At 51.6% G+C, this 426464-nt stretch overlaps 5 protein-coding genes, 1 non-coding gene and 1 pseudogene across 8 annotated transcripts in view; 3 read left to right on the forward strand and 4 right to left on the reverse strand.

The window, feature by feature from the left end:
- Positions 1-6619: 6619 nt before the first annotated feature.
- Positions 6620-34300, reverse strand: OLFML2A (olfactomedin like 2A). Its single transcript, XM_055146331.1, has 8 exons — positions 34172-34300; positions 28142-28405; positions 21395-21502; positions 17137-17349; positions 14770-15019; positions 11525-11755; positions 9067-9252; positions 6620-8034 (listed from the first exon to the last, which is right to left on the reverse strand). The coding sequence occupies exons 1-8, from the start codon at positions 34265-34267 to the stop codon at positions 7430-7432; spliced, it is 1953 nt and encodes a 650-aa protein (XP_055002306.1). The 5' UTR covers positions 34268-34300; the 3' UTR covers positions 6620-7429.
- A 5646-nt stretch (positions 34301-39946) lies between these two features.
- Positions 39947-244694, forward strand: NR6A1 (nuclear receptor subfamily 6 group A member 1). Of its 2 annotated transcripts, none has more exons than XM_055122465.1 (10): positions 39947-40216; positions 73259-73300; positions 206271-206513; positions 219290-219345; positions 222480-222634; positions 224587-224814; positions 226206-226460; positions 234775-234896; positions 237430-237582; positions 240331-244694. In XM_055122465.1, the coding sequence occupies exons 1-10, from the start codon at positions 40117-40119 to the stop codon at positions 240417-240419; spliced, it is 1443 nt and encodes a 480-aa protein (XP_054978440.1). In that variant the 5' UTR covers positions 39947-40116; the 3' UTR covers positions 240420-244694. The 2 variants fall into 2 exon arrangements, with proteins under 2 accessions (XP_054978440.1, XP_054978445.1); XM_055122470.1 differs by having other exon boundaries at positions 224590-224814.
- On the reverse strand, positions 81379-81643 carry LOC129400916 (small Cajal body-specific RNA 13). Its single transcript, XR_008627969.1, has one exon. It is a non-coding gene; the product is annotated as a small Cajal body-specific RNA 13 (non-coding RNA).
- LOC129401385 (U6 spliceosomal RNA) lies at positions 90427-90526 on the reverse strand (annotated as a pseudogene).
- Positions 244695-258018: 13324 nt separating the features above from the next.
- NR5A1 (nuclear receptor subfamily 5 group A member 1) lies at positions 258019-274589 on the forward strand. Its single transcript, XM_004613333.2, has 6 exons — positions 258019-258120; positions 258272-258413; positions 260254-260888; positions 265406-265525; positions 267067-267214; positions 274342-274589. The coding sequence occupies exons 1-6, from the start codon at positions 258019-258021 to the stop codon at positions 274587-274589; spliced, it is 1395 nt and encodes a 464-aa protein (XP_004613390.1).
- Positions 274590-318787: 44198 nt separating this feature from the next.
- PSMB7 (proteasome 20S subunit beta 7) lies at positions 318788-379865 on the forward strand. Its single transcript, XM_004613335.3, has 8 exons — positions 318788-318910; positions 319279-319372; positions 320781-320878; positions 326658-326798; positions 333068-333183; positions 354032-354090; positions 378151-378302; positions 379650-379865. The coding sequence occupies exons 1-8, from the start codon at positions 318849-318851 to the stop codon at positions 379759-379761; spliced, it is 834 nt and encodes a 277-aa protein (XP_004613392.1). The 5' UTR covers positions 318788-318848; the 3' UTR covers positions 379762-379865.
- Positions 379866-381451: 1586 nt separating this feature from the next.
- NEK6 (NIMA related kinase 6) overlaps positions 381452-426464 on the reverse strand; it is a 58178-nt gene continuing 13165 nt past the window's right edge. Inside the window, exons 2-10 of one of the 2 annotated variants that reach the window (XM_055123726.1) lie at positions 405085-405203; positions 398328-398420; positions 396459-396521; positions 395052-395162; positions 391836-391944; positions 391640-391747; positions 384338-384432; positions 383115-383228; positions 381452-381657 (exon numbers count right to left, since the gene is read on the reverse strand). In XM_055123726.1, the coding sequence (XP_054979701.1) occupies positions 381547-381657; positions 383115-383228; positions 384338-384432; positions 391640-391747; positions 391836-391944; positions 395052-395162; positions 396459-396521; positions 398328-398420; positions 405085-405174 (894 nt within the window). In that variant the 5' untranslated portion in view covers positions 405175-405203 and the 3' untranslated portion in view covers positions 381452-381546. Of the gene's footprint in view, positions 381658-383114; positions 383229-384337; positions 384433-391639; positions 391748-391835; positions 391945-395051; positions 395163-396458; positions 396522-398327; positions 398469-405084; positions 405204-426464 lie in introns of both variants that reach the window. The other variant, XM_055123725.1, reaches the window with a different exon arrangement.

Raw genomic sequence — 426464 nt, forward strand, 5'->3', positions numbered from 1 at the left:
CGTCGTCCTCCTCCTCCTCCCTCTCCTCCTCCTCCTCCTCCTCCTCCTCTTCCTCCTCCTTCTCCTTCTCCTTCTCCTCCTCCTCCTCCTCCTCCTCCTCCTCCTCCTCCTCCTCCTCCTCCTCCTTGTGGTGTCCACAGTGCCTTGTGCAGAGCTTACATGGCCATGAGAGGCTTCCGTTCTTGGGCCCCACACTACTGCAGGAAGGTCAGAGATGCGACCACTACTTTGTTGATGATGATACGGAGACCAGGGACTTTAAGGAGAGGCCCCACGGAGTCTACACCAAGGCCATCTGGCCCCCAGGTCCTAGCCGCTGCTCCCAGATGCTTGTCTGCACAGTGGCACCTGCTGGCATCCATCAGGGCCTCATGTGGAAGAGCCGGACAGGTGGGGTCCCCAGGCTGGTGACCGTGACCCCCCTGGCTCGCAAAGGTCTGGGACACGGGGCTCTTGGCTCCCCCACTAATCCCCTCTGTCTGAGCCCTGGAGAAGCTAGGCGCTGGTCCCAGGGCGGGGACGGGTGAGGGGGTACGGGGGGTACGGTGCCTCTTGCTGAGGAAGAGAATAAGGTTTCTGTCCTCGCCCGGTTGGAATGAGGCCCGGAGCCAGGCTGCCAGGGCCAGGGCAGGGCCAGCCAACCTCTGGCACGTGAAATGCCACCCCGCGCTCCTGGCAGATAATTCTTGCTAATAATTCACCCCCTCAGCCGGCCAGCTTCCTGAAAGCCCCCTCTGTTCCTGCCTCGTGGGGTCCCTGCTGGAATGCCGGGGGGCGAGGGACTGGCTCCAGATGTGGGCAGAGTTCAGACAGAGCCGGGCGGGCAGGGCAGTGTCTGGGCACGGCCTGGGGGCTGAGCGAGCCTTTGTGCTCTGTGCCCACGGAGCCCTGAGTGCCTCCAGGGTGGCCGGCCAGGCTGGCACTGCCCCCTCTGCTCCCTCTTCGGGCCCAGGATGCTTGTTTCCGAGGTGAAGTTTGTATGTACAGGTGCACCCCGTCAGACCCGAGTGCTCTGAGGAGCGTGCGGGCAGGGGACTTGCCTCGTGATCATGTCACTGTCTGCGGGGACTTAACACACCCTCGCCCCAGGGGCTGCGGTGTCCTGGGCCACTGAGGCTGGGGGCAGCGGCCTCTTCAATCTCTCCAGTGACCCTATTGTTTTGGTTTGGGGGTCACACCCAGTGATGCTCATGGCTTACTCCTCGCTCTGTGCTCCCAAGCCAGGCCGTAGCTGGGGACCATGGGGGACTGGGGATTAAACATGGGTCAGCCGCATGCAAGGCACGTGCCCTACCTGCTGTATGTCTCTCTGGCCTGATTTCTTTCCCGCTCTGTCCTCCTTCTGAGACTCGGGAGGTTGAGACTGATCAGGGTGGTACCCCTTTAATACCTTGCCAGTTACTCTGCACACTACCAGTAAGTGGGATCACCCCGTGTTTGAAGCCCCTGCCCTGTCTGCCTTCCGTTGTTTTATTTATTTATTTATCTATCTATTTATTTATTTATTTTTATTTTTTGCTTTTTGGGTCATACCTAGTGATGCAATGGGGGTTGTTACTCCCGGTTCTGCACTCAGGAATTACTCCTGGCGGTGCTCTGTTCAGGGGACCATGTGGATGCTGGGGATTAAACCTGGGTTGGCTGCATGCAAGGCAAACGCCCTACCTGCTGTGCTATTGCTCCAGCCCCCCTTTTTTCTTTTTTCTTTCTTTTTTTTTGGTTTTATTTTTTTCCATTGTTAATGTTGTGTTGCACACTTGCCAGGCTGCATGTTCTGCCATGCTGTGCACTGGGGGGGGGGTCACACACCTTCTACTGTTCACTGCAGGTCACGCTCGTAGTGACACATGTCCTGCTTGTGGTGCTCACAGCTCAGGGTCACTGCCAGTGGCGCTCACACCTACCCCGCCCCCTGCCGCTTTTTAGGCCACACTTAAAGGTGCTCAGGGCTGACTCCTGACTCTGTGCTCAAGGAATCACTCCTGGTGGGGTTCAGGGGGCCACATGGGGTGCTGGGGGTTGTATGCGGGTTGGCTGCATACGAAGCACGTACCCTGCCTACTGTTCTATCTCTCGGGCCCCTCACACCTCTTTCAGTTGCGGTGTGTGCTCACTGGATGGTACCCCCCAGGGCCACCGGGACTGTGCTCAGAGCACGTGGCCACACCAGGGATCTGAACTCAGGACCAGATGCATGCCAAGCTGGTGCTGTGGAGAGTCCATACTCTTCCTTCCTCCTGCCCTCCCCAGCCAAGGGGCGCTCTTAGGGCTGCAGGCCCTGAAGCAGGCGGACGTCCCCTCCGAGAAGCACCTCCGAGGGCAATGGGCTCTTCACTCTGACCTGCAGGTCACCTCCATGCGACCTCCGTGTGCCCAGCTGGTGAGGGGCAGGGCTGAGACTCCGGGCCCCAGGACCCCTGAGCCAGCACACAGGGTCCACCTTGCTGGTAGCCCCCAGTGCATGCCACGGAGCCCCGGGAGAGCCAGGCATCAGCAGGCGTTAGGCGGGCAGAGTGGCACACGCTGCTGCCTCACCTGGGGCCCCCACGTGTGCGGGGTCTCCGGGGGCTGCGCAGGCCCCATCCCTGCTTCTCCTGGCTGGCGATGCTGCTGAATCGCTGGGAAGAATTCCCGAACCCTCAGCCTGGAGCATGGGTCTGTGGGGACCGTTCTGTGGGTCTGACTACGTGTGCACATGTGTGCACGTGTGTGTTTGCAGGGCGGCTCCGGCCCAGTGCTGGGGGGTGGGGGGCTGCATGAAGGGGCAGCTACCTCCAGCCCCGTTCCAGCTCCACCGTGCTGACGTTCCTCTCTGGAGGGCGTCCGGACACAGCTCCCCCACCTTGTCACCCGTCGTGCCTCTGTCTCACTGGCACATTCTGTTTGCTGTTCTCCTTCTCCTGCAAACACGTTTTTGGATTTCAGCCCCAAAACAGTTTTTGAAGGGGCTGGGGGTGGGGGGACTCGGTTAGGAGAGCACCTGACGCCCTGTCCCCGTGCCTGGGTGTGAGAGCTACCCCTCAGCACAGTGTGAAACCCTCAGTCACTTCGACAAGGGACGGGGCGGGGGACAACGCTGTAGAACAGAAAATAACAATAATGAATTAGCAGGTCGGGGATATGCACGGCTCAATGCATGAGACCTGGGTCGAATTCCAGCACTTTGTGTGTGTGTGTGTGTGTGTGTGTGTGTGTGTGTGTGTTTAGGTAGAGGGTTATAAAATTTCTTCTTGAAATAAAGCCATTTTGGTAAAATGAGGGGCTGGAACAATAGCACAGCAGGTAGGACGTTTGCCCTTGCACGCGGCCGACCCGGGTTCAAATCCTAGCATTCCATGTGGTCCCCTGAGCACCGCCAGGAGTAATTCCTGAGTGCAGAGCCAGGAGTAACCCCTGTGCATCGCCGGGTGTGACCCAAAAACCAAAAAAAAAAAAAAGACACTTTGGTAAAATGAACATAACAGTCATACTGCAGATGGTACAAGAGGGAAATGGGCAGAAATCAAAGAGGCTGCGTCTGAGAATGAAGTCTGGGAGACAAGACAGGCACTGCTCCTGGGGGCCCCCAATTATAGATGCTCTCTTTCCCTCACCCCCATTCCCTGTTCCGGAGATAGTTCAAGCGGGCACGTTCCCCGCAGCCGCACGAGGTGGGGGTCCGGGGCGGGGCGGGTTCGTTTGCGTCTGATCTCAGGGAATGGCGTTTCTCTCCCCAGAGGGGTCTGGCTCCCAGCCTGAGCTGGAGTCTTCTGCTGAGGTTCATTAACCAGCTCTGGGGACAAGGCCAATGCTATCAGACTCTTTTTTTTTCCCATGTTAAGTACATGTTTTTTTGACAGGGGTGCAGACCGCCGTGCTTTGTCAAGCCCTCCAGAATCAATCTTTTGATGATTTATTTTGGCAGATTTCACCTGGCTGCAGGAGATACTGTGGCGACTTACAAAAACAGATAAAATACAATTGAATAAAAAAAATGAATATCAGGATACAATTCAAGGCAGAAAACTACAATGAACGAAGCCGAGCCCAGCAGGAGCGTCACACTTGTTGGACCACAGCCTCTGATAGGACTTTGAGCTCACTGGCAGACAAAGCGAAAAAGGAAATGCAGCTGGTTACAAGACTCCTTCCTGACAACAGTTCGTTCAGGGTGTTGGCATAAAAAAATAAAAGCCTGGACTTAGATTTGAGAGCCTGGATCAGGTCTCAAACCCTCATTGTAGCCTCTTTGAATTTGAGGTTCACCAGGAAAAGAAAAAGCTGTCAGACCTTGGGGTGCTGCTGGGTAGATGCGCGACAACGGATACAGAGGTGCCTCCGGGCCCTGTGGGGTGCTGTGTGGGCGCCCAGCTGCCCTCTGTGCCCAGGAGCTGCAGGTCTGAGGCCCTGAGTGGCTGAGGAAGCCCGGGGCAGTCCCCAGAACTGTGTGGCCCCCCATGAGCGATGACCCCCAAACACCACCAGTGCAAACCCCGCCCCCGCCCTGGAAGTGGAAAGTTGACAGCCTCAGTCCTCACCTGCCCAGCCTTGGTAGCCTCCCCTCCCTGGGGGGCTCCCTGTCCCCGCCAGGCCGTGTCCACCAGCCCTGGGGGGGCTCTGTGTTGTGTCACGGAGGAAAGAACAGTTTGCAACCACGTGGGCTCCCAGGACTCTCCAAACCCCTCCCAGGAAAACCCTCCAGCCTCGTCTCGGGGCTGCCCCCGGCCCCGTGGACAGACCCCTCCCTCCCCCCCACCAGCTGGATTCGAGATGAAAGCTCGACCGCAGCCTAGGAGGAAGCCACGGCCCCTTGATGTCTCACGTTAGCCGGGCACCAGGCCAGCTTCCTCCCTGTGACAGGACGGCTGCCCCGGGCACTCTGGCCTGACATACAGGGCCGGGGCCGTTAAGGCTTCGAGCCGCCTTCAGAGCTCACACGTCGTGGGTGGGCAGGCCCTGGGCCTCCTCCACGGCGTGGGCTTCCCAGCCTGCTGCCCACCGCAAGAGGCCCGGGATGCTGCTCTCCCCCATGGGTTAGGACTCAGCTTGGCCACAGGCGTGAACGGAGACACTAGCTCCTCGGCCGACCCCGCCTCCTCTGGGTGCCCCCACGCCGCAGCTGGTGGGCTGCAGGCACGGGGTGGAAGCCCAGAGTGGAGCCGGGGGCTGCAGAGGACAGGCCGGGAGCACCCCTGAAGCCAGACCCTTCCGTGGGTGACCTCGGGTCAGTCTCGCCGTGAAACAGCACGTTCCGCCCACGCGGTACAGCCAACAGGGAGGGGTGTCCCCCGAGGTGGCGACCTACGCAACAAGGAACTTAGCTTGTCGGCCCCATTTTGACCCGCAAAATGGGGGGGGGAATTAGCCTCTGTGACCCACCACCAGCGTCTGAAGATGGAGGGGGCGCCCCGCGGCTGTCTGGGGGCTGTTTAGTGCCGTCTGGCCAAAACACTTTAGTCCCAGTTTAAAAGCAGCCGTGTTCAGGGGCTGGAGCGATAGCACAGCAGGTAGGGCATTTGCCTTGCACGCGGCTGACCCGAGTTCGATTCCCAGCGTCCCATATGGTCCCCTGAGCATCATCAAGGGTAATTCCTGAGTGCAGAGCCAGGAGTGACCCCTGTGCATCGCCGGGTGTGACCCAAAAAGCAAAAAAAAAAAAAAAAAAAAAGCAGCCGTGTTCAGATCCCCCCTGTCCTCAGACGGGTGGGGGAGAGGGACCCGAGCACCCAGCACAGAGTGGGGCTGCGAGATCACAGAAGACACGGCCTTGGGGAGCCCAGGCCGGGCCTGGCCCCCTGGAGCCTGTGAGCAGAGCCCGGGCCGGAGTTGGCGTCAGTGGGTGGGGGCGGCTGGACGCCTTCAGCACCGTGAGTCAGGCCTGGCTTGGCCCTGCGTCATCGTCCCCCTTTATTTCAGGGGTGACCTGTCGCTGCCCCCGAGAGCACACCCTGCCTGTGCCTGAGAGAAACACTCTGCCCTGAAAGCACTTTCCTCCCCGCCCCAAGGTGGGCAGCTTCCTGACTCGGCAGCCGAGGGTTCGAGTCTGCAGCTCTCCTGGACGTGGGAACAGGGCAGCAGGGCCTGATTAGGGGGAGGGGGGGCAGGGAATCAGCAGTAAATACCCTTCCAAGGGCTGGCCTGGGTGCGAGACCACCTGTCACCTCCCTGGGCAGAGCTGCCTCTAAGGGCCCTTCCCCAGGGGCCCGGGGCCACCTTTGGGCTCGTCTGAGCCTGTTCCTCCGTGGGTGACACAGGAAACTGGGCCACAGAACTTTCCATTTCTACAAGCTCTGGCCAAGGCTCAGCAGGGGGCGGGGAGGGGGTCTTGCCTCCCGACTGCTGGGGTCTGGATTTCCTGGGACCCATCTGTGCATCCTCCGATCCCAGCCCTGCGCTTGGGGTCACCCTGGCCGCATCTCTGAGGGCAGAGAAGCGGGTCCCCAGGCCCCACCCCTGCTTCTGCCTCTCCCCTACTCGTGAGGCTCAATGGCGGACCCAGAAGAATCCCTGAGTGTGTGTGTGTGTGTGTGATATGACCCCCGTGCAAGGGCTCTGGGAGAGCCGGAGGCGAGGCGGGGAGGCCTGGGTGTGGGGCCGCCTAGCCCGGCCCTACCCGGCCTCCTCAGCGGCTGCAGAAACAAATGGCAGAAGCAGAAAGAAAGCAGAAAGAAAGTGTGTGGGGGGTGGGGGGTGGGGGGTGGCCTTGGAACCGGGCTGGTGTTTTTTCTCGGGGTGTGGCCTGTGCTCAGGGGCTGGGTGACCGGGGAGGTTTGGAATGCGGTTGGACGGCGGGTGGGGTCGGAGGGGGTCTGGCCAAAGGCGAGGGGGAGGGAATGTTAGTCAACAAGCCCAAGCCGGGCCACCAAGAGCTGAGCCAGGAGGGGGTGGGGGGTGCGGAGAGGGCCCCGCCCATCGCCAGCAGCCCAGGGAAGGCAGGGCTGAGAGCACGAGGGAAGAGGGGTGCACAGGGCAGGCTGGAGGTGCTGGGGCGCCTCTGTCAAGGGGCTTGGACCCTCTGTTTTGTTTCGTTTTGCTTTGGGGCCATGCCTGGCTGTGCTCAGGGCTTACTGCGGACTCTGTGCTCAGGGATCACTCCTGGGGTGCTCGGGAGACCATATGGGGTATCGAGGACTGAACTGGGTCGGCCGTATGCAAGATAAGCGCCCTCCCTGCTGACCACGGCTCCGGCCTGAGGGATTTTGTCCCTGTAAGCCTCAGTCTCCTCCTCTGTTAAATGGGTTTAACACCCTCTACTTCCGAGGGTGTAGCTGGGAGGAGAAAGTAGATTGGTGCCCAGAAAGCCCTCGGCAGGAAACTCTGCAAAGGGAAGCGATGGACATTGCCCTCGCCCCGGCTATGCCAGCACCTCGCACCCTGGGGCTAGGACCCCCCCCCCCAAATCATTTGCTCCCCAGAGTGGCTCTGGGAGCCCCGCTGGGCCCTGAGTCCCTCAGACCACGAAGTGGAGGGTGTAGGTGAGCTGGTGGCCGTTGTCCCAGGCGTACAGCACCCGCTCCTTGGGGTTGTAGTCCACCTGGGTGGTGTAGGCGTACTCGTTGCGGAAGGGCAGCTGCGGGCGCGCCTCGGCGCCCGTGTGCGTGTCGAAGGCGTAGGCCACGCGGCCGTCCTGCCGGCTGTACGTGTCCACGGCGTACAGGACGCCGCACACCAGGAAGCAGTTCCCGTAGGCGCCGCGCCGCAGCCGCGTGCGCCACGTGGTCTCGCGCTGCACCGACAGGTCGCCGGGGTCCAGGCGGCTCAGCACGATGACCTCGGGCTGCGCCTCGTCGCGGTCGTCCACGGCCGGGTAGATGACCCACAGGCCGCTCTCGTCCACGGCGAAGTCGATGTCCGAGTGGCCGCGCCACTTCCAGGGCGTGGTGTCCTCGTACACCACGTCGGGCAGCAGCGCCCAGGCGGCCACGAAGCGCTGGCGCAGGTCGTACTTGATGATGTTCTTGGTGAAGGCGCGGTTGTAGTAGAAGGCGCCGCGGTACACCACGTGACCCGTGCCGATCCAGTTGTAGGGGAGCTTGTACATGTTGCTCCAGCGGCCTGGGTGGGTGGTGGGGTGGTGGTGATGGTGAGTGGTCACCGCTCCCTGCAGGGGCCTGGAGTGACCCCGCCCCCCTCCCCCCGCTGGGACTCCCCAGCCCCGGGTGAAGAAGCCCCTACTATCACTCCCCATGGGAAGGAAGAAACGGGCGAGAAGGGTCGGGGTCACCCGGCTGCCAGTATTGGACCCAGGCTGACCCCAGCCTCTCTGCTCCCCGGCTCCTTCAGCCTGGCTGCTGCCTTTGGATGAGGAACGGGGTCCTCCCCCAGTGAGTGAGGGGCTCCCCCTCTGTCCGCAGTGCTCCTAACACTTCGTGTGGCCTCTTCCATCAGTCTCTGTGCCGATGGAGGCGGGGACTGGCTCAGTTGGGACCGTGAGGAGGGACCCGGAGCAGGGCCAGCTCTGCTCTCCCCTCCATGGCCGAGGGCACGGTCACCTCTTCAGGGGAGGCGGCCCTGATCTCCGGGCTGGGCTCCTGCAGCCCCCCTGCCCTTCCCCTCCAGTGCCGTACAGAAACTGTTCTGTAATTTTGCTATGCCGGAGCCCAGCCGTGCTGGGTAGAGGGGGTGGGCATCAGAGGTTCTAAGAGGGCCAGCACCAGAGACCAGCCCCAGGGTACCAGCTGTCCCCGAGGCACGTCCCCAGCGTGAAGTGGCTCCTTCAGCCTCTGCCGCCCGTCCTTGTCCTGCACTGTTGAGATGGGGCTTTATCTTAATGACCCCAGGTCCTCTGGGGCCTGGGACACAGCTCACCCGGGAAACAGGGTGTTGCCCCCACCCTGGGAGATACCAGCGCTCCGCCCACAGGGCGAACAGCACCTAAAGCCCCCGCCCGGGCACGAGGGCAGGACCTGGGCATCCTGACCACATCCTGGCCGGCAGGTGGGGGGCCCCGAGCCGCCTCCTTGGGATGTTTGTCCACACAGATCTTGGCGTGCCGGGGATGTCTGGCCCATGGGAACTCTCGGCCAAGGACGGCTGGCCCTCCCTGGCCGCCCCTCCCTCCCGCCCGCCCCAGCCCGCAGCCCCCACCTTGTTTGAAGTTCTCCAGGTTGCGGAACTCCACCAGGCTGTTGCCATAGTAGTAGTTGGTGACGTAGATCCTGTCGTCCCGCGCGGTGGGGTCCTTCATCCAGGCTCCCTCGTGGCGCCCGTAGCTGTGTTGCTTCACGGGCGGGTCCACGGCCCGGAGGGTGCCTTCACAGCCCGCCTCTCTGCCTGTGGGGATCCGGGTGCACACGTGGTACTCGGCCCACACTGCCGGGCGCATCCTCCGGGCCCGGCATTTGAGGTCTGCGGCCTTCTCTTTTCTTAAAAATAGGGCTAGAGGACCTGGCCTGCTCTGGCGTCCAGGGTGGGAGAGTGGACTGTCACCTGCCCTGGAGCCACCGGCCAGTCCTGCCCTGCAGCAGGGTAATACCTCACCCTTTCTCAGTCTGTTTTTGTTTGTTTGTTTGTTTGTTTGTTTTGGCCTTTAGGCCACAGCTAACTGTGCTCGGGGCTTACTCCTGGCTCTGCACTCAGGGATCACCCCGGCAGGACTCGGGGAACGGGACAGGGTGCTGGCTTGGCCTCGTGCAAGGCAAGCGCCCTTTCCATTGTACTACTGCTTCAGCTCCAGGCATGGCTGGTCTATTAGAAAATACAGAACAGGGCTGGGGAGGGGGAGGCTCAAAGGGCTAGGGCTGTGGGGTTGATGAGAGAGAAACAGAGACAGAGACACACAGAGAGAGACAGAGAGAGGGAGAGACAGAGAGAAAGGGAGAGGGAAGAAGAGAGAGAAGAGAGAAGGAGAGGGAGAAGAGAGGAGAGTGAGGACAGAGAGAGAGAGAGGAGTGAGAGATGAGAGAGAGAGAGAGAGAGAGATAGGGAGAGAGAGGTGGGGGGAGAGAACAGAGGGCCAGAAAAACAGGTGCTTACTTTCCATGTGGCTGTTTTGGGTTCAGCTGGTTCCTGACACTGTGTGTTTCCCCCCACCCCAAGCAGAGCTCCTGAGCACTGCTGGGTGTGCCCGACCCTCTGCCCTCACCAGAAAACGTCAGCATAGTGCTTCCCTGTAGGAATAAAGCTTCCACAAGCCAGCAATTCCGTTACTTGGCACCCTCCCCCAGAACGTGGAAACGTTCATTTAAAAAGACATACGTAACACGTATGTTCACTGTAGCACTGTTCACCACAGCCAGGACCTGGCAGCAGCCCAGGGGCCCAGTGACAGGGGAGTGGGTGAGGACACTGGTCTCCACGCAGCACAGGACCCCTTGGCTGCGGGGAAAGGAATTCTGCAGTTCTCGGAGTGGATGGTGCTAAGCGGGTGAGTCAGAGGGAGAAAGACAAACACCAAATGATCTCACGCATCTGTGGCGCATCAAGACACACAGCGAGGGACTAAGTCATCGCCCAGGATAAGGGACCCAAGAGTGACTCTAGACCTGAGCCTGAGAGGGGCACCGTGGAGGGGGCGCGGGGACCTTGCATGCTGAATGACCCCCGAGACGAGAATAGGAATGCAACTGTCAACCATGGTGGGAAACATCGCTGTGCAGAGAAGTCTGTGGACATGCGGCTTCCTTCCTCTATTCCTTTGCAAGCTGACTTCACGGCCCGTGTATTTTCAGAGTATACAGACTCTCTGCAGCCTGTGTTTCCCTCTGCTGAGCCATTTCTCACTGCGTTAAGTGGCCTTCTCATGATGGGATTCCGAGGCTGGCCAGGCGCTAGACAGCTGTGCTCTCTGATTCATATGCCGACCCCGCAGAGAGACCCTGAGGCTTCCCCGGCCTCTGACGCTGAACACGTGGGGACCAAGCAGGGCTGGTCTCTTGTGTGTGTGTGGGGGGAGCACCCAGCAATGCTCAGGGGTAAAGGGCCGGTCTTCAGGCTGATCAAGGGGATCAAGCTTCCCGGAAACAAACGGGCAGGTGCGAGGCTTAAGGGAGATTTCTTCCCTAAAGACTCAAACCAGCCCTGTAGTGGGCATAAAACAGGGCTGAAGACTGGATGGAGGAAATGAAGACATGGGAGAATTTTCTAGATTGAATGGGGTTCTGGGCTGCTTGCAGAGTGGGTGTGGTATACGCCCTGTTTCACTGTGTGTGCAAACTTTTCTGTAAGGGGTCAGTGAACGTTTTCTTTTTCACACCAGTGACCCTGCTCCATATTTCTCCTCCTCCTCCTCCTCCTCCTCCTCCTCCTCCTCCTCCTCCTCCCCCTCCTCCTCTTCTTCCTCCTCCTCCTCATCCTCCTCCCCCCCCACCAGGTACAGGGGCCACCTGGCAATACTTAACCAACTGGGTCGGAGGGCAGTTCATGGTCAGGACTGAGGACATGAGGCTGCTTGGGGCCTGCAGGTCATGTCCCCCCACCCGCACCCCCCGACTCTCTCGCTGGCCCCTTCATCTTTTTCTCCCCTTTAACGACTCGAGAACCATTCTCAGCTCACTGGCCCTACCCAAGCCGGCTGGCGTCTGCTGACCTCTAAGAGGCGACTCACCTTGGCTGGAAACTTCGGAGGGCGAAGGTGCGACAGTGGGCAGGACACTGGTGGTGGGGGTGGTCGTGGGGGGCGTGGGGGGCTCTGAGGCGGGGGTGCTGGAGGCTAAGGGAGTCCCCTCGGAGGTCTGGGGTGCGGCCTCCTCGAGCTCCGTCGAGCTTGGCTCCCACGACCTGCCGACCCCCTTGGACGGCGGCTGCTCCTGCCAGGAAGAGCTCCCGAGGGCGCTGTCTGTGGAGAGAAGATGCCCTCTCTCAGGTGAGGGTCCTGCTTTGGGACCAGAGTCGCGGGGCGGGGAGGGGGGTGGTGCTGGGGAGCTAAAGGCCTGGAGGGGGGGCTTAGAAGGATTTGGGGTCCGTGGCTGGGCTCTGCACCGCTTACCGCACACGAGGCCTCGGCAGGTGCCCCGGCTGTAGCCGGAGACCTCATCCGTGAAACACTGAACCAGCCTCTCACGTCCCAGACTTAGTCCCAGGGGGCGAGCGCTGCTCCCGTCCATGTCACGTTTCCCTTGTCTCCCCCTGCACCCTCCACCCCTCAGTACACCCCCCACAGGAAACAGCTCCTGCCTCTACCTTTCTTTTTCTTTCTTTTTTTTTTTTTTTTTTGCTTTTTGGGTCACACCTGGCGACGCACAGGGGTTACTCCTGGCTTTGCACTCAGGAATTACCCCTGGCTGTGCTCAGGGGACCATATGGGATGCTGGGATTTGAACCCGGGTCGGCCGCGTGCAAGGCAAATGCCCTCCCCGCTGTGCTATCTCTCCAGCCCCGTGCCTCTACCTTTCTGCCTCACTGTCTCAGCTCTCTCGGTATCTCTCCGTTTCTCGCACCGCTGCCCGGGTGGGGGCTGTGCTGAAGGGGCACGTTGGGGGCGGGGGGCAGGTTCGGTGAGCGTCCAGCACAGCCCTGACTCCTGGCTTCTCTGGGCTGGGACTGATGGCCCAATAGGGAAAGCGTGTGTGTGCGTCACCAGCCGGGGTACAGACCCCGCAGCTCCGGGACAGATCTCGGCCGGCAGCTCAGCCCTGTCCGTCCGGAGACAGGGAACCAGCACCCGCCCAGCGCCGTGGCACGTGTGAAGCACCCAGAAAGCTGACTCTCAGGGGCAGAGCGCCCAGGGCTTGCCGAGGCCCCTCTGTTGGAGGACAAGGATCTGGTTCTTGCCTGTTGTTCCCTGACGAGCTTCCTCGGCACAGGGTGGAACAGGCCCCTGGCACCGCAGCCCTTGACCTTCCCGGGACAGAGGCACACCCCTTCGCTGGAAACCGGGGGTGGGGGGGCAGGATGGCAGCTGGCCAGAAGGGGGCCTGGTTCCCACGGGCCTTGCTGGCAGGCGCAGGGCCACAGCTGCTACTGGGCAGGATGGCAGCCGGGGTTGGGCAGTGGACAGGAGTCTGCAGTGACCAGGCAGGGCTGCTGGACCCCAGGACGCTGTCCCTTGTGGCTGTCACCAGAGGCCAGAAACCAAGAAAGAAATAAGGCAATTCTCAAAGGAGGCCAGTTCTCTCTCTTTTCTTTTTTTCTTTTTGGGTCACACCCGGCGATGCACAGGGGTTACTCCTGGCTCTGCACTCAGGAATTACTCCTGGCGGTGCTCAGGGGACTATATGGGATGCTGGGAATCGAACCCGGGTTAGCCACGTACAAGGCAAATGCCCTCCCCACTGTGCTATTGCTCCAGCCCCCAAGGAGGCCAGTTCTTAGTGGTTCCCTCTGGACACCCCAGCACCCCTGGAGGAGACGATGAGCAGGATCCAGGGGAGCAAGCACGGCTACTCCCGAGGGAAACCGAAAGAGAAGGGGTGCTGGGGAGGGTCTCAGAGGGGATGGGGAGGCCGTGGCAGGAACGACGGCTCAGAAATGTGGGGGTTCTTGGGAGTTTTGTTTCCTAATGATATTAGTGCCCTTCTCAGGGTTGGGATGGGGGAGAGATCAGTGTCAGGGAGATGAAACCATCTGTGGGTTCTCTGGCGAGGCCAGGCTGGAAATGGGGTGCAAGGTCCCCTATGTGCAAGACCCCTGGACCTTGGATCTTTTCCTTGTGGCCCCGGGGGAATTTTCGCCCACCTTTCTTTGATGACAATCTCTTCCAGAGCCACAAACACAGCCGTCACCAACAAGCCTCAAGAGCAGAGGGCAAGGGGCTGGAGCGATAGCACAGCGGGTAGGGCGTTTGCCTTGCACGCGGCCACCACAGGTTCAAATCCCAGCATCCCATATGGTCCCCTGAGCACCGCCAGGAGTAATTCCTGAGTGCAGAGCCAGGAGTAACTCCTGTGCATCGCTGGGTGTGACCCCCCCCCCCAAAAAAAAAGAGCAGAGGGCAAGGCCCTGTATCAGGGCCATCACTCGGGTTCCACGTCTCATTCCCAAGCACCCCATGGAGCTGGAGCGAAGTGTGCCCAGCAGGCAGAGCTAAGACCTGAGCCATTTAACTAGAGAGAAGACCCTGGTGGACTGTACAGAGAGCACACTGGCCACACAGCTTGCACATGGCTGACTTGGGTTTGATCACCAGCATCCCTTCTGGCCCCCTGAGCCCTGCCAGGAGTGATCTCTGAATGCAGAGCCAGGAGTTAGCCTTGAGCACTGCCAGATATGGCCCAAAGACCAAAAATAACAACAAAATAAAATAAGCCAAAACAGGGGCTGGAGTTGGCCTTGCACGTGGCTAACCTGGATTTGATCCCTGACATCCCATATGGTTCCCCCAAGCACCACCAGGAGTAATTCCTGAGTGCAGAGCCAGGAGGAACCCCTGAGCACTGTGGGTACCAGAGCTATAGTAGTGGGTAGGGCACTTGCCTTGCACAACGCCAACCTAGGTTTTTTTTGAGGGGGGAGGGTCACACCTGGCGATGCACAGCAGTTACTCCTGGTTCATGCACTCAGGAATTACTCCCGGCGGTGCTCAGGGGACCGTGTGGGATGCTGGGAATCGAACCCGGGTCGGCCGCGTGCAAGGCAAATGCCCTCCCCGCTGTGCTATCGCTCCAGCTCCACCAACATAAGTTTGATCCCCAGCATCCCATATGGTTCCCCGAGCACTGCCAGGAGTAATAGAAGTAATCCTGAATGCAGAGCCAGGACTAAGCCCTGAGCATTGCCGGGTGTGGCCCCAACCCCCTCCCCCCCAAGGAAAAGAAAACACAAGCCCCAAACCCATGGATCCCTCTCAGGGACCCGTGGGGGGCTCCATCCGCCCTCGCTCCTCAAACCCAGTGGCTCCCACCGCCAACTCACCGGCCCCAGCTTCGGCCGCCTCCTTCTGCTCGGCCTTGTAGTAGGTGATGCCTCGGATCACGGCCTGCTGCTGCGCCAGGGCCCGGGGCTTGGCTGTGGGCTGCGGGGGTCTGCCCTTGCCGCCCTCCTTCCTGGGCTTCTCCACCTTCAGCAGCTTCTCCTTGGGGGGTTTCGGGGGGCCCTTGTCCACAAAGCTCTTCTGCACACTGCTGTATTTGTTGACCTCCTTGCTTTTCCCTCCAGCCGTGTCCTGGGAGAGAAGGGCAGGCTCGGAGTCGGGGGTAGTTAAGAGAAGTGGGGGGGGGTCACAGAGGCTGAGTGAGGTGCTGGGGGCTGGCGGTGGCCATGCTGCTCCGGGCCCTGTGTCCCAGGTGCTCGTGAAGTCCCCAGCTTTCCTGGCTACATTCATGACCGGCGGTGCCTCAGTTTCCCCACTCAGCTCTAGCTCCCCTGCAGGAGTAGAGTTTAGCCTGTGAGGCGAGAGCCGTGTCTCATGTCCCAACTCTCCTTCACTTCCCCAGCCGGGTCCGCCCCCCACACTGGCCCTCCCATTCGGAAGCAGCCGGTCATCAAGGTTGTTTGGTGCTCAGGGCCACTCCTGAGAGTGCTCGGGGGACCGTGCGATGCCAGGGATAGAACCTGGGGCTCCTCCGTGTGGTGCTTCCTGTGTCCCAGCCTTAAGCCATCCCCTCAACCCAAGGTCCCTCTGTGTCACTCCCTCCGTGACCTCTCACGCCCCACTCAGCTCACTGCGCTCAGAACTTCGGGCACCGGATTCCTGCATCCTGGAAACCCTTCCGCCGGGGTGGGCCAGCACGGCTGCCCCCCGCCTCCCCGGCCCTCGGGCAGGCTCTTGCTAACATGGTGTGTACACATCACTGTCTTCCCCTTTGATGGCCCTAATGCTGGCCTGGCACGAGGACAGAGGGTTCGTGCTGCGGCCCATTGTGAGCGGGACAAAGCGAGTTGAGCGTCGACCCGCCATCGCTGCCAACGCAGGACTCAGTCACGCCCAGGGGCCTGGCAAGGGAGCAAGCAGGAAGCCAGCCCCGGGCCAAGGACCAGGCTTTCTCCAGGCTTGATCTGCTGTGGGCGGTGTCCCTGGCAGACACAAACAGCCCAGGCTCACAGGGTCAGCCGGGAGGAAGGACATGAGCCAGCCCTGATCCTCTCACCAACTCTGATCCTGCTGCTGATCTGGCCGCTCCGCTCTGCCAGGTGCCCGGGGGAGCCCCCCCTCCCACGGGTGCTTAGGGACCACCTTAGCCCCGTGGGGAGCCAGCCAGGCAGAGAGGGGGGGATTCCACCACAATCGGCTCCCTCTGCCTGCCTCACCGGAAACAAAGGTCACCTGGGGGCACAGGGCGGGCCGAGAGGTGCAAGGACCTGAAAGGGAGCTTCGGGGCCTAGCTCTCTCCATGACAGGAAGGAGCCTGCACAATGCGTCCACCCGCTCAAGCGAGCGCCTAGTTGTCTGCTCAGGGGACCCCCGCTGGTGATTCCTGGCCCAAAGCGCCGAGAGTTCAGTGCCAGACTATGTGCCCCTCGGCGCCCTGTGGTGCCAGGGGTTACCAGGGTCACTTGGGCGGTGCTGGGGACTTCAGCAATGCTCAGGGGGACCAAGCGCTACCAGGGATGGAGCAGCAAGGCTCACCTTAGCCCCTGGCCATTCTCGCTGGCACTGGAGGGGGCCCTTGGCTTGTGTCCGGGGGCCGCTGAGGGGCCCCGCCTGACCCTGTGTCAGGAGTCTCTCCTGAGGGAACCTGGACAGTGCCGGCATTTGAACCAGCCACATCCAAGGCAAGCGCCTTAACCTTTGTCCTACCTCTCCAGGCCTGGGGGTAGGGGGGCCCTTTTCAGTTGCACCCCAGGGGACCTGGGGTGGCTGGAGTGTGCTCTACCTTGGAGGTGCTGAGCTTGGTTGCAGAGTGATCGGCTGTGCCCTGCATGGGGTTGGCTGAGCAGCTGTGAGCCTGCACTTGATGCAGGACCCAGGCCCAGCGGGAGAAACCAGAGGTGGTTTGGCTGCAGCTGGCCTGGGGTCTCAGGTCAGGGCCAACCAGGAAAGGTCATCTCTACTGCCCTGTCCCCGCTACACTGGACAGTGAAGGAGAATTCCACCCCGCCCCCACCCCAGTCCAGGCTCAGGAGCGGGGGACAAGTGAGCCCCACTCCCAGCTGGGTCCCCACCTCGGCCCCCGTGTCCCGTGTGCTGCCACACTCACTGTCCAGCAGCCACCCAGTCCCCGGGCCTGGTCCCGCCACGGCTACTGCGGCTGTGCCAGCCCTCAGCAGCTGGCACAGGGGCAGCGTGGGGCACCAGCCCCTGGTGCCCACCCCAATCTGGCCCCAAGGCCGCAGCCTCACCTGAGCAGTGCTCCCGGGGCCGGGGGCGGGGGCGGGGGCGGCGGGGACGGCCGCGGCGTCCTTCTGCAGCAGCTGGAGGCCCAGGCTGGCCAGCTCCTTCCGGATGCCCGTCATGATGGCCGAGTGGTTCTCGTAGCGCCGCAGCTGCTCGCTGACGTGCCGCACGCTCTCCCGCACCTCCTCGTTCTCCCGGCTCAGGTTGGCCTTGATGTTCTGTGGGGCGGGACCCGCGCTCTTTCCTCTGACCTGCACCCCCCCACACACACACACCGCCCCGTCCTGGGACGCCTGACCTCTGCCCCGCTTGCACGGTAGGACCCAGGGCGTCTCGTGATGAGGCGTGCGCCGAGGCAGGCTGCTCAGAAGTTTTTGTTTGGGGGCCCACCTGGAGTTGCTCAGGGGCTGTCCCAGCTCTGTGCTCAGAGGTCACTCCCCACAGTCCCTGGGGGACCCTGCACAGCCCTCTGAAGTATCTCACAACTAAATTCTTTTTTTTTTCTTTTTGGGTCACACCCAGCGATGCACAGGGGTTACTCCTGGCTCTGCACTCAGGAATTACCCCTGGCGCTGCTCAGGGGACCATATGGGATGCTGGAAATTGAACCCGGGTCGGCTGCATGCAAGGCAAATGCCCTACCCGCTGTGCTATCGCTCCAGCCCCACGACTAAATTCTTTTTGTTGCTGTTTGTTTTTGTTTTCGGGCCACACCTGGTGGAATTCAGGCCTATTCCTGGCTCTGTGCTCAGGATCACTCCTGTCAGGCTCAGGGGCCCCTATGGGGCGCCAAGGGTCCGACCTGGGTCGGCTCGACGCAAGCACCCTACCTGCTGTGCTATCTCTCTGGACTCCTCATTACGAAATTGTTTTTGGGCTTTTGGGGTCACACCCAGCGATGCTCAGGGGTTATGCTGCACTCCAGAATCACTCCCAGTGATTACCAGTGTGCTATCGCTCCAGCCATAAGTAAATAAATAAATGAAAAAAAACAGATACTATATCTTCAGAGTACTAAATACTGTGTGGTGGGTTGGTTTGGGCCACACCCAGCAGTGCTCAGGGCAGGCTATGCCCAGGGATCACTCCTAGTGGGGGACCATTTCCTCTGCCAGGGTGGGCCCTGTGCAAGGCCAGCCCCCTACCTGCCCGACCGCCTCTCCAGGCCCCAAAGCACTCAATCCAGGCTATGGAGCTGCCTCCCCCTTTGTTTCTCCGTGTTGACCACGGAAACGGGTCTCAACCTATGAGGTTTGACCTTCGACCTTTCTCTGGAGCCTGTTTCGGGACCCTTGCTTGTCCCGCTCCCATTCCTCTTAGGGCCACATTTATTCTGCCCTTCACGATCACTTTATCTTGACTCTAATCTTTTATTCTCCCCAGTTCCTGGGCTCAAACCCAAGTAATCTACTCACACACACACATATGTGTGTGTGTATATATATATATATATATATATATATATATATATATGTTCTTTCTGTGCTGCTAATTTGGGGGAGGCACTGGGGACTGAGCCTAGTACTACAAAGCATGTGCTTCCCCCTAAGCTCAGTCTCCGGCCCCCCATGACTGAGTTTCTGATCCCTCCTAGTGTCAAGCCTGGGTTTCTCTCCTGGGCTGTCTTTTTTTTTTTTTTGAAGTTTCTTTTTCTTTTTTCTCCTGGGCTGTCTTGGTCCTTTCTTTACCCCGACTCTTTTTTTTTTTTTTTTTTTGCTTTTTAGGTCACACCTGGCAATGCACAGGGGTTACTCCTGGCTCTGCACTCAGGAATTACCCCTGGCGCTGCTCAGGGGACCATATGGGATGCTGGGAATCGAACCCGAGTCGGCCGCATGTAAGGCAAACGCCCTACCCGCTGTGCTATCGCTCTAGCCCCCTTTACCCCAACTCTTGTTCTCCAGCCTCTCCGGGTCCCTGTCCCACCCTGCTGGGGACTCTCTGGCATTAGCTGCTGCGGGTCTGTGGTTCTCCTGCTGGTTCTGGATCCTGCAGGGGGCAGACGGGCCCTGTGGAGCCACCAGGCACCTTCTGGTGTGAGGGTCACTCCTCACCCAGGGCTCCCCAGCACTGAGCTGTGACCTGGGCTGGCCTCGTCCGTGGGGCAGGAAACGAGCAGTGTGGCAGCTGGCCCAGAGCCCCGGCTGTGTGGCCGCTATTCCCAGCAGAGGGGAGGGACTAGGCCCAGATGTCAGCAGCACTCACGGTGCTGAGGATCCGAGTTGGAACTCCAGGACTCGACCCTAGTACAGGGGGTAGGGCGCCTGCTCTGCAAGCAGCCAACCTGGGGTTGATCCCCATCATCCCGTATGGTCCTCAGGGCCCGGCGAGGAGTCACCCCCCGAGCACAAGGCCAGGAGTAAGCCCTGAGCACCATCAAGTGTGCCTCCCGCCCCCAAAGGAAAGAGCTCCATTGTGAGACACTTTACAGAGAAGAGAAGAGCGTGGCAAGAGACGCCCTGGAGCCTTCCTCTCCCCCAGCTGGCAGTGACCCTACCTCCCTGAGCCCGGGTTTCCTGGGCTGTAAAATGAGGATCATTTTATTTATTTATTTATTTGGGTCACACCCGGTGATGCTCAGGGGTTACTCCTGGCTCTGCACTCAGGAATCACTCCTGGCGGTGCTCAGGGGACCATATGGGATGCTGGGAATCGAACCCGGGTCGGCTGCGTGCAAGGCAAACGCTCTACCCGCTGTGCTATTGCCCCAGCCCCAGAGGATCATTTTAGCTATATGTTACCACCGTAACTCTGGGTCAGGGTTCCAGCGAGGACCAGAAAGGCCAGGATGCTGAGGAGACAGGCGGACTCCAGGAAAGGGCTTCTTAGCCTCAGGTGTGGCTGCGCCTGGTGGGCAGGGTCCTGGGCACGGGGTTGCTCTTAGCAGCACCCCTGCCCGTCCCCACCCGAGCACCCACCACCTTTCCTTTCCCGAGCTGCGACAGTCTGCGACAGTCTGCGACAGTTCAGGCTGCCTGTTTCCTGGGGAGCAGAACTGCCCCAAGTGAGGGGCTGGAGTGATAGCACAGCGGGGAGGGCGTTTGCCTTGCACGCGGCCGACCCAGGTTTGATTCCCAGCATCCCATATGGTCCCCTGAGCACCGCCAGGGGTAATTCCTGAGTGCAGAGCCAGGAATAACCCCTATGCATCGCTGGGTGTAACCCAAAAAGAAAAAAAAAAGAACTGCCCCAAGTGAGAACCACAGGCAGAAGAGAGGAGTGGGAAGCTGGGGTGCAGCCTGTTGCTGGCCCCCTGCCCACCTTATTTTCCCCTTGGGCAGAGAGAGCCGCCCCCCCCTCCTCCTCGGGCTGATTTCCAGAGAGTGGTGAACAGAAGCAAAATGCAGATAATGCAAAACAGAAGATAATTGAAAAGCTATTTCTTTGAGGCTGCGGAAACCATTTCTGATTTGTTCCAGTCCCCGCAGCAGATCTGGCCGCTTATTACAGGCAGGGAGGGAGCGTTTCCGAAGGAGGCAAGTGCCAGGGCAAGCGCAGGCGGCAGAGAGCCTGGCAGAGAGTTCCCCGGACCACAGTGACGGAGGATATTCTACCACCGTCCCCTTTCTCCTGGGCCTGGCGTGGGCCTGACGCCTGTAGGATCACCAAAGCTACTGTCACTCTGCCTTTGGGGATCCTAGGGGGTTAACTCCCCACCCTGGGGCACAGGATGCCCAGGTGCCCCCCTGCTCTGGAAAGGAAACTGGGAAAGGAAGCCCCCACACCCGCTCCTGGCCAGGGCACATCCCCGGCTCTCGGCAGAGGCCGGATGCAGGAAACAGGCGGTGCCAGCAGAGATGCAAACCCTGAGCCTGCAGACTCGACCCTCCTGTGCCTCTCGCCCTGTCCCTGCCCTCCCCAGGCAGCGCCCCCTCCCCAAGCAAGTCCCCCTCGGGGCCGGAGCGATAGCACAGCAGGTAGGGCATTTGCCTTGCATGCAGCTGACCTGGGTTCGATTCCCAGCATCCCATAGGGTCCCCCAAGCACCACCAGGAGTAATTCCTGAGTGCAGAGCCAGGAGTGACCCCTGAGCATTGCTAGGTGTGACCCCAAAAGCAAAAAAAATAAGGTCCCCTTCACATGGTTTGTGTGCCCAGTGACTCACTGTCCAGTGTGTCACCAGCAGGGGTGTCAGTTTCTGTGCCCAGCCTTCCAGCTTCCTGCAGGCCCCTGGGTCTCGCCCCAGCATCTAGGCAGAACGGCCCAAGGTCCTGAGGTCACTGTCTCAGTCCCAGCTCCCGGCCGCCGCAGCCCCGTGCTCACCTCTTCCAGCGTGTCCATCTGGGAGGCCACCTTGCGGACGTAGGCGTGCACCTTCATCAGGTCCAGACTGTACAGGGTGCCCTCCAGGAGGTCCACCATGGACTGCAGCTGCCGAGGGAAGGCAGGGTCAGTACAGGCTGCGACTTCGAGCCTCCACGTGGCCTGCTCAGCCTGGACCCTGGGTACCAGAGAGCGCTCACAGGCCCAGCGCTGAGCCACACAGCACATGACCCCCCGAGCACTGGGGAGCTCCTGAGCACTGCTAGTGGTGGCACCCCCAAAAATGGGGGGTTGGAGAGACAGTACAGGGTGTCTGGTGCTTGCCTTGCACGTGGCACCCCACAGAGTCCCCCGAGCCCGCTAGGAGTGATCCCTGAGTGCAGAGCCGGGAGTAAGGTCTGAGCATTGCCAGGTGTGGCCAAAAGCAAAGAAGGAGGAAAAGGAGAAGAAGGAGGGGAGGAGGAGGAGGAGGAGGAGGAGGAGGAGGAGGAGGAGGAGGAGGAGGAGGAGGAGGAGGAGGAGGAGGAGGAGGAGGAGGAGGAGGAGGAGGAGGAGGAGGAGGAGGAGGAGGAGGAGGAGGAGAAACACCACAGCTGCCAGCTCCAGGGCACTTACCATGGGGCAGGCACCAGCGGGGTGAGATGGGCTATTGCCCTTCAGCCTCACGCTAACCCGGGAGGTGGACAGTGGGCATGCGAGGAGCTGCACCCACACCCCTCAGACCATCTCTGTGCCCACCCCTGGCTGCTGTGTGCCCCCCTTCCAGGGCCGAGGTCTCCAATCCTCTCCAGGGAGCTTCTTGGCCTGCAGAGTGTCCAGGTGTGTGTATATCGTCCTGCTGGGCCAGCCTGATGGCAGGGAGGTGGACAAGCACAGCGCCTGCACCCCAATGGGACAACTGAGTCACACTCCGGTGTCTCTGACTCTGGGTGTCTCAGTCACTCTCTGGGACAGTGCTGGCACATGGCCCCAGACCACGCCCCGTCCTCCCACTGAGCCCCTGAGCACCTGTGCCTGAGTCACTGCCCTCGGGGGCTGGTTTTCTGGGGCTCCCACCCACAGTGGAAAGGGAGTGATGCTTAGAGAGGGGAGGTGCCCGGCCCGCAGCCACCCACGCCACCTGGCTGCTCGGCGGATGAACCTGGGACAGATCCCGGACGGGAGTAAACTCAGCCCCTTCCACAGGGTGGGACGCGGGGACAGGCTCGCGCCATGGGTCAGGGGCAGGTGTTGACTGTGTGTTGCCCAGAGGAGGGCTCTTTCCTGTGACTGTCCCCCTGTGCCCATCCCTGTCACCGCCCAGGACACCACACTTCCCCCAGATGGCTCAGAGCGTGAGGGAAGCTTTGGCACCGGGGGCCGGTTGGGAAACTGGCCGCTCAGGAGGGACAGTGTCGCCCCCCCCCCGCCCCAGCCCTGGCCACCTTGCACAGGGCACCACTCCAAGCCTGCGGCCACTCTGAGCCAAGCCTGCTGCTGCCCACACGGCACCTCCCGCCTTCCCAGCACTGCTCCAGCCGGGGGAAGCCTGAAGCTTCGCTGCAGGACGGATCTCTAGCAGAAACCGGGCAGAGAGCTCGGAAGGAAGCAAGCTCTGCGCTTTCCCGGGCTGCCTCCCGTCTCGTTCAGCCCCAGCCTCTCCTGGATCCTCTGAGGCTCTGTGGTACCCCAGCCATGCAAGGGCCTCCGCTTCCTTTTCTGTGAAATGGGGCAGTAGGGCTGTAATGAGAAACTGCATTGCGTGGACAGGGTTCAGCATACAGCCAGGGCTTTGGGCATCAGAGGGATAGCACAGGGCCTCAGGGTGTGCCTTGCTCGCCTGAGCATTGCCAGGGGTCACCTCTGAACATGTGTGACCCAACCCCGCCTACCTCCCCCCCCAATCTCCACCCCAAATGAAGCTTTCTGTTCTGGAGGGCCAGCTTTTCTGGGGGAACCAGCCCAGCCGGCCTCCCCAAACTCAGCGGACACCATGATTTTTTTCTTTCATTTGGTTTTTGGGTCACACCCGACTGTGCTCAGGGCTCACTCCTGACTCCAGGCTCAGTCATCACTCCTAGCAGTACTTGAGAGACCAGATGAGGCGCCGGGGGTTGCGTCTGAGCTAGCTCTCTGCTGTCCTGTTGCTCCAGCCCTCAGACTCGGTTTCCCCCCGCTGCAGAGCCAGTTGGCGCTCGCCGCAGCCCGTGTGCAGCCGCTCACCTCCTGAGCCGGGTATCTGAGCCCTTCAGGGTCTGCCCTGCCGCCTCCCTGACCCCGGCCCATGAGTGCTCGGGGCCAGACCCTGGAGAAGGGGAGGAGCCAGGACCAGGAACGGGGAGCACAGCAAGACTGGATCCTGCAGGTGGGGCGCTGAGCACGTCCTGGGGCTGGTGCGGGCCAGGGCCAGCAGGAGTCTGGCCGAAGCTGAACTCCGGAGGAGGAGTGCGAGTTAGGAAAGGTGGCAGGAGAAGGGCACTGCCAGCACCGCGGACAGCCGATGCCAAGGGCTGGAGGGGAGAGGCGCGTGGTGTGTGGCCGTGTTCCTCTGTGCGGCTTGTAGGCCCGGCAGGCCACCTGCTTAGTCCTGGCCCGTGACAGAGGATTGCACAGTACGTGGCAAGAGTACATGTTTATCAGCTTTATTTAATTTTGTTTCCTGGCCACACCAGGGCAGTGCTCAGAACTATTCCTGGCTCGGTACTTCCTGGGAGTAATTCACATTTTTTTTTTTGTGACATGCTGGGAGGACCATCTGGGGTGCTGGGGACTGAACAGGGGTCGACCGTATGCAAGGCAAGTGCCTGAACCCCAAACTGTGTCTCTGGTTCCTATTTTTTTGTGTGTGTGTGTGTGTGTGTGACATGCCTAGTTGTGTTAAGGGCTCATTCCTGGCTCTGTGGTCAGGGACAGTGGTCAGAGGTCAGGAGACCATATGGGGTTCCGGGGATCAAACCCAGGTCATCTGTGTGCGAGGCTAGTGCTTTACCTGCTGTACTACCGCTCCAGTAGCTCTTTCATCATCCTCTTTGGGTTCTGCGGGGCAGGGTCTTACCAGGGACACACCCCACAGTGCTCAGACCACATGATTCTGAGGACTGCACCTGTGAAGGAGGCTCTCAGCTTGTGGAGCTCTCTGGCCCTGAATCAATTTTGTGCTGTTTTAGAAAAGTACAGGTTTTGACAGTTGTTATTTTATTATTATGTTATTTATTTATTTATTTATTTATTTATTTTGCTATTTGGGTCACACCCAGCTATGCTCAGGGGTTACTCCTGGCTTTGCACTCAGGAATTACTCCTGGCGGTGCTTGGGGACCGTATGGGATGCCGGGGATCGAACCCGGGTCGGCCGCATGCAAGGCAAACGCCCTCCCCGCTGTGCTATCACTCTGGCCCCTTATTATTATTTTAAAAACTGTCTTTCGCTACAGAGAGTGCGAGCACCCTCTTTTGGAGGCACTGACGGGAGACTAGCGGGGCTGGAGCAGGAACAGGGCAAGGAAGCCGGCAATCAGCAGACTGCGTCTCTCACTGGGAATGCCGACTCCTCTGCCTCATGGACTCCTACGCACCCCTCAAAGCCCTCAGCTCCAGCACGACCACATGTTTCCACTGGCCCCTGGCCGCAGTGCCCGGGGCCCTGAGGTCCTTGGGCGATGCCTAACCCCAGCACCAATCACGTCACTACCGCTGGGGTTTTCACTCCCCCACTAGGCTGTAGATTCCAAAAAAGCTAGGCCTGCCGCTGGGTTCTGGTCCACAAGGAAAGGGTGTGAAGAGGTGAGAGGCGACCCTTGCAGTCAGTGTGTCCAAGAAAGATCTGGAATCTTCTCTAGCTCCCTCAGAGACAAACGGTGGAGGCCTTAGCTGGAGGGAAGGGCTGGAGCAGAAGTGAGGGCTGAGCCTAAGGTGAGTGGGTCCTGCCCCGGGGCACTGCCCACAGACGGCCCCCGGCCGAGAAGGGAGGAGGGACTCCTTCAACCTCGGGGTGCTCCGGGCACCTCTCGAGTCCCAGCCGCTACGGTATTTGAGGGAACCTGCCAACCCCAGCTGCTGGGTCGATTCCTCCCACTCCACTCCAGTCCTCTAAGGCCGAATGGAACCCCTAAGGCCCATCTCAGGCCAGAGGAACAAAGCTCTGAGACACGAGCCTGCCAGTGCAACCAACTTCTACCACTTCATGCTGCCAACTTCCGGCTGTGTGATCTTAGGCAAGTCACACTCCCTCTCTGGGCCTCAGAGCCACCTCCCCAAATACAGCAGGGCCCATATATTTCCTCTCTGGACAGCTGTGGCTTGGATTAAATTAGCCAGCACTTAGGAAAAGCGTCTGTGGGTCCTTGGATCCATATGCTTACAAGTTAGTTGCTGACAAGCGGTCGAGCTGAAGCTGGCCCGGACTGTCCTTGGAACTCAAGAGTGGCCAGTGGCCTCGAGCCTGGAGGCTGCAGGGCCCTAGGGAGAGAGATCCAGCGGCTGCCAAGTGGTCAAGAGGCCACTTGGCTTCAAATTCAAGCGCTTCTCTTCCGGCTGTGAGCATCTGGGTACCCATTGCAAGGCCACGAAAATAAACCGAGAGTCAGACTTAAAGGAGACACCAGCGTGGAGTGAGAATGTTTGGCCTCCACTTCCTGGGAGGCGTGTGGACAGAGTGCCAGTGTCTGTCCCACGCCCTCGTCCCCCCGTGACCCTGGACGCACAGTGTTTCCTTTCAGGATGGGGAAAGTTTGCTCTTGGAGCTCATCAGAGAAGTTCAGATCGGGCTGAGTGTGCCTCTGCCGTGCAGGCGGCCTGGGTTCGACCCTGGGCACTGCCTGATACTGCCTGAGCTCTGCTGGGACTGACCTCTGAGCACCGCACTGGAGAAGGCCCTGGACACTTGCCTTGCACACAGCCGGCCCGGGTTCAATCCCCGGAATCCCATAGGGTTCTGAGCCCACCAGAAGTAATTTAATTCCTGAGCACAGAGCCACGAGCTACCCCTGAGCACACTGGATGTGACCCAAAAAGGAAAAAAAAAAACAGACACTTTATAATCTGAGCCCTGACAAAGAGGGGAGTCACAGCAGAGGGGGGCAGCTGGAAAGCAGGCTCTCCTGTATCCAGGCCCAGCAAGCCCTGAGCTAAGTGTGGCAAGACAAGCTCAGTGCCTGCGGCCACTCAAGCCACGGCCTTTGGGTGTGCCCTGGCAGGGGCTATGTCCCCTAGCAGTCGGGCTTCTTTCTACAGTTTCTACTCTTTCTACAGTGTCCATGGAAGGTGTGTGTGTGTGTGTATGTGTGTGTGTGTGTGTGTGTGTGTGTGTGTGTGTGAGAGAGAGAGAGAGAGAGAGAGAGAGAGAGAGCATTTCATTCCCATAAAACCACAGTATAGAGCTAAAGCTTTGGGTCACAAGAGAGCTGGTGACAGTTATCCAAAGTCTCCAGTCTTGACTTCCTGTCTGTAAAATGAAGCCAGTGGACCCTATTTCACAGCGTGGTTTAAGAATACACAGAAATAGGGGCTGGGGGGCTGGAGCAATAGCACAGTGGGTAGAGCATTTGCCTTCCACGTGGCTGACCCAGGTTCGATTCCCAGCATCCCATAGGGTCCCCTGAGCACCGCCAGGAGTAATTCCTCAGTGCAAAGCGAGGAGGTAACCCCTGTGCATTGCTGGGTGTGACCCAAAAAGAAAAAAAAGGGGGGGCTGGAATGACAGTACAGCGGTGAGGGTGTTTGCATGTGGTCAACTGGGGTTCAATCATCAGCATCCCATATGGTCGCCTGAGCAACTTCAGGAGTGATTCCTGAAGAATCAGGGGTAACCCCTGAGCATTGCTGGGTGTGAATCAAACCCCCCCCAAAATGCACAGAAATAAGGTGTGAAAATACTTTAGCACCACACCTGAGTCTAGGAATTACGGTCACTACTACTTTAGAAACAGTTTGCATCGGGGCTCGAGAGGTGCTTGCCCTTGCACGTGACAGACCTGGCTTCGATCCCCAGCATCCCATATGGCCTCCCAAGCATCGCCAGGAGTAATTCCTGATGCAGAACCAGGAGTGAGCCCTAGCATTGCTGGGTGTGGCCCCCAAAACAAACCAAAGCCAAAGAAAGAAACAAAGAATGACAGGACACAGCATAAAAGAATGTTAACTATCTAGGGGGTGGAGAGAGAGTACAGGGGGTTAGTAGGTGTTTACCTTTCATATGGCTGACCTGGGTTTGAACCCTGGCATCATATGGTCCCCCAGCCCCTTCCAGGAGTGTTCCTTGAGCACAGAGCCAGGAACAAGCCCTGAGCACCGCCAGGAGCATCCCCCAAACAACAAAATATTGCAGAGGCATTCCCGGATTGGCAGGGCACGGGAAGCTGATTCTGGGTGATCTGGAAATGCTCGATTTATTCCTCATATAAATTAATGGGGCAACTGCATTTCCAGACACCCACCTCCCCATCCCCCTACCTCCCCACCACACCATACAGGAATGTTCTGCTTTCGAGATTGGGGTATCCACAGAGGGGCAGATGGGGTAAAAGAAGACACAGTACTGGGAGGTGAGGGGCTGGGTCAGGTCAAGTCGTGGATGAACCTGGCGTCGGCACTTGCCAGCCTTGGGTCAGTGCTTTGCGCGGGGACCCTGTCTCCGCCCCCATGAAACGGGGTGAGAGCCCCGGGGGAGCGTGTAGAGCAGGCCAGACGGGCAGCCTGCCCCCCCCACCCCCCGTCCACGTGGGGAGGTGCTCCCACCTGCTCCCCCTCCCCACGCGCCCCCCAGCCCACCTTGAGGAGCTCCGGCGCCTGCTTCTTGAGTTTCTCCATCTTCCACTCGTTCTCGCAGGGGTTGAGCGAGGAGGGCGGCGCGGTGCAGGAGCAGCGGCAGTCGGCGCCCGAGCTCACCGTCTCCACCGTGTAGAAGTCCTCGACGCGCGCGCGCCCGCTGCGCACCCGGCTGCACGCGTCCTTGCTCAGCGGCCGCATGATGCATTTGCAGCGGCAGTCGGAGCCCTCCGAGGTCATGCGCACCTGCTCCCCGTCGCCGAACACCTGCGGGAGAGAGGGAGGCGGGGCTGGACGGCCGGCACAGACCCTCAGCCTGAGGACCCCTTCCAATAAAACAGAAGCCTTTTTTTTTTTTTTTTTTGCTTTTTGGGTCACACCTGGCAATGCACAGGGGTTATTCCCAGCTCTACACTCAGGAATTACTCCTGGCGGTGCTCAGGGAACCATATGGGATGCTGGGAATCGAACCCGGGTCGGCCGCGTGCAAGGCAAACGCCCTCCCCGCTGTACTATCGCTCCAGCCCCAAAACAGAAGCCTTCTAATAAGGAGAAACTAACATGGGAGTCAGATAATTTTCCATATAGTTTTAAATTATATATATCATTTTAAAAAAAGTGTTCTGGCCCAGGGATATAGCTTAGTGGTAGACCACTTACCTTGTGCAAGGCTCTGGATTCCATTCACACACACACACACACACACACACACACACACACACACACACACACACCTCTAGCTCTATATTTTTTTGGGTCAGGCCAGGTGGTGATCAGGACTCCCAAAATATAGAGAGATAGACGTGTGTGTGTGTGTCTGTGTCTGTGTGTGTCTGTGTGCTGGAATGGAACCCAGAGCCTTGTACAAGGTCAGTGGTCTCCCACTGAGCTGCACTGGGCTAGATGTTTGGCAGTGCTCTGGGAAATTGCTCTGGGGAAACATACAGTGTCAGGATCCATCCTAGGGTTCCTATCTACGAGGCTTATGCTCCAGCCTTTTGAGTTCTCTCCGCAGTGCTGGTGCCGAGAGGAAGGCGGAGCTGGGAGGAGGGGAGGCTGAGCCCGGTGTGTGGAGGTCCCTGACGTCTGGCTGAGGATCAGTTTCTTCCTGGAACCACCGGGAGTCTCAGAAGGTTGGAAGCAGGAGGGCAGAGAGGGAGCCCGGGGCCAGAGCCCGGGGGCAGGCACTGCACGGGAACATTCTCCTGGGCACCCCCACAGCCCTGTGTCCTCACGTGGGCACACTTAGCCTGCACTGCCCAGCCCATGGGCCCTTGCCCGCCCGCCTTTTCCTCCTCAGACACCCTACCCAGTGCTTCCGGGGCCCAGCTCCCCCCTCAGTGTAGGGACGGCCCGTGGGGGCGGGTTCTGTGCGAACAGGCACGGGTCTTCTCCCAACCCTGGCTGGCCCCGCAGCCTCCACATGAGGCTGCTACATTCCTTCCCGCCTCGATGAGGTGCTACCTCCTGAGGGGGCCAGCCAAGGGCCTGACTCGGAAGAGGGGGGCCCAGCTCCCTGGGCAGCTGCTGGGAGCCCAGGCAGGGCCCTGCCTCTCTGGTTTCTACTCACTGGTCACTCAGATTCTAGCTCTCACACTTCCTCCCTCTTTGATGTGTGGACATGCACACACACACACACACACACACACACACACACACACACACACACACACACACACACACACACTCTGAGGCTGAATCTGAACAATGCAGGTAGCACACCAGACCTACTGCCCTGCCCAGCGCAGATCACTGCTAAGGAGTCTCTGTTCTGGGTTGCCACCAAGAACGCTTCATCCGCTTTGCACATTATCTCCCACCTCTCCCTGCCTCCATCACAGCGCGTGGCTCCCTAGTCTGCTGAGTGTGTGATCACGGCAGCCTGCTGAGTGCAAACTCTTCACGGCTCCGGGAACAGCCCCCCCGAGAGCTTTCTGACCAGACTGTGCGGGACAATCACGGAGTTGACCAAAGAGGAGGCCCTTGGTCAGCATCACAGTCTCACAAGTGCGTGTGTGGCATTGCAACATCACAACCACACGTGAGCAAAGCCGTGTGGGGACGTGCAGGACAGCATCACAACCACGCATGCGCGGCATCGCAGCTTCCCAGCCATGCGTGCACAGGCCCGGCAGCCGGGGCTGGGTGCAACATCAGAGTAACTGCAGCAGTGAGGAGGAAGGACTCCGGATGAGAAGGCCCCTGGGCGTCTGCAAGAACATCCCACAGCGAGACAGAGAGAAGGTATATTTTGGATCTGGGGGGAGGGGAGGGGGATCTGGCTAGATAGGGAAAGCGGGGTGGGGGTGCGCTGTCTCCAATCTTCACCCTCCGCCTGTCCCTGCCTGGTCCTCACTGTCCACTCCAGGAAGAGCCCCAAGTGGAGCAAATGCACCGCGGCCTGGTGTCAGTGGGACCGTCTTTCCAGCTCCTCTTCAGTCATCTCGTGCGCCACAAGTCTCCCCGGCTCCCTGTCACCTCCAGGAGTTCTCGTCTGAGGTTGTGCCTCCGTGGTACCTGGAGTGCCCTTCCAGAATGCAGATACCCTGACTCTAATCTACACCTGAGGTTCAGGCTCTCTCTGGCTCCCCAAGCTATGAGGATGCCCAACAAAACCCAGCAAACTCCTCAGGCTCTTTGGTGCCTCAGTGTTCAACTCTGTCAAATGGGGGCAGGTTGGAGCCCCACCCGGTGGATTGGGTGAGACCCAAGAAAGAAGGGCTGGGAACGGGGCCGGGCACACAGGATGCTTCCTGAGGTTTCCGTCTTTCCAAGGGGAGTGTTAGGGCAAGATCTTCCCGGCAGAGAGACCTGGGGGGCCTGACCCAGCCATCACAGCCACTGGCCGACTCTGGAGGCTGTTTACAATCACACTCATGGGCGGAAACGGCCCAAGCAGAGACGCAGAAACACCTACACCCTGGGGACCAGCCTGGCCTGGAATCTGGGTTCCAACCCCAACCCCAGATACCACCAGGCTTGCTCCAGTGTCTCCAGCTCCCCTTGCTGATGCTCCCTCACGCCGATGCCAGAGAGGGCCCCGTTCCTCAGCCCCCAGAAGCAGGAGGAATGCGGCCCCAGGAGTCCTTGCACCAGTGGGGAAATAGAGGTTGAAATGGGCGGCAAGGTGGGGCGGGGGATGGGGGGACGACAACTCTCCACCACATTTCAAGGAAACGTAGCCAAAAGCAGATTCCCCAGGGTGCCTGGTGCCAAGCCTGGGTGCCATGTGCAGCCGCCGGCCCAGCCTCCACGAACCCTGGGAACCGTAAGCTCCTCACTCATCACTGAGTGGGGACCAAGGGCCTGCAGAGCTGGAATCCTTTTTTTTTTTTTTTTTGAATCTTTTGCTTTTTGTGTCACACCCAGCAATGCACAAGGGTCATGCACTCAGGAATTACTCCCGGCAGTGCTCAGGGGACCATATGGGATACTGGAAATCGAACCCGGGTCGGCCACGTGCAAGGCAAACGCCCTCCCCGCTGTGCTATGGCTCCAGCCCCCTGAATCCTTCTTCAGGGAAGCTGCTGTGAACACAAAATTAAAGCATGTTCAGCAAGGAGATGGTCAGACCCCCAGGTTTTACTGTGAGTACTGGGGTGAGCTATCTCGCAGGAAGTAGTGGGGAGGAGAGAAGATGGGTGTGGAAAGGCCGAAAAGGGAGCCAACTTCATAAGGGCCTGAGGAAAACTTCAAGCCCCAGGCTGACCCTCAGAAGGGATTCCACCTCTCCCCACCCCCCAAAATCGGACAGGCTTGGAGAGGAAGGAGGGTTGTCAGGGGAGGCAGCGGGTGAGAAGGCAAACAGCACTCTCTGCAGAGCTATCTGGAGCCCAGCGGTGCTGAGGAATGTGGACTAACTCACTTGAGTTTTATATTTCCCAGCTGGGTGGGAGGTGTCTGGGAGAGGGTTATGCTAGTGCCCCCATTCCCCTGGCTGCCTCACTCTCCAAACTCTAGGATGGTCTCCCACCCCATCAGCCCAGCTGGTTCTGGAGCAACCACACACACGCACACACACACACACACACACACACACACACACAGGCACACACACACACATCCAGCTGAGTCCCGGAGCAAGTAAACATACACACAGCTGGTCTTGGAGCAACTACACACATGCACACACACACATACACACATACACACCAGCAAGTGTTTGGCATGTGCACAGCCCCCAGCAGGGCCCTGGAACAAGTAAAACACACACACACACACACACACACACACACACGCACACGCACACGCACACAGGCTCCAGCAAGTGTTTGGCTGACTCACTCCACAAGAAGAGAGTTGGGTTTTCTTTGTCTTTGTTTTGGATGCAAACCCTCTCCCATAAGCTCTTTAGCCCGCTGCATGGCTCAGAAGATGCCTGGAACCAAGTCCTCCTCCCAGCTAGAGAGAAGCAGCCAAGTGCCAATCTGGGGAGATGGTTTTATTTCAGCTCACTTACGTCTCTACTTGAGCTACCCCGGAGAGTCCTGGGTGGAAAGCCAGGATACTACTGTTCAGACGGGGAAGTGAGGTGCAGTGGCACATAGTGATATGCCCAAATGTCATATAAGGTACGATATGTCACATGAGGTATGACACAGGCCAGAGCTGCGCTTTGGGAGTCACAAGCCAGCTACCTACTTCTCTCTCTCTCTCCGCCTTGGTTTCCCCATCTGTAAACGGGAATGATCCCCATTCTCTCCCTGTCTCCAGAACACATGCTTGGGACCGCAGCCCATATGTTTCTGGTCCATGAACTCCGAGTGTCCCTCCTAGTCTGTGGGTCTCCCACTGCTCAAGTGGCCAGTGGCTAGGGCAGCTCCCACCCCCGATCTCTCGGGAAAGAGGCCAGACGAACAGGGGAAAGTTCCTACCTTGCTCCCGACACAGTGCCTGCCCTGCTTCCGGCCCTTCACTTTCTGGTCTTCCTCCTCACTGGGGGTCCTTTCCAGAGCATCCTCATGGCCCCCACCCTGAGTGACCCTCAGGGCTCGCTCCACCTTTAGCTCACTTCCTTTCAGAGCCCTGAGGTGATATTTCATGAACCACTGTCGTGTGATTTGGCACATATTTGGTGACAAGTGTGCAGCATTGGGGGGGGGGGGCAATATTTCAAGCTGTATTTCAAGGAAGCAAGGGGATCTCTCCTGGGGGGTGATAGTCAGTCAACCAGCTGGATTGAGCTTCCTGGGCCCTGCGGTGTTGGGGGACATGAGGGTCAGCCTAAGGTGCTGGAGTGGGCCGGGGAAGGAGGAGCTGGGGAAGGAGGAGCTGGGGCTGGACTTGGCCCTTGCATATGTGAAACAGTGACTCTGACCCCGCGCTAATGCCCAGGTGCTTGACAGGCATGCACGCACTGGGAGAGCGTCTGCTGCACACACGGGCACGGGCACCCCGGGGCTCTCGAGCTGGGAAAGGAGGCTCAGGGAGGTGAAGCCTCAGGCCACCTGCTGAGGGACGGTGGGGTTTGAATCTAGATCCCCCGACACAAATAGCGTCGCCAGCTCTGAGAACAGAGCAGGTGCTCCTGGCGGCCTGTCCTCTGGGGGGCGCGCCCACCCATGGCAGGAGCACCAGCCCAGGCTGGGGTTAGTGGGGAGGAATCTAGGGGCGCAGCGGCGCCTCGCAAGCCTCGGCCCGGGAGCCCCCCCCCTCCGCAAGCCTGGATAGCCAGGTGGGCTGCAGCCAAGACTCTGCCTCCCATGGTCCCGTCCACCGAGGAAACCTTAAGCCAGATCTCGGGGTCGTCTCAGCCCAGGGTCCCGGGAGTTCCCTGCCGCCTCTGGGGGGGCCTCCTGCGGTCTGCAAGCCCCCCGCGCCCGGCTCCTCGGCCCTGGGTTCCCGAGCGGGGGGCTCCCTCGCGCGCGCGCCCCGTCCCCGCGCGCGCCCCTTCCCACGCGCCCGCGTCTCCCGGGGTGCAATACTGAGCCCGCGGTCCCCGCTCCTGGCTCCGTCCCCCTCGGCGTCCCCCGCCCCCGCCACAGCGCCCCCTCGCGCCGGGGCCCCCTCCGGGCGGCTCCGGGGGGCGCGTACCTGCGGGTCGGGGCGCGCGGGGCCGGCGCGGAGCAGCAGCAGCAGCGGCAGCAGCAGCCAGGGCAGCGGCCGGGCGCGGGGCGGCAGCGCGGGCATGGCGGGGCCGGGCGGGACGCGGGCAGCACTGCGAGCCCCGTGCCAGCTCCGCGAGCCCCGCGCCGCCGCCCGCCCGTCGGGGCGTGGCCAGCGTGCAGGGGTGGGGTGGGGGGGGGGCCGGCCGGGGCCGCCCCGCAGACGGGCAGCGCGGCTCACACCACGCGCACGCCACTTGGGGAAGGGGAAGGGGCCAGCGGCGGGGCAGGTGCCGGCCTGAGCTCCTAACCGCTCTGAGCCTCAGTTTCCTCTCCCGGAAAACCGGGAAGTCCTCGGGAGTGCTTGCCTTGCCCGCGCCCCAAATTACATCGGATCCCCGGCACCGCGTACTGGTCCCCGAGCCCCGCCAGGAGTGATCCCTGAGCGCAGGGCCCGGAGTAAGCCCTGAGCACCGCCGGGGGATGGTGGCGGGAGGAGTGCGTGCCAACGCGGCCAGCTCGCAGGCGCAGCGGCCCCCTCATCTTCTCCCCATCATCCCTCCCACCCAACTCCAGGGGCGCCCCTCCTCCCCGCTCAGCGCGGGTTACCACCGAGCCAACAAAAACTGAGGAGCCCTCTGGGGTGCCCTTCTCAGGCTGCCGCCAGGGTTTGCAGGAATGCCTGTTGGGGTCTTGGGAACGACCGTGATGGATCCCAAGCTGGGGGAACCCGATGGTGCCCCCTTTCCCAGGCCTGGCCTTTCCTGCTTTCTACTCCGTCACCTTTTGATTGTAACCCATGGCCCGACCTTTCTCCTCTCATTTGGGCACAAGATAAGAGTGCAGACCCTTTCTTCTTCCCTCTCCACTCTTTTCCAATTCAGGAAGCCGCCAGATTCCTCTTTGTGTCGCGTGTCGCAGCCTCCCCTCCCCTCCCGCTGCCCAAGCACACCCCTCTTAGGCACTCAGTCTCATTGTCTTCTGGGGTCTCTTTCTGGTTGGTGTGGGGTTTTTTTTCTCTTTTTGCTTTTTGGGTCACACCTGGCGATGCTCAGGGTTTACTCCTGGCTCTGCACTCAGGAATTACTCCTGGTGGTGCTCATGGAATGCTGGGAATCGAACCCGGGTTGGCCACGTGCAAGGCAAACACCCTACCCTCTGTGCTATCGCTCCAGCCCCCTGGTTGGTGTGTTTCTTTGTGTGGCATGTGCCTTTCCTCCTCGTGGGAGAGGATTAGGGCACCTCATTTCGCAGGCACATTCTGTGACTCTCCCTCCCCATGAGCAGGGTGGTTCCCGAGACTAATCTCACATTACCCCAGGGGCTGGATCTGCTGTCTGCATCCAAATTCTCAAACTCCAGGGGTGAGAACCAGCAATCTCTTGGAATGAGGTTTCCAGGGCTTTAAGGCTTGGGAACTGGTGGAGTTCACGGCCCCCGATCTCCCAGATGAATTCAGGAATGATGTGCAATAGGTGTTTAATAAAATTAGTTTTGTGCTGAAGCAGTGCTCCTCCCAGGGGATGCATGAAGTCCAGGACCACAGGCGTGTAAAGTGGGAATGTGGTGGCCGGATTCTCGTGGGTAGACTGTGAGGGGACACAGGAAGTTGGGAGGGCGGGGAGGGCTTTCATGGAAACCTGTTTTGCATTCCGTGAATTGGTCAAGTGTGTTCTATCGAGTCAAATAGACAAAACGTTCTTAAGATATACAGAACTGGAGGAGGGGTGTGTGTATGTGTGTGCGTGCGTGCGTGTGTGTGTGTGTGTGTGTGTGTGTGTGTGTGTGTGTCCCTGTCCATTTCCCACATTTATCTCCTGGCAGCAGTAGCCTCTCAAGGCTGTTGTTACCAGAAAACACTGCCCCCTGCTGGCTACTCCAGTTCAGAGCAATGGTCCCTGCGATGCTCCCTCCGTGCTAAACCACAGTGGCCATGTGGGTTCCAAGGTCTGTCCTGCCCGGAGCCTTTGCACATGTCATTCCTCTCACCGAACGGCCTGAGTGACTGATTCACTCGTTTTTTTTTTTTCCTTTTTGGGTCACACTCGGCGATGCACAGGGGTTACTCCTGGCGGTGCTTGGGGAACCATATGAGATGCTGGGAATCAAACCCGGGTCGGTTGCGTGCAAGGCAAACGCCCTAGCCGCTGTGCTATTGCTCCAGCCCCCACTGCTTCACTCTTACCCGGTCTTCCCATTTCGTTCCGACGCTCCTCATCCCAGGAAGCCTCCCCTGCGCATCACCACAGGAAATGAGTCTGGAGCCAGGGACTCGTATATGCGTTCTTGGGTGTAGCGTCGGCCTCTGCCTGCAGTGGCAGGTCTGGGGGGCTGGTTTGGCTAACGTCTGTCTCCCCCAGCCTAGGGCACAGCCCTTGTAACGGGGTTTGGCCTGCCTGGTTCCTCCCCGGCTCCCCTGCAGAGACCTTCTCCCTCCTTTCCTTTTTCAGCTCTCCTGTGAAAGTCTCTCTTTCCTGTCCTGCCCAGTCTGTTTACTCATTTGCAAATTGGGAGAAGGTACAGACTTCTCAGAATTAGAGGGGGACAAGGTAGGCAAAAGCCCCCTAGAAGTTGTCCCAGGACCCAATATGCTTCTGGCTCAGTCTCAATAGAGAGCAACTTCTCTTCTTTTGTTTTTGGATCACACCCAGAGTGCTTAGGAGTCACTCCTGGCTGTGTTCAGAGATCATTCCTGGCACTGTTCGGGAAGCCATATGGCGTGATCAGGATTAAACCTGGGTTGGTTGTGTTCAAGGCAAATGCCCTATTTGCTGTACTCTCTCCAGCCCCTCGCTTCTCTTACTTTTGTGCTGACTCTTACCAAGATAGTTTCAGATGAGAAGAAATGGGTTTATGAGCACTGTTTAGAGAATACCCCTTATTGTCTAATCCTCCCTCTCGGAGAACCCGGCAAGCTACTGAGAGTATCCTGCCCACAAGGCAGAGGCTGGCAAGCTCCCCGTGGCATATTCAATATGCCCAAAACAGTAAGAACGATGGGTCTCATTCCCCTGACCCTGAAAGAGCCTCCAATGCGGCACCGTTGGGAAGGACAAGTAAAGAGAGGCTGCTAAATTCTCAGGGCTAGGACGAATGGAGACGTTCCTGGCCCCTGCTCGAGCAAATCAATGAACAACAGGATGACAGTGATAGTGATTTAGAGAATAATGGAAATAGGCCCCACCCCCCTCACATCTGAAACAATTACGTTGCAGGCATCACTTTATACAGTGCTTATAACAGTCCTATGAGGGAGCAACTGTCATTCCTTCCAGAAAACCAGGCGTTGAGGGTCAGGCATGGGGCCAACATGCTTTAAAGACTGCTATTAATATGAAAGTGAGGTGTGTCTTAACACATCCTTGGCAGTGCATTCAGGCTGTGGGCTCCGAGGCTGGGCTTAGCATGAGAGTGAGAAGATCAAGACCCGTGGAGGATTTGGAATCCACGGCTGGTGTGAGACAGGGTTTCTGTCCATCTTGAGGGTCAACTGAGACTTTTTTTTCCCAGTTTGTTTGTTTTTTGGGCCACAGCTGGCAGTACTCCGGGGTTACTCCTGACTCTGCACTCAGGAATTACTCCTGGCAATGCTTAGGGACTCTGATATTGAAGATTGAATCCAGGTTGGCTGCGTGCAACGCAAATGCTCTATCCACTGTACTATAGCTCTCACGGGACTCTTCATTCACAGAAACCCCCAGGCCCTCAGGAGGTTTCAGTGGGGCCTCTCCCTCTCTTTTTCCTTTTCATGGTTTTTGAGTCACATCTGGCCAAGCTCAGGGCTTACTCCTGGAAGTGCATGGGGGACACTATGAGGTGCAGAGGATCGAACCCAGGTTGGCCATGTGCAAGGCAAGCGCCTTCCCTGTTGTATTACCGCTCTGTTAGTGGGGCCTCTTAGCCCGGCTGGGTTTCCAGGGCAGAGAAAGTCCAATGAAGAATGGGGAATCTGGGGCTGGAGCAATAGCACAGCGGGTAGGGTGTTTGCCTTGCACACGGCCGACCCGGGTTCGAATCCCAGCGTCCCATATGGTCCCCTGAGCATGGCCAGGGGTAATTCCTGAGTGCAGAGCCAGGAGTAACCCCTGTGCGTTGCCGGGTGTGACCCAAAAAGAAAAAGAAAAAGAATGGGGAATCTGAGCCTTAGGAAGGTCACTAGACAGAGTTTGGAACCCAGAGCACAGGGACCCAGGTCTGCTCTCTCCTCCCTTCACCCAAATTAACTCTCTCTGCTCTGTGAGCTGGGGAAAGGGAATGAGTGAACACCCAGGGGATGGAGACCCTGGGACAGAGCAAGTCCCTGGGAAGATACTGAATAGGATAGTGATTGAGGAACAGGGCATGGGCTGTGCGAAGCCAGGACTCCGGGGTTCAGACTCTCATCACTGCTGATGACAGTACTGCAGTCACCTCCCAGAGCCCTGTGTGGCTTAACCAACACAGTGTGAAAGCAACCTTCCCTCCAAGCAGCCTTCCAACAGGGGCCGCCCTGGTGAAGGATGCAGGAAAGGGTTAAGCCAATATTGGCAAGAATACATTTTTGCAGAGGAACTATCCTGCAAGTGCAGGGAAGCGTTGCAACGTTTGGGCGTGGCAGGTGAGGCAGGGAGTGTGATGAGCGATGTGGCCGGGGGTCAGCTCACACAGGGATGCGAATGCCAGGATGAGGGCTTGAAAAAAAATTAAGCAAGGAACAACACGGACCAGCTAGCGGGCTAGTGAGGCGGGGAATGGGTAACCAGAGGGGGCGGCGGCGGCCCCGTCGCCAGAGAAACGGCCGGCAAAGCACCCGTGTGTTCTTACTCTTTGTCCCTGGGCAGCCAGGTAGGGCTGAGACCCCGGGAAGGAGCCGCGATGGTCCCGATCCTCAGAGGGTCGCCGGGGACCGACGCTGCGGCCACCCCAGAGACCGGTGGCCGCGCGCCACCTGGTGGCCGCAGTCGGGAGCAGCAGAGACCTCGCAAAGAGCGTGGCTTTGGCTCCGGGTAAACTGAGGCGGGGTAGACGGGGAGAGCGGGAGTGGGAAGTTGGGGGAGGGGGCGCTGGGCCCTTCCGATCGGCTCCCGCTGCTGTTCCCACCCGAATTTCCAGAAAGGCGAGCTGCGGAGCAGAGACGCCGACCGTGGCTCGGGAAGAGCCCCGGCCCCCGGCGGGCGTCCCGGGCCCGAGCCAATTTCCTGTGAAAGGCAGAGCGAGCGTCGTCAGGGGCCGAGCGCCGAGCGCCGGCCCATTCTTCGGGCAGGGCCGAAATGAAAGAGAAGGAAGGGACTCCGTGGTCTTTCCCGCCCACCCGGAGGTAAAAGGCCTTTAAAGAATAGCCCGGAAAGCGGAGTTTTATAGATTCCATTTGCATACGAACGCAGTCACCTCGCGGGGAACTCCGGTCCTTTAATCTCGGGTCCAATTTGCGGCCGCGCCGCGGCGGCCGGCCCCGGGGAGTGCCCGGAGCGCCGCCCCGCGGGCCCGCCCCCAGGGCCGGGCTTGGCCGCACGTGCTCGCCCCGCCGCCCCCCGCGGCCCGCCCTCGAGGGCGGCGCCCGCCCCCGCCGCCCCGCACGGGCCGGGCCCGCCGCCGCGCCCCCGCGCGCCGCCGCCCCCGCCGCGCCCCGCCGCCGGCGCGCGCGCCCCGGCCCCGCGCCCCCGAGCGGCCCGCGGCGGCCCCCGGGCGCGCCCCCCGCGCGGACTGCATCTCCCGGCGTGCCCCGCGCGGCCGTGCGCCGCGCCGCCGCGTGACGTCGGGGGAGGGAGCTGGCCAGTGCTGAGGGGGCGCGGCGCGCAGGGGCGCGGAGCCGGCGGCTCGGGGCCCAGAGAGCGCGGCGGCCGGGAGCCCGCCGGCCCCTGACAGCCCCCTCCCCCCGGCGGGCGACGACGACGACGGCGAGGACGCCGCTCATGGCGGAGCGGCGAGCCCAGCGCGGGCCCTGAGCGCCGCCGCATGGAGCGGGACGAGCGGCCGCCCAGCGGAGGGGGAGGCGGCGGGGGCTCGGCGGGGTTCCTGGAGCCCCCCGCCGCGCTCCCCCCGCCGCCGCGCAACGGTGGGTGAGGGGCGTGCGGCGCCCGGGGCCCTCCCGCGACCCTCCGCGCGCCCGCACGGCCGGGCTCCCCCGGCGCGGACCTTCGCCCCGACCCCGCGCCGCCCCTCGCGCCCTCCGCGCCCGGGTCCCCCTCGGCGCGGACCCTCCCCCTGCGGCCCGGGTCCCCGGCCCCGACCGACCTTCGTTTCCCCCTCCCCCCGCGCCCGGGCCTCCCCTCCCCCCGTCCCCGGCGTCCCCTCCCCCCCCGCGGGTCCCCTCCGCTCGGACCCCTCTCCCCTCCCCCGGTCCCTCCGCTCGGACCCCTCTCCCCTCCCCCGGTCTTCTCCGCGCGGGCCGTCCCTGCCCCCCGGGTCCCCTCGCGCGGGACCCCCGCCTCGGTTCTGGTCCCGGGCGCGGGGAGTCCCGCTGCCTAGCGCCCCCACCCCCACCCCCGGGGTCCCCTCCGCGGGGTCTCCTCCCCGCCCCCCCAAAGGTTTTCGGCTCCGGGCACTCCCGTCCCCTCCCCCCGCCCCCTGCGCGCTGCCCCACGCGGGTCCCTTCTGTCCCTGCCGACCTGACGCCACACCCCGACCCCCCCCTCCCTCCGCAGCCCCGGGCCCGGGGTCCCCGGCTGGGCACTTTGGCCGGGACCTCCGACACCCCGTGGCCCTCGGCTGCAGCCCGGCGGCCCCGCTCCGCGGGCTCCGCGCGCTCCGGCCGGCCGGGTCTTTTGGGGACACCTGCCTCTGGCGCCCGCGCCCGCCCCGGCCCCACCTCGCCCCCCGCTGCCCCCTGGGCCAGCGCGGGGTCGGCGCCCCGGGAATTCCTCACCTGGCCCGGCCCTTCCCACCGCCCCGGCCCGGCCCTGCCCTCGCGGCCGCCCCGGGGTCCCCAGGTTCCCGGCCTCGCTCGCCGGTGGTGGTGGTGGCGGTGGGGGGGGACCCGCCTCGCCCTCCTACCCCCCCCCCCCCCGCGCTCCTTCTCCCCGCGGGGTGTTTTATTTGTATCTGTTTGATATTTTCCCCCCTCGGTGTTTGCCGCGGAATGTTTTTATTGGTAACGTGTAAGGAGCTTTTGTGAGGTCGTAAAAGGTGAACTTTTGAACTTGGAAAGCGCCCTGGAGCAATTAGTGCAGGCGATAGCCCCGGGAGGCCTGCATTACAAAGGGTGCTCGTCCCGGCCGGCAAACGCTCCGGCGGCAAACCCGATTTATTTATTTATTTGCCCTGCCTTCCACCTTTCACGTCTCCTCATTTCCGAATAAAGGACGGGCTCGGGGGAGCCGCGCGCCCCCTCCCCTCTCCGCGCCATAAACGCGCAATTCTCTGAAAGATGCAGGACCGAGCAGTTCCTAACAAGTACCAGATTTCAAACTGAATGCAGACACCCGGCACAGTTAGGAGGCACTAAAAATTAATTGCTTCAGCGAGAAGTTTCCCTATCGGGACAGTGACCTGGCAGGTGTGAGGGAGGAAACCTGGAGATAGGGCCACGGAGGTGCGGGGCTGCCGCGGGAGCCGGGAGCGGCCGGAGGGGGCACGCAGGGGGTGCATCTGCGAGTTTCTTCGTTTATTAACCGATCGGACCTTTGTTGAGGATTGAACTGGTGTGGGTGTTGGTTTTTTTTTTTTTTCCAAACCAGTTAAGGGAGAAGTCTTGTTGAGAGCCTGGTTAACTTCACTGGATGTTACCGAGCAGATAGCTGTGCTTGTCCTTTGAAATGGATCTTAATTTTATTTTATTTTTTTTTTAAAAAGATGTCGGTGATATGCGGTGTCTAGGTGGTTGGCAGTCTCAGGGGATGTCTTTGGAGACTAATTTCTGAATGTGAACATGTTTGAGATCAATAAAATTCCGTGTCACAAAGGAGGAGGCTAGAATCCAGTTAGGGTAGGAGACAGTAGCACGGGAACAAAGGATTTCTTTAGTAAGCTTTTGACTTTTTAAGCTTGTTAAGTGGAGGTTTGGTATTAACGTGTGAATGCTGTCAATTCTGATCTAAAATTCATCATGCCTTTTTTTTTCTTTCCTTCCCCCCAAGCCAACAGTAGATCTATCTTACAACTCGGATTAATGTGTGTTTTCATAGTGCCTTTCTGTGTGTGAATACTTCCTGTACCCACCTGTGCATAACACAGCATAACGCAGCAGATGATGGGTTTTACTCTAGGATTTCCAGTTTCACTTGAGAATAATGTTCTAAGGAAGTCTGAGAACTGCATTTGGGATTAATTATTCATTAGTACATTTTAAGGAACTCATTGGTAATTTTAACTCTTAATCAAATTTCCCAGTTATAGTCTCATTTCCTCAATTGATCAGAACCATTTAAAAGAATGTTATTGAGCAAGCCACTGATGCTTACATGGCTCTCTTATTTTACATGATTCCAATTTAGTGCTCCCAGTTTTTTTGGTTTAAAAAAACACTGGGATTTTTGACAGTTTGATGGGTATAAAAGGGAAAGGAAAAGATGAGACTGTTGTGAGATTGTTGTGAAATGCTTAATTTTTTAGTGCAAAGCAAGCATTGTGTACTGTTTTATATTCATGTACTGCTTTATATTCATATCTCTGTAATTGATCGCAGAAAACATGCCAAAATTAAAAAAAATCTTTGAAGTAGTATACTTCTTATACACTTCCTAATTAATTTTTTTTTCAAAAGTGAATAAAATTGTTTGAGTTCTAAGCAGGGAAAATGAATTCTCTTCACTTTTTACCCTAACAACTGATTGCTATTTTGTATGAAATAAGTGCAATAGAAACGCTCTCTAGATAGGAGGTCTTTTGATTTGTGTCATGAAGAAATAAACTGAGGGGGGAATTTTAGAAACGTTTTCCTTCTGGAACTGCCATTGATCTGAATTTACAGTCCTTTAAATGGTTTTTTATTATTCTACTGGAATAGGGTTGCTAGTCTTTTGATGCACCATCATCCTTCCAGGAATTCTTTGCTTACTGTGCTAGGTATTTTCAGTTGTTACTTGTAGATTTTCATAACAAACATAAGCTCATTTGGTCAAAATAGTGGTTTGCTACACTTTGGGGTTTTAAAGGAAAACAAAAGATTTGAGGACATATGTGCTGAATATGGCATTTAGTCATTTTACTTAAGACAAAGAGGAATTGACTTAAATTTTTAAGTAACGTAAGGTTACAAGCTCTAAGCAATAGTTAAAAGCATATCTTATAGTATTTAGAGTGAAATTACACTTTGGAGGCAATAGGGCAAAGTTAACCTTACAACATGATGCCTTTTTAGTTTGCACTGACCATTCCATTCAAGGGTTTGTCCCAGAAAATACATTAGCAAGTATTTTTCATGGCAATTTAACTTTCTCGGTTCTGACTTTAAAAGGTTAATTCTGTGACTCAGAATTTTCTGTTTCTATTTTTAAAAAAGCATATTATAAAAGTATTCTTTAGTACAAACAACTCCCAGGTTTTTTAAGTAGGTTCTGTGACTGACTCCAAAAAAACACTGGAAGCCAACAATGAGCAGATTCAGTGGTGATTTGAGCAGCCTGAGTATATAACCACATTTTCAACTCAGATTTTCATTCACTGAGTATTTTCTGAACATCAGTGGTCCATTAATCAAAAGATGACTATTGATATGCTTTCTAATATTAAATAATTCTGAATTCTCTAGCACAGAGAGGTGCATTTTTGCATGTGTGTGTGCTCCAGAGCACACGTTTGTGAAAAGTGAATTAGATGGGAAGGGAGAAGCTAATGGAAAAAATGCTTCATATTTTAAGGCAACAGCTTAAGATATGCTCAGATCACGTACTTTCAAATGTCACTCATTACTTTATTCTCAGTTTCCTTTTGGGATTAGAAAGACAAAACCAGAAAATAAGCTTTGGGGTAAAATATCTAATTTTACTTGAATGGAGTTTGGAAGATAGAATTGCCAACTGATGCTGTGATACTGGCAGAGCATTTGCTCTAAAGTTGGCTTTAAGTTGCTAATAATGTTAACAAGTTTGGGATCTGTGGCTGAGTAGTTTCATTCTGTGTTAAGACATCACTTTATTTTTATAATTAGGTGGACATTTGTTGGTTTGTGTTGAATAAGTTGTTTTGTGTTAATGAATTGTGTTCTGAGGGACAAAAGTTGAGTCAGAAAAAAATTTCTAAGTTCTGACTCGACAAAGTTTGCATTTCTGTAAAGAATCAAAGTGTCCTTGACACAGTTTTGAACAGAAGGTAGCTATTGAATATGCCCATACAAGTTGTAATTTAATATACCCAATTCTTGGTAATTCAAAGTATTACAGAACCAAGTTGTTGAAGTAAATCTGTTCTTTTAGACTTTTGTATGTTAAGGTTAACTTTTTTCCTAGCTCAGGTAATAAGGGTCTTGAATTGGTAACTACAGTTTAGAAATGCTAGAATTATTAAAAGTTGCCAAAGAATACTGTGCAAGTAATTCCTTTGGGGGAGGGAGAATGCCAGTGTTAAGTTCCTGCACGAAAGGCTTCAGGTTCATCTGAATTCAATCTTAAATTGAAAAAAATAACTCTGACCTAACTTTGATAGGCAGAATTCCTAGACCCAAGCCCTATTTTCTGTTTATTGCCTGTTTTCCAGCATGACTTGTCTTAACAAATAAGATAAGGCTGTTAGACCACAAATAATGGGAAATTAGCAGAAAACTGCTGGGGTGTTTAGCTTGCCTTTTAGTGGGGTTTAGAAATAACTGTTGAGTAGAGCATGAAAGGATAAAATGAAAAAAATAAAAGTGGAAAGAATAAAATATTTCCAACTTAATTTTTTCTTTCTTACTGCTATTAAACTTGCATCCTGTGGAGAACACCTCAGGAAAACAGATTTTTTTTTATTTGTTTCAATTATTTAAATAAGATTTTAGTATGTAACTTGGTAATTCTAATTAACAGTGATTTAGTTGGAGGAGCAGATAAGAATTTCCTCTACTGACTGCTGGGGAGCTGAATTGCTTTTTTCCCCACCCCCAACTGCACCAAATCTTTTGATCCCTAAGCTACAGTGGTTGTCATTTGAGAAAGCAAACAAGGAAAATAAGTTTGGAAACTGCCTACTTAGGAGCTTCATTTGCATTTTGAAAGTTTTGTACTTTAAAAGGAGGGAATTAATTTTTAATTATGTGAGTCATTATGAGAACCTCAAAATTTATCTTAAAGGAAGTGAACTGACCAAACTCACATGTAAGTAGAAAATTCCTGAAAAGTTCTTTTCTTCCTTTAACATTTTTGAATTGTTTTGTTATTCACAGCTTCAAAATTTCAGATGAGATTATTTTAACCATACATTCAGAGGAGGCATTCAGATGTTTTTATTTCCTTTAAGGGTGTGTGTTGGGTGGGGGAAAGATGTTAACTTTTATGCAGGCATTCAGATGTTTTTATTTCCTTTAAGGGTGTGTGTTGGGGGGGGGGAAGGTGTTAACTTTTATGCAAGGAAAATTTTTGTTCCATGTAGCGTGTAGTTTCACCATCAACATTATATGTTAAGTTCGAACAAAGAATCACAAAATCTTAGGTCCTACAAACTGCAATTCAAAGTGTCTTCAAATGCTGTGGAGTTTTGATCTAATTGCAAACCGCGTACCCTGCAATTTGTTTACGCCAGAGAAGCTATTCAAGCATAAACCACAGATGGCAGTAGTAGCATATTTTTCTTTTTCTGTGGCCGGGCTCTGCCTTTCAGTGGGTGTCAGGTCCGCTGGCACTGTGGGTAAGTCAGCTGGCAGGTGTAACGTTTCCAGAACCAGTTCCCCAGGCAGCAGCGTGTAACGTATTTGGGAAACAAATCCGGGCATTTGATTTGAAGATAGACTCTGTGGGTGGTTTGAACCAAAATAGTGACCTTGCTGTATTGTCAAAGGAAATGCAGGATTATAAAAGCAGATTTAGTAATAGTGATGAGAGAATTGCTTAATAAGCTATAGCATACTAGAACTTTAGGGGTGGTATTAGCAAGGATATCTAACATGATTTGCCTAAACAGTTGTTTGCGTTGGAGACAGTTTATAGTTTAAAATATACTCGGGGCTGGAGCGATAGCACAGCAGGTAGGGCATTTGCCTTGCACGTGGCCGACCCGGGTTCGATTCCCAGCATCCCATATGGTCCCCTGAGCACTGCCAGGAGTTAATTGCTGAGTGCAGAGCCTGGAGTAACCCCTGTGCATCGCTGGGTGTGACCCCAAAACCAATATATACATATATATATGTATATATATTATTAAAAGAGAAATGCTCCCTAAATTCTTCATATGGAAGAAGTAGTCTTATAATTTTTGGTATCCCCTTCTGTTTTATAGCATCTTGAAATTTAGATTGGAAAAGAGCATCGGAGGTCTATGGATTTTGTTTATTTTATTATTTTATTTTATCTTTTTTGCTTTTTGGGTCACACCTGGCGATGCACAGGGGTTACTCCTGGCTTTGCACTCAGGAATTACTCCTGGCGGTGCTCAGGGGACCATATGAGATGCTGGGAATCGAACCCTCGTACAAGGCAGACGCCCTACCCGCCGTGCTATGGCTCCAACCCCATGGATTTTGTTTATTGTTACAGGATCAAAATTTTGGTTTTATCTTTTTACTGCTTTCCAAAATACTGATTTAAAAGGGACATAATTGATTAAATCAGTTTTTTAAAACTTGCTGTGACTTTTGTTGTTACCTTTGGGCCACACACACACTTGGTGATTCTTGGGCCTTTGGGACTACGTGGGGTACCAGAAATTGAACCATCTTGGCAGCGTGCATGGCAGGCGACCTACCCTGCCCAAGGTAGTGTCTCTTTGACTTTAGTTCTTCTTGAACAAAAGAAAAAAGAATGACACTTCGAAGACCTATACACTTTTTATCCTTTCTCACCTCTTACCTTTTGAAATTTATGTGATTAATGAAGTAATCTGTTGAATTGCATTGTTCTCCGTTATCTTACCATTTGTTGACGTTACTGAAATGTTTCAGATGTATTATATCCTGGCTTTTTCCTTAAGAACGTTACTTTAGTATCTAGACCAACAGTCTATGGGGGTCCCTGAGACCCTTTCTGGAAATGCCTGAGGTCATTTCTGTGTGTGTGTGGGGGGGCATGAACATGCATTCTTTACCTCCCTGCGTTTGTTTTTATTTATACCTTGCTTCCCCCTCTCTTTCATTGATGTTGTAGCTCTGGGGGTTGAGCACATTGTTAGTTGTGTTTGCACACCAGGTTGAGGTGCTTGCACACTAGCCTGTGGCGCAGCGGGCAGCACTCTTCTAGATGCGGGGGTTTCCGCATGTTACCACTGGGAATTACACCCCTTAGTTATGCTCACTTCCTGGGAGGGGGTGTTGTACCTGCAGCTGGAAGTGCTGGGGGGTCGCAGTTAGCAGAGCTGTTACGCTTAAACAGCAACGTTTGTTTTCAGGATCTTGCTCGGGCATGGAAAGCACCTGATTTTGCAGGTGCCTTAACCACACACAGAGCCATCTCCCAGCGTCCTTGTGCAATTTACTTGGTTTTGGCGCCATACCCAGTGGTGCTTAGCGTCTACTCCTGACTCTGCTTCGGAGTCACTCCTGACATGTGGGGTACATGTGGGGATCAAACCGTGGTTAGCTGAATGCAATGACAGGCCTCATGCACTTAAAGACACACACTCACAAGACCCCAGACCACTTAAGCATGTGTTTGATGCACCCTGGGTTAGTGAGTGTGCAAGTTCCACAGATTGGTGCAGGCACCACAAGTAAGCAGGTGTTCCAGCCCTGGTCAGCACCACTGCTGGGGGGGGGAGGAAGAGAGAGAGGGGGAAAGAGAAGGGGAGAGGGAGAGAGAGAGGGAGGGAGGAAGGGAATGAGAGAGGAGAAGGGGAGGGGGGAGAGAGGGGGAGGGGGGAGAGAGAGAGAGAGGTTGTTTTAACAACATCAGTAATAATAGAGGGGAAAGAAGGAAAGGATGATTTCCCTTGGTGGCCAGGGATGAACTCGAACAGGGCAGGAGCACGTGCTTCACAGGCATGAGGCCTGGGACGTGTTCCCTGGCACTAAAAACAAGAAAACTACAACAAAAACAATGTCATTGATGTAGTAAAAGTGGTTACTTCGATGGGCTTTTGAGTACATGAGTTTTCTTTTTTTTGCCAGGAAATGGCAGATCTACACAGAATTTCTGCTGCATATCAAAGTAGAATGGTTGGTTGGTGGGTTGTGGACCACACAGGAATCACACACCCTTCCCCCCCCCATAGTGCTTTGGGGGGATCATGTGGTGCAGGGAGTGAGACCTGGGCGGTCTGCATGTAAAGCTTGCAACTCAGCCTGTTGAGTGCTCTTTGGCCCAAATAGTTGTTTCAAGGAAAAGTGCTTCTGCAATTATGTCCCAGCTGAACTAATAGCATATATATATATATATGTATATATATATATATATATATTTAAAATAAAACATCAGCTTTTCCCCCTCCCCCCTCCGCCCCCAGATCCTAGTTTTGAAAAACTTTCTGCCAAAAAAGTTTGGGGGCAGTAATGATAGTATAGTGGGTAGGGTGCTTTCCTTGCACGTGGCTGACCTGGGTTCAGTCCCTAAGCACCCCATATGGTTCCCTGGGCCCCATCAGGAGTAAGCCCTGAGCACTGCTGGGTGTGGTCCAAAAACAAAAAAAAAACCCGAAAGAGAGAATTGCTCCTGTTTGCTATCAATACACTAGTTATAAGGGCTTTTTCCTTATCTACAAAAGCTGTGATTCCGTCAATGTCATCTTGCAGTTTGGCCTGCCCTTTAGCCTACTTTTCACTAAGGAAAGTGGTAATAAAATCTCTATGGTAAAGTATCTCCTCTTCTGTTCTAAGAATACCCTCACCTAGTGTAAGTAACATTTTAGTGTAAGTCAATTAGGAGTTGTTAAAGAGAAAGGGATTTACTTCTTAGGGTACTTACTGGGTAGAAGTCACTCTGAACTAAGCTTGATGACAGAAGAAATGTCACATAACAATGTGAATAACAGTAGAAGTTACTGGATTGGAATTGAAGATGAAGTTTGTGATGAAAGAGCAGTGAGTTATTCCGGTTTCTTTTCTGTGAGCTCTAATTACTTCGTGGAGTTCTCTGCGGGTTGCAAGCAAAGTCGAAAGAAATACAAGTCTTTCCTTTTTCGTTTTACTGCACAGATCATAATATTTTGGTACCAGGGGTTGAACCTGGCTATTCCATGTATATTAAGCATGTTCCTTACCACTGAGCTCAAATGCTCAGATTTGATTTCAAGTCTCAGATAGAAATCTTTAAGTACTTTCTTCATCAGTTGCCTTCAGTTTCCTTAATTACTGAACATAGTAATCGAAGTAGATTTTCTTTCCTTTTTCATATTCTTGTTGTACTCTTGAAATCTAATCTGCCAGGAAGCTTACTCTCAAACCTATTCAGTCCTTCTTCCAAGATACCTATTTAGCATAAGAAACCACCTGGGGAGACCCCCTGGTACCTACTGAGAAGGCTTTGTTTTTTAAGACCCGTCAGCCAGTTTTCAGTTAGGGAAGAAAGATTTTGGTGAGATGGTGTGAGAGGGAGAGCAGAAATTCTGGAGTGTGATAGAATTTAGATCACATGTGACTGTCACTTGACATTTCTGAACATTTCTGTTATTTAAAATAACAGCAGCTAATATTTATGTAGCGCTTACTTGATAATGTTCAAGCTTACTTTATCCCCAGAACCCTATGTGGTAGGATATTCTATTACTTCCGTTTTATAGATGTGAAAACCGAGGCTCACAGATTAAGCCTCAAGTTTTAGTAGAGCTAAGTTTTTTTTATTTTTTCTGAATTTAGTATCTCCTTCCTCCATACTCTCCGCACTGTGTTATGTCCTCCTCCCCCTCTTCTTTGGTGTGTGTGTGGGGCCACACCTGCAATACTGACTGACTTATTACTCCCAGTTCTGCTCTCAGGGATCACTACTTCGAGGGACTTGGGGGACCAGCAGGATGCTGCAGATTGAACCCAGGTTGGCACAAGTGTGTTCCCGGCTGTCCCATCATCGCTCCTTCTCCCCTCCCCCCCCCCATACTGTGCTTCTGAAATCCGCTGCAGTGTTGTTAGGATTAGAGACAGTCTGTAAAGTGCTGAGGAGAGTGTTCTCCCATAGTAGGACTTGTGAAAGTAGATTAATGAGAGCTTCTGAGGCCTTGAACTCAGCTCCTTATGGTTTAGGTACAAAGACCCACTCAGCGTTGCAAGTCACTTTTTTACTCTATTTATTTATTTTGAGGTATTATTTATTTTGACTTGTTTTGGTGACACCCAGTGATGTTCAATGTGGCGGTGCTTTGGGGGGCCATATGGAGTGCAGGGAATCGAATCCAGGTGGGCCTCATGCAAGGCAAATGCCCCTGCTGTATTAGTGCTCCAACCCCGGCTCATGTTACTTTAAATAAGCTTAGCATTAAATAAATTTTAAGAATCAGGGACAATTTTAGTGACTCTTTGGGGTGCAAAGGAAAAATGGGCTTTGCAGGGATTCCATCTTTATTTTACTGTGTCCTTGGCATTAAACAGAAGAAGTTGGTGTTTTCAGGCTGCAGAGATAGTACAATGGGGGACGTTGCTAACCTTACAGCTGACCTGGGTTTGCTCCCAGTACCACATACTGTCTGTCCCCCTTGTCCCTCCAGGAGTGACCCCTGAGCACAGATCTAGGAGTATGTCCTGAACACAACTCATTGTGAACGAAAAGGAAAAAAAAAAGAGGAATGGGTGTTCCATGATTGTAGGATGAGTAGATTAATGAAAAAATAATCTCCTTAGGTATCTTTCTTCTATATATCATATCCCTTTGAGTCTGAATTCTTGTTTGACGTTGTAAAAGGTCTACAGAACTTAAAGCAAAGGAGTCTGTTTTTAAGTTACTTGTGAGTATTGGGCCAGTATTTAAGCCAAGTGTGTTGATGCCGAGTCCAAGGTCTGATGTTGCTTTCCTGGACCTAGAATATAGTTTCTATATGGAAACGTGGTTCTGCTTGTAATGTGGCTAGATAAACCAGGCTAAGACAGTAAACAAGTAAACTTGTTTCACTGTGTTTGGAGAAAACAGTTAAGGAAGGTTTTCTCCCTAGTACCTTTAAAAATTTTGTCGCTCAAAAGCTGGCAGTATGAAAGGGAAAACCAACCCCAGGAGGTTGATGTCACCCATTGAAAGTTTGTACTCTCTCGCTGGTCCTGAGAAAGGGATTTTTTTTAATTTTGCAAATAAGTGGTGCGAAAAATGTGAGATTATGGCTAACAGATTATGGCAGCAATGTGCTTAGGAAAGAATTTGAGGGAGAAGACTGGCCACGTCATTTGAGGAGTTCGGAGGCCCTGGTACGAGTTGACGGATCTGGGCTTTGAATCCTGAATCTGAGTCCTGATTCCAGCTCTGTTTTAAAGGCATGTCTCACGCTGGAGAGCCAGCACAGAGGATAAGACATTTGCCTTGCACACGGCCGACCCCTTTTGATCCCTTGCATCACATATGGTACCTTGAGCACTGCCAGAGTGATCTCTGAGCACAGAGCCAGGAGTAAGCTGTGTACTGCAGGTTGTGCCCCACCCCCCCCAACACGGAAGAGAAGGAAAGAAAAAGTAGTCTCTCTGGGCAGTCTACAAAAGGAAGGATCTGGGGACCAGCGAGGTGGCACAGGGCTGAATGTTTCTAACAACTCGAGGGACGATCCTTAAGCGTCACAGGGTGCGGCTGCCCTTCCCTGCAGATGATAGTTCCTGAAAGGCTTTTCCAGCTGTACCGATGAATTGGGTCGAGCAGTTTGCGAAGTTTGGAAAAGCCCCTCCTACAGCAGATGGCTGTGGTGTTCGTTCACAGCCATGGTTTATTCTCTGGGTTGTTTCGTTTTTTTAGTTTTGGGGTCGCACCTGCTGGTGCTGTTCCGTGCTCAGTGCTCCGGGGCTCCTCCATGCCTGCTCGGGGGTTGTTCCTAGAGTGTTTGGGGGGGGACAGGTGGTGCTGGGGATTGAGCTAGACCTCTTGGGTGCAAAGTGTATGCTTGGTAATCCTTTGAGCTCTCTCCAGCCCCTTGCTTGAGTTCTTGATACTATTCAGTCATGCCCCTAGGAACATTGTGTTTGTTTTTGGGCCACACTTGCAGTGCTCGGGACTTACTCCTGGCTGTACATTCAGGAATCACTCCTAGGGGTGCTCAGGTAACCATCTCGCACGCTGGGGATCAAACCTAGATCTGCTACCTGCAGGGCAAGTGTCCTACCGCTGTGCTGTCATTGCAGCCCGGCCCCTAGGAACGTACTTACATTTCCTCTGTTCTGTTTCCATGTTTGGATTTTAGAACACTTGATTGCTTGAAAGTCTGCGGGATCAGATTCAGAGAGGGCTCAGCTGAGGATACACTTTGCGTATGGAAGGCCTGAGTTTGATCACAGACTCCACATGGTCCCTGGAGCAACACCAGGAGCCACCCCCAAGAACAGAGCCTGGAGTAGATCCTGGGCACCAACATATGTACCCCCGCCCCACCCCCAATATTTTTTCTTAGGATCAGCTAATTTACGTAAATTTACCTGACTTTAATTTTATAGGAGTGTTTATCGTTCTGGGCCCGAGTGATAGTGCAGTGCGTAGGGTGTTGGCCTTGCGCATCTGGGTTCGATCCCTGCATCCCATATGGTCCCCCAAGCCTGTTGGAAGTGTACCCTGAGCTCATTCATAGCCAGGAGTAAGTCCTGAGCACCGCGAGGCTTGGCCCAAAAAGCAGGCGAAAAAATAAAAAAGAAATATTTATCGTCGTGAAATTAGTTTTTATTTCTTTTTGTAACTTTTCTTTGCACATGTCACAACTTATTCTTTGTGTGTGTGTGTGTGTGTGTGTGTGTGAGACGCAAGATTTTATTGAATAAAATTTACTTAGATGTGAGAAGAGAAAAAGAGAGGAGAGTGTGTTCAAGGGAGAATACTAGCTTGAAAGAGGAAGCTACAGCTTGGTTTTGTAAGGATAATTTCACTCACTGAGTCAGGCTCATTTAAGTTTTCCCTGCATTTTCATGAAGGTTATCAGCAAAAAATCATTTAGCATTGAGAAGTCCTTAAAAATTAAATTTTCTTTTCTTTTTTTTTTTTTGAGAATGTGAATTCATTAAGGAAAATTAGAAAATCTTAAATGCCATTGGTGTATGAAAAGAACCCAGCTGGAAAGGGGCAGCGTGCTTGGGGGAGGGGCGAAGTGTGTGTGTGGCGGTGGGGCGGGGAGGGGGAGGCGTGGAGAAAGGGAGCTGTAGTTAGAATATTCATCAATCATTTTACTGGCACCAGGAAACCAATCAGCCTTTCAGAAGAGAGAATTTAATCAATCATCTAATGTGGGAAATTACAATTGCTTTTCTACAGAGAAATATTCTTTTGCTGATAGATCAAATCTGAAACGTACTGATCCGAATTCAGAGTTAACTGATGTCACCTCTGTCAAGTAGTTACCTTTCAGTGCCACTAAGATGAGGAAATCCATTTAACACTCGAAGATAAAGGTTTTTATATACTGGGGATCTTTTCAAAATATTCCACAGTAAATTTACTTCTCATAAAGGACCTCCTAATGAACTATTATTGAGTATGTGTTGGCAGCAGGCAGCATTTGAAATAGTGTAAATTTATTTCCCTAAGCTAGTTTTAGGACCTGAATCAGTAGGACTCTTGATCCGAGAACACCCCTAAGTATTTCCAAAGCCTTGTTTTGAAAGCGATGTTGGAGCATTGTCCCCGGGACATTTCCTGGGGAACACAGTTGGAGGTGCTTGCATATAAATAAAAGCAGGAGGACTCTGGAAGCATCCCGCATTTAGACTTTTGAGTTCTGTGAGCTGTGAGCGTTGTTTGCATTGCCTTTGTGTCCCTGGGTTCTTAGGTGTGAGTGGCCTGGGGTCTAATGCTCTAAGGAGGAGAGAGAAGCGAGATCACCGAAAGTGAAGGAAATGATCGGTAATCTGGCCCTCAAGGAGGGGGGCTCTGCATTTCCTTTCTTTGTTTTTGTTTTTCTCTTTGGGCCACCTGGTAGTGCTCAGGGGCTACTCCAGGTGCTTGCTCAGGGGATGCTCGTGGCTGTGCTGGGAATGGAACCAGCCTCCTGCTTATGAAGCACCTTCCCTAACCCCGGGGAGCTGTCTCCCCAGCTGTGTTCAGAGCTTTAATAGCTATGTGGTGGCCGGCTTTGTTTGCAGTTGGGCATTTAGTTTTTAGTGTCTCACTGTTTTAACAATATTGCACAAGTCAGCTGGTGCTTTGCTTTATTTTGGAGAAGAACCATTTCAGAAGTGTTATCTATCTCAACAGAGTTTCACCAACAATCTGTTTGATTTTTTTGTTTGTTTGATTTTGGGCCCTATCTGGTGATACTCAGAGGCGACTCCTGTCTCTGCACTCGGGAATCACTCCTGGTGTTTCTCAGGGAACTATTTGGGATTCTGGGATTGAACCTGGCACTCCACCCATTGTACTCTCTCTCTGGCCCCTAAATATATTTTACTTTGTTGCCACACCTGGCACTGCTCAGGGACTGATCCCTAAACGGTGCTTGGGGGTTGCCCTTGGCAGTGCTGGGGGACCTTGAAGTGCAGTGGCTCAGACTGGGCCTGAGGCATGCGAAGTATGTCGCCCAGCTGGTTGAGCTATTTCCCTAACCCCAAAGAGAGGGGTTTGTGTTTGTTTGTTTTTGGTCTTATCCAGTGGTGCTCAGGCCTTTACTCCTGTTTCTGTGCTCAGGGGTTATTCTGAGTAGAGCTGGGGGTGCCATATATATATATATATATATGCAGGGCCAGGAATCAGACCGGGGCTGGCCACATGGAGACAACCACCTTCACACCTGTAGGCCCCAAAGATATACTAACATCTGGTCAAAAGTACCCATTTTCACCTTCCCAGCAGTCTCAGAAGGTGACAGGGGGAGAGGGAGGTGAGAGGGGAGGGGGAAGAGGAGAGGGCGTGCATTTTGCTTTTGGGATTCTCTTACTGAAATATATTTCCCCAACTTAACATCGAAGATAATTTTTTTTTTTGTTTTGATTTGTGGGCCACACGCAGTGATGCTCAGGGCTTACTCCTGACTGCATTCAGGGGTCACTCCTGATGGGATCCATTTAGGTGCTGGGGATTGAACCTGGGTCTGCCGTGTGCAAGGCAAGCACTGTTCCTTATCTCTTTGCCCCTGCGTTTTTAATCTTGTAAACTGTAGCACTGTAGCACTGTATCACTGTCATCCAGTTGATCATCGATTTGCTCCAGCAGGCACCAGTAACGTCTCCATTGTGAGACTTGTTGTTACTGTTTTTGGCATATCAGATACGCCACGGGTAGCTTGCCAGGCTCTGCCATGTGGGCGAGATAACTCTCGGTAGCTTGCCGGGCTCTCCGAGAGGGTCGGAGGAATCGAACCCGGGTCGGCCTCGTGCAAGGCAAACACCCTACCCACAGTACTATCGTTTTTGCAGCCAATCTTGTAAACTAAGGAATAAAAACAGTTTAAAATGAACAATTTAGGGGGCTAGAGATACACTACAGTGGGCAAGGTGCTTACTTTGCACGGGTTCAATCCCCAGTACCCCATATGGCCTCCTGAGACCCTCAGGACTGATCCCTGAGCACGAAGCCAGAAGTACGAGCTGAACACAGTCAGGTGTGGCCGAGGTACAAAGAAGTAGTAACTCTCTAGGGCAGGAGGTAGAGCACAGAGGCAGAACACTTGCCTTGCATGTGTGAAATTCTGGGTTTGAACGTTCTGGGCACCACAAAACAGACAAAAATAAAATTCAGACTTTAGGGATAAGGGGGCTCACTTACGATTCACATTTGAGACCCTCCCTGGGTTTGATTCCTGCCTCTGTAAGTGGACAGTTTAAGTTGCACAGGTGTGGAAACCCTGTTAGAAAAAGTTTTAGATCAGGGGCTGGAGCAATAGCACAGCAGGTAGGGTGTTTGCCTTGCACTCGGCATCCCACATGGTCCTCTGAGCACCGCATCCCACATGGTCCCCTGAGCACCGCCAGGAATTATTCCTGAGTGCAGAGCCAGGAGTTAACCCCTGTGCATCGCCGGGTGTGACCAAAAAAAAAAAAGTTTTAGATCATACTCTGCAGTGTAAAAGTGAAAATGCTAATATTTATTTGGGCGGTTGTTGGGCTACACTGGCTGTGCTCAGGGGTCACTCCTGGGGCTGCTCTGGAGACGCATGTGATTGTGGGGCCTGAACCTCAGGCAGCAGCATGGGAGGCTGATTGCCGCTATTATATCTTGGCTCACTTTCTGTGATTCTATTTTGGAGAATGCTGGAAGCAAAAGATGTAGAGTCAGCACGCAGAGGATACTAGAAGATAAGTGAGGTTGCGGAGAGCCTAGAGTGCAGCTATGTTAGCTGCAGGAAAGCTGTTTGAACATTTCACAGGAACCTTTTTCTGTCAGTAAGCTTAACACCATCTACTCCCAGGGTAAGCCCGTTCCCTGAGACCAAGTCATTGAAACTAGTTTAACAAATGTTTGGTTTGTCCTACACCCAGTCCAGTGAAAATTAACTTGCTAAATCTGATTTGTAGAATTTACAGAATTTGTCTTTTCTTTCTTGCTATCCTGTTTTTTTTTTTTTTGCCCTTTTCTTCTCTGCTTTTTCCTGTCCCCTTCTTTTTCCTGTCTTCTGTAGCCCCTCGGGCTGTATCTTTCCAGCAGCGGTCTTTCCTCTGTCCTCTCTCTCTTCAGCTGCTGCAGAGGAGAGTGAGATGCAGACAGCTTGAAGCTTCTGCTAGTCTGTCAGTAATAGTTTTTCTGGTCACGCCACATGGAAGATGGAAACAAGGCGTGTGCTCTACCACATCCCCAGTGCTATCCTGGCCATCTTCATTTGGTGAAAATTTAAGAGCTTATTGAACTGGCCCATTAACACATTATTGCTGACCATATAATATGTGTTAAACCACATTCAGGTATGAGCCAGTGGTATGCACCAGCATTAGTTATGAGTATGAGTTTATTATAAACTTCAGATATTTAAGACGAGTGTGTGTGTGTGTGTGTGTGTGTGTGTGGGGAGGGGGCAAGATAGTTCTTAGTGAACCTTAAATGGGAGGGAAGAGGAAGAAGTATGTGTTTAAGTGAAAACATAGGTTTGAGGAGCAACATACTTTTTTCTTCCTTAGAGAATTGCTATTTGGTGATAATGGCAATGTGGCGAACTGACTTGGAATAGGCATTTTGGAGGAAGTTAGGGAATTTTGGCAAAGTGCCTATGACTCTCTAGGGTTTGGGCTGACTCAGATAGTGCTGTCCTCTCGGTGCCGTTTCTTCCTCCTTTAATTTATATATTTTTGAACTACACTTTATATTGCTCAGGAACTTCTTGCAAGGCGCTTGCAGGTTGTTCCCAGCAGTGCTGGCACCATGTGATGGTGGAGTTTGAACCTGAGCCTTCTGCGTGTAGAATCCACACTCCAACCCACTGCGAGCCTGCCTAGTTCCCTAGTTGGCTTCTAGGAAACTCAGAACGGTCTCCCTATGGGCTTTTCTCAGCTGTGGACTCGAATTGGTCAGTAGCAAGTGATGGCGTGGTCAGGGTTCGTTTTTGGTTCACAAAGTGTTATGCCTCTCATGATGTTGTTGATTTTGCCCATATGAGATACTTTTTTTTTTTCCCATGGATCTGTTATGAAAGACCCAGTGTTCGTTGGCATATCCTTAAGGGTCTGACTTCCCAGTGATTTAAGGCAACTACCACTTTTCTGAAGCACTTCATTCCCAGTCATCTGTGACTAGAATTATGGCGTTAGCAGAGTAGGGTAAAAGAAAGGCTAGGTCCCTGGAGGTTCTTCATGGGAAGTACCACAACCTGATCAAATGTTGCTGCCTCTAAAACGCAGGAAGTATGGCTCCTCACCCTCCATCCAGTGCCTCTCGGGGAGGCTCTAAAAGGGCAGTCTGGTAATATCCTCCTAAGGGAAGAGAGCAAATGGTTATTGAATACTCACTGTGTCAGGGCCCTGCCCTGAATAATGTCATCCTCGCCACAGTCTTTCCTAGATGTTGATACTCCCATGTTACAGAAGCATTGACTGAGGCTTAGAGTTGGAAATAACAAATAACGTCACCCTACTCGGCACCACTCCACCGAATCAGTAATCTGTAAACTTTTAGTTTCTTCCTCCCTCCCTTCTTTCTTTTGGCCACCCCAGTGGTGCTTAGAGGTTGTTTGGGTGTTGGGGCCACCCTGACTGACGGTGCTCCAGGCATGATGTGATGTTGGGGTTTGAACTTGGGCCTCCTGAGTGAAAAGTAGCCACTAGAGTCTCTTGGGCTTTCTCTCAGGCTCCCAGACTGTAATATCGTATTGTCATGAGTTTTGTCATTTCCTAACATGTTGTTTAATACACGTATATGTGTATATATATATATTTTTTGATATATATATTTATTTTATCACCATGTGGAAAGTTACAAAGTTCTCAGGTTTATGTCTCAGTTATACAATATTCAAACACGATCCCTTCACCAGTGCCCATATTCCACCACCAAAATCCCAAGTATACCCCCCTGACCCGCCCCCCACCCCCAACTGTATAACTGATGAATTTCACTTCATTTTCTCTTTACCTTGATTACGTTCCATATTTCAACACAAAACTAACTATTGTTGTTGGAGTTTCCCCCCAAGGAAGACAGCCCTACTAAGGAAGCATTTGATAATTAGTTTTCCATTGAAAGATTGCCGCGCGGTTCGGATGTGTCCCAGTCCCGCATCCCAGAGCCGTGTTAGTTGCTGCTCAGTGTCGCCGGGGCTCCATCTGGAGAAGGTGTGGTGGCTGCACCTCCTCTGTCTGGATCCCCAGTGTTGCTGGCCCCGTTTCGGGTCCGGAGCATTCTCTGGGCCATGCTGCTCACCAGAACGCCTGGCTGCTTCTCTGTTGAATGTGGCAAGATGGCGCCGAGGGTGGGTCAAGGGTGTGACTTCTGGCGGCCGGGACCACTTGGAGGCTGGGCTGGCGCCGCCCCACTCCAGTGCCCCCCCGCGGCTCGGATGTGTCCCAGTCCCGCATCCGGGAGCCGTGTTAGTTGCTGCTCAGTGTCGCTGGGGCTCCATCTGTGGTTTTGTTTTTGGGTCACACCTGGTTGTGCTCAGGGCTGCTACTGCCGCCATGCTAGGGTGGAGTTCAGGATTGAACCTGGGCTTCCTGCATGCAAAGTATGTGCTTCAACCATCAATCCAGGTCCCCACAGTTATTTATTTATTTCTGTATCCTACTCCTTTGGCCCTATGTCTTTTTTATCTTCTTGTTGTTGTTTGTTTTTGGGCTGCACGTGACTGTGCTCGGGACTTTCTCCTGGCTCTGTGCTCCAGCATTGGCCCTGGTGGTGCTCACGGGACCATATTGGTGCTGGGGAATGAACCAGTGTCACCTGCATTCAAGGCAAGTTCCTTACACCCGTGTGCTTCCCCCTCCGCTCCTGCCCAGGACCCCTCCCTCCTGCCCTCTACCGTCATTCCCCGAGCACCAAGCTTGGAGTTCCTGAGCACTCCCAGGTGTAAGGAAAGAAGGAAAAGAGAAAGGAGATGAGAAAAGAGAAGGAAGATACGAATTTAAAATTTCTGGGTTTTGTTTTTTAAAAAAATAAATAAATCTGGACCGGAGATATAGTGCTGCTTGTATTGCACACAGTCGACCTGGCTTCGATCCCTGGCAGCCCATATGACCTCAGCCCCCTGGACTTGATCTCTGAGCACAGAGCTAGGAGCAGGTCCTGAGCACCGCCTGGTGTGCCCCCCAACACAAAACCAAAACAAGAACATCTCAGCACTGTTCACAGCACCTCATAATGCAAGAGATGCAAGCTCTTTGAGCTGTCTCTCCGGCCTTGTTGAAAACTCCTAATGGTCAGATTTTTCATTTTATTTTTAATTTAATTCAATTTTTTTTTTTTGCTTTTTGGGTCACACCTGGCAATGCACAGGGGTCATTCCTGGCTCATGCACTCAGGAATTACCCCTGGCGGTGCTCAGGGGACCATATGGGATGCTGGGATTCGAACCCGGGTCGGCCACATGCAAGGCAAACGCCTTACCCACTGTGCTATTACTCCAGCCCCCTATTTTTAAATTTTTGTGCAGCTGTGCTCCCTGTCCCCAGGAGCACTCCCAGCGGTGCCATCACGGGATTGAGTCCAGTTTGTACTCCACCACTTGGCCTTCATCCCTGGCGGTGTTATTTTTTTGTTTTTGTTTTTTGTTTTTTTAAAGGATGCTTTATGTGTTTCCAAGAAAAAGAACAAATAAAATTCCAGACCAGTTTGTAGTGTTGGAAAGGAGTGGTGAAGTGGTTTAGGGCAGCCCCTTGCCCCTGGGGACGGCCGTGCTGGCCCTGTGCGTGTGACATGAAAGCAGTCTGTCTGTGGGGGATGAGAAGTTGTGGTATCTAGGGCCTTCAGATAGAGATAACTGCTGTGAAAAGATTAATTTGGGGGCTGGAGTGATAGGACAGCAGGGAAGGAGCAGCTGCTGCCCAAGTTTCGATCCCTGGCGTCCCATATGACCCCAGCAGCAGTGATCCCTGAGTGCAGAGCCAGGAGTAGCCTCTCAGCAGAGTTGAATGCGGCTCAAGACCTAAAGCAAACAAAAAGATTGATTATGCTTTTACACATAATTTACATATATGAATATATACACAAATATATTGGGATCATTGGGAGAGTATTGTTTACATTTTTTTTTAATATGGTATATTTTGTCCCTGTTCACTGTTATCACTGTCATCCCATTGCTTATCGTTTGTTTGAGCAGGCACCAGTAACGTCTCCATTGTGAGACTTTGTTACTGTTTTTTGGCATGTCAAATACGCCACAGGGAGCTTGCCAGGCTTTGCTGTGTGGGCGAGATACTCTTGGTAGCTTGCTGGGCTCTCTGAGAGGGATGGAGGAATTGAACCCGGGTCGGCCGCGTGCAAGGCAAACACCTTATCCTCTGTCTTATTGCTCCAGCCCCTTATATTGTTTAATTTTCATATAGGAGTTTTGGGTGAGAAAACAGGAAAAGGTCCACTCTGCTGCTTCCTTATTAATGAATGTTTTCTTTTTTCTATATAATTTTTAAATTTTATAAAGTAGTTAATAATATTTCATTACATTTAATATTCAAACACCAATCCTACCACCATTATACCATCCCACCACCATATTTTAGATGTTTCCATCCTGAACTCCAATCCCTGCCCCAAAGCAGAACTGAAATAATATATTTTGTATTGTTATGAAAAACTGCTGAAAATGCTACAAAAAAGTATCCTTAGAGTAAAGAGGGTGAAGATTGTATTTCACCCGGGAGCCATTAAGCTCTTCTATAAGAGATCACTAACATGTTAGGGTTGAGCCTTATGTGCTTTTATATATATATATATATATATATATGTACATATATATCTGTAAAAAAAAATTTCCCTCTAGGATTGGCTATCTCCTACTTGAACCCCATCAAATGTGGTGTGGTACTCTTAGAATTTGGGCAGGGTGTGAGGGATGAAGTGTCCAGGAACAGGTTCGCTTGTGGGTGAGGCTCAGCCCGAGCATGTGGAGAGCAGCCGTGAGCATGGCAGCAGTTGAGTTCTGGAGGCTTTGGGCTGCCCGGTGGATCCCTTGGGGTGGGGAAGGGTCCCACCTGCCCACCTCTGGGGCACCCCGAGTGAAACAGCCTAGCGCAGGGTCCAGCGACATGGTTGTGGTGAGCGTCACGTTATGCTCCTAATGTGTGTTTCCTACTTTCCCATCAAACCATTTGTTGTATATACAGGATATACTTCCTGACGTAATCCTGAGAGCACTCTGACCATGTTCAAACTTACTGGTGTATGGACTTTTTTTTCAGTTAGTCTTTGGAATGGCAAGTCAAAAATCTTCACTCTTGGAGCTGGAGCGATAGCACAGTGAGTAGGGCGTTTTTGCCTTGCACGCAGCCGACCTGGGTTCGATTCCCAGCATCCCATATGGTCCCCTGAACACCGCCAGGAGTAATTCCTGAGTGCATGAGCCAGCAGTAACCCCTGTGCATGGCCGGGTATAGCCCCACTCCCCAAAAAAGCAAAAAAAAAACCAAAAAAAACCCTCAAACTTAACTCTTTTCATTCCTGCTGGGAATAACAGATTTATTAAAAAGAATCTAATTCTTAGTTATTCTTTCATTTAAGTTTTCTACTTTGGTTCAGTCTGATAGATAAGGTACATCCTTCTGACATGGATAGCTTAGGATATTTAAAAGGTTTGAAATAACCTTCTCTAAGATGGGGTATTTCTTCTCGGACTCCAAGGTCCCGCTGTAGGAGTGTCAGTTTGTTCTTGGAAATGTCAAATTCCCTTTAATCTGGCTTTTGCAAAGCATTCACTAGAGCTCTGAGTAGAAATCATCTTCGTTTTGCTTATTCCACTTAACAGAGTGCAGTATACTTTGTTAACCTGTAAGATGGCAGATAATTGCAGCTACTTTTCAGTAAGAATTCATGTCAAGTGTTAAACCAATGTCTAGCATTTGGAAAACATTCAGTATACAGCAACTGATAAATTATTTTCTATATTTTCTCATATTTTTGTAACATTTGAAATTCCTTTAACCTCCCTCCAGACTGAGTGAAAAATTATCAAGTCTCTCTTGTTACTCTAGAAACTGTAAAATAAAAATATCAGGGGTTCATCAGTATATACAATTTCCTGAGAAATGCTTGTACTATATTTCCATAGAAACACTAATGACCTCTGACTCATCAAACCAAATGTTTTTTGTAAACTGTTTTCACGGTCCAATTCTGTAAATGTAGCCTTGAAACTGTGTACTGTTTTAAAAAAATATATTTTTTAAGTGTTTCATTTATTTATTTATTTTTTTGACACACAATTTTTAAGTGTTTTAAATTGAAATGTCATCTTGGGTTGCCTTTTCTGCCTCTAGTTTGATTTAAGTCTATAATTGCAAAGTTGGAAGCATGAAAAGCTGCGTGAAAGCTGATATAGGCTGGTCAGATGGAAGTTATTAATGTTTTCATAAAAATGTAGACAGTTGTAAGCAGCATTTAAGCTGAGCAGACACATAGGTACAATAGGTTATATAATTGAGAATGCTTGGATCCCCGCCACCACCTCCACCAAAGGTTGCACGTTAAGACAATTTTTAGGCAAAGGGCATTGTTTTGTTGCACTGTGACCTTGACATTATAGGCGGGGAAAGGGAATAGGACTGGAAGACCTGCTGTCCGGCCTATGCTGCCTGTACTGTGTCCCTGCATTTAAGTGCATTTTCTATTATTCTTGAAGTGTATGGCTTGTTAGGTTGCTTGTGAGAAACAAAAGCTAATGGTCCAAGTTGTACCCCATTCACTGGTTAGAAAGGAAAGGCAGATATGACTTTATTTTATTTTATTTTTTTGGTTTTGGGGTCACACCTGGCGATGCACAGGGGTTATTCCTGGCTCATGCACTCAGGAATTACTCCTGGCAGTGCTCGGGGGACCATATGGGATGCTGGGATTTGAACCTGGGTCGGCCACATGCAAAGGCAAACGCCCTACCCGCTGTGCTATCTCTCCAGCCCCCAGATATGACTTTAATATTCAGCAAATGCAAAGAAAACTGTTCCGTGTCTGCCTGGGTCTAGTCTAGCTTGTAGGCCGCGAGCTCGATTGATTCTAAGGCAGGCCATGGTCTCACTAGCTAGTGTTTGTTGGGCAAGAAAACAACACAGAAGAAAGAACCACGTATCTCTCAGTCTCAAGCCCATTGTACTAGAAAATGCCTAGAAGTTGGAGTTGTGGGAGGGGCTGCAAAGTGGGAAGAATTCCTAGATGTGAGGGGCAGGAGAGGTAGGAGAGTGGTTTAGACACTTGCCTTGCTTGTGCCTCACTGGTGTGGCCCAGAAGCCAAGAAAAAGGGGGAACTTTAAAGGACCTTGGAAGGGTTTTGCTTATGTGTATGTTAGCAATTACCCCAAAGCCTTTTTGGCCTCTGTTTGTTTTGGGGGGGGGGGGGACTCCCACACCTGACTATATATACTCAGGGCTTACTGTTGACTGTTCCTCAGGGGCCCCTGAGGCGTGGCGGCTATCAAACCCGGGACGGCCATGTGCAAGGCAAATGCCTTACTCTTTGTACTGTCTCTCTTCGGGGCAAACCCCCCCCCCCACCGTGTGTGTGTGTGTGTGTGTGTGTGTGTGTGTTTCTCGTTTGAATTTTAGATTTTAGATCCATTATATTGAAGTAGTCAGAATTGGGATGGTATTAACATATTGGAATGGTATGGTGTGTGTGTATTTCCTTTTCTCCATTTCTTAACACTGTTGGCTATAGAATGAAAGTGTACTATTTCTTCTCTGTACATGTCTTTCACATGTGACTATCTGTATGTTCATCAAATAGTACTATTTCCCTGATTAATGCTTATCTATTGTATATATTTCTGGCCTCATGGATTCTGCTTCTGTTTTTCTACTAATATTGATCACAATTACTGATCTCTTTGCACTGACCTAAGCATATTATTTTTTTGAATCATTAGGACAGTCTTAAAAAAAAACACCAAAAAATAACTAGACATATGAAGATTATTTTTTCTGGATTTTGGGCCACATCTGGGGGTGCTATGGGCTTACTCCTGGCTCTGCACTCAGGAATTATTCCTGTTGGTGCTTGGGGAAACATACAGGATGCTGAGGATTGAACCCGGGTCAGCCACATGCATGGTGAGACCTGCTGTACTATCTGTCTTTCCTGAGGTGAAGTAATTTTCTAAGTCATGTGCTAGAATTCAAACTGATTCTGATATTAGAGTTTGAGTTCTGTCTACTTTTGTTGTTGTTGTTGTTGTTGGGTCCCCAAATTCTTTTTTTATTTAATTGGGGGGCTCTTTCAGGGTCAGGGCCATGAGGCCCATTGTTGTTACTGTTTTTGGTGTATCAAATATGCCATGGGTAACCTGCCGGGCTCTCCTAGAGGGATGGAGGCTTTTAGGGTGGCCTCTAATTGCCCTTATAGGTGTTCCCATGGTTCACATCATATTTGAACCCCATCAGATATGGTGTGGAAATGATGGAAAATGGGTATTAAGTGTCTCCAGGCCGCTTTCCAGACCGGCCGTGGCAGTGACTGGGTAGTACAAGCTTGTATGCATACAAGGCCGCCATATGCGGCCTGCCGATGGCATATTTATCTGGCGCTGGTAGGGTGGGTGGTCTGGGTGTGATCCCTGAGGTGCCGGAGATTGGGGGCAGCAGGCAGAGGATCTCTGCTTCTGGCTCCCATTGAGCCTGGAGTCCAAGATCACAAAGTTCTGCTTTACCTGGTTCTATGGGGCTTCACTTATGCGTGAGGCTAGGCCCGAGTGTCCGGAAATGAGCTTGGAGCATGGCGGTGGCTGGGTAGTGGAGGATTAAAAAAATTAAAAACACATTTAAAATTTTTTATCAGTGAATCACCATGAGGTAGAGTTATAAACTTATGAACTTCTGTGTTTGCATTTCAGTCATACAGGGATCGTTTACCCATCCCTCCACCAGTGCCCATCTTCCTCCACCAATGTTCCCAGTATCCCTCCCACCCCCCAAAATTATTTATACTCGTACTATTGCCCATTCGCATCTTACCCACCTGTCTCAACCTGTCCCTCACCTTGCCACATACAAGCACTGTATTCACTGTACTGTTTCTCTGAGCCCTTACCATTATTTTTTGCTGCTTGAGGGCTCTGAGACCACTCCCAGTGGTGCGGGCATGACGGTTCGGTGCTCAGGCCTAGAAATTATGTGCTGCTTGCACCTGTGCTTGGGGCCACCAGGCCCCTGCCACTGTTTAGGGACCACGTGGTACTAGGAATCAGACTCAGGGCAGCCTTGTATGCATACAAGCTTGTACTTCGTTCCCGTGCGCTGTCTCAGTGGCTCACTTTAATCATTTTTAGGGATATAGTTCTGTGGCAGTGTGTATATTTACATTGTTGTGCCCTTAATTTTTATCTGCTCTTACTCCTTTTCATTCCCTGACAGTAGGGTCAGTCATACTCATTTCTTGCAGGCCTAGGACCAGCTTCACTTGTGGGCGTGGGCTAAGTAATATTTGAAGAAATAAATGTTTGATGAGGTGGAGAGATAGCATCCCATCACATGCATCTTGTCTTGCATGTGGTCAACCTGGGTTTCATCCCCAGCACCCATTGTGTGTCTGCCAGTCATGATCCCTGAGCACTGATGGGTATGGCCTAGACTTCCCCGCCCCATGTTTGAATTTGCCTTGCATGTGGCCTGCTCGGGTTCCATCTCCAGTATCCCATATGATCCCTTGTTCTCTACTGGGTATGTGCCACGCTGCCCCCCCTCCGTTTGATATGGCTATGGACTGGGTAGTAAGTTATACCAGCCCAGGAATTTCCGTAGTTTGCTTTAAGCTGCACCGGAGTCTAAAACATGTGGCACGCAGTTTAGAGGGAGGAAAGATTTAATTTTGGTCTTACATTGTCCAGTAGTCACAGGACTATGTGACTGCGTTGGTTAAGAAATGTAGGGGCCGGAGAGATTGTACAGTGGGTTAAGCACTTGCCTCGCATGCGGTCCCCCCAGGATGGCCTTGCGCCTGGTACCCCAAATGGTCCCGCAAGCACCATCAGGTCGACCGAGTACCACCTCTGAGAACTGAACCAGGAATAAGTCCTGAGCATAGCAAAGGAGACGCCAAAAAAAAAAGGGAAAAAAACTTAGTTCCTGGGGGCTGGAGTAATGCTCCAGGTAGGGCCTTGCACACAGTCGATCTGGGTTCAACCCCCTGCGTCCCAGATTGTGCCCTGACTTCTGCCAGAAGTGATTCCCAAGCACAGAGGCAGGAGTAAGTCTTGAGCACTTGCTGGATATGCTTCCCCCCCAAAAAAAAATCAGTTTCTCCATCACAGTCGTCATACCCCGTGTGCTCAGTAGGCATGTGTGACTATTGACTGATGTAGTGGGAATGTTTGCGACACTCCGGGAACCTCTGTTGACACTGTTCTAGACCTCACACTGACGCTTTCTTTTAGAACTTGCTGTTTCGTTGAAAACTAATCAGAGTGGCATTGTGGTTTTAGTACCCATCGCTTTTCTGAACAAAGAAGCAGTTTCTCAAAAGGGAGGCGCCTTTGCTGGGAGCCTAGGATGTGCCTCAACCCTGAGGCTGGGCATATAGTTAAGCTGAGACCAGATGTGACTGGAAGAAGGACACAGAGTTTCTCTGGAGAAAGAACCTGATCAGGGGAGACAAAGGAGATGGGAAGAAGGTACAAATGACCAGGTCTTGGACTAGAGATACAGTCTAGTGGGTGGGACACTTGTCTTGAAATTGTCCAGTCTGGGTTTGATCCCTGGCACCACACGTGGTCCTTGAGCCCCACCACCAGGAGTGATCCCTGAGCTCAGCGCCAGGAGTGACCCTTGAATTCTGTGGGGTGTAACCCAAAAAATCAAAATGAAAAACAAAAACAAAAAACTCGAGAATGACTAGCTCTATTTCAGCGCAAAAGATCAGTGAATATAGGGCCCGAGTGATAATACAGTAGGTTGCTTGCAAGCAGTCGACCCAGATTCGATTGTGGTATCCCATATGGTCCCCCCCTGAGCACCACTAGGAGTAATTCCTTAGTGCAGAGCCAGGTGTAACACCTGAACATCACCGGGTATGACCCCAAAAGAAAAAAAAAAAACAATGAAACAACCCATGTGCGCAAGAATAGATGACTGGAGAAGGAAACTGTGACATGTGTACACAGTGGATGATAATTGGCCATATGAAAAGATAAAATCATGCAACATGGGGCTGGAGTGATAGTACAGCAGGTAGGGTGTTTGCCTTGCACGCGGCCGACCCGGGTTCAATCCCCAGCATCCCATATGGTCCCCCTAGCACCGCCAGGAGTAATTTCTGAGTGCAGAGCCAAGAGTAACCCCTGTGCATCGCTGGGTGTGACCCTAAAAGTCAGGCAGTATGCTGTCACATGGCGGGTCCTGGAGAGTATCCTGCTGAGTGAACTCAGACAGACTGGCAGGCAGACAGACCGACATGGGATGATCTCTCTTATTCGTGGGGTATAAAGAAACGTTAGTGGTGGAATAACAGATGCCCGGAGACAGTGGAAAGAGCATGAGAACTGGTATTCAGTAGAAATATGCCCCTTGTGGGGCCGGGGATGGGGCGCGGGGAGCAGCGTCTGGGGGAAGGGAGGTGTCCAGCCGGGCGGAGAAGGCGCTGAAAGGTGGCAAAGTGTCGTGTATGAAGCCCTGTCAGCAAGAGGGCTGTAAACCACAGTGCAAAAACTTACTTTTTAAAAAAAAAGTGCGGGGGGCTGGAGTGACAGCACAGCGGGTAGGGCGTTTGCCTTGCACACCGTGATTTGAATTCTTTTCGCCAGGAACCATTTCGCTAGCGAGCTCTGGTTGGTTGGTAATTTGGGTGAGATTCTGAGAATGGTAGCCGGGGCTAACTATTCTATTGACTTGTCGTCAGGAGCATGTGGTTTTTAGGTCGGATTAACATTGTTCTCCTATCTCCTCAGACCTGTTCTTGTAATGATCTTAAAACCAAAGACAGCTTTATTTGCTAATGGTCTCAGGGTTGAATGGAGAGAATATAGGCATAGATACGAGGTTCCACAATCAGGGCTCTGCAGAGTCTGTTGCAAACCCTTTACTCGAGGGATCTCATGTACCTGTGAGAAATGCTCTAAATCCCAGGATGCACCTGAGTCAAGCTACATATCTGCTACATATTGCGGACTCCTCCTTGAGTCATATGCTTATAAAAGCAATTAATGTCCCTTAAAATTGTTGCTTACACATTTTCTGTGTTTTATTTTAGTTGTACTTTATTTTCCAAAAATGTATTAACCTTTTGTTTTCTTGAGACTTGTAGCACAGACCTTTCATTTAATGTTCACTTACTGGGATCCAGAATAGGAAATGACTTGCCTTTGTCAAAAAACTGAACATGACATGAACTAGAACTTAGGAGAGGTCTAACTTTTTTTTTTTTAAATTAGGTCTGTTTTACACTTCCCAGCTTCTCTGTACTTTTGTGCAACCCATGTGCACAAGAATAATTGACTGGATAAGGTCAAATGTGTTAGTTAACTTAGATGAAGTGACCATATTTTCAATTTCCCATCTGGCAGGGCCTTTCAGTGTCGAGTCCACATGTCATTTTTTTTTTCCTTTTTGGGTCACACCTGGCAATGCACAGGAGTTACTCCTGGCTCTGCACTCAGGAATTACTCCTGGGGGTGCTCAGGGGACCATATGGGATGCTGGGAATTGAACCCGGGTCGGCTGCATGCAAGGCAAACGCCCTACCCGCTGTGCTATTGCTCCAGCCCCAACATGTCATTTTCTTGATGCCTGTGCTTGGCTGCTTTGTTTGATTTCTTTTACCTTGTTGTAGAAAGGCTTTAAAGTAACGTGGAGGTGAGTTTTCTCAGGACATCTCTGTGACTTCTTTCGCTTTGTGTGTTGGGCCACACCTGGAGCTGCTGCTTCCGGTGTCACTCCTGTGGTACTGAGGGGACCATGGATTGCCAGGGGTTGAGTCTAGACTTTGAGCGTGAAAAGCAAGTTCAGCTCATTCAGCCTTCTCTCTTTTCTAACCCCTCAATTACTTTTTTTTTTGGGGGGGGGGCCACATCTAGCTGTGCTCTTGTCTCCTGGCTTCTGCATTCTGGGATCACTCCTGGTGGGACTTGAGGTACATATGTGCAGGTGGCGGGGGCAGAACCCAGGCTGGCTGTGTGCAGGCAAGCAGCTTACCCGCTGTACCGTCTCCAGCCCATTTCATCACCTTGAACAAGCAGAACTGGTCTACCAGCCCCGGTTTCCCCATGCAGACCTTCTGCGCGCTTTTCTGTGGCCTACCCTGGAGTGATCCTAGAGGATTGATTCTGCACTTGAGCATCTTCCAGTAAATAAATTGGCAACTATTCTGTGGATGCCAAAACAACTTTGCAGAGAAATATGATTCCTATCCCCAAAGAACTCCCCGGGTAATGGAGCAAGGCAGATATTAAGTTAAATTTTCAGCCTTCTGTGAATGTAGGAGGGACCTTTGTGTTTCCCGTGTTTCGTAATGGTGGTGTTGGAGCTGGATCTGCTTCTTCGGAGCATCTGAGGTCTGGGCACGCCCACCTGTGCTCAGGGCTTATTCGTGGCTCTGTGCCCAGGCATCACTCCTTGCAGTGCTTACCTGGTGCCCAGGGTCAAACAGTTTTGACATGAGCAGGACGAGCTCTGTAATCGCTGCTGTGTCACTCTGGGCCTGCTGCTGAGTCTTGAGGGGGACTGACTGTTCACCAAGTGGAGGAGGACCAGAAGACAGAGGTTGTGAACTTTTCGGTGTAGGTGTGGCCCAAACAGCCCAACAGTGCAAGGGACTTTTTTCCTTTGGAGGGTGCATACCTGCTAATGCTCCTGGGCATTTGGCTCTGTGCTCAGGGACCATATGTGGTACCAGAATTAGAACCATTGTCTTTGTTGCAGCCACATACAAGTGCCTCAGCCTCTGTGCCATGTCTCTGGGCCTACAAAGAACATTCTAAGGTGTTCTGGTTTTTAAACAGTCTCCCGCTGAACTCCTCTTCTTCATATGACTCCCTGTTGCTCATTTGGCTTTTGGTACTCCGGTTCTGATGGCGGAACACTCAGGCCTCTCTAGTTCTAGTTTTGCTTCAGTGGCTTTGGATTTATCACTAAGATACCTACTTGGTGTTTACTGAATAGCTGGTCTTACGGAGGGAGCTGGGGATACAGCCGTGAATGAGACTGTTTACCATGGAACAGTCAAAATGACACTGAACAAAGTGATGTTGGCCAGTGTTGATGAATCCACAGTTCCATAGGTAATTATAATGGGGCCTTGATCTTGTATGTGAAATAAAGATAAAGGAGGCAAAGAAAGCTTTCCTGAGGAATTTTTTTGAACTGGGCACTAATACGGGCTGGAGTGATAGCACAGCGGGTAGGGCATTTGCCTTGCATGCGGCCGACCCGGGTTCGATTCCCAGCATCCCATATGGTCCCCTGAGCACCGCCAGGGGTAATTCCTGAGTGCAGAGCCAGGAGTAACCCCTGTGCATCACTGGGTGTGACAAAAAAAAGCAAAAACAAACAAACAAACAAATAAATAAATATGAACTGGGCACTAACAGAAGACAAAATGAGGAAAACAAACAGTTGTTTTATGGGGTGGGAGCCCCCAGAATCTTTTGACTGTAGATTGCCTTAAAGAAGTTTACCATTTATGGTATTTGATTTTTCTCTCCAGTACAATAGTTACAAATTATTCAAACAGATGTAACTCAAGACTTTTTGAGCTTGAAATGTACTTTGAAAGGTACATCTGAGGGGCATACTCATTATGAAGTAAATACTCATTAATAATAATATATATTTTTTTTGCTCTTTGGGTCACACTTGGCGATGCACAGGGGTTACTCCTGGCTCTGCACTAAGGAATCACCCCTGGCAGTGCTCAGGGGACCATATGGTATGCTGGGAATCGAACCCGGGTTGGCCATGTCCAAGGCAAACGCCCTACCCGCTGTGCTATTGCTCCAGTCCCTCATTTATGATAATATTTGGGGTTTACTTTCCAGTCTTGGTTGTTACTGTTTTGGGCATATTGAATACGCCACGGGGAGCTTGCCAGGCTCTGCCGTGTGGGCGGGATACAAGTCTTACAATGGAGACGTTACTGGTGCCTGCTCGAGCAAATCGATGAACAACGGGAGCACAGAGCCACTTCCCAATCTGAGGGGCATACTCATTAATGGAAGAATTGTTTCCAGTTGTGTGATAGGTGAAATTCTTCAGCATCTTTGAAAATTTTAAGTGAGATTACCTTGTTTGGGATTAAGTTCAAATTTTGTATATTTTATTTTGGAAAGTAATGTTAATTTGGACATTACAGATATTGAACAGTTGTAGTTTTCTTTCTTTTTTTTTTTTTTTGGTCACACCTGGCAGTGCGCCGGGGTTACTCCTGGCTCTGCACTCAGGAATTACTCCTGGCAGTGCTCAGGGAACCATAGGGGATGCTGGGAATCGAACCTGGGTCAGCCGCGTGCAAGGCAAATGCTCTACCTGCTGTGCTATCACTCCAGTCCCAACAGTTGTAGTTTTCTTATGTATTTTTATCCTAACATTGGCTCTCTCACATCAGTATCTGTGCTGTTATTTATTGGGTGCCAAGTGTTGTTTGTGTGCTAACTAAGCATTTTGACATTTCTCTCATTTAATCCTCTTATTACATAGTAAATGCTACTTTTTTCCACCCCCCTGCTTTGGGGCCACACTGAGCAATGCTCAGGACTTACCCCTGACTTTGCACTCAGAAATCACCCCTTGGCAGTGCTCGGGGAACCTGAGTTGGCCATGCAGGGCAAGTGCCCTACCTGCTGTACTATCTCCCCAGCCCCCGTTACTGCTTTTTTTAAAAAAAAAAATTATTTATTTATTTTTGCTTTTTTGGGTCACACCTGGCAATGCACAGGGATTCCTCCTGGCTCTGCACTCAGGAATTACTCCTGGCGGTGCTCAGGGGACCATATGGGATGCTGGGAATCAACCCGGGTCGGCCGCGCGCAAGGCAAATGCCCAACCCGCTGTGCTATCGGTCCAGCCCGTTTTTTTTTTTTTTTAATTAAGATGGCATATTAGAAGTTTATAGCACTCTATAGCAGCTAAATGTTAAAGAGCTAGAATTTAAATACAAATTTCTCTTCTGAGTTTGGATTTCTCTTCTATATGGTATTTGTGTTTGTTTGGTGTTTTGCTTCGGTTTTTGGGCCACACCTGGCAGAGCTTAAGGGTACTCCTGGCTCTACACTTAGAAATTATTCCTGGTTGTGTTTGGGGACCGTATGGGATGCATAAGGGATCGAATCCATGAAGGGCAAAATACCTTCCCTGCTGTACTGTCGCTCTGGCCCCACCTATATGGTATTTTCTTTTTCATATTGAAATCACTTTAGAGTAATTCACAAATCGTAACTATCTTACTGTTTTCTCTCTAGGTTTTTGTCAGGACGAGTTGGCAGAGCTTGACCCAGGCACCAGTAAGTTCTGAATGTTCTCATTATTCATGTGTAAGAAAAAATATGTGTGTACTTTCGTGTGTAACTTATCGTTTATAAATCTTGTTTCATTGGCTCTGAGATTATTTTTGTGTGGATGGGTCCACACCTGGCTATGCTCAGGACTTCCTCCTGACTCTGTGCTCAGGGATTAATCTTGGCGAGCTTAGGAACCATATGGGGTGCTAATCCTACCTGCTGTACTATTTCCTAGCCCCAACTCTGAGATTTATTTTGTTTTAATTTATAACTAGGGGGAAGGCCTTCCATCTTTTCTAGTTCTAATACTTTTTTGTTGAATTAATACTTTTATTAACTAACTAATATTTATTGTGGGAAATAATATATTCCACAATGCGTATAAAGTACTGGTGTGGAGGAATTGTCTTTTTAGATATCATAAAGTTCAGAATCAGTTTTGTAGGTGGTATAGAGTCGGTTTACTCCTCTATCTGAATACCTATCAATGAACACACTCTCTTCTTTGTTCTCTTTTTTATTTTTGGAGGGTGGTTGGAAAGGGTTGGGTTTGAAAAGCATGCACCTTATATGCTGTACTATCTCTCAGGCCCTCTTTGTTATTTTGTTTGTTTTGTTTTGGGACCACGCCTGGTGATGGTCAGGGTTTGCTCCTGACTCTGCACTCAGGAATCCACTCCTGGCAGTGCGCAGGGGACCAGATGGGACGCTGGGGACCTAACCTAGGTTGGCTGCATGCAAAGCAAACTCCTTATTTGTTGTACTATTTCTCTGGCTTCTTTGTCTTTTTTGTTTTTAATAATCTTCAGTCAGAGGAGGAAAAGGTATATTCTTGAGTCACTGTTCTTAGAAGCATATTTAAAATCTGGGTAGGACATTAAAATGACCTGTAATCTTTCAGAGATGACTGCACAAAAAACACCAGATAATTGATCGGTTTTCAGTGTATATGTCTTTGCTGCCATGGATTGAGCCCTGGGCCTCAGGCCTGTAAGTCATGCATTCTACCACTGAGCTACCCTCCTTCGCCTTATGCTAGATCATTGAGAACTCAATTAAACATTAAATGTTTAGACATAAAGAGTGTTCTCTGCTCCAGGCCCATAGTTAGGGATATACAAACAACTAAGTATAGTTCCTGCCCTCATATTAACAGTCTGTCAGAAACTGTTTCTGTGTCTGGGATTGTTTGAAAAAGGACTTCTTTTAACCTCAGCGTTGGCACATAGTTCTAAACTTACTATCCTATTTTGTGCTTCATAGCATTTAAAAGCTGTTCCCTACCTTTTAGGAGAGTCCATGATAGTCTCATAAAGGTTATTACGTAGTTTTGTTTTGTACCACCAAGTAATTATAACACACACTTCATTCTTTTATGTGGAATTCCTAACTAGACACATAGTGAGTTGTTATCTGTCAATTCTGTGCGAAAGAATAACTATTAAATGTTGTTGCTACTGGAAGCGGGGGTGGCACTCAGCAGTGTTTGGGGATGACTTCAGGTGCTGTGCTTGGAACCCACTCCCAGCAGGGTTGGGGGGGGGACCATGCATGTGCCCAGTACTGAATCTGGGGCTCCAGTATGAAGAGCATGTGTTCCAGCCCTTTGAGCCATCTTCCCAAGACCTTAAATCATAATTTTACACATTTGGATAGGATGGGAATCACCTAGAATCACTTTCCTTTTAGAAATTGTACTTACAGCGGCCAGAACGATAGTTGAGCGCCTAGGGAGCTTGTGTTGCATGCAGCCAGCCTGAGTTAGAGCCCCAGCATCTCATCTGTCCCCAGAGCATTGCCAGGAGAGTCCAGAGTCACTCCTGAGCATGCTGGGTGTGGCAAAGAAAAAAAAAACGGGAAAAGAAAAGTTTTTATAGGATGCGGGACACGGAAAGTATTGCCCAATTAAGCTAATTAAAAGTCTAACTTTCTGAAGTCAGTGTTTTATTCTGTTTTCAATTTGTATTTATTTTTGAGCCAGCCATCTCCTTGGTTCCTGTGCCTTGGTATTCTTGGGGGAAAAAACCCAAAACGCCAGTGCATAAATATGTATTGCTTTTGGTTTGGGTCATACCTGATCATGATCAGGGGCAACTCTTGTCAGGAATTACCCCTTGTGGAGTGTGGGGGACTGTATGGGATGCCAGGGATTGAACCCCGGGTTGGCTGCTTGCAAGCAAACTCCCTATCTGCTGTGCTATCTCCCTGGCTCCCATAAATATCTCCTGTTATAAGTTGGCAGAAACAAAAATTTGTTATCTTGGTCTGTGCCAGTGTTGGGGTTCAAACGAGCATGCTCGGCCTACCGAGTATCTAGGAAGTGTCAAGACTGAGAGGAGCCGGGTGCATTGTTGTATTGTGTTCAGTTGCTTATGGTCGGGGATACTGCAAACTCCATGATTCTAACTGGGCAGCACTGAATCTCCTGAGTTAATGCTCTTGAAGTATTAGATTGAGTACAATAGGGATTTTTCTGTGATGCATCTTTGGAACTTGGAGGCTGCAGTGTCTCTCCGGGTCCCCTACCTGCTGCCCTCCGGATAGTGGGGCCAGCCTGCACTTACCTCATTCCTGCTTAGTTTGGATCAGGAAATATCACTGGTGATTTCCCATTACGCTCGGCAGTGATTATAGATAGCAAGTTTTGGACAACAGGTATGATGGGTTGGAGCTGGATGAAGAAATGACTGTCTACTTCAAGTGAACTTTAAAATGGGAACCTTTTCAGCACGCATGGGCAGCTATGCTTGGCATATGAGCCGCTCTGCACACTCGCTGCCTTCCTATGATTCCTGGACTTCCTGGAGTCCAATGTTACGGGACAGGTTCAGGCTAAGTTCATTTCTACAAGAAGCATCTCTGTACCCTGCCCATTAGCATAAGTTAGGGACAAGAGCATCCAGAGGTCAAGAGAAGTTCAAAACAGCACAACCTTTCTGTGCTTCTGTTTCCAAATAACCCCTGTCTGCCCTGTTCCTCCGTTTTTTTTCCCTCGGCTGTGGTGTTTACCATGTAGTTGTAAAACTCAAGAGAACAAGGACTAACTTGATACAGGGGAAGTTAGAAAATAGAAGGCATTGTTGCTTAAAACAGGAGAAATAATTGATTTATGTTTGGGGGCCAATTAGGCTATAAAATAGGCACAGTAAAGGGACCTGTGACTTCAGGACAGTTACTTGCTCTGATTTCTGCCCACAGTTAAGGGGCTCCCCAATAAAGGCTGTCAGCTTTCTAGGCTAAATTATTAATTCCTTTCATGCCGCTCAGGAATTGTAAACAGCACATAATACAGGAAAACAATTGATACTGTTCAGTTATTGGCCAGATAGAAGGTCAAAGGGTAAATAGTTGGATTACCAGCAGCTGTTCTTCCTACCCAGTCAAACTTTTGTCCCTTGTTATCTATTTTAGAAAAGTCATTCTTGAGTTTTTGGCTCTATGTAGTTAAAACCTGTTTGTCTTACAAAAGAATCTTACAAATAATTGGAAAACAATTATTGACCAGAATTGAAAATATATTTATTTTAAATCAGTTTTGAAAGTTGAGTATGACTATTGTTTTGGTATGTGCTGACTGTGTTGTTTGGTGTTTAAAGAGTATTATCCGAAGGAAATAACCTTCTTGGACTTAGATTAGAAAATTTAGCTATTTTTACCAACACTGAAGGATCTTGATGTATACTTTTGTTTAAACTGATAGAATAATGCATATTCATTGTGGAAAGTACTGAACATGAGCTCTAAACACTCCTTGGGGCTAGAGCCATAGTATAGCAGTGCTTGCTTTGCATGCAAGTTATCTGAGTTTGCACTCCAGCACCTCGCATGACCCCCCGAATCCCTCTAGGAGTGATTCCTGAGTGCAGAGCCAGGAGTAAGACTTGAACACCACAGGATATGCTTCCCGCCCCCAGAGAGAAAAAAAGGAACACCCTAATTCACTATCTGAAAGCTTCCTTCCTTCCTTCCTTCCTTCCTTCCTTCCTTCCTTCCTTCCTTCCTTCCTTCCTTCCTTCCTTCCTTCCTTCCTTCCTTCCTTCCTTCCTTCCTTCTTCCCTCCCTCCCTCCCTCCCTCCCTCCCTCCCTTCCTCCCTCCCTCCCTTCCTTTTTTCCTTCCTTCCTTCCTATACCCAACGGTTCTCAGGGCTTACTCCTGGCTCACTCCGGGTAGGGCTCAGGGAACTGTATGGGGTGCTGGAAATCAAACCCAGGTCAGCCACATGCACGACAAGTGCCCTACCCACTGTGCTATTGCTCTGGCTCCAATAGCAAGTTCTTACTGAGAGCATGCTGGGGGAAAATTTGTGCTGTATGATTCAGACTTTTTTTTTTTTTTCTTTTTGGGTCACACCTGGCGATGCACAGGGGCTACTCCTGGCTCTGCACTCAGGAATCACTCCTGGCGGTGCTCAGGGAACCATATGGGATGCTGGGAATCGAACCCAGGTCGGCCGCGTGCAAGGCAAACGCCCTACCCGCTGTGCTATTGCTCCAGCCCCTGATTCAGACTTTTAAAAGTGTGTGTGTGTGTGTGTGTGTGTGTGTGTGTGTGCGCGCTCGTGCTCGCGCACGCACACGCACGCATGCACGCATGCATGCACGCATGCCATACTCAATGGTGCCTGAGGCTGCCCCTGTACTTTCGGATTGCTGCCAGCTGTGTTTGGGGGACCTTATTGGTGCTAGGGATTGAACCAGGTTCTGCCACATATAAGGCAAGGACCTTAACCCCTGTCTCTAGCCTCAGTAAATGAGTGTCCTCAGCAATCTGACAATTAAATTAATCCTTGCCCTCCCTTGCCTTCTGGGCGAAAGCTTACCAAGCAGTGAACCTTGAGTGATGTTAGAATGAACAGGCAAGATAAAAACATCTTCAGAATAGGGCAGGGTGACTTTGCTAGTTTGCTTTGGCCTTTGCATTTATCTGTCAAGAATTTTGGGATCCCATGAAGACATTCTCTATACCTTGTGTAGGATATTTTATATATCCTACAAATGAGAAATGTAGATCTCAGAATACCAATAGGTTCTGTCAAAAATCCCAATATTCTGAACCCGCCTGAATGGATTAATTCCTTGTTGTCAATTTAATGTCGCAGTTTGTTTCTGTTTCCGGGTGACAATGTGAGGTACTCGGGGCTCACTCCTGGCTGTGTCCAGGGGTCATTCTTGGTAGCTGGGGGGATCACACGCTGTGCCAGGGACTGGACCTGGTCTGCTGCATGCAAGCCAAGCACCTTGTTTACTATACTCTGACACAGTTCTTTTCTTTCCTTTTTCTTTTTTTTTCCTATTTGGGTCACACCTAGAGGTGCTCAGGGGTTAGTTACTCCTGGCTCTGTGCTCAGGAATTACTCCTGGTGGTGCTTGAGAGACCATATGGGATTGAACCTGGGCCAGCCGCATGTAAGGCAAGCTCCCTACCCGCTGTACTATTGCTCTGGCCCCTCTGGCACGGTTCTTGATCTTAGAAAATAACCCATCTGTCTATCTATCTAAGTGTAGTTTGCAGAGAAGTAGCTTAAGGCAGAATGGGGAGGGAAAGAAAATTAACATTTTGAAGGTATCTCTTATGTACTGGACATTCTTAAATATTCAGTAGTCATGAGAAGAGTTTTATCATAGAATTGTCTGATATGTATTTTTTTGTTTTGGGCCCACGTGGACTCAGTTGTGCTCAGGACTTACTCCTGGCTCTGTGCTCAGGGATAACTCCTGGTCATCTTAGAGTGTCACAGGCAGTACTAGGGGTCAAGTCTGGGGTGGCCCTGTGCACGACAAGCATCCAGGCTGCCGAACTGTTTCTCATACCTCAGTTTGAAGCTTGGCTTAAATACCTATTCATTGTTCCTTTCTTCTCTTCTTGTCCTCTTTCTTACTTTGTTGTTTGTGCCAAGTTACTGCGCACAGTTCTGTCCTCAGCTGACTCTGATTTAGATAGGATACATTACTTGACTTTTACTACACTATCATTCTAATCATCATCATCCTGATGACAGTAGCAGCTATTCTTCATTACACTCACGTAAGTGTAAGTGAATCTTTTCACTGGGCCCTCATCAAACCTGTTACAAAGATACCGCCCAAAGTATAGTGAAGAAATGTCTGAGATTCCAGGGCTGCTCGGGTTTTTTATATATTCACTTATTTGACCATACTCAGTGGTGGGGGCATATTCTTAGCCACATGCAAGGCAAGTGCCCTAACCCCTCTACTGTCTCTCAGGCTCAGGACTGAGATCTTAATTATTCTATCTTATTTCTGCCTCTCATAGCTCTTAGTGTTAAGGAAAGAGTTTAGGCAATCTAATAATTTGTAACATAATTATATATTATAGACAGTATATCACATAGCAATACTCTCAGAGTCACTTGAGCTTCTTTGTGTATAGCATAATAATTTTGCATACAAAATAGAGCAATTTACTGTGGACTAAGCTCTCAGAGCTTTCTTCCTGGCTTAGGTTCAGGATTATTCCACTATTTATCAGAAGGTTCTTTACTGAAACAAATGAAGATAAGTTTTCCTTTGTTTTCCCCTTTATGTCACCTTTCTTCCACAGCGTTCTGTTTGTGATTTAGGTATTTCACATTCTTAGCAGTTGCCAGCCTGCTCGCAAAGCTTTAGCTTCACCTACTAGATCTCTGCTGGATCTCGCGTCTTGAATGTGGCCTTTGCTGGGGAGTACTCTTCTGATAAGGATTCTTTTGAACAGGGTGGGGGTGGGATGAAACCCAGAGCTTAGGTTGAGCTCTCATCCCCTTGACCTCTGCCCCTGTGTCAGAGTTTATGGTGACTTGGTTGGGACTCCCTACGGAGCCTAGAGTTTAGGACTTGTTTACAATTGATGAAAAGATAGTTGCATTCAAAGGAGGCTGTTGGGTCCTTGGATAGTCATGGATCTTTGCCATTATCTCTGATAGGTGCAGAGAATGCTTGAACATCTGGGTCTGGAGATTTGTAATGGATGACTAAGAAGGAATGAGAGGAAATTCTGAAGCTAGATAGACTGCTGAAATGGTTCTTTCCATGGGAGTGGTATTACAGCAGCAGTTTGAGAGCCGAGAGAAATTCAGAGAAACCTGTGACTGTACCCTGTTAATGAGCATGCATTTTCAGGTTTGTCACAGGCCCGTGTGGCTGCCTTCATCCTTTTGTTTCCTGAACATTTTCTTTAGGCATCTGAGTTTGCAGCTCCCACATTGGAGAAGGATCCTTGTGAATGTGGGAAAATGTGAATTCCAGAGAGTTTTAAGAAGTGACAGATATGCAAAATAAATATTCACAGATAGCTCCTTTTAGCGGTTACAGTGCTGGAAACAGCTTAAATATTATTTTAAAAAATTAGTGGAGGATACTTGATGAGTGTAAAGCTACTGAGCTCTGCTCGTCCACAGCCCAGCTCTAGTGTTTTTTTAGGGGACTGGTTAAATGGATACTCATGGTTTATTTATTTATCTAATTAATTTTTTTTTTTTACTTTGGGCCACACCCAGAGGTGGTCAGGTCTTACTTACTCCTGGCTCCCTGCTCAGGGATCAGTCCTGAGAGGGCGATCATAGGGGCGCTGGGGGTGGGCCTGGGTAGCCTGTGTACCAGGCGGGCACCCTGCCCTCTGCACTGTTGGAGCACTAAGTGTGCGTCGCTGTAAGGGAATACTGCAGAATGGTAAGAGGATGGGTTTCTAGTGTAGAAGAAGGTACTGAAACGTTTGTTACATCTCTGGGCAAATAGTGCCGTAGGGTTAAAAAAGAAGGTTTCATTATTTTTGTATCTAAGATAAACATTCTGGTTTATATATTTAAAAAATTTAAATCTAGTTTTGGGTAAGATACATATATATATATTTTTGCTTTCTGGGTCACACCCAGGAATGCACAGGGGTTACTCCTGGCTCTGCACTCAGGAATTACTTCTGGTGTTGCTCAGGGGACCATATGGGATGCTGGGAATCGAACCCAAGTTGGTCGCGTGCAAGGCAGCCGCTACCCACTGTGCTATCGCTCCAGCCCCTATATTTCTCAACATGCTTCTTAGATTAAGAAAACATTTCAAGGCTTTTTTTTTGTTTGTTTGTTTTAATTTGTAGTAGTACTTAGAGTCCAGCAGAAACCTCCCTGTCAGTTAAATAACCGAGTTGCAGGGCACTCCTTACTGTTACAGATGGACAATGACACTACCCAGTCACTATTGCTGTGGCAACTGTGCCAGGAGCTAACAGGAAAATTGTGCATAAATCACTAGAGCTGCGGCAGTCATGTCTGAAGAGGATGTTTTTCCTGCAAGTCTAGTATGTTCGAGGGCACCACCAACCCAGACCAGAGTCATATTGAAACAATACATATCAGGAGAGCTAGAGGGATATAGTATAAAGATTACGGTTCTTGCTTTGCATGCGACCAACCCCAGTTTGATCCCTGGTATCGCCTGGTCCTCGAGTACCTCAGCACAGCTTTAAGTAAATCCTTAGCACTGCTGCCTGGGTGGTGTTCAGGACTTACTCCTAGCTGTGTGCTTCCCCCCCTACCCTTACCAAAAAACCTCAGTTCTGGATTCGGTTCCTGATACTACATGGTACTGTCAGGAATGTCCCTCACTCTCATAAATAAACAAATCTGACTCAGTTCAGCTGCCAAGTTCCCAAGACGGTTCTGCCAATTTATTTGATCTACCCAGACTCTGGCTTCCCACTTGGATCACAGACTTGACTTGAAGAATTCTCTTATCTTGAAATTGCTCCCAGGAAGAGGAATCGGTGTCCTCCAGACATAGGGCTGCTTTTTCGGGCTTCACCTTGAGCTCAGCCTTCACTCACTTATCACACTGTTGGAATCGGCCTCCTTTTAAGTGTTGGAGACTGCTGAGAGCCATAGTAGCTTCTTATTGGAGTTGTGCGGTTCCAGGGTTCCGTTGTGAAAGGCACCCTAACAGAAGAGAATGTGACGCTGTGAGTTTGCATATTCACTTATTTCCCCTTCCTTTTGTTGTGTGACTGTAGTAGCTGAAGCTCAGTTTCTTCATCCATATTCACTGCTAAGAGTTGTTTTAAAAAGCTAGTGAGGGGGCACTCAGAGCGATAGAACAGCAGGTAGGACGTTTGTCTTGCATGCTGTCGACCCTCGTTCAATCCTTGGCATCCCTTACAGTCCTGCTGGAGAAATTCCTGCGTGCCAGGAGTAACCCTGGAGCATTGCCAGGTGAGAACCAAAAAGAAAAAAAAAAAGACAGGTGAGGGGCCTGGAGCCATAGTTCAACGGGTAGTAGGGCATTTGTCTTGCACCTGGCTAACTCGAGTTTGGTCCCTGGCATCCCATATGGTTCCCAGTGTACTGCAAGGAGTAATTTTGACTGCAGAACCAGGAGTAATCCCCAAGAAGCATCACTCTGTGTGACCCAAAAAGCAAATATCCAGCACCCATGGTGTTCAAGCACCAAGCCAGGAGTAGCCTCTGAGCACTGAACCAATGGGGTGTGTGAGAGAAAAGTGGGACACACAGAGTGACTTTAATAGCGCTTACCTCCTTAGTCATTCCTTTGCTGAAATACATGACAAAGGGTTTCTGGCTTATTAATATTTAGTAATCCCTGTCTTGTATGCTAGTTTTAAAACAGTATTCTATTAACTCTGTGAGGTTAACTCTTGTTCTGCCCTATTTTACTGATTAGAAAACGACTGATTAGAGCTTGACCAAGGTCACACAGCTGGCAGAGTGGAAAACTTTGTGGTTCCTCAGGGTCAGCATCCTTTTTATTTATTTTGGTTTTGGGGGCCACAGTTGGTAATGCTCAGGGGTTACTCCTGGCTCTGCACTCAGGAATCACTCCTGGGGGTGCACAAGGGACCCTATTGGGATGTTGAGATCACACCCAGTTAGTTGGCCATGTACAAGTCAAGCTTCCGTCCCGCTGCAGCATTGCTCTAGTCCCCAAATGTCCTCTTTTAAAGCTGACCCATGTTCGAGTCCCAGCATCCCATAAGGTCCCCTGAGCACCACCAGGAGTAACCCCTGTGCATCGCTGGGTGTGACCCAAAAAGAAAAAAAAAAAGATAAAACCAGTGTTATGATGAGACCCAAAAACAACCCTCCCTCCCACCCCATCCCGTCCTCCCCCCTCGAAACCCAGTGTTAGATTTACATGTAGTTTACGCAGACCTGAAGTGTGAGAGTAAAGCAGTTTTCACAAATCCGTACTTCCTTGTGATCTGTATGCCATCAAGGTGTGGTTCATTGCCATTTCTTCAGGAAATTCCCATAGGCTTTTTATTTTGATGATCCTGTAATTCTACACCAAGAATTAAGAACTTTTCATTTCTGTCATCATACATAGATGGCAGTTGTTCCTATTCTGAAATGCCATAAAAATGGAATCATATTTGTTTTCTTTTGTGCCTCATATCTCAAGCATAATGAAACTTGTCTATGGTCTTGAAGTTCTTTCTGTTGCTGTATTCTGTGGACTGTCATCACAGTTTTAACAGTTTATCTTTTATTTTTTGTTTTTTGGGCCATCCCTGGTAGTGGCTCAGAACTAAATTCTGCGTTGTTTTGGGTCAAACTCTGAGACACTCAGGGCTTACTCCTGGCTTGGTGCTCAGGGGTCAGTCACTCCTGGCAGGGCTCTGGGGCTGTGCTGGGGATGGAGCCTGGGTCATATGCATACTGGGCAACTTTACTTCCTTTAGTATTTCTCTGGCCCATTTTTAATTTTTGACTGCTTGAAGTAAGCATATATAGATATCAAACAAGTGTTTTACGGATATGTTTTTATTTCTTTTAGACATATACCTAGGGGCTATTGATTTATGTGATGTGTATTAAACTTTTCTATAAAGTGTTATTTCCAAATATATTTAGAGTTCAGTGGTGTTTAAGTTGTAGTTTTTGTCATCTTTGTGAGCATTTGGCATTACCATTTAAAACAAAAGGTTTAGTTTTGGGGGGTAGGCCATATCTGGTGATGCTTAGGGGTTACTTCTGGCTCTGCACTCAGGAAACACTCTTGGCGGTGTTCAGGACACCATAAGGGATGCCGGGAGTTGGACCCGGCTTGGCCATTTGAAAGCAAGTGCCTTACCAGCAGTATTACCTCTCCAACCCACCACTGAAAAATTTTGTTTATTTGGTTGTTGGCCCATCCTCTGCCGTGCTCAGGGATCACTCTGGAAAACTCTGAGATATGGGATGTCAGGGATCAAACCTGGGTCAGCCTTGTTGCTGTGCTCTCTCTCTCCCTGGCCCCATAACTTTATTTTTTATTTTATTTATTTTTTATTTCTTTTACTTTTTTTTTTGTGTTTTGGGTCACACCCGGCGATGCACAGGGGTTCCTTCTGGCTCATGCACTCAGGAATTACTCCTGGTGGTGCTCGGGGACCATATGGGATGCTGGGAATCGAACCCGGGTCGGCCGCGTGTAAGGCAAATGCCCTACATGCTGTGCTATCACTCCAGCCCCCCTCCCCTTAACTTTATTTTTAATGTTTATATAGTTTTTGCCTTTTGGGGTCACACCCAGCGATGCTCAGGCGTTACTCCTGGCTCTGCACTCAGTAATTACATCTGGCAGTGCTCAGGGAACCATATAGGATGCCAGGGACTAAACTCGGATCAACTGCTTGCAAGGCAAATACCCTAGCCACTATACTATTGCTCTCTCCCTATCTAGCCCCATAATTTTTAAAATTGTAAAGTTCAGACCTGGGGAGTTAGCTCAGAGGGCTATAGTGCATGCTTTGCATGGTCCCCTGAGCACAAGAGTGACACATGGTGTAGCCTGTAAACTCTGCTGTGATGTTGCTCTCCAAAACGGAATGTAAAATTTATATATTCACATAATTTCCCTGATATCTACTTATGTTAACCATTTTTTTCGTGCACTTAAATTGGCTATTCATGTATCATCTTTTAGAAGTATTCAGTTCCAGGGATGTGATTTCAGTTTGGAGCTTTTGAGCAAGGCCCTGTGTTTGATCCTTAGCATTGCATTGTCTGAATCCTTGCTGGCTCCTGCTATTCCTGTATAGGTATATCTGTCACTGCCACGGGGAGCTGGTCAGTCAGATACTCTCGGTGGCTTGCCAGGCTCTCCTAAAGGAAGGGATGGAGGAATCGAACCCGGGTCAGCTGCATGCAAGGCAAATGCCCTACCCGCTATATTATTGCTCCAGTATAGGTATATATATATTCCTGTATATGTGCCCAGCCCCAAAGAAAGCCTACATTCTGTTTGCTTTTGAGCCCAAACTCAGCTCAGGGTTACTCCTGGCCCTGCTTAGGGGTCTCTCCTGGTGGTGCTCAGGAGGTTGCATGGGGTATTGGGGATCAAACCCAGCCTCGCTGCTTGGAAAGCAAGCGTCCTACCTGACACCTCTAAGTCTGTATTCTTACCCTGTGCCATAACTGCCTCTAAAATAATTAGCTTATTTTTTTCTTTTCTATTGTTGATTTGCAGTACTGTCAGTAATAGAGTTTCAGGTATACAATTTCCCAGCAAAACTTAGAACCAGAGTCACAGAGACGTTGAATGTTTCAAGGTCTCCATCCACCACGCCTCTAGCAAACTCACTCTGTAGGCTCTTTCTCTCTCTCTTTTTTTTTTTTTTTGCTTTTTGGGTCACACCCAGCAATGTACAGGGCTTACTCCTGGCTCTGCACTCAGGAATCACTCCTGGCAGTGCTCAGGGGACCATATGGGATGCTGGGAATCGAACCCAGGTTGGCCGAGTGCAAGGCAAACGCCCTACCCGCTGTGCTATTGCTCCAGCCCCTGTAGGCTCTTTCTCTTCTGTGAGTGCTATCCCTGGCCATTTGTTAGTCCCTTGCTGTTGAACCCATTCTTTTGGGCCCATTCCTTTTTTTTTTTCCCCTTTTGGGTCACACCGTGCGATGCACAGGGGTTACTCCTGGCTCTGCATTCAGGAATTACTTCTGGAGGTGCTCAGGGGACCATATGAGATGCTGGGAATCGAACCCAGGTCGGCCATGTGTAAGGCAAACGCCCTACCTGCTGTGCTATTGCTCCAGCCCCTGGGCCTATTCCTTTGATTATGTTTATGTAAAACTTAGTTTCTGGTGTACTCACAAACTAGCTGGTTTCCTGGCGGTTAGGAGTTTTCCTATTTCAAATTTGATGTTTCCATCTAGTGGTCTCTTCCGGAAGCACAGGGAGAGCCTATAAAGAGTTGTTATTCCCGTATAGTCCAAAAGGTGGCAACAGACCCTCGTTGAAGAGCCAGTTGTGTGTGAGTGAAACGAAAGAAGAAAACTGGAGTTTATAGTTAAACATCTTGTATCACTTGTCATCCCATTGATCAATTTGCTGGAGTGGGTGCCAGTAACGTCTCCATTCATCCCTGTCGTCTCCATTCATCCCTGTCGTGTGCAAGTGTAGCCCAATGGTATCTGCTTGCTCCAGGAAAAGGAAGAGCCTCAAACCATTCAGGGTTTTGACGAAGAAGTCTGACCATTTCTTAGGTGGGCGGCCATGCAGTCTTTTGATGTCCTGTGGAATCCACTTGGTAACAGCTCTAGTCCAGCGGTCATCTCTAAATCACATTACATGTCTAGCCCATCTGATTTTTGACGCCTTGGCAAACGAGACAGCATTGCTGATTCTTGATCATCGATGGAGGTTGGAACTCCAAATTCCTTCTCTCCATTGAGTGAAATGTGATATTCCCAGCATAGCTCTTTTGATTCCTCTTTGGGATACCCGAATAGTGTTCTCGTCCTGTTTTTGTAGGGCCCAGGTCTCTGAGGCATGTTAGTGCAGGAGAACAGTGGAGTTGAGAAGATGTACCCGGAGCCGGGGGTTCTTCGTCTTCTTAACCATTTCTTTTTTTTGGGGGGGGGGTTCACACCCGGCGATGCACAGGGGTTACTCCTGGCTCTTCACTCAGGAATTACTCCTGACGATGCTCAGGGGACCATATGGGATGCTGGGATTCGAACCTGGGTTGGCCACATGCAAGGCAAACGCCCTACCCACTGTGCTATCACTCCAGCCCCTGACCATTTCTTTAATGCTCTTGAAGGTGTTCCACGCTGCTCTCTTCCTCCTGCGCAGTTCTGGCGCCAAGTTGTTCTTCATGTTGAATTCTCGACCCAGGTACACATAGCTGCTGCATTCGGAGATGTTTGTTTCGTTGAGAGCAAATGGAACATCAGGGACTAGTTCGTTTTTTGTGAACATTGTCTTGGTGAGATTCAGCTGCAGTCCGACCTTTCCACACTTGAGGTTGAAGTCGGCCAGCATTTGTGCCGCTTGGCTAATGTTTGGTGTTATTAGAATGATGTCATCAGCAAAGCCAAGGTGGTGTAGTTGCCGACCATCTTATCTTCACTCCCATTTCTTCCCATTCTCGAGGGTGGCACTGAAGAGTTCATTTCATAGTTAAACATAACAAAAACATTTTTCCCCTTTAAAGTAACAGTACTATGTTTTAAAATATAAGAGAAGGAATGAAACTTTAGCTCATTCTGAGAGTGTGTATTAGCGTCTAAATACAATGGTGTGGGGGATGGCTTAGCATGCAGGAATCTGGGATTCCTTCTGTGGCATCACCTGCTCCCCCAAACACTTCATTAGGAGTGGCCCTTGAATACCAGTGGATGAGGCTCCCAAACAAAAAGCAAAGTACAGAAGATGAAAAAAATAAATCGGGGAAATGAGGTTTTCCTGAACAATTAAGGTGAAGATGACGTGAGATTGTAAGAAGCGCGGGTAGTATTAACAGGGCTGTGGGAGTGAAAAGAGAAGGGTGATTGCTAGCGCTTCCTGCAATCCTAGGGGAAAGGCTGGGAGGACTCCTGGACTGCAAGCAGCGTGGCCTGCCTGGCAGCCTGGAGCAGCCTTGCTTGATGATGGCAGCGACACTCACGTTTTTTTTGCCCTAGCTCGCGTACTTTGAGCACGTGGTCTACTAAGCTGCCAATTGGTGCCTTCAGGTGAAAATGTGTGTTGGCTTCTGTGGCAGTGGGGCCGGGGTGTGGCACTCAGCTGGCCATTCAGGATCATATGCTCTCTCCATCCTGGGATCGTGGCCTCGTTTGCCTGCAGCATTGCAGCAGAGAAGCCCGTGCTGATGAACGCCGTTGTCTTTCTGGCGTTGCCATATTTTGGCACAATGCCAAGGTTGAGGTGGTTCCTCCAGTCCATTCTTCGATGTCTGCAGTGATTCATCTCTTAAAAAATATGGTCAGTGGTACTAAAGTCGATAGCTTCAAACATCTTAAAGTTAAGGACGCTGTGCAGAATGGTTTGGTGGCCATAGAAGGGTGGGTTTGAGTCACTGAGATTCTTGAGGAATCTCATTGTTCATAATGTTTGAAGACCAATCTTTATTTATTTTTTTTTTGCTTTTTGGGTCACACCCAGCGATGCTCAGGGGTTACTCCTGGCTTTGCACTCAGGAATTACTTCTGGCAGTGCTTGGGGGACCATATGGGATGCCGGGGATCGAACCTGAGTCGGCTGCGTGCAAGGCAAACGCCCTACCCGCTGTGCTATTGCTCCGGCCCAGAAGACCAATCTTTAAAAGTAATTTGCTTTATTATTTGAGTGTTCTCGGATCATGTGTGATTAGACTCATATTTGAATAAAATAAGACTGTCAAAAATTTCATTGACAATTCTATTATAGTTTATGTGCAACTGAATATTCCACGTAGGATGATAAATGTGCTGTAGGAATTGAGGCATTGTTAATATTGATTCCTTGCACCACCCCCCTACCCTATGACTCCCCCAGCAGTGCTCAGGGCTTACTCCTAGCTCTGCACTCAGGGACCACTCCTGGCAGGGCTTGGGGAACCATATGAGGGTGGGGGATTGAACCTGGGTGAGATGTGTACAAGGCAAGCACCCTCCCTGCTATATATCCTCACTCTGGACCATCATTGTTTATATCAGAAGCATGACATACACTTGTCAAAGTCTGAGTACTGGGAACTTAAAAAATAAGGATACAGTTTGTATAATTCCTACTACAGATAGCATATATTTCACTGTATCACTGTATCACTGTCGTCCAGTTGCCCATCGATTTGCTTGAGTGGGCACCAGTAACATCTCCATTCATTTCCGTTGCGTTCAGGGTCAGGGCAATGAGGCCCATTATTGTTAGTTTTTAGTATATTGAATATGCCACGGGTAGCTCTGCCGTGTGAGATTCTGCATCGCTCTCTTCCGGGAGCATTGTTTCATAGTCTCTGGATCTTGGCCATTGAGAAGATTATATGGTGCCGGGGCAGTTTGTGTGTGTGACTGCCAGGCTACTGGAAAACTGGGGATTTGGGTGGAGGAGGAAAGTGAGGATGCCATGATAAAAGATTTAAAAGTGGTAGTAGAGGCTGGAGTGATAGTAAAGTGGGTAGGGCTCTTGTCTTGCACGCAGTTGACCCTGGTTTGATCTCCGGCATCTCATATGGTCCCCTGAACTTGCCAGGAGTCACAAGCATGCTGGATGTGGCCCATAAACAAAAATAAAATAAAATAAAAAAATAAAAGCAATAATAGCAACATTTGGAAGCTGCTGCTAATTTCCTCAGTGGTGATTGTGGATTTCTTCTGAGACTAGCAGCTGGTCTTACGTTTGTATTTGCAGGGGGATCTTTGCAGAGTTGCCACTTACTTTGTGGCAGCTTTGCTCCCCGTGTATGTGTGTGAGCGCCATGTGGCACGGGAAATCAGAGCTGGAATCCTGAATGCAAAGCCTGTATTCAGCCCCTGGCACTATTTCTCTGATGCCATTTTTAGTTTTTTATTATATCTTCTGTTTGTTTTCGGCCACACCCAACTGTGTTCAGGGCTTACGCCTGGCTTTGTGCTCAAGATTCACTCCTGGCGGTAGTAGGGGAAGCACATGTGCTACCAGGGATTGTTACCTGCATGCAGAGCAATCTCCTGTTTCCTATCTTTATTTTAAAATCTTACTTTCTTGATTGAAAAGTATGGGACAGGGGGCCGGAGCGATAGCACAGCGGGTAGGGCATTTGCCTTGCACGCGGCCGACCCGGGTTCGATCCCCGGCATCCCATATGGTCCCCCAAGCACTGCCAGGAGTAATTCCTGAGTGCGAAACCAGGAGTAACCCCTGAGCATCGCTGGGTGTGACCCAAAAAGAAAAAAAAAAGTATGGGACGGTTCATGAATTTGTCATCCTTGTGCCAGGGGACATATTAATCTTCTCTGTATTGTTCCTGTTTTAGTATTTGTACTGCCAAAGTACATGTACTGTTTTTGGCTTCATTTTTGGGCCATACCTGACAGAACTCTGTGCTTCTGGCTCTGTGCTCAGGGATCAATCCTGGTGGGCTGGGGGACCATAGTGGGGATGCCAGGGATTGAATCTGGGGGCGGCCACATGCAAGGCAAATACCCTACCCAGTGAAGTATTGTTCTACCCCCTCCTCATCTTTACTTTCTTTTTTTTTTTTTTTTTTTTTTTTTTTTTGCTTTTTGGGTCACACCCGGCAATGCACAGGGTTCATTCCTGGCTCATGCACTCAGGAATTACCCCTGGCGGTGCTCAGGGGACCATATGGGATGCTGGGATTCGAACCTAGGTCAGCCGCGTGCAAGGCAAACGCCCTACCCGCTGTGCTATCACTCCAGCCCCTCATCTTTACTTTCTTAAACAGCAAATTTATTAAGTCAAGCTTTTTTGAGGGGGAGGGCACAGTGATAGTATAGTGGGTAGGGCATTTGCTCAGAGTTTTACTCCTGGCTCTGTGCTCTGGCATCACAAGATTCAGGGGACCATATGTCTCCAGGCCCAAACAGTTAACAAGCTTCTGTACTAGAATGTACTTATAAATAGAAATGAACTGAATGTCAGTCAGAGGGTGAATGCTTGTTGGATTAGTTTTTCAGGAACCCTCATTGATTTTTATTTTACTTTTTCCCATACCCGGTGATGCTCAGGGCTCACTCCTTGTTGGGCTTTGGGGACCATATGGGGTGCTCGGAATTAAACCCGGGTTGACTGTGTTCAACACCCTACCTGCTGAACTACCTCTATAGCCCCTGCCTTCTTTAAGTTTCTAATTTGAAGATCTCAGAAGGGTAGAAAGTACAGCTCAAAGGGGTGAATGCATGCTGGAAGTCCAACTTCAATCCTTGGCACTACATTAAAGTTCCCTGTATACCACTGAGAAAAAAAGTTGAAAAGAGAGAACCATAACCCTGAAAGATTTGGAAGATGAAAAGTTAGATATTCCAAGGCTAACTAGAATGAGACTCAAAAACAGTCGATATTTAGAACTAGGAAAGGAAAAGATGGTTCTGTGACTGAAAGTAAAATATTTGTATGTATGGAGGTCATTGTGTATGTACCAGATGTTTATAATCACTGTCACTTCACTGTCATCCAGTTACTCATTGATTTGCTCGAGGGGGCACCAGTAACGTCTCTTTGAGAGACTTATTGTTACTGTTTTTGGCATATCCAATACACACAGGTAGCTTGCCAGGCTCTGCCGTGTGGGCTCCATACTCTAGGTAGCTTGCAGGGCTCTCCGAGAGGGGCAGAGGAATCGAACACAGGTCGGCTGCGTGAAAGGCGAATGCCCAACCGCTGTGCTATTGCTCCGGCCCTATGTTTATAATAATGGCTCTGATACTGCCGGTAGTAGTAGTATTTGTTACGTGATCAGTTCTGGTGACAGAATTATGTGCTATGTCAGTCTACCACCAGATGATTCTTTTTAATATTGTTTTGTCTTATGTTGAATGGAATAGATCTATGTAATTGAGAAGGAAATAAAGTTCTTTAATTCTTTAAAGTGTTTGGACTTCTGTGATTTATTTGATATACATATATTAAGCATTTTAGGTATCCAGGATTGTGCCAACATGATTAAGATCCAGTAAAGCCAAGGATTAAACATTATTTTCATCAATACTATCTTTCGAGATTTCCTTCCTTCCTTCCTTCCTTCCTTCCTTCCTTCCTTCCTTCCTTCCTTCCTTCCTTCCTTCCTTCCTTCCTTCCTTCCTTCCTTCCTCACCCCCCTTTCTTTTTTTTGCTTTTTGCGTCACACCCAGCAATGCTCAGGGGTTACTCCTGGCTCTGTTTTACTCCTGGCAGTGCTTGGGGGACCATACGGGATGCCGGGGATTGAACGTGGGTTGGCCACGTGCAAGGCAAATTCCCTCCCCATTGTACTTATCGCTCTGGCCCCTCTTTCCCTCTCTCTTTTTTTTTTTTTTAATATACTGGGCCACATCAGCGGTGCACAGGGTTTACTTTTGGTGGACTTGGGAGACCATGCAGGGTGCCAGGGATTGAACTTAGGTCAGCTGCATGCAAGGCAAACGTACTATCTGCTGTACTATCTGTTGTTCTGGCCCCTCACATTTTGTTTCTGTCCTTATCATTCTTTGTGAGAATTTTTGTTACATAAAGACTTAAAATGCCATAATTATTTGTTTTTAATAATCATGATAATCTTTATCTTTAAATATATTCTTCACCAAAAATATATTGCTTTTACCTCACTTAAATGTTTAATAGGCATGATTTTTGTTTCGGGGCCATACTGATCATGCTCAGGGCCTACTCCCAGCTTGGTGCTGGGAAATTGCTCCTTAAGATTTTTTTCAAACAAGGAATCAAATCCAGAATTTCTGCATGCAGTGCTTGTGCCCAGACCTTTGAACCACCTCTGCAGTTCCATAAGTGTGGTTTCTGAGCACTTGTGTTTCAACCTCTTAATGTTCTCTTCTTTTTTGAAATAGTTGGGTAAAAATACTACTAAGGAGCTTCCAGGAAAAGGGACCCAGTGGTCGAGCAGTGCACGTGTGAGGCCCTAAATTCAATCCCTGGCACTGCATTGTCCCCCTGAGTTTTCTTGGTGTAGCCCTGGTGGGCCCTGGGCACTGTGTAATATAACTCAGGTGAAAAGAAGCTGCGGGGCCAGAGAGAGAGAGAGTATAGTGGGTAGGTACTTCCCTTATATGTGACCGAGATCATTTGTTCCCCTTGAGCCCTGCCAGGACTGAACCGTGAGCACAGAGTCCTGAACACAGAAGCCTGTGACTCTAGACCCTCCCACCCAAGAGAGAGAGAGGGAGGAGGGGGAGCTGTCAGAGACACATCTCACTAACTCTAGGAACAAGCTGGGGAGAAATAGGTGCTAATTGAGTTGGTATGACTCCCCATGGGTTAGCGTGACAATATTTCTACTGGGTAGGAATTACCGTTTATTTAGCTTCTTGGTGTAGTTGGTGCTATTCACATCATATAGATTAGTATTGTGATATTTTTACCCTCTGCTCAAAATATACAAGTTTGATCAAGATAATAGAGCTGCCTTTGGTGGGGCTTTGCCGTGTGTCAGATGCTGTGCTGAGCACTTTGTTCTCAGTTCCCAGAATCCCCACCACAGCTGCATGAAGTAGGTGGTATTTCCCAGATGAGCAGCTCAGACTAAACGGCTCCCAGCCCATGGCCTCCTTCTGCCCTGTTCATCACAGCTGAAGGAAGCTTACTGGCTTAAGGAATATGACCTAGTCTTAGGGGTTTATAAAAGTGGTTGGCATAGAATGCAAAACCTGGGTTGAATACCGGGAATCGTATGGTGGATACAAAGCTAGTCTGACTTGTGTGGGAAGGATGCCTGGGATACATGGAGACCTGGAGTTGGGAGTGCGACAAGGAGTTAGGAGTTCCTGTCAGCTAGTTTAAAAGGGGGCATTGGTGGAGAGTGTAGTTTTTCTTTGGGCCCAAGGATGTTGTTGCCTTTGTGTGGATTTCATGAAAAAACAGGATTTTTTTTTCTTTTTGGGTCACACCTGGCGATGCACAGGGTTTACTTCTGGCTCATGCACTCAGGAATTACTCCTGGCGGTGCTCAGGGGACCATATGGGATGCTGGGATTTGAACCTGGGTCGGCCGCGTGCAAGGCAATAGCACCCGTTGTGCTATCACTCCAGCCCCCAGGATTTCTTTTTTGTGTGTGCAGGGAGAGGTTTGGGCCATATCCAGTGGTGCCCGAGGCCTGTTGCTGGCTCTGTGCTCAGGGATCACTCCTGGCCTGGCAGTGCCTAGGGGACCGTATGAAGTGTCCGTAATAAAGAAATGCACTTGCTCTTTTCTGCCTTGTCTTGTCTTTCCACCACACATGCTCAACACAGGCTCACTAAAATATTTGTGTTCAAATTAATTTAAACTTAGTTGATTTTGCTGTCCTTCTTAACGGACGGAATTTTGCCCTCAATGGAACGAACATCTCCGAATGCAGCAGTTATATGTACCTAGGTCGAGATCTCAGCATGCTAAACGACCTGGCACCTGAGGAAGAGAGCAGTGTGGAACGCCTTCAAGAACATTGAAGAAGTGGTTAAGAGGGCAAAGAACCTCCGGCTCCGGGCACATGCTTTTGACTCCACTGTTCTTCCTGCACTAAACATACGCCTCAGAGACCTGGGCCCTACGCAAACAGGGCCTAGCACTATTACCGACTGGATTCCACGGGACGTCAGAAGACCGAGTGTCTGCCTACCGGTCATACTTCTTCGTCAAAACCCTGAACAAATGGTTTGAGGCTTTTCATGTTCCTGGAGAGAGCAGATGCCATTGGGCTACACCAGCATGTGACAGGGACAAATGGAGACATTACTGGCGCCCACTTGAGCAAATCAAAGATCAACGAAGATCAACGAGATGACAAGTGATACAAATGGTAATTTTGCTGTGCCAGGGATCAAATCTAGGACCTTCCACATGCAAAGCTCTACCTTATGCATGTTCTACTACTGAAAGTCATTCCTGGCCCAGTGTTCAAGTTTTAAATGTTAGGAAAAGAAAGTAAGCTGAGATTGGGTCAGTATCCATTTGTCCTAGCAGGGAGTACCGTCCATTGACTGTTTGGCTGAAGCTGCAGGTACATTCTGAGGAGAATATGAATAAACAGATGGACACATTGGCTTCAGTTCAAAAACAGAAAAGATGGAGGTTGTGGAAACTCTCCATTGAGTGTAGTATTTGGAGGACTGAGTACACAAGTTATGTATTAACTTTGGGTGTGGGAGAAACAATGGCAAAAGCAGTGTGAATCCAGGCATCAGATGGTGCTTGAAGTTAGGCGAGTCGAAGAGATGTTGTCCAGTCAGCAGTAGCTAGTTGGCCATGTAAGCATTAAGATGGGTCTTCGGTTGATAATCACCAGATGGACTCGAGAAATGATTGGGCTAAGAAGCATGTGAGCCATGATAGATATCCAGACATACTCAGGGGCTTGATTGCAGTTGCCACGGCCAAATAATTACACTTGGTATACTTACTTGCAGAGAATCTAGTTGGATACTTACCTGGTAATAAGGTCTGACGTTGTCCATGTACCTAGCCTCGTAGGATCTGAGACTGATCCAGATCTCTCTCTCTCTCTCTCTCTCTCTCTCTCTCTCTCTCTCTCTCTCTCTCTCTCTCTCTCTCTCTCTCTCTCTCTCTCTCTCACACACACACACACACAAACACACACACTGGAGTATTATGACTCCATAAATTAGGACTTTTAGCAATGTCAGTTGACATTCAAGTTTTTATAGTGTTGCTTTCTGGAATTAAATATAATTCTGGTATTCCACAGTGACTTTTTTCTTCTGCTTTCCCAAAGAAGTTTTTCCTTCTAAGTGTATTTTGGGATCGAGTTGTATTTGAGTAGTTTAGATATTCGAACAATCCTGTCAGGTTTCAGAAAAATGAGTTTGATTTTAGACTGTTTGATTTCACCAAGATTAGGACTTTTGTCCTAATGTCCAGTGTCAGATGGACTTTTGTCCAACATCAGACCTTATGTAAATTCATTCCTGGGTAAAAATACTCATTTCTTTTTCACACTCGGTGTTCCTTAGAGGTTAGTCCTAGCTTGGCACTCAGGAATTACTCCTGGCAATGCGTGAGGGACCATATGGGTTGCTGGGACTTGAACCTGGAGTGACCGGGTGCAAGGCAAAACGCCCTATCTGCTGTGCTGTTGCTCCGGGCCCAAAATTCTCATTTCTGATATAAATAAGAAGGTCAGTAAACTTTGCTCCAAAAAAGCAAATGTGAATATGGACAAACTTTCAAAAGCAGATACAGACTTAGAGATTCATGGAAGTCACTAAATTTTTACTCTCATTTTGACTAAATTTTGACTAAGTCACAGATTTAGTCAAGGAAAGTTTTATTATTTTGCTTGTTTTGTTTTGGTTTTGGGCCACACCTACACATCCAGCGACACAAGACTTCCTCTTGCCTCTGTGCTCAGAGGCCGCTCCTGGTAGTGCTTGAGGGGACTACACGGGGTGCTGGGATCAAACCTGGGTTAGCCACGTGCAAGACAAGCGTCCTGCCCACTGTACTGTCACTCTGACCCAGGAAAGTTAGTTTAAAAAACAGCAATATGGGGCTGGAGTGATAGCACAGCGGGTAGGGCGTTTGCCTTGCACACGGCCAACCCGGGTTCGATTCCCAGCATCCCATACCCCTGAGCATGGCCAGGGGTAATTCCTGAGTGCAGAGCCAGGAGTGACCCCTGAGCACCGCTGGGTGTGACCCAAAAAGCAAAAAAAAAAAAAAAAAAAAAAACCAAAAAGACAGCAACACTACTAGTGGGGCAGAAGCCAGAGTTTACAGATCCCAATAGTGCGTTGTTGAAATTCAACACCAACAGATTAGAAGGCATGCAAAGAGGAGGTCAGAGCAACAGTACAGAGGGTAGGCGCCTGGCATCCCCTGTGGTCCCCCAGCCCATCCAGGATTGTACCTGAGCATAGAGCCGTGACTAGGTCCTGAGCACCTCTGGGTATGACCCCAAAACAAAAAAGACCTGCAAAGAAACAAAACATGACCCAAACTCAGAGGGGAAAAGGATCAGTCCAAGCTACCTTAAGTGCTTCCAAATGTTAGGTATGACATGCAACTATTAGAGGTATTTGAAAAAGATAAGATCCAGATTTCCAGAGACATTTTCACGTTTAACCAAAAAAAAAGTTGGTGGTGGATTGGCCTTAAAATACTAAAGGAGGGAAAAAGTACAAGAAAAGTGGACTAGAAATGCAACTCAGTGCTAGAGCACTTGCGCTAACTATGCAATTGTGAGGTCCTATAACCAGTCCCTAACCCCCATCCCCCTCTCCACACACAAAGATACTTAAAGATACTCTTTGTTTTTGTATGTTTGGACCACACCTGGCTGTGCTCCTGGCTCTACACTCAGGGATTACTTCTGGTGGCCTCGGGGAACTGTTTGGGTGCCAGGGATGAAACTGAGCTGTGTACCAGGCAGATGCCCACCCACTATACTATCTCTCCAGCCCCTCTGGAGTATGCTTAACTCCTCATTCTGTTCTGTTTGGTCAGTTCCTTGGAAGATGGAACTGAGGGAAAGATGGTCCCAGTATTTTAAGTTTGAGAAAAGTGTATCCTGGTGAAGGGACGGGTGTTGGAATATTGTATGACTGAAACCTAATCATGAGCAACTTTCTAGCTGTGTATCTCACAGAGATTTAATTTTGAAAAAAAGTGTATAGAGGGGCTGAAGTAATAGTACAGTGGGTGGGGTGTTTGCCTTGCAGGTAGCTGAACCTAGTTAATTCCCCGGCATCCCCAGGGCACCACCAGGAGTTATTCCTGACCCCTGAGAGAGATCTTTCTTTTCCTTTTCTCCCAATTTATCTGCTTGGTGAGCATTTTCAAAGTCTTACTTTCATGATCTCCGTTTATCTGTTTAGGGCTTGGGGGCCACACGTGGTGGTGCTCAGGGCTTATTCTGCTCTGAGCTCAGGGATCACTCCTCGAAGTGCTCAGGGGACCATATTGGTCGCCTGAGGTCAGACCTTGGTCAGTTGCATGCAAGCCAAACTCCCTACGTGCTCCTGCACTATTGTCCCGGCCCAGCATTTCATATTTTTTGAAATGATTTGTTTACATATAGCCCCAATCTGCTTAAAACACTCTGAAAATCATAATTGTCATCCTTCCTGCATTTAAACATTTTAATTGTGTTCTACAGTGCCAGGTGGTGCTTGGGGGCTTGAGGACTGTAATGATTGACTTCTAGTCAACGACAATTTCCACGTATTCCACATATTCTTTTCTGAAAATACTGGAAAAGAATATATGACAAATTGCTTTTTTTTTTAAATGTTCACTTGTGCTGGAGAAAGAGCTCACTGTGCTGAGCCCATTGTTTGCATGCAGAATGCCTGGTTCAGTTCCCAGCACAACATGGTCCCTTGAGCACCACCCCAGGGACCCCTGAGTTCAGACCCAGGAGTGGCTTCTGAGAATGAGATATGGTCCCCAAATCAAAATAACAGTAATTGATTTTTTTATTTCTTGTCACACTGTAAATCAGAAAGACTAGAAGTTGATACATTTTTACTGCCTTCATGTTTCTTTTAAAGTGTATGATGTACAGGCGCATATTCTGCCTGAGCCCATGTGCTGCTTGTGCCATGTGGCCGAGCACATGTGTCGCCCGCATCTCCCCCCTTGAGATGTGTACTTTCATGCTTTCGTGTCCAGTGCTAGGATGTGTGTAGAGCTCTCTCCACCCTTGGAGAAGCCCGAGTTCTCTCTTGAGCGCGTTATTCTTACTCTTCTCTCTCCCACTTATCCTTCCTCCTTCCCTCAGAAACCTCTGAATAAAATCTGTTACTTCACTAAAAATAAATAAATAAATAAATAAAGTGTATGATGTACAGCTGCAGCGATAGCACATTGGGTAGGGCATTTGCCTTGCATGCGGCTGACCCGGGTTCGATCCTTAGCATTCCCATATGGTCCCCCAAGCACCGCCAGAAGTAATTCCTGAGTGCAGAGCCAGGAGTAACCCCTGTGCATTGTGGGAAGTGACTCAAAAAGCCAAAAAAAAGTATGATGTTATTACTAACCAAGGTTATTATTTAAAAAATAAGGATATTAATATTATTCAATTGGAAAATAAGGTTCCCTGTTATTATCATAAAAGTGGCCTATCTCCATTTGAATCCTGAGAGTTAATCCTTGATTTTAATTTTCATTAAGAAAATTAATTATGCACTTCCCACCTCACTCTGTCACTTGGTTTTTTCCCTTAGTTGAGGGAAAGACATGGCTTGCAAAAATAAGAATGAATGAGCCTCATTTCTTTGGCTAAAAAAGAACATTTTTTATGTAAGTACATTTGAACAATAACTATAGCATTCATATGGAGTCATACTATATTGTCATTTAAAATAATGAATAGATTTAACTAGATTGTTGATGACTATAATGTATAACTGACTGAAAAAGAAAGTTGTATAGCATGAAGTATAAAATGAGCTAGCTTGTTTACTCTCCAAAACATGAGATTATAAATTGGTTGGTATGTTAGTAGATAATCTACAAGGATATAAAGTAAAATTTTATTTCTATTTATTTTAATAAATGACACACATAGTACCTTTGTTAGTACACAGTACCTTTGAATTAAATTGTTCAGAACAAGTAATAAAAGATGAACACGCTATAACAAAATTATGATGAAAGACTGTGGAAAAGATTGTATAGCATCAGGGCTGGAGTGATAGCACAGCGGGTAGGGTGTTTGCCTTGTACTCGGCCGACCCGGGTTCGATTCCCAGCATCCCATATGGTTCCCCTGAACACCGCCAGGAGTGATTTCTGAGTGCAGAGACAGGGGTAACCCTGTGCATTGCCAGGTGTAACCCTAAAAGCATAAAAAAAATAAAAAAAGATTGTATAGCATTAAGTAAAAAGTGAGAGATAGTACAGCAAGTAGTGTTCTTGCCTTACACGCAACTGGGTTTGATCCCTGGCACCACATATGATCTCCTGATCAGGAGTCACCACTGGCAGTGATTTCTGAGTAGAGCCAGGAGTAACCCCTGAGCATCATCGGGTGTGGCCCGAGCCCCCCTCCCCAAAAGAGTAAACAAAAGAAAAAAGAAAAGCACACAGTTATAGGCAAGTGTCTTCTTGTATATAAAGGATAAAGATCTCCAAAGTTATAAAATAAATGTCTAGATGATGCCATTTGTAACAGTAGTATTGCAGTTTATAATAATAAATAATGCAGTACTACATTTATTTCTTATAATAATTACTTGTAACAAGTCATTAAGCTTATTGTATGTAGGTGATTTCCATTGAGAAAGTGTGTTGCAGACAATAAGGGAGGGGATTAAATTCTTAATGTTACATATTTCTATATTCAGATTTCTTAAAATGAGCATGTGTTTCTTTTTAATTTAAAAATTATGAAGCACAATTTTTAAAAAAAGTATGAAATGATGCCAGGAAGCATAGTTTCATCTCTCTGTTAAATTATAACTTCTGTAGATCCAGGAATTGTGCTCTGTGATTGCAGAGAATTTGCTTCTGATTAAAACCAAAAAAATAAAAAAAAAAAGGAGAGAGACTTCAGCCCCTACGTTAGAGAAGCATCTTCTATTCAGCACAGTAGCAGACTCTCCCAGGGGACTCGGCATTGTTGCGCGTCTCTGTGGTTGTTTGGTCCGCAGTTGGCATTCATTGATCAATGAGTTGATTCAGACCGCAACCCACCGACAGCAATGAATGTTGAGTGCAGCCATCAGTGTCTCCAGCTGGTGGAGTTGCGTGGCTCCTCACACTCCTGGTAACTTTAACATACAGGTTCTTTGAGCTGTCTGCCTGGCATGCCCCTTAGCGACCAGTGGTGGAGGGCCCACATAACTATAGACCGCATTGGCACCAGAGCTGGCAGGTTCTTAAGGTAGATTTATTATAGCACAGAGAGGCGTGGGCATTCCTGTGGAAGCTGGGAGCTAGCAGGTAGCTCTGGGACCTCGCAGCAGTGCTTTTGCATCTGGGGAAGCATAAATAAGCAGAGAGGATCCTGTTTTGAGCTGAGAAATGTGAGTGCTTTCAAGGGTAAATTAACATAGACGATGTTTTTGGTTAAATGATATTCAAGTATTGAGCATTTGAAATATTCTAGGAGTGGTATAAAGCCCTGTCTGTATAATTTCATTTATTCTTAAAACTCCATGAGCCAGGTATTTTGTACTATCCTCCATTTTAAGCACGAGCAAACTGAGACATTTGCTCAAGATCTACAGTAGGTAAGGAGCTAAACCAAGATGCATCCCAGTCTGACTCATCCCAAGCCTTGTTTTTAAGTTTAACAGCCATTAAGTGTATGCACTGTTGTTTATTGGATAGAAATAATGAAGCTATTTTGAAACAGCTTATTCTAATGGATACATAGAAACACAATCACATTAACTATAATTGGAGATGGAATGTGTTAAGAGCCGTATACTACATCCTCTCCTTGTACCTTAATTAAAAGTTTGAAGAAATGTGGGAGAAATCGGGAATAAAACTTTATTTCTTGGTTCTGAGATGGGATTCCCCCCTCCAGGTACTAGAGGACCTTTGGTGCCGAGGGTGGAACTCAGGACCTTTCAAGTGCTCTACCTCTTGAGCTGTCTCCTGGCCCCCAAATCCATGCTTCCATTGCTGTACCTTGTTTCTCATCAACATATAGTACCTTTCTAAAGTGCTGTAAGCACTGTCATGGAACTTGCCTTATTTATTGAAAGGAAACGCTTGCTTTTTAAAAAATGCAATAAAAAGCGAGTATCAATTGGCAGTAGAAATAGAGAAAAGGCAAATATGATTGGGTCTAGTGATTTCATGTGACATGAGAAGGGACAGCTTATTCCTTTGCTTTAGGAAATTAATGTCGTCTGTAAGGACCCCAAGGTACAGTCAACGGTCAGTGGTTTTTTTCAGATCCCAAACTCACCGACAGCGTTGAATGTTTCTTGGAATCCTCTGAAGGCTGAGTCCTGGCCCGGTAGTAGTTCTTCTGCTTGTTCTAGGAACCAGTGAGAGTTGAACCACTGCTGATGGGAAATCTCACATTCTTTCCTTCTTTTTTTACTTTGGGTGGGAGGGGTTGGAGGTGGGCGCGCAATTCAGTGGTGCCCAAGGGCTGACTCAGCTGTGCACTCATTCCTGGTGGGCTCAGGGGACTATATGAAATGTTGGGATCAAACCTGGCTTGGCCGTGTGCAAGGCTAGTATCCTACCTGCTGTACTCTTGCTCCAGTCCCTCTTCTTCTCTAGGTTTTTAAGTTGAGTCTTTAAGTTATGAAGTCTGCAGTGTATGGTAGAGACTTAATGAATGTTCAGGATTGAAATGGTATTCACAAAATCAGGCTAAAATGGATCTTGGAGAAAATACCTTTGAATGGTACTATTTTATAATTATGAAATATACCCTTTTAGTAGTTGTATTTTAGCTATTTAAGGGTGAAGATGAGGAAGAATATAGGGGACAGAGTTTAAGGATTGAGGCACTATTGTACGCAGCCAGTCCGGGTTCCATCCCCAGCAATCCCCAATATGCATATGGTCTCCTGAATACCACCAGGAGGCCTCTGGTCACAGAGCCAGAGTTAGTCCTGGTGCACTGTAGTGTGGTCCCAAAACACAAGCAGCTCTAATTCATAGATATTGAGGATCTAATCTGATTTATATTTTCATCATTAGGTTTCCAATGACTCCCTTTAATTTGATGAGAAAACTGTCATGTTGAAGTTGTTGGACCAAAATTACTGTGTCAAGAGTCAGATTTATAAGTCAGAAGCTAAACTCTGGGTTTTATGATTGCAGTGTTCACTGATCATACTTCCTCTTCCTCCTCTCCTGTGCATTACGTAAGTGTTGCATATCTCGGGCATAGCTACTTCTATATAATTCCAAATCAGAGAAATATTCTTTTTTGTTTGCCTCTAGGAATGATAGGTGGTTGTGTAGCTAAACTGTTTCATAGAGGAACATGATGAAAATTGACCTCCAGGAGTTGGAGGGATACAACTCCCTCCAACTAAGTGGATAAGGTGCTTGCCTTGAATGCAGTCTACCCGGTTCAACTCCTGGCACGCACCGAGGTCCCCCAAGTCCCACCAGGAGTGATCCTTGAGGACAAAGCTTACCAGGAGTAAGCCCTGAGCACCACTGGGTGTGACCCCAAACCAAAAAAATAACTTGACTTTCAGGGGGCCAGAGTTAAAGTTGCCTGTTTGAAAATTTGTTTTTAAAGCACCCGAATGGTACATTAGAAGAAAAATTAGAGAATTTTGTTTGCATATATATATTTATATACACATAAACTTTAGATTATACATTAGTTTATTTCACTTTTATGTCAAAACACTCTAGCTAGCCTTGTGTCCTCAGCATATGTCAATAATTTCACAAAAATAATACCAAAAAAATCAAAAGCTATTGTATTTTTTTAAATGAACAAACACTCTTTTTAGTGGGTTTAATTGGTCTTCCTTAACTTGAGAAAATGAATTGAATCCTCTACTGTATGCCATTCAACTATTCAGACTTAAAAAAGCAAATTATCCTGCCATTAGATGCTTGCAAATTATTATTGTTTAAATTTATAGTGTTCTAAAAAGATTATTGTTCAGGGACTTGGAAAACTTCAGAAGTATGAAAAGTAAGCTTCTAGAAAGACGAATTTGTTTTCATAGTGTTTGAAAGCATTAATGTTCACGACATTCAAGGCCTCATCGTCCCTATTCCTTTAATTTTCTATAAGTGCTTAATTTTGGTTTCTATCCTCAAACAAGTTTAAGGCACACAGACGGCTTTTAAATGAGTATAGCTAAGGTATTTTTATAGTCATTGCACAGAGTGAAGTCAAAGGGTTGAAAAAGTTTAGGGTTAAATAAGTCAAGCAATTATATAGAAATTCCACATTCAGAGGCTGGAGCCATGGTACAGTGGGTAGGGCATTTGCCTTGCATGAAGCTGACCCAGGTTTGATTCCCATCCCATATGGTCCTCTGAGCACTGCCAGGAGTAACTCCTGAATGCAGAGACAGGAGTAACCCCTGAGCGTCGCCATGTGGACCCAAAAAAGAAAAAAAAATTCCACATTTAATATGCTAGACTGACTGACTGATTTCTGATTAGACTGACTTTGAGTTTACCAAAACTCATCTTGACATTCTTTATCGTTTCACTTACCTTTTTCTTTTTTCAGATGTACTATGAAATATTGGAACCCATTTTGTTTGAACTTGGAGATTGCAAATACTTTCATAGTCCTAAGTGTTTTCATAGTCTTTTTGAGGTTTTTGATATACCCAGAAGAAACAAGAAGCATAGACTCAATACAGTTTGAGAGATTAGTAGCATAGAATAGGGATATTGTCTCAGATCTTCAATTAGACATTTCTCAGAGCATTATGCGGACAGTATCTCTAAAAATGAGGTAATGACTCGCTCTGAGGACATGTTATTTAGTTATAAAGATGACAGTTCATGTTGTTCTTAACTAAACTTGTTCTGCTTCATTCTTTTATTAACCATTACTTCCTTCATTTGCTAATGCCGCAGCAGAATTCTTGGAATTCTTTTTTACATAGAACTGTTGCTGCCATAGGATCCCATAACCTACTATGATAGATACGGAGACGCAACTGATGACAAATATAAGGAGAATTACTGTGCAGACGGCATTGGTACATACCTTGCTAAGACGAAACAGAAAATACAGGTTATTTCTATCTAGAAGAGCCAGGAAAGGTATGTCTAAGTGGTCAGATCTGATTAGACTTGAAGATTGTGTTGAATTTTTACTAGACAGAGAAGGAAAGAATGAGGAAAAACTTGTACCATGGATCTTAGGTAAGAAAGTTTAAATAATGTTAAGCAGTGAGATTAACTTCTCAGAAAAGAGCATAAACTCATCTTTGCATGACAGTGATCGGAGAGATAGTACAGCAGGTAGGGTGCTTGCCTTGCATGTGGCTGACATGGGTTTGATCTTCGATCTTCGGCATCCCATAGGTCCCCCAAGCTCGCCGGGTGTAATTCCTGAACACAGAGCCAGGAGTAACCCCTTACCATTGCTGGGTGTAGCCCACAACCTTATTTAAAAAAAAAAAAAAAAAAGGACAAATAGCATTTACCCTTCCTTTGCACTTTGAGTGAAAATCACATGAGGTCACATAGTTGAAAGTGTAGGCAAGTATAGACTAGGTTTTTTTGCTACTTGCTTTCGATTTCTTCATAGTAAAATAGAATAGAGCACCTTATGATAGACATTGCTAAATTGAGTTCTTATTTTTTGTTGTTGTTGTATTTCCTTTAGTGGCCATAGTTTAAGATTGATTTTTGTGGGGCTGGAGGGATAGCACAGAGAGTAGGCATTTGCCTTGCACACAGCCGACCCAGGTTCGATTCCCAGCATCCTATATGGCCTCTCCGAGCACAGCCAGGAATAATTCCTGAGTGCAAAGCCAGGAGTAACCCCCTACGCATCACCAATGTGACCCAAAAAGCAAAAAAGAAATAAAAGATTGATTTTTGTATTTTACATGTTTGGAGAAGCAATAGTAGAATGTAATGATGAGTAGAGGTTTTGGAGCTAGAATCTTTTTCAGTTTTTAGCTCTGTGATATTGGACTTATTAATTATGCTCTCTGTTTAATAGTTTATAAAATGAAAATAATGATGTTTATCTCAGGATTGTTTATAAATGACTTAATGTCTAAGTGTTTAAAATTGCACGATGCATTAAAATTATGTTTTTATGATATTTTATAGTCCTTTAAAATTTTGGTTAGCGAGATCTAGCTCAGTCTACTGAGCACATGCTTTGCATGAACGAGGCCCAGGTTTGGTCCCTGGCACTACAATGGTTCCCAAGCACAGTCAGGATTGATACCTGAGTACAGAGCTAGGAGTAGCCCCTGAGCACCGCTGTGTGTGGCCTGCAACCAAACAGAACAGCCCTAGAAATTATTTACGTTGTTAAACTCACTTACAACTATTGTTTGCATTGTGCCAAGTAAAAGCAGATGGTGAGGCCCAGGGAATATGTGGTGCTGGGGGTTGGACCCCGGTTAGCTCTGTACATGCAAGGCTATACTTTACTTGCTATACTGCCTCTCTAGCCCCAGTAAACAACTTTACTTAGTAATTCTGTGCCAACGGTTGTTGTTGTGCTGAACTTAAAGAGTATATGATTTAGGAGTGTAAAGTCATAAGGTATTAGAAACCAAAATCATGCACTAAGCAAGCATTCAATAGAATTAAAGAACAAAATCATGAGAAACTGGATTTTATTGCAGTGTGTGAAAGTGTTGGCTGAGGTTTTAAGCAAGTGTTTTTACAACAAATAAACAAGAACAAGTATCAAAGAATGGTCTTTCTTTTCCTATAATAATGAAACCCTGATTATTTTTTATCCTTAAAAGTCTGAGTCACTTTCCTAATCTAACCTCTTTCAGATTGTTGCATTGAATCAGTGTTTCCCAAAGTGGGCAGTACCACTCCCTCCCTCTGTGGGGAGATCCAGGGGTCTGTGGTAGCCTCAGGTGTAATAGGGGTGGGGGAACCTTAGTACTTAAAGAAGGCAGGGGTGCTTGCCTTACACACAGCCTACCTGGCTTTGATCCCCATCCTCCTGTATGGGCCTGTGAACATCACCAGGATCAATCCCTGAGTGCAGAGCCAGAAATAAGCTGGGAGCGTCACTGGTGTGGCCCAAGAACCAAACTAAACAAATAAAATCTTTACCTTTGTTCTTATAAAGTTAATTATTGCCTTTGTAGATTCTAGAATTGTGTTAAAGTATTATAAGTATTGTAACTAGACATAACAATTTTTTCAGTCATAACATTTAGGAAAAGTACCCATTATGTCTTTCTTTGACTATATCTAGAACATAGTTGAATCCTAGCAAAAATACTGTGTCTTAAAAATGTGTGTTTTGGGGGTGAAGCAATAGCACAGTGGGTAGGGCATTTGCGTTGCACGCGGCTGACCCGGGTTCGATCCCAGCGTCCCATATGGTCCCCTGAGCACCGCCAGTGCAAAGCCAGGAGTAACCCCTATGCATCTCCAGGTGTGACCCTAAAAGGGAAAAAAAAAAAGTGTGTTTTCCAGAAAAGCTGTGCTTATATCTACCTCATACTTTCATAAGTGAAAGTCATCTCTGGTAAGCTATTAATTGTTGTTAGATTACTTTTTGATTTATAAAAAAAGAAATTGTGGCCACACCTGGAAGTGCTCAGGGTTTGCTCCTGGTTTGATGCTCGGGGACCACTTTGGCACTACTGAGAGGGTCATATGTGGTACCAGGGATAGAACTCAGGTCAGCCACATGCAAGGCAAGCGTCCTATCCACTGTGCTGTTTCTTTGGCCCTGCTTTAGGGTTATGACTTCGTTGTAAATATGAAATTAGACAGTCTTTATGTTTGAATTGGAAAGCTACCTTGAATAGGGGTTAAATTCAGGGAAGAGAGAATAGAAAATAAATTTCAGTAAACAGTTTTATCATTTTATAAATTCTTAGAAGGGATGGGGAGATAGCAGGCCAGAGGGCCGAAGCACATGCTTGCATGTGGAGTCGAAGGGTTGGTGCTCCACCAAATTATTTTGTTGACCTATCCTGCCAGCAAAAGCTGTACAGAAAAGGATGTGATCGGCAAGTTAAGTTGAGAAACCTCTAAACTTAGGTCATTGAGCCTAATGGTTTTCAAACTTGACTTTGCATCAGATTTTCAAGTGGCATTGCTGGGAAACGGAGCAGATTCCTACAAACCCCCTTGGACTTAGCCATATCTGAATCATTATTTTGTGGGCATTTGAGAATCTTTGGGGTAAGCTATTTTATTGCTAGATGAGAAAATTATTTAGAGGAGAAATCAGGTCAGAACTGAGGTCTTTGACCTTGCCTGTGTGTGGGCATGCCTGTCTCTGTGTGCATTTGAATCACACTGTTCCCTATCATTGGAAATCATGCTTTTTGCAGAAATTACCTAGTGTCTTCTTGGCTGTCTACAGAGCCCTTCAAGTCAGTCCTGCCTGACAGGTCCAGCAAGTGTACCTTAAGGAAGTCCTTCGGGAACTCGGGAGCCGCAGCAGGCAGACTGCTCTCTCGGATTTGGTTCGCCAGCCTGAAGCTTTGGACTAAGTAGGCAGCGTTGAGTGGTGTGGCTAAAGCTGACCCTGTGATGAATGAGGACTAATTGATCAAAATCGTGAAGGCCCTCCAGGCTCTGACAGCTATTAGCTGCGACTTCTCTTTAACACTGTGCTCCAATCAGTGGTGACTGCCTGGGTGGAAGACGCTTGAGAAACTCTGACTGTTCCCTGGGGAGGAATTTATTTTAATTGTGAAAAAGTAGGAGTGAGTCTAATACAGATCAAGAGCTTCTGATCCCCTTTAGCTTGGGCTCCTGGCCAAGAGTCCATCTCAGGAGGGAGTTTGTGTCGGCTGATGCCTTGTGGGTAGAAGGTATTTTGAAAAAAAAAAAAAAATCAAAGGCATTAAGGAAGTTTTTTCCTGAGTTGGCAGACAGGAGAGACACTAGGAATCAAGGCCTGACATGTGTCATCAGCCTAGAAAAAGTAGTTTGGACAGCAGTGATGGCTCTTGTCTAGTGTCGGTGTGACGACGCAAGGCTGAGGGTCGGTTTGCATAGGAAAGGAGTCAGATCTTAGAGAATATCTGCCAAGAGTTTTCATTGCCTCAGCTATGTGTCAGTCGGATGGGGCCCTCGTCCTGGACTCCTGTCACTTCTTTTTAACGGGTGATAGTTAGAAATGCTGAGTAGTCACGGAAGAGAGGCACCTTCCTTCCTTCCTTCCTTCCTTCCTTCCTTCCTTCTTCCTTCCTTCCTTCCTTCCTTCCTTCCTTCCTTCCTTCCTTCCTTCCTTCCTTCCTTCCTTCCTTCCTTCCTTCCTTCCTCCCTCCCTCCCTCTCTTCCTTCCTTCCTCCCTCCCTCCCTCCTTCATACTGCCTGCCAGCCTGCCTCCCTCCCTCCCTCCCTCCCTCCCTCCCTCCCTCCCTACCTTTCTCCCCTCTCTTCCCTCTCCTTACCTTCCCCCCCTTTTCCTGGCTCTGTGCTTGGGTCACTCCTGGTGGTGCTCAGGCAGCCACATGGCAGTGCCAGGTATCGAACCAGGTTTGGCTACATGCAAGGATTATCTTGAATTATCTCTGCCACCCATTTTTTTCTTGCCATTATCTCTATAGAACTAAATTTGTATGGCTGTACTTGAGGTTAGTGTTTTATCTTGTCTGAAGTTGTACTGGGCAGGACTGACAGGTCCCCTATTTCCATAAATGCTATTGCTGATGAGCACCATGTTTTAATGGCAGTTATAAAGAAGCTTTTTCCTGATGCATCTTTCTGTTAGAACTATTATTAATTTTTTTTTTAATGGAGTTAGGGGTTGAACTCAGGACCTCACAAATGTATTGCAAGGTCTCTAACCATGAACTATGTCTCTGGCCTCTGGAACTATTATTTTCAAATCTTTTGCTCCACCATTTAGTGAATATGTGACTTTGGGCAAGTGATTTTTTTTTTTTTTTTTTGCTTTTTGGGTCACACCCGGCGATGCTCAGGGGTTACTCCTGGCTCTACACTCAGGAATTACTCCTGGCAGTGCTCTGGGGACCATATGGGATGCTGGGAATCGAACCCGGGTCGGCCGCGTGCAAGGCAAACGCCCTACCCGCTGTGCTATTGCTCCAGCCCCCGCAAGTGATTTAACCTGTTTCTCATCTGCAAAATGGAGGTTAGTAATTAACCCTACTTAGATCACAGTGTTGTTAGAATAAAAACAGGAATACAGAAATACCTGACAACACTCAAGTTTTAATTACTCTTATTATTATAATTATTTAATTGAACTTCCTGCTTATTGGGAACTGGAATGAAGTATCTCTAAGCCATTGTCCCCATAAATACAGGAATTGTGGCGTAGATTGAATATAAAATTGAAGCCATGAGACTCAGATTCAAGCCTTGGATATGTTTTGTGTTACTCCAATTTCCATAGAAGTAATTAAACCAACTAAGAAAAACAAAATCAATCTTCAGGATCTCTTGTGATATAAAAATCTTTCTCAGTAGAGGGGCTGGAGCAATAGCACAGCAGGTAGGGCGTTTGCCTTGCACGTGGCCGACCCGGGTTCGATTCCCAGCACCCCATATGGTCCCCTGAGCACTGCCAGGGATAATTCCTAAGTGCAGAGCCAGGAATAACCCCTGTGCATTGCCAGGTGTGACCCAAAAAGGAAAAAAAAAATAAAATCTTTCTCAGTAGAGCAGTAGTTCTCGAATATTTTGCTATTAAAATTTCTGTATTCATAAAAATTACTGAGGTTCTCAACATTTGTATTTGTATGGATTGTAGTTCTCAGTTTTTGCTGTATTAGAAATTTAAATTGCCAATATTTTAAAGAAAAATAAACACATAAACTTAAATAACATAATGAAAACAACTAAGTCCAGACTGGATAGTACAGAGTAGGGTGATTGCTTCCACCAGCTGACCTGGGTTTGATGGAGGAGTCCTGTATGGATTCCCGGCATCACCAGGAGTGGTTCCTGAGTGCAGAGCCAGGCGCACCCCTGAGCATCACTGCGGGTGCCCCACAAACAAACAAAAGATAGCCATGCTCTCCAAGAGAGTCACAGTGAGGTTGTTGGAGTACCTGGATTCATAAAACATGCCTTTTGAGCCCTTTGGGTATCTATACATCTGCTCTTATGTCTTTTTCTTTTTTCTTTTTTTTTTCAAATTGGCTTGTTTGAGGCCATTCCCTGGGTTCAGCTACAGTGCTGGGGCCCTGTCATTGCTGGTCTGTGGGAGCAGTGCTGGAATCGGACCCTGGGCTCGTGCATGCGAAGCCTGCGGTCCAGCTCTTTGAGTCACCTTCCTGATCCCTGCATTCCATCGGTTTGAATACATTGCCTTTGTTGAAGTATATGAGGAAAATCTGGCCTCAAGTAGTATAGATAGAAAAAGGAGAAATTTTAGTAAATTTTTTTTTCAGGTAATTGCCTATGTTCTTTCTTGATACGATACCATATTTTAATCCATGATAGTTTCTTGTTTTTCTTCTCTCTCTCTCTCTCTCTCTCTGTGTGTCTCTCTCTCCTCTCTCTCCCCTCTCTCTCTCCTCTCTCTTTCCTCTTTCTCTCTCCCTAGTGGTGCTAGTGTGTGGGTAAGATGAATGAAAACCTGACAGTTTGGTGCTCAGGGCCATTGGAGCCCCACCTGGGAGCACGTGGGCGACATGCTAGCACTAGGAATCATTCAGAACCTTGACCCGTAGGATGTGGCCCAAAAACAAAACAGTTAACAAATGAACTTGTGAAAGTCTTAGCTATTGAAAGTAGAACCTTGTCTGGTGCCAGGACATGAAAGTGAGGAGAGGGCATTTCTCTTAATTGTTTTATTCGTGTCAATCCAAGGAGGCGAAGACTGCTGAGTAGTCAACTAAATTCTACAGTTACTGCACAGTGATAATACATACATCATTTAAGCTTAGGACTCCATGAAAAAGCGGTTGATTAGGGTGCACCTTTCAACAGAATGCTACCTAATAAGCGTTTATGTACTTGTGTAGTAGGGCTAAGGCTGGCTAGAGATTTGTCTTAGGAGCAATGTCAGATTCTAGGCACTGGAGTTTGAATGGCCATGAAATAATAGTAATGGAAGGTGCAGGGTGCAGCAAGTGATAGAGCCACTTGCCTTGCATATTTGAGACCTTGGATTGGGTCCCAGAACCACCACCACCAACAAAAGAACATAAATAATTGGGGTGGGATTTACTCAATGACAGGCAATAGAAATTATATATATACGCATATATATATTTTATACATATATATATATATATTGCTTTTTGGGTCACACCTGGCAATGGACAGGGGTTACTCCTGGCTCTGCACTCAGGAATTACTCCTGGTGGTGCTCGGGGGACCATATGGGATGCTGGGAATTGAACCCAGGTTGGCCGCGTGCAAGGCAAACGCCCTACCCGCTGTGCTATTGCTCCAGCCCTGAAATTAATATATTAAGGGCTCAAAGTTTTAGTTGAAGATTCTCAGGCTGCAGAAGCGATAGCTTGAGTGGGCTGTAGTGCATGTGCAATGTTGAGGAGAGCTGGTTCCATCCCTGGCATTGCATGGTCCCCCAGCACCTCTGGGGGTGCTTCCCAGGCATTGTTGGATGGGACCCGCCCCCACGTTGGGAAGCTTAGATGTATTTTAAATGTGAAGATTTCATTTTACTATGGTTTTCATGTCTGTTTTGGGGCCGTATCCAGCTGGTAGCTGGTGGCAGTGATCCCCAGGTGGGGATCATATGAAGTGTCGGGGATGGAGCCGGGTTGGCTTCTGCTGCGCTGTTTCTCCTGCCTGCTGTCTCTGCCCCCACTTCCCCTTCTGGTATTTAGAGTCTTACTTTAAAATAACTTTATTTAGGGGCTGGAGCGATAGCACAGCGGGTAGGGCGTTTGCCTTGCACGCGGCCAACCCGGGTTCTAATCCCAGCATCCCATATGGTCCCCTGAGCACCGCCAGGGGTAATTCCTGAGTGAAGAGCCAGGAGTAATCCCTGTGCATCGCCAGGTGTGACTCAAAAACCAAAAAAAAAAAAATAAAATAAAATAACTTTGTTTAATGGGTTTAATGTGTCTAAAATAAACATAATTAGAGTAGACACTGGAAAACTATTTTTTGTTTTTGAACCACATCCAGCAGTGCTCAGGCTTAACTCATGGCTCGACACTCGGCGATCTCTCCTGGTGGCGCTCCACGGAATCATACAGGGTGCCAAGGATTGAAATCTGGTTGGCCACATGCGAGGCAAGGGTCCTTCCCATTGTGCTCTCTCTCCGGCCCCACAAAGAAGGCAGAATAGTAAAGGCTAAATCTTATCTTCACTGGAAAGTGGCCTCACATGCTGGGGAGAAAAGGCAGCTGAGATAGAGAAGGGAACACCAAGTAGAGGATGTCGGGAGGACCATTCGGGTTGGAAGGTGCGAGCCGAAAGTAGACTATAGACCGAACATGAAGGCCACTCAATGCCTCTATTGCAAACCACAACACCCAAAAGGAGAGAGACCAAAAGGGAATGCCCTGCTGCAGAGGTGGGGTGGTGGGGGATGGAGTGGGGGTGGGATCATTGGTGGAGGTGAGTGGGCACTGATGGAGGGATGGGTAAACCGATCACTGTATGAGTGAAATGCAAACACAAAAGTTCGCAAGTTTGTAACTGTACATCACAGTGATTCTCTAATAAAAAATTTAAAAAATAATAAATCTGATCATCAGTAGTAAAGAAAAACCTACCAAGGGAAAAATAATGCTAAATTCAAAATAACATATTTTTTTGGGAGAAGGGTCACAAGAGAATCTTCTGGGTTTCTCTAAATATTTGTCTGAGCAGGGAATACATATATAATGTTTGTGAATTTCATGAAACTTAAAATTTGCTTATCATGTAAATGATATGTCAAAAAATAAAATTGTATCTGAATCTAATGGGCAAAATCTTAGTAACTGTTGAATATGTGGTAATTTATTATTAGTATGTTTTATGAAAATCTGAAACATTATGTAATTAAAAAATTTTACCAATCTAAACATGTCAACTATTAATACCTAGTTAGTGACAGATGAAAGTTTTTTCTTCTTCTTTGCCCTGTCATTTTTCCACATTTAGAATTTGTGTACTTCTTAGATTATAATGGAGAAAAACAAAAGTGAAATCCTTGCTTTTATGTTATCATTTGTTGAAAGAGTACAAATCTAGTCTTGATCTGTATAGTCTTCTCATACTTGAGTCTGAACAGATGAAAGTCAGATAACTTAACGATTTTAAATGTATGGCTGTTCTAATTTTACTGGGGGGAGAGGCATGCCTGCCTGTACTCAGGGAATCGTATGGGATGCTGGGAATCGAACCTGGGTCGGCCGTGTGTAAGGCAAATGCTCTACCCGCTGTGCTATCGCTCCAGCCCCAGGGGGAACTTCTGGTAGGCCTCAGAGCACCCTATGGGGTGTCAGGGATCAAACCAGGGTTGACTGTTTCAAGGCCAGTGCCCTACTCATTGTACTCTTTTTTTTCTTTCTTTCTTTTTGGGTCACACCCAGCGATGCTCAGGGCGTTACTCCTGGCTCTGCACTCAGGAATCACTCCTGGCAGTGGGGGAACATATGGGATGCTGGGAATCGAACCTGGGTTGGCTGTGTGCAAGGCAAGCACCTACCCATTGTGCTATCGCTCCAGCCCCTCTATTGTACTCTATTATAAAAATTTTGAAGGTCTTTGGGGCCGGACCCGGGTTCAATCCCGGCATCCCATCAAGTTCCCCGAGCCCCACCAGGAGTAATTCCTGAGTGTAGAGCCAGAAGTGACCCCTGGGGACTGGAGCGATAGCACAGCGGGGAGGCCTTGCATGCGGCCGACCTGGGTTCTATTCCCAGCATCCCATATGGTCCCCTGAGCACTACCAGAGGTAATTCCTGAGTGCAGAGCCAGGAGTAACCCCTGTGCATCGCCGGGTGTGACCCAAAAAGCCAAAAAAAAAAAAGAGAAGTGACCCCTGAGTATCACTGGGTGTGGCCCAGAAAGCCAAAAATAATTTTTTTGAAGGCCTTTATAAGCGTTTCTAACAGTAACAATTTCTCCCGCCTGTGGTTGATGTTACCAGAGCTGATGGTAAAGCGATGTTACTGTTCTGTGTTTGAGGACCCTGAGGGTCGGGTTTTAGGTAACTTGTCCAAGTTCTTATTGCTGAAATCGAGAGGGCTTCTCATTCTTGACTTTTAAAGGATGCCTGAACTGCTGGCTTCAGAGTAGAAATATGAAGCTGATTATCATTCTCTGTTGCTTATTCATTATTGCCACAAGTAGTTACTTTTTAAAAATACATTTGTCTCTTTTTTGGAGATCATATTGAATGACTTTTAAAATCTCAGAATCATAACAGTTCATTTGTAACATGGCCATTATGGCTTTGTCATTTAAAATAAAATCTGGAGTAAAGAGAAACACTTATATCCCTGTTATGAAAAAAAGGTTATTTGTATGTCATCTTTTTTTAAAGACATAATTTTTTCCCTAAACCATATTGAGATTCATGTGAACGTGGTGCAGGGTCTTTCCCAGAGTAATGATGGGGGGGTTAAGGGCTGGAGAGGTAGTACAGCAGGTAAGATACTGTTTGCTTTGTATACACCATACCGGGTCAGTCCCTAGCATTACATATGGTCCCCTGAGTACCTCCAGAAGTAAGCCCTGAGCACTGCTGGGTGTGGCCCAAGCAAAGGAAACAATGGAAAGTACAAATAATATAACTGCCCAAACTCACTGTGTTTAATTTTAACACTGCCTGCCAGAATCTGTAGCTAAATATATATATATATATATATATATACACACATATATATGTATATATATACATATATTTTCCTGTTTGTACCAAATTATAATCATGTATTTGTCTGGTTGGGGGAAGTTAGGTAAGAGTTAAAGCTTGGTTAATTCCTCCTTTTTGAGGTAATGATGCTGTTTTGCCTCTTAAATACTTCTAGGCACCCTTATTTTCCGAATCATTTATTCTTCTGGGTGATTCCTTCTGAAATAAGGCATAGAGGGGCTGTTCGCTCCTGCTTAATTTGTCTTTTGCAAGGGAGCCCTTCCATCTGGCAGTCTCATTCAGGCGGTTTCATGGTTTAAGTCCCATCTGTATGTCAAGTCTTGGATTCATCTTAGGTACAGTATTTAACTAGGTAATCATATACATACTGGGAACAGTATACGTTTTCTTAGATCTGTAGAGAAAGTGCAAAGCCAGTGGAGCAAATTCAGATGTTTTTGGCTCTGGAATCCTCAGTTTAGAATTCTAGATGTAAGCCTTCATTTGGGAATGTACCAGGCTTTGCTAACTCTGGAGGGTTTGTTTTGTTTTGTTTTGTTTTGGTGGAGGGCGGGGCCACACCTGCCTGTGCTCAGGGCTTTCTCCTCCCTCTGCACTGAGGAATCACTCCTGCTGGGCTCCGGGGACTGTATGGGATGCCGGGGATCAAACCTGGATCAACCATGTGCAAGGCTAACGCCCTACCCACTGTACTATACCTCTGGCCTCACCCATCGCATTTTGATGACAAAAGTTCTAGCATTGCCTCTTTAGTGGAGAGATAAAATACTGCACTAGAGCTTCATGGAAAGTGAATGTCATTTGAGAGGAATATTTATTTGCTTCAGCAGCCATAGAGAGTCATGTAATCTTACTGCTTGGAATAAGTCTGAAGTTAAAGCAGGATCACCTCTAACTTGATTTGTCTTTAGCCAATCTTATCTTGTTTAATTTTTGAGTAGTCTAAAACATTTGGTGCCCGCTCGAGCAAATCGATGAGCAACAGGATGACAGTGACTGTGACTAACAAAAGTAAATTATTTGGGGGGAGGAGTTGGATCACACCTGGTGGTACCTAGTTCAGGGGCAACTACTGTCTTTGTCTCAAGGGCCCATGTGCAATATAGGGAAGCAAACCAGAGCTAGCTGCATGCAAGGCAAACAACACCCACCCGGTCCCAGTACTCTCTCTCCAGACTAATGCAGTTGAACCCCTGTGGGCTCTAACTTAAGAAGCCCACAGTCTGGTTGGAGGCACACACTTTTAAATAAAATTTTAGTCATCAGTTTTATTTGTGTTGATGCATATTTTGTTTACTTTGTAAGTTAACACCAGATGCCAGTCCTCAAGATTAACCCAAGAACAAGCGTTGGATTTCTTTCCACTCTAAAGCTTGCTTACTTGCCTGCATGTTTACCTCTTGCAGGGCCAGTGGGATGCAGGATTGAGGCCATACCTCATGGTGCTCAGGGCTTATTCTGGGGCAAAGTGCTCAGGGATCACTCCCAATGGTACTCGGGGGACTGTATGTGGTGCCAGGCATCCAGCCAAGGTAGGCCACATGCAAATGGCAAACGCCTTTACTATATCACTATTATATATCACTATTATTACTCAAAGCCCTGCATTTTGTTTTCTTTTGCGGTGCTCAGAGGTTAACCCTGGCTCTGTGCTCAGGATTACTCCTGGCAGTGCCCAGGAGACCATATGGGTTACTAGGTATTGAGTCTAGGTTGTCCTCATGCAAGGTAAGCACCCTGCTTACTCTACTGTCTCTCTAGCCCCATCCAACTCCTTATTTTTGCCTCTTTAGGTAATAATTATTCCGATTTGCCAAGGAATGAAGATTTGTGCAATGTGGGGAAGAAAGTGCTAGTATAATATGAAAGACGTTTCTGAGAAGTCTTTTTATAATTGGTTGTTCAATTCTAAGTCATGCCTTTATCTTAAAGAGATTTGAGAATGCACATATTTCTCTGTGTTGGTTATTGGTTGTTGCCAGGTATGAGAAGGAGAAATGACTTCCTTCTCTTAGGAATGTAGGATTCCTTCATATGAATTCTTGAACAGTTTGGGCAGAGCTAGAAAGCACCTCTGGGCTCATAACTGTTTCTGATTTTTGTTTGTTTTTGGTCCAAACTCGCCGATGCTCAGGTTACTCCTGGCTCTGTGCTCAGGAATTACTCCTGTAGTACTCGGAAACGTATAGGAAGCTAAGGATTGAACCCAGGTTGACCCCATGCAAGGCAAGCACCTTTCCCAACAATATGCTATTGCTCTGGCCCTACTCATAAATATTTTTGAGAAGATGAGGTCACATTTACTTAGTAGCTGTATAATACTATATTGTAACTTGCTATTTTCTTAGCCTTCCTCTTCACCACTATTTTTTCTTAATTTTTAAAAAAATTTATTAAATCACTGTGAGATAGTTACAAGCTTTCATGTTTGGGTTACAATCACACAACGATCAAACACCCATCCCTCCACCAGTGCACATTCCCCACCACCAATATCCCGGGTATACCCCCCCCTTTCCCACCCTCCCCCTGATTCCATGGCAGACAATACTCCCCGTATTCTCTCTTTGTTTTTTGGTTTTTTTTTTTTTTTTTGCTTTTTTTTGGGGGGTCACACCTGGCAATGCACAGGGGTTACTCCTGGCTCTGCACTCAGGAATTACCCCTGGCCATGCTCAGGGGACCATATGGGATGCTGGGATTTGAACCCGGGTCGGCCGCGTGCAAGGCAAACGCCCTACCCGCTGTGCTATCTCTCCAGCCCACTCCCCGTATTCTCTCTTTACTTTGGGGCATTATGGCTTATAGCACTGATCACTGAGAGGTGATCATGTTTGGTCCATTATCTACTTTCGGCACGCATCTCCCATCCCGACTGATTCCTCCAGCCATCATTTTCTTAGTGATCCCTTCTCTATTCCATCTGCCTTCTCCTCTCCGCTCGTGAAGCAGTCTTCCAGCTGTGGGGCAATCCCCCTGGCCCTTGTATCTACTTGGGTGTTAGCCTCATGTAATGTTATTCTATACTCCACAAATGAGTGCGCCTCTCATCCATTGGAAGACATTAAATTGGTCATGTCCAGACCAATTTCTTCATTTCTTACATGTAAAGAAATCTCAAATAATGCATATGATTGAAATAATCACAGCCAGTACTTGCATAGTACTTAAAATCTGGGTTGTTTGGGGCTGGAGTGATAACACAGCAGGTAGGGCATTTGCCTTGCACGCAGCCAACCTGGGTTCAATTCCCAGCATCCCATATGGTCCCCTGAGCACGGCCAGGAGTAATTCCTGAGTGCAGAGCCAGGAGTAACCCCTGTGCATCGCCGGGTGTGACCCAAAAAAAGCAAAAATAAATAAATAAATAAATAAAATCTGGATTGTTTGTATCATTTTGATAATTTTGTTGGTTTTTGGGACATACCTTGCTGTGCTCTGGGCTTACTCCTGGCTCTGCTCAGAGATCACCGAGGGGACTGTATGTGGTGCTGGGATAGAACCTGGGTTGACTGCATTTGGGGCATGCGTCTTACCCACTGTACTTTCTCTTCGACTTTCTGGTTTTATTTTTAAGTTTTTTTTATGTAAAACATTTAAAATGTGTAATCTTTTGGACATCTCAATAGGAAAGGCATTTGCTATGTTGCTCATGTCACAGATGTAAAAATAATTTTCCCAAGAGCAAATAACTTATAAGTGGAAAAGCCAAGATTTGAATTTAGAACTTCTAGATTTCATTGTCGTCTTAATTTATAAATAATGTCATTTGTCAGGACTGGAGCTATAGCACAGCCAGTAGGGCATTTGCCTTGTATGATGTGCAAAGGCAATTCCTGTTTAATTCCTCCATCCCTCTCGGAGAGCCCGGCAAGCTACCGAGAGTATCCCGCCCGCACGGCAGAGACTGGCAAGCTCCCCATGTCGTATTCGATATGCGAAAAACAGTAACAACAAGTCTCACAATGGAGACGTTACTGGTGCCCGCTAGAGCAAATCAATGAACAGTGGGACGACAGTGCTACAGTCATTTTGTCCAACATGGCATGATAACAATTCCCTGGAAGTAGGTGGTAATAGTATTTAGCATTTGACAAATGCTAATAATGCCCTTTGTAGCTAGGCATTCTTTGTGCCATTTTTTTCCCTATTGAATCTTTCAAGTTTGTGACTTGGTTCCATTTTGTAGATACTAATATCAGCCAACTTCTTGTGTAGCTCTTAACAGTGGGCCAGACGTTTAATCAGCTGTGCTACTTAAATGATCTGATTAATGTTCATAAGTTCTGTGGATAATTCATGTTATTCTCATTCTGGGTACTGATGCCAGGGAAGGTTACTTGTCTAGAGCTAGGACAGGAGCAGAGTTAAATTTGAATACAGGTTTGACTGACTCCAGACGCTGACCACTTTTTTTTTTTCTTGGCTACTCCCAGCAGTGCTCATGGCTTCCCTTGGCTCTGTGCTCAGGGATCACTCCTAGCAGGCTTGGAGGACCATTTGGGGTGCTGAAGATTGAACCCAGGTCAGCCACATGCAAGGCAACCTCCCTACACACTGTACTATGCTTAGCACCTGACCCCAGCCTCTTTGACTATCATGATTCTTGGGAAGTGGCGGCTAGCCAGGCCTTCTAGCGATCATGCGAATCTCACAGCTTACCTAGCTCCAAATTTTGTTTCACATCCTGATCCTCACATAACTTGTTGATTTGTAATGATACTCTTGCTTTTCTTACTAGTGTTTTTATAATAGAGAAATGATGTCAGTGATGACTTTTTTTTATCTGAAAATAGGAGAGTCCTATTTAGTTTGATATTCTTAGGAAGCGATGATGTCTCTTGGTGAACTTCTCTGTTGTTAAGGCTTTTACATTTTATTTTGTAAAAATCTAGTATCTAATTCCAAGCTGGACTAGTCACTATAGATTTGTTTTTGTTACCTTCACAGGAATTCCTGGGAATTAGAGTGAGGAGATCTTTGACTTTCATGAGGCTCTGTTTTTCAAATGCTGTTTTAATTTTACACTTTCTTCTCAGGACTGTGTAATTCTTTTTTCTGACTACACAATATGGCAGGTGTTGAAAAGAGTGTCGGTGAAAGATGACAACTACAGCATTTAAACTTTATCAGCAGAAGTGGAGTATCAGTTGTTACAAACCCTATAGTACTGTCTCTGGGAGTTGAGAGCCTGTGTATTTCCATTTCTAGGCATATACCCAACTCAGATGTATAAAGTGTATACTGAAGGACATGTACCAGATTGTTCCCAACAGCATTCTTTGTAATCATCCAAACTGGAAACAATGAAATATTTATCAGCTATAGAAAGATAAACTGTGATAATCCACAAAATAGAGTGCTGCTATATAATACTGATAGGACAGATTATTGCAACACATAGTTCATGGGTGACTTTTGTAGACAAAACCTTGAGCAAGAGGAATTATAATGTGATTTTTTATTATTTATTTTTGTGATTGTTTCTATGTTGAAGTTCAAAATCAGGAGCTTGGGGTATGGCTTCATAATAGATCACTTGTCTCCTATGTGTGAAGCCCTGGGTTAGAGAAGCCTCAGCACTGCAAAACAAAACAAAACAAAACAAAACTGCCCAGTTGTGTGTGATAGAAGTTAAAGGAGCTGTAGTTGTTACCTTTGCTGCAGGAATATAATGGCTTGGAGGAAGTACAACGGCTTTTGAAATACTAGTAATGTTCTGTATGGTGGGTTCAGTTTCAGTGTTCACTTTGTCAAAACTCATGAAATTATGCAGGTGACATGTGTGATCTATGTGACATATGTGATCTAATGTATTGTTATTCTTGAGTCATTTATTGATTTGGGTAGGAGGGGTTTGGGCCACACCTGGTGGTGCTCTGTGCTCAAGGATCACACTTGCTAGCTACGGTACTTGGATTTAACACAGGTCAGCCAAGTTCAGCGCAAGTGCCCTATCCCTGTACTGTCATCACTCCAGCTCCAGTATTATTATTATTATTATTATTATTATTATTGTTATTGTTATTGTTATTATTTAACTAGGTAGTAGCTCATTTTTAAAAATTTGAAAAAAGAGATCTGAGAAGTAGTACAGTGGGTAGGGCATTTGCCTTACACATAGCCAACCCCGTTTCAATCCTCGGCACCATCTATGGTCCCCGAACCTGCCAGGAGTGATCCCTGAGCACCACCAGGTGTGTCCCCAACCTCCTCTACCCCAAAATGAACACACAATTGAGAAGCATTAAGTATATATACATTGTTGATCTCCAGAGTTTGACTCAGTGTTTGGAGTTACTGTGGGTGCTCAGGGACCACGCAGTGCCCAGGGTTGAGCCACTGCTCCTGCACGCAGGACGTGTGCTCCAGCCCTGAACCAGCTCCCTAGCCTTGCTCCAGAAGTTGTCAAGTCTTAAAAAATGGAAACTGTACCGATTAAACAAATTTTCATTCCCCTACTCCTAGCCCTTTGTTTTTGCTTATATGACTTCCTTTTTGTTTCTGATTTTGACTGTATTTCTTGTATTAGTGTTTGCCTTTGTGCCTGGTTGTTTCGCTTAGCTTAACCCATTACCACCAGGGGCTCATGCTTGATTGTGGTTTAATTAACACAAATTGCACTGCTTGCTTTAACACGTTAATGTCCTTACATTTCAACTTTGTACTGTAGGCTCTGACAGCTTTTGCCTCTTCATTGCTACCACTATGGATAAAATTCATCATTTCCTCCGAATGACTGGAGCCGTCCAAGTGGCCTTCCCACCTCTGGAGTATCTTCCATCTAGCGTGTCAACGTGAAGTTGACTTTGCTTTTGAAAACATGACGCCCTCATTACTGTTAGATAAAATCACTGCGCTTTAATCGGATGAATGCTTTCACTGCTGAGCCATAATTAATGTACTACTTCCTAAGCTATATCATTTACTCACTACGCCCAAATTAGACACACCCTTTGCCTCATCTACCCTGTTTTTCTCCAGAGTCGTGCTGACTACTTCATGTTCCCAGCCAGGACTTGTTAATATTGAATCATAACTTTCGCTATAAAATGTTTCTTGACTCCTCTGCATGGAGCCAACCTGTAAGCAATATCAGAATGCAATGATTTATTAATAAAATACAGACGCTCCATTGTCTAGCTTCCTACATCTTTTTTACAACAATTAAAAATAGTCCAGTCTGGGGCAGGAGAGATAGCGTAGCAGGCAGGGTACCTGCCTTGCACTCAACTGACCCAGGTCGAATCTTTGTACCCTGCATGGTCCCCTGTGCACCTTAAGGTGTGTTCCAGAGCGAAAAGCCAGGAATAAGCCCTGAGCACGGCTGGATGTAGCTCTCCTCCCCCCAAAACAGTCCAACATGAAAACAAAGGCAAGAATCTTAAGAACTATTTATGTGACCAAACTTATGTGAAGGGAAGACTGGGGAGAATGGAAAAGAAAATTATTTTTATTACATATATTTTGCTTTTCTTGGGGACATACTCAGGGTGCTTGTGGGCTGTTCCTGGCTCAGAGCTTGGGGGTCCCTGACGTAGGGAACCTGGCCGTGCTTTGCCAGGATTTGAAGCCCGGCCTTCCATGAAAGCATATGCCCCAGCCCTTTGAGCCTTCTCTCTCTCAACCTTCGTTCTGCTTTTCCCTGTACCATTAACACATCAGTGTTAAAGCGTATTAATAATAAAAACATTAAAATTTGCTCCCTATGCTCATTCATTATTTATTGAGGGCTTGCTATATATTCAAGCCTAATTTAGGAGTCAACAGATTAACAGTCTGCCAGAGAAGTTTTCATGGTCTTGACTGGCATTACTCGGTTCAGATGAACCTGTTTGGTCTGGGAGAGATGGGCTCTCTGGGTTGAGCTTTGCCCCGTCAGATTCACAGGGTCCCAGCATTGCGTGAGCCCCCCAGACACTGCCCGGAGCGACTCCCCAGCACAGAGCTGAGTAACCTCTCAGTAATTCCGGGTTGTGGCCTACAAGCAGAACAACAAATACAAAGAAGTAAGATGAACTTGTGGTTGTTTGGTTTTGGGAGGGCGTGTGGGGTGGGGAATACCTTGTGGTACTCAAGTGCTTCCTGAGGGTGGTCAGGGCTTACTATTCCTGGCTTTGTTTGGGATCGAGCCCTGTGGTACTTAGGGACCGTGTGATGCAGGGAAGGGAACCCAAGGCTGCTGCATGCAAAGACAGGTGTCTGTCACACTGATTTAAGCAGGCCAGAGTTTGCTGTTCTTATACCTTCACAAAACTACATGTGTCTTTTTAATTAGTTAGATCGAGGGAAAAGTAGCAGAACCTCTCAAAAAAGGTTTAAGTTCTCAAAGGAAGTTGCTCTCTGTATAAGTTTGGCAATGACTGCATAGAATGAGTTTCACAGCTTGAGTCTGAGAAAGAAGCCCCTAATGTCTTTATCAACCTTCTCTACTCCCTGAGTTTCAGATACACTGGGCATGTCATTTGTTGACTCAAAAATTTGGTTTCCTGCAGGGCTTTTGCTCATGAAAAACTCCTTATACTGAAATACTCCTTACTTTTTCTTCTATATAAATTCTGTTTGTCTTTCAAGTCTCATTTCAGATGTATCTTTTTTTTTTTTCTTTTTGGGTCACATCTGGCGATGCACAGGGGCTACTCTTGGCTTTGCACTCAGGAATTACTCCAGGAATTACTCCTGGCGGTGCTCAGGGGACCATATGGGATGCTGGGAATGGAACCTGGGTCGGCCTCGTGCAAGGCAAATGCGCTACCTGCTGTGCTGTCGCTCCAGCCCCTCAGATGTATCTCTTAGATGTCCTTCCCTTACCATCACTATATCACTGTCATCTCGTTGTTCATCGATTATTCGGGTGAACACCAGTAACGTCTCTATTACACTCAGCCCTGAGATTTTAGCAGCCTCTCCTTTCTCGTCTTTCCCAACGTTTGGAGGCTCTTTCAGGGTCAGGAGAATGAGACCTATCGTTACTGTTTTTGGCATATCAGATACACTATGTGTAGCTTGCCAGGCTCTGCCGTGCGGGCAGGATACTCTCGGTAGCTTGCCGGGCTCTCCGAGAGATATGTATATATCTTTTACTGTATACTATCCCTTTCCATATTTTATTTTATTTTACCATATTTTAATTTTAGCTTTATAGCCCTTATTTTGGGGGACTTATTACTCTTTCATTAATTTGGGGGCCACGCCCAGTGTTGTTCAGGGTTATCTCCTGGCTTTGTGCTCTGGGATCTTTCCTGGCAGGCTTTGGGGGACCATATGTGGTGCCAGGGATCAAACCAAGTTCTCCTGTGTGTAAGGCAAGCACCCAACCCACTGTACTTACCACTCTGGGTCAATTTATTTTTGTTTTTAATTTTTGGGGGGACCACACCTGGCGGTGCTCAGGGCTATTCCTGGCTCTGCTCAGAGATCACTCGGGCCAAACCTGGCGGTGCTCATATGGGATGCTGGGGATGGAGCCCAGGTTGGCCTTGTGCAAGGCAGATGCCTACCTACTGTACTATCACTTCAATCCCCTGTTTTTAATTTTTGCACCACACCTGGCAGTGCTGTTTCCTGATCCTATTTAGCAGTGGCTTCCGTTGCTGCTGCTTAGGCAACCAGCAATGCCGCAGTTGAACCCCGGGCTCCCGCCTGCATTGCAGGTACTCCAGCCCTTGAGCCATCACTCTGCCTCCATACCAGATTTTAAGTGCTTTTACTTTGGAATTCCATTTTTCCAGTTCATTTCTTTTTTCCTTGGAGGGTGAGGGGTGCACACCTAGTGATGCTCAGGGCTTAGTGCTGGCTCTGCACTCAGGAATTACTCCTGGCTGTGCTCTGGGACCTTATGAGTGCCCCCAGGTCGATCGCATGCAAGGCAAGTGCCCTGCCTTCTGTACTATCACTCTGGTCCCCTGGATAATTTCTTTGTCGTAGCATTTTGAGTACCATACTTGCCTGTTCTATATTGTGAGCTTCTTGCAGGGAGAAGGAAGACACGTTTGTCATTAGCATGCTATAGTGACGGAGCCCAGTGACTCCTTGAATGAGTAACATGTACTGTTACTGAAAAAGTCTGTGCTGGGGGCCTGGAGATGACTCAGTGGTAGAGCACCTGCATTTGCAATCCTGAGCTGCAGATTTGCGCCACATGCAAAGTATGATCCCGGTGTCACTGGCATTTGTGATCCCCAGCACTGCAACAGGTGTGGTCTCTGGCATGCTGCAACCAAGTGAGAGGGAGCGCAAGAACTGACAGTGTGCTTCAGCGCGAATAACAAAGCATGTGACCTCTCCTGGCAATCAGATGTTGCCTGAATGTGAGTTGTGTGTGAATATTGAAATCGAATGTGTACAACCCCTGTTCATGGTAACAACAGAGGGCTGAAAAAGAGAGGGCACGTACCTGACAGAACTATCCCAGACCTACTAAGAAGCCAGTTGAGTTAGAAAAGATGAAATCATGAAATTTGCATATAAGTGGAGGAACATGGAGAGTATCATGCTAAGTGAAATTAGTCAGAAAGAGAGGGACAGATAGAATGACTGTACTTATGTGTGAAATATAAAGTAATATAATAGGAAACACCTAAAGACAGTAGAGATAAAGGCCAGGATCGTTCACGGTTTGGAAGCCGACCTCACGTGCTGGGGGGAAAGGCAGCTGGCATAGAAAAGGCACCACTAAGGACCACTAAGTAAATGATGGAGGGATCACTCGGGATGGGAGATGCGTGCTGAAAGTAGACTATGGACCAAACATGATGGCTGCTTAGTACCTGTACTGCAAACCATAACACCCCAAAGGAAAGAGAGAGTAAGAAGAAATGTGCCTGCCATAGAGGCAGGGGGTGGGAAAGGGGCGGGAGGGATACTGGGAACTTTGGTGGTGGAGAATGGGCACAGGTGGAAGGATGGGTGCTTGATCATTGTATGACTGAAACGCAATCATGAAAGTTTGTCAGTCTATAACTGTATCTTACGGTGATTCAATAAAAAGATTTTTTAAAAAAGCCAGTTGATTGCCAGCCATTTTTTTTTTCTTATCATATAGGCTGAGGGCCAGAGAAATAGTAATGGGCATAGTGCTTGCCTTGCACAATGCCATCCCGACTCGATCCCTGGCATGACGTGCACCACTGAGCATCTCTAGGAGTGAAACTTAAGCATAGAGGCAGGAGTAAGCCCTGACATGCCTCTGGTTGTGACCCCAAAACAGTGAAAATAAATATACTCTAAAACTATGTAAGGCCATATGCACCAGCAAAATTAGAAATCTGACTCTTAATAAAGGGGGGAGATACCTGGGGAAAAAATGTAAAATTGATTGAGCCGTACTTTGCCTTGGGCACTGGGCTGTCATTTAAGGGACATTCAGGGACATGGATGTCACTCTGTGGTAATGCATACTTTGCATGTATGTGACCCAGCGTTTGGTCTTAAGCACTTTGCTGTCTCCTCACCAAAACACTTTATAAACTCTTCATACAGTTCAAGTCTCATTTAACTGTATGAAGAACCGAGTATTTTCCCATTTTACCCTTGAAACAGTTGAGGCTCAGAGGATTTATTGGAAATTTAGTATCAAAGCTTGATCTAATCACGTTTACTATCTGTGCTGTTTTCTTCAGATTTTGCCATCCTCTCCAAACTAAGAGTAGTAATAGGATTATTCCTAGTCATTGGCTCTGAAAAGGTAACCTAAATTCCTGGGAACTATTTTATTTCTTTAAATTTAAAATGTTTTGGGGTTTGGGTCAGGTCTGGCAGTGCTCAGGTGCTACTCCCAGCCCTGTACTTGGTGATGGTCCTCAGAGAACCTTGTGGTGCCAGGGATTGAACCCGACCTACCCACGAAGTATGCAAAGCACGCACTCCAGCCCATTGAGCTATCTCTCTAATCTCCTAGAAACTCTTTTAAAGCGGCATAATAAAATAATAATTTTAATGACAGTTCGCTTTACCATTTGTAAAGATATTACAAATCCACATATGGTAATCAGGAAATCATTTTTTTCATTCTTAGACTTTAAAAAAAATCCCAATTTTATTTAAGATGTTATAAAAATTTTAACTTTTTTTTTGCTTTTTGCTTTTTGGGTCACACCCAACAATGCACAGAGGTTACTCCTGGCTCTGCACTCAGGAATTACTCCTGGCGTTGCTCAAGGGACCATATGGGATGCTGGGAATCAAACCCAGGTTGGCCGCTTGCAAGGCAACGCCCTCCCCGCTGTGCTATAGCTCCAGCCCCCAATTTTTTTTTTTTTTTTTTTGCTTTTTGGGTCACACCCATCGATGCTATGGGGTTACTCCTGGCTCTGCACTCAGGAATTGCTCCTGGCAGTGCTCGGGGGACCATATGGGATGCCGGGGATCGAACCCAGGTCGGCCGCGTGCAAGGCAAACGCCCTACCCGCTGTGCTATCGCTCCGGCCCCCAGCCCCAAATTTTAACATTCTAAAATATTAGCATACAACATCAGTATGGCAAAACTGTACTGCATTTGAGCAAAGACTTAATTTTGATAAATTAGATCATAGCTTATATCTTCTCCTTTTCTGTTCTTTTTTTTTGTTGTTCCCCGACAACCACAATCCACACACTTTAGTTATGGTGCTTTCACATCCACTCGGTTGTGGATGCTGGAGGTAGCACAATTTTTGTTGCTGTGGGAATCACTAAGGGCTGTGCCACTGGGATTGCATGTGACATGTGGGGTGGTGCTAAGGATTGAATTTGTAGCCTGGTGGCTGGCAAGACCACCCCAGCACCACTGAGCCCCCTGCTTCAGCAAACTCTAAAAAGAGGTGAAACAGTTCTTTCTACTTTTTTGAGACTTGAAACCTATAAATAAGTGATACCTAGCTATTTTTAAAAGTTAACATGCATAATTTAGCCTGTATACTTGCTGATATCCAGAAATCTATTTTCATCATTTGCAAAATTGCACTGTACTGTCCCATATTCTTGGGCTCTTGAAATTCAGCTTTGTTTAAAGATAGGATGAGAAAAAGCATTTTCCAGGCTGGCAGGAAAAATCCTAAAGGGAGGAAATAGTCCCACCAAGTCATAGAAAATCAAATTGGTATAGTTAAGTGGACAGTAATTTGCATCTGAATCATGACTGTTCCCTAAAGTTTAGATAATAGACATGTAATTTATCTCCTCATCAGTAAAATAGGAGCTAATGACAGTACTGGATTCTTTAGATGGTTGTGATTATTAAATGACATGTTTAGCAAAACCTTGTACAATGACACAGAATAGACCCTTCATAAACATCACTTACTACTATTTGCAAAAGATATTTTTAATACTATTTATAAATGGTGTTAATAATTTATACCATTATTGTTAATGGCATAAATCTTAAGCAGGCAAAAAGGTCCATTCCCCCTCTCTTCCTCTCCTTCATTTCTGAAGCTGTAGGTATTACGGCAATTTTTCTTCTATGTGGGAATGCAAACACCTCTCTAAAACCTGGGACTTTTTTGTTGTTGTTTGTTTTGGTGTTTGGGTCACACCCAGCAATGCCCAGGGATTACCCCTGGCTCTCCACTCAGGAATTACTCTTGGCATCCTATAGGATGCCAGGGATCGAACCCGGGTCAGCCAACTGCAAGGTGAACATCCATCCTACCCACTGCGTTATCACTCCAGCCCTGGGGATGTTATTTTTCATTAGGGAGAAACTCCTTCCACTGGGCCCAAATTAAGGACGACTTAGAGGAGGCTGGAGAGATGGTATAGTTAGACACTCGCCTTGCATTTGGCTGCTTTGGTTGTGACCCTGATTCAATCCCTGGCACCGTAATTGTCTCCTTAACACTACTAGGTATGACTGCAAAACAAAATAAAATAGGTACTCTCCTAGAAAAAAAACCTGATTTTTGTATATCTTATCAACATTTTGTTTGCTTGTTTTTTGGGGACACACTTGTCTGTGCTCAGGGTGTGCTCCTGGCTCCTGCTCAGGGCTTAGCCTTTCCCATTTCCTTTTCCTTTTCCCCCCATCTTCTCTTGGTACCCCAGATCCCTCTCTAGTGACCCCAGACCCCGAGGAAGTCAGGGTATACTAGACACTTGCCCACCCCTGACTTCAGGGGTTAAGCTCAGCACCTCAAGCTTGCCCTGGCACTCTCTAAAGTACTGACACGTCTCCAGATCCTTTTTCCTTGGAGATCCCAAAGAGCACAGTTGTCAGGATGTGTCAGTATGATTGGTGACACTGGAGTTGGAACATGTGATCCTGTGCAAGTGCTTTTTGATGTTAGGTCGTCTTTTGGACCCTCTGAGTTTTTTCTGTAAGCCTCCCTTCTGTTTTTTCTTTTTTTCTTTTCTTTTTCACACCCAGCAATATTCAGGGGTTACTCCTGGCTCTGTACTCAGGAATTACTCCTGGTGGTGTCTGGGGACCATATGGGATGCTGGGGATTGGATCCTGGTTGTCCTGCCCGTTGTTGTTCTCTGGACCTTATCCTGTTTTTTGTTATGAATCAGATAGAAACGTTATTATATTTGGACTCCAAATAATTATGTATAGCACGTTTTCTGTATTTGTGGGCTTAGGGGGAGGCAGGTGCTTTCTCAGTCCCTGTTAATAAAAATGTATGTTGGTCAAATAAAAAATCACCAGAAATGTAGATAGTTCAATATAAATGTATCCATACAGCATTATAGTATAGTTCGAAACTATCTGGATATCTCAAATTTAAACACATTGTAGTAACTTTAAAAGTGCTTATAAATGAACAAATTTGAACATCAAAAAGAAAATTGGTTCCTTTGTGTATATATGACCTACACAAAGATAATAAAAATTTCTTCTGTGTGGGACTATATTGGAAAATGTTTATCTTTATTATCTAAATTTTCTATATTAAGTGTTGTAGAATGACAAAAAAGCCAAATTATTAAAAGTTAACGACTGCAAAAGACTTGAGAAATATACTGAATCTTGACAGTGGTCATCTTTAGTAGTGCGATTATGAATTTTTGTCTTATATTTTTATGCTTCCTATTTTATTTTTTTCCCTTGTGGTACTTTTAGTGTTTGGTGGAGGGGGTGGGCTTACTCCTGGCTCTGTTCTCAGGGGTCATTCCTTTCGGGCTTAGAGACACATGTAGTGCTGGGGATTCAGTCCTGGTCGGCTGTGTGCAGAGCAGGTGCCCTACCTGTGCTGTCCTATTGCTCCAGTCCTCTCATTTGTCGGGTGTCTCTCCCCATAGTGCTCAGGGCTCTCCGTGTGGGGATCACTACTGGTGGGGTTGGGGGACCATATGGGATGCCTAGGATTGGATTCAGGTGAGCCTCGTGCAAGGCAAGCACCGTACCTGCAGTACATTAACTTGCATCCCCATTCTATTTCTGTAGATGAAAAATACTTAGTTTTACAAAGTATATTACATTTGAAGGAAATTATCTGTTTTCCTTCAGAGAATTTTCTCAATGCTTTTTGTAACTTTTAGATGAAAAATGCTTTCTTTGCCCTTCCTGATGGCTGTGTAGAGATTGAGATTCCAAGTCTTTTAAATATACTTTTTCTATCAATTTTTATTTTTCTTTTTGGGTCACACCTGGCGATGCACAGGGGTTACTCCTGGCTCATGCACTCAAAAATTACTCCTGGAGGTGCTCAGGGGACCATATGGGATGCTGGGAATCAAACCCGGGTCAGTCGCATGCAAGGCAAACGCCCTAGCCGCTGTGCTACCCCTATACAATTTTTAAATTAAATAGATTGAAATAGTAATATGAGAAATTTAAAAAGAATGGGAAATTAGAAACCCTATTTATTGTAACTTCAGTGATCCACTTCATCAACACTCCAACTAAAAGTATTTTCTAATATACTCTTGCTTGTGTTTAGCCTATGTAGCAGGAGCTTTTTAATAACTTTTAAGTAGCATTTCATCCACTAGTGGATCTTACTCTGCTTAACACCTGTAACATATTTTAGTTACAAAAGTGACTAGTTTCAAAACCTACTATTTAAAAAACTAGAGCGATCCTTTTATACAGACAGTAATACTCTGCTATTAAGCATCTGTGGTGTTCTGGGGACCAGAGTCTGCAAACCTTAGGCAGAGGTGGCTTTATTTTCTCCCTAATAAAGAGGAGGTACCATCAGCAGTGCTCAGGAGCACTGCCACACCAGAGATTGAATTCAAAGCTTCACAACTGCAAGGCATGTGCTCTGTTGGAGCTGTCTCCTAGCCTTTGGAACTTGACTTTTTGATACTACTAATTTGTCCTAAGATACCTTTTCTGCTTTCCCTTTTTTTTTTTTTGGCTTTTTAGGTCACACCAGGCCATGCACAGGGCTTACTCCTGGCTCTGCACTTTGCAATCACTCCTGGAGGTGCTCAGGGGATCATAGGAGATGCTGGGAATTGAACCCGGGTTGGCCACATGCGAGGCAAATGCCCTACCCGCTGTGCTATCGCTCCAGCCCCTCTTTTCTGCCTTCTTTGTGAGGGGCTTTGGACCCCAGCCTCTCTTGTGAGGTCTCTGTGCTCTGTGCTCAGGGAATCACTCACGGTTACTTGGGGGCCATTCACAGTGCCAGGACTCAGACACGAGCAAAGCAGGCACTTTAAACCCCTTACTATCTCTGTTCCTTTTTAGTCGTTCTTCACCTTGGGAGAAAATACAGTCTTGTTAAGTATCGTAGAACTAAGTGGGAATTTCTTGATTAGGACTTTTGGGAACCTTCGTTTCTGTGGAGATAATTGTGCCATTATGTATATGGATGTGATTAACTCGATTGGTAACAGGAACTTCTACAGTTTGATCACGCCAGACTACATTTTGATTGGAAGAGAGGTTAACAGTTAGAAACCTCATACACAGAGTAATACTAATTTGTAAAATGAATTGCAAATTGTAGCTGGTTATTGCAAATTTATCATTCATCTCTCAGATATTTTCAGTAAGAGTTGGGTTGAGTCCCTGCTGGTTATATGATTATGTTCTACAGCACACATCATTCAAGTGCATGCTCAGTGTGAAGAGCATTGGCTGTAAAGGACCACATTTAATGATGCAGTATATCCTAATGTCTTCCCTGGAATGTCGTGTCACAGTGCTTTCACTCCATCCTCTCCAGAAGTTGTTCTATTAAATATCCATCTAATATAAACTACATTTGTGCTTGATTTAGTGGCTTACCACAGATTTTAGTGACCACCATTGTGAAACTAGCCTGTGTTTAAAGGTATTTCAGTTCTTCAATGACTTAAAATCCATTTTGATGTTTTAATTTCATAGTTCAGTGCAGTTTGCTGCAGGTTGACTTTAGGTTGACCTTGTGACCACTCACTACTTTCGGACTGGAGCGATAGCACAGCGGTTGGGCGTTCGCCTTTCATGCGGCCTGACCCGAGTTCGATTCCTCCGCCCCTCTCGGAGAGCCCAGCAAGCTACCGAGAGTATGGAGCCCGTGCAGCAGAGCCTGGCAGGCTACCCATGCGTGTTGGATATGCCAAAAACAGTAACAATAAGTCTCTCAGTGAGAGGCATTACTGGTGCCTGCTCAAACAAATCGATGAGCTACAGGATGACAGTGACAGTGACAGTGACAGGTCAGTGCAGAATGCCTGCTTTGAAGTATGAAGCCCTGAGATAAATCCCCAACCACCTACAACTTGAGATAAATCCCCAGCCATCTACAACCACTTAAAACAACTCTTATAGTTTTAGTATATCTCTTTGCTTGAATGAAATGGAGATGAAGGTGTGCATTCCTTTATCATAAACTTCCTTAATTCAGCTTCAACAGATGGCAAAGAAAGTTTTTATCAAATCACCGGACTCATTCTCAAAGATTCTGAACTTAGATTCCTGTATCTAAAAAAAAAAAAAAAAGGCTTCCAACTATTCCAACTACAACTAATCCTAATCTATATCTTTTCCTCTTCATGAGGGCAGTTTACATAGTTTATCACTCAACCCAGATCTTTATGGGTTGAGTGATGTACTATATGTAATATGTGCATAATATGTAGAGGAACTTAATATTTATTAGATGGATGACTAGAGGAGGAGGTCTCTGCTTAAACAGAATTCAGTAAGAATATAAAAATACAAACCTTGGGGCTGGAGTGATAGCACAGCGGGTAGGGCGTTTGCCTTGCATGCGGCCGACCCGGGTTTGATTCCCAGCATCCCATATGGTCCCCTGATTACCGCCAGGAGTAATTCCTGAGTGCAGAGCCAGGAGTAACCCCTGTGCAGTGCATCGCTGAGTGTGACCCAAAAAGCAAAAGAAAAAAGAAATACTAAACTGGGGCTGGAGAGATAGTACAGCAGGTAGGGCGCTTGCATACAGCTGATTGGGGTTCAATTCCCCCCTCCCATATGGTTCCCCAAGCACCATCAGGAGTGATCCCTGAGTGCAGAGTCAGGAGTAAGCCCTGAACACTGCCTGGCGTGGCCCCCAAAACAAAAAGAAAAATGTGTGTGTGTGTGTGTGTGTGTGTGTGTATGCACACACATATACACATATATATGGGCATAATGAAATGCATATTAAAATTTTTTAAAATGTGGGTTATGGGGCTGGAGCACTGGCACAGCGGGTAGGGCATTTGCCTTGCACGCAGTCAACCCGGGTTTGATTCCCAGTATCCCATACGGTCCCCTGAGCACACCAGGAGTAATTCCTGAGTTCATGAGCCAGAAGTAACCCCTGTGCATCGCCAGGTGTGACGCAAAAAGCAAAATAAAAATGGGGGGGATGGGTTAGTAGAGAAAAAGGGCCAGGAGTAATCCCTGAGCACCACTGAATGTAGCCAGACTTGCCCATCACCCCCCCCCCATGTCACTCTTTAGGGTTCATGGAAAGCACTGGGTTCAACCGTGACACCACATGATCCCCCCCAAGGTCTGCCAGTTATGGCTTTAGTGGCCCCTGAGGGCCATACTTTCAGGTATGGCCCCTTGTTTCGGGCCCACAGCAGTGTTCAGGGCTTAACTCCTGATTCTGCCCTCGGGGACCACTCTTGGTGGGGCTCAGGGCACTGTGTGGGATGCCAGGGATTGAAGCAGGGTTGGCTATGTACGAAGCAGGCTCACTACCCACTCTAATATCACTCTGGCCTTCACAATAATAGTGGCAGAACAATGTCATTTAATTCAGTCAATTTCTTGTAGATACACTGTAGCTGTGTATTACTGTTGTCCCATTGCTCATCGGCTTGCTCGAGCGGGCACCAGTAACATCTCCATTTGTCCCTGTCATGTACAGGGTCAGGAGAATGAGGCCCATTATTACTGTTTTTGGCATATCAAATATGCCACGTGTAGCTTGCCAGGCTCTGCCGTGCGAGATTAACCTTTTATTTATTTATTTTTTCCAGATTCCCCATCACACTGTCTCCCCTGTCGTTAAGTATGCTTTGGGAAATCTGTTGCCTTTGGTAAATTGAAAGGTTATGTGACGTGTCCAACATTATTTTAACCAAAAAAATTGTTATTTTTAATAAACACCTACTTTAGTTTCTGTTGGATTATTTTTAACTGTAAAATGAGTATATAAGATATAGTAGGAATACATCTTGCCTAGGAATTTTCTTCTGTGGTTTTGCTTTGGAGGTGCTGGATTGTGAGACCACACTTGGCTGTTTCCTGGCTCTGCCCTCAGGGACCACTACCGCAGTGTTTGGTGTATGCTTTGATTAAACCAGGACAGGAGTTGGGTTTGGGGCAAGGCAAGTAAGTGTCTCAACCCCTGTACTATCTCTCCTGCCCTATGGCTTTGAGTTTTTTTCTTTTTCCTTTGTTTTAATTTTAATCATGACTAAGTTAGTAGAAATAATTAAGATAAAATATCTCCCGGAAATACTGCTTATTAAAATTGTTTTTGGGGCTAGAGATAATACAGCAGGTTGGGTACTTGCACATGGCTGACTTGGATTTGATCTATGGCATCCCATATGATCCCCTGAGTCTGCCAGGAGTAACCCCTGAGCACAGAGCCAGGAGTAGGCTCTGAGCACTGCTTAGGCAATACTGTTGGGTATTGCCCAAAAAACAAAACAAAAATAAGGAAAATGATTTTGTACTTTTAAAAACTTACAGGATTAAATTTATGCTTTAAGTATTAAACCTTAAACTATTAAGATCTGATATTTCCCATCATTTTAAATTTTATACTCATTAAAGTGATCTGATTTTTTTAAATTTGAAATTGTTTGTGCAGTGTTGACATTTTATCTTGTGTTCATTAAATTAATATCAAAACAGAGGGTTCCATAAAGATAGTATTGGAGTAAGGCCTTACATACACCAGCCTCATTTTGACCCTTAGCCCTTAGATGGTCCCAAGCACTGTCAGAGATGATCCCTGAGCACCATTGGGTGCGACCCTGAAACAAACCAAGAAACCAAATTACAGAACAGAGAATGGCCTCTGCTTTAATTAAACCTGGAATTCTATTTCCATTTTCTGTACTTGGGATGAGTCTTACACAATGAACTGAATCTAAATCCTGTGTTTCTCTAGAATTAATATTTGCAGTATTATCCATGTGCCAGAATCAGTTCAAGATCTTTCATGTATATGTTGCTTGAGCCTCAAATGAAGCTGGGAGGAAGGTATTAATGTTTGTATTTGGTTCATGAAGCATCTGAGACACAGAGGAAGTGACTTACTCAGACTTCCATAAGGAATCAAGTGGCAGAGTCAGCATCCCAGCGCATTTCACTTGACCCTGAGACCCGGCTTTCTTGTACCTACCAGACATTTGATGGATGGAGAATGGCATAAAAATCTAAGACTCTCTTATCAGTGTTTATCGTGTTTAGTTTGTTCATCTGATAGTAGGTTGGGAGGTTAAGACATGTAATCATGATAGAAATCACTTGGGTTTTGCTTTGGGGTTGGTCACACTGGTTGTGTTTTGAGACTTCCTGGAGCAATGCTTGGGGGACCAGCGGTCCTAGTGACCAAATCCAGCTCTTCCATGCGAAGCATGCTTTCCAGCCCTTGCGCTGTCTTCACACTTGAACTTATTTTTTAATCACTAAAACCCTGAGAAGGGGGTCCCACTCATTCATCTGGACTTGACCATAATAATAACTTGACCGGGTCATAATAATTACGGGTCATAAGGTACTCAGCGTTTTTTTCAGTTCATCCCTTCAACTACGATAATCTGTATTATCCTGTTATTTCTTTTAAGAGGTTTTAGTTTAACATATCTTTAAAGATTTTCATCTGCATTTCTTGTCTGTTTCAGTCATCAGCAAAGGAGAATAAAGACTTTTTTTTTGAGGGGGGGCACACCTGGCAATGCTCAGGGGTTACTTCTGGCGCTGCACTCAGGAATTACTCCAGGTAGTGCTTGGGTAACCATATGAGGTGCCAGGGATTGAACCCTGGTCTGCTGTATGCAAGGCAGATGTCCTGTCCACTATACGATCTCTCCAGCCCCAGGAGAGAGTCATTTCCCCCTTTCTGTTTTCCTTTTTAAATTCTTATTTTGCCAGGCACTACCTTCATTGCTGCTACAGGGGCAGTTTGCAGAGTGGGAATTGAACTCAGGACCTCACACATGCTAAACAGGTGCTCTACCACTTGGCCATATCCCTAGCCCAGTATGAGCTTGGTATCATTGTATTTCTAAGATAAGCTTTTCCATCTTCCTGCTTTTGTGTGTGTGTGTGTGTGTGTGTGTGTGTGTGTGTGTGTGTGTGTGTTCGGGTGGAGGGAATCACACCTGTTGGTGTGCTGGGGCTACTCCCGTCTCTGTGCTCAGGGATGTGGTGAGGATTAGCGGACCATATATGGTGCCGGGAATCCAAGTGGTGTTTGCTGAACGCAAGGCAAGCATCTTGGCCACTCTGTTGTCACTTTCAGTCCTTCGTCGTTTGTTGAAGAGATACCAAGTGCCAGTGTTTGGAAGTCATTGCTTTGTATTAGCATAACAACGTGTATGGATTTATTGGTAGACTAGAGTTTAATTTTTAGGTATAGAACGTTGTTCTATCTTTACCCTAAGCCCAGGTAAGAACGTACAGGGACCGTGGCATGCTAGGGGTTGGCCAGGTATGGATTGAGACTGTTTTGGCAAAGCCAGGCTATATGGGGTGGAGAGAGCTAATTAGTATACAAAAATAACTTAGCTTTTTTTTGTTCATTTGTTTCAATTTTTATTTTGGAATGGATTTCCCCAAACTCAGGGGCGTAGAGACCACTCCTCGTGAGATTCATCTTGGCAGTGCATTTGTGTGGGGATCTAGTGGTGCTGGGGACCACCCGGGCCGCTCCCAGCTGTGCTGGTATGCACTCCACGCATTTGAACTCTCTCGCTGGCCCTGGATTCTTGTTACAATAGTTACCTCTTAAGTATCATAGTGCGCAGCTACTTGTCATATTTTTCACTTAGAGGTTGATTTCTTTTATGTTCGGTTGGATGTGTAGTTATAAGCAGGTACTCTGGATATGAGCAGGCCTCGATCAGTATTAGAGAGATGGAAGTGTTCTGTACTGGAATGTGCAGTCAGGTAGCCAGTTCTTACATGGAGATACAAAGTGCCTGAAATGTGGCTAATACAACTAAAGAATTGAATTTAAAATTTATTTAAATAACTAACTTTTTAAAGATCAGTTAAGATATGTGTGGCTAGTGTATTAGACAGAACATTGTGTTTGATGAGTAATGATAGAATTTGAGGAAGTCCAGTAATGTAGTTTAGAAATTGATTTTTCTTTAACAATATTAAATTTGGCTTGTATGTAGCCAAATAGAGTTGAACAGTTTCAAAGTGTGATCTCATTGATGATTAGATATAACTTGGCTTTGTGTTTGCTAACGTATATAAGAAGAAAGGTGGAAGAGGAAACCATTTATAACTTCCTTGGGCAGTATCCTGTTTAGCTGGGTACCGGTCTGGCCTGTTGATGCTCAGGTTGTAGTATGAAGGTCCGGAGAGTACTATTTTCTCTGCTCTGATTTGAGATTGAGAGTGATCTCTCTCCCTTTACTGAGAGCATCCATTAATTTAATTTTTAGATCTAAATAGAGTATAGTAGAGGTAATTTCTAAATTAAACTGGGAAGCTAAAATAATTTGCTAATCACCAAGAGAGAGATGTAATTTTCCTTAGCTATCCTCAGGGCTTTGATTATAGTCCCTCGTTTTAGAAAATATAACCTAGAACTCAAATTTTCGATGTAAAATCAGTTTTTAAATTGATATGTCTCTTTTTGAGAAACTTCTGATGGAATTGATAGGTTTAATTTGATACTTGAAGGAAGATTTGTTTTCCTGGAATCTTAATACCTTTGGTTTCAGTTTGATTGTCTAGGTATACGTCCTTATTTTTAAAAGATAGAAATTCTGTCACATTACTAAGCGCATTTTTGTGTTTTTTTTTATTTGTTTACTAAGCACTTTTCTCCCCCCTCTGACAATGCTCCTCTCCTTTCTACCGGAGCTCACAGCCAATCAATTTTGGATGCTTTTGATTTTCCTGACTGTGCGTGGGCATCGAATGAAGTTCCCTCTAGTGAGAAAAGAGAGCGCATGGCACTCGTGACTTTATGTACCCCAACAATAGAGCTTTTATGACATTGGAGGTGGTTAAAAAAGCCCCAAGTAGCTCTTAAACGTGGCATCTCTGTGTTGCTTTCCCCCCCTTGTAGCCTCAGAAGTGCCAGGAGTGCATAGGCCTGTAATTTCCTGTTCCCGGAGTCCCCCATCTTTCTGCAGCTCCAAGCTTTGTGTCCCACAGCCTGTGACTCTGTGCTAACAAATCGCTATTGTCCAGTGGGGCGAATGGTGGCTGGAACTGAAGAATTGCTGTCTGGTTTCTATTCAAATCCAGGTAGTGAGATATATGAATGGACTTTTCGAATCGTCATGTGAATAACATCTGCTCGGCATGAAGGCTCGGAGCCATGCTAGGAAAGATTAACTCCTAGGCTGACGAGTAACATCCTTTGTGAAATGAGATAAGAAACGTTTCCAAGTATCATTTTCTCCACAGTTAATTTTGCATTTCATCCCACCAAAGGAGAGTTAGCCATTTAATTATTTGGTGACGTCTCTCGTGTTTCTGTTAATAACTTTGGGATCACTTTGTTATTGTTTTTTTCTTTTCACTTAGAACACTTATTTTCTGCCAAAAGTTTTCTGTCTTAACTTATTTTTATAGAACATACATGCAAAAATAAGAAAGAGCCTTTCTAAGCAACCAACCCTTTGAAATTCTTTCCAGACATTGAGGGGAAAATATTTGCTGCTTACTATTTGAACTTTTCTCCCAAAGTCAAATTTTATGCAGGGTAAAATTTAAAACTTCAAACGCAGTATATTAGTAAAACAAAACAAGTCTCCTTCAAATTAGGTACCCACTTAAGCCTTTGACCACACAGCAGAATCAAGACTTTTTAAAAAATCAGATTGGAAAGCCAGACTGTAATTCACTCTGTTCTTTTATCCCTGGAAAATTATTTTATCTTTTTCCTGTACACCTGAAAAATGTCAACAGACTTGAAGGACCGTGGTTTTTACATTCTTTCCATATCACAGGTACTGTGGAATGGAGAGCCTTTTATGTTCCTTTTTGTCTTAAACTCAGACAGCTTTGTAAGCAGTAGTGTGTAGATTACAAGAGTTAGACAAAAGCAGGCGCGACTGAGAAGAGTTGGGGGCTGGGGGGGTGGTGGAGAGCTTGGGGCACTTCCTGTCACTCAACACATTCCAGATCACTAAAAAATTTCCACACCCTCGACATTCCCTCTTGCCCACCCCGGAGCCCAGTATTTGCCGATTCCATATGTTGTGGTGTTTATCTCGCCGCTGTCCCGGGCCCCGGCGAGACGGCTGCCAGAGAGATGCATTCCTTTAGATTGCACAAAGCATCGCTGGGAAAATGGCTGGCAGTTTCAGAATCCAGTCACGATCGCACGCATGAGCACCTCACACATCCATGCCCCTTCCCCCCGCCCCCGCCCCCCCTCCAGCCCCTGCAGCTGGCTGACCTGTCTCACCCACGGCTGGCCTATCGAACGGCCTGGACTGTCTGGTTTTGGCTCGTGCCTTTGTCCATGTCTGGCTTAGTTCCTCTCTGTCTACGCTCGCCGCTACCCCCACCGCCCCAGGCGGCACAAGTGTTTGGCCACACAAAACTATAGATAGAAAAGGTGGTGAAAACTTCAAACTTTGCTAGATTCTCCAACAGTTTGTTCTCTTGTGAATTTGTCCCTTCTTTAATACTCCGTTAAAAAAAAAACCAACAACAACAACAACATCAGACACAAAATTAATCATCTCAAGGCGAAGAATGCAAAGCAACCTTTGTGTTCCTTAGAATAACTGACTTCATAACTCTCTCCAGCTGCGTTCTTGGGTATGTATAAAAAGCTTCTGTCTGAGAACAAAGGAGCACGTGCAGAAATGAGACTGGAAAATCCACTGACAGTATTTCGCTACACACATTACTTTAAAAGATCTTAGTCAAGCCTCTCAACAGATTCAATGTTAAAATGGTTTTTAGTTTAAAAAAAAATTGAAAGTGCTTACCCAGTAAAAGAACCGAAGTAGTCCTGAACTGTTACGTAAGAGTTTTTACAGTTGGAGCTTTGTCAAAAGGGGGTGGGGGCGGTGGGAGAAAGCAGCGGCAACAGTCAGAAAAGTTCGCGCTGCTGTGGCTAGAGAACAACTTCTGTGTGTCCAGATAGGATTCCTGTTGGAGGTACGGAACTCGCAGCCAGCACAGCATCCTGTCCCAGTCGAGAAATGAGTTTGTCAGTCAAAAAATTAGAGACTGGAACCCGGGCTAGACGAGGTATTGAACCGCGCCAGATTTCCTTGCAGCCCTGTCTGCTCAGCTCGCATTGAACTATATATGACCCAGATGATGGACAGAAGCACATCCAGTCATGTGCACGCTGGGAGCAAGCGGATTTGCTGGTCCCTGGCAGTGCAGGGGTTTGTCTCCTGATTGGGCTGTGCCCTGATCAGTGAAACGTGAAGCCCTCACCATTCAGAGGCCGTAATTCAGGACTGGCAGTTTGAGTGTCTGGCTGCCTGTCCTCACGGAGACTTTGAAGGTGTTGCTTTTGTTTGGTGGCATTGCCCACCCAGAGTTGCTCCCACCTATGTACTTCTGGCAGGACAAGGGTTAGTCTTTCCCAAGTGCTCGAAGGCAGCTGGCGCTCCGAATCCTGTCATCAGATGCTGATGAACTTGGCTCGTACTTAATTAGTTAAGAATTTCTGTGATCTTAACCTACGCTTATGTCCAGACCACACTTTGGTCTTGATTTTCAGGGTTTGGAAAGGGAAAAATAAAGGTGACATTTGACTTAAAATGTTTTAAAAATTGGGTGGGGGAACCTTAATTTCTAGTACTGCTAATGATAGATAGGGTTTCAGCGTGCAGTGTCCCGATACCACGCTCTCCATCAGAATGTCCCCACCTTCACTGTCCTCCACCACGTACAATCACTTCTGTAGACCAGTTTGACATTTGACTTTAAAGCCTTCTAGATGATGTAAATTGCTTTTAATGGCAAATGGGTGGATGAACAATAGAGAAGTTTTGGATTCTGCAATTTAGGGAAAAACTTTCTCTTACTCTCCTGTTTGTTAAGCTGTCCTTGTTACTATCCTTAGGCACATGGCGGGGGAGTGGGGGGAGACCCACTAAAGTATAGATAATGCCGAGCTGTGGCGGACCCCTTTATTATGTAAGACGGCAGAGTCAGCTCCCTCTAGTTTATCTGAACTAGGTCCTTGGGGTTTATTTCCTCATCTTTATGAGCCACAGGGAAATCAGAACATGACATGAGGGTGTCAAATGACATTTCTGTATATAGATTTATGTATATGCTTATATGTGTAGCTTTGTTTAATGTAGATTAGTACTTGAGCTTTTTTTTTTAAATAGTTATATTACGAATTCTTGGCACTGTTCCATGAAACTTATTCTGTGTGGATAGAACAATCAGTTTTTGTCATGGGGACCCTTTGCCTCTTTTACGCTTGTAGAAATAAATCCAGTTTCAGTGTATAATATAAACCTGTTTTACTAGAAATTCTGGACTTGGATGTATGTGGATTTAAAATTACTTAGGTGTTGGCTACGTCACATAGCATCCTCTTTATGAGGGCTGCCTTAGGATTCTGCTCCTGCCCTTGCCCTGGAAACGCTTAGTAGCTGTGCTACCACAGAAAAGTATGACCAGATTGAGCCTGGGGTGGAGTCAGTGGTAGAACACATGGTTCACAGGAAGGAGGCTCTGCCCTGGCACCAAAAGAGAGAGTTGTCAGAGGAATAAAATAAGGGATGCATATTACTGCTTTCTTCTTAATTACGAAAAGATACACATGATCATAGGTCCAGGAGTGGCCTCTGAGCACCTCTGTGTATGAGCCTCGCCCTCCCCTCAGCCCCCAGAAGGTAGACCTAACCCCAAGCTGGTCAGGATAAGTTTCTTAAATGTTTTAGGTGTGTGTAATTGAAAATCAGTGCGTACGTACAACATGAAGTTCCCCGTGGATCAGTCTGTTTGTCGGGTCCTCCCCACCAGTGCCTGGGTCCCTGGGAACAACTCCCGGTGCTGCTGGCCTGGTGGTTACGTGCTCAGGCCTGGCACGGGCATGCTATTTCTTTAGCCTGGGTGCCCACATCCTATGGTTCTCAGGAATATTTTTTGTGCTAATGATTGTAGCGGGCTTGGCTGATTATCCCTTGTGTATCTCACCAGCCTAAATGCCAGATTTTTCTTTTTCTTTTTCTTTTTTTCTGAGGGGTTGAACCCAGTGGTGCTTAGGGCCTGTTCCTGGCTCTGATCAGGACTGACTCCGGCTGTGCTTGGGGGAACATACATGGTGTGGGAATTCACACTGGTGTTGGCGGGATGCCCTGCAAGCACTCTGCTCCCTGTACTGTCTCTCTAGAGCCCAGATTTCAAAGCAGACCCCAAAATCTAGCTTTTTCAATCTTCAAAGCAGCCCTATTCTTCGATTCTTGAGGAAGCTTGCCCAAATCCTTACAGCATGTCAAAAAGGTACTACCTTTTTGTACCTTTTGTAAAAAGTTAAATGACTCCGAAGTCATTATCTGCGAGGCAGATTTGATAGTGAAGTGATAAGTGGGTTTGAAATCAGGGTGTTTCGTCAAAAACATTGATTCCAAATCAAATCATTTTTTTATTGGGCGTCAGATGCCCAATAACCATATAATTAATCTGGCTCAGAGCAACCTTTGGCACTGTACTAACGGATCTTTTATAGATCTTAGGCTAAACAACAACTATTGGTGTTAAATATTGCTGCATGTGTAAATTCTCCTTCACAAATTACATTGGAAAGTTCACTTGAATGGAATTAACTGATATTCTTCACTTGGTAGATATATACACATAAATGAATAAGTATTGGCACTCTATAGGTGCTAAGAGTCATGAACAAAGGAAAATTTTCCGATTGAACTTGCACTCTAATGAGACAGAAAAATAAGCTAACGAAGTAATATGAAATAAAACAGGAAGACACTGTGAAGAAAATAAGATAATGTAATGACGATGGATTTGGGCAGTGGGTTAGGATAGGAAACTCCTTTAATGAGGAAGTAGGGAATACTTCACTGAGAAATAAAATATATAAGCCAAGGACCTAAATTATACAAGCTGAAAGCCAAAGGGTGACAAGCAAAACCCTGACGTACAAAGAAATGCAAGAAGTGAGATGTGGGCAGTGACAAAGAGGTATCTGAACTCTGAAGACAGGATGGAGCGAGGTGTGTTTGAGGATGGAGAGGACAGCCTGGCTAAGCCGTGGAGTGAATGCAGGTGGGAGGTGATACTGGAGAGGTGGGAGGGCCGGACTCAGTCCCGTAGGGTCTTGGACCAAATGGTGGAAAAATTGGGGGTTGGGACCAGAGAGATAGTATCGGCAGGTAAGGCATTTGCTTTGCACCTACTGGACCTGGGTTTGGTTTTTGTTTTGTTTTGGCGTCACACCTGGCGACTCTCATGAATCACTCCTGGCAGGACTCGGGAGACCTAACGGGATACTGCAAATTGAACCCAGGTCAGCCAGGTGCAAGGCAGCCGCCCCAGCAGCTGAACCAGCTCTCCAGCTCCCGGCCCCGGGTTTGATCTCCAACATTGCATGTGTCTCCCTGAGCACTGCCAGATACGGCCCCAAACAAATCATTAAGAAAAAAACAATACATTTCTTTAACTTGGGGGATTTCCCCCCAAGTTTTACTTGTTTTTGTGTATTTGGTGTTTTCTCCCCAAATAGTAGGAAACTGGAAGCTTTTAAGCAGATGAGTAACCTGTTTTTTTCCAGATTTTGGCTATTGTAAACAATGCTGCAATGAACATAGAAATGCAGATGTCATCTCTACTATACCTTTTTGTCTCTCCGGGGTATATTCCCAGGAGTGGTATTGCTGGATCAAATGGGAGCTCAAATTCTAATTTTTTGAGAATCGTCCATATTGTTTTCCAAAAGGGGTGAAGCAGTCGGCATTCCCACCAGCAGTGAAGGAGAGTCCCTTTCTCCCCACATCCGCGCCAACACCGGTTGCTTTTGTTCTTTTGGTTGTGGGCCAGTCTCTATGGTGTGAGGTGGTATCTCATTGTTTTGATCTGCATCTCCCCGATGATGAGTGATGGAGAGCATTTTCTCGTGTGTCTTTAGACCTCGGGCATCTGTTTATGACACTGGGAACCCTCGCTAAGCAGGCGTCTCTGTCAAGGCTGTCTCTCACATGTTGATTAATGGCCAACTCCCAATGTCCTAGTAAAATTATTTATTTTAGATAAGTGTGGGGGGTAAGATTTATTTTATTTCTCTTTCCATATTAATAAGGAGTTTTCTCACCTTTTAGGTGCCTTCACATGTCACTATTATCTGGATAAGGTTTTGCAGGTCACTTCTCTGTATTAATTTAGGATAAAATCCAGTTCTTAGTATTTTTTCAAGTTAAATTTTCCCCCCACAAATTTTAGCATATCAGCCATGGAGGGGGTGAGGGGAGGACACATGAAGGGCAGTTAGGATACAGAAGGGGCCAGTATGACAATAACAGTTGAAAATGATCACTCTGGATGAGAACTGAGTATTGTAAGTAGGTAAAGGGATATACATAGTAAACAAACCATGATGTTGAAAAGGGGAGGGGAGAGTGGAGAAAGAGAGGGAGGGAAAAAGGTGAAGAGGAGAAGAGAAAAGTGCAACAGAGGGGGGGTGGGGGTAGGAGGGAAAGCGGGGACATTGGTGTTGGGAAATGTACAGTGGTGAAGGGGTGGGTGTTGGAACACTGTATGACTAAATCCCTTCATGAGCAACTTTGTAACTGTGTGTTTTACTGTGATTCAGTTAAAAAAATTTCAAGCAAACAAAATCAGATATGATACATTTTTTTTCCCCAAATACTTTGAAAAATACAGACATTTGTGCAGTAAGCACTTGATCGCCTTACATTTAGGGGGAGTGTGTGGGCAATCCCCTGTGGTGGCATTCAGGGACCATATGTGGACCCGGGAGTTGGAGCCTGGGTCAGACACGTGCCCGGGAAGCTCCTCACTGCCTGTGCTCCCCGGGCCCCTGGGAGTCTTATTTTTAGGCCGGTAACTCTCAGTTATTTGACCATTACCTTAAGAAAGTGTTGCTGTTGCTGCTGCTGGGGGGAGGGCGTGTGTGGCAGTGCTCAGGGGACCATATGGGGTGCCAGGGATCAAACTTGGGCCCGCCAAATGCAAGGCAAGCGCCGTGCCCACTGTACTATATCTCTGGCTCCTCTAAGAAAGATTTTGTATTAAAATCCTTTATAAACAGATTTGTGTCTGTCTACACTTAATGAAGTAGGTCTTGTCCTTATTACCTATTGTCTGATAATTTCTCCTTTTTAAAAAATGTTCTCCTTGGGGCTGGAGCGATAGCACAGTGGGTAGGGCGTTTGCCTTGCACGTGGCCGACCTGGGTTCGATTCCCAGCATCCCATATGGTCCCCTGAGCACCGCCAGGGGTAATTCCTGAGTGCAGAGCCAGGAGTAACCCCTGTGCATCACTGGGTGTGACCCAAAAAGCAAAAAAAAAAAAAGTTTTTCTTAATTTTAAGAATACTTCGAAAATTGTCTGCCACACATGCAAGGAGAGGTGTGGAATGGGGGAATACTGGGGATTTTGGTGGTGGAAAACATGCACTGGTGAAGGGATGGGTGTTTGATGATCGTATGATTGAAGTTCAAACGTGAAATTTCTGTTACTGTACCTCACGGTGAATTAATAAAAAGTAAAAATTTTTAAAAAATTTTAAATGTTCTCCTTTTGTTACTCAGAAAAATGCCATTTTCAAGCCCCTAAATTTTGGGGCTGGAGCGATAGCACAGCCGGTAGGGCATTCGCCTTGCACGCGGCCGACCTGGGTTCGATCCCCGGCATCCCATATTGTCCCCCAAGCACCGCCAGGAGTAATTCCTGAATGCACAGCCAGGAGTAACCCCTGAGCATCGCTGGGTGTGACCCAAAAAGCAAAAAAACAAACAAAAATCAAGCCCCTAAATTTTACATTCACTGAGGGTGCAGTATGCTTTAATATAAACCACTTTAGGTAAGATAACTGAAATTCTCAAAGTTTGCGACAGGTTTGCGACACAATGAGGAAGTGCCAAACTGGAACTTGAACTAAGCATTGCCCCTGTAACCTTTATTTTTTCTACTGTACTATGTAGCTTCCTCAGTGATATACACCTTTAATAAAATAAATCCTACAAATGACCTTTAATAATTATACCAAACGTAAATTTTCCAAGGCAAGGCGACTGCAGGAGGGGTAAAAGTAGTCTTTCTGTGGTTGCTACTTCTGCAGTGTCCAAAGTGTTATTGGCCTCTTGAAGTTTTTCGTCCATATCCCGTACAAAATATAGTGGATAGTACTCATTAGTTCCACTGGGAACACACATTCCCAAACCACTTCCATCTCATTACTCAGCCTAGCTCTGAGCTAATCTTGGCTTTTTTAAATAATAGCTGGTTATAAGACCTCGCTTACATGTGTTGAAGTGTGGTCTCTCGCAAATGAGCTGCTGTGGACCGGTTGGCGTCAGCACTCGGGGAAGGAAAGGATCGAGCCGGCGTCTGAGCCCCGCCCTGCTCTGTCTCACCTGCCTGTGGGACCAGTTATTTTGCAGAAAGGAGAAAATGTGCCCTCCTTTCCCCCTGAAGTATAAGGTTGTATCGGGTGGGAAATGTAGGGATTTGATGCCCGCTGCCTTCTGTGATCCATTCATCGTCCTTGAAACACTTTGGATATACTTGTTGTTTTAGACCACACCCAGTGGTGCCCACGGCTTACTCCTGGCTCTGTGCCCTAGGCACCATATGCAGTGCCGGGGATCGAACCCTAGATACCTTACCTGCACTGTCTTTCCTGGCTCCAAGTCTGGACGTGTTTTAATTCTCATAGCAGTTCTCTGGGGCAAAAGTTACCCTCTTTTGCAGAGAAAACAATGTTGATTCCCAGAGAGAGCTTCTGAATCACAGTGAGGTACTGACCAGATAGAAACCACTATACTGGAGCCAGAGATACAGCACGAGGATTAAGGTGTTTGCCTTGCATGTGGACAACCCTGGTTAGTTTCCTGGCACCAAATCTTGTCCCCTTAACACCACCAGAGGTCACCTCTGAGACAAGAGTAAGGAGTAGTAGCCCCTAAGTACCACTGCGTGTGGTCCAAAAAACCGCCCCCACCCCTCCTCCAAAAAACCTGTTATACCTTAAACTCAAAATTTAGAATTAAAATCAAATTCCATATGGTACCCCAGCGCTGCCAGGAACCATCCTGAGCTCAGAGCCAGGAGTAAGCCTTCAGCACCCCCAGGTGTGCCCCCAGCCACAGCCTTCTTCGAGCGGAATTGGAGGTCCAGGTTAATGAGACTGTAGAAGGGGTGTCCATAGGCCCGGGGAAAGGAAGTCGCTGGTGAAGCCCGGGAAAGTAGAGCTGCTTTGCTTTCTCCCGCTCTGTGTGGCCCTGGCCTGGGATACCCCTGAGGCGTTCGGGCTGTGCAGGCTGGGAGACTGGAGTCTGGTTTTTAGTCTTCAGGTGATAGCTTTTCTTTCTTTTTATGTCTGGGGTTTGTGGTGGGGCACTCCCTGCTCTGCACTCGGGCATCACTCCCGTCGGAGCTCTGGGGACCGGGTGGGGGGTGGGGGTCAAACCCAGACCGGCTGTGTGCGAGGCAGGCGGCCTGCCTGCAGTACTCGCGCTCCAGCCTCCTCTCGTTTCTTTTTGGGTTGGTTTTTTGGTTTGGGCCCACACCTGACAGTGCTCAGGGTTTATTCCTGGTTCTGTACTTGGGGGCTTGGGAGACCACCTGGGGTGTTAGGGATCGAATCCGGTTAACCCTGTAGAGGGAGGTCAAGCGCCCCACCCACTGTACCATTTCTCCAGCCACTTCATGTAGTAACTTTTCAATAAAAAACATGAATTTTACTTTCTGTTTATTATCCAGTAGGTAGGGGTGTGTGTGTGTGTGTGTGTGTGTGTGTGTGTGTGTGTGTGTGTGTGTGTGTGTGTGTGTGTGTGTCAGTAGATGTGGAAGAGACTGAATAACTTTGAGATGCAATAAGACAGAGCCAGAGTGATCTAAGGTATTTTGTGTGATTGTTTGGTCAGAGGGGAGGGCTTTAAAGCCATCTCTAAAGGGATCACTAAGTCAGTGACGGTTGGAGGGATCGTGTGGAACGGGAGACGTGTGCTGAAAGTAGATAAAGGACCAAATGTGATGGCCTCTGGGTATCTGTATTGCAAACCATAATGCCATAAGTAGAGAGAGAGTAAGAGGGAAATTGTCTGCGATAGAGGCAGGGGAGGGGTGGGATGTTGGGGTGGGGCATACTGTTGATATTGGTGGTGGAATTTGTACTCTGGTGGAGGGATGGGTGTCGGATCATTGTTTGACTGAAACTGAAACATGAAAGTTTTGTAACTGTAGCTCACTGTGATTCGATAAAAAATAAATAAGTAAAGCCATCTCTAGTGCCTACTTACTGTCTCACTAACTCTTCAGGGCATCACAGGGGCATTGCCTAGCTTCAGAGAATAGTGGTACTGATTGGAGACAGACTTCACCTGCACCAAGGCGTCAGATGATTTAGGAATGTTTCAAGTTTAAAGAGAGATTCATTCACAGTCTTATGGTGACTTGGGGCTATAGCGATAACACAGCGGTAGGGTGTTTGCCTTGCATGAGGCTGACATGGGTTCGATTTCTCCCTGTTGGAGAGCCCGGCAAGCTACCTAGAGTATCTCACCCTCACGGCAGAGCCTGGCAAGCTACCTGTGGCATCTTTGATATGCCAAAAACAGTAACAAGTCTCACCATGGAGACGTTACTGGTGCCCGCTCAAGCAAATCGATGACCAATGGGACGACAGTGCTATGGAGACTTGAGCATCATTTAAAACGAAGGCCATCAAAATCTTCCAGAGCCCGTTGGAACACAATGGGACCTATGGCTACTACACTGATCCAGAGCCTCACGCTTATTGAACAAAAGACAACAGAGCAGGGGCTGGAGCAATAGCACAGCGGGTAGGGCATTTGTCTGGCACGCGGCCGACCCGGGTTCGATTCCCAGCATCCCATGTGGTCCCCTGAGCACCGCCAGGAGTAATTCCTGAGTGCAGAGCCAGGAGTAACCCCTGTGCATAGCCAGGTGTGACCCAAAAAGAAAAAAAAGACAACAGAGCAGAAAGGCATTTGCCCATGGCCGGAACTCACATGCAGCCAGTCTGTCATAGGAGTAAATCAGGGCTAAAATTTAGGTCCCAGAGAACTAGGCCTAAGCAGAGAGCAGGGCACCAGGGATGTGGTTCTGAGGTCAGCCGTTGGCCTGACTTCCTGTCTGCCATTACTTCCACTAGGCTTATCCAAGCAAATCTCTAAGCCTGTTAGGTGGAGGTTATGTTAAGGAGAAGCCTGTCACTAAATTATATGCTTCCTAAAAGCTGCTTTGCTTGTTATTATGTTAGAATTACAAGTGCTTGCTGAGAAAATACTACAGATATAAATTAGTTTATGTAACACTCAAGCAGTTTCCAGGGAGCGTTCGTAGCTGTAAAAAATTTTAATATAGGGTTGAAATGTGCTTAGTGTGTGCCTCACATGCGTGTGACCGTGGCCTTCATGCCTGGTACTGCAGAACACTCAGACTTGGAGCCATCACTTCGTGCTTAGCATATGGAGGCTGGGTTTGACCCCCAACCCTGCTTGAACCCCACAAGCACAGTTGGAAGTAGTTCCCGATGACCATTGGGTATGGCTCCCAAAGATAGCCCCTCCCCCAAGCCCAGAGCACCCAGAAGTTTTTAATATATAGTTTTTTGTAAATTTTACCACACTTCCTTCCATATGTCATTCCAAAGGTAAAAATTAGTAGTACTTGAAAACTTAGGAAGAAATGTCTTTTTTTTTTTAATATTTGCTTTTTGGGTCACACTGGTGTTGCACAGGGGTTACTCCTGGCTCATGCACGTAGGAATTACTCCTGGCGGTGCTCGGGGGACCATATGGGATGCTGGGAATCGAAGCCGGGTCAGCCACATGCAAAGTAAAAGCCCTACCTGCTGTGCTATTGCTCCAGCCAAAAGCGTCCTCCTCTCCTTCCTCCTTCTTCTTCCTCTCTTCTTCCCTCCCTCCACCTCCTCCTTCTACCTCCAACCCTCTTACTCTTATCTCTACTTGGGGATCATTTCTAGTGGACTCAGGGACCGTACAGGATGCTGAGAATCAAGTCTGGTTGGCTGCCTGCAAGGCAAGCTCCTTATCCACTGTATGATTATCTCTTCAGCCTCTGTACCACATGCTTTTTAAATCTCTAGCATTTTTTTTTCTTTTTAGGTCACACCCAGCGATGCACAGGGGTTACTCCTGGCTCTGCACTCAGGAATTACCCCCAGTGGTGCTCGGAGGGACCTATGGAATGCTGGGAATCCAACCCCAGACAGCCGCATTCAAGGCAAAACGTCCTTCCCGCTGTGCTATTGCTCCAACCCCATCTAGCATTTATTTTTATGTCTTAAAATTAGTCTCTGCTTACATTATCCATCTTTACTTTCATATTGTCATTTTTTTTCACTCAAGTCTTTAGCATATTAACTGTAGTTAGTTTTCAGAGTTCCTAATCTCATTGAATACAGCATTCTTATAGTATCTGACTGATTCTGATGCTTGCTCAGAATCTCAAACTGAGATTTCAAACTGAGTTTTGTCTTTCAGTATGCTTTGTGGTGATTTTTTTTCTTTTTTTCTTTTTGGTGAGGGATCTTATAGGATGCTGGGGATCGAACCCAGGTTGGCTGTGTGCAAGGCAGATGCCCTACTCGCTGTGCTATTGTTCCAGCCCCCAGTGCCTTGTGATTTTTGTTGTTGAAAGTGGTTACAAGCAGCTGGGTATATAGCCTTTAAAATTGTAGTGGTAAAATGTGGGGAAAGGGGAAACATTTCATAGACTTTGATTAGCTCACAGGCTTTCTATTTATTTTGTTATTTTTCAGTCACAGGGGCTAATTCCAGCTTGGTGCTTGGGAGTTGTGCATCAAACTTGGGCCTTCTGCTCGTAAAGATGTACCCCAGCCCATTGAGGTATCTCTTCAGCCCTACAGTATCTTCCCCTGCCCCCAAAATACAAACACACACAGCGTGCGCAATTGGACTGTCTCCTCAGCCCTTGGTCTTAGTTATTTGATGACCCTGTGCTGCAAGTAACTTCAGTATCCTTGCAGCCCCCAACACACACACACACACACACACACACACACACTCTCTCTCTCTCTCTCTCTCTCTCTCTCTCTCTCTCTCTCTCTCTCTCTCTCTCTCTCTCTCTCTCTCTCTCACACACACCTCACCCCACCCATTGGAGCTAGCAATTGGAAGAGACTCGTATTGGTATTTCTCTTTTTCCAGGTAGGTTAGACTGATAAAACCCTGTCAGATAGGCAATTAGACCCTAGTCAAATCATCTAGTCTGAATGAAGGCCTTCTAATAACAGAATGCTCCGATATATTTCAGAATATTTTCTTTTCTCCATCTCTCCCAGAAACGTTTTTCTCTGTATTCAGTGTGAAGTCTTGGTAGACTTCTTAGAAGTAAACTTCACAGTAGTGTGGAGCCCTCCTTTTGCTGTCCCCCTGACCCTGAATTTCTAATTCTTAGAGTGGCCCACAGTGATCCGCCAGTAATTTATCACTCACAGTTTGAGTTTCCTTATTCTGGCACTGGGTCCCGAGAGTTTGTTTCAGTAAGTTCTGAATCTGTATTATCAATAACGGTCTTACCAGTGGGGGCTGGGGGCAGTGAGCTTGCATGTCATCTCATTCTCTGCTAGATCTGAGAGGAAGTGTGGGCGTTTTCATTTTGTTGGCCTTTTATTGTTAATAGGGATGGGCAGATTCTAAGTTCCCTGCAAAGCTGGGCTGAAAGTGAGAAGTGTAGCAATTTTTTTAAAGTCAGTTTTTCCCCTTTTTTTGCTTTCCGTGTAATGACTGGAGATCATACATATACCCTTTGGTTGTGGTGCTTGCTGGCTGTCACATTCAGTTGTTTGTGGTACAGTTGCACATTCTGGTTCAAGTGCTTACTGGAGTCACTGGTGCTCACACCTGTGCTCACTGGGGGTCGCCTGTCTGTAGTTGTGATGCTTACTGGGGGTCGCATACTGGACTGTCTCTCTGGTATTGACTTCTAAATCACGCATATGATTTGCAAACATATTCCTCCATTTGATAGGTGGTCTTTTATTTATGATTGTCTTTGATATATAATTTTAATGTCTTTTATTCTTTGACCATAGGTTATTTATTCACATATTACCTAATGTCTACATATTTGTGAATTTTTCAAGTTTCCTCCTAATCTCTGTTTTCACACCGTTGTGATCAACAAAGAGGCTTGCTTTGATTACTTTCTTCCTAAACTTAGGAACACTGGTTCTGTGGGACTCCAGGCCCAGTTGCTTTGAGTTCGATTCCCTAGTGTCACGCACCGCACGCGTACAGAGCTTGGTCCCATCAGCATTCCACTTGCAATGTAAGGAATACGAGGCTTTCAAAAGTTAAATAATATGACCACATTCACCCAGCTAACGTGCTTCAGAGCTTTGACAAAAAACAAAACCTTGTTCCTCATTCCACAAAACCTTATTCCTCATTCAATTTTTCATGGGCAGGTGTCAAATTGGGTGGTATCTAGACTGCAGTATCATTCTGCAGTCTCTGCTTTGGGGGGTCTGGCCAGTTTGTCTCCTGTCGTAGCTGTGTTGTCAAATGTAATGTTAGGAGAGGGGAAATCTTTAGATACTGATCTTGGACTTCTTGGTAGTTCTGTGTTTCTCTTTCTCTTTTTGGTGGTGGTGGGGGCAGGGTTGGAGGGGGTGGGTGGGTGCACACCTGCCCGTGTTCAAGGCTTATTCCTGGCTCTGTGCTCAAGAACCATTCCTGGCAGGGCTCAGGAGACATATGGGGTGCTGGGGGACTATCTGGAGTGCAAGTCAGCCGTGTGCAAGGCAAGCACCTCCCCTTTGTGCTATCTGTCTTGCTGCAGTTCTGTATTTCTTTTTGTTTGTTTGGCAAACACACCCAGCGGCACTTTTTTTTTTTTTGCAAGATTTTTTGTAGTATTTCATTGAAGTCAAAATAGAACTGATTGGGGAATGCTATCTAATCACGCGAATCTTTTGAGTTCAGTGGGGAAAAAACTTTCCATTGCCATATTTGAACATGAAAAGCAGTAAAGTATGTAAAATACTATATAATAATATACTTTATAATGGTAGCACTGTAGCATAAAATTAGTAAACTGTGACAATAATGTCTTATTTCCTCCCAAGGGAGTTTTCAAACTGTTCATTCTTTATATATATATATGTATATGCATATATATATGACCTTTCCCAGACTGACCTTCTTTTGCTTTCTTTCAGTCACTTCTTTTACAGTTTTTCTTTTTTTCTTTTTGGGTCACACCCAGCGATGCTCAGGGGTAACTCCGGGCTTTGCACTCAGGAATTACTCCTGGCAGTGCTTGGGGGACCATATGGGATGCCGGGGATCGAACCCGGGTCGGCCGCGTGCAAGGCAAACGCCCTACCCGCTGTGCTATCGCTCCGGCCCCTCTTTCAGTCACTTCTTAATACTCTCATATACTGAAGGATTCTAGTTACACAAAATGACTTATGTCTTCAAAACAGCCTATGCTTTTATGCTACGGTATCTTTATACATTCTGTTGCTTCTGCCTAGAATGCACTTCCACTCCCTCCCGCTGGTTTAGTTTTTGGGGGTAAAGGGGGGCATAGGGCTGCTGCTGGCACGCCACAGTCAAAAGTCAGGACAATTCAGTGCTCAAGTCCCAGCAACGCTGCAATGTCCTGGTAGTGTTTGGGGACCAACCATGGCCACAAAATTGTTGGTGCTCAGGGACCTCCAAGGCTATACCCAATGAGATGTGGGGTAGGGCACAGGGGAGAAATATGTGTTCCCCTGGATCAGCCCGGAGTGCAGTGCCTGCATTGCCAGGGGTCAGGCCGCAGTGCAGTGCCTGCATTGCCAGGGGTCAGGCCGCAGTGCAGTGCGTGCATTGCCAGGGGTCAGGCCGCAGTGCAGTGCCTGCATTGCCAGGGGTCAGCCCGCAGTGCAGTGCCTGCATTGCCAGGGGTCAGGCCACAGTGCAGTGCGTGCAAGGCATGTGCTCTGTCCCTCGCTGTCTCCCCACCTCCACTGCTTCTTTGCTTATTGAACGATGCACTGTCTTCTGACTGGGAAGTTTCCACCTCTTATTATCCACCCCAGATTCATCACTTTTGCTTCTGAGTTTCCTTCCATTCACGCCTTGTATGCTCTTCTCTTTCTCTTCATGATAGGTAATGTGTTCTGTGTTCTCTACAGTCTTCGGAGGACAGGACTCTGTCGTAGTGCCTTTCTACAATTCTGAGTGCAGCAGGTAGTACTGTATTTCACTTGGGGCACCCCTTGCAGGGCATCCTGAGTTCTAGGTACGAGCAATGATGACAGGTTTCTGTGTTTCCCCTGAGATACAGGCCAACCATGTGGCGATTAATTTCATTGCTCAGATTTCGCCATCACCGTGTGTGCAGTTTCTTTGATCCTCTTTGAGCTATCAGAGCAGATTTAGCAGTTGGCGCACTCTCCCTGCCCCACCCGTCTCCAGCGCAGTCGGAGCTTTGTAGAAATTGGCCTGGAGGAGCAGTGACCTTGCCATTCCGATTTAGTATCATTCTGGGGCACAGGACCAGGCCGCTGACAGCACTGGAGTCAGCCCCTCCTCATATTTATTCAGAAAATCAGCAATTATGTTCAGCCTCTGATTTAATTCTCTATGACATAATGTGTTTTTAGCCTGCAGAATACTAGAGCTGTGTTCTGATTTTCTTCACCCTACCTTGTGATCTTCCTTTCACTTTTTTGGGTGGAAAAGGACTTTCAAGCAGTACACAAATGGATTTAAACTCCCAGCAGTTTCCACTGATAAAATGGGGGGAGTAAGACCTACTTTTTTTTTTTTTTGCTTTTTTTGCGTCACACCCAGCAATGCTCAGGGGTTACTCCTGGCTTTGCAGCTTTGCACTCAGGAATCACTCCTGGCGGTGCTTGGGGGACCATATGGGATGCCGGGGATCGAACCCGGGTCGGCCGCGTGCAAGGCAAACGCCCTACCCGCTGTGCTATCGCTCCGGCCCCTACTTTTTTTTTTTTTTAAAGTTACTCTAGGAGGGCCGGAGGGTAGGGCGTTTGCCTTGCACGCGGCCGACCCGGGTTGGATCCCCGGCATCCCATATGGTCCCCCAAGCACCGCCAGGAGTAATTCCTGAGTGCAGAGCCAGGAGTAACCCCTGAGCATTGCTGGGTGTGACCCAAAAAGAAAAAAAAAAAAAATTAAAAAATAATAAAGTTACTCTAGGGGCTGGAGTGATAGGACAGCGGGTAGGGCGTCTGCCTTGCATGCAGCCAGTCCGGGTTTGATCCCCAGCATCCCATATAGTCCCCGGAGCACAGCCAGGAGTAATTCCTGAGTGCAGAGCCAGGAGTAACCCCTGAACATCACCAGGTGTGACCCAAAAAGAACCAAAAAAAAAAAGTTATTCTAAAGTCATGGTTATAAGTGCATTTTTTTTAAGGTTCAAAACTTTTGTTTTGGGGCCACACCCAGCAGTACCTAGGGAGGTACCACTCAGGTGGTACTTGGGGACGATGTGGGATGTTGGAGATAGAACCAGGGTCAGCTGAGTGCAAGGCACCTTAGGCTGTACTATCTCCCCAGCCCCCAAGAGGTATGTTTTGAAAGCACTTGAGTTGCAACATTTTACTGGTCATATAATTTCACAGTAATTACATCAAATTACCTGCTGTTCCACTTTGTTGAAGGAAAATACCTGGTCATTATGCCGCTGGTTTCTACTCGGTCTGTTTTAACAAAAACTAATGTCGTTTAATCTGAGCTTATTTAGCCAATAGCAAACAATACTTGCTTCATTGCAGATTGATTGTTCTCAAGTCCACACCCCCGTGGTCAGGGTCTGCAGAACAGTAAAAAATAGAGAATTTGCGTACCCTTTAAATCTGAGCATTTATGGCAGAAAGGACAAGAATTAAGGGCGGCTCCTGCAGGCCATCGGAGATGAGAACAGGGAACCATAGTAGGAGAGCGACATGGCTCTGGTCTGGCGCAGACAGGTGAGGCTGGCTCTTCAGCTGGAAACTGCAGGGCCTGGAGTGATAGCACAGCGGGTGGGGCGTTTGCCTTGCACGCGGCAGACCCAGGTTCGAATCCCAGCATCCCATATGGTCCCCCCAAGCACCACCAGGAGTAATTCCTGAGTGCATGAGCCAGGAAGAACCCCTGTGCATCGCCGGGTGTGACCCAAAAACAGAACAAAACAAGAAACAGATGGAAACAGCAGGTGGCATACTCATGCACCATCCTGCCCGCATCTGCATTTAGCCCTTTGCTATCACTGCATTTGATGCTGCCTTTCCTTAAGCTGTTTGCCCCCACTTTTAGTTGGCCTTCAGATTTCCAAAGCCTGCTGTGGCTTGCTGCTGCTGTTGCTGCCCTTTGAGCTTGTGGCCATTTCACATCGGGGTGAGGAGAGGAAGGGAAGGAGACAAATGTAAAGCTTACTTACTTTGGTTTGGGGACACACCCAGCTCTTTGCAGCGGGTGACTTCTGACGGTGCTCAGAAGAACTCAGCTGGGGGCCAGCCTCGTAGAAGGCAGGCACCTTCCGCATCTTCTGAAGGAGAAAGGTAAAGACAACTTGATCGATCTGTCTTGCATCCTAGGGCAGGCTTGGGAGATGGCTCAGAGGACTGCAACACTGGGCCCAGTCTCCAGCACTCCATGATCCCCTGCACCACCGTGGTCGCCCCCAGCACTGCCAGCTGTGGCCTAGAGATGGCTAGAGCAGTTGGTCTCCTCCCAGCTCTTCCCTAGTCTAGTTCTTTCACCTGTGCCCAAACATTTCCCAGAGCTTAATTTTGTAATTTGCTGAAATGTGAAACAAAGTCGTTGTCTTACAGTTACTAAGTTTAAATAAAACAGCATAAAATCAGGAAGATTACTCAGAGGGCTGAAACACAACCTTTGCCTGTGGCGGTTCCATTTTTTGATCCCGAGCACTGCATGGTCCCCTAAGCATTGTACCAAGAGTAGCTCACAGCACCACTGGGTGTGGCCCCTCAAAAAACAATGTAAAAATAACTTGTTATGAGTGATACAACTAGTACAGTCTTTATTAACACAGTGGAAGGAAGTGCTCAGTAGATATTGTACCTTATTTATTTATTTATCAAAAAAAATGTTGTTTGCATACTCAACAAAACTGAAAACATGGGATGTAAGCTACGACCACTTAAACTTTTTGATGTGCCTGTCGGGTTCACAGGCAGGGATGAGGTGAGGGTCAGGGTCGGGGGGGAGTATGGGAACACTGGTGGGGGGATTGGTGGTCAGATTGGTGTTGAAATAGTGTATGCCTAAAGCTCAGCTATCAGTAGGTTTGTAAATCATATTTCTTAAAAAAATAATAATAACACTTCTGTTTGGGGGTCAAACCTCGTGGTGCTCAGGGCTTAGTTTTGACTCTAAGCTGAGGGATCAGTCCTGGTGGGCTTGGGGCCTTATGGAGTGCCAGGGGTGAAACCAGGTTGGCCTCGGCAAGGCAAGCGCCCTGCCCACTGTCCTGTCACTGGCCCTCAAAAACATTATTTAAAATAGACTGTTGATGAGACCCAAGGGAATGAAACCCATTCCCCTGGAATGATGGGTCTCACTCTCCTGGCCCTGAAAGAGCCTCCAGTGTGGCACCATTGGAAAGGATGAGTAAAGAGAGGCTTCTGAAATCTCAGGGCTAGGAAGGATGGAGACGTTACTGAGACCACTCAAGAAATTCACCGATCAACGGGATGATTATGATGATGTTGATGATGATGATGATGATGATGATGATGATGATGATGATGATGATGATGAGACTGTTGATGCCATAGTGGGTTGCATGCATACTCTGCGTGTGTGAGACCTGACTTCAGTCCCCGGAGAACCACCAGAAGTGACGCCTCCACCCTGGGAAGAGTTAACGGTGTGGCCCACGAACACCCTGACGCTGCGCTCCCGAAAACTAAAAAATAGAATATTGATGATGATACGTATCTTGCAAACATGTATCGGTCACTGAGTTATTCAGCTTCATTTTTCAATTCTTTATCCTTAAGCTCCATTTTATTATTGAGAAACAGTCTTTTAAGTTTTAGGCAGCTGATTAGCTTAAACATGATTTTTAGAAACATGTAATTTATAATCAGAATCTATCTGCCCAGAACAAAACGAGCTCTGCAGATAAACTTTGGATTTATTCGTGACATTCCTGCCCTTTATTATCAGAAGATAGGTTGTTCCTCTTGATTTTTTTTAATATTTAAATGTGGTTACCTACTTAATTAAAATTTTTTTCCATCGAATGAGGTTCTGTGGTTTACAATACCACAGTTTATGGTTTCTCATGCACATAATTCAACGCCACATTATCACCAGTGTAGCCATCTCCCTTCCCTACTTCTTTTGAATTCTAAGCAAGGCTAGATGTTTGATGTTAGTTTATGTTCCAGAGAAGCACAATGAATGTGGAACGTGTGTGCATGTAGATAGAGATGATAAGGAATTGGTTCGTATGGTTATGGAAGCTGACAGGACCAAAATTGGAAGGATTGACCAGCAGTTCAGAGAACCAGGAAAGCCAGTATTGCTGTTCCAGTCTGAAGGTAGCAAGACGCCCAAAGAAAGCTCATTTTCCAATTCAGTCCCAGAGGCAGTCTCCTGAAGAATTATTTCTTACTCAGGAGATCTTTTTGGTTCACCCAGGCTTTTCAATGGATTGTATGAGTCCACCCACATATGGGAGGGCAGTTTGCTTTGTCTCAAAGCCCACCAAATTAAATCTAAACCTCATTTTTAAAATGCCTACACGTGGAGAGGCCGGAGAGATAGTACAGAGGGTAGGACATTTGCCTTGTATATGGCCAACCTGGGTTTGATCCCAGCACCCCATGTGATTAGTCCCCCTGAGCCAGGAGTGATCCCTAAGCACAGAGCCAGGAGTAAACCCTGAGTCCAGCCAGATTTGACTCAACAAAACAAAAACGTACACAGAAACACCTAAATACCTAATGTTTGACCAACTATTTGAATAGACAAATTAAAATTAACTATCTTTGGACTGGATCGAGAGCACAGCGGGTAGGGCGTTTGCCTTGCATGTGGCCGACCCAGGTTCGATTCCTCCGCCCCTCTCGGAGAGGCCGGCAAGCTACTGAGAGTATCCCGCCCGCACGGCAGAGCCTGGCAAGCTACCCGTGGCGTATTTGATATGCCAAAAACAGTAACAAGTCTCACCGTGGAGACATCACGGGTACCTGCTCGAGCAAATTGATGAACAAGGGGATGACAGTGCTGCAGTGCAGTGCATCATTGCACTGGAGAGATAGTCCTGCTCACAGGGTGCTTGTTTGCTCACGGCCTAGCCAGGTTCAGCCCCCAGCACCTTAGACAGTTTGTCAAGCTGCCAGGAGTGATCCTTGAGCACAGAGCCAGGTATAATCCCTGACCACAGCCAGATGTGCCCCCAAAAAAAACAAAGTAATAAATAAAAATAACTAACCATCACAGTAGACGTAATGAAAATAATACTTAAAGGATTCTTGTTAATGTCGTTATAATTGCACTTCTTTTTAATAAAAGAAACATTTCACATACATCAGTCTTTATTGCAGTGAGGTTGTCACAGTGGAAATAGACTCAGTCCAAATAGAGTAAGACTGAGACAGATTAGGGGACTTGTGCTCACTCACAGCGCGTAGTCGAATGATCCGTGGCTGCAGCTTGCCCGGGTCCTGTTCTGTCAGGGCAGTCATTTCCCCTCCCTCATCCCTTCGCGGAGTGGCAGCTGGGGAGAGCTGGAGATCATTGTGAGAGCCTTGCAGTTTTCCTCCTTGCGGCTAGTATCGTGCTACTCGATGGAACTGTTGGCAGAACCTCGGGAGCTTTGTTTCAGGCGACTGTGACAGCCCTTTAGAGTAGTGAATGGGGTAGGAAAGGAGGGATGGAGGAAGGGCAGGAAGAGGACATTAGCCCCGGAAAGAGTAATGTCTGAAAGCAATTAGAGCAGGACAAATGGATTGTACTGCCATGTTCAAGGCTGCTGTTTCACTAGGCAGTGAGGAGGAAGGGCACTAATGGAATGTGACAGATCTGGAACAAAACCTAGGACACTGAAAATTGCGGAGACTCAGCCAGTGACGAGCCTCAGATCGCAAGGCTTGACTGAGCAGTATTTATATCTGATCATTTAAAGAGGCTTTTTGATGTGTGTTATTTGGAGGAAGTATGTCACAGGCCTTCTTTCTTGTCTTCTGCTTGTGGGATACGGCCTCGTGGTTCTGTGTAGGTAGTGTATTTAGACGTGGGGCCATTCCCTCCCGAGCTTACTGTTCTGCGGATGCCAGCTGAGCAGGACACATACGAGCAGGGCTGTTGGAGGAGAAGACACACAATCTGAGGTTACAGCTCGGAGGCAGACGGTATCAGCGAGTCAGCAGCGTTGGATTTGGCACTAGAAAGATAATCCAGAAGATAGAAGGTAATACGACTGTCTCGGGATCCGAGGACTTGATCCCACAGCCACTGCCACATACCGGAAAACTTCCATGGTCCTTAAGAACGGAGACCTGGTCATAAGCTCAGAAATTAATTTTTATTTCTCCCCATATCCAGATCTGCTCCTCTTTGCGACGGCCATATGACATGGTACCTAGGAGTTTTCCCCTCGGATACAGGCATTCCTGGGCAGTTTACCTCACTGCCAGAAACCAGCCTTTGTCTCTGTCGTAAGTGCAGTGTACTCACTCTTCGGGCTGGAGCCATAGCACAGCGGTTGGGTGTTCGCTTTTCACGCGGTCAACCCGAGTTCGATTCCTCCGCCCCTCCCGGAGAGCCCGGCAAGCTACCAAGAGTATGGAGCCCGCATGGCAGAGCCTGGCAAGATACCCGTGCATATTGGATATGCCAAAAACAGTAACAATAAGTCTCTCAATGAGAGACGTTACTGGTGCCCGCTCGAACAAATCGATGAGCAACGGGATGACAGTGACAGTGACTCACTCCTCACTTCTCGGTGATAAAATACACACAAATAATTTAACGCTGGTGCCAGGCACAAAGGGCCTGTATGGACAGAAGCAGAAGTGTGGGGCAGGAGGTAGAGGATGGGATGGAGTAGACTCAAATTGTTTTCCAGCAGGCCTCAATAAAGAGATGCATATTCCTCGGCGCTCTGGCTCAGAAGACTAGATGGTTGGTATTCCAGGTGCAGCTAAGGAAGGACTAGAGTACTCCAGTGACATGAAAAGGCCATTCAGACAGCGGATTATAATTCTAAAATATTGGACTTTGGGGTGGAGAGATGAGTCCAGTGGGTAGGTCACTTGCCTTGCACACTGTCAACCCAGGTTTGATCCCCAGCATCCCATCTGGGCTCCAGACCACTGCCAGGAGTCATTCCTGAGTGCAGAGCCAGGAGTTACCCCTGAGCATCATGGGGTATACCCCCCCCCAACAACAACAACAAAATATTGGACTCGGGCTGGGGAGATGGCCCAAAGGACTAGAGTGAATGCACGTGGAAGCCCCAGATTCGATCCTCAGCACTATGTGGTCCCCCCACTTTCTGCCACAAGTCACCCTGAGCACTGGGGTGGTAGCAGTCCCCAAGAACTGCCCAAACGAAACAGACAAATTTGAGCCCACAAGGGACAAATTACTGCTCGTAGTCATGTAATGGCAGTTGCTTTTTCTTCCCAGCCCTTGACTTGCTTCAACTGCCACTCACCCCTCCTCCCACCTAAAAACCTTCTGACAACTCAGATTGATCAGAGATCAAGGTGGGAGTCCCCTGTCTTCCCTCAGCCCTGTTCACTTGACAGTCTTTCACCTTTCTTGCCATGACACTTTCTCTGCAAGTGACTGACTGGTTAGTGAACTATTCTCTCAGTCCATTTCTCTGTGCATAGAATTGTTAAAAGAGGGCTGGAGGGGCTGGAGCAATAGCACAGCGTGTAGGGCGTTTGCCTTGCACGCAGCCGACCCGGGTTTGAATCCCAGCATCCCATATGATCCCCTGAGCACCGCCAGGGGTGGTTCCTGAGTGCACAGCCAGGAGTAATCCCTGTGCATCGCCAGGTGAGACCCAAAAAGCAAAAAAAATAAATAAATAAAAATAAGTAGGGCTGGAGAGATAGTACTTCAAGGAGGGCATTTGCCTTGCACACAGCTAACCTGGGTTTGATTCCTACCATCCCTTATGTTCCCCTGAGCATCGCCAGGTGTTGCCCTAAGGCAACATCAACAAAAAAATGCGTTAAAATTGCGTGTCAGAGAAATACCTCGCAGCAGGTAGGATGCATGCTTTACCTTTGCCGGCCCCAGTTTCTGGTTACAACACCACGTGGCCTCCTGAGCATGTCTGGGTCCAACCCTGATAGCACTCAAGCTCTGATAGACCCAAACAACAACAAAAATTAGATAAAAATTAAACCCACTTGAGCCTGTAGAGAAGATTACAGGGTTTAAGGTGCTTGCCTTGTAATGCACCGACTGTGATTTGATCCCTGGCCCCGAATGTGGTCCCCAAGCACCACCAGGGGGCACTCCTGAGCACAGTCAGGAGTAGTCTCAGAGCACTGCTGGCTGTGTGGGTTCTGCTCCTCTCTTCCTTTTGTACTTTTGTACAACCCTCTTCCTCCCACCCTCGCTTGAAAGCTTTCTTCTGTTGTACCTTTTCCAGAGTCATGTTCTCAGTAAGACAGCTCTAAGAGTCAAAGTTTAGATGAGTTTCCTGCCTTTTGCTTGTAATTTCCCGGTACTTCTGGCTGGGGTGAGGACTAGGAGTTGAACCCAGGGCCTCTTATGTGCGAAGCGTGTGTTCTACTCTGAGCTAGGTCCTCAAAACTCAAAAACCCAGATTTTCTAGTGCTTTGCCAGAATGAGCCTTGTCTGTGGCTTTTTTCTGCTAACCTTTCTCTAGGTACCCAGATCCTAAGGAATATAACATCAAAACTATATTAATGTAAAAGCAAACCCCAGCTATGTTACATTTGCCCACTATTTGCCATTTATTCGTCTTTTTTAGTTTATAAGCAATTGCTAAGGTTTTTCTTCTCAGATATGAGAAGGTGCAATGATCTCAGTTGTCAAGATTCAGAGCAGAGTGTTGTCAGTAATGGTTGAAGAACACAGATTCTTTTTTAGCGGTGCTCAGCAGAACATGCTAAAGAGACAGCCGTTTATCCCTCTGAACTTTTTCCGTCTTTAAGTGGGTGTGAGGGAGATGGACCCGTGTTATCATTCCAATTTGAATGAATTCTCCTCTGCACTTACCAAGCACAAAGGACAGCTGTGGGGATGGGAAGATCTTTGGAGGCTACAGATGCTGGCAACCTTTTTGTACTTTTTAATCAACAGAGTGCTTTGGGGTCAGGCCCCGCAGTGCTTACTGGCTATTCTTGGCTCTGTGCTCAGGAGCAACCACTGACCGTGCTTATGGGATTGTATGTTGGTGCCAGGGATTCAAACTGGGCTCGGCCACATGCAAGGCAAGTTCCGTAACCCTTTGTACTATCTCTCTGGCCAGAGCAGTGGTTTTCAGTGTTTTTGGTAGGCTCTGATTTGGCATTTATCTGTCATCTCAAGGGCTGCAGTACTGAATTCAGCACAAACTTTAATTCAGATTAGTTTGATGACTCATTTGGTTCATGAAGAATACAGCATTTTCATTTTCTTAGATAGTCCTAGTTGCTCTCGCGTGTTGCCGGTTGCCTTCCCCCTTCCTGCTGCCTGCAGTAACCATGCCTACCCCAACTCAGTTTTGTTTTGGGTTTTTTTTTTTCCAGCTTTTTGGGTTACACCCGGCGATACACAGGGGTTACTCCTGGCTCTGCACTCAGGAATTACTCCTGGCCGTGCTTGGGGGACCATTTGGGATGCTGGGAATCGAACCCGGGTCGGCCGTGTGCAAGGCAAACGCCTTACCCGCTGTGCAATCACCCCAGCCCCCGACTCAATTTTAAGTGAAGCCAAATGGAGGGGAGACAAGCTTGGTCGTGAGCAGTAAGCGAGTGTGCTTCCCATTTTCATTCTTTAAACAAAAAATGCCAAAGAGGCCGTCAGTCTGAGCCTCTCTGTCAGTCTCCCCCGGGGTGGGTCTCTAGCCATCTCCCTTGTGACAGGATCCTTGATGACATGGCACTGCTTGGCATGGTCGCTGCTGCCAATAAGCCACTAATACCCGATCTGGCGGGGGGCGGGGGTACAGGGTTGGGTGATGGTGGTGAGTGAACTCCGCTCATCCTTACCGAGATAGGATCAGGGTCTGCCTAGCTGGGAGGTGGTGGACACCTGGGAAAGCACTGCCTTCGGGACCGGTCCTCTCCACTCTCAGTGCCCTCCTCCTGCTGAGGCCCTTAGTTTAGGGCACGCTGCCCTCTGCTGGGCGACAGTGGGATGCCCACAGCTTGGATGGGTCGATCAAGGAGGAACTGACAGCTGTTTGGAGCCAGCCCTAAGTTCTACAGAGTCCAACTTCATGAAGCGGCAGTTTTTGCTATGAAAATAATCCGGCATTTGAATATGTTCAAGTGTAGAGACTTTACTGTAACATCTGTAGTGGCTTAGTAGTACAACTTAGGTGTCTAGCACTGGGTTTATGCTTAATGCTGGTAAGATTCTGGGCTGTATTGTAAGAAAATCAATATAGAGAATATCATGAGACAAAAATTGGGCAAGGGCACAGTGGTAAAAGCTCATGTTTCTTGGGTTTGGTTTGTTTTTTTTTTAATGGGTGTGTTTTGATTTTTTGGGGGGGACCACACCTGGCAGTGCTCAGGGTTTACTCCTGTTTCTGTGCTCAGGGATCATGGGTTCAGGGGACCCTGTGGGGTGCCGGGGACTTAGCCTGGGTCGGCAGCATGCAGCAGACATCCTACCCACTGTGGTGGCCGGCCGGCCTCAAGAGCTCATGCTTTCTACTACAGAAACAAAACAGAAACCCAGCCAGACAGTTTGGGGGGGGGGGTCCCCTGGGATCAGACGCAGGGCAGGACATGTGAAGCATGTGCCCTACCCCTGAGCTACATCCTTGGCCCATGGAGCTCTCCCACATAGAAGAATGGCTTATCTCAGAACCGCCAAAACCTGTCACAGGTAAAAGGGTTTTCTGTGGTGTTTTATTAATCCTGATAGTAGAACAGAATGTCAGAACATTTTGGAATTTTTCTCTTGTCTTTTTCCTTTTTCCTCCTCTCCTTTGTTTTGGAGCCACACCTGTTGGCGCTCCAGGGCTGCTCCTGGCGGAGCGTGGGGCCCGTGCGGTGCCCGGAACCCAGCCCAGGACTCATTTCTCCTTACATACATGTCAACATGCATTTTTGTTTGTTTGTTTGTTTGTTTTATTCTTTGTTTTTTAAATTTTGTTGAATCACCGTGAGATAGTTATAGGCTTTCATGTTTGGGTTACAGTCACACAATGGTCAAACACCCATCCCTCCACCAGTGCACATTCCCCACCACCAGTGTCCCCAGTATACCCCCCTTCCCCACCCTCCCCCTGCCTCCATGGCAGACAATATTCCCCACACTCTCTCTCTACTTTTGACATGCATTTTGGAAACACTTTGCTGCCACTTACCCATTTCGTGAGGATCTTAACACTATGAGAAGGGCCTTCCTTGATGTCCTGGCGCTGCTGTCCAGAGTACTGGGGACAGGGGGTGAGCAGGGGCCTGTGCAGGTGATGCCGCATGGCTTTACCTGCCGAGTCCCTGCTCACCCCACTTTAGAAGCATAGGGAGGGGCTGGCTACACGGCCGGCTCATGGTCACTGGCTAAAATCCAGAGCAAGATTTAAACGCACTATGCAAGTTTAAAGGGCTGGAGGGTGTCCCTGGCGTGCAAAGGGCTCCAGGTTTGATCCCTGGCACTGGATGGTCTCCTAAGCACTGCAGGATATAGCCCTGGTGGCCCCTCTCCGGGGAGTCATGTCCCCCCTCTTCAAAAATCACTGTATTACGTATCACTGTCGTCCCGTTGCTCATCGATTTGCTCGAGCGGGAACCTGTAACGTCTCCATTGTGAGACTTCTTGTTACTGTATTTGGCATGTCAAATACGCCACTTAGCTTGCCAGGCTCTGCCGTGCGGACAAGATACTCTTGGTAGCTTGCCGGGCTCTTCGAGAGGTTCGGAAGAATCGAACCTGGGTCGGCTGTGTGCAAGGCAAACTCCCTACCCACTATGCTCTAGCACATAGCATGAAAGAGTAAAAATTAAAAAAAAAAAACCAAAACAGAATGAGTTGATAGGTACTGTACTCTGTGTTCAGGCGGTGTACCAGAAGCGAGCGTTGAATAAGCACATCCACATAACATCCATGAAAGAAAACTGAGGCGGGTGACACTCGGGTACTGGGGATCAAACGCAGACCTCCTGCATGCACCAACCCTGTACTCCAGCTCTTGGAGCATCTCCCTGGCCCTTTTACCCATTTTTTTTCTTTTCTTTTTCCTTTTGATCTTCTTAGCCATACCCAGCGTGCTCAGAGCTCACTCTTTTTTTTTTTTTTAATTGAATCACCATGTGGTAAGTTACAAAGTTTTCAGGCTTAAGGGGAGGTTTACTGTGGTTCCTGGTGGTGGAATATGTGCACTGGTGAAGGGATGGGTGTTTGAGCAGAGCTCACTCTTGGCTGTGTTCAGAGGCCATCAGAAATGCTGCAGTCAAGCCCGAGACAGTTGTGTGCAAGGAAGGCAGAAACTCTCCCTGCTGTATTATCTCCTCATCCCCCTCTCAGTTTCTGTAAACATTCTTCAACACAGAAGAATTCTCAGCATTTTAAATATTTTTGCCACTCTGGCAGCTGAAGTTCTTATTAGTGACCACTTATAAAATTATCCATACCATAATCATAATCATCTTAGGGCTTTTTGGGTAATGTTTATTGTACTTTTTATACTTTTTTAGTTTAATTTTATCTATAGTGATTAGTTCATTTATAGACCATGAAACTGCTGACACACTTTGTTGCAAAGAAATAAGAATAAAATTTTAATTCCGAAAGATGGTAAAGGGGAGCAATAGCATAGTGGATAGGGTGTTTACCTTGCACGTAATTGACCACGTTCGATTCCCAGCATCCCGTATGGTCCCCCAAGCACCGCCAGGAGTAAACCCTGGCGGAGGAACGCTGGGTGTGACCCAAAAAAGCAAGCAAAAAAAAAGAAAGTAAAAACCAAAGCAGTATACATGTCCTATTTCACTGTGGGACCTGAAAATACTTAACTTTCAAGCTTACGTCTTGCTCACAGTAAGTCTGAATAAAGGCTGCAACCACTCATGGGACAAGGGGACACGTCAGGTGGTGTCCAAAACAGCTAAGCTCGTACTTAGAAAGGATGGTCAAATGGGGTTACAAGCCCTTCTCACCTTTGCTAGGTATTAATTTCTCACTTGTGTCCAGTTAGAGCTAACGTAGTCTCCCCTCCTTACTCCCCCCTACCTCACACTCTCCCACGGGATGGACCCTGTCCCGTGCTGGTAGACTGTCAGCACAGGGAGCATATGTGCTATCTCTCTCTTTTTTTTTTTTTTTTTTTTTTGGTTTTTGGGTCACACCCGGCGATGCACAGGGGTTACTCCTGGCTCATGCACTCAGGAATTACTCCTGGTGGGGCTCGGGAGACCATATGGGATGCTGGGAATCGAACCTGGGTCGGCCGCGTGCAAGGCAAACGCCCTACCCGCTGTGCTATTGCTCCAGCCCCAACATATGTGCTATCTCTTAAGAAAAAAATGTTACAGCTTTGGGACTGGAGCGATAGTACAGCGGGGAGGGCGTTTGCCTTGCTCACAGCCTACCCGGGTTCGATTCCCAGCATCCCATATGGTCCCCTGAGCACTGCCAGGAGTAAACCCTGTGCATCGCCAGGTGTGACCCAAAGAGAAAAAAAAAAAATGTTACAGATTTTTTTTTGGGGGGGGGGTTGTGTCTCACCCAGCAATACCAGGGGTTACCCCTGGCTCTGTACTCAGGAATTACTCCTGGAACCTTATGGGATGCCAGGTGTAGGATAACATAGGTTTGTGCTTTCTCCTCTGCCACAAAGAACTTAGGTTTACTGAGTAATACCCATCACAATGCTCCCAAGCACTCCCATTTCCTCGGTATTCATCTTGAACTTCTCTGTGCTCTGCTTTCTCTTACCTCTTAATCACTCATTTCCTCTAAGCAGTACCTGTGACCTGTAAAGCCAGATTCCTCAGAAATCTCTTTGTAAGTAAAACACTGCTTTTCTCCTTCCCTTATGATCTTTGCATGGTTTACTTCAGAGCAGTGTCCGTTTTGAATAGATACAGGAAGACAGTTAATGCTGTGCTTTTGCAACTTGGGAGCTAATTGCTGCTTTCTTGATGTAAGTAAGCCTCAGTTGCCCTTAGTTCCTAGCACCCCCAAAGCAGGGTCCTGACTGGATGCGTGCAGGGCAAGCTTATGACAGGCCAGGCCAAGCGTCATAATACTTCACTCTAAGTTAAGAAGAACACGGTCATGGACAAATTCTGTCATGATCCAAAGAGTACCAACTGGAGTAGGACCCTGCTAGGGTTAGGAAAGACTAATCTGGCCTGAGCACTGTCGTCTGAGATCTATACCGAGATGTCCCCAGGAGAGCCACCCTACAAGTTTAATGTATCTCTCACTGTGTCCATAGAAGATGACTAATATTAAGATGTAGAAGTAAGATGAATGCTTGAATGGTGGCTGGACGAAGGACAGGAGAAGCACACCCTAGACAGTATTTATTTGGCCCTTGCCGGGGTCTCCTGGCTGCAGGAGGTCTTCAGCAGAGCTTCCCGGAAGGAAGGGCCTTTTCAGACGTCAATTGTGCTGCCTCACCTGTGTGGTTGCCACCCCCAATGCTAGGAGGTTGGGGCTAGGCTGAGGCTGTGCGATGGAGCTGGGGAGCTGGAGGAGACGGGAGTGGGGGCCAGGGTGAGGCTGGAACAGGCGCGTGGGGAGAATGGAATAAACAGGGACTGGTCACCAACCAGCCAGGCGGCCCTGTTCCCTCCTGGATGCGTTTGTTGGTGCCCACAGCAGGCCAGAGGGAGGAAGCGGCACATGGCTGCCGAACGCAAGTGGTGGGCCCACCGCGTTTACTTATTCTGTGGTTACACACCGGGGATCCAACCCGGGGCGGCCGTGCGCAAGGCAGATGCCCGACCTGCTGTAATGCCCCTCCAGCCCGCATGGCATTTGGTTTTTTTTTTTCTTATCCTGAGGTTAGATCATCAAGGAAAGGCAGGAAAATAAGATTCTTTCTCTTTATTCAGTAATTTTAAAAATACTTTCGGTTTCCTAACAGAGTTCATTAAGAACTAATTTTTTAGAGTATTGTTTTGTGTACATAAACGTTTGTATTTCAGACAATGGGAATTATTTTTCGGGGGGTGGAGGACCCTAGGAGGTGCCAGGGATCAGTTTGGGGACGGCAGCCTGCAAAGCAAGCACCTTGGCCCTTGTGCCATGGTCCGGCCCCGTAATTTTGAAAACAGGGTGATGCGGCGCTGGGGAGGGGGCCGAGGGCTGCTCCTGTCCACTCTCGGGCTCCGCTGTGCTTGGCAGCGAGGCTGTGCCATGTAGTACCAAGCCTCAAACCCAGGGCCTCTCACAGGCTATGTACTTTACCACCAGGGCCATTTCCTCAGTCCAATTGTAGTTATTGTTTGTTTTTCTGTTTGTTTTTAACTATTTTTATTTCAGTCACCATGAGATTCACAGTCACAAAGCTTTCATGACTGCATTTCAGTCATAGTGTTCCAACACACATCCCCCCAGCAGTGTACATTCCCCATCCCCAATGTCCCCGATTTCCCCCCCCCCCCCGCCCCCACCTGCCTCTGAGGCAGGGACATTTATTTCTACTCACTCTCTCTCCTCGGACAGTATGGTGTAGTTGTTTTTAAAGAATACTCAGACTGGGGGCCAGAGTGATGGACAGCGGGTAGGGTGTTTGCCTCGCACACAGCCAGCCCCCCAGGTTCGGTCCCCAGGATCCCATATGTTCCCCGAGCGCAGCTTTGAGGGCTCGGAGAAGACAACAGTGCCAAGGTGAATGGGGCGAGGTCGAAGGGGAGGAAGGAGTCAAGGAAAGAGTTCAGGTTTTTGAAACCATTCCCTGCAGAGGGGCTGTCCAGAAAGAGGAGCGGGTTGGGAAGTGAAGGCACGCCTGGGCAGGTCTGAGGATCCTGGGAGCAGCATCTGGGTGGAGACGCCCGGGAGGCAGGTGGCTATCAAGATGTGAGCAATCCTGGACTCCAGGGCCCGCTCAGCTGCGCGTGGACTGACTGGTTACGATTGTTATGTTGTATCTTGTTCGATAAAAATCAATTCCTTTTCCAGGTGAGGTCGGATCTACCCCAGAGTAAGGCTTTTGAGCTCTGATTTCCTCCTCTTTCCCAGGTTCCGAGAGTGTCAGGTTCAGTCCCTAATAGAATTGGAGGCTGGAAAGGTAGTGCACAGGTAGCGTAACACAGCACGCAGCTGGCCAAGTAAAATCCCCAGCACCCCAGAGGAGCCCCTGAGACCACCAGAAGTGATTGCTGAGGACGAGCTAGTAATAAGCCCTGAGAACTGCTAAGTGTTCCCCTACTTCTCCCCTCCCCCCCTGGGGTTGGTTGCTTGCAGGTAGGATTGCCGCTTGTCTGGGGCCATCAGGGCTGTACTGTGTGGTGCATGGGCCTCTGTAGTACCAGGGCTCAAACTCGGGGCTGGTTTGCAACCGGTCCTTTTGGTTTTCAGATTTATTACACCTAGTCCCTCAGTTAGAGAGTTTTGTGTGCGGGTAGAATTTACTTGGTTTGGGATTGAGGCTGGGTGAACTGGTTTTTGCTTTCAGGAATGCCCTGGGCCTCCAGCAACCTTTTTGTGAGTATTTGTTTTCCTGAAAGGTTGGTTTTCTTTTTTTTTTTTTTTCTTTCTTTTTCCCCTTGGTGCCAGCAGTATAAACCCAGGGTCTCATAGATGAAAAGTATGTGCTCGACCACTGAGCTGCATCCCAGCCACCTGCGGGTTCTTCTCTCCTCCCTGTTTCTGCTCTCTGAAGTAACTCCTCACCTTTCTTCCTCTTTCCTCCAGTCAGCAGATAGATCTTTAGGCACCTGTTTGTGTCAGCCACTGGGGATACAAAGACGAATAAGACTGAGGGCCTAGTGCCTGCTCTCACATAGCTTGGAGTCTAGATGGTACGCGTGTTTCTGGGTTCATACCCAGTGGTGCTTGACCAGTTCTGTGTTGCTAGGGACCAAACTCAGAGCCCCACACGTTGAAGACTTGAGCCATATGTTTGCGATCAGAAGGGGCCGGTGGAAGTGGTGGTAATAGAGGGGAGAAGTCACCAGGGGCTGCGTCGTGATTGCACTACAGGTGCCTAGGAACCATTGACTGGGGCCCTAAGGTCATGCTGTAGTTAACTCTTCTTTTGATAGGGATTTTTTGGGGTTATGTCTTTTTTGGATATGCCAAAAGCAGTAACCATAAGTCTCTCAATGAGAGACGTTACTGGTGCCCACTCGAACAAATCGATGAGCGACGGGATGACGGTGACAGTCTTTTTTGTTGAGTTTTTGGGGGTGCCAGGGATATATCCCAGGACCACACCTGGGTGAAAATGTGTTGTTTCTCAGATACATCTCTGGCCCATAGCGAGCGGGACTTTTTTTTTTTTTTTTTTTATCTTGCAGGCCCTTACCTGGAATCTTTCTTACACAGAGCTCAGTATAATCCCACCCCGGTATAATTCATTGTTCCTTTGTTTCCCTACTGCTTAGTACCCACCTCTGTTATACGTTCATAAAATCATGACGTTGTCAGTTACCTGTTAAGGTGGAGTTGGTGGAAGGTGAGGCAGGAGAGGTTAGCAGAGCGTAAGCACCTTGTTGAGCATCATCTAGTAATTTCTAGCATTTTGGCACAGCGACTAGCTCCTGTTTTGTGGAAATACAAAACAAACAGGCCCAGTCTCTGAGTATTTTTTGTTTCCAACTCTGAGCTGTTTTGTTCTTGTATTCTTCCTGTATTCAGGTTTGCTTATTTGTTAGTTCCAGACAGTATTGATTTCGTTTGAGCGATCGTGATTCCTCTTGAGTTGAATTAAACTTTCCCTTGCCATAGGTAATGCTTCTGTTAAGGGTCTTGACAGATGAGAACCAGACCTTGGGCCTTTGTGTGTGGGTGGGGTGTTGGAGGTGGGTCTGGGGGATGATTTGCAGGAGTAGTAAGGAATATTAGACACTGAGATTACCGTTTTTTCTAAAACAAATATTTCCTAAATAGTCCTCCGTCAGAGTAGTCACATGATCTTTTACTTTGCATGACACTTTCACTGAAACTTTTTTTCAATGGGGGCCACACCCACTTTGAGGCTGGTGTGGAGAGCTTGACCTTTAAGCACTGGAGGTAGTGGCATGAAGTGTCAGGGATGGAACTCGGGACCTCAGCCAGGCTGGGCATGTACCCTACCATTTTAAGTCACATCTCATCCCCTCTCAGTGAAACTTTCTGTTCTGTTTTGTTGTTGTTGTTGTTGTTGTTGTTGTTGTTGTTTTGGGAACACCCCTAGTGTGCTCAGCACTTACTCCTGGCTCTGTGTTCATGGATCACTCCTGGCAGGGGAGGGGGGAGGGGGAGATATATGGGGTGCCAGAGATCAAACCCAGATTGGCCACATGTAAGGCAAGTGCCCTACCCTCTATACAATTTCTGTCCCCAGTAAAACTTCTTAAACATCAATGTGATTGAATTAGACTAAGTATGTCATCACAGCGTGTAGAATTGCATTCTTTTGTTATAATTAGAAATATATCACATACTTATCTATTCTCTTCTTCAGCTTCAGAATCTGCAACTGTCTTTGACAACTACTTGAATAAATAAACAGGTGGAAATCGATGTTGAATGCAACATTTCCAAAGAGTCTTGGCTTTTTTTTTTTCTCTCCAAGATACGTGGTGTAATGGATGAGATGAAGAACTAGGATACTTAGGGGGTTATTTTTCCATTGGTGTGATAACTCATGCCTCTTCTGTTTGTTGGGTCTCAGTTTCCCAAACCTTAAGATGAAACTGGAACCCTTTTCTTACATGGTTAACTAAGATTTGTCATGTAGATTCAGCTTTTGAGTTTCATAGACAGCAGTATGCAGAGGTTACAGATGTTAATTGAATGAGAATACTGTTAATCTTTTTTTCTACCATCACAAAACTTGTATTGGCAAGTAGAAAATGTTGCTGGTTTCTTGTTTTATTCACTTTTACCTCCTAAATTCTTTTATTTTTGTTTGTTTCTTTTTGCTTTTGGGGTCACACCCAGCGATGCTCAAGGGTTACTCCTGACTCTGCACTCAGAATTACTCTTGGTAGCAGTGCTCAGGGGACCAGATGGGATACCACAGATTGAACCCGGGTTGGCTGCATGCAAGGCAAATACTCTTACCCACTGTACTATTGCTCCGGCCCCTTCTTTTATTCTTTTTAAATGATTTTTGCTTGCAGTGTTTTTTTTTTTTTTTCAGGGGCGATTCCTGGCAGTGCTCAAGGCTTCTGGTTGTTTTCAGGGGTCACACCTGGCTGGCTGTGCTCGGGGGACCATATTTGACTAGATCCAACCTCAGTCAGCTGCATGCTTGACAAGGCCTTACCTGCTGTACTATCTTGCTGGCCCTGCAATTTTTATTTTATTTATTTATTTATTTATTTATTTATTTATTTATTTATTTATTGGTTTTGGGGTCACACCTGGCGATGCACAGGGGTTACTCCTGGCTCTTCACTCAGGAATTACCCCTGGCAGTGCTCAGGGGACCATATGGGATGCTGGGATTAGAACCTGGGTCGGCCGCGTGCAAGGCAAACGCCCTACCCGCTGTGCTATCGCTCCAGCCCCCTGCAATTTTTATTTTAAAACAATTACTGGGAGACCTGGTTAAGGTTTAGTTTGGTTTTGGTGTTTATGTGATTAGTTTTGTGTCTGTTCCTATTTTTCTCCTCCTTTCTCCCTGTAGAGCCTATGGAGGGCCCTTCTTCACTGTGGGAGGAGATGCTGAAGAAGTATAATTTTATGTCTAAAGATAAATGGTATCATCTTCACATTGGAGGGTGGTGCTCAGGTCATACCTGGTGTATGGTGCTTGGTGCTTGTTCCTGACTCTGTGTGAAGGATCAAACCTCGGTAGGCCTGTTGTAGGGCAGGGGCTTTAACCCCTATACTAACCCTCTGGCCCTGCCCATCTTCTTATGTTAAAGTTTAAGTGGGTACATTACAGTTTATTGCTAAGGTTCTACTAACATTCACTCTTATTTTGGGGGGGGCTGTTTTGGACCACACCCAGCAACACACAGGGGTTACTCCTGGCTCTGCACTCGGAATTACTCCTGGTGATGCTGGGGGTTGATGGGGGACTGGGGGACGGGGGACCATATGAGGGTTGGCCGCCTGCAAGGCAAATGCCCTACCTGCTGTGCTATTGCTCCAGCCCCCCTAAGAGTCACTCTTCAAAATGGAGAGCTCTGCTTCAGTTTGCTACTAGTTGCTAAACCAGTAGCTTACCTTGTTATCTCTTCCTTTAAAAGTTGTTGCAGTAAACTGAAGAAACTTACTACACTCTGTTGTGTGTAGATACAGGGTTCATATAGACCTGCAGGTTTCAGAGAGACACCATTGAATGACTATTCTCAATCGAATACTTTTGCTGGTGGAATTTTACCTTCTTCAGCTCTCTTTCCCCTTTCCACTTATAATCAGTTTACCAGGATTTTGAATGACATTAAATCCTGCAGAAGTAAATGTTAATTGCATGCCTAGAGGTGGGAAACTGGTTTGTCTGTGTTGGGCTGAGATCTGTGGTGGCAGTGGCAGAATACTTATTTTTAGGCAAATTATTACCTTTTTATCTCCTTTCCAATCATTGTTCATTTTCTCTTGATGCCCTGCTTTTGTGAGATGGCCCTAGTTAATATTCTCCATTGGTTGGAAAAATCCTTCAGTTCTAGTGTAAATTTGCTGCTTAGTTATTTGGCTTTCCAGTGACAGAGTCTGTTTCCCTCCTGAGAAGAATCACTCTCTTACGAGTCTTGCAGTGCACTTCTAAATTATCTCCAAATTAAGGGAAACGGGAGATTTTATAGGATGAAACACTTGGACGATTAAAAAGCATTTGTTTTTTTTTTTCCCTTTGTATCTCCCACTTTGCTTAGCGTAACTTTCCCTGTTACCGTATTAATGGATAGCTGAGTGATTACAGATTTGCCGGCTTTGCGTTTCTGTGGCAAGGTTCCAGCTTGTGCATCTACAACTGGTCTGACTCCTCCTTACCGGTTTGGTTCACAAATCGAGGAAGCCCAGCGGTGATTGCTTAAGATGTTAGGTGTTCTAGAGGAATGAAGCAAGCTTCCTCTGAAGATTAAGCTTTTGACTGGGGGCAGGGTGAAATTTCTAACCTTTGCTTTCTAAAAGGATTTGAGAGTCCTATGTTTCCTTTCTTCGCATTCTTTCAGATGAGAGTATATAAACCAGTGCATGGGAGTGAAGGGCCAGGGGCTAAAGTAAACTCAGTAAATAACTGTGTTCCCACTTTTAATTTTCTCAGAAGAATTTGCCTTGTCATTGTTTATTATAATGACAAAGAGCAGGGGACCCCCGTTCCCACTCCCCTCCACCACAGGCATCACATGGAGTTTTCATTTTGCCCTCATTGTGCCAGGATTATAACTCTCAATTTTCTAAACCAGAGCACAGAAGAACATAGAAGGGGAGAAAGTAAAAACACATTGATTTAAGCGAAAACACAGCCTTTTAAATTTTAGCATCCAATCTAAAGAAAACTGGGGGTTTATTTCCAGTTAAGGGTTCCCCTCATCGTTTTTAGAGACAGTGTTGTGAACTGTAAAAATTAAGCCCATCAGTTCCACTTAGATAACCTTTGGTAATAAACGAAATCCATCCACATTGTGACCTTAGCGCCTGAACTTTCTAATCACATGACCGGCTTGTAAACTGACCTGTGAGGATGACTGCCGGGTCCCGGCCGGGAGGGAGGAATCGGCCAAGTGTCGGAGGGTGCGCGACAAGCCGGGCTTGTCCTGTGATTTCTGTTTCTTCATGGCTGCAATAGAACTTCTCAACAGACTCCGCGAAGCATGAGATGGAGACATGGGAAGGTAAGGGACCAGCCCGAACGGACTCTTAAGGTCTGAACCCACATCTCGGGCTTGAAATTTTCTCTGCCGGGTTTCGAGCAAACAGTAGCCTGGAGGGAGGAGGGCGGCAGTCAGCTCCTTTTTCTGGGTCTTGGCAGAATACAGTGGCTAAGTGCTCGTGTACCTCTTGAGTAACTAAATGCTTTAGGAGAGAGAAAAGTGAGAGGAAGGGGTACTGAATTGGGCATCGCAGTTGCTGTTTTAAGCAAAAAGGAAAGGGAAAAATGAATTATAGAGCGACTTGAAAATTTTTAATTTTGTTTTAGGTTCCAGTCAGTAGGTAAAATTTACATTTTTAATGTTTTCTGTTTTTCTGTTGGCAGAATTTGTTGATGTTTTAAATTCCTTAATCTGGTTCACCATCTGCCAAAGCCTTATTTAGTGCTGTTAATTATAGGTAGTAATGAGATCGGGAGGCTGTGATAAAGCAGCCTCCTTCCCTTCGGGGAAACTTTATGGTTTGGGATATAAGACTTAAACCATTACTGATTTCTCTTTAAGTGGGTTGGGTTCAGACTGAGTAAATTCATTTCTCTCATTCACACATTCTTATCAAGAGTAAAGTTAGTGCTACAGTTGATGTATTTGGGGATAGGTTTCTGCTGGTGTGAGAAACCCTAGTATCCCACAATTTATTTTTTAGAGCAAGGAAAGACACACACAGCAAAAGAAACAGCTAGAAGATGAATCTTAGTGTTAAAGATTTGCTGTATTAACTGGCTGTGTTTTTAAAGTTTAAGAGTTTTCCAAGCATTTGTTTATTTTTGTGTGACCCCGCTCCTCAGCTAGAGCTAGAGCGTGTTCCGACTCTTTGGGGGCGGTTAGTAAATTTCTAGGAATGGCATTAACCTCTGAAAAAGCTAGTCCTGGAAAGACATCCCAGCCGCTCGCAGCATGGCGAACATCTGCTATAGAAAGCGCTGCAGTTTCTTCCCCCCTGAAGATGCAGAGCCAGGGAAGTGGGGCCTCCCCCCAGCAGTTCTCCCTTAGTTACTAACCTCTGTGGTAACTTTCCCTTGTATGTTATGCTCTAACACGACAAGCCGAAATTATCTCAAGGGTTTTACTAGTAAATTTGTGGAAACAAGCTTATAGAAAGTACCAATGACGTGCAAAACTTGTTATTTTCACTGTGACCCGTTTCCTCCCCCCAGTGCCTACAGAAATTCTTCCTTAAATATGTCCGGATATACAGCATTTCCAGAAAGAGTAGGTCAGAAGATTGGCTCTGGGATGCATTGAAATAGGGGTTTAGGGAAAAGCAGAGATGCCAGAGCAGTGGGTGTAAAAGTTTAAGAGGGATAACTCTAAAAGATGTTAGATCTTTATTTATTTGGTTTTTTGTCAAATCTCTTACTAAAATATCCTTCATTTCTGAAGGAGAGAAAAAGATTCGAACATTGCCTTGTCATCTGTCAGTCTCTGCCTCGGGCCCCCACCCCCAGCCCCCAACTAAGTATTAAAACTTTGGCTTTTTTTTTTGCTATTCAATGCCAGAAAATAATGTAAAGTCCAAAAACAACTTCCCATTAAATGTGGAAGAGAATTAATTTTTTTTTCTACCTGAATCTTCCAAACAAATTTTAATAAGGTAAAATGAATTATATTAACTGAAGGAGATCTATGGAAACTTAAAAGCAGACTATGTAGAGAAAAGATCAGTAAAATATGCTACTGTAAAAAAAAAAAAAGAGCTTTGCCTGGTCTTAGATATTGGGCCCTTGTCCATTTAAATTAACCTTTGTCACAGCTGGGCATACAAATGTTTTGTTTTAGTTCACAGAGGGTTAACTCTATTCAGGCTTTCACTGTGGCAGGCCTGATCTGTGGAGTCATACAATCTGGTCTTTCAGCCCTGCCAGTCGCTAGGCAGGAAGTCTTATTTCTTAAGCTATCTTTCAGAATGGGGGTTGGGATTTGGGGAAAGGTGGGGGAAGGGCCTGGAGCATCTGTAAGGATCAATAACAGAGAACGCCCGAGAGAAGCCTTTGTGCACGCTCCAGGAGAGACGGGGCAGAGACACCTAAAACCAAAACAGTGCCAGGGAGCGAATTCCCTGCGAAAATCAGCTTGCTGCTGAAAGGAGAGAAAATACTTAGGAGCGTCCTTTCGCCGGGAGGAATACTGTCGTTCCCCTGCTTGTGAGAATCAGGGCAGCTCCACCAGAAGTAACTCCAAATTGATTTTTAACCGCCTTTTGTCCTCATGCTAATACTACCTTAAAGAGGGTGATCTTGTTGGTCTTAGTTCCGTGCCTCAAAGCACCGAGGAATCTTTTTTGCTCTCTGCTGCTTTTTTATTCTGATGTTTGCTTTATTTTATTGGCGTGGTGGGGGCATCATTAGGAGAACGGAAAACAAAACAAAACAAAACAAAATTTGGTTGGGATTTGAGTAACACGTGTGAACCCTCCCCCGACAGCTGCCATGGGCTCCTGAAACTTCAGCTGAACAGATGCTCTTAGTGTGTTATTTTCAGGTTGTTTAAATCAGACATGTAGCTAATAACCCCACAAAAGTCATGGCTGTGTTTTGGGGTGTTTTTTTTTTTCCCTTTTCAGGCATCAGAGTTGTGATAGCATGCCACATCTTACACACATTGTAGGGTGCTAAAATATCAGCGCTTGGGAAAGTGCAAACTCTGCCAATGCAATTATTATTTTTAAAAAAGTACGACCAAGTCTTAAGTTATTTTACTCAAGCATAGATTTTCATTTTTCCAGTTCCCCTTTCCAAAAAGCCAACTGTAACATTCCTGTTTTTACTGTATCGGCTTTCAAAGGACTGAGGCAGTAATTCAGTAGGTGCTTTTATGATGCAAATTCTTTATGGCAGTTGGGAAGAGAGAGGAGGCCGCGCTGCCTCTCTTCCACACCCCCTAAAGTATTGGTGACAACCGATGGTAACAGCTCTGCAAACCCGAATCAGAAAGCGCTGCTAATATCCTTCCCATTTGAAATCTTCCTGGGCGAATGCACGAACCATCTGGGGGTCCATAATGTGGCTTGGAAACATGCGGAGGGATAAGGAGGCGGGGCGGGGCGGGGCAGGCAGGGGTGGGGGAGGACCTGCATTTGAAGTTTATTTTATACTTCATTGAGATCTGAAATATTAGCCCAGACTTTTGAGGATTGATAGAATACTAGACTCTTAACAAGATGATCTGGCTTTTAGCCCCATCTCTGACCTGTATCCCCCTTCTGGGGAAAGTTACATATTAAAAGATCCAATTTAAGAATCAAAAGCAGTGGCTTGATGCCATTGCTTTTGCTTCCCTTGTGTAATTTTGCATTAATATTTCCACCACGGGATTAAGTATTAAGTTTTCAGGACATTTTCTAGCGGGATACAAATATCACTAGCAAAACTTGGGAGTTAGTTACCCTTTACATTGTATTAAAATGGGGTATGAAACCTACCATGACCCTTTTGAACAATGCGGTCTTTAATGTGCATTAGGGGGAGGGTCTAGGAAAGGAAAAAGCCATAAAAGTCTTCAGGGTTCAAGATGAGGTTGGGTCTTAGCGCACTGCTTTTGTCATTTTCACACACAAACATCTCTGCAGTCGTGTTTGATTTAGCGTCCTTAATGCAACGATGCGGGGGACAAGGCTATCAGAGGCGCAAGTATGGAAGTCAGACATTCTCTCCCCGGCCCTACTTACAGATACTCCCCTGCTGCTGCCTTGTTTTTCTTTCGGTTTTTAGAGAACCAAGTGAGGAAAGTCAGTGTCTGAGTGAGAATCTTTTTGCATGCCTCAGTGGTTTGCCTGGCGATTGAAAACTAAGGTACTCCTCAAATACATTTTAGTCACATGTCTCAGCACTTGGTGGAAACACCATCATCAGGAAAATCACAGCTCCTCATATTTCAGGGTTGAGAGTTTGGGGCGTTTCCACTGCACAACTGTTTTACATATTTTGAAAGGTCTGATAGATGTAAAGGTCATTGCTAACTCTAACAGGGTCTTGATGCTCACCCTGTGATCCAAGGACCTGCATTAATTAGGATGCAAAGCATGGAAGGTCAGGAGTCAACTGACTGGTGGGCCTTAGTATATTGTTCATGGGGCCAATCAGAATTTCTGAAGGATTTTCAGCCACTACAAGAAAACAAACAAAAAACCAAAACCTGCTGCTGCTTTCAAGCCACCCACCCCCACCCCCACCCCCTGGCCTGTATGGTGAAGGTTCATCTCCTGATGCCCAGATGACTTGTAAACACATGACTGCATCTGGTGCTTTGCTGCGGGTTCCCTGGTAAGGAAGGAATCTTGGCCGTCTCTTCTGTCACTTGGCGAAGTCATTTGAAATAGACAGACTCGGTGTCCCGCTTAGATGCGGAGATGAATAGTAACTACCAACCTCCTCAAGTCGGTGTAGGACCTAAATATAAACAACAAAACCAGGTTTTTGATTATTCTCCAGTTGCCCAGCACACATCGAACATGCTTTGAAATTGGAGTCAGTTTTAAAGAATCGAAAATTTAGAGAGACAGGAAGGAGAGGATTTTGGGTGAGTCTGTGTCTATAATTTCCATAGAAAAGTCCCCAGGGAATCCCTTCATCCAGTGAACAACCACCATGAAGGGACTCTGGAAATATGTTCTTGAAAATGCCGCACAACCAGTGAGACCAGATGCTGAGCGATTCTCTTAGAACCAGTCCCTGTGCTAATACTCCAGCACCAGCGAAAATAATTCGTACAGGGCGAGTTTCTGTGTAAAGTTGTGGCTTCCCCCCAAGAGAGTCTTTTTACAGTACGTATAAAAGATTGGAAGGAAAAGAAGAGGGGTTGGGGGGTTGGACCGTGAATGCAGAGGTTGAAGAATAACTAAGAAAGGCAGGATTGTTCAGTTGGTCTTGTCTCCTAACATCTGTTTTGGAGACAGCAGGACAATTAATGGCCCCCCTCAGCAGCTTTGCCATGAAGTGGTAAATTTAGGAATATTAGCATTGTCCCACTTAACTTTGGCGTCTTCTGTCACTCTGCCTTCAGAAGGATTGAGAGATTGTATCAGAGCTCATTATTCTTAGCTGTTTAAAATTGTAATTTATGTAGCCAGCATTTATAGAACGTTTACGGATCCAAAGCCCTGGAACAAAAGTGAATCAGATATAATTCCTCACCTGAACTGTAGGTTCTTTTTTTGTGTGAACTAAGAGAGGGAAAGTGTTTATGTTGACTAAACTATTCCTATTTAAAACCGTTTTTGAAGACATTTGAGAGGAGAGAAGAAATAGCCACTGCCAAAGCTGCCAATTAACACTGTGAGGCTGCGTATTTCTTTAGGTTTTATTTGTTTTCTTTGTCTGCTGGATACTCCTTGAAATATTTCTGCTCTTCAAATGTATGGTCATGACATTGACTATTAACATATTTTTCTTTCTCATTTTGTTTTGGGGGCAATCTACCTCTGCTCAGGGCTTGCTCCTGGCTCTGTGCTCAGGGAGCACCTCTGGTTGGGCTTGGGGAACCATGTGGGGTTCCAGGGATCCTGGGTCGACTGCATGTCAGGCAAGCTCTACCCTCTGTGCCCCCCAATCTTTTTCTTTTTGTAAATTTTTATTTTTATTTCTTTTTTCTTTTTGGGTCACACCCGGCGATGCACAGGGGTTACTCCTGGCTCTGCACTCAGGAATTACTCCTGGTGGTGCTCAGGGAACCATATGGGATGCTGGGATTCGAACCCGGGTTGGCCATGTGCAAGGCAAAAGCCCTACCCGCTGTGCTATCGTTCCAGCCCCCACATTTTTATTTTTTTTATAGCACCATGACTTACAAAGTTGTTCATGATACAGTTGTTTGTCATTTAGTGTTCCAGCACCACCAATGTGACCTTCCCTCCACTATCCTAGTTTCCCTCCCAACCCACCCTGCCTCCTTAGTCACGTAGCAGATTTACTCTATATTGCTTGCTCCAACAAAACTTAAAGAAATGGCAGATGCTTGGCCCACTGGGCTGTCTCTCCAATCCTATTGTGATTATACTTTTCAAAGTATCCGTACCTGGGGCCCAAGTGATGAGTAAAGCAGGTTGGGCGCTTGCCTTGCACGAGACCAGCCTGGATTCTGCCCGCAGCATCCCATGTGGTCCACAAGCCCGCCAGGAGTGATTCCTGAGTGCACTTAGTGTTACCACTAAGCACTGGTCGGGGTGAGGGTGGGAGGGACATGGCAATGCTCAGGGGTTACTCCTGGCTCTGCAGTCAAGAATTACTCCTGGTGGCGTTGCGGGGACCATATGGATGCTGGGGACTAAACCCAGGTCAGTGGCGTGCCAGGCCAGCGCCCTGCCCACTGCACTGTGGCCCCTGTTTTTTTATGCTTGCCCTAAAGTAGTTGTTAATTGCTGCTAAGACAGACCTCTGCTTCTTTTATGGGATGTGATGATGTGTCACAATTAGTAGATTTCCTGTCATCTTAAAGAGTTACTAGGTGTTTCGGGAATGGGAGAAGGGAGGGGGTTCGGTGGGTTTGTTTGCTTGGTTGGTTGGTTGGTTGGTTGGTTGGTTGGTTGGTTGGTTGGTTGGTTTGGGGGCTGCCCCTGGCAGTGCTCAGGGCCTTCTCCTGCCTGTGCTTGGGGAACCGTATGGGTGCTTTGGTCAGAGCATGCAAGGAAAACGCTTCCCCCTGCTCTCTCCCTCTCTTGCCCTCTCACGCGCTCCTCGCACCCTTCAGAGTTGCTGGTTCTAATCAAGTATTGATCAGGTGATTCAGGGAAACAGAACCCTTTTGGTTCCTTTAGTAAAATCATGTAATTGTATTTATGTGAAAAAAACTTTACATGCGTTGTCTTAATTTCATAATTTGTGAACTCACCGATGAATTAGACTTCAGCACCCTTTATGAACATTGTTTTACACATGGTAGTGGTTGCACCGCCAAAAAAAAATGTTTTGGCAAATAGAATAGGCATCTCTATTAATGTACATTTATCTTCTGGCTCTCTTCTGGTAAATCTGGCCAGAATTCTGGAGAGACTGACCTGTGTATAAAGCAGTGGGTAGGTACGTTTTTCACCCTCTTTTCATGTATGATTTTGCTAAAAGCATGCTGATGGTCTCTATTTCTTGGAGAAGTGCGCACGCCGGTGTGTTCAGGGGTTTATTCCTGGCTCTGAGGTCAGGAATTACTCTTGGTGGAGCTCGGGGGAACATATGAGATGCTGGGGATCGAATTTGGGTTGGTGCATGCAAGGCAAATGCCCTACATGCTGTAAGACTGTTCCTAATTATCTGTTTCAACAGGACCTTAGACTGAGGCAAAGATCTAGGGAAATGAGTGCTGAGCTTTGAATACAGGCAAAAGGGCTCTAAACTGGCATCCCCATTTGTCATCCTCAGTGGCTTTCTATAAATGTGTCATTTGACTTGCAGTAGAGATGCCTGCTAATGACTCAACTCGTTGACTAGTGATTGCTCTGTGGCCGGTGTTGAGTTGCGCGTGTCGGGGATGCGCCAGCAGTAGAGGAGATTACCAGAGTGCCGGGAGCACGGCGGGGGCAGTCAGGCAGGGTGCAGAGGTTATGCGGGGGGCAGAGTGCTCATTTCTCTGGGAGCTCTCCGCTTAGGCTTTAACCAGGAGGGCGTCCTGAGAGATAGCTCGATGCATGTCAGACTGGCAGCCTGGGCACGGGTCTCCTGTGGGAAGGAGCAGCGTGAACAGAGTTGCGTGGCATTGTGAAACATCCTGCTGTCGTGTGAGAGTTGAGTCTCTCGTAGGACAAAAGGACAGAGAGGAGTAGGGCTGTGAGTGGGTGTCGCATCCCTGTCGAGCAGACTCGAGCCCACTTCACATCCCTGTCCTCTCCCGCAAAATGTTGAAGAGTGCGTGTATTTTGCTGAGAGGCCCCCGGGCCACTGCTGATGGGATTTAGGAAGAGGATTCTCTTGTCCTCGCTTGACTTAGTTCCAAACTGCCAGACGGAGAGAACTGGCTGACGTTTCTGGGAAGTCGTACACCTAGTGGTCGTCTCTGTCCTCTGCGAGTATTCCAGGCAGAAATGGGGTCTGTTACATTTTTTTGTCATGGAGAAGTAGAATCTTCCCCCCCCCCCCCGCCATACCAGTGCTCAGGAGCTATCCCCTAAGCTCAGTGCTCAGGGGTCCACCCAACAGTGCTGGAAGGGTGTGATGTGCCAGGGGTCACACTGCAGCCTCCCACGTGCAGAGCATGCGCTTCAGCCCCAAGAAATAGAATTTTAATACTTTGGGTCTTTTTGTCTAGAGATAGTACAAGGGGCTTAGGCACGTGCCTCGCCTGCACCTATCCCTGGCCCCACACAGTTCCCCGCCTCCGGTACCACTGGGCGCTGCCCACGACACACTCTACCCCAGCACAGCCGTTGTGGTCCTGGAAGCCCCAGACCACTCAGGGAACCTCGGTAGTCAGTTCCGCACCACGGGGCCAGCAGCACTGCGCCCTCCGGCCTGCACATGGACCCGCCTGCCCGTTGGCCGAAGTCATTCCAGACTCCTGGGTGGGGGTGAGGGCAGGGTCATCCACTGTGGAGAAATACTGGGTACCACAGATTGTATTGCACGTACAAGAGGAAATGCGGCGCTTTAAGTGGTTATTTTTAACTGAAGGATGATGCCGTGTTTCAGGAGTGGGTCGTTCAAGATCAGCCTGAGCAGGGGGTAGGGCAGAGGGTAAGGCACTTCCCAAGCCTTGTTCAGGATTTGTTTTCTCCATATACCACACATGAGTGAAATGATTACGGTGTTTGAATTTCTTTCACAGATTTTGCTGAGCTGAGTATACTTATTCCATCCATTTTGTTGAAAATGACAGGGTTTCACATTGTATTTTTCAGAACTGAGTATTATTTCTTGTGTATGTGTATAACATGTTTATTCCAATCATAGGCTGATGGGCACTTTGGTTGTTTCCAGCTTTTGACTCTTGTGATAATGCTGCAGTAAGCAGAATGGGATTGCGTGTATCTTTATAAATTAGTGCTTCTGTGATGTTCTAGTAATACCCAGAAGTGAGACAACAGCATTATACCGAATTTCTATTTTTCATTCTTTTGAAGAATCTCCATACTGGTTTCCAGAATGACTGCACCAGTTTATATCCCCAACAACAACATACAGGGGTTCCGCAGAGGAATTTTCAGTAATGCACCCCCCCCCCCCAACACACACACACACTCACACACATCAGCTGACTGCATGGTAGAATTATAGAATGGATTATAGGGAGCTCAAGAAAAGTCAAAGGACCCATTGGTAAGTAGATTGAAGATCATCTAGTTGAAACTTCATCCAGAGCTCATAGGGGAGATTGAGAGTAGATTTGAGATCTATTTCAGAGGAAGAACTGATAGAATCCGCTGATGGGGATGACAGAGTAGAAAACAGAGTAGACTAAGGAAAGACCACGAGCTTTAGATTGGGACAATAAAAGGATGTTGGTTTCAGTTAGTAAGATGGAGATTACCCAAAAAACATGTTGATCTGAAAGGGGTAGATGTAGAATTTATGTTGGTAACTTTGGAAAGACTATTGTAGCACTGTAGCACTGTCGTCCAGTTGTTCAGCGATTTGCTCAAGCGAGCACTAGTAACGTCTCCATTGTGAGACTTGTTACTGTTTTTGGCATATGGAAGACACCACGGGGAGCTTGCCAGGCTCTGCCACGTGGGCGGGATACTCTCGGTAGCTTGCTGGGCTCTCTGGAGGGACGGAGGAATCGAACCCAGGTCAGCCGTGTGCAAGGCAAATGCCTTACCCGCTGTGCTATTAGGAAGCTAAATAGGGAGCCAGAGATAGTTCAGTGGATAAGGCACTTGCCTTGTGCGCAGTTGACCCAGGTTGAGTCCCCAGCATCCCATGTGGCCCCCAGAACAAACCAAAACAAAAAGCACCCAACCCAGATAGGAGGGTGCCAGAAAGATAGGATAGGGATTAAGGTGGTGCTCTGCGTGTGGCTCACCAGCTGGCACCACAGATGATGTCCACACCCTGCCAGGACAAGCCCTGAGCAGCTGGGTGTGGCACTAGTAGAGAGAGGAGGGGAGAGGGGAGAGGGGATTACAAGGAGTGACTTCTGAGCATCACCAGGTGTGACCCAGAAACTTAAAATGAGAAGCTGGGAATGAGGGTATAGGGCAGTGTGCACTGCATGGTCTCCGAGCACTGTGCGTGGCCCCTGAGCACAGCTAGGTGTGGCCCAAAAACAAAAACAAAATAGGTATACTTCGAGGAATTAGCATAATACAAGTGGAAGGCTGAAGTTGTTGAGACAATATTGGTAGAAAAATGGCCCACTTGAGCACAGGGCCAAGGGTCATCCCTGGCTGGGTGCTGAAAGGAGGTAAAGTGGCGTGCCCATAACAGTATTGCGAACAGTGCCTAAAGGGGGGGGGGGTGGCCTGCCGTAGAGGCAGACTGGGTGAAAGTAAGTGGACACTGGTACAGGGACTGGTGTTTTAACATTGTGCTCCTGTAACTGGAACTCCTAGTGGTTCAATTAAAAAAGTTTTTTTTTTCTTCTTAGAGTAAGCCCCGAGGGGGCAGAGCAGTATTACCCCAGGGAGGGCGTTTGCCTTACACTCAGCCGACCCCTGTTTCCTGTATGATTCCCCCCAGCACCTCCAGGAGTAGGTCCTGACTACGGAGCCCCTGAGCATCGCGCCAGATGTAACCCAGAAAGCAAAATAAAAAAGGTCCATGGGCAGCCCCCTGTGGGATATCCAGGCATGCCATACCGTGCTTGCTGAGAGAGACCGACACTAGTGGCGGGAGTGAAGGAAAACCCAAGAGAGTGATGTTCTGCAAGCCACGGAAGGCAAATGTTTATACACAGAAAGAGCCGGTGGTCCTGAGAGATTAGAGGTTAAGATACTTCTTTTTTTTTTTTCCTTAAAATGATTTCAGTGTGAAGCTTGTAGGGTTCTGAGGACTGACCTCTGTTAAAGTTCTTCTGGCGTTTAAATTTCAGAAAGTTGAACACTTTAACTCACAGTGATTCCTTTATTCCCAGTTCCTGTAGTCATCAGTTTTCTAGGAAAGAAAGTTCGGTATGCAAATTGATGTAATCCAGAACAGCAGCACTGGCCTTGCGTGCATAACGTTACTCCTTCCATCCCTGACACTCGCCCACATGATGAGCATCGCCCCTGCACTGCTGCAGTGAACACCAGCGCCGCGGCATGCACGCCATCCCAGCACAGATGTGCATGAGAAGCACAACAAGCCTGAGGGCCCCAGAACATGATGACAGCAAGGAGAGCAGCCACAGGCAGTCAGCTGCACGTGGGTCCAGGTCACTTGGCAAATAAAAGTCACTTTAACCGTACCTCAGTTGCTTTATCTGTAAAGTGAGAATGATGCGCCAGTTTATTTCAGAATCCCAGTCTGGCCGTGAGATCTCAACCCCTTCATTGAGTATATGAATTTTGACAGCTAGGGAATTCCTGGAAGTTCCATTAGTCTTTTTTGGGAAAACTCAATGATGTTCTCCCTGTAAACATAATTTCCTAAAGAAGATTTCGACAGGGCTGGAGCGATAGTACATCAGGTAGGGCGTTTGCCTTGCACACAGCTGACCCTGGTTCAGTCCCCAGCATCCTATATGGTTTCCCCAGCACCACCAGGAGTAATTCCTGAGTGCCGAGCCAGGAGTAACCCTTGAGCATCATTGGGTGTGACCCCAAAAAGGAAAAAAAAAAAAGATTTTTGACAGCTAGGGTTTAACTGTCACACTGCGAGTGTTTTTAATGCTTCACTAGAGGCCTGGAAATTAAACTCCAGTTCATGAAAGATATTCCTAAAAAGAGCCATGGTTTCTCCTAAGCAGAGAAATCAACATTTATTGATCCACACCTTCATTTCTAGTACTCTAGTTATTATTAGTTTCCTTTTTTTTTCTTTCTTTTTGGGTCACACCTGGCGATGCACAGGGGTCACTCCTGGCTCTGCGATCAGGAATTACTACCCCTGGCGGTGCTCATTCCATATGGGATGCTGGAAATCGAACCTGGGTCGGCCGAGTGCAACGCCCTACCTGCTGTGCTATCGCTCCAGCCCCATAGTTTCTTATATATGTTTTTAAATTTTTTTTTACTGAATCACCGTGAGAACCATTACAAAGCATTCAGGTTTAAGTCTCAGTCATACAGCGATCAAACACCCATCCCTTCACCAGTGAACATGTTCCACCACCAAGAACCCCACTATTATTATTATTAGGAATTTCCCCCAACAATCAGACCTGCCGAAAAGGCATCATTTGATAATTTTCTTTCTATTGCTGATAATGGGCTGGAGCGATAGCACAGTGGTTGGGCCTTCGCCTTTCACATGGCCGACCCGAGTTTGATTCCTCCGCCCCTCTCGGAGAGCCTGGCAAGCTACCCGTGCATATTGGATATGCCAAAAACAGTAACAATAAGTCTCTCAATGAGAGACGTTACTGGTGCCCGCTCGAACAAATCGATGAGCAACGGGATGACAGTGCCAGTGTAGCCTAGCTTTTAATCCTCACCAATATTGTATTAAACACTGCAAATGCAGCTGTAGAATGTGGGTTGTGGGCTCCTTTTGATGTTCCAAAGCTAGGGCAGAAAGCTCGTATCATCTTAACATCTGAGTAACTTAGACTAAGCAGTAACGTTCTATGTTAGATACGCCGGCACCCCATAAACAAGGCAGCTTACTGGCAAAACATGATAAAAGACTGAGATGTCTGAGTTACTGTACTGATCAGTATTAATTTTTACGTGGTTATCTATGTTATTTAAAATATATTAAAGCAGCCCCTAATGTGGAAAACTCAACTTATATTGATTAAAAACAGTTCAATACGAAAGGGAGTCAGAATAGACCCTTTCTGTCCTAGGCCGCACTCAATTTTGAGCACCATAGCATTGTAGCACTGTCATCTCGTTGTTCATCGATTGCTCGAGCAGGCACCAGTAATGTCTCCATTGTGAGACTCGTTGTTACTGTTTTGGGCATATCGAATATACCACAGGGAGCTTGCCGGGCTCTGCCGTGCTTGCGGGATACTCTAGGTAGCTTGCTGGGCTCTCTGAGAGGGACAGAGGAATCGAACCCAGGTCAGCCTCATCCAAGGCAAACTCATATAATTCTTCTCAGCATTTGCTGAGGGGAAGGTAGATGACCAGCGTAGTGAGGGGACCAGAAATCATATACCCTAGGATCAGTTGCTGGGACTAGGGTTACTAAACTCCAAAGACTGTAAAACTCTTGGTGGAAAAAATGAGGGAGCAGCTTATTCAGCTGATGACTTACCTGTGTCTTTGTTGTTGCTTTGTTTCCATTTTTTGAGCTGTGCTAGGGCTTATTCCTGGCTCTCTGCTCAGTGATCACTCCTGGTGGTGCTGGGGATTGAACCGGGCTAACTGCATGCAAAGCAGGTGTCTAAACCCTTAAACTAAAAGACTGCTATGTTTTTATTACAGGGACTGTCTTTCAGGGCTGTAGCAGCTATCTTGAATCCTGAAGTCGAGTAGAATAATACCTCTTTTTCTCGTTATCTCCAGACCTCATTGCCACTTCCAGAGAGACCAACATCCTCTGCTCTTTTAGAACAAACCCATTCTACCAGCCGTACATTTCCAGTCTCCTCAGAAGCTCAGAACCCCTTTGTAGTAACTCCAGACTCTTGAGAAGAGAATCACAGTGGGCCTGCTTTGGCCAGTGTCTTTCCAGTCCGGTTTGCAGAAGCCACTAAGTAACCACTACCTGTCTCTGTCCCTGTCAGCTTGTCTAGCAGCCTAAACCTGGCACGTCACAGACAGGGCAGTGACTGTTATCAGAGAAAAGAGGTTTTTGTTGGTGTGAACTGAACTGACAATATAATGTAAAAGAAATCTGACCTAGTGCAGATTCTACTCTTGCCATAGGTGGCTCTTTGGTGACCTTATTGCCTTCCTACTGCCTTTCTGCAGATGTGTTCCAAGTGTATGCATCTCATTCATCAGTTTTCCCACTGCCCTTCACCTTCTGTACCCCGCACCTAAGCCCTTAAATCCCAGCAAGCCCATAAGCCCAATTGCATGTCCTGTTCCCTCCGGCTGAAGTTCTCTGTGGAGTATTTCCACTCCTCTGAGGCCCAGTGGAAGTACACACTTTCCTTCTCCACCTGGCTCCAGAATCACTCATTTCTCTGTGCCCACTATACCTTTCCAATTTGTAGTGACTGATCTGTATTGAACCGTGGGGCTGATGTTTATATCTTCCTCAGATGATAATGTGGGGTACAGAATGGGCACAGAGGAGGGTCCTCCGATATTCAGCACTAAATATCCAGAGATGCTGTGAAGCAGGAAAGAATAGTCTCTATTAATATTTTTACCTTTGAAAATATTTCCTGTCTGTTTTTAATATTTTTTTTAAAAGACTTTGTAAACGCAACCCATTCTATTTCCTTGAAACGAACAAGGAAACCTTAAAAGTTGTAGTCTCAGCAGTGAGACTGGAACTATGACAATTGAAATAGGACAAACCACAGATTTGCAGATTCTTTTCTCCAACTAGAAAATCAAAATTTGCATGAGTATGAAAACTTTCATCATAAGTAGACCCTTGTTCACTAATTCAAAGATTTCTACGTGTTTAAGAGAAAGGATAGAGGGAACCAGAGAGATAGCACAGCAGGTAAGGCGCTTGCCTTACACGCAGCTGACACAGATTCTATCTTTAGCACTCGGTCTGGAACGCTGAGTCCCAGCAGACATGAGCACAGAGTCAGGAGTGAGTCCTGAGCACTGCCAGCTGTGCGTCCTCCAGAAGAAGAAAGAGAGACTGGAACTCTGGATTCCTTGCCCCAGCCTGTTAAGTAAAGGGGGAAGTAGGCATTTTCCCTGAATTAATTTCTTGTGGCTTCAGCTAGTTGCCGTTTGTGAACCATTTCATCTTTTGTTGCAGACTTAAGCAGTTTAGTGATGAACATTTACTTTGACTTTCCCCCATCTTTTCTTTAAAACCCTGTAAGAATAACTCTCAGATAGTCCACACTGATCTTTTTTTTTTTTCCTTTTTGGGTCATACCCAGCAATGCTCACGGGTTACTCCTGGCAGTGCTTGGGTGACCATATAGGGTGCTGGGAATCGGACCCAGGTCTGTTGTGTGCATGGCAAACACCCTAACCGTTGTGCTGTCGCTCCGGCCCTGTCCGTACTAATATTGTGGATTGCTTACATGCTTTCATTCAGCTAATTTTGGGGGGGAGAGGAGGGGAAGGCGGCACCCAATGGTATCAAGGCTTACTCCTGGTTCCGTGCTCAGGGATCATTCCTGGCAGTGCTCAGGGGACCATATGTGATATCTGAGATCAAACCTGTGTTTCCACGTGCAAGACAAGTTCCTTAACTCCTGCATTATCGCTCTGACCCACAGCTGATGTTTTGAAACCCTCTAGAAATGGATTTTTAGTTATATATGTAGTGAAGGAGGAAGGGAATTTGAATAGAGTAGAAATCCTCTGATTTATACTTTTAAACTTTGTTTGCATGGGGCTGGAGCGATAGCACAGCGGGTAGAGAGTTTTGCCTTGCATGCGGCCGACCCGGGTTCGATTCCCAGCATCCCATATGGTACCCCGAGCACCGCCAGGAGTGATTCCTGAGTGCATGAGCCAGGAGTAATCCCTGTGCATCACTGGGTGTGACCCAAAAAGCAAAAAGAAAAAAAACAACTTTGTTTTCTGCCACAGGACCTGAGGCCTTCACTTCAGATGATGGCAAGTTTAGGATTGTGCAGCCTGCTCATCAGGGAGTTGGACCCAGTAATTCCTTTTATTTTCAAATACCTTTTACCAGGCAAATTCCAGGTTGCCGCGGCTGTCAGAGTAATTTTGGTGTAGTGAACAGCTCTACTCTCCAGTTCCTAAATCTGGCCTTCCTCACAGTCTGAAAAGCAGGTCTTGATAAAAATCAGTTTCCAAATGTAATTTGTGTAACCTGATCTCTTGGAATGGGTTAAATGCCCTCCTTTTGAGGCGGGGAAGGTATTTTTTGCAACAGTAGGGCTTAGCAGAGGCATAAGTGAGAGAGGCCTTTTCTTGATAGGCTCCTGTGGTCAGTAAAACAAATGCAGTGGCCCTCCTTACTAGTAGCAAAGCCCTCCGTGCCCGCTCACTGGGTGGTGAGAGTACACTCAGTCTTCCGTTTCACAGGCCTTTAGAGCTGTTGTTTATTTCACGGGGGTGTGGGGAGTGAGGCAGCATTCTGACGCTCTCTGATGTATAACTTCCTTTTCTTCCTGCATCCCTGCCATGGGAAGCCGCGTGGTACAATGGGGAGTCTGTTGGCAGAGAAGTGGACAGTCAGGCCTGAACTCAGCCCCAGCGGGGACTGTGTGACCTTAGATATTTCACTTTACTTTTCTTACCCAAAGCAAGCCACTTTTATCTTTTTTTTTTTTTTATCTTTTTTGTAATAAAAATAAAATGCATGCTTTTTCTTTAATATTCCTGCATTATGTGTCTTTCTTAAAAATACTTTTTTTCCCCAAAAATATGCCTTTATTCTTAGGTTCTTTAAATTCATCTCTCCTGATTTAGAAAATAACATATGCTTAAACCTCTTGTTTCATCTTACCAATGTTGTTTTTCGTTTCTCTCATTATTACTTGGGGTTGTGGTATTTAGCTAACTCCTCTATCATTCACTTATTTTTGACTCAGATGATTTTGTTCCTTCTTTGGAAAGTGCTGCGAGCATTGTATTTCACAGTGCACTCTTCCCTGTAACACCTTCATCTTCCCGATAATCAAGGGTTTCTATTTCACCTGTTTCTTCTTTGACCGCATCATCCCACTTCGCTTCCCTCACTTCATACCGCCTCTTCTCAATGTCCTGTTTCTCCGTGTTGCTGTTTCTTGACACATCTCTTCCCTCCTCAGATCTTATCTATGGCCAGAGCTTTAAGTTTCACCTTTGTTACATTTCGGTCATAATCCTATTAAACTGAAGCCACTGGTTTTGCCCCTCACTCAGGTTTTAATTTTCTTTTTAAATTTTTATTAGTGAATCACCGTGAGGTACAGTTACAAACTTATGAACATTCATGTTTGCATTTGGTTTACATCCCTCCACCAGAGCCCATTCTCCCCCACCAATGTTCCCAGTATCACTCCCACCACCCCCACCCCAACCCCCACCCCTCTCTCTTTCTCTCTCTGTCTCTCTGTCTCTGTCTCTCTCGCACGCACGCGCACGCACGCACGCACACACGCACGCATGCACACACACACACACACACCACTAATATTCTTGGCCCTTGTTCATTTTTCAAATTTAAGTTTTGTTGAGTGAGCAGTAGACACATTCTGGGGGGCCTGGGCCATCGCCAGCCGTGCGCATCACTGACCCCTGCTCTGGCTCAGGAGTCACTCCTGGCAGTGCTCGGAGATAATCCAAGTCTTCTCTACTTTCCCCCAAAGCTGCTTTTCTCTTGGTTCCATTTCTGTTCCTAGGATTTCCAGTGCTGTTGTTGCATCCCACACTTAACTGTGGTTGATATTCTTCAGACACTGCCTTTGCTTTGTTGTTTGTTTGTTTGTTTGTTTGTTTTGGGACCACACCCGGCAGTGCTCAGGGGTTATTCATTACTGACTGCACTCCAGAGTTACTCCTGGCGATGCTCAGGATCGTGTGGGATACTGTCTCTCCAGCCCAAGTTTCCTCTTATTCCAGGTTGTTAGCCACCGTCATTATTCCAACACTGGTAATGAAAAACATTTGCTTTTCCCTTACTGCTTTGTAGTACTGCCTTAAAAATAAACATCTGTGTATTCTTAGTTATGTTGTCATAACTCTCCATTTAGCCCCTCTGGTCTATTTGTCTATCATTGAGCCAATAAAATACAACTTAGTCACTGTTCCTTTAAAACAAATGCTCTTGTATAGTTCACCAAGTCTTTTTGTTTTTAAACAAAAACATTATTTTTGTTTAAAATAATGCCATTATTTGCATTTTCATTATAAACTAGCTTGTCAGTCATGTGCACAGAGTTGAATTTTGGTTTGTTTTTGTGCTGTGTTCCGTGCTCACAGCAGTGCTCAGGGAGCCGTGCAGTGCTGGGAGCAGACCTGGGCTTCACTTGGAGTGCACGTGACCCCGGCCTCTCAGTTGGGGTGTTTCCGTGGGATTTTACCACTGTACAGATGCTGACAGTAACAATTGCCAGTCTGTGAGCGTACTACTGTGTTTCCCCATTTACTGAAAGCTTTCTTGTTTTGTCATAGAGATGCTTTATATTAAGTATTTCACCATTTCTCCCTAGACTTATAAATGTTGTCCTTATAGATCCTTTCTATTTAGATTTTTTGATGTTACTGTAAATCAGTTTTACTGTAAATCTTTATTTTTTTTAAAATTCTTTTATTGAATCACTGTGATAGACCCTTACAAAGCTGCTCATGATCAGGTTTCAGTCCTACAGGGTTTCAGCACCCATGCTTCCACCAGTGTCCCCAGGGTCCCTCCTATCACCCCCCCATCCCTTGCCTGCCTCTAAGACAGGCGCTCGCTCTCACTCTATCTCTCTATCTCTATCTCCCCCCCACACACCTTTTTGGGCATTGTGGTATCCCACAAATGAATGCAGTCATTCTATATCTGTCCCTCTCCTTCCAACTCATTTCATTCAGCATGATACTCTACATGTCCATCCACTTATAAGCAAATTTCATGACTTCATTTTTCCTGAAAGCTGCATAGTATTCCATTGTGTAGATGTGCCATAGTTTAATTATCTATTTGTCTGTTCTTGAGCACTCAGGATGTTTCCAGATTCTGGCTGTGGTGAATAGTGCTGCAATGAACATAGGAGGTAAATCGCATCTTTAAAATAGGGTTTAAAAGAAGGCTTTAATGCAATTTTTTTTTTTTGCTTTTTTGGGTCACAGCTGGTGATGCACAGGGGTTACTCCTGGCTCTGCACTCGGGAATTACTCCTGGCGGTGCTCAGGGGACCATATGGGATGCTGGGAATCGAACCTGGGTCGGCCGCGTACAAGGCAAACGCCCTACCCGCTGTGCATCACTCCAGCCCCTAATGTGATATATTTCTATATACATTACTGCCTAGAGCCTCCAGTACAGTGTTGACAGGAGGTATTGCTAATGCGCTCTTTATTTTACTTCAGAGAACTATAGAAAAACTGTTCTAATGTGTAAAAAGCTCGTCATAGAAGGATGAAATTTCAGCTAGATTTTATTAACAATCTTTTTCATAGAAAGCAAAATTTTACCCTATTTCCAGTTGGCTAAGAGTACAGTGATGATGATGAGACTGAATTCTGCCAAAGTTTGTAGGTTTGGTTGGTTGGTTGGTTGGTTGGTTGGTTGGTTTTTGGGTCATACCCGGCGATGCACAGGGGTTACTCCTGGCTCTGCACTCAGGAATTACTCCTGGCGGTGCTCGGGGGACCATATGGGATGCTGGGAATCGAACCCTGGTCAGCCACATGCAAGGCAAAAGCCTACCCTCTGTGCTATTGCTCCAGCCCTTGTCAAAGTGGTTTGTTTTTTTTTTAAATGAAAACATGATGTTTAAGGTGGCTGGTTTTTGTTTGGTTGTTTTGGTACTCCAGTTCACCCTGGGGCGCAGGGCTTGCCCCTGGCAGTGATGAGGAACCTTTTGGTGCTGGGGATCAGACCTGGACCTCCTGAATGCCAGGCATGCAGTCCAGCCTTGAAGCGATCTCTCTAACCCCCTTTTGCTATTTTTTGCAGATAACAAACTACCTGTTCAGAGGTTTCAAATACCTATCATTTTTCAAATCCTCAGCTTTTCAGTAACTCCTCAGTTTTTCACTTTCGTGTTTTGGGCCACGCCCAGCTGTCTCAGTGCTCACTGTCAGGGCTACACTCAGCTCTCACGGCGGGACCCAGGGAAATTGGTGCCAGGAATCGAACCCAGGTCAGCCATGTGCTAGGCAGATGCCTTATCCCTGTTACTATCTGGGCCCCTCTTTAGGTAAAAAATACTGATTAAGAATATAGAATTAATAGACTAAAAGTGCTAAAGAACATAGAATTAATAGACTAAAAGTGCTAAATTACGAGTGATTATGAACATCTCTCTTGGTTTATATTTACTTTTTAGAAGGTGGTGTCAGTGTAAGCAGTCTGAATTTTCAGTGAGACATACGGTGTAGCCATTGGCGAGATACCATTATACATACATATATAGGCTAAAGTATTTGAACTGAACAAGAGTCTGAACCAGCTGCACAACTATTTCCAGAATGCTAATGGTTAAATCAGATTGGGGAATTTCCACTATCATGCCTGAGGCCACATTCTGTTTTAAGGATTCCATTTTAAGGATGGAAATAAAAATAATATTGGCCATGAAAGGAAAGGAAGGTGGGAGAAATAGCTGATAATTCCAGATGGATCCCCAAAAATTTCAAGACTATTATGGCATCTATATGGAATTTATACAGATATGTAAAACTGACCATGGGCAAATGTGAATGTCCTAGCCTTGAGTTCAACATTAACCTGGCCAGGAATGGATTTTAAATGTCTCTGTCTCAGATGTGAATTAAGTGTAGGGAGATTGAAGTTTGGAACTGAAAAGGTCTTAGATTCTAATTTCATATTCACTCCTGTGTAACCAAGATCACATTTCCTCTTTAAGCTACAGTTTCCCTTCTTTCCTTTTTCCTTTTCTGTTTTTGTTATTTTGGGCCACACCCAGCAATGCTCAGGGCTTCCGCCTGGCTCTGCACTCAGGAATCACTGCCGCCTGGCGGGCACAGGGAACTATATAAGGTGCCAGAAATTGAACCCAGGTCTGTTGCATGCAAGGCAGACACCCTTCCCACTGTACTCTCTGGCCACAAGTGTGCCTGTTTGTAAGCCTTTCCAAGAAACTGAAGGTCTCAGGTTATATAAAGGACTGTGGTGGGGCTGGAGCGATAGCACAGTGGGTAGGGCGTTTGCCTTGCACGCGGCCAACCCGGGTTCGAATCCCAGCATCCCATATGGTCCCTTGAGCACCGCCAGGAGTAATTCCTGAGTGCATGAGCCAGGAATGACTCCTGCGCATTGCCAGGTGTGACCCAAAAAGCAAAAAAAAAAAAAAAAAAAAAAAGACTGGTTTCTCGGTTTCTGTAATGAATAAATAAAACAGTGCATGTGAACACTTCTTGAACACCGCATCGGGCATAGTTGATGCCCCTGAATGTTCTTTGCTCCCTCTGTAAGGTAAGAATAATCTTTGCCCGGCTTGGTAGGAGTGAAATGGTGGACGTGAACATGCTGGTGTTCAGGGGCTACTCCCAGGAGGTTGGGGAGAACAGCAGCCGGAGCAGCCCGAGCATGCAGAGCGGCCCTCCAGCCCTTTATCTCCCCCCCCACCCCCCCAAGTCCTGTGTAAGAAGTGTAAGGACTTGTATCTGGCTCCTGTTGGGCTCCTTGATGGAGACTTTGCGCTTTTTTTGTTTCTTTTAATGTTTTTTTTTTTGTTTTTGTTGCCAAGAGCTTGACTTAAATGTGAGTCAAATGGATAGATTTGGGGCTGGAGAGGTAGTTGCTTGTCTTGTAGCCAGCTGACCTGGGTTCGATACTGGGTACTCCATACGGTCCCCCGAACTCCTCAGGAGTGATCCCTGAGCACTGCAAGCAAAGAATGAAGAGATTTGCTGTGATATGGCCACAGAGTGTGATGACTAGATACATAGAATTTTTTTTTTTGAAGTAGAAACAGATTTTATTTGGAGTCCTTTGAAGGGGGAGGAGAGAGAAAGGGGGAGAGAGATAGAAAGAGAGAGGCTCGGGGAGAGAGACAGAGACAGACAAGAGGGGAGATGCAGGCAACACATGTGCTCGGGTAGCACATGTGCACCGGTACATAGGATTTTAATGGTTCCTCCTCTTATCGGTGGAGTAAATTAGAGAATTCTATCTGTACCATCACTGTCATTTGTCAGATAAAGGATATCTTACCCAGAATTGTGAAGATTCAGCTCTTGGAATACATACAGCGTGTGCTTGATGTGGAACCTGGTTCCCCAAGTGCCATTAACAATCGTGTATCTTGTTACCATCATCTTTTCCCACATGCTTTGAGAGAAGTTTGCCAAATAATGCTTTACTTTTTTTGCTGTTTTATTTGGAGAGGGGCGTACCCCGCGGTGCTTGGTGCAGTCAGAGAGTAAGGGAACAGGCCGGGCTGGTTGGGGATCAGTTGCAGTTTATCTTTCCTCTGCCTCCTTCCAGCTTCACTCCTGCCCTGTTCCTCCTCCTCCAGCCCACTGCCATGGCTAGTGACAGAGAACAAAACCCAAGGGTTGAGGTAGCAGTTGCAGGTAGATGAGGCAGCGCAGTCCACACATGAAAGCCCTTCCTTCCGGGAAGCTCTTCTCAGACGATGAGCCCATGCTGCTAAGGACAGCCGCTAAGGGCAGAATTTCTTCTAGGGGCGTATTTCTCCTTTCCATTGTCCATAACCCTTTCAACAGTCACCTTAAGTTTACTTCTTAATCATCTTTCCAGTCATTTTGTGTGGACACGGTAAGAAATATATTAAGCATAACAGGTGGCTCTCCTGGGAATATCTCACTATAGGCCCCAGACTACAGTCCTCAGGCCAGGTCAGTCTTTCCTAACCCTAGCAGGGCCTTGTCCCGTCACGTCTCTTTGGATCATGACAGAAGTCATCCACGACCGTACTCTTAAGCTTATTATGTTTTATGGCACTTGGCCTGTCCCATTTTGATGCCAGCTAACCACTTGCTCCGGGTCCATCCAGTCCCTTCCTCAGGAACGCTGCTTCTGGGGTGCTAGGAACTAAGGACAACTGACACTGACGTCAAGTAAATTCAATTAATTTAATTTACACAGTCAATTAATTCCCAAGTTATAAAAGCATAGCATTAACGCTTCCTGTGTCTACAAAAAGGACATTGCTCTAAAGTAAAGTATGCAAAGGACATAAAGAAAATAGAACAGCAACATTTCACTTAGAAATCTAGAGATCTCTGAAGAACTTGACTTTGCAAGTCACAGGTTCTGGTAAGGGAAATGAGTGATTAACAGACAGGGGAAGCAGAACACAAAGGAGAAGTTAAAGATGAATGCGGAGGAAATGGGAGTGCTTGGGAGCATTGTGATGGGTGTTAGTAAACCACAGCTCCTTGAGGCAGAGGAAATGGCAAATCAATGTTAAACCTAAAATGTTTAGAACTATAATCCAACACTTGGGAACCAGATGGGTTCACACCTCAGTCCCAGCCTTAGCTGAATGCTAGGTAAGTGTCTTTTTTTTCTTTTTCTTTTTGGGTCACATCTGGCGATGCACAGGGGTTACTCCTGGCTCTGCACTCAGGAATTACCCCTGGCTGTGCTCAGGGGACCATATGGGATGCTGGGAATCGAACCTGGGTCGGCCGCATGCAAGGCAAACGCCCTCCCCGCTGTGCTATCGCTCCAGCCCCAGCAAGTGTCTTAACCTTTAGATTATTCTCTCTCCAGCCCGTTTGAAGGTCTAGGGCACTGATCAGGAGAGGGCTTTCCTTTGTTCCCTCAAGGCTTTCTTCTGGGGTCTGAAGAGATAGTACAGGGGTTAAGGCGCTTGCCTTCTTGTCCCCTACCCCTGTTCTACCCCTGGCACCGTATATTATCTCATGAGCACGCTAAGAGCAAAGAGTGGGGAATAGGCCATGAGTATTGACAGGTGTGGCCCCAAAACAAAACAGCAGCTTTATTCTGAGTTAGTGCCTGGTCTGTGGCACAGGCAGTGCTGTTTGTAGACACACTATAGGAATAGCTGTAGCCAAACAGAACTTTGGGGGAATTTAATTTTTTTTTTTCCTTTTTGGGGTCATGCCCTGCAATGCATAGGGGTTTCTCCTGGCTCATGCACTCAGGAGTTACTCCTGGCGATGTTCAGGGGACTATATGGGATGCTGGGAATCGAACACGGGTCAGCCGCATGCAAGGCAAACTCCCTATCCACTGTGCTTATTGCTCCAAACCAATACGCGCATCCTTACGGGTCTGTATTTAACTGTTGCTCAGGAGGACCTTTACTTTAGATTCAAATGTTCAGAATGTGGGCTGGAGCGGTCATAGTTAGGAAGCTTGCCTTGCATGTGGCCCACCCAGGTTCAATCACTGACACTGTCATATTCCCCCAGAGCCTGCCAGGACTGATCCCTGAGCACAGAGTCAGGAGTAAGTCCTGAGCACAGCTGAGGGTGACCCAAAAACATACAGACAAAAATAACCCAACAGTTACTAATCACAATGTCATCCAAGTGTTTCATTAGAAGTTATAGAGCTTTGTTTTCTTTCATGGGGGATGGATGGGATTGCTCAGGGGACTATTCCTGGCTCTCGGCTTGGAAGTGTGGTGGTCCTGTGACTTTACATGGTGACAGGGATCAAACCAGCAAGCTGCTGCTGCTGCTTTTTTTTTTTATTTATTTTTTTTTGCTTTTTGGGTCACACCCAGTGATGCACAGGGGTTACTTCTGGCTCATGCACTCAGGAATTACTCCTGGCAGTGCTCAGGGGACCATATGGGATGCTGGGAATCGAACCCGGGTCGGCTGCATGCAAGGCAAACGCCCTCCCCGCTGTGCTATCGCTCCAGCCCTGAAACCAGCAAGCTTCTTAACAAGCCCTGCACTCTCTCTTGAACTCGACTCCATTTCTTCTTTTTTTCTTTCTTTTTTTTTTCATCATTATTAAATCATGATGAGATACACAGTCACAATGTTGTCCATGATTGGGTTTGAGTCATGCAGTGTTCCAACACCCGTCCCTTCACCAGCATACATTTCCGCCACCAGGTTCCTGGTCACCCTCCTCCTATCCCGCACCCCTCAGTGAGAGACTCCACTTCTTATGTTGACAGATGAGTCAGCCGCTTCCTAAATCAACAAGTTGCTTAACTTTTTTTGAGATATCCATTTTGTCATTTACAGTGTGAGGGTAATAATAGTGCCCACCTATGCAACTATGAGAATTACATCACACAGTATGAAGAAGCCTCAGCAGGCTTAGTGACAGTATATCAGTGACCAATAAAAGGTGTCCCCCTTTTTTTTTTGCCCCCTTTCGTTGAAACAGGTGGTTGACAAAGTTGTTCATGATGATTTGGTACAGGCATTCAATATTCTAACACCAGTCCCACCACCACTCTGACCTTCCTCCACCACGGTCTCCATTTTCCCAACTCCCTCAATCCTGCCCTCGTAGCAGGCCCACAATAATTGTTTGTTACGACTAAGTGGCTAATGGAATCATCAAAAAATATTTTAGTGGAAGAAAATCTGTGAGAGCTGTTGTGTCTCACCATGGGACATTGCCCTTGTCTGAAGGTGTACTCAACTGTTGTTGCCAGTCAAGCTTCTGTGCCAGTGTTTCGGTGCGTCAAGATGAGTTGGCATCTACACTGCTTTCCCAGCCAACCTGGGGTGCTCCTGCTGCCATGTTAGAGTTGTGGAGCTCGGAGGTGTCGCCCTAGAAGATCCAGAATATTTAACTGGGCAGGCCGACCGGAGTCATGGTGGCAGATCCTGGGGGTGAGAGTGACTGCCTGGGCTTTGGGGGGGGTGAGGGGGGGACGACATGGTCCACCGCCTCTGAGATTGCCCCAGAGGTCTCAGCTGGGACCAGGTATCTGAGAAATTTTTGTGAGGTTTATGTATGAGTCTCTCGAATGAGGCAGCAGTGGGCCGTGGGTGTTAAAAGGTATCATGCTTACAGTTATTGACTCATTATGACTTTTAAAAAGTCTTTCCTAGTAGAGTTCTGACTTAAATATATTTTACATTACCTTACAGCCAGTCATGACTTCCTAACAGTATTTATGCTCTGTTTCTAAGTTCTTTCCGCTGTCCACATCCAAAGTCTTAAGAAATTCCATCCCAGACACAGTGTTGCTGTTACGCCATTCATTTTGCCTCTGACCTTTTCTGGATTGGTGTTTAAATTCACTGTTTGCTCTGATGGTTACCTTGCACTTCCTTTGTGTTATTTTGTTTGATGGTTTTATTTGGGAGCCCAACCCAGAAGTGCTCAGGACTTACTCTTCACCCAGTGCTCAAGGGACCATATGTTGTGCTGGGCCATACTCCGGTTTATCGGGTATTTACGCTTAGCTAAATGATTCCATAGCTTGCACTATGGAATCATCTCCTGTGAGGGCTGCAAAGGGTTTTTCAAGAGGAGCATTTGCAACAAGCGGGTATACCGGTGCAGTCGTGACAAGAACTGTGTCATGTCTCAGAAGCAGATAATAGTTTCTATTATCTTTGCAGATAATAGAAACTTCCTTAAATTAGCTGAAGGAAAGAATAAAAGTGTTTTATTGCAAGAACACGGGTTTGATAGTTTGTCAGTTTGCCTTCAGAAGGTTTATCGACACCTTAGAAGAGCCTGTGAGAGCCAGAGAGAGAGAGTACAGTGGGTAGAGGCCAGAGGGCTGGCGCCAATGCACAGGGCCAACCCAGCCCGGGTTCGATATACTTCATAGGGGTCCTCGCAGCACAGAGCGAGGAGTAAGCTGTGAGCGCTGCCAGATGGGCCCAGAGTCCAATACTCAATAAATAAATGTTACCACAGACTACGCGGCTTAACACAATGGAAATTAATTTTCCCATAGTTCTAAGCCAAAACCCCAAAGACCACGTCATAGCGGCAGGAGAATGTGGCTGGAGCTGGGCTTCCTCCAGGGCTCCCAGGGGAGACGCTGTTCCTTGCCCCTTCCAGCTTCTAGTAGCTTCCAGTGTTCTCTAGCATCACTTTGGGGTTAGGACAGGGTGTGTGTGTGTGTGTGTGTGTGTGTGTGTGTGTGTGTGTGTGTGTGTGTGTGTGTGTGTGTTTCCATGTCCATCTGTCTTTGGGAGGAGAGACTTGGCTCTGAGGGCTCTTCCTGAGCCCCCTGGCAGTGCTCAGACCGGGGCCTTCCTTCCTGCACTCTATCTCCAGCCCCCTCCAGATCTTAATTTGATATCATCAACGAAGACCCTTTTTCCTGACAAGATAACATGTACAGGCTTCGGAGACTGGGACCTGATTCCTCTGGGTGGCCATTCTAGTAGGGGTCACAAGGAGATATTTTAACACTCGCCCGTAGTGAAGCCTTCTTCCTTCTGCTTCCCTTCTCTGTGGACGCCATGACCCTCCTTCAGCCTTGTTAAGGGTGGATTGTTATGATACTGATAATGGGGGCTGGAGCGATAGCACAGAGGGTCGGACGTTTGCCTTGCACATGGCCGACCTGGGTTCGATTCCATCATCCCATATGATCCCCTGAGCACCGCTAGGGGTAATTCCTGAGTGTAGAGCCAGGAGTGACCCTTGTGCATCGCCGGGTGTGACACAAAAAGCAAAAAAAATAATAATAATAAAATAATGAAAACAGTAGCTCTCATTATTTATTTATTTATTTATTTATTTATTTATTTATTTATTTTGTTTTTTGGGTCACACCTGGCGATGCACAGGGGTCACTCCTGGCTCATGCACTCAGGAATCACCCCTGGCGGTGCTCAGGGGACCATATGGGATGCTGGGATTTGAACCCGGGTCGGCCACATGCAAGGCAAATGCCCTACCCTCTGTGCTATCGCTCCAGCCCCGCTCTCATTTTTTAAATGTCCTGGTGGCCCAAGTCATTGTAGTGAGCATGTTACCAGTGTTTTGTAGGCACCGTTATCATCCTCATCGAACAGGTGAGAGACACTAAGAGAAGTGAAGCAACTTAATTGCGCAGATTCACCCAGCTAAGTGCCAGGACTGGCATTCAAATAAGGGTATCTTCATCCTGAGGGTGAGGCCCCTGATCACTGCCCCTTGCTTACAACTCTGGGAATGAATCTGAAATCTGGCTTCCTGCCTTGTCTCTGATCAGAATCTTTGGCGGGAGATTGCATCTGCTAGACAGCCTGACATCCTGGTTCAGCAGAGTGCTTCTTGTCACGTGCTTATTCTTGTGGAATAAGCCAGTGGAATTTGAAGGAAGCAGAAGCAGAGAGCTCTGTTCCTGCCTCAATTTCCCTTTTGACTAACTTGTTTGATCCTAGGCAGGCCGTGATTTCCCTGCCTGTGGAGATCTCGGTGATTTATTTCTGATTGCTCCATACCTTTTACAGGGCTTGGACTCCCAGCAGTTGTTCTACATATGTGTGTGTGTGTACATGTCCATCTGTCTTTGGGAGGAGACACCTCGAGGAAGTGTATATATATATGTATATATATATATATATATATATACAGTTCCTCGAGGGACTTTGCAGTTATTGATATCGTTGTGCTGGAGGTCAACACTGAACCTCACCCATGCAAGTGAGGTTCTGCAGCTCACCACCATCCCCACCTCACCCAGTCAGGGACTTCAGCCGCTGCTGTTCTGTGTCTCAGAGCAGTGTCTAGGGTAGAAGAGTGGCGCAGTGTATATCTGTTGTGTTGCCAGCTGACTGACTTAGCCAGACATAGTGTAAGCTTCACTTCGTTACCAGTTTACAACTATAATTTAGGGCTGCAGGGCTTTGTGCCATGTACGGGCACTTACATTGTCACTAATCCTCACCACCTTCCCTGTGGCTGAGGAGAGTGAGGGAAGGGGGGCCAGCAGTCAGATATCTCCAGGGTTTCTCACTTGGACACTGGCCCCCGTGCTGCAGGACCCCTGGGCGAGAGCAGTGGGCGAGAAGCTGCGTGTGTGGTATCTTCCTGCAGGTGCAAGGACTTGTTCCTGGACGGGAGCTGCAGAGGAGCCCTTTGGCCGCGGAAGGCTGGCACTCCCCATCTCCCCAGAGCTGGGCCGCTTGTTTTAGAAGTTGAGGAGCATAGCCATCATCTCTCTCTTGTCCTAATTTGAATGTGTTCAGTTTCTGTTCCAGATGATCGGGCTGAACAACGCACCTGCCTCATTTGCGGGGACCGCGCCACAGGCTTGCACTATGGAATCATCTCCTGTGAGGGCTGCAAAGGGTTTTTCAAGAGGAGCATTTGCAACAAGCGGGTATACCGGTGCAGTCGTGACAAGAACTGTGTCATGTCTCGGAAGCAGAGGAACAGGTGCCAGTATTGCCGCCTTCTCAAATGCCTACAGATGGGGATGAATCGGAAGGGTGAGTAGCACTCGGGCCCCGACCACCCACCTTTCTACTTGAGTGTCAGTGAGTAACGACCGTTATTTCCCGTGCCCACACTAAGTTCCAGGCTTTGTACTGTGTCCTCAACCCCAGAATGTATCTGTCACAGTTCCTGCCTGTAGTGATGTCCTGATTTATCAGGGAGAGAGCCTGGTGGGTTGATAAGGCTTCCGGGGGAGTAAAATGCACAGGCTTCGTGTAACAGACCCCCAGTAAACAGTCAGATCCGGGCTGGAGAGAGCTCAGTGTGCTGAGGGCATGCTTGGAATGCGGGGACCCGGGTTCAGTCCCCTGCACTGCCTGGTCCCGGCGACGTTGCTGGGAGCAACCCCCAAGCATTTAGTCTAGCGTGGTCCCCGAGTACCACCAGGTATGGCCCAAAAACCAAAAAAAAACTTCCGGAGATTAATATATTCTAGCATGGTGTTTCAGGGCATCCTGACAGGGGGAGCAGCTTTAAATGAAAAGTCAGGAACGCACACATTTCCTCAGTGCGCCCTCATTTTGTTTGCTGCAATCAGAGCACCCTCAGAGGCGAGGCATATCCAGAAACGTGCATCCAGGTTGATGAGGGTTTGGGATTTATGGGACAGCTCTCTGAGAACCATTAGGCTAAGGGGGAGTAGCTCAGTGTTCCGTCTGAGGAGATCAGAAAATCCAGAGGACAGATGCGGAAAATGGATGCTTAGGAAGACATAGAAAACCCCACCTAGAATGTAGGAAAGAAAGAAAGGAGGCATCTGAAGCTCATGAAGGGGGAAATGGCACAGGTGTGACCGTGTGGAGACTCAGAGAAGTTAGTGACATGCTGGGTGTTGGGCGGCACTGGAAGTTGAAGGTTGAGATTAAGCGAAAGGTACTCGTAGGAGAAAAGTCCGACTCAGAGCGCAGCATGGAGCGGACACTGACCGTGACTCTCCGAGACCCCGAGTTGAATATATGGAATTGGAGCTGAGGTGGAAAGTCCTGCCTGCGGTTAGGTTTGTGGAGGTGTAGACAGAGCGAGATGGTAGCAACGATAGAGCTGTGTGAGTGGCCAGAGCTCCTGCAGAGGGAGACTGGGAAACAGAAGAGAAGAGAAAGAGGCAGGAGCCAGCAGGGGAACAGACCAGCTCCGAAGTTTAGGCGGTTTGCTTTGTCTGCTGTTCACATGTCTTACCTTTACAATGGGAAATACAGAGGCCAAAGCACTGGACATGCTTGCAGCCAACCCTGGGTCAATTCCTGGCACCATGTCCTTCTCCAGGCATCTTCACACGCAGCCTCGGGGAACCCCTTACTTAGCACTGCCAGGTATGACCCTGGTGGCACCCTATCCAGCACCAGGGGTGCCCGGTTCATTCTTGACCTTCTGCCTGTTTGCCCCAAGAACCACCTGGAGGGGTCACCAGCCCTCCTGAGCCTTGGGAGTACCCCCTCCCCACACAGATGATAAATAATCCTTTACCTTTCAGGATTTTCTAAAGGATGTAAATATGACAGTGTGAGGTATTAAGCATATGTTCTGTGCAGGGCTGGTGGGATTGTCAGATTCATGAACTGTTCAAGTTGTTTTTGTAGCGTTCATGAATGCAGACATCCAGTATACTTCAGAGTGCATTCAAACTTTTCTTTTGGAAGGGGGCCCATATGGGGAGGCGGGGGGGGGGGGGGCTGTCAGGCCACAACCTCCAGTGCTGGGGAGAGGCATGTGGTGGTGCAGGGCATATACTGGGGCTCTTGAGCCACATCCTGGCCCCAGACTCTGTGTGTGAAAAGTTAAAATAGATGTTACGATCCATTTACCAACAGTGTACTGGTGGTTATGTTGCCAGTTAGTAGTTATTCAACTGTAAGGTGTTCTTCATCAGAATGCCATACACATGGACAGGCCTCTTCCCATGTCTACCGTGTGGCATTTTGGTTTTTTTGTTTTTTTTTTTTTTGCTTTTTGGGTCACACCCGATGATGCACAGGGGCCACTCCTGGTTCTGCACTCAGGAATTAACCCTGGCGGTGCTCAGGGGACCATATGGGATGCTGGGAATCGAACCCGGGTAGGCCGCGTGCAAGGCAAACGCCCTACCCGCTGTGCTATTGCTCCAGCCCCCCGTGTGGCATTTTGGACGTCCTCTGAGTATTAGACACCTTAATAGAGCATTCAGCTTTTAGCAGCTTCCCCCCCGTCTTTCCCACCTCATTCTCTGCCCAGACCCTACTTCCTATGCCTCCAACTTGACTCAGGTTTTTTCCTGTGCCTGGAAATCCTCTTCCTCCTGGGTTTGTGCTCAGAGTGATCAGGGGACCATAGCAGTGCCAGGTATCAAACCCAAGTTGACCCCACGCAAGGCGCCTTGCCTGTCAAAGCATATTTTATACACTGCCTTCTTGACTGCTATCCAGTTGGTGTTGGAGAGTCAAAGACTTCTAATGAATGCACCTTTTTCTGGGACAAGGCTTAACCCCACATCCTCTCTGCCGCAGACAGAAGCTGCAAGGCGGCCCTGGAGGGATAGAGAGAACCTTGCTAGCCTTGCACTACAGACTTGGTTGGCCGTGAAAGGCGCCTCTCAGAGGGGAATCCTGCCACCTTCTGGTTGGTACTGAGAAAGCAGAATTTGCTGTCGGCATTAAAATATTTTTGGCTTTTGGGGGCTGGAACAATAGTGCAGCGGGTAGGGCGTTTGCCTTGCATGCGGCCGACCCGGGTTCAATTCCAGCATCCTATATGGTCTCCTGAGCACTGCCAAGAGTAATTCCTGAGTGCAGAGTCAGGAGTAACCCCTGTGCCCGGTGTGACCCAAAAAGCAAAAAAATAAATAATAATAATAATATTTTTGGCTTGATGGAGCTTTCTATTCTATATAGAATAACTAAGTAAAATATAACTTAATATGTGTATGAATATATAGAATATATATAGCTGAGTAAAATATGACTATTCTGTATAGAATAGCTGTAACTATTCCATAGCTCATGTGTCGAGCACATAATTCTGGGCATTTTCAAAACCTGTTCATCAAAATAAGTCACTTTTACTTTTCATGCAAACCACTATGTGGGCGTTGGGGGTGGGAGGAGGCGGAATGGCTGCAAACTGTGACAAATCCACCTACCAGAAATAAATCACAGAACCACAGTGAAGGGAGAGAGGGGAAGGAGCTGACCTTGGAAAACAATGATTTGACTGTATTGTTTGGCTGAAGACAAAAAGAACCACATACAAACAAAGCACTCTGTTTGTAAATCCGTTCCTCTCGAGGCTATAGGTTAGGAATCCTGTCACTGTGTTTGTATACGTGAGTTGCAGATGAGAGTCAAGTTGCTTGCATCAGAAAAGTTGTGAATCCAGGAAAAAGGAACAGTTGATTGAAACCTCCAGTGCTAGATTGAATTCAGAGGCCCCAGTATGGACTCCGTTTGGATAGGCAGACAGATGAAAATAGAGACATATGTGCCTACGAGTCAGTAGATACAGACATTTTCTAGCCCTAGTCATTGAGAGGAGCTTGAAACAGGGACATCCCAATGGCAGTGAACACATGTGGTGACCCAAATATTACTTTCTATTAGTAAAGGGAATCAGAGCACCAAGGAGAACTGGTTAATTATAGGACTGAGGCAGGAGAAAATGCACCTTACGTGTCTTGGTGCTAAAGTTAGAGTGCGCTGTTTTGTTTTGTTTTTTAATGGGGTTGAGGGGAGACAGGAAATGGAAATATCAACGTAGAAGCTAACATGAAAATACTTCTAATGGCTAGAATTGGCAGCAAAATAACCATATATACATGTATGACCCAAGTAACAAAATATCCTTTGGTTCATACTGATAGAAATAATTGAATAAAGAAATGATGACTTTCCTTATAGAAAAAATTCTGATGAATATAAGAGGAAGTGAAGAAAACAGAAAATCACCATGGTAATAATTGCTGCAGATAAGATGCACTTGTGGATGTTAACATAGAAGAGCAGAGGTTTGAACATAAATAGTATTTGCATAGTCTCAGAATATTCTGAAATTACAAAGGGAAAAACAATAATTTTCAGTAGGGAATTCTGGCAGCTACCCAGAAAGATCAAGGTCAATGCTACGACTGGAACCCTGACATCATGTCCCCCCGGTGGGCTACCAAGAAGGCCCATTTACACGTACACTGTCACAGGGAGATTTGTTTTCTGTCTCATTGTGAGGAAACGGACAAGCTCAAATTGAGAGACATTCTTCAGAGTAACTGACATTCTCCAAAAGGGTCCCCCAAAGTGTCAAGGACACACAAGACAAGGAAAGACCGAGAGTGTTGCCAGTGGGAGGAGGCTGCTTGCGCACCCGCAGTGCAGGGTCCTCGAGGGGCGCAGAGTGACTGGGGGGATTTGAGTGAAGTCTGTACTCTAAGTAGTATTTATCTGTCATGCCCAGGTTAATTTCTTTGTGTTAAGGAAAGTGACCAGTTATATAAGGTGTTGACAAGAGTCTAGGTGTATTATATATGGGAATTCTCTGCAGTATTTTTGAAACTCTTCTTCTTTTTTTTTTTTCTTTTTGGGTCACACCCAGTGATGCTCAGGGGTTTACTCCTGGTTCTGCACTCAGGAATTACTCCTGGCGGTGCTCGGGGACCATATGGGATGCCACGGATTGAACCCTGGTCGACCACATGCAAGGCAAACGCCCTATCCCTTGTACTATCGCTCCAGCCCCTATTTTTGCAACTCTTCTACAAGTGTTAATTTATCTAAAAATTTTAAAACTTTTTACTTTTTTTTTTTAAGCTCCTGCCTTTTATGGCTAGAGCTTCCCTACCCATGTGAGCCAGCCCTCTGCTCTTCTCCGTCTCTGAATACAGATACCTTTTTCCACCTTGGAGGTGGACTGTTGAGGAAATGAATTAGCAGGGCAGTGAGAGGTCTAAATAAGGGTGGGCTTTATATGTTCGCCCCCACTACTGCCCCATTATCTGTCAGACACATACTCAACTTGCAGTCCACAGGATAAATTGGCCTCTGGGGTTTTTTTGTTTGTTTTGTTTTGTTTTTTCTTTTTTGGTTTTTGTTGCCTTTTTTTTTTTTTTTTGCTTTTTGGGTCACACCCAGCAACGCACAGGGATCACTCCTGGCTCTGCACTCAGGAATCACCCCTGGCGGTGCTCAGGGGGCCATATGGGATGCTGGGAATCGAACCCGGGTCGGCCATGTGCAAGGCAAATGCCCTACCCGCTGTGCTATCGCTCCAGCCCTCTTTTTTGGTTTTTGGGTGTGCTTGGGGGTCACTCCTGGCAGGTTCAGGGGACTGCCCCGGGTGCTGGGGATCAACCTGGGTCAGCTGTGTGCAAGTACCCTTGCCTCTGTGTTAACGTAAGGCAAGTACCTTTTAACCCCCTGCACCCTCTCCAGACGATTTTCAAGACCCGTTGGCTTGGACATCAGCCACTTCGCTCCTTCCCTTTTCTGTCTGCTGCTCTGCACACAGTCCGGATTCCACCCTAGTGCTCTAAAAATTTCTACATGTGGTTTCGTCTTCCTGGAATGTTTCATCTGACTTTAGATACTTTTTCCCCATGAAAGATTTTTTTGTTTTGTTTTGTTTTTTGGGGGTCACTCCTGGCTCTGCACTCAGGAATCACTCCTGGCAGTGCTCAGGGGACCATATGGGATGCTGGGAATTGAACCCGGGTCGGCCGCGTGCAAGGCAAACGCCCTACCTGCTGTGCTATCGCTCCAGCCCCGTGTGTGTGAATATTAACTATTAGGGAACAAGTTACAGACATTCGGACATAACCATAGTACTGTTCGCAAAATCAGGAAATTTAACTTGATTCTTGACTTATTACCAGAACCCAGATTTTGCCCACCATCCGAATGTTGTTTATCCTTGTCTAGGAGCCAGTATCAGCTTACACACTGTACTCGGGTTTTTACACCTCTGTAGTCTCCCTTGTCTGAAATGGCGCCTCCGGTTTCGGGGCTCTTTGGTGACACTGTAGCACTGTCGTCCTGTTGTTCATAGATCTGCTCCCGAGGGCACCAGCAATATTGTCATTCCAGTTAATTGTCATTAACATTAAAGAGAGCAGCTCATTTATTTTGTATATTATCCCTCAACTTGAGTTTGTCGGTTTCCTCATGATTAGATTCCGGTTATGCATTTTTTGTCAGAATTCCACAAAAGCAAAGTTGTGGAGAATCTTCAGTGCACGATGTTAAAAGCACATGGTGTGGGCCAGGGATAACTCAGAGCCGTAGAGCAAGACATGCCCAAGGCTTCTGTCCCAGCACCAGACGCCCCCTGGGGACCCCTGAGCACCACTAGGTCCAAGCAGCACTAGACCACTGGGAGTTGGCCCCCAGGCCACTGCAGTGGAGACCCCAAAAACATAAAAAGAGACTTTGCTAAGTTTGTCTTAGTGGTTGTATTGGTTGACTCCCTTGGTTAGTGTTCCCTTGGGTTCGAAAGCGTTGCCAGGCTTCCCACTGTAACATCCCTCTCCTGGAATAAGTACACAGCTGTGTGAAACAGCACGGCTTGTTCAGAGATCAACAGCTAGTTCTCTATAGCTGCTTAAACATTTGAAGCAAGAGGGGCTGGAGCGATAGCACATCGGGGAGGGCGTTTGCCTTGCACGCAGCCGACCCGGGTTCGAATCCCAGCATCCCATATGGTCCCCTGAGCACCGCCAGGAGTAATTTCAGAGTGAAGAGGCAGGAGTAACCCCTGTGCATTGCCGGGTGTGACCCAAAAAGAAAAAAAAAATTTGAAGCAAGAGATGGGAAGTCAAAATTCCAGAGGAACCAGATCTCGGATGTTGTTGAGTGCCACGCCAGGGAGCTCGGGCGCCGCCTGAGCAGAGGAAGCCCCGGCACGTGCAGGCGGCCCTGCATCCTCCGCCTTCTGCGCCTCTCCGTGTGGATGGCTGCTGGGGCACAGGCGAGGGACAAGTGGTGGTTTCACGAGCTCCCGGCTAGTGAAAGCAGCTGCTTGTGCGGCTTCTGGGCAAATGAAAACCTGAGGTTGGGGCCGTCTTCTCTTCAGCGTGGACAGGAGGTCCCGCAGAGCCGTTTCTGCAGTCCTGTACACAGAGCGCCCCCTTCCGGGCAGGGGCTGTCGCCAGCAGCGCCAGAGATCAGACCCAGCCACGTGCTCCAGCTCACCTTGCCTCAGCCCTGCAGAAAAAGGTGTCGCTCGGTACAGCCACACAGCACAGTACACAGTACACAGAATTAAGAGGCGTGACATCTCAGCTCTGTCCCTTCCTCCCTGAGCAACCTTGAACAATGCCCTTTATTTCTCCGAACTTCATTTTCCTCTTTTCTAAATTGCATAAGATACAATAACGTAAACCTTCCAAGGTTTTCGTGAAGAGTAAATGTGGTAGCGTAGATGAGTGTGCTAAGCTTTAAAATACGATCCACAGTTTTGCTTTAACACTGGCACTGCGATAAAAATGAATTGTTTCCGTCACTTCACAAGTTCATGCCATCTGTTTGTTTCTTCTGGGCCATACCTGGTGAATGAAACTCAGAGCTTACTACTGGCTCTGCACTCAGGGATCACTCTTGGTAGTGCTTAAGGGGCCCTGCCTGCTGTCGTATCTCTCCACTCGTTTCTTGCCACCTTGAAGACCTTCGCCAATTCTCTGACTAACCCACAACTATCGTATATATTATCACGATCACGAAATCCTGTTAATCATCGATTTCTCGAGCGGGCTCAGTAACCTCTCATTTCGTCCTTTCCCTGAGATCTTAGAAGTCTGTCTTGACTCCCAACGATGTCGATGTCGGATGTCGATGTCGATGTCGCACTGGGGGCTCTTTCAAGGTCAGTGGAATGAGATCCAGCTTGTTACTGGATTTTGCATGTGAATACACCATGGGAAGCTTGCAAGGCTGTCCCATGTGGGCAGGAAACTCTCAGAAGCTTGCCAGTTTCTCCCAGAGGGAGAAGTAGGCTACAAGATATTGTGCGGCCGCAAAGCATATATATTATAGTCTTAATTATGTCAGATTTTGTTAAAGCAAAAGGATTTTTTTAACGCCTCATTATATGGAAGATACGTACTTTTAAATGTGTGGCATATACTTACATTATCTTAAAATTGCATTTCCTATAGTGTGTTCCTATAAGGGATACACATAGACCATACGAAAAACCAGCAGAGAAAGAAATGTTAATTTTAGTCTGATGGTCTAGGTTTCATCTTGATGCTGCTTATTCAGTTTCTGTCATCTTAAGCAAAATTCTCCATTTCTCTGAGCCTTAGAATCCTTTGCTTCAGGGCCCAGAGAGTGAGCCCAGGGGATAACATGCTTGCCTTGCAAGCAGCTGACTCCAGTTCAATCTCTGGTACCCGATACGGACCCCCAAGCAACATCAGGAATGACCTTGGGCACAGAGGAGTAAGCCCTGAGCATCACTATAAGAATCTCCTCAGGGGTCCGAGATACAACACAGTGGGTAGGGCAGTTGCCCTGCATGCTACCAGCCTGGGTTTGATTCCTGGCACCCCTTATACTAGGAGTTAAGCCCTGAGCACCTCCAGGTATGGGTCACCACCACCGCCCACCCCCAAAAAAAAGAAGAATCTCTTCAGTAGGACTAATACTGACACTTTTCTAATGGATTTATTTTACTCAGATTAACACAACGTAAAGTATATGTCAGTCATATATGTTTCCTTATTGATCCAGATAGTTAAAGGACAATCCGAACATACAAAATATCAGAAGATAAAATTAAAGATAGAGTAAATCTTTATGATGTATTTAGTCCTCAGAGAGTAAGTCCAGTGGGTAAGGTGCTTGCCTTGCATGTGGCTGATCAGGGTTCAATTCCCAGTGCCAGTCTGTTCCCCCGAACTCTGCCAGGAGTGATTCCAGAGCACAGAGTCACTAGTAAGCCCCGAGCACCGCCAGGCATGACTCAAAAACCAAAAGAAAAAAAGAAAAAGAATCAGTGTTGTATCTGCCAGTGGCAGATCACTGTTCGGTACCTGTAAGACATATGGAAACAGACGCCACTGAGGACTGTCACGGATGCTGAAACAATACAATTCCTTGAAAGGAATCGTAAGGGTTTTTAGAATTTAAAATCAGAGGGGCTGGAGAGATAGCACAGCGGGGAGGGCGTTTGCCTTGCATGTGGCCGACCCGGGTTCGATTCCCAGCATCCCATATGGTCCCCTGAGCACTGCCAGGGGTAATTCCTGAGTGCAGAGCCAGGAGTAACCCTGTGCATCGCCAGGTGTGACCCAAAAAGCAAAAAAAAAAAAAAAAACGAATTTAAAATCAGATACAGAGAAAGCTCTGAGACGACACCCAGCCACGCATCTGCGTCTAAACCAGGCTCTGCCTGTTTCCCGTCCCCCCCAAACCCCCAGACTCACAGCAGCCATATAAAGCAGGCTGTGTGGCCTCCGTCTCACAGATGGGGCTGGTAACGCTCTCGCAACACTGAGGCTGAAACCTTGGATTTTTTTTTTTTCCCTTTTTGGGTCATACCCAGCGATGCTCAGGGGTTACTCCTGGCTCTGCACTCAGGAATCACTCCTGGCGGTGATCAGGGGACCATATGGGATGCCGGGGATCGAACCCGGGTCGGCTGCATGCAAGACAAATGCCCTACCCACTGTACTATCGCTCCAGCCCAAAGACCTTGGAATTTTTGAAAATTCTTTTCACCTTTTAAAATGATTTTCTTCACACAGTTTAGGTGACATGGTTATAATAATGTTAATAATATTTATCGTTTAGGCAGTTGCTACACCCACGGCCACCAGAGTGTCCCTGAGCTGTCCACTGTTCTGTGCCACCTCGAGCCCACCTCTTCCTTCCTTCATTTCTCCTCCCACTGTTTGCTGATCTGAGTTTTGTAATCAAGGCTGAGGGTTTGTCATCGCTGGATACTGCCTGTTCCCTTGTTTGTCTCGCCGTGTGCCTGAAATGAGTGAGAGCTGGTGTCTGTCCTCCTCTCGCCTGCTTTGCTCAGCCTGTCTTCCAGCTCCACCCATGGCTCATCTTCACTACGACCGCCGAGTAGCATTCCACTGTACATACATACATATACACTTCTGCCTCCTTCATCTAATGAACATGTGGGTGGTTTCCACATTGTGGTTATTGAACCAAGCACTGCAGTGAACATAGGTATGCGTATATCTTCCTACCCAGGGAAAGAGGCCACACCCAGCGGTGCTCAGAGGCTATTCCTGACTTTATGCTTAGGAGTAATCCCTGGGATACTCAGGGAACCACGTGAAATGCCGAGGATCAAATTGGAGTCCATAGGATGCAGAGAGCACGCCTTGGCTCCTGCTATCTCTCCAGTTCTTGTACGTCTTTTCAAATTAATGGTTTTGTGTTTTGGGAATAGATTCCAAGACGTGAACTTGCTAGATTGTATGGGAACTTTGGTGAAACAACAAAGAACATTGATTGTTACTTTTTTTTCTTTTTTGGGTCACACCTGGCGATGCACAGGGGTTACTGCTGGTTCTGCACTCAGGAATTTCCCCTGGCGTTGCTCAGGAGACCATATGGGATGCTGGGAATTGAACCGGCCTAGAGCAAGGCAAATGCCCTACCCGCTGTGCTATCGCTCCAGCCCCTGATTGTTACTTTTGTATTGATATATGCCATTCTCGTTGGTGTCAGATGGTACGTTGTCATCATTTTAAGTATACATTTCTAGAGATTGAGAGATAGCACACTGATTTGGGTGCTTGCCTTACAGCAGTCAACTCTTGTTTGATCCCCAGCACTACCAGGAGTGACCTCTGAGCACAGAAACATGAGTAAGCCCTATCTATGTACAGCCAGGTGCAGTCCAAAAAAACAAAAATTAAAACTTAAAACCTTGATTTGCAGCCCCCTGATAAGTGACACTTATCATAATAACACTAATCATATAACATATAGTGTTAGTGATAGTTGTTATGACAACAGCTATCACTAACACTATTTGATGGCCAGGGGGTTGCCTTTTGGGGGTGCTCGGGTCTTCCTGCTGACAGTGCTGGGGGAACCGTAGGTGGGGCTGCGGATTCTAACTGGATCAGCTGTAAGCAAAGCCAAGTGTAAAGCCTGTAAAATCTCTCTGCAGTAACCACTTTCTTCACATGCTTACTGCCTACCTGTCTTCTTCAGAAAAGCATCTCCATACCCTTTCTCCATTTTTTGATGGGATTATTAGAGTTTTTGTCATTAAGTTGTATGAGTGCTATGTATTTTGAAGATTAGCCTTTTGTCTTGCTTGTAGGTATTTTCTCCATTCAGTAGGGTGTCTTTATTTCAGCTTGATTTTTAAAAAATTCTTTATTGACTGAGAGTCCGTAATTTACAATATTGTTAATGGTGATTTTGTGCTTATATCATTCCACCACCACACCCATCGCCAGACTGCCTGCCTCCCTCTCCCGAGGGCCCCAGACACCTCCCTCTCCGTCCACTGGGGACTCAGTTCTGCGGACCGGCTCTCTCGGCTGTTGCCTCTGTCTCTCTGTTGCGCTCTCTTTCTCCTTACCTATCGCGAGCCCCACACAGGAGAGAGACCGTCCTGTACTAGCCCTTTCCTTCTGACCTCACTCAGCATGATGCCCTCTTAGCTCCATCCGTATCTTGGCAAATTGCATTATTTTGTCTTTCCTTAGAGCTACACAGTATCCCATTAAGTATGTATACTACAACTTTATTAAGGGCTTCAATGAACATAGGTGTGCCTATGTCATTTCTTTTTTTTTGTCTGGGGAACTGTTAGATGCCAAGAAGTAGTACGTCGAGGGCTGGAGCAGTGGCACAATGATCCTGGGTCAGCCACGTGCAAGGCTGACCCTACCCACTGCACTACCACTCCAGTCCCCAGAACCCTTCCTTTTTGAGGCAACCCACCCTGACCTGAGGACTTTCTAGTTTTCATGTTAAATATTTTTTGGAAGCAGGTACAGCTGATTCTTTGAATACTCTCCATCCAGTGTTGTTTTGCTGTCATGTTGATGAGAAAACAGATTAATTCCTAGCCATGGCTGCTGTGTGGAAGAAATTGTACATTCTTATGTGGGTTTTCTCTGGTTATTCTGATTTACTCCCACGTCAAGAGGTTAGTACGTCTAGATCATTCCAGTCCAAGTGAATACAGTCGTATGTTACTGTACCCTCCGATGGAAGGAGGACAGGGGTGTGTGTGTGTGTGTGTGTGTGTGTGTGTGTGTGTTACTGCACCCTCCGATGGAAGGAGGACAGGTGTGTGTATGTGTGTGTATGTGTTACTGTACCCTCCGGTGGAAGGGGGACAGGTGTGTGTGTGTGTTATTGCACCCTCTGACGGAAGGAGACAGTCGTGTGTGAACCAAGTTTGATCTTCGGCATCCCATACAGTCCTCCAAGCTCTACCAGGAGTGATTTCTGAGCACAGAGCCAAAAGTAATCCCTGAGCATTGCCAGGTGTAGCCGCAAAACAAGAAAACGGCAACAGAATCACGTGCTGTCGCCTGTTGAGCTCTCTTCAACCCCCCTGGGATTTTTTAAGTGTGGGGCCATTCATGACGTCATCCCCTTCGTTGAGTTTATTGATCATGTATGGTTTGTATAGTGCGTATCCAGTATTTGGAGAGACCCGGAAGGATCTCATGCCTATGAGGCAGCCTGGAATCATGGAAAGGAAAAAGAGTATGTGCTTTAATCTCATGTCACCGGTTGCTCCCAGTGGTTTGGGCGGGATGTCTGTTTGTGCCTCGTTTGCGTGCGCTTGCCTTGACTGTCCGGCTTGTGTTTCCTTCCAGCAATCAGAGAGGACGGCATGCCCGGAGGCAGGAATAAGAGCATTGGGCCGGTCCAGGTGAGTTCTGGGCCTCACGAGGCTTTGGGATCCACCCAGGATTTCTAGACTCTTCTGCTGTGCACCTGGATCCTCTCACCTGCTTTTGGGGGAGCCATCTTTGCTTTCCCTCCTGTGAGACTTTCTGTTAAAGCCTCACATGCAGGGTCAGAGACGGTGTGTGAGGTGCTGCCCTGGCACACAGCTTACACTGGTCTGTCCCCAGCACCATCTGTGGTCCCCTGGGCCCTGCCTGGAGTGATCCCTGAGCGTAGAGCCAACTGGGCCCTGAGCACCACTGGGTGTGGCCCCCAAAACCTAAATAAATATATAAGTTCTGCACACAAAAGTGGGTTTTTATAAAAATGTTAAATACATAAAATAATAAAATAAATATAAAACTTATATTGTGATGGATTTCACAAAAAAGAAAACTCTAGTTCTAACTCGGCCAGAGGATTGGGCGGGGCTGGGAGTGGGTAGCGTCAGTCACTTAAAATTGTGGATACCTTCGCAAACATTTCAAGACTATTTTGCTGTTAGATACACCTGAGATTTACTAGCAGAAACTTCACTGACTCATTTATAGGGTCGGGATGATGATGATGCTCATTCAGACCCATCCTGTATTACGAATGAATCTAATGGGAAGGGTAGCCAAAGAAACAGACCTCATCAGATAGTTAGACATAATGGTATTCTGTCCAGGGAGTACAGAAAGGAGGGGCTAATTACCTTATGCTCAGCCTGGAGTAATGGTTCGGGATTGAAGATAACACCAGGAAAGCATTCTAGAAAAAGTAGTTTGTCCTGAACCTTGAAGAGAAAGGAGGAGTTAGCTATGTTGCAGGGAAAGTAGGGGGCAAACAGCTTTCACTCCTGCTAGGGGTTAAAAGACTAAAAGACTTGTAAAAAGATCTGGAGGTGAGTCTGTAAGGAATGGCAGGTGCCGTCCAAATGCTAAACCACTTCCGGGGGCTCTGACTGAAGCCCCTCAGAGCTGGTGGAGGCCACGAGGCTAGACTAGGTTTGACACGTACGGCACACGGCCAGCGTCGTGCAGCTGGAAGCCAAGGTCAGACCACACTCCTCTCTCGCTGTGGCAGAGGACAGAACACGCCGGAAGTGCTTGGGTCTGGTTTCCTATCTCACCTGTCATTCCCAGCTGGATACTTCCTGTTGGGCAGACCCTTAAGGATCTTCTGGGCCCAGTCCTTCTAGAACTGTTTACTCACTCCCTATATGGTGTAGTCGTTGGGCCACAGAATTTAACACTTGGATACTTGGGTCTCTTCCTCAGACTCAAGCCCAGACTTAATACGTAATATGATATTAGACCAGTCCATTGCCTGAGCTACAATCACTGTCACTATCATCCCGTTGCTCATCGATTTGTTCGAGCGGGCACCAGTAACGTCTCTCATTGAGAGACTTATTGTTAATGTTTTTGGCATATCCAATACGCACGGGTAGCTTGCCAGGCTCTGCCGCACGGGCTTGATACTCTCGGTAGCTTGCCAGGCTCTCCGAGAGGGGCGGAGGAATTGAACTCGGGTTGGCCGCGTGAAAGGCAAACGCCCAACCGCTGTGCTATCGCTCCAGCCCAATATCAATGCATTAATTGATTGATTAATTAATCCGTTCAGCTAAATATTAATTCATTAGACTGAGGAACATCTTCCTCACTCAGAAAATCTACAGGAAGGTACATCATTAGCACTTGATAAGTGAACAATCGTTTTATCACCCTACGTGCGTCTTTTTCAGTACATTTTAAAATACTATCATTGCTCTGGGTAGTGTAGATGATTTTTTTTATCATCCATTATCATAAATGCTCCTAAAAACAGTGATAAAGTTAATCTTTGTCAGCTTTCCATAAGACTTTTTCTAAATATGTGGTAATGTATCCGTTTATTTTTCAGCTGTCAATATTTTATTTTTAACAGTAGCTTGTTTTCCCCTCTTTCTCTTTGTTGCTGTTGTCACTGTGGTGTCTAGAGGCCACACACTTGATTGTGGTACTTTTTGGGGTTGTCCATCTAGGTTGTGGTACTCCCACAGTCAGCCCCAGTGAGTAGGTTTGCCTCATACTCTGGTTGACATGCATGCATATACACGTGTCAGAGGGTTTATCTAGTTGGGATGCTTGCTCACATTTCCGGTGGTTGTGTTTGTGTGTGGCTCTCCACATCCCGGGCTATCACACGCATTGTGGCAATGCTGACTCCAGACAGGAAAGCTGCGGGAACTGTCAGAGGAACTTGCTGTCGTGAGCAGCACCAGGGATCACGACTCGACTCGATGCTTGCGGGCGCTTGCAGCCACTGCGTCATCTTTCGGGCACCACCCAGTGGCTGAAGTACCAAAAATAATTCCGGAACATAGGCTTAAATGGCTTTGGTTGGTTTGCCCAAGATTGTACCACGAGAAAATAGTCTGACTGTAGAATTCACATGCTTAACAGTTATGTTATCCTGCTTCTCTCAGAATAGACAGGATCAGGAGTGCATGAGACTAAAAATCCTGCCTAGTAATAATACAAGGGCTCACATAAAAGATAGCAGTTGAGCTGAGTCTTTTGTTTTGGGACCACGTCCAGCAGTATTCAGGACTTAATCCCATCTCTGTTCTTTAGGGAGGCTTGGGGGGTCTCTCTGGGGTACCCAGGATCAAACCTGAGTTGTCCGTGTGCAAAGCAAGTGTCCTACCCACTGTACTGCCTCTCCAGCCCTCCCTGAGTTGAGGCTTAAAGGACTAGTAATAAGTTTGTTATTAAAGAGTTGTTGGGCCAAGAGAGCGAGTACAGGGGTTACGGCACTTGCCTTGCACATTGCTAACCCCAGTTCAATCCCTCGCACCACTATGGTCGCCCAGGCTCTACCAGGGGTGATCCCTGCCCTGCAGGGTATGGCCCAAGAAAAGTGTTTCTGGGCTAGGAACAGATTCAAGGTCAGAGGGGGAGAATCGGGGTCAGTAAGTTAGAGCAAGGCCAGGATGAGCAACGTGCCCAGAAGAAGAACGACCGAGCTGTCCCAAGAGCCGTGAGAGGCCTGGAGTGTGGAGAGAGAGGTGCGGGAACAAGAGTTTCTCTCCGAAGCAGGAGCAGAGGGCATCCTGCGGATCCAGCCTAACGTGTCGATTCCTTCCCAAAGATATCCGAGGAAGAGATCGAGAGGATCATGTCTGGGCAGGAATTCGAGGAGGAGGCCAATCACTGGAGCAACCCTGGTGACAGCGACCACAGCTCGCCTGGGAACAGAGCTTCAGAGAGCAACCAGCCCTCTCCCGGCTCCACCCTGTCCTCCAGGTGAGCTCCCAAGGGATACCTCTGGGCTGAGTGTTCCTGCCAGTCTCTCTCAGCCACGGTGCTCTTTTTTTTCTCTCCCTTTTTTCTTTTTGTGCCATCCGGCAATGCTCAGGAGTTGCTTCTGGCTCATGCACTCAGGTATTACTCCTAGCAGTACTCGGGGGACCATATGGGATGCTGGGGATCGAACCCGGGTTGGCCGCGTGGAAGGCAAACGCCCTCCCCGCTGTGCTATCGCTCCAGCCCCAGCCATGGGGCTCTTGCTCCCTCAGCCTTAGGGGTCAGACCCCGGATGATGGAAAGTACATTTCCCAGCCCATTTCTTGCAGAAGACCTTGAAAATGTCAGCAATTTCTTCTGCAGACTGATAAATGTGATAGATGCTATCTGTGCCCATACATTCTTCACCTAAGAGAATGCTTGAATTAGCTTTTTCGTCTCATTTACTTTTCTACAATAAACCATGTGACAATATTGAACCGTCATTTCATTACATCAGGAAGATTTTTTCGTTTTGTAAGTTTCAAGAAGCAAAACTTGCAGTTTGTCAGATTTGCTGCTATCACTAGTTTGGAGACATAGTGGCTCAAGAATCTTAGTTGCTTTGTGTGGATTAGTTATTAGCTACCAAGAAAAATCTCTTCTCCCCAGAACCTTTCTTATATAATCAGAATTGACAAACTGCGTGTAAGGCCAGATGGTAAATATTTGAGGTTACATCTCATCCAGTCTGGTTTCAACTGCTCAGCTCTCGTTCAAAACAGTCATAGACAGTATGGAAATAAATGGCGGCAACTATTCCAGGGAAACTTTCATCTTCTATTTTCTTTTTTTTTAGGGGGGGGGTGGTCACACCTGGCAATGCTCAGAGGTTACTCCTAGCTATTCACTCAGGAATTACTCCTGGCAGTGCTCGAGGGACCATATGGGATGCTGGGAATCGAACTCAGGTCAGCCGCATGCAAGGCAAACGCCCTACCTGCTTTGCTGTTGCTCCAGCCCCAGGAAAACTTACTTTCTGTTTGACTTTTCTTGTTTGTTTTGGGGCCACACCCAGAGATGCTCAGGGGTTACTCTTGGCAGTGCTCAGGGGACTATCTGGGGATCAAGCCTGGGTCGTCCAGATGTTAGGGCAAGAGCCCTCCCCACTGTACTGTGGCTCCAGCCCCCATTAAAACTTCCTTACCAAATCAGACCTTGAGTCAGTTTACCTCATTCTGTTACAGATGGATCTGGGTGAAACTTCAGGGGGGATTTTTTAAACTGATGGACAGAGTGGTAAGAATTCTCCAAGAAAAAAGGAAGATCAGATTTTGCTTTTTCTTGATATTGCAACTTTCATTTACTTATTCCTTTATTCTTCATTTAAATACAGGAGTTGCTACCACTTATTCCTTCATAGCTGATAGGTTTGTTCTGTGGTCTGGCAAGCACTTAACCTGTCAAATGCCTCCGTTTTCCTAGCACTACAAGGTCCAAACACCCACCTCTGTAACTTATTCCACGAGTTTCCATTTAAAACGCTCTGTGGGACTGGAGCAACAGTACAGCAGGTAGGGCATTTGCTTTGCATGCGGCCAACCCGGGTTCCATCCCAAGCATCCCATATGGTCCCCCGAGCACCCCCAGGAGTGATTCCTGAGTGCAGGGCCAGGAGAAACACCCCTGTGCATTGCCAGGTGTGACCCAAAAAGCAAAAAGTAAATTAATTAATTTAAAAAAAAAAACTACTCTGTAGTGATAACTGTGCAAAGAAGCCATTCAGCCAGTATGTGTCCAGTACCTGCTCTGCCTGGTGCTAGGTGTTCAGGGGTAAGTAACGCACACAGCCCCCGCACAGTTCCTGCCAGTGAGGGAGACGCGTGTGGAACCATTCTGGAGACCGTCGCTGCTTCCTTTGCGGGGCGCCGTCCTGCTGGGATTCTGCCTGACGTGACGTTTTCTTTCCCCAGTAGGTCGGTGGAGCTCAATGGATTCATGGCCTTCAGGGAGCAGTACATGGGGGTGTCCGTCCCGCCACACTATCAGTATATACCGCACCTTTTTAGCTACTCCGCCCACTCGCCACTGCTGCCCCCCCAAGCTCGCAGTCTGGACCCCCAGTCTTACAGTCTGATTCACCAGCTGGTGTCGGCCGAGGATCTGGAGCCGCTGGGCACACCCATGCTGATCGAGGACGGGTGAGTGGGAGTCTGGGAGTCTGCTGCCCAGCCCGGCCCACCCCGCCCCGCCCTGCTGCTGCACCCGGGCTTCAGAACGAGCGCGTTAGGAGAGCAAATCTCAAGCTGCAGAGATCGGTTTAGTACTTAGCCTGGGCAGTCATGTTGCATCGTTATTCTCTTGAGCAGCTTTTCTCAGAGCCGTGGGGTTGTTTGTCAGTCTCCGTGGAATCGTGGTTCCTGCGTGGGCCTGGGTAAGCCAGGCCGTGGGATGGGTCTGAACACTGCACCGGAGATAAGCTGTAAGTGTGGGGATAACCCACACTTACAGCTCAGGTGTCGGCTCCTCAGCAAGGCACCCGGGACCCTCACCGGTCACCGCCTGCTTCCCTAGCAACTAGCCTTCACAGAGGCGCCATGCGTGCTCTGCCTGCTAGCCAGTGGGTGGAAGGAATAGCCAGGCGTTCCCCTCGTAGATAACAGTTCGGCTTTTCGGCCTTCCTATTGCTGGATCAGTTATTCCTTTGGCCTGGAGCATGGCTTGCGTGTTACCACAACTTAAATGCCCCCATTCTCCCCCCAGCCCCCCTCAAAAAAACAGCATGCTGAGGGGCTAGAGCAATAGCACAGCGGGTAGGGCGTTTGCCTTGCAGGCAGCTGACCCAGGTTCAATCCCATATGGTCCCCTGAGCACCGCCAGGAGTAATTCCTGAGTGCATGAGCCAGGAGTGACCCCTGTGCATCGCTGGGTGTGACCCAAAGAGCCAAAAAAAAAAAAAAAAAGAAGTGAAAAATATCTTCCAGAAGACCAGAAAAATCTTTATTAGTCCGGGCACAGGATGATGGCGAAGATTTGTGCCTCCAGTCCTGGACAGTAAATCATGGAGACCCCTCCCCGCCCTCGCCCCTCACATCCATGTGAAAAATGCTTTGGCTCTTCTCTCGGCAGCGCAAGCCTGAGTCCCCGTCTCTCCCCACCAGGGGGCGCAGTGAGAGCAGGAAATGTTTCTGAGCAGGTTCTGTTCTCTCTTGGCTGGCCGGCCCCGAGGCTCAGTATAGTGACCGTCCCTGTGTGGGCCGAAGCCACACTCTAATGCAGGAGTGAAGGGGAATTTACCAGGAGGAATGGAACATACTGGCCACCTACATTCAAAGCCCTGCTCCGTCTGGGTGGGTGCACAGATGGCTAAGCCGCCTCTCCTGTCTGCATCCTTCTATTCCCGCCTCTCCGGAGGTTGCAGCTGGCCCAGACCCACCCCTTTATCATTAGGCTAAAGCGAAGACCTGGCGGTACTCGGCCCAGGGCAAGGAGCACACTGCCACTGCCAGCCCTCTTGTGCCCTCCGGAGTGTCCTCTCCCGGTACCCTCCGCTCTGGCCCGAGGAAGTGACTTCTCCCTTTCCTCCCCCCAGATACGCTGTGACCCAGGCCGAGCTGTTTGCCCTGCTCTGCCGCCTGGCTGATGAGCTGCTCTTCAGGCAAATTGCCTGGATCAAGAAACTGCCTTTCTTCTGTGAGCTCTCAATCAAAGATTACACGTGCCTGCTGAGCTCCACGTGGCAGGAGTTAATCCTGCTGTCCTCCCTCACTGTCTACAGCAAGCAGATCTTTGGGGAGCTGGCCGACGTCACTGCCAAATACTCGCCTTCCGATGAAGAACTGCACAGGTAAGGCTTGCCTGTCGGGAGGATGCGCCCCGTGCAAGGCAGGGGGGCGCAGGGAAGACTCGGGCTCTCTGCGACTCCACCCACCGGCTCTGTCGCTCCAGTCAGTTCTCTGAGCATCAGATTCTGGACTTATCACAGCATGGTAACTACTTTCCCAGGGAGTTTGTATCAGGTATCCTGGACCGAAGCATAGGGTGCTAAGAAGGTCATACGATCGCAGCTGGATTATGGAAGTAAAGTAACATTCCGGAGAAAGCAGAAACACTTTGCCTCCAGGGTGGAGTTCTGAGCTGCAGTTTCCAGCCCAGCGATCGTACCCAGGAGCCATTGCGGGCCACTGATAGGCCATTTCTTCCTGCCCTCTCATTTCTTTCTCACAGTCTTTAACATATTCTAGGTGATGTTCAGCCGATTTCACAGGTGAGAAATTAAATTTCAGGCAGATTTATTCTTGAGGTTTTCAGGTTGGAGCCAGAGCTGAATGGGAACTTTTGCTTGCCCAACGGGAAGCCTTGGACTCTGGGGTTGGCAGAGGGGATGTGGGGTGCGGGGTGGGGTCACAGTGATGCCTGGGTGCTATCCTGGTGCTCAGGGCACCATGAGTGCTGGGTACTGGGCTCCAGTATGGAGTCACCTCTCTGGCATTTGGGCTCCATCTGAGGTGTCAGGAGCGGGGACTGAGCTGGTCCCCTCTGTCTTTGTGCATCACATCCTGATTGCCCAGGACCCTGTCTAGAACGTGTCTCTCACCGACACATCTTGGAGACCTAGAGCACATGGTGACACCCCCAATTCAGGACACGATCTGTTGATAGAACTGTCTTGGCTTCTTACTTTATATAATTTCATGCATAAGAAAAATGAGGTTGGGGCTGGAGTGATAGCACAACGGGTAGGGCATTTGCCTTGCACGTGGCCAACCCGGGTTCGATTCCCAGCATCCTACAAGCACCGCCAAGAGTAATTCCTGAGTGCAGAGGCAGGAGTAACCCCTGTGCATCGCCAGGTGTGACCCCCCCCCCCAGAAAAAATGAGGTTTAAATCACATTCAAGTAGGCATTTCAATAATTCACCTTTGCTGGACACTTTAAGCCTGGTAATCTTTTTTTTTTTTTTTTTTGCGGGTCACACCCAGCGATGCACAGGAGTTACTCCTGGCTCTACACTCAGGAATCACTCCTGGCGGTGCTGGGGGACCATATGGGATACTGGGAATTGAACCCGGGTCGGCGCATGCAAGGCAAACGCCCTACCCGCTGTGCTATCACTCCAGCCCCCAAGCCTGGTAATTTTGAGAGCATCAAAAAGAGGGAAGAAAGGAGCCCCTTCTCTGCATGAGGACGGGGGTGCATCTTCCTTCTTCCAGGACACTGGAGCATAAAGAGAAGCCATGAATTCAGCTGGGCCGAACTCCAAAACAACCCTCAAGCACTGGCTGGCGGAGGGATGATGTGGGCAGTGGCTCCCGGGTTGTTTGCTGATGTTTTCTCATCCCTGAGCTTACTTGCCTCAGGGCGATCTGTAAATAACAGTTTTGAACCCAGCTGACACTTGATCCTGCACACAGAGTTCATCTGATCTCGCAGATGACCTTCCCCTTTGTCGCCATCAGTGTCAGGAGAGCCCCCAGCGTGACCTGCCTTCCACCTGGACTCTGGCTCTGCTCTGGCCAGAGTGCTGGGTTCCACAGGCCTCTGGGGGTCGGGCCGGAAAGGGCTCTCAGAGCCCCCCTCCCACCGAGCCCCAAGAAAGAGGCGAGGCTTGGTAGCAACTGAATTAGGAATATTTTATTTCCTTGGAAAGTTTCTTACCAAGGAGAATTTAGAGCGGGATTGTCTAGTAGTCTACAGCCTCAAAGGGCTTTTAAATTCATGTAAAATTAAAGATTCAGCTCCTGGCTTACACTAGCCACAATGGCACTTGCTACTACAGAGTAAGCCCTCAGCTCAAGAACATTTTCGCGTTCCCAGAGAGCTCCATTGAATGGCGCTGACTCTGGAAGCCGCCTTGCTGCTGAGCGTTCAGGTGTGTCTCACCCTGAAAGTCCGCTTGTTGTCGGGACTATGGACCTACCCTAGAATTGTTTCTAGGAAAGGTGAGAGTTAAATGTCAGCGTGTTGTATGATTTCGCATCCATCTGCTGAGCACCTCTTGTCTCCGGGGGGATTCGGCTGTCACAGCTGGTACCCTTCTGGGAATGCCCTGGAGATGGTATCACACAAGACTGGGAATGAGGCTGGGCTGCCCACACACACAGCCCACCCCTCGTCCTTCAAGCCGCCTGCCCGGTTGTAGACCCAGTTTCTGATCCTGCAGCGAGAGCCCGTTTCTGGTGCGGAAGGCCAAGCGGTAAATAGGAGTAGTATACAGCCTCGAAGGCAGGGCGACCCTGTAGACACAGGGCCCTAGAGTGAGCATGCAAGTCCAGAGCCGAGAGAATGGGCACCTCTCCTCACATAGCAGGATGCTGACCGCAGGGAAAGACATTTGAACAGTATCTGGGAGGCGAGTTCTTTAGGTAGAGTATAAAGAAGGGGAGAAGGCCAGATATTAACACCAGAGCCCTAATAGTGAGAGAATCTGGATGGTTGATGGGTGCAGAGAGCCGGAAAGCAATCCTGCGGAGCAAAGGAAAGGTACCGGAACAAAAGGTATGAAAAAGACTGGTCAAGAAGATGCTCAGAGGCTGGTCTCTAGAATTTGGAGGGGGCAAATAATTCCAGCAGGTAGGACAATTGCCTTGCACGTGGCCTATCCGGATTTGATCCTCAGCACCACATACGTCCCCGAACTCTGCCAGGATCCCCAAACACGGCTGGGTGTGGCCCAAAAACAACAAAGGAATTTGGATTTCAGTGTATAGCTGTTAAATCCCATGATGGATTTCAGTAGAAAGAAAGTTATCAGGTCGCAGTGTGGAGAGATCCCTGTAGCTGTAAATCTCAGGATAGATTAGTGTGGGGGGCTACGGCTATGGACACAGTGGGCTGGTAATTCCATCACTCGGTTCAGAGAAAATATCGTCTGGACATGACTGCGGTGACCACGGGCAGCAGCGGGGACAGCAGGAGTAGGCGGTGGCAGGGAGGTTGGGTCGATGGGACTCTCGAGTGTGGAAGGTTATTGGGGGGGGGGGCGCGCTCATCAGTGGGCACAAGTTCCCCTGGCCGGGCGGTGGGGTCCAAGAAGGGGCGAGCTAGAAGGTGAGGCCCCTGAGTGCGGGTCCGGGCCCGGAGGAGGCAGAGCTGAGCTGCTGCCCAGCGTGGACGGTCTGTAATTGGCCGTGGTGTTTCCCTACTCGCCTGCTCCCGTGTCACTCCCACTCCTCCAGATGCCTCCGCTTTTCACAGCTCTGGAGTGCCGGTGGGTTCCTGCTGTCACGAGCAGGCTTTTCCCGGCTGATGCATGGCCACCTCCTTTCCTGTCTCCAACGTGCCATCAGATTTATGATGCCGGTTTTCGTTAATCAGACTGTTAATCAGACAGCAAGCTGGGTGGATTTGATTTAGAACAGATCGTAGCACCAGCCAGCGACTGCTCCTGGCCCTAATCAAGACCCCTCCCCTTCCAGGGAAGCTGCGGCGCACTCTCAGTGAGCCCTCGCTGCCTTTCCGCCTCATCTGGAGAGTTTCCCCGCACGGGCTGCAGCGGGAAACGTGCGGTTGTTTCACTGACAAAATGGCTGTTTGTGGGCCACAACTGGCTGTGCTCAGAGCTTACTCCTGGCACTGCTCAGGGATCATATGGGTGCCAGGCATTAAGCCCACATCAGTTGCATGCGAGGCACATGCCCTACCCACTGTACTGTCCTCTGGACCTACAGCCTTCTCCCCCCACTGACCCCCATACTGGGCGTGATGATGCTGTTTAGAATAACAGCTAACTAGTAGGAAAGATGAAGTTATGAGGGGCTGGAGAGATAGCACAGCGGGTAGGGCGTTTGCCTTGCACGCGCCCGACCAGGTTCGATTCCCAGCATCCCATATGGTCCCCTGAGCACCACCAGGGGTAATTCCTGAGTGCAGAGCCAAGAGTGACCCCTGTGTATCGCCAGGTGTGACCCAAAAAGCAAAAAAAAAAAAAAAAAAAAAATGAGGTCATGAAATTTGTTTATAAGTGGATGGACATGGAGAGTATCATGCTAAGTGAAATGAGTCAGAAAGAGCAGGTCAGACATAGAAGGACTGCACTCATTTGTAGAATATAAGATAACATGATATGAGACTGACTCCCAAGGACAGTAGAGACAAGGGCCAGGAATATTGCCCCATAGTTGGAAGCCTGCCTCATGAGCTGGGGGAGAAGGCAGCTGGGATAGAGAAGGGATCGCTAAGTCAATAATGGAGGGATCATGCAGGATGGGAGATGTCTGCTGAAAGTAGATAAAGGACCAAACGTGATGGCCTCTCAGTATCTGTATTGCAGACCACAATGCCCCAAAGTAGAGAGAGAGTCTGGGGGAAACTGTCTGCCATGGAGGCAGGGGGAGAGTCTGGATGAGGGGTGGATACTGGGGACATTGCTGATGGGAAAATGTGCCCTGGTGGAGGGATGGGTGTGTGATCATTGTATGACTGAAACTCAAACATGAAAGTTTTGTAACTATTTCATGGTGATTGTATTTTAAAAAAAGAAGAAGAAGAATAGTTAACAACTGCCGATTTCTTTTCTTTCTTTTTTTTCCCCCTGCTTTTTGCTTTTTGGGTCATACCCGGCAATACTCAGGGGCTACTCCTGGCGTCACACTCAGGAATTAGTCCTGGCAGTGCTCAGGGGACCACGTGGGATGCCCCTGCAGATTTTTCTTATGCTGATTCCCATCAGAAGTGCTCTTAGGTGTTTTGTTTTTGTTGTTTTTCGGGTCACACCCGGTGTTTGCACAGGGCTTACTCCTGGCTCATGCACTCAGGAATTACTCCTGGCGGTGCTCAGGGGACCAGATGGGATGCGTTCAAGGCAAACGCCCTCCCGCTGTGCTATGGCTCCAGCCCAGCTTCTCAGGTTTTTGTTGTTGTTTCGCCCTCACCTCCACCTTCCTCTGTGCTTCTGTGCTCACTCGCTGTCCCTGTCCTACGAGTGCAGAGCATGAGATTCAGAAAAGTGAAACCAGGAGGCCAGCAAAGCTTGCAAAGTACAGGTTAGGATTATGCCCTAGGTCACTGGCCTCTTTACACTGGCCCCACACTACATTCCCTAGCTTTCTCGATTGTTTTTGGCCTTTTGGAATGAGTTCTGGAGCCGCAATTCGTCTTTCATCCTGGAGTCTCGCTTTCGATCCCGGGGTGGCAGGTCCTGGAAGGTTGGCTCCTGGGGGTAGGTGCACGGAGACGAAGAAGGAAGAGGCGGCGGGGCCTGCCGGTTCCCTTAATGGGACATAACTTACTCGGTGTCAGTTTCAATTGCGGCCTGAATGGTCCAGTGGTTTGGGGGATAGTGGCAGGAATGTTTTCCTTGTCGCAGAGTGTGTGTCTAGCGGGAACTGGAAGAAGAATGGGTGTGTTTGTCCAGCGCTCTGCCTCGCCCGCTGATAACTCGCGGGACGTGTGGAGTGCGCAGCTGTGGAGGAGGCGCGGTGGCCGGGCAGGCGGGCCCGCGGAACAGAGAGCAGTTTGTTTACCCAGGGGTGGGATGCGGGCTCTGGAGGGACTCTTCCCCGGCAGGCCGTGGAGACGGAGTGGGGGCTGCCGGGCGCGCTGCCAGCTCCCCACCACTGCCCGGCGGGAGCCGACGTAGGGCCTTTGGGAGAGAGGCGGGCGGGGGGTGTTCTCCCTGGGGGAAGGCGCCGATCTGGAGCAGCTGCACGGGCCCAGCCTCAGCCTGGCCAGGGCCTGGCACTGCTGGCAGAGTGTCCGGCTGATAACCGCACACCTGCGGGCTCTGCGGTGCCGGCGCCAGCACGCGGGGCGAGAGGTGCTGATTAAGAGGGCGCGTGTTATCTCCGCGGGCTGCACCGCGCGGCCACCAGGCAGATGCTGACAGTGCAGCTGGCCTGCTGTCTCCGCTCTCCGGCCCGGCCCTGTGGACTCTGCGGGAGTCTGGGGCCGGGGCCTTCTTCCTCTCCGGAACAGCAGTCCTGTGCCGGGACGGCTTCGCTCCCTGGCCATGGCCCTGCCGGGGCACTTTGGGGCCTTCCGGCAGAGCCAGCAGAAGTTGGGCCTGGGTCCAGACCGAGTTTCCGTGGGAACACAGAGCTCCTGAGGATGCCCGTGGCCGGATGGGCAGAATAGGGCCGCGGGCTTTGCCAGGCACCCGTGAAAAACAATACGCCTGGGCTCAAAGCGTTCCTAAGCTTTGCACGCGGGAGGCCTGTGTTCAGTCCCCTGCCAAACTGGTCACTGAGCACCAGACCGGGAGTAACCACCGAGCACCATCCAGTACTGCCCCCAAACCAAGAGGATTAGTGCAGTGAAGGAGAGGACCGCACCGTGCTAAGAGAGAAACAGACTTGAGTTAGAAAACTCAGGCTCCAGCCGTGGCCCCACGACCCCCTCCTCGCCGTAGCCCCGGGGAAGGGGCCCTTCTGCTTCCTCACCCCCAGCGGATAACACTTATCTCACAGGGTACCGGGACCGTGGAATGTGAAGAATCGGGGTTTGGGAGCAGGAAGTAGCCGGAGCCTTTGTTTCCACATGTGAGCACAGAGAGTTAGAATAACCACTTGTGGATATTTTGTGGCAACCCAGTGAAATGATATATGTAGGATATTTAAAAAGTGCCTGACAAGTAGCACCCAGCCAAGGGTTGGGTTTAACAGGGTAGCAGACGCTCTGGGCTCAGCCCACTCCAGCCCTCGCCACCTGGAAGTGTGTGGGAGTCGCTCCAGCTGACACTGCGGCCCAAGCTCCCCCGGCTTGAGAAAGGCCAGCGAGTGCCAGTGCAAGCGGCTGTCGAAGCAGCAGGCCCCGGCCGGCAGTGGCAGCGTGTGATGGAAGCTGCCCTCTGCAGTGCCCAGGGTCTGCACAGGTGACTGACCGCAGCCCTGGGGGCACTGAACTGTACCCACCCCCCCCCCCACGCTGGATCGCGCCTTGCTGCAGCCCTCCCCTGCCCTTTCTTCTCTTCTTTCTCCTGTCACTCCCGTCCTTCTCCCCTTTCCTTCGTTTATTGTTGTAGTAATGGGGGGGGCACACTCATGCTTGGCTGTGGTGCTCACACACTGGTAGTGGGGTGCTCGCTGGGGGTCAGGCCCCAGGTTACAGTGCTTGGCTTGCACATACTCTCTGGGGGTCCCCCTCTTTAGCTGAGGCACACGAGTTATCAGTACAGTATGGTGTTGCGGAGGGGGGGCGTCATTGTGGGGGTTTACACACTGCGTGCCAGAAATCACACTTCCTGCCAGGAACACTCACACGTCTTTGTAGTAGCAGTGATTGCCGGGGATCGCACCCTTTGTGGTAATCACACACTGGACATCACAGGCGGCAGGAGAGTTGTCAGAGTCGCATTCAGCACGTGTGGCAGTACCAGGGATTGAACTCATGACCACATGCTCACAGGGCAGGCACTTGAAGTCACTCAGCTGTTCTCCCCCGACCCTCGCTTTATGAATTCCTGCTTCCACGTTGAACCTTCATCTCCTTTGTCTGCTGGTATCTCCCCCTCTGGTGTGAGATATTCCCCACTGTGACCTAGAGCTTTAGCGGCCTGGCGATAACCTCGCCTTTGCCTGAACTTGGTCTTTTCCCCAAAGCTTGGTCCTGGCCCAGAGGAAAGAGCACAGTGAGCTGAGTGACACCAGGACACCAAGGCCTTGGAGAGTCAGGGTTTCGGGGTTCGGTCCTACCGCCAGCTGCTGTTGGTGGACCAATTCCTCCTACCTTGGAATTCATTTCCTCGTCTGTGCCGTGGTGATCGTCTCCCTCTCACTTAGCCCGTAGGGTTGAGAAGATGAAGATTATAACGCGGAAACTCGCAAGACCCGGGGGCTCCATTGATGCTTTCCTGCCTGCCCCTCTGAAATCAGCAGTGCCTATGATTTATTTATTTTTTTTTTTTTTACACTGTGCATAATCTCAGCCGTGCTGGAAACAGTGAACCTAAACAAACACAATCAGCGGCTTTTTCTGCATTGTAGCGAAGGCGCATAGTGTCACCATGGCAGCTGCAGTTGGGTCAGGAAACTGCCACTCCACACTAGCGTTATCTTAGAAATGTCAGTTTTCCACGTTTACATCTCCAACCTCCTCTGGCTAGTTTTACCCCAGCACGCAAGCGTTACTATTTTGCAGAATGTTACTAATTTCCCTTAGGAGGTTTCTGCCCTCCCCTCCCTGGTGTCTGAGCCCACTGTCAGTAACCTGTGTCTCTTCCCCAGATTCAGTGATGAAGGGATGGAGGTGATTGAGCGGCTCATCTACCTGTATCACAAGTTCCATCAGCTGAAGGTCAGCAACGAGGAGTATGCTTGCATGAAAGCAATTAACTTCCTAAACCAAGGTGAGTGGCCAAAGAGTAGGGGAAAGGGAAGACCGTTTTGAATTTGACTCTGGGCATCAAACCCGGGGCCTAATACATAGCTCCATCCCTGGCCCTGGACTTTATTTTCCCGTTAGTGTTTGCCTTCACGTCCTCCCTGCCCCGTTTTACCCTCAGACCCCCACACAGTCTGTCGAGCCCTGTGGGACCAGTCTTGTGCCTCCCTCACCGTCATCTCACTCCCCTCTAGCTCAGGCAGTGCTTGGATTTTTTTTTTATTATTATTTTTTCTTCTAACTCAAATGCCACCGTCTCTATAACTCATAGAGGAAGGAAGAAGATTCGCTTTGTTTAGTCAGTTTTAATGCATTTAAACGCAGACACCAAGGACAGAACATGCGTCACTTAAAATATGCACCGAGTTTTCCAGGGACTGAAGAAGAGCAGGGTGATGAAACTGTTGCAGATAAGGTCTCAGTGACAGGCTGGCAGTGAGTCTTTCTGATGGCAGCGTGGGGGTGCATAGACACTGGCGTGTGTGGCCCTCAACGATGGCTTTGGGTTTTTTTTTTCCCGGTGTATTTTAGTGTTTTGGGGGGTGAGCCACCCCCAGCTATGCTCAAAGATCACTTGTGGCAGAGTTTGGGGTGCCACATGGGGTACCGGGGATCAAACCCGGGTTGGCTGAGTATTAGGCAAGCATCCCACTGTCCTGTCTCTCCAGCTGCAGAGATTCCTTCTTGCCGGTGTAGGTTGGTGAGGGTACAGAGTTTACCCAACGGTGGTCAGCAGGCCCGGTCCATGCCCAGTACTGCTTGGCACTGGGCTGGAGAGTTCACTGCTGACCCCGGGTGATGGAGCATCACGAGGGCCCAGTGGTGCCGGGGCTGCCAGGGCTCCCCACAGTGGTCCGGGTTAGTCTCACACCGCCCGGCCGCCTCCTCCTGTCCCTCTCTACTTGCTTTGTGCCTCTCTTGCATTTATGTGTTACGCACGCCTTCCCTAGACCGAGTCCCGTGGCATACATTGAAGACCTTGAAGTACATTAGATCCTCTGTCATGGCCTCAGAAATGCGCTCTGAGGGCACTTGGCACATGCTGAGCCCCAGCTAGGGGGAAAGAAGCAGCAAATACTTGGAGGGGGAAGAAATCGGAGCTGGAGCTTAAGGGCTATTGAGATTAACATAAGTTATATGTATGTGTGTGTGTATATATACATATATATATACACACATGTGAGTAATGGCTGTGTGTATACGCATACACATATGAGAAAAAGAGATGATGAGATGTATTTTGTATATAGAAAAAGAATGGAATGACAAGATAGAAGATGAGGCATACCCAAGAGATAATCTGTACAAACATGAATGTGCTTATACTAGCATCCTTTTGTTTGGGTAAAAATTTTTATTTTTGCTTTGGGGCCACACCTTGGCAGTGCCAGAATTTGACCAAGGGCCCCAACCACAGCCCATGCTAGGAAAGTAGAAAAGTGCCTTAATCTTTGTCCTCTCTCTCCCCCAGCCTCCTCAGCTTTTTTGTTTAGTTGGCTCCAGTAGAGGATAGAATGAAAACTATTGAGAAGGTTGAGTTGGGAAAGGTAGATTTTTCTTTTTTTTTTTTTTTTTTTTTTTTTTTTGCTTTTTGGGTCACACCTGGCGATGCACAGGGGTTACTCCTGGCTCTGCACTCAGGAATTACCCCTGGCAGTGCTCAGGGGACCATATGGGATGCTGGGATTCGAACCCGGGTTGGCCGCGTGCAAGGCAAACGCCCTACCCGCTGTGCTATCACTCCAGCCCCGGGAAAGGTAGATTTTTCATCCAGTTACTCAATGCCTACTGGTGCCTGTTTTGAGCCAGGCTCTGGGTATGAAGTTGATAGATTTCGACTAGCCCTCGAAGGCTCCAGGGACTGTCCTTTACGGCGTCTCCCTTCTGCAACTTACTTCTCTGCCCTTATCCAGAGTATTGTGCCTCCGTGTCTTAAAGAAAAGAGGCACTGGTTTGTTTGTTGTTGTTGATTTGTTTTGTTTCAAATGTAGGAATGCTGCTATTTTTTTTAACTTTTTATTGAATTTCCATCCATGAGATAGACCATTGCAAAGCTGTTCATGAGGGGGCTGGAACAATAGCACAGCGGGGAGGGCGTTTGCCTTGCACGTGGCTGACCCAGGTTCGATTTCCAGCATCCCATGTGGTCCCTTGAACACTGCCAGGAGTAATTCCTGAGTGCAGAGCCAGGAGTAACACCTGTGTATCGCCGGGTATGACCCAAAAAACCAAAAATTAAAAATTAAAAGAAAGCTTTTCATGATTGAGTTTGAGTTTCAGTCAGATCCAACACCCATCCCTCCACCAGTGTCCATGTTTCCGTCCCACCATCCTCCAAAACCCCACCCCCAACAGGAGACACCCTTTGGACCAGGAACCTATAACTGGGCAACTGAGATGCGCGTTCTCTGGGAGGGGGTTTCTTTTGAACTCTTCCTCCCATGTCCTATTTGGTTGTTTTTTTTTTGTTTGTTTGTTTTTTTGTATTCCCCCCACAGATATCAGGGGTTTGACCAGTGCCTCGCAGCTGGAACAGTTGAACAAGCGATATTGGTACATTTGCCAGGATTTTACTGAGTATAAATATACACATCAGCCGAACCGCTTTCCTGACCTCATGATGTGCTTACCTGAGATTCGGTATATTGCAGGTAATCTCCTGGGCCCTTGAACCTTAACCTTCCCTGTTTCCGTCAGCTGGGAAGATGAGGCACCCATTTGTTCGGTCTGTTCAGTATAACGTTTGTGTTTTCTCCATAAGGAAGAGAACCTGACGATAGTTTCCTGAGCTCCAGCCCTCGGAAGGGGACTTTGGGGCTTTATGTCACTTAATCTCAGTATAGTCCCAAGTAATCCTTTGGCATTCAGTGTTTGGGGAAACTGCCTCCATTTTCTCACTTTAACTTCGGTGTCTGAACTCTCTCTCTGCCCCTAGAAGCCTGTCTTTTATTGTTGTTACTGGATTTCATTTGGTAACATACCTAGCGCATACTTAGAAGCAGTGGAGAGAGAGTACAGGGTTAAGGCACTTACCTTGCATGTGGCCGGCTCTAGTTTGAATCCCCAGCACCACAGACTGTGCCCAAACCCCCACTCCCACCCTCCACCAAACCTCCCAAGAGGGAAGAGAATAAATGTGACCCTGGGCAGAGAATTGGGCCCATAAAGTGCAGTAGTACAGTTTTCTTTTTTTTCTTTTTTGGGTCACACCCAGCGATGCAGAGAGGTTACTCCTGGCTCTGCACTCAGGAATTACTCCTGGTGGTGCTTGGGGGACCATATGGGATGCTGGGACTTGAACCTGGGCCGGCCACATGCAAGGCAAATGCCCTCCCCGCTGTGCTATCGCTCCAGCCCCCAAATTAATGTCAGTGAGAGAAGTTTTCAGTCTGACAAAGGTAGTTCTTGCCGCTGCTGTTGCTGAGTGGCCTGAGGTCACATATACACAGTGATGGGACTTGACGGGAATGGAACACAAAGGTTGTTTGACAAAGGGTTTTTCCCCCTGCTTTTAGATCACAGAGTAGTCTAGCAGATAGAAATTCTTCCTAAATTATTGGAATTTGAGGGGTGCTTGGATTATGTTCAGTGTTTTCCACACTGTTGTATAAATGAGCTATTGATCAGGTGCTGTGTGGTATAGGGGTCTCAAGCCTGGCAGAACTTTTGCGTCACCTAAGAAACTTTAAAATAAAGTCTGTGAGCCAGAGACAGTACAGAGGGTGAGGCACTTGCCTTGCACGCAGCCAGCCTGGGTTCATTCTCCGGCACCACCTACGGTTTCCGGAGCCCTGCCAGGAGTGATCCCTAAGCACAGAGCCAGGAGGAAGTCCTGAGTCTGGTGGGTGTGCCCCCCAAACCAAAACTAAATCAATAAAACTTGTGGACTCAAGGAAAGGACTCAAAGAGCTCAAGTACCTGCTTTGCTTTCAGAGCCCTAGGTTTGATCCCCAGTACCGTGTCGCCCCACAACCTCTCCCCACCCCAGATGTGGCCCCAAAACAAAAAAACAAAAATCAACAACAAAAAAAAATCTGTGTTTGCTTGCGCCTTCTATGGACTGATTCCTGGGCACGGGCCCTGCATCAGTATTCTTTGTAAGTCCCCATGTCACCCTGAGGCACTGCCCGGAGGAGAAACCGCCTCCGCTACTGACAGTATGTCAGGACACGGGATGCTCCAGGAAGTCTGCTGGTGAAAAGCCGTGCACACATCTGTGTTTGGTTGATTTGGGAGCCGCCTTCTGTCTCTGTGCTCAGGGGTTTCTCCTGCTGGTGCCCAGAGGACCGTGTAGTAGCGCCAGGGATCAAACCGAAGCCTCGTGCATGCAGAGCACGTGCTCGAGCCAACTGAGCCGTTCCTCTGGCCCCAGACACGTACCTGCCCCTTTTTGTTTGTTCGGGGCCACACCCAGCAGTGCTCAGGGCTTACTCCTGGCTCTGGGATTAGGGGTCACCAGTTGTGGAGAGACTTGATATATTTAGGATTGAGCCAAGGTCAGCAGCTCGCATGGTGAATGCCTTAACCCCTGTACTGTCTCCATTCTCACCCAGACCCCACAACTGAGTGATTTTTTCTTTTTTAACCACGATTAACTCCATAGGAATTTAACTCAGTCAGTTAGCCTCTGGTCAGTTGCTTTTGTGTGCGGTTTCCAGGAATCTGGCCATGGCAATTAAATTGGCAGTTTCCAGGAACCTATCAAAGGCATTAAATGAGAACTTACTGAGAACACATAAACAAAAATAATGTGTTGACTTATTATTAACATCTATCCTTTTGAGGAGCAGTATTTTGTATTGTACGCTCATTAGAAAATGTATCACATAGTTTAGTTCTAAAAGGGCATGTGAGAATACTTCTTAGTTCACATTCCTTGCCTGCAAAACGGGGGATAAAAATAATATCCGTCACACAAAAGTATTAACAGTTAAATGAGATGCTGGTGGGACTGCAGGTGTGACTCAGTAACAGGACATGTGTCGGGCCCTGGGTCAGTGCCCAGAACCTCTGAAAAGAGAGAGAAAATAAGGGCTGGAGCGATAGCACAGCGGGGAGGGCGTTTTGCCTTGCACGCGGCCGACCCGGGTTTGATTCCCAGCATCCCGTAGGGTCCCCCGAGCACCGCCAGGGGTGATTCCTGAGTGCAGAGCCAGGAGTCACCCCTGTGCACTGCCGGGTGTGACCCAAAGAGAGGGAGCAAATGTCTGGAACACTTGGCCCGGGGTAAGTACTGGTGAGGGGGCGTCCTCGTCTCCAGGCTCCTTGGAGCACGGCGGTGGGTCAGACCGCTGTGCCTGAGGTCTGGGTGGCCCCCATCTCCCAAGGGCTCCCCTCTCCCCTCTCCCCCCGCCCCTGCACGCTGCCGCTCACGCCTCCTCTCCGCCCTCCGTTTGCAGGGAAGATGGTGAACGTGCCCCTGGAGCAGCTGCCGCTCCTCTTCAAGGTGGTGCTCCATTCCTGCAAGACGAGCGTGGGCAAGGAGTGAAGGAGTGAGCCGCCGGCACGGGGGCCGCGGCGCCGCCCGCCCGCCCCGTGGCTTCCCGAGCAAGAAGAGTTTGTTTGTTTGTTTGTTTTTTAACCTCATTTTTCTATATATTTATTTCACGACAGAGTTGAATGTATGGCCTTCCACACGACGCACAGGCTTTTGTGTGAATGCAGCCGATGCATTTCCTTGCGGTTTACAGAATGTGAAGACTGTAATGTCACAGTGTTGTCCTTGTTTAGAGATAGTTCTTTTCTATTTTTTGCGGGAGCGGGTGGGAGGGGGCCGAGATGACTGTTCTCCGTGATGTCGATGAAGACAACTACCTCAGTGGGAAGGGCGGGGCGCGCCCGGCCCCGCCCCTGCCACCTGTCCTCTCTCCGCAGACCAGACGCCGGTCTGGCCGAGAGCAAACTGCCTTTTCCTAGCCATAGCGTTGCCAGATGAAAAAGCACAGCGCGGGGGCGGCCTCGTGAGCGGCGGGGCAAGGCTCGGGGGCCGGCGGGCCAGGCGGGCCCGGCCGGCTCTTCTCGGGAAGGCCGGGAAGTGAGGAGGGCAGCGCACATCGGGGCCCTCGTCCCCCACAGCTCCCTCGGGAGAAGGGGGTCCGGGCCCCGCTGTGGGCTCCCCCCCGCCACGGGCTTAGCTCCGCTGGCCCCGCTTGCTTCAGCGGGAACTAGACCAGCTGAACAAAGAAGCCCCCTGCCCTCTGGCCCCCCGCCCCGCCCCAGACCGCAGGCTTGTTCCAGGCAGTGGGGGGGGACCCCTCTCCCGCCCGCTGGCCGGACGCCTTGCCCCCGCTCGCTCCTGCTTCTCCTGCCCCTTCAGAATGAGACCCGGGGTCTGACTGAGCAGGGGCCAGAGGGCTGCGACCCAAAGCACCTAAAGGGACGGGGGGCTTTAAACTACCTCATGCTCCCGAGGGCCGGGCCTCTCCTGCAGACACGGCCTGGGCCCTTTCTCTCACTACCTGCCCCTCCTGCTCCCTCTTGCTTTGGCCAGCAGCCACACTCCGTGTACCTTGGAGCTGTCGAAGGTGCGTTTCCCTCCTCTGCCTGGACCCGCGGGCGCAGCGGCCGGCCCGCGTGGCCGGTGGCATCCCTGGGCGGGCCGACGGGCACCTCCTGTTCGGTCAGAGGCCGTCTGCTCGCTCCTGGCCTGTGTGCTGGGCAGTCTGTGTTGGATTGTAATCTTGTTCTCTCCGGTGAAATGTTACGGGTACCAGCAGAGCGGTGACTTTGTCCAAACCCTGACGTGTCTGAGGCTCGGAGCGTTAGCCCTCGGTGTCGCTTGCCCAGCCGCTCTGAGAAAGGAAAGAAAGACGAGAGAGGTTTGCTCAGGAAAAGTTCCACCCAGAAACTCCCCGCACGTCCCTGGGAAGGTGTGTGTGTGACTGTGTGTGTATCTGCGTACTTCTGAGTCCACGATAGTTTGCTTTTTATCTCAGTTTGTTGTTGTTGTTGTTGTTTGGTTTTTGACCTAATCAGCGAGATCACACGCTTTGGCGACAGGTCAGACTTGAAGCTGCCCCCCTGGAACTGCCGGAGGCCCGTCCCCAGAGCAGCCGTCCATACGCCTCCCCTTAGCTTGCTCTTCCACCTGGAAAACCCCCGTGATTCCTAAGACTCCTCTCTCTCTCTTGGCTCCGGAGAGGACTCGGAGGCAGCTGCTCTCTGCCGGGACGAGACCCGTGTCTCCTCGGGAACGCAGTAGGAAACGGAGCGAGTTGCTAGTTTGTGGAGTGTGGGGGGCGGTCAGTTCTGCAAGTGTCCATTGTCCGCGTCCATTTTTACAAATGTTGGCAGTAGATTCCACAGAACAAAGAGCCCATTCATCCCTGCGCCAGGCGGCTGGCCCCGTGTCCAGGCCAGAGCCCGACCCGGGGCGCCTGTCACGTCCACGGGCGCGGTCCGTTCCGACGTGGGCTTTTTTAAACAGGGTAAAGTGAATGTGTTGCATCGCAGCCTCAGGTGTAGCTGGCGGCGTGGGGACACTAGGTCAGCCACGAGGTGTGTTTGTGAGTCTGGTCTGAAGGTCGGAGGGGGAGGGCTGCTTGTTCTTCGCCCGCCTTCCCGTAGCGTTTGGCCAGCCGGTGGCCTTCTGGCTAGTGGGAGAAGAAAAAAGTCTGCATGCTGTCCCGATCCCCCTCTCTTCTGTCCTGCCTCTGACTGCCTGCCACCGACAGTTCTCACCGAGTGAGTTTTTCCACCACGGAAACGAGTGAGGCCCCTTAAAGCTGATTGTTAAAGGAGACTCCAGCTCCTTGCACAGTGCTCGGCTGAGCAGCCTTCCCCTCCTGCCACTGAAACATCTTGTTGACCCCAAAGTGTGAAATCGTGGAACTTCCCCGTCAGCTCATGCTCTGTCTTCCTTGCTGGGCCCCTCGAGCCTTTCGCAGGGTTTGGTGGTGGCTTGCCCTGCGCCTCGAGCCGTCTCCCAGCACTCACCCGGCCCAGAAGACGCCTCCCCCCCCACGGGCGAGCCTCCCCGGCCTGCTCCATGGAACTGAAGGCGGGATACGAGGAACCCTGGGGGTTCCTTGTCATGCTCAGCGGCGCTCAGGAGACCCCTTGGCAGGGCTGGGGTCAGACCAGGGTCAGCTGCGTGCAAGGCAAGCGCCTTAACGTTCTCTCCCTCCGGCCCCAAGTCCCAGGGTCTTCGGGTCACCCCTGGAAGCCGCCTGCTCAACACTGACCTCCCCTGACCCACGACTCCTCCAGGAAAGTGACTCCTGACGTGGCCAGTATGTCACCAGGCGGTCAGGCCCAGGCCCGGGCCCGGAGCTCCCGCCGCTGCACCGCTTCCTACCTCAGCTCCCGCTTCCTCGTTTCCTGGGAGGCAGTCAGCGGTGCCGGCGCGGCGGGAGGTCAGGCCCCGATCCATCACTTCTTCCTTGTTTTTTGTTTTTTTAATTTTGCAATTGTTTTAAGAAATCCATTCTTTCAGACCAGCCCTTTTATGAAGCTTAAATTTTTCTTTATTGATTTTTTTAAGGTAAAAATCAAAAGGACAAAAAAAAATCATAAATAATAAAAAACAAAAAAACCACTCCTCTTCCTTTCCCCAGCTTGATCCATGAGAACCCCCGTGTCCTCCCCACTGCCTCGGCAGTTGAGTGTTCCTCTCTCTTTCCTTGGCGTGAAGCATCTCTGGCCAGTGTCTTTGACATGACGTCTTATCTGTCTCAGGATGAGAAGCGGCAATCAGCCACCCGGTGCTGGATACTGGCTAGCCTTGAGGCAAGGGTTTCTAGGGCCACAGCTCAGGGATGTGTATTTAATTACAGGGTCCCCAGAAACCCCCCTCTCTCGGTTGCCGTAAGCAACGGCCTCTCTCGTGGGCTCGGGAGCCAGAGCTGGACTGTTTCCTCAGAGGCAGGAGCCCCGGCGCGCCCACCAGCCTGGGAGGGAGCGGTCCCGCCAGCTCGGGGCTGCTGGCGTCCCTCCTCCGGCTCCTCAGCCCTGCCAGGGCCCCAGCCTGCTCCGAGCTCAAGAAAAGCGTCGCGTCACTGGTGGAGGTGGCCCTGCCAGCCAGGGGCTCGTCTTTGCCCTTTGGTGACTCTTGTTTTCTTTCTCTGAAATGTCTTGTAATAGTTGATATTGTTGTTGACTCAAATTTCCCTGAAAAAAGAAAAAAAAAACTACCTCTTGAATGACATCCCGGCCGATTCCTCTCCGCAGGGCGCTGCGGGAAGAGAGTGCCGTAGCGCCTGCTCTGTTTACATGTTCCCGCCGGGAAGGAAACTCTGCCCGCCTGCCCCGGTGCGCTGGTGTTTTTGTCTGTGCTGCCACCACGGGCCCGCGATAGCATCTTGGGGCTGCCTTGTGGTGTCTGGGCCGTGTCTGGGAGCCCCTCCCGCCTGCCCCGCCGGGGACCGGCCACCGTCGAGAAGAGGCCTCCACTTCCTTCCTTGCTGTCTCCGAGACCCCGGAGGACCCACTCCCCACCACGGCAGCGCCCGCGTCCGGGAGCCCAGCCCCGAGCTACCTGCCCGCAGCCCGCCATAGGGATCGCGCCAACGGATGTCTCTGAGCCCTTGTCCCCACAGGGCCGGCCAAGGGCTGCCTGCCCGCCTGGCTCCATCAACCCTGCATGACCAAATCAAGGCCAGTTGGTGGGCCCTGCAGGCGACCCAGGCCCTCTGCTGCCTCCCGCCCTGCCAGCTGCCGGGGCGGGGCCCTTCCTGTGAATTGACTACCTGTGGAAATGTGACCAGTTAGTGTGAAATGCATGTTTAGCAAGTGTTAGGTACTGTATCTGAACCAATAAATGTGAATCCTTCTGCACATGGCGTCTGTGGAGTTTGTTCGGAGCCCTGGGGGGAGGTCACAGTCCCTCAGCCAGCTCGTGCCTTCAGGCCCGGGGCCACTGCTTGCACCCGGTGCCCGCCCTGGCCCTGTTGACAGCACTGATGGGCGCCTGCCCTGGGTGCCTGGTGCTGGGTGGGCCTCCTCACCCACCCGATCCCCCTCATGCTTCAGAGTTCATGCCTGGCTTTCTATGTGGGCAACCACAGCCCCCCAGGGGGAAGTGCCGCATCCAAGGTTTCCTTCGGAGAGCAGCAGGGGACGCACACCAGGCCTGCACTGAGGACGCAGGTGGGATGGGGGGTCTCACACAGGCTTCTCAGCCTTTGGCCTGGGGACCGGAGTTGCTCTGGGGACCCGCCAGTTGGAAACCAGCGATCTTCGGCCAGAGTGATAGTATCTCGAACGCAGCAAACCCCGGGTCCCTAAGAGCAGAGCCAGGAGTAAGTCCTGAACACCACTGGGTGTGGCCTAAAAAAACAAGGAAAAAGAAAACTGATCTGAAGGAGGCTGGCGTGAGCCTCTCAGGACGGGCACCTCACAGATATGGGGAAATGGGGATGAGTCAGAAACCTAGGCTCCTGTTTTTCCTTAAAGGGCAAAGATGAAATAAGAAACATTTGTTTCTGGGCTACACCCAGTGGTGCTCAGGGACCATGTGTGGCACGGGGGTCGGACCCAGGTAAACACCTCTCCCACTGTACTGTTGCTAGCCCGGATGCACAAGCTTTGAGGGACAGCGAGGAGCTTGAGAAGCACTCAGGTGAGGGCTGTGGCTCAGGAATGCCGACTGGTTTCACCCTTTTGGAAAACAGTTTGGACACTTCTCAAAAAACTAGAAATTGAGCTCTCATTTGACCCAGCAATACCACTCCTGGGAATATATCCCAGAGAGGCAAAAAAGTATAGTCGAAATGACATCTGCACTCACATGTTCATTGCAGAACCTGTTTACAATAGCCAGAATCTGGAAAAAACCCAAGTGCCCGAGAACAGATGACTGGTTAAAGAAACTTTGGTACATCTACACAATGGAATACTATGCAGCTGTTAGGAAAGATGAAGTCATGACCTTTGCATATAAGTGGATCAACATGGAAAGTATCATGCTAAATGAAATGAGTCAGAGAGAGACAGACATAGAAAGATTGCACTCATCTGTGGAATATAAAGTAACAAGATGGGAGACTGGCACGCAAGAATAGTAGAGATAAGTACCAGGAGGCTGGCCTCACGCTGGAGGAAAAGGCAGCTCAGATAGAGAAGGGAACACCAGGTAAAGTGTGGTTCGAGGACCCGCTGGGGATGGGAGATGCATGCTGAAAGTAGACTGTAGACCAAACACAATGGCCGCTCGGTGTCTCTATTGCAAACCACAGCACCCAAAAGGAGAGAGAACAAAAGGGAATGCCCTGCCACTGGGGTGGGGTGGGGGAGGTGGGGTGAGGGGTGGGAGGGATGCTGGGATCATCGGTGGTGGAGGGATGGGTCCTTGAGCATTGTATGATGGAAACACAAGCACAAAAAATTGTGAGTGTAAAAAAAATCTAAAACTTAAAAAGGGCTGGAGCAATAGCACAGCGGGGAGGGCGTTTGCCTTGCACACGGCCGACCTGGGTTCAGTTCCCAGCATCCCATATGGTCCCCCGAGCACCGCCAGGTGCTCACCCAAAAAGCAACAAAAATTAAAATATAAAAAAAGGCTGCGGCTCCATGCCAGCTCTGCACCGATGGCTGCCCTGTCCAGGACATCCCTGCAGGCCAGCAGTTAACGGGCACTTTCCCGGAGAACAGATGCAGTTGCGGAGCTGCAGAGCCGGCCCTGGAGAGGCGCGGCAAGGGCCCATCCCTCGCACCACACTCGGGGTCAGGAGCCCGGCCCAAGCGCAGACTGTCCCAGTCCTGCCGGGCCGAGACCAGGGCCGGGGCTTAGGGGAAGGCAGATGGGGACGGTGCAGGCTGGGAGCGTCGCCTCCGCCTCCTAAGCCCGAGTGTGGACTGGGGGGCGCCCAGCTGCCTTCCCTACCGCCGGCACCCCCAAGAGCCCTTGAGGTTTGAAAGGGCTGGTTTTAGAACAAAGGAAACGCCCAGAACTAATTAATTGACTCTCCTTTGCCCAGCCAGAGGAAAGATAAGAACTCGAGGTACAAGGTGTGGGGGGGGAGGGAGAGGGGGAGCCCATTTGCTGAATGCCTCATGGCCCTGGGATGGGGGTCTGTGTCCTTTGTCTCCTGCGCCTCATCACATTTTCCGGGCGTCTGTCTCAGCCCCCCACCCCCACCCCCCGTTAATCGAAGCACACTGAGACTGTTACACCTAAGGAGGAAGTTACACCTAGGATGGCACGGCAGCGAGGGCCGGGATTGGCTGTCGAATCCAGGTCTGTCTGATACGGAAGTTACAATGGGCCGCCTCCCTTCGCAGCCCGGGCAGTTCAGGACTGCTGAATATGAATGTAACAAAAGCCCTACAGTGGCCTCTGGTTGAACTTCTTTTTTTTTTTTTTTAACCTATTAGGCTCATAACGAATTAATTTCTAGAAGAGGTGAATGAATGGACCCAGAGTCTTTGGCACACTGGTATCTGCCATGTGGCTCCCTGGGTAAAGGAATTTTGCAGCCCAAATTCTGGACCACCCTCCCCTCCCCCTTCCCCTCCCCTTCCTGCTTCCCAGCCTCTGTTGGCAGGCACGTTCCAGACCCTGATAAGTCCTTCCCAGAGAAAACTGATTCTGGAGTCTGCAGCAATAAGTACCTAAGTTAGGGCATTTAACTTTGCATGCGGCTGACCCCGATTCAATCTCCAGCACCAGAAACAGTCCCCAGAGCCCCACCAGGAATGATCCCTGAGCGCAGAGCCAGGAGTAAGAACGGAGCACTCTCCAGGGGTGGCCCCCAAACAGGAAGACTGATTATGTTCAGGCCTTCTCCCGGGGCTCCCAGCCGGGGACACCCTCCCCTCCCGGTAAGACACTGCCGGGACACAGCCCCAGGGAAACGCACGGTGGCTCGCTACCACAAGGGTCCGGCTTCTTGGAGAGCCGCGCAGTAGAACCTGGGATTATCCTAGAGCGATGCCATCTGTTGTGTGTGCTCTGACCCCTGTGAGGGTGCTAAAGGATCCCATTTTCCAGATAAGAAAACCAAGAAGGTTACATTCAATATTCCGACTCCAATACGGCTATTTTGGGGGGCGGGGGGTGAACAACTTCATAAAAATAAATTTTAAAAAAGAAAACCAAGAAGGTAAGTGGTTTGCCTGAAGCGATGAGTGCAGCCTCCAGCACGGGTCAGGCTGCCGTTAGTGCCCTGAGGAGGCTGCAGAGGAAACGGGCGTGCTGGCAGCTGGGTTGGGGGCTGGGGATTTGAGGATTGGCAGCCAGGAGCTCCGGGGAATGGTGGCAAGAGGGAATGGGGACAAGGCCGGGGTGGCGGGAACCTTCCAGAATCACTCCCCTCGCTCGGGGCACGGGCAGGGGCTCGCCGTAAGTGGATTTTGAGTTTTCTTGGGTTTGGGTTTGGGTTTTTATTTTGGTTTGGGGGCCACATTCAGAAATGCCCGGGGGTTACCGCCTGCTCTGCACTCAGTAATCACTTCTGGCGGTGCTCAGGATGGGATGCTGAGGGTCGAACCCAGGTTCGATGTGCATGGCAAGAGCTGTCCCCGAGGGGCCACCGCTTTGGCCCCCTGAGTTCTAAGGCCAGTGTTTCTCCACCCCAATCCTGGTGGGCCCACCCCTCCCTGGGAGGCACACGGGAAGGGGGAGTACCTGGCTGGAGGGGGTTGGCTCAGAGCCGGGGCTGGAGGGAGTCTACAGGGCGGAGGGCATGGGAGGGGGGTGCCGCGGCCTTCACCCCCGGGAACAGAAGCCCTCAGAGCAGCGGCCAGCCCTCAGCCTGCCCGGCCCACAGGAGACCCAGCCTCAGCCTGTGGCAGGAGTGCCCAGCTGCCAGGCCCAGGGCTCTCGGAGTCTTGTTCCCTTGGCAACGGGACTCACCATGGAGACAGCCCCATCCCTGCCCTCCTTGCACGCTCCCTCTCCACAGACCTTCCTGTTCCAAACCACTCGGAGCGGCCCGGTGACCGAGGGCCACTCCAGAAGGCCCTTCTCCAGGGGAAGGCATTGGAGATGCCCCCGTTTTGGGGGTGTCCACTTTCTGCCTTGGCAGGGTCCTAGGGGCGTCTGCACGTGGGCGGAATCTCACGAAAGCAGGCAGTGGGGCGCTCCACTGAGGAAACTGAGGCTCAGGGAGAGGGGACAGACCAGCCCCCAAGTCTGCCAGGAGCGGCTCTGAGACACAATATCTGGGGCTCCGAAAACACATCCGCCACCGAGTGGGCCGAGGAGGTGGGTCGCGGGGTGAATCCCCCGACTCGGGCCTCCGGGAGCTGAGCCAGCAGAGCGGAGGAACTGCTCTATTTTAAGCCAGGGCCAGCGGGCCCCATGTGGGCACAGAGAGGGAGGCCCCGGGCCCCAGGCCAGCTTCCCGGAAGTCGCCGGGGCCTCCCTCTCTGCCTGGAGCCGCGTTCTGAGGCAGCCGCTTCCCTCCAAACAGGAAGGAGGCCCTCCGACCAGGACCTGCAGCCTCCGCTCCCGCGGCCACCCCCACCGTCATTCCTGGGGGGTGCCCCCAGCACCGGGGGCCCGATTCCTGTCCTCCTGGCTTTGGGGGGGGAGTGGGGGTGAGGGGATGCGGGCTTCTGCGGGGGCTGCCCAGTTCACCCCTAACCAGGCGAAGGTTCCACTCCCCTTGCCCCGGCTCTTTGCCCCGATTTCGATTTGTGTTGCTTTTGTGGGTTTGGGGACCACACCCAGGGATGCTCAGGGCTTCCTCCCGGCTCTGCACTCAGGAATCACTCCTGGCGGTGCCCAGGGGGACCCTGTGGGATGCCGGGGGGTCAAACCAAGCGCCCTCCCTGCTGCCCTCGCTCTTGGGCGTTCCCTGAGGCTGACTGCTGTGGGGCCAGGAGGGAAGACAGAGATGTGGCCATGGTGCCAGCCGTGGTGCCAGCCGTGGTGCCACTCCAGCCGGAGAGGGAGCGGAGACGGCAGAGGCCCAGGTCCGTGGCAGCAGCTACGGAGATGCCCAGACGGGAGCCGAGAGTGCTGGGCCCGAGAGGGCAGCAGTGGGGCCACCCCCGAGTGCAGGCCCCGTCAGGGCTGTGGGGGGCCCGCCGGCTGCGTGGCTGATGAGGAATGCGGGGAGCAAGGCTGGGTCACCCCCCGAGGGCCAAGCGTGTGTGCTGAGAGATAAAGCCCGGGAGGGCCCCCAGCTGTGGCTGCCACAGAGGCCCGGGCCCAAGGCTGAGCCGCGACCCGCCTGACCCCCCCACCCCCCCCCCGCTCCTCTGAAGGGCTCCCGCCCGGCCGGCCGCCTCACTGCAGGGTTCGGGTCCCTCTGAGTGTCACTCCAGAGGCGCAGGGTGGGCCCTGCGGCCTGCCAGTCGCTCTCCTGCACCAGCGACGGGTCGGGGGGAGGGGGCAGGCGGGCAGCTGCACAGGACTGTCCCCGGCCCTGTCACTGCCTCCACGCGTGCGTCTGTGTCCTTGTGTGTATGTGGTGGTGGGGGGGGGGTTTGCAAGACGCAGGAGGCCACGTGCTGGCAGGAGCCCCTCTGCCCCCAGCCTAGAGAAGTGCACCCCCACACACACACACACCTGGACTCGCCCCCCCCAGGGGTCCAGCCCCTGTGCCCGCGCGAGAGGAGCAGGCAGGTCCCCTGCCGCACGCGCCCCTCCCACCCCGCAGCTGAGGCTCCGGCTGGCCACGGCCTTGACCCGCCACTGTGGACCGCTCTGACATTGGCATCGGATCTGAACATCTGGCAGCGGGCTGATAAGGGGCGGAGCGGAAACGGCCGCTGCCAGGAGCCCCACCCCCTCCCTGACCCGCCAGGGGGTCTCCGCAGGCACATCCGCACTCCTGCTGCCCCTCAGGGCGCCCGAGCACCCCGCTTTCTCCTCTCTCCTCTCTCCATCTCCCCGTCCTGCCGCTTCTCTCCCGGTTCTTCTCCCCTGCCCGTCCCTCCCTCCCTCCCTCCCTCCCTCCTGGGTCCTCCTCTCTCTCCTGCCCTCCCCCTTCTCCCTCTCCCCCTCCCCCCTTGTCTGTAACTGTCATTCTCTCTCCTTTTCTGTCCCTTCTCCCCGTGGCCTCTCTCCCCTACGGGCTGCCCGCACGGTACCCCCCCCCAACCTGACGCCCCTTTTCCATTTTCACTTTTGGGTCCCTGCTTGTTTGTCCCTTCCTCCAGGAAGCAGGCCTGACACTCTGGGAAAGTCCCTACTTAAGCGAGACCCTGAGCTTTGTTTGCTTGAGGTGGGGGGCACAGGCGACACCCCTTCCCCTTCCCCTCTGGGCAGGTCCTGTGCCCCGGGACCACCTAGGCTGGGGCATAAAGAAAAAGCGGGGGCCCCCACAGCCTGCCAGCCGCCAGGCTGGAGCGGGGGCGGTTCTGGCCCCTACTGGGCTCCAGACCCCAGCACCCATCCCCATGCCTCGTGACTTTGGGAAGATGCTCATGGGAGAGAATGTGGGGCCACACTCCACTGGTGCCTTTGGGCCTTGGTGGCCCTCGCGTGCCTTGGCCAGTCAGGGTGAGGGCCAGGAGGGCAGCGCGGAGGAGGGGGTGTGAGTAAACAGGCAGGCAGCCGTGCCCCAGAGAGACGCCAGTAGTAGGAGCCTCCCCTCAAGGGTTCCCCCACCTCACTGAGTCACCCCAGGCCAGAAGGGCAAACAGTGTCTGTGATGATGTAACCTCGGCCCTCAGGCCTTCACCCTGCTGTTTGTGTCTTGCTAACATCGTGTGGATTGTCTCATGTTGTCCCCACTTCACAAGAGGACAGGAGGCCCAGAGAGGGGAATTAGCTCGTCCCAGGTCACACAGGAAAGGTCGGCACTGAGGTTTCATTTATGTCTACACAGGCGTATAGCAATTCTCAGGGCGTAACTGAAGGAAAAAGCCAGGGTGAGGGCAGGGTGGGGTGCAGTGGGAGAGAGAGTCCTGCAGGAGGCCCTGGTACCCCTCAAAAAGCGGGGATGGGGGGCTGAAGTGATAGCACAGCGGGAGGATGTTTGCCTTGCACGCAGCTGACCCGGGTTTGATTCCCAGCATCCCATATGGTCCCCTGAGCACTGCCAGGAGTAATTACTGAGTGCACAAGCCAGGAGTGTCCCCTGTGCATCACCAGGTGTGACCCAAGAAGCAAAAAAAAAAAAAAAGGGGGGGATGGGGAAGCTAATCGTATTTCACAAATCACTCCTTGTTTTGTTTGGGGGACACGCCCGAGTGCTCAGGGGTTCCTCCTGGTCTGCTCTCAAGAATCACTTTTGGCAGGCTAGAGGGACCACATGGGACGCTGGGGATTGAACCCAAGCGGTCTGTGTGCAGGAAAGTCACCCTACCCACTGCACTACCTCTCTGGCCCCCAAACCACCCCTTTAAAGAGCTGCAAAAAGTCTGTGGTACTTTTTTTTTTCTTTTTGGAACATAGCCGGTGAAGCACAGGGGTTATTCCTGCACTCAGGAGTCACTCCTGGCAGTGCTCAGGGGACCCGCTGGGGTGCTGGGAATTGGACCCAGGTCGGCCGTGTGAGAGGCAAACGCCCTCCCCACTGTTATGGCTCCAGCCCCAGTCCGTGGTGCTTAGGCTCGTCCACGTTTCCTCCATGTTGGTGACAGGACCAGTTTGCCAGCATGTCCCTTTTCCTGCTTCGAGGACACCCAGCATTGCTTCAGAGGCAGAGTCGTCGCATTAGACGGGAGACAAGTCCGTTTCCTCGGACACAAGGTGTGTATCCTGCAAGCCCAGCTCTGAGGTCAGGCTTGCTGGAAGTCAACTGCCCATTCTATGACGGGCTGGATTAGAATGTACGGAATGGCTAGAATCAGGCCCCGGGGATGGTCAGCTGAATGTTGACTTTTGTGTATTTTAATAATAACAATAATAGTAATAATAATTTAAAAAATGCTTGGAAAAAAATGCTTGAAGTTGAACTGGGAGATAGTTCGAAGGGCAGGAAGCCTTTGATACCGTAATGGCCCTAAGCTCAATCTTCAGCACCCCGTGGCCACCCAAGCACAGCAGGTGTGGCCCTGGTGTCCCCCGGTCAGATGGGCCTTGGCCCATCCGTCTCCAGGCTCGGCATTGGATTGTCCAGCCCAGTTGGCTCCAAAGCCCTGGAAGGCCCCCCTCGTATATACACAGAATTTATTTGTGTTTATTTATTTGGGGGCTGGGGCGATAGCACAGCGGTTGGGTGTTCGTCTTTCATGCGGCCGACTCGTGGTCGACTCCGTCCCTCTCGGAGAGCCCGGCAAGCTACCGAGAGTATCACGCCCGCACGGCAGAGCCTGGCAGGCTCCCCGTGGCATATTGGATATGCCAAAAACAGTAACAATAAGTCTCTCAATGAGAGATGTTACTGGTGCCCACTCAAGCAAATCGATGAGCAACGGGATGACAGTGACAGTGATTTATTTGGGGGCCACATCCGGTGTGGTTGGGGCTTGCTCTTGGCTCTACACTCAGGGATTGCTCCTGGCGGGGCTCAGGGGTTCTTAGAGGGTGCCAGGGATTGAACCTGGGTGGGCTGCGTGCCAGGTAAGCCCCGCACCTTGCATCTCTAGAGATCATACAGCAGGTAGGGCACTTGCCCAGGATGCAGCCAGTTCAGATTTGCTCCCTGGCACCTCCTATGGTTCCCCGAGCCCCAGCAGGAGCGACCCCTGAGAGCAGAGCCAGGAGTCAGCCCTGAGTGCCGCCAGGTGTGGTCCCAAAACAGAAACAGAAAGTTTGAAGTGACACGATGAGGACAACTGAATTTTTAATTAATTAATTTATTTTGTTGCGGTGTCAGGAATTGAACCCAGGGCCTCAAACTTGCCAAGCAATGCTCTGCCACTGAGTGTATTTTCTGTATCAGTTTTTATGTTGGTGGGTGTTTTGTTTTTTTTTTTATTTATTTGCTTTTCTGATTTGGGGTCCTACCTGTTGGTTCTCAGGGAACCACGTGATGTTAGGTGTGGGACCTGGTCCCCCACGTGTAAAGCACACACTGTGTGATAATCCATCTCTCGGACCTCAACTTCCTGTTTTAAATATAGGTGGTATAGAGAGATGGCTTCAGTGTTCCAGGAAAAAGAAAAAAAAATCCCTCCTTCCCAACCAAATAAGGCTGGCGAGTGTGCGATTTGCCCATTGCCTGGGGAATCTCAGCAGTTTTGACCCCACGACCCCCAGCCCTGGGGACAGAGTTTTCTCTGCCAGCCCCTCAAATGTGACCTGGGGCCCGGAACGGTGGCTCCGTGGGTAGAGCACAGGCCCTGTGGCCTTGAGGCCCGGCACCACACGGCCTTCTGCACTGCTGGCTGTGCCCCCCGACCCTGCCAGGACAATAAGGAAGGACGACAGAGCGACAGGAAGTACCCGCAGGGCAGAGGGCACCCACCGCAGCCTGGGGCCTGGCTGGGCCTAGAGACGCAGCTTCAGGGGCTCCGGGGAGCCAGGCAGGCCTCCCTCCCCCCTGCCTCGTCCCGCTAGGCCCAAGAGGGGTCCCTCAGAACCCCTGAGGGCTCAGGCCAGGCCGCCGGCCCTGCCCAGGGCCTGGAGGGAACCGCAGAATCCAGAATCCGCGGAGGGAGAAGAGCCCCAGCGTCGGGTGCAGGCACCCGGGAGGTCTGAGCTCACCTGCTGGGCGGCTGGCCCCCTCCTCCTGTCTTCAACTCCCAGAAGAGTGAAAGCCCCCCCGGCCCGCAGGCACGGCGGGGCCACCTGACCGCATCCTCCAGGCCGGGCCTGTGCACCAGCCCGACCTCTAGCCCTCCGAGTCTGGGCCGGGCGCACCGGCCCGGGGAGGTGGCCGGGGAGAGGCCGGGCTGCCGGCCCGTGGGGGAGCAACCCATAAATCAGACCCCACTCCCACCCGGGCGCTAACAAGCGGGGCTGCCTACCCGCCTACGTGGGGTCCCTGGCTCGGGGCTCCCCCAGCCACCAGCTGGCCAAGGCCTCCGCCGTGCCTTGGCCTCCACCCCACCGCGGCCCCCAGATAGATAGGGGGATTTTTTTTTTCTTTTCTTTTAGGAGAAGGGAAAAAAAAAATCGACCTAAATGAAGAGAAACACTAACAAAGAAAGAGACCCGCAGTCACGTGGGGGCAGAGACCAATTGGGCCTCCGGGCCCCCCCCTCCACGGGCGGGGAGGAGGAGGACCGACAGACAGGGCCAGCCTACTGTCCGCCCGCCGCCCGCCCGCCCACCGTGGCCTGAGTTCCCGGTTCCCGGTGCCCCCACTCGGCACTGCCCAACCGGGGCCGTCGCAGCCTCCCTGGGACCCCCGGTGCCCGCTGTCCACCCCACCGGTGTGAGCTCGCCTCTGCTCCGTAAGTGAGGGCCGGGGTCCGGGCCTCCTCCGGCCAGCCCGCCTGCTGCGGCCGTCCCTGCGGCCTGGGCTCGCGCGACTCTGGCCAGAGAAGGGCCCGGGGTGGCCTCTGCCCTGCTGCCCCCGCGGGATGCCCCTTCTTTCGCCCTCGTGGGAGCCGCCGGGGCCTCCGGGGACAGGCCTGAGCGGGGCTGAGCTGACCCTGACACCCCCCCGCCCGGGGCCTGCCTCGGGGTCTGAGTCCGCCTCTGTGCCCCTCTGTCACTCGGGGTTCTGTGGCCAGGCCAAGGTGATGTTTGTCTCCCCGTTTCCGCCGGGCGTGAGGGGCTGGGAGGGCCCCAGCAGGCAGGGGGGTCCGGCGGTGAGCCGTGGGGGCAGCGCGGCCAGAGGGGACTCCCCAGCAGTGAGAGTGGGGGCAGGAATAAGGGGGTGCAGCGGAGGGAGGGAGCACAAGGGCTCAGGGTCCGGCCCCCACCCCATCTGGCTCCTGCCTGAACCGCCCGGGAGACCACCACCGAGGGGCCAGCCCCCACCTCCGACTCAAGCTCCCCTTCACCCTTTCCAAGGCGCCCTCCCCTCGGGGCTGCTCAAAGTGGAAGCCCCCACTTCTGCAGCTGCCGTCCTGCAGGGGGGAGGGCAGGGGCTGTGAGGAACTGGGCTCAGGTTCTTCCTCCGCCCGGACACCCACCGGTGGGCTCCCAAAGCCCACAGAACCCCGCCACGGCAGGAAGCCCCCCTGCCCCAGTGTTTTCTGCAGACACTCAGAGAGGCCAAGCGACTTGCTGGGCATGCACAGCAGGGGGCGGCTGACTCATCCTTCTTTGGGGGGCGGAGGGGTGGGGGCGTAGGACGAGGGGGGACAGGAAGGGTGGTGGTGGGGTCCCAGCCCCCACCCCTACTCTGGGCCTTTGGGCCGGTGCTGTGGGTGTCCTTTCCTGGCTTGAAGGCCATGGACGGGTCCCCCCTCCTCACCCCCTCACCCCCATGCTGTCTCAGCACCCACTGGGCCCAGGTGCCTGTGGGGCGCGGGGTGCAGGGGTGGGGGGCGGGCGTGCTAGCCCCTTCAACTCTCGGGTGTCATTTAGTTTTTTCACCTGAAGCGGAGAATGACGAGGCCCCCAGATCCTTGGGCCAGATTGATAGATGAGCACGGCAGGGCCCAGGAACCCTTTGTGTCCCCAGGGGCCTGCCGGGAGCCCCCTTTCCCTGGTGCAGAGCGGGTGGGGCAGCGGGAGGGCTCCCCCTCTCTCGGGTCTCTGAGGTCAGTTTCCCTCCCCCCAGACGGCCGCGGGTTCCCCCTCCCCGACGTGCCAGACCTTGGGGAAAACTCTTAGGGTGAGACTTCCCATTTCCAGCCTCGAAGACCGCGGGACCCCGCCGCACGACCCCCTTTAAGGAAACCCAGGCCTCACCCCCACTTTACAGATGAGGAAACTGAGGACTGGAGAAGGCGGCGATTTAAGTCTGCAAGGGAGGCTTCACGGTCGGGCCGGGCAAGACCGGGGAGGGGGTGTCCCAGCAGCCCCCCGCCCCTGCTCTGCCGCGCACTCGAGCGCGCGCCGCAGGACGCCCCGCGCCCCCACCCCCACCCCCACCCCCGCCCCAACGTGGCCCTGGTCACCTCGAAGCGGGATTTGCGACGAGGGGCTCCCTCTGGCGCCCCGCGGCGGGTTCCGGGGCTCCTGGGGGCCGGGCCGGGCTTGGGGGGGCGGCAGGAGGCGGCGGGCGGGCCTCCGCCCCCGGATCCCCCCCGCGGGCTGCGCAGGGCGCGGGTCCCAGGTGCGCCTCGGGGCGGCCGTGCGGGGGGGGGGCCGGGGAGCGGCGGGGTGGGGGGGAGCCGGTCCGCGCCCCCGCCTGTCTCCCCGCCCCCGGGCCCCGGCAGGCGGGCGGGCGGCGCGGGGCGCGGCTCATCCCCGGCGGCGGCGCGAGGTGCGGGGCGCGGCCGCTGCAGGCGTCGCGGGGTGGACGCGCCTTCGGGCTCCGGGGCTCCCCGACGCCGCGTGCCGCCCGGCGGGGGCCGGAGCTCGGCCGCCCGGAGCCCGCGCGGGTCCCCGCGCCAGGTGCCCGCGCCCGACGTAGGGATCCGGGGGCCGCGGGGGGCGGCGGCCCGGGCCGTCGCGGCCGCGGGCTTTGTCCTGCCGGCGCTTCGGGGCTGGGTCCGGGCGCGGCCGTGCGGGGCGGCGCCCGGTGCGTGTCCGCGCGGCCCCGCCGTCCCTCCCCGCGGGCCGGTGCGCGGTGCCCGGAGTCGGTGTCCGCGCCCGTCCCCCTCCGTCCTTCCCTCTCCCCGTCCTGCCGCGCCCCCCTTCCCCCTGTCATCTCGTCCCCGCACGCTCTGCCACTCGGGTTTTCGTTGTCCCCGGCGCAGGGACACGCGCTCCGGGGAGCCGCCTCGGCCGAGGTCTCTGCGTCTCGCTCGGGCCCAGCTCGCGGTCTCTGCCGGCTGCGTCTCTGTCCGCCTCGTCCCGGTCCCCTCGTCGGGCGGGTCCCGCTCACCGCCGCGCCCCGCTCCGTCCGCCCCGGGCGCCTCCGCGTCCCCCACCCCGTGCCGCCGCGACCCCTCTCCTCTCGCTTTTCTCAGCATCGGGGTTTTTGTTCTCGGACGAACGAATCGAGATCAAAGCGCATCGAATCCCGGGGTCCCGCGGCCGGCGCGGCGCGGGCAGCAGGACAGCAGTCCCCGGCGGGCGCGAGGGGCGCGGGCGCAGGGTGGGCGCGGGCCCGGCCGCCGGCCGCTCCGGGGTGCAGGCTCCCGCGGGCGCTCGGACGGTCGACGGCGGTCGCGATGCGGCGAGGGGGGCTCCCTGGGCGTATCCCGAGGGCGGGTGGGGGCGCGGGGTGCGAGACCCCCGAGCCAACTCTGCGGCGCCGCACCCCGCTGACCCGCGCCTCTTTCTGCAGGCGGTCGCCGCGGGCATGGACTATTCGTACGATGAGGACCTGGACGAGCTGTGCCCGGTGTGTGGGGACAAGGTGTCCGGCTACCACTACGGGCTGCTCACCTGCGAGAGCTGCAAGGTGAGTGCGCTCGGCCCTGGCGAGGGCTCGGGAGCGGCCTGGAGGACGGCCTGGAGGTGGCGGCGACAAGCCCCGCGCCCGGGTCTGGGACCCGGCGGCGGGAGCGGGGAGCACGCCGGCCGGCCCGAAGGCTGACGCCCCTCTCCCGCAGGGCTTCTTCAAGCGCACGGTGCAGAACAACAAGCACTACACGTGCACCGAGAGCCAGAGCTGCAAGATCGACAAGACGCAGAGGAAGCGCTGCCCCTTCTGCCGCTTCCAGAAGTGCCTGACGGTGGGGATGCGGCTGGAAGGTGCGCGGGGCCTGGCCTCTGCCCGCCCCGGGGGCGCGGAGGAAGGGGGCCGGGCGGGGCGGGGGTCGAGGGCCCCTTCCGAGGCTTTTCCGGTCGGCAGTCACCCCGCCCTGGACACTGGGGCCAGGGGAGCCGCCCGCGGAACCCGCGTGTCGAGAGGGCCCTGGGTCGTCGATTCTGCGCGGCGGGTCCGGGTCGGCACTGGGCAGAGCCCCGCGGGGAGAAGCCCCCAACACCCCACGGACCCCCAACAGCAGGAAGCGCTGGGGCTTTCAGAAACATAAGCTGGGAATTTAGGACTCGAGAGGAACGGGAGAGCGCTCAGGGCCCAAATCCCTGGCCCGCGGGCGGCTCGTCCTGTCCACAGCTCCCCATGGTGTCCTGCAAACCGTCGGCAGTAACCCTGGTGGCCCAAATACTGCTGGGGAGACCTCAAAGCGTGACTGACTGGTCTCAGAACAGCCCCTGCAGCGGGCTGTGCCGCCGGGGGAGATTATTGACCCTCTCTGAGCTGCAGCCTCAGGCCGTCAGAGGACTGAGGAAAGCACTCCAGCTGGCAGGAGACCTCGGCATTCTCTCCTCGCTCCACAGGAGCTTGTCCGTCCACCGTCCTCGTCCAGCTCTCTTGTCTGTCCCCCGGCCCAGTCACCCGGTGGGTGACGTTTCCTCCCCCACGGCTCAGCCAGGCCCCGGGACGGTAGGGGGTGAGAAGGGTGGTCCTGCTGTGGACCCCTCCTTGACTCCTCCCCTGCCCCAGCTCCGTTAAGGGGGTGGGGTGGGGAGGCGCAGTTTGGTCAGGAAGGACTCCTGGGTGGACAGCAGAGGCGTCCACCCCGCTGGCCCCGGCTGGGCTGTGCGCCGAGCCGGCAGCTGTTAGCTGATGTTCTCAAGCTTCATCCAAAGCCCCTGGGGGCTGCAGCTCTAGGGTCCCGCCACCTAGAGGCCGCGGTCCAGGCTGTGGAGGATGGGCGGGGTCTACCCTGTCCTGCCCCCAGGACCCATGTCCCCAGATCTAGGTTTGGGGGTTGGGGGGGGGGAGCAGGAAAGCCGGTGATGGGCAGCAGGACCTTGGGAGGGGCGGGAAGGCAGGGGGACATTCCAGGTGGGTCTCGGAGCGGCCGGCAAGGTGCTCCTGCTGGCCCCCTTCTCCAGGGCCCGCAGACACGCACCTGTATGCCCAGCTGGCAGCGCATTCCTGACCAGGCTGAGGCCATCTGGCAGGGGAGGTCCCCTCCCCCACCTGCACAGTCCCCGGCAGCCCTCAACACAGCCCAACCTCGAAGGCTGTGGCAGGCGCCCAAGACATTTGGCCACTGAGGCCGGTGGGCAGGCTCAGAGCAGCCGGACTCCGCTTCCGGCTGTGAACTAGGCTCCCAGCGCCCACATTCATCACCAGGTCCCGGCCAGGCCCCGGGAGGGTCCCAGCCTCCAGAAGCTCTGAGCCTAGCTCTGGTGGCATCATCCCCCTGCGCCTGATAAGAAGGGGTGGGACCCTCGGGGCAAGGAGAGTGCATTCTGCCTGCACGCGTAAGTCCAGGAAAGCATCACGGAGGAGGTGACCTCAGGCTCCTGCAAAGGACCAGGTTTGAGGCAGAAGGAAGAGCAAAGGCAGCATGGTGGAAGGAGAAGTCCCAGGTAGAGGTGCAGAGGGAGGAGTAAGGTGGCGTGGAAAGAACCCGGGCTCGGAGGGGAGGGCCTGGGAGAGCTGGACAGGGCCCTGGAGGCTGGGCGAAGGCAGGAGGGGGCTCCGGCTGCGGGCCGCGGGAGCTGGACCCAGATGGCAGGGCAGGGTCAGAGGTGCCGGTGGGGGCTGAGTCTGACCCGCTGCCCCTGCCCGCAGCCGTGCGTGCTGACCGCATGCGGGGCGGCCGGAACAAGTTCGGACCCATGTACAAGCGGGACCGAGCCCTGAAGCAGCAGAAGAAGGCCCAGATCCGGGCCAACGGCTTCAAGCTGGAGACTGGGCCCCCCTCGGGCGCGCCGCCCCCGCCGCCCCCGCCCCCGCCCCCGCCGGACTACATGCTGCCGCCGGGGCTGCACGCCGCCGACCCCAAGGGCCTGAGCGCCGCGCCCCCCGCGGGGCCCATGGGCGACTTTGGACCCCCAGCGCTGCCCATGGCCGTGCCCAGCACCCACGGGCCCCTGGCCGGCTACCTCTACCCTTCCTTCCCCGGCCGCACCATCAAGTCCGAGTACCCGGAGCCCTACGCCAGCCCCCCGCAGCCCGGGCCGCCCTACGGCTACCCGGAGTCCTTCTCGGGCCGGCCCGGGGTGCCCGAGCTCATCCTGCAGCTGCTGCAGCTGGAGCCCGAGGAGGAGCAGGTGCGGGCGCGCATCCTGGGCTGCCTGCAGGAGCCCGCCAAGGGCCGCCCCGACCAGCCGGCGCCCTTCAGCCTGCTCTGCCGCATGGCCGACCAGACCTTCATCTCCATCGTGGACTGGGCGCGCAGGTGCATGATCTTCAAGGAGCTGGAGGTGAGTCCCGGCGCCGCGGCCCCCCACCCTGGGCCCAGCCTGTTTGTGGGGACCCTGTGGGTGTCCCAGCCCGCCTGTCTCTCCCTCCCACTGTGCTCTGCTCTGCTCTCTGCGTCTCTCCAGCCCCTCCAGTCTGCGTTCTTGCTTCCAGACTGGGTCGCCAGGCAATTTTTTTTTTCTCTCTCTCCCCCAGGCCCTCGGTCTCGCCAAAAACCAGCTGAGACAGGGCGGGCCTCCCCGCCCCATTTTGGAGAGCTGCTGGCAGCTCAGGGCGGTCATCAGGGCAGAGGGAGTTTGTGGTTTGTCCTTCCCGCCGGAGGGACAGTGCACGCGTGTCCCTGTTGGGGAGGCGCAGGGCCGGGGGCTGAAGTGCATGTGGTGCCAACCCCACCCGGGGCGGAGGAAGGGGAGATGGGGGCAGGGGAGATGGAGGCCTGTGCTTCTTTTTTTTTTTTTTTTTTTTTTTGCTTTTTGGGTCACACCCGATTATGCACAGGGGTTACTCCTGGTTCTACACTCAGGAATTACTCCTGGCGGTGCTCAGGGGACCATATGGGATGCTGGGATTCGAACCCGGGTCGGCCGCGTGCAAGGCAAACGCCCTCCCCGCTGTGCTATCGCTCCAGCCCAGGCCTGTGCATCTTCACCTCACCCCCGACTAGCCCCCTACTAGGAGCAGAGTAAGCCGCGAGCCCTCGGGGTCCCCCAGTCCTGTCCGGGCACGAACCCCTTGGGAGTGAACCCCACAGTGTTCGCCTCCCCGCTGCTGCACCGCCGGCTGCTGCAGGCCCCTCCATGGGACCCCTGCAGACGAGCTGAGTTGGACTCACTGATGCTGCTCCCGTCTGGGTGTCCTCAGTTGGGCCGGGGGCGCTGCCTGGCGCTGCTGACGGGGGTGGGCACGGGGCACTGTGGGCCCAGGACATGTGCTTTGGGGATTTGGGCACCATCGTTGCTGACCTGGTCACTGCCGTTGCTGGCTCCTGTTTCTGCCGAGGGGGTCTGAGACGGTGCAGGCCTGAGGCGGTGCCCGTGTATTTCTAGGGCAAAGCCTCTCGCCCCGTCTCCTTCCCCAGGCAGCCCTCCCGGATGACACAAGAGGCCCCAGGGGCATTGTCCCCTGCAGCAGCAGCCCAGGCCCCAGGAGGGGACGGGGCGTCCAGCTTCCAGGAGCCCCTGTGCTGAGGCACGTGGTGGGCCGGGAGCGTCCTCTGCCCGGCCCCTCTCACCGGGCCGCGCGTGCACACACGGGGTGGGAATGGCTTTTGTCCCAGCCCTGCTGAGTGTTTTTTCCTGCTTCCGGCTTCTCTGTGCTCCCAACCTTCCTGCTTCCCCCTCCCCGCCCCTCTCTGAGTGGAGCCCAGGAACATGAACCCCAAGTTCCAGCCCAGTCCCGTGAGCATCCTCAGCGGTGGGAACCACCCACCCCCACCTCCCAGTTCTCAGGCTGCCGTCAGACTGCACAATCTGGGGCTGGAGTGATAGCACAGCGGGTAGGGCGTTTGCCTTGCACGCGGCCGACCCGGGTTTGAATCCCAGCATCCCATATGGTCCCCTGAGCACCTCCAGGGGTGGTTCCTGAGTGCACAGCCAGGAGTAATCCCTGTGCATCGCCAGGTGCGACCCAAAAAGAAAAAAAAAAAAAAAAGGCAGATTGCACAGTCTGAGCGGGGACGGAGCAGGTGGATGGTTAGCCTGGCCCTGTGCCCCTCCCAGCAGGCCCCTCACCCCTGCCTGGGCCAGGCCCCCCTCAGCAGGCGGGAGGGCGGGCTCTCTGGCACCCAGAGGGGCAGCCTTGGGGGTGCTCTGGATGCCAAAGGCTAGAAAAGGGGCCAGGTCCACCCCGGTACCACGGCTCTGAGTGAGGGGCCCAGGGTGGGGGCAGTGGGCACTGCCTGGGGACATCCAAGCAGGCAGCTGCTCCCGCGCCTTCCCAGACTGTAACGGGCACGCTGGGAAGCAGAAACCGCTTGGCGCGTGGCAAGGCGTCCGGCCGGGGTGTGGGCCTGAGGGTGGACACGGCTGGAAGCAGGCTCAGCCCAGGGCTAGCGGGAGGCAGCATCCGGGGCCAGGCAGGCCCCTCAGTCTCGGCACTGCGGGGTGCTGAGACCCCAGAGGTTGGGGTTTCAGATGCCCTCGTGGGGCTCCCCTCCGTCCTCTCTCCCAGCCTCACCTGCTCCCGTGGTGTCGTGGCCCGGGAGAGCCCGCCGTGGGGCGAGTTCAGGTCAGGCCCAGGAGGCTGAGGCCACCGGGGGCAAGGAGGGCGGCACAGGAGGACCCCCACTACCCACTGTGGGGGTGCAGGGTGGGCGGTGATGAGGGCCCCGGGCAGGCGCCTGCTGGCCCGACCTCACCCCGGGTGCCCCTCCGTGGCCAGCGCTGAGCTTGGATGGATGGTGGCGTGGACGTGGCAGGAGCTGTCAGCCGGGCTGACAGAGGGCGCCCCACAGGCGCCCTGCGGAGTGAGCGCGGCCGGCCTTGGCCGCAGGCCCCCCAGACCCCGGCCGGAGGTCAGCCCGGCCCCCGTAAATAAGCCGCCGTGTCAAGGCTCCAGGGAGATTTGTGGGGATTGGCAGGAGGGGCGGCCCGGGCGGGACCCGCACGCGTCCTTGTTCCGGGCCGCGGGAGACACCTCGGCTGAGGAGACTGGAGCCGGGCGACACCAAGCCCGTCGCTAAGTGGCCTCTCAGCCACCTGCTTCCGCCCAGGAACCCCTGGATTTCTTTTCCATGAAAAGGGAAGGAGGGAGGAGCCGGGGGTGTGTGTGTCTGTGTCTGTGTGTCTGTGGGAGTGTATGTGTTTATGAGTGTGTGCGTGTATTTATAAATGTGTGTGTGAGTGTATGTATGTGTATGAGTGTGGGTGTATGTGTGTGCGCCTGTCTGTGTGTATGTGATTTTGAAGGTGGGTGGATGTATGTGTGTATGTCTGAGAGTGTGAATGTATGTGAGTGAGTTTATGAGTATGTGTGACAGTGTATGTGTATGTGTATGTGTGTGTGTTTATGAGTGTATGTGGGTGTGGTGGATGTGAGTGTGTGTGTGTATATGTGTGTGTTGACGAGTGTATGAGGTGTGTGACTGTGTGACTGTGTGTATGTGTGTTCCCATCTGTCTGGGGAAGGGTGACAGGCCTGGGTGCTGGGTGCTGGGTGCTCCTTGGAGCCCCCCCAGGAGGTTTCCTGCCCCCTCTCCCGGGACAGGAAGTCAGGGCAGAGGAGGGTGGGGGCGGCGGGGCTGCCCTCTGGGCCTGCGCCCCTGTCTGCTCTGGGGCTGAGGTCTGGGGACCACGTCTGCTCCCCGCTGGGCCAGTGGGTCACGGTGACCCCTCTGCTCTCTGCCTGGCCCGTCTGCTTATCTCCTGTTCTGCCCCTTATCTCCCCTCCTTCCACCTCCACCCCGCGCCTTCAGTCTGGCACGAGTGCGTCTGTCCCCCGGGGCCCAGAGGACTGGGGAGCTGAGCGCAGAGCTGCACGTAGCCCCGTCACCCCCACTCTGGGCAGCCTGAGGGGGCTGCCACTGGGGCTCGGGGCCCCCAGGCCCCCTGAGGCAGAGCCCGTGAGGGTGCCAGTGCACAGGCCGGAGGGCACCGGATCGGGTCGGGTCTGGCCGGCCCCGCTCTCTCCTGGGACACTGGGGCAGCCTGGACACGGCCACGAGAAGGGGCAGGGAGGGGCAGGGAGGGGCAGTCCCGCTGCCCCAGGGAGCAGCCGGTGGCCAGTCAGCGTCGCTGTCACCAGGCTGAGGGTGGCCGGGGGTGGCGGGGGCGTGGAGGGACCTGCAGTGCCCATCTGCTCTTTGTCCCTGTCGGGCCAGGAACAGGGCCAGGCGCAGCAGCAGGGACGGCTGTCCTGCTTCCGTGCGACGCCTGGGCTCGCCCCTGTGGAGCCTGGAGTGGAACCACAGATCCCTCAGCACAGGGGCAGCCTCGGGCGGGCAGCCCCCCACCCCCCGCTGGCCAGACTCTGGGGCCGCACATGCCCTCACCCGCCACTCCCGGACCCTCCCCGTGGGGGCCCAGAGACGAGCAGGAGGTGATGCCACAGAGTCATGAATTAGGGCCACCCAGGTGTGTAGGAGGAGCCGGTGCAGAGGCTGGGAATGACCCAAGGCAGGGGGAGGGGCCCCATCGCTCCATGGGGGAGGGGATGACCCTGCCAGGAGCCAGTTCCCTGGTGGGGGAAATCTGGAACCTGGTAGAGCTGTGTGTCCTGGGCAAGTGACCTGACCTCTCTGGGCTCTGCAGCTCGGCCGTCCTTGCAGGTTGTCTCTCTCTCTCTCTCCTCTGTCTCTGTCTCTCTGTCTCTGCCTCTATCTCTGTCTCTCTGTCTCTGTCTTTCTCCCCCTCTCTCTGTCTCTCTCTTCCTCCCTCTTTCTCTCCTCCTCCCTCTCTCCCTCTCCCTCCCTCTCTCTTACCCTCCTCTTGATATTGGGTCAGGCCCCACCACTCTGGGTCCACAGTTCAGGGCGGGGAGGGAGGTGCCGCCTGGTCACTGTCCCCTGTGCCCCTCCCTGCAGGTGGCCGACCAGATGACCCTTCTGCAGAACTGCTGGAGCGAGCTGCTGGTGTTCGACCACGTGTACCGGCAGATCCAGCACGGCAAGGAGGCCAGCATCCTGCTGGTCACGGGGCAGGAGGTGACCACCCTCTGCGCCCGCCCGGCCCCTGGGAGTCCTGCTCTGGGGGAGGCCACAGAGGGATGTGGGGATGGTCCGAAGCTCCCGGAGGTGATGGGCTCTGGGTGTTGGGAGAGTAGAGAGGTCGGGAGGGGAATGGTGGTGCGAGCAGGGGCCCAGCAGGGCAAAGGGGCCAGAGGGGTGTTTCCGGCTCCAGGTCTCCAGGGCCAGTGGCACGGGGGTTTGAAAGGACGCGGTGCCCTGTGTGGGTGGGACGGGCTGAGAGGCTCACAGGGGTGCTCAGGGCTGGGTTGGAGCAGACCTTGCTGGTTTTCAGTCCTGGGTGGGTGGGTGGATGGATGGATGGATGGATGGATGGATGGATGGATGGATGGATGGATGGATGGAATGACAGATGGATGGATGGATGGATGGATGGATGGAATGACAGATGGATGGATGGATGGATGGATGGATGGAATGACGGATGGGTGGATGAACGGACGGATGGATGAACAAATGGACAGATGGGAGTGTGGATGAATGGATGAATAGATGAATGAACAGATGGATGGATAGACAGGTGGACAGGTGAGTGGATGGCTGGGTGGGTGGATGGACAGATGGATAAACGGATGGACAGGTGAACAGGTGAACAGGATTGGTTGGTGACAGGTGGATGGATGGGTGGATGGACTGATGGATGGGTGGATGCACAGTTGGGTGGACAGGCGAATGGATGGAAGGTGGATAAATTGGTGGGTGGGTGGGTGGGTGGATTGGTGGGTAGGTGAGTGTATAGGTGGGTGGGTGGGTGCCTGGGTGAATAGATTGGTGGTTGGGTAGATGGTTTGGGGGGTGAATGGGCAGAGTAGCCCAGGGCTCCAAGAGTTCAGTCGGAATTTGGTTCCCTCTAGGGGAGAGAATCAGGGGCTATATGGCAAGCGAGAGGGGAGTGGGGGCAGGTCCCCAGCTGATCAGAATCCTGGGGACCCGGGAGGGGGCACTTCAAGCAGGAGATCCCGCAGCTGGAGCAGGAGAAGTGGAAGGAGGGAGTACGGGGTGGGGGGAGTGGGCTTGGCAGGTGCCCTTCATTCTGTCGGGGGGGGGGCAGTGAATATGGCCCAAGCGATGCAAGTGCACCCCGAGGCTGCATGCCCGTACGGCGTCTGAGGGTGCAGTGCATACAGCCTGTGTGCGGGGGGCACAGCCAGGGTGCGTCTGTCTCTCTGGGATGGAGCGTGTCCATGCTGGGAAGCGGAGGGCTGGCGGCCCTGGGAGAGTTTTCCTGAGCTGAGTGGCCATGGGCGTGGGCGCAGTCCGCTGGTCCCTGTGTGTGTGTGTGTGTGTGTGTGTGTGTGTGTGTGTGTGTGTGTGTGTGTGTGGTGGGGGCCCTGGGCTGGCACCCCACGAGGTGCAGACACCACAGATGACAGAGGGCCCCTCGCACGCCCCCTTCCCCATCCGGGTGGCGACTCAGCGTGTCTGAAGGAGCAGGGGGCGGGGGTCTTCCTCGGGCGGCTCCCAGCAGGGCCCCGCGCTGACCCGCCCTCCCCCGCCAGGTGGAGCTGAGCACCGTGGCAGAACAGGCGGGGTCCCTGCTGCACGGCCTGGTGCTGCGGACGCAGGAGCTGGTCCTGCAGCTGCACGCGCTGCAGCTCGACCGCCAGGAGTTTGTCTGCCTCAAGTTCCTCATCCTCTTCAGCCTCGGTGAGTGGACAGTGCGGGAGGGACGCTGGCCCAGGGCCTGGCGCTTCAGACCGGGGGTGGGGCGCTGCTTCTCTCGGCCACAGTCCCTCTGTGTGTGTGGGGGGGGGGCAGAGAGCGTGTCTACGGCTTTCTGTTCGGGAGCAGGGCGCCTTTTCAGAATTGGCCTGGGCGGGGGGGGGGGGGGGGGTTGGAGCGATGGCACAGCGGGGAGGGCATTTGCCTTGCACGCAGCCGGCCTGGGTTCGAATCCCAGCATCCCATATAGTCCCCCAAGAACCACCAGGAGTAATTCCTGAGTGCAGAGTCAGGAGTAACCCCTGAGCATCGCCGGGTGTGACCCAAAAAGAAGAAAAAAAAAAAAGAATTGGCCTTTGGGGACGGGACCCGCCAGTGTTTGGGGAGGCCCGTGGGGCCGGGCATGGAATCCGGGGCTCCCACAGGCAGAGCGGGCACGCTGGTCCCTTGGGCCATTGCAGCCCCTTCTGAGAATCTGGGAAATGCCTGAAGACACCTCAGAAAGTGCCAATGCCCACACACACAAGTCACCTGATTCACCTGATTCCAGAACCTTCTGTTGTTGCCCCACGTGTGTGGAGGGGAGGAGAAGGTCTTGTTTTCCCTGATTTCCTGCTGGGCCCAGGAAGAGGAGGGCCACTGCGTCTGAGTTCTTTGGGGCCACATCCCCGTTCTCGTTCATTTATTCATTCATTCATCCATCATTCATTCCTTTGCTGAGCAATGCCCAGTGCGAGGCCCCAGGAGCACAGAGCCTGAGCGAGCCTGAGCCCGGCTTTTCCTCACAGGCATCAAGGAGTCCAGGTGTGAAGGCGCTGAGGGTGAAATGCTCCATTAGGAAGGCAGGGAGGGACTGGCCCAGCCCAGCCCAGGAGTCCGGTGTCTCCATGGCACTCTGGCTCGGGCTCAGCTGACAGTCTCTACCCCTTCAGAGTACACCCTGTGCCCCGTGCCTGGTGCTGCCGTCAACCCTGACATTTCCTTGCCATCAGGAGACCTCAGTCCAGGTGGGAGAGGTCTCCTGTTGGGGGCAAAGGGTCAGGACTGGGACAGAGAGGTCAGAGCAAGGCCTCTGCTCGGAAGGCTTCCTGGAAGAGGGATCATTGAGTGGGGTCTTGGAGGGTGAATAGGAGTTTGCTGGGTAGATGGATCATTCTGCAGCAGCGTAGCTGGGTTGAAAGGTGAAACATAGGGGCTGGAGCCATAGCACAGCGGGTAGGGCATTTGCCTTGCATGCGGCCGACCTGGGTTCGATTCCCAGCATCCCATAGGGTCCCCCGAGCACCGCCAGGAGTAATTCCTGAGTGCAGAGCCAGGAGTGACCCCTGTGCATCGCCGGATGTGACCCAAAAAGCAAAAAAGCAAAAAAAAAAAAAGCAAGGTAAAACACGGGGGCATGAATGTCTCCTCACCTGCAGAGGGGCCGGAACTGAGGCGCAGATGGCGGGGGGGTGGTGCCTGCCAGCGGGAGGAGAGGACAGGAGTGAGCCTGAGGAGTGCTCAGTGCTGGCTGTGCCCGTGTGCCAGGGACCCCGGGCTGGACCTCACTGTGGAGGTCTCATCCCCTTGCACCCCACAGGCTCCCCCGTGGCCCTTGGGGGTGGGGGCTGGAGTGCAGCCATGCTTAGGAGTGGAGACCACCCAGGGGGTGGGGCTTCCTTTGTGTCTTACCCTCTCTGGTGCATGACTGTGTGCGGGAGTCTGGGTGCGTGTTGTGAGACTGTGTATCGGTATGTGTGTATGTGAGAGTGCATGTGAGACAGTGTGTGTCGGGAAATGGGTGGATGTGAGTTTCTGTGGGAGCATGAGTGTGTGAGTATATGTGAGTGTCTGAGTGAGTGTGTGAGTGTATATGAGTGTATGTGAGTGAGAGTGTGTGTGAGTATATACGAGTGTGTGTGAATGTGTGTGAGTGTATACAAGTGTGTGAATGTATGCGTGTGGATGTGAGTATGTGGGTGTGTAAAGTATGAGTATATGTGTGTGTGAGTGTGTCAGTGTGTGGGGGGGTATGTGTATGTGAGTGTGAGTGTGTGACTATGTGTGAGTGAGGTGTGTGGGTGTACATGAGTGTTGGGGATGTGACTATGTGACTGTGTTAGTGTATGAATGTGTGTGAGAGTGTATGTGAGAGGGGGTGGATGTATAAGTGTGTGTATATGTGTGTGTGACTATGTGTGAGTGTATGAGTGTGAGTGTATATGAGTGTGTTTGTGTGTATGTGTATGTGAGTGTGTGTGACTATGTGACTGAGTGTATGTAGGTGTGTGTGGGTGTGTGTGTGACTGTGAGTGTATGAATATGTGAGTGCACGTGAGTGTGTGTGGGTGTGTGAATGTGTGTGACTGTCAGCTGTTATAGGCTCATGATTTTTCACGTGTGTCAGGAACCTGGAGAGCTGGTGAGGGGCGGGGCTCCGGGGACCCCCTCGAATGCAGGGACCATTGTGCCGGTCTGGGGGGATTTGCAGCGGGGAACTCTGGAGCTAGGGGCCCAGGGGCCAGGGGGTGTCTGAGTGGGTGGAGAGGGGGCCGCTGTCCTTTCCCTGCTTGGCACCCCTGGAAGTGGAGTCCCTGGGCTTGGCTTTCTAGACTACCCGGGGTCTGACACGTCCTAGCCGAGCGACTTCTCGGGTCTCAGTGGCTGGTCTCGGGGACCAGCCCCTCCTCTCCGCGGGCCTCGGCCTGAGCCCCAGGACTGCAGCGAGCAGTGCCAGGCGGAGGAGGGCGCATGTGACCCCGAAAAGCAGGGTGGGTGTGAGGGACGGAGCACAAATGTTCTAAATCGGAGCTTGCCCTGGGGCCAGGCCGGTGCCTGCTGGACTCCTGTCCCCTCCTGTCCATCGACCTTCCTGCTGGTCCTTAGCTGGCTCCGAGGCCGGCCGAGAGTTACCCAGAGTGCTCGGTGCCAGGCCAGAGCCCTTGTCAATGTGCGCGGGACATTTTTACAGCTTTTATTTTTGTTTGGGGGCAGTAGCCGGTGGTGCTCAGGATTCACTCCTGGCTCTGTGCTCCCGTAGGTGGTGCCAGAGATCAGGCCTCGGTCACACAAAACGTGCGCCCCACCTGCTCTGCTTGTTTCGCCAGTCCCAGTTTTGCAATTGTTATCAGAACTCTCACTGTGAGAGCTAGTCACGCACTGCAGGAGGGAATGAATGAAGTAGGTGAATGAATGCCTCATTTTCCCATTTGGCACCCCCCCATGTGTCTCATGGTGCGGTGGCTGGTCTTTGGGGACAGGGACAGAATCTGGCTGAGGAGAGCGAGGGGCAGTCAGCCAGAAGCCAGAGACGCCGGTGTCACTGGGGAGCAAGGGGAGGAGGAAGAGGAGGCGGCCTGGACCTGCCGGAGCCCACGGCAGAGCCAGAAGCCAGGCTCGCTCCTAAGGCCATCGGCCGGCAGGTCGCTGGGTGGAACAGGAGTCCGAGCTATGAATGTGACAGGGCTTGGTCTAGAAGTCAACTATGCCTGGGGTATCAGGGAAGGCTTCTTGGAGGATGAGGCTCGGAAGCTGGGCTTTGCAGTGTGAATACGAGTGTTCTCTGTGAAGCCAACAAGAACTCCTTCCCACCTGCAGGAACAGTTTATGCAAAAAAAATAAAAAAAAGCAAGGGATCCTGCAGGTTTGGGGTGACTGTGGGGCAGGGAGGGTAGGGGTGCAGGGGCTGGGATCAAGTCCCCGAAACTTTGCTGGGGGAAAAGGGAAAGAGGAGGGACACCCCACATACCACAGTCCTTTGTCCGGGAAGTTCTTCCGACCGCAGGGGGCAGCCCAGGGCTCTGTGAAGGGGGAAGATGCCTTGATGAAACAGACTTGAGGGGGCTCCTCTGTCCCCACTCACCAACCCAACAACGACTGGGGCCGGGAAGGGCCGCACACCGGCTACCAACCCCCAACTGGCAGCTGGGTGCTGCCCTGGGGCAGTGCCTCCCGAGATGGGCCGCCAGGACCCCCCAAGCTGACTGTCCCCCCCTGCGCCCCCCATCTCTCCTCCCCCCCCCCCCCGCCCCAAGGCCTGCCTGCTCGCCTGGCTCCACAGAAGGGCACCATTTGGTGTCTAAATAGGCAGCTCCGGCAGGCACAGAGACAGGTAAGGAGGTTTAATTAAAATTAGTGCCTCTCTCCTGGCAATCGCCGTGTTTATGAAGATGGGCCCGGCCGGCATTGTTCGCCGAGGACTTAATCGAAGCTTAATGGATTGACCTAACATGCGGTTTCCTGACTCCCATTGAGACGCCCGCCGCCCGCGTTCCCTTAAGCGTTTGCAATTTACCCACGGCTCCCTGCCAACAAAAGGCGGCCTGAATAGCAGCCCACTCGAGGCCTCATTGTGCGCGGGGGCGCCCGCCTGAGTCACCGCTATTGGGACAACATTCTTTATGCCTCGCTGGAATGAAAGGATTATTCAAATATTCAATTAAACCGTGAAAAGGGGGCTTTTCTGAGAACCTGGGGCCCCCAGCTCCTCGGAGCTAGCGTCTGCTGGGGCGGGTGGGGGGGGCTGCATCTCGCAGTCCCCCCCCTCCCACCACACACCTCCAGGATTGCTGGGAGCCGAGCAGGCTTGAGGGGCGGGGGACCCCTGCAGGCTGATCATCTCCGGGGGTGCCCCAGCTCCTGCCTGCGGTGGCCCAGAGCCCGGCAGACAGATCAGATCCCGTTCCCTGCCACCCTGGAGGTAGGCTGCTCTGTACCCCTGTTCTGCAGGTGATGGGAAACCAAGGCTCAGAGAGAGGGAGGGGGTCCCCCAGGTGGCGGAAGGGTTGGGCTGTGTGGGACCCTGTCCCGGGTCTGATGGAGGGTGGGGTGGGGTCTCTTGGGGTGTTGGTGCCGGCTCATCTCAAGGGTGTCCTTGAGACACGGGGTTAGGGGACGGAGGGGTCAGGGCAGGGCGGAGCCACATGGTCCCTGCCTGTCCACAGGGCTCTGAGCCCAGGAACCGCCTTGGATCCAGCTCCTGGCACGAGGTCCCCCCTGGCGGGCCACCCCCTGGCACTGGGGCTGCCCCTTCCCTCCCACGGGCCAGGGAAGCAGGAAACCAGACTAGTGGGGGCCTGAGTGAGCTCCCCCCGCCCCGCAGCCCTGCAGTGAGGGGTCTCCCACCACAGAGAGCTGCCTGGGGGGCGGGGGGCGCTGGCTCTGCAGGCTGTCCTTGGGGTGCACCCACACCTCACACTGCCCCGTACGCAGCGAAGGACAGTAAATCCTGGTAAAGCCGGCTCGGGCCGCCCTGCCCCCACCCCCAGCCGTGCCCTCCACTGCGGTGAGCTTCGAGCAGGTTCCGACCCTGCTCTCGGCCCAGCCCCTCTGGGGTGAGTTATCAGCAGAATTGTCCGGTCTGGGACCAATGAGGTCCAAGATGTGAGAGTTGGCCTGGAGAGTGGTGTCAACAGGACCGGGGCCAGAAAGCCACCGAGGCCTCCCGGAGGCCAGTCACGGGTGGGGGTGGGGGGCGGAACTCCCATGACCCTTGAGAGTATCCAGCAGGTGAGTGGAGGGGCAGGGTGGCACTGTCCAGCTGGGCATGTTGTCCGCTGCACAAGGGCATCTTGACACTAGCGGGGCACAAGAAAGGCTAAGATACAGCTGGGACGGCGCCGGCCAAACCGTCTCTGGGTAGCAAAAGGGGAATTTCTCCTTGGCCCCGGTGGGCTCATGGCAGCCTGGGGGAGATGAGGGGAGAAATCACCCAACTTACTTTCTACAGAAGCTTCAGGTTCTGCGGTGGGTCGTGGTCGGGACCAGATCCTGCCATACGGCCTGAGTCCGGCTCGGGTTTCCCTAAATCCGGCTTTGGACAACATGGGCCTCAGCGGGCGCTCTGGGGGCGGCTGGGGATCAGGGTTGCCAGGAGCCGCGGCCCTCCCAGCGCTGGGGGTGTTAGGAGGGATTAGAGGGCCAAGGGCGACACATGCTCGGGGGCGCGTGCTGGGCTGGGGCCCGCTTCCGGGGCTAGGACCCCGCTACTGTGGCCCCTCGGCACCCCGGGACACTCGGCCAGCAGGGGCGAGGGAGCACTGGACAAGAAGGCCCTCCAGGGGCACCCCTGGGCCAGGCACCTGTGCAACCCCACCGGGTGACACAGAGCGAGGAGGTCCGGGCACTGCGGAGGCTTGGCCCCGCCATGGCCTCATAGGACAGAGTGAGCCTGCCTGATGATGAGTGTGTGAACCCCACTCCTGGGTCCCGGGCGCGGCACCTCAAGGGTCCCCACAGGACACACACTCTCCTCGGTCTCCTCACACAGGCTCGCACTGGCCCCCTGCTGGCCACGGTATCCCTGCACTGGCCTAGCGCTGTGCGGGGCACCCCATGTGGCACTATGTGGCTTTGTGAAAGAGAGCTGATGCTGCCCACCCACCCTGCACCCCCACCCCGAGTCCTGCCTGCCCGCAGCTGTCCCCTGCACAAGGCTCGGTCAGCCCCCGGCCGCTCCCCAGCCCCATGATGGGGAGCTCTGCAGGAAGCTCTGCTGGCTAGCCTGGAGGGGGTGCCCCAGGAGGGCTGGGCTCTGCAAACTGGGGGGCTCCGGGCGTATGAGAAGGGCTTGTGATGGAACTGATAGGGTGGGGGAAGGGGGTGGGGGGATACGGTGATGGCAGGGCCGCGGTGTGAGTGTGACTATCCTGGAGGGGCCAGGGCTCGTCACCTCGGTGGGGGTCGGTGTTGGGAAGGTGACAAGGGCTGCAGAGATAGGATGGGTAAGGCGCTTGCTTTGCACACAGTTCCATCCCTGGCACCCCCCCCCCATGGTCCCCAGAGCCCCACCAGGAGTGATCCCTGAGCAGAGAGCCAGGAGTTTGGGGCTCTGGCCCCAAAGCAAAGCAAATGAATAAAAGGTGCCATGCCCCGACCCGTCCTTTGGGGCACCGTGCCCTGCCCCAGCGCGGGTCGGCTGTGGTGAAGAGGGCCTCTCCCCACCCCAGTCCACGGAGGGGAAACTGAGGTGCAGCCATATTCCCAGGGCTCCCCGCAGAGGAGGGCGACGAGAGTCACGTTCCCAGGTGATGCTGCGGAGGGCGTTGGCGGGGGACCCCGGGGTGAGGGCTCAGGGGCCGCCCACGCGGAGCCGGGACGCGACCGGCTGTGAGCGCCCCTCGGTCCCTCCGCAGACGTGAAGTTCCTTAACAACCACGGCCTGGTGAAGGACGCGCAGGAGAAGGCCAACGCCGCCCTGCTCGACTACACGCTGTGCCACTACCCGCACTGCGGGGACAAGTTCCAGCAGCTGCTGCTGTGCCTGGTGGAGGTGCGGGCCCTGAGCATGCAGGCCAAGGAGTACCTGTACCACAAGCACCTGGGCAACGAGATGCCGCGCAACAACCTGCTCATCGAGATGCTGCAAGCCAAGCCGACCTGAGCCCGGGCCGGGGGCGGGGCCTGTCGGGGCGGGGCCGCTGTCAGGGCGGGGCCCGGCTGGGGCGGGGCCTTACGGGGCGGGGCTGTGGTCGGGGCGGGGCCATACGGGGGCGGGGCTGTGGTCGGGGCGGGGCCTGCTGGGGGCGGGGCCGCGGCCGTCCAGGCCTTCCATACGGCTTATTTTATTATGCGGATCTGGGAGCCCCGCCCTGGACCCCTGAGCTCTCCGAAGCCGTTTGGTTTGGGAAGGTGAGATGGATGGACAGGCTCCCACTAGCCACGGGTGCTCCCTCTAGACACGCAGAGTGCCCCAAGGAGACAGCTGATGATCCCCCTCCCCTGATCCCAGTTCTGAGTCCCCAAGTCTGGAGTGCACGTCCGATGAGGGTTTAGGATCCCCGAGGGGCGGAGGGGGGCGCTCCATGGCCCTTGGGTCAGGGTCATCCCTTCCCTCGCCTCCTGGAAGCTGGCAGAGAGGCTGAATAGGCAGCTGCAGCTGGGGAAGAGGTGAGGGAGGGTCTCTAGCACGCCCGGAAACCGCGGTGTCTGTGTATACAGATTCAGGCAGGGGCCCCAGAGGACCGTGGGAGCTTGTTAGGACAAAAGGACCCCCCTCTGGCCCTTCCACTCCGCCAGGCTTCTGCAGGGGAGAATTTTCACAGCCCTCCCCTCCACCCCACCCCCCGCCCACCTACTGAAGAAGGCGACCCTACTCGCCAGCCTACAGCTCGCCCACGCGGGCGTTATCTGCAAGTCTGTAACGCAGAGGTTTGCTTCTGTTTTGTTTTGCATCACCTCGATATGCCCTGGAAGGCGGGTATGAGGGGCACAGAGGACAGATCTGAGAAATGACGTTGGGACTTGGAGATTAGCACAGAGTGTGAGCCAGTCTTTCCCCAGATGCCCTCATAGGCATGTCCAGTCCAGAGTAAAACCTGTTGTTTGCCCGCCATCCCACCCTGCTGGCCGGATGCCCTGTGGGGGCTCTGAGTCTCTGGGTGGGAATAGGGGTGATCTTTGGGGGGAGGGGAGATGGTCTCTAGGTCAGGGGCATTGCTGATGAGTCCCTCGCTTGGCCTGCCTGCTGGGTTTCTTGCTGCAGATCCTGAGGGCTGGGCGACCACTTCCGGGCTGCCTGGCCTGTTCTCAAAGACTTTCCAGGGCCAGGTGCCAGGGAGAGGCCATGCCGCCCCGTGTCCCCACGCGGGCCACTGTCTGTCTTGCTTTCATGTTGCAGCTTGCGCTGAGCCTGTCCAGTTGGAGGTGATTGGGCACCCCTGCCCCCCTGCCTGTCCCCACTGCCACTGATATGTGCTCCTGCCAAGACCAGAGACACCCCCCCCCCAGTACCCCATGAGAAGTGCCCTTAATCTCCCCAGCCCTCCCTCGCAGACCTGGAATAAATTTTGCAATTAGTTTCCAACTGTCTTCGTTGTTTCCATTCTGAGGGGGAGGGAGCCGGCTGGGAGGGCGTGGGGGGGGCTGGGAGGGGCGTTACTCCCACGGTAGTGGAGGGGACGGGCACATAACTTTTGATTCAAAATAATGGAGAGGCAGGCTGGGAGGTGGGGGCAGAGTGGGTGGGCGCTGTTGATGGGCTCCACCTAGAGGCTTGGGAGTTGCCTCTGACTCAGTTTCTCGGTTCATGCATCCCAGACATTCAATGAGCATCTGCGGAGCGAATCCCTTACCTCACGTCGCTCCCACAGCCCGGGAAGCTGGAGGGGCGTTGCCAGGTGCCGGGACCGCCCAATCTGGTTTCCTTGCCTCCTCCCCACCGCTGAGTGGCAGCAGTGAGCAGCGGAGGCTCCGGAACCGTCCCGGCTCGGATGCCGCCTCCCGCGGTCCCAGCTACTCCTCCCTCACTGCCCCTTCGGTAGGTGGCAGCCCCGGATTACAGATGAGTGGCACGGTGGCCTGAGAAGGGGTGGAGCCGGTAGGCAAACCCTCATCGTCCACTTCGACCAGCTGACCAATGCTGTCACTGTCACTGTTATCCCTTGCTCATTGATTTGCTTAAGCGGGCACCAGTAACGTCTCCACTGTGAGACTTATTGTAACTGGTTTTGGCATATATATATGTGAATATATATATATTTTTTGGGGGGGTCACACCCAGGGATGCTCAGGGGTTACTCCTGGATGCACTCAGGAATCACTCCTGGTGGTGCTCAATATGGGATGCTGGGAATCGAACTCCGGTCGGCCGCATGCAAGGCAAACTCCCTACCCGCTGTGCTATCGCTCCAGCCCCTGACCAATGCTGATTTACCCAGCGCCTCTGCAAACGGAAAAAGGGTGTTGGGAGTGGCTCCTATGCAAAGGAAAGGGGGTCCTTTGCCCTCCTGGCATCTTCAGCCACAAACCCAGCGCAGAGATGAAATCCTGATGTGATGGCGTGTGTCATGTCTAGAGCTTGAGGAGACAGGGAAGTGATTTGACCTTTCTGCGATAGGATGGCTTCATAACAGAGCTGTCATCCAAATTGGGTTTTGGAGATAGTCCAGGAGTTTGCCGATAGACAGACAAGAGCTGGGGGCAGAGGAAGCAGAGTGAGCGAAAGGATGGAAGGATGTCAGTCAACAGTGCTCGGGGACCTACATGATTTTGGCCGCAGATTAAAGAGCGTATGGAAGGAGGCAGGATAGGAAGCTGAGGGTGTGGTGAGGGGGAGAGACTAGGAAGGATTCCTTGGTCCCCCCGCCCCCGCCCCTGCACCCAGTAGCCTTGGATTAGCTGGGTGGGGGAGGCAGGAGGGAGGGGGTCAGCAGTCAGAGGCATCAGGAACTGCACCCCCGTGTCCCCCGCACCCAGTTCAGCACCACCTATTCCACACCCCCAGGCTGCAGTCCTTCAAATCTGGTCCCCCAGCTGTGGCGCCTGCTCAGTGGCCCCGTAACACTCGGTGCCGCTGTGCCTTTGCAGCGCTGTGCAGGACTACATGGGCGGCACCCCCTCGCCGCTCCCGGGGCATAGGGAAGGGCACGAGCTCCCAGGAGTGGATCCCACATTTTATAGATGATGAGCATCTAGAGGTCCCACCAGTGCCCCAGCCCGGGAGGAAATCACGTGACCCTGGAGCTTGCGAGCGGGTGGGTCCGTCTCCGCGGGTGGATTGGTCCCAGACTCCCCCTCCACACACACAGGTGGTGTCGGGAGGGCGCGACTTCAGGGCTGCAGGCGGAGCTGGTGTGCCGTTCTGGGGCTGTGTCTCACTCAGGGGCGCCCGCCCGCGAAGCAGTGTGGGGGGGGGCCCGGGGGGGGCAGTGATCTGCTGAGTCCCTGCCCCTGGCTCCTCCCTGGCCAGCTCCGCCTGGGTGCCTCCCTCACGGCCAGGCCTGGTGCTGACCCCCCCCATCTCTGCTCCAGCCTCTTCTGGGCAGTTTGAGGCGGTGGGCAGGTGTCCAGGCCTCCCGCTGACACAGGACTCACAGACCCCCCAGCCCCAGGGGCCAGCCTGGGGCTTCCCACTCCTCCACCCCAGCCCCCTCCCCACATTTTCTCCCAGCCTGTGACCTCTGTGTGTTGCGGGGGGGGGGGGGTGGGGGGAACGGCATACAGTGGGTGCTTAGCAGGGTTGTCTCTTACCCGCCACCCCAGTGAAACTGGGGTTCAAACCTCAGTCCCCAAGCTCAAACGGCAGCTCTCCGAGTCCCTCTGGGGAAGTCAGTCCTTGCCCCAGGGGACCCCAGACAGAGAGGAGGGAGGGATGGGGACGGTGACGATGTAGTTTATTCCCAGACCTGGCGTGGGGGGAGGGTCGTCGCAGCGAATAGCGTGGGGGAGATGGGGCTTCCCGAGGCTGCTGGGAGCAGAGGGGGATCCCGGGTTCGCTCCAAGCCGAGGCAGAGAGTGACCCTTAGGGCCGGTCCAGCAGAATCAGCCTGGGGAGTCCACCAGCGCCCCGAATGGAGAGAGCGGGGAGCTCTGTGCGGGGTGCCCTGGCCGGGCCCTGAGCGGTCTCCCTGCATCCCCTCCCCCTCCAACCCCGTGCCTCAGTTTCCCCAGGAACCCGGCGTGCCCGGGGCGCAGAGAGCAGGCGGGCTGGCAGGCGGAGCGGCCGGCGGCGCTCGGTTGCTACCGCAGCCTTAGCAACGCGCCCATTCAGCCGAGACAAAGGCGCTGTCACTCGAGCTCCGAGGCGCCGCCGCGCTTCCTGGTTCCCCAAGGCGCTGCGCCTGCGGGGGTCGCGGCGCCGGGGGCGGGGGGAGGGCAGCGCAGCGGGCGCCGCCTGCTCCTTCCCCGTCGGCCTGCAGGGGGCGCCGCCGGGCCGCCGTGCGCGGGGAGCCGCGGGGCCGCAGCCCCTGGCCACGGGCGGGCGGGCGCGGGCTTCCCACGGCCGCTGCAGGCGCCTGTCGGCTGTGGGGACCCCGGCCCGGCTGCGAGCAGCCTCGAGCCCCCAACCGGGAGCCTTCCGGGCCTCTCCTGGGGCAAGGCCACACCCCCCACCCCTTCCCTCTCCCTGTAGCTGTCCAGCTGGGGAAACTGAGGCCTTGGCGAACAGCGCCGCGTCCTGGCTGTGTCTGGCAGGCCTCTGAGACCGTGAGCGGGTGCAGAGCTTTTGCTTCTTGCCCCGCGTTCCTCGGGGCGCAGCCCGGGAAGGGGGTCCAGGCCACCCCCACTGGAGGCTGGCGGGAGGGGCGCCGCCTTCCCTCTGCGGGGGGCTCCATCAGCTAAAGGGGCTCTGTCTGGGGTGTCCCCCGCCAGAGTCCTGGGCTGTGCTGGTGATGGCTGTCCAGTTACAGGAGAGTCACCCCAGCCCACCACCATCCCTGTGACCCCCCCAACCCTCCCACCCACTCGTCCCACCTCTCCTGGGTTCTGCAGAGCAGCTTGTGGGAATTCTGAGGCTGTGGGTCCCTAGGTTGGGGGGGAGGCGAGCACTTCTGTAGAGGAACTGTGGGGAGACTGAGGCAGGGAGAAGAGATCTCAGCTCATCCATCTTGAGGCTGTCAGTGCCAGAGACCCTAGGAACCTCCCCGTTAGTGTCAGGCCCAGAGAGGGAAGGGCACTTGCCCAAGGAGGCACAGCAGGGACACCTGGCTGGGCCCTGGCTCTGGGCACCATACTTCCTCCACCTGCCTGCCTTCCCGAACCCCCAGGTCCCTGTCCTGGGAACCCAGGGCACTGGAGGGGAAGAGCCGACCCTCAGTGAGGTGGTGGTGGGGAAATGAGCCATTTCCTCTCTTTTAAATATGTGTGCTTTCATTATTTTTTAATCATTTATTTATGATTTTAAACCATTTTTAAAAAATATATTGAGGTTCTGTGATTTGTGTCCTGGTCACTGTGTCCTTTGAGATGCGGAAGCTTCTTGGTTTAATGCAGTCCTTTTGTCTTTGCTTCCACCGGCTTGGTCAGTGCTGTATCATCCCTTTTTTTTTTTCTTTTTGGGTCACACCTGGCGATGCTCAGGGGTTACTCCTGGCTCTGCACTCAGGAATCTCCACTGGCGGTGCTCAGGGGACCATATGGGATGCTGGGAATCGAACCCGGGTCGGCCGGCCGTGTGCAAGGCAAATGCCCTACCCGCTGAATGCTGTTTCATCCTTAAAGGTGCCCTTAGCTTCAGTGTCACAGAGAGTTCTACCTATGCCTTCCTCCATGTACCTTATGGATTTAGGTCTTCAAAGTCTTTTTATTTATTTATTTATTGAATCACCACGTGGAAAGTTACAAAGCTTTCAGGTTTAAGTCTCAGTTATACAATGCTCGAACACCCATCCCTTCACCAGTGCACATATCCCACCACCAAGAAACACAGTATACCTCCCCCCACCCCCAACTCCCCCAGACTCCCACCCCGCCTGTGTAGCTGGCACCGTCAAGTAAAGTGATAAATTTCACTTTACTTTCAGTTTACTTTGATTACATTCAACATTTCAACAAAAAACTCATTATTATTGTTTGGAGTTTCCCCCAAAGTCAGTCCTGCTGAAAAGGAAGCATTTGATAATTTGTTTTCCATTGCTGAGAATGAAAAGATATGAGGTCAAGCAGCCGCACTAGTGGCCGCATGGTTTTGGGTTTCTATATTTTAGTAACTAAGTCCAGAGAAATTTCTGCCAGAAATTGCATCATTGCAAGCTCGTACCTCTCTGCTACTTTATATTCCATATGTGAGTGCAATCTTTCTATGTCTGTCTCTTTCCTTCTGACTCATTTCACTCAACATGATACTTTCCATGTTGATCCACTTATATGCAAATTTCATGACTTCATCTTTCTGACAGCTGCATAGTATTCCATTGTGTAGATGTACCAAAGTTTCTTTAACCAGTCATCTGTTTTTGGACACTCTGTTTTTTTCCAGGTTGTGGCTATTGTAAACAGTGCGGCAATAAACATAGAAATGCAGATGTCATTTCTACTATACCTTTTTGCCTCTCTGGGATATATTCCCAGGAGTGGTATTGCTGGGTCAAATGGGAGCTCAATTTCTAACTTTTTGAGAATCGTCCATATTGTTTTCCAAAAGGGCTGAACCAGCCGGCATTCCCACCAGCAGTGAAGGAAAGTCCCTTTCTCCCCACATCCATGCCAACACCAGTTGCTTTTGTTTTTTGGAATGTGGGCCAGTCTCTGTGGTGTGAGATGATATCTCATTGTTGTTTTGATCTGCATCTCCCTGATGATTACTGATGTTGAACATTTTCTCATGTGCCTCTCAGCCATTTGGATTTCTTCTTTGGGAAAGTTTCTGTTCATTTCATCACCCCATTTTTCGATGAAAATGGCAGTTTTCTTCTTGTGGAGTTCAACCAGTGCATTGTATATCCTTGATATCAAACCTTTATTAGATGGGGACTGTGTAAATATCCTTTCCCTTTCTGTAGATTGTCTTTGTATTTTGTGATACCAAAGTCTTTAATCTACTTTTTTAAAAAAGATGTGTTTATTGAATCACTGTGAGAGAGACCCTTATAAAGCTCTTTGTGATTAGGTTTCAGTTGTACAGGGTTCCAACACCCATCCCTCCACCAGTGCACATTTCCCAGCACCAAGTGTCCCCAGGGTCCCAGTTTCCCTCCTATCACCACCCCCACCTCAGCCTGCCTCTGTGGCACTCCTCTCTCTCTCTGGCATTGTGGTTTGCAATACAGATACTGAGAGGTTATCAGGTATATCCCTTTACCTACTTTCAACACTCAGTTCTTGCTGTCATTGTCATACTGGCCCCTGGTCTATCTTATATACCCTCTGCCCCGCACATACTTGTGGTTGATTTAATCACTTTGATTGGACTTTTGTGCATGGCATTACAAAGAGGTCTGAGTTCTTTCTTTTCTTCTTTATTTTTTTGCATGTAGCTGCCCAGTTTCCCCAGCACTGCTTGTTCCACTTCATATTTTTGCTCCTTTATTGAAATTAACTAATCATATATCTGAGAGTCTGCCTCAGGATATTTCCCTCTATTCCGTTGATACGAGGGTCTGTCTTTATTCCAGTACCATGCCGTTTTAATTACTAACAGTTTGTAGATTAGTTTGAAATTGGGGAAAGTGCTGCCTCCCACCTTCTTTTTCCCCATGTATTGTTTTAGCTATTCGGGGGTTGAGTTACAATACTGTAATTGATGGTTTCTGCACACATAATTGAAACACCACATCCATCACCAGTGTACCAACTTACCTCCCCCAAGGACCCCAATGCCCATCCCTCCTTTTTGCTCTCCATGACCCCCACAAAGAAAATCTCAGTTGTGTGGATCAATTCTCCCACTGTGCTGCCTTTGACCCTTTGCTGCTACCTTGCTGTGTATCTTTAAGTCATTCACATGACTTAAAGGCACTCACAGATCATTCTGTGTCTGTCCCTTTTCTTCTGACTGATTTCGTTTAGCATGATATCTTCTAGTTATGTCTACGTTGCAGCAAATTGCATGATTTTGTTATCCTTTTTTTTTTTTTTGGTTTTTGGGTCACACCTGGCGATGCACAGGGGTTACTCCTGGCTCTTCACTCAGGAATTACCCCTGGCGGTGCTCAGGGGACCATATGGGATGCTGGGATTAGAACCCGGGTCGGCCGCGTGCAAGGCAAACGCCCTACCCGCTGTGCTATCGCTCCAGCCTCGATTTTGTTATTCTTTAGAGCTGCATAATATTCCATTATTATGTTATGCCATTTTGTTATAAATTTAATATGAATGCACAGAGGGGTGTCAGGAAGAGAGCTCCCAACTCTCCGATAATTACTAATTTTGCATTAATAATAATATAATATTCATATTATTGTCAGTGTCACTGTCATCCTGTTGCTCATCGATTTGCTCGAGTGGGCACCAGTAACGTCTCCATTGTGAGACTTGTTACTGTTTTTGGCATATTGAATATGCCACGGGTAGCTTGCCAGGCTCTGCCATGCGGGCAGGATACTCTCGGTAGCTTGCCGGGATCTCTGAGAGGGACGGAGGAATCAAACCCGGGCTGCTGTGTGCAAGACGAATGCCCTACCTGCTGCACTATCACTCCATATTACATATTACAATGTGTAATATGTAATATGGAGTTTCATATTGCAATAGCATAATATTTCATTATCATATATACCACAACCTCTTGATTCATTTATCTGTAGTTGGGCATTTGGGTTGTTTGCACATCTTGGCTAGTGTACCCAGCACTACGATGCACATGGATATATATATATACCCTTTTGAATTTATATTTTTAGTATTTTGGTGACACAGGCCAAGAAATTTGTATTTTGGGCATACCAAACATTGCCCAGGCTTACTCCTGGCTCTGCACTCAAGGGATCACTCCTCGTGGGGGTCAGGGAACTATATGGAAGGCCGGGGATTGAACTTGGGTGAGTGGCATGCAAATGCTCTACCCACTGTACTACCTCTCCAGCCCTTTATTCCTATTTTTTTGAGAGACCCCATACTGCTTCCCATACAGACTGAACTAGACAGCAATCCCTCCAACAGTGGGTGGGGGTTAAGAAAGCCTTTTCTGGGGCTGGAGCAATAGTATAGCAGGAAGTGTGCTTGCCTTGTGTCAGCGGACCCAGGTCTGATCCCCAGCAACCCATGTTACCCCCCGAGCACTGCCAGGAGTAGGTCCTTCATCTTGTAGAGGGGCTCAGGGGATGAGTGTTGGGAGCCTGTGCTAGTTGAATGTTCAGAAAGTTCTTGTCCTGGGGATGTGTTGTCTAAAGGCTCCTTTATAGAAACCATTGTCTTGGGGTTACACATTCTAAGGGCTGACTTTCCTGTTTTTCTAGCGGCCTCTTTCCTAGTTCTGGTGGCAGAACATGTTGCTAAGGTGTATCAATATATCTGTCACTGTCATCCCGTTGCTCATCGATTTGCTCGAGGGGACACCAGTAACGTCTCTCATTGTGAGACTTATTGTTACTGTTTTTGGCATATCCAATACGCAGGGGTAGCTTGCCAGGCTCTGCCGCGCAGGCTTAATACTCTAGGTAGCTTGTCGGGCTCTCCAAGAGGGGCGGAGGAATCGAACTCGGGTCGGCCGCGTGAAAGGTGAACGCCCAACCACTGTGCTATCGCTCCAGCCGTATCAATATATAACCAAGGAAAATATCATTGACACTAATTAACTATAGAAAAACATCATGGACGTCTAGACATCAAGTATATTCTAAATTTATGTATCCTGAACATTCCTGAATATTTTTCCAAGGCATGCTTCCTTCTAGAGACCTATAAAAGTCTGTTGCTCGCTCAATAAAGACGTTGCCTGAGCATTGCTTATCAACCCTCCTTGCCCTGTTTGCCCTTCTCCCTCCGCCTCGGGGACCCTGTTCAACTTAGCCACGCGGGAGGGACGCGGCAGATGAGGGTATCGGCCTCTCAGGCCTGGGCATCAGCCTTGCCCACCGCAGCCCTCTGGCAGACTGGCCAGTCTCTGGAACCTGCATTTTGGAGGAGCTGCCGGGAGCGGGATGCTTCCCCCCGCCAGAGTCAGGGCCGTCAGCCGCCTTCTCTGAGTCTCAGCTCCATCTCTGCCCCGTTTCTTCTTGCCCCGAGCGTTGGGGACCGTCCCATCCCCTGCAGGTTCTTCAGGTGTCATGAGAAGAGATGGGCTAAAACTGGGGCTGGAGGCCCTCCTCCCTCCCCCCTGCTCCCCAAAAGACCCATTGTCATTTTCCCCGGGGGATGGGTGGCGTCTGCATACGCGGCATGCCTCCCCCTCCTCACGTAGACTCCAAATCCTCAGAAACCCAGAAAGATCCAGGCCAGCCCCCAACCCTCCAGCCCGCACTCACCCCTTCTCCCCTGCAGAGTTCTCTGGAAGCTTCCACCTGCTAGAGTGTCTCCCAGGGTCTCCAGCCTTGCACGAGGCTAGTGGGACCCCGACTCGCCTGCCGCCACGGAGGCTGCTCAGTCCAAGTGGACCCCCATCTCCCCCGTTTGTCCCTACCTCCAGCCCGGGGAAGACACCGGGTCCTTTCTGGCTTATTCCCGCCCATCCTTGGGTCTCAGCTTTACTTCTAGGGATCCCCTCCCATTAAACGTTTTTCAGACTGGGAACCCCCAAAATGCCGGGGAACTGCCTGCCCCCTTTCCCTGACCCACACCCTGCCAGGGCTGGAGGGGGCACAAGATGAACGAGACCTTGACATGCCCGTGGCTGTAAGGCTGTAAGACACCACAGGCTGATGGTGGCCTCTGGAGGACCAAGCAGCTGTTTCAGCCTACTGCCCCTCACCCCCAGGTTCTTAGCCAGACCCCAGAGGCAGCCCCTTTGGCCCTCCCACCAGCCCCCAACTGTTTGGGGTAGCCCTACCTGCCTCCTGCCAAGCCGTTTCTTTGTTCCAAGCTTTGGAATCCCCAGACCCCTCTGCCACCATGGCAGAAACTGACCATGGGCTCAGAGGTTCTTTAGGGGCTGTGAAAAGACCCTAAAATTGCAGTCACAACTTTGTGACACTTCTCAAGGCAATTGAGTGGTGTCTTTATTTTTTATTTAGTAACATTGTAGTGGGGCTGGAGCGGCACAGCGGTTGGGCATTCTCCTTTCACGTGGCCAACTCGTGTTAGATTCTTCCGCCCCTCTCGGAGAGCCCGGCAAGCTACCGAGAGTATTGAGCCCACACGGCAGAGCCTGGCAAGCTACCCGTGAGTATTGGATATGCCAAAAACAGTAACAATAAGTCTCTCAATGAGAGACGTTACTGGTGCCCCCTAGAACAAATCGATGAGCAATGGGATGACAGTGACAGTGACAGAGCATTGTAGTAGCACTGTCGTCCCTTTGTTCATCAATTTGTTCGAGCAGGCACCCGTAATGTCTTCATTATGAGACTTGTTGTTACTGTTTTTGGCATATCCAATACGTCACAGGTAGCTTGCCAGGCTCTGCCATGCGGGCGGGGTACTCTTGGTAGCTTGCTGGGCTCTCCGAGAGGGATGGAGGAATCGAACCTGGGTTGGCCGCATGCAAGGAAAATGCCTTACCTGCTGTGCTATTGCTCCAGTCCTTATTTTTATTTAATTTTTTTTGTTGGGGGCACATCTGGTGGTGCTCAGAACCACTCATATGTGGTACTCAGGTTAGCTACATGCGAGACCAGCACCTTACTTGCTGCACCATCTCTCTGGCCCTTGAGTGGTGTCTTGCAATGAATGAATGTTACGGCATGTGAATTACATAGCAATAAGGCTGTTACTTCACTGTATCACTTATCACTATCATCCCGTTAATCATCTATTTTCTCAAGCAGGTGCCAGTAACGTCTCCATTCATCCTAACCCTGAGATTTTAGCAGCTTTTCTTTACTCGTTCTTCCCAGCCGTGCCACATTGGAGGCTCCTTCAGGGTAAGGGGAAAGAGACTCATCATTGTTACTGTATTTGGCATATTGACTATGCCATGGAGAGCTTGCCAGACCCTGCCATGAGGGCAGGATGCTCTCGGTACCTTGCCAGGTTCTCTGAGAGGGAGAACTAGGCTATAAGAGGTTGTGTGGCCCCAAATATGGCTGTGCACTTCTGGGGGCATTGTTTTATAGTCTCTGGATCTTGGCCATTGATAAGATTACATGGTGCTGAGGCAGTTTGTGAGTGTGACTGCCAAGCTACTGGAAGATGGGGGATCTGGGTGGAGGAGGCCCAGTACTGATAGAAGCAGGCTTGGAGATCTCAGCCCCGGGTCCCACACACCTGCCAGTTCCTCCCTGCGTGAGGCTTGTCAGAACGTGTGGAGAGTGGCCTTGAGCATGACTGTGGCTGGGTTCTGGAGGTCTTTGACTTCCAGGGCTCTGCTCAGGGCAGGGAGGGAAACTCAATGTGCCCCCCCTCTGAGGGGCCCCGGTGAAGACAGTCAGGCACAGGGGCAAGAGATTCTGTGTCGCTCTCTTCCGGAAACTTGGTTTTATAGTCTCTGGATCTTGGCCACTGATGGGATTACAGGGTGCCGGGGGTGGTTTGTGGGTGTGGCTGCCAAGCTACTGGAAAATGGAGGACCTGGGTGGAGGAGGCCCAATCCTAGCTGTTACTTAAAAAAAGGAAAAAAAAAGAAGAATGCTGCACTTGGAAACCAGCCTCTTTGCTGCCTGAACCTCAGAGCCCCGTCCCCTCCCCTTGCCGTGGGTCGTCTCCCTTTCTCACCTTCCTTTCAGGGATTTGTGGGGTTCAGTGAAGGATACCCAGTGTGGACAGCAGCTTCAGTGGCCATTCCTGTGAAAACGGGTCTTATTCCAGAGGCTGACTTGATAAAGTAAGAAAGAAAGAAACGCTTTTCTAAAGAGGAAATGCAAATTGAAAAAAATGTAGGGGGTGAAATGTTCCTTCTCAGTTTATTATTTTTTTAAATTTTTATTGGGGGGGGTTGGGCCACACCTGGTAATGCACATGAGTTATTCCTGGCTCTGGGCTCAGGGGACCATATGTGGTATAGGGGTTTGAACTGAGGGCTTTTTTTTTTTTTCATTTTTGGGGTCAGACCCAGCAATACTCAGGGGGTTACTCCTTGCTCAGAATTCAGAAATTGCTCCTGGCAGTGCTTGGGGGACCATCTGAGATGCCGGGGATCAAACCCGGGCTGGCCACGTGCAAGGCAAACGCCCTCCCTGCTGTCCTGTTACTCTGGCCCCATAAACTGAGGACTTTGAGAGTGTGGTTGCAGGCTCTTGCACTGACTCTCCCGTCCCTCCACAGTTTATCTTAGGAATGCAAATAACAACAGCTTCAAGGGATTTTATGCCACTCAGAAAGAATCTTTTTAAAAATGGTAATTGAGGGCCAGAAAGATAATATAGCAGGTAAGGCATTTGCCTTGCACACGGCTTATTGGAGTTTGATTCCTGACACCTCATGTGGTCTCTGAGTCCATCAGGAGTGACTCCTGAGTGCAGAGCCAGAAGCACCTCTGGGTGTGGCCCCCAAACAAAAAACAAACCAAAAACAATGGTAAGTCTCTGTGCTGGCACTGTTGTACCGAAATCAGTAGGCTCAGATGCTCTTTCATATGCGGAGTAGTATAGTTGTCTTGGAAACCAGTCAAGGAAGATTGTAAGAAAACTAAATGTGTCTGAAAGAAATTTTTCTTCCAGTAATTCTACGTTGTGGAAGTTATGTTTGGAGGACATCTGCTTAAAAGAAAATATTCCGTGCATGAAAATGTTCATCATGTAATTACATCCAATACTGAGAACAATGGCAGCTATTCATGTCCCATAAATCCACTGATTTAACCACTTCAAGAAATACTTAAAAATGAGAATTATAAAACAATGCGATGCAATGGGCCTTGCAGTGATGCTGAGAGAACGCGGGAGCAAAGATTCTACGTGACTGAGTGCAAGCCCACGCGACGTGGCACACCTCTTTAGTGATGGCAGAGCATTGCTGACCTCCTCAAAATATCTTTCTCAGCCCTCCTGGCAGCTGTGGGCAGTCGTGTTACCATGAAGATATAAACCAGAGTCTCCTGGAGGAATTCGGGAACTCCCATTTTCCTTGTGCCCGATGGCAAGTGAGATTCCGGTGCTTCGCATCCTTTTTGTGATCTTTAGGCACCTTTCCTGTCAGGCACCCTCAAAGATGATAGGACAGCAAGACTGACAGAACACAGCCCCTGTGCATCATTGTTCTGCCTCCTGGAGGCAGAGAGACTCCTTCCATCTCTCTGGGAAAGTGCTCCCTACTTATTTTTTTTTTGGTGGGGGTCACACCCAGCGATGCACAGGGGTTACTCCTGGCTCTGCACTCAGGAATTACTCCTGGCAGTGCTCAGGGGACCCTATGGGATGCTGGGAATCGAACTCGGGTCAGTCGCATGCAAGGCAAACGCCCTACCCGCTATGCTATCGCTCCAGCCCCTCCCTACTTATTTAAAATGTGGCCGTTGTTCCTGAAAGCGTGGCTCAGTGACATGACATGCAAGATTCGGAGTTAGACAGTCTGAAATTCAAACCCTGTTTCTGCCATTGTGAGCCACAATTTCCTCAGCTTCAAAGCTCCAGCTCCACCAGACTCCTGAGGCTGGGGGGGGGGAGCTTTACCAGGGAGAACGGGGGACAAGTCTGGAAGTAATAAATAGCAGGCAAGTGACAATCAGACTTGGTCTCATCAAACTCTGAAGCTGGATAAAACAAAAAAGAGGGAGTAAGAGGAGAGAACTGACCAGTTTTTTTTTTTCTTTTTGGGTCACACCCGGCAATGCACAGGGGTCATTCCTGGCTCATTCCCTCAGGAATTACCCCTGGCAGTGCTCAGGGGACCATATGGGATGCTGGGATTGGAACCCGGGTCGGCCGCATGCAAGGCAAACGCCCTACCCGCTGTGCTATCGCTCCAGCCCAAAAACTGACCAGTTTTTGGCGGGGACAAGCCTGGCTCTGTGCTCAGGTCACTTCTGGCTCTGTGCTCCGGGGCCGCGCTTGGCTCAGTGCTCAGGGAGCCGTATGTGGTGCTGGGATTTGAACCAGGGCCCCGGCCACCGCCACACGCGAGGCACCTACATGCCTGCACACAGTCTCTCTGGCCCTTGACACGCTACGTCAGGGACTGAATCCAGGGCCCAGAAACCTGAATTTTTTTTTTCTTTCTTTCTTTTTTTCCCCTTTTGGGTCTCAGCTTGTCTTCGAGGCTGCTCTCACCCTTTCTGCTTCAGGCCGTGACCCTGGAAACGGGGTGTCGCTGGCTCAGCAGGCGGCCGGGGAGGCGGTAGATGGAGCTCCAGCCCCGCGCCCGAGTCTGCGCGCGTCTCGCCTCCCCGGAAGGCACAGCCGCGGCCGCTGTGACCGGAGGTGAACATAATCAGGCAAGGACAGCTGCTTCCTTGTCAGCGACCAAGAGGGAAATAAAGCTCATGTCCCCTCCAGCGAAAGCCTGCTGTCCGGGTCCCCTGGCTCCAGCCACCAACTGCTCGAGCCCGCGTGCCAAGCCAATTTGAACGCCTGCGCGTCACCCCAGAGAGGCCTTATTCTACCCTCATCAAACGCCAGAAGCCCGTTCAGGCTCAAGTCAAATTGGGGAGCGCGGGCGGGCGGTGTGTGTCGGGGGTGGGATGCAGCTGTTGGAGGGGGGCGGGGGGTGGGGGGAGTGTGTGTGGGCGTTCGGCAGGGAAACGGTTCCTGCGGCTTCGGCCCCTCCAGTGGTTAAACTTGGGGGTTAGCCTGGTGCAGCAATGGACAACGTGGTAAATTCAGCCAAGACTCAGTGAGCCCAGGTGATCCCCGAAAGCAGGGGGTCAAGTTCAGCTCCAGGACCCCCCCCACCACCAGGCACTGTCCTCAACCTTCTCTCCGCGACCCTGTCTTCCTCACCCCATCCTCCAGAGCTGGCCCAGTTTGTGCCAGTTCTCCTGTCCCTGCATCCTGCCTTCGCCACATCTGTCTTTCCTTCTCTGCCTGGGGCATGTCTTGAAATTCTAGAGAGTTCCTTTTGCCCAGCTTTCAGACTCAGCTGGGTGTTGTGGGCAGTTTCCACGCCCCTCTAGGCTGAGAGCTACTCTCTGGGAGGGCTGATTTTCGGGGTTCTTCTGCTTTAACAATGAAACCTGTGTGTGTGGGGGGGGGGGGCGGGGGTGTCTTTCTCCTTCCCCATTCCATCTATATTCTCTTTCCCTTGTTTCCCACGCATCCCCGGGGCTGGTGGGGTGGGGTGGGGGGACGTCCCTGTTCTCTGAGCAGGCACCATGCACGGTGCTAATCTGAGTTACGCTGCCCAGAAACACCCTCCTGCCAATGGCGAAGTGGGGACTCGAGTCTCTGGGTTCCCCCTTCCTTTGTCTTTAAGTACAGGAGGGGCCTAGTGATCCCCGCCCCAGCAGCCAACCACAGGGGGCGCATGATCTCGTTTACTGGGGTTCCCTCTGGCTGTTCAGAAGTGAGTAGATCTTGCACAGCGGGACCAGTGGTAGATCTTTACAGAGTCCAAGTTAAATAATGGTAACAACCAAGTGATCAATGAGTATTGAAATAGTTTAATAATAATTTAGTGGGGACAGATAGTACAGGGCACTTGCCTTGCATGGGACTGACCCAAGTTTGATCCCCAGAGCCCCATAGGGTCCCCCTGTGCCTTGCCAAAGGTGATCCCTGAGTGCAGAACCAGGAAGGAGTAAGCCCCGAGTACCACTGGGTGTGCCCCCAAACCAAACAGAAAGTATTTTAGCAGGCAGTGAGATAGTTCAAAACGCTGGAGCATAAGCCTTGTAAGCAGGAGGCTGAGGCTCGATATCTGGCATTACATGTTTCCCTGAGCACAGAGCCAAGAGCAGCCTCTGATCACCACTGGGTGTAACCCCAAATCCAAAAGTGAGGTTTTTTTGTTTTTCATCTTTTTTTTTTCTTTTTGGGTCACACCCAGAGATGCTCAGGGGTTACTCCTGGCTCTGCACTCAGGAGTTACTCCTGGTGATGCTTGGGGGACCCTATGGGATGCTGGGAATTGAACCCTGGTCAGACTGCGTGCAAGGCAAATGCCCTACCCATTGTGCTACTCCAGCCCCCAAAAATGAGTTTTAAGAAGCAATTTTCAAGCCAAGTCCTTTTTTTTTTTCCATTTTGGGTCACACCCGGCGATGCACAGGGGTTACTCTTGGCTCATGCACTCAGGAATTACTCCTGGCAGTGTTCGGGGGACCATATGGGATGGTGGGAATTGAACCCAGGTTGGCCGTGTGCAAGGCCAATGCCCTACCTGCTGTGCTATCGCTCCAGCCCCTTAGAAGCCAAGTCTTTCTCTGCTGCCTGGCTTAGTGTGCAAGGAGTATCAGCACTGCCCCCAGGAGACCGTCTGGGTCTGGCTGCTTGGTGAGGAAGCAGCAGCACCCTACCGGGCCCTGCCTGGAGACAGAGACCCAGGATGCCAGGACATATGTGGTGGCTACCTCCCTGCTCCTGCCTGCAAGCAGGGGCTGACTGTTAGTGGGTGCCAGGCCCCTCTCTGCCCCATCTTGGGCCTGGGTGACACTCAGTAGGGTGCAGGGCTGGCAGAAGTTGTCTATTTTGCACATTTGGAAATGTACAAAATCAGAAACTTTGGTTGTGTCTGAAGCGACGCTGAGCCAGGGTGGCATGTGGGGGAGTATCGCTTCCTGATAGCGTGAGGGAGACCTTTGGAGCGTGGGTAGAGGGGTGAGAAGGTGAAGAGGGGACTCTAGGTGCGTGAGGGGGGAAAGGGACACAATGGCTCAGAGAGATAAAGCAGCCTGTCCAAGGCCACTCAGCTGGGGACGTGGCCAGCTCTGACTGTCACACTCACTCCCCTTCCACAAAGGAACCAGCCTGCAACATGCACTCTGGAGGCTCCCCTTTCCTCCCCTCTCCTTCCCTCCCCTCTCCTCCCCTCCCCACCCTTCCCCTCCTCTCCCGTTCCCTCCCCTCCCCTCCCCTTCCCTCCCCTCCCCTTCCCTTCCCTCCCCTTTTCTCCCCTTCCCTCCCCTTCCCTCCCCTTCTGTTTCCTCCTCTCCCCTCCCCTTCCCTCCCCTCCCCTCCCCTCCCCTTCCCTCCCCTCCCCTCCCCTTCCCTCCCCTCCCCTTCCCTCCCCTCCCCTTCCCTCCCCTCCCCTCCCCTTCCCTTCCCTCCCCTCCCCTCCCCTTCCCTCCCCTCCTTTCCCTCCCCTCCCCTCCCCTCCCCTTCCCTTCCCTTACTTTCCCTTTACTTCCCTCCCTTCCGTCCCCTCTCTTTCCTCCCCTCCCCTCCCCTCCCCTCCCTGTCCTTTCCTTCTTTTTGTTTTATTTTGGGCCACACCCAGCAGTACTTAAGGTGACTCCTGATGGTGCTTAGGGGACCATATGGGACGAACCTGTGTTGACTATTTAGGGCAAGCACCCTGTAGGATATCATTGATTTGTCCTTTCTCTCTTGCCACAAAGAGTTTAGGTTTATCTGGTAATACTCAACATAGTGCTCCCAAAGCACCTCCATCCCTCTGTGTTTATTGGAATGTAGCTCTAAACATTTTAGGACAACATTGGTATGTCCTGTTCCCCTTGCCACAGGAAGCTCAGGTTTATCATAGTGCTCCCGAGGCACTTCCATTCCATGGCATTTATCTGTAAGCTCCTCTCTGTGCTCTCTACCCCAACCGGTCTATCACCTTTTCCCCCTAATCAGACTCTGTTAACCTGTAAGGTCAGATTCCTCAGAAATCTATGATTTTATATGTGTGAGTGAAATATTGCCTTTCTCCTCTCCTCATGTCTTTTGGATAGTCTACTTTAAAGCAATGTCCTTTTTGTATGGACAAAGGAAGGCAATCAATATTATGCTTTATAACTTGGGATTTAATTGGCTTTGAATATTATTCACTCCCAGGCATCTGCTTTTTCGACTTAAGCCTCAGTTCCTCTTAGTTCCTAGCACCCCAAAAGCAGGATTCTGACGAGGGACTGAAAGGACCCAGGGCAAGCTGTGAGCTACCTGGCATCGATATGGGCCAGGCCAAAGTGACACGATTCTTATCTATAAGTTAAGAGCCTTATTGTGGACAAATGCTGTCATGATCAAAAGGTAATGACGAGACTAGGACCCTGCTAGGGATAGGAAAGACTAATCTGGCTTGAGCACTGTAGTCTGAGATCGAGATGACCCCAGGAGAGCAATTCTATAAGTTTAATGTATCTCTTATTGTGTCCATACAAAATGACTGATATTATGAATGTATGCTTGTTGGACTAAGGAGCGGAGAAACGCACCCCTAAATGGTATTTCGCCCTTAGGCGGGTCATCTTGCTGTATGAGAATCTGTCCTAGAAGCAGCATCCCCTGAGGGAAAGAATTGGGGCCACACCTCTGTGTAAGCCCCAACCCCTCATGCTTGGGGATTTAACTAGGCTGTAAGAGTGGGCTGGGGGGATCCATATCGAGATCCAGATCCAGAGGAGGAGAATGAAGCAGCAGGGGGGAGGGAGAAACAGGAGGAGAACCAGAGGAGAATGGAGATGGGAATGGAATAAACTGCAATGGAGATCAGCCAGCCTGGCCCTGGTTCCTTCCTTCGCCTGCCTCATCATCGCCATCAACCTCCCTGGGGTAGGGGAAGCGGTGTGAGACTACCGAACGCGGGTGGCGGGGGAGATAGAGCAACGCTGCCCCCTTTTTTTGTGTTTACACACACCCCACCTGCTGTTCTCTCTCCAGCCCCTACACGCAGATTTTTTTTTTTTTTTTTGCTTTTTGGGTCACACCCGGCGATGCTCAGGAGTTACTCCTGGCTTTGCACTCAAGAATTACTTCTGGCGGTGCTCGGGGGACCATATGGGATGCCGGGGATCGAACCCGGGTCGGCCGCGTGCAAGGCAAACGCCCTACCCGCTGTGCTATCGCTCCGGCCCCCACACGCAGATTTTAAGAAGTTTTGTCCTGAGCCTAGAGGCATGGCACATACCAGATCTGCAGGGCAGGTCAGCAATGAGGCAGAGCCGGTGTTCAGAGGGAGGGCAGTGGGCCTGCCCGTGGATTCCCTCTCGCCCAGCGGGAGCCAGTCTTTCGCTCTAGGCTGCTCTTCACCTAACTGGACGGGGCCCCCATGCCATGGAGGACAACCTGCTCAAGGCACAGTGCTCTGATGCCAGTGTTAATCTCAGCACAGGAGAGATGGCTCAACAGGCTGAGTGCAGGCTTTGAGTGCCGGAGGCCTGGGTTTGATCCCCGGCATGGCATGGTCCCCTGATTGGGAGCAACACTTGAGCACAGAGGCAGGAGTAGTCCCTGAGCACCCCTGGGTGTGGCTCCCCCAAATCAGAACTAACCAATCGAAACCCAACATGAGCCTAATCGTTACTATCATCCCAGACTACCAGCACAGAAACATCCAGAAAAAAAGTGTGTATCAAGCATCTGGGTATCATCACCCAGCCCCATGGACATCAGATGAACTGTCCATTCTCTGGGGATACTGAGGTTGAATGACCCAAGACAGAGGCTGAACATAGGGTATATCTTTAGAACTTCACTTCCGCAGGTGGGCACGCCGCCCAGGCTGCCTGCTGGGGGGTGCACGCCCCCTGCCATGAGGCCATTGTAGGAGCATAAGGGTGCTGGTGCTCCAAGGCACAGACGAGAGGCCGGGGGTCAAGCCCAGGCTGGTCACCTCTCTGCTCTGCTCCTGCTCCAGCCCCTCAGCGATCATTTTTTTTTCTTTTATTTTTTCTTTTGTGGTCACATCCGGCGATGCACAGGGGTTACTCTTGGCTCATGCGCTCAGGAATTACTCCTGGCGGTGCTCGGGGGACCCTATGGGATGTTGGGAATTGAACCCGGGTTGGCCGCATGCAAGGCAAACGCCCTACCCGCTGTACTATCGCTCCAGCCCCCTCAATGATCAATTTCTTGTATTGAGGATTGGAAAGCAAACCCGTGACTTATGAAGCAGAGAACTGATCATGTGGAGGCCACTCCTGGCCTCTTCCTGGGCCCCATAAAGACTGAACCCTCAACAGGGGGGCCCAGTAACTGTGCGCGTTGCCCATCCTTCCTGAGCTGCCATTCCTGCTGCCCAGGTCTGAATTGCAGGGGGTGTAGCCATGCGCCACCAGCTGGTGAAACAGCCCATGGGCCCTGGTGTCCAACCAGATTCTAAAGATGGGGATGATGAGGGCCTCGATGTCAGCCGCCACCCCCCCCCCCCAGCGGGGGCCACGCTTGGCAGCCCACCTCTGAGAAAGCCCCTTGTTATTCCATGCCACCCCGGCTCCAGGTGAGCCAGGATTCTCTTCCTTTTTTTTTTGGTTTTTGTTTTGGGGCCATAACCGGCAGTGCTCAGAGCTTACTCCTGGCTTTGCACTCAGGAATGACTCCTGGTGGTGCTTAGGGGACCATATGGGATGCCAGGATTAAACCCCAGTGGGTTGCATGCAAAGCAAGTGCCCTCCCTGCTGTTCTTTGGCTCCAACACTCCCCCTGCCCCCCGGGTCTTCTTATGACAAGACCCTTCAGTCCTTCCCAGGTGAAGCCCCTTTGACTCTGCAAGACAGCTCCTCCCAGGTTCTGGTTTTTTTTTTTTTTTTTTTGCTTTTTGGGTCACACACAGCGATGCTCAGGGGTTACTCCTGGCTTTGCACTCAGGAATTACTCCTGGCGGTGCTTGGGGGACCATATGGGATGCCGGGGATCGAACCTGGGTCAGCCACGTGCAAGGCAAATGCCCTACCCGCTGTGCTATCGCTCCGGCCCCTCCTCCCAGGTTCTGGGCACTGAGACATTGGCACATTGGAGGTAGGGGGTGGTACTTAGCCTTCAGCAATGATGCACGCTTTTAGTCATTCATCCACTCTTTCCATTTCTCCATCCGCTGGTTCTGTGACTGGCTGGAGTCCTCCACCAGGTGCTGTGTCCTGCCACCCGCTGCCCTGGCCCTCTGGCCACAGCTCCAGCTCCGAGACCCTCTGGAAGATGAAATGAATTGAGCTGCAAAGACAGCATGGTGTGGCCCACTTGGATGGCATGAGCTGCTTCAGTAAAACCATGTTTGTTCAAAAAGAATTTACAGCCTCCTCTGCAGCCGCCACACGTTATGTTTTGTTTTTTTGGGGGAGCCACACCCAGCAGTGCTCAGGGGCTATTCCTGGCATGTGGCGTAGGGTGCTTCCCAGAACTGCTCGGGAATCACGTAGAGGCAGGGCATGAACCTGAGCCTCCAGTGGGCAAGGCGTGTGCTGGGCATCTCTTGGGCCCTGAGTCTGCTGCTAGCCTCCCTAAATATATTATTGTTAAGGTACCATGCCAACATTGGGCTACACTAGCACGCGACAGAGACAAATGGAGACGTTACTGGCGCCCGCTCGAGCAAATCAAAGATCAATGGGATGACAAGTGATACAAGTGATACCATGCCAACAGCCTGCACTGCTGTTGACATTTATGGGCTGAGTGCAATCCTCACTGCCACCGAATTGTCCAAGACCGTCCCCCACCTGAGCCCCTCGTGTCTTTGCTAATAAGCCGGGGCGGCTCAGAGAGGCCAAATGCCTGGCCCAAGCTCACCCAGCACGGAGGTGGCAGACTGGAATGGCTGCGGAGCCGGCCTGCTCCTTCCGCATGAAGCCATCCACAGGCCGAGAGGACAGTGGCCCTTTTCCCTGGTGCCCCAATTTGGCCAAAGTTCTCACTCGGTCCCCTCCGAGTTCCGCAGGCATGGGCTTCTCTTGGGAGCGGAGACTCAGTTTCCTGAGCTGGGGGCCTAGCAGGCCCCCGAAGTGCTCTTCCCTTTTAATAGATTTCTTGGGGAATGAGTAATTTGTGGCTGGTGGCGGCGTGGTGTTGGGCAGGAAGTCCCCGAGGCCGGGAAGGTCAGTCTGGAGCAACTCAAAGGCGACGGGCGGGAGGACGACGCCGGGTCAGGGCGGCCAATTACCGGGCGGCCTGCTGGCTGCCGCGGACGCGCCCAGGGCCAGGGCTTTGAACCCTGGCAGGGAGGCCGCTTCCAGTAAACAACCCAGGGCAGCTGCAGATTGACAGTCGCAGAGCGCGGTGCTGGCTGCCCACCGCGGCTGCCGCCAGATGAACAGGCCGGAGCTCCCCGGGGTCCGGGCGGGGGGTGGGCCCGCGAGTGTCCTGCTCGCGCGACAGTTTCCTGCCGTGTCCACTGGGGTTTTTTCAGGCCCCAGTTTCTGGGTCATGGAGGAGAATTGTTTCCCAAGTGTGTGCTTGAGGCTGGGGGCTGGCGCTGGTGGTCGGGATCTCGCGGGCTCTGGGAGCAGCAGAGAGCAGGAATGAGGCAGAGGACCCATCAGGGGACAGGGGTGCCCTGCCTTGAGCCTCTGATATATTGGCGGGACACGTCGGACACCATCATCCGTCTGGCCATCCTCATTTTGCTGCTCGGTGAGAGCAAGGAGATGTGCTCACAGCTCAATTTCCACTGCCGGGCAGGCAGATCTAGAACCTTCAGATATCAGGGCTGGAGCGATAGCACAGCGGGTAGGGTGTTTGCCTTGCACGTGGCTGACCCGGGTTCGATTCCCAGCATCCCCTATGGTCCCCTGAGGAGGACCTCCAGGAGTAATTCCTGAGTGCAGGAGTAACCCCTGTGCATCGCTGGGTGTGACCTAAAAAGCATAAATAAATAAATAAAAATAGTATTTTCAGATATCAGAGAAGCCCTATATGAGGAATCTCGGGCCAGAGGGGCCTTGTTAGACACGTTCCTACATCCTGATTGGGGTGCTGGTTACATGTCTATCAAGACCCATCCAACGGATGCTCCACATCTATGTCATTTATGGCACACACATGTGTGTCCGTGAGAAAAAAGAACTGAGAGCCAGAGGCTTGGAGAAGCCCCTTCCCTGCCCTGTCCCCCCCTGCCCCCATCATGCCTGCAAAAGTCATGCCATGCTTTTCCCTCCTGAAACCCCCCTGCCCCCACCCTGGTGTTTTACAGTGAATACCTGGCCCCTGCAGGTCCGGGAAGGGAACAGGGATGGCATGAAAGGAGAGGCCAATCGCCAGCAGTCCTGTTTCTAGGCAGGGGCACTGGCCCAGCATCCCGGGGCAAGGGACCAGTGAAAGCCCCTCTTGGCAGGCCCTTGGAACAGCCCCGCTGCCCGCCAGCGCCCTCGGCCTGCAGCTGAGCGTCAGGTTCGACTGAGCAGGAAACTGAGGAGGCTGAGCCCTGCGCTGGGCCTCGACAGTGGCCTGGCCCGGAGAGTCCTGAGCTCAGTGGGAGGCGGCGAAGGCCCCTCCCGTCACATGGGAGACAGCTGGAGTTCAAAATGGTGCTAAGAGAGAGACTGGCTTCTGTCACATGGAGATAAAAAAATTTTTTTTGAACTTGGGGCCACTGACGGGCAGATCTAGAACTTTCAGATATCAGGGCTGGAGCGATAGCACAGCGGGTAGGATGTTTGCCTTGCACGTGGCCGATCCGGGTTCAATTCCCAGCGTCCCCTGTGGTCCCCTGAGGAGGACCTCCAGGAGTAATTCCTGAGTGCAGGAGTAACCCCTGTGCATCGCTGGGTGTGACCTAAAAAGCATAAATAAATAAATAAATATAGTATTTTCAGATATCAGAGAAGCCCTATATGGGGGCCTGTAAAGTGATAGCACAGCGGGTAGGGTGTTTGCCTTGCATGCAGCTGACCTGGGTTTGATTCCCAGCATCCCACATGGTGCCCCGAGCACCGCCAGGAGTGAGTCCTGCGTGCAGAGCCAGGTGTGAGCCTGGAGTACCTCTGGGTGTGACCTAAGAACAAAAACAAAACAAAACAAGCAACTTTGAACTTTAGACAAAGAAGTTGAACTGCATATGGGGCAGGTTAGGCAGAATCCTCCTTTCGACTGTGGCGACTAAGGAGCTGGGGAACAGGAAATAGAATCGATGACCAATCAGAGTCCTGGAATAACTGTGCTCGGAATCCCAGTTCCTTAAATTACTCATCCAGGCAAAAAGGCTCTGAGGCTGCTGTCTTCCTTGGTGACGGACTTCTGGGAACAGATTTGTCACAGTCTCTTTGACAAATTAGCCAAAATTGCTTTTTAATAGCAAAGAACAACAACAACAAAAGGCCACGCAAATGGAGAAATCTGGTCTTTTGAATCAGATGATCAAATTTATAATGTGCCAGGGGCTGGAGCTATACAGGGTGTTTCCCTTGCATGCAGGTGACCCGAGTTCGATCTCTGGCATTCCATATGGTTCCCTGAGCCCTGCCAGGAGTGATCCCTGAGAGCCAGGAGTCAGCCCTGAGCACCACTGGTGTGGCTGAAATCTCACAAATATATAAATAAATAAATAAACTTACATTCCCCAGCGTGAGGCCAAGTCACAGGCACGTTCCCTGATGTGGCCCTTGAGAAAGACTCATCATGTGTGAGGTGTTCATGGCTAAATTAGTCTAGCAGAGTGTGGCCTCAAGAGAAGAGTCTGGTTTTATTTTTCCTTTTGAGTAATACCCAGCTATGTTCTGTGCTCAGGAATTACTCCTGGTGGTGCTTGGGGGACCACATGGGATGCCGAGGATTGAACCTGGGTCAGCCGAGTGCAAGGCAAATGGCCTACCTGCTGTACTATCTCTCCGGCCCCTCAAGAATAGTCTGAAGGCCAAATCACCAGCTCTACACTAGCTTAAAGGCAGGGAGACACCTCCCAGATGCAGAAGTTGGGGCAGCACCCAGACAAAGGTAGACCCCCGCCCTGGGAACCAACCCCAGAAGAACAAAAGATCATGGCAAGGGCTGGAGCAATAGCACAGCAGTTAGGGCGTTTGCCTTGCATGCGGCCAACCTGGGTTCGATTCGCAGAATCCCATATGGTCCCCTGAGCACCATAATTCCTGAGTGAAGAGCCAGGAGTAACCCCTGTGCATCGCCGGGTGTGACCCAAAAACCAAAAAAAAAAAATTTTTTTCATAATCTTGCCATGATTTTTTTTTTGCTTTTTGGGTCACACCCAACGATGCACAGGGGTTACTCTTGGCCCTAAACTCAGAAATTACCCCTAGCAGTGCTCAGGGGACCATATGGGATGCTGGGATTAGAACCCAGGTCGACCGCATGCAAGGCAAACGCCCTACCCGCTGTGCTATCACTCCAGCCCCAGATTATGAAAATTTTGATTATTTAACAGAATGCCCATGAAGGAAATAAAGGACACTTGATGTACCAAAAGAAGAAAAAAAATTAGGCTGGAGAGATAGGGTGAAGTGTTTGCTTTGCACGCAGCTTGTCTCAGTGGGCCCCGGTACTGAGCATGGTCCCCTGAGCCCCACCAGGAGTGATCCCTGAGCATAGAAAGTAAGATCCGAGCACGACTGGATGTAATTCAAAAAGAGAAAAACAGCGTTATGAAAAAGACCATCAGGAATCTGGAATCCAAGTGTCCTTTCTTCCGCCGCCCCTGAGTAACTGAGCCTGGATAGTAAGAAAAGGTCTTCTATTAAAGCACCTTCATAAAGCAAGGGGTGCATACATTCTCTCTGTGTCTGTCTGTCTGTCTGTCTCTCACACACATTTTTCTTTCTTCTTTTTTTTTTTAAAGATAACTTTTTAATTGATTTACTGTAAGATAGATAGACCCTTACAAAGCTGTTCAAGGTTGGGTTTCACGAGACCCCAAGCGACCGCCCATGAACGGCTCCTCCACTCCTGAACGGCCATGATCCCAGAGGCACACAAACCAATCTTGGAATGCAGCGGCTGCTGGCAGAAATACCTCTGGACTTAATTACTAAAATACCAGAATTCCAGAACCAAGACATCATATGCTCTTCATTATCAGCAATAGAAAACAAATTATCTAATGATGCCTTTTGGCAGGTCTGATTGTTGGGAGAAAATTCCAAATAATAATAGTGCGTTTTCTGTCGAAAATTGAATGTAATCAAAGTAAAGAGAGAGTAAAGTGAAAATCATCTGCCACACAGGCAGGTGGGGGGTGGGATGGTGGGTATACTGGGGTTCTTGGTGGTGGAACATGTGCACTGGTGAAGGGATGGGTGTTGGATCATTGTATGACTGAGACTTAAACCTGAAAGCTTTGTAACTGTTCTCATGGTGATTCAATTAAAAAAAAATAGGTTTCAGTCATACAGACACACACTTTTTTTTCACTCTTCTGAATCAAGCTACTTTACTTGAATTTCTTGCTCAAGAATGACAACTGGCCTCACTGTGATAGATGAAAAGAAGCCTGGGGCACTATTCCAGAAGAGGTGGTGGGGGGGCGGCTGAAGTTCCATCCCTAACAAATCCAGTGAGAATCCAGGGTTACAAAATTCACAAAGATGATATTGAGGAAAATTGAGTGTGAGCAAGATATTGGATACTACTGAGCCGACGACAGCCAGTTCTCTGGACAGTGCTCATGGCTTTGTAGTTTTGTAGGAGAATGTCCTTGCTTTGGGGACACTCAAAGGACTTAGGGAAAAACTGATTAAAAAAACAACTGATTTTACTGCATGATCCTTGACTAGACCCTGGATCACAAAAATCATGACAATAATGGTGGTATATTGGGGAATTTTGACTTTTGTTTGTTTTTATTTCTGGACCACACCTGGCAGTGCTCAGGAGTTTCTTCTGACTCTGCACTCGGAGATCACACCTGGAGGCATTGGGGACCCTATGGGGTGCTGGGGATTGAACCTGAGGCAGCCACTTGCTTGGCAAATGCCCCACTGGCTGTACTATCTCTCTGGCTTCCTGACTGGAAAATTTAAAGGTGAATTGATTGTTGGATAGTAATACTGGATCCACATAATGTCTGCAGGTATTTAGAACAATGTTTTTATAGTTAAGACATCAAATACATTTAAGACAGCTAAATAAATTATCCAGTGGTGGAAATACTGTGTAACTTTCAGTTGCCTGGCAATGGGAGGTGGAGAGAAAGAGAAAGAATTATATTAAATTATATTAATTATATTGCTCTAGTGACTATCGGAAGAATTGCACTGTAGCACTGTAGCACTGTCGTCCGTCCTGTTGTTCATTGATTTGCTCGAGCGGGCACCAGTAACGTCTCCATTGTGAGACTTGTTGTTACTGTTTTTGGCATATTGAATATGCCACGGGGAGCTTGCCAGGCTCTGCTGTGCGGGCGGGATACACTCGGTAGCTTGCCGAGCTCTCCGAGAAGGACGGAGGAATCGAACCTGGGTTGGCTGCGTGCAAGGCAAATGCCCTACCCGCTGTGCTGATGTAAAATTCAAGTATGCATCCATCAGGTAATTCTGCAGAATGAGTAGTGGATCTTTAGAGCGGCAGGTGACCTCTGTCACACCAATCTCCACCAACTTCCCTGCCATCTGTGTTCACGAAAGCCACTGCTCCTCTGTCAAGAGGTAGGATCGATCTCTTTTCTTTCAGGCATACTTTGTTGATTTGTTCTGTCAGAACCTAACAGAAGCAAGTGTTGCTCCAGGCTTTGGAAGGATTGCAAAGTCTAGAAGTAAAGAGTGTAAGGGCGAAACTGAAGCCATGACAGTCGGCAGAAATGAGAAAAATCAGGTGGGTCTCAGGTTCACTCCCTGGAACTGAAACAGATTCTGTTTTCCAGCCATGAAACAAATCTGGCCAACCTGAACCTATCTGGGAAAGTTCCTGGGCCCAGCAAGTGGGCTCAATCAGTCACAATGTGCTAGAAACCATAGAAGAATGTGACCATACACTGTTGCCTGACCACTGTTGACAGATCACTATTGCCACAGTGCTTGCTTAACTTTGAAACTGTGAAACCGATATAACCCACTTATGATTAGGAGTCAGGGTCCTTGTCAAGACTCCACTGTGTGGGACGAGACTTGGGCCCTCGCTCCAGCTAGCAATGAAGCTCCTTTGCTTTTGCATTACTGTGTGTGGAACTGGTCTCCCTGCAACCAGGGATCTGAAATTCGGGCCCAAGAGCATGCAATACGAAGAATCTGGAGGAAAAGGCAGAGAGGCAAAGAGGAAGATAGGAATGACCTAGTAGCTCATCAGCAATTTACAAATAAGTCTTAATGTTTGTTTGCTTTGGCTTCACACCAGTGGTGCTCAGGGCTTGGACTCCTATATTTGGCTTACAAAACATGAATTCAATCAGTTATCTCTCCAACCCCAGAATTTTAATTGATTTATTTAGAATTTAATGGAGTTATTTTTAGATTTTGAAAAGTTATTGTTCTCATTTTGGGACTTTATTGTTTTTCATTTTGGGACTCCATGCCAGGCTGTTTCAATAGGGGCGCCCCAGAGGGAGATGAGAACCCTCCCCCCTGACAAGGGACCCAACCCTGGCAGCCGACCTCCACTACCCAACCACCACTACACTCTGTCTGAGCCTCACGTATGAATGAAATCCCACGGAACTATCTATCTATCTATCTATCTATCTATCTATCTATCTATCTATCTATCTATCTATCTATCTATCTATCCACATACCTCTCGGAGAGTCTGGCAAGCTACTGAGAATATCCCGCCCATCTCACCTGCACGGGCAGAGCCTGGCAAGCTACCCGTGGCATATTCAGTATGCCAAAAGCAGTAACGACAGGTCTCATTCCCCTGACTCTGAAAGAGTCTCTAATCGTAGGGAAAGACAAATAAGGAGAGGCTGCTAAAAATCTCAGGGCTGGGAGGAATAGAGACGTTACTGGTGCCCACTCGAGTAAATCGACGAACAACGGGATGACAGTGACAGTGACAATGATTGTTTTCATTTTAGTTACACGAGCAGTGCATAATAAATAACCTAAACTTGTTTTTTTTGGGGAAATTCAAGGAATAATAAAAATATTTAGAGTTAAAAATAAAATTCTTGGGGCTGGAGCGATAGCACAGCGGGTAGGGCCTTTGCCTTGCACGTGGCCGACCCGGGTTCTAATCCCAGCATCCCATATGGTCCCCTGAGCACTGCCAGGGGTAATTCCTGAGTGAAGAGCCAGGAGTAACCCCTGTGCATCGCCGGGTGTGACCCAAAAACCAAAAAAATAAAATAAAATAAAATTATTTGGGCTTGGTATGTGCTTCAGCAGAGTTGTATTTTAAAATATTTTAAAATATTTTATTTAAAATATTTAAATTTACTGCTTTAAATACTAAAGATTTTTAAATACTATTCTCACTCTAGTATTTTAAAGACATATGTAATACCACCCACACACATTATAACATTGGAAACATACTTTCTACCTGTTTGGGGCTTTTCTTGTTTATTTTGGGTACTTAGGGGTTACTCCTGGCTCTGCACTCAGGAATCCCTCCTGGTGGGCTTGGAGGAATAGAGGGGGCCTGGGGGGGTTGAACCCGAGTCCATGCATGCAAGGCAAACACCCTACCCACAGTACTCACGCTCACCGTCCGCGTTCTGCCTGTTTCTCACCCTTTGCTCCATGTCATTAGCTGTGCGTCCCAAATATAATTTATTATTTATTGCTCTTTGGGGGCTTCCCTGGCAATAATTCTCAGCTCAGCAGCTGCCGCTCAATGTGAGGGCCCGAGCCCCCGGCCCTGCCTGGGTGCTGCGGGGCTGAGTGTGAGTCGGCCGCCAGGAGCCTCTGCCGTGCCAGGGCCTCCAGGACTGCAGCCCAAGAGGCTCAGGAGAGCATGTGGCACCCGCCAGGGATTGAAGCAGGTTGGCCGAAAGCACAGGCCTTAGCCCCTGCGATGTCTCTTTAGCTCCCCAGACAGACACAATTTTTTTTTTTTTGCTTTTGGGTCACACCCAGCGATGCACAGGGGTTACTTCTGGCTCATGCACTCAGGAATTACTCCTGGCGGTGCTCGGGGGACCATATGGGATGCTGGGACTCGAACCCAGGTCGGCTGCATGCAAGGCAAACACTCTATGCGCTGTGCTATCGCTCCAGCCCCCAGATACAATTTTTTTTTAATTTTATCACCATGTGGAAAGTTACAAAGTTCTCAGGTTTATGTCTTAGTTATACCGTATTCAAACACCATCCCTTCACCAGTGCCCATATTCCACCACCAAAATCCCCAGTATACCCCCCGACCCCCACCCCAACTGTATAACTGATGAATTTCACTTCATTTTCTCCATCTTGATTACGTTCCATATTTCAACACAAAACTCACTATTGTTGTGGGAGTTATACCCCCAAACAAGATAGCCCAACTAAGGAAGCATTTGATAATTAGTTTTCCATTAAAAGATTGCATGTTTTCAGGTTTTAGAAAAGGTCGCGCAGCCTCTAATGCTCGGATGTGTCCCAGTCCTGAATCCCGGAGCCGTGCTAGTTGCTGTTCAGTGTCGCCAGGGCTCCACCCAGATACAATTTTAATGGCCTCGTAGATTCCATCATTATGTAGCTGATAAGCACTTACCATATTTCTGTTCTTATATTGCTCTATGTTACAATGTATCTGGACTGGAGCAATAGCACAGCAGGTAAGGTGTTTGCCTTGCACGCGGCCAACCTGGGTTCGATTCCTTTGTCCCTCTTGGAGAGCCCGGCAAGCTACCGAGAGTATCCCGCCCGCATGGCAGAGCCTGGCAAGTTCCCCGTGGCGTATTCGATAAGCCAAAAACAATAACAACAAGTCTCACAATGGAGATGTTACTGGTGCCCACTTGAGCAAATCAATTAACAATGGGATGACAGTGCTACAGTGCAGTGCTATAATGTATCTGACCTCTAAAAACATCCAATATGTGTAATCCATCTTCCAATCGCTAGGCAACATAGAATCCATGGTATAAGTAATGCTACATACCAATTTTAGGATGAGGATAGAGACCTAAAAGGGGGAATTTTGGGGTTAAGAGTTCTTTGAACTTTTTCAAAGATTCTAATGTGAGTTTTAAAAATAGCTTAAAGAACTTGACCAACTTTGGACAAATTCAAGCTCACCCATAATATCCCCAGCACATCATCTTCGTGATCATATTTGTCACTTCCAGAAGTTTCATCACATCACCTTTTCTTTTTGTGAGTGCCTCTGAAGAACACTTAACGGGAGAGTGAGCCTCTTAACCCAATTTGAAGAGCCGGGTCCCGCTAGGCACTGTGTTACCAGGATCTTGACAGTTTTGGGAAATGACTTTCCAGAGAACTTGAACTACGTTACCCCTCCTGCTAGCAAACCAGAAAAGCGCTCAGATCATGCACTGTCTCGGGTGCTGAGTGATGCTCTTAAAAAGAGATGTGGCTAAGGAGGTTGACTCCATGGCTTGGAGGCTGGTCTCTCATTCTGGGCAACTCAGAGAAGGGAACACCAAGTAAAATGTGGTTGGAGCTCATGCGGGGGAAGGGTGATGTGTGCCGAATGTAGACTAGAGACTGAACACAATGGCCATTCAACACCTTTATTGCAAACCACAACACCTAATCAGAGAGAGAGAACAAAAGGGAATACCTTGCCATAGTGGCAGTGTGGGGTGGGGGGAGACGGGACTGGGGAGGGTGGGAGGGATGCTGGGTTTACTGGTGGTGGAGAATGGGCACTGGTGAAGGGATGGGTTCTCAAACTTTGTATGGGGGAAACATGAGCACAAAAATGTCTAAATCTGTAATTGTACCCTCACGGTGATTCACTAATTAAAAATAAAAAAAAAAGAGATGTGGCTAGATTGGACCCTGAAAATAGTGCTCTGGGGATGCTGACTCCAGAGACAATGGTCTTTGGGACAATTAGGCACCCCCTTTCTTGTGGGCGATGTCATTTTCACCTGGCTCCTTCCTGCCAGTCTCACCCGGTAAATACGACCATTGCTGCTCTCTGTCCCGGCCTCCCTCTCCCCCTTCTGCCGTCAGAGTCCCTGAACCTCTCCCCCTGGCCTGGAACCTCAGACACACAGGGCCAGAGGGATGCGCATGCGCCTTCCTGTCCCCAGCCATCCGGGCCATCATGGGGACCAGGCCTGGGCTTGGTGGGGGAGGTGGGGGAAGAATTCTCCTTCCTCTTCCTGTCGACCGCAGACCGCTGCCCGCATCCTGAAGGTCTCATCTTCTGCCACCTCCTCTTGTCACTGTCACTCAGTGCCTGCTGCGTCCAGGTCAGGGTCCCCTCCAGCCCAGGCCTGCTGGCTCCAGTCACTCCCTGTGCATTTCACAGGCGAGCAGCGAGTCAATTCCCCACCGCTGGGATCTGTCCTCTTCCTGTCCAGGATTCACTTCCCAGACGAAGGTCCTCCTGCCGCATCGCTGCGAGTTTCTCCGTCCCCACTCCGCTGTGTCCCTGGGGATAGAATGCAGCATGTCCGGCTGCTTCAGACCTCGCTGAGCCTGCTCGGACAGACCCTCCTCCCACCCGGGGACCACCTCTCCCCTCCGCCCAGGTGCCCCGCTGCGTGTGACATCTTCTCTTCCACGCTCCTTCTTTGGGGTCCCTCACTCAGCTCCCTCGGTGGTCTCCGACCTCCTGTTTCGCTTGGGGGTGACTGCCCGTCTCCATCGCCCTCAAGGACAGACCCCCCGTGTGCATTCAGAGCTGGTGTGTAGACTGGCCAGAGGGGGCATGAAGGGGGCGGCTGCCTTGGCTGAGATGGGAGGGGGACGCTGGAAGGGGTGAAGATTGACCCTCTGGGGCTTTCTGGAACACAAAGGGGCCACAGTTACAGCGGTCTGGGGGAGGTGCCAGCAGCTGTGCCCCGTGCCCATTAGGACCGTAGCTTGGGTGACACATCCTGCTCAAGCTCCCTTAGATGAGTGGGTAGGTGGGTGGTCATCCCCAGAGGGAACAAGTGGCTCCTCTCCCTCTGGGGTGACTGCATAGGGCATCCAGCAACCAACGCTGGTTCTATCCCTGGCGTCACAGACGGTCCCCACAGCACTGTCAGGAGCGAGTCCTGAGCACTGCCAGGTGTGACTCCCAAACCAGAAAGCCTTCTGTGCTCTCCCGTGGCCTTGGGGCAGACCCAGGCTTAGCCACTGGAGGCTGCCCACCTCGTAGCCTCACTCTGCCCCTTGGGCCCTGCTTTTCTGCAGACTCGGCAAGCCCTGTCAGACCCCCATTTATTCCTTCATATGGGTGATTCCCCTCTCTCTTGAATGCAGTTTCCTTCTCCCATTGCCTTCTCACCTAGAGTCAGTTCTGCCACCTCCTCCAGGAAGCCTGATGTGACTCACCCCATAGCCATGTCTCCTTGAGTCTCCCTGTCTTTTTATTGATTTGTTTTGGGGACACACACGGCAGTGCTCAGGGCTCACTTCTGGCAGACTCAGGGGATGATATGTAGTACCAGGGATTAAACCTGGGTTGGCTGTATGCAAGGTGCACGCCCTACCCGTGTCTCTCACTCTGGGCCCATGAGTCTTGCTGTCTTTTTTTTTTTTTTTTTTTGCTTTTTGGGTCACACCTGGTGATGCACAGGGGTTACTCCTGGCTCTGCACTCAGGAATCACTCCTGGTGGTGCTCAGGGGACCCTATGGGATGCTGGGTATCAAACCTGGGTCGGCCGTGTGCAAGGCAAACGCCCTACCCGCTGTGCTATCACTCCAGTCCCAAGTCTCGCTGTCTTGAGGGGAGTCAGGTTGACCTTCTGCAGCCCTTCCTCTGGGGACCCAAATCTCTGCCTCACTTTTTTTCTCCAGTGAGGGTCATGGGCCAGTCCCTCATCCTCCTCTGCCTCAGGTTCTCCGTTTGCTAATCCCTCACTTTAGCTAATCAGCAGGCTGTGCTCTAATGAGATGCTGGGGTCAGGGACAGAGTTTTGGGGCTGAGGAGTCAGCTCAATGGGCTGGAGTACATGATTTGCTTGCAGGGGCCCGGGGTTGGATCCCCAACACCACATTCCCCCAAACACTACCAGGAGCAACCAGCAGCTTCTGAAAACTTAACAAAACAAAGCAATAGTCACACAAAACAAAACAGACAAATCTCAAAAAAACAAAAACAAAAACAAAAACCAGAGCTTTGGACTCATAAATAAACCTCAAAAGAGAGCAACGATGCAGAACAGAGATGCCTTCAGACCCAGTGCCAGCCTGAGTCTCATTGGAGGGGCGTGGGTGAGCTCGCCACCCACCCAAACAGAACCCTGGCAGCTGAAACATCCAGAATCCAATTGCCACCATGCTCATGGCTGGATTGCATGGGTTTAGGATGAGCCTCGTCCAGGAACAGATCTGTAGGAAAACTCAGGTATGTGAGTTTTGTGACTGAAATCTCCAGGCTCTCACAGAGTCAGGGACAGGCGACCTCCCCCACCACCCTGTTCTTCCAGGAGCCTGGCAATCAGTCCTGTGAATTGCCTCTGGCAGCATATAAGCTCATTAACTAGGCATGATCTAGAGATTCATAAATAAATCTTGAAAAAGATCAACAAGCTGCAGAGATGCTTCCAGACCCCAAAGTCACCATCCAGTGAAAACTCCAGCCATATCACCCCATTCAAAATTTTAGAATTGGGATTATGGTGCTGCCAGCAGGTCAACCTGTACCTGTGGAGCGAGTGCATCAGCAGCCTAATGGTGCCTTCAGACTTCCTGATACCCTCAAATTGCCACTATGTCTTTGGCTGGACCCCAACAACTTGGGACCAAGTTTACCAAGAAATTAAATGGCCAAAAGTTAAGTATGTGAGCGCCACACCCACAAATCACCTCCGGATCAGCTATACAAGCTCATTTATTGAGCTTATTTCAGAGACCCATAAATAAATCTCGAAAGAGATCAAAAGCTGCAGTTAATCTTGGACCTGCACATGGCTGAACAGACTGGGGTAAATCAGAGGGAGGCAGGTTAGTCTGAGGCCCGCCTAATCAGAGTCTCCAGCAGCCTCTTGCTTCCATAATCCAAAATTGCCACCATACCCTCAGCCTGACTCCACCGCCTCAGGATGGATCTCACCGAGATATAATCTGCTGAAAATTTGGGTATGCGGGTTTTGTGACTGAAATCTCTAGGCTTTCTCAGATTTGGGATGGGCTATCTCCCCTCACTGCCCAATACTCCTGGAAGCACTGGCAGTTAACTCCATGAACCAACTCCAGTGCCACCACATAAGCTTTACTACGGGTCTTGCTTCAGAGACCCATAAATAAATCTCAAAAGAGATCAAAAGCTTCAGTTTATCTTGGACCCACACATGGCTGAGCAGACCAGGGTTAATCGGAGAGGGGTGGGTTGGCCTGGGGCCTGCCTAGCAGAGCCCCTGGGAGCTGCTTGCTTCCACAATCCAAAATCACTGCCATGTCCTTGGCCTGACTCCACCATCTCAGGACGGACCTCATCAAGATATAATCTGCTAAAAATTTGGATATGTGGGTTTGGTGACTGAAATCTCCAGACTTTCTCGGGGTCAAAATGGGCTACCTCCTCCCACCTCCATGTACTTCCGGAAGCTTCAGCAGTCACATCCACACCCCAAAGCGGCCACCCAATTGAAGAGCTACTCCAGCCTGACTATCCCGATAAAAATACCAAATGCCCTGAACAAACACCATGAGCTCTTAGCACCTGTATTGCAAACTATAATGCACAAAATGGAAAGGAGAGAGAGCAAGAAAAAAAGTGCCTCCCATAGAGGGAGGCTGGAGGTAGCGGGTGGAGTGTTGGGGGATGGTGGGATGGAAACAGGACATTGGTGGTGGGAGATGTACACTGGTGGAGGGATGGGTGCTGGATCATTGTATGCCTGAAACCCTATTATGAGCAGCTTTGTAATTGTCTACCTCACTAATATTCAATTAAAATTAAAAAAAAATTTAAAAAGTTATGTGGAATCCATGCCCAATTCAATCAGTTTAATCAATGGCTGAATAAATAGCAGTGTTACTACATTAAAAACATTTTTAGAATTCCTGGAGCATGCAGATGGATTTGCAGCCTCATGACATCTCATACTCTACATCACTGATATACCAGGAGTAGCACACCACATTGGATGGAATGTAAAGTAGAAGACTTGCAAATGTACAGTAGTAATCTCAATCAAGAAAATATTAACATATAAGATTTAACCTGTAACAACATGTTAGTAACCTCTTATACAAGGGTTTAGTTGCTCCAGGATGAGATACAACAATCTCTACTTTCTTCTAAGGAGATTTTTGTTTTTATATTTTAAGCAAATTATTCATAACAAGCAATCACTGTATCACTGTCATCCCGTTGCTCATTGACTTGCTCAAGCGGGCACCAGTAACGCCTCCATTGTGAGACTGTTTTTGGCATATTGAATACGCCACGGGTAGCTTGCCAGGCTCAGCTGTGCGGGCAGGATACTCTTGGTAGCTTGCTGGACTCTTCGAGAGGGGTTAAGGAATTGAACCCGGTTCGGCCTCATGCAAGGCAAAATGCCCTCCCTACCCACTGTGCTATCACTCCAGCCCCATAACAAGCAATGTAGCAGCACTGTTATCCTGTTGTTCATCGATTTGCTCGAGCGGGCACCAGTAACATCTCCATTGTGAGACATGTACTGTTTTTTTTTTTTCTTTTTGGGTCACACCCAGCGGTGCACAGGGGTTACTCCTGGCTCTGCACTCAGGAATCACCCCTGGCGGTGCTCAGGGGACCATATGGGATGCTGGGAATTGAACCCGGGTCGGCCGCGTGCAAGGCAAACGCCCTACCCGCTGTGCTATTGCTCCAGCTCCAGAGACATGTACTGTTTTTGGCATATTGAATATGCCACGGGTAGCTTGCCAGACTCAGCTGTGCGGGCGGGATACTCTTGGTAGCTTGTTGGACTCTCCAAAAAAATAATAAATAAATAAATAACAAGCAATACAAGGAAAAATTATTTAGGGCCTGCTATTGGGGCAGACTGGGTGCTGGTTGGGAAAATTGGAAATACTGGTTGTGAGAAGGTATAATGGCGGTGAGATTGGTGTTGGAATATTGAATGTAATGAATCATCGTGAACAACTTATAAAAGTAAAATAAAAAAAAAAACACACAGAGCTCCTAGTTGGGGAGATAGCTCAACAGACTTTGCATGCAGGAGTCCTGGGTTTAATCTCCAGCACCGCGTGGTCCCATGAGCATAACAAAGCAGAGCTGCAAAGTAGATCCTGAGCACCATCAGGTGTGACCCCAAACAAACAGCATCAAGTCAGGAAAGAACAGAGCTTTGGCCAGGGCTGGGTTCAGATCCTAACTCTTGCTTTGCTCTGTGTTCAGAAATCACTTCTGGGGGGGTCTGGGGATCCCATGAGGTGCTGGGGGATGAGCCCAGGTCAGCTTGTGTGCAAGGCCAGCCCTTTATCCCCCAAGCTCTCTCCAGCCCCAAGCCTCTGGGCCTTGAGTCAGACACCTCCTCTCTCCCAGCTGGTGGCTCTTCCTACACAAGCTGGAAATCAGAAGTGGGGCAAGTGGGGGCCTTCGGAATTAGGAAGCTGTGGCCCAGGAAGCATTGAATACAGCACTTGGCATATTAAAATTTATTTATTTATTTTGTTTTTTGGGTCACACCTGGCGATGCACAGGGGTTACTCCTGGCAGTGCTCAGGGGACCATATGGGATGCTGGGAATCAAACCTGGGTCGGCCGCTTGCAAGGCAAACGCCCTACCCGCTGTGCTATTGCTCCAGCCCCCGCACTTGGCATATTATTAGGTTTTGACAAATAGATGGCAACCGTGATGACTGAACCAGGGAAAGGGGTTAGAAATTCCACGGGCACGGGGGCTGGAGCTATGTAATAGTGGGTAGGGCGTTTGCCTCGCACACAGCCAACCTGGGTTCGATGCTCCGCATCCCCTATGGTCCCCTGAGCCTTCCAGGAGTGAGCCCTGAGCACAGAGCCAGGAGTGAGCCCTGAGCACAGAGCCAGGAGTGAGCCCTGAGCATCACTGGGTGTGGCCCCCAAATAAAAACAACAAAATAATAATTCCCCGGGGCTACGAAGCCGGTGGAGGACTCCACAGTGTCCCTCAAGATCGGGGACAGGAAGAGGGGAGGCTGCCCACTTCCGCTTCCCATCGCCCTCAGCAGACGTGAACTCAGGGCTTGTCTCATCTCCCGGGCCGAAGGAAATAGACTCCTATTCCAGGCCCCAGTGGGAGTGCCGGGGATTCTGGGGGTCCCCGCAGAGCCCCAGAATCTGCTCGATGTCCCAGCAGAGCCTGGAGCCCCGCGCTGTGCTGCTCCCCGTCTCTCCCCCGCCCCCAGCTCTGCTTCCGGGGGGCTCGCAGTGAGGCTGAGCACCTGGGGGCTGCACCAGGGACCCTGGAATCTGGAACAGCTGCTCGAATTCATGCAGAGGAAGGCGCCCGGGCCCGCCCTGTCTATTTATAGCATATTTATGAAGAAGGGAAACAAGAGCTTGTTGCCTTGGCAACCCGGAGCATCAGAGGCTGCTTTCTCTGCAATGGGAAGGTGGCCAAGTCTCCTGGTGGGCCCCACCGGGGGGTTGTCCTGACAGAGGACAGGGGGAGCCCTCTGAGGCTGTGCTGTGCTGGACCCTAACAGCCTGCGTTTTGGGGAGGCCAGACTGACACGGGGCAGTGTGTTGGTTTGCTCTGTGTGGGATGACTCCCTTCCACCCCCCTCCCGCCTCCTGCTGTCGCTCCCGTCCTCTGAGGGTCCCCCCTGTAGCTCGACTGTGCTGTGACACTTTTTCCAGTGGACTGGAGGGTAGTTTCCAGACCAAGGCCCCTCAGGGGTGGGGTCCTGCTCTGAGAGGGGTCCCAAGGCAGGGATGAGGAAATGCAGAAGGACCGACCTGGAGAGACTGGAGAGAGAGCACAGGGGTTACAGCGTTTGCCTTGCACGTGTGTGACCCTAGTTAGAACCCCGGAACAGCATCTAATGATCCCTGAGTATTCTGCTAGGAGAGACCCCCAAGCTCAGAGCCAGGAATAAACCCTGAGCTACATGTGGGCCAAGCTTCCCCCCACCCCCACTCTGCCAGTGAAGAAATGAAGGAAGGAGGGAATGAAATGAAGCATCTCATGCTTCATTTTCTCTGCCTGCTCTCGTCTGCCCTGTGTGAGGGAAGGGTGGCAGTAGGGGGTTTTCCTGAGATCAGAGAGCAGGAGAGACCCTCTGAGATGGCGCAGGAAGTCCTGCGTGCACTTGGCCGCAGCTCCAGGGAACACAGGCACTTGGGTTCCAGCTGAGCCATCATTGTTGGGGCTGAGGAAGGGGTGTGCCTTTTCCAGCGGAGGGCTGGGCGGGGGGCGGGGGAGGGAGGTGTGCTTTGAGCCGGGTCTTTGCTGCCTTGCTGCTGTGTGGCCTTTGCCAAGGACTTGCCCTCTCTGGGCTGCAGCTGCCTGCTCTGCTAGGCGAGCCGGAGATCCGGGTCTGAAGGGACAGCTGAGTCCCTTGGGGTCTCTGTGGGCCCATCTAGGTGCTGACCATGATCCTCAGACCCTCAGATTGGAGGGGGGTGGGGGCGGGGGAAGGAGGCTTCTCTGAGTGCTGGGGGGCCCTAGGGCTGCCGGCTCAGGACTGGAGGCCCCTAGGCCCGGCCCAGGCTGAGGGGAGCTCAGGCGGCCTGGAGGATCTCTACCGCCCTCTGCCGGGCTCCGGCTGCCTCTGCGGGCCGCCCCCTGAGCCCCAGAGGGACTGTGCCATCACCCTGTACGCTCAGGGCGGGGGTGGAAACCGCACTCCACGGGGACCTAGTGAAGAAGAGAGACGAGACGCCGGTGGACAGACCAAGGTCACACACATCATGTTTCTACTCCTCTGAAGCCTGGGGCCCGGCGCTGCTCCCCCAAACCCCGCTGCCCAGAAGGACCGGCCAGGTTTGCTTTTCCGTACCCCAACACCTGACTCTGTGCTCCAACCCCCAAATCCACGCTTGAGTGTCTGTGCAGCCTGTTTCTTCCCTCGGAGACTCTAGGTCTCACCCTTCCTGTGCCTGGGTGCTCCGGGCCTGGGAGACCCTCGGAGGGATGCTTCCTCCCCTGGGGACTCATGAGGTGTACTCGTGGGAAGGGGGGCCCTGACCCAGCACCACCTACTGGGGGGCTTTCAGCAGAAACGTGCGGCTGCACTGATCTGGAAGCCCCAAGTCTGATGACATGAGATGTCCAAGGGTTGATGCCCTGGGAGTGACCACACAGCCTTCCCAGGCCTCCCGCCCACTTCTGGGGGCTCTTCCCACCATCTCTGACCATCCTGGGCTGTGAAAGGTGTCACTCTGTCTCTGCGTCCAATCTCCTGGCATCCTCTGTGACTCTCCAGATCTCTCCCATTGAAGACACTGGCCATGATAGATTAGGATGCACCTCAATGTCTTCCTGCTAACCCCAGGACCTCCGTACAGGCCCTAGCTCTGAAAGAGGTCACATCCGGAGGTGCTGGGCATGAGGAACTCAGTGTATGAACTGGGGGTGTGTGTATGCGGGTCTGGGGGAGAGACACAATTCAACCCAACACTGGGGGAGAGGGACTACCTCTGCCCCATCTCGGGATTTATCCCCTCCAGGTGTCCCCAGACTGGGAGGGGGTGAGTGTGGCAGCTCATGGATAATGAGACTGTTGCTGATCCTCAGTGCCTGGCTGACCCTGCAGTGTCGAGATCTGGTGGTTATGATTTGGAGCGAGTGGGAGTGAGGAGACCCTCTCATCACCCATCAGCCTCTTTGGACTTTTTATTTTCCCATTCAAGAAAGTAGAGCAAAGTTGGTGACACGGGAAATGCTCAAACCTTTTCACCAGTCAGTTACTAAGGTGGCAGGTAGGTGGGCATTTATTTTTCTGTTTTTATTTATTTTTATTTTTCTATTTTTACACAAAAGACCCAGGGAAGTAAATGAAAAGGAATCTAGTCTTTAACCCTTATTTGTTGAATACACAGTGGTGGCAGATCCTGCTGTTAGGTGATCAGGGTGTCATTCATTCATTCATCATTATCATTCATTCATCACTCTCATTCATTCATCCACACTTTGGACATACAACTGGCACAGAGTAGCACTGTAGCACTGTCATCCCGTTGTTCATCGATTTGCTTGAGCGGGCACCAGTAACATCTCCATTGTGAGACTTGCTGTTACTGTTTTTGGCATAGCGAATATGCCACAGGTAGCTTGCCAGGCTCTGCTGTGTGGGCGGGGATACTCTTGGTAGCTTGCCGGGCTCTCCAAGAGGGGCGGAAGAATTGAACCCGGGTCGGCCAAGTGCAAGGCAAATGCCCTACCTGCTGTGCTATCGCTCTAGTCACTCATTCATTCATCATCATCATTTATTCGTCACTCTCATTCATTCATCCACACCTTGGGCATATACCTGGCACAGAGTAAGTGCTCAGTAAATATTTTCCGAGCGAATAAGCCAATCCAGCCCACAATTAAGAAGTCTCTGATGACTCACTGTGCAGTCTGACTACTGTGCTTCGCTTCAGTGGCCCTTAGTTTCCATCGGAACATCAGTTGAATGAAACAGCTATTTCTCAGGCTTGTTGAAAGGACAAAATGAGCACATTAACATGTGTACCAATTTGCCAGGAAGCTGCTAAGGGCCATGGTAGGCGCTTTCCATGTAGTTTTCAGCTCTTAACAGCTATCTTTTGAAAACTGATATAAAATGAACATAACAAAATTCATCCCTGAAACTGTGATGTTTCTACAGAACTTGCCTTTCTTATGTGAGGCCTTGGGTTCAGTCCCTGACTTCCCCACCAAAGTGCTATTTGGTTGTTTTTATTTTTAATTCATTATTTGGAAGGTGGGGCTGGTGGTGCTCAGGGTTTATCCTGGCTTTGTGATCAGGGATCACCCTTGGTAAATCTGGGGGGACTATATGGGGCTCCAGGGGATTGAACCTGGGTGGGCCACATGCAAGGCAAGAACCCTACCTTCTGTGCTATGTCTCAAGCCCCTATTTGGTTGGTTTTTAGTCTATCCACAATATTGTGTACTCATCACTACCCTCTAACTTTCAGAACATCTTCATTGAGCCTGAAAGATGCTATAGGACCAAGGTCCTTGCCTTAAATTCAGCTGACCACCATTCCATTCCTCCATTTGATCCCCAGCACCACAGCGTCACCAGAGTGACTTCTGAGCACAGACCTGGGAGTAGTCACGAACAAGGTCAGGTATGGCCCAAAGCCCTCAAAAGAGAACATCTTCTAAAGGACCAAACATGATAGCCTCTCAGTATCTGTATTGCAAACCATAATGCCCAAAAGTAGAGAGAGAGAGGGCATGGGGAATATTGTCTGCCATGGAGGCAGGGGGAGGGTGGGAAAGGGGGATATACTGGGGATTTTGGTGGTGGGGAATGTGCACTGGTGGAGGGATGGGTGTTTGATCATTGTGTGATTGTAACCCAAACATGAAAGCCTGTAACTATATCTCACAGCGATTCAATAAAAAAAAAAGAGAACATCTTTATGACCCTCAAAAGAGATACTGTCACTCCTCATTCAGTGTCCATCCCAGCTCCTAGCAACCACTAATCAACTTGCTTCTGGTGATATGGATTTGTCTATTAGGTTTTTCTCTACAGAGCCACCCCCAGCAGTGATCCCTGAGGTCATGCAGTGGTAGGGACTCCACTTGGGGATTCCACTTAGGGATTCACACATGCAAGGAATTTGCTCTACCACTTGGCTTCTGTCCCTTGCCCTTAAAAGAAGATTTGCCTAGTGACGACACTGTATACATGGAATGATGGTGTCTATGGCTTTCTGTGATCAGCTTCTTTCACTTAGCACCATGTTTTTAGGGATTTTATGTTGTAGAAGTGCTCAGTGTGACGCTACATTTCCTAGCTGAGTAATATTCTGCTGGATGGATGAACCACATTTTGATTATCCACTCATCACTAGATGGACCATGTGGCTTATTTATATTATTTGACTATTATAAATGATGCTACTATGGTGTTATGGTGGGACTTGGGGTACTATATGGGGCTCCAGGGGATTGAACCTGGGTGGGTCACATGAGGGACCATATGATATTACTTTCCCACCAGGCATGTTCCACACATGCCCGTATGCCTATTATTTTCTGTCTTTTTAGTTTCAGCTACCCTAGCGGGTGTGAACTGGTAGCTCATTTGCTTTTTATTTGCATTTTCCTAAATGAACATCTTTTCATGAGCCGATTGGTCATTTCACAGCTGCTATAAATTCTTTTGTCAGTGGAGGAAACAGATTCAGAGTTGAGAGGACTTGCTCAGAGCTAGAGGGGGGTGGGGCTGTGCCTGGAACTTGAACGTATTTGTTCCCTAAGTCCTGCGGAGCCGAAATAACAGTAGAAGCATCTCTGATCGGCTGTCCGTCTAGTATTAGGTGAGCCCACCTTTTTTTTTTTTTTTTTTTTGCACAAGCCCTTTCTAAACTCTAGGAGCCAGTTCTCTTTCAAAACCACTTGGGGCGCTACACGCCCAATAGATCTGTGCTTCTCTAGGAACTCGAAACTCTACGCCCAATCTCCCCAGAGGGGCTTTTTGCCCGCCCTTTCGGCCCTGGCGCCGGAAATGCCCTCCTTTTTACCCCCTCGGGTTCCCGCCCCCCGACCCGGAAGTTCTTACTCGGGAAAATGGCGGCTGTTTCAGTGTATCAGCCCCCGGTTGGAGGTTTCTCTTTCGATAATTGCCGCAGGTGCGCCCCAGCCCGGGTCAGGGTTCAGGGCGGGAGTAGGGGTGGGGTGCGGGGATCGGACGGGACTTTCTCCCGAGCTGGGAAGGCCGGACGGAGGGCGGGCGGCGGGGCGAGAGGCCCGTCGGCTCGTGTGACTCAGGGGAATCGGACCCTGCCTGGGGGCGCGCGGTGAGGTGGGCTCGGCCGCGCCCCCTGCGCGTGCGGGGCGTCTCTCTGGCCCCCCGGGGCAGTGGCCATCGTGGCGTCCGGGGGCCGCGGAGAGCAGGTGCGGGAGTGTGACCGCGGCCCCGAGCTCCCTGCCCGGCGGCCGTGGGGCCCCGGCGGCGCCGCGTGCTCCCGCCCGTCACCGCCTTGTCTCTCGCCCGCAGAAATGCCGTCCTGGAAGCCGACTTTGCCAAGAAAGGATACAAGCTCCCCACGGCCCGGAAAACCGGCACGACCATCGCGGGGGTGGTCTACAAGGTGAGCTGGGACCTGCCCCGGGAGGGCACCGGGCCGCCCCGGCGTGGGGGTGGGGGGGCACGCGTCGCAGGTCGCACCGCGCGTGCAGGGCAGACTCTTGTCGGAGCCTGGGGGGCGCTTACCACCGGTGTCTGTACTTCCCAGACTTTGTTTTTTTTTTTTTTGAACTGGGAGTCGATTTCCTTTCCCGCAGTAGTTACTATTTGAGGAAGCAGAGGGCTAGGATGGGAGAATAAAGGGGATTACTAACTAGGTCTCGTTTGACTTTGTGTCACTTGTCTTCCCAGAGCCCAACTAGCCTTGCCCAGCGAATGGGCATCGTAATTAACCCCCGCCTTAAATTAACCCCAAGGTTCAAGGAGCCTGGCTAAAGATTTTGTTGAAAGTCTTTAAAGAGGGATAGCCTTTATTTATTCATTTATTTATTTTTGCTTTTTGGGTCACACCCGGCGATGCACAGGGGTCACTCCTGGCTCATGCACTCAGGAATCACCCCTGGCGGTGCTCAGGGGACCATATGGGATGCTGGGATTCGAACCTGGGTTGGCTGCGTGCAAGGCAAACGCCCTACCCGCTGTGCTATCACTCCAGCCCATAAAGAGGGATAGCCTTTAAAAAGAAATCGACAGAGGTAGCTGATTTATTTAAATTTCATTTTAGTTTTGCCCTTGTTTTTTTGTTTTCTTTATTTTTGTTCTTGTTTTGGCCTTTTTTTTTTTTCTTTGCTTTTTGGGTCATACCCGGCGATGCACAGGGGTTACTCCTGGCTCTGCACTCAGGAATTACTCCTGGTGGTGCTTAGGGGACCATATGGGATGCTGGAAATCAGGTCCGGGTCAGCCACGTGCAAGGCAAACGCCCTCCCTGCTGTGCTGTCCCTCCGGCCCCTTGTTTTGCCTTTTGTGTCACACCCGATGATGCACAGCGGTTTCTTCTGGCTCTGCAATTAGGAATTACTCCTGGCGGTGCTCGGGGGACCATATGGAATGCTGGGAATTGAACCCAGGTCAGCGCCTGCCAGGCAAACACCCTATCCGCTGTGCTATCGCTCCAGCCCCTGTCCTTGTTTTTGGAGGGGCGTGTTCCCCGGCTGTGCTCCTGGGACTGTGCAGCAGAGACCCTACGGTGCAGAGCTCAGGCGCCAACAGTTGTTGGCCCCGGTGGTGGTGCTGAGGGTTGTCGGACCGTGTCCCGGGTCCCAGAAACCTACTCAGGATTCACCCACTAAGGCTTCCTTGTCTTTTCTTGGTCTGGTACAGTATTTTGGGTGGGAATTTGGGCAGGAGGTGGGGGTTGGGAAGCTGGGGCTGAGAGCTCAGTGTGGCAGCATTGTTTCCTGAACAGCTGGAAACATTATATTTGCTTAGAGAAAACAAAAAAAAAATTGTTTTTATTCCTTTTGAAATAGGATGGCATTGTTCTTGGAGCAGATACAAGAGCAACTGAAGGAATGGTTGTTGCTGACAAGAACTGTTCAAAAATCCACTTCATATCACCTAACATTTAGTAAGTATCATTTGGTCTTACAGTTTTAAGCTTGTCAGGGCTAAAATAGGTGTGTGTGTGTGTGTGTTTTTTTCTTTTTCTTTTTGGGTCACACCTGGTGATGCTCAGGGGTTACTCCTGGCCTCCTGGCTCATGCACTCAGGAATTATTCCTGGCGGTGTTCAAGGGACCATACGGGATGCTGGGAATTGAACCCATGTCAGCTGTGTACAAGGCAAACGCCCTACCTGCTGTGTTATCGCTTTAGCCCCTAAAAGTTTTTTTTTAAAAAATTTTTCTCACTAAGTATATTCAACCTGTGTTTCCTTTCTGTTTCCTTGAATGACATATCCACCCGCCTGTCACCCTTAAGCCTTGTTTCACAATCATTTGCAGGTCACTCGTTACATTGTTCCTCTGTTTTCTGTTCCTCTGGAATTCTTTCTTTCTCAGTCTCTCTCTGCTGCAGTCTTCATATGCTTCTTGTTTCTCAGCTCAAATATTGCACATGTCACCTTCTGGTTTCTTCTCCAGTCTGTTGTTTGCTTTTTGCTATATTGAGTTGTATGAAGCTCAGAATTGGTTATGTTTTTCCAGAGAGACAGTACAATGGTTAAGACACTTGCCTCGCAAGCGGCTGGCTCTGGTTCAATCCCAAGCACTGCATAGGGTCTTCTTCAGCACCCTTTGCCAGGAATAAATCCTGAGCACTGCTGGGTGTGTTGTCCCCCTCCCCCCCAGACAGAAAACCCCCAAACACCACTTTTGGGGGAGGGGGCACAGAGAGATAGTACAGGTTTTTTTGTTGTTGTTGTTTGTTTTTGGGCAACCCTTGCTCAGGGGTTATTCCTGGTGGGGTTTGGGAGACCATACATGGTGCTGCGGATCAATCCGGGCTTGGCTATGTGCAAGGCATTACCCTACCATTGCAGTATAGGGATTACAGCACTTTCTTGCATGTACCCGACCCCCATTGGGTTCCTGGGACTACAGGGTTCCCTGAGCATAGAGCCTCCAAGTGCTGCCGCATCTGGCCTCAAAACCCCCACATTTTTTTTTTTTTAATTTTGGTAATGTTTTATTTCAAAATCTTGAAATTAAAATGTAATTCCAACTTTCCTTTGTAAAATAAATTGCATGAGAAAATAGAGTATATCTTAAAAAAAAGGATTAGTCCTTAATAAACTAAAATCTAAAAATTACTCCTCTTTACAATTCTAAAGTCACTTTTTTGGTTGTTTTGGTAGTTCTCTGGACTTACTCCTAGTTCTGAGTTTAGGGATCACTTATCACACCTGATGGAGCGTGGGGACCCTATAGGATCCCACAGATTGAACTTGGGTTGGCTACATGCAGGGCAAGTGCCCTACCCACTGTGCTATCTGTATCCCTCAAAGTCACCTTTTTAACATACATCTTCTTTCCTATCAAAACCATTAGAATGTAGCAGCACATTTACACAGGAAAAAGAAGCAAATCATTGTAGTTGAGAAACTTTCCTAGTTTTTCTTTCTTTTTTAATGTGAAGTGCTGTTATTTAACCACTGATTAGGCTGACTGAAGAGCCCCAAAATACTTTTTTAAAAATACTGATCTCTTTTACTATCTCCTTGATCCCTGAATTTTTTTTGGGGGGTGATGAAGGTTTGGGGCCATAGCCAGTGGGCTTGTGGACAGCTCCTGACTCAGCTCATTGCTTGGGGGTTGCTCTTGGTGATGCCTGGCAGGTTATGAGGTACCGGGGAATAATCTCAGGTCTCAAACCCTGGCTCATTTCTCACTGCTTTAGGGATAAAATTGGTATTTGTGACTTGGTGTGTAAGACCTTGTACAGTAGTCTGAGCTTTTTCACCTTTAAACTGCTGTCACCTTCCGCTCTGTTACACTAGGACAGTCCGTGTTTTCTCCATGTTCCTGTTATTCCCCTGTGCAAGCTATTTCGCCTTTGCGTGTGTCGACCACTTTGCTTGGAAATGTCCTTCCCTGGGGCCAGAGTGATAGTACAGTGGGTGGGTCGTTTGCCTTGTACACGGCTGACCCGGATTTGATCCCAGGCATCCCATATAGTCCCCCAAACTTGCCAGGGATAGTTCCTGAGTGCAGAGCTAGGAGTAACCCCTGAGCACTGCTGGGTGTGCTCCTAACCTCTCCCCCCCAAAATAAAAGACCTTCTTTTCCCTTTGTTGAATCACAACGAATCGCAGGGTTGCAGGAATGTTTTTGATTGAGTTTTGAACCTAGATGTTCTGGTGCCAGTCCTTTCGCCAGTGCCTACTGCTCTCCACCAATGCCCCCCATTTCCCTCCCAAGCCCCCACCTGCCTCTGTGGAGGCATTTCCCCTCTCCCCCATCTCTCCCCTCCCCTAGTTTTCTAGGCATTCCCTTCCTTCATTGTTTTATACATGCTGCACTGCTACACCATATGCCATACCTACCACCAGGGTGCCTACATCCCTCTACCAGTTTCCCAAGCTTCTCCTCAGCTCCCCTACCCTCCACACCCTAGATCCCAGTTCTAGTGATCCTGTCCTGGGGGTTCTCCCATTGGGAATTGTCTAATCCCTTTCTATATTTCCTTATACTCCACACGTGAATGGGATTCCCTGGTGCTTATCTTTTCCTTCCGACTCACTTCACTTACCATGATTCCCTCAGATTTCATCCAAGAGTAGCAAATTGCAAGATTTCATTTTTATCTCATAGCTGAATAGTATTCCATTGTATATACACTGTAAATTATTTATCCATTCATTATTGGGCATTTGGGTTGTTTCCAGCTGTTGCCACTGTAAACATAGCTATGCATATGTCCCTTACGATGAATGTTCTTGTGTTTTGGAGCTAGGTGCCCAGGAGTAGAGTTGCTAGATGAAAGGGAAGTTCTAACCTTAATTTTTTGGGACATCTCCAAAACATTTCCAAGAGGCTGAACCAAGCCAGCAGTCCCACCAGTAGTGAATAAGTGCTTCTTTTTTTTTTTTGTGCCATGTTCCCGTCTGGCACTATTGTTTCTGGACTTTTCGATATGGTTATTCCCAATTTATTCCCAATGGTGTGAGATGATACCCAATTGTCATTTTTACTTTCAGTTCCGTGGTAACTGGTGATGAATTCATGTGTCTAATGATAGTAGGCATCTTAGAGGAAATGTCTGTACATCTCCTTTCCCCTTTTTTTTTTTTGGTCACACCTGGCGATGCACAGGGGTTATTCCTGACTCATGCACTCAGGAATTACTCCAGATGGTGCTCGGGGGACCGTATGGGATGCTGGGACTCGAACCCGGGTTGGCCGTGTGCAAGGCAAATGCCCTACCTGCTGTGCTTTCGCTCCAGCCCCTCCTTTTCCCATTTTTATGGGGTTGGTTTTAGTTTTTTTCTTGTGCTGTGTTCTTAAGTCTTGAGTACTTTATATATTTTGGGTATTAACCCTTTGACGTTTTCTCCCAATCACTGTGGTTCCTTTATCCTAGTTGAACAACGTATTTTTATATGGAAATGAAGAAAGAAAGCAATTCCCTTTCCCGGACTGGAGAGATAGCGGTGGAGTTGTCATATGCCTTGTGTCTGATTCTGCTTAGATCCCTGGATGCCCTGGCCCCACTGGGGTGACCCATATAATCCCTAGCTTTGCAGGGCCCAAGGAGCACTTTGAACAGCAGCCTTGTTGGTTGGATTGGGCGGTGAATCACAGGCCTACTTGGCAAGCCGGGCTCTTGAGCACCTCTTGGGAGACCCCCAAAGCACGGCCATTCTGCATCTGTGCTTGCAGTGTTTTGATTTCTTCCTAACAGCTTATATAAAAACTCTTCTCATTTTCAGTATTGGAAAATAGCTTGAGTTGTTGCACATTTTATTTTCTATATTTATTACTAACAGCCTTTTTCCTTTTTTTAAAAAAAATTTTTAATTAGTGGTTCACCGTGAGGATACAGTTACTGATTTACACATTTTTGTGCTTGTGTTTCCCTCATACAGTGTTCGAGAGCCCATCCCTCCACCAGTGTCCATTCTCCACCACCAATGAACCCAGTTTCTCTCCCACCCCCCAATCCCATCCCCCCACCTCTGTGGCAGGGTATTCCATTTTGTTCTCTCTCTCCTTTTGGGTGTTGTGGTTTGCAATAGGGTTATTGAGTGGCCCTAGTCTATAGTCTACTTTCAGCACGTATCTCCCTTCCTGTGCGGGCTCTCCAATCACATTTTACTTTACTTTAACAGCCTTTTTCTTTCCATCTGAAACTTTGCAATAAAAATCTAGTTATATGAGCCAATAACTTTGTGACATTAAGCCATCTGCCTAACCTTATATGTTTCGACTCAATAACAAGCAATCAGTGACTTTTGGAATAATCAACCAAGGGCTTTGGAAGAAATGGAAGGACACTTTTGCTTAATTATAGTTTTGGAAAAGGTAACACACATTAATCTACCAAACTATATGCATCCACATTTTAAAATACTCACAAACTATCTATGTATCTAATTAATTAATCAATTAATTAAACAGATAATTAATCCTGTTTTTATCTAAATAGTTTAGTGTAGATCAAACTAAAGAGTAATTATGCAGAAGGAAAATTTTGGGGGTAAAGTTCATATGCATGTATCTCACTGAGCACATTGTTTTGAAGTTTTAAGCATACTAAAATCTAAAGTTTATTAATCTTGCCAGTTTTCCAAAAAAACTCACTCTTCTCAATGATCAGAATTTATTGCCTTTTCCTCTATTTACCATAGTTTTTTTTTTTTTTTTGCTTTTTGGGTCACACCCAGCGATGCTCAGGGGTTACTCCTGGCTTTGCACTCAGGAATTACTCCTGGCGGTGCTTGGGGGACCATATGGGATGCCGGGGATCGAACCCGGGTCGGCCGCGTGCAAGGCAAACGCCCTCCCCGCTGTGCTATCGCTCCGGCCCCTACCATAGTGTTTTGTACCTATTCTACTGTACTGAATTGTAAAGGCATTGTAATTTTGGTTCCTTTATCTCCTCCACTGCTTGGAAATCAAGTGCCAGGACTTTGTGCCATCTTTTCTTTTCTTTCCTTTTTGTTTTTTTCTTTTTTGGTCACACCCAGCGATGCTCAGGGGTTACTTCTGGCTCTGTGTTCAGAAATTACTCCTAACAGTGCTTGGGGGACTATATGGGATGCTGGGGATCGAACCTGGGTTGGCCGCACGCAAGGCTAACATTAGCCCTACCCACTGTACTATTGCCCTGACCCCGGTTTTCTTTATTTTCAACAGTGGTAATAAGTTATTCTTATGTGTTGACTTGCAGGATTTAGCATGCTGTGTTCTTCCTTGAACACAGGGACATGATTTAGCGTGCTGTGTTCTTCCTTGAACACACGAAAGTGATTTGGACCATACCTGATGGTGCTCAGGCCTTATTTCTGGCACTGTGCTCATGGACCAATTCTGGTGATTCTTGGGGAGACCGTATATACTGCTGGGGATTGAGCCGGGGTTGGCTGCATACAAGGCTAATGCCATACCTGCCGTACTGTCTACCTCACCCTCATGCTGTGCTCTCTTGTACATCTTAGATATAGTTGTAGGACTAGTCAAATGTACAGTCAGGAACCCAGAAGCTAGGGACTCGAAATGTTACATTGAGTCACAGAAAATATTTGTGTGCAGAGACATTCAATTTTTACCTGTCTATAAGATTGGTCAGGCTGAGTAGTTACAGCGCGGACATACTCGGCCCCTCTGCACCTGAGCTTTTCCAGAGCACCCTTCCTTAGCGTGCCCTCGGTAGTTGGGTCTCAGCTTAGCTCCTGGTTGTGTGTTTCAGCTGCTGTGGTGCTGGGACCGCTGCAGACACGGACATGACCACCCAGCTCATTTCTTCCAACCTGGAGCTCCACTCCCTCTCCACGGGCCGCCTCCCCAGAGTCGTGACGGCCAATCGGATGCTGAAGCAGATGCTTTTCAGGTAAAAGCCCCAGATGGGAATTTCCTAAGCTGCTTCTCAGGTCTTAGGTTTTCAGCCAAGGAAAATCTAGAACCGAGAGAAAAAGCATTCAGAAATACATGCTTTTTTCCAGCAGTCAGCTGCTACTACAAAGCCATTTGAATTGCATGAGACTTTTGATAACATATTTGAGTTTGTGGGCTCCGTGTTTTTCATTAATGCATTATTGTGAGCAGTGTAGTGATTTCTTGAGGCGTAGGAATCACATGGGGTTGAAAATGAGATTGGTACAGATTAAAACAGCAGTGCAAGTAGGTGATTCTTGCCTGCCTAAAGATGTCACGCATTTGTCTTTGTCTTTCTGCCTTAGAGGGTAGGGAATTACAGCTAAAACCTAACACTGGTGACTGTTCATTTATTTTTTTATTAATAAAGGCAAGTTTAAGAATTTACTTATTTATTTTGCTTTTTTGGGTCACAGTGGCGATGCACAGGGGTTATTCTAGGCTCTGCACACAGGAATTAGTCCTGGCAGTGCTCTGAGGACTATGCTGGAAATCGAAACTGGGTTGGCTGCATGCAAGGCAAATGCCCTACCTGCTGTGCTATCGATCCAGCCCCTAAGAATATTTTTTTAACAAACTATTTTGTTCATAGTGAAAAAGGTTTAGCTGGAAGGAAACCTATGGTAGTATTTCGTGGACACGTATAGAAAAGATCTTTCTATTTTTCAAAAGCAAATTTAGCAATGACATAATGGTGGTTAGTTGTATATGAATTTGGCATTGCTATTAGCAAACATCTGTCTTTTTTTTTTTTTCATTTTGCTTTTTGGGTCACACCTGGCGGTCCTCGGGTTCCTCCTGGCACTGCACTCAGGAATTATTCCTGGCGGTGCTTGGGGGACCTTATGGGATGCTGGAAATCGAACCCGGGTTGACTGTGTACAAGGCAAACTCCCTACCCGCTGTGCTATGGCTCCAGCCCTCCAGCCCTTTTCTTGATGAATTTCATGAGGTGCTTGTTCTCAAAGACTTATATGTGTGTGTGTTTTTGGGCCACATTCATTCGTGCTCAGGGTTTAACCCTGGCTCTGCACTCAGGGATCAGTCACTCCTGGTGGGCTCAGAGGACCATGTGGGCCCGCTGGACTATTGCTCCAACCGCGTCTTCGGAGACTTTGAGCAGCTCCCCGGTCTGCTGCTTTGTAGGGGGCAAAATCATGCACCTCTCCGATTGTGTTCCGCGTGACCTTGGTGTGTGGAGAGGCACCCATGGTTCCATGTCTTGGTTTGTTCATGGTCGGTCACCCATAGCCCTTGTCGATTTCGATCGCCCCGGGGAGCACAGATCCATGGCTGAAGGTCTGCACTCACCACTGACAGGGAAGGGTTGGCGCTGCCCGGATTTCTGGAACACCTTCCCTCTTTCCTTTCTAAAGGCAGGCGGTGTACGGCAGTGGCTTGACTTGACATGTAGGGGTTGGCCTGACGAAGGCGCCTCTCTCCTGCCCTGTCCAGCCCCCACCCCAGCTGTTACACCCACCAAGTATAACTGTGAGAATGTTGGGAAGCAGGTCCAGACAGTCAAGACTGTAAGTGGGGCAGCTCACAGGCTGCCTCCTTCAGTTCTAGAGGAATTTTATTTGGGTCATAAAGTGCTTTCAACTCCACCGCTGGCAGTCAGTGGGAGGATTTGAGTTAAAAAATCAGGATTTGGGACTGACTTTGAAAAGCTCGGTAGCCCATTGTTACCTTTAGAAGGGCTTGCCCAGGGCCTGCTTTGTCACTGCCCTTTCCTGCCTGGCTCCCACCTTCTTGTGGACCCTCGGGCTCTCACCTGGGCTGGTGGAGCCCTTGCTGGCTCAGTGAGTTCCCGAGGTTTTCTGCGACTCTGCAGTGAGGCTGGCAGTTTCGCTCCCATTTCATAGATTGAGATTAGGGTTTAGGAGTCCTGCCCAGGCTGATTGCAGCCCTTGTGGCAGTAATTTCTGTTTCTTTGCATCAACCAGTCCCAGAGAATTATTGTCTACCAAGGAAGCTCTTCCCGTGTAGTCAAAGAGCTTGCTAAACATGCTAAACACAACTGCTGTCAAGACAAAAAAAAAACCACCAAAAAACATAAAAACCTTCTGAAGACTTTTGTAATTTGAATTTTAAATGCAAAGCTCCCTCTGGTGGTTTGTGGTTTGCATTACATTTCAAACCATTTTAAAATTAATGCAATTATAGTAATTAGAATATCAAGATTCTTTGCAGTATCACTTTAAGCATTTTGCTTAGTCTTGCAGATTTTTTTTAATTGAATCACTATGAGATACACAGTTACACAATTCTTCATAATTGGGTTTCAGTCAAACAATGTTCTAAGATCTGTTCCTTTACCGTCCCTTCACCAGTCATTTCCCATGACTAATGTCCCCTGTCTCCCTCCTGCCCCTGCCTACCTCTATGGTAGACACTTTCTCTCTCTCTCTGTCTCCCTCCCTCCCCCTTTGGGCATTATGGTTTGCAACACAGTTACCGAAAGGTTATCATCTATATCCCTTTACCTGCTTTCATTTCTAACTATTATTGGAAGATGGTTCTTTAGAGAGTTTTAGGGCTTACAGGCAAATTATTTCAGTGTTTTAGTATTTTGAGTTAATGTGCCTTGTAAAAGTTAAGCTTTTTTTTTTTTTTTTTTTTTTTGGCTTTTGGGGTCAATCTCTGATGCTCGGAGTTGTTCTTGACTGCGCTTAGGAATCACTCCTAGGGATTGCCGGGGATCGAACCTGGTTGGCTGCATGCAAACCCTACACACTTTCCATCACCCTAACCCTGTAAAAGTTAAATTTATCAAAGTTAGGTTTTATCCTTTTTGAGAGGAACATTTTAAAATATAGATTAGGTTAATTATGGTTCTTTATGTCTTTGATATTTTCATTTATTAATGTCCCTTTTATTTATGAATTACATAAGTGAGTTGGTATGAAGAAAAAATGCCTAGGATTTGGCTTTAGAGTTTTGGTTCAGATTCAGACTCCGGCACTTAGAGTATGTGGAATCCGTGGACTCTCACTTCACGAGGCTGGCTTTTTAAAAAAAATTGTTTTCTTTTCTGGGTGCCAGGGATGAACCCAAAGGCCTCACGAGGCATGCAAGGCAGGTGCTCTGCCTCTGGTCATATCCCGGGCGCCGGGCGCCCAACCCCCCTCGCCTTTAGAGGGGAAATGAATGAAGAAGCAGGCTTAGCACAATGCCTCACAGAGACACGGTTAGGGCCCCATCGAACTTAGGGTGACAAAGAGGCTGAAGGGTTTCTATTTTAACCTGAAGGGATCCACATGGTGATCACTGCCTTTACTGCAGTTCCTGTTTTGGGCACAGAGGTAGAATGGAGGGGTGTGGGGGACCTGGGTGGGTGGGGGCTGGGATCTAATCAGCCACTATCTCATGTGCTGGATCTGCATTATTAAAGGACAGAGAAGGATTTTAAAGCAGCCTCAGAAAAGCATGGAGGACAGGCAGATGGAGGCAGTAATGCAGATCCATCTGCCTCCATCTGCCTGTCCCCTGTTTCTTTCTGAGGTTGCTTCTGAAATCTTTCTCTGTTCTTTAATTTTCCTCTTACCGGTGGAAGGTTCTTTCTGAAGTAACAATTTGGTGATTGAGGGAGAGGTCTCTTCTCTCTAGCTAGAGTGCTTCGAGATGTGGAGTTACGTTCCAGGTAATCTGCCGTGGTGGTTTTGATTGGTTCTTGTGTTAAGTTTTACTTATACCATTAGATCAGTTCAGCAAGTGTTGGTTTCATTTTTCTTCCCAAAGAGCTAAAGACTGTGGAAAACTAAAAATCTAGCATTTTTATTTAGCAGACAGGTTCTAGCAGTTCAGAGTAACGGTGAACGATCAATTCAGCAAGTGTTGGTTTCATTTTTCTTCCCAAAGAGCTAAAGACTGTGGAGAACTAAAAATCTAGCATTTTTATTTAGCAGACAGGTTCTAGCAGTTCAGAGTAACGGTGAAAAAATGGCGCCAAGTATAGGCAAAACAATTTATAGAAACAGAAAATCAACCAGGCAGTTTCCCCAGACTTACCTGGCCTATGACCCCTGTTTCAGGGGGAAAAGTCAACACCTCTTCCAATCAACACTTCAAAAAGACAAATGCCCCCTTGGCTGTAGCCCACAGGATAACACGGGCTCTAGGGCCATTGCTGCTCCCTGGGTCATTCCTGTGCTCCTGGGGGCCATACTGCCACGTGAGAAAACACTGGGGTTTTCCGTTTGTTTTTGGACCACACTGTGATGCTCAGGGCTTACTCCTGACTCGGTGCTCAGGGATCACTCCTTTTGGGCTCGGGATCATCTGGGGTGTGGAGCTCGAGCCTGGGTCGGCCGCGTGCAAGGCGAACACCTACCCACTGTACTATTGTTCTCTCCCCAGGAAACATTGGTTTTAAACTTTTTTCTTTTGGGTGGTGGGGTTGGGTTTAGGGGCTGTACTCAGTGAAGCTCAGAGATTAGTTACTCCTGTTCTGAACTCAGGGATTACTCCTGGCAGTGCTTAGGGGAATATGGAATACTGGGGATGAATCCAGGTTGGCCACGTGTAAGGCAACACCCTGTCCGCTGTACTATCACTCCAGCTCCACATGTTAAATTTTATTTTAATACAAAATTTAAAGAACTTACTAGATCCCACATGGGGTCAACCCACTCTAGTTTGAAACTCTAGTTTAAGAGGCTAGAGTTTGAAGGAACAAACTGCCAAGTTCAGTGGAGGTAGGGTGGTGTAGATGAATACTCCCATGTTAGTCCAGAGCAGGGCATAGTTTGATCCTGTGGGCTATAGCAGTGGGTCTCACGGAATTATTTCATCATACAGTTCCCTGCATGGGGAAAAAAAAACTTTTGTTTTACTCAATATGAGCTCAAACTTATGGCTAACTTTGTAGGTTTAGAGAGAAGAAAAGGTGGTTTGACATGAACCATTGCTGCCTGACGTGTGGTGAGGTTGAATAGCAGAATAGATACCCCTCATAGTTCAGTTTGAAGGAGACGGATCAGATCACAGAGAGGCGTGATGGAAAACAGTGTTGATACCCTTTGGAGTGAGCCAGACACGACTGAGACACTGGGCAAATGCTTAATGTCTTTGGGTTGGTTTACTGTCCTCTAAGGTGAGATCTATTGCATTTTTTAAGAGGGGGCTGCTTTCTAAAATCTGGGTACAGCCCAGTGCCCAAGAATAGACGTTAGAGAAGCTAGGGCATATCTACACAATGGAATACTACACAGCCATTAGAAAAGGTGAAGTCATGGAATTTGCTGATATATAAATGGTCTGGAGAGTTTCATGCTGAGTGAAATGAGTCAGAGGAAGAGGGACAGACATAGAATGATTACACTCAATTGTGAGATAAAAAGAAACCATAGCAGGAGAATAAAAGAATAGAAGATGAAGGCAATAGACAATAGTAAATGAAGACAATAGAAATGAAGGCCAGGAGGCTTGGTCCTTAACAGGAAGCTTGCTAAAGCAGAGAGGGCGGTTAGGTCAGAGAAGGGGCCACTATGCCAGTGATAGTGGGAAGGGATCACACTGGACTAGAACTGGGTGCTGAAAGGAGGGAAAGTGATATGCAGGATACTCTTTCAGGAACAGTATTGCAACCCACGGCCCCTAAAAGGAAAAAAGAGAATGGAAAAGTTATACTGTTGAGGCAGGCTGGGGGAAACTGGAGGGAAGCCAGGGACATTAGTGGGAGGAAGTGGACTCTGGTGAAGGGATCAGTGCTTGAACATTGTAGGTCTGAAACTCAGTCTTGAATAACTTTGTACTTCACAGTGCTTAGATACATTTTAAAAAGTATTTAAAGGGGGTGGAGCGATAGCACAACGGGTAGGGCGTTTGCCTTGCACACGACCGACCCAGGTTCGATTCCCAGCATCCCATATGGTCTGAGCACCACCAGGGGTGGTTCCTGAGTGCATGAGCCAAGAGTAACCCCTGTGCATCTTCAGGTGTGACCCAAAAAGAAAAAAAAAGTATTTAAAAAAACAAGAGAGGACTCTACGAAATAAGGTAAGATATGTGGATTGCTATACAACAGTTTTTATTGACTGATGGTGGGTATAAAACTGATGGTTTTTTCCATTCCCCATTTTGTTTCGTCAAAATAGAATACAGTGAAATAGTACCAGTATTAGAAAAGCTTTTGATTCTTGAACTTCTCATAGTTTTTGGTCATTTACAGTGGTCAATGTAGACTCATTTATTTTCCCCCTTTATGCTTACTCTGATCACCAGGTATCAAGGCTACATTGGTGCTGCCCTAGTTTTAGGGGGAGTAGATGTTACTGGACCTCACCTCTACAGCATCTATCCTCACGGATCAACTGATAAGTTGCCTTATGTCACGATGGGTGAGTGATGTTTCCCTGATGTTTCAGAATTGTCTGAGGTACCAGATGGTTTCTTACGGAGTAGGTGTGTCTGTGCTGGTGAGGGATTGCAGCGCGGCGCTTTCAGCCAGCCTTCCGATGTTTATGGAGTTCCCCTCTGGGTTGGGCCCAGTGAGCAAAATCAGATAAAATCTTGTCCCGAGGCAGTTTATATTTTAGTGTGGGGGTAGACAACAGCTGCTGTGGAAGAATGTATCTGTTCCACAAATAGGAAAAGAATGGTGCAGTTAATAGTAGCATAGCTGTAAATTGCTAACTTTACAGAAGGCTGGATCCAGGGTACCTGGGAACTGGCATTATGATTTCTAAACATCTGTGATCTCACGGCTATTTCTCAAAGCAAAAAAGCGAAAAATAATCCAGGCCCAGGGAACTTATTGAGGAGGGCATGAAGGTATGAAGGAGGTATGAAGGAGGTATGAAGGGAAGAGCCTTCTGGGCCGATAGCAGCTGAAGCAGGGTGGCCTGGTGGCATCACCGTGGACTGGGAGAGACTGTGAATCTCAGTGACCTGGTTCCTTTTTGCCGCTTATCTCTGAGCAGTCATGTGCGGTTAATTCCCTTGTGAACCCCAGTTTCCTCCCCTGTGCACTGGCACGGGAGCTCCCTGCTGCTTACACCGGGTCACGATGGGTGGGGATGACGTGAGGTGGCTCCCGGGTAGGGTCGTTGCTGCTCTTTTGTAGAGCGGCTCCGTCTGTTTATATTTTTGTAATAAATGCGGAATAAGAATGTGCTTCTTAATGATCCCCCTCTCCCAGATTGATAAAATTATCTTTAGAGATATTAGAATTGTGCCATTCTCATTTTTGTTGTTAAAGCTCTGAGTTGGATTGCACAGGTCTGGCAGTTGGAACGGGCCTGGTGTAGCCAGTTTCCTTCCAGCTGCTGTTTACCTCTCACATTCTTGTTTTTGGTATCTTGGTTCGACAGAGCTGCCTTCAATAGTCTGGAAATTACCGGTGTGAGACTCTACTCTTCCCTTGTGTTACCTAGCTGCTTAGAAGGTTTTCGTGCAACAGATGGTCCCTGTATATTGGGGAAAATGATTTAGCTGCAAATACCATATGGATGAACCTTTGTAATTATTTCAAAATGAGGATATTTTACATTAATTTTTGAATTGTTCCACATTACTTTATTCAAATGTGTTTATCTTCATAGAAGTCCTATTTTTATTTTTCCCCACCACAGTCCTGTAAGAGGTGTTAAAGGTAGGGTTTCTTTTTCTGTTAGGTTGTTTCGCTTTTTTTTTTTTAAAACTTTAAAAATTTCAGACTTGCGTGAAAGTAGCAGGGTGTGGTGAATGGCCATCGGGAGTGCTGTCTACTCATTGTCAGCTGGTGACGTTTGCCCCGTTGGCTTCCTCTCTTAAGGTGTGTTGCTGTAGTTAATGGTGTGTGTGGAAACATTTGTTCCTAAGTGGCAGGCATTATAGTCCTTCACCTCTGGGTCTTTCAGTATATTTGGTCTTTTACCTCGCTTCAATAAAATCCTCCAATTCAGGAAATGTAACATTGACCTATAGCAGTTTCACTTTAAAAATGGGAGCATTAAATTGATTGCTTTTGCTTTTGAATTGCGGTCTCTTGTCTTGTGAGTCAAAGCACCTGAGTTTAGGAGGGCTTGTTGATGGTGAGGAGTCAGGCAGCTCCTCACCCTCTCTCCTCCCTGCTGGCCTGGCCTTCAGCAAGCTCCCTTCTCCAAGTCTAGGGTGCGGCGGAGGGCACGGGGTTTGCCTGGGGGCAGATAGGGCACCTCTGTTCGGAAACCTTGATTTTGTGCACTGTGGTTGGCATCTAAGACCGGATTACAAAGGGACATCAAGCTTTTGTTACCTAAGCAAATGATTACTCGGAGGTGTAGTTTAGCTGTCAGATTCATTTTTCAGCTTTTTCCCCGAGAGCCTTCTCTTTAAGGCCCTGTAGCAGGCTCCAAGCCAGCCGAGCATGCGCTCCCTTGCCTCAGCATCAGTGATGGCAGACTGCCAGTGCCGTCAGACCAAGGCCGGGGAGCGCCTCCTGGAGACCAGGCCCCTCTGAGCGAGCTTCGCTTGCTTCACTTCAGCCGAGCCTTCAGAGGGAAGTAAGGTGGTTTGTTCATTTTTCTTATTTTGCATCTGCCATGTGCAGGGCACTCAGCTAGGGGCCGGGAATATAGTGATGCACGACGTCCATGAAACATGGACATGTAGAAGGACGTGCTGTGTTGAGTGCCTGAGAGGAAAGGAACAGTAATGATAAGGGCAGGTAGGAGGGAGGGCACGGTACTGGGAAGGCCTGTGGGTGACAGTGAACCCTTATAGGACAGGCTGGAGCACAGGCTCGAATGTAGACTTGGGTTCCATCACCCAACACTGTGTGGGCCCCTGAGCACTGAACTGGGAGCAACCCTTGAATGCTGAACTGCAGGTAGCTTCTGAGCATTGCTGGGTATGGCCCCAAACAGATCTTTCCAAGCGCCACAGTTTTCCTCCCTTCCTGTTGCGCCGACAGCAGCCTCTTCTTGCGGGAGGTTGGGGGTCTGGTCGCACACTTGGTTGCAGTGGTCCCAGAGTCAGTTGTGGGGCTTGTGGGGATCACACCTTAGTCTCGGTGCTTGCACACACTCGGTTGAGGTGCTGGAGATCACAGCAGTGCCATAGCTTGCACTCTGCATGTGGGTGGTGCTGGGCATCGGGCACGTGCCCGCGGACTTGCCAAGATAACCTCTGCCGCTGAGCCCCGTCCACTGAGCCCCGTCCGCAGACAAAGCATGATCTGGTGAGAGCAGTTCACCCACCCGGTAAGACATGTAGGTAGGACATAGAAAGACATCCATTTCAGGTCCCTCTTTCTGAGTAACCACTTAGAGTTTTGTGAAAGTTTTCTATGAACTCATACATGTATCCATTCTAAAAGATACAAATGAGTGGGCCAGAGTGACAGGCCAGCAGGAGGGCAAACCAGGAGGGCTTTTGCCTTATTCAAAGCAAAGCCAGGTTTGGTCCCCGGCACCCTGTATGGTTCCCCGAGCACCGCCAGGAGTCAGCCCTGAGTGCAGAGCCAGGGGTAGCACCTGAGCACTGCTGTTGTGGGGACTGCACCCCCGCCCCGCCAAGAAAAATAGCTGCAAGTGAGATCATACTGTCCCGACTTTCTGTTGACTTGTTTTGAAATAGTTTTGTGTCAGCATCTATACACTCACAGCATGTGTCGTGGAGACTGCATAGAATCCCATTATGTGGTCCTACTTAAGTTCTCTTATTGGTGGGTCTTTCAGTTTTGGGATTTTTTATTTTTTTTTTTAAGGTTACACCCTGTGGAGCTCAGGGGTTACTGTTGGCTCTGTGCTCAGGAATTATTTCTGGTGGTAACTGGAGACCATTTGGGATGCTGGGGATTACCCTCTGTACTATCATTCTAGCTCTAGAGTTTGGATTTTTTGCAACAAATAGGATAAGTACTTCAGGTAAATTCCTTCTAGTCGGATTTCTGGATTGGACGTGAGAGAGGGGGTAAAGTATGTATGAGAGAGAGAGAGAGAGAGAGAGAGAGAGAGAGAGAGAGAGAGAGAGGGGAGAACTTTGACTAAGTTTTTCTCTTGCAAGTGCTTGAATTATGGACATATTTAAAGAAAGCAATACCTTTTTACAAAGGCACAGCATTGCATATGTGAATATTCCTTTATTTGTAAGTAGTAAGTGGCTCACGGATTAGCTGGTGCAAGGGCAAGAAACGGGTTTGGGGCTGAGAGGAATATCAAGGCTCATGCTGCACAGCAGAGGACAGACACAGAATGATCATCATCATGTGTGGATGAAACAGCCGATACCCAAAGGCAGCAGTCACTGAGGGCTGTATGTAGTAGGAAGCCTGTCAGTGTAGGGGTGACTGGATGGGGTGCTGGGGCGACACACATACAGTGTGGAGGGGAGCTGACAGTCTGGTGGGGAGTGTGGTGTGGAGTGCTTTAGGCGTGAAACCCTGCCATTATCAGTATTGTAAAACATGGTGCCTGAAATTAAAAAAAAAACAATTAAGATTTAGTATAGTCCATCTTCCATGCTCTTACCCACAGGATTTCAGCAAAAAAATTGTTGGATTTAAGAAAACTCATCTTGCAGAATGAGCCTTTCGACAGAGTTGCAAATGCTGTGTCCACTGCAGGTGCCTGGGCCTGCTCACTGCCGCGGGAGCCAGGGGGTCATCCTGCTCTGGGGAGGACCGGGTGGGGCGCGGCCACCCACCCATTTTCCCCAGTGGGATGGGGGGGGCGAGCCTGGGCCAGTGTGTGGCCACGGAGTGTGTGTTTTACCCCGGCGCTGCGTGGCTCTGGCTCACATGCCCACCCAGAGAATGGAGGGGGCTTTTCGCTCTCAGCCTCACCGGCGCTGGGCCTTTCCCCGTCTGCCAGACGGAAGGTGGGAAGAATCGACGCTTAAGCAGGCGGAGACCTCTGTACTGAGGGAAGGAGCAGTTCATCCCCTGCTTCACCCACCCCGGTGAGACTTCTGGCCTGGGGTTCTCCAGGGACAGGCCAAGGAGGTGGGGAGCGGGGCAGAGTCAGTGTCCACAGCCTGGACATGGGTCAGGCTTTGTGAGGTTTGGGGGCACGGAGGGCAGGTCAGACCGAAACGCTGGTCGGGGAAGGAAGGTCTTGGGGATTCGGGCAGTGTGGTCTTGATTTTGTCCTGGGGCTTCCTTCTCGTCCAGGGAACAGTCAGGGTAGGAAGGAGGCGGTGCTGGCTGAGGGTGTCTGACGGTGGTGTGTCCACTCTCCGGAGAGCACTCACAGCAGGCAGCAGGCAGTGGGCCGGAGCCAGGCTCTGTCCTTGGGCCCGCCGTTCAGTGCCAGCTCCTTCCTGCGCTCAGTGACTCTGCTCGGGCCTCACCCGTCCTTGGGGCAGCACGGCCCTCTTCCGGAATGCCCTTCTGCAGGTCCAGAACTCCAGCCTTGGGTCATCCTTTCCCGAGGTGTGTCGTCCCCCCCCCCCCCCCCCCGTGAAAGGTGACACGTCCTTGAGTAAACAGGGGACTCCTCCCAGTGCCCCAGAGCCCTCTGTGCTCGCGGACTGTGTGATGAATCAGTTTCCTGAGTCTACAGCTTGGTTGTGTCAGAGCCTGTCTGAGCCTTAGCAGGAGACCCCATAGCTGCAGCTCCAGTCCTTGTTGCGGGGGGGTTGGCTGGGTGGTGCCCCCTTTGTGTGCCCCCCCGTCACTCCCAGGCGTATGGGAATAGTCATTTCTTTGGAAAACAACACTGCTTTAAACTCAAAGCCTGTTACGGAGTGTCCCGGGGCCAGAGTTTGCTCTGCTGTCACATGTCCAGCTGCAGCTCTGTGCTGAGCCCATGTCTGCTCTGCTAATGGAGCCCTGAAACTGGGCTTAGGGCCTTGCCTGTTACTGGCCTCCGTGTACGTGGCCGAGCTGAGATTCCAGCTCGAGCCGAGCCCAGAACTGCCCAGCTGCTTTGATATCAGCGGCTTGCAGATGTTGCTTTGTTGCGCTTTTAAACCTTTCTTCTGAATACTAAAAATATTTACACAAATTCCCAAAGGCCATTTATTTGTTGTGTGTGTTCCAACTGCTCCGTGTGCAGATTTTCTGTGCTGCGTATTAAAGCAGAATTTTCTGGAATCAACGGATGTTGGAGAAAAAATTTGCTGCAGTCCCCCCACCCCACAACCTGGGTTTTCTCGGTTGTTTCCTTCTGGTGGTACAGTTTCAGTGCTCTGTCCTTTGTCACTTTTTCGAGGTCATTCTCTTGAGTGGAGTGTGTTTGCCTCTTGACCAAGGCCCTCTTCTCTCCCCACTGCCCCTTTCCCCTCATCTCATCCCCCCACCGCACACTGTTGAAAGGGACCCCCAGAATTGCTACCGGGGGGTGAATTTGGTCTTAGTTCATGTTTATTTTGGGTGTGCTGTAAGCCGAACCTTAAGCGACAGATGACATGCAAGTCCGTCTTAAGAGTCCCCGTGGAACGTGACCTCTCGTTCGATTGAGCTCTCCATAGATGTAGCTCCAGTAAGAAATTGAGTATTCTATGTAAAGTCTCATGTTAAGTCATGAGTTTTTATTATGGAAAACAAAAAAAGAACTGTATAATTAGTTCCTCCCCCTTCCCCACCAGTGATGTGACAGTGAGAGCTGGAAGTAAAGAATTACCCATAAGACGGGTGCCTGTGTTTTGGCCACCCACGGGCCTGCATTGGCGCTGGGCCAGGCGCCTGGAGCCTGCTCCTAATTTCCATGGCTGGGAGACACCTGTCTCGTCCTGCGCATCTTGCACATGCTTGGCACAGCTCACCAAGCGGTGTCTGGGTGCCTCTCTGAAGGCTCCCCTTCCTGCGCTCCTCCCCCATCACCCCTTTGGGAGTCTCGGTGCTGGTCATTCCTGAGATCCTGTGCCGGCTCTCCAGCTTTCCTGGTTGTGAGAAGCTTCACCTGTTGGGCCCCTGCAGCGCTGGCGTGCGGGGACTGTCTCCCAGCCTGGGTTACAGCTCAGGCAGTTGGGACAGCCTCCCGGCCAGGAGGTCCCGGAGGTGCGATGAGAGCCCAGGACCTGGTCTGCCTGCTGTGAGCGCTGCGCGGCGTGATTCAGAACAGGTGCAGCTGGGTCTGTTCTCAGATGAAGAAAGGGCCTTTGCTTTCGTTGGATTATTCCCTTTGGTGGGTGGGCTTTGCTCCTGGCTCTGTGCTCTGCGGCCACCCCTGGGGCTGCCGAAGGCATGATATGCAGACCAGGATTTGAACCAGGGTTGTGGCCAGACCACAAGCTAAGCAAAGCGCCTTAACCTTTGCACTTTCTCTTGGCCCCGTGTTTATTTCTTAAGGGAATCATTACTTGAGATTTGCAGGTGATTGATTATTGTGATGGTTGATAGCTGGACAAGTCTTTGATTTTTTTGTTTTTAGTGCCACACCTGACTCTGCTCAGGGTTTACTCCTATTTCTGTGCCCAGGGATCACTCCTGGCAGTGCTCGAGAGACCATGTAGGATGCTGGGAATTGAACCTGGTCAGTTGTGTGTAAGGCAAGTCCTTTACCCACTGTGCTCTCTCTTTGGCCCTGACTTTTCTTTATAAAGGAAGGGGAAAAGGTTCGGTTGTATTTTTTTTTAATAGACAAAATGTGGGTTCTTGTAATTCTCAGATTAATTAGCTTATTCTTTTAATGTGCCAGCTTTTCTTTATTAGGCAAACCAAAGTAGTGTCAGGAGAAGCTTGGGGACCATCTTTTGCTATTAGTTTGGCAGCGTTCCTTGTAGCAAGCAGCATTGGCAAGGTATATAAAATTTTTATTTTTTCCCACTTATTCACATAGAGAATTAATATGAATAAAATTTTGAGCTCCACATTCCTGGAAATGAGGCCCTTGGACAATTTAGGAATTCTAACTTAAGGAATAAACATCACTATGCACCATTCGGGAGGACTTGGGGTCACTGCCAGGGCCATCGGGGTGACAGCCATTCTCTGGATAAACTGGTTATACATTTTTTAATTACTGGCATGTACCTCTCCGTCCCAGCGTACAGGGCCTCCTAGCAATTAGAGAGATCTGGGACAGAGTCAGCATAGCGAACGGTTCACCTGTGGGCAAAGGAGGCTCGGAATTGCGCTGGCACACAAGAACCTCAGGAGGGAATTCAGACTTGCCACCTTCTCTGTATATTTACGCTCAAGTGCGGCCCTTGCACAGACTTTTGATATTTCTGCATAACTCGGTTTTGAGATACTTCCTGTACTGAATCAAATTATTGTGCTACAAGACGACACGTGCTTCTTCCATGTTCCTGTTCAACCCTTAAGTCAGGGGTGAACGTAGCAGAACTCTGACAGTTCACAGGCCCGAGTGAAAGCTTTCCCACAGGGCCTGTGGTCTTCGTTGCTCTTCAGTCGCTGGAAATTCTTTTCCCCGCCACGTGTGAGCTGTGTGATTGTGTGTGTGGCATTCCCTCAGTGCTCGCCTGGCCTGGTGCTGGGCTGAGTGCTTCCCACTCCCTGCTGTGGGGGATTTCACCTCCTGGTCGGTGACTGCCCAGAGCAGGCTTTTCTCTGACACTTGGAGTGTAACTTAGATTCCTAGAAGAGGTGAAAGTCCCACCTGCCCAGGGCTAGTCACTGCACCCTCTTAGCCTTACAGCCCTCACTTCTGCAGAGGCTGTTGATCTGGGGCTTTTTGGAGGCGGAAATTGCGTGCTGTAGGTCAGAGCACTCTCTAAAGCACTGTCTGCCAAAATGCTTTCTGTGTGTATGGCTTCTCGACACCATTTTGTGAGAGTGGCATACTGCAAAGCACTGGTCTTTGGAGTCAAACTGGGTTTAGATCCGAGTCCAACGTTGGCCTGTACGCACTGATTTTCTTTCATAGAACGGGAGAGAGGAGCCTGCCTGCAGGCACGGGTGAGGGTTAAATGAGATACTGGATTGGTGTTGTGTTGAAATATTATCTTCATGAGCTATTGTGAACTACTTTATGAAGATAAAATATAAAGAGATACTTGGAGGCCCAGGGAGAAGGCATCTGTAGAGTGACTGCCAGCAGGCATGAGAGCCGTGAGGCTGAGAGTTTTAATCCTGGGCGCACCCACAGATGCTAGGATTTGATCCCAGTGATTTAGCCCTTTGGGATACCTGGTGCCACAACAGAAGTGTGTAATCTCCCACACCTAAAGTCTGTGGCCATAGTCTTTGCAGATAGAAGGGAGAAAGGGAAGTGGGAGAGTGAGATAAGGGGTCCTTCCAAAGCCAAACGCCCTGTGGTAGATGTTTGGTGCATGTTGTTGATATTTCTGTGTTCTAAGATTTCTCTGGCTGTTTTCTTGGCCTCGATGAATAAGAACAGTGCATTTCAAAACATTTAAAGTGTGCAGTGACTAGATTTTTTTTTTTTGGCGGGGGTAGGGGGTCTTAAAATGAATACTGCTGTGAAACGGCCAGAATGAAATACCTGGGCTGATGAAAGGTGGGTGCATCAGGGATTCCTCATTTTGCTTGCTGCAGAGGCGGTACTAAGCCAATAGATGGTGCCCTTCTGCTAGAAAGTGAGCTGCTTCAGAAAGGCACAGACGTGTGACAGGGAATGTCACCATCAGCCCTGGCCAGTCCTTCCGTCCCTGGATTCGAGTGGACTCTACAGAAGACAAGAGTCGCCATCTCTCCGCCTTGCTCTGAAAGGCCCGTGCCTGTGCTCCTGGCTTTCTGGCCCTGCACTTGGCCGTGAAGTCTGTGCTGACTTAACAGTCTGTGGCCCCGCCCAGCCCGGCCCGTGCCAGGACTATTCCAGAGCAGTGTGCAGTTTCAATAATAATAATAATTCAGCTTTACCTGCTGTCCTTTCACAGTGGGCTCTGCTGTGGAGAAGTGTAGTTATGCTCTCCGTAACTCTTCATGGGCTCTTCCTGGACCTACTATGTGGAGAGTCTTTGTACGTCGGAAGGCTTTTCACTGTGTGATTCATAGGTCCAGGGATTCACTGTCAGTTGGCTCTGCCTAGCACTAGCTTTATGACTCCGAGTAGGTTCCTCTCTGGGCTTTTATCATTTTGAAAATGAAAGTAAGATGATATAATCTAAAGATGAATCAAGCAAGAAAGTATTTGGAGCAGCACTTTGTACATGCTTTGTTATAAATAGGAGTCCTTGTCAGGTGCTCAGAAGGCCCGTGGGCTACACAAGCCTTTACTTGTGATTAAAACTAGGTATGTCCTGGGGCTGGAGTATAGTATAGCAGGTAGAGTGTTTTTCCTTGCACTTTCCTTGCCAACCCGGGTTTGATCCCTGGCACCCTGTATGATCTCCCTAACCCTCCAGGAGTGATCTTTGAGCACAGAGCCAGGAGGGAGCCCTGAGTATTGCTGGGTTTGGGCCAACACCTTCCTCCTGCCAAAAAGAAAAAAAAATCAAAACCCACAAAACACAACCTAAACAAACACTAGGTATGTTTTATATATCATTCAACTCTGTTGTCCTTTGTCTCCGAAGAGCCTGAGGGACATGAGAGCTTGGAAGAGGCCAGCAAAGGTGAGGTCCCTGTAATTGGGGCTGTTAACTTAGAAATGTGGACCCACGCAGAGGAAGCCGGGCCCCGGTGCTGAGCTGAGTGCTGAGTGGGAACTTCCGGTTCCTAGCAGGGCCTAATGATGTGGGAGACTAATAAAGAGAAGCAGATCCTAAAGTAATTTTCATCTTCTTCCTGTCCCTTGCACTTTGGTTTAGGGACTCCCTGGGTTGAGGGACAGCGGTGTTCTGGCTTCATCCTTTGGCGTTTCATTAAAATACACGAACAGAGAGACCCCAGCCTTTCACGTTGGAGGCCTGGATGCCCCAGTTGTTAGTCTTTTCTGAAGAATAAGTATTTATAACCTGTCAGGTCAACCAGACATTGCTGATGCAATTCTAAGAAACATCCCTGTTCCTTTCAAGTGGCGCTTTAAATTATTTACTTGGAGTGAAATTTAACTCCTTTCTTGACTATGTTGCCTTTGGAAAAGGAGCTGCAGTTTTTGAGAAGTCAGTTTTGATGAAAATGTTGGATGCTTTAAAGATCCATTTCTGAGCATCTTAAATGGAATGATATTTTTATTCATTGGGAATAAAAGGTAGACTTTCTGACATTGAGGTACACTTGCTGATGAAAAGGAAGCATTCTTCCCCCTCGCGAGGGGTTTAAATGTAATACTCAGTGCTTACTCAGGAGTGAAAACATCAAATTAAACTGTTTATGCTGACAAAGGACAAATCTGGATTTCAGCAACCCATGCAAGATCGTCTGATTGCTCGGCCTGCCTCGCCTGGAAGCTCTTGGCCAAGCCTTGTAATGAAATGCATGCATACAATTAGAGCACCGCGGGGCTGTGTCTGGGCGCCCGGAGCCGGCGAGGCTCCACTGCTCTCTAGCGGCCGCGCGCCATCCCCCGGTGCCGGCCTTATTGTCTGTTCATAAATCAGCTCTTCACACATTGGCAGTGTTGGCCTCCAGAGCGGCACCCACACCGGGAGGCTCGGCCTCGCAGGCAGGAACGGAGTGAAAAATGATTCCCGTCGTGAGTGAGTCTGGATGGAAAGCACCTCGTGTCTCGCAGGCCGAACGGCCCGTTGACTAGCGAGGAGCTGGTGTGAGCGAGCACTCTGTCGGGGAGTGCCGACACTGATGGATTGGAGGCCTCCGCGTGCGGCTCCCCCATGCTGCGTGCGCCTGGCCCCCGGCAGCCACAGAGGCAGACAGGGCCTCGGGTGCCTCCAGTGTCACAGCCCTCGAGCAGGGCAGGGCCGGCGAAGCCCCGCCACCGCCTCTCACTCTCAGCTTCATGACTCGGAGAGAAGAAGGGTGGGAGCCTTCTGCTTCCGCTCAGACTGCCAAGCCCGGGTCCTGCTGAGAAGGAGTGCGTCAGATGGCTTCCAGAGGACAGGGACTGTGTTTCAGAGTCCTCGCAGTAGCTGGCTTCCATTGAGCCGTCACTCTGTGCCAGACATTCTGTGCACGATCGTCCTGTTCAGGTCTCCCAGACGTGCTGTGCGGGAGATTGGTTCTGCGTCATCCCCTGGGCGCTTGCCTGGTATGCAGTGCAGGGTGCCAGGCTGGGCTGCTGGAGTGCAGTATTGGCGGCGTTCACATTGAGCCTGCTGGAGTCTGGGTGATGTGCGCGGTGACGGGGCGGGGTGGGGGTGGGCGGCGGTGAGGACCGAAGCCACCACCCCTGCCGCCGTGTGCATCCAGAGCCTGCCCTCCAGGGTCATATGACATGATGTGTTGGAGGCAGTGTGTGTGTGTGTGGGGGGGGGGTGTGGGCGCCCTCTGAAGTGGATGTGCGTGACTCAGGAGCCGTAAGACCTAGACTTGCCCGCCGTCACCACTTACTGACTGCATCGCCTTTATTCAGCTGGTCGAGTCTCAGCATCCTCGTCTGTGCAGTGCAGAAAAGCCTACACCGTTTCAGTGCGGGTCCAGGCCTGGAAGACTCGAGACGAATGTGCCCCCTTCCCTGGGCTGAGAGTTCGAGCATCAGCCTTCTCAGGAGGGCTGTTCTGCCCGCTGGCTGCTGGAGTCTCTCTGGAGTCGGACTCGGAGCACTAGGTTTTAGAAAATCATTTTATCATATCTAGTAACTTAGATTCTACAGATGCCATTTGGGGTAGTTCTTTAATGAATTCTAATACACAAAATAGTTTTTTTTTTTTTTTTTTTTTGCTTTAAAATACTATCTGAAGCATGTTCTGCTGGTGTTTAAAAATGTACAGAATGTGGGGGCCGGAGCGATAGCACAGCGGGTAGGGCGTTTGCCTTGCACGCGGCCGACCTGGGTTCGATTCCCAGCATCCCATATGGTCCCCTGAGCACCGCCAGGAGTAATTCCTGAGTGCAGAGCCAGGAGTAACCCCTGAGCATCGCCAGGTGTGACCCAAAAAAGCAAAAAAAAACAAAAACAAAAAAACAAAAAGTGTACAGAATGAAAGCAGTTATTTTAGAGAGTACCAGTTTCTTAATGCAGTTCACGGTCTGTCTCGAATTGTTTTGTTCTTCCTAGAAGAAATTTGCTTCAAACTGGACTGTTGACAAGTTAGGGTCAGAAACAAAGGTTTAGGAAGTGGAGACTTTATTCACCGTTTTGTTTTTTGCTTGTTTGATTGAAGCTATTGTTGAATAAAAATATACCGGAGGGATCTTGCTAAACAATGGCGTCTATTTCATGAGTCAAAATATTTAGCTAAAAACCTAGCCTCATGGACTGCCAGGGGAAGGCACACAGGTGAACGTGTGAACTAGGTGTGTGGTGAATCATTCTGTTGAAGTGTGAAGAAAGAAATTGGAAGACGTGCTTCTGAGGGTTGGAATCTGAGAAAGTAGAACCCCTCCTTCCCTGATTATTTGTGTCTCCCTGCCCCCTCTCTGGGTGTCCGTGGCAATCTGGTTTTCAAGCATTTGCTTTACTCCTTAAGAAGATGCAGGAAAGGACACAGTGTGTTCTTAGTTCAGAAGATCAGGGTTCAAAATCCCAGATTGACGAACCATTTCGGCAGTGTCATCTGGATAATTTCTTCATCTCTGAGACCTGCTCCCTTTTGTCAAATGGGACATTTGCTATGTGCCAAGTCTTAAGAGCAAACCACACGGATTGAGCTTGGAGATTTCTCAAACACCATGTGCACTGTGTTTGTTGTGGTCCATTTGGCAATTTGCCGCAGAGCAGACTTCTGGATAAGTGGGATCTGGCTTGTTGCTAATGCATGCCAAAGGACTTCATTCTTCATTGATTTGTTCTGTGGTGCTGGGAATTGAGCCCAGGGCCTCACATGTGCAAGGCATGTGCTGTACTGCTGTGCCACCTCCTTGGCCCCAGACGTGATGTCTAGATCGTCCAGAGGAACCCCTCCCCTGTACAGGGTGGAGCCAGCCACAGCATTTGCCTTGGGGTGAGATTGGAGGCTCCCTTCCTTGGGACTGTTGACTCTGGCTCTCTCCAAGCCCCTATTTGCACTTGTCTTGCATGTGGCTGGCCCGGGTTCAATCCCCAGCAATCCATATGGTCCCCCAAGCACCTCCAGGAGCTAATCCCTGAACACAAGAGCCTGGTAAATTGCCAGATTTGTGCCCTCCCCCCCCCCAAAAAAAAGAAAATATTATGGGGCCAGAGCAATAGTACAGTGGGTAGGGCGCTTACCTTGTCTGCAGTAGGTCTGGGTTTGATGATTGGTAATCTGTTACTCTATATGGTCCCCTGGCCCCATCAGGAGTGATCCCTGAGCTCAGAGCCAGGAGTAAGCCCTGAGCATCACAGGGTATGGACCAAAAACAAAACAAAGATTGCAAGTAATGTGTTATCTTTGAATAAACAATAAGAAAACACAAACAGAAAATAGCTACACCCAGAAATAGCATAATCCGTTGATCATGATTTTATTGGGGGCGGTGCCGGGCACGCACAGTGTACCCCAGACTTGTGATGTGCTTTCAGGTTTGCCAGGATGTGTCGATAATCAGATCTGTTAATAATGTTTTGAAAATGCATCTCCCATGTGCCACCCCCTCACCCCCACGACATATATCATGGAAGCTTTCCAGTGCCTACATGCAGACCGCCTTGAAGGGCTCAGGGAGAATCAAGCCGTGTCAGAGACAGGCAGCGGGCCTGCTTTCTGGGGCTTACAGGCATCTTTTTTTTTTTTTTTTTTTTTTTTTTTTTCTTTTTGGGTCACACCTGGCGATGCACAGGGGTTACTCCTGGCTTTGCACTCAGGAATCACTCCTGGCTTTGCACTCAGGAATCACTCCTGGCGGTGCTCAGGGGACCATATGGGATGCTGGGAATCGAACCCGGGTTGGCCGCGTGCAAGGCAAACGCCCTACCCGCTGTGCTATTGCTCCAGCCCCTTACAGGCATCTTGTAAAGAACTAAGAGCCCCCAGTGGGATTGGCAGAATCAAGGTGGTTCCCCCGCTGGGTGGCTAGTGGGTCTGGAGGTGCGTAATAGTTCTTGGCCCCCGGGAGTGAAAGAGAACTGAGTGTGAATTCTTTCCCACATGAATGGAAAGTTGATGTGTGGCTGAGCAAGTATGTGCAGTGTGTGAGATGTGTGTGCTTGGGGTGTGTGTGGTTTGCATGTTAGATGCGTCTGGATAACAACTGAGTGTGGTGTGTTTGTATGAGGTGTGAGAGGTGTGTTTTGTGTGTTAAGTGTGCACGTATGAAGTGTGTATGATGCCTATGTGTGAGATGTCTGACGTGTGGTGTGTGAAGTGTGTATGAGGGGGTATAGGGGGTGTGTGTAGTGCATGTAAGGTGGTGCATGTAAGGGGGATATGCATGAACTGCATGGGGTGTGGGTGGGGTGTATATGAGGTGTGTATATGAGGGTGTATATGAGGTATATGAGCAGTATGTGTGTGAGAGCAATGTGGAGGGGTGTGAGGTGTGTGTAGGGGTGTGTATGAGTTGTGTGAGGGAGTGTGTGAGAGGGTATATATGACATTGTCAGAGGTAAAGGGGTTAAGTGTGTGTGTGTGTGTGTGGTGTATGAGGTTGGTGTGTGTGTGTGTGGGAGAGTGAATGGAGGGTGTGTGGGGTGTATGAATTAGTTGTGTGAGGGAGTTGTGTTGAGGGGAGCATGTCTGAGGTATGATGGGGTGTGTGTATGAGGAGGATGTGTATAAGGAGTGTGAAGGTGTGAGGTGGGTGTGTATGAGGTGTGAGATATGTGAGAAGGGGTGTGTATGAGTGTGTAGGGGGTGTGTGAGAGGGCCGTGTATGTGTGAGGGAGCGTGAAGGGGTGTGAGGTGTTCGGGGGAGGAAGGTGTAGGAGTGAGGGGGTATGAGGCTGTGTGTGTGTGTGAGAGGGGTGGGTATGAGGTGTGTGGGAAAGGAGTGTGAAGGGGTGTGAGGGGGTGTGTATGAAGTGTGAGGGGGTGTGTGTGGGAGGGGCTGTGTCTGTCCGGATGTGGCAGGGGAAGCTCAGTGCTTGAGTCGAGTCTGTGGGTGTCCCTTGTCGCTGAGTCTGGCTAGGCCTCATAGCTAGTGCTGGCTGAGGAGTGCGCCTCGTTCTGTGTCTGAGCGTCCTCCGTTCTGGCTGCTCGGGAGCCCTGGGTTCGACCGGCATGGTGGTTGCTTGAGGAGCCGAACTGAGGTGGGGACCCGAGAGGCGCAGGGAGGACGTGGCGTAGGCTGGCGTGTGAGACGGCGTCTGGCTCTGTGGCGCTCCCTTCTTTTTTTGCCTTTTGAAAATGGTACTTGCTTTCATCAAGGCACATAAAATTTTCAAAAGGAAAAAGAGTTGAGGCCTGATAGGCTAGTGGGAGCCGTCCCAGGGACACGATCTAACGTGAAGCGACTCACTGGTCTAGGATGTGGCTCAAGGAGTGAAGCACATGCCTTGCCTGTGAGGGACGCTGGGCTTGACCCCAGCGCCATGCGCCCCCCCCTTCAGCCGCGCTGGGTGTAGCCCCCACGACTATTAATAAAATCAAACGGAGCCACTCGGAAGCTTAGGAACAGAACCCTTTATTGTCCAACACCTGTGACGGTTTCATGTCTCTGTAGAGGAGACAGTTGGAGCGTTATTGGCCCTTCTGATGGAAAAGGAGTGGGTTGGCACCCCCAGAGGCATCTTGCACAGGGGAATGTGACGCTTTACAGCCCACACGAGATACGCTCCCCACCAGCTACTACATCCTTCCTAAAAATACGGGACAATATGTAGCAAAACCAAATAACTCTCCTCATTTTTTTTAAAGGTAAATTGTGGGGCTGAGTACAGTGGATAGGACATTTACCATGCATGCGGTCAACTCGGGTTCGATTCCCAGCATCCCATATAGTCCCCCGAGCACTGGCAGAAGTGATTCCCGAGTGCAGAGCCAGGAGTAACCCCTGAGTATTGCCAGGTGTGACCCAAAAAAACAAAACAAAACAAAAAGGTAAATTGTCCTTGCCTGTGCTGTGTCATCCCAGAAGGCAGAAGGGGCCTTGAGGCTCTCCATGATCTTCAAGTGGCATCTTTGCAGGTGATGCAGGCGCTGACTGCACCGTACTTGGCCGGCTCCTCCTTGGATAGCGGTTCTCCCCAGACCGCTCAGGCTGAGCGGAGACTCACCCCCCAGCTGTGGAAGGGCACCTGCCAAGGAGCAGCCTCTGGGCTGTGGCTTGAAGAGTAAGGAGGAGCTGGGGGCAGCGGGAAAGCCCACGCCCAGAAGGGCCAGACTGGCAGCGGTGATGGTGTCCTTGTCCGATTTGTGGGGTGTCGGTCTGGGGGAGCAGACAGTCATGGAAGGCCCTGCATGGCTGCTCTCCGCTGACACGAGATCCTGGTGTGTGCACATCCGGGCTGGTGAGGTGCTCACAGCTCCCCCGGCTGCCTTCTCCCCGCTGTGTTGTTTGTTCCTTGTGGGCAGGCGTCCTGGAGCCCATCCCAGGGGTGGGAGGCGTGATTCCTGGTGTCTGTCTTCACTCTGCACTTCTGAGCCGACACCCCGAGCCCCGGTTCCCTTCCCTGGCCTGTCGTCACGGCTTCCTCAGTGGCAGCAGTGAGCTGTCCCACTGTTGAACTGGGGACGGCAACCTTTGTGGAGGAGCAAATCAGGGCCCAGAGTCGTGCTTCGGTCTGGGCATGCAGGTGTCCGCTCAGGCCGGTTGATGGCCAGAGACTGCATGTCTCAGGACTGTTGTAGACTGTTTCTGGAGAAAAGGCATACATTGGCCATTCTATAGGTCGTTGCCTGCTGTCCTTGCGTGGCATTTGTCTGATGATTTATTTATGTATTTGGTTATTGGGCCACTCCCGGTGGTGCTCAGGGATCACTCCTAGTGGTGTTCGGGAGACCATTTGGGGTGCTAGGGATCGAGCCTGAGTTGGCTGTGTGCAAAATAGATTCCCTACCCACTCAGGCCCTGATGATTTATTGTATGTACTTTAAGTGGTGTTGGCCTGATTAAAGAATTCTGGGCAGAGAGAGAGAGAGAGAATCGGTCTTTTTTTGGGGGGGTCTTTAAAAAAAAGAGGAAGAAGAAGAATGCTGGGCTTGCCATCTTTTCATTGTTTGCCTCGTAAGTTGCTCTTTGTCCCACATTCATTACTCGGAAGTTATATGGCGGGATTTGCATCGTGTTCTCGTCCACGTGGGCCTGCTCAGTTGTGTGATCTCTGAACTGTGTTTGGAAATCTCACTTCAGCTTCCAAACAGCAGCTCTTCAGTTTCCAAGAAACCTGTTGGCAAAGTGACTGCACTCCAGCTCCCAGCAGTTCTGTGCGTGTCTGAAAAGGGGGCGCCAGAGGCTTCCTTTCAGGAGCGAATGTCATTTGCGTGTGACACAGAAATTGTTTTTAATGGTGAATTTCCTTTTTCAAGTTTATTTTGGAGTCTGTTTATCTTTGAAAAGGTGATTTGGAAATTTTAAAAACTACTGCTTTCTAGAAAATGTGTGTGGTGTGGCATGTGTGTAGGATGTGTGTGCTCAGTGTAGGGGGAGTGTGTGTGTGTGTGTGTGTGTGTGTGCTGTGAAAACATGTATGTTGTGTTTAGTGGTGTGTGTGGGAGTGTACTTTGGGGGTGTAGTGTAAGGGAAGTAAATACTTTGTGGGCAGTGGTACTGGTTTTGGTTTTCCTTCTAGCTCCCCCCTCCCCCCCTTCCAGTCCCCAATATCACTAATACTCCATGTCATCAACCCCATAGTGCTCCATGACATTCTGTATCCCTAACCCCCCAGTCACTAAAGCTCTCCGTGGCCCCTGCCCTGGGCGGACAGTTTTTGTTCCGAGTGTCTAGATTAGTAAATCATTTCCACTGTTAAGAGTTTTTTCCCCCCAGCCTTATGTCTGTGCAGGAAGAAAGTTTTTGATAAAGGAAGAATTATAATAGTGGGGGGAAATGTTTTTTATTTCTTAAAATATGGATATAACTAAGCAGAAGGAAATTGATATGCCTAGGAAAAATACGAGTAAGATGAATCTATTTACTGTGAAGCTGCCAAAGGAAAGACAGGAGGAGAAAAAAAAACAGGGTGAATAATTTTATTAAAAAAATATTTTTTTTTGACCACACCCAGTGGTGCTCAGGGCTTAACTCCTGACTCTGTGCTCCACGATCATTTCTGGTAGGGCTTGAGGCTATGGAGAGAGCACGGGGGCAAGTGCCTTAACCCCTGTGCTTTGCCTGAACCCCTGTACTGCATCTCCTTCCCCCAGGCGAGTCATTTTTAAGGGCAGGTGCCTGTAATGCCGCTCCGCTGTCCCTTGAATGATAATGAGGGCGTTTCGGCCAAGTGAGTGGCTGCCAGGGAACTCCCTGCCCTTCCCCTGTCCTTTGTGAGTGCTGCTCGCGGGCGGGCGCTGTGTTTACAGCCCTGCTGGCTGCAGGATGCTGAGACAGGTGGGAAAGGCACTCGTGCCGTGGGCGCACTGCGGGAGGAGTTTGTATCGGGAAGTTCTTTTTCCCTGAGATTTCCTTAGCCGCTGCAGTTTCCCTCGTTCTCCATGATGGCTGTCTTTTGTTTCCGACACAGAACCAGCCCTGTTTCTGCTGCGGTGTCTGAGGCGGGCGTGTGCTTACGAGCTGACTTCCCCGTTGCTCAGCCTGTGTCCAGAGCAAATGGGCAGCCCACCCCACAGGGATTGACCCTGTTTCCCAATTCTCCAGGACACGTTGACTAGGAAATTCAGAGGTCTGATTTGGAGGAATTTGCTTATATGTGTGTATATATACATGTACACACATATGTATGTATATTATATAGATGTAGATATAGATATATATGCCAGTAATTTCTGTCTTCCTTTCAAAGGGCTTTTAAAAAATATCCGTTTAGATTGCCACTATTTTTTTTTTCTAAGGAGAAAAAAAGCAAGAGAGGGGGAAAATGGGGTTGCCTTTTGCTCCCAAAGCTTAAATGAATAGTCATTGCCTGTAATGCTGGTTTCCGCCCGACGTTTCCTACTGCTTTAGCTGTGATGTATCCAGTGCTGGGAAGGTAATGATCCTCAGCCACAGCAATATTCTGTAACAGGAGTATCTGTCATATTCATCGGGATTACCATGTTCATTGATTTGTGTCTGTAAATCTGCTGCTTCTACCCTTTAAATTTGATCTATAATTGGACCTCCTTAAATGGTTCAGATAAGGTAGTCTGTATTTTCTCAAGGCAGCGTTGCTGTCAGCTTCTCCTTTTTCATTATACATTCAGCAGACTTGATAAAATCAGCAGGACACCTCATTTGAAACTGTTTAATCGCTGCCTTTTTCCTTTGCTAAACCATTGAGGTGGTCAAGCGGTGTACACAAATCATTTTAAATAGAAAATATGGTTTTCTCCGTGACCCAGCTAAATAGATAGTGTTATGCAAAACAAGTTAAAAAGTAATAAATGCCAAAAAAATCTTCTAATTGGAGTAAAAAATTGTGGGCAACTCTTTTCCTTTCTCCAAAAGTAGAGTATCCTGAAATACTGCCAGAACCCTGTAAAGACAAGATGATAGTTTTCTAAAGATTCTCTGGTTTCCGAACAAAGCAAGTTTAAATTTTCACACAGTGCTGAGCTGCCTTTTACGCCCATCCAACGGGGGCCCATGCTTATTTGTAATGCCTTTACATCCTACTTTGGTCGGGAGAAATTTGCTCTCTGTTAATATCTATGCAGCATAACCTTTCAGCCATTCGTTCGCTTTTGTGATCATAAATTTTTGTTTCTTTGTCTGTCATTTTGTCTACTCAGCTGTTACTCTTCAAAGTACAAACTAAAAATAATAGCTCCAAATAAATGCCACCTAATAAAGTGTTTTACAGTTGGAGCTGGAATAACCTGATGGCTGCAGCTCACAGTCCTATTACCATTGCTGGGGCTCTAGTTTCTTCCCTGCGTGTCAAGGTGACTTTACCGGGGCCAGCTCATTAAAACAATCTATTCTTCCTAACTGGCTTGGTATTTAGCGCTATACCCAGCAGCCTGCCAAGACACAATTGTGGAGCGCCAGCCTCACAGCAGAGGGGATGTGAAATTATGCAGCATTCGCTTGCTGGGGGAAAAAAAAATACAGATTCTCCATAACCTCATTTTCCAGCTCCAGCATTTTATTGTGAATAATTTACAATTACTCCTGTTGGTAGTAGAAGTAGGGCCAGTTGCAGGTTTGCCCGAGATGGTGGTAAGTGTTACTCTAGGCTTTTGAAGAGCAAAAGCTGTTTACCTGGTTTCTGTGACCCTGTAGAATTAGAATTAATATTTACATTGTACAGGAGTGTGACACTGGGCGTGGGCACCATTTTTGCTGCCCTGAGGTAGACTGGAGGTGGCGAAGCTGGGAGTCGATGAATACACTAAAAGTGCATCTTTTTCTTACAGGCTCTGGCTCCTTGGCAGCGATGGCTGTATTTGAAGACAAGTTTAGGCCAGATATGGAGGTATGTAAGGCCATGCAGTCGTGTTCTCTTCCCATGTCTCTCCAGTTGTGTGCTGGACGTGTCAAACTGAACGCCGAGTCCGCCTGTTGGTTCGAGTGCCCTTTGGCTCAGACTCTGTTTGCTCAGACCAGTTGCTTGGAAAACTTCCTCCTGAGTGGCCCCGCAGTGCTCCCTGGGGCTGGAGGGCTGTTTGCCTTTGGACTGTCAAGGAATCCCCGTGGCTATAAATGCTGTTGCCGATTAGAATGTTTTCTTGTCCACGATCTTCCTGTGACTTGAAACCTCTGAAAAAGACAAGTTTTATAAGATCAGATAAACTGTGTGTTTCTTGCATGTTACACTGACTTGGCTTTAAAAATGGGGCCATGTGGAAAATCCCCGCATTGTCTACATCTGGCCAGGGAGGAGGGGACGAGACTTGGTCTTCTCAGGCAGAGCGTGAGGGCTTGTGTGTCTGAAGTGTAAGAGATTCTGTGATTAGGTTTTCTTTAGTGGGGGAGGTGGTGTGTTCTGCATACCCTGCAACCTAGGGCTGCTTAATGACAGGTGTGTCCCCGTAAGCTGCCCCCCTCCCAGCCTCAAGGAACAAGTCTGTCATCTTTCCACGGGGCTGCAGTGCCCCTCCGCTGTTTCATCCTTACCCTCCACTGGTATGTAGACTCAAGTCCCGAGCCAATCTTCATTGGGTTTTTGACAGATATCAGGTTTCTTTTCTTTTTCTTTTTTTTTTTAATGGGGCATATCAACTTCTTTTCAGCAGCTAGTGTGCTCTTTAGGAGAGGCTTACCCTGAGCCTTCTGTGCAGACCTCGGCCTTGCAGGGCAGTTTTGCTCAGCTACCGAAGGAGATCTCTGGGAGTTATTTCTTGGCAATGCTTTATGTCCAGTCATCTTTGGACAGGATTGAATTTTTGAAAATGTTTGTTCTTTTACCAGCTCATTGTCATAGACACACATAGTGCTCTTGGCACCATCATGCTCTCTGCCCTTGGTGCTGTGCCACGGTTCTGGAGGGGCCGCAGGACATGGGCTTGTAGTTGCCACTCTGCCAGGCTGGGTGTGTGCTGCCAGCGCTACCGGCCCCTCGGTGCCCGAGGACAAGTGCACGAAAGGGACTTGGTCCCCAGGGCTGGGGGCTGTCTCTGTCTTATGCCTTTGCAGGAATTCAAGCATGTGACTGAAGATAGGATTTAGCCGGGCATTTTATAAAAAACAAAACAAAACAAAACAATAGTGTCTTGCTCCAATTAAGAATCGTAAACAGGTCCAGGCATCAAACACAAATGAAATTAGGATTCGGTTCTCATTTCTCAGTGTGAAAATTTATTCCCATATCAGCACTATTTTCTGTTTGGGGTCCTTAGGCACACAGCGAAAAATTAAGATATATACTGGGTCACTTAAAAAGAAAGAAGGAAAAAGATCTCCCAGTTTTCTAAGAGAGGAGTTCTTAAGTCTTCACAAATCCATTAGAGCTAACAAAGGTATCAGGGGGTGCAACTGATGGTTGTTGTTTAGAAAATCACCTCCGTGACGTCAGGCCCTCCTCAGCCACATTAATCTCTTCATTTTCTATTTCCAATTGTTTGGAACCTCTGTATGGTAAAGGAAAATGGGAGTTGTAGAAAATGTTGAAAGTGTGGAACACAGTGAAGGTGATTTAATGCTCTTCTAAAGTAATTTTACATTATTTGGATCCGAAATGATTGAAAGGGCATATATTTAATACTAAAGTGATTTTGGAAAGTAAGGGGGACTCTCGCCGTCCCTTCAGTAAAACTTCTGAGATCATCTGTTTGAAGATTGCTCCTCAGATCCATTTTATCCGGAATGTCGCCCACGTCCTGGCGTGCGTTAGCTGTGAGACCTTACCACAGGTTCACTGAGCTCCCATTTCACATGGATCACTAACATTTACAACTGTGGTGACGGGTTTTTGTTCCTGAAGTGATTGAAACTCGATGCAGACTGACAATCGACAAAAGTGACTTGATTCCACTGATGGCGATGGTAGTACCTGCCTCTCGGGGAAGTGCGCATACAAGTGAATGAAAGGCAAATAGTAGAATAACAGTTGTCAGTAGATAATACTTGAAAACTCTAAAGAGATGTTAACAGACACTAAGAAAACACATTGTTCAGAGCAGACAGCTCCCTGCTGCCGACCCAGCTTCCTTTTGCAAGATGCACTGCCTGCGTCCAGGCTGCTTTGAAAAGGTGAGGGTCACCCTGTCACTGCCTTTTTTTCCGTTGTGACAGAGACTGAATCCAAGTGTCAGTTCTGGCTCTGCTATTTCCTAGAGCACAAGGACTCACAGGCATTTTGGCTTCGCGTTTCCTAACTTCAGTTTTGTTTCTTTCCGACTAGATTTTCTGTCTTCCCGGGGCCAGAAGCCCTCTGTCACTTTCCTTGCTTGCTTTGTTGAGTTCACAGGGTTGGATGACTAAACCCGAGAAGGATTCTGGACCCGTCTCAAGCGGAAACCCCGGAGACCACTGTTCCCTCAAGTGGCGCGGGCACTCTCAGGACAGTGGCCGCTGCCCTGACGGGGACTCGCTGTGGAGTGGAGGCGCCACAGTTCCAGATTGTGTGCCGCGTGCTGATTTTCAGGCCAGGCTGTTGGCTTTGTTGTTAGAGCCAGCAGAGGAGAGGGAACCCTTCGTCCTTTTGGAACCACACACCCGTGCCTTAGAGGCACTGGGCCTCCGTACTAGAATTTCTGGGAACAAAGTGCCTCCTCCATGAAGACCTTGAGTGTTTTCTCCTGTCCTTCACTGTGCTGCTCGCAGAATCGCCACCCGCCACTTGTGACAAGTGAGCACTTGAGTGTGGCTAATCCGAATTGAGAGGTACTGAAAGAAGCAAACGTCCCCCAGAGTTCAAAGACAGAATCGGCGCTTCTACAACACTTTAATAAACTCTTGGGCACAGATAGATGGTTCCAGGGGTGAGGCACTGGCCTTGCCTATGGCAGACCCCACTTTGATCCCTAGTACCGCATATGGTCGGTGCACCGAGCACTAAAGGGTGTGACCAAAACCGAAAATTAAAATAGGGCTGGAGTGCTAGCACAGCGCGCCCGGCGCTTGCCTTGCATACGGCTGACCTGGCCTGAATACTGCGCATCCCTTGTGTTCCCCAGATCCCCACCAGGAGTGATTCCTGAACACAGAGCCAGGAGTAAGCTCTGAGCACCCTGGGTATGGTCCAAACTTGCCCTACCCCCACCTCCAAAAAAAAAAAAAAAAACAAAGAAACACTGTGCTGAATACACTTTGAAATAATAGAAAACTTCAGCCTGTGTATGTGTGGCTCACATACTCTTATTGATAGGGCTCGTTTGGCATTTGCTTTTTCTTTTTGGGGGATGTCTCCCAAGCAGAGCCACTCACTTGCAGTGCTGGCTTATGTGGGGGCCTGAGGATGTGGAGCTGGGGGAGCCCTGTGGTGCCAGGGACCACCGGGGCTCTGTTTGGGGACGTTAAGGACGGGGGTGGGCGGGTAGCTTCTGTTGCCGGAGCTTAAACCAGGGTCAGGTGTGTAACCTCGCACCCATAGCCTTTCTTAAACTGCTCATTTGCCCAGCAGACAGAAATCATACCCAGGTGCCACCTGTTTTGCTGTTTGTCGCGCAAGTTTACTATCATGTGCATGTAATAAATCACAGCATCAGAGTACAGTTTGATGGGTTTTGGCATTTCTGATTACCCAGGAATGGTCACCCCATCAGGACAGAACATCACTGCGAAGGGGTCTCCACCCGGTCAGGTCCCTTCTGCGTCTGTCCTGCAGCCACGTCATGGCGCCTTTTACATGGAAATTTGTGTTTTAAGCGCAGCTTCCGTCTACTGATGCGACTCTGGCTCTGGTGTGCCGGTTGTTTCTCCCCCATGCTGGTGGAAACGAGTGCCTGCCACTACATGAGAAGGCGCTCCGGTGTCCCGGCCCTGCGTGAGCCCCTCCCAGGGCTGTGACTCCGAAGCTCTGGGACGGACGGGGCTGCCTTCCGCTGCCCTGGGCTGCTCCCTGCCACAAGCGAGTCACTGCGTCCTGTTCCCCCCTTAATCCTGCCTGTGTGCCTGTGTTGGCCCCGCGGTGCCTGAGTTGCTTTCTCGTTTATTTGTGTCCCTGTGCTCCCTTGTACTTACCTGTTCCATTGTTCCCCGGCTATTTTTAGAGGTAGCTCCCCTGTTTGCCGGTGTGAGAGAGAGTCTTGAGGTCAGGGGCCATGAAATCATCTCTGTACTCGGCCTCCTGGTATTTTCAGGGCGCGTTTGTTGAGACAGGATAACCCTGAGCACAAGCAAAATCTGAGTCATCAAGAACCACCTGGGAAATAGAAGGGACTTTTCTTTTCTGCCCAGCTAGAAAGTGCTGAAGGTTTGTTTTTTATTTTTGAGATAACAGAGGAAGATAAATAGCGGGTCCACTTCTCAAATATATACAGTATCGGGGCAGTCAACACAGCAAACTCCCCATTAAGGACACGGGCAGAGCGGCGGTGGGGCAAAGGGCAAGTGCTCACTGGGAAAGTGCTGGCCGGAAAGCAGAAGCGGAGACCCAGCCGGGTGCCTAATGTGCACCGGGGGCCTCTCCCCTTCGCAGCTACCCCGCCAGCCACTTGCCTTGGGTCAAGCTCCGTGCAAGGTCACCGCGACATTTAGGGCCGTGAGAAACCTTTACAGGCCCTCACGGTTGCAGCCCTGGTCCTGCCCCTTGGAGTCGTGTCGTTTTCCTGTTCCTTGTGCTCTGAGGGCAGGGTCTCCCTCGCACTGGCATGCTCCCTTCCTTTGAAGCAGTTTGGCCACTTCGTCTAGCGTTCAGTCCACTGAGCTGTGGCTGCGTGAACGCTCGAGGCGTGCAGGATCCTGACCTGCTGGTGCCGACTCGCAGGCTTAATTTTTCGCAGCTTATTCGGACGCCTGTACCTGTATCCTAGCAGAGTGGTGGATTTTGAAATGTGTGACTTGGCCCACAGGACAAGGGCTCAGTTATGGTAGAGACTTTTAGAGGTTTTTTTTTTTTTTCCTGTTTTGTTTCACTTTTGGCTTTGCTGCTGATGAATTAGAAGGAGCCTTCCCCTTGATTTTCCCTGCCCCTCTGTGGCTAAGGCTGGTGTAAGAACTGTGCCCTCATCCACATTGTTCCTTACAGACTGACTGGCGAGGAAATTGGAGATGACCACACCGGCCCTCTGAGTGCGTTTTCCAGTCACCGTGAAAGGAATTTGACCACAGTACTGGAAGCACGGTGTGAGCTTTGGGAGTGCGTGTACATTAACACCGCCGTAATCGCTGAAACGAGAACATTGAGGGGGAGAGGGGATGAAGGAAATGAATCAGGCCACTTGGACTCGCGCCCCCCTCCCCTTGGGCTCCATCCCTTGTCTTTGTAAGGAGGCCTGTTTTCATTCTAGCCCAGTGTGAAATTCCAACTCCCGAAGACGGTAATTCATTAAAATGGGTAGAAGATGACTATTTAGCCTGTCAAGCGCAGTACGGTCCCCTTTGCACTAATTGTCAGGATCGTGTGGGGGCCGCTGGAGGGTAGTGGGGTGCGGCAGGACCCTCACATCACAGGGGCATGATTCAAAGGCACCCGGTCCTGCACCCTCTGGTAGTGACTTGCAAATTAGCATCTGGAATCTAATTAAACACGCTTAATGAAAGCAGGACTGAGGGCTGCTGGAAAAGACAATCAGCGTTTCCCTTCTCTGATACCCTCGCCGCACCATTGAAGTTGGTCACCCAAACACGTCTTGTGGGCACTTTTTTTTTTTTAAATTAGCATTTATTTGAAGCCTAGAAACTGTTTTTCATTCTGTTCTGCATTTGGCATGCTCTGGCGTCCCCTGAGAGCCATGCCACAGCAGATAGAGCACAATATTTATAAATCCATGACAGGCAATAATAGCAACTTGAAAAATTCTTTTGCTAGAATCTCAAGTTGAGAGCTGCCAAAAGCTGAGAGGATCAGATGTGCGGTGGCAGCTGCCGTGCCCTACAGTTAGAATTCTAGACTTTGAAGATGCTCAACTTAAAGAAATGAAGACTGCGGGCCTCGCCAATTTCTGCAGGTTTCTAGAGCTCTGGCTCTCTGCCTTTTGAAGATGGGTTGCCGAGGCTCCTCACCACCGCCTGAGGCGTGCGAGCACCAGCAGGCTCTTCCCCCTCCACCCCCTCGTCGTCGTTGGCGTGTGTCTCCTGTCTGAAGCAGCGCGTGCTTCGTCAGGGCCAGCGCTGAGGGCCCTTTCCCCGGCATGGGGCCGAGGGCTGCGCGCTCACCTAGACCCTTCAGCGAGAAGCTGCGAAGATGGATGGTGACGTGCACAAGTGCCACTGCAGCCAGCTGATTTATGGAGTCGAAGCGCATCACTCGGCAAAGCGTTGGCCCGGAAAGGTGCCCTGAGAGATTGCTGAAGATGCGAGCCGCTCGCGTCCAAAGGCGCCGGTCACCTCCCGAACCCGACGCCACGCACCTTTTGCTGCTAGGGAAACAGAATTCATCCGTCACAGCAGGCGGCTGCAGCAGCCACTGGAAATCAAGGAAGTGGAGACCAGTATGGAGTCTGGACAGTGGCTCGTAGAAGGAGCTGTCAGGTTCCCCCACCCCCAGCCCCTTATGTGCGTCCAGTAGTAGAAAGTCACTCAAGTTACAGACGCATCGGTGCTTTCCACAGGGACGGTAGCCTGAGCATTCTGCGTGGTGTGGATTAAAGCCAGAGTCTGTTCTGTTTGACACACGGGCTGGTCCCCGCGGCTTGCGAGCTTGAGGGCGGGGAGGGCCGATGGGAAGGACTGGTGCTGGGGAGCGGGCTGGGCTGCGGGTCTCTCCCCACCGTCCTTGGTGTCATGCTGGCAGTGCGCGGCCCGAGACACAGTGTGCCAATGGGCATCCAGAGACCAGCCTGCAGGTTGCTGTCAGGATTAGATGTGGTCTGTAAAACACCTCAGATGGTGGCTCACACAGAATTGGCTCTAAAATATGGCAGCTGCTCTTATTTTTTCAGTCGTTCAGTGGTAGCATGCAGACATCACACAGCAACGACTAACATTATTTGTGCTTGTACTGGGCTCGGCGAATTATGGCATAATATAGATTGATAGGAATCGTCTTCCTCATCGCGAGCCTGGAGCCAAATCTATGTCGTGGGCAGGAAGCGAGCGGGAGGAGCCTCAGAGCACAGGCCGTGCAGACAGGGCCTTGCTGCCGTCGGGGAAGGGGAGGCACACGCTGCCGTAACGGCCGGCGCGCCTGGAGCGCTTCTGCTGTGTCCAAGCAGCTTTTGTCCATTATCTCATGCTTGGCCACAGCCGCGTGAGGTCTGGGGGCCAAGTGTAGGCAGGACAGGACTCTGGGGTGGGCTCATGCATCTGCGCGGTGGGGTGGGGGGTGCTCTTTCAGTCGGTCAGGCTGGCTTTCGACCCCACTCGTGTGATAGATGCTCGACGGGCAGTGCCCTGACAGCAGAGTTGTGGGAAGACGTCCTTCCCTGGGTGCGGGAATGTGCCCGTTCTTTTTCCTGGTGTGCTCTTGTGAAGGTGGCAGGAGGCCAGGTGTGGCGGAGGAGGCCTGTGAGCTGCGGTGGGCGGGAACTCAGGAGTCCAGAGATGTAGGGACCAGGGAGGTCACCGGGTGGTCCGATAGCTTCCTCAGGTGACTCAGCGCATCCTCAGTTGGACCCTGACACTGTGTGGTCATCCACACACCACTAGGTGTAGCCCTGGAGGGGGGTCCTGAGCACTTCGGGGTCCAAGCAGCAACAGTCCAGCCTGCTTACCGGAAGTGACCCCTGGACCCCATGAGTCACCCCCGCCCTCCGAAAAGGGAAAAGGAATTAGAGCTATTGGGAAATAATAAATTGAGTCATTTGGTCACGATAGTTCATTTTTCCTTTAGATTCTACATTTCCCCCATCTTCTAGCTATTTTCCACCCTGAATACTCTGGTTCTCCTCCCAGTTTTTTTTTTCTTTTCCCCCAAATGTTCTTTATAAGAGAATTGTTTTTTCTATATATATGTTCAGGCGGCATCGCTCTTTCACATGCAGTTATGAGACCGCGAGTCTTTAAATACTGGTGAATGGCATTTGTCCACTTGAGGCACATCATGAATATCTTGGACAGAAATAAAGAAAATAAGCAAGACTATTATATTTGAATAATGAGGTGCGCTTCCCCCCTCCCCCTCCCCCCAACTGCCAAAACTTTTTAATCTTCGTCAACAATTGTTCTGTCTTCCGTCTTATCTGGGTTGCATCTGTGTGGCTCAGAGCTCCGGGGCCCTGACAAGCGGCATATGAATTTTGTATTCATTAGTGATCCTGATCCAAATGCTTCTGTCCCTGCCACGGGGGCTCAGGTGTGGAAGCTGCTGGCTAATCCTGCCAGCTGACATTCGAGGGTTTAATGACTCCATAGGAAGGTGACCACTCACTGGGAGGGTCGCCGGCAGGACCTACTCAGCAGACAGTGGAGATCAAGGAAGACTCTCAGCGTTCGGCCGGAGCGCCGTCCGGTGTGACTCGAACCCCATTGGCATCAAACACAGTTTTAAGTAAATGTAGAAGGGGGAAGAAACTGACCTTCAGTGACTATCATAAACAATGATTTTCCTGTCTGCGTGAATATTGATGATGTCTCAGAGTATTTTTCTTGTAACACTTTATTAGGTGTCAGTTTAATGAGCTGAACTTTTCCAGATTTTTAGATTTTTAAGGTTATGTTTGGCGGTGAAATTTGTTTAGGCATCTTAAATGTCCAAGGAAGAGTATGTATGCTTAGGGCCAAATGCTTTTTAAGGATTTGAGCTGACATTTTTGCTTATTGCGGTCTCTAGTGTTTGTAACGTCGCAGTTAGAATGTGATTCTCTGACTTCTGACCTGTCACTTGATGTTTGACATTTTCTAGAGTCCTCCATCCTAAAAATGTTGGGTGCCTTATCTTAATCACACATTCATTGAGAGATAATGTTCATCTATACCTCTCATCCATTGCAAGTGGATGGTTCATTGTTTTTTTAGTGCGGGCACAGAACTGCGCTGTTATCACAGTGTGGCATCACAGTTTTTATCATCTTCAAAGGACGCCACATCCCATTAACAGTCCCTCTCTTATACTTCGGCACCCTCCCCAGCTCGTGTCAGTGACTTCCTGTGTCTATGCCCGTGCCTGCTTTGGATATTTCCTGGAATACGAATCATATAATCAGTAACAGTTTGTGACCTATATCTTTCATTACATATTTTCATATTTCATCTGTTACACTTAACTTGGTGAGTCATTCCCTGTATTAGGGGGTGCCCAGGTAGTGTCAGGGAGCCCCTGGCCGGCAGTGCGGGCTGGATGGTTCAGTGTTTATCTGGGGCTACCGGGGCTATACTAGGCAGTACTGGTGGCGGGTGTGCTGTGCCAGGAATCAAACCCAGGACCTCGTGCGTTGCAGACATGCGTTCCAGCCCTTTGAGCTGTTTCCCCGTCCCTTTCTCCCCATTTTATGGTTGAATAGTGTGCTGTATGGACAGACTATGTAAACTTAATTATTTCTTAGTTGATGAATATTTGAGGCGTTTCACTTTGGGGCTGTTGTGGAAAATGCTGCCATCAACGTTTGTGCGCAAGGTGCCTTTAAAGAAAGGTCTCGCGTGGTTCTGTGTGGTCATTTCTCCGGGTATCAGTAGGAGTTGGATTGTTGGGTCACGGGTGGCTCTGTTTAACCTCTGGGAGGAACCATGGGCCTGTTTTCCAGAGTGGCTGGGTCACTTAGCAGAATCTATTTTTGCACATCGTCACCGACACTGATTATCTGTCTTTGATGAAAGTCATCCTGGTGGTGGGTGTGAATTGGTGTCTCATTCTTCCTAGGTTAAGAACTAAGGCATCTTTGGAAATCTTCCACTCGTACTATTAAAGTGCATGTATATGTGAGCTGAATTTGTGCAGTAATGGGGCTGATTGTGTATATGTATATGTTTAAATAGTGAAGGTCTTCTGTAGAGACGCTTCTTTGAAGTTGTCATTTATTTCTGGTAATTTCTACTCATTGACTTTCCTTAAAATGTGAATTTTAAAGTAAATGATGTCTTTATTGTTGGGCAAAAAAGTATTTGTTTTCCCTCGTAATTTTCTCTCTGGTTGTATTTAATGCGAAGCATTAAGTTTTAGAGGTGTTAGAACCCAAAGCTGAACTCTTTGGAGCCTTGTATAGAATTGTTCTTACTAATGATTCCCAGCGCAGTTAGCTTTAGAAATAAACAGATACTGGTGTTGTCAAGTTGTCATTGTGGTTCTGTGAGTGATTCTGAGAATTGCTATTAACCTTTAGTGTTTCCTAAAGTGGGTGATCTAACACCCTCCCATACACACACACACACACACACACACACACACACACTCACTCACTCACTCACTCACTCACTCACTCACTCACTCACTCACTGGAGTGATCCAGGAGTTTGGCAGTTATCTTCCATGCGGTGGGGAGGGGGTGCTTTCTTCCTTTTAAAATAGATTGGGCGCTGACTGATTTTATTTTTTCTGAAAGTAGGCCTATCAGTTTGGGAGTCTCTTTAGATAATCAGAAGAGGACACTGTTGATGGTTAAAGCTCTTCACCAGCATCAGAATTTTGGAGCCTTTCTTTTTAAAAAACGTGTGTTTGCTCTCCTGGATCATTCGAACCCATAGTGTGCCAGCATAGGAGAGGTGGGGAGACTGCCCGGGACTTTTCTTGCTTACGTCCCCTCTCACTCTGGCCTGGGCCAGGAGGGGGCTTTCTCTGGGCTCTTACCTGACATTGCGGTCACTGGATTTTGTGTCCTACTCGGTGATCACTGTCTCTCATTAGGAATCGGTACTTAACTGTCCAGTTCCTCTCACCAAGTCAGCGTCTACCTCTCTGTCTGTTCTCCTGAGCCCCAGTTAATAGTGGTGACTGGATTTTATTTCCACGCTCCCTCCCTTTGATAAAAGTTGAAGTTCAAGTGGGATGTTTTGGGGAGGAGGGGCTGAAAGAAGATTTAGGAGAAGGATACCAAAGGAAAGATAATAGTTTACTAAAATCTGCGGTGAGCCGGGAATGAGTTCCTCTTGGGCCTAGGCCCCTGGAATTCATAAATCTCAGGGAAGTATCTGTGTGTGAAGCTGGGGGGGTAATGAAAGTACTCCAGTTGGTGAACTGGCATAGTTCCTGACTTTGAGCTCTGTGTTGGTGTTACTGCCAGTGGCGTTTCTGTGCAGTCCGCTCCCCCACCCCCTGCCCTTGCTATGTAAAAAACACTTGCCTTGCTGTGCAAACAGTGAATTTTATTATTTTACATAATCAATAGGTATCATTCAGCTGAATGCAAAGCGTTATATTGGTGTGGTGACCCAGAGGTAGTATTAAAAGGGGCTGTTCTGTGTGGTGGGAGAAATTCCTCAAACAGTGGCTGGAATGGGGCTGGAGTGATAGCACAGCAGGGAGGGCGTTTGCCTTGCACGCGGCCGACCCAGGTTCGATTCCCAGCATCCCATATGGTCCCCCGAGCACCTCCAGGAGTAATTCCTGAGTGCATGAGCCAGGAGTAACCACTGTGCATAGATGGGTGTGACCCAAAAAAAGCAAAAAAAAAAAAAAAAAACAAAACCCAGCAACTGGAGTGATAGTACAGTGGGAAGGGTGCTTGATTTCCTCCTGGCTGACCTGGGTTTCATCTCGGCATTTCATATGGTCCCCCAGCACTGCCAGGGTGATCCCTTAGCACCACTGGGATGGTGTGGCCTTTCCCCCTGCCAACCCCTCCACCCCCGCCTCCAAGCAAACAAAATAGAAATTCCCTGAACAGCTCAGTAAAGTGGATTGAAAGGAAGGGGTGATTTTACTCTGTAGTAGATAGGTAATTATTTGTGATGCATTTCTTTGGAGCAGGTGTTCCATTTGAAATGTTTTTGCTTTATATATTTCCTACAACTCTGAGATGTAGGGGAAGTATACCATATAGGAGAAATATTTCACACAATGTATTGCTTGCTGCACCTGTAGCAGAGATCTAGCGAGCAGTATGTAAGTTCTTTGTGACCAGGGACTTTTAATCAGCTAGCATTGAGAGATGATACCGGGTAGACTGGTGTGGGTATCCGTGGGGTAGGTGGAATGAAAGGGAAGGTATTACTGCTAATAAAACAGTCTCGAGATAGATCTCCAAGAGAAAATTGACACTTAGTCCACCTCTTAGCAAATTGAATTTCCTTTGCTTGACTTGGGTTTCTGGTATATGATTTACGGTTTGGGAAAGGCTCCCTTTATTCATGTTGTCTCCTTGTTCTTTCGACTAAAGGGAAGCCCAGGCTGGGAATGTCATAGCATGGAAAAGAGACAGAAGTTCTTCCGTTACTCACTGATTGCTTTTCATTTTAGGACTGTCTTGTGCAAATATTGAATCATAGCCTCATCAGTGACAGAGAGGCTGAAGGGGGACCTCTCTTCTCCATGTCTGCGTGGGGTCGTCTGTGGCGGGGCCTTGGCACTGCTGGAACAATGGATCCCCACTTTTGTTGTGTGTAGGTTAGGGATCTGTAAGGAATGAAATATAGGAGTAAATGTTACTGGATGGTAGCTTAGAATCTTATAAGTTTTGCCTTGGCAGGTAATTTGGCATAAATTGTTAATGTAAATCTGGGTTACTGGTGAAGACGTTATTTTAGTAAAAAAGATAAACTGCTGATTAATTCAGCATAGAACTCAATTACAAATTGAAAGTGTCTCTGCGGGACTCCTGGACCCTAAAGACAGCAGATGTTGAATTGATACTCCAGCATATTTCACAGCGGTATGAAATATTAACATGGTTTATTAGAGTTGTGTGGTGTGCCCCATCCGAAGGGGGGAGGGGAGGGTGTGTGTGGGGGGTGCAAGGCAGCCAAGCCTCCGCAGCCTTCACACACACTGAGGTGCGATTAAGGATTTTAGCAAACTTTCTTTTTTTAATCAAATAGCTCTGTGGAAAGATTAAGTTTAAAATAACATTTGGGGCTAAATATTTAAATGTCCCTCTCCCTGTATGTTTGTGTGGTACATGCAAATGATACTAAACCCAAGCTGATTAGCAGGCGATTAACACGGGCATTGAAATGCTGAAGGGGGCCCTGACGGGCCCGGGAGGGGCGCTGAAGGGCCTAAACCTTTATTTCTGAGAGCTGGTAGTCTGCTCCTCGGCTGGGAAGTTTTCCTGGGATGCTGCTGTGTTTGCCTTCTGATCCAAAGCGCACAAGGGACACCAATGTGGCCCTGTAATTTACACAAGCAGGACACTTCATTTCCAGCCCGAAGGAGGCGGGGCCTCACATTTTCTTATGTCTGTAATCAACTCAAAAGGAGGGAGGAGGGAGAGGCAGCAGATTTCCTGTATCTGAAGACTTGTAAAAGTGGGACCACTAGTAGTTAAAGGGGTGGGCAATTTGGAGAGATAGTACAGTGGGTAGAGCACTTGCTTTGTGAGGCCAGCCCAGGTTTGATCCCCAGCATTGCGTATGGTTCCCCCGGGAGTAAGCCTTGGAGTAAGCCCTGAGCACCATAGGGGTGGGCAGTTCCCAAGTGAAGAACATGCAAATGAAGTCGGCTTAGAAGAGGTATTTCACATGGAGTAAAAACTGCTCCAAAAATAGCCAAATAGGGGCTGGAGTGATAACACAGTGTGTAGGATGTTTTCTTTGCACGCAGCCGACCCGGGCTCGATTCCCAGCATCCCATATGGTCCCCTGAGTACCGCCGGGGTAATTCCTGAGTGCAGAGCCAGGAGTGACTCTTGTGCATCACTATTGTGACCCAAAAAATAGCCAAATAATTCCAGTGAGAACAGATAACCCCAGGGCCAGAGTGATAACACGCAAGCAAGTGCCCTACCTGGGTTCAGTCCCCGGCATCCCATATGGTCCCCTGAGCACTGCCAGGAGTGATTCCTGAGTGCAGTAATCCCTGAGCACTGCCAAACGAGAAAGAAAGTAAAGAACAGATAACCCCTGGCTAGTTCCCTGCTGCTGTGCTTCGGGGGTACAGCTCAGCTGCAGGGGCAGCGGGCAGCGGGCAAGGAAACCTGCCGAAGTTTCCTCTGTGCCCTCACTAGGCCTTTCAGAGGTGCCTTTGGGGCTGGCGGGCACTGGGGGAGATAGAGGATGGCCTTGTGTCCCATTCACCCATTGTGTCCGTCTTTATGTACCTGGCTGTGGTCCTTTGAGACATTTACAACCAGTGGGCTGGCCAGGCCCACAAACAGCTGCCCCAGGTTGCCCGTAGAAAGTTGGAGAGTGAAACAGGTTGGCGCAGACTTCCTGTTCGATGATGTGTTGCTGGCAGATCGGGGCAGGTGGCATGACGTGGTCTCAGAGTGTTTGATTCCACATTGCAGATTTTGTCTCGGGATTTAGGAGGGGTGGGGAAGAGGGACCCTCCTGTCGTGGCGCCCCTGCTAAGCCGCTGTTGCTTGTGGGACCGCAAGCGTTTGGACAGCTGAGCGTAGGTGGAGACGGGGCATCGAAACTCACTGGTGCCTGGAGTTGTCTGGGTGGCCATTTCCTAGTCAGCATGGGCTTTTAATCAGCACCGGCTCTTCCGTGGGGGCCGAGGCCCAGCCTCGCAGCCCTGTCCCTGCGTGTGAATATTTAGTCTAGAAAGCTGCCACGTTCCATTAGAGGTGGTCGCCTTTCGGCAGTGGGTGCAGGAGCTGTGTAGACTTTGCAAATGTCCTTTGAGATTTATGTTGCCGTGTAATTGGGAGATGCTGGTACTTAGTGTGTTGTGCGTGGTGGAATGTGAGATTACCTGCTGTAATGAGCCCCCAGCAGCATACCTCGGCGAGGTAGTTAAAGTTTTAACCGAAATGGATAATGTTACTTCTGGATTTCGGTGAGGTAATTTATCCCACTCTCCCCTAACCTGGAAATTGTGCGGGGGGGGGGGGGAGGTGGGGGTGGGGAAAAGATTGTGCTAAATAGGTGTTTTCACATTCTACCCTGTAGTAGAGTTTTGAAAATATTTGCAGTGAACACGCAATCCATAGAATACAGTTGCACATTGTCTGGGTATGTGGTTTTATTGAGTTAAAATTCTGACGATCGCAGAATTTCTGAAAAAGAATTTAGGGATCCAGTAACTTTCATCAGTTGACAACACGTTGGTTTCTTTTAACTTCAGTGGATGCAGTGGGGTGACGGGCAGCTGGAGAGAGCAGAGTTGAGCTGAGTGGTAAAGCTTTGGAGGCTGGGTTTGAAGACCGATTTTTGCCACTCTGGCCCTGGAGCCCCGGTTTCAAGCATGCAAAACTCACTTGTAAACGATCATCCGATCAACTGTTCGGTCTCTGGCCCGGGTTGAGAAAGTGGGTGCTCTTGGCCTTACCACTACCTCCAGCCCCCAAAGTTTAGAAGAAAATTAAAGTGCACTGTTTTCTTAGTTTCAGTTAAGATTTATAATCAACAAATGGCCTTTTGGGAAAATTACGTTAAATGGAGTTTGTTTTTTTCTCTTAGGGGCAGGGGGGCAAACCTAGCAATGCTCAGGGGTTACTCCTGCCTCTGCACTCAGGAATTATTTTCTGGCAGTGCTTGGGGACCATATGGGATGTCAGGGATTGAACCCGCGTCAGCCATGTGCAAGGCAAGAGCCCTCCCCACTGTACTGTCGTTCTGGCCCCAATGGAGTTTTGTTTATTAACACAGATGGCGGTTAAAAATCAATTGTCTTACTCTGTTGTGAAGAGATTTTATAGACATCTTTTAGGAGAACAGAAACATTTGCATGTGCTACCGATGCGTTGAATTTGATACTTTTTGTTGTGGACTTGGTGAAAGTAGATTTTTGAGTAGCTGAAATATATCATTGTTTTATGTTACCAAGTGTAATGAGGCATACATGATGAAATGATAAAGGAACCTTATTTCAGATTTATCTTTTAGGTCTAATGGATCACTATTACTATTGTAGGAGTCTGATTGCTCAGAGGTTCTGTTGGCTTGAGTGGAAAAACATGTGGAGTGAGATGAACCGATTGACTCTCAAACCTTCCTGCCGGCTGTTTGTCTTGGGGTTAGTCTTCTGCCTCTCTGAGCCTTAGGTGGGAGAGTAGTAAGAGCAATATGGATTTGGCACAGTGCCTGCACGTGGTAACTCCGTGAGAACAGTTTCTGGGGCCTGTACCGAGTGCCTGTGTGCAGCTTTGTGCACTTGTGGCCTGCCACTGAAGTCTGCGGTGCTCATGTGAACGGGGTTTTATGGCATCTCTTTGAGTTTCATTCGCAGTGTAATGGCTACTTTCATACTTGTTTTGCTTTCAGCTGGGGGTTGGAAGAAACAAAAACCGTTGCCTGTTGCCTCGATAGGTCTGGAAGAGTCGGTGCTAGGGCCGCCGGCGCTGCTGAGGCTCCTCTGTGACCCTCTCCACGCCGGCTCTGCTCAGCTTGGTGGCCACCATACGCGGGACTGTCCTTGTCCCCTCCCTCCTGGCCTGTGGCCCAGCCTCCAGAGTGTTCCCGACTTTCAGCCCTTCCCGTTCCCGGGACAGTCTCTCGGAGGCCTGGCAGACAGGTCTGGGGGCCTCCGTGGCCAGTGAAATGGCACATTCCCGTGACTTCCCGACAAGGGCTCTTCCCCGGGGCACCCTGGGAGCCTTCATGGGCTCTGCCTCCCTCCGTCCCTTTCCAGTGGCATCCGCAGAAAGCTGGGAAAAGCTGATTCAGTTTGTCATGGCTTTCTGCCAGCGGGGGTGCAGGGGGCACCTCTGCGGGTTCCTTGCCTGCCACCTCGCCTGCTGCTCCTGCTCTCCCACCTCTGCCCCACAGTCCTTTTGGCGACTGTCCACCGTCTCTCCTGTGGACAGTTGAGGTCGCTGCCCTCTTGCCCAGCTGTGGCACTGCCCACACTGCCCGGGCCTCGCGTTTGAAGGCACAGCTGGGCTGCCCCACTGTAGGTGCGGCTTCTTTCTACTGCCCTGCCCTAGTGGCTGCTCCAGGTGGCCGCGGGGTCAGCGCTCTGGAGACCTGCCTTGCTCGCACGCTCACTCCTGCCCCTGGACTGGGCTCTGTCTCCTCACCTGCACCTGACTGCTGTCCCCCTGCGTGCCAGTGATGGGCCGGCCATGCCGTCGTCTGCGTTCCTCTCCTGCCCCTCTGGGTGCAGCCTGGGGAGCCCTTCCTTGGTCTTAGGAACATTTGGGGAGCTCATTATTGGCGAGTGGCTCCATCTGTGGCCGTGTCTGAGCTCCCTAGCACGGGGGTGCTGGTCCTCTCTTTCCCGCCTAGCTGCCCTGTTGGGACGGGGAAGTGGCACCTCCCAGGGAGTCTGCACACGAGCCTGGGCACACGTGGCTCCGTCCAGCGTTGTGGTGAGGACCACAGGCACCTTCTGCGCTGTGTGGACACTGCGCTTCCTGTGACCTGGGAATGGACAGGGTGCTGGAGCGAGAGGGACAGGGAACATCTCCCAGAGCTTAGCCCTGTCCCCGGCTCCTTGGTTTTCACTGGGGCATTGGGGAGCAAGTGTGTTTCTCTCTCGCTCAGCCCCGCTCGCCGCTGCCTTTTTCCCTGGCCCTGTAGATTCTGCCATGGACGTAGACACGTGTTCGCAACCCCGGGGAGTGGTTCTCGTCACCCTGGAAAGGGCCGCGCCATCCTGCCTCCGTCGGGAGCTCAGGGGTTCTTCTTCCCCCTGGTCCTTCCAGAGCCCAGCGGGATCTGTTGCCCCCCCCCCCCCACACACACACACCTGGGGGAGTTTCCTGGGGTGGCATGGGCAAACTCGGGTTTGGTGTTGCTGAGCGCTAGCATGGCAGAGGTCCCTGGGGCCCACTTAGCAGTGGCAGGGAGGCCTGCAGTGTGCTAGGCCCGGGGGCGGTCTGGTGGGGTCACACTGACGGACTCACACACACCCTGGCTCCTTGCCCTCTGCCCAAGAACGCACTGATCGCTCTCTGTAAAACCTGCTGTGGGGGCGTTCCTGTCTCTCGGACTGACAGGCCGGACCCTGTCTCATGGAGGGCACCCGTGGCGCTGAGATTCCTGGCATGATGTTGTGCTGTAACAGCTCTCCCAGGCTTGTCCTGGGATGTTCTCCGATGCCCTCATTGGGCACCACCCTCTGAGCCTTGAGTTAAGATCAGGCTTTGGCACCTTGCAGTAGCACTGTGGGCATGGCCAGCTTGGCAGTAACGGGACTGGCAGAGCCTTGCACGGAAGCGGCCCCTCACAGCAGTCAGCGCTTTGGGACCTGCTGAGCTCCCGATGCCTCCCGGGTCTGCACAAACAGAGCGAATGCACGTGGCCAACTTGCGTCCTGGCTGCCCCGGGGGGCCCTCAGGTCTGGTAGCAGTGCAGGAAGCTGCTTTTGGAGAGGTGCGGTGGGCTGCTGTCTTAAAGGCTTAGGGGCTTGGCTTCTCTTCAACCACCAGCCAGGAATGTCTTGTTCAGGTCGCATCAGTGGCTTGCGGAACCCCGTGTGGTCACAGGCTACCAAAAACTTACTGTTTGACTGCTTCCTCCTCAGTTTTCGGCACCCGTAGAATGCACTTACTCCCTGGCCCCCGCTGGGGCCTTTGCAGTTTTGGAACCACCCACTTTAGTATCATTACTCTACCTCATGATCTGTCTCGTGATTGATTTTGTCTTTTCGCTGAGCCACGGAGCATTTAAAGCTGATGTTTTCTCCTGAGGCCCACGCCCACCGCTGTGCCAGCCTTGGGGAACAGAGCGGGGAGAGGGTACGACTGGGGTCCTCTGTCCAGAGGCCAGACCCTTGTCCCACCTAGAGTAGAGCATCGCCTTGCCAGATCCAGTGTGATGCAGACCGCTGGGCAGGAGCAGGTTCTACTGTTTCAAATCCGAGTGACAAAAGGAAATGCAGATCTCCAAGATAAATTTTTAGTGATCCTGTTCTTACTGAGTCAGATCCTTAGTTGGCAGTAAAGGAGAGTTGTTGGGAACTGAAGGGCCTTTGTAGGCTTGTAGGCTTCCTGGCTTCTCTCTCTCTCTTCTCCCCCTCCCCCACTCTCCCCCTCATCCCCTCTGCCCCCCTACTCTGTCCCCACCCCGCTACTGTCCCCCGACTCTGGTGTGATGGTGGACAAAGGCGAAGACTTCTGTAATTCCTCTTTCTCCCTTTTGTCTGCCCCTGAATGTCAGTACCTCAGTTAGAAAAAGTAAAATATATGTTCTAGTAAATAAGCGACTTATTTCTTAGGTCCTTCAGAATGTTTTACTTAGAGCTCGATTGTTTCCACTGACTGCCACAGACGTGCACTTTCACATTCCGAGGCTGTCACCTAAAGCAGTGCGCCCACCCTCCGTCAGACGCGTGCTGTCTCCGGCCCCTGCCTGTGTGACGCGCTCCCTGTGTGCCCGGCTGCGCCTCCGAGCACGCAGTGTTTATTTAAATAGTATTAATTTGGTGCTGAACTGGCCAGGGAGCCCATTGGCTGGGGCACCTACATTTTGCTCTGGTGACATTCCCAATCTAAAAATCATTTACGTGAGAAGAGAAATTCGATTGTAGCCGGAGACAGGAATAATGCGGAAAACTTTCTTGGCAGTTACTATTTTGGGCCCGCACCAGAGCGGATGCCGAGGTCATCTATCAGTTTGTGAGTGTCTACAAAATGCAACTCTCTAGATAACAGGTTTAAAGTAAAGATTTAATACAGTCTCCATCTCCTATGATGTTGCAGTGACAGTTTAAAACTCATTCTCTAAATCTCAGCAGACTTTATAGCTAGCAGTGGGCCAATATAAAGTTTAATAGCATTACAACACATAAATCATCTTTTAAAGATGCTACTAGTAGCTCCAATATTAAATGCAGACAATCGCCTGTGTTATAAATAATTTATCAAACACCATTTCAGATTAGCCTTCCATGCTGAGTTATTTATTTTAGCCTTTTCTGTACGATTCCTAAGGCACTTTTTGAAAGATCCATTACTGGTCAGTTTAATGAACTTGGGGGTCTGTTTTGTCCCCTCAAGCACTCGGGTACAGCTGTGGTGACCATTACATGGCCGACGTGGACCTCTTTGTGCCTTTTACAAGTGCTGCCCATTTGTCATGTGGCGGTAAATGGAGCTGCACATTGGAGCCCAGGGACATATTGGGCGATGCGGTGATGGAGACAAACAGATAGCTCTATAAAGGGCTGCTTGTCACAGCCGCCTGGCGGCACAGTACATCACTCTTATTGTAATCTCATTTAAGAAGCAGGGCGGGCCCCGGGGACCGAGACTCCCGGTTAGTTTGGTCTTTGTAGCCATAAAGTAGGAAGTGCTCCTTTTCTATTCTCTGAACTTTTAGGGAGTGTGCTTTTTGGGCTTGGCTTAATTATTAGGGGATCAGCTTCTCCCTGGCACCGTGTGGGCCTGGGGCGGGGGACCGGCGGTCATTGCTAAGGGGGGTGGGGGTGCATCTCTGGGAGCCCTCTGGCTGGCTTATTAAACACGTGCCCATTTATTAAGCAAGAGCCACGGGTCAGACGCCAGAGGAGGGGCCCTCCATATTTTATTTCTCATTCCTGCCACAATCTTGTGATCCATCTTCATTTGTCAGTCCGGTGTGAGCCAGGAAGAGTGTGGATTCAGAGAGGTGAAGTGTCTTGGCTGAGGTTGCACAGAAGTAGGAAACGGGGGACCCAAACTGAATCAGTCTTTTCATCTGCTCTGGGTCCCTCCCAGCCCCAGCTAGCGTTCAGTCATTCCCTGGCGCCCTGGAGCCCTGGAGGGCCCCTTCTCTGGACGCCGGGATGAGTGTGCCAGCCCGGCTCCCCGTGGGTCCCGGTTCCCTTGTGACTAGCTGCGTAAATCCTCGAGCAGCTGGTTTGGGGGGCGGGGGGTCATCGGCCCCTCTAGTGGGGGAGCGGCGCACCTGGGTCTGGCCAGCTGGGGCACAGCTCTGCAGGGCCCTTGCCAGAGCCCCCTTGGCTCGCAGCTGTCCCCAGGCAGATGCTGCTTCAGATGCTTCATCTCCCGGGAGGGGATGCGGGCCAGGGCCGTGTGGAGATGCTTCCCACTCCTTGCTGCGTGCTTCAGTGCAGGGGGCTTTTCCCATGGTTTTCCGAAACGTTGGGTAGCACGTGTTGAGGACGAGTCGTTTAATTGGGAAATTCCTCTGTAAACAGTGGGAATAGACCCAGGCTCGTGTTTGCAGATGTGACTAGAGTTCTGGTGGTGGAAACCCCACGGCGAAGGGCTGCACCGCCTCTGCTGCCTGCAGTATCTGTTGAAGGCGTGGGCTGTAGGGCCTGCATTTCCTCCCGATCGCTCCGGGAGGGTCCGACTAGACGGTGGTGGCTGTGTGACCACAAGGTGGAAATGTCAGGTGATGACCCATGGGCAGTTTCAGGAGGGACCTTCAGAGGAGTCGGCTAGCCTCCATCCTCCTCTGAAACATGCCCAGGCCTGGCCAGTTTTTGGTGACCTTGGAATCTGGTGGCTGTCCACTGTTCCCAACTCATGGAGGTCTCCAGCCCCATGACCGTGTGGTGCTGAGCTTGCAGGACCAGTCTCAGTGGCCTCTGGCTGTCTAGGTGAGTCTAGGCTCTCGGCCGTGGTTTCTGACTGCACAGCTTTGGGGGGTGGCGTGGAGCCCAGGAAAGTTGGGGGTGGGTGGTCAAGGGGGTCACAGCAGGTGGCAGAGCTCAGATCTCTGAGCATCAGAGTGGCCCCACCCTCCTCCCAGCACTGGAGGAGACCCCTGTTGATTTTTTTTTAAAGTTACGTATTTTGGGTTTGGGGCCACTCCCTGCTATGCTCAGGGCTTCCTCCTGGCTCTGGGCTTGGGGGTCACCCTGGTGGGGCTCGGGGGACCATGTGTAGTGTCAGGATTGAGACCGGGGTCAGCCATGTGCGAGGCCAGCGCCTTAGCCATTGTACGGTCTCTCTGGCCCCGGGACACCCGGTTTTAAGACAGTGACCCCCATCAGAGCGCCTGTGCATTCTTGGCCCTTTAGAGTGTGCTCAGTGCAGGCAGTGCCCACGCCGACGCAGTGCTTTAGAAGAGGAATGGGGCGGGGCGCACAAGTCTCACTGTGAGGCTTTCTTCCCTGACTGGGGGGAAACAAACTTTTCTTGGTTTAGGGCTTCACTGCACCGTGCTCAGGGAACTCTCGGCAGTGCTTGGTGTAGAGGATGGAACCTGGTGTTAGCTGGATGCAGGGCAAGCACCTGACCCTGTCTCTCTGGCCCAGGAAGGTCATTTAAAAGCTATTATTGTCTCAGATGTCAAAAGCCTTAAATAATAGCACACATGACAATCTAGGAGCAAGTCAAGTTATTCATAATACACTTCAAGATTTGCATATTTTAAGTTTTCTAAGTTCACACAGTGCATTACAGAAAGTCTGCCTTGTGGACGCAGGGTCTTGTCTCAGCACGGTCAGCCTCTAGCTCTTGTGTGCCCGCCCCGCTACTTGGCATCAGGCCTGCCTGCCAAGTCGCATGTGTATGCTGTGCTCTGCCCAAATAGAATATGGGAAAATTAAATTCTCGGTGCTCAGTGGTACCAGGGGCTGGCGGTGGGCACCAACAGCAGGGATGACTACCCTGAGGGAACCGGAAAGCCAGTGGAGAAGAGGGGAGGAGGTGCAGGCAGCTGGGAATGAGCAGGGTTGATGTGCACACACATGTACACACGTGTATACACACAAGCAGGATGGCATACATACCCAGACACATTACATGTGTGGTGAATGAGCAGGTACACAAACACATGTACACCCACAGGGAGTGAATAGGGGATACACACATATGCACACACGGGGAGTGCACGGGGAGACACACATGCACATGGGGAGTGAGCAGGGAGACACACACATATACACCCATGGGGATTGAGCAGGGAGATACATGCACACCCACATGGAGAGACACATGCATATGGGGAATGAACAGGGAGACACACACATATACTACCACTGGGATTGAGCAGAGAGACACATACACATGCACACACGGGGCCTGAGCAGGGAGACACACATGCACACATGGGGCGTGAGCAGGGTGGCACTTACACCCCCCCTGTACAACCGCAAGGGCCCCTCAGCACATTGGCTGGGTTCTGGCGAGGCATCTGGCTCCCCAGGCTGGGGGGCGGCTTCATGACTGCAGGCCGGTGCGGGTGTGTCCTGTGGCGGGGCCCCAGAGCTGGCCCTCGGCTGCTGCCAGCGAGGGGTCTGCTTCCAGCACAGCCTTCTCTCCGCTGGGTCTGTAGAGGGCGATCGTGTCCCTGGAATCCCACGGTCTGCGCAGCCTCCGAGCTGCGGCTGGCGGCAGCAGCCTTGCCCCCCGCCCCCGAAGTGCCGGTCAGACTGGGCTTGTTGCTGCGTGTGCTCTGGAGGGGACAGCTCCAAGCCTGCCGAGCCCCTCCTGTGGGGGCTGTGCACCCCATCCGGGAGGCTGGAGGGCGTGTGGGTGTGTAAGTGGCGGCGTGCGGGTCCTCCCGGGTCCCTGCAGCCCGGCTCTGTGCCTCCAGGCCAGAGCCTCAGCAACTCGGCAGGGAAACCCAGGACTGCCTTTCGCCCTGGAACAGCTGGGGGCTCTGGCTTGCAGTTTGGGGGCTCAGTCTGGTGTGTTCAGGGGACTGTGCAGTTAAGGGGGGTGCAGCAGTGCATTGCTCCTGTGACCACACAGGTTTGAGCCCCCCACCCCCACCCCGGGGCTCTGCCAGCATTTGCCCAGAACTGGGATTATGTGGTGGGATTCATGGTTCCCCCGGACCACCTTGATCATGCCACAGGTTCCGCCATCAGAGCTGGCACGCCTGCCTGTTGCCTGGCCAGGGCTCAGTGCTCTTGAGGGCGCGGTTGTATCATCCCGGCCTGCCCCTCTCTCAGCAAAGCCCTCCCACCCAGCCGTGGCTTAGGGGAGAGGTCGCTGTCAGCTCCCCATCCTCGGAGGTAGGGTGACTGAGTTAAGAGGGGCGAATGGGGGGAATTTGGGGCGTTTAGAGCCACGCCCACCTCAGGCGCTTTGGCTGCTGCCGTGGGAAGGCACTTTGTGGGCGTCTGAGCAGGCCCCGGGCCCACCCTGATGGAGCTGGGACTCTTCTCTCACAGGAGGAGGAAGCCAAGAAGCTGGTGAGTGAGGCCATCTCAGCCGGCATCTTCAATGACCTGGGCTCCGGGAGCAACATCGACCTTTGCGTCATCAGCAAGAGCAAGCTGGACTTCCTGCGCCCCTACTCCGTGCCCAACAAGAAGGGGACCAGGTGAGCCCCGGGTTCCTTCCTTCTTCACCCTGTTGGCCTGGCTGCGGTCTCCGGGCTGGCTCTCCCTGCTGCCTCGGCATGAGTTTGCCTGACGACTGTGGGCTGAGGCGGGCTCGGAAAGTATCTGTCCTGGGGAGTGGAACAGGCCCGGTGCGGTGGGCCCCGGAGTGAGCCCGAGGCCAGCGTTGACACCCAACCTGGAACTCCAGTCCTGCCTCTGCTTTTGAAGTGCCCCCGACAGCTCTGGTGTGTTGTGCGGGCGGGAGTGCCTCCAGTATGGCTGGCACGGCTCAGTCTTCACTGGCTCCCGGGCACGACTGAGTGTCTCCAGAAGGGGCCTCTGGAGCAGCCTGGAGGGACACGAGTGGACCCGGGCCGGGGTCTGCGTGAGCAGGCGCGCCTCCGTGCTGCTGGCGTGCGCTGCACTGCGGGGTCTCTGCAGGGCCACGGCGGGGGGTCCCAGCACCTGTGGAAATGACGCTCCCACTTGAGCGCACCCTGCAGATTCCAGCCCCGGCAGTCCAAGCTGCGTGGGGCTCCGCAGTGTGGGACTCTGGGGCTGCGGCAGGTCCTTCTCTGCCCGTGAACGATGGCGCTAGACCGGGTGACTTCTGATGCCCGGGGTTCTTCGGAGAGCCAGGCCCCGAGTGGCGCAGGCGGCTCCCTCTCTGGGCATGCGCCTGCCCCGTAGGGAAGGGGGTCTTTGGAGGGGCCCGAGACCCCACTCCTGTGACTGGGGACAGGGTGGACAGACTGTTTGGGTGGGGCGTGGCTGCTCTCCAGGGTGGGGGCATCACCGCCGGAGATGCGCTCTCCTCTCCTGAGCCTTCAGAGGGTCTGGTGACAGCCCCGAGTCTGCCGTGGGTCGTGTTTATTCTCTTTCTGCTTTGTATGTTTTTTTTGGGGGGAGGGGGTTGCTGCTTGGATTACTTGCAGCTGTGCCCAGGGCTGTGCCTCTGCACTTAGTGGACACTCGTTGGGCTTGGGGGTCATTTGGGGTGCTGAGGATCGAACGCGGGTTGGCTCCGTCCTACCTGGAGCGGTTCAAGTGTCTGCGGTGATGGTTAAGTTGTGTTCGCTGCTGCTAAGAGGAGGTGGTGGCAGCTAAATGAAAGGCTTCACTGTGCCTGTTCCTGAAAGCGCTGCAGGGTGGAGGTGGGTGCAGGACCGGTTGCCAACAGCCCCGTGCCCCCAGCCGTGCGTGGCCTCTGGCCCAGGGGTCCCTGTTCGGGAGCATGGGGAGCTGAGACTGGGAGCTGGGGGCAGCTGGCTCCGGGGTTCCAGCCACCTTGGCCTAACACGTGGGCCTGCATCCGGGACCCTAATTCTGTGCTTCTGTCACTCTAGGTTTGGCCGATACAGGTGTGAGAAGGGGACCACTGCTGTCCTCACCGAGAAGGTCGCTCCCCTGGAGATTGAGGTGGTGGAAGAGACAGTTCAGACCATGGACACTTCCTGAACGGGCCGGGGTGGTGACATGGGGTTTGGGGCTCCCTTGTAAGACGTTTCTTTGGCTGAAACTTGCTGAACGAAATTCAATAAAAGTTTGAAAAACAAGAGGAATACCAAGTCTGGGGGATGTGAGTGCCGGACGCCGCAGCCCTCCAAATATGCCCAGTGGGGTGCATGAGCACGTGACCCTGCTAGGAAGGGGGGTGCGCGGAGCTCTGGGTGTGGCTATGTATGCCCATGGCAGAGGGGGTGGTGGAGTATGTGTGTGTGTGTGTTAGTGGGAGGGGGCGCTCCCTGTGCTAAATGTGGAGACGCCTGAGTGATGTTCCGAGCACTGTGAGCAGAGTATCTGCCGCATCTCCCCGGGATCAGACAGCTTGTGGTGGTGAGTGCTGGCCTAGAGATGGGGCTTGACTGGGCACCCAGACTTCTCTGCTGACCAGGGGATGTGGGACAGAGACCCGGTGTCCAGTGTGACCCACCTTGAAGGCCGGCTTCCCTGTCCACGCTGCCAGAAGGAAGGTGGGGAATTCGGACGGCAGCCTGGCTGAGGATCATGGCGGATTTATCTGGGGCTCTTGAAAAAATTCTGGGAGTATTCAGAATGTCTGGGACCAGGGAAAATGAGTTTTTAAAGCCACCAGGAAATTGTGTTTCCATGCGAAGTTGTTTTAAAATGATTTGTGAGACACACTCATCCACAGAAGACACTCTCTTGCCGCATTTTATTTCAGACATGGAGGACGAATACAAAGCAAAGGCTGCATTTGAAGACACTCTCTCGGCCCTGACAGTTACAGTAGAACAGAGTCACACACAGAGACAGAGCGGGGCCCGGCCTCCAGCCCCGACCCCCGGGACCCTGCCGGGCACTGGCCAGGGGACTGACCTCTCACCAAGTCAGAGGACGACAACTTAGACCATTGGAGGATTAACTTGAGCATGAAAACGATTCCTTCAAAGCTTGAGTTCCCTTAAGTTCACATTTATAAGTTAGTCTTCACAGTTAATCCTATTTGGGCCGAGAGAGCAATGGACACATTTCTGGTTTCCTACACAGAAGACAGCTGTACGTTAATTCTTGGTTTACGTGGTCCAGGCACTTGGGTGTTGTGCGGGCTGCGTGGCGCCGCTTGGGGCTCATCCACCGTGTGCACACCGGTATCTTCGGCATTTTCTTTCAGATTCTGAGAGCCACCGAAGTCAGCAGTCACAAGGCCCGTCTTACAGCGGAGGGAGACTAAGGCTCAGAGAGGCAAAAAAAAAAAAAACCCAAAAAACAAAACAAAACGAAACACCAAAACAAACAAACCCAAAACAGAACAAGAAAACTTGCCCAAGGATGCTCTAGGGAGGTGCTGAACCAGAATCTGCAGAACACGGGCGAGGGCCGGGCCCCCAGTTTCCTGCCTAACACTGACACGGTCGGGTGGCGACCCGGCCCGGCTCCCCTTTATCCGAGGAAAGGCAGGGCCACAGCTGGGGAGCTGAAAGGGTCGCCCCTGTCCCGGGCTCCCTAGCACCCAGGACAGGACACCGAAGGAATGATCCGAAAAGGTTCACATTACAGTCCAGACCCCCGGGGTGCGTCCAGCAACCCCGCAGAGACAGTCCACAAGGGTTGAAAGAAAGAACTTTGGAATCTGTATCCCCCCCGCCCCCACCCGCCTACTCCCCCACCCCCCAGCCCCCCCACACCCTCCCGGGGACGCACCCTCGTGTCTTGAGTTGTCTGGGCTCCCGGGGTCCAGGAGAGGAAGGAGGGGGGAGGGAGGCACGCGCGTTCGGGGGCTCAGGTGCTCGCTGTCCTGCCGTGCATCTGCCGGGCCACCTGGTGCACGTAGCCGATGTCGGGCCTCTGGGCGGGGTCCGGGTGGATGCACATACCGACAAGTTCCCGCAGCTGCCCGGAGGAAAGGGGGCAGGTGTGACCAGTGGGGGCCGTGGCTGCCCGGTCCCCAGGAACGCCCACCCTCGGCAGCAGCGAGACGAGGAAGGAGGCCGCAGGGGGGCCTGGCAGGACCATGGCTGCCTGCACCCCTGCTAAGCGAGGCATGTGTGCACCCACGCTGTCACTCACGCAGACGCCCGGAGCAGAGGACGCAGCTCTGGCGAGGGCTTATTGATCATCATAAATGCATGGACATGCAGCGGGGCTGCAGTCTGCCTGCCCCTGGCCTCTTTATTGTGCTCCTGAAAGACGGGGCTTTTAATTATCCCCACACCGAGGCTGCTGCTGCTGCTCCGCCCGGGCGGGGGAGGGGCGCCCGGAGCCAGAGTGCCAATTATTTTAGTGGTAATTAAAAGAATGACCTTAAAAAGCCTCTGTCCTCACTCGCCTCGGTGACCTGCCCCGTGTTTTCCATGCCGGCTGCCGGGAGGGCTGGGGCTGGCCGGCCTGCGGGGTCAGGGTCAGCAGCCGCCACTGTGAGGGGGGCCAGGGGCTCCCGGCACTCTGCCCCACTCGGGATGTGTCAGGAGAGGGCAAGGGTCACAGGCGCCCCAGTGCTACTGCCCACTCCAGCCGAGGGGTCCGAGCCTCTGAGTGTCCTGAGGGGTTCAAGCACTCTGCTCGTCTGCGTGCCACCTTTCTGGGGAGCCAGGGCTTAACCTTGGGGGGGCCTGGGCGGACCCAGGGGAGTCTGTAGCCAGCCGAAGGCTTCTGGCATCTGGCTCCCAGAGAGGCAGAGTGGGCCTTGCCAAGCCCGGGAAAGGCAGCTATGTTCGGCCCCTGGCGGGTCACAGGCCCGGGCAAAACCAGTGATGGGGAATGCTCTTACCCCGAATCGTTCATCTGTACATAGATCATACAGTGAACAGCGGCCGCCTTACATGCTCAGAAATCAAGAGAAAAGGGAAATAAAATATTCTCCGTTTCTAAGAGATGAAATAAATTCGGGGGTCCGGGGGAGCTCAAAGGGCTGCACACAGGTTTCGAACACACAGGAACCACGTGGCCAGCCCCTGCTACTGCAGGGCGCCCTGAGCATGGCCGGGGGCAACTCCCACGCGCCTCCACGAGTGACCCCAAAACAAAACAAAACAAAAAAAATGAGAGGTCCTCTCCCAGGTAGTGTAGAAATGCTTTTGCCCATGAAAATGTATGTGTGTGTGTGTGTGTGTGTGCGCGCGCGCGCGTGTGCGCACGCGTGTGTATGCACACCTGCCATGGGATGGGACTTGGGGATTCCTGTATTTTGGTCTTACATCTGCAAGGCTAAAGAGAACTGAGACACAGAAAACCTCCCCACACACTAACCATCCCACATCTCACCCCCCCCTGCACACTCACCCTTCCCCCCCCTTGAACTCACCTCCCCGCACACTCCCCCCTGCACGCTCACCTCCCCGCACGCTCACCTTCTCCGAGTAATGCTCGGCGGGCAGTGGCGGGTAGTCACACTGCTCGATCTTTTGGCACAGGGAGAAGAGGTTCATCTTGTCCCCGTAGAAGGGGCTCTGGAGGGCGGCCATCTGCGAGGGAGGGACACGGGCTCAGCCTGCAGCTCCACGGTACAGGAGCCGCACCGGAGTGGGGCTGGCAGGTCCGAGGAGCTGCGAGCCCGCAGCAGGCGGCACGGGCTGCTTCCCCACAGCCCCGGGGTTGCGGGCACGTTGGCGGCCTCTCACCCTCGCCCACTGCTCAGCGGCTGCGGCGCTGCAGGTGCCCGCTGAGCTCTGGCCTCCCTCCCTAGCTTCAGCCCTGGCTCTTGCTTTGCCCAGTGCAGTGCAGCCGGGAGACGGGCAGGGCCTGGGACTTCCTGCTTCCAGGATGCTCGGGGCCCCAGGCTTCATGTGGCCGGGTCTCCCCCAGCTGGCCACGGCAGGGAACTGTGTTTGGGACAGCATGGGGTGGCAGGCGCCAGTGGAACGGGGACTCGTCAGGGCCCCCCACCCCCCCGTTTCTGGTACACACCCCGACCCCACCCCATCCACCAGCACTACTGGGGTGTTCAACAAGGGGGCATGGAGGAGCCGTGGGCCGCTCAGTCCTCATCTGCTGATCAGACCATAGTGGGGTTCACTCCCACTCTCGCTGCCAGATGGGGCCCCCAGGCCCCGCTGAGGATGTGCCACTGGGGGCACAGTGCCTGCCTGCCGGGCTGCTCGGCAAAGCCACAGGGCTCCAGGCTGGAGGAGCACCCCTTGTCCCGTGCCCGAGGGCAGCCAGCGAGCCCCTCTCGGGGTGGGGAGAGGCTGGGGCTCTGGGCTTGCGGGTTCCAGTCAACGTTAGTTCCCTGGGTGCCCCCATCCCCGCTGTGAGCAGGCCTGGGGTCCCCGAGTGCCAGCGGGGGCCTGAGCGTGGGGGCAGGGTGTGGCCTGGACATTGGGGTTTCCGTGGGCCCAGGTGCAGCTGTGGGCAGTGTCCCCTCACCCCGCGCCCCCTCAGAGAAGGGGCCAGGGGTCTGATAGGGAAGGCCAAGAGCGGAAGTCCAGACCGCCCCAGGCCCCCAGGAGGAGGGGGGTCATGGGCCCAATGCCCCCTCCCCAGGACCTCAGCTCCACCGGGTGACACTGGGCTGTGGCACACATCCCGAGGTGCCCCGTTCCCCAGCCTCCCAACCCCAGGTCTACCCCCTCACCTCGTACAACAGGCAGCCCAGAGACCAGATGTCCGACTTGAAGTTGTAGCCGTTCTCGTGGATTCTCTCCGGGGACATGTAGTAGGGTGTCCCCACTGCAACAGAGTGAAGGGACAGCATGTGGGGTAGGGGGATGGGGCCGCACCCCCTCCACTCCCGCTTCATCGAAGACAGCTGGGCCAGGCTGGACGGGCGGTGGGGCCTCCTGTCTGGCCCCTGCCCAGGGAACTAGGATGTGGCTGGCCCGGCTCTCAGGAGTGACTGGTCCATGTTACTGTCCAAACCGTTACGCCCCCCGCCCCCACTTGCGCTGACCTCACCCCACGTAGGACATGTCTGAGCTGTTTCCTAATGTTCTCATGAGGAACCCCCCCTACTCCCCCATTTCACAGCTGGGAAGAGTGAAGCCTAGACACGCAGAGGGATGTGAGAAAAAGCAGCAGAGACGAGGGGCAAATGTTGACCCAGAGGGTCAGAACTGCGTTCTCAGCTCCACCCCCAAGGGGTCAGGGCTGGAAGACAAGTGCAGCGGCCCAGGTTCATGTCGGACCCTGGATGGAAGCTTCCTGCCCCAGGGCTGCCTGCGATGGGGTGACACGCAGGTGGGAGGGAAAGCATCCAGCCCGGTCAGCCCGTCCCGTGTCCTCTGTCCTGTCACTTCTCCTTTTGCCAGTCCTGCTGTGTGAAGCCCCAAGCACTCGGGAGAGAAAGGCGGAGAGCCCGCCCCGCCCCTACCCTGCCACGGCTTTCTGCTTTCACTCCCCCGTTCCACAGATGCAAGGAAAGGAAGGCAGACCTCCAAATGGCACTTGGACTTCTCAGGTGCCAGTGCGGTAGATGCCAGCCACCCATCCATCCATCCATCCATCTGTTCATCCACCTGCCCATCCATCCATCCATCCATCTGTCCACCCATCTGTCTGTTCATCACAATCATCCATTGTGTTCATCCATCAGTCCTTCCATCCAGCAGTTGTCCATCGTGTTTATCCATCTATCCATAATCACTGGTCCACCCATCCACCCATCCACTCATCCACCCATCCACCCATCCACCCATCCATCCATCCATCCATCCATCCATCCATCCATCCATCCATCCATCCACTGTCCACCCACCAGTCCATCCTCTCATTAACAGTTGCCTCTCTGTCCAGCCACAATCACCCATCACATGTTTATCATCCATCCTAATGGTCTGTTGGGGTCTGTCCATCCATCCACCCACCCACTGCCCATCTGTCTGTCCACGCGTGCATCTCAGTCCAGTGTCTGCCTCCAGATGCAGTGCTCTGCTCTCCCAAGACAGCCTCCGGAAGAATGAGCCATGCTGTCAGGAAGCAAGCAGAAGGGGCTGTCCCGGAAAGGCCGGGCTACTCAGGGCTGCAGCAGAATCACCTTAGGGCCCTACAGACCCATGTGCCCACCCACCCCTGGTCTGTGGGAGCAGGACCCCCCCATCTGGAACGGGACCCTTGGCCCTCTCACAAGAAACCAGATTCTGATGTCTGTCACCGGTGGGCAGGGCTCTGCAAAGCCTCGCCCACCCGCTCATCCTTCCAGATGTTCAAACATCTGTAGAACACGTGATCGTACGCAACAGGAACCAAGGGAAGGGCTGGTCTGTCCTCACTGGGCCTGGGTGTCCCCAGGTGTCCGCAGCTCCGGCAGATTCTCCGGATTCCTGCCCAGGAGAGGACGGGGCTCACCCCCGGTCTGTGCACCTCAGTGCTCTGCCCAACGGGGCCCTCGGCTAGTGCCAGTCCTCGTGCAGCCTGGGAAGAAGCCGGCCTGAGACGGAAGCGGACACAGCCATAAAACGGAGTGTCCAGGGGCTGGAGTGATAGCACAGCGGGTAGGGCGTTTGCCTTGCACACGGCCGACCCGGGTTCGATTCCCAGCATCCCATATGGTCCCCTGAGTACCGCCAGGGGTAATTCCTGAGTGCAGAGCCAGGAGTAACCCCTGAGCATCACCGGGTGTGACCCAAAAAGCAAAAAAAAAAAAAAAAAAAAAAAAACCAAACCGAGTGTCCACCCGGCTGACGTTCTGCATCTACAACAGGAGGCTGCAAAGAAGCTTGAATCTGGCCACCGCTGTGTCCCCCAACTGGGAGGAGTGATTCTGGGGACAAGGGCGGGGGACCCGAACGGGGGCGGTCGCAGGATGACCAAGCCCAGGGCTGTCCCCTGCACAGGTGACCGCTGTGGCATGTTTGGGTGGCAAAGCAGACACCGCCCAGAGTGAGGTCCGCGCCCCTTCCTCAGTCTCCCTGCTGGGCCCAGCACCCTGTGACAGTTGGGGATGGAGCTGGCAAGCTGACCATCCTGCAACCCCCAACTCCAGAGGTGGCTGATAACGGGACTGTCTTCCCGAGACTCGCCACGCTGGCACTGGTTCGGGAGGTCTCAGTTCTCAGACAGCAGCACGCACCCCCGAGCAAGGGGCAGCGTCTGTGGTGTCCCCAGAGCAGGGAAACAGCCCCGTGCGCCCCCGTCCTGCCAGCGAGACTTGGGGTGCTGTGGGGTGGGGCCTGGACAGCACAGGCAGGGCAGGGATGGACTTGGGGCTATGCCCTGCCACATCCAAACCTGCTTCTAGCCCCCCACCCGTGGCTGGGAAAACGCCCTTCTCTACCTCAGTTTCCCCTCAATTTCCCTTCTACCTCAATTTTAAGTGGGGCTTGAACTTTGGTCCTTGGGCTCATCCCTTCCACCCTCTGCAGCCTTGTTTTTCCCTCTCTGGAAAATGGGGTGAGTGCACCCCACGGGACTTGGTGGGCAGGGTGAAGAGCCCCGGGCGGGCCCAGCACCAACAGACCCAGGACGCAGGGTGGGTGCGGGGAGGGAGGGCTCAGAGGCGTCTCTGCAGACCCGTCCTGGGGCCGGAAGTGGGGCTTCCTTTGTGCCAGGCAGCTGTGATACACATTTTCATCCAATGGCGACCCCACATCCGTCCAGACCCTTCTTCTCTGTCCCCCTCATCCTGGAGGACAGACTAGCCCAGCCCTTCCTGTCCATTCTCTCCAGAGGTGTGGACCCTACTGCCTGCGTCCACTGCTCTCTCCCCCAGGAGAGGCTGGGCCTCACCCACACTGATCTCTCCCTGTGCACATCCCCCCAGTAAGGCTCGCGGGGATGGGGTCAGCCTGATAGTGCCCCGCCGGCTCCGTGTCCACCCCCCGTGGAGCCCAGGAGCCCCGGAGAGGCAGCAGGGCGGGGCCCAGCGCGTCCGCCCGTCTCGGGGGCTCCACACTGAGGATCTCGCTAAGAAACAGAGGGTGGTCCTGTTTCCTTCGTCATGGGGGTGTCTTCCAGATGGCTTTAGGGGGAGTCAGACGGGTTACCCTGGGGGGCCCTGCACAGGGCTAATGGGTGATGAGGGTCTATACGACTGTGGGCTGGTCCTTCCGGAGTGAATGAATGATTCATTCATTCATTCATTCATTCATTCATTCATTCACTCTCTGGTCGCTCTGGCCTGGAGACGCTCTGCTTCCTCCCTGTCTCCTGACCCTCCATGTCCCTGAACATGCCCCCGCATGTGGCAGAGCACTGGGTACACCTGTAGGACTGACCCTGTGTCCTCACTCTTGGCCTCCTGAGCAGGTGGATGGGGCTGGGGCAGGAGGCGGCCAGGGACACCCACCCCTGGGGAACGTTCCACCCATGTGAAGAGCTGTGCAGGCGTGGCCAGCCAGGGGAGGCTTCAGGGTCCTTCCCTCTGGGCCAGGCACCGCCCCTCCTGTCCCCAGCCATGGGGGCCACCGAGCTCTCTGACCCTCCAGCCCCCTGTCCTAGTGTGCTGCAGACTGGCCGAGAGAGGGGCCAGCCCAGTGGCCACACGGGCCCAGTGTCACCTCTCAGAGCCTCCGTGTCCCCAGCTTTCAAGTGGAAATAAAACATTAATGGGGAGTTTTTTTTATTTTTTTAAAGGCGAAATGCGTGAACTGGAGCAATAATGCAGCGGGGACGGTGGCTGCCTTACACACGGCCGACCTGAGTTCATTTCCCAGCATCCCATCTGGTCCCCGAGCACCACGAGGACTAACCCCTGGGCACTTCTGGGTACGTCCCTGAAACCAACCAACCAATTGATCAAATAAATAAAAAGGCAAAATGCTTCCAACCCCCCCTTAGACATGTCTCCCTGGCTCACTGGGTGCCCTCAGACCCCTGCAGAGACCAAGGCTGCCCCAGGCTCCTCCGTGCGGCTCAGGGTGGGGGCCAGCACTGTGCCTGCCAGTGAGCCCTCGGGAGAAGGTCCCGCCTGTCCCCTGGCCTGGCCACTTTGTGGAGGGAGCACGGCATCATCTCAGGTCCCTCCGCCCTCACCCGGGCCGTGTGCTCAGGGAAGGGAGGCGGAAGGGCTGATGGATGCCCCCTCATCATCATCGGGGTTTGGTGGCCCGAGGAAGCCGGGGGTCCCGATGGCTGGTGCCTGATGGTGCGGCCCCTCCCAGCAGGGAGGTGGTCCCCCAGGCACCCCGAGCCCGGCCTGTGGCTGCCTGTCAAACAGCAGAGCCCGCGTGCCAGCCCCACGATTTGTCTTGCAGCTGCTGCCGGGGCTGGCTGGGAGTGAGACACTCGCTTGTCGCTTGCGAGCTGTGTAGAGGCAAATCTTTCATTTTTCTTTCATTATGCCGGCGTGTACTGTCACTTAATTTTTATGTATGCAACCCTTCCTGACAAATATGATCTGCTCCCTGGTAATCCGTCTGACGCTCATTCTGCTCCGGCTCTAATTACGGCTCCTAGCCCTGACGCCCAGGCAGGGCTGCCACCACTGGGTACCGCACCTGTCAGCCTGGCCATGACATGACTAATGCCCTTTCATGCCAGCCCTGTGTGAGCCGAGGTGGAGGCGGTGAGGGCCCCGGGGGCGGGGGGGGGGCCACGGGAGATGTGCTCCGTATGAACCCGGCTGGGGGTCGCAGCCCTTGGGGCCGAGGGGGGGCATCTGGGACCCCGTGGGTACCACCCACCACAGTGCCTCCACACAGTAGGTGCACAGCGGTGCAGTGGATGCATAATTCATACCCGGGCGCTGCGTGAGGGGGCCCCTGCCCCCCTTCCTTCCGGAGTCACCGCATGCTGGCAATTAGTGGCTGTCTTGCCCGACTGGGCGGGCGCGGGCTGCGTGCGGAGCGGGCTGTGTGTGGAAAGGGGCGCCTTCCTGCAGCCCGGAGCCTGGGCCTGGGTTCCAGCTTCGTGCTTGGTTCTGGGAGCCGGGACCCCTGTCAGCCCGCTCAGCCCCGGGAGAGCTGGGGTCCCAGGGGCAGCCGCGCCCAAGCTCTGGTTCCTTCTCACTCATCTAAGAAGTGCCCCAGTCCAGCGGTCACCTCGAGACTGTGTTCCTGCCTGCCCGAAGGATGGGAGTGGGGGCGGCACCCCCAGTGGGCCGGGAGGGGCTGAGGCCCGAGTCACAGGACGCAGCCGCGGCCTGCCCACCGCCTGGCAACAGTCGCCCTGGCGTCTCTTGCCCGGGCCCGCAGTCTTCTGGAGGATCCGGGCCCACAAGGCCAGGGGGATGGTGCCCTGTGGCTCAGAAGAACACCCTGCATGCCAACACGCCCCCTCCCCTCTGAAAGAAGAAAGGGCCTGCAGGTGTGAAGGGCTTGTCCCTAACACGGGACAGGTCACCCTTGAACCTTGTCCATTTGAACTAAAGAAGGAACCACAATGGCTCAACTCCCAATGTCCTGCAGGGGGAGATGGGACATGTTTCCCAAACAACCACACACACAGGCACACACACGCGCACACACACACACACAACACAGATACACAGACACACAGACACACGTGTACACACATGCATATGCAACACAGTACACACAGACACATGCATTTAAAGTGTATATATTTGCACATCAAACACACACAAGCCTGCTGGCACACGCGCACATAGTACATGCACTCACACAGGCACACATATTCACGCATGCACACATGGACATGAGCACATACAGACTAACACACTGGCACAGGCCTCATGTGCAGACACCCACAACACATACACAAAGGCTCACACTCAAGCACGCTTGCACAGATGTGCACACACACGATGCTTATATGTAAAAAGCTTGCATGTCACAGGCATGCACGCTCGCATGATACGCACACTCAATCCTATAAGCCACTCGGCTTTCTGGGAGGGGAGAACCCAGGGCCTCACACTGCCGGGCACGAGCAATCGCCAAGCCTCGGCCATGGCTCTGCTCCTGGCTCCCGGCTGCAGGAGCTGGGACCCCCCCACCCCCACCCTGGTGCTCCACGGATCCAGGGCGTGTGCAGCCCTGTGACCTGTATGAACTCTGTGACAGTTCCCCACCTGGACACTGTCTCCCGAGGCATCGTCAGCTGCCCCAGAAGATGCAGCAGGTATCAAGGGTCGCGGATACGGCTGGGGCAGGGGGCGGGGGGAGGGGCAGACTCTGCCTGTGGGTTTCCCGGGGAGGCAGTGGGCCCGAGTGGGGATGTTCTGCCTGTGTTCGGGGTCGCACACGAGAGCCTGGGGAGAAGCTTCCGCTGCAGAGGCCGCCTCCAAGGGCCAGAACCGCGGGGCCGGGGGGAGTGGGCGCCTCATGCCTGCGGCCCCGGCTGGCCAGCTGCTTGGAAGGCACGGGGCACCCTCGCCTGCTCCGTGGGGCATAGCGGACGCTCTGCTGGGCTCTGTGAGCCCCTCGGGGGCTGTGCCTCGTCCTCCCTCCCACCTGCACGTCCGGTTCCCAGACAGGTGCGTCCCAGGGGACGTCCCTTCTGCTCACCATTGCTTCCCGTGCCCAAACACACTTCGGGCCGGTCCCCGGGCCACCCGCCTGCGGCTCCGGGACAGCACCCGGCCACTGAGCACAGCGTCCCAGGCCTGGGCGCCTTCCTCACCACCTGAGGTCGGTCCGGGGTCCCTGCTCACCCCACTCCCTTCCTCTCAGTGTCCCCAGCTCACAGGTCAGTCACGGCATCATGCCCCGCCCACAGGGCCCGCGAGACCTGGACACAGCTCAGACGTCCCAACAACTTCCCGCTCTCAGCAGCCTGGATGAGACACGGCGACCAGGGACAACCAGCACTGCAGGGGTGAGGACAGATGCACGTCTCCGTCCGGAAAAAGGGGGCCCGCCGTCCTCTGTCGGGAGGGCCTGAGGATGCAGGGCCCCCCTCAGATCCCCCCTTCACGCCCCGGAGCCTCTGTTCTGAAGGGGTGAAGTCTGAGGCCTGGGGCACAAGTGAGGCACCAAGGGAGCACCTGCTCCGGGCCGCTAGGCCCTGGGCTGCCCGGGGGGCGCACAGAGCCCCTTACCTAGGGAGTGGGCAGCGGTGGTCTCCGAGCTGAAGAAGCGGCCCAGCCCGAGGTCCCCGAGCTTCACGATGCCCGTGGCGGTGATGAAGACGTTGGCAGGCTTGATGTCTGTGGGGGGAGGAGGGGAGGCTGAGTGGGGGGACTGGGGGAGGCGGGGGCTGGGACCCCCCCCCACCACCGGAAGGGCCACGCGTACCTCGGTGCATGACCCTGCGGGAATGCATGTGCTCCACGGCCCCGCAGAGCTGCACGAAGTACTTCCACACCGTCCTCTCGGGGATGAGCCGCTTCTGCTTCTTGAAGTACTGGCAGAAAAGGGAGAGACAGACTGACGGACAGGCCCAGGGGCAGCTGCCCTATGTGCCCCGTGGGCAGCAAGCAGCTGGTGCCTGGCACGGATGGGCTGTCCGTCTGCGGAGTCAGCGAGAAACTCTGAGGGGAGGCTGGGGTGAGAGGACAGGGGGAGGGCGCTGGCCTTGCATGCTGCTACTAGATTTGATCCCCAGCATCCCCCTATGGTCCCCCAAGCGCCACCAGGAGTGATTTCTGAGCACAGAGCCAGGAGTGACTCCTGAGCACTGCTAGGTGTTGCCCGACATCCAAGGGAAAAGAAAAGAAATTAAAAAAAAAAAAGGAAAGGGGAAGGGAAGGGAAGGGAAGGGAAGGGAAGGGAAGGGAAGGGAAGGGAAGGGAAGGGGAAGGGAAGGGAAGAGCTCTAATGGGCCTGAGTGTTGGTACAGCGGGAAAGGCTTGCCTTGCACGTGGCTGACCCAGGTTCAATCCCCAGCACCCATATAGCCCCCCGGAGCCTACTAGGAGTCAGCCCCGAGCACAGAAAGAGGAGTCAGCCCTCAGCACCTCTGGCTATGACTCCCAAAACAAACTTAAGTACTTGAATGGCAAGTGCCAGGTGCAGCCTCATCCTCCTCTGGGAACCTGTCACCCCCCACCAGCCCTGTGACCCCGACACCAGCGGGCCATCAGGCCTGGCCCCTTGTGGGTCCTAGAGGTGGTGCTTCTCTGAAATCTTCTGGGCATGGGGCAATGCTCAGGGGAGCGGGGATCACACCCGGGGTTCACATGTGCAGAAAAGGTGAGCCCCAGCCTTCAGAGCTATGTCCCTGGCCCGGACAGGACTAGGAGATGCCCGCAGGAACCTGGGATCTATCCCCAGCGCCACGCGGTCCCCCGGCACAAGGGGGAGCACAGCTGGAACACCCCACATGTGGCTTAGCCTGCATTTAAGGCCCTGAAGACCCCCAGCTGAGGGGCCACACTCAGGGAGGTTCAGGGACTCCTCAGGGTCACACAGCTCTGGGTGAGGCCAGGCCCTGTGAGGAGGACGGTGGCAGCGGGAACCCTGGCTGGGCACTCTAGCCCTGGGGGCTGACCCAGGCTGCACGCTGGGAGCAGAACTGCGGGGAGCAGAGACGCCCCGGTGCAGATCCCCGCGCCCAGCCTCACAGATGCCAGCCCCTGCGTCCTTCACTCATGCTGGGATGTCATTTCACCCTTGTTACCGCTTTTATTTATTTTTTATTTTTTTGCTTTTTGCTTTTTGGGTCACACCTGGCGATGCACAGGGGTTACTCCTGGCTCTGCACTCAGGAATTACTCCTGGTGGTGCTCAGGGGACCATATGGGATGCTGGGAATCGAACCCGGGTCGGCCGCGTGCAAGGCAAACGCCCTCCCCACTGTGCTATCGCTCCAGCCCCTGTTACCGCTTTTAAAAGGGGACACCACATCTGCGAGCAGTTTTCTAAATACCACGCCCTATCAGTGCCGCGTGACACGGAGTGGGAGGTGTGGGGTCTCTGGTAGTGACGGGGCTGTGGCAGCTCTGGGTGGTGATGACGTCCCTTGTAAACCGTGCTAGAACTGTGGCCGGGTGGCACTGCCTGGTCCCTGGGCTCTAGGCCTGAGAGGACCCAGGAGCCACCACGGGACAGTCCTGTGTGGGAGCCCCATTCTGCTTGAAACCCAGCAGCAGCCAGAGCAACGGAGGTGCAACCAGCTGTAGGTAGACACTATGCAGAGGAACAGGGAAACTGAGGCACCAGGATTGCCTGAGGGGTGTGTCTGACTCTAGGCCCGGGGTCTCTCCTGCCCGCCTGCACGCCCCTGGTAAGTGGTAGCCGGGGGACAGCAGAGGGAACAGCAGAGGGAAGGGAAGGGGTGAGGCAGGGACAGAGCGGAGACGCCGGCATCCTCGGTGCTGAGTAATGAACCAGAATCCCCAGCACGTCGGGGCCAGGTCACTGAGGAGCGAGGAGGAGAAGGAAGAGAGGTGCAGGGTGGGCACCCCACTGGCCCCAGCATGAGGGGGGACAGAGCTCAGTCGTTTCCCTTCCCTTTCTTCTAGCCCAAAGGAGTGTGCACACCGCCCCCCTCGGCCCCCACTCATGGTTCTCTCTGCTCTTCCCTATGGTCCCCTGTGGGTCCAGAACAAAGACACTGACTCCTGGGAGACTGGGGGGTCCAGGTGCTCCGGGGCTGACAGGGTGCTGAGCCCTCATTGGAGACCACAGTGCACAGTTGCTCCTTCTTCCCCTCTATGACCCTCCTACCCCCACACTCCCCTACATTCCATCTGCCCCTGTGTGCGGGTCCAGGTGCCACCTCCTCCAGGAAGCCTTTCTGGATTCCTGCAGGCTGTCAGGGCAGCTTGTTCATGCTGGCTTGTAACTGCTCATTCATGGGGCTGCTCTTTGTAAGGGGTAAGCTTCCTGCAGTCTGGGTGACCCACAACAGAGAAGAGGAAGGAGGAGCGGAGGGCAGAGTTACTGAAGGAGGCAGAGCCACAGCCAGATGTGTCCCTCAAGCTTTCTGTCAGAGACCCCCCAGGCTCAGGCAGGGTGTGGGAATGAAGATGACTGCAAGGGTTGGTGGGGCCCAGGGACAGCAATGGGAACAATGCCCCTGAAGGGAGGGCCTCAGGCTGAGGTCAGACCAATAGTGCTCCTCCACTGCAGCGCCTCACACAGGTTATCCGAGAGTTGACCCCTTATCCCTCACCTTGATCACTGAGAGAGGTTGCCCTGTCCCCCTCACTGTGATCACCTTAGAGGTCGCCCGCATCCCTCACCTTGATCATCTGAGAGAGGTCACTCCATCTCTCTCACCTTGATGACTGAGAGATGTCACCCTGTCTCCCTCACCTTGATGACTGAGAGATGTCACCTGGTCTCCCTCACCTTGATGACTGAGAGATGTCACCCTGTCTCCCTCACCTTGATCACTGAGAGAGGTCACTCCATCTCTCTCACCTTGATCACTGAGAGATGTCACCCTGTCTCCCTCACCTTGATGACTGAGAGGTATCACCCTGTCACCCTCACCTTGATCACTGAGAGATGTCACCCTGTCTCCCTCACCTTGATGACTGAGAGATGTCACCCGGTCTCCCTCACCTTGATCATCTGAGAGAGGTCGCCTGCGTCCGCCAGCTCCAGCACGATGTTCAACTCGTTGTCCTCAATGAACGAGTCCAGGTACTTGATGATGTTTGGGTGGTTCAGTTGCTGCCCAGAGAAGGGGGCAGGACCCATGAGACACAAGGTCCCTGACAAGTGGCCCGGGAAAATGGTTGGCAACCCCACCGGCCTAGTTTCTTCATCCACAGATTGGCTGAGAGGCTGGGAAGGTCAGTTGTGGGGAGCAGCTGAGCTGATACCCCTGAGCCGGACTTCAGGGGGCAGTAAGAGACTGAGGGTTGAGAAGAAGACTAAGCTGGGGGGGAGACTGAGTGGGAAGGCTGAGGGGGTGAGTGGAGACTGAGGGGGTGAGGAGAGAGACTGAGGGGTGAGGAGAGAGACTGATGAGGAAGAGACAGTCTAAGTGGGGGGGAGAGACTGAGGAAGGGGAGAGACTGAGGGGGAGAGAGACTGAGGGGGGCAGGAGGAGACTGAGGGGAGGAGAGAGACTGAGTAGGGAGAGAGACTGAGAAAAGGAGAGAGACTGAGGAAGGAGGAGAGACTGAGGAAAGGAGAGAGACTGAGCGGGGGAGAGAGAGACTGAGCGGGGGAGGAGGCAGACTGAGGGGGGAGGAGGCAGACTGAGGGGGGAGGAGGCAGACTGAGGGGGTAGGAGGCAGACTGAGGGGGGAGGAGAGAGACTGAGGGGGGAGGAGGCAGACTGAGGGGGGAGGAGGCAGACTGAGGGGGGAGGAGGCAGACTGAGGGGGGAGGAGAGAGACTGAGGGGGAGGAGGCAGACTGAGGGGAGAAGAGAAAGACTGAGGGGGGAGGAGAGAGACTGAGGGGACAAGAGAGAGACTGAAGGGGGAGGAGGCAGACTGAAGGGGGAGGAGAGAGACTGAGGGGGAGGAGTCAGACTGAGGGGACAAGAGAGAGACTGAGGGGGGAGGAGAGAGACTGAGGGGACAAGAGAGAGACTGAAGGGGGAGGAGGCAGACTGAAGGGGGAGGAGAGAGACTGAGGGGGAGGAGGCAGACTGAGGGGACAAGAGAGAGACTGAGGGGGGAGGAGAGAGACTGAGGGGAAAAGAGAGAGACTGAGGGGGGAGGAGGCAGACTGAGGGGGGAGGAGGCAGACTGAGGGGGGAGGAGGCAGACTGAGGGGAGAAGAGAGAGACTGAGGGGGGAGGAGAGAGACTGAGGGGGGAGGAGGCAGACTGAGGGGAGAAGAGAGAGACTGAGGGGGGAGGAGAGAGACTAAGGGGGGAGGAGGCAGACTGAGGGGAGAAGAGAGAGACTGAGGGGGAGAAGGCAGACTGAGGGGGGGAGGAGAGAGACAGGGGAGAAGAGACGGAGCTGGGAGGAGGGGCCCGGGATGGCAGGCTGTGGCCCAGGGCACTCACCTTGAGAAGACCGATCTCCTTCACGCAGTCCTGCCTGGCCTTGGCATCCATCATCTCGAATATCTTGGGGTGAGAGGAGAGAGCGGGGTGGTGAGGGCGGGGGTGGCGCCCACAGCTCCGGGCTGCGGGGTCGGGATCTGGGCGACTTCTCAGGACTCCTGTGAGGCGGGCAGGGCCGCGGCTAGCATGGAAGCCTGGGGCCTCCGTCGCCCACTGACTCTCACTGAGGGGACGAGACAGAGGGGCCAGAGGCCAGCGCTCATGGCGTGGGGATACGGCGGGAAGGCGTGGTGGGCTCTAGCACCTCAGATGCCCAGGTTGGTCGCACCACAGCCCTTGCACATGCTCCAAGCAAAGCAGAGCATCAAGTCTTTTTAGCACCACCTCTCCCAGCGTGACCTGACTACACCTGGGGCACCTGGAGCATCAGAAAGCAGCTTCTACACAACGGAATACTATGCAGCTATTAAAAAAGATGAAGTCATGAAATTTGCATATAAATGGATCAACATGGAAAGAATCATGTTAAGTGAAATGAGTCAGAAAGAGAGGGACAGACACAGAAAGACTGCGCTCATCTGTGGAATATAAAGTAACAGAACGGGAGGTTAACACCTAAGCATAGTAGAGATGAGTACCAAGAGGAGCACTCCACAGCTTGGAAGCTGGCCTCACACGCTAGGTGCAGAAGCAGCTCTGATAGAGAAGGGATCACCAAGCAAAGGGTGCTAGGCGGGCCCACTAGGGATGGGAGATACGGGCTGAAAACAGACTATAGACCGAACAAGATGCCTACGTAATACCTCTGTAGCAGACCACAGCACCCAAAGAGAGAGAGCGAGCAAATGGGAATGCCCTGCCACAGAGGCGGGGTGGGGTGAAGGGGACAGGGTGGGGGTGGTGGGAGCGATGCTGGGACCATTGGTGGTGGAAAATGGGCACTGGTGGAGGGATGGGCACTCGATCACTGCATGACTGAAACGTAAGCATGAAAATCTGTAAATCTCTAACTTTGTCTCACGGTGATTCACTAAAAAAAGAAGAAAGCAGCTTCACCTCAGTGGCCAGCCCGCCTGTCCCACAGCGTCCCTGCCTTCTGGCCGCGCCCCCGCCTGCTGGCCCCACCCACTCTGGCTGTTGACCCCGCCCTCTGGCCCTGGCCACGCCTTGCCCACTCTGGCCTCTGATCCCGCCCTCCCTGCCTGCTGACTCCGCCCACTCAGATTGCTGACTCCTCCCTTCCTAGCTGCTGGCTACGCCCTCCCTGTCTGCTGACTCCGCCCACTCAGATTGCGGACTCCTCCCTTCCTAGCTGCTGGCCACGCCCTCCCTGTCTGCTGACTCCGCCCACTCAGATTGCTGACTCCTCCCTTCCTAGCTGCTGGCCACGCCCTCCCTGTCTGCTGACTCCGCCCACTCAGATTGTTGACTCCTCCCTTCCTAGCTGCTGGCTACGCCCTCCCGGCAGCTGCCCCCCCACAGCCCCCACTCCAGGGTCATGGGGCCCAGGACTGGCTAGCAGTGGGCAGAGCCCTGAGGGCCTGAGTTTGTCCGTATCCCTTAAACAGGAGAGATGGAGATGGGGCTGGGCGTGCTGGTGATTACTGCAGGTGTTCAGTGAGATGCATTTTCTTTTCCTTTACAATACAGTGAGCTTTCACGGACAGGGCTCACTTCCTGCATTTACAGAGGGAGAAGAAGGGAGGGGGCGGAGGGGAGGGGTGAGGACGAAGGGAAGGGGAGGGGATGAGACAGGGGGCAGAGGAAAGGGTTGCCAGAGGAGAGAGGGGGGGACAGAGGGAAGGGGAAGGGAGTGGAGAGGACCAGGAAGGGGGGATAGCAGAGGCTCCACCTCTGATCTGGCCTCACCTGCACTTTCTTCAGCGCCACGGTCTTCCTGTCCAGCAGGCACGTGGCCTTGTAGACCTCACTGAACTGCCCACGGCCGATCTTCTTCTCGATCTGGAAGTCAGCCAGCGAGCAGCGGAAGGAAGGGGCGCTCAGGTGCCTCTGGGGGAGAGGGGGCATCAGCGGCCAGCCAGGGCAGGGGGGGACTGGGGACCCCCCCTCCAGAACTGCTGTGGCATTCCTCTGAGGCCAAGGACCCACCCCTGCAAGTGGATCCCTGAAGGACCCCCCTGGGCAGAGGCGGCCCTGAGGAGGCTGCCTCTCTCTTGGCACTGGGCAGCACCGTGCCACCCACATGCAACCCCAAGCCTTCCCGCCACCAATGTCATCCTTGGCGGTGGCCTCCGTCTCGGGGAGGAGAGAGTTCAGGAGATGTGAGCAGTGGTGCTGAGTCCTTCCAGGGAGACCCGGGGGAGGAGGGGCGGCTGTAGTCACACGCTCCCGGGCAGCGGGGGACTCAGTCCAGCCAGGCTCCAGCTGCTTATCTGACTGGGTGGCCTCTGCGCAGGGTCGGGGGTACCCCAGGGCACGGGTGGGGGGGTCCGAGCAGGTGAATCCCAACAGAAGGACAGAAGAGCATCCGCTCCGCTGGTCCCTCCAGCTCTGACCCCTCTCTGGCTCCCGGGCACAGGCTGGCAGAGGAGACCGCAGCTCTGCCACCTCGGGAAGGGAGCTGGTGACACGGATGCCGGGAAGCTCCTACACGTCCTGGCTGTGCCTGGGTGTTGGTACTCGCAGCCCTGTGCAGGGTCACAGGGGCCCGGGAGTCGGCAGTGAGAGCACTGGCAAGGGGGCTCGGGAAGGCTGTGTGTCTCTGCTGGGTCCCGAGTGAGGGTCCCTGACACCCACTGGCCCCACCTGCCGAGAGGCCACCCACTGCATCTGTCCAGCTCCAAGCAAGCCCTTGGCTGTCAAGGGGGTTCTGAAACCAGCACCAGGGGGACAGCGACTCCCGAGGAGGCCATGGCCTTGACCCCCTTGGGTGGGGGACGCTGCACTGGGTCTCAGCCTGTCTCCATCTTGCAGACCCATCTCACAGAGGGGGAGACTGAGGTTTGGGGAGGCCATTCATCCTGTGACACAGTGATGCAGGGGCCGGGTCGGTTGCCTGTGACTTCTCCATCCCCATCGGGGTGACGTCCCTTCGTTCTCGCCGCAGGGAGACAAGATGGGGAGCAGGGCAGCTGAGGCCGAGAGACGGCAGGGGGTGGGGGGGGTTCCAGGGACCCAGGGGTGAGCATGCTGCCAACTCTCAGCCTGATCCTGGCCTGCCCCCAAATGCTGCCCCCAGGAGACGGCCACCCAGGAAGCTGGGAGAAAGCCAGCTCTCTCCGGCAAGCTGGGGCAAACCAGGCCCAGCCACCCTCTGCCCACACTAACCTGAGCTTCGAGTGTCTGAAGCACAAGCCTCTGCCAGCCACACACACCCTGTTCCTTTATTGCATTTTTAAAAAAACAAACAGACGAAAACACCCTAGGAGCACATTATTACATGTTCAAAGGACAAAAAATGCATTCGGCCAATTAATTTCCTGAAATCTCATTAAAAAATTTAGCCTGACTAAGCCAGACTTCTGACCTGAATTTTAATCATCTTTACACTGGATGGGTCTTCCTCCCCGCCCCTCCCTTTTCTTCCCTGAAATTTGCAATGCATCATTAATTCTAAGGCAACCCTTCTCACGACTTTCAAAAGCACGCTTCATCAGAACGACACTTCCTGTAAACGGACTTCACCTCCACAGACATCTGACACGCGGGGCGGGACGGTCTACGGGAGCCATTTTAAATCGGTGTCGCATTTTCTATCTGCAGGGCTCGAGAGGAGGGCGGGATTTCCAGCGGCTGCACTGTGAGGTTCTCTGCTGAGCTCTTGAGTCCTGGCCCCGGAGTCCAGCTTGCTCGAGGGGTTTGAGCCAAGGGTGCAGCAGGGTGGGGCCAGGGGCCCTCGGGGACTCTTGTTTTGGGTCACCGCACAGCGGCAGCAGTAAGGAGCTGAGACCATGAGTAGGTGGCTCCTCTGAGGAGGCCGAAGGACGTGCCGGGCGTTTGGAGGGTGCTTCTGGGGTGCTGTTCAGCACGGCCACCCCGTGTGGAAATGCGCTGGACCGTCAGCCCATGGGCGTGTCAGCAGAAGAGGAGGGACAGTCCCTATAACTAAATCTGGGGCCAGTCTTTTTTTTTTTTTTCTTTTTGGGTCACACCCGGCGATGCACAGGGGTTACTCCTGGCTCATGCACTCAGGAATTACTCCTGGCGGTGCTTGGCGGACCCTATGGGATGCTGGGAATCGAACCCAGGTCGGCCGCGTGCAAGGCAAATGTCCTACCCGCTGTGCTATCGCTCCAGTCCCTCTGGCGCCAGTCTTGATGGCAGTTGATGGACCCAGCAAGGTACGCGGTCCCCACTCAGAGAGAGCTGAGCTTGGACAAGGGGGGCAGAGAGGAATCCGGAACTGGCGCCAAGCAAGGTGCCAAAGGCTGGGGAGCACCAGGAGAACCAGCCAGAAGGCGGGGTGGTCCCCACCTGGGCCTCAGCCCCGGGGGCCCCATCCCCAGGCGTGAGCTAGCAGGTACATCTTCTCGCCCGGAAGGAGGAGGGTGGGGGCCTCCTCAACCCCACCCACAGCCCTCATGGGGGTGACACCCAACTTGGATCCCAATTTGGATCCCAATTTGGACCCCAGACCTTCAGGGAGCGGCTGTTTCCTCTTTTTGGAACAGCCTCTCTGGGTCCTGCCCAAACTCCTGCCCAGCCCACCCACGAGTCATCTCCTTCCTAGAGACTCCCCCTGCCCCAGCCGAATCTGCTGGACAGAAGGCGTCTCCCCATGCTCCAGGCCCCCCTCCCGCCCCGGCGGTGTCCCCCTGCCGCGTCTTTCTCTGGAAGCTGCCGCAGGGCTGGCCAGGAACACATAACCCTCAGCAAACACGCCTGCGATGCCCATGGCCCTGAAAGCTCGCCTAACCCCCCTGCTCGCTTTGGGAGCTCTCCCGGAGCTTATCCCAGGCAGTCAGACGGGGGGGACACACTGCCCGCTGAGCCTGCGAAATCACGCTCAGCCCCTCTGACTCTCGCCTCACAGAACCCAGCAGCCTGCCCAGACTCTGCAGATGGGACACGCGCTAGCCAGAACCCCGTTCTCCTTGGAAACCATGGGGTACGGTGCAGATCTGCTGAGCCCGCCTTGCTGGGGCAACACTCTTGCGGCAAACTGGCAAATAAAGCCAGGGGCCCCTTCATTTTCTCTCAGCTCCTTCCATGCACTTGGAATTTTTTTTTAAATTTTTTTCCCTCTTTTTTGGGTCACACCCAGTGATGCTCAGGGGTTACTCCTGGCTCTGCACTCAGGAATTACTCCCAGCGGTGCTCGGGGGACCCTATGGGATGCCAGGGATTGAACCTAGGTTGGCCGTGTGCAAGGCAAACGCCCCCCCCTGCTGTACTATTGCTCCGGCCCCTGCACTTGGAATCTTGAAGGCAGAAGCACGCTCTTCTTCCCCATGCCTTGGTGACTCTCACACAGGATTCCTCGGCTTCAGCCAACTTCTTCCACCTGCCCACACTTCCGGAACTAGAAAGGTCTTAGAAATGAACCACTGCTTGCCTTGAGCAAAGGTTGACAACGGCAACAAAAACTGGGCTGGAGTCTTGCTCAACTCTTCTTTCTATATTTCTTTTATTTATGTTTTTGTTTTGGAGTCACACCCGGCGGGACTCGAGGGGTTTACTCCCGGCTCTACTCCTGCAGGAATTACTCCTGGCAGGGGTGCTGGGTACTAAACCAGGGTTGGCTGCGTGCATGGCAAGTGCCCTACTTGCTGAACTATCCCGCCAGCCTCCTTTCTAAATTTCTAGCCATGGGCTCTGGCACTGTGAAATGACAACAAACTGTCCCAGTTGTGAGCATGAGGCCTGGGGCCCCACTAACGAGGCTGTCGGTCACTGGTTCAGCTCTGGGGCCTAGGGCAGGCAGTGCTAGGGTCCCCCCGCCCCCACCCCCCACCCTGGAACTAAATCCAGGCTTTATGTGCCCAAACCATTATACTATCTCCCGGCCCCTGAAAATACACTGTTTTTATTTTCTGGGTGCTCCCAAGTAGTGCTGGGGCGAGGCCCAGAGAGACAGCGCCAAAGGGTCCTGACTGTCCAGTTTAGCACCCAGGGTGCTGCTAGGGGCGGGTGCAATTGGGGTCAGGGGCCACACTTGGCCTCCCTGCATTTCAGCACTTCACTCTAACTACCTGATGCCAGGAAAACAAATTTTCAGGGGCTGGAGCGATAGGACGGACAGCAGGCAGGGTGTTTGCCTTGCACGCAGTCAACTCGAATTTGATCCCCGGCATCCCATATGGTCCCTTGAGCCCTGCCAGGAGTAATTCCTGAGTGCAGAGCCAGGACTAAGCCCTGAGCATTGCTGGATGTGGCCCCCAAACAAAGAAAAACAAAAAACCACAAAACAACAACAAGAGAAAATGAATATTCAGATGTCAGAATAAAATCAAAGACAAAGCGTTTCTTTCACACCGGGGATGTGAAAAGCCAGGTTTAGGGGGGTGGGCTAGTGATGTCCAGACTGTCCCACATAGGGGCTGGAATGATAGATAGCACAGCGGGGAGGGCGTTTGCCTTGCATGCGGCCGACCTGGGTTCAATTCCCAGCATCCCATATGGTCCCCCAAACACCGCCAGGGGTAATTCCTGAGTGCAGAGCCAGGAGTAACCCCTGTGCATCGCCGGGTGTGACCCATAAAGAAAGAAAGAAAGAAAAAAGACTGTCACACCCCTGGCTGGCCAGGGCCAGAGCGGAACCCAGTGTGGCTGAGCCCTGAACCCTTCCCGGCAGGGAGCCTGCACTGAGGAGAGCAGCGGGGGCCTCAGTCTTGAGCCTGGGGCTTTTTTCTATCTTCCAAGTGGGGGCAACATTTGATCGGAGGTGTCTCCCCAGATCCCAGTGTCCAGGAGGAAGGAGAGGGCGCGCATTGCGGTTCCCGCCCCAGCCTGCAGCCGTCCAGTCCGGGGGCCCAGATGCCGGCTGGACTGACTGGGGCGGCGGCTTCCCCACCAGCCAGCGGAGGCCCAAAGCCCAGTCACCGCCGCTAATTGCACTTAACTATGTCATTCCCTCCTCCGGCATGTGTGATGGTGCTGAAGGGGCCGTGCGCCCGCCCCGCCACCTCCTTGCCTCGCTCGTGAAATAATTACGGGGCTCGCCTCTGCCAAATGAGGCTGTAATTAACCCTAATTGCTCAAAATGCAAGTGGCAAGTGGCTAATTCTGGGAGATTAATCAAGGCGGGGTGGGGGGGGGCTCAATTGTTAGTGAATGACTTAATATGACAAATTGCTGCACGACTCCAAGAGGCCCCGCCGCCCCCAGCTTTCGGCGACACGTCCTGGTGGGCTCTGACCCGTAGTATCTCCGCGGGCTGCCCGGGTTCCTGGGCTCTGCCTCCCCGAACTCCACACGGGGGCCCTGGGCCCCCCAGAGGTGCCGGGAAGGAAGAGCAGGGGGGAGTGGGGACGAGCCTGAACTACCCGTGCCTCACGCAAGCGCGTGAGTTCTGTGCGTTCGCGTGCTGCCTCCGTGGGAGTCTGTCCTGGCAGCCCTCTCTCGCGGCCGGAGGCAGCTGGCCACCAGGGAGTGGGGCTTGATGAAAACTTAAGCGCTGGCGGTGGGTCTCAGACCTCCCAACCTCCCTGGTCGGGCACCACTGTGCAGTGCAGAACCTGAGCAACTGTCCGGAGCAACCCTGCCCGGACACCACCGGAAGTTAACCTGGGGACCAGTAAAGAGGCCATCGTCTCTGTGTCTCCCCCCGATTCAGGTCTCAGAGCCCTGGGACACAAGCCCAGTCTGTGCCTGCCGCTTCCTCATGCCAGCCCGCCCACGGGACCCACAAGCATCTGCCCTTCTCCGTCCTTCACAGGGCTTAGCAGCCGCGCCCCGTGCCCAGCCGTTCCTGCTGCCCCGTTTCTTCTCTCCCGTCAGCCTCTCAGCCAGCCTCTGTGTGGGCAAGGCTAGACCGCGGCACTGGCTCTTACGGAGCACTGTTCTGCACGTCCCCTGGGTTTCCGGCAGGCCCAGCCCCCGGGGCCCAGCCAGGACAGTCAGGGTCCATGCCCAGGTCAGGGGGTCAGCATTGAGCGGGGTAAGTAAGGTGGGCTGGAAGCCAAGGCATTTGGATGGAGCTAGGAGGAGAGAGCCGGGAACAGCACGTGCAAAGGCCGGGGGGTGGGGGTGGGGGTGTGAGCAGCCCAGAGCCACAGAACCCGGGGAGCACTGAGGAACGAGGAGAAGGATGTCTGAGGAAGGCAGGGAAGGGGATGGGTGTCTGGAGGCTCTGCCGTGCATGGAGAGAGGCTGGAACGGCGGGACACAGAGAGGCAGAGCCGCCAAGTCTGCCCTTTTCATCTCTGTCCCCTCACTCTCCCCAGGGCCTCCACGCCCACCCTTCTACCCGAGGCTGTTCCCCGGGAGACAGAACTCTTCCAGGCACACGGAGCCCAGAGCCCAATGCCCCAGCCCGGTCTGGCACCAAGGAGGCTTCTCTGGGTGCCACCGGGGAGACGGAGGGCCGACCAGCCTGGGTAGGGAGCTGCCCGTCCCTGGGAGCATTCAACGCGAGGCTCTGTGCAGGGGGGTGGCTGCCCAGGGGGCTGTGTTTCTCGGAGGGTTTCGTCCCAGACTGCAGGGCGGGGGGCAAGGGCTGGCTTACCTGCGGGTCAGGAGGGTGTGTGGGCCCCGGGCCGTGGCCGAGGGTGTTGGGGCCTCCCCCGGGGGGCAGCGGGCCGGGCTGTCCTGCCATCCTGCATGCCAGCCTCGCGGGGGCACGGGCTGCAAAAGAAAACAAGGCTTTTCTCGCGCGGGCACACTTGCTCCCGGGGCAGCCCCTCGTCTCAGAGGAGCTGGGCTTGGCCGGGAAGGGACACACCGTTCCTCCATGAGGCAGTGCAGCTCCGATGCTAGCCGGGGAAACTGAGGCTTCGAGCAGGGAGAGGTCTTTCAGAGGCCCATCAGCCACCAGAGGCTGGACCTTGATACTCCCCACCTGCCGCCTCCATCTCATGGGACTATCCTGGCCGCCCCCAGACCCCCACAGTCATCCCCTCACGGGCCCGGCTGGCAGCCTGAACCCTCAGGAGAGAGACCTGGAGTCTGATGCCCCAGGACCACATGCACGTGCTCAGGGCACCAGACATGGGAAGGCAGCCCCCCCCCCCGCCTCATGCCTGCCCCGGCCCCACCCCCTGCACGAAAGTGGGGTGCAGCAAGGCCTCCGCCCCTCCCCACACCCCTGGGCCAGAGCCCGGGAGAGTGCAGGGGCCTCGGGAACCGCAGCCATGGGCCTGCCTGGGGGCAGGGGGGCTCTCTGGGCAGGGGCCGCGGCCCAGAGCCCCCGATGCAGCCGTCACCGCTGTGGCTGTCGCCTGCCCCAGGGGAGCAGTGTTTGGGCAGGGCCCGACGTGGCCATGGCTGCGTGGATCTGGGGGACCACCCGGCCGCCTGCCCTTCCTGACAGCGGGGTGCCGGAGGGACCCTCTCTCGCCCACAAACCCTTCTGCGGCCCCTTCCAGGTGGGGGTAAACCTGGTCCAACGCTGCGCCCTCTTCCTCAGGGTCCCCTGTCTCATCGGGGTCGGCTCCCAGGGAAGCCCCCCCGGGACAGATCCAACACGAGCGTCTCCCCCTCCCCCGCCCCGTTACCCGGCTGCTCTGGGAGGTGGGAAGTGAGCACCCGTGCGTGAGGGGGGGGGCTGCAGTCAGTGCCGGGGAGGCCCCAGGCAGCCCCTGGCTTGGGAGAGGAACGGGCACCCCAGGCCTGAAGCTGCCCCCTGCGCCCGACCCCCCTACCCCCGCCCTGCCTTTGACGGCCCGGGATGGGTCCTTTCTTGGGACCCTCCACTTCACAGACTGTTCGTGCGGAGACCACCCTCCACAGCTTAGACAGTGGAAGGGGAGAGGGACTGTCCTGGGCAGCAGCCTGAGGGCCAGTGACAGAGTGGACACAGCTCGGGGTAGGGGGCATGACGGGGTGCTGGGCGCGCGGCCCCCACCTGACCCCCCAGGTTGCTTCCTGAGATGCAGGCGGCCACAGGGCACCCCTCCGCAGGGCCCGCCACCACCTGCGCTGGAGCTCCCACGTGAGAGCGGGCACCCCTGGGTGGCACCATCAGGAACGGGGGTGCGGGGCACCCACCAGCAGCTCCGGGAGGCGGTGACTCAGGGGCTGGTGCTCCAGCTCTCGAGCTGCAGAAGACATTGTGTCAAACTGTGTCAAACAATGTCGCAGGTCAGTGAAAATAAAACCTGAGCCTGGGCTGCACCCCAGGCCCCTCAGGGAGACACGCCCTCGCCCTCAGCCCGGGGCACCTGGGGGCAAAGGCTGGAGGAGCCCGAGCCCGGCCGGGTGCTCCATCTTCAGCTCCCAAGCCCCTGGTCAGCCGTCCCCCTGCCCAGACTTCACCCCTGACCCGGAACCACTTCCCCTGCCCTCGGCCCACCTCTTCCAGCCTCAGGGACTAGGCGCTGCCTCCTCCCTGTCCCCTGCAAGTCACACTGGGCGGAAACCTAGTTGGTACCCGGGATGTCAGCACCACGGGCAGAGTGAATGAGCCCCCCTCCCGGCTCCGGGGCCACTCAGGGGCTTCGGGGGCTGGGTTTGCTGTCATGCCAATGAGTGAGATCCGTCCATGGGTCCATTATATATATATGTATATACATATATACATATATATACATATATTTATATATATATTTATCTTGGGAAGCCACACCTGGAGATGCTCAGGGGTTACTCCAGGCCTGGCACTCAGGAATCACTCCTGGTGGTACTTGGGGGACCATGTGGGGTGCAGGGACTAAACCTGGGTTGCTGCGTGCAAGGAAAGCACCTTACCCGCCGCACCACTGCTCCGGCCAAATCCCCCACCCCCACGCCCATGGACCCATTTTACAGGTGAGGACACAGAGAGCCCACTGCCTGCTCCAGACCCTGCAGCTCACATGCAACACGGGCAGCGGGTACAGGCGTCCACCCCACGGCGGCTCCCGTGTCCCAATCCCTGCCCCACGTGGCCACAGTGATGACCCCTCCCAGGGTCCTCACAGAACAAGGTCCTCCACTCAAAGAACGGGGTCAGTGCCGGGGGACAGGAGGTCCCAGGGATCTGGGCACGACTGCCCACGGGTTCGTGGGCAAAGGACTGTACGTTATTAGGACCAGCTGGACGCGCACCTCAGTGAGAAAGGGGAGGCCTTGGCATGGGGACAGCCACTAAGGAAGACTCTGCGAGCCCCAGCCCCTCGGTGCCAGGGAGGGCCCCTCCAAAGAGGCAGGCGTGGGGAAGGCACAGGTGAGGGTGGGGGAGAGAAGAGGGAAGAGGAGCAGTGGGAAGAGAGGAAGGCAGACAGGGTCCTGGAGTCCCCCATGGTCTGCCCCGTGCCCCCCTGGCTGCTGGCCGACCCATTTCACAGATGGGAACACTCAGACCACACCAGCCAGTAAGCAGAGAACTGAGCGTTCTTACCTGGATGCCACAAACGCCCCCTCTGCATCCCCGACAGCCCACAGGCATTTAGAAGAATTTTCAAGCCCCAGGGGACTCCCAAGCCCTGAAATTCCCGGGGGTGGGGGGGCCAGCTGCAGAAGGAAGGGGGTGCAGACAGACGGCGCCTCCACGGAGCACAGTTCCTGCAACGCCCCAGTCGGGGGCCAAAAATCCATGGAATGTGAGCGCGGGCAACAGGAAGCCCCGTTCCCCTCCGCGGGGGCTCCTAGCCTGGCCGCTGAGAGCATGTGTGCACGTGTGCGTGTGCGTGTGTGTGTGTGCATGTGTGTGTGTGTGTGTGGCCCCTGGCACTGGGCCAGGTCTGTGAGTGAGGCCCGCTGCAGCCTGGCTGCCTTTGCCCTCCGAGCCTCAGTGTTGTCAGCAGGGAAATGGGCTCCCGCTGGTGAGTGCCCCCTGCCCCCGACACACAGCAGACACCAGAGACAAATGCCCAGTGCCTGGGGCCCAGTGGCAAGGACAAGGCGCCCCCAACAGGGATGGGGGGGAGGGGTCCAACCAAGCCTGGCGGGCTTCAGCCCCGGCTTCTCCCAAGCAGCCCGGGTGGAGCCATCACCCCCTTTTGTGGGCGAGAGAACTGAGGGTTTGAGCAGAAACAGGGCCTGTCGGTCAGGCCCCGAGTGGACAGCGTCGCCCTAGAACCTGCTGCCCAGATCACGAGGCCAAGAGCCACGTGGGAGAGAAACCAACTCGGCCCCCGCTCGAGGCTGGGGCAGGACTGTCCACTCCATGCAGGGCAGCCCCCGCGCCCCCAGCCCACGCACCGGGCTGGGCACACGCTACTTCCCACACGTCCCCCCAGATGGAGCAAGGAGAGCTGCAGGCTCAGAGAGGTCGAGCCACGGGTCCCAGGAAACACAGCAGGCCCCAGACAGGATCAATGCTGGACACCAAGGCCTGGAGCCCCCAGCCTGCACTGCCTTGGAAGAACAAACGAACAAAGGGGCACGGAGTGAATGAACGAACACCCGGCAGCGGCTGCTGGGCGCGCCTGGCCCTGCCTCAGTTCTCTGCCTGGCCGTGGGGTCGGCAGACACTGGCGGTCTTGTCACTTGACCGGAAGCAGCGTGATCTTGGGTCAGTCACAGGGCCTGGGAGCGGTGGGGGACAAGCCACAGAGGGTGTCTGTCTTCCTGTGTCCCCTCCCTGCCCCCCCTCGCTGCTCAGAGCCTGCCGCTCCACAGGGAACCCGGAGCCTGGCACGGCCCCCCAGACAGGCTCCCAGCCCCTCCCCAGGTCTCTGCCCCCGCCCCACCGCGACAGGTTCCACTCACAGAACCGAACGGGCTGGGGGGCTCGGCTGAGGCGAGCACCCCGGGGTGGGAGCACCCCCAGGCCCTTTCCTGCACTCACCCGGAGCCTCTGCCCTGGTCGGGGGTCCCTGCAGCCACCCTCACCAGGTTCCAGGCAGCCCACGCCCGGGCCTGAACCAAGGCAGGGACACTCGCACGTGGGCGCTGACCCGCCGCTGTGCCCCGAAGCCCCCCTCCCCCCCGCCCTTCCGGAGCCCCCGGCACGCAGATCCTTCCAGGCTACTCTGCACACACCCTTGAACGAGCACTTGGGGCCGAGTCTCACCTTCACAGCAGGGCCAGGCCCTGGTGCCCCGGGCCTGGTCTCCACGCCCCCGTGCAGCGTGGGCGCAGGGCCCCTGGGCAGTATCTCTGCGGGCGGGTCCCGACCTGGCCTCCGAGGCGGGGCTGATCCCCAGCCACCCCAGGACACCTGCTAATCTGACACCTGAGAGCCACTGAGCGACCTTTGGACCATTCTCAGCGCCCCGAAGGCCGGGCAGGCCCCTCCCCCCACCCCAAACCTTCACCTTTACTTGGGGCCTCGGAGGTCCCCTCTGCCCCGGGCTGCACCTAAACTTCTCTGCCCAATTCTGGAAGGAAAGATCAGGGTACGGGGGACAGGGCGCCCCGGCCCAGGGGCCCACCAGGCCCTGGTCTCCATCTGCCGAGGCCTCTGGCCCAGAGAGGAAGGTGGGAGGGTCCTCTGGGTGGGGGGTGGGGGGTGCTGGATCCACCGTTTTTTTACCTGCAAAGGAATCGTGGCTCAGGGAAGGCCGGTGACTGACCCGGGCCCGGCACCTGGTAAGGGGCCCCTTGGGAGTTTGAACCCAGATTCTACACTCCAAATTCTGGGTTTCCATCTCCTTTCCCGGAGGCGATCCTTGGAGACCACCCTGGGCCTGGAGCTGGAGCCTGGTGGGGAAAAGGGGCCTCTGAGCCCTTCTAAGAGACCCCCGCCTCCCCCTCAGGGATGTGAGCTTGCTCCCTCCTCAAGGCCCCTTGCGTTGGTGAATGACGTCAGAGTGAAGCTTCCTCCTTCAGAGCTCAGCCCAAGTCACCTCCCCCAGGCAGCCTTCCTGGACTCCAGGGCAGAGAGGAAAGGCCAGCCAGGGCCCCCGCAGAAAGGCAAGCAGAGTGGGGGAGCCCCGACACGGTGGCGGGCTGGGAGGGAGAAACCTGGGGTCACGCACACCTTCCCACCCTGCACCCCTGCCCCCCTATCCCCCAGGGTCACAGAAATCCATTTCCTGCCCCCGCCTGCCTCAGATCACAGCCACTTCCCTGCCCAGGAGGAGGGGCGCGTCCTTCGCCTGCCGCGCCTGTTTGGGGGTCTGAAACAGGAGAAACTTCCGGACAGGCGCCAGACCCAGGGCAGGGACGCGGGGCTGAGTCCTGGCAGACCCCCAGCCGCAGACACACCCCCCGGCAGCCTCCTGTCTGGGCAAAGGCCATGCCTGGTAGTGATGCGGACCCCCAGGAACCCCCACCCAGTAGGTGGTCCTGGAGGCCGAGGGGCAGCACAGCTAGTTCACGGGGGGGGGGGGGGGGTGCTCTGTGGAGGGGCCTGGACGTCTCCGGGTCGCAACCTGGGAGGTGAAGCCCACCGGGGCCCAGTGTTCCCTCCAGCCAGTACCTTGCAAAGCGGCTCCAGGCACCGGCGGCTGGTGCTGGGCTTGGGGTGTGGGGCCCAGGGTCTGCAGCCTCTCCGTGCCAGGGCAGGTGGGTGAGGGCCTTCCCCCGCCCCAGCCCCGGGCTGACCACCGCCACCCCGAGAGGAAACTTGCCCACCTCGCACCACTCCAAAAATAACGTGGCCGGCTGCCACCTCCGCGGGGAGGCTTCGGATCAGTCACCTCCGGGGGCTGGGGTCAGGCTTGGGACACGGAACCCTCTGGGTGGCCCCACTGTCCCCTCCAGGAACCCCAGGCAGGGGTGAGGCTCAGTCAGGGCAGCCCAGGCCCAGCCCCCGGCTCATGCCCCACTGGGCTCTGAGGCGGGGCTGCCCACGCCCGGTGCTCCATCCACAGTGCTCCGTCTGCAGTGCTCCGTCCCCACCCGGATCCCCAAAGCTCAGCAGGAAGAATAGTTGGCGGTCCCTTTAAGCCCATCAGCCTGCCTTGCCTTTATCTGCTGAGCCCCAGGAGTCGGTTGTGGGAGTGGAGGGAGCCCCGGTCGAGGCGTGGTGGCTACAGCACCTGACACTGTCCAGCGCCCTCCCCGGGACTCTGGAGCACCCCCGGCCCCTGGTTTCTCTGTCCTTTCTCAGTCCCCCCTGAGACGCAGCTCCCGTGGGCTGCTGGCCCCAGAGACCCTTTGTGCTTTATTTTTTTTTGGGGGGGAGGTGTCTCTAGGCACACCCTGCAGTGCTCAGGGGCTACTACTCCCAGCTCAGTGCCCTGTGGTCACTCTGGGGGGTGGGGAGGAGGGTCGCGCCGTGCCAGGGGTCAAAGCCAGGTCTCGCTCACGCACACCCAGCACGCACGCGGCCCAGGTCTCCAACACCCCCTGGGCTCTTACAAGATCCACGGGCGAAGGCTCCGGGACTTGGGGGAGAGCGTGGACAGTGTCCTGCCCGGGGCAGCTGGCCCGAGAGGCAGGGGGCAGCTCCGACAAGGCCGGGAGGGCCCGGTCAGGCTTGTCCTACGGAGCTGGCTGCCCCCGTGCCCCTGGCGCCGCCGCACCCCCGCCGGGCCCCATCTGCAGCTCAGCCGTGAGCCTGGCACCAGCATATGGTGGCACAGGCCCCGGGAGCCAGAGCCAGAGCCTGGCACCGCGCTGGACCGCCTGCCGGCCGGGCTGACCATCAGCCTTTGCCAGATGCGGGCGCTGAAACCACCATCCTCGGGGCGGGGGGCTGCCTACTGGGGGGGTGTCTGTCCTCCACGGCCCCACTCGGGGGCAGGGGAAATCCATGCTCTGAGCCTGGGGTGTGGCAGGAGGGGTCTGCAACCTCGGGGTGGGGGGAGCACTTGGGAAGCCACAGTGCCCTCTCCCAGAAACTCGGAGGGGGTGGCCAAGCATTTTCCAAAGTGACCAGCACAGCGAACCCGAAAACCTGGCTGCCCCTCCCCCCTCCCCCCCACCCCCAGCATCTCAATAAAATAAACCTCAGGGCTCAGCGGGCGACAGGCCTGCGAGATTTACATGACGAGCGTGTGTCAAGGTTGCGGGGCTCGGGCTCCACAGGCTCCTCGGAGACGCGCCGTTTCCGGTGACTTTTATTATCCATTATATCCCGGCGTTTACGGGGCCCTGCTCCTGGCCTGGCAGGAATATCACCCGTGGCGCCTCCGAGAGGACTTAATATTCTACGACGGTGCCGCAGCCTTCCCGCCCGCAGCCCCGCGTGACCGTGAGACCCCGGGGCCTGCAGGGGCACCGTGGGAGAGGGCCGGGGGGCAGTCAGGGGGTACAGGGACCCCTGCCCGAGCCCTCTGCTGTCCAGAGCTGGACAGGTGCTAGTGCTGTGTTCTTCCTGAGCCGTGCCAGGGGCTCTGGGCAGGGGCTGGGACAGCGGCTGATCTGCCACGTTCCAGGGAGCTCGGGACGTGGCGGGGTAGGGAGACTTACACAGCACTGATCAGGGATGTGAACGGACCTGCCCAACTCCCCTTCCCAGCGCCTGGACAAGGGTGGGTGGGCACCAGCGGGAGGGGCCCTCCCTCCGGGCCTGTAGACCAGCGGGAAGCCCCTCAGACTGACGGGTGAGCGATCCCCTCTTCCTCTCCCGTCTGCTCTGAGGCGCAGGTTAAGTTCTTGCACTCGATGTGCCTCAGCTACCAGCCCGGGAAAATGAGGCGTCTCTGAACTCCGGGGGTGGCTGGGGGTTTGGAGCCCCTCTATGGGATACTGCTTGGGCAATGCCCGGTATGCAGTTGGTGCTTAATAAATGGTCGCTATTGTCATGCATCTGATCAGCAGGCAGGGAGTGTGCACTATGATGCCGTGAGTGCGACCGGAGCATAAAAGCCCCCGGAAGTGACACAGCAAATTGTCCACCTCAGGGCAGGTCTGGAATGTTCTGGAAAGTCTGTGCAGGGGGTCTCACCTGCGCCGTCCCACGTCCAGGGAGGGAGTGGGCAAGGCAGGGCAGGACTGACCCCCGACTTTGGAGATGAGGAAACAGATGAGGATGGCGTGTCCGAGGCCCCTGCCGGGCGGGGGAGTTGGTGGGGCCGGGTCCCCGGGTCCTTTACCTCCTGCTCCGGACATGCCGTGCACCCACCACAGAATCCCGGGTCCGGCCGGGTGGCGCCATGGTGCCAGGCGCCCAAGAGGCTCCCCGCACACAGGAGACAGAAGCCGGACGGCACTAAGGTCTGGCCCTAGTCTCCGTGCCTCCCGATTCCCCGCCTCTCCCTGCAAAGGCCCGGGACGGGGCTGCTCTGGGCGCCGGGGCAGCCGAGAGTCCAGCTCCAGCTGTGGCCCCACATGCCACTCCGTCCCCTGCCACCACCAGCATGGACAGGCCAGGGTCTACTGGGCAACACTGAACAGGCCCTGCAGCAGGAGGGACACGCATGGAAGGAGAGTGGCCGGGAGGAGAGCGGTCAGGAGGAGAGTGACCGGAAGGGGAGTGGCCGGCAGGAGAGTGACCAAGGCTTCTGTCCATTCTGGGGCCTGCACTTGGCAATGCTGCTGGTCCTGCTTCACCAAGAGGAGACTGAGGCCGGGGCGTGGGGGTGGGGACAGTCAGCCTCATGCTGCTGCCCCCCCAGGAGTCGGGGAGCCCCCACGCCCGTCCTGTGCTGACATCCTGGGCAGAGCCTGGGTACCCGCCGTGCCCTCGGGCGTCTCATCCAAACAGGTGCCCGAAGCAGAGTGGGCAGCTCTGGTGACTCGAGTGTCCGAGGGCTGCGTGCGGGCAGGCGGAGGGGCGAGCCCGCACGGTCACCCTGTGCTCGGGGGTGGCACCCGGAGGCCGGCTTGGCCCTGACCACGGCAGGCGGGGTGGGGTGGGGTTTCTCATTTCACAGCTGGTGAAACTGAGGCCGGGAAGGGGAGGAGGTGTGTCAGGGGCGCACAGCAGGGCCCCACGTCTGCCCTCCATGGTTGGTTCTTCTTAGCCGGCGGCACTAGAGCGGGAAGAGGGGGCCGCAGAGCTCTGAGCGGGGAGCGCGGAGGCAGAGGGCCGTGGGAACTGCCCCCCCCAGCGCTGAGGCCTGCGGGCTGAGGGTCACGCGGTTTCCTCTGTGAAAGGCAGATGCGAAAGGCCCGCTGGGGGCGGGGGGGGGGGCGCGACATGGCCACGAGACCAGCATGTGGAGTTCCAGCACCAGACCAGAGACCGGCCGGTGAGCCCAGATGAGCCCCTTACCCTCTCTGGGACTCGGTTTACCCCTTCTGACGCAACTCAGTCATGTTAAGCAACAACCCCCAGAGACAGAACACTGTCACCTCCGATTTGCACAGGGGAAACTGAGGCACCCGTAGACGGAGCTCACCACCTGATCCTGGAGTCAGGCCCCTCCCTCCCTCCACTTGCCGCTGTCCCAAGTTGCCGCCTTCTCCAGGAAGCCCCCTTTCCCCGGTTTCTTCAGCAGCCTCTCTAACCACAGCTCGCGAGAACCGCAGAGGCCCCGGGGCCACCCCCTGCCGCCCTTCTGCACCGCACTGGGAGCCTTCGGCCAGCGCAGGACCACGTGACCCTGCTCTGAGGTTCATGACTTACTAGCTCCTTCCTTTCCCTGCTGGGCATCAAACCTGGGTGCCCCCATAAGCAAGGTACGTGGGCGACCTTCTCCCCGGCCTCTGACGTCCACTCAGGTCAGCTCACGCTCAGCTCAAGTCGAGATGGCCGGAGGGAAACTGCCCCTCGGGCACCGGAGAAAGAGGAAGCACCCGCCCGCCCCCCGGAAGAGCTCAGGAACCAGCTCTAGACGGAACAGCGGGGCTGGAATCCCACAGCAGAGCCCGTGGCCCAAAGCCCCGAGCCAGGCAGCGGTTCCACTCACGCAAAATCTCAGCAGAGGCTGCCCGAGGCCCCGAGGAACCCGGGCTGATTTTTTTCATTTTTTGGGGGGTTTTGGTTTGGTGTCACACCTGGAAGTACTCAGGAGTTACTCTTGGTCCTGAGCCCCGGGGTCACTTCTGGCAGCGCTCAGGAGGGCATATGGGATGCCAGGGATCGAACCCGGGTCGGCCACGCGCGAGGCAAACGCCCTACTGGCTGTGCTGCTGCTGCGGCTGCCCAGGCTGAGTTTTGTTGTTGTTTTTTTTTTTTTGTTTTTTTGCTTTTTGGGTCACACCTGGCAATGCACAAGGGTTACCTCCTGGCTTTGCACTCAGGAGTTACTCTTGGTGGTGCTCAGGGGACCATATGGGATGCCGGGGATCGAACCCGGGTCGGCCGCGTGCAAGGCAAACGCCCTACCCGCTGTGCTATCGCTCTGGCCCCCTAGGCTGAGTTTTAAAGACAGATTCACTGTGGGCCGCTGAGACGGATCCAGGGCACCCAGTGGACAAACAGGCGCGGGGTGCCCGGTGCTGGCCGGGGCTCCTGTTACAGAGGGGAGTCTGGGAGACCCAGCCCTGCAGGGGGAGGGTGGGCTGTGCAGACAGGGAAAGGAGGGCACCTTCCGGCTCGGAACAGGAGCTCTGATGGACCAGCCGGGCTGCTGTGGGCAGAGGGTCCAGTCTGGGGGCAGAGCCAGCCCACAGGATCCCGACACATGCCCACACTGACCGGAAGAGGGGCGGGGGAGGGTCCCGGCCTTGACCCGCCTTGGGTCTGCAGCGGGGAGGGGGGTTCTGGGAGCAGAATCAACAAGGCAGGTGATGCTCTATACCTGGCGGGGCAGCGGGGGTAAATGCAGGACTGGGGGCTCCAGTGCCCTTTCCTGCACCCTCATCCCCTACTCGGCCTCCCGTGCTCTTAGGCGGCCCCAGGGGCCACGTGATGCTTCAGAGCCCCAAATATCCACCTGCGGCTTTCTCCTCTCTCCACCCCTTCCCTGGTCCTCTCAGGAACCCCCAGACAGGAGAAAGGAGACACAGGAGGAAGCTCTGTCCCCCTGGGGCATTATCTCAGTGCCGGCTGGTGCCCCCAAATGTCCAGTCGAGCACTGACCATGGAGCCTTTACCCAGATGTGGGTTTCCCAGATGGCGCCCTGCTGCCCCCTCATTCATGGGCGAGGCTGCAGGGCTGCCAGCAGGGTCGCTGTCCAGGCCAGGAGGGACGGGTCCTCCGGCCCAAGGGAGCAGCCCAGGCCCAGCGATATGCCAGTGCTCGGTCCCTGCCTGTCCGAGCCATGGAGGCAGGAGCTCGAGGGGCAACGTCTCACGGGGTCTGAGAGCTGTCGAGCCCTGTGTAAGGCTCCTCCCCTCAGACCCCCAGGCGCGTCTCCTCAGCCGGGAGAGGCCACGAGGCCCGACCCAGCCCGGGATCCCAGGTTCCGTGGGTCTCCCTGGGGGCGCTGTCCCAGGCTCCCTCGGGGCAAGCGGGCGTGTTCCCCACCCTGCCGGGACCCACGATCCGTCTCTATGATACCCTAGAATAGGCTTCTCCTCGCCCCTGATCCCCGCTCCTGGGGGGCCGATTGGCCTGGTGCCTGGGAAATAGCCTGCTTGAGACAGGGGGGCTTAGGAGATGGAGTCGGGGGGTTCATGAAGGACCCAGAGACTAGGCCGCTGGGCAGAGCAGGGCATGGGGTGGCAGAGGCCCCTGGGAGAGGCAGTGAGGCCGGCTGGTGGGTGCCGAGCACGCCGGCAGCTGCGAGGAGCTGGGAGACCCCAGGGGAGCGGCCCTGTCCCCTCTTCATTTCAGGCTCGCAGCCTCCAGGACTGACGCTAACCCGTTCAGGCACAACCCCAGGGCAGCTCCAGACCCCCGCCTGGGCTCATTTCCCCCCAGCCCCCCTGGCTGCAGGCGGTCTCAAGGGTGTCAGAGAAAATCAACCAGTGCTTCCGGGGTTCGGGGGCCTCCCAGGGCTGTAAAGTCACCCCCCACCCCCTGACTCCCAAGGAGCCGCAGGCACCTGCTGTGTGAGGGTCTCCAGCCCGAGGCTGGCCTCCTCCCCTCCCCTCTAGGCCAGAGAGCAGAGGACCGGACCCCCAAATATAGCCTGGACCAGTCTGCACTAGGGGGCCTGCGGCAGTGCCCACGCCCCGCCCCCATGCCCGCCCACTGAGGACAGGGGGCTCGCCCAGTCTGAGGGGGGCGGCATTCCCGATGATGAGCGGGAGTTCGCCGAACACACCAAGACCACGCGAGAGGCCACGGGGGGAGGCCTCGAGGGAGGCCACGGGCAGGCCTCATGGGAGGCAGCCGCCCTATGCCCCAGGATGGGCTTTCGACACCTCTGGCCCCGGCCCCAGTGGCAGCTGGCCGGCGAGCGGGGCACCACGTGTGTGTGTGGGCGGGGGGCCAGGAGGGCTGCTGAGGGGCACGGCTCTGCCGGGGCTTCTTTCCCGCTAACGCAGCGGTGCCAAGCCCCTCCCGGAGGCTGCAGCAGAGTCCCCTGGCGGGCTCTCGGCCAGGCCGGGGTGCCCACGGGGAACGGTTCAGGGCGCAGTGGGGCAGCGAGCCCTCGAAGCAGGTCCCGGCTGCCAGGCTGAGTGGCTCTGCCTCCCACCACCCTGCACACCCGGGCCGGGCCGGGCTGGGGTGGGCCCCGGGCTCAGGAAGCCAGAAACTCTCTCCTCTGGGCCGGATGCCCAGATTCCTGCGGCAGTCACAGGACACGTGGGCCGGCCAGAGCCACAAGTGTGGACTTGAAGTTTCTCCGGGCAGCGGGGAGTGGTGGGGACACGGGCAGGCACACGTGGAGTTCCCGGCAGCAGGCTCCGAGGGGGCATGGGGTGACAGAGCCCCGGTGAGCGACAGGGTGAGCTGGGAGCAACACCCCAGCACTCAATGGGTGTCTGCGGGCGGGGGCGGTTTCCCGCCCGAGGTTCCTGCAGCCGTCAGGAGCCGTCGAGGGATCTTCCTGGGAAGGGGCGGTCAGGAGGGGCAAGTGCCCACCAGACTGGCAGCTCGACGCAAGGGCCCGAGACGTGGAGGCCCTCCAGGAACACCTTGGGATTCTGGGATCGAATGCAGGCTGGGTGCCCCAACTGCTCTCCCTCCGGGTCCCCCGTCAGGCGTCAGGAGAACTGGGCTCTCTCCCAGGCAAGGCCGGAGACCTCGCCCCGTGCATGGGAGGGCAACACAGACCCGAACGCCTCGAATGCTGCCATCCCCCTGGCAGAGGGTCGCAGGGGTGCCGGGACAGGCCACCACAGCCGGCGGCCACTGCCATACGCCTCAGTGACCTTCAGCAGGTGGGCGGGGGGCCCGTCCTCCTCTGATGGGGGGAGACATGCAGATGAGGGTGCTCAGCAGCGTGGGCACGGGCCCCAGTCGCTTCCGGGATTCATGGGCACCCCCAGGGTGCCTGAAAGGCCCCTGCGTTTTTGTTTTGTTTTGTTTTTGTTTTTTGGGTCATACCTAGCGATGCTCAGGGGTTACTCCTGGCTCTGCACTCAGGAATCACCCCTGGCAGTGCTTAGGGGACCATATGGGATGCTGGGAATCGAACCTGGGTCGGCTGCGTGCAAGGCAAACACCCTACCCACTGTGCTATTGCTCCAGCCCCAAGGCCCCTGCGTTTTCCGGGAGGGAAAGCTGAGTATCACAGCGTCCCCCAGAAGCCAGAGAGATGCAGAGTAGGGAAGGTGCTGGCCCTGCCTTTGATGGACCCCCAGCCCCTCCAGGAGTGACCCCTGAGCACTGTCGGGTGAGGCCCCTGAACCAAAATGAGTTAATAAGTGGAGGCTGGGGAGGTGGCTCCGTGGGAGAGCATTTTCTTGCCTCATGTGTGTGAGGCCCTGGGTTCGATCCCCGTGGGGGGCTGGGGAGGGGAGAGGCTGAGACTCCACAACCCCGTGGCCCCGGGAAAAGAGGTCTGGGCCGGTCCCTCTGCAGCAACGCTGCACCCCACACCTCACTCTGGGGGTCCGCAGATGAGGGACCCACCCAGCAGGCTCCTGTCACCTGAGGCAGAAAAAGGGCCCAGGGGCGGGGAGGGGGGGCCTGCCTGCTTGTCTCCCCACACCCAGGATGAAGCTGGGGCGAGAGTGCAGGCGGCTGGGGCGGCCCCGGGCAGAGGGACACGAGCTCAGAGGCGAGTGGGCGGGGCCCTCAGCCTCGTCCGTCCTCGCATCTCTGACCCCCTCTCCCCCGCTGGAAAATGGGTTCCGGTGACAGTCCAGTAACGCTTCATTCAGGGCCGGGAGATTGTGAGGGCGTCTGTCGGGGCTGCCTGTCTCATGCCCCGGGGCAGCACCTGGGGGTCCCCGTGAGGTCCCCACTCCATCAGTCTCATCCCTTCCACATCACAGACACCCTCAAGCGGGGCCAGATGGGAAGGGGGGGGCCTTCTGGACCACCCTGGCGCCTGGGGGTCGACGGCAGGGGCGGCGGCCTGGTGGGAAGGGCCGGCTCCTTCCCTGCGCACCTCACAGGCTCGGCCTCCACCCCGCCTGCAAACAGCTGAGCACCCCGGTGGCCACGGAGGCGGGGAACCCTGGCCCTCACCCACCCCCACACACGTCGGGCGCCCGGCCCGGAGAGAGAAAACTAGAGCCAGTTGCCTCAGAGCCTCCAGACCAATCAATCACGAATCCACCCCAGAGGAAACGGCAGAGGATCCCCGTGATGACACGGCGGGGGCACGGGAATGAATCACAGAAGCAGCGGAAGCGGGGCAGAGGCTGGCCGGGAGGAGGGAGGGGTGGGGGCGGGCTCAGGGGAGACCCCCCCCACCCCCCCCGGCCGTTAACTCCAGCTTCTCTGGTCCCCGGAATCAAAACAGCTTCTCTGCCGGGAGGGAAAAAGAATGACATGCCCACATCCAGATTTAGGGGAAAATCACACATCCCGCACTCCCCCCCCACACCCCCTTCCCGAAGCGGCGCTATGGGCGTCACATATTTTATCATTGATTCACACGTTGTCCCCAGCACGGGGGAGGCGTTGTGCCTTCACAGGAAAGCTGCTGCGAGAGGCAGGCCTCCCCCACGCCCCGCGGGAAGGGGCCGGGAGGGAGCATGGGGGAGGCTCCACACAGCCCTCTCTGGGGGTCCTGGCCTGAGCCCTCTCTCTCTCTCTCTCTCTCTCTCTCCACAATCAGCCTCCCCATCTCGGTCAGGCCATCCAACAGGCCTCAGTTTACTGTCCCCACCTGCCTGACACATGTCCCCCACCCCGTCTCCTTCCCTGTCTACCCGCAGCCCTGCCCGCGACCCCCACTGTCCCACTCACTCCTACCCGGCAGGGATGGTACCAGCTCCAGGGCTTCCCAGGGCCCAGGCTGCTGCTGTGTGACCTTGGGTCAGTCCCTGCACTGCCCTGAGCCTTGAGTCCATTGCTAAAACGAGGCCGAAGGACGGACAGCCATAGGTGACACCCGTGACCGGGCTCCGGCGCCCACGTGCCAGGGGCAGCAAGCGGAGCGGAGGACCGGTTCAGGCGAAGGCAGCTGCCGGCCGTCCTCGAGGGAGAAGGCTGTCATGGCCCAAGAACTCGCTTTCCGTCCAGACCCCTGTGACACTCAGGGCCCCTGCCCACCGGGCCACCTGGTGGCCGAGGGCCCCTCAACATGTGCTGAGATCATGGGCGGCTGCCCGCTTCACGCCGTGCCCACTGCAGCCTCCAACTCAGGCCTGGATGATGCTCCCGGGGAGAAGGTCTGATGCAGACCAGGCGAGGGCCCGGCTCACCCATCTCCAGGACGCCCGAGGGAAGCTCCTCCCCGTGTCCCAGAACAGCTGGACTGGCCATGAGGCGACCTGGCCCCTGGGTTTGCGGGCGGTCCAGCCTGGCATCTGTGGCATCCCCCCCCCCCCGCTCACACACACTTGCATACGTTGGGGTTACCCCCTCCCCGACTCAAGACTTCCAAATGCTCAAATGCTGGGGCGTCCCCCGCAGAAGGGAGAGATGCCCGGAGCCCAGAGGCCGAGCCCAGGCACAGCAGCCCAGGGCCGGGCCCTCCGTGCTCCCTCTCCTCCTCCCGCACACGCAGCAGACATGGCTAATCACTCCCAGAGCCAGGTTTGTGCTCTCTGCGGGGTGGACATCCCCTCCCCGGGGGCCTCCTCCCCTTCTGGGATCACTGACAGAGGAACGCCCACCTCTGCCCGGGGACAGTGCTACCACCACGGCCCCCTGCCCACTTGGGGGGACGGGGCAGGGAGGGCTGTCCACACCTGCGCCCCCACAGCTGGTCTCGGAGCTCCATCTCAGCCATTTCCTGTAGCCTTGGGGGGTCAGCCCAGGGAAACAGACAGACCCCCCCCCTGCAAAGCTACCCCTGTCTAGAGCCCTGAGACCCCCAAATGTGTTTCCGGACTCTTGGAGTGGGCCTGGAGACACCCACTCCCCAAACACCCGAGACAGCCAGCACAGGCCCGCCTACTGAGGGGCTCCAGAAAGCCCCCCATTCCTTCCCTCTGAATCCGGGGGTCTCTGTGCTCTGCACTGGATAGAGGGGAGACCACCCTTTCCCACCCATCGGGACACGGGCCCTGGCCTACCGGGCCGCCCCTTCTCTCATCCCCGGGTTCCCGACCGTGCAGCGCCTCCTCCTTAGAGGAGTTTGGGATTTTCTCTTTTTTTCCTTTTCTTTCCCTTCTAAGCAAAACTGCTCGGCCTGATCCTCCCCGGTCCCCGAGGCAGCTCCAAAGGGGCCATCGCGCGCGGCAGGAGCGATGGCGGTAATTCTGTTAATGGGAAGCAAGACGGATGGTCCTCCGCGCCCCGGCGAGCGCAGCAAAGCTGGCGCGGCTGCCCCGGGGGACGCGCAGTGTTACCCGAACATGCCCTCCTTGGGGGCCTTATTAGGTCTTGAAAGAGCTGCCACACTCGCTAAAACCTGCTTTTGCCAGCAGAAGCCTCATTTTACAAATATACAACAACAACAAAAAAACCTGTAAGTGGGAAGAAACCCCCAAAGATTGTGCGCCCCCGCTGCGGCCGGCTCAGAGCTGAAGTCTTTAGCCTCTGGGCTGCGGTTTGACAAATGGGCCTGCCCGGCTCTCGCTGCTCCGTGAGCACCGGCCCCCTCGGCCGTTTAGGGACACGGGGGAGGGGGAACATTTTCTTTTAAAAGGACGGATTGTTCCGGATGCTATGAAACCCGATGGTCCTTGCGTCTGTCCCAGGGGGCAGGTCTGAGCCAGCATCTCTCACGTGCCACAGCCTCACCCATCACTTCAGCCATCCTTGTCCTGCCCTGTCCACCAGCAGCCCAGGGCAGGGTGAACCGGTTTCCCGTTTCCGTGTTGCTTCAGAGGGCTGGCCTCTCTCTCCCGGGGGGCTTGAGCCACTGAACTATTCCTGGGGTTCGATCTGACACCCCGCCCCCCCCAGCATAAAAGGGAAGTAGAGGATAGAGTCGGTATGAAGACGGGACAGTGGAGGACAAGCAGCTCTGTGGACAGAAGCCAAGGTCTGGGGTGCTGTGTGACTTTGACAGCTCACGCAACCTCTCTGGGCCCTGGCATCTCACGGGGCTCTCAGGTCTGGCGCCGGGAAACAGCACGGCTCTAGATCTCGAGGAAATGGTCGCTTTTCAGGCTTTCTGCTCTTTGTGGCTAGTCTGGCCACAGTCAGCGGCACGAGACCCAGCACGAGGCCTGCTGAGCTTCCGGCACCGGTGGCTAGCTTGCTGCCTGGGGAACCCCGGGGTTCACACTCGGGGCCCTGCTGCTGGGGGGGCCAACAGCTCAGAGTCCCAGACCGGTTCCGCCAGCCCCCGCTGGGCCACCGAGGCAGAACACTCGCTTTGCGTTATCTGCAAAATGCGACGGGAAGGACGTGCCCGAGGGGCTTGAGCCAAGGTGGGCAAGGACTCGGGGGCAGGGACCCAGGGCGGGTCCCGGGGAAGTGTGAGAGCGGACAGTGGGGCATCAGGAGGGTCTGAGAAGACCCCGATTCCAACCGGGAAAGGCGCTTTCCAGAAAGCAGAGTCCGACATGACATCGGCCGCTGAGGAGCCAGTTCCAGGATGTGAAGTCCCCAGAGGCAGTCCCTGGAGGGAAGAGAGGGAGGGGTCCACCGGGCAGCGCAGGGTATGGTGCCCCCCCCCAGTCGTGTCCCCCTCTCATCTCCAACACACTGAGAAGAATGCCGGAACGTACTTGACTTCTGTCCCCAGCCTGAAGACGGGCTCCCTGGGGGGAGGGGGGCGGGGGAGGGGTGGTCATCTCCGGGCTTGTGTCCCAGTGCAGGGAGCTGGTCCTGCATCACTGTCCAAACAGGAAGGACCCCCAACTGACCCTGCACTGCCCCAGGAAAACTCCCCCGAGACAGGCACTGAGACTCCACCCGAGGGGTCCCCGAGAGAAACGCAGAGGTGGAACTGTGCCCAAGGGGTGACGAGGGTCCAACTCCGGGCTGCTGACTCGTGTTGGTCCAGCACCGGCAGCCACAGACTCGGCACAAATCTGGGCGCTGTCTGGCCTCCCCGCAAGTGCCAGCAGCAGACCGTGGGGGCCGAGGCTTAGCCGGCCGGGGCCCCCATCAGCCACGCCAGGCAGGAGTGGTGCGAAGGGCACTGACTCTGGTGTCGGACAGCTGGGGGACCAGCTCTCAGTGTACTTGGGACTCCCAAGGGGTGCTCAGGAGGCCCCGCAGCCCCCACCTCACCCCGGCACTGGTTTCTTTTAGCCAATCAGGCCGGGGGTCCAGGCACAAGCCCGAGGCTGCCTGGCCGGGCGCAGCTGGGGTTCCCTGGGCCATTCTGGGGTTCCCTGGGCCATCCTGGGGTTCCCTGGGCCATCCTGGGGTTCCCGTCCCTGCAGGGGGCCACACGTGGTGCAGTGCGTGCCAACTTGCGCCCCCCATCTTCACAACCCTGGGCCCCTGCCCCTGAAGGCTATTGAGGAATCCTGGCCCTCTGCAGAACCACACAGTGCCCCGGAGGCGACACTCGGAACCGTCCTGAAACCCCGTGGTGGGGCACTGACTTCCGGCGTGGGTGCCAGGGGACTTCCAGCCCAGCACCAGGACGAAGAGCGGGGAGGAAATCGCAGAGCAGGGCTGGTGCCAGGGGTGGTGCCCCAACTCCATACGGCATCTGGCGGGTACATTTAGAGTGTGTGTGTGTGTGTGGGGGGGGTGTCTCTTGGGGGAGGAGTCAGATCCCCTCACCTGTAAAGGGAGGGTCCCCCACCTGACCTCTGAGCTTTGGGCTCTCCGTCCGAACTGTCCCCACGGGGCATGCACATGGGGTGCCCTGCAGTGACCTGCCCAGCAACTCTGGTTTTGTTTTGAGGCCCACACCCAGTGGTGCTCAGGGATCACTCCTGGCTCTGTGCTCAGGGATCACTCCTGGCAGTGCTCAGGGGACCATATGGGGGTTGGACCTGGGTCGGCCGCATGCAAGGCAAACACACTACCTGCTGTACTACTGCTCAACTTGGAAAGTGACTACAGATGGGCACTGTTTCCCGAGCCCCCCCCCCCCACACACACACACACGGCCTCTCACAAGCCCTCTCGAGCCCCCCTCACACACACCCACACACACACACACACACACACACGGCCTCTCACAAGCCCTCTTGGGAGCAGCCCCGCGGGAAGCCGTGTGCTCTTCTCCGTGGGTCCGTTTCTGTCTCACGCGTCGTCGTCACCTTCCTCTCCAGGACACGGAAAGCGGGCAGGGCTTGAGGAGAGGGCTCAGGGGTCGGGGAACAGGCCTTGCCTGGGGAAGGACCTGAGCTCTGGGGCCAGAGAGAGACGGGGGGAGGCGCTTGCCTTGCATGCTAACAACCCGGGTTCCATCCCCTGCACCACGGAGCCAGGAGTCAGTCCTAAACATTGCTGGGCGTGGCCCCCAAACGATGAAAACCCAAAGAACTTGAGTTCTGTTTATTTTTTTCTCCCCGTGACCTTCCGGTTGGTAGTTAGGGGGCCCAGGGACCCCCGTGATTCTCAGCCCAACAGATGGTTCAGTAGTGCCAGGGCCTGAGAATGTGGCGGTGCTGGGGGTGGTGGGGTTACACGGGCCACCCAAGGGGTGCTCGGGGGTCCCCAAGGATCACTCCTGCAGGTGCTGGAAGGACCACTGGGTGCTCAGGACTGAGCCAGGAGGGGCCGCACGCAAGGCATGAGCCTCAAGCCCTGTGCTCCCTCTAACCAGACTTCCCTCTCTGCACATGCCCTCCTGGGCCCCACCGGAACCAAGCACTGAGCCCTCCGGCCCCGCTGGCACTGTTATAGGTACCCAAAATAAATAAATAAATAAAGGTGGGCCAGAGCAGCAGTACAGCAGGCAGGGCACACGCATTGCCATGCATGTGGCTGGGTCAAGTTCGATACCCGGCACCCTCTATGGTCCCCAAAACCCACAGGAGTGTTCTGTTAGCTAAGTAAGTCAGGGGTAAACCTTGAGGGGGCTGGGGCGACAGCACAGCAGGGAGGGCGTTTGCCTTGCATGTGGCCGACCCAGGTTCGATTCCCAGCATCCCATAGGGTCCCCTGAGCACCGCCAGGGGTGATTCCTGAGAGCAGAGCGAGGAGCAACCCCTGAGCATCGCTGATTGTGACCCGAAAGGAGTAAAGCCTGAGCACTGCTGGGTGTGACCTCCCCCAAATAAAAAACCCAACCCAAAACAAGCATAGTCCAGTTTGTCCTGAAGAGGCATGGCCCTCAGGCTGCCCTGATTCTGGGCTACCGTCCAGGTATGACCTGCCCTCGGCCTCAGTTTCCCCTCTGTCGCTTGGGGTCCAGAGGCATCTCCTCCTTGCAGGGGTGCTGGGATGATGAAATAATGTCAGAGACCAGCTCAGCACGCAGGGAAATCCTCGAGACATGTCAGCCGTGCCTCCTGTCCCCACACCCCAAATCACAAAGCCCCCCGCCCCCCGCCCCGCGCTGCTCCGAGCTGCCGGGCCGGCCTGCCGCAGCCTCCTCCCCCAGCGTCTGCCGGGGCTCTGCTCCGAGCCTGCACTCCCCATTGTCTTGTCGCACGGGCCCATAAATATTTAAACAACATGTCATCAGATTATTATAACATATGATCTATAGCACTGATGTGCGGCAGGGCTGCGCATTTGGGCTGCGTTTTCAGGATATCGAGACATAAAATATTTATGTATTTAGCCAACCACGAGATCTCACATTCTGTCTCAGAATGCTGGGTGTGGCAAGACGCTGAACTGAGACACGATGTGTGAAGTGGATGTCTTGTTCTCACATCAGTTCCCGGGGCATCTGGATGGTTTCTGGTTCCTTCCGGAAGCATCC

This window comes from Sorex araneus, chromosome 1, assembly GCF_027595985.1.
Source record: "Sorex araneus isolate mSorAra2 chromosome 1, mSorAra2.pri, whole genome shotgun sequence".
Taxonomy (NCBI): Eukaryota; Metazoa; Chordata; class Mammalia; order Eulipotyphla; family Soricidae; genus Sorex; species Sorex araneus.

Bases quoted from the DNA above. Each gene is read 5' to 3' on its own strand.
- OLFML2A (XM_055146331.1), bottom strand. From the start codon at position 34,267: ATGCCCGCGCTGCCGCCCCGCGCCCGGCCGCTGCCCTGGCTGCTGCTG. The intron at 15,020-17,136 runs GTGAGGCTGCGG...CTTCTCTCCCAG, and splicing joins GCCCCGGGAGCACTGCTCAG to GACACGGCTGGAGGGAAAAG. The intron at 8,035-9,066 runs GTGGGGGCTGCG...CCACCCACCCAG, and splicing joins CCTGGAGAACTTCAAACAAG to GCCGCTGGAGCAACATGTAC.
- NR6A1 (XM_055122465.1), top strand. From the start codon at position 40,117: ATGGAGCGGGACGAGCGGCCGCCCAGCGGAGGGGGAGGCGGCGGGGGC. The intron at 224,815-226,205 runs GTGAGTGGGAGT...TCCTCCCCCCAG, and splicing joins CCCATGCTGATCGAGGACGG to ATACGCTGTGACCCAGGCCG. The intron at 237,583-240,330 runs GTAATCTCCTGG...CTCCGTTTGCAG, and splicing joins TGAGATTCGGTATATTGCAG to GGAAGATGGTGAACGTGCCC.
- NR5A1 (XM_004613333.2), top strand. From the start codon at position 258,019: ATGGACTATTCGTACGATGAGGACCTGGACGAGCTGTGCCCGGTGTGT. The intron at 258,414-260,253 runs GTGCGCGGGGCC...CCCTGCCCGCAG, and splicing joins GGTGGGGATGCGGCTGGAAG to CCGTGCGTGCTGACCGCATG. The intron at 265,526-267,066 runs GTGACCACCCTC...CTCCCCCGCCAG, and splicing joins TGCTGGTCACGGGGCAGGAG to GTGGAGCTGAGCACCGTGGC.
- PSMB7 (XM_004613335.3), top strand. From the start codon at position 318,849: ATGGCGGCTGTTTCAGTGTATCAGCCCCCGGTTGGAGGTTTCTCTTTC. The intron at 320,879-326,657 runs GTAAGTATCATT...TGTGTGTTTCAG, and splicing joins TTCATATCACCTAACATTTA to CTGCTGTGGTGCTGGGACCG. The intron at 354,091-378,150 runs GTATGTAAGGCC...CTTCTCTCACAG, and splicing joins AGTTTAGGCCAGATATGGAG to GAGGAGGAAGCCAAGAAGCT.